General features: G+C 42.0%; 9 protein-coding genes, 1 long non-coding RNA gene and 1 other non-coding gene across 20 annotated transcripts; 7 read left to right on the top strand and 4 right to left on the bottom strand.

Annotated features, from left to right (window-relative positions):
* Positions 1–5,968: 5,968 nt before the first annotated feature.
* Positions 5,969–68,634, bottom strand: nr3c2 (nuclear receptor subfamily 3, group C, member 2). Its single transcript, XM_034540203.1, has 9 exons — positions 68,579–68,634; positions 65,177–67,003; positions 30,644–30,771; positions 23,369–23,485; positions 19,054–19,398; positions 17,337–17,481; positions 13,509–13,639; positions 7,241–7,398; positions 5,969–6,450 (listed from the first exon to the last, which is right to left on the bottom strand). Exons 2-9 carry the CDS (start codon positions 66,982–66,984, stop codon positions 6,295–6,297), a joined length of 2,988 nt encoding a protein of 995 aa, XP_034396094.1. The 5' UTR covers positions 66,985–67,003; positions 68,579–68,634; the 3' UTR covers positions 5,969–6,294.
* Positions 68,635–110,086: 41,452 nt separating this feature from the next.
* On the top strand, positions 110,087–144,287 carry dclk2a (doublecortin-like kinase 2a). The gene is made up of 17 exons (XM_034544372.1): positions 110,087–110,492; positions 115,116–115,453; positions 132,630–132,732; positions 133,865–133,966; positions 134,365–134,415; positions 136,805–136,899; positions 138,433–138,520; positions 138,734–138,842; positions 139,963–140,020; positions 140,319–140,438; positions 140,519–140,665; positions 140,751–140,884; positions 141,261–141,338; positions 141,753–141,849; positions 143,109–143,189; positions 143,412–143,525; positions 144,181–144,287. Exons 1-17 carry the CDS (start codon positions 110,087–110,089, stop codon positions 144,190–144,192), a joined length of 2,133 nt encoding a protein of 710 aa, XP_034400263.1. The 3' UTR covers positions 144,193–144,287.
* A 5,516-nt stretch (positions 144,288–149,803) lies between these two features.
* On the bottom strand, positions 149,804–323,490 carry lrba (LPS responsive beige-like anchor protein). Of its 2 annotated transcripts, none has more exons than XM_034539608.1 (56): positions 323,190–323,490; positions 300,925–301,156; positions 299,721–299,821; positions 298,507–298,602; positions 297,484–297,605; positions 296,581–296,707; positions 295,749–295,868; positions 294,510–294,656; positions 293,934–294,131; positions 292,357–292,490; positions 291,382–291,490; positions 290,807–290,959; positions 290,173–290,341; positions 289,783–289,862; positions 288,920–288,982; positions 288,271–288,368; positions 287,963–288,055; positions 286,628–286,736; positions 286,182–286,263; positions 284,005–284,128; positions 283,701–283,893; positions 276,305–277,669; positions 276,002–276,189; positions 275,145–275,298; positions 274,193–274,373; positions 272,397–272,515; positions 271,669–271,776; positions 271,200–271,338; positions 270,576–270,930; positions 264,795–264,928; positions 263,020–263,104; positions 262,619–262,752; positions 261,555–261,616; positions 249,752–249,816; positions 247,392–247,500; positions 238,309–238,475; positions 224,887–225,011; positions 220,212–220,355; positions 218,366–218,502; positions 200,155–200,272; positions 199,879–199,981; positions 197,876–197,991; positions 197,607–197,719; positions 191,752–191,892; positions 189,827–189,946; positions 186,768–186,920; positions 173,239–173,406; positions 167,585–167,674; positions 165,220–165,397; positions 164,043–164,108; positions 162,170–162,325; positions 159,608–159,775; positions 155,401–155,499; positions 155,089–155,285; positions 151,415–151,566; positions 149,804–151,166 (listed from the first exon to the last, which is right to left on the bottom strand). In XM_034539608.1, exons 1-56 carry the CDS (start codon positions 323,373–323,375, stop codon positions 151,076–151,078), a joined length of 8,736 nt encoding a protein of 2,911 aa, XP_034395499.1. In that variant the 5' UTR covers positions 323,376–323,490; the 3' UTR covers positions 149,804–151,075. The 2 variants fall into 2 exon arrangements, with proteins under 2 accessions (XP_034395499.1, XP_034395490.1); XM_034539599.1 differs by having other exon boundaries at positions 271,200–271,341.
* mab21l2 (mab-21-like 2) lies at positions 215,545–217,028 on the top strand. The gene is given in 6 exon segments (XM_034539621.1): positions 215,545–216,336; positions 216,338–216,391; positions 216,394–216,591; positions 216,593–216,607; positions 216,609–216,650; positions 216,653–217,028. Coding segments are annotated over 6 exon segments (1,083 nt in total). The 5' UTR covers positions 215,545–215,907; the 3' UTR covers positions 216,998–217,028.
* Positions 323,491–323,627: 137 nt separating the features above from the next.
* LOC117735165 lies at positions 323,628–326,215 on the top strand. The gene is made up of 3 exons (XR_004609860.1): positions 323,628–323,732; positions 323,839–323,962; positions 325,624–326,215. It is a non-coding gene; the product is annotated as an uncharacterized LOC117735165 (long non-coding RNA).
* Positions 326,216–327,304: 1,089 nt separating this feature from the next.
* On the top strand, positions 327,305–331,128 carry rps3a (ribosomal protein S3A). Its single transcript, XM_034539633.1, has 6 exons — positions 327,305–327,438; positions 328,095–328,198; positions 328,402–328,589; positions 329,723–329,931; positions 330,504–330,613; positions 330,956–331,128. The coding sequence occupies exons 1-6, from the start codon at positions 327,377–327,379 to the stop codon at positions 331,084–331,086; spliced, it is 804 nt and encodes a 267-aa protein (XP_034395524.1). The 5' UTR covers positions 327,305–327,376; the 3' UTR covers positions 331,087–331,128.
* LOC117739915 lies at positions 330,668–330,737 on the top strand. The gene has a single exon (XR_004610483.1). It is a non-coding gene; the product is annotated as a small nucleolar RNA SNORD73 (small nucleolar RNA).
* A 777-nt stretch (positions 331,129–331,905) lies between the features above and the next one.
* Positions 331,906–347,631, bottom strand: sh3d19 (SH3 domain containing 19). 3 transcript variants are annotated; one of them, XM_034541123.1, is made up of 21 exons: positions 347,430–347,631; positions 342,123–342,162; positions 340,840–340,877; positions 340,629–340,668; positions 340,244–340,370; positions 339,884–340,061; positions 338,796–339,764; positions 337,520–337,633; positions 337,290–337,402; positions 336,751–336,791; positions 336,437–336,650; positions 336,284–336,352; positions 336,022–336,165; positions 335,873–335,936; positions 334,980–335,110; positions 334,802–334,860; positions 334,471–334,700; positions 333,777–333,826; positions 333,447–333,633; positions 332,707–332,807; positions 331,906–332,608 (listed from the first exon to the last, which is right to left on the bottom strand). In XM_034541123.1, the coding sequence occupies exons 1-21, from the start codon at positions 347,509–347,511 to the stop codon at positions 332,498–332,500; spliced, it is 3,102 nt and encodes a 1,033-aa protein (XP_034397014.1). In that variant the 5' UTR covers positions 347,512–347,631; the 3' UTR covers positions 331,906–332,497. The 3 variants fall into 3 exon arrangements, with proteins under 3 accessions (XP_034397014.1, XP_034397010.1, XP_034397004.1); XM_034541119.1 differs by lacking the exon at positions 347,430–347,631 and adding an exon at positions 344,160–344,567 and having other exon boundaries at positions 339,884–340,040; XM_034541113.1 differs by lacking the exon at positions 347,430–347,631 and adding an exon at positions 344,160–344,566.
* A 1,328-nt stretch (positions 347,632–348,959) lies between these two features.
* On the top strand, positions 348,960–374,693 carry fam160a1a (family with sequence similarity 160 member A1a). 7 transcript variants are annotated; one of them, XM_034535077.1, is made up of 14 exons: positions 348,960–349,218; positions 349,670–350,014; positions 357,624–357,689; positions 359,840–360,056; positions 363,702–364,370; positions 365,786–365,944; positions 366,102–366,188; positions 367,038–367,205; positions 367,918–367,997; positions 368,131–368,333; positions 369,286–370,269; positions 370,358–370,536; positions 371,034–371,154; positions 372,419–374,693. In XM_034535077.1, exons 4-14 carry the CDS (start codon positions 359,952–359,954, stop codon positions 372,607–372,609), a joined length of 2,946 nt encoding a protein of 981 aa, XP_034390968.1. In that variant the 5' UTR covers positions 348,960–349,218; positions 349,670–350,014; positions 357,624–357,689; positions 359,840–359,951; the 3' UTR covers positions 372,610–374,693. The 7 variants fall into 7 exon arrangements, with proteins under 7 accessions (XP_034390968.1, XP_034390976.1, XP_034390985.1 ...); XM_034535085.1 differs by having other exon boundaries at positions 349,722–350,014; XM_034535094.1 differs by lacking the exon at positions 349,670–350,014.
* Positions 374,694–375,642: 949 nt separating this feature from the next.
* On the bottom strand, positions 375,643–390,051 carry gatb (glutamyl-tRNA(Gln) amidotransferase, subunit B). Its single transcript, XM_034541162.1, is given in 14 exon segments — positions 375,643–376,129; positions 376,243–376,377; positions 376,523–376,601; positions 379,761–379,894; positions 380,090–380,282; positions 380,655–380,699; positions 381,773–381,857; positions 383,050–383,163; positions 383,284–383,406; positions 383,855–384,053; positions 388,769–388,882; positions 388,983–389,136; positions 389,901–390,019; positions 390,022–390,051. Coding segments are annotated over 14 exon segments (1,650 nt in total). The 3' UTR covers positions 375,643–376,003.
* A 134-nt stretch (positions 390,052–390,185) lies between these two features.
* Positions 390,186–391,478, top strand: dctpp1 (dCTP pyrophosphatase 1). Its single transcript, XM_034541176.1, has one exon. It carries the CDS (start codon positions 390,331–390,333, stop codon positions 390,862–390,864), a length of 534 nt encoding a protein of 177 aa, XP_034397067.1. The 5' UTR covers positions 390,186–390,330; the 3' UTR covers positions 390,865–391,478.
* Positions 391,479–495,305: the final 103,827 nt, after the last annotated feature.

Raw genomic sequence — 495,305 nt, forward strand, 5'->3', positions numbered from 1 at the left:
GGTTGGAGTTGTGCTTTATGTCCACCAGCACCCTGAAACAGACGGCATGATTACATAATGAAATGAGGTAGTGTTAATGAGATGGGCAAAACTATTCCCCCACTATCACCAGCACCGTCCGGCCCCCAGGGCCCTTCATCGTCATCATCTTCATCATCATCATCCCGCTGCCAGAATACTGCTGAATCATACAGACATCCACTCTGCCGTGATCCTCTATCTGCCGGCCTTCCTTCTTCCACCGTACCTGTCTCTCTCCTGCATGACTTCCTCCTTAGTTGGTGCGCCGCTTGTTTTCTGGCGTTGTAAATTGTTTATGAACCCAGTTAATCAAGGTGCATTTATCGTTCGTCCTAAATGTGGGTGCGTGAGGCAATGAAAACGGCGTTAACGGTGTCGGCGTAGGCCCGAATCTCACATGAGACTGAGGCTGTGTTACCTGTGGTGATGTCTGCTTTCTGCGCATGCATTATGCATCGGCGCCTATCGGTCCGGGGTACTATGTGTACACATCGGTGTCGGCGTGTCGAATTGGAATCGATGTAGTTGTGTTTGAGCGAAAAAAAAAAATCTAAAAGAAATCCAGATGGCTGTTTACACTTCTCGTTTCCTCGAGTTCTGGCCGTGTGCCACCTGTTCTCTGGCTCCCATGACGCAGTGTCCTTCGACCGCGAAAACACTGTTCAGTGCAGTGACTCAGCTCGGATCAAAGCCCGCCGCACTTTACCTTAAACGATGAGCAAATGGCACAATTTAGGGATTCAAACGTGTGTGTGTGTGTGTGTGTGTGTGTGTGTGGAAGTAACACTAACCTAATCCATTCCTGTGTCTTCGTCTGGTTTCTTCAGACTTGACGTGTTATTGGGGCTGAAAAACTGAGTGGGAATTTGGAGAAAAGTGAATTTCCAACATAAATGTGAGCGTGTGGATGGAGGGAGGGAGGGAGGGAGGGGGAGAAAAGAAGAAGAGAAAAAGCTCAGAGAGTGGGCCACAGAAGCCGCCATGTGCGCGGGCGCAGCCGTGAAATCAGCCTGATCCAATAGATTCTGTTTATCTGGCACGACTACAAGTGAAAGCAATTGGAAATCTGGGGGAGATTTGGAGAAGGCTGTGGATTCAGAGAGAGGGGGAAAAAAAGTAATACTGTCTGCTCCACAGTCTGGCAAAGCAGGCGTGTTTTCAGATCAGCCTTTAACAAGGTTAATGGTGATTCTTCTCCACGGGCACCGTTTTACTGTAAAAGCCTCATCCTCGCTGGCTATATGTCATTTTGACTCTCTTTCCGCTCCTCTTTGTTCTCTTCATCTCTTCTCCCCGTGACTGCTGTATACCTGCTGCTGCTGCTTCACATCATTTCTGTTTTTCCATGCTAACGTTTTTTTGGCTCATTATCTTCCCCAGCCGCCAAATGCAGCTGTTTTGAATTCAACCAGATCAAACAACACATTTTTTTGAGGGCACATTACCCTAGCTTCTGTCTCAGAACACGCACACACACACACACACACACACACGCACGCACACACACACACACACACACACGCACGCACACGCATTAAATGCATACAGACAAATTACGCCACATCAAATGATCAATTTAACAGTTTTATTAGAATCTTGCAATAGTTTTGCAAACACAAGTATGGCAATATCTGCATCAAGATATACAGTAGTAACTGGTTTTATTGGTTTATGGTGAAGGGTGTCTACTGTATGTTTGCTGGATAGTTGCTGAGAAATATTGTACAAAGCATCTGAGTAAAAAGTCATTTTTGGAATTGGAAAAAAAAAAAAACATTTGTATATATTAATAAGAAATGCACTGCCATGGCTGTGGAGATATGGCTTAGTCTCTCTACACCCGATTCATCACCGTGAACAGAAAAGGGCCATGACGTGACTTCACATACAAGTGACGCGATGGTGTACTGTGTAACAGCAGTTCAACACATTCTGAGTCATTTACGCCCGAAAAGGAGTTCATTTTTTTTTTTTAAGGAGACAGCTTTGAAAATCCTATTGCTATCTTGATAAGAGTTACGATTTTTTTTTTTTTCTTTTGCAATGGCCAATTAATGCATCATAAAGTCAATAAATGAATAGTTTGACATTTTGGGAAACACACTTCTTGCTGAGGATTCGATTATAATATTGATGCACCTCTAAAGCTCACTGTCGAACACATATTAGTTGTGGTTTGATGGGGGATTTTGAGCTTGACTATTTCCTGGACGAGCGCAGTGACTTCCTGCTTTGACAGTCTTGCACATAAACCGTAATTTTCCCACTTTTTCTTTGAGTCAAACAAGATGCTTGTTAATTGGCGACTTTTAAAAGGTGCTGTTAGGTGGATTCTTTTAATCCTTGGGCACAGCCAGGTTCCCCTTCTGCCTCCAGTCTTTATGCTAAGCTAAGCTAAAAGTCTCTTGGCTGAAGCTTCTTATTTACCATACAGACATGATCGTCGTATCAATATTCTTATCTAACTCTCAGCAAGTGAATAAGTGCATTTCCCAAAATGTTAAATGTTTCCTTTGAAGAAAAGAAAATAGCCAAAGTGCAGAAGGGTCATACAGGGGCTTACCATTTTTTTGGAAATATTTTTTTTCTTTTATGATTTAAACCTTTTTTAGCAATATAATTGCATTTAATAACCGGTCAAATTTGAATTGGCAAACTTCAGGTCTCCAGCCTCTCCATCCATCATTTCACTTTGTTTTGTGTGTGCGTTACGTTTCTACTTTTAAAACTGATAAGTCAAGAAGTTTCTTTCACGTATGCCAGTTTCAATAGTCTGTGATTTCTGGATTTTATTGTGATGCTCATCGACAATACCGCCACGGGTTAGGAAATAATTTCAACAGCAACAACTCAAGAATCCATCACTTGATACATCTTGTTACAAAATAAGAAATACTTTTTGATTATTATTATCTTTTGTTTGAGCCACTTAATCAAAGATGCAAAAAGTCACACAAAAAAAAGAACAAAAAAGTAAAGATGCAAAATCAAATAACTTGACTTAATAAGAAGATAATACATGTACTCTCTCTAACATTCAGGTAGTAAGTTCCATAAGTCTCTCACAATGTATGATACATTCATTTCTCTATTTGGCCCTCTCTGGCGCCAACTCAACTGTAAATTCTGTGTGATTCAACACACAGAACATGGCGAGTGGGAAACACATTTTTCCAATATTCCAACAAGATGGTTAAAGTAGAAATGTTTTATACTATACTCAACATAAGGACTTGCTGTATTATTTACAATATATACTGTAAAATTGTAAATCAGGTGAGATAAAAAGGCACAAGTTTCCCTTTTTTAAATACAATGTAAACATCTCATCAAAAAGCATGCATTAACATTTCATTTTACAAAAAGGATATCATTTTTAGACAAAGTACTTAAATATTGTTTTCCAGCAAAATATAATTCTCTCAAAAATACTTTCCCATTCATCCTATGAACCTTTTTTTTTTTATTCTTCAAAAAGGACAAAAAAAAGGGGGCAAAAAAAAAAAAAAGTGTGAGAGAATAGCTTAAGGGTCCTTCACAAGTCGAACACAGTAATTAATGCACTACAAATACAGGTTGTAAAATGAGGCCTTTCTCACAAGGGACTGTACAAAACCTATTGGGCACTGAGTCTTATATTTTTATCTTATGGAAATCTGAAAATTTGGCAAAACGACAAAATTGTAAAAATACAGCCCGTCTCTATTTTTAAATATAGAGCTGCTCAACAGTTGGCTTAATAAAAGCCAGCGAATTAGTCATCTGATAAAATTGGAAAAAAAAAAATCACAATGAGAACCACAATCTTTTCAACTCGGGGGATGAATGAAACACATATAATTAATTACGAGATGATTGAACAACCCCCACCCCCCCCCGGCCCTCCCTTGAGCCCAAACTTTAAATACATAATAACCTTTTTCTGAACCCCCGAATAACTTTTGTACAGTCCCGAAACGACATTTGCCACCGCCATCTTTTTGTCCACCGATCTTACCGGCCACAGAAGAGAGACCTCATAGTGCAGCGCGGCGTCATCATCACGAGAGCCCAGGCCACAAATACATTACGCAAGCACCCAGCTGTGCTAACGATGTCATGTTGTCTAACTTTAGGCTGGGTGACCATGCAGAAAGTCTTTTCGCCGCATCATCGTAGTTGCTTATCAAAACAGACAATTCCTGCTAGCTGCACTAATGCCTCATTTCACATTGTATCTCCTCTGTGCAAAATCGAAATGGAGAAATAGGATATGGCTAATCCTATAACACAAATGCATAAAACCCACAATGAAAGAGCAGATCAACTATGCACACATGCTTGCCAGAAAGAAAAAAAACAACACACACACACACACAAACTTAAGCCATTCTCGCGCCATACACAAATGTAAATACACACTCACAGGTCACCAAAAAAGGACAAATAATCACACGCCCCCACTGTTTTTCTTCCCCAACGGCTCCATCACTTTTCAGTAGCATCATAGTAGTGTTCCTTCCACAACCACCCAGAAACCAGTGGGGTGTGAGACAAGTTAATGGTCCAGATGACTGGGCCTGCCATACCTAAAATAGCAGTAGCTTGGCCCGAAGATAAGAGTAAGGAATTAAACTAAATTAGGAAAGGTGATCATACCGACGGTTCTTCATCTAGCATTCATCACCGCGTACCTCAAAACATTTTCTGTACAACCGCTGAATAGAATGTGTTAAAGAAGTTGTTAATACCTGTACACATTTGCCTGGTTTTTGATACATTAGCTGTTTGCTGTAAGCACTGCAGAGTAATGCTCCGTTTTGCAATATATCACCTTTACAGAGTATGTGTGTTTTAAACCCGCGCGTCGTACGGACTGTCAACGCGGTACTGTACATGTTAATGCTTTGCCTGGCTTTGTAGAAATGAAGCACCTTAATGTAAAATGACTGGCTTGTCAAAAACGAAACCTTTTGCAACACACTTTTATAAAATGCTTCTTATTATTTCTGGGAAGAGTAGATAAGTGTTGGTTCACAAAGGGCTGGTTTTGCTTCATTGTGAGTAAAAACAGACATTTGGACAGCTGCTCTGGAGATAACACAAAACACAATTACTCTGGATGCACCTCAGTCAAATCCATTACCAGCGGACTCTACTGTAATCGTTTCCGTAAACACATGATGTTTTCCATCCTGCAGCACTCCTGACCACTTTTGCACAAAGGTAAAATCGTTCATCAACATTGTCTTAATTCTACACAACGATGCCTAAAAATAGTGACTTTATGACACGGGAGCTTCACGTGCAACCTTTTCTTTACACACGAGAGACATTTCTTTAATTTCAAAAAAGCTTTAGCTTTGGACTTTTGCATATTAGTTTTGATTGTTTACATCTTTTGATTTTTTTTTTTTTAAACTCAGTATGTGAATGTTAAGGATGGCTGTTATGAGACCGATTGAGATCGAAACTTGGACTTGTTAGGTTTAATATAATTATTTAGTTTATGATGACGCTTGTATAGCCCTTGGATGATATTCAAATAGACCTTTCGCCTTACCGTCTACAATTTCTGTCTCCTCATAATCCCCCTGTTGTCTTGCAGTATGCTGCTACACTGCAAAGCGAAATCTAAGTATTGGCTTTCTTCTTTTTTTTTTCTTCTTTTTTTTGTCGCACTATTATTTGTGAAAGACTGCATAAGCCACATGTAATATCTGCAAAAAAAACGTTCTCTCTAGATTTGTACGGGATTTTGATTTTAGTGCATGTGGGAGTGCATCTGTGAGTTGTGTGTGAAGGCATGTTGACAGCATGTGTATCAATGTCCCTCCGTGTGTGTGTGTGTGTGTGTGTGTGTGTGTGTGTGTGTGTGTCCGCAGTGAATGTATATAGCGCATCCTAAGAAATGTATGGCTTTATCTCCATAGAAAATACTGTCTTTGGGGAAAGGGGGGAGGGGCGGGGCAAAGGAATACGGGGGCGGGTACTTCGGGATGCTTTGTCACATTTGTCTCAAGTCCTTCTCGGCGTGTCGTGCTCGGCTCCACGTACTATTCAAAGCTCTGACCTGCTCGTGGTGGCCGCAGGGTCAAATCAGTTCTCCCCGTTTTAATTCCGTCACCACGTCGCGTAACCTTCCCATCCAAGACGAGGACGACGGCGGCATACTGGGCGACCGGGTGCGGGCCAACTGGTCTGGCCTATTCCTCGCACTTATTTCTCTTTTTGAACTTCTTCCCCCATTTCTTCCAGGTCTTAATGCAGCTTCTCACCCGACTGTTAAGGGAGTCACTTCTTGTGGAAGTAGATTGTGTGAGTGAGGCCTGACTCCACCTTTGGTATCTGGTCACTGATGATCTCCACCAACATTTCGGGGAACTCCACTTTCAGGGCCTGGGACTCACGAAAGGTGTAGAAGCAGAAGTCCAACAGGTTCGCCACCAGCTGGACAACACAGACAGACAGTGATTTAGACGCAGATTGTTATGGCTCGTTTCTGGCTGACAAAAAAAGAGGTTCCCCTTCTTATAGGATGGGATTATTGTAAAAAATGTTCTTAAAATGTGAGAATTTAAGAAGACTACTGTATATTTATATGAGTGTGTTTACATTCTGGAGGGGCACTGCCCCCTTTACAATTCTTCCTAGCTCACCACTGGGGGGCACCACTGATTTTTGTTCTGGACAACCCTCCTTTAAAGAAGCATCATCCTTCCAGCACTAACCCCATTCACTCATTTGGGTCATTGAATTCCTGTCATTTATCTGTGTGACCTCCCACTTGCTGACTCCCACTTCTTGCGGCTTTGCCTACACTGTCGTTATGCCACATACCGGTTGACCCGGGCATAAACTTTTGCCTCAGTGACCACTGTGTACTCTGGTCCAATAAGCTGGGAGCTCGCATTGATCCCCTTCTGTTCCATTCACCAGTACGGGCTGGTCACTACCTCTTCCAAAATAACCTCCCCCGCAGGATGTGATTGGCATGCAATAATCTTTATTCCAACATCACCATCGAACCGCTAAGTTCTCCGAAATCCACTGTGCTGTCATTTTATTCAAAACAGTGCCACTGGGCAGCTCGCTGTGTGTGTGTGTGTGTGTGTGTGTGTGTGTGTGTGTGTGTGTGTGTGTGTGTGTGAGGGCACGGCACACCGGGAGGCTGCCAAGGGAAGCCTGTGCTGTACTGTAGGCCATTGGCATGGGAGGCAGATGGGGCAAGGGTACTTACATCATGCATGGCGTCCAGTAGCTTGGTGAGCTGGAAGAAGCGCTGCCAGGTTTGGCCAGAGTTGTTGGTTGCTTTCCCCACGGAACGCCGGAGCTCCTTAATGTAATTAACCCTCATCTCCTCGAACGCCGCCTGGTTCTTCAAACCCTCTTTGGGAACTAGGAGACAAAACAAATCCCTCTGTCATCAACTGGATTTGAGTGGAAATCGGGTCATGAAATATCATGACCCGATATTGGTACAACAAAAACAACAACTGATGTATGAGATACTGGGCAGATTTATTAGAAATGATTCAAACATATCAGTCATCTGTCACGATTCACCTGAACGTGTCTTACATAATCATCATATTTAATAAAAGAGTCGGTGTTCTGCAGCCAGCAAGCCATTCTCAGCCGTCAACGTTTATTTTGATGTGAAAACAGCAACAACAAATAAACGTACATAATAGAAGAATACAACAAAATGAGGCTACTGGTTTATGTTTCTTAAGTTCCAAGTCTCTCTGATTTGATGTTCCTATCATACAGAATAGAGTGAAAACCAATAGCTGCCTGCAATATACATTGCTTGATTGTTATACATCCAAAAATGTATGGTGGAAATATGCCCATTACCATCATCACCATCTGCAGTTAATGGGCCAAGCCCGGTATGCTCCTTTAATGTGGGAATGTGTAACCGTGTAAAGGGTAATTAGAGGTGCTCGGTAAATCACGGTCGGACTCACACACATTAGCCTTTTCTTCTTTTCTTTTTTTTTTTGTGGGGGACATTTTTCCTGTGTTGACAATCTAAGCCTATTTAGCGACTCATTAAAACAACTTTCACTATTTCAGGAGCTAATTAGTTCACATGTAGCTACTGATTCATGAAAGACAACAAGACGATATTCTGGAAGACATTGATTAAAAGTTACCTCAGTGACAGCGACAAAAAGGGAACAACGGTGCTTATGTGTGTTAAAGAGCTTAATCATTTGTCAACTTAACCTCATTTATCAAGAAGTTTGATCAATGACCAGAGCTCCTAAATTACTCCAACCTTCATTCACGCAATAATGATTTGGATGGTGCATTGCAAGTAAAAAAAAAAAAGGCGGCAGTGTAATGGGAGAGATTTAGACCGAGATACGGTAACTGCACCACGAGGATGCATCGAAAATGTCTGCAATATTTTTCTCTCTCCCCTGTGCGGGAGAACAAAGTCACAGATATGGACGTCTGCCAAAGCTCCTCAATGACATTCAGCTGCTGGCTACCAGATTAAAAGACACCTCGCCTCACAAAGAGCCCACCTCAACTCAGTCTGAGGGAACGCCCTCAGTTGTCCTTCAGCCAAGACTGAGAGACGATGATGGACTTCTTACTCAGACGACCCACAACATGACTTTGTCCACCGTCCATGTCTCAGTAGCGCCTACCAAAGCAGCCGCATCTATGGGTGTGGTGGGTCGGCTTTCACAATGCTGGAAATCAGTGTGGGAATGTTTTATGATAAAAGGATTTTTTATTATTATTATTTATTTTACGTGTGTAATGTGTACCTTCATTTGTAAGGTATTTAAATGGATGTATTAAAAAAAGACGTACATTTCTGGTTATTTACCCAGAGACAGCTTTTCTATGAACTTTCCAGAAACGTAATATATCACAATATAACATCATCATCATACCATGACTGAAGACTTTATCCACAACGCCCACTCCCACGCCAGTGTTCATAATAAGATAAAGAAAATGGATACAGATGTAATCCTCCCAAAAACATATTGCTTTAATGTTGTGGAATAGGGGGCAGTAACTTCTGATTATTTTCTCGACTAATGTTTTACTCTATAAAATGCTTTAACATGAACAATAGCTCAGTTCCATTAAGTATCCCAGCAAGCTATTCGAGTGAGCCAGCATGCACCTCCCGTAAATGGAATGCACCCATCATTGCTATTAAATCCACTTAAACGTTCCTACTGTGACAAGTCAAACTGTCTGCCTTGAAAAGAAGGGGTCGGTTGTCGTCACCAGACGCAGCGATCGGGCTGAACATGTCGAGAAGACACCACGGTTGTTAACGACTCGCACATTTTTCATCGTGTTTTGGAAACCTTACTAAAAGTATCTTTTACAGCAGACTGTAAAATTGGGGGCCCTAATGGTTTAAATTACCCCCCTTTAAAAAAAACTAATTCATGTGCTTTCCTCAGTACGTTTGAGTATAGCCATTAGCGACACAAAAAAGCAGTAACTGACAGAACCTGTTCTGAGTTCTGCAGAATGAATAGCCCGCAGCGGAAACCTGCTTCATGTCAGCTTTTTGAGAACGGATCACTGTAGGTCAATAAATCTGAGAAGGCGTGTTTGTCTGGCTTCATCGCGTCCTCTCTTTCTACGTCTTTCTCTTCGCTTCGGTGGAGAGCTGGGAGAAAATCTATTACAAATCAAAATATCATCAACAACCACATTTTCTAAATGTATAATATTATATATTTTTTTTAATCTGATCATTTTGCAGATTTTTTTTATTTTATTTTTTTTTACAAATAAATTAAATTAGGAAGATTTTAAGATCGTTTGCCATATGGCCAGTCCTACATTGATGCACAATCACCTTGAAGCATGACTTGCATGCGGTTGAGGAAAGCAGGTATGAAAACAGATTGGACCCCGGTGCTTCATATCATGGCTGACATGATGAGAACATGCTAAAACTCCGGACTGCATTTGAACCTTTTGTTTTCCTCCCACTGACCCAAATACGCCCTGATTAGAAACTGACCCTCCATTAAAGGGCATTGCCATGACCGGCCACAAAATAGGGCAAATGGATGTTCGCTGCAGGTAGAGAGCTTTTTTTTTTCTCTCTCTCTCTCTCTCTCAGACATATTTTATGCAGCTGTACCAAAAGCCCAGAAAAAGCTCTTGTACTAATGCACGCAACATAAAGAGGCAAACATAACTCGCGCAGTTTGCAGATGCCATTAGCAATGTCGTTCAAGGTCATGCAGCTTCCTGCTCTGGGTTGCTGGTGCATACCAAACTGACAGGGTGGCTCTCGGTTTAAATTAAATACTAGGCTTTCTACAATTAGCCCTGAGCACGACTACAGTAATTAACAGGAACAATCACCCAGGAGAGTAATGACTGGTAAGATTAAAAATGATTACAGTATTTCAAAACAATCCGTCAGTTGCGTGACTAACTGACGAACGTGGCACACCACATGCATCCACACTGTACACTCGCCCCACCTGGAATGAGGCTGTTTGGTAAGAGAATGATCGAGATAATCCCGCAGCACTCTGTCTGTGTAGAGGTGAGGAGCGTAACTGGCTTGAGCCGGCCACTGCTCCTGTTCCAAATCCAAACAGGGTCATGAGACACCACAGGCTCAATGAAACCTTAGCCAAGGTCAGAGAGGAATAACAGCCCTTCTCTCTTTTCTCTTCATCCCTCTCTCTCCTTCTCTCATTCCCCCTCTCGCTCTCTCTCTATTTAACACACAACCATTTTTCAAACCGGCGCACACACACGCACACACACACACTCAATGACTCTGTAGTACTTGCTCAGCTGACAAGTTCTGACAACTCTTCTGTAAACATTGACGCCGCTACTCCTTCCACGAGGTCCTGGCTGTAACGAAGAGAGCTTCCCACAGTGCCTCAGAAAGATCCAGACAGGGACTGCTTTAAGTGCTTTTGCTGGAATCTATGCCGAGCCTCCATACGGCGGAGTACGGTTGCTCACAGGTACAGGAACTTCTCTGCTGCGCATTAAAAATGCTGAATGATTAGTTTCTTGCCATCCCCGGTATTTTCCTGCTGTATTTCGACTAAACCCGATAGCCAGAGCAGGTTGAAATTCCCTGTTTCAATGCTGTGTGCCAGTTTCTTTTATCCACACCCTCTCCTTCAAAATTCCAGCCCAGGGTTTGAAGGAAGTAAAGAAAAAATAGCAGGTCTTGGAGAGTTGCCTGGTGCTTGACTGGCCTTTATTAAGTACAGCAGGACTCTCTGGAAAATCTCCAGAGGACCAGCGAGAAGAGGAGAGGGGGGCCATGGCAACAGAAGGACCAGCTCTGCCAACTCCCCTGCCCCTTTGTTTTCTGTTTCTTTCTCCCTATAGCTATGCACCTGTCTCTTTCTCACCAACACAAGCTCTCCCTGTCAACATTAGTCTGATTTCACTCTTTAAATCTCTCTTTTCCCTCCTGGTTTTCCATCCTCTCTGTACTCTCTCTCTCTTCCTCATCTCTCCCAACATCCAATATTCACTCTATTCAATGTTCACTCCACCTCTGTACTACGTAGCCAGAGCCACCTTAAACCAGAGGTCAGGGATAGATTGTATGTCCATGGACAGAATGTGTACAACTGTAAATACGGGTAAATAATACCCTTTATTTCCAGTACATATTTAGATTTAGAAACTGCATTTATGCATTTAAAGTCTTAAATATTTGTTAAACTGTAATACAAAAATAAATCGGAATTAGGTGGGAATTGTTACATAAATGTCTGGGCATTTTATAGTAAAGTTCATCTGATATCCATAACATTAAAACATTTTAGAATTGTGTTTGAATAAATAGGATGACATTTATGTCATCAATCAAACATGATGAGTTCAAAGCTGTTTAGACCTTTTAATTGATTGTAATGCCAATAGAACTATAAACTCCTGCTATGGTTGCACTTGTCATAACTCATTTTGGATCACAGTGCAACTTAATTGGCCAAACATTGAACATTGAAAAGATCTTATGCTACTAAGATGAAGTTTAGTTTCAAATGGTTGAGTCCAGAATTCACGTGCCACTTTGAGAGGCCTCAGTTACTGGAAATTAAAAAACTTTGCCAATGAATATTTCTTCTGATTGGCACTACGGTGCTGAAGTTCAAAAAGTTTGAAGTCTGGCCAGCGTGCAGACTCTTCAAATAGCTTGCCAAGCCCCTCTCAGTCGAATTATCGAACACCTATTGACACAAAGACACTCACAGATAAAGGCCTTTCATGAAGCATATGTTTATGTAGAAAACAGCATCATTTCATTTTTTAAAAGCTGCGAGTGGGTGAAGTTATGACACAGCTGCCGTCACGGAATCTTTAACTGTTACTATTGAACTGAAGGCAGCAGCTCACGGGGTGTTGAGGTGGTGGGGGAAAAAAAACGTGCTTTTAGTTTCCAACTGAGCTTTGTGGTCCAACACATCCTCTGTGTGACGCTGCGGTGCCTGTGGGTGCACTTTGGGAAACACGGCGAGACCTTTCTTAGCGAGTGATAGACGTTTTTCTTTATCCATGGCCAATTCAAACAATAAAACAACATAAAACGGAGCAGCTTTTGCTCCGTTTTATGTTGTTTTAAAAAACCCACTGCCCCCTTTTCTCTATTTGCATATAACGTAGTTGCGCCACACAAACAGGTGCAAGCAGCGTCAAGTCTATTTCCACGCTCGTTATGCTCGTTAACGGATTACCAGGAATGATAATCGAACAGACTTTGAAAAAAAAAAGAAGGAAAATGTACACAAACATTGCCAAAGCAAGTCTCAAGGGGGGTGCGGTGGAAGGATCAGAACACAAGAGACCGTATCAATACTCTTCCCGTGGTTGAGGAATGAGTGGCTCAGGCCGTTACGGGCACCGCACCTTTGCCTGTATGTGGTGTGAAGGCAGAGAAAAACACAATAAACTACAGATTATCAGAGGCCGTAAAACGTCCGTGAATCCTGCCTCCTACTGCACCGCCATAGCGGTAGAGTCAACGGTACACGGAGTATCACCTATCTATGGGTGATATCCATCGTACTTTTAAAAGAGGACGCCAACGTCTTTGGATTTACTTTGAATGCAGCATCGGGAAGAAAAGGAGCATCCTCGTCCTCAACGTTTGAATGCTTAAAAAACAGTTCACTCATTGCGGTGACATGCTTGGCAGTTGTTATCGGGCACGAAGATTTAAAGTGGTATTAAAGAACAGTCTCTATTATTAATGTCTAGTCTGCACACCTAATAGCCAGGAAATTCAAGTCTAGTCTGCACACCTAATAGCCAGAAATCCAAGCATTCATATTATGTTTGTTAGTCAGTTTGAGTTATGGATAGCCTGAAATGTCAATTAATTATTGCTTGAAATTGATGTTGACAACATAATATATATATATTTATTTTTTATAAAACGATTTATAATGAAGTAATGTGTGTTTGCGGGGAAGAACTTGAATAGATAAGTGGTGTTGCAGGGCCTGTAGCTTGCTGCCTACCTGTGCTGAGAAGCAGAAGGACTTTCATGGAGAGGTACTCATCATAGCTCAGCTGCAGTCGTAGAAACTCCTGGCTCACCTGCCTCATGCCCAGACACAGGTCGTACATGGCCGACTGCTGCATGCGGTCCCTGGGTGAAAGAGAGGGAGGAGGGAGGGGGATGAAACAACAAAAACAATTTTAGCTTCACAAAAAGTAGCATCTCTTTCCGGACTCCTGTATTAGTATGAGTTACAATCCGACCGCAGCCTGATTCGATGTCATCATTTTATGTAACTTACAGAGGAGGATCCTGCAGGTCTGGGCTAAGAGCAGAATACCAAACCCCCCCCCCCCAGATTGCAGAGCTCTGAATACAGTATCACAGCACAGATGCACCACTTTTCTAAGGCTACGAAAGACCCCATATCTAACCCCATCCACCAAAGAAACATACTTCAGCAGGTTCATGTGCATGCACATGAACATATGTCAACACAGAGATGTACGTGATTACTCAACAAGTGTATGTGCTTTGATGTGTTGAAAAGACATCATTAAGTGTGCTCTGCAATTGCGCATGCTCGTCGTGCATGGCGCTTTCTCACTACCTCTCTCTCTCTCTCTCTCTCTCTCTCTCGCATACATTTTATCAGCGAAGTAATCTCGGTTACGTCACGGACTGCACAAAAACAGCAAAGAAACATTATCGGGGGATAAAGCACGAGCCAATCAGAAATGTGCTGTGCAGATGCCACAGATTCAGGGGAATCTCTGGCTTCAGATGCCACTCCTCTTTGCTATAAATCACCTTTGCATCGGGGCGACGGTAATTAAACGCAAGTGTTCTGGCACGACTTGAAAGAGGTTGGACTTTTTCCCACAATACACCGAAACCGCATCATTACATAGGCGGTGAGGGTGGAGACTTCACTCTGATAACAACTAGACTAAACATTCTTTGGAGGGGATTGGAAAGGTGTGCTTGATATTCAAAGTAAAGCACAAGACGGATTTGACAGTATTTACTGTACAGCTGCGTCTGTACAGTCCGACTAAATAACTGATAAACCGGGACACCGTCTGGGTGAGGAGCAGACACGTTTCCCTGATGAGCGGCACTGTGTATGTGAGCAGTTTTGCAAAGTGCAGCATAACATCATTTGATACAACTTTGGGCAGGAGTTTCTAAAGTCCCCACACGTCTCTCTCTCTCTCTCTCTCTTCCTGAAATCAATTTCGCTGAATCACTGCCCAAAATGAGCTTCTGGTTTTGGGGAGGAAAAGAAACTGGCCGGAATATCTCCTTCCCACCTTCTCCCTCTCTTTGTATCTCTCTGTCTGGCTCTCACTCGGTTTCTCTCTGTCTCAAACTCACTCTCTTTCTCGGTTTCTATGGTAAAAGATTCAGAAAGGAGCACAGAACCGAGGAGGAAGGAAAGTTTCATCGTTGGCTGGAAGAAGCCAGCAACATTCAGTTTGTTCAGAAAATCACAATTAGTCATATGCAATCAAATAGTGTGGCAACATAAATGTATTGTTCATTTATTAATTCTGCAGAGAAAGGTGAGGCACATCAGAAAAGCTACTTTAGCCTTCAGCTGTCTGAATCGGTGGCCCCGTGTGTGTGTGTGTGTGTGTGTTTGATTGACAGCTGAGCTGGTAGGGGAACAGTGACACAAAATAAATCATCTTGCACCGGTGAATGCAGTTTGCGAGCCAAGGACACTGTTTTGTTATCAGTGGTATTAAGAATAAAGACTGGGACTGAATGTGAGCTGACGGACATTTACACTAAAATATTAGCTGTTCAACGTGCTAATTATCTGCAAACAGACGAAACAAGTGTATTTTTCACTGGTGGTCGCTGTCCGTGTTGTCAACCAATGAAACTGATGTCTTGTGATTGTGAGTGTTTAACATATACAAATGAAAGGATTTGACTGGCCACCGCTCTCTACACATAAAACCAACTCTGTTCTGACTGAAAAAGGCCCAAACAAAGGATGTTGTCTCTTATCTTGTGTGTCTGTGTGCAGTAGAACTCACTGCCGTATGTTGCATTTCCTTTCTGCCGTTACACATAATACATTTTGCCTATCCAGGTCGCACATTAATCTAATCACGAGTGGGGGCCCAGAACTTTAAAGAAAATAGCTTTGTTTATCGGTTTGCACATCAAAGACCAGATGAGGGCTCTTTGTCTTTGAGTGTAAAATGCACATCTGTCTTTGTAGTATTTACGCTCAATCAGAGACAGATTCCACTCTCAGACCTGAGTGAGCGGACAGTCTATTCAATAAATGCCTTCATGTCCTGGGTCAATAAGCACTAAGTAGCTATGGAAACAAGTGTACACTCTCCAACCCCCTGGAGGACTATGCAAAGTTATGGACCGATTTTGTGTGCATTTATTTTTGACAGCATTATCAACATCGGATAGACTTCCTAATGTTAACAACACGCTAGCAACACACCACAGCCTGATAACAGGCCCGACAAGACACAGTGCAGAAAGCAGTGACATCCAGACCACTCTACATCTCATCTCCTCTGTCAAGCTGAGTACCGGGCACATCCGTCAAAACAGACAGGCATGCTGTAAAAGCATCACATGGCAGCATACGGAGTAAAGAAAACATCTTAATTTCTCTGCAAAGCATAAATATTAATCTGCCATATAAACGCATGTGTATTTCACATATGTTTTCTCTGTTAGAACTTATTCCAAACTGAACTTGCCAAATGACAAACTATAAAAGTCCCTGCCACAAAGTTGGATTTCCTCCAAAAGCTGTTGTCATCTCACAGAAGCAAACGCATCATTCTCGAAGAATGGTGATCCACTTGGCACTGCATTGATTAGAGGATCAGGTGATCTCTGGTGTGGCAATCTGAGGCTTTACCAACTGTACTAAGCTCACAGTGATACAAACTCACAGAGTCTGAAGCCGTGTTGCACAATGGCATTTGCGCCGCTGTTTATTTATTTGTTTATTTGGGACAAACTGACCCACTGACATTGACTTACACAAGCTATTAGTTGGAGCTTTTAAAGCTGCCTGTGAATGAACCCGCTCCTCTAGAGCAGGCTGCCTACAGAGGCTTCTATTCTCTATTCTATTTCTTTTATTCATTCTACAACATTCAATTCACCGACGGCCATGCACCACAGATCAAGTGGGCCATTGACTGCGATTGCTACGCTGTGCTGCATTTAAAGAACTATCAAAATGTACGTACAGTATTTCCCTGGGAAGTGCCAGAAATCCGGTGCACAACATGACCTGGTTTTCAGTACACCATGACTTCCTAACAACAACAACGTCATTGCCACAACAACTCCTTTTGTCCCTTTGAATAGTTTTCAGGTATGTAAATGGTGTAAGCTCAAAATAACACGGCAGGAAAATACACTCCTTACTCTCCAAATTCCACTCGCAAAAATGTACGTCTATGCATAAATTTGCATCTGGTGAGCAGCTAAAAAAAGGCAGAGACTACTAAACACTAAGAGAAAGCACAATTGTTCAACCAATTACCGTATCTGCTAATTAGACACCCTGAAAAACAAATTATTCTTCCTCACATCTGTATGTTTGTGTGTTGGGGATCCCGCAGGACGTCAGACAACATCAAATGTATTTTATATTATATACATATTCTATTCACAGAAATGCTAAATAGTGTCCCTTAGTACTTAGTTACCCCCTCTCGTTGTTACATTGTGAAAATAATATAAAAATGTGTGTCACATCAAATATTTAACATCTGGACAATTGCCAAATGTCAGGACTGGTACACTTTAATAACATCAGGACACAGCAGATATGGAAGCTTGGACCTACTCGTTAAAGACGAGGTCGGGGGCAAAGTAGAGCATCTGTCCATTGGTGTGTTTGTAGGAGCGCCAGCTGAGGCAAAAGGAGGACAGACACATCCATGAGTACTGGATCAGGGTGATTTGGTCCTCAATGGGCAGGCCCCGGAAACCTAACACACACAAAAGCAGACACACAGCAGACACGGACGAAGCTGGTGAGAAGAAAGCAAGCTGGCAATACTCACGCGTTGACTCAAAGCATTTGGAGTTAAGCACCGCCTTAAAAGACATTTATTTAGCTGCGCGTGTGCGCTCACGTGCACTGCGTATATCTTCGCTACGGTGAGCTTTATTTGTGGCAATATTTGTTTGCGACACGATAAGCACGGAGGAGTATTCACCCATTCTTGTTTTATGTTAATCCCACAAGGCCTGCAGTTATTGGCTTGTTGTCTATGGAGCTCCGGAAATAGAGTCAGATAGAAAACTTGCCAAACTCTCAATCAAACTCTGGCAAGAAAGTCCTGCTCGTACAAAACGTAGGCAAACTGAGGACAGACAAGTGCCTTCAAGGCTTAGGGACTATTTTTGTCAATATGCATGTACATTTTGCAACATAGAATGATTAGATAAAATATGTATTTCTAGAAAAGGTTTGTTAAATGCCCGGCTTGACAGTGTGTATTCATTACAAGGTTGGTTGAGAATCAAAATAGTAGATTTATATATTTTCCAGGCAACTTTAAAAGGTTCCTATCAGAAAAGTATGTGCTGGTAATGTTTCTCCCATTGACAAACAAGTCTGACTTCCCGGGAAATATTCGGGTCATACTGACAGTATCGTTCCATGTTGCACTGTGTGTTGGACCTGCCTTATCCAAATGTTAGCTGAATGCAGGCGGTGGCATATCTGAAAGTCGAAGGTACTCATTTTGACCCTCGTGTCTGGCTCCCCTTCTATTTATACATCCGGATATGGCAAGCAGACACCGTGGAGGTATCAAATATTTGCAATACAGCAAATTAAAAAGCCTCAAAGAGCTACCTGTGAGGCATGTTTCAATGTCTCCCACTGACTGGCATTTTAGGGGGAACTTGTGTTTTTATAATTTTTTATTCTAATGCGGTAGTTTAAAAAGGTACAAAATTAATGAGAGAGAGACATCAGATTTTCTGTTCAACGATAATGTAAATGAGTTCTGTTTGGAAATCTTAATCTTGATTTGTTTTAATGGTTAAATTGGATTCCCTTCCTAATCTTGTTGACGCTTTACAGGATCATTTCCTGACCTAATATTCAAAATAAAAATTCAGTGTCATGACAAAACTAAGAGTGTTGCATTCTCAAAATGCAACATCAAAAGATATAGGCATGTTGTCTTCATAAAACCTTGGTCCACAAAAACAGTATAGGCTCCAGTAATTTATCAGACTGATGCTTTTATCCATTTTCTTTGACATATCCATAAATAAAACTAAAATACTAATAATAAAGTAATTATATAAATAATATAAACAATTTGAACATTTATGAAATAAATACATTTGTATTATGCTGAACATATACAATGTATTGCATTTCCCAGCTATTTTAATCTAATGAATTTAAATCTAATAAACAAAACATAACTTTTAAAACTTAATTCACACACTTAATTTTCTCTACGCATATCTGTCCACGCACCTTTTCACACTACTTTCTAATTATGGCGTAAAAAAACCCCGATCTGCTGGTCACTAACCTGGAAGTACTTTGGCCCACTTCACCATGCGTACCATCTGCTTTCCGGCCAGGCGGTTGAGACTGGACAGCAGGTGGTCAGTGGTGTCGGGCTGCGTGTTGTCATAGCCAGAGTACACCTCTTCAGGCTCAATCAGCTCCAACACACTGCAGATGGAGGGTGGCAGAAAAGGTGTGACCACCCCGGGCCCATGGGGCACCAGGGCATTGGCAGCGCTGGCGTTGAGCTCCTTCTCTGACGACAGGTAACCGCCTCCACCGCCACCTGTGGCGGTCTGGACGTCCTTAGAGCCCTGCAGGTCCTCGCCGACACCCTTCAGCTTCCCTAACTTCTTGGACTTCCGTGCTGTGGGGAACACAACAGCCTTCATTAACACATCGATGGTGGCGGCATTTCTTAAATTCACAAGTTAGGATTGCCATGTGAAACACACTGTGCAGGTATAATTAAAAGAACAAATATAGATATAATATGAGTTTTTGTGTTGTGAAATCTTTCATTTTAACGCAATGTGATAAGCAAGTCTGAATGGTGTCAAAGAATAAAGTCCAGTAAAAACCAAAAGCACACAATCACTAGCACAGTTTCATTTGTAATGTGTGCAACAAGGTCATCTTTTCTTTTCTTTTCTTTTAAATGAGCTCTCATTTCTTTAGCAGGCTGGCGAACTATTATGTGCGCTAATGTTAGCTGCTGCCGGTGTTCCCCAAATTCGTTTGTCGGAAGTTTATTCAACGTTGATACACAAACTATGGACCTCAAGATGGAAGCTGGAGGTTTCCTGTCCCGCCTCGGGGATTATTTTCACTGCTGGGAAGACAAAGTAAGAACTGCTGGTTAGCTAACGTGCTAAAGACACATGTTTGTCAGATATGCAGATTAATGTTACTGTTGGTGGCTGTTTAGTTGTGTTTCAGCTTTGGTATCAGGACAGACTTGTTTATGAATTCATACTGTCATTGCATCTGTTGGCTACTAAATTTCTGCTCCTATCATCGTTATCGCACTGGATTTAGCCAGCTAGTGACTGAATGAGCTGATTTTACTTGTGTTTTTTTGTTTGTGCTAATCTGTTGTTTTTCTTTGAATTTAACTGTTTGACTCTTAACCCAGGTCCAGTGGTTGGAAGGAATATTCAGATATTTTACTTAAATAGCAATACTACAGTGTAGAAATACTACATACTAAAATACTAAACGTTCTGCATCAAGAACAAGTAATAAAGTACTAAAAGTAAAAGTAAGGCCAACTCACTATGCAGAATGACAGATTAAATCATCATATAAATATACATTATTGGATTATTGTTTCGTGAATGTGTTCACTATAATTTTGCATCTGGTAAATGTGAAGGAAATTTGAATTATTTATGTATTCTTGAATAGGTTAATTCATAGTTGTGTGTCATAATTTATTGGTTTATTTGTATTTTGAATCAATCCATTTAATTTAGCTAAATAACTAAAGCTGTCAAATAAATGTAGTGGTCTCAAAAGTAAATGTACTTAGTGACTTTAGTAGTGTTGTCACGATACTGGAATTTCTTTCTTTGATACAAGACCTTGAAAAAATATCAATATTTGAAATCATGTTCGATGATACTAGTCTACATTGGCAGTAACATGAACACGACTCCACTTTAAACATGAGATTAATTCATTATATTATTTTCCCATGAAGTTGGTCATCACTTTCACTTCTTTACACACACTTGATATGTAGCCAGTGTTACAGAAATATTTATATTCTTTACCATTGGGGAAACTGGCAGCTTTCTTTCCTTGTCTTAATATCAAAATCCGATCTACACAGCCAAGTTTACATTTAATGGGTTACTCCGCTGCTACTCAAACACTCATTGACAACATTAAGCTTTTATTCATGACTCATGGTCATCTGCTGCATTTCAACACTCCGTAACATTTCATGAAAGAGACGCGTTTACTTCAGGTCATGTTTTTGTGCCTGTAATATGCTTAAGTTAATAATGACCTGCTGCTAAATTGACGTGTCTGTATCTGATTGACACACGGTGCATTGTTGGATTTGAATGAATCCCTTTCAACCAAGTTGTTGGAGGTTCATTGTCAGAGGCTAACCTTCCAGGGGGCGGGACCCCAGCTATTACAGCTGTAAAGCTAATGTCAGACTCAGTAATGTGGGTTTCATTTCATAGTTTTTTTCCGTCACTCCCCTGTTGCCTCTGTGCTGTTCTCAGTGTATGTTTTAGAGGAGTGATTTTATATATTGCATGAGTTATACATGGCTGATTGAGTGACAGCGTCAGTCTTTTGAAGATGCATTTTGTTGTGGCTACTCTTCTCCACTGTTCTGCTCTGCTGTCGCTGCATGCAGCACTTCAACACTGCTACTCATATATATAGCATGTCACAAGGCCACCCTTCCTCCTGCCGTCCACCATAGGCTCCTATTCCCTGTGAGTGAGTCTGTTACTGTCACTCTGCTGTCTGCATGAACACTGGACATGCGTGAGGAGAGTGGCGACGTCAATGACTCTGTATTAATTAATCTATAATACATCCATTTCACAGTAGTTTTGTTGACTTAAACATAAGCAAGAGAATCCAATTAGCCATACAAAATATGTGTTTGCACCTTCACAGTGCATTGAAATGGATCATAAAGGGCTTTTCTGGAATTTATTTTCCCAATCAGTGCTCATTTGTCTATTTTATGATGTACTATTAGAGATTACGATTGTCTCGAGGATAAATGTGTAACATTCAGAGGCGCAGGCCTTGAACAATAAGGAAACAAGAGTAACCTCATCTCTGACATTTTTAGCCATTTTTGCTCTCATTATGAGCACGTTTTAACCTCATTATGAGCACTTTAACCAAGCAATCTAACTGCTGATTTAGAAATCCTGCCCCAGATGAAAAACATGTCATACTGCACTAATAATGGAAGTCCTCTCTTGTTTATTATTGATTATCTTCTGTGAACACCTGGGTGGTCCTTGCGCATTTAAACCCTGCACAACAATAAGTGTGTAAATCATTATCCTGTTAAATGAAGCTCATTAGCATCATCACTTCATCAGAAAATAACACCTATTTGTGAAAATAAGAAACGAGTACCGCATTCCTATGGCCATTAACCAAATCATTGCTAAGTTCATAAAGGACTCAGTGAACCTGAGAGAGGCTTGGAGCCGTTGCTGTTGTGGGCCTGTAAAAGCCTATCACATCTTTTATGGGATATTGGGCTAATTAAACTTGATTTGACATGACAGCGGAGATTTCTAGTGCATTTGCACACAACAGACTTTTCATAAACCAGTAGCCTAATACTGAACAGTACTTTAGATAATTCACAGAATCTTTCAAAAGTGCTAAAATATGTAGGATGAAGTGAAATATTCACTGCTTTCACACTTTCATCTCATTGCATATCCGAACAGATACAATCCCAAAGCATGCAATATCACACAAATGGTGCAACTTTGTTGTATCATATGCCTCAGGGTAAAATGATATTTAGCGGGGAGCAAAAAGATAGGTGGTGATCATTATGAAAGAAATACTTTAAAGTAATTTCTAGAAACGGTTTTGACAACAAATTAAGGAATCTTGCATAGAAATTACAGTGCACAGCAGCACAGCTAGTCTTTCCATAGGCAGCTATTAAATCCTCTCCCCATTGCTATTGCTCCACGTCATTCCAATTTGCAAATATTTCTCTTTGGATTAATTTGGAAGACAAATAATTCACTAACAAGCATGATGCAGTCAACTCTCTGTCGCTGTGCATGTTCCCCCTTTGGCCACCTTTATTTTTAGTTAGTAATTTGACAGCCCTACCACATATTTCTATACATTTACATTCTCATTTGAATTTAGTATCCTTGGGGAGCATAACCTTTGTAATTTCAATTACTCTAATGGACTGAACACATATCAAGTATGCTTTTAGCCTTGTATATGCCACTCCGACTGAATTGGAATATGCCAGTGGCAATAAATTAATTAATTTCATTCCAAATCCCTCTCAACTACGGTGTCATCTTTCCTCATAATACAATACAGTAACTTTGTCAGCTGGCATCATACGGAGTACTGTAGATCTACACCCTCTGTAGATGCATGATGCACACTGTGCTCAGATATAGGCTACGATATGCACACGCATACACACAAAAATCCTATGACTCAGCATCCTCGGGCCTCCTGTGACTACAGCCAGACCTACTTTTCCATATCTTTCAGTTATCATAAGCAGAGCGAGGCTGACTCAAATGTCATGTCTGAGACACGTGACAGGGCACATCTGTAATCAGGGTGTGACTCCTCACCTCCGAGGTTCATCCCGGCCTGGAGACACTTCCGTACGCGACACGCTGGACAGTTTTTCCTTCGGATCTTGTCGATGATGCAGTCATTTCTCCCGGCACACAGGTAGTTGTGCTGACCTACAGAAAGACAGGACACATTATCAGAACGATGGTGGGAACCGATGGTGGGAACCGATGGTGGGAACCGACGTTCCATGATATTTTCAAAGTGATGAGCAGCAAAGATAAACAAAAACAAAGAAAATAGAGCAATAAAGACGAAGTTAAAGAAAGCCAACTTATGTAATATGAATCCTATTTGTATGAATGTGATTTAAATGAACAGAAGTAAATGTATGATTCTACTGTAGAGGCTGTTGTGTAATGTAGGTCAACACAGAAAAAACGTGAAAATGTAAAAGATCTACATTTCACGACTTTCACTATGAAAATGATCAAAATTGTGATTATTCCACTCTCACATTCTAGAACGCATGACTAATGGTGTATTTTACAGTATATGGCATGAGGGTATTAATATTCGCTGCACCCAGGACACTGGCTGCAGCTAGACTATTCCTGACAGTGATGCTAACATGGCGAGAATCCCTCCTGCCTCCTGCCTAGCCCTTAGCTAAACCCAATGATCTCCCATTTCAGAGCGCTTCCTTCCGCTTCACTAGTTCTTCACTGTACAGCTCCTCTCCTCCTCCAGTCTTCTCCTTCTCTGTGACTCCATCCCACTTTTTTTCCTCCCTTTTTTCCACACGTCCGCCAGCCTCAGAGCGCCATACGCCCACACACAGGCAGGCTCATGCTCGTGCACACATACAGTCATTCACTCGCTCACTCCCATACATACACACACACACCGCCAAAGCTGCTCCACTTGGCAATTTAGAAAAAAAAAAGAAATACTGTGAATGTTGTAGCTGCTTTCACAAACAAATACACACATGGACTTCACAACACAACCCAGATGGAGTGGTATAGTGTGGTGCAGTGACCCCAATGACCCCAGTACATGGCTTGTCTCCCTTAGTGTCGATTTTTTGAATTAATCTCTGATGGTGTATATGGTAGTGTGCATGCACATACTGGCAGGTCAATGTATATCTGTGTTTCCCTGAATGTTCGTCTTCATGTTCTTCAAAAGTACCCGAGATTTCTGGCATGAAAGCTTGTGCGTTGTTTACGTACAGCTTGCTCATACATGTGCATTCTGTGCATCGCGTTTGTTGCATCTACAGTACAGTATTTGTGTTTGTGTGTCGGACTGAGCAGAAGTTGTTTTCTGAGCTAGCAGGAGTAGTGCACAGTGTGTCTGTCTGGCTGCTGCCAAAAGCCAAGGAACCGAGCTGCAGGAGGAGAGGCAGCAGCTGTAGCCCCACCACTATTTCTGGCTAAATCACATGACCGTTACATAAGCCCATTTTTCTTGCTCTAAAAAACAGTAAACTGCGACACAGGAAACACAACGCAGCCATCCCCTTCCCCACCCCCCTCGTGCACGCACGCACGCACACACACACACACACACACACTTGTTTGGATGGGCCGGACCAATTGGCATTTCTGAAAAACTCTGGAGCCTTCCTGTCAACAGTTCTGCTCATTCCGTGAATCTTGTAATAATTGTTAGAGTGAAATACACTTTATTGAGACAGGCAAAGTCGTAGTCCAATGGTGTGTGTGCGCGCCACTGTGTGTGTATCCAAAAAGGAGAGCGAAGTTGTTTATTTATGTACTGTGTGTGCATGCACTCGCATGCCCCTGCACAGCGTGTTTACCTCTGAATATGTGCATTTGCTTATCAACCTACTGATGAATGCTACTTTTTAGTCTTACCTTGGAAATCGTTTCAAAAAGATATCATCATTTCATCTCCTATTAAAATGGTTTTAAATTCCTCAGATACTGTAATAAACTTGACATCCTTATCAAAACTCCTGTCTGCTGGTACAATGCCCACTCTGTCAGCATTCTCCATTACATGGCAACCCTCAGAGTTTTTTAATGGAGTCCACTCACGTCTACTTTTAGCTAATGATCTCACAATCTGGCAACAACCCGCTGAGTAGTCTCTGTTGTCTGTCAGCTCCAGCATCCTCAATTATGAGGACATCCTTCTGAAAGGAATACTCTTTCCTATGGGGACCCCACTTTAACAAGTGGGAATCCTAAAAAAAAAGAATCATTGCTGTACAAACAGGAGTCAGACAGATTCAGGGCTTTGCTAAAATATAGCCTTCAACCTGACATTTGTGAATAGCCACCAGACACAAGTGGTCAGGCCCCTGGTTGTGTAAATAGCCTCTCAGATACAGTAGCTGGCCCACGTTCATATTTAGTATTTATCGTGGCTGCAGATTTCGTAGTTGCAAGCCGGTCCTGCAGTCACAAGACGGCAAATAACTAAAGGATGTGCTCAAAATGTCAAGATGTCACTCTCATCGATTTTTGCCATTTAACCATCCATTCACAAAGCATTTGGTCAATTCTGCACTCTGAGATTCTTTTTGAATGAAAAGTGCTTTATAAATAAAATGCATTACTATTATTATTATTGCTGTGATCGTCGCTCATCGGTTATTAATTCAACTTAAATTACACAACAAAACAAAAATACAACAAAAATACCAAAGAACAACAACAAAAACAACAACATGTAATTGTTGTTAGCACTGGGCCAGCAGCAAGTCGCAACTGCAGTTCTTTGGTCAACACACAAACAGCTGTGTTGGATGTGACTACACAATTAAATGTCCTTGTCTGGAGTGTTATGAGGGTGCAGAAGTTAACACAGAATGTGATAGAAGCTGTTATTTTGTTTACTAATCTCTTTACTTCCATAAGTATCTGCTATGTATCTCGTAAGCGTTGTCCTGTGCATTTACATTTCACAAAGATGTTGCACCATCTGCTGCCTTTTTTTACATAATGTGTCGAGTCATTATTTAGGCCTCAATCTGGTATTTGGAGGATTTACGATGTGGAACGACAGCCAGGTATTGCAGTGTTTATGATAAAATCGGTTTGACTCCAAAATCAGTTTGACAGCACTCTCACCCACGGTGCAACACATTTTTTTTCAACTGTTTGTCAAGAAACAATTAAAAAGATTTCTATTTGACTGTATCATATCAATAAAGTGTTTTCAGACTATGGGGTTACACCAGAAAGGATCCCTTTCTTCTGAGCCTCCTTTCTTTGTGCATTTGAGGTGCATCTGCAGCATAGCATTTGGTACACCGGACTAACCGGTCGTACTGTACCTTCAGCTCACCCGTCATCAGTGAAGAAAGCTGATGAAGCACATCAGATTGTCACTGCTCATTTGGCTGAACACAAAAGGTGTGACCCACTGACTGCATTATTTTTGCATTGATGTCAAAGAACAAAGGTGTCACCGGGGAGCAGGAAGAGTTGGAGGTCAGATTATATCCACTGAAGGTCAGGGCACATAGGAAGGAGTGTGTGTGCATATGTGAACGAGTTATATCCTCGTGCATGCAATACACCTTCAGCATATCTGTTGCTGAGGGTTTATTCAATTTAGGCAAAATGCTGAGAATGTATGTTTATTGTAGAGCAGAAATAAGTTGTCAATGAATTGAATATTGATTCGAAAGAAGAAAGAAAATAATCAGCAGCAAGTTAAATAATTATGTAATTTATCAAGAAGAAACAGCAAAGATGATTAAGAATTTGCTGAGTTTCTCTGCTCTTTAAAAAAAATGTTTTGGACTCTTTGTCAGACACAACAAGCCATCTTGAGTTGCCAGATTAGCTTGAGGGATTTTTCATTGTAATATTTCACAGGCTAAACAATTTATCAATGTATAAAAAAAAGAAAACGGGCACATTTGTTGTTTTAAAAAATGCTTGCAGCCCCAATATGTTGTATGCACATATGTATCTATTTTTAAACCAGAAAGGATGTAACACACAGACACACACACACACTGGGACAGTAAATCTATCAAGGCTGCATTAGAGAGACCCTTTCTCAGGCTGCATTCTCTGACCTAAATGCCTATTAGCAATGTGGGTCACACACATATTTACAGTAAGCTTTGAAGATTTAATTTCTACCTAATGCTGTACAACTGAAATCCTATACTGCTTAATGAAGACCTGCGTGTTCATGCATGTGTGCATGGTTAGTTTGCGCCCCTGCGGCTGTGTTTGTATGTTGAACGCAGTTTCTGAGCAAAGAAGCGCTGGTGTGAGACGAGTTGTGGAGCTGGAATCGGGGGCTGCTAAATGGCTTCACTCCAGCCGTTGTTTCACGAGCCTCTCTCACACACAACCTGAAGCATTCACTCCAGCACGGGTAGGGGAGGGGGTTGGGTGGGAGGCCTTTTTATTCCCCCGGCTTCAGCTGAAAAAAGAGGCGATTGGATGGCAGAGCTGCCACTCGGAGCAGGAACGGTGCGAGTCGTGTCCTCGGACGACCTCTCCCACAGAGGTGGTGCCGAGGAATACGTTTTTAGATTAACACCAGCGCCTTGGAAACCGCGGCCCAGTCACACTGCAGAACACACTGGGGCCGCAACAAGGTTGACTAACGTCTTTGTAAACCTCTCAGTTCAAGAAGTGAACAACAAGAAGAAGTGAGCAAAAAGCAGGGTATTATTGCACAGAGCAGACATGCCGAGCCACTGATGACATGCGAATAATAAGCTTGCGTTCAACTCTTCAAATGCGCTCCACATGGAGCCATTTATTGAGTGCAGCTGTCTCGTATCAACAAACTAGTCTTTAGTGGAGCGGGTGCAGGAGAGAAGCACATATGAATGCATTAAGCTATTTCCACATTTCATTAGCGATAATAACACATATTTACAAACTGTTGTTTAACGTCAGAAGGCATTTCCCCGCGGCGCAGTACACACGTTTGTAGTGAAGAGTCCATTCATTTCAACGGAGCCTATACATTGGCTGCGTGTTTTTCATATGACAGTTGAGTCAACAGTAGCAATGCAACTGCAAAACTTCATAAAAGTTATTACACTTCTTCTTTGTTTGTTTGTTTACTATGTGCGTGAGTGGAGTAGCTGTATCAGATAAGTGAACAGACGAGCAGGTGGATGAATGCTTTTTCTTCTTCTTTTCTTTATGAAAGAAGTGGATGTGAAAGCTTAAAGAATGAATTGAGGGCTTTTTGAAAAGCTCACAGTCAGAACTCTGCACATAATTGAGCGTTTCTACATATTTCCCCGGGACCGTGGTTATAAACTTCATGGTGCACCGTCGGCTTTGCCTTCTGGTAGATACGACAAGTGGAATGAATGTTTGTTTTTTCTCGAGGAGGGCGGTGGAAGGAACATGTGACCAATAAATATTCCAAAAAGATGGTCTAAATGTAAACCTAAAATACAGCCCTCAACAAATAACTGAGCCAACCTCCGATGATGTAACGTAAAAAGCCAACAATGACTTAGATGAGGGGGAAACCAGACCCACCGCAGTCGGTAGGATTTCACCTGATTGGTTGGTGACTCTGGAATGCTAACTAGCTCTGTAGTAAAAGGCTGTGAGCCAGTTAGTCGTCTAATGAGCTACAGCCGACTGAAAAGTTTAGTCCCCCCCAGGCGGGCAGTGCCAAAGGAAATTAAACACGGGCTGGATTATTCCCCTTCTACAGATGCCCGCACTCTGCAGTCGTCTCTTACATCTCATGCATGCCGAGTCTACGTTTTTTTTAACTTTGAGAAAAAAAGAGGAGGAGGAGGGGAGGAGTAAAACGTCTTCTCACGTCCTGACTTACACCTCTCCGGGCGCTTACTGCTGACACATCGTTTTCCATCCCTCTCCCCGTGTCTTACTCCCTCTCCCGGCTCCTCCTCTCTTTATCTCTCTGTCTGCGTCTGACTTTTTCTTTGTCCTTCCCCCAACCCCCCTCCCTCACTGTATCTGTTTCACCGTCCTCTATCTCTCTTCACTTTGCAAAATCCTTCTCTCACTATGTTCACCCTTTGCCTCCCTCCACCTTGCAGCTCTCTTTACACCTCAGCAGCAGCTGCGGAGGGGGTCAAGTAAGGTGACAGCTCGCTTTGCACATTGGAAGGGCGCGCAAGTCGCACGCAACCTTGATGACATCACACCGCGGTGTGGGTTGCCCTCATTACGCTTTGATGGGTTTTGCACAGTTGCGTTGGTTTGGTAGTGACGCATCAAGAGAAAGCTCCCTTTTAAAAACAGGGAGATGACCATAAAGTAAAGAGCGCTGCATTAGATTCAAAGGGCATCACATAATCAACAAGTCCATTTCTGTGTGATCATACGCCAAAGGAATCGAGCTGCAGATGTGCAAAGCGTGTTTAGATGTGAGCTCCTTAGAGCCTCATCTGACTAACACTCTCGCACAAAGTCACATCTTTAGCTTGTGCCGCCGGCTCTCTGCTGGCCAAGCTTGAAGCAAGAACAATGGCATATCTGATTGGATAACCCCTGACACATAATCTGGTTTCAGGTCTCCGTAATGACAGTGTGTAAATATCATCAAATTAAGGAATGATTTGATTGGATATAAAAGTGCAATTCCTCCAACGATCAGAACAACACCTAGAGGGCCTGATGGCTGGCTGGCAGGCTTGTTTGCTTGGGTTTTTTCCTGCCTGCACCGGGTCTGTACGAGTGCATTTTGTATCCAAACACTCAATTTAATGAGTGAGGCCAACGCCTCAGGCACAAAATGAAAAGCAAATTATGGCTTGTGATTTTCCCCTCAGCTAAATATAACATAAAGGGATGCTGCGGGAGAATTACCTACTGAATTATTTTTTTTCTGACGTTGCCTTAATAGCTCTTGCAAAAGTGATCGACGCTGTATGCTGCCGAAATGGAAAGAACAAGAGAAATTGCTGTAATGCAAAATTAATAAAACTTACTGAATAACGGTAGCAGAGGTTTCTTCCTCTTATAGTTATACAACTATTAGTGTTCAGGATTAGAGTTGAAACAACACATGTCACTCTTTTGTAAACAATGAAGATGTTTTTTTCCTTCTTTTTAAATGGACAGTGTGAGAAAAGTTTGCAGCGCTCAACACACTAACATTGAGATTTTAATTGCAAATTGCACCATTTCATCTGCTTGCGTTTTCTTTTTGCATTTTCTCGGTGCTGTCAAACTTTCAAATGAGTGTCTTAAATTGCTTGTGATTCCAGTCAGCATTGATCTTTTTTTTTTCTTCCATTTACGTGTGTTGAGTTCTCCCAGTCACCCCCCGAGGAAGAAGAAAAAAAGCCGCGCGGCGATATCTTGTTTCGACAGGAGCGAATGACGTACCTTCCACGGCTCTTTTGAAGAACACCTTGCAGCTTCCACACGTCACGACGCCGTAGTGGCATCCTGAGGCCTCGTCTGCACACACCAGGCACACTTTGGCCGTTGAGGACGGCTGTCTCAGCGGCGAGCTGAAAAGGACACACACGCGCACACAAACAAAACAGTTGTAAGACTCGACGTGAATCAACACAGATTTCTTTTTTTTTTTAAAAGACAACCAGCAAAGCCAGGGCAGAGTGTCCCCTTTCTTCGCGCCGTTATTGCCTGATTCCCATTGTGTAATATTCTTGTGTTTTCACGACCCCACTGTACAGTAGCAGCACCGTGTGGCTAACCATAAAGATGTCCGCCAACCGAGAGAGGAGGGCTTTGCACTCAACTGATTTATAGCTTCACCAGGCTTATAGAGACGCCAATGACAGAATTATAGAGGGGATTATTTAAATTCAATAAGCAGAGGGACACAGAGCGAGATGTCAAATTTAAGCAGGATCCAAAACACTTCTTGTCCCCTCCTCTGGCAGAAAAAGTGAAAGTCGCTGGAAACAGTATTGAGCGGTGGCCAAAAATAAGAAAAACTGTGATTGAGCAAAGAATTTACTGTGTAGTAGAGTCAGCTGTGCAACAAGTTCAGGGTCAAAGATCAAAGCTGAGAATGGGTACCGATGTGTGCTGTACTGTAAATTGTATGTCGTGTTGTCATCATTTACTCTGAGCAACATCGGCAAGAAGGCTTTGTTTACTTTGGCATCATTTACAGCTCTCACTGCTGACTGATTTCTACAATTACATGACCGATAAAGCTCAGGATTTACACTACATTCCTACTCATGCGGTGCTAAATGGGAGAATTGGTTATAGTTCGTTACAGTTTACCTATTCCTGCAAATAGGTGTCAAAGGTCAAAAGTAAATGGATGACATGCCTGTCGAGTTAAGCTATGAACAAAAGAGGCACGCTCAAAGCAGTTTAAAGGACTTGCAGAGGACACAAAAAGTAGGGCGTGACAGATTTATCTATACTCTATATCAAGGTACATTATCAGATTCACCTTGATGATTCTAAAAAAAGAAAAAAAAACCTTGTCTTCATAATCAGTCTCCTGTCGGCTTCATTCTGAAACGTTTTTTTCCTGTTAAATAAGGGTAGGACAAGTTAAAGGAAGTGGGCCGTCTGCTAATCAGCCGGTTAAACTTCTGCTTCGATGTCAGTCGTTGTGGTAGTTTTGTCAGTTAGACATTTGTTCAAAACTGCAATATGAGAGCGCTGTATGTACAGTGGACATTGTCGGTATTGCAGCCCGATAAACCAGTGGGCCAATATCATCGGATGATTTTGCTTCCCAGAGATACTGCATAAGTACCATGAAATAACACTACCAAAATGCCAAATACTTTTGACATTATTTGGAAATATTGTCAGTAGTACATTATATTTACAAGTTTATTTTTTAACTCTAAGATGTCAATGTTTTGAAAACCAAATGTAAGGGTATATTGGCTTCAAAAAGTATACTGAGCATCCCTTCAGTATACTAGATGTAGATCCAATGCTAAACCATATATTAAAGCATTTTAAGCATCTATATCAAACGCATTTCCAAGAACATTAAGACTAAATCTTTTCCTTAAAATAAGGTCTGCTAAATGGAGATGGAAAGCGAAAGATAGATGGAGAGGGGGGGCAGGTACATTTTGAAATATGACATGGTTTCATCAGTTTTCAGAGTAAGCATGCCCTATGGATGAATCTGAATGATTATCTTATATTAAGGCATGCTTCTTATTCACGCTACTTATTAATGGATTGACACTGAATCAGTTGGCTCTCACAATTTACAAAAAAATGGGACATGCATTTACATTCTGAGTAGATTCAAAGCTTCCTGCATTTAAGGACAGGTCCTCAGAAAGGAAAATAAATAAATAGGGATGTCAAATATTTGATAAGACATTTCCCTTAATGTGCATACACACGCGCACACACCACACACAAAGAACACAACACGTAGATGGGTACAAAGAGAGAACACCTTGTATCAAAACATTAAAAGTGGCCTCAGCTTCCCCTTCTTTTCCGTCCTAATTACCGCGCTGCCATCTCAATCAATAACATGCAAGGTGATTGTCTGGTTAACATTCTCCTTACATCCTTCATCAAACCAGCTGCCAAGCACTCTCTCTCCTCCTCTCTCTGTCTCTCTCCCTCGCACACACACACTCACTCACTCACTCTCTCTCTCTCGCTCTCTCTCTCTCTCCCTCTCCCTCTCTCTCTCTCGCACACACATTTCCTCCAGGGGACTTGCTGGAAAGGGGTACAGCAACAGCACACTCGGATACAATCAGGACCACTGATCTAATTCCCTCTCGTCCATCTACACACACACATTCAATTTGTTAGGACGCTTAGAGGAGTCTCTGGTGAGGTGTTTGTCTGACTAGATCTCTCTGGCACCGGGCCCCATGGATTCAGCTAATGTGAGTGTGTGTACGTGTGCTTGCACAAAACCAATCCATGTCGAGGTGGGTTTTTCAGCATGTTAATCTGCTGAATATTGCCAGCCAGCCACCCCTGTCCAATACATTGGATTTTTCACACCATTACAAAGCGGGTTTAACAAGAAAGCAAAGAAAGTTTACAGCCAAGATCAACACCATGGAGCACATGAGAGGTCTAAAGTAGCTGCTTCTAAAATGCAGTCAGTGGTCCAGCCTTTTAATAATGCCACACATTAAAACCTTGTCACTGCGTGCCAGACTGCCTGCCTGCTGGTCCACCAACAAGGTGACTTCCCCTCCCTCAGAGAAGTATATAGGTCATTCACTCTCTCTGCTTATGAAACCAGAGCAGACAGGCCAGGCTGCAGTGACTGTGCACCAACGGCTGCCAGTAGCACAAAACTAAACACGGGCGAACCAGACATTCCCAAATCAGGCTCTTTCTGCAGAGATGATAGCCTGCGCTATGTCAACGTACGGGCACAAACGATAATGTAATGTGCTTTTAATGTGCTTAAGAGAATAAGGGGAATGAGATGCAACGACGGTCTCCAGTCAGAGTCAAAATTGGTACGTTGTGGGTAAGTGGTCTTTGACCACGAGGACACAATAAATACATTTCCTTTTTGCTGGGCTTGTCATTTTCATAGTTTAAAGTATTCTGAGGTTGCAATTTAATTCTGTTTCCATTAAGGTTCAAATGATGACGTAGCGCAGTAACAAAGTAACATTGTTCTTAAGTCCTGCATGCAGGACCTTATGTCACCGTTCATCTCATACTGAAAACACAAGGCCAGACTGCAGAAGAAACACAATTGCATTGATAATGTTATTTGCTAGAGATGTCCATTATAGGTCAATGTACAGCATAATTAATACACAATAACATGTTTAACCTTCTCCTTGAAGATGAGACTTTCTTCATTTTTTAAAGAAGAAAATTCAATTAATTCCTCACCATATCTCTAAAATAATGTGGATGACAAGTTCTGCAGTTGTGTGCAGGCTACTTCTGTGAACTGGGGCTTTGTTTCTCCACCGTGTCTTTATTTCTGGGTACAATCTCAGACTGACTCAATGGGACTGGCTGCACAGATCAAAGGTCTCATTCTTCGCTCCAGTTGTTGCTTTTTTTCTCTTCCTACAGAAACCCCAGGGCAGCGGTTTCATTGTTTTCAGTGTCCTTTCATCTTAAAAGATAACACACAAAGCTAACAACTGATTTAGTTGTTGTTTATTTCCCATGAGGATACAGATGAGTGCGAGTACACAATGCCTGTTTCTTCCCACCAAAATGTACAAGCAGAAACTTGTATCTCTTACTAACGCTCGCTGCTGCCCCCCCCCCCCCCCCCCACCCCCCACCCTACCGACGGGCTGCTTAGGAAAGAAGTTAATGAAATGACAAAGGAAAATACATTTGAGCGTGTTTGAAACCAGACGAAGCCCACTGTGCCTGGTAAATGTGTGAGGACCGAACCACAGGGCAGATGTTTGCCCTCAAAATTGGCCTCGTGCTTTTCTTCAAGTACTTCAGATGTCACACTGGGAGCATTCTCCAAATGGTGCAAATATCTCCACCCTGTCTCAGCTGCGGAAGGAATGCTAAATCAGTGAGAGCTGAGACCAGAAACAATTTCCGACGATCTATCAGAGGCCAATGTTGCACTTGATAATGACAGCAGTCAGTCAAAGTGGAATTTCTGTATTAGCTATATGGGTCAATATGGGTCACAAGAAAAGGTCATAAGTCTTCCGAGCTTGACGTAACTACGACAATTAGTTGGCATAGAAAACGAAACATGAAGTCAAATAAATGACAAGTTACAGATACAAGGGAAGTCAATGGGGCTCTAGTTATTCTGAGATTATCAAGATAACATCATTATGGGTGAATAATGGGCCGTCAGATGGCTGCATGATGGACGGCCCACGTGATAAGAATGAACCTTGTGATCCACATAAGTACATTAGCATGACAGTCAGTAAACAAGCAGCTGAGCCACAGAGAGAGATCTGTTGTATAGAAAAACAATGTCCTCCTCACGCATGTAACTATCATAAGACTCAACGTATTTCCCCAGAAACCTTTATGCTGGCCTTGTCACCGGAAAACCTGAATCGTGGCCAATATTAGTTGGCCCAGTTGAAACAAATTCCTTAAGACCTCTCTTTCCAGTTTGCAACCTCTACTTCTTCTTTTACTCTGTTTGGCTGACCCAGTGTAATGTGTAGCCTTTCCCAGCAACTTCTGACCCAATTAGTTTATTTGGCTTCATATCAGTTGTTGCAAACGTGCCCAAGTTGCATTTCTTTTTTGCACCATTATAAAACCTTTGAATATATTGAATGGAGACACGACTTCTGTCTCTCCCAAAGACACACACACTTCTGTGCTGTACTGTATTTAAACTGCTGTGGAGCCAGCCGCCCACTGTAAAGATAAATGTGTGTGTGTGTGTGTGTGTGTCTGCTCAAACACACACACACAGACTCATTCTAGAGGCTGTTATCACAGGGATCAGACAAGTACCACAGCCTCCCTGAACCTACCCCTCATGAAAGAGAAGCATCCTTGACTCTGCAAAAAAAAACACACACAAAACACACACAACTTCCATAGTACAGTGCGTCTCTGCAGTCTGGCCTACAATATTTATGAAAAACACACTTTTGGCATGCTGAAAAACCTTAAGCTAAGTCCGGTTTAAATACTTTTTATGTAACGCACAACTCGGCATGTTGGAAAGGTAAAGGTAGATTGGTTTAAACAAGCTGAGGGAGATGGAGAGGGAGCGAAAGAAGAGGAGAAAATGGCTTACATAACCATGAGCAGACAGTATAAATATTAGGTTGACACCCACTCACCGCCTCTCAAAGGGAGAGAGGTCTTATGGGTAGTGTTGGAGAGCCACCAGGGATTTATTTTTCCTGGTGAAGGTGACCCTTGCATTGGGCAGAGTACCTGAGCATACAGAAATATGAGATTTCCTCTTTGTCAGGCTTGTGTTACACTTGTGTTAAGGTTACAGTATAATCTACTCCGACTGGCTGCCTCTTATGGTGAAGAAAAAAAATCAGAACTTGGAAATGTTATGATGCAATAAGGTCATTTTTCCATCTCACAGTTTATAATTGTTCTTGTATCTTCCGTTAAAAAACTGTTTAAAAACCTTAAATACAGGTCAAATAAGGTGATTTCACCATCAAATAACAGATATTGCCAATTTCCTTTCAGATGGAATCTGGTGTCCCGCCTGTGACTGCATTCCTGGTTTTAAATTCCAAGCTGTTGTGTTGTCTCCTCTCCAACGCTTGGGCCTATAAACTTTAAGTGTCCTTTACCAGCAAATCATGATCGCCTGTCACATATAAATCCATTGTTTTGAATGTAACAGACACACACACACACACACACACTCACACTCACTGAGTTGATAGAGGGGTCAATGGGCAGAAACAGACTACAGTATCATTGTGATCTATACAGAGTATCCCGTTTGTACTCTACATGTCTGAAGCTGTATCTGTCTTTGACTTTAAATTCCTTGAACCAACTCCACAGCCACTCCTTCCTGAACTTTCACCTTTCCTTCAGTAAGCAGTCGCAGCTGGATGGCCCCGGGGCCAGAGGATACCTTTAGGGCAGCACTAGTGTAACTCGGCGGCTTTTAACTAAACAGAGCCAGACCATTTTCACTTCACTTGCTGTCACACACACAGTGAATGAAATTAATCACCTGAGATATTTTGGCTAAGTCGCAAAAGCATGCCGGCATGGCTCTCGGGGAGATGTGGCAGGGTGTTATTATCTGTTGGGGAGGATTATAGTGGCTGGAAACTACCGTGATTCATGCCTGTCGAGAGGTCGATCACATTCACGCAGGATAAAATTAGGCATGGAATGCCCCTGCTTGCCCAGAAGATTTGATCATAGTCTCTGTGCAGGGTGAAAGTGTTCGGCACGTTTTTTTCATACTTTTTAAACTGCACGCAAAAACTTGCAGCCATATAAAAAACACAAAAATGCAGCTTTTTGCATAATGGCACAAGAAGAAACAGTTCCTATACAGTTGATGGGGTCAACACACCCACTCACATTTCTGAACATATGCACAGGATTAATTTATACACGAAGCATGAACCAGGCCAAAGATCTCCAAAGGGCTCAATTTAGACAATTGTTGCATCTGAGCTTTGGAAATGCACAAGGCTGAGAAGGGGTGTAGGTGGGTGTAAATATCACACAAAAAAGTGAATGCGAGAAACCTTTGATTGGTTATGAAACCGCCTCAATTTAAAGCCAATGCCTCCATATGACTTACATAAGTAAAAGAGACCATTAGCGAGAAGTGTGGCTCTTTCTACATAGTTATTCTTAAAGCTTGCCCTGTGTGCCACTGGGTCAGATTTCTTGTGAAATTAGATGAAATCATGCAGGTTCATCAGAAACTCCTTCAGCTCAGCAGGGTTTAGCCGGCAGCCGACGGCGACACCACGCATCACCGGAGGGAAGAGAGGCACACGGGGAACCATAGCCAGGACCACATGGGGGAAGACTCTTCAAACCTGCTGCGGTAAAATGAGAAGTTTTCTGAAGTGACTCTGGTGCTTTGGAAGCACTACCGCTTGTGTCCACAGGGACCGCCAAAACCAACACAAATTAGAGTTCCTCGTAGAAGCTTTAACTTGGTTGCCTCAAAAACTTTCTCCATAGAGAGACATTTTTGGACCAAACAACAACCACCTGTAAAATGTTTGGTATTTGTATAACAACAACCCTGCAAACAATTGCACATGTAACCAAATCACATTGCAATTCAAAAAACTACAGCCGTTACTATGATTAATTCATCCCCGTGAAAATTCATTTGTACTCGCCGAGGTCGCCTGCACTGTTTTGATCGACTGTGACAAAGTGTCTCTTCTGCTTTAAAGCAGTTGGGTTCACATGGGCTCCTCACCCTGATCAGTTTCTGTTTTTAGCACCAAGTTTCCAAGATCCTTTGCTGAAAACAGAAACCGCAAAACAGCTGGGAACATAATTCAGCTGTTGAGAAATACATTGTTGGGCATCAGGTTGATTTACAGGCATGGGAAATAGAGAAATAATGCAAACAAGAGGCCAGTGATAAACAAAATGTTCGACACGTGAATAAACATGGAATACCAGTTCAATGACCTAAATCCAATTCCCCTACTGAACATAAACCTACATGATAACAGCAAAAATAAGCATGGTAGTTGGCTTAAATCTAACAAAATACACAAAAAGGAGCCCGTTTTCACCACCTTTGTGAAACGTGGCTCAAAATGTACTCTAATCCATCTCACTGCCACGAACATCAACACAAATGGACCACTTCAAAGCTACCCTGCTAAAACGGGTTCTGTTATTGACCCAAATCCTTTGATTTCAGTGGCATGGTTGAACTCTAGACCTGGCCTCCCCAGGTGTTCATGTTTCAACATTATTTACTGCTTGCTTTGCTTTCTTCCACCGACTCCATGCAATACAAGGCTCCTTACAGGTTTGGGTCAGGTTGCCTGTACAGCAGGTGACCTCCAAACTCAGCTTAGAGGCCCTGGGACAAATGAGAAAAACAAATCCCTAGAGAGGGAGATTATCTTTAAGGGATCAGCGCTGACCAGAGCCACCTCTACACCACACACTCCTTACCTCTGTTCTCCACTTTCTAGCAGAAGTTAGCACAGTCAAGTCCTGTTTGCTATCATCTAGTTAAGTACAACAGGGGTCAAATCAATAAGATTACCATATAGTATAAGCTGGCATCTAAATTCTACACAAAAAATCTACTTAGCATGTGAGTCCAGAGAAATTAAACCTGCCAACACAAATCTTATTCAAGAGGTGACCTTTTCCTTTCCTGTGTGATTCAAAAAGGCCTCACTTTAAATGTAGGTTAATGTACGCTGGCGCTGACACATGTTGCCAGCAACCCTACGCATTAGCTGTCACATGTGATCATCCTCAACACCCACCAGTCATTTACAATTCTGCTGGGACAAACATGGAGGAAGAGCATGGCTGAGAGTCCGGCGTGGGCAAAGAGGAAACGCTGCATGCACCGCAATACATAACCGTACATACTGAACAGGGAAAAGTTAGTTGTGGGGTTGCCAAGTGGATCTGCTGTAAGTGTTTATTGTATGTATAGTTTAAAGTTTTGTGGCTCCTTAAAGTCACTGGGTGTGAAACCACAACCTCAAGAAGTGGGCTCGCATGAGAGTCAAAGCCAAGTCTCCCGTTGGCTCAGATCCAGGTGGTTAGCACCACGACAGCACATTCTGCATGTAAGCTCAAGAACTGCTGAGAACTGCTCTCCAGTCAGCCTCTCTATAGTATTTGACAGGTTCAACAGCAAAAGAGCAGTCATATACCCGGCTACGCTCAGCCACTTAACTGCTTCTGACAGCAGGTTGCCAATCACGTGATCGACAGAAATAAGCAGATGAGACATAAATTATACAACGACAGAAATATGTATTTTTTTGAGGCTTTCTGCATAGTATTTTTGCAAATGCTTTTGCACACGAGTCGTAGTAGCAGGTGGAGAAAGGAGGAGATTGGTTAAAGCTTCAGTGCAGTATTGTTTTACAATTACTATTTTAGAAATCGGTTTAATTAAACACCATAATATAATATATTCTGCCGATTTGGTGAGCCAGTGCTGCTGAAGAGGAAGGTTGACACCTATCAACTCAGAGCAAACGCAATAAATGGTCCAACAGGTTTGTGTCTACAGTTTGTCCAGCGCCATCAGGTCTTCTCATTGTAAAGGTCAACATTCATTTCATAAAAAGGTCAACTTTAATTCTGACCTCCAAAATTACAAAAGGTCACACACAAGCGGGACGAAATGCAAAAGAAAAGGAAGGTTAGAGGGCAAAGACACACACACACACACACACACACACACGAATACACACACACGCACACACACACAATATCGGGCCAAACTAAATGTGTCTGTGCGATGACCTTTTTCAAATTCAGTGTGTTCACCTCCGAAGGATTACAGGCCCAGATGGCCACTGGATGAACAATACAACACCTGCTGAGGGACATTGCGCAATTAGGTGTTTGCAAAAAACTACTGGAAAAAGACAAACCTCCGTCTACACAATAAAATAGCAAAGAACGCCCTCTAACTCCCTTTCAACACAACCACAGTGTAACCCATACATCTTCAGTCAATGTCTGCCCTTGGAATAGGAGCCTAAAACTTCAAATGTGCAATCCGTAACTTCAACCTGCACTCACGGCTGTGTTTTTGTGAAGCTGTGTTGTTGCTTTTTACTAGTTAAGACGTTTGATTTGTAAAAAGTACTGTACATGTATATCATTAACTGAAGTAGCGAAGTTAGCGTGCATCGGCACAGTCATCCCAACGGGTGTAGCCCGACAAACCAGATCGACGTGTCTCAATTTTCTCATTTCAGACAAAGTCACACACCCCTTGAAATTGGACCAGATTGGCGTTAGAAAAGGGGAAACACAATGATTGACTGATGTGAGTTCCTGACTGCTTTTCTTGAAAAAGGGAGACAGAGAGATGAACATTTCTACAAAGGCTCTGAAGTGCGACAGCTTGGATGGCGTGTCTGTGTCTGCCTCCTGCATCTCTATCATAAGGCTTGCACCAGGCCTCGGCCGTCACCACACAATGCCCACACGTTGCTTTTTGGTGTCGCACGAAGAGTCACGTGTTGGATATGTGCAGAGAGAAGGGGAAGGATACAGACAGGAACATAACAAACAAGAGAGAGAGAGAGAGAGAGAGAGAGAGAGAGGGAGGGAGGCTGTGATTACCAGCTGTTGTCACCTCTCGCCATCATTGTACTTATATGGAGCACATATTGGAGCCTGAAACATAATTTCCTGTGCAAAACAAGAGGTTAAAAACAACATCAGGCATCAGTGACCTTGGCTCAGGTGAGAGCTTCTTCATAGGTATGGCTGACTATTGATGTATATTTAATAAGGTGAAAGATTTGCGGGGGTGCATGCGGCTGCCCTTTCAGAGCCGGCGCCCACGTCGCCTCTTTGGGGCGACCAATTCCAGGGATGTCAGCAACGGTGAGGCCGGCTGGAGGAATACAGTGAGATGGGGACGAAGGGTAGAGTGAGACAGGACTAGAGAGAATATTTAAATTGAATTCTGACATCCACGTAGACTGACTTATTTGCTGGTTGATTCTGACAGGCTTCAAAAAAATATATTAAACTATATAGACAGAGATTTTGGCCCACAATGAAACTGACGAGTATTCTGGAAGTGACTCAGTGTGAAATAGTCAGATAATGATGAATTATGATCTCATTCTGCATGTGTGTTCAATAGGGTTGAAATCAATATAATAATTTTAATAATTCTCTGATATAAGTACAACAACATGGCAAATGCACTGATGCTCAATTTAGTTACCACAATGCACTGCATGGTAACACAATAGCATCATGTTTTCATATCAGTGGTAAAAGTATTGGTCTTTTCATAGAATAATAATAATAATATATCAAATAAAATGACCAAATATTTAAAGGCTCCAGTTTCAACCATTGTACATATTTGCAGTTTTTTTCTTTAACAATTTGTGTTTTTAATTATTGTAAGGAATTGGAAGTCTTTTTTTATTTTATTTTTGTTATAGATTAAACTATCAATCTTGGAAATGATCACATGTCACAATATGATTCTACAGAAACCAGATAAATGGATATATTGAATTCTACTAAAACCATTCTCCGATTTATGGGTTATAGTTTTGAATATCAATTATTCATTTTAATTCATTTAAAGTCAATTGTTCTGCCCCCCTGTGAAAATGTGCTGCTTGTCTTTATCTTATCGGACACTAAACTGAATATCTGGGTTTTAGAGTGTTGGTCGGCTAAAACAATACATTTGAAAAACGTCATGTTTTGGGATATTTCTCTGGTTTCGAACATTTTATGGACAAAAGATCAGTCAGCAGATACATAGATTACTTTAGGGTATGTCAAAGAAGAAGAACAGTGGTATGCATCATGGAAATGAAACGCTATGTTCAGCTTATCATCTGACTGAACTATCCTTGCCCTCTTTCTTCCGGCGAGCAGTCACATGCGCACAAATAGATTCATCAACATACAGTTTCAGGCAACATACACACATGTACAGTTTGCCAGCACGTTATAATTCCCTTCACGCTGCACTTTTAATAAATCAGAACATCAGGCTTTGCCACTAAGACGCCCTGTTCAAATAAAACATTCGCCCAACCAAATACTCCTGGGGCTCAGAATATCTCCCACATTTTCCATCCGAGTGAAATACTGTCGATTCGGAGGTTTCGCTCCTTCCTCTCTCTCTCTCTCCCTCTCGCTCTCTCTCTCTCTCTCTGCTGCTCTTCCCCTCGCTGTCTCGTGTATACACTCCATCTCATTGTTTGAGGTGTATGAAACTCTGAAGATTAGGGTAAATACATGACATCTTGAGCTTATGGCATAAATATTTAAGAATGGGAGACGGCTCTCAGGTGGAGAGGGGAGGAGAAATATCTCATGTAGCAAGAGAATCCTATTTGAAGGAAAAATAAAGAAAAAGTATTTTAGTCTGTCGATTCTACAGATGGATATCTTTCTTAAAAGGAGAGCAACCGGAGTGGATTTTTTTTGAAGAAAATATTTTAATTACTTTTTTTTGTGAACAGGAGTTTAGTCTCAAGTGAAATACTGAGCTCTTAAATGGGAGGCCATGGGGATTCACACAGTGAACAAAGGATTCCCTATTGAAACACGGGCTTTGTGCAGCAGAGAAGCAGCTTTTAGCTCGACATTTTCTATCTAGTCACTGTTCTGCTTCATGTTGCGAAACCCATCAGCGCTAATGAGTAGCTTCATAAGGGGAAATAGAGCGTAATTGGTTCTCTTCTGAGCAATAGAAAGACATGGTGGAAAGATGTCTGTACGCCTCATATCAAGCATGTGTACCTTCTACCAAAAACCTGACTGGCGCATCCAGATTTCTCGACACCGTATACTGCGGAGAACATTGACAGCCTCTCAATGTGGCTGACTTCTCTTTATGTACTCTGCCCCCAGGGGCTGTCAGTCCACAGACGCTTTATATGAGAAAGCCTGTCATAACAGCCATGTTACGGTGTGAGGCATGCCCATTCCAACGGGATCCCTGGCCAAAGCATACAAACTCTGGTTACAGTAAATTCAGAGGAAGTGCCACACATCTGTACCACCAAATCCCCTCGGGATACACAGAGGTCATAATTTCCATTTAACACCCACTGCTCCTAGATGGTAAGGTTTAGAGCCTCGCATGTAAAAAAAGTATTTCAAGAGGAAGCATATTATTCTGTGTTTTACTGCACAAAATAAAGAAGCCTTATAAAACCATAAATACCTACAACTGAAGCCCTGCTACTGTGCCGTAGATAAAGGATTATATACCGGTCTAAATAAATCGTCAACTGGCTAACCTCGTCGGATGAATACAAACACAGGGATTTGTATGTCTCCTTTTTATTATTATTATTATGTGTGTCCCTGTGTGTCCACAGTAACTAATTTAGGATTAAACTGAGCTACAATAAATGTTGTTCTTTCCAACAACATTTGAACGTTCCCTCCAATTTAAGTTCTACAGAGACGTTTACTGTACCCACTTTGTCAAAGTGTTTAAGCCCCTCCCCCTCCTCCGCCGCTTTGATTCAACTTTCCTCTTGTGCCGTCTTTTGTTTGTTGAGGGCTAACTTTGGCATGCTGCTGAAAGGCCCTTACCCCGGCTGCTGCACTTACGCCGCGTTTCTGTCAACACGCCTGCTCTGTCAGCCGCTCCGTCAGAGCGCCTGCGCTCCTTCACGCGCATTATTATCCCTGTAATCTTTGCCTCCTGCTGAGAAACTTCTTCTTATTTACGCGGATTAAAGCCATTTGTTGCACGAGGCAAAATGTGCCAAACATCAACATTATAGCCTCATGCCGACGACTTCATATTCGATTGTATAATGGAGGCGTTTGTGAAAATCAATACATGTTGAGTTGAACTGTCTCTTTAAAAACTTATTGCCACCCCAAGGCCCTTTTGTGCTCGGGTGAACCTACAAAAGGACAATTTGAAAACTTGTTTATCGTAGTGATAGCATCAGTTGTTATTAACGAGGAGCAAATGCTGCGTAAATGATTCTGTCTGAGCTCCTGAGCTTTCTTCTGATTGATAGCCCCGGGGCCATCAATCAGAAGTAAAATGCTCACTCCTGATTTAATAGGGTTAGAAAGGCGGCGATAGGGTGTGCAAAGCGAACTCCTTAACATAACACAGACTTGTCACGTAGTTGCACGGGGTCAAGCTGGGTGTGCTCCCGGTCATTTTACCACATCGCCAGCAGACATTCTCCCGCAATTTAAAAAAAAAGTTGGACGTGTTTTTGTGGAGATATTTGGCAAAGATTGTTGTGAGCGAGTCAGCGAATCCAACCGTATATCATTGTAATAAAGACCTGCAGGAATGACGTATTCTAGTCAGCCGACGTTAAAACTAATATGACATTGGTTCCCTCGACAAAGAGCCAGTGGGATTTTTCCATGTTCCATTCCATACTTTTGTTCGGCAAACAAATCTTCACGAATAAACATTGCTTTTATAATATTCAATGTCTGTGCTGGCTTTAATTGCAAACTTGCAAAGATGTGCGTGTTGCTTGTATAACAACGTGATTAATCAAACTCAAATATTGCTTTAATTACTTAGCCAAAACCTGTTATGTCGTGCCCCCGCCCTCCCCTACAATGCGATGATGCCACATGTCATTCACTTAAAAAACTACTTGTTAACAGGGCCCATTCTTGCATTCTCTTGCCCTCTTTCCTTACCTGCATTTGAAACCTGGCGCACAGGGAGGAGGAAATTCAAGAAAGCAGGGAAAGAGTTTAGCCATCGCTTGCAGCCACAGAGTATGAAGCTGTTCCAACAGTTCCGCACCCTAGGGAGCCGTTCTAGTCACACCAAATCTATCCAGAGAGACCAACAGTGGACTTACAGTCGGCAAAGGCTGTTCCAGGTCTGTCTGTGCAGCCTTAGCATGTATTCCCTTGGTCTTTGGCCGGGGTAATGAGAGATTCAATTTCCCCGTTACTGGTCCACTGAATTGCCGCAGTTAGGAACAGTAAAGTGTGAATGATACAGACTAATTCTTTTGGAGAGGGAGGTTTAATGGGAAGTGCACAAGGTCAGTGCATTTTAAAAGGTGACTTTGGCTTTGCCAGCGAGTTTGTCTTCTGTTCCCCCGCCCCCTCTCTGTCTTTTTCTTTCTCTCACAATGAACACACACACAGCCGCAGAGTCCCTTAGTGGTTTATTTCTCCTTCACCTTGTTCTCTCTCTCTCTCTCTCTCCCCTTCTCCCTCTCTGCCGCTTTCTCTCGCCCACATAGGTTATCTCACACACTTCTCTCCAGCTCCCACTTTTATTCTCATTCCCTTCTCTTCGCTCACCTCGTCTCTTTCCGCATGCTAAGGACGTGTCCTCTTCACACCTCACACAGAGAGCTGTGCTGCATTTATTGGGTTATTGACCAAATCTGCAAACAAACATAAGACTCCATGAGAAGGATCAATGTTAAACGCTTGGATCAATTGAGGTGGTCCGAAGCAATCAAAGTACGAGCAGCGAATAAAGAAGTCAAACAACTTGCTGTTCTGGATTTGTGAGTACGTTTAGGAAGACATTGTGGTGAGCCATCAATAATTGATTATTAGACAATCAATGGAGTCCGTCCCTATGCAAAGACACTCCGTCTCCTGCTCAGTCTGGAGTATGTGGATGAATGTATGTCATGAGGCTTAAACTGAGCCGTGCAGGGAACAACAGTCTGTCTGCGACCAGCGAAGAAGCTTTTGGGTTTCTTTTGTGTATTAAAGTCCTGATGGACAGTTGTGTTCTGCGGCACTTCCTGTTTACAGCCAGGTAGTGCCGGAAACGGGCTAAATATAACAGCAGCTTCAATAATCGCGATTCTTTGAAGGGTTTTAACTAAGGGTTAATTTGTTGTAGTGGCTTTTTTTTCCAACAAAGACCCCTCAGATCGCAAGAAGAACGAAAAAGCAGTCAGTTTTGTGTTTAAATCAGTTCATTTCAATCCAACACTGAATATTCTGTTAGAATTACTCGATTTACAATGATAAATAAAAGTGCTGAGTCAATAATCCTCGCATTTGAGACAGCGGAAGCAAACAATGTGTGGCTCCTTTGCTTGAAAAGTTAGCCAAATGATGAATCACGTTCATTAAGATCGTTGGAGGTAATTTTCTGAAGATCAACAAATTGGCTAATTGTTTCAGCTCTAATTGTGAGCAATTTGTAATTCACAAGGTGCCATTTAACTCATGCACCAGTCAGAAGAAGCATTTTTATCAATCCACCCATTAGAACCATTTCAGTACATTTCCTGATGTAAAAGCCCCAAAAAACTAACCATTTTCCCCCTGAGATCCTCTAAAACAACAGCAAATCATGCAGTAAATAGCTTAGACGGTACATTGTGCATCCGCACACCGTTCCACTATCAAATCAAAAATTACTTTTGAGTTCAGAATATGTGCTCAGTTTTACCAAGAGCTTTTTCTAGGTCAAGTGAATAAACATTGCCAGTCTTGCATACTTCCTTAAGCAGGAGACTGGGGAGAAGAGAGGGGGGGGGGGGGGGGGGGGGGGGGGGGGGGGGGGGGGGGGGGGGGGGGGGGGGGGGGGGGGGGGGGGGGGGGGGGGGGGGGGGGGGGGGGGGGGGGGGGGGGGGGGGGGGGGGGGGTGGGGGGGGGGGGGGGGGGGGGGGGGGGGGGGGGGGGGGGGGGGGGGGGGGGGGGGTGGGGGGGGGGGGGGGGGAGACTTCCTCCAAAGTTTGCCAAGGGAACCTGTTTCGCTAACCCTGAACTTCTGGTGCGGACGTAAAAGTTGAGCTCCCGCCTGTCAGGTTGTGGCGAGGAGGGTGTCGATAAAATGTTACACTGGAATTGACACGCTGGCAGTCTTTTTTCGAACAAAAAGCTCCGCACTGTCATTCTGCTTTACTGTCTCTGAGCACACAGTCACCGAAACCCTCTCCCTGTTTTCCTTCTTCTGCTTCCTCCTCCTCCTCTCTATGTCTTCCACCACTCTCTCCGTCTCCCTCCCCCTCACTCCACTCTCACTCTCCTCTCTTTCTCCCCCTCTCTAAACCCTTATGACATCCTCCGGATTTAAGAGCTTAAATGTCAGTCTCATGATATTCGTGCCATTCAGATTAAGCTCTTTAAATACGATGTAAATGTATAAATGTAGGCCAATGAGTGGGCATCATTCAATCCAATTAGCTGTAATGAATACAGTCTCAAGGAATCTCAAAAGCAATCACTTCCAATCATTTTCTGTGGCTTATTGACTATTACACCCCACAGACAGACAGCTGAATATATTCTACCTTCACATGGAGACTTTTGTGGTTTATAGTATATATACAATAACTTCCCGAGCTGAAGTCATCAACTACTATTGTTAATAGTTTTTGTTATCCCCAATAGTTTGTACCAGGGTAACCACGACCAGGGTTACGAGGGTAACAACTGTCAGCAGACCTGAAATCAGCGGATCACCTGCCTCTTAATGGATCATGCGTTCATAAAGTACTAAATGATAAGAATGATGTAAATACAATTTTTATAGCAGGTTCAATATGGAAGATGATGATTTATGATGATTTATGTTCGATTTATGTCTGTTTTTCTGTCCTTGCCTGATTGTTCGTATAGTTGGTTGTTATGTAATTTGTATTTATTTGTTGTTGTTTTTGTTGTTGTTGTTGTTTAGTAATGTGAGGTAATATGTAACTTGTAAAAACTTAAAAAATAAAATGATTGAAAGAAAGTACTAAATAAATAATAATGATGAAAGGCAAGAGTAAAAAGTAAAGAGTGTACTGTATTAAAACCTCTCTGAAGAGTAAATATAGCTTGTTGCTATGTGAGGAATTCAGTATTTACTTTGTTCAGGTTCTGGTTTTTATCTGAGGAAGAATTTTGGAAATTTGTCCCGGAAACAGCTTGTGAGTCAGTAAGTGTGTCATCATATTATTATTGTCTGCGGACAGATTGTCGTCACGAAAGTCTACAGGTGTGTAGTTGATATCTAAATGAAGGCAGAGCTGGAAGATGGGTGAGGCCTGAGCAAGTGGCAGGCGGGCACCATCGTAAGAGGGCTTCCAGCTAAACCTGACCAATTTGTTTTTGCACCGAGACCCAACCACACATGAACTATCTTTTATAAATTTTTCAACAGTGACGCCACGGGACGACACAAATAAATGACTCGCCATCTGGTCAGTGCGAGGCAGAGGCGGCTCGGACCCCTCCGAGGGGGAACTGGGGAGGGGGGCAGGCATGCCGTTTTCATTGAAGAAGTCTCTCCATTCAGTAATACAATGGAAGGTAAACCCAACCCGTTTTCAATACAACACATATTTGTAAAACCTTTTTAACACATGCCCTTCTGTTTTTTTCAAAGTCAAGACAATGCAACATGCTGGTGAATAAGGACGGACCGCTTCAGTCTTTCCTGTCTACACAAAGCAGCGACCTTACTCACTCACCACAATGTATTATTGTTGCGCCAAAACTAACCTTCAGATGTCTACGCAAAATGGTAACAAACCAGTCGCATACTGTACAACGTTCTGCCATTCCATCATGTTTTGCTCCGAATATCCAGGAAAAGCTGATTTCATGCTTCGTTTGAACCTGTTGTCTAAAGAACAGTCCCTCTTTGTTTTGCACACCCCGGTCTAAACAGCTGTTACAGCTCTTGTGGTTTGCACTGTTTGACTGTTTTTTTCTTCTTTTCTTGGAGGAGCATAATAAAGGTCTGCATTTCATTCATCCATTCTCCCAAAGGTGTACAAATTAATTTAGTGTTCAGTTACATGGAATTTGTCATGTAACTGATCTTATCATTCATTCATTCATGGAGGGCACTTTCATGCTTACACCAGTGCACTGCAGCTATATCTATTTAGCAGTGTTTGCAGTGTGTGTGTGTGTGTGTGTGCGTGTGTGTGTGTGTGTGTGTGTGTGTGTGTGTGCGTGCATTTGTGCGCACCGTGTTTGCCAATGGAGGCCTACATTTTTCTTTTTGGGAGAATCAAATATTAGTAGGCTGCATTGATTTTGGATAAACCTCGACGTTCTTGTGTTAGCTCAGTCCTCCTGCCAAGTGTGTCTGGCCTGTCGACTCACTCCTCCTTTCCAAGCAGTCGAGTCTCAGCTGCGTTCCGTGTGCAGACAGAGCAGCCATCGCTCTGTGTGTCCGCTTTCTTTCCTCGTCTCTCTCCGTGAAGACGTCGGGAGAGCTCAGCGCCGGTAATGAAATATCACCCTTTTTCTTTTCTTTTTTTTTAACAATTGCTTGTATTTGGTTGTTTGGTTTTTGTCGTGCTCTTGACATTCAACAAAGTGAACCTGAATGTTGGCCTGCAGTGCTTCAGCTGGAGTGGCAGAGAGACAGGCGGTGGCTAAAACATGTTTTAAAATACCCCAGTCAGTTAGTGGCAAAGTCACTGGCTACCAGTCAATAGGAGAAGATGACAGGAAGGAACGAGGGACTTTGTTTGCATTGCATTCCTCCATCAGGCGCCCACTGTAAAGGGTAATTCCCCTTGCTGTTTAAAATAAAGAGTATTATGCAAATAGCTAAATGCGTTTTAATTGGTGCGCCCAGAGAACCAAACCAACAATTGAGTCAAACTATTTGAATTGACCCATGAAATCATTTGTACTCACAAATGGCACAGATAAATGTCCTTATAAACAATGCTTCCATTGTTATAGAGCACCATTCATTTGCTGGCTAAACCCCATTTTTCCCTAATTAAAAACAAAAGGATGAATTCAATGAGGTGTGGTTTGATTAATTATAGTGATGGTACTTCATTGAGACTTTCTGTTCCCAAATCGGGTCATCTGCGATGAACAGTATGGAATAAATTGAAAGGGGACTTAGACATGCCCTTTCCCTTTCTGCTCTTTTGCTCTTCATTCTCTATCTCTGATCTCCATCTTTCACTCTCTATCCATCCCCCCGTTCAGCCTCTTTTCTCTTCCTATTCCATCTCGCTTTTCTTTTTACTGTAAATCTCAGATTCTCAGTGGGACACTGACGCAAACCAAAAGAGACGCTCCCGCTGGAGTTATTTCAGTGCTTCAGTGACAAATGAGGGCTTCTTTAACATTTTAGTGAGTGTAATTGTTTGTAATGTTTTGTATATATTTATGTTTTCTACTGTACATACAATGAGTAAGTAATGTGATGAGTAATACATTTTTTATGAGGTTCTTTAATCTCGCTCTCTTAACTTTAGACATGGCCTCGATCCCTTCATCAAGCTCGTTTAAAAATTCCCCTTTCCTCGTCCAAATGTTAATGTTCACAATCTGTATTCACGTATCGTCTGTATGAAATAAGATCCGGTTGAATTGAGAAATAGGTATTTTGGATCATTTGAGGCATGGAAATTATAGTCCTGATATATGTTAAGAGTTGTCTTTCACTGGAAGCCAACTCTCCCGGTGTCCTCTGACAGACGGAGGAATGCATGCTGACGCAGCAGCAGATATAAATTAAGACATTTTGCTGAAGAATATGATTTTATGTAAATGAGGGACATTGAGAAATGAGTACACGACCGCACCAATTACGAAGAACGTCTCTCACCATGCGTGTAAGTTTGGCAAATGGGAAAATTCTTTGTTTGAAATATCACAACACCCCAAAGGAAGACATCTTTATACAAACAATATATACCGTCATTGCTTATGGAAATATATAAGAATGTTAGAAAATCCTAAGAATGGATTTTAGGATTGTAATTGATTTGGTAAGTAGAGCAATATACTGTACGTATAAGAGGATACATTTTAGGCACCGAAGCAAAAGAAGAGTTTCTCCCGATTCTCTGTCTTTACTCCTGTCGGACTGGAGTATAGAGCGGTGTTGACACACGTGAACATGTAACCCTCCCCATCGTGGAGGAGAGTCTAATCTGATTTTAATACCTGCAGGGTGAACGGCTGCTGGTGGCAGAGTAAGGACGGATCGGATCAATTACCCGATGCATCTGTAGGCTGAGGCCGGAACAACCCTGCGCTGCCCGTGGATTTGATGATAATAATTCCCTTTTAATCAGAATCACCACGACCTTTCATCAAACGCCGTCTTCCCTTCCGACCAATGAGGTGTGAAGAAAGAGGATAATGTTGACAGGTTTATGAATGTCCCTTCAGTGTCTGTCCTGTATCATTACCCATCTCTCAAAATAGATCGAAGCCATCTAAAAAAAGACATCCGTTGTCATGCATTCACTGTTTGCATGGCGGAGCCTCCAGCCCTCCAGTACTCGTCCAACAGTACTGGGGGGTTGTGGGATTTTGCTCTCACCTTTCTGAAGACACTACTACGAACGCATTTTCATTTCCTGGTTTAATATCTAGAGTGCATTTTTTATCATTCAGACATATGTGGTCTATCAAATTATAATAAAAACAAAACCCTGAGAAAATGAGAAGCCGCACTAAAATATCAAACATTTTCGACTAACCATCTGTGATTGTTTACTAGTGTGCATGTAATGTGTGTGTGTTAGTGTGTCTGTGTGTGTGTGTGTGTATATGTTGTGTGTGTGTGTGTGTGTGTACACCCCAAAGGGAGTCACAAGGGGACCAAAACCAAGGGAGCCTGCTGAGGGGAATAACTAAATCATGGAGCCCACAGATGTTTGTTAAAACCCACAACGGAAGACAGAAAAAAGATGCGGCCCAAAACTGTCAGATTGTTGAGTGGATGTGTTATTCTGTCGGACCAGTGGTGAGCATGCCTGAGACAAATGTCGATCTAAATCTTCGAATCCATGTCCAGCATGTCTGCAGCGCTGTGAATGTAAACTAGACAACAGGAGGACCGTAAATCCTGCGCAAACACCACGAGGATAGGTTGGCATGCTATAGCTCCCATCAAGTTTGTGGAGAAAAGTTTATTGAGAAGCAGCTTAATTAGAGATGAGGGGTTACTCGCTGAAATAAATACATTTTAATTAGTTAACTTAAGAAGCTTTTTATGTGAGAAGAACTGAATCCTCAAGTGAGACGTTACAAAAATTTTTTTTAATAATAATGTACACATATTGGCCAATTGCATAAATCCTGTTGATAAAGTCTGCGAAAAGGCTGTCAGTCCTCATGAAAAAGCACTTCTTTCAAGTTTCTTCCAGAAGCAATTATTCAAACGTTTTAACTGCAGAAAGGTGCGTCAAGACGACAGCCGATGTACAGCAAGCGTGTACAGTGCCCGAGCCCGCAGGCTAGAACCGCTGAGTGCCATTGCCTCTCCCATCGCGGTCAACACATGTGACATGCCCTCGTTTTCACAACACCATTAATCTCGGGGGGGGTGAAACGTTGATGCAGTAGACTTGAGCATTGACTCAGCCAATTTTGTCGTGCCATTCATCCTGGGAACCGGGGTAAATGGTGTGTGTCATCGCCGGAGGTGCAGTATAGAAATGTGGAGGCAGAATTTACAAGGACGTTGTTGTTCGTCTCCACTTCAAACCGCCATTGAAGGCGAACACGCGGTCACTTTTATTTCTCTGGGACTTTTTTTTTAGATGGCAGCGGGAACAAAAGATATTTACACTATATTATAAATTGTACGACTGTTACCTTCAAGCAGACCCTATTCCAGTTTTGCAGAACAATGTCCAAGCATCTGGGAGTGGAAATACCCAATAATTATCATAAGGCCATTATAATGAATCCACAATCAGGCGAGTTAATTCAAAGTAAATGGCAAATGTGTCATTAACTGACATTTATTTCCTGATGAAAAAAACGGAAATGTATTTGTGAAACTAAAATAATCTGGTGGCTTTGAAAAAGCTCAGTAATTTCCGTACGCTAACATCAGCAACCGGTTGTTCCAAAACAAGTACAATTGTATTGTCGAAACCCCGAGTAAGAGTTAAGAACCAAGACCAGTTTCCCAATTGTTTCTGGTCCCTAAAGGGCCAGAAATAAAACATGGATATTAGTTCCTGGAAAAGTTTTTCTTCCTCCCAGGTCTCTAAAAATAAAAACCAATATGCGCCACTAAGCACAAAAAAGGTTGGCAACAGGTAATGGACTAAAATGACATTGTGGAGCCCTCAACCTATTGCTGTAAGCTAATCTTAAATATTCCTATTTCAAATGTAAGTCTAGTGTATTTCTAGCAAACTGTCAAAAAAACAACCTTCCAGACATGTGTAATCCTACAAAAGGAAAGCAGCACTGTAAACTGTGTTCACAACATTTCCCAGTTGAATTTGCAAAACAAACACAATGAACTCACAGGTGTTTTCTAGATCGTGAGATGTACATCATTTAAATGAAGACTCTGTAATATATGCAGAACAGTGACATATGCAACTATCTGCTGTGCTTTTCCTTTCTCCCCTTCTGTCTCCCTGTGTAAGAAACACACAGTATGGCGCACGGGGCACCATACTTTTTTTTAACGTTTTTTTTTCTCTCCAGAATGGTAATTTTCTCCCGTTCAGTTCCTGGCACCTCTCCAGTGGTAATCACGGAGGGGAAATCACCCCTTGAAACACTTTTGGTGTTTGGCCCTTAATTCGTGAATTGCATGAATGCGCATACAGCTCTGTTCACAGAGGAAATAAACACCATGCCTTCCGTTGAGCTTGTCTAATACAACACACAGATGGGGAGCTTTAATAACTAAATCCACAGCCATGAGAATACAACGGCAATAACATGTACCTGGTGTGAATGCTTGTTTTCCTATTAAGACACCAAGTGATCTACTGACATGTAATATTATATGGGGCATTAAAAGCACGGCCTTCCTGCACCACTGGCGGATAATCCTCACATATTGGATTCTGAACACTGGCGAACAAAAAGCCCAATATTTACTCTCCTTTTGGTATTGTTCATGTCCACCAGACAATATCTGCCACTTCCTCCATCTTCTAAATCGTGTCCTGCCGCTCGGTGCCGAGCGAGTGGCATGCAGCGGGTTCAGATAAACACTTGTATAACTGTGATGAACTGCAGTCCGGGGAGGATCCCTCCCTTCCAGTGACCCCTTTCACATTACACATTGTCATTTATGGATTAGTTCAGGCTTCAAAGTTAGAGCGGTTCCAGTAACATTTGTTCATCCTGATACCGAGTATGGATCCAATACCAGTGTGTTGAAAACAAACAAACTCGCCATATATATATATATATAGCATGATTCAAATGATTAGGAATTCCATTATTGTATTTGTATTTGATTATGTGCCTTGGATTAAAAAACATCTTGGCAGGAGCAGTTTTAATAATGTATGACAGATTGAGTTATCTGGCTATAAAGAAAGTTAAACAGGATATAGACCCCTTTCTAATGTTCATTTTATATTGCTGTGACAACATCTCATTCAACAATCTAAGTTTCTCTTCAAAAACTAAATTTTTACAAGATTACTGTTGCAGGTACCTGTGATGCATAACTGGATGTTACAGTAAATGTGTGATATACAGTACATATTTTAGGAATTATTTCTTGGCGTAGACTTCTATTTCTAATGCGGGTGTCCGATAATATTGTTATGACCTCAAGGCTGTGAAAGGCTGTTTTCCATAATTTTAAAACACTAACTAACCCAGTCGAATGTTCAATGTTTTAAGACATGCATTGATGTGAAGTCACGTGTCTCATGCGATGAATGAGATCCCCATGTGGAAAAATCAATTCATTGACCTAGAAAATCTCATACGTATATGTATCTGAATACGTCAGTTCATATGTATAAGTTAAGGCAATCATCCTTAATTTTCTGGTCTTTCTTCTTCTGCGGTCGTGTTACTGTGGTGCCATCAAACAAACACATTCCAATGAGACGATCAACCCATCCACTCATCTGTCAACAGGCAGAAGCAGCTGGAGCAGTATCACACCTGAATAGAAGCGCCCTACTGGTGAGCCAGAAATGCCACAAGGCGCAATGTGTCACTGGCACTGGAGCGAGTGGGCGTAATCTCGCTGGAATGAAGGAAGAACCTAAGGCATGTCAGCTGCGTTCACAACGAGCAGGATATCCTCCTCCACCAGCACCCAGAAGGAACCTGGTACAGAAGGCGGCTTCTCTCAGCTTCTCTATAGCTTCCATACAACAGCAAAGGGAAGCAAACTTTTACCGGACAAAAAGACACATCGTAGTAATGTTTTCTTTTGATTTTAAGCCTCCTCTTAGCAGATGGGAATTGGTTGGAATTTAAATCATACTCGTGTTCCCAAATCAATAACCCTCATGAGAAAATGGAATTGTGGAACACCACGGATTCCTGTGACTAAATACAAAATAACTTTTAATTAAGTTTTAATGGCACCAGACTAAATACCTGAGTCTTGACCTATTACATTTCCTCATCGTTGCTCTTCCTTTATGACCCGAGAGCCACTCAAATGACACTAAACCTCAAATGAGAAAAAAAGATGCACAAACAACAAATCAATTAAGTTGTGAAAGTGCTTCTTTCCCTTTCTCGCCGAGTCCCCGCAGCTGAGCGAGATTGGGAATAAAAGACAAAGATCCTGTTTAACAGTCAAAGCCCAAAAAAACAAAGAAGCCGTGGAAAGTATTACGTTGATACAGTCTAATCAACAGGGAAACAGTCTATTGTATTTATAAACAGGCCAATTTCCATAATTCCCTGCCAACACCCTGAAATCATGTTTCTGTCTTGCTAATCTCTGGCGATGAAGATGACCAGTTAAACTGTCATTTTAAGATCTCTCTACAGCTCAGTATGGTTGAAATGTATTGATCATAGAAAAAAAAATAGAGGTAGAAAAAACATTCCCATAGAGAGCCAGAGTACAATACATGACTACAATATTACAACTTACTGCTTCATTTACACACTCTAGTCACAGCGTAGGAAAAAGCACGTTGCTAATCGCCAGACAAGTTGAAACTTAGTTTGGCTCATTTTCAGTAACCCAATGTTTCAGTGCATTAAAGCTCGTAAGCTTGCTCGCTAAATAGTAGACAGCGAGCTAGTTATTAAATAGTTTTGATGTGAAACATTTTCACAAAGTAATGTATCCCCACTGCATTGGTGGCAGACGTCTGAGAGTGACACTCAAAACCTAGACAAGTGAAAACAAAACTACACGACCTGAGAAGGGAGAAAAAAAACATGTTGTGTGTGTGTGTGTGTGTGTGTGTGTGTGTGTGTGTGTGTGTGTGTGTGTGTGTGTGTAATTTGAGAAAGCTGACCCTTCAATAATGACTTTTCTTCTCTCTTCTGCTGAAAACAGAAATCAGATTACACTTCCTGCCAAACACGTTTACCCATTTGAAGCGTCAGGCAAGCAAATGATGTCTCCAAACAGTTGAGTTGGTATAACATTCTTTTTCTTTGAGCTGTCACTTGATTCTTGGAAGCTTCCTTCTACCTGCTGAGTTAGTGCGCCATAGGGCCGCCGGTGATGCTACATACATGATTTGTGCAGCTGGAGGAGCTGAACCCTGAATAACAGGAATTCCATGGGATGGTCTTTTATGGACTTAGATAAATGCTCCACAAAGGACACAAATCATTTAGGTTTATCCCCCCACCCACAGCAAAGACGCCCAGTAAATGTGAGTTTTCTAGGTCACCACCATGATGGCAGTTTTTAATCAAAAAAATGTTTTCCAAGCTTAAACGTGTGAACTGGGTGTTTCTGTGATGTTAACTTATTTGGGCAGATATACAGTATGTTGGATTTTTTTATTCCCAAAAGTCAGTTGAAAAGGGCTTTGAGTGTAAGAGATACAGTACAGTGCACATGTTAGTATGCACTTCATTACTTCTCGTGTGTGAGTTGTAGTATCTGTGAGACATATTTAATAGAGGATTGATTAGAGTGCTACATGTGCTATTAATCAAGAGGTAATTCAAAAGCAAACCCAATTTAGATAAAGCTATCTAATAATTTATCTTAGTTAATCATGAAAAAATTGTCCATCACCCAATTAACATCTTGGCAGCAGAGCAAATAGATGCATTGACTAAAAAGAAAATACCTGCGGAATAAATGGAAATTGCGAAAATAATATCTCTGAAGGTCACTGCATGAAAAGCCTCCAAAAACCATTTGGGGAACCTAAAAAAGGAGTTGACTCATTTTTCTATTTCGAGATCAGATCATTTCTTTCAGTTTAATCTGCCTTTGGGGTATTTGTGTAATGAATTAAATGATGAACAAAGTTATTTGTGTTTAAAGTCACAGTCACAGCACCACATTTCTGAATCATGGGTTCTGCTGATGTTAAAGTTCTTCTGGATGCATGTCGTGTATGTATGTATTTGCGAGAAGATAATGTTATGTAAAAGGTCCAGAATAACCTCCACCACCACCACCACACACAACACACTTTGTATTTGAGCCAACTATGCATGACCTACTTTGGGAACCTTTCCAAGCTGAACAATTAACATTTTTTGAAGCGTCTTCCTTGATGGCATCCTTTCCGTGGAGGAACTGACAGGACAAACACTGGGTTTAAAAGTAAGCACTTTGGCATGCATACTTGGGCAAACTCTAATTAAACATGAATGATAAAGGCATGGCTTGTTTGCTCAGTCAAGTATATCAGGAAACCAGAGGAAGACAATAATACCTGTGAAGAGTGAGTTGAGATGGGTTCTCCGCTTCCTCTCCACCAAAAGTGAAATATAGATCTCATTGCTTTTTATAGCACTGAATGAATTATGGCAATTACATCTGCATTTAGCTCTAAAAACAATTCTTTTTTATTTATGACAATAGTGATGGGCTCTTACGACCAGTTAATCTTTGTAATTTAATGTGTACATATTTCCCCGTAGTCACTCTATATTACTGATACCAGAATCTTGCTATATCATCTCGGATGCTTGTGCATTACATTCAGCTTCTCCTCCACACAAAGCTCATGACACAGGAGAGATGTTAAAGACGACTAAAGATTTCTCGAAGACTGCTTGCGTGCTAAGTAATACAAAGTGCTGCCATTCAGCTCCATTATTTCACACAGCAGCGCGCTATAAAAATCAAGGCATTCATCACAAAAACAGAGTCATGCACTATGCTTTGTTGCAGCTGCGGTATTTAGTTTCCGCCTCCTTTATGTAGTGAGTTAATGACCTCAACAACAGAAGGGAATGTCAGCGCTAGGTAATAGAGAGTAGATCTCCAACTGCAGGATTGGCCGAGCGGAAATCTGTCCCTCTGTCACCAGACTGTGTTTCAGGAAGAAGTTCAAATGAGGACACGGCGAGCATTCACATCCCAGGAGCCTTGGCCAGCAGTGACCACTTTTATTAGGGGGTCAAATCCGGCCTAAAATGTATGCTGCTGATGCTGCTGTTGTTTTTGTTGTTGTTAGCGGTGGTGGCTGTGTGTGTGTGTGTGTGTGTGTGTGTGTGTGTGTGTGTGTGTGTGTGTGTGTGTGTGTGTGTGTGTGTGTGTGTGTGTGTGTGTGTGTGTGTGTGTGTGCGTGCGTGTGTGCGCGGCTCTGCGTGGGAGAAGCAGAGTGGAGACTTTTAACATGGTTTCTCTTCTTTGCAACAAAAGGATCCGATCATTGTGCCACACAGTGTTCTTTTAAAAAGATTACATCCACTGTAGGCATTTACTCCTACGCTTTAATATTTTTAAAAAAAAGTCCATTCATGAAGCTGGAACAGAAAACTGTCTTTCATTGGGTCCTCGTGGTTATACCTGGTGTGATAACATTGTTGGACATTTAGATCTGTTCTGAAACTTTGTATATAAGCTTCTTTTCTCTCTCTCTCTTGGGGAGAGGTAAGAAATGAAATCTCACACCCATGTGATTAGTCTCCGCCAAAGCTATTGTAAGAAAACAATGAATCCACTATGACTATTTGGTGAGCATTTGACTTTCATTATTGAAAATAATAGTATTGTAGTGTTTAACAGAGCTACTAGCAAAACAAAAAGCCAACATGTCATAGTGACTTTTCCTTTTTCCTTAAAACAGCATCAATATATTTTTGGGCCAGTAGCACAAGTTGTAAAACACAACATTGACATATTATCACCTTGTAAAGTTGTTATTGGGTCAACTTATTTGCAGAAATAGTTTATTTACATATCCAACACAAAGAGCTCTGTTCAGGTCTCCACTAAGTCCAAGGGAGAACACATTTAGTCTAATGTGAAAAAAAAAAAAAAAATTTTTTAAGGCAATCGTTTTAGATTGTCGTCCTTTTCAAGCTGGTTTTATGGATTTCAAACTAGTTATGGTTAAACGAACAGAGGTTGGAAGAAGATATACTAACATTTCATGGCACTAAGCTTCTCCTCTGTGAGAAAAATGTGAAAATATCTCTCTCAAGATCAAGCACAAGTATCATCTGTGCACAGTCTTGAGTGGTTTACGCACTCCCTGCAGCCATTTAACCCTTAAAAAAAAAACTTTCACAACTAGAATCACCTTGCAGCCAGGGTCTAAAGTGCCTCTCAGGGAGCTTTTATTTTAGCCAGGCATTCATTTCTAAAGAAGAAATCTTATATTTTAAGAACAGCAGACAGTAGCAGCTCTACTACTCATACCTTGAATACAGCCTCACCACTCTGCTCTACACAGCCTCCAATCCACCCACACCAATGAGTGATATGCTGCCCAGAAAATGGCAAAGAACTGGATCTTGTGGGTTCTACGTAATATTATAATTTTTCCGTTCAGGTCTTTTATTCATTTAGATTTTTCCCCACTAGACCTCCATCTTTTTTTGCCGTGCAAAAGTACTCATGCCAATTCACAAAAGATGGGAGACATTGAAAAGAATATTATCATTTGGTTCACCTAATTCTAGTCTATCTGAAGTAAAGAGAAATGGTGTAAGGCAGTAGAGTGGTTCAGGTGGTTCAGATGCTTCCTTGGACATAAGAAATCATATTATACAAAATAAAATGTATTTTCAATGGTCAATAAGTAGAGAAGTAGTTTTCTTTCCTCCATGAGCCAGACAGTGTCACGCTCCTCACTATAAACTGATTCATAAGTTGAAATCCTAAAGAAAGTCTTGCACTGACTGTCTTTATTCTCAAGCTCGATGGGAAAACGTGGCTTTTATCTGCTTGGGAGAACGACTTGATTTTCATCACTCACTGTTGGACTGTACATAAAGTATGAACTTAAGGCACTATACAGACAGTGATTTATTCATGCGTTTGTCCCAAAGTGCTATGTCAACCGTTCAGAATACATTTCTTATGTATTTCAGTCCGTGTGAAACACTTATAACGTGACCAATGTTACACTTTGATCATTTTAACGATGTTTAAATGCGTATCTTCATTGACCAATGTTATCAACCGTTTCTACATAAAGATCTATGGAGCTATCATTAGCAGATTACAATAACTAGCATTAGTACCTTTTTGGCTACTCACGCTACTGAAGGTATACCGACTGTACAACACATAGCTTTTTAATAATTGTACAAGCCCATAAAGTCCGACCAGCCTTTACAGGAACATAGTTGTTCCTTAAGTTCATTGTCAGTTTACCGGTGTGATCCGTAGGATTTAGGTCATTTTATTTGTCTTTTCAACTAGTTCTTTCGCTTGAATCACTGAATCAGTTTGACATCCTGGATATATCCTTCAAACGAATATTGAGATAATGTGACCCTTCTTTCTGCTTCTTTTTGATACTTGCTTCTTTTTTGTTCCGGGAGTGCAGTTATTGACTCCCATGGTAGTTTTGAGAACTTTTTAACTATTAACTATTGACTGAGATCAATTAGTCCCAATGTGCTTCAGTGGGCAATCAATTATCTTCACAACATTTTTACCCAGTGTCCTCTCAAACCACCACACAGTCTGTATTAATCATAGAAATCCTTTTGAGACAACTATTGATATATGAACAAAATGAAACCTGTCTTATTTTAGAAGGAAATTGCACTTATTCAGTGAGAACCTCAAGAATGTACTGCACACTGAGAGGAAGATGACTTTAATCCTCAGCTGGTTGACCCCAAGTTATTCATTAAATGTGAATAGTTCCTGCCGTCCACGCTGCATTATTGTTTATCAATATATGGGCTGGTTGTCGCATTCTTCAGTGACAAAATTAATTGATTTAGGAGTGCATCCTTGAAATGACTCACACTTGATGATATCCCAAATGCAGGCCTGGCAGTCATCAAGAGTTTCTACACATTCAAAAGAGTAAGCTACAGAAGGTTCTTGTGCATCTTTCTAAAGCTACACGGCATTCATTAAATCTCATTGAAGTAAGGGGGTTGCAAATTGAAAAAGAGTGACTCGTAGATGAAAACATTAACCTGTTTCTTGAAGTTTGTCAGTGGAAATGATCATATGATGAATGATATACAGTAATAATTAAATGAAGAACAACACGTTTTGACAGTGCACACATAATAAATACACTTGCACGCACTATAAGACAACATCTTTGCCAAAGTAGTATAGACAGACGAGACCCAAACAGCCATTCCCCAACACCTACACCTGTAACCTCCTTTTCACAACCCCAAACAAGCAGCTGCCCACTTTATAGTCAGGAACCCACAATGCACTGGGAGCCCCTGTGCATGCCTGGTGTCGGGATTTAATTGGATATTAGTATCCAGCAGTGTCTGAATTAATCAAATCATTTTCATCCATTAATTTAGTGGAGGAACATACAATTAAAGCCTTATTAGTGTGCTCTCAGGAGTATGCCTTTTCATCCCTTTGCAGAACATTGAGGGTTGGCCAGAGTCCAGTGCGAAGCTTGAAGCTGGTGCTTCCTCATGATGGACACTGATGATCTGGCTGCAAGCTTAAAACGAGGCAAATGTCGGCCTATAGTAAAGTGCTACTTTTCCCGAGGCAATAATAAGAGCTCATCTAAATACATTGTTGGCTTCTATTTTGAGTCTTTACCATTTGTCAGATTATGAAATTATTAGGTCAGGGGGCTGACAAGTTTTAGAGTAATTCTATTTGGTGAAACATTACTGTGAAAACCAGGACAAAAATACCCTAAATAGGGTGAAAAGAGATTTGGAGATTTAGAGAGCGAACAAACATAATCCAGCACACAAATGTAGGTCATCAAATGATAATTTCCATGTTTTCATATTTCATACAAGTCTGACTTGATCTAATAATGAATTTAAAACTACAGTCCACACACAGCCTTTTAAATAGTCTTCAAGAGAATAAACAATGGAATTTTACTTTTTTGCATTAGAGAAATCTCAGTATCCAAACCTCTAATCGCATACAATACACCGTCCTGGACACCTAATTTGACTTAGCATTAAGTTTAAATCAAACATTACATAAATATAACAATTCTGGTTAGGGCGACTTATTTTGTTCCCCCTTCCTCTTCTCTTGTGAATCTGAGTTAAAAGGTTTTTGCACAAAGTAATCCAGACTGGTCAGATGAGCAGCCATTTTTTAATTAAAACAATTTACACAGGAAACCAAAGTGAGGGGGAAAAAAAAACGAGCCAAGGGATTTTACACTCTGTCATCCAAGGCTTCAGCGGATCAAAGAGTTTTAGTTGTGCTTTTTAATGATTTACGTAACATTTTTGCCTATAAAATATTGGGCTTGGGCACCATGTAGTCAGCCCAACGCTCGGCAGTGCCGCAGATTTCAGGCAGGATACAATAACTCCATGTTTATGCCTAACTATAGCTGTCAATCAATACAATACTACTGGTGCACACTGAAAGTAGGCAGAAACATAAAAAGAAAAAAATATATATTTGCATTTTACCTAAATCATTTCCATATCTATCTGGAGTGTGTATGTGTGCATAATTGTATATGTATATATGCATGTATAGGTGTGTTTGTTTCTATCTGCTTCCTTGCCTGCCTGGCTGGCCGCCATGTGGCCCAACTCTTGCTGTCATCCTGTCTGACATTAGAGCTAAGCTGGATCTCATTATGACCAAGGTGGCAGTGATCCCGTCAACATCGCTTTGGCTCCTGCCATATGGGTCGCCTCCAAGGTAACAGGGCTGTATCAGTCTACTCAGAGCTGTGAGCCTTGTCATAGCACACGCATATACACACAAACACTCACACGCACGCGCGCACACACACACACACACACACACACTCAGACAGAATGTATCTACTCTCTAGACAAGTATGTATTGTACATATAAAGCTGAATAAAGATGTCAAACAGAGAAGACATAAATAACCCTCATGATCAGATAATCAGGTCAGATATATGGGTGCCTGCAGGCACAGAACATGCTTACTCTACATGTTTGCCACAGAAAAGACACAAATATAAACAGTGCAATCAATGTAATGGAGTTTTTATGAGCTATGAATTATGTAAGAATGAATCTGTCATCAGTTAGATGTCTTAATACATTTAGCTTGTTAGATATATAATAGTCCAGTGTGACCAAATCAGACCAGAGTTATGATAGATGCATAAAACATACAAATTGAACAACAACGATTGGCAATGTTTTGCATTTTGCTCCAGTAAATCAGTGTGCAGTTAGTTCTACGAGAGGAGTCAGAGATGTGGCTCCAATAAACTGACTTTCTCCCAGTGCCTTCCTCCAAACTGACTTTCTCCCAGTCCCTTCCTCCAAACTGAAACTGCAATCTGAACCGCAGAAGCTGAAGAAAAATAAAAACTAGACAAATGAACGTAGCAGAGCAATCAGTGAGATCTGCAAAGTTGGTTTCCACAAATTCAATCAGGAAAACTTTTGATCTAATAAATCACAATTTTGAGATTCTGTGCAACGTCACTGCCCAAAGTCGGTCTGGAATTGTCACGGTCGAGTCTCCGTGGAACATCACCGTATACCAGCAGCGGCTCAAACGCTGCACTTCTCTTCCAGTCTGACTCTAATCAAAGCTGTGCAACTTAGCAGGAAGCCATTTACGACTTTGTTTAGTGCTTTTTTTGCACAAGCTCATAAAAAGTGTTAATTTCTAACATCACAAATGCATAAATACATGATAGCCATGTAGTTTATTATAACACCAATAGACAAAAATCCTATCGCATCCAGATGCCCTGGACCACAAACACCAGCGCCTCTCACTGTGATTATACTTCTGTAATTTCAACAATGTTCAACATGTGTTTCATGGTCAAGATAATGGCTTTGATATTCACTGTTATTAATCGTGTTCATGATGATTTACTTGCCTCGGCTTCACTTGCAACTTGTACACCGCCATACTCTGGAAGCACAACTGTGTCAAAGTTGCACTTTGCCAGATTGGCGCCCATTCTAATTTTTTTTTCTCCCTTTGGCCTGTTTGTTTTGTTTCAGCCCCCACCCTCACAACAGAAACTGTTTATTTCATCAGTTTGGCAACAAAAGCATGAGATCAATCATTCATAATTTATGATGCAACCAATGGCTAAGGGCCCATAAAAATAGATATTTGCATTACACAAGGTCTTAGCTGAAACTCCCGATAACAGACCAATAAATATTGTTGTTGTACATACACGGGCCCCTGATCTGATAAGAGGTAAACTTTGCCTCTGTTTTACAGTAGACCACAGGGCAATGCTAGCAGGGATGATGTTGTGATCACATGCTACTATAACAATGACCTGGACCCCGTCCTTTAATTCCTGTTCCCCTAGCCAGCATCCCGCTGCCTTTCCCAAGCCCTGCTGTTATTATTTTTGCACTGTTCAAAGCAAACGCCCTAAGTCCCTTGTGTAATATGAGTCGGACTGTAACAAACTAGTATACTCGCACCAAAACAAGGAGAAAGGAAAAAAATCGCTTCTCTCTGTGAAGCTGAACATTTGTAATACTCATCACGACTCTGAAAGAGTCACAGCTTTCAAGCCAGAGATGTGACGGCGATACACTGAAAGGCACTCACTCGGACGACATAGAGAGGTCTTCCTTCTCCTTACCTTGTCATGCTGTCTGTGATGCAGTTCTGACCCAGGTATCCCTCACCTCTGGCGGACAGTGAGCCTTGCGACATGCCCGGACGAGATTTCCACGACTCCATTAACGCCGTTACGGGCGAAATTAGATTCAATAAAGGGTTGGACTGGTCCCTCACATCGTGCCGCGTGAAAGCCATTGTTCCTTGAGCTCCAATCTGGTAATGGAATGAATGTCCACCGGAATTAACTCCAACAATGGCCGATGTGGGCATGCTGTTACTCTCTTGGTAATAGCTGCCATCAGTGGTCTCCTGCTTAACCCCTTTAGACAGGACATTGTTGGAGAACGCATCGGGCTCATAGGTCCCATTCATAGAGGGGACAGGGGGTCCTAAGATACCAGAAAGACTGTATTCATCAATGTTATTCCTCAGGGACAAGTAGGTGGTCTCAGATGCAGGATAGAGACTATGGGATGGTGACTGCTCACCATAGGGCTGTTGGTTCATACATCCCTCATCTTTGTTTGGCTCACTCTTAATCTGTGTGATAAAAGGTGTGCTACTCACATTACATTTGGAGCTGCCTAAACACATGCTCCGGAAGTCAGTCCCAGGCTCGTTCTTAATGTACTTAACCATGCCCATCTGGTCTAAGCCGACGTTGAACACCTCCCCGTCTACCATCTCTACTTTAGGGAATTCAAAGTTCTTGAAGTCTGTGTCTCTGGTCAGACCGGCTGTTTCTGGGCTGTTGGTGTCATTCTGCACCAAGCCCAGTCCGCCAGCAGGACTGCATACAGGGAACCCACCTGACGAGGGGTTCTGTGGGCTGCTGACAGCCATGGCGCCCCCTTTGGCCGGACTGGAGATGGAGGGCCTTGCCGTGTTGCCAATGTTAGCGGTGCTAGTGCAGCAGCCACCTGTGGGGCTCGATACAGATGACCTAATGTTACAGGTAGTGCTGCAGGACGGAGGCGATCTCACACTGCACATACTCTGGGGGCTAGACATGGGCGACCTCATGACGTTGAGCGGGCTGGTGAGAGGTGGTGAGCCCACGGTGCTGGACTCCACAGGGCTACATGTGGCTGAATTCCTGCGCTTGATGTTGGCCAGAGCTGCAGCACAAGACGTCTGCCCGACAGGACTATTGACGGACGAGCACACCGGTCCAAAACACGCCGAAGGACTGGTGGTCGACGACACCATATTGTTGCTGCCCCCTGGGCTGGAGATGGAGCTGGTGGTCTGAGGGCTGCAGGACAGAGATGAGGCCAGCATTGAGGCGGAGCTAACTGGAGTCCCAGTTGTGCATTCTCTGGGAGTGGTGCTGGGCTGCTGGAACCCAAATGGCTTTAACTTGGGGCTCTTTGTGGATCCACACTGGGCCTCTTCTAGAGCCCGTCCACACAGTGTATACATCTTCCCGGGGCTTCCACCGCCCCCATGCTGGCTAAAGGCAAAGTCCGCCTCCCTGGCAGCATTCATATACAGGCCCATAGACTCAGCCACGGTCTTGGAAAGCTCTTTAGAGTCCATGTCCTGCTTATTACCATGGAGGGAGTTGTTGAAGTGTGGGAGAACAAATGGCTGGTTCTGGCCGGGTCGAAGCATTGGCTGCTCCTGCTTCTTTGTACTGTTGTCTTTGCAGTCGGTGGCTGGGCTTCCAGCAGGGCAGCTGACATTGACTATGTCCATCAGGATATCGCTGCTAGTCAGACTTGAATCCTCTGTGCTGCAGCAGTGCTCCATGGCGATGGGGACCTGCGACCATCTGTTTTCTGTGTCACTTCCATCAAAGAAACTTTGGTATCTTTTGGTCTCCATTGCTGGCTCATTGACTCCCCTGGTAAATGAAGAAAAGAAAAGAATGAGAAAGGCATTGGCTTAATAATAATAGTTGAGTAACAGCTTGTATTAAGGTTGTGTTTCTTCAGGCATGTGAGACAACACGGCATATGTAATATGCAAATTACTCTGAAATGTCGAGTGTAATAATGTAGTGTAGTCTCGTTGGTTTTGCATAGCAGTGAGTTCTGCTTCAGGGGATGACAAAATATTAAAGAGGCGCAAGAAAAAAGGGTAGAGCGGAGAAAGGAGGTATGTGTGAAGATGTAGAAATATTATATCTACAATTTACACACCTTAGATGTAACATGTTTGACCATTTGACTTTTAAACATAAATATAACACTGAGACAGAAACAGAAAACAATGCTGAGAGAACAATATTTTAAATCTGAAAAAGTCCAAAGCAAGTCGGTACAACATCTCCCCTCTCACAGACGAAGCTGCTCATCACTGCACTACAGGGGGAACCTACAGTCTCATAACTTGGCCAACGCTGCACTGCAAGGGTTAACTATCTCCGTGACGTCGCCTGGGCTTTTTCATTTAAATTCCCACCTCTGCTGCGCCTCTATTGGACAGCTCGGACCAGAAATCCACCAGCTTTATCAGGCCCAGTCACGGGTTGGTCGGAGAGCTGTCACTCAATAGTTACTGCTCTTGCAGACACAACATAGCTGCGACATAACTTCAAATGTTGCTTTAGCGGCCGGAGCTGGCTCCTATCTTGTGCATAAAAGCAACAACAACACTGGCAACAATCAAGACACCTTACAGAGCAGGTTGCAATAATGAGGCATCGCTTCAGGTGATATTTAAGTATTCGTTTTTCCAGCGCTAACGGTGCACTCTTTGACGGGGCTCCCCGGCCGGCGGAGGAGCAGCCAAAGAACATCGGAGTTAAAGTTATTCACGTTGCCCGCAAAATGTCCCGTGCACAGTGTGCGCAGATCCACGGACACACAAAAGAAAAAGAAGGGGAAAAAAAAGATGTCAAGAGTGGTAATTCCTCCCACTTTGCCCCTGGCGTGATTGCCCTGCCTCTGTCGGACATGCAACTCTCTGCACGTCTCTCCATTTTGCGTTTGCGCAGAATAAATACTCAAAGACGATGATTTTTATATGTTTTTGCTGTATTCTAGCTGTTAAAAGTTATTATTAAAGTCGTCTCGTTGACAGCTTTTTGAATGACAAGAGGGACTACGTGCAACAAGAATGACATGAGAATGATTAAAGTCATATTTTTGGTAATAATTCGACAACACTAGATATTTCTCAGCACCTTTATGACAGATGCTCACAGACATCACAGACATCTACTATTTAAATGAGTGCGGTTATTTTTTGTTTATCGTACACAAAGTGTATAAACTTCCCGGCGACTTTTTATGATGGTCCAGACACAGAGCTAACGGTCCCGGTGTAAAGTTATTAGATTTATTTATTTTTTCTCCCACCGGAGCAAACGGACCGGGGATGCAAAGTCTTGAGTTCTCCGACTGGTGAGCAGTTATCATCTCACACCCAGTAAATAAGAATATACAGTGAAACACTGAGCTGCGTCCGTCCTTACCTTAATTACGACATTCAGAGTTGTCAGGTGGCGGTGTTGCTGGGCAGCGATAATCCAGAGGACCAAAAAAAAAATAAATGAATAAAAAATAAATTAAAAAAAGGACACGCAAAGGCAAAGTCAATAAATATGAACGAATGTGTTCTGTCTACTGTTTCCAACACATAGTTGTCAGTTTGACAGCTGGACGCACTGGTTGAAGTCTACTGCGTAATGTCACTGGTAATCCTCCACAGCGAAGAGCCGCTTGCTCCTAACAGGACGAAACGGCAGCGACGGGTCGGACGACAGCAGCAGATGAGCTCACATTATGGCCGCAACATTTTTTTTTTTTTTTGCAGATTGGCGATAGCCGGACCCCGAGGTTTTTGCACCAAAAAAAAAAAAAAAAAAGGAAAAAGAAAAGAAGAGGAAGAAGAAGAAGAAGAAGAAGAAAAAATAGTAATAAAAAACAAACGGAGGAGTCGGTTTGACTTGGAAGTCAGAGCGACGTCATTCTGTGCACATGGACCCTCCTACTGCAACGAGTGCAACGCAAACTCCGGCGGAGGGGAAGCGGAGGAGAGAGAGGGGCGGGGCCCCCGCGCAGGTAGACAGAGCCGCCTGGAAATAGGGCACCGTGCTCCGCGCAGTGTTGTCCGAAATAAAGTCTCCGGATCACCGCGAGAAGCAAGTGTGTACCTTATTCCCAACATTGCGCTTCATGCTGTTTTTGTCTTCTTTCTTGTTTCATCTTTTCTAGTCTTGAAAAAGGTTTACCATATAGAGCTCGTGCACAAGCATGCACGTGCACGCACACTGGCATTGTAGAGTCGAGTGGAGACGGGAGCAGCCCTCTTTCAGCCTCACTTTTTACAGTTCACATGGATTTTTTTTGGTAATGCAAAAAAGAAAGAAGAAGAGAAACCCTGTTAACTGTCGGAGAGAAATGGAGTCAGAATAGTCCGGATGTTTCCTCTAACAAGACAACGGCTGCCTCCACTAGGTGGAGCAATATTTCTATTGCTGTTGGAGGAGCAAGTCTATTGAGTGGTCAAGATGTCACTTAATTCACTCTGTGTCAAACTATGATGCACTTCTTTATTGCACACCTCTCATAAACCAGATTGCATGTGCTTAAAACGGATTTAACATGTTAACATGTAGTTAAAATGTTTGAGTTTTTTTTGCTCTCTGTCTGCCAAACTGAAAACGGTGGTTGTCTTGGCTCATGAACGACCGACCACAATCATAAACAAATTGACATGTAGACAAATGTGTAAAAGAAAATTACAACATAAAGATGACGTGGTTGCAATATCTGTAGGTAGACTTATTTTATTCTGTTTTTAAAACTGAAGCAAAAGACATAATATAGTGCATTATTAAACAATTCAAGCAGTAACCACTGAAATGATAAAATAGATAAATACCCACAGTTATTTAAACCTATCAGACCTACGGTCAAACTGGCATGCTGTAACGTATATTGGATGAGATCAGTATGGCTTTGGTGCACTCATCAGAAAGTAGAGTGTGCCCGTGTTTATCGGTGACACCAACAACAACAATATCGTGCTGGACTGAGCTGTTATTTGCATTTCACTTTACAGACATGTCATGGCATCAATGATTTGAGGGTATATGATTCAGTAATCAGTTTAAATCTCTGGAGTTGTCAGTCAGTCGAGTCACTTTCTGTCGTGTTTATCGTGGCTGCAGAAAGGTGTGCATGTAGGATTTGGGATTTGACAGTGGAGCTCTCTATAGTAGTTTGAATGTTTCTCTTTATTGCATGTCTGGGTTCTCCCAGCCTGTAGCAGCCATTAACCAAGCGAGGCAGGCGCAGTAGTTAGATTAGTCAAAGCCATCCAAGCAACACTGCCCACCTCCCTGGTCTGCCTGTTAATCACCCATGAATGGGGACCTGCTTTCAGAAAAAGACGGAGAATCGAGATATAACCAATGTTTCCCACCCCCATTCATGCAGCTCCCATTTGTCCATTGCACATAATGGGTGCCAGTCAAACACATCATGAGCAAATCTAATTTAGCCTTGCATCACAGATTTTTCCACAGTGACAGAGTCGCAGGGAATAGCAGACTGACAGCAGAACACGGCTGACATGAAATCAGTAATAATTGCCTCCCTCATTGGTAAAAATTTGAGGCAGCTCCATTGAGTCCCACTGAGCTTTCGAGCGCCATCGTTTTAGTCAAATCAATGATAATCACACAGCCCTGAAAACATTGTATATACATGGGAGCTAAAAATAGCTTTGTTTTTACAGGGGAGGGGGGGGGGTTCTTTTGGATGAGTGATTGCAATGATTAGGAGCAGGCTCCCACTCCAGTTTAGAGCCACAGCAGACAGCTCTAGTAGCTGGGAAGGCCAAAGGCAAAGCAGAGAGGTGCATGCTGCGCCTCGTGGGGAAAGGTGAATTGGAGCATGTTAACTCTGAAACCAAATACTCATCAACTCAGCAGAAGAGCCTGTCCCCATCGTGTGTGGTAATTACAGAGGTAGTTTTAATCAGGGAAGAAGTCCGTCACCATCATCCTCCCTCGGCTGCTTATTGTTCCAGTTTAGCAGTTATTCATGAGGTTCATTCACATCTGAAGTGATCGCGTAGCTGTCCCACAAGTGAGCCACTTGGTTACACGTCCCTCTTCTTTCTCACAGCTTTGAATTGACTGACATCATTTAGCATCGACTTTACATCCAAAAGTCTTTTTTTTGCATCACAGGCTGCGAAAACATTAAAACCCGCAATATCATATTATTATATTTGTTCGCCGCTAAGGGAGCTTACAGAAGCTGTAAACACAACATGTATCAACTTCTAAATTGATGTTGGGAACTTTAAAAAAAGCCGACTCGGTGCGACGGGTGTCAGACGTGGAGGGCCACTGACCAAGCGACGGTATTCGGCGAGTTGGGAGGAGAACTGCAGAGTGTTGTGTTCATCCCTTCAAGTGAACTCTTCATTTACACATACCTCTGGTGAATTATCACTATAAAAATGTTGTTGCAGCTTTAACATAAAAAAATGTAAAAGAACGCTTGTTAAACTGTCTAGGAACATGTATGACATAGATTGCTGAAACGAGATCAAGACCCCCCCCCCCCCCCCCCCCCCCCCCACCACCACCACCTCCTCTCTGGCCAATACTTTTTGTTGTTGATCACTCGTGTCGCATGTGGTACATTTCATGCCTCTACGTGGCAACTTTGAGCCCATCTGTGTGATCATCACTGGCCTGTTTTCATTGAAATGTGTCTATTTGCGACAGTAAACAATTTTTCTAGTTTCACAAGTATATATTATATGATAAGAAACCGGGTCTCATTCTGTTTGTCGGAGGGACTTTAGTGTGGTCGCTATATGCTAATGTGCCTGGCACACAGACTGAATAACCCCCCAGTTGGATGATAATATATTGTCTATGAAGGTCAGACATGGGAATATATTGAATTTTAACTAAGGTTGCTATGGGAACTAGCATGTTTTAATATCTGAAATGTCTATAGCAAATGTTAATAAAGAATATTTATAATTGATTATTTTTTTAGTTAACTCCCCTGCATTCATAAGTCATTGGCAGAGAATGTATGCAGTGAATGCAAAAGGAAACAAAATCTCTTTTGCAATCATGATATCGTTTTGAAACACTAATCTAAAGCCTCTTATTTCCATGCTTGCTTACATATTCACCCAGGTAACACATCAGAGTCCACCTGCTCATCCAAGTTAAGCAGTCAGTGCAACGGCGAATACAATAGATGTAATATTACTGGCATGAAATCAATCAAATATATGCAAAGTTGCAGAGTTACACAACCAATTTGTACGATTTTAATGAATTCACTCGGGTATCATCTCCAATAGAATCATTCTGTGTGACTGTGTCAGAGTGAAAATGCACACTTTACAACATTTAAGAAAAAAGCACATTCAACTGATTCTAGATCAGGGAGAAAATATTTTAGGGAAGAACTCCATCGTCATTGGTAAATAAATAGATTACTTGTGTTTTAGATATTCATGCATCATTTTGTGTCATTTAAAGGTGAAGCGGTGTGATAATAAAAACAGCACGCTATGAAAAGTCTTCATGTGTCTCTCGTGAGACTCCGACAACGTAAAGAAGGCCATCTAACAGTCCCTCTTTTGACACAGATTGCCGTTCACCTTAAGGCGCCCTACTGCACGGATGGCACGTATTGTTTAAACGCTGAATTATATGCATTCAGCCGGCCTCCCTGCAGAAAGCCCCTCGTACTATGTGTACACCACCTGGGGTTTGATCATCCTACTTAAGCAATGACGATTGAAAACACACTGATAACTGAAATAACATGTTTATCCTCCGTGTAGTCAGAAATACATATTCAGTGGGAACACTGCGTATAGGCTACAGCCTGGCTTCAGATCAGATTATTAACGTGCAGAGAATTATCACTAAATAATGTGTTGTTCAACAAAACTGTGTCAAGTACATTATGAATTGATATTCCTGGTGTCTACTTGCAGATATTTTCCCCAACCTGCAGCACCTAAAGCTAGTGTGAGCTTAAAAGCACTCAGAATGCATTATTGTATATTTGAGTATGTTTTGGTGTTGCAATATGACTGTTTTTGATTTTTTTTATGAATGTTTTAGAGGTTATTCATTTAAATTTAAACGGTCAAAAACAACGGTTGAGTTATTGGCAGCCTATGTTTAAAATCAAAGACAGTATGAAAAATATATCAACAAAAGTGTGTTAGTCTCCACTGGGCTTGAGTTTGGTTGGCTAAGCTTAGCTAGATGGATTAAAACTGTAAAATAATTGCAGAAGTTTGATAACAAATGTTTTTCCCACTAAGGAATTGATTTGAATGCACACAACTTGTTTCAGCGGCTTCCTTATTGTTATCAGTTTGCACCTGCTGGGAAATATGTTTTGCATTTTCTCCACGGCATTAATCTAACAGCTGAAGTTTCACCTTTCAGGTAACAAATAGTTTTCAGAACAATTGATCCACTTAGAAAATGTGATGCATTCGTATAGATACAACGTTATTAGCAAATGCATCAGTAGAAATGAACAAATGAGGATATTGTTACTCAAACCTGCAATCATTAATTTCCATTTTGGGGGCAGTGCAACAAGCTGTTACCACTAATATGCATCACGTGTGTGCAAACAGTTCCCCATTTAAGGATCCAGGTGACGGAGAGGACCATTAGTATTCATTAGTTGTGTTCATGGCCACTTGACAAGTCTAAAGTAGTGATGGGAATTCTGGCTCTTTAAATGGAGCCGGATGTTAACTTCATGCAGAGCAGTGGCCAGGCTGTGAACTCTAGTAAAGCTCATTTCTCTACCCACACCTCTCTCTCTCTCTCCCTCTCTCTCCCTCCCTCTCTCCCTCTCTCTCTCTCTGTCCGTCTGGCTGCTTGTGTATGTGTCTGGCAGCACTTTGGGGTGCTTCGCGGCGCTTCCACCTGTCTCCCAGCGCTGTGAATCTAGGAAAGGCAGTGAAATGTGGGCGCTAAGATAAAAAAGAACTTCTAACAAGTGAGACTCGGTTCCCCTTCGTTCGCACCAGAGAACAAAAAAGATTCGGGTCGTTTACGAACGTCGCATCAGCAGTGTGCTAAAGAGAATACTCTCCTTTCGCTCATGGTCTCCACCAACTCTACAGCGACAGTAATATCTGAGCCTTTATCGGCCTAATGTTCACCAGCTCATTGCTAACCTTGTCTGAGCAGATAATAGCATGCTGCCGGAAACAATGTTCATGAGAGCGGAAAGAGTGAACCAAAAAAACTTGAAGTTCCAGAGCCGAAAAAAACCCAAAGTTAAGTTGAAAGACACTAAAACACTTCATAGAGTTGAGAGGAACTGCAGAGCCCAGGATGTGTCACTACAAGCGACCACTTTGACATTACACACAGTGGTTTTATCACTTATTTGTATACACATATTGATTAGAGCAGCTTAGGGTCTAAAACACATCTCCCACTGACACACCAATTTACACTAGTGGCCCTTTTTCTTGAAGTATCCTTCAATTCTTCTCCCCTGAGCTGAGGGAGGGAGGCAGGTGAAGCCCAGAGAGAAACAGATGTTCAGAACATTAACCAGAGAAACAGTTAAACTCAATGTGTCATTTGGCCCTGGGTAAAAGAGAGGTGAGACAACAGGAGGGGAGAGCATTAGAAAAGCCACCTTTACACTGTTTGTGTGTCACTTCTAACGTTTACCTTCTGCTCCTCTGTCTGTCACATACGGTTCACACATCCACGTCTACGTAGATGAAATGGATCTTTTGCTTTCACAAATGCAGGCACTTAAGTAATGTGAATACCATCTGAAAGTTTGATCTAGTCTGGGCTCTGCGTACGAATACAGCTGTGGTGCATAACAGTGTGTCTCTGGTGACTTTCAGCGTTGTGTGTGTGTGTGTGTGTGTGTGTGTGTGTGTGTGTACAGTGTTTGAACAATATGAGTTCGTGCTGATAATCTGTGAAAACATACTCTGCCCTATTTTCAAACCCTTTTCTTTGCACTACTTTTTTTCCATGTGACCTTTGGTCGGAGAGACTGGTAAAGTGTTTGCAGTTCATATTATTGTGTCTCTGCCTCTTTTCCTTTAGGGTGCAGGTACACACTATTGTCACCGTGGTTACAGTAATTAACTCACAACACAGATCGGTCAAGAAAACAACAATAATCACATTGAAATGATCATCATGACTTGAAATGACAAGGTCAAAAGCTTGTATGCTGATATGATGTTTAAAAAAAATGGTGCTGACCATGTAATTACAACGTTGCAGAGTCTGACTGTGGCCCTTTGCTGCATGTCGGTCCTCCTCTCTTGACTCATATCCTGTTATCTTGCTGCTCTCTGATATCGAAATGAAAGCAACATGCCTGAACAAAATACATTGAGTAAGTGGGAATGTTAAAATAAAAAAAGAGAAACAACCTCTACTCATTATTCTCAGGTCTCTGTGAGCCCTGCTGCAGTCTCCCTCTCCAGGTGCACTCAGTGACCCACCTCAGCCTCACAGTAGTTGGGAGGATTTTCGGAGAACAGCTGAAGCCACGGTGCAAAAGTTGAAATGGTCTGAAAGGATGCAAGTACTCTTCAGTGAGATCATACGGCCCTAAAATAGCTTGATAGTACACTTTGCAGGGAAAGCATAAGCAGAACACGTCTGTTCCAATTAAAAATACAGGAACCATGCACACTATTCATAGTGAGTCTCAAATGGGGAACAAGTTTTTCTTGTGTTTTCCAAATGAACAATTCCGATACATTTCTTTGAAGCCGGTGGAAGATCAAAGCTCATCACGACTGTGTGGTGGGAAACATGTTTTGCTTTACGTGAGGTAAACAATATCTCAACCTCATTTCAACAACAACAACAACAAAAACGAAGATGTCAAATCAGTTTCTCCGGCATCTTGTCGCGAACCGCTTGGCTTGGGGATCATTTGCAACCGAGGCAGTAAAAACCTCAAGAAATGAGCAACCAGCTCTCATCGAGGTTTGTGCACTGATGAGCTGCATGTCACATTAATTATGCCAGATACGGGCAGGCTGTGTTTCTGGAGTCTCAGTTCATCTATTTGTAATACGGAAGTAACAGCAAGGTTTTCTGCTAACTGAAAAGCAAATGTTTATGTTATGCATGACTGGATATACTGTAAGCGCTTTCCAGTACAATCCTATGATTTATAAATAGCACTGTAGCCCCTTCCGGGAGCTACTGTGGACCCACAGCTGTATGCAGCCATACATCCTTGTCACATATGGAACTCTTTCATTATTTTCTATCTATGTTCGCAAACGGCTCCTCAAAGTCAGAGCCGGGAACAACCTCATTCTAATAGTTTAAGAAATAATCTGTTTTCCGATTTCCGTATTCCTCCTGCTTCCTTACTACTTCCCTCCCTACTCTTTTGCCACTTGCCTTCCTGCTCTTATCTCTACTGTGTGGCACCTGGCGTTGGCTTTAGGGTGCCTGGTTATTATTAAGACATCAGTGTCACTTTCAGTATTTGTGTGCACTCGGTTTATTAATTACATCAGCTGGTACGAACTCAGAGCACTTGGTGAAAAATATCAAAAGCTGACGCCTGTGTCATGATTAATTTCACAGTGAACAGTCTCTGCGATGTCAGTGGTAATTAGGCATCACCCATTGCATAACACACCATGTGTCAGGGTGGGTGGCATGTGTGTGTGTGTGTGTGTGTGTGTGTGTGTGTGTGTGTGTGTATGTGTACGTGCATGCACGCGAGTGTGTGTCTATGTGTAAGTGTGTGTGAGTGAGAGAGAGAGAGAAAGTGAGAGGGAGAGGAAGGGAGAAAGAGATAGAAAAATAAATGTGGCTTCAACTTCCGTAGCTCCAATGAACCAAAAGGAAGTTTTAAATATAGTTGATACTTGTGCTGTTGTTATATTATAGGTGTAAAGAAGTGTACATCATATACTGTATATACTGTATATAATGTAATACCTCTATTGTGTCTCTCTATGTAGGTAAGTAGCTATCTGGCTGGATATTTAAATGTTGTATGTCATTCTTATTAAACATGTACGAGAGAAGCTGTGATGACAGTTAATGGGTGTCTGAATCATAATAAAAAAACACACACATGGAGGGAAGCCTATGGCGGTCCAAATGTCCAAACAGGTGGGAAAATCAAATGCTGCACAGTTACTTCTATCTGCACAGCATGATCGTTGACCTACATACTATACTGTTTTATTTATTCAAATGTTTTAATATGCATCTACCTCATTTTGACTGAATCCATGGAGCATTAGTGTCTCGTAGCTATATTAAATCTTTATTTTTCCAGGTTACACGCATGTAATTTTCAGCAGTGACCTGCAGTGTGTCTGGCATGCTGCATGTCTGCAACAACTTTGCTGTAAACTTTGCTCAGAATTAACTACAAAAGGGTTTATTAAGGTTTTTTTTCCCTTCCTCTTTTTTTTCTCAAAAATAAACAATGGCCCTTAACACTCAAATTAACACAGATTGGGATTTGATGTGCTGTGCAGCCAGATGGCTTGCTCACTCACTCTCTGGCGGGCTGGCAGTGCAGCTGAGGACGAAGGCACTTCCAGAGCGGATTTGAAAGAATCTAGGCCAGAGAGAGTGGGGCTGCTCTCTCGGAGACTAGCCGCCAGTGCTGTCATGTTTTAGTGCACATTTTCTATTTGAGGAAGAAGCCGCTACATAGAGAGATGTGCAGTGTGTGTGTGTGTGTGTGTGTGTGTGTGTGTGTGTGTGTGTGTGTGTGTGTGTGTGTGTGTGTGCAGTGACTGGAAGAGGAGGAATGCCTTGATATAAAGAAAGGGGAAGGGGACTCATCTTGGAGCTGTGTAAACAAGCTTGAGGAAAAAATAAATTCCATTCTGCATTTTTCTCCTGTCCACCTACAGTATGTGCACACATCATTGTAGATTCTGACAGAGTGATGCTTGGAGAAGTCAACAATATTCAAATAACTCAGGCTGACAGATAATAGAAATACTTCTGGTAAGTGTTACACCAAAAGCAGTTGACAGAATCCTGATAAACAGATACAAATCTATACACCGTGAAATGTAAATGTGCATGAGATTGATGTGAGAGACATTATACTGTAAAGTACAGTACGCATCAATGTACACAGCAACTCCAGCACCGACGTGGAGATCAGCACTTTCATGAACACTGTAGCGCAGATATTCTAATGCAACTTTTAGCGCTATAGTCATTATTCAAAAGCTTAGCCTCCATCTGGAAAGTGGCAAACTTGGCTGTTTTCCTGGTGTTGCTGTGGAGGAAAACTGGGTCTGTGTGAAATTGCAGGACTCCTGATACTTTTGCAAAGGTGTAAATTTGTCTGGCTTTGATGATCATTTTCTTCACAGTCTCGCTATTGCCAACGGGGGAAGGGTTACAGTTGACACAAGACTTAGAAACTTTTCAGGTTGTGAACACGAGTCTTCAGCGAGTGATTGTAAAGAGTGAACACAGAAGGGAAGGGGAGATTAGGAGAAGTAATATCATACTTGCCCTGCCAACTGCAGACTGCGCTGTACAAATGTAATGATTTGGACTGTATGACCATCACACCTGATATCAGATCAAATGATCTCCCCAAAAGCAGCCATGAGTGGACTTCAATTTCCTGAACATCTTTCCTGGAGGTTTGACATTAGAAAGTCAAACTAGTATGATGATTTTTTTGAACAGGAGAGGACAGGAATCACAATTATTCTTGTTTTTAATAATAGTGCTGATTAATGTCTTCATTAATCTAATGTTAGAAGAAAATGCAGATCACTATATCCTAGAGTCTATAACGATGTCTTCAAGTTGCTTGTTTTTTCCAGCCAAGAGTCCCAAATCAAACTACACTGATATAGAAAAGCTGCACTTTTATTCTCTTATTTATTCCTAAAGCAGACACAAGTGGCTTGAGGATGAAATTAGATCATTCTGGCATGAAGTAAACATACAAAAGACACGCAGAAACAAGAAGTTAGCACAATGAATTACAGTTACGGTATCAGGAAACTGCTCCAATAGGATTATGGTGATGCATCTAAGGAAAGACTACATGCAAGGCCTTTTAAGAGGTAGAAATCTTAATCCTACAGTACATTAAAATCCTGTCCTTCATGAGGTCCTTTTGTCTTCCGCAGAGAATATTTCTACAACATGTCAAAATGGCTCAAAAACCAAAGAACAGAGCACATCAAGCTCAACAGCAGATTCACATTAATTACAAACTGGCAAAGTTAATATACTCTGCACTCAAAGCCAGGAGTCTGTGTGAATGGCCTGAAGTGCCAGACAACACCTTCTGTTTCGATCGATGGCCATCAGCATGCGCACCCTCTTACACAAGCGAGGCTGCTCTGCTAAATATACACACCAGCCTCGACTGCCTGAGAGGAATCTCCTCGTACAAACTAACTTTTATTTTTATTTTTCTATTCTTTAGCAACCTAATTATCGCCGTGTGTTGAGGGGCCGCAGATGTGCTTCCAGCATCTCGGAGGAATTTCGCCTATTTTTAAGACAAAGTAAAAGAAAAGTTCTCCGGTACAAAGTAACAAAAGTAAGCTTTTATACAGTATGTCTGTTTGCTTTTGAGCTAAATGAAACTGTGATGTAGAGGATAAATTAGGAACATATGTGTGTTCTGACTGTGAATATCAAACACGATTAAATTGGGTTATCTGTAATGAGTAAACACACTTCCCCCGAACACAACACTTTCCTTAGCAGAGCTGTAGCCGGTTGTTTTGGTGTTTCATGTAAAGTGAGGAGACGTGGTCGTTAGGCGATAAAGCTGCTCACTAGCTGACCACATCGCATGAGTGTCCCTGTTTGCGTTGTATCTTAAAGAACAACTTTGCTGGGTTTCCTGCACATTGAAAATCTGTGAATACTATAAATACTATTGAATGTTGACTAAAAATGCCCCATTCAAAGGCCACTTAATAGCTTTTTGCAGGGCTTTCATTAATTTCCAATAGTTTTCATTTCCCATAAAGATATATATGTTGACATGCAAGGACTGGAATGCACTTTTACCCATCGCTTCTATAAATCAGTTACTGGTACTGATCCATTGGTCTGCTGGTGAAGACCGGCTGATGTGATTGAAAGCGCTAGTAAGCGCTAGTAAGCTAGTAAGCGCTAGTAAGCGCTAGTAAGCGCTAGTAAGCGCTAGTAAGTGGACCTGGAGTTATGAAGAGACCACCAATGTTATCTCGATGATGGGATTTTTCTTGCCAAGGGTTGGATGGGAAAATCAACCACTCTTATGTCTGTACAGCACATATGAAGCAACAGCCTTCAGATGTTAGCTTAGCTTAGCATAAAGACTGTAAGCAGGGGGAAGCAGCTAGCCTGGCTCCTGGGGATATGTGCAGGGGTGCGTCTTGGCCGGGAGCATTGACTTCTAAAAGTCTTTTGATCATCACAACGTTTGCAAAAGAATGTATATTGTTACTTTTGAACAGAGCCTGAGGATAGTCGTTTCTCCCTGTTTTCAGGATGTATAATAAGCCAACCGACTGATGGCTGTAGTTTCATATTAAGCCTATTTTCCAAAAGTAGAACTATTGCCTATTGTATTGTTGTGAGTTTAGGTAACTACAGAAAGCAGTTCCTAATATTTCAGTTTTCTCCACTAAATGGATTTTTCATTACCATGTTGACTAACAAATCCTCCTCCTTCCTTTAAACATAGACTTTCTTTCATCCAAGTGGTTACTGTCTATATTGACAGAGCAACATGCTTTAAAATCATGTTAACTGAGGATTAGAAAACCCTGGCATCTCTACTTTTATTATTAACTATTTTCCTAAAGCCCCGGAACAATCTGCTGGGTTTGTTTGTCATAGAGAACAAAGCGAGAAGCTCCCTTTGAAAAGCATTTACCCTTTCATTCTCTCGACTGTACGAAACTCTGTACTGCCAGACGTTTGCAGACAGGAGAGCATGAGTACTTTTATGTGGATTTTTTGGTGGGGGAAATCCGCTGAGGACTTGGTATGGGCGTCGACGCTGAACACGTTTTTTCATACATTGAGGAATACTTATGTGAAAAAAGTTTTTAAAAGTAGACGAGACTTCCTTCTTTGATAGAAGCCGTGGCTCAGTTATCATGCTGGAAGGCACTGTGCATTAGAGAAGGAGGGAACTGTGAGAGGAAAGAGGAAACTGCACCTTCGGTGCCTGTTAACAAACATAATTCACAGGGCCGGGCTCAAAGTCCTCCCAGCAGGGAACACTTGTTGTGATTTGTGGAGTGAGTCAGGTGGAGTGAGAATAACAGGCTCATCAGTTAGCCACTCTACCAGAAATACTGCTCTCTGTTTAATTCAAGGTTATGAGTTGTATTATAATTTGCTTGTTAAAGGTTCAGTTAACCCTGAATACAAAACAAAAATAGCCTTTGGAAATCAATGGTTCCCATGCTGTGTGCTGTACTTTCAAAAAAAGAATAGGTCTATGTGAGTCACTCAATCAGCTCTATACAATAACATCACTCATCTGACTCAGTATGCCAAGAAAAAAAGAAAGAAAGTTACTGACAACATTGGGAATTATAAAATCATATCCCAACTTAAAGTGAGAGTGTTTTCCAAGCAAAGTTGTGTCTTATTGTTTATTTATTAATGTTAAGAGACAAAAAACCCTGTTTAGGAATTTTATAATTTTCCCATTGAATAAATGAGGACATTTATTTGGCTTATGCATAGTTTATTGGACTTTAAAGACCTACTTTAAATTAGGTTTTTAAATATTCAGCAGAGGAGCAGGAGCGAGGGCAGTACATATACAATTGAACCTTTATTAGTTCATACAGCCATAACTGGCAGTAGCAGTATTATATCCAGACTGCTCCACGATCTACATTAGCGGTCAATCTCATTCCTTCTCCTCATTTTTCAACATGCAGTATATGGTTGAGAATGAAGTAATAGAGCCGCAGTGCACACACAGTTACAGGGAAGTTATAATTGTCTTTAGAGAGTTGGTGTCAACTGAAGCGCATTCATAAAGGGTGTCACACCCAGACTTTCCAGTGATCATGGCATCATTTAATGATGTGTTTTCTTGTGTCCTCTGCTTCAGATCATGCCATCTTCTTTTACAGCTGAAAGGTGTGTGCGTTTAAAAACGCCAACAGCCCTGACACGCTGGCAAATTATATCCCAAACACGCGTCCTCTATTGTGTTCTTGGTGCAAAGCGAACATTTACACTTCGCCGCATGGATTATTGAAATCAGACACACAAACGGGCAAGCTGCACTCATCCTGGGCTTGTTTGTGCTGTAATATCAGTATCTCAATCTCTTTTGTGAATCCCGGCCTTGAGACGAGGCAGATACCGGTTGCAAAGCATGCTGCTATCAGTGGCCAAAATCTCTTCATTGTGAATTTACAGTCGCAGGTGCATTAGTAGTTTTTATTGTAACTATTCTCTACCACATAAATATTTCCTTTCCTTGAATCAGATGAAGGTCAAGACCTTCATCTGATTCAAGGAAACTTTTTATAATGTAGTTCTTCAATTTCATGAGCACCGCAAACAAATTTCATTCAACGTTAAAAATCCAAATGCATCTGGAAGCTGAGCCTTTACTGTTTTTTTTTTTACTCATGATGCACAGAGATTTCGAAAGGGGCAGTACAAGATCTGCATTTTAATATCTAATACCTTCTTTCTCTTCTCATTAAAACCTCCTCTTCTGCCATATTTTGTGCATCCCAATCCCATTCTGACCTACCGAAGCATATTGCTACATGAATTATCTGTTGATTGCCTGTGTAGGAGGGACATTTACAGTACACGAGGAACCTGGGAACAGGATTTACTGTTCCTTATGCCCTCCAATGCCATTACTTGAAGTGATGATGATGACAGTCATAAATTGGTCGCGATGGCCCACAACAGATAAAACCTGCATGGGATTTGTTTTGCACACTGTGGGCCCACCAAGGCTTGCTTGATAAACCATTTCATCACTTTCAATTAGACCATTGCAATGTGACTTCTGTGATAAAATATTACAGCAAATTGCGTCAAAAGCCTTCATCCACCGTTAGCTGCTCCGCGTTGACATGTTCTCTTTTGGAGGAAATATTCATGGGAGTATCCCCCACTCTACTATGTTGTTTTCGGCCTGTCACTCTCCATCTCCTGGAGAGGCATCAGTCCTCATCTACTCTGTCATCCCAGCACATGTTCCATTTGCCACGCATTAATCTCACTCAGCTTCACATCATTCTCTCTTCACTTGTCCTTTGGGAAAGAACAACGCAAAAACTTGCCCTGCTTGCCAAAATGCGCTGTGGCTGTGGCGCTAGACGCAACATGGGAACTTATAGCAGCAATCAAAATTTGGAGTCACTTTCAAATGGTATCAGTGTTCCCAAATTAGGAGCTTTACAGTACACACCAAAGTCAATATTGCAGTGTCCCAGCAAGGCCTTTATAAACTTGTCTCAATGCTCCTGAGCTAACCTTTTGATAAGCCCTCGAGGCAGTGTAAATTAAAGGCATTAAATCTGGATTTGGGTGGTGTGTGAGGGCGCTCATGGAGACATCCCCTTCACAGTCTAGTGGTCAGGGTGGAGGTGTGTGGTGGTACAGTGCAGACAGGTCATCCCACAGTGGTGACGGATGGCTTTCATCAAGGGGCCCATGGGCTCACTGGGGAAATGTACATGGAGACCGCTGCCAAAGGAGCTGATATTTATCTACCAGCAGCCCCTCTAGCCACGATGCAGAAAGAGTGAAGCAAAGAAGGAGAGTTTAGCGAGGAAAGGTACAGAGGAGTGGTCACTTGGGGTATTAAAAGCTATTATTGAACAACTCCTGCATGCGCTGTGAAAATGTGAGGATACTGGCAAATGCATCGTGGAAAGGAGACCTAATCTTAAGTGCGATTCAGCTCAAAAACATGTATTCGTACAGCAGGCCTCCCAGAAGCCCCTCACTGCTCTAATTCAATAGCAAATGGAGACATCCTGAGATTGAAATGAAGCAGATTAGCGAAGGCCCAGCTGATTTTAAAACACTGATTAAGGGAGATGTGCCTTGATCGTTCTCGGATCTATTCCCTCACAGCAGACCTGCCTCAGCTTGGGCTGCCATTAATATCCCATGAGGCACTGGGGCACACTCCTGGCCAGCAGCCAGATTCCCAGTTATCTTTTTTAAACCATTTTACAGGCTTATTACAGAGGAGGGAACTCGCTTGCTATACCTCTCAGCGCTGTTATGGCAACAGTCCAGTTCATCTTGAAGGGTAACTTTTTTTTTTCAACCTGGACCCCGTTTCCCCTGTTTTGTGTGTCAACGTCGGTCCAGTATGGAGCGAGAACGCAGCAGCCGCTAAACAGGCTGCAGTGTAAACAATATCGGGCAATTGCGCACCGTCAATGTACGTACACTTTAAGTGCTATTTTTTTTGCCACTGACAGAGTTTATTATTGTGTCATGTGACATGTTGCCACAAGACACTGATGTGAGCGATGGAGTTTGATGTGTAACACAATAAAACAGACGGTATCAAGCAAAAGGTAAAGAAACGCGTATTTTTATTTTATCTGTAGGGTCTTATTTTGTAATGTTGTCAGACACTTATGATAACAATCTGACGCTTGTCAGTGGCAATAACATACACTTTTAGGGGGCCGTACATTGACCGTGAGGAATGGCTAAGAGCCATTACATTGCAACCCGTCTGGAGCGTTTCTTACTCAAAACTGGACCGGTTTAAAGAATTGTTGTTACTTAGGGGTCCAGGTTGAAACCTCCAGAAGTTACACTTTAAACATAACATGGTATGGTGACCCAGATTCCAAAGCCTTCCTTCAACACAGTCAACATTTTGAAATGAGATATGTTGTGTTTAATGCTAGTTTATGATATTGAAGCTCAAGGCTGTGGTGTAATGACATTTAACCCTCAGATATGGGATTACTTATAGCTAATATATGAAACGTTATAATGAATATGATCTAAAATATGATCTATTAGTAAAAATCAACATTATCAAGCACTGGTTCAAGGTAATTTCTATTCATCACATGGTACATAATGCAAGTGCTGCCTGTCTGATACAATAGAATTAAATGGTCATTAGGAGAGAAACTTGAGTCCCCGTAATTTGAATTTGTTCAACCCTTATCTATTTTACTGCTCCTAAATATAGGATCCCTTAATCCTTGATAGCTGTGTAATTGTTGCAGGATTGGAAATGCAGGGAGTCCAATATGGAAATGCATATGAATAATGTGATGTTAATGAATGGCACCTAGGTTAATAAGACTTTTCAGGCTGCCAAGCCCACAGTACGGTACAACTTGAAGGCGACTGAGACCGGCAGCTATTCATTCTGTTCATCTCACTGACTTTTTTTAATTATAGAAAGTTTGTCTTGTTGCAACATAAAATGGTTATTTAAGGAAATGTATGACGGATAGAGTCACATGGTGAATTATTTCATTAGCAGTGGTGTTGGTACAATATGGCCAATATTTAGATCAGATTATTGATTGAAGTCCATTTCTGATTTGATGTAATTGAATGAATCCTATACTGACCTAGTGATCCCCTGACTTTTCATTTGTCCCCACCAGGAGGTCAAGTTTTCACCTATCCAGTAAAGTATCTACATTTATTACATTGAATGGCACAACATCTTGTACCTCAAGAGATTTCGCTTTCCCTCAAGAGGTTTCGCCTCTTGTCAGGCCACAGTTGTAAATAAGAATTTGTTCTTAATCTGTTTCGCCTGGCTAAATAAAGGTACGTAAAGACATTTAGGGTTCCCAGAGGACGGATTATATTGTCTTCGATGATCCCACTTTTCCTCCACCATGAGGTTGACATTTGTGGTTTTGAGTGAAATAATATATTGAATGTATTGCTGTGACATTTGGTACAGATATGTATGTAAAAATAGCATTTCTTAACTTTAAAGCTAACGCCAGCAGGTCAAGATTTGAAGTTGTCTAATACTTTAGTTTATAACATGTTGCTGAAAGCACAGCCACATGGAGCCGCTGGTGTGGCTGTAGACTATACATCTTCTCAAGTTCTGGGAAATGTGTTTTAACATATATACAAGCAGTTAAGAAATTACCGAACTACCAATTTGGGCTCTGCACAATTTAAATTAAACGACTGAACTCTGTGATGACGGCACGTTGTGGTTTCCAGCTCTCCTTGGCTGTGAACCGTTACATGTAATCAGTTTGACATCGCAGTTTGTCATTTGAGACCTCTGCTAATTTAAATACTCTACCTTTGCAGTTCTCGTAACTCATAGACCTGTAATTTACGCACGTGAACATGACACCTCTCTGACCACCTCAGAACGCCAATATTTGAGTCATGTTGCTTTGGAAAGTCAAAGTGGCAATTGTCAGGCCTCTGATACTGATAGTGTTAATTGACTTTCATGGTACAATGACACACTGGTGTAGCTGACCTAATAATGTGAATTTAATTGCGTCCTTTTACATTAGCTGCTTTCAATATTTTGTCCACTGCAATAAATTGATCCATCAAGAATATTTCATGACAAGCCCTGAAATTAAGATGCAGAAATAATTGGGGTCGGCTGTAGCTCAGTGGGGAAAGTAACCACAAGGTACCCGGTTTTTCACATAGTTGCATGTCGAAGTGTCCTTGAGCAAGACACTGAACCCCCAGTTGCTCCCCGGGCGCTTCACTGAAGCCCACTGCTCATTAATAAATAAGGATGGGTCAAATGCAGAGAAGAATTTCCCCACGGGGATCAATAAAGGATATATTATATTATTATTATTATTATTGAATAAGATGTCATTAATGCCAAACAAGTTTTTTAGTCATCTATGTCATGATGTTATTTAGACTGACTGAAGAGGCAGACAGGTCTTATATCATTAAAGTTCACTGCTTCAAGCTGCATGGGTTCTTGGCTTTTTCTGGAACCAGTGTGAACAGTTACACCGTACAATTTTAAAATGAATATGTCACTAATTTATTTCCAGCAATCCACATCCTGTGAGCAAACAACGTGGAGAATATATGTGTTATCAGCAGGTGAATATTTTAATGTATCACTGTAATTATTTTTTTAATGAAAAAGTGAGATTATTATTAACTTTAATGTAAAAAATGCCTTATATCCATTTTATTTTTACTCCAAATATGTTCTCTAAAAAATTTGTATTGCTTGTATTTGACACATGATATTTTCACAAATACAGTTTATTTCTGTAATGGTCACAGATTCCTCATTAGTCTGTCAAAGTAATGGGGAGAAGAGTGACAAGGGAGTGCATATTCTGCAAGAATTATGCATAGTTATTGTATTACTAACATTATCCGGATCAACAAAACTGTCTGATTTTCTTTTCAAGAGACACACATTGTGATGCTGCTATGCCCGTGAGAGAATTAACATTACTGCAAATGTAATGCAATGATGAACATTGTATTAGTTGTCCTGAACCAAACGGAAATGCAAAGATGTTAGTAATGTCATAAATCTGAGCTCAGCGGCCCACGCATGCATAGAAATGCACAAGACACACAAACACACTCACACAACTACATGGGAACAAAGAACAAAATATAGCTACCTATTAGAGACAATAGATGGTGACACACACACAGACAGACATGGGCATTATGTGAAAGAAAGCAGACATGATGCAACATTTACAACAAAGATCAGATTTAAAAGAAGTTAAAACAAATTTTCCTTTTGATGTATTTTTTTTCCGAATCACGTCCCCAAAGGAATAGACATTTGTTAAGATTAAGACTAAGGTTAAGGTTGGTGTTTACGTCTTGGGTCAATTAAGATCATCCTCCAGCAGATGGGGTGTAATAAGATATCCTCAAATGTATTCTAAAGTACAGGTTTTGTGTATTTATGTGCGCGTGTGCATACTGTGCTTTATATGCTGGCTGGTGTGTGTTCTGTGTGCGTGCATGCATACTGGTGGGCGGCATATTCCATATTCGCATTTGAAGCCAGAGAGTCTGTGCGCCCTCTAACATGATAACTTGACTGGACTTGCAAATTTTATCTTCAAAGAGGTTTTAAGATCCTCTGAATCTCCATGAAGTCGTGTTTTTCTCCACTAATTATGTCATCAGCGCCAAAATGGTGAGGTCACATGTTTAGTCTAACTCCTGACAGATTGGACTGAGAAGAAGGTATTTACAACACCAGAAACGTTTCAATGAAATAGTAGACTGTGTTTATAAAATTGTATTACAAAAATGGTAATATAGTTAATTACACTAGCACAACTATTACTCTGTCTTTCTTTCTAAACTTTCTATGTTCCTTCATCTCTTCCTTAATGTTTTCCTTCCTTAGAAATAATTAAGACAAATGTAAGCATGGTGTCTTGTGCTTTTCTAGGTGTGTTAAGCAGTGAGTTTAGCCTGGCTTAGTTGAATACATGGATGCAGTGGGATCAGTCACATCTGTTCTTGAGGAGGAAAGAAAACCATTTCCAACTGACCTTTCCCTATTAGCCGTGGGGCGGCTGTGGCTCAGGGGATAGAGAGCATCGTCCTTTAATCACAAGGTTGGCAGTTCAATCCGCATGTCGAAGTGTCCTTGAGCAGGACACTGAACCCCAAGTTGTGCCCTGGGCGCTTCACAGCAGCCCATTGCTCCTAAATTCTTAGGATGGGTCAAATACAAGCAACAACCTCCGGTGCTGAGAAATTAAGTCAATGCTGAAGTGACAACATTGCAGTCCCTCAAATGGCCACCTAAGGCTGGCTCCAAAAGAGAGTCAATCCCCAAAGGCTCCATGTTAAAATGCCCAAACTTTACTGGCAGAAATAAACATGTGCCTGGCACAAAGAAACGCATTCTATTATAATTATATTAATGCTGAGTGACAGGTTTATGCTGTCTCTTGGTGGCTAGCTGCTAGCTGTGGGCTCTGCTGCGTCACCGGGGCTTTTCTCCCATGATCCATCTCTTTGCATTTTAGAATAAGGTCATCGCTGCCAAGATAGCAACGGCTTCTCAACCGCTCTTCAGAAACCTTTGTGGGACGTCACGGACACAACGTACATATTTTATAAAAGTCTATCGTTAAGTTGTCATGGACTAAATGGTTAAGTTTCCTCCCCTCATCAGCAATTGATGATGGGAGTAACCGAGCATGAGGCTTTAGTAAGCTTTCAAGTAATTACAATTATTCATATTATAAGCTTCTTATATTATGTTTATCATGAATCAAGTGCATATTATACAATATTTTTTCAGTTTGATTTTCAAACTCATGGAGCTAACATTAGCTTGACTGGCTAACTCCCTACAGCTGATAACGTTTAGCTACAAGATCAAGAAACAGTCACTTTAGGCAGCAAAATGGCCAATTACTACTAATTTGGAGTGGCAAATGTGCACCGAAGTTGTATATTGAATATGCACTGTGCAAAAACGGTAAGCTTGAAAAACAAAGCAACTGTAACTAAGGGGGGCGGGGCTTAGCAAATAGCCATTTCTACAGGTTAGGTACAGTAATTAGTAACATTACATGGTACATACATTACATTATTGATACCGTCCACAGTTGATAAACGTCACTGGTTGTTTGTTGTAAAATGATACATGTTCACATTTATCTGACAAGCAGCTCCTTGTGATTGTTTGAATAATATATGTAAAGTGTGTGACATTGATGGATACAGTGGGTCACCTCCTGTTCCTCAATAAAAGTGTGTAATCAAATGATTGTGTTTAGTTGCTTTACAAAATATAAATATATTAAATCACTGAGAAACCCCACTGTCTACTTGATGGACTCACATACAGTACAGTAGCCTATCATCTAAGAGGGATGAGTCCTATGATTATTACCAATACTCAGACAGATTAAACACTATCCAGCTCCAACAGTCAGATTAACATATAGATCCAAAGTCCAAGTGTCACACGCATCTCTGATCATCCACCTCGGTTCATTACTGACTCACCTCAGTTCATTACTGTACCCCTTGCTGTCCGAGTGAGACCTTGAACCTTGTCTCCCAATAACAGGAGGCCGTCTCCATAATGACAGTACAGAGGGAGACCATGCATCAAACTCACAGCCCTCGGATGGTTAAAGCTCGTACTGTATGTCAGCTGTTGAATTTGACCCAAATCTAAGGCTCGCCGGTAATGAAATAGGGGGATGAGGGGTGAGTCAGCCACTGGCCTTTGTTAATTGCATGTCTCACATCGTCCTGGCTGGGACAGTTAATTGGAAAAGATCAAGGGGATTTGCAGTGTTAATGAGCTTCCCGTGAACCCAAGTCATACTTTGAATACCAGAGGAGCCTTTTCTATCTCCCACATTCAACGACCCGTCTGTTAGTGCAAAACTTTTTCCATTTCTGTATGCGGTCGTGGCTGACGACTGCCTCATCTTCTGTGCTTGGATGCATTGGCTCAGAGGGGAATAGATGGTCTATAATAAGCACAGCACAGTTTAAGCAAAAGTAATCAGTCAGCTTGATGTCAATGTTCTTTCAACATACATTATGTTGTATTTCAAGGCGCTGTATACCTTCCAATACAGCATATGCTTGAGGAAAAATTGTAGAAAAGGGAATAAGAAAGAAAAACAAATGTGCTTTAGCACAACATGCAGGCATGAAATAGCACTATTTGTGATGTATATTCCTGTCATGTAATGTTAGAAATACCATTAAACACACTGTGCTTCTTAAAAACCCTAATTTAAGTGTCCTACTAATGATGCTGTTACCATTAGGAATCTCTGCCCTGTGTATTTTGATTATGCCCCTGTCTACTCTGATATAGAAACCACAGCATAGTTAATGAACCTCATCAAAGAGATAAGGGAGAAAAAGCTTACCTGTACTTTCTCAGCAAATATGTGTTCTCATTTCTTGATATTCTTTTTTTTTCAGCAAACATTTATACTTGACATTGCCTGACACTTTCTAAATGAGCAACCCAGTCACCAGAAACGATGTTGGCATTGCAAACCAAGGGATACGTTGAATGTTGGCGTTTCTGAAACCCATAAAAGGTTTCATAAATACTTTTTATATCAGCCTCCTATCACTCTTGCAGAAGCGCACAATGACACTAATACTGCTGAGTTAATCTAATCTTCCTATCACAGCTAAAACACAAACAATACAACTACAGTTTCTCTCTAATATCCGATCTGTATCTCAGAGCATGGCTGTAAATCTACAGTACATGTCTATCCAGGTACAAGAATAAGAGCTTTACTGCCCCGAGGGAGTCACAGTGGTAATATGCAGTTGGCCCTATAAATCATAGAGCACTCTGACTATACAATCAATCCTCAGCTTAGTGTTGACTCAATCTGTCACCTCCCCGGCCCACTGCACGGCCAGACATTCAGACACAGTGACAGTGAAAGTTCTGGTTGATGTCGGTTAGTGTGCAGTAGAAATGTTCACGTCAATATTGGGGAGCATTACCGATATTACAGACTACTAGTCAGGATGTCACAGCTTCTGCTGCATCAATTGAAATTTAATTCTAGGATTTTAATTAAGTCTCCCAACTTTATGGAAGAGCAAGTACTCTGCGGATTCAAGTTAATTCATACAATGCAACAATAGTGTCTCCATACTCACTTGAACTAGTCAGTGCAGTCCAATATCCAAAGTTTGAAGTTCTGCATTTGACTAAACCTCTGGCTGTACTTTAGCATGAGCTACTTTTTGTCTCAGTAAAAAAAACGGTTAAAATATATTTTATGTAAAAGAACGTATAGATACAGTACAGTGCTTGTACTACCACTAGCTAACTAGATTCCTCCTGCTGTCCATAAAGCTGTATGCCAGTGAAGTGTGGGTGGCTTTCAATCATGCAAACATTGATAAATGGGACAAACATTTAGTTTAAAATGAAGCTCTACAAATCCAGCCTCACTGAGGAAAACCTAAATCTTGAAAGCTCAGCTTCAGTGATGAGTTGTAGGCTGGCTTTGCAAAGTTTCTCGCAAATTAGTCCCCGGTGTAAATGGTCCAAGCAAGACATGGATATCTTTCCCTTACACTCCAAAACAGGAGCCATAAACTCTGGCAGCACCTTTACAAAGCCGACCATAAATCTGTCAAACATAAAGCTTTATTCAGCAACACCACATCTCCCAATAAAAACTCTCTAACTCAATCTGCATCTTGCAAACAATGCTGACGTCAGACGCCAAGAGAATAACTCTCCGGCACAACTTCAATAACTTAGTGTTGAACTGTTGAATCTGACACAAAATTATAAAACCAAAAAAAAAATAAAAATTACAAATGCATTGAAATATTGCTTGGACACTGAGAATGTAACAAATCCTAGATAGGTATTGATATGAAGTTATAGTGGCATTTGGGTGGGCGATTCTGAGCAATCTTTGTATTGGTTGTAATTTATGTTGTAGGCTCCCTGCACACACGTTAAGAAACATATACTGTATATGGTATGAGTATAGGGATGGCCATCCTTCATACATTCGCAATTCAGCTGTATCATGGTGTATGAGATGCATTCAGTACATACAGCATCATAGGTCTTCAGCATGAGTTTTGAAGAAAAACACTGAATATGAGAAAATAAACAGAGTCAGTGACCAGCTGGTGAACAAAGGGAAGCAATTAGAAAGTGAAAGACAAAGTCAAATTTAAGGAGATGGAGAAGACCAAAACAGAGCAAAGAGGAGCGTTGAGTTTCACGTTTCAAGTCTTTATTTTGTCGTATGCACAATCATTACAGTGCATTATTGTTGCTAGCAACATTCTTGTTCATTCCAACAACGGCACTACAAAATGAATAAAATTAAAAACAAGAATCTAAGACATAAATCATTTTAAATAATGTAATAGAATAGAATTTGAAATATGACATGAAATTAAATACTGCGGTAGAATGGATGTTGTTTTTGATAATGAAGAGTTAACACCACATGTAACCAGACCAAAGTGCACTCGTGGTGCGTTCACATGCTGTTTTATAGGCTGCAACCGAGCAGCTAATTAGCGAGCAAGCCTGATAACTGGCGTTAGCCGTGTGCTTTTCCCCGGTGAATGTTTATGCGTTTGCTCGTTCAACTAGCGACAGTGAGATGTGTTCACGTTGTGAGTTAGATCCAAAGGAGAATTTAGCAGTGAAGCCAGTGGTTGAAAGTCTGTGGCTCTAGTGTTGTGTAGCAGGCTGCTGTGACCGCCTGCTCTGCTAATAACAGGATGCTAATATTGCTGCTTTAAGCAAGATTTGGTTGGCTGCCCTCAAATTAAGGCAAAACTAGGCTTCGCCATTAAGAAACCCTAATATATAGAATATAGATTCCTCCCATTTATTTATTTGAACACAGGACAAGAGATTACGGAGCAGAGACGTTTGCTATAGCAGACAAAAACAAATAGAGTTTCAGTTGCACTTTAAACAGCCTGGTTAACGCCAGCGTGTAAACAAACGTAAGTAGGGTTTATTTTAAGATGTTTTGGCAAAAAATGCATGCTGTCATTTATTCTGAATCTCATGAGTGACCTTGTATTTTATGAATGTAATGCTTTAATTAAAAGGTTGTTTCACTATGACTATTTCACCATCTAATGCTGACTTCATTAGATAATGAGCCAAAGAAACCTTTTCCACATTTAGAAATTATAGTGACTCTGATATTGAAGCCAACTTTTCCCGGAGAACTCACGCCACAGTGTTTCCTTTCGTTTAACAACCACCTATCCCGTGAACATTCCTGAAAGACAATGTGTGTCTGTTTTCCTGCCTACAATAGAGCGGAGAGGGGAGGTGTACATCAGACAAAGAATAACACAGAAACTATTGATATCGAGCCTTTCAAGATTTTGTTTAATTCGGCCCACTGTAAAACGACCCTTGGAAAGTCAGCTGTCAGCGAGGAAACATTGTCGGCAGAGATTGCCAAGACCGAACTGTACTCCGCTTGGTGCCGCCGCCCTGGGGATGGTTGTAGTGGAGTACAGAGCACTAATGGATCGCAGCACACAGGCTTGGACTCCATCATACTGTACAGTCACGGGGATTTGAAATATTCAAGCCAGAGCGCTTGCTTGTCTATTAATATTTACTTCAACAAACGCATCACACAGTCTGCTCATGGTGCTCTGGGGATGCATGTGACTTTTACTGTTGTGGCCTAATTTAGACTCGAGATGGCCACAAAAATAAAAAGGTACAATATTTGTTTCCGGACTGGGAAAGTTACAAATACAGTATTGGCTTAAACGTCATAAGAATTTAATTTTTAGCTGCAGTAACTCAACCACTATGAAAACGGAGGCTACGGGTTACCTGGCAGCATTTTTGGACTGCCTCTCTCCCTCCCATTATGCTGACATGGGTGACAGATGCCAGCTCGCCCGCCAAAGGCCGCATCACTTCTTGCACCCCTCCCCTCCCCTCCCCCTTCCACCAACCACCCATTACGGCTGATGGAAATGCAGCATACATGAATCACGCCGCAGCTGTCACAGCTCCCTGGCCCCAACCTAATTAAACAATTAGGGCATTTGGTTAACAATCAGTCACCGTCAAAGGACAAATGTGGGCTAAACGGAGTTAGTCATATGGTGCTGCAGAAAGGGAAAGAAAATGGGTTCAGATAATATGAGACCAGGGGAAAAGAGGTCAAACGTGGTGGGTGTACAGTAGGGCTGTCAAAATTGGCCAAAAATGCTACATCTCCACTCTGATCTTGAGCGCATTGCTGATGGATGATGATTTGTGTGCATGACATTATGTAACTCTTGCTGCGAGGAGATGGTGTCACTCTCTCTGTGGTCTGATTCTGAATATTCATATTCATATATTTTTTCTTATTATTTCTACTTTTCAAATATATATTTATATATTATTGAGAATAGTCATTGACAGCCCTATGTGACAGTGATGCTGCAGAGAACAAACCTAATGGCTGAGATATTGATCAGTATATAATCATTGTCCCAACATCCTAAACTATTTGCACAATGTTCATACCATTGGCAAACTGGAACCATGAATTAGGTAATGAGGCACGTCAGATTTCTGCTCGGATTTGTACATTTGTCTGGTAGGCTACTATTATGATATTTTGAAACCACATTTTCACTCAGAGAGGAGATCTCCATCAATGCCAATCTTCCAAAGTAGTCAATACTTCAGTCAAAATTGTACCATGTGAAAAAGTATCTGCAAAATGTAACCTGATGGTTGTGTTAGAGAAAAGGTCATGAGGTCACCATAATCATCCAGTTTCTTCCTGCTGGGAACGGAAAGGTCGACAACAAAATGCGTGTGTTTATGACTGATGGGTCAGCAGATACACTAATTTGAAAATTGAAACGTTAGACTGGTGGAAAGGTCACCCAAAAAATCGATACGTTTCTTTTGTTGGGAGCTTGAATGTAAATGGCAAATTTTGGACCAATCAAGCTGTAAATTGTGGAAATATTCTCGTCACAGTCAAATAAAACATACGGACGGAGGCGATCGCATAGCTGCTGCTCCCTGGCATTAAGTGATGAATAAATCCAATAATGCAGACGTGCCATTTGACATAAAAAATAAATAAAAAAAGAGTTTACAATTATTTGGTGTGACTTCAGATCAAGACAGTTACGAGGGTTCTAACCAGACTGTTGTACTGACTACACAGACTCAAACTCAGTGACCCATGTTTCCCTGTGTGTAGGTCACAGGAGGTGGAGAGTGGGAGAGAATGAGAATTACTATGGAGGCAGAGAGGCAAACAGTGATGGTGTGGGAGGGGGAGAGATAGAGAGAGAGAGTTACAGACACAGACAAGAGAGTGAGAGAGAGAGTTTTTCTTTTTTACTGCAAACAGGCCTGGGGGATTTAATCACAGTAAAACACTGAACTCTTATTGGGGGAATCAAATCTTTTTATGAGAGCAGCTGTGCCAAACGGTAGCAGCACAACAGCGTCCCAGTCTAAGATAAATCAGCAGCAGTCCTCCAGATCACCTTATGTGCCTCATTTAAGCTACTGTGCAACTGGCGAGAGATGTTTTATCACAAGTGAAGAAGCAGTTACAGTGTTGGACACTATGGGTAAACCTAAAGGTTTGCTTCAGCCGAATTAATAAGATTTCTTCATTAACTCAAGTCGAGTCAATTTTATTTAAAGCCCCAATCACAAACTGACAATCTGTTGAGACGCCCTCTATCCTTAGATCCTTATGTGGATCAGGAAAGACTTCATGTATATGAAGAATATGGATCCAGGAGAATGTGAGCCACACAACGTCCTCTCCACCTTGAACGCCAAGAGGCCAAACTCAAGGAAACCATTCACACAGAAGGAGGAGACAAGGAAACCATACATGCGAAGGGAGAGAGGGGTGAGGCCAAGAGAGAGAAAAGAGAGGGAGAGGTCCTCGAGGCATCTTGCTTTGAAAATGCGCAACCAAAAGCTCCAACACATGGCTTTCCAGAAACAATGTTGTGATTACTGTGGATAATCCACAGATTTTTACTGTGAATAATTCAGTCTAGAAAGAGATGTTGCCGTTGAATGTATTGCTGCATGTAATGTGGTGCCAGTCTCAAAAACTTGGGGAAGTAATAAACCAAAAATATCATGTCTAGATACCACTGGAGGAAAGTGATAAATTGACCCATAGCCTTTAAATTATAGTGTTATAAATGCGTGTGTCATTTGTGCAATGTTACACATTGCTCCCTAAAATGGTGGCATTGCTTGTGATCATAGAAAACCACATTCAAAATGGATAAATTCATATTTCTAACACTAACCCGAAGCTTCCAACAAGGTTCCAGGGCCAAACTCAGATGGACAGATATGAAATGAGCAACAGATGGCTGGAATTGATGAGGAGAGGAAAACGACACTATTGAGTAGAGCCGAAGAGGCGTTTGGGCTGATTTCAGTCCTCGTGTCTCCGTGATAATAAACCATTCATTTCACTAGTCGGAGGAGAACACTCCTTAAAAACACGAGCCAACATCTTCTGATGGCAGAGAGATTTACTGCAGATTATATATCCTTTCACAGACATTAGAACTTCTATTGACTGGATCAATTCCCTTAAAGATCAAATACTTTTTTTATCTTTACCAGTAACTGTTCTTTATCGTATCTTTCAAAATACAAATTTGAAAGCTGCAGCAATCAATATGTTGAACAGTGGGCAAGAAGACTGTCTAATGTGAAAAGGTGTCGCTTCCAGCCTTCATCTCCCATCTCTCATCTCATGCTCCTCTTATTTTGACAGGAACTTCATCACGATTAGCAGACGGGGTACGGGCACTTGAAAGTCGGTGAATGGCGTGGCTCACCGTTGACCTGTGGACATGAAATACCTCTCTTATCACCGACTTAAAAGATCCCCAAGCTTAAATCTGTAGAGCAATCATTAAATCCAAAGTGCTGGATGAGCAATGCTGCGGAGAGCAGAGGGATCCGACCTTTGATTAATTTACTGCTGGTCAGTAGTGTGAAATCATTTGCTTATCATTCAGCGTATCCATAAAATTATCTTAAAATCAAACTTTAAGGAAAATCCTAATTGAAGGTCAACCGGCCCAGGTATTTCTATTAGGAGTTGGTGGAGATCCAAACAGGGATAAAAAGACGTGACTTTTGGACTTAAATTCACCAGGTGGCCTAACATACGACTTCAAATGCTATTTATGCTCTGTGCCTGCAGGATATGTACTGTACAACTGATTAAATTGAAATGGATTCTATACAGTGGGGCTTTTTCACAGCATAATAATAATGATAATTTGACTTGTAAAAGGAGGAAACGTACAGGTGTTACTAATAGTGAGCCGTGACAGTGAGCCAGCATGCACAATGCACAACAGCACCCTGAAAGGAAAGCAGCTAAATTGAATTTATCCATAAATTTTATTGTAGTCAAAGCCCAAGAGCACACACACACACGCACACACACACACACACACACAAACACACACACACACACACACATTCTGGATTCCTATTATGTATGTTTCACTCATTGTCAGACTCACTCTTGTATTGAGTGTAGGGAATGATTCACTGAGCAAACCTTGGTTATGTGGAAGCTCACAGCAGAGACCATGAGGAGACCCGTTACCTAGCAACCACTGTGATTGTCTCGTGCTCCAGGTGTAACTTCCGCGAAGAAGGTAACCACATGTGAACCAAGGAGGCGCAACGATATTTTAAACCCTGTTATTCTTGTTTTTTTAAGAAAACAGCGAGGACCAAAAGGATGCTGAACACACACACACACACACACATACTGTGTTTGTGCACTTAAAGCAACAACAACAAAAGAAGCAGCTGCTTCAAGGTTTCAGAGAGAGCATGAGCTCAAACTGTTTTCCCCGGTATCACATGGACTCATCAATCAAGCTTCACTCTGTCTCTCTCTCCACACTTTCACAATCTGTAATCAATGTTATGATTAATCAAACAGCACCGAACAGCTCCCGAATCAATCGTATCGCTTACTCTCAGTTTCAAGCATCTTTGCGAAACAAAGCAACAGTCAATCATATGCAGGTAGCTCAACTTTGTAGAGAGGCATGGGCGACAATTGTACACACACACACACACACACGTCAAAACACCTATACTAACTTTAACAACAAACGTTTAAAAAATGCAAATTGCTCATTTAGACAGGAAAAACGGTTTTAAAAATGATCATACAAAGGCCTCTAAAGTAGTTTTTAAATTCAAAACAGTCAAAAACTCAGCTCATCTCTTTCGTCAGGACGTTGTGGGTGTTGTTTGATGAGCTTTGATTGGCAGCGGCCACGCCCCCCCCCCACACTCATCAGTTTTTCAATTATTACATATAAAAAACAATGACTGTCCAGCTTCCGTTTAAAGGGTCCTTAGTCCTTAATATAGGTTGGCAGTCTGAGAAACATTCTAGGCATTGCAATTAAAAAATCCTTTATTAAATAATGGACAGCCAACGCCTTTCGATGTTATGCTAACCCGTCAGCCATATTATCTGCTCAGAGAATTGTTTTTGTTGCTGGGTTTACATTCCTGCTGATGCAAAATGTGCTACAGGAATGCACTACTGGTTATGTTTGTCAAGTTTTTCTGAAAATGGGCTCCAACTGTAAGTTGGACAACAGGGTGTTGCATTACGACAATAAATTATCCTTGAATCTTTAAATGGGTCATGTGACTTATGTCACATGGCATGAGAGGACTGCCTACTTAACATTTATAAAACATGAAAGTGAGACTAATTAATGCAAACATGTACTGAAACTGACATATATAAAAAAAATATATATATAAAAATGACAAATGAATAAATATGTCTACAATAACAAAATATAGGCTAATTGAATTTCAAATAGTTACAGATGAAATGGCAATAAATAGTAATGTGAAGGAATAAAGTAAGGACGAAAATATTGTCTAACGAATATTATAAATAAACATTTATACCTGTTTTCATCACCTTTCTTATCCCCAAAATACAAAATCACACATTTTACTGCAAATGAATCTGCCTCTAACCTTGTATTGAGTTGTTGTATTGTGACCTGCAACATCTGTCCCATCTTCAGCTATATTTTGATACAATAAGTGCAACGATGTTTGATTACCTGGAGGAGTAACCTGGAGGTCTGCTTCCAATGGCTCCAGGTATACTTTGACCAAGAGTTAGTTCAACATTTTAGTGGAGTAGGTTTTAAACAAAACAACTATCGGCTCCCAAGAGAGAAAGGAATGAGAGAGAGAGAGAGAGAGAGAGAGAGGGTTTGGAGGGGTGCTATCTGAAGCTGAGGGCCAAGGCCTGGGAAACAGTGCCATCTATTGATTCTACTTTGTGCTGTAATGTCTCAGCGATGCATGCTTTCTGGATTTAACACACGTACTACAGCCAGCAAAGGTTCAACATTTCTTTCCTCAGCCATCATGTATGTTCTTTTCCTTGTGTGTTATTTCTCCCAGACACAAGTTTTGCTGAATATTCAGAATCCAATGTTTCTTTTAGATTATTGCTATTTTATGAAGGTTCTTTTTGTTACCATTTGTTCAGCTTTTTGTGTCACATTTGTATATTGTGTGTCTCTGTCATGCCTTGGTAAAACTGCACACAATTTTCCAACCGTGTGTATATTTAATTTTTTTTCTCTCTTCTATACGGGCAATGTATCTGTCCCTTAAACGTATGTGGCAGCATTTTTAACAATATCATTTTAGGGATGTGTGTATCTGGTAACTGTTAAGCAGGGTTTTTTCTTCCTTCATAATGTTTATTACATAGTAATATACATCCATTTAGCATTTCTCTACACTATATAAACATTTTAAATGTTCTGCATAAGCTACTTTAATGTAGATTTATGCTGGTATAAAGACATTTAAAAGTGTTTACTGCGCACAGTATTCATCATAACCTCCCCTATGAAGACATAATCTTGTATTATTACAACTATGTTTTATTATTTTGTCATCCATCATCCTCCTTTTACACCAGCCTCCACCTAGTTGTGCCCACAGGAGGAGTTATTATTGTTGCCAAATACATTAAAAAACACTTACATCTGCTTCCAACTACATTAGGGTGTGCTATTAATAATGTATTAAATGTTTGTGTATATACTATAAATGCTAAATAGCATTAAAGTGTTACCTAATTAGTTTAATGTTGATGGTGATCCGTTACTGTTTCCAAGTCTACGACAGAACTGGCTTTTGGAACCTTTCCTAAACAACTGACCCCTGATCAGATTTGAAGTCTAGCGTGATTCTGTAGTACACAATCACCAATTCAAAAACATTGTAGGGATATTAATATTTGCCTATTTTAGACTGGAATGAAAGCGTTGCCGGACTGAGGGTCATTTTAGCAGACCAGCTTCTCCCTTTAAAAACCTTGAGCCACAGAAAATGTGTCATCAAAGCCCACTCGCCCCCCCACACACAGTGACTGGACCTTGAGAATTATCATGGCGGCGATTCATTCATGGGCAGCTACTCCTGTATCACAAGGTTTTTTCATGGGCAGCCGTTCAGTCCGACAGCTGTAAATTCAACAGCAGACACACTCATACGGGGAGCATGAACGCACAGAGTGGCTTTGACATCACAGGGGTCTGTAGGAGTTTGTGTCAAGATGAGACGAGAGTGGACGTATTCACCAGCGCCGTGGTTGATATTCACAGTGAAACACAACCGTCAATGCCCAACTGCTCTCAATGCTAATTTCTGACACATCTCTGTGAATTGGATGCCAGATCTGTGGTGACATGCACCAGTGACCAGTGTAGCTGTGCATCATAGTTCACGTTGGGTAATCGTTGTATAGAAGGTGATAATAGCGCTAGTTAATACGTGAGTCATCAGCATGTAAAAACACATTCCTCGCCATACAGTCAAATATATTGCGGGTTTGTGTCTCCCTGAATAACTTGTGAAACATGGTTAATCTTGTGATAAACCATGTATCTTAACATATAACAAGCTTCGAGGCGCTGATTTTAACTTTATGACAATGCATTCTCAGATAATCCGATGGGTTTTTATACTGTTTGTTTAGTTTAGGAAGTTGGAGAAGCTTGTCAACCACAGTGAGGAACACGGGATAGTGTGGGCTCAGTGTAATACCCACAGCAGCCAGCCATTGGGACGGACTGCCAAATGGTTAGATTAAATTATAAAAATATTTTTGCTAATTTACCGAACTAATAATTTTTTTAAAATAATTTTGTATCAAAATTAAAAATATAATTATTCAAACAAGGTATCATTTCAATAATCAGTTTTATTATAACTACGGCAATCATGAAACATTATCGGGTAGACACAACATGGATCAGTTTTTGAGCTGAAAAAGGGATGTTGGAAACCACCCTGTGACAGTAAAAGCTCAAAAGTGTGTGGTAAGGAAATATGACCCTAAATACATAACATTTTGATTCATAATGGCCTGCAGTGATGAGTTGGCGCAAGCAAAATATGTATTTTACTCAATACAGCTGACAATGGGATAGCACAGCCCATGTGTTATTCTTTTGTTTGTCACGCAATCTTATTTTCTCATTTATTTGGGAGGGTGGTCCTCAGAATTCTTTTAATAATCAGAAGTTACAAAAGCTTGACAACCCCTGACCTACAGTAGCTGGTGGTCTGCACGCCCCCTGCTTGGAGAAACAGACACATTAGCAAAGCATGTAACATGTGTTAACTGCATTATTACTAAATAGAAAGGATAAACACCATGCACAGGGATTTTTCCCAACATGGCAACCCAAATCATGCTCTCACTGATGGCGTATAACCTCTATGTGAAGCAATAAGCTCCTTTGTTACTACTTATAAAACCCAGTATGAACTGGTACCAACATTTTCTCTTTATCTTTTCTCTGACATGTTTTGCGTTAAAAGGGCAAAATATCAAACGTTTAGCGTAAAATATTTCCACCCCTCATCCCCTCTTTAGTACCATCACGGCCACTCCATAATAATGCTTTCTGATAAACCAGTACCTTATGACAGCATGTACAGTCATGCCTTTGATGGGTTAGTGCATGCAGCTTCTTTGAATGATGAGGCCACAGGGCCAGAGATTTCTCTGGGGAGGAGCAGGATGTCTTGGATGAGATCAGGCCCGAGCGTTGCCTCGCTCTGACACGTGTCAGCCTCCATTAGTTTTGACTTTTCAACGCGGTGACCTCTTCAACTGTAATCCACCAATACCAGCTCTGACAGATTAACAGTGCTATTAATGTCTGGATGTTTCGAGGGCATCTCAATGAGAGAGGTGTGTTTCAAGGCCAAAAGGTGCACTGATACGTTCAACCACTGTGATGGTTTGATAGAAACATATGCAATACATGCCTTGGATGGGTTATATTATAGTAATTGCAAACTCACTGACTTAAATAAAGTAATCTGTATTTAATTGATTTTTTCTTTTTTGGACAGTCATTCAGCTCGCTCTTCCCTGCTCCATTCAGGCTCGACCGTGCTCCATTCTGTCCTTTCCCCTGATGGTACAGAGATTATTTTTACCCTCCAGTTATTCCCCACTTTCCTTTGGAGTCTGAAAACTCATCTCTTCATGAAATATCTCATGTCATCCTCGCCTCACTGAATCATTTCTCCACACTACAGTCTTCCTCCTGTGCACTCCAGTTTGTTCCTGAAAACTAAATCGCTTCCTCTTCTCCATTGTTTTTACTTTTTATTTCTATTCCCATTGCTTCTCTCCTCCATGTTTAATATTATTATGAGGTCCCATGTTGATAGTAATGAAGGTGGTTTAGGGTATGGAGCTCATTAAATTCATGCGCCCCTTTAAATCCAATCTAAAAAAGTTGGTTATGGAACCAGAAGATGGGAACATGTTTCTTTACCTGAAATATATAAAGGATGTTTAAGAAATATGGATTATAAAGACGAAAAATTTGACCACCAACTGTGAGCAGTACAGCTGCAGGGATGAGTAGGTGTAAGAGCCCCATCTAGCTGTCAAACAGGCATAGTGGTGTTTAAAAGCACTACTGTACTAATAAGTTATTGTAATATGATATTTTACCATGTTTACCTTTATTACGTTTTGCCACAAAGTGTTTTTAAATATTAACAATCACTAAAAGAGGGAAATTAATGAATGTGGTCAAATATCAGCTCCATGCAGTTTATTTTTATTCAAAGTTTAAATTTGAAAATATCACAGAAATACAAAGACATAATTCCATTATGACCAAAAGGGGGACGGGGACGGGGAGACTGAGACACATTTCTCTGCAGGTTTGTCTGCATGGCTGGTGTAAAATATCCCTTTGTGCCACAACTACTCTATGCCATATATGACCAAAACATTAAAGTCATCCGATTCCAATTTATCCACCTCTCTTACGCCACAAGATATGAGAAATGGAATGAGGGATTAATATTATTACTATAAATCTAAATAGCTACGTGACTCAGGCCAGACAAGGTCAGCATCTGCTCACTTGCAGCATCATGCTAGCTGACCTGGCAGCAATAACGGCGACTCTACCTTTAACAATATGTGAGAGAACTGGGTCAATGTGGGAAAAACATGGCCCCTCCGAGTCACTGCTGCCAAACGGTGTAAAACCTGAAGTGACCTGCTCTAATTCAATTTGTCTGGAAAGGAGTGCTGGGTTCGTTTCATGAGGCTTCTAACTGTGGCCCACATTGTCTGGCACCTGAAATACCCTTGTCTTTGATCATGTCAGGCTTATGAATCCCTGCTGTGTGTGTGTGTGTGTGCGTGTGTGTGTGTGTGTGTGTATGTGTTCCTGTGGGCAAACTACCTGGTGAATTATAAAGGTAGAACTCATTTCTGAACTGAAGAACATTTCACTTTCCTATGGTGAGAGATTTACAGTGGCAGTGTGTGACACATTTCTATTATCCTCATAAAAGTTGTCATGGATGATTGTTTGTGTTGTTGTTGTTGTGACATGTAATTGGACATATTAGTATTTCATAGATAGTGTTCATATTTTTCCAACTTAACCTCTAATGAATTAGGCATATTCTCAGACAGTATGGCTCAACATTATAGTATGATATGCGTAGAAAGTATTTTTTGGGGGGGTTTCTGCATACATAAATATAAAACAGAAGTAAAAATAGCCTGAATTATGTAAATGCTGCTAATTGGCTTTCCATGCCCCTTGTGATCCCGGGAGCTGTGATGTCAGAGGCAACAGCTCTTGGTGGCCTCTCTGAAGACAAATTGGTCCCAGGTGAGGCCCAGACTACAAGAACAATTGTCTATGAAAGAAAGTAAACGGCCTTGGACTAAGCACACCAGGGCCCCCTCACAGAGCCAGGCGAAGGTGGGAGGGCACCGCTTCTGGACTTCAGCATTTACGTGGGTGAGGAGTTGATGAAGAACTTGGATGATTGGGAGGAATAGCCTGATCTGAACACGTTAGTTGCTGGACAAATGCATTGAATCTTTATCCTCCCCCTTCCCAATGAATTTTGCATCCCAGTAATTGCAAAGGACATGTGATAAAGGCTTGATAAAGTACAAAGCCTCCATTGCAGCAGTAGCTGGTCTGACTTGTGGCGTTGAAGTCATTGGTGTTGGAGCAGTCATTTAAAAATCCTACCAGTTGTCAGCAGTGTTGAAAGAGGTAGATAAAGTGAGCTTTATACCAGCTTTATACCAGGGTTCTGAAAAGGAGGCTGTTTTCATAACCCAAATGCTTTTTACTGCATCCTCTAAGGTGTTTTATGCTGGGTGCTGCTGGAATATGGGATGCCATTGGTTGTTAATACGAGCCCTCCAGTCTTAACTGGAGCAATAGCTGTACCATTGACATTGGACTCACTGGAGTCTTTAGGCTTTGTCACAGATCCTGTTTGTGATTTTCATGGGCAGAATGTCAAGTTGCAGTGGAGTGGAGAGTGACTACTTGTGCGACCTCAGGATTGCATGTTTGCTTTCGCCCGATATATAATGAAGAGGAATACTGATATATTGATCACCAAAATGCGGCTCCTGTAAAGTAACCGGGGTGGGGCTTTTCATGGCCTCTGAATCTCGACACTGGGACACCATTCCTCATGAATCCCATCTGGTCTTTCTTAAACACTGTCTGGTTTGTTCCTCTCCTTTTAGTTGAATAGTTTCAAACACACATCATTTAATATGCAGTTGGAAATCATTTGTCCCTATCATTAAGTGTTCATTGGTGAACACTAGGGGGCGTTGGAGGGTGTTTTTTTCTTCTCTTTCAACTTCACCAGCTCATCTATAAAATACTGGGGTGCTCTCGGTTTTGAAGTAGGTAAATCCCAAGTGAGTACAAGGTGCTCTTGAAGCCCAAAGAGTCCACTGTAGACAGAGGGAAGCCTGTGGGCTTTCTTCAGGCACACTCGTACCAAGCCAAGGATGAGGTTACAACGCCTTTAATCAGTTAGGGGCATCACACATTTAAAAAGAGGAGAATGCTGCCCGGTTTTGACCCACACTGGGTCTTCCTCGGGGCGTGGCTGGGAAAATGAGTTCAGACATTACTTTGACTGTGACCTCATGAAAACAAAACATTTTGGGATGTGGATGCTAATTAGTGAACTTAAAATACTTATTAATTAGTTGAATGACAACCCTAGATGTTATCTTTAGATGTGCATACGGCTACAGCTGTATGGCCGTGATGCCTGTGGGTTGTGTTAGCAACACACCGGCCTCTCTTCAACCGCTGTGCTTTCTTTCCTGACCTTTGACCCCAAAACCATATAATCTTTACTGAAACATTATTCGGTAAAGATGATCCATGTGGCACTTCAGAAATGCCTCCTTACTAAATTTAGACTACAGTTTAATGTCGTAAACTTGTTTTATTGTGTGTATACAATTGTTTTGCTTCCTATGCAAATATATTGTGATACATATACGTTGTAAAATGCAGAGATTACAGCAATGAGTTAGGACATAAGATAAATTCATATTTGATTCACACAGATGTAAAGTACCAGAGTCAAACATTGTACCTTCAATTCTCAAAAAAAGTAGCGTGTAGTAAATTATATTCATAAGGCATGTGATTTTGGCCCTGAAACCAGCGGGGCTTTGAAACTGATCACACATTTTGCATTGTTTCCTCAACAGTGGATTGTTTCGCTAAGTGATTTTCATACAAGTGCCTGAGGAGACTTATTCCCCAAATCCCTCATAAACTGCATTATATTAGTAGCTTACCGAATTGCAAGTAGAACCAGTCAGCGGAGGCTTAAGCCTTATCTCCAACCTGATTGTTATTCTTAATTTAGAGAGAGGGGTTCTTAGCATTGAGGGATTTTCTGCTTTGTCATTCTGTACAGGATTTCCCTGCACCGGGGGAAGAGTATTTCCTATTTGCTTTGTGCTCAGCGACTTCCTCCCTCAAAGGCTGCTCAAACAATACATCCAACACAGCTGGCTTTCAGTTTTTAAAATACCTCAAATGTTGCTGGAGACCCATTGGGGATATTTGTATAGATTTGAATGTAATCAGGGAATCAAATACATATTGAATACATTATTAAAACCGTGGACACCACCTATACGATAATTCATTCTGGTGTCTCTTCTACTTTGACTCTCATATTTTCTTATGTTTAGAAACTAATTTACCTTATTTACAGATCTGTATGCTAGAATATCTTGTTCTATTGGTGCTGTGCAGTTTGAAATTGTTTTATTTTGTAATATTGTTGGTTTGTACACCAGAAAGAACAGCAGACACTTTTTGGAACCTAATAATGATCCCAATGAAGAATAAAGAATGAACTTTGACACGGCATCTAGTAAGTCCAAAAGCTGCTGTCGTTTGTTTTCTGATGTTGTTGAAGGTTTGTAAAAACTGGGTAAAGTGGCTTCTGTTTTAAGTTTGGCTCAGTTCAGTTGTATAAAACGTTGGTTTGCTCATTTATGAGGGAACTCTTCGATGTGACTTAACGTATTGATTTTATGGTCGGAAAGTTACTGATTAGCCTTTAAAACGTTCTTTTAGTTGTCAATGAGTGCTTATGAAATGTGACAAAGATAGACTTATTAGTTTCTGTTGCACTGGCTTCAGGAATTAGGCCACTGTAGTTGAAAAGTGGGTTAATCGTCAACCCGTTACTACTCTTTGGCCTGCTTTTTGACAAGCTGCAGGGACAGTGTGGCTCATGTCTGTGCTGTGCGGCACCAGGTGGTGATGAAGGTACTGTAGCCCATGTCAGAGCCTGGCAGGGAATGGGGCTGAGTTTCCAACAGGAACCCACCAGGTGGTGATGAAGGTAGCCCATGTCAGAGCCTGGCAGGGAATGGGGCTGAGTTTCCAACAGGAACCCACCAGGTGGTGATGAAGGTAGCCCATGTCAGAGCCTGGCAGGGAATGGGGCTGAGTTTCCAACAAGAACCCACCAGGTGGTGATGAAGGTAGCCCATGTCAGAGCCTGGTAGAGAATGGGGCTGAGTTTCCAACCCACCAGGTGGTGAGTGAAACTGGCATTGCCCTGTTTAATCCAGCCTCACTATTTGGCAGTCGAGTCAGGCTTAGTATTTGCTGCACTCGGCGACACAGCCATAGTGTATTCATTTCCTCAGACTCAAACATAACTGTCTACGTATGGGAATGTTGTGCTTTTTGTACGTTGTATTTATACACAGTGTGCTACTGTTTTTGCCTGCAGGATATGTATAGATCATAAATTACTAAATCTATCAAATTATTAATCTTTAAGTGCAATTCCTATTGTTTTATCATTTTAAACCCGATACTTAGCAGAAGGTACAATTTTCTTTACCTTGAGAAAAACACCGGCAGGATTTGCCGGTATTTAGTGGTGGGGTTGCAGATGGCAGCTAACTGAAAATGATCTTGTGAAACAGTGTTTGGTTTGTCTGTTTCGGGCTACTGAAGAAACATTGGGTTTGTAGAGGGAATATTACAGTTGAACATTCGGTTGATGTAGCAACCCCTGCTGGCAAAGTGATATAGGCTGTTCCAGTTAAAGACGTTATTGCATCCATTCGCCATTTTCTCTGAAACAAATATTGACAGACATCTTTTATCCACTCCTCAAATGCCCTTGATGGAGCATTATCTGTAAGTATTATTTTTGTTATCACAGCTCTGCGATTGATAATTTATGATGGGGCAATTAAATTACTTTTTCCTGCTAACCAAGCTAAAGTTAGCCATTCCAACTAGCAAGCAGTCTACTGACACAAAATGTAGCGTCAACCTATTGTAGTCTTTTTTACTTATATGCTTGTGAAATCTATTTCTGTTCACTAGAGATTCAGTACTTTGTATTAGTTCCCTAATTAATGTGTGTTGACCTTTCACCGATGATAACTTAGTTTTTTCCTGGCATGATAGACAATGAAGGTAACTGCAAGAAACCTTCCTTGCTCCTGTACTAATTCATTTTCACCAAACATTTGGTCTTTCTGTTGGTGTGGAGTATTTAGTGTATCTAATGTTGTTAAGATTTGTGATCGATGACATCGTTGCCTAATAGCCCACTGTTTCAGTTGTTTTCAGTGAAACACAACATTTATTTTAACGTGTGTGAGTGTGCTTAGTGTAGAGGATCATGTAAAGGTGTGAGCCTCTTTGCCATCATTATCATTATCATATTGATGTAATACGTTATATAAATACAAAATGTAAATCAGATAATGGCACATTTTATTTGTCCATATATAGCTTTGGACTCAAGCCTCTGCCAAAGAAATACATGTATATTCAGTCACAATAGGCTCATATTGATATTCCTACAATATTCTTTATCGTAACCTAGTCCACTTGTATAAATTATAACCTTTGTATTTAGCCTGCGCACTATAAGGTTATGTATCATATCAAATACAAACTTTCTGTTGTATTTTTACAGTTTGAACACATTTAGGTTTCATTGTTTCCGTCCCGAATATATTAGCGCAACAATAGAGAGCATTAGGACCCTGAGGCGTGAAGTGCTCCCCCCCCCCCCCCCCCCCACTCTCCCTCTCTCTCTCTCCATCCTCTGATTTGACAGTTCGAGGCACCGACCAGTCAGAGGAAGGATGTGAGGTGGAGAAGGAGGAGGCTCGCGGTGCGCCGAAGTTTTGTAAAACAATTGCTTCGTTGTTTGAAATCCAAGCCGGTAGGTCCGATGCGACGTCTGTCAAAACCCAGCTGCTCTTCAACTCAATAATCCAGAGCTGGCGTCTGAATTATTGCTCCTGCTGCGTTATTGTAGGTAGACCAAAATCAATTCATCGCATCAGACAGGCCGGGGGATTGTTTTTCTGTGGATCTCGAGATTATTTTTCCATTTTTTTTGTTTTATGAGCAAGTGTGGACTTGGAAGTTGAGACTGGAGACGCACATGTGTGTGCCCCGTCTTCCCGTCAGCACTCTGGGTAAAAGTTGTTTTTTTTGTATTTGGGATTTTGCTTTATAAATAGGAAGAAGAAGGAAAAAAAGGAGCACGACAACATGTCGCTGAGCAGAAGTATTGAATTTGAACACTTCGAGGAACGAGAGAAGCCGCACCGGACACCGAGGACCAACTCTGCCTCCGGGTCCCAGTCTGGCTCCAGAGGCAACGGTCTGGTCCCGAGCCCGGCGCACAGTGCGCACTGTAGTTTCTACCGCACGCGCACTCTGCAGTCCCTCACCACCGAGAAGAAAGCCAAAAAAGTGCGTTTTTATCGCAACGGAGACCGATATTTCAAAGGATTGGTGTACGCCGTGTCTAACGACCGGTTCCGGTCTCTGGACGCTCTGCTCATGGAGCTCACACGGTCCCTGTCGGACAACGTCAACCTTCCTCAAGGAGTCCGGATGTTATACGCGATGGATGGAGGCAGTAGGATCACCAGTCTGGAGGAGTTGGTGGAAGGTAAGGGTGACCCCGAGTCATTAACGAGGCTCAATACTTGGTTATATTGATGGTGCGTAAAGTGCATTGATTCAGTATGCATTGATTTTTGCCTTTGGTAATGGCCCAGACCACTAATAACCTCAGGCAAGTTATGCCAGAAGTTTGAAAGGTCACTCTGAACATATTCACATTGTGTAGGGATGGCGCCTGATGACCACATACATGATTGATGCAGTTCACTGTTAAAGTTGAAGTTATCTTTTTGTCAAACAAAATGTTTGCGATCAGTGCTCCCTTGTGGATCATCTACTGTACCTAAATCCAATTATATCTTGAGGACATCCCAGTATAATGGATGCAATGCAGAGCTTCCCTTGCATCATTTGCATCATTGACACCTAACTGTTCTGACAGGTTTGACCCAGTGCCATGAATACAGACAGGCAGACCACTCCTCAGTCCAAGCTTTAGCTCTGCACAGGCTGCTAATGCACATCAATGTCCATTGATCTCTGCTTGACTCATTTCCCCGTGTGTGTGTGTGTGTGTGTGTGTGTGTGTGTGTGTGTGTGTGTGTGTGTGTGTGTGTGTGTGTGTGTGTGTGTGTGTGTTGTGTGTGTGTGTGTGTGTGTGTGTGTGTGTGTGTGTGTGTGTGTGTGTGTGTGTGTGTGTGTGTGTGTGTGTGTGTGTGTGTGTGTGTGTGTGTGTGTGTGTGTGTGTGTGTGTGTGTGGGGTTTAAAGGGTCCATTGACTGCTCTTTGAAATTGAGCCCCTCTTGGGGCTTGAACAAGTGATGTTTCCCCCCCATCCAGTATCTGTCCATTGCTTGCAGTGTAATGGTGACATAATGAAGTTAAATACTGGAAATGTATGCTACATTTTTTTTTTAAATCAGTCCCACACTGCGGACTCCAATGGAGCACAGTCATCTCGTCCCCTTTCACTTTCTGCAGTGTCTTTCACCCTAGACGGCGACCTCTGTCATAGGTTAATCTTCATGTTCAGCCCTGGTGTGCGTCTGTCTGCACCATGACCTGCTTGCGATCCTCTTGTCACACGCGAGGTTATGGCTCTGCCACACACGCTCAGGATCCCCGACCTCTTACTGCAGTTATTATTCTCGTATCCTGGTCTATTTTCATCTCACATCCTCCTAAATCTTTGGACTCTGTGCTACACTCATTTCCTATGTCCTGTCCCCTGAGTGACCCCGGAGGATTTAGGCCAGCGCCTGATCTGAATTCAGGCGCTGCATCACTAGTTTGGCAATTTGAGCAAAAGTTGTTTTGGTGCATTGGATGCGATACAGAGTGTTCTGCCACTGAACCGCTGCACTTTACATGTACAGGGGCATTGTTGCTGAATGAGGACATGGGGCATACTTAACTAGTTATGTCCAGAGTAATACTGATAGCAATTTCTTTGTTTTTAAACTGTCACATGACGCTTAAAGGACGAAGATTATCATTACAAAGTACTGCTGTTGATTATCCTGAGTAACCAGGATATTGTTTCTGAAAAGTCGCATTCATATTTTATGTTGTGTCTTTTAGAATTAGATTAGTTTTTTTTTAATACTCTGAGCACCTCATTTGAAATTTCCATTCAATCCAAATGCATCGTGGTAGTGGCAGAAGTTTCAAAGGCGGATACCTAAAAACCTCTGCAAATCAGACAAATAATCTGCATGCCTTGATAACATGACTAGTAAGTGGGGAAAGTATTTTCGTGATTTGGGTAAACTCCGATGTTAGATGCACTGCAGGTGGGTCGAGCACCAGTGTCTTGTCCTTATTTATTCACCCGTCTAATGGATGGAGAGAGAGAGGGAACATCACTGCACAGCTCAGCAGTCTGCCTCCATTGATTGAGGCCTGCTGGGGCTCTTTTGTGTGGAAACCCAATAAACACCACTTGCATGTGTGTCCCCGATGGTTGGCTGGGATTACTCAGCCACTCGTAGGGTGTTTCTGTCGAGCAGAGCTTGCAAGGTGCGAGACGAGTGCTGTTCCACTGCACAGCACAGCAAGATAAAGTTGTTTACCTAGTTTGCTAGTCTCGAACTACAGTACGAGTCTTTCACCTGCAACCCTTTCAGCTCATTGTGGATGTTTCTGTTTGTACTATTCCTCCCTGGAATATGAACCTTTTATTAAGGCATGTCATGCCTATCTTTCTCCATCCCCCATTTCTAAACTGTCTTCTGAACTTTCTCCCTCGCCTTCAGCACAGACATACTTAAAAGTTCAGCCGCTGACGACATACCTAAGGGGCTTCCATTCAGGACCACAGTAGCCCGGCTCGGCATTGGCGATCCCCTTCTGTGGGCCAGTAGTGGAAATGCATGTCATCATGGTTTGGTGGCGCTAAGGCGGACTGACCTGGGCCCATAGAAGAATTGAACTGCTGCACTCGTGGAAAACCACACAGAGAGGTCGCAGATACTGAACTGGGTTGAGAAAGAGCTTTGTAGTTTACTGTGTGGATATGTGGGATTAAATAACATGCTGACATAGTGATTCTAGTTGGACAATAGCAAGTGTGCCAGCCAAAGGGTGTATTAGCATCAACTGGTGAAATTAAGGTTGTAAGCAGACACATTTACACCCATATAACACTAACCCAAGGTCAATAATGGCAGAACAATATTAGAAATGTTATTTAATTTATAGCTTTGTTGAATTCAGTTTTATATTGTCTTTATAAAATCACAATATCCAATCATGAATGCATTCTCTGTGTCTTGGTAGTACTAGACCTTTCGTCACTCTGTGATCACTAAACCCAATAAAAAAGGGGTTTCTTAGATAAAAGAAAAAAACAGGACAGTAACACATTTTAAATGTTTGTGTAAACGCTGCTTGGCAACAAATTAAGACCATCCAACATTTCACATATTGCTATTTTGTTATGTCTGCCTAGAGGAAGCAATAGTGTTCTGGCAATATTGGTCCAATTATGATTACTAGAGTGGAAAATATTCAACAAAACAGAAGGAGTATATAATTGGATCATGGGGTCACCTCATTGCTTTGGTGATGATAAGTTTTGTATTGCCTTTTTATATTACCACGGTGTTATCATTCCCATTCATCACTTTTGGATGGTTTTGGATTGGTGGCAGATGTGTGTCCAATGCAGTAAAAGCTGCCGGACTGGTTCGACCGCTCTGTTTAAGGGCTGACCGCATCTGTCCTCCACTGAGGACAGCGGCCGGTGGCGGCCGGTTGGGGCTCCCCTCACGGCACCGAGGGATGCTGCACCCGAGATCCCTGCACCTCGGGGAATAGACTTGTCACCATTTGAGGGCATTTCAGTATTCTGTCGTTGTCCCCCAGATGAATGACAGCCCCAGTTATATTTTGATTTAGTCTTCAGCCAGAGCTTAGTCCCCCCCCCCCCCCCCCCCCCCCCCCCCCCCCCCCCCCCCCCCCCCCCCCCCCCCCCCCCCCCCCCCCCCCCCCCCCCCCCCCCCCCCCCCCCCCCCCCCCCCCCCCCCCCCCCCCCCCCCCCCCCCCCCCCCCCCCCCCCCCCCCCCAGCTGTGTTCTAGCCTTTTAATTAGCCTTTGGTTAATTGCAAGCTTAATAAAACCAGGTATCGTGGGACGCTCTCATTTCACTGCAGCCTAATCTGTTAGTCTTGACACACATCAGATACAATTTTAGAGATTTTATTTGACACTGTCAGTAAAATTGAGTGTTTTCCAACATATACAGAAACTTTAGTAAAACATACTGATCACAGTGCCACAAACCGCCACCTTTTTGACCCTCTTCCAACTATTTCTGAGTTACATTATGTCCTGTTAGAGGATTATACTTAATGCAGATTATGCACAAGCATGTGTTTTTCCTTACTGGCAGTCTTTGCATGCCATTCGTCTCTTTTATAGCTTTGATGAAAAATTCTGTGATTTATTTTTCCCCCCCTCCTGTTGTATACATTTCTCCACGGAAAGACGCATATTGGTTATTTGCTAGAGCAGCATTTACAGAATGTAAATGATCCAATATGTTTCGTCTGTTAAGCACAAGTTGATTCTGAGAGACAACCACGTGTTGGTGGACACAAATAATGTCGTGAAGAATGCAGAAGGAACAGAAGGTATCTGTCACTTTCTCTCTCTCTCTCTCTCTCTCTCTCTCTCTCTCTCTCTCTCTCTCTCTCTCTCTCTCTGGAACAGAGCAGCATTGAGTTTCTCAGCAAACACTCGGCCCTCACAACAATCACCAGACATTCTTGCTGTGGTTCTCATTCCTCGGCCGAGCCCCTGCACTTGTCACATGACTTTTAAGGGAAACATTTGCGTGTTAACTGTTGGACTGGGATGCAGTCAGATAAAACAAAATGCTTTTCGCGTTGGAGGAAGGCCAATGCAGCAGCTCAACAGCTGAAAGGGAGAGAGAGAGAGGACCATGTTGCACTGGCCTCGCCTCTCAATGTGCCTTTTTGTTTCAACGGAGGAATGTTAACTCTTTGTCGTTGCACTGATTCAATGTGGACTCATACATATGTTTTGGTACATGTCCGGTGGGATTCTGATCTATTACATGTCTCTATAGTTTTTTTTTATTTCAAATATTATTCTGATTTTCTCTGGATACAGTTTGCATGATGCGGCGACTTATTTCTTCCTCCAGGTGAGAGTTATGTGTGCGCCTCAAACGAACCCTTCCGACGCGTGGACTACGCCAGGAACGTCAACCCCAACTGGTCGGTGGGCTGCAAGAGCGGCACATCGCGCTCCCTCTCCTCTCTCGTCCGGCTGAAGAGTGAGCTGCAGCACGAGACCAAGGACTTCATCAAACCCAAGCTGGTCACAGTCATCCGCAGCGGGGTCAAACCCCGCAAGGCCGTACGCATCCTGCTCAACAAGAAGACGGCGCACTCCTTCGGGCAGGTGCTCACCGACATCACGGACGCAATCAAGTTGGACTCCGGAGCTGTGAGGAGACTGTACACTTTGGAGGGCAAGCAGGTGAGTCTGTTATTATGCGAGCAAACTCGTGCAAAACCAGGGGAACAAGATGGCCGATGTCCATGAACTCACTGACTGAAATTACAGTTGGAGTGAGCTCGCGGTTTTGTTTTCAGTGGGATGATATTGGATGATGTGCATATGAAAACCAGATGGAACGACGATGCTGAGCTTTTTAGCCAAAGGTTTTAGCTCCAAAAAACGTTGTGATTTATAGGCTTCAGCTGTGTCAGCAGTCTAGGTAATTACACCCCATTTAATCACCCATACTTAATTACACGCTGAGATTATTTCTAATAAGGCACTAATGAATACACTTAAGAGTTCAGGCCTTTTGCCATATCCATCAGTATATCTCTACCTCATCCCTCTCCATTAAGCCGTTTGAGACTGTTTTTGCTATAATCTAATCTATCCGTGACACATTTATATAGTAATATTTCCTTCTGAAACTCTCATTGAGGGTCCCTGGTGTTATGAGATGAGGTGAGGTTGAACACGTGGTGCATCAAAAACATTCATATGACGCCGAGTCCTAAATAGTTCTGATTTAATTTTATTGTTTATCTCACAGAATTTGTTTTATTTTCAAGTAAGTAACAAAATAAAAGTAGAGTCTCTAACAAAAATAGAAATATAGATATGGTGTTAGGAAGAATGTTATTGTTACAACAACAAAAAAGTGAGTCTGCAAAAGGGCTTCTGTGAAACTGTGCAAGGGCTGAAATGCATTTTAAGATGTGGTCAGCATTCTTAAGGACAGACATAATTACATTTAAAAAAGTTAAAAGGTAACTTTAAACAAAGATAAGTAAATTGATGTGATTTTTCACCAGTTTCAGAAGTTAAACAAAGACCTGAAACAGACCCCAGGAATATTAAATAACAAATGTTGGAATGACGAGATGAGTGAACAATACAAATGTTTGGGTCCTTTGTTCAAATCAAAGAAAAAAGACTGATTGCTGCCCATATTTAGGGAGCTGGCTTCAAAGTAAATGACTTCCGATTTATTTTACTTTCGATGCAGCTAACTGTGACACACATAGTTCACATCTTGGTATGGTTCTGATAAGGGGAATCTCTTTTCTCTGTCAAACACAGCTGTACTTGCACAAATAATGTTGCGTTTATTCATAAAATCTGGAAAAAGTAGTTGCCAGAAATATTTTTTTAGAGAGTGGATACTTGTTCTATATAAGAGCTTAAATGTTGTGTAATTTTCAATGTGATTGAACTCCTGCATTTTTGTATGTATTTTCTATCTACAATTCCACTGATGGAGAGATGTTGATTATTGATAAACTACCCGGATTTCAGTATTAATGATCACAATTAGGGCTTACGGGTGAGGGTGAAATCAGTTTCCAACTACTAAAAGCTGAACTTACCGTGTTAAAGTTACAGTTGAGATGAGGCTTAAAACCACAAGCTGTGAGAAATGAATTAAAACGTCTGACCACCAAAACAGCTGATGTTTGCTTCCTGTGAGCCGACAGCAATCGTTCTCGACCCGACAGTCCAGACAGCAGCGATCCTTCTCCCTTCTGACGAGGCCAGCCCAGCATCCTTTCTGTCAAGCCAGCACTGTACCAGGAACACAGTGTCTCATGACCTGTTTATTATATCATAGTTTGCAGTCCATAATATTTAGTTGCATGGTCATGGTGTATATCTCCATATCTGATCATGGGGTGTGATTGTCAAGTGAAGATCAGACGAGTTCCATAAGCCTTTAGCCAATAGCCGATCAGTTGTATCAATGTATTTGTTGATGGTACACAGGGTCGGGTGGAGAGACTTAAACACCTAGGATGGTGAATCGTTTCAGGGATTGATGTGTTCAAAAACATGGTGCTAAAATAAACGATTGCCCAATAAATACACTCCCAGCTGCACATACTAATGCTTCTTCTGAGAATCATGTTGGATTCTCCACTGAGATTAATTCCATCCCATATTGGTCACATAAACCATTCATGTGTCTCTATTTCCATCTCATAATAAATTCCTTGTCGATCAGCTATGCAGACCAGCTGTTCTATCCGGACTGCATTGCCACGAGGAATGTTGCATTGGACTTTATGGGATGCATTTAAGTACAGCAACGTTGGTGCGTGTGACATATTTGTGATGCCTTACTAGCAATCCAGTTTTGACATATGTTGATTTGAGAATTTGACAAAACATTCGGAGGGAGAGGAGGCTAGCATATGAGACAGATTGAGAGGGAGCACCCTTCCTTTAACCCTTCCTTTAACCCTTCCTTTGAGTCCTTTTTTTTTTTTTTTTTTTTTTTGCAGCTAGGCATCTACAGACTGCCAGACGGCGGCAGTTATTAAAGGTTGTAAGGCCATGTAAGTTCAGTCTCTGGGGATTTAACTTCTTTTTAGTGGTGAAACCGAGAGCTCCCGATCTGTTACAATGTAGTCTTTCAGGACATCTTTTACTTTGAAACTTCCTCATCCACCTTCAACACAACTTTGAATGATGTATATTTTAGTTTTTACACAGGTTATGTACCAGAAAGATCCCATTTTTTCAAACAATACTTTTAGAGATAACACACTCTTGGTTTTAATCTTCCCCATAAATACAGAATGCTGTTTTTGGTCGGCCTCCAGTCTGATTGTAAATGCAACATCATTGAATAAAACTCTCCAGCGACACATCAATTTAGGCCTGTTATTCGATTGAAGATGGATGCCGGCCAATTCAACCACCAACATTAATGATGCAATGAATTCAGAAAGTAATTTTTTTTTAAAGCCGTTTATATATAAAATCCTAAATCCATCATTTTAGTCAGGATTTAGGACATGTTCCATACAGTCTTTTGAGATTTTAGATTACAGAAGACACATTACATCTGCCATGCAGACCAGTGTAGCTTAATGATAAGCACATCTTTGAGAGACGATTCCTTCCTTCTGCTGGAGCAGATGATGATGATCTGTCCATCACTCTAAAGTTCTTCACCATCAGACTGATGCTAAAGGAGACTAGAGCTTCTTATTTAAGTGGGTTGTGTTACAATGAGTCCTACAGATTTGTGTTTATATGTCTTCGACGCAGAACAACATTGTCAGCACAGATGAGGTGTTTTCATTAAATCGATATGGAGAACACTATAGATGCAGCCATTCTCGCATCATGTCAGACATTTAAATGTATCATGTTTTGAAGCATGAAGCTTCTCTTGTATTGGACGTTATGTCCAGCAATAAAGTGTCTTTATAGACAATGCCAGTATATTTTGGTTGGGTCGACAGTTGAAAATCAATACATGTTCTAGTTTTCCAGCTCTCATTCAACCTGAATCAGGTTTGTGAGTAAATCCAGAACAATATAAAGCGATATCATGCTGAACATATTCAGGATCTGGCCAGCCATTTGAAGGAGTGTGTTCTTTCCATAACGTCTGATTCACTAGGACTTTAGACCTATCTCAACAGGACTGTTTCAGAATTGAATTAAGAGTCTAAGTCAAAGTGTTTAGCCCATTAAGCCTGTAACGTGATCCTGACACTAGAGCTGCACACCTGACAATATGGTGAATGGATGGTTAATGGACTGCACTTTTCTAGTCACTCAACCACTCAAAGTGCTTTAACACTACAAGTCATTCACCCATTCACACCCATTCATACACTGATGGCAGGGGCTCCTATGCAAGGAACCACATGTCTATCAGGACTATGTAACATTCACACACACTCAGCACATTAGGGTAAAGTACTTTGCCCAAGGACACATGGAGAAGAGTAGCCGGGGATCGAACCGCCGATCTTCTTTACAATATCCTGTCCGTGATAATAGAAGTCAATTCAGTTTGAATGTCAAGTCAGTAAGTGCTTTCTGTAACATGGGCTCAAGCTTTTAAATTCCCCGTGCGTAATCTTTATTTCTTAATACTGACGACATAGAGAATTAAATGGAAAAGCATTAGCTTAATCTTTTCACTTTTTTTCCTGTCTTCTGCCCCCCTCTGGTGAAGAGGAGGTATCACTCTGCCAGACCAAACACGTCAATCATCTGACAGCTTTACTTGTTTTGGATGCTTTGGCACGAAGCTACTCCGTGTTATTTAGCCTCTTTTCACATTGTGAGATTTGAATAATTCCAGAGTAAAATTAGCATACAGTAGACTAGACTAGAGTCGAGGGATGGTTTCCATCAAAAGTGAAGAAAATAAAACATGCCATTACAGTGTGGAAGTAGGCATGGAAACTGATACTATGCATTAAGCTGTTAACGGCTCATACTTATAGCTTTTATTGTCACATCTCTATTACCAATAGTTTTGATTTCTGATCCCTCTGCAACTGTCATCATTTAACATTGTTGTACATTAACTTGTCATTAGACTAATGTAGTCTAATACAACAGCCCGGCAATAAATCCTACCTTCATGAAGTTCAGTTATTGTGTAAACTCTTTTAGAGAGGTCTTAATTTAATTGCATGGTACATTTGGAAGCTACAGTTTGTAGAGCTATTGAACTGCGTTTATATTATATGCCGTAAGGTGTTTCTGATGTTTTATCCACCTTGTTTCTATCAATGAGGTTAGACTGAGAAACTGGGGAATAAGTGGATATTGCAACTAGATTCTGGGCTATTTGTCAGAAATACTTCATATAAAGAAAAAACTATAGTAACTTTATTCATAAATGTTCACAAATCATGAACTGATGCTTAAAATGGTACGTAGTGTTTTCTTAAATTAGGCTCTTCTCTCAGTCACACATAAACACATAAACACACCCACACACACTCCAATGCCTTCTAGCAGCAGCTTGCCATCTGCTCCTCCAAAAAATCCAATCACAGGTCCCAGGTCTGCAGGCGTTGCACCCCCCCGCCCCCCCCCCCCCCACGTTGACGCACAGCATCACACACACACACACACACGCCCCCCCCCCACTGGGGCTCTGGCCGCCAGCATATAATTAGACCTATAAGCTGGAAGGGCGGGTTAAAGTGCAGCTGTCAGGTGTGTGTGTGTGTGTGTGTGTGTGCGTGTGTGTTCAAAGACGTGTATGTGTGAGACGGCGTGCTTTCACAATACTTCTCTGTCCACTCTCGCTTCAAAGATGCTCTTCAGACTGAATATAGACCTTGGTTATCAGGGCCGGCAGATTCAGCTGCTGCTTTTGAGAGAGACCCCTGTTTTACATCTCAAAGCTGACTGGGCAGGCGGAAAATAGGATTTCTCTATTTGGTATTGTGTAATCGATGCATTCATTAATTTGGGGAACATTTAGCGGTCCAGAACTTGCTAAGTTGTCGTCTTTTTTTTGCAGAAATCATTTAGAAGTGACTTAAGGGGACTGTAGAAATAGTGACAAAGAGGAGATGGTCCATGTCATCAAAACAAAAGGAGCAACTGTTTGTAATTACTTGTAGAGAGAGATGTTCAAACCCTGGCTCTTTTTTCACCTCCACACCCAGCCGGCCAATCACAACGTGAGGTGGGTGTGAATGTCACATTTTACAGTAGTGGTTGGACACACTACATGTATATTCTGGGGCCGGAACCCCTCGACTACAGTAGATTATCCTGTGTGAGTACTAAACTCTACCAATAAGCTTTAATTGACCTGGCTACACCTCAGGACTGCTTTCAGCTCAGGAGTTGACTGAGAGATGTGTTGACAAAAGACACAAAGTGGGAAGGACAGAGGAAGAGAGTGGTTGGCACATTTCCCAGCCCATTAAGTGCTTACTTTCCTCTACCTTTCTCTGCCTCCTTCTCACAACTATGTATCCCACTGTGCAGAGCGTCTGACAACCACTTCTGTTGCCATTATTATATGATGCAAAAATCAAATGTATTTCACCCTTCAGTTACATGACCCCGTGCAATTTTGGGAAATGCTACTTTCGGACACACCTTTTTGGAATTTGATAGTCGGGGACAGAAAAGATGCAAAGTTGAATAGCGTATAAGTGGCGGCATTATGTTCACACACACCTCCAGCTGTCCACGTCGTCATGTCCTAATCCAATGTCTGCTCCGTCAAGAGGAAGTCTATGAACAGATAGTTGAGAATACATAATGGACCATTTAGGGACCTTTCATGTTACACCAGTGCAACGTCAGAGAGCTGGATCCTGTCCGGGGGTTCCCCCCTGCCTTTTACCCAATGTAGCCTTCACCCACCTTGACCCTGACACATAGTAAGGCTCAGTCAGTGGAGGGTACTGCTATTTTTAGCTGGATAAATATTAGGTGGTGTGAGAGAATAATCAATTATTAAATTTGATCTGATATTCACAAAGGTTGAGGGCAAAACATGACTTGCCATTTTGAATGCAAAAATAACACATAATGCATTAAATGTTATTCCTCAATACATTTGTTTAATTACTAATTCCCCAAATTCAAGCATGTTAATTACTACAATGTATAGCATCCAGATACTTCTGTAAGATATTAAATTGTTCTGATCCTTTCTTCATACACAATCATTTAAGAGCCTGATTGTTGGAGGGAACTATCCTACTTGCGGCCTCCTGCACAAAGATTATGCCTCTGCTTGTTCTCGCTGGCAAATCAGTGCAATTAAAAATGTCTTTCTCTTATTACTTGGACACAAGGTCTGTTTTGGTCAACATTCATCCTGTGGGTGAATACGAGCAATTTAATGATCAATGCCATGGATATATTACAGTATATTTTCATTGGCATTGGAGAAGTAGCAAGAGCGTATTACATAGGCATTCATGAAGAAATCCAGAACTTTTTTCTTCTTCTTCTAGATACCTTCAGAAGTTTGCTGTGTAGGTCAAAAGTGAACGAACAACATTGATTTTCTCTCTCAAAAGCATCTGCCTAAAAACCCAGAAACATGTTTGCCTTTAACAACCCTTTCCCCTCAGTGATGTTATGAGGATGGCAGCCAGTCTGCCCATTAACAAGGCCTGGAATCCAACCTGGACCGTTGCAGCTGCTCCTTAAAGTGCTATAATGGTCGTTTCTCTGAACTCCATGATGAGCTTTTCAGTTCAGCGATCTCAGGAATGACGGAGGAAATGGAACTGATAACTGGACGGTCAGCGCAAATGTAATGTCTTTGTTTGTTTACATCTGTGCAGTAGTTTAGTGGGTGCACTGTATCCTCCATGAAGAATTGGAGACAGTTACAAGTACATTTTTTTTGTTTTATGAAAGAAATTCATGCTGTTTCAATAACTTTAGACAACTTTTGATTTTTATTCTTTATTTTTAATTCTTTTATCCCTCAGGTTTTTGTCTAAAATGCTTCGATACAGAACAGAACCTGAAGGTTACTTTCAGGTCTCAACACTTCAGCAGCACTGGCACAAAACTCCACTTAAAAATATACAACACACACATATTCTTTCTTACGTAAAGCCGTCTTTTACAAACCCGTAGTAAATGGACAGAATAAAGACCGACATCCATTATCCAGAGTGATGTTTTTTCCAAAACCTTTCACTCTGTTCTTTTTTTCAGTTACCAACAAAATATACTTGTAGCTGGATTTGAAGCAGTTTAGATGGTCATTTGATCAAAATATTGATCCAGAAGATCTCACCTTTGGGTTATACTATAGAGTGAGCTGTGGAGTACTGTGTCGATGGATTTACTCCAGGCTCAAGATCTCAATGTCCATTTCTTTCTCCTATTTAGTTTTTATCTTAAGAACAACTCTTTGCTTGGGACATTGGGTACCAGGTACAGTAGAAGTAATCATCATAACATTCCTACTATAGTGAATAGAGTCCCAGAGGGAGAACAACTCTTTGATCACCAACATGTCATGAAGATGACAGCGAGCTAGTTCACGGTGCGTGGATTGCTGGGTTTTGGGGGCATACACATCAGTATGAATGGGAGGAGGATGTTGGTTAGCGTGACTCTGACCCACTGTGGCATAATATCACATGACACGCTTCTAATGATGATGGCCTCCTGGCCTCGATACTCTAAACCAGCACTGATCTCACGGTACATGTGTTAGCATGGACGTGCTGCACTGCTGCCAACAGTTAAACAGGTTTACATTCATAAAAGTGTCTAAATTCTGCTCACCCCGTTATCTTATTGATGAGGAGGATGTCTCGTCCTTTGCGGGACAATGAAACATGCTGGCAGTTACAGACGGATTAGGAAAACTGTCTCCCTCTTTGACTAGCTGGGGTCATGGGCACACATGGGTTCCATCTGATTATCAGGCATGAATTGTTTTCAGGGCCAAGTCTGGATTAAACACTGTCATTTAGGTCAACAGCCATGACATTTGCATGCCCACCTATTGTTCTGTGCTGTCATTATCATACCGTGCTGTCTGACACTCGCGCAATGACACCATCCAACAATGAATAGTCTGGGCTAGGTTCTGTGATAGGGTGTTGTTTATTTTGGACTCATTGATTAATCAAGCTTTTAGGTTATGAATTCCTGGTAGTGTTACAAATACTGCATATAATTATGTTTAGCAGTATCATCTCACTTATACCAAAGGAACTTGCAAACATAATGTCATCCGTAATAAAGCTCATTTAAATAATGTTGGTTTTACATCTAAAATAATAAAAGTTCTGGGGCTTCGGAATTTTGTGTTGGAGCTGAACAGGGCCCTATTTCTCGTACCTGGCTAACATAGTTAGCTGGATAATTTTCAGGATAAGATTACATAAAACAGGCTTTTCGGTTCCACAAAACAAGTTTGGCGCCATAGCAACACATCCAAAAATTTGAACCTGCTTCAGCACAGGCTAATTCAATCTAGCTGGATAAATTAGCCACTCCCCCGGAATAAAATGGTAGCTTCCTTCCTCAGAGATCCCATTGACGAAGGAGCAGTATTAGTTTGATTAGCGTTTTATAGGGAGAGAGTTCTTCCAGATTGTCAAGATCCGTTATGACATCATAATGACTTCCTATACGAGCGCTATCGATTCTGCCCACAATGAATCATTTATTTACAGACCTTCTCGAGCCATACATTGAACACCACACACCACAGCCGGGCATTGACTCTCTCACAGACTGAATGCAGAGCCTTGTGCTACATTGTGGTACATTGTTGTACAGTGTCGGCGATGCAGAACATCGGGAAAGCCGCTGTATGCCGTGCTGTTCGTGAAGTTTATTTAGCGCTTAAGAAACTTCTGGATATGTTCATTACGTTCCCTGGCCATGTCCCAGTAAATGCAATAACAGTTTAATATGGTCATCTCCACATACATGTATATACACATGTACAGTATATTATCTACTTCTTCTGAAAGAGTTGAGATAGTTATTTTAGATCTCATTGGATGATGCATGCCATTAAGCCGACTGCCAGCAGGCACATTTAAAGAAATATAATCGGATTGATTGGGGTGCTGAGGCACTTAAACTTAGCCGATACATTTTCCCAACACTTATGCTGCGTTCACACCAAAAGCGTTAGTAGATTCCATGAAAGTCAATGCACAGACGAATGGATGCGAATGAAGCAGATTTTCATCCAGTTATTCAGACGTAGTCGGTGAACTTCACAGAGCTGTTATGAACCCAAACACGAGGGCGTTTGATGTTAGTATAAAGCAGAAATAGTGGTTATTTCTTCCATCGTGGATGGCGGAAGTTATAGCTGTTTCCACAGAGATAAGCCACGTCCCGTCTCCACCGCGAGTGAAGTGCATGAATAAACCACAAATAGTAGGGCGAGTAAACTCACTCGAGTAAAGTGTGAATGCAGCATTACTCATTTAACTTGTCTGATATGTTGCCATGCTTCTTGTCTAGCCCTCGCAGCGGTGACCGGTGTTAGATGTTCCATGATTATGGTCTGGAATTCCTCATATACATTCATGATCATCTCCTGCTCCTCAGTGGATAAAAAAGAGACTCTTCCTTTGAGTTTATTTGCCTTTGTGCTGTTAGAAAATCATGGATTCGGTGATCGATGCTTCCCCCTTTTTGAAGTAGGACGAGCAACTATCCTGTGTACTGACGTCTGGTTCGAGCGCGGATCAGCCTTTGAGAAACCGAGATAGCCTGATGTCAATCATCTGGTTACTTTAAGCTGGATAATAGGACATTTCATCGACTTAGTTGAACCACGTACGAGAAATAGGGCCTTGGTGGGTGTTTTAGTTGTTGTTGTTGGGAGTTACAAAAATACTACTATCTCTAGCTAAACCTCACTTTTGCTGTCCAATAGTTTAGTTTAATGCTAGCGCATTCATATTAGAACTTATAAATAATGATTATAAAAGGTTTTATATATAGCCACATGTTAGTGCTTGTGAGTCTCTCTGTTGTGCCCCACTGGCTAGCTTATTGCTGTTGCTCTGCATTGCGCTCGTATGGTGGTTATTGCTGATAATGGCGCCAAAAACCACAGCATTATTGCGGAAGCTACCATGCGCCCTCCTGTCCCCCCTCAGGTAAACACTGTTGGCTCTGCTAGTAGCCTACCCTGACCACTGGCTCAGAGTGCTAGTATTGTTAGCACCCTGACCACTGGCTCAGGATGCTAACAGTGTACTTGAGAGCTGGGTGAAGGCAACAGAAATGCTTTAAATATCCGGTTACTTTAAATTAATCAAAACCCTCCAGCCAGAATTAGCACACTTAACACTTTCAGATTTGTATTCTTTATGTTGTACTGCTTTTTAAACATGCATTCAATCACATTTGAACCTTTTCTAAATACTTTTATACAATATTGTTTTCCCCTTATTTCTGTTACATCTTAATGCTTCTTGCTTTTATTAATTAACTTGTTTAAGCTTGCCAGTCGGAGGCTAAATCATTGCAAGTCAAAAATAAGAAGCACTGGTGTAACATCGTCTCTGTCTGGCATTTGATTACCATTCATTTGAATACCATTCATGGTATTCAAATGCAACCAGTCAAGAGCCCCTCTTTCTTGTCTCCTGTCCAAACAGATGGCCCCCACACACACACACGCACACATGCGCACACGCACACGCAATATCAATGCTTGGTGGGCAATACAAACACACTTTATTGTATTTAGCAGAAGTGCCTGACCCACGTTTCACACGTGCTGGCATGATACCCCACATTGATGAAAAGCAGGGACACAAAAAGTCGGCAGACGTCAGAAAACGGGCGGTGTCCGGGGGCCACAGGGCTGTCGGCTGTGCAGACCGCGTGGAGGCCACAGACGGGGAGGGCATCCATTGTGTGTTGTGTGTTGTGTGAGCTCAACTGCTTGTTTTGTTTTATTTGTCCGAGCCCGGCCCTCATCCTTTCTTTGCACCATGCCTTTCACTCTCCCAACAAGAGAGTTGGCATCATCATACTTAAAACCACAACTCTCATTGTCTGTCACCTTGAGTTTAATCATTCACGTAAGCCCAGGTTGCCTCAGCAAGTTTCGGAAGATTGACGTGATTAATGTTTTTATGCGCAGGGCAGATTAGGAGCTGTATGTCTAAGTGATCTTGACAACTGTAGCACGTCTCTGATGCTGATGGTGAAGTTTCATTTGCACATCAAACAGGGTCTATTCGTTTAGGTTTCTTGTGGTGTGATTCCTGGCAGAGAAGCGTTAATGTTTATGTTAGTGGATCATTTTCTTTATTCTTTTTATTATTATTATTTATTCATTTGTTTAGTGGAAACATGAAATGCTAATTAGCATCCTAAGATATATTAATATGGGCCTGTTGAGGCTTCCGCTGGAACTGCAATATTATATTTTGAGTATTTACTGCCTAGTTGCCACTGTTATATCCAGTGATTAGACTATTATGTTTATTGGCATCAAAAACCAACATTTTATGCATCTCTTGTGGTTCTCTTAGCTCCTCAGCAATTCTGCAAGTATCACTTTCTTAATGAGCACACTAATCTACTGAGGCTCATTTTTGGGCAAAAAGTTGTGTGTGCATTTTTTGATTTGTACTCCCACTCTCTTACTTCCTACTTGAACAGCTCTATTTGAGCAAAAAGAGCTCGGCGCTCATGTAAATTCAGACAGCCTGCGGTTATGTACAGTAATGTCTCTCTTTCTGTGTGTGAATATGCCTCGGAGGAGAGAGGGAGCCAGGCAGCTGGGAAATGTGTGATAGGCCAAGCAGCCAGTGGCTGATGTGAGGCAGAGATCGCTGCACTGCACACAGTCGTTAAACCAATGTCGGGGAAAACTGCTAATTTAAAGTTGCGCGTCTTTTATTCTGAACTGCTTTTACCTTCAGTATCTCCAGATAGTGTAAAATCTTGTTTATGAGCACCTCGAGGAGCCATGCTTGTTATTATCTCCGTCGGGAAGATCGAATGACCTGTCGCGTGTGACAGTGAGTACTTTTAGTGATTGAGTGAGTGCATCACTGTGTCGGTCCGAGGTTAATCCTTCATTCTGCTGCAGTAAGCTGCATTATGTTTTGGGTTACCAGTTATGGCTGCATGCTTAAAGAACTCCCATGGTTACTTACACTTTCTAAAAAACACCTTTTGTTACCCGTTTTACATACGGGAATAACAGTTTGTAGTGTACTTGGTTAACGAAGAATGTAACTACCAGTATACAGACTGTTGTGTACCTCTTGGCTGCTCCTCTGTGACCCTCATTTATTGTTTGGAAAGTGCACTTTCTAGTTTTATGTTTCTTCTTCAGTGTCTTCACTGAGCAATGGGTTGTTGGTTCATTTCCATCTGTGAGGTGGCTGATGAATTATTGAATAGTTGAGATTGAAAGCAACTTGAATCTTCACAAAGAATCAATGCATTTGGTAGGTTGTGTTTAATGCAGCTAATGTTGTGAATCCAGAGTAGCAAGTTAATGATGGGCTTGATTTTCTCATTGCTCAATTTAGTGCTGCTGCCTTGTCTTTGCTGTTACACTTGTCTTAGATTTAGCGCTCTAATCCAGAGGAATTAACCAGTCTCAGGGAGCAGCCTGTCTGTTAGTCAGAGTTCAAACAGAGTTAATAACCTGGTTGGCTTCAGCGTAATCACACCCTGGCAAACGTAATAGGCATCTAGCTATCTACATATTCTCAAGTAAGTGGGAGTTAAAGCTTGTGTTAAAAATATACATCTAGTTTACCATGAACTTTTTCTTTTGTGACTAAAGGAGTGCTGTGTGACCTTCCCAAAGGCAAGAGGCAGAGATCTCAATCGCTGTTTCCTTTTTTTTTTTCCATCTTCACTTCATCCACTTTCTTCTCCTCTTGCTCATTTGGCTGAGCACCAATGAGGGATTTAGAGGTAAACGGGGTCGATGGAACCGAATGATTACTGTGATCATTATCGTCTATCACAAGGAGAGCGTTTACATTCTTGTGTGCAGCTTGTTCAGCCTTTTCCACTGCCCTAAATTCTTACCACCTGCTGTTGTGTGACATTTGTTTTTGGAACGTGGCCCTTACTTAAGAGAAGGATGTTCAACGCACATAGTCCTTTTGATACTTCCATCCACACTTGAAGCTCTTGACCTGTATTTCCTGCGTTACCAAGAAAGCAGGTTAAGGTCAGACATACGAGTGTGTGTGTGTGTGTGTGTGTGTGTGTGTGTGTGTGTGTGTGTGTGTGTGTGTGTGTGTGTGTGTGTGTGTGTGTGTGTGTGTGTGTGTGTGTGTGTGTGTGTGTGTGTGTGTGTGTGTGTGTGTGTGTGTGTGTGTGTGTGTGTGTGTGTGTGTGTGGGGTGGGGGGGGGCGCGCATCTCGGGGGGGCAAACTTCAGTTTAGCCCCTGGACACGTCACCCAGCCAATACAGAGCCCTGCGAACAGTTCACTTCACTGATCGTCCTCGACAAGCCCGAGCAGGACAGGGCTGGCGATGGAGAGCCAATGGCTGTTTACGCTGGCGGAGGTTGACAAGAGCAAAGAGAAACATGGACAATGCAGTCTGACATTCAGACACTCCTTTTTGTTTGTTTTTGCTCAACATAATATTGCTGCACAGAGTTTGTTATGTTTAAGAAAAACCTTTTAATACTTTAATTATTAGAGAACAAACAACAAATGTGTTCATGCATTTATTTCATATTTGGATGCCCTCATTTGAACAAGGGAATTGTAAGTGCTGTTTAAAAAAAGTTGATCTAAGTTAAAACACCATAAGTTACCAGACTTTGTCATTTACCACAATTCTTCAACCTCTTGACCTCCTTTTTTATTCTTGCCTTTTCAAACCTGTGTCTATGAAGGCACCATTTCTCTCCATTTCCCTGCATTCCCCCGGGTGTCACGGACTAGCTGAAAAGTCCTTTATCAAAAACCACAGCAGGGCCAGCATGCAGAGAGAGAGGTGTGTGTGTGTGTGTGAGTAGAGGTGAAATAAATACAGCCAGGGGCCTTCTCGATAAAGATGTATTATTCCAGCCCGGAGTTCCTTTTCTCCACAATAAGCCTGTTGCCTCAGGTTTTGCTGTTACGATCATGTCTTGGGGGCAACAGATGGATAACGTGGCCTGTTAGAGTTTGGCCTGTGTAAAGTTTAGTCAATCTCTGTGTGTGTGTGTGTGCCGCGGTTTATAAGGTGCAGATGTGAAAATGCAGAGCCTAGTTTGTGGTTACCATCTAACGACTTAAAGCAAACGTTAGACATTTTGGAAACGTGCCTGGTCATGACAACTGTAATTGTTGTTTTTATACCTAATGTTTTGTCTGGTTTTAGGAAACAACAATAAATATATGAGTGAAGTTTAAATGTTCAGATTGTTTATTAGTTGGACAGAGGCCAGCTAGCCGTTTGCCCTTGTTTCCAGACTTTGTGCTTAGCGAAGCTAAGCGGCTATATTTGACAGACAATTACGAGAGTGGTATAAATCTTAATACCTGAAACTCTGCCAGAAAGTAAATAAGTGTATTTCTCAAAATGTTGATTACTTGGAGCAGACCTCTGGCTGCAGACGTCACCTTAGTCTGCGGTTTCGCTGCCAGGGGACAGTGCTCACTTCAGCAATCCCCTGTGGGGCTGTCTGACATTGTCCTCAAACAAATGACCAGCGTCACAGCCTGCTGAGTGGACGGAAACATTACACACTGTTAACGTTGACAATGTCTGCACACCAGAGGAAGAAGTGTGTGAGTAAAGCTCAGAGGTCGGGGAGAAATATTATGTAATATCTGCACGTAATAGTGTCTCACTATCATACCTTGCGCTACACCAGAGTCAATTTTTTGACACATACGCTATACCGTGGGCGGTTGCTATGGCGATTCTTGCACCTGTGCCCCGACAGTATGGAGTGGCAATCGGCTGTCCAGGTCCCGAGTGAAAGCTCATCTGAAGAATGGCATCCACTCTAGCTGTGTCAAACCTTTGAATGTCTGCCACAGCTCGGTATGTACACATATTACAGAGACACTTGACTGAATCTTTTTTATTTGAAGCTGTGTAAAGAGGCCAACAGTTTGCCTCAAAGATTAGACAAAAGGAGCATATGAAGGCCATGAAATACCGTGATTGATCATTTATGAACATGTTAGGGATACTGCATCCAGTTTCATTTTTAATTGATGCTGTCTGAATGTAGGACATGCAGAAGTGTCATGTGAAGTGTCTTATTTATTATTAATCAACTGAGGCCTGGAGCAATGGTATTATTTTTGTGGCTTTAAATAAACAGAATCTTTACTATTTTTGTTTGTCAGATGCCTTACTCCCACTCCACTTCTCCTCCTTTTCTCTCAGCCTCCAACTCTTCTTTTTACTGTGGAGATTGTTTGTGCTCTTTATCTTTTCCGGACCACCAGTTCTTCTGATATCCATCACACACACACACACACACACACACACACACACACACAACACACACACACACACACACACCACACACACACACACACACACACACACACACACACACACACACACACACACACACACACACACACACACACAGTTACTTTCCATCCCACTGTGTCAGCCCCCAATCTCCCCTAGAGGATCCATCTGCCCACAATCTTATGCCATTTTGTGCTCCTCCCCCTTACTCTTGTTTCAAGTGTGTGTGTGTGACAATTAATGGATCTTTTGCTGCTTTGTCTTCCTACTTGTCCACCTACAGCAACAGAGGGATAATGTGTGTGCGTACACACATACAGTGTATATATATATTTATATTTATTTATTTATATTAATATTACTATACAGTAATAATTTGTATTGCTATATACACATAGCTAAAGCTTAAAACTAACTCCTGCTTCTGTCTCCAGGGGTGGGTGGTGGTGGGTGTAAATAGAAAAGTGTGACACAGAATAGTAAACACAAGACGAATTACCCTGCGGCCCAAACCCGAACTGCACTGCTCTCCTATGACTCTGCAGTATTCTGGATGTCAAGGTGTTTGACCCTGTAGTTATGCTCCGCCTCTCTATGCATATACAGAGTCACAACCTTATCTTAAGAAACAATTATTCCACATCTAAAACTACTGCAGTCACATAAAGTATATGCAGCTTAAACATGCACAGTAGAATGACCTAAAGCATGTAAAGGGTAATAGACTAATGCAGAATCATGTGATGGTCGTAACACTGGTGCACCCAACAACATCATCTATATCTAATGAAACTGTTGATGTATCTGTTCACAAATAAATCACTATTTAATGAATTTTTTGGGAAACTGCTGGTATTCACAATAAGTGAATGCCCCCTTGAGTAATAGTAGAAAGTAACTCATTTCCTAATGTGTATTACTATACCAAAGTACAATGTTGAAGTACGTGTAGAGTACTGTGCTTGTATCGTCCATGGCTGAAGTTACAACAATGTTACATAAAGAGATGATGCATTGCTATAGTTTTGAACAGACTAATGTAGTTGGATTTTGTTCCACCTGGACCAGGTGAAACAAAATATGTTTACTTATTGTGTTTCTCACCAAAATGCATTGTGTGTATCCTGAGGCCTAAAAATGCAATTATTGCATTCCCTTCCTCGTACAACATAAGCAAAGCAGATATTCTATATTATACATTCTCCATTGTTTATGTCTCTGTATGCAAACTTACTTTTTTTCTTCTACTTAGTTAACATTTCTTGCTGGTTACCGCCACCAACTGTCAATCAGTAGATTAATGCAAAACATTGACCAGGATTGTGTTGCAGTGTTTGTGCAGATGTCAAAATGTGAGTGAGTGATTACTTCACTCACTGCTGCCTCTGAATAGCCAAACAAGTATTCCCTTCTGAACATCATCAACCTTTTTCATTTCTCCTCCAGATCATCTGCCTGCAGGACTTCTTTGGGGACGACGATGTGTTTATAGCATGCGGCCCGGAGAAGCACCGCTACGCTCAGGACGACTTTGTGTTGGATCTCAGTGGTAAGGCTTCCACAGCCTTTATAACTGGTAGGCCTGACTAAGACTAACTAAACGTGTGTGTGTGTGTGTGTGTGTGTGTGTGTGTGTGTGTGTGTGTGTGTGTGTCCTCTTCTTCTGTTGATAATAATGGTGCATCGGCCTTATTCAGAGATAGTTTTGAGCTTCCGTCCCACTTACACTCCTGTGCTCCACTTTTATGAATTAGGTCTTTGAAAGAACAGAACACACTTGCAACTCTGCTGAAGGTACAGAAGCTGCTCTTCCTTTTACAAAATGGGTCCGGTACCCATTCTACTGTTTAAAGGAATAGAGATGAAGAAAATGGCCTGCGCAATAGATCATGCATAGAGGCACAACAAATGTGTGTACTTTTTAAATGACCATATATCTTCTTTTCTCAGCTAAAGAACTTTTAGATTACAGGAGCTGTCCCTCAGATTTGGTTTGTCGGGGGGTTTTGTTTTTAATCAGCGGAATATGTATGTGATTATTACAATGTAAGGGGAGCATACATTACATTATACCTCTCACCCCCCCTCATTAATATAAACGTGCCAAGTTTACAACAAGCTTCACATCATCTGCTCTCACTGCACACAGCTTCAAAAGCAAAAGCATCAGAGGCATGCAGCAAACACCATAAAACCTGAAGCTTGTGGATTTTCGTTTTTCATGGCAGTGACCGTTTAAGCTTGATTGCTGTATTCCAGAGGAAAACACAAGCTGTTCTAGGTCATAGAAGGTTACTTTATCCAATTATAGTTCTCGTATCGGTACAGATAAGTCGGGCATCGGCAGGACACAGTATGCAAAAAAAGTATGATTTTGTTGTTGGTACCGATAACTGAAAAAAAAAAAATATGGATTTTATTTGTTCTTCTGTGCTTTTTTTTTTTCATCCGCTTTGACTAAACACGATTTGCGGCTTCTTTCTTTGGTGCTTCCCGGTCCCCATAATCATATTTCACCAGAGTTCATGAAACCATGCGACATAAATAACATTACCAGGGTCATATCCCCCAGTACAGCAGCTGGCTGGGCATAATTGTGCCACATTACCTCTGACTGAGGAGAAAGATCAGGTTTGTTTATAGGGGAAGGTTAATGTATGCGATGGTCGTTGTCCCTCCAGAATGCAGAGTGCTAAAGACGTCGTCCCACAGCCGCTCCGCTACTCCAAACCGTACAGCTAAGAGCCCCAGACCTTCACGGCGCAGCAAGTCACCTGGTGCAGGTAACACACACAAACACTGTCTGTATCAAATCTGTTTGAATGAAGAGATATTCAAATGGTCGATCTGGAAGGTCAAGTCTTTTTTTTTTTTTTTACATTGTCTGTGTAAAAGTATGATTCAATGCCAAAGACGACATTGTAAGGTCATCTCTGTTTGACAGGCTGAGTCACAGCCTTTTTTATTTATTTAGCAGCCTCATCCTGAACCCTCCATTTGTGACAGAATGACTTAGCGGTTGAGAGACGGCGACATTGTGCTGAGTCATGAGTGCTCCTCAAGCCATTACGTCAGTTTAAAGAAGAAGTGTTCTAAACTCTCTCAATGTCTGTTATAATGTGATTACGCCTCCATGATTTCTGCCTGCCTATTCTTTTATGTCTGCTTTTTGACACTGCAGCAAAACAACCTGTCCACTACTCCACCAGTCAGTCTCCACTCAAATCCCCAGGTGAGGCGTGTGACAGCGACACACAGCGCATCAAACACCTTCCCAGTCAATGCACTCTCGTCAACATTGTCGTTGAGTCACGTAAAAGGAGCTCTTCACAGCTTCGAGGGTTCTCTTCTTCTCTTGTGAGCGAAAGCTGGCTCTGGTGGTTTAAATGTGCTGAACTCCAATTTCAGATCTATGATTTGAAGGATTTCCCTCACAGGGATTGTGATGCTAAAAGTCACATACAAGTGTGCAACATTCCACTGTAAACGTTAGCATGCGAATGCTAACGTACAACACGGCATGTTAACTGCTCAACGTTGTTCTCATATCGTTCTATAGTTATGAGCAGCCAAATAGAAAACAACTTTTCTCCTCAGCCCTCTAGTCGTCAGTTCACAGATATTGGGAACATTTTACAGGATTCCATTACTGGCAATACATCTAAATACAGTTCCATAATAAGATTGGAACCATTTATTTATGTAATTTAAGATAAGTTACAGTAAACACTGTTTGAAATTGATTTTAAATAATGAACTAATAAAAATCTTCTACAGCAAAAAGTTTCTAAATTGATTCTATTTAAATGTTGGAACTAAATGGTTAGCCTGAACAAACTGATGAGATGTCCTCAAGGCTTTTGATTTCGATAACAACTCTTCTCAGGAGCCACGTTCAGATTCTTACCACCGTTAATACCAATATTAAGTCAAGCCTAAGAATAACAAAATCCATCAATTGATTATGTTTTCTGGTATTATTACCAGTATTGTCTTGCCTGTCCTTCTGGTTGGAGGTGAAATGCCTTCAGTGACATGGGAGCCACAATATCAACAACAAAAATCAATTACAGCGTTACCTCTGCCAAAAAGGTTATGTTTTTGGTTCGGTTTGTTTGTCAGTATGATTACAAACAAAACGACTGGCCAGATATTCATGAAACTTGGTGGGAAGGGTGTCACATGGGCCAGGGAAGAACCCGTCCCACTCAAATCATTTTTTACTTTCATTAACATTGCAAGATAGTTGCATTTTGCCTCGGCGGAGGTCTGCATACTCCGGGTGTCCTTCTAGTTATATCATATTTAACTTGTTCTATCCATCTAATTTGAAAGCCAGCTGCTGCAGATGACTCAAAGCCGTGCTCTGATAAGCCTCACTCTTCAGCAGTGTTGCTTAAATGTTGCTCTCACTGAACAGTTAGCTCAGGTGCTTATTAATCTGTAGCAGCTGAGGGGCTCAAAAGTTAAACTATACTTTTAACACGTTTAAAAAGTGAATGCTTTGTTTAAAATGCTTCAAAAGCTCCTTTTATAAAAACAGGATAAATGCCCAAAGGAAAGTTATGTGAGAAAAGAAAAACCTTCTAAGTGATTGTCAAATAAATCAAAAGGCGCAGCCTGTAGGCGGAGTGAAATGACTTTCCTCAGCTCGGCTGGGTTTATGCAGATGAAGAGACTTTGAGTTAAAGTTTGACGCATTATGTCTCTGTACTTGTGCCAGAAACCGAGAGAGACGTTGGCAGAAATAATCTGTGGTTGAGAGAATGAATCACTCAAACAATAAAACGTCTCGTCTTTTACTCTGCGCCTGTGCTTGTAAAAAAAAAGTATAGTAAAGTATATTATGGATATGTGTTGCATAGTAATACAGAGGAAGTCCATTCATATTGTGGTACAAACTGAACCAAATCATTAAGACATACATTATTGTACCATGTACTGTATATATTAGTCATGTGTCAGAACTGTGGGTAGCTGCTGTTTGTTTGTGCGTGGAGGTGTTTGTTGTTTTTTGTTGTGGAGGTTATTATTGTAGTTTTGCAGTTTTAACAGATGGCAAAAATGTTGAATGTGAAACCTCAAGAACACACAAAGGAAACAGCTTAAATTTGTTTTTTTTAAAAAAAGCATTTGTAACAAGCTACAACCTGCTAAATGTGATGGTGTGAATCTGTGTAATGTGTCCTAAACATATTTATGCCTCTGCGCCGGCGACAGCCATTGCATATTGTTACCCGGGTTGTTCGTCGGTGCCACTGCACCAACGCGTTATCCCGGGAATTACTTCACATATGGCACAAACGTCCACTTTTAAATCGGGGATTCACTCATTAGATTGTAGGGGTCAAAGGTCACTGTGACCTCACAAAACACATTTTTGGCCATAACGCAGGGGTTACTCTTTTATATGTAGTCTCTCCTGGATGCATTGTTGTAGGTCACATATAAATATTATGGGTTACCTGGTAGTGGAAAGAAAGGCAGCTTCAAACGAAGCCGAGTCATCCTCACACACATTTGTGTGTACTGTACAAACCATGTAAAAATAACACTTAGTACTCACAATCATGACTCTTTCCTCGTCTCTTGCATGTGTCGTTCCTTTTTTCTGCACATAGTAAACGGTGTCTCAAGCAGCCAGGTCTCAACTCCCAAGTCCACCAAGTCCTCCACTCCATCTCCCACCAGTCCCGGAACCATCCCCAGTTTTGAGGTAAGACGTTATCTCACAGCCATAACTTGTAGCTGAATTGAAAAACACTATCTATACTGGACAGTGCATATTGTAGACGTGCATTGACTTGACTGGTCCGTCTCCCATGCATGAGGGACAGCCACATAAATAAAAAGGCCTGACCATGATGGTCTGTATCTGTGTTTGTCATCTTTCCTTCGTACTCTTTTTGGTGCGTTAGCGCCACCTCTCGATCTTTGGAATGATGTCAAATTCTGGGCAGGAATGTGTATTGTGTCACCTTTGTGTGCGTGTGTAAGATATCTTACCATATCTCCCTTTTTAAGGTGTGCGATAAGGCAGGATGTTGTCTACATCCATTCAGTACCACAAAATAATAAAAATAAGTTTTTGTGAAGTCACGTCAGGATCTTTGACCTTGAGGTCTGTGTACAGTCCATGTAGCCTAAGCGGCAGCTCTGTGATGTATTTTTGGCTGAGTCAGATATACTAATCTGTTTTATTGATGGATTCTTCTGTAAGCTGCGTGTTTGTCCCAAACTACAGAGTTTCTCACTGCTGCAGCCAGCTGGCAAACCTCCTCCAGAGTGCCACCATTCCTCTCTGAGCCCAGTCAAAGACTTATCCATTCACATTAATTTGGCAGGACACTAGATTTTTATGATTTACTGACAGCTTTAAAATTCACTGGTTCGAGGTAAATTGGAGTCTCACTTTTAGAGGAAATGAAATGAAGAAGCACAAGGGTGGCAATAACATAGCTGCTCACTCTCCAAGTTCTAAAAAATGACAGTGACAATGTTCCATTTCTACTTTGGTCCTGAGGACGACCCTTTTAGGCTGAATAATAGATCTTTACTGTAAGGTATGGTGCATAACACTACTGCACATAATGGAAAAGATCACTGGTCTTATTTTAATGCTGACTTCATGGCTGACAATATAGTCATATGGTTTTGAAATTACCACTGCTGTCCTCTGCAGAAAGGAAGCTCTTAAGTAATGAATCATTCATTTGGAGCCATAAGGGTTTAATGTGTGGTGGTGAGAAGTGGATAATGGAGGAGGATATATATTCCAGTAGCTCTGGCACCTTGCACATTTTGAAGGGCATGCTTAATTTAGACCTGGTTCACTATTAGAGTAAAACTATTAATGTACAGGTTGTACCGTGTCGACAAATGTCACGTGTGGTTGCACAATGCTTTGTAGAATATATTATCATACTGTATAGCCACATGCTGTTTGTTTTTTTCTAGTTTAAAAATAAAAATATGTTGAACAGACAATAATTTAGCATAAAAATTGTGCCCCTCGCTAAATTTAATGCCTGAGTATAATGTTTGAGAAATAATCTTATTTCATACCATCTGAAACATGTTTTATGCAACACAATGCCATCAGTCAAAAAGTGACCTACCAATGATAAGCCATCGCACAGCAAGTTCTGTGGGTGCTTTTGAAGCCTAAGGTTACCATGGTGATTTGTCGAGGGGTGTAGTTTGAGGCCAGGCTTTCATCTCTGTTTGTGTTTCTTTTTGCATCCTGCAGGTCCCTCCGTCACATTACATCTCGTCCTCGAATGTAAACGGGTCATTAAACAACCACCAGGAGCAAAGTGATCGGCTGAGTCCGGAGGGTACGTCCTCTCCTCCGCTCTCCACTCACCTGACGCTCTCCGCTCTCCCTCGCCCTCTAGCATGCAGAAATGACATTGAATCGCCTCGTCTTTACCCATCAGGACACGTTTAACAGTTTGCTTACGCAACAAAAGCAGAATAAGAGTGGAACGTGGTGTTATGGGACAGCAAGGCGTGTCTGTTGCCCCGTTGTAACTGCTGTCTCTCCTCAGCAGTTAATGGAAACCGCTTCATTCCGGCCTCAACCATCTCGGAAAAATACAAGATTGGCAAAGTGATCGGAGATGGAAACTTCGCCGTGGTCAAAGAGTGCGTGGAGTGGTGGGTGAAACACATTCACGTCCACTGCAAATGTGTGTGTAATGATCAGTTGGCGCCGCAGTGCCGCGCGACTTATTGACACGTGCATCACGTGCGGTAACTGCTCCATCAGCGTTTTTTTTAAAATCCTGACGACGGATATCGCGGAGACAGAATTATCCCATGGATTAATAAACCCCGCTGCGAATTCACTTCATTAGCATTTTAATCAAGGAATCAACACACTGCCCAGGCAGACAGGCAAGATGATGATGATGATGATGATGATGATGATGATGAGAGGAAGCCCGTCAAGTGTTCTCATAATCTGATGCACCTTCTTAGAAAGTACTTGTAAGTTCCCTGTGGAGTAACTTGTAAACAAATACAGTTATGTTTACAATAGGTGTCTCTTACAAATATGCACTGTATGTGTGTGTGTGTCATTGAGGCCTAATAAACATGTTGAATTCATTTCCTCACTCAGATAAACATTTACAAAACCAATTTCCTGAATGTGACCAAAACAATCGAAGGTCTAATTACAGCACTGGCTCATATCTTATGGGACTGAATGGAGTTGTGTGGCTGAAAGCTAGACTGTTTCAAAAGGAATAAAACTGGAAAAATATTCAATTGTTGCAGGAATGTATCAATGTTTGAGTGTGCGTTAGTAAGCAGAAGATAGAAACAAAACAGATCATCAAAACATTTCTCCACTACTGGTCAAAAACACTACATTTGAGTTGTAGCCTATATCATATTTATTTGGCAATAGGAAGAGAGAAAAAAAAAAGAAGAGGAACCCTCTAGACTAACTTTAAACCTCCGGTGGTTTCTCCTCTCACTGCATTGGCGTAGAAGCCCACTGTTTGGAGAGCAGTACACAATGACATCACTGGGTGACATTACAGGTGCAACAGTGTTGTTCATCGTGATGCGAGTCTGGCTGCATCTCTGCTCCTTGTGTGTACACTTGGCTCGTGCAGCTAACATACCTTTACAATAACTCTGTGGCGGTGCTCCTGCTCACGTTAACTGAGGCTCTCTACGGAGTGCTTGATTTGAATTACAGATATTGTTGCAGCATCATTGACGTTTTTTTTTTATTGTTGGACCTAATTGCACTGTTTCTTCTCAGGTCCACAGGAAAAGAGTTTGCACTGAAGATCATCGACAAGGCCAAGTGCAGTGGAAAGGTCTCTTCTCTTTACCGTCTCCTCCTCCTTCTTTGTGTCCATTGCTGTCAGACCTGTGCACACACTCTCAGGGAAGGGTCACATGTTCCAGACTCCCTCCTTACTCTCATTTAGATTAGGCCAGTCATGTTTTATTCATCGCCTAACTCAAATTATCTTCACACACACACACTGACTCACACACATTCAGATGAACTCAACAATGCGGTGTCCGTTTGATAAGCATAAATGGATGGGTGTGCATTCCGTGTCCCGTGGCACGCTGTAACGCGTGGTATTTGTCTCGGTGTGTTTCCAGGAGCACCTCATAGAGAACGAGGTTGCGGTGCTGCGGAAGGTGAAACACCCCAACATCATCATGCTGATAGAGGAGGTGGACACGCCCTCCGAGCTCTACCTGGTCATGGAGCTCGTCAAGGTACAGAAGAGGCTGACGAGGGGGGCCACGGCCGAGCTGTTCGGTCGGGTCTCTAACCGCTCTGTTGATTGTTCACACAGGGAGGGGATTTATTCGATGCCATCACCTCCTCGGCGAAATACACCGAGAGAGACGCCTGCGTCATGGTGTACAATCTTGCCGGAGCTCTGAAGTACCTGCACAGCACGAACATCGTCCACAGAGACATCAAGCCGGAGAACTTACTGGTATTTATATTCACACTCGCAGCAGTTTCCTTCCATCACATCCAGCTGCTCAGCGAGCTTTAACTGAGCTTGTATTATATTTTAGGTGTTTGAATATCCAGATGGCACCAAGTCATTGAAACTGGGGGACTTTGGTCTGGCCACAGTGGTGGAAGGACCTCTGTACACCGTGTGTGGAACTCCTACATATGTAGCTCCAGAAATCATCTCGGAGTCCGGGTAAGCTGGACTTTATGGGGCTTTTGGTACATCCAGTAGGTTATTGTGTTGTTGTTTTTACCAAGGGTCTCGTTACAAAGAAGCATGAATGTTTTTACTCTGAGTCAGTTTTAAAGGAAATATCTATTCTACATACAACAGCAGAGGAGGAAATGTGGCTTTGTAATACCGCTGTGATATAATCAGCTTCATGGACATTAGAAGGAGATTGGTACTTTTTGCATAAATGTTTGTTGTGATATAATAGATAAATCACAACACCATATCGTAATAGCAAATGGATGAGATACTGTTAGTCTTTCCAAAATGTTGATATGTTATTTTGCAGTGAGCTATTTAGCTGACCTGACCCTTTCTGTCCCCTTTCCTTCCACAGTTATGGTCTGAAGGTGGATATCTGGGCTGCAGGTGTCATCACCTACATCCTTCTGTGTGGCTTCCCTCCATTTAGAAGGTACTTGTCTTCAGTTCATATCGCCCGTTAAAGCCTGTGAAAGCTCATTAATTCATGTATTATACATCATAATTCATGTAGATAATATTGACATGATGATATGATATGATGATAATAAAAAGGGTCCGGTAACATTATTTGGCCATTTGTTTTTCATACCAATTACCTTCTGCTACATAGACCAACAGTTGCTGTGATTAGTCATCATGTTGAGGCTCAAATTAATGTAACCGATGTTAAATCTATCGTACTTCACGGTTATTATATTAAGCTCATACTTTAAAGACAGGTTACAGGTGAGGCCATTTATTATTATGCAGTGCAGTGCTGTCTTTTTCACAATGGAAGTGAGCCATGTGTGCTCATTATGAATTTGTGTGTGCTGCGTTGTGTGTTTGTGTCTTTTTTATGTAGTGAGAGTAACATGCAAGAGGATCTGTTTGAGCAGATCCTTCTAGGACGCCTGGACTTTCCCAGTCCTTACTGGGACAACATCACTGACTCAGCCAAGGTTAGGACCCCCACCCCCCCCCCCCCCCCCCCCCCACACACACACGCACACACATGCACGCAACAACAACACAACAGCACACACACACACGCACATCCCTCTTGATGACATTGCATCGATTCCATTCATTTCACCCTCACGTAACCGGAAGAGACCGGAAACTATTCTAACAAGAAGTCTGAAATAGATCTCTAAGTAGTTCACACACACACACACACACACACACACACACACACACACACACACACGCACAGCATGTGAACCCACATGGTTCACTCTCCAGTAATGACTACTGTCAGCCGAACAAAACAGAAAGCCCTCCAACTCTCTAAATTAGTGTCATGTATTAGGCTGACAGCCCACATTCAGCATGCGAGACCAAATTGCTCGTTAAACCCACTGTTATTACAGGGGCCCTGTGGACATGTGCAGTTATAGACACGGAACTACTTGCAGTTGTGTAGCGCTGTACAGGTGTAAATGTAAGAGGCTTTGACTTTAGGTGTTAATATGCTGGATTGTGGGCGACCCATTTTAACGCTGGGTTTATGTCATGACATATAGCAAGTGTAGGTCAAATCACACGTGGACTACTTAAAGCTACACTAATCAATATTCCTTTCGATATGTGAAGGGTGACTACATATGGATATGGAGTTCCTCCAGCTCATCCTTCAGTTCATTGCTTTGGTGTTGTGGCCTGCAGCTTTTAATGTTGTGGTCCATTCTCACTGCTTTGTATCAGTGTTGTTTAGCTGCAGCAGGCAGCTGTTTTCAGCAATACAAGTTCTAAAAAAGTAGATATAAAAAAGCAATAAGCAGGCAAATACAGTTAGCAACTAGCCGGTGAACGTAATGGAGCATCCATCAGCTAATGAGACAAGATGTTTCCTTTAAGAGTTGGTGGAGAATATTGGACTTGCATTCAGGGATTTGCTAGAAATATGACTGAATGAATACTAATGTTGCTGCAGTTGTTCACTAACACAGGGGTCACATAAACTTAATTACTATGTGCCATTTTCAGCTTGTCGTAGTGTGCTGCTCTCAAGTGTACAACAAAAACAAACAGAATAATGCAGCTTTAAACTTGTGTTTATTACAATGAACTGTGTTCCACTTAAGTTACTTGAGACAAACGTCCTACAGTAATATGTATAAAACAAAAAATACCCATTTTGAAATAATAACACAATGTGATCATGTATTCACAACACAAAACAATCCCCAAAACTCTGTGTGTGTGTGTTTTGTTGCAGGAGCTGATTGGAAAGATGCTGCAGGTCAACGCTGAGGGTCGATACAGCGCACAAGACATCCTCCGCCACCCTTGGGTCACGGTACGTCACTGTCCCGCCTGTCTGTGTATTTGCAAGCGTTGGGCAACTTTTCTGCGTTTGTACATTAAGACGGTTTCTCGTGTGGAAAGCCACCGCTGCACGTCACCTCATAGCGTGTGCGTGTGCGTGTGCGTGTGTGTGTGTGTGCGTGTGTGTGTGTGTGTGTGTGTGTGTGTGTGTGTGTGTGTGTGTGTGTGTGTGTGTGTGTGTGTGTGTGTGTAGGACGACACCGTCATGGAGAACAACATGAAGATGGAGGTCACAGGTAAACTGAAGACGCACTTTAACACTGCACCTAAGCACAACAACACCACGGCTGGAGTGTCCGTCATCATGGTAAGCGCCCAAAAGCATTCACAAACCAAATATATATAAACGATTCACAATTCCGTAATTATCACTGTTGTGGTGTTGCACATTTTGTTTGAGATTTGCTGCAGTCCTTTCAGTGACTTCCTTTAATCTGCAGTATTAATAGTAGTTGACAAGGTGTCTGAAGCAGCTTGAACATGTCGGGCCCTTCTCCAAACACTGTATGAAAGTGAATCTCTGACCCAAATACAGAAGATTGAACTCCTTCCAATTCGCATGTATGTGAACTGTACGCCCACCCGATCACCAGTCTAAGAATATCTGAACTCAATCGTCGTCCATGAGGACGTTCGAGACGGACAACCTTCTAAACAACTTGTGCTGCTGTCAACATGTAGGACATGGTTTTAGAGATGGGATGATGGGGAAGAACTAGGACGGGCCAGAATAAATCATTCCTGTAGCAGTCACATCCCTCCTTCCTGTCCGTTTCAAGCCCCACTTGCATCATTTCCTGTTGTACAGTTTGACTTCCCCCACTCCTCTTCTTCATCTGTTCACACTAATCATCAGCCCACTCTCTTCCGTCTGTCTGTATACAACAACGTGTCTAGCTAGAAATTACATTTAGTCCTCGCTGCAAAGAGCCTCATTTCTTGTTGTAAATTTCATTCGACAGTTTGAGGTGTAAATGTGGAACCTGGCCTCGGCCCCTCCTCCTCCTCTCCATCCTCTTCCTCCTACCTCCTCCTCACCCCCTTCCTCACACCCAACCCAGGACCAAAGGGGACGCCTGGAGCTGAGAGCTGGGTACACACTTCATACCCCTCCTCCTGCTCCCTTCTTTCTTTCCAGCCATCGCCCTTCCCTTCACCCACCTCCCTCCAGCTATCACAACTCCCCCCCCCCCCACTGCTCCCCCCTTCCCTTCCTTGCTGTCTCTTCCTCAGGCCCCCTGCCGCTCTTCACCAACCGCCAGCTGAAGTAACGGCTCTCAATAACAAGCTGATGTGGACCTCAATAAAACTCTCCCAACATGCACTCTGTCCCTAACCCCTCTCGACTGTTCTCATACTTTTTCATTCTGCTCCTTCGCTCAACTTTCATTCCATTTGTATCGATCACAGATTTTTATGGGATGTGAAAATGACTGTTTCGAAGGATGCGTTTGTCACCGTGGTTATTTTGCATGTTTACAGTGCTAATGCAAGAGCAGTTTAATTTGCCTCCCTCTCTGCCTTAAAATCCACTTTCTGTGGGTCAACGAATCTCTAATTGGTGGTTCAGCCCTGTTCCATGTTAACGGTGCTCTGGTGCCACCTTGTGGTACATACACGAGAACCACGTCTGCACCATTTTGAAGTTTCAATTTGCAGAGATGGATGCAAACCAATGTGGCTTTATTGCCTTGGATACAATATTCCCCTGCCAACTGTGAAGGAGAAGACTGACGTTAGTCTAGATTGTTCCTATCAACAAAACCCATGGAGACCAAAACCAACAATGTGTTGGTCGGCGTCTCTACACTTCCTGTGGGAAGATGTAAATCTATAAAAGTTTGTCACAAATATAAAGTTTCATTTAATTCTTTTGGAATAAATATGGAATTTAGAATAATGTCAGTCTTTTAACTTTTTAAATCTAAAGCATATTTAAATCCTACTAAACCACTGCATTATTTATGACTGATACAGTTTGTTCCAACTCCAAAACCAAAGAGTGGTTTTCATGATCTGAAATACCAGATTGGCGTTGAGTTGGAACAACGACTGTCCGCAGGCCTTCACGCTTGTTGTGTTGACTTTGTTTTGTGAAGCTGTGAGTAAGACTAGTCTCTATCCCTTTTTTGCTTCTCCCCTCTCCCCGCATTGCGTCCCTCTGAATTAGCTCCAAGGCGATAATGGTACGTACTAACACTGAGCGTCTGCTCCGAGGGCAAATGAGGAACACGATACCGATAGTCTTCTGTCCCACATAAGGACACATCATTGGCTTTACTCAAGACAATAAGCACCATGCATGTATCTGTTGGATGAAAAAGTAAAAAGTTGACTTTCTCATTTGCCCTCTCTCTCTCTGCACAGAGAAGAGCCGCGATGTTCTGATGTTTTCACCGTGGGGGGTGCGGGGAAAAGAAAATGCCGTGTTTTTGTTTAATCATCTTTTCAGTTGTTTATGACCATTTCCATTAGCTTGTTTCATTTGAGCGTGTTGTTCATTCATAAAGATCATTGGAAAAAAATACAAGACTGGGTCAGCAGTTAATGGTTGTAGGTTTTTTAAAAGAAAACGATTAGTTGATTAAATCCCATTTCTCACTGCGAGAGCTCGAGGTCGTTCAAAGGAAGACACGCAAGGAACTTTCCTTTTGTTGCTAAAGTTTCCTGAATTAAATGTAGATTGACCCACAGTGTATCTCTCTCTGTTCTGACTGGTGTTCTTATTGCTTCGATGGTACACCAGTATCAAGCTGATGGTCTGTTCCATCTGTTTTGCCAGAGCACAGCTCTCGATAAGAAGACCTTCCCGCTCGCCACCCTTCATCGCCCGCCGCCCCAAACAGTGCCATGTCCTGCACCGTCGGCTGGAAAGAAAGTCCCTTCTTCCCTCTCGGTCAAACCAGCCCCGCCAACAAAGTCGGGACCAGCTTCTCCAAACAAACGGGCATCACGCGCCAAAGAACCCAAACCCGCCACCAAGACCGCTCGCCCCAACGCACCCAAGACTGCTGCGACTGCTGTGCCTGATGCTACACCCACCTCCATTGCTCCCTGCTCTCTTTCCCCAATTGACGGTGTTGATTTTGCTCCTTCTGCTCCTGGAAGTTTGCTTCATTTCTCCCCTCCACCCTCTGCTGAAACATTCCCTTTGCCCGTTTCCTCCAATCCTGAAATAGGAACATCGTTCCTCTCCGTCCCCTGCTTATTATTCGAAGCTCCCTCACTCTTTGACCCTTCTGCTGTTTTTACCGGCAACATCCCCTCTGAACCTGTCCCTTCCCCGTCATCTCCCACCGAACCAGGCCAAACCCCCTCTTCCCCAGCTAAACCAGCCCAAACCCCGTCATCTCCCACCGAACCAGGCCAAATCCCCTCTTCTCCAGCCGAACCAGCCCAAACCCCCTCTTCTCCCACTAAACCAGCCCAAACCCCCTCTTCTCCCATCGAACCAGCCCAAACCCCCTCTTCCCCAGCTAAACCAGCCCAAACCCCCTCTTCTCCAGCCGAACCAGCCCAAACCCCCTCTTCTCCAGCTAAACCAGCCCAAACTTCCTCTTCTCCAGCTAAACCAGCCCAAACCCTCCCTTCTCCCACCAAACTCACCTCTTTTTCTCCCTCTTCTCCAACCAAACCAGCAGCAACTTCCTCTTCTCCCGCTAAGCCAGCCCAAATCCCTTCTTCTCCCATCAAACCAGCCTCTCTTTCTCCCTCTTCTCCCACCAAACCAGCCTCTCTTTCTCCTTCTTCTCCCATCAAACCAGCCTCTCTTTCTCCCTCTTCTCCCACCAAACCAGCCTCTCTTTCTCCCTCTTCTCCCACCAAACCAGCCTCTCTTTCTCCCACCAGGCAAGTCCCTTCTTCCTCTCCCACAAAACAAGCTTCCACTTCCCCAGTCTCCCCCATCAAACCTGTCATGTTCTTCCCGTTCTCTTCCCCAACCAAACAAGAACCTCCCTTTCCATCACCCATTCATCCAACCCTGTTTCCCTCTCCTCCCTCGACACCTCCCAGATCCACAACCCCGCCCTCTCCCATCGGTCCTCCTTCTCCCAGCCCGTTACCTGCTAATGAGCTAATGGAGAAGATTTAAATGGCAAGTGTGTAGCCAATCTTACCCCTCACTCCTTCTTACAATTGTGTGAGAAAAGGTTTGAGGAGGTTAAAACTCCATCTTGAGCATTTCCTGTAGCTGTAAACTGAGCCCGTTGACCGCTGTGTCCATATTTTTATCTCGCTCTCCTCCCAGACAGAGGATACAAGTCGTTTTCAAAGAGTTTGTCGGTTTGTATATATGTCTATTTATTACTAGAGGATTTGTAGAAAGGGAGTGAACTGAATGCATCACTGTTATGAGTCGTTTTGTCTTTAGTAGTTACACGATAATGTGAATTATTTTATTTATTATCCCATTTTGACTGCCTGTAGCTCTTTTGTAAATAGTTATGAATTACTCACACACACCATTGTGAACTCCTATTGCTTCAGCAGAGACACTAGGTCCATAATAGATAAAAGTATTTCAACATATCAAACATCTGAACTTGCAAGCCTCGCTACTTGTAATCCAACTTTTAGCACATTCAATATTTTTGTGACCCCCGGTCATCCAAATGGTAATGTTCTGATAAATAAAGGTAATGCCGAACAAAGAACCAATCATCTAATAACGAGAAGGGCCATGCTTTGTTTGTTAAACAGTTTCATCTCTATTTGGAGATGTTATGCGTTTGTGTGCCTTTTGAAATGATGCCAGGAAAAGTGGTAATAAGCGCACAAACGGCTGTTTACTTTTCAATTTAAAGTGTTACTCCAAATTTAAAAAGAGAGAGAAATGTTTCCTCAGTTACCACTAGTGCAGTGGTTCCTAACCTCTTTGGGTTGAGACCCCATAACAAGTATGTCGTCTACTTCTCAGCCCTTTGTGCATCGTGGCCATTTCAACCAAAGATTCACAGTTATATTTAAGGGCCTAAAGATATTGAAATATCCATTAATTCAAAAGCACAAAGAAAACATGAGAAAAAAAACTTGTAAAAAAATATCGATATAATAAATCCTTCTTTGCTACCCTGTTAATCACCTCCCATCCCCTCAGATGTATTTATCTCCCAGACTCCCCGGGTTTGGAACCGCTGCTCTGGTTATTTATCCACGCAGCAGGCGTTGGGTTACTTTGCCGAGGTTATGAGATATCATGGAGAAGTATGTCACCACCACAAGACAATGGAGGGATTTAGTCTGTGGTACTTGCAAGATTTTTTTTTTTTTAATAATTACAATTTTAAAAAAAAGTTACAGCTGAGTGTCTATTTTATGTTTGTTTTCAATTTAATTTGTCAAATTCATTGTATTTGGGTAGGAACAGTTATTTCAGAACCCTTCTCGTAGGTATTATTTTGTCACTGAAACTGACAGACATACTGACGCATTAATCAAAGTACTGTTTATATACTACAGTGTTCCACTACATCAATTAATACATAGCGTGTAGAATCCTTAGTTGTCCACTTGAAACTTTAAGTTGTTTTTTTGCCTTTTGCGTGTCTGAGCAGTTAATGTGCTGTATATAAAAAACAGAGAAATAGACATGAAACCAAATTGCAGGTTTGTTTCTTAAGGACTGGACTTTTCAAAACTCAGTACTGCACAGAAAAAAAAGACAACTCAGAATACCAGTTGATGTAATTCCCACTTGAAATCCGACACAGCATGAAACAAGTCGACACAGCAGTGGTTTTTGATCTGCCGGGTTTATATGAATTATTGTGTTGACAAGGTAACGGGTGTGTGCCTGACCACTAGCTAACAGCTCATAACTTAATGATGCCTTGATCAAAACCTGCTTGTCTGAAAAATGGGACTTTTGTTTTAGTTTTGTGCACTTCCTGTTCTAAACTCCAGAGCATTTATCCCGCTGTCGTGAACTCAACATGCCTCTTTAGGACTTCCAGCTGCATGCATACTCCATTCCACTTCCTGCCTCCCTGCCAGTCAAAACCCTCAGTCAGTTGATTCAAGTTGGTACATTATATCATGTTGCTTCCTCTTATGTATATGTATTTAAAATTAGGCTCTGATCTGCAGTTTGTAAAGGGAATTTGTAAGAAAAGTTTGAAAACAGGTTTATCATCTGTGTCAAACTGGAGCAATGTTCTTAATTATGCATCGAGTGGCTGCTTTTAATGTCCCACTATTTAGAAACAGAATAGCAAAAAAAATGCAATAAAGACTTCAAATTCATATTTGTTTGTGATCATTTGTGTACATGACAAGAACTTGGCCACTAGAGGATGCTATGCAGTAGAAGTGATGGTAAATAATTAGAAAATACTCATTGTATGTCGAAGTTTAGTATGTTGGAAAACGTAATGTTATACTATAAAAAGGTCAGTATAGTTGAACTATGTCTATCTAAAAAAGTAATCTACAAATCATAGTATGTGCAAAGAAGTAATTCAAAACTGTCAAAGTGTAGAAAGACGTCATAGAATAGTAGGCGTGTGTCTGAGACAAGCAGTTGGCCACTAGAGGGTGCTATGGAGTCATCGTAATCTTTCAGTAAGAAATTCACTCGTAAGACAATTCAAGTTATAAAATTCCATTTTATTGTCAGAACTCAGCACACAAAACACTCACATTATCGCAAAAAAAAAAAAAAACATTGGTTGATAGATAACGGTAGTTCTCATATAACCGGAGATTCAAACCACATCAAAGCACAAACTTTAAAGGAATGTTTCCCCCAAAATCAAGAGATGGACGTTTATTTGAGTGAGGATCAAAAGAATATGTCTCATTGCAATTAATCACTGAGTCACATCTCAATGTAATCACTCATCCTGTGATAAGAAGAAGAGAAAGAACCTCAGACTGGAAGAGAGAAAAGTCCTAAACTTGGCTGTTAGAGACAGAACAGGACTTTAAAGAGAAGCTGCCCTCAGCACTTGGTATGACGACATGATGCGATTTGATTAGTGATCTCACACACTCAGTGTTTCCATCACACACACACACACACACACAATAAAAAATACCAGAAACAAATATGATTCCTTGTTTGCTTATCCAGTCGTTTGGAAAAAGAAATTTAGACGCAAAATCAATGACATGATTTTCCTGACATCCTCCGTACATAAAGCTCATCTTTAACGTCACTGAGAGGGAAGTTGTGTTTATTGATGACTGAAGTATTACATGACGATGCGATAGTTCTTCACGGATATGTTTTACATGAGTAGTGAGCCATGCACAGAAATGCAATCTCTTAGCAAGCATAGCAGGAATGGAAATTTTAAATATAGAGGCGTACAATTAAACAGAATATATAGATATGTATATATTTATATTCCCTCCCTTTTTTTTTATCCTTCTGTCCCAACACACATTATTTATTCAAACAATTCCTATCTACCAACAAAAAAGCATGTTAAAAGTGAATGATAGCTTAATAATTACCCACACACACATACACACCTACAGGGAAAAAAATAATAATAAATCACTCGCCCTAAAATACACAAATATTTGGATTTTTAAGTCAAGAGAAAAGGTTCTTACTAGCTCCCCACAAATCCCGTGGTTGTTTTCCGGAGGAGACGAAAATAGACTCTTACAGCTAAAAATAGATCTATTTTTAACCGTACAATAACATAACCCCTGCCCACCCCCACCCACCCTGTGATTTATATGAAAGATTTCTATCTGATCTACAAAATATAGCAATGCCCTTTTTTAAAAATAGTTCAGATTCTTTTACTATAACAGGACAGTTTTTTTCTTCTTCTTTCTTTCATTGAGATACATTCAGGATATCAGGATAGAGACAGAATAGTGCCTTTTGAGAAGAGCGACGGCTCAGTACCGGGTCTGGTACTCGTGGTGCCATCTGTTGAAGTCGTTGTAGAAGAGCACGATGCTTCCGGAGGCCATGCCGGTGATGATGCACCTTAGAGGAGCGAGGAGGGAACATCATGAGGTCTCGTTTCCCTACAAACTGTTTTAATTTGCTGTGAAGTTAAATTAGAGGCATTTCTAACGTAACATTTTGTTCAACACGGTACTCGTACTTGAAGTAAATAACTATACTCGCATTTCAGAAGGAAAACTGCTTCTTCTATTACATTAAAAATACTGCTTCCCTATCAAACAGAAATGTGTCCGGGCTACACGTTCGTTGTGTGTAGGTGTCGTTACCTTTGGTCATGTGACATGGTCATGGAGCGGATCCCTGCGTCACAGCCCGGGTAGGTGAACAGCTGTTTGAGGTCGTGGACCTGCCAGACAGATACTACACCTCCATCGCCGCCTGTCAGCAGATACTGGCCGTCCCTACTCAGATACATGGCCTGGCAAAGACGGAGAAGAACAAAAAAGATTTTTTTTTTATTTTTATTTTTTTACTTTTCATTGTGTTCACTCTTTGGTTTTGGGACGTTCCAATCATCACAGCTTTTACAGTAATATGTCAGATTAATGGTAATTTCTAGCCATGCAAGGTGCCACCTGCTCATCAGGATCATAGTTTTATAAAGTATATTGTACAATGAGAGTTGACTTTTGATCATCTATTACCCGTCCTTCAATAAAAACATGTTTTTAAACTAGCAGTAAAGCTATTCAACATGCATAAATAGTCTCTGAATAGGACTGGTGATCTGGGACCAGTTTGTCTCTCATGTCAAAGTAAAGCTCATACTGCGAGGTCATGTGATCCGACAAAAGATCCCGGGTCAGCGCCGCCATCCTTTGGGGCTTTCTGTACACAGACCCCGACTGGCTCCCCACAGTGAGGCCTCGGAGATTTACTCGTCTCATCTGCTTTTCCTGCAGACTGTAACAGCTGAATGGTCCCCCCGGGGCTCAGGCGTACACAAATCAAGTCTCGCGTTGGAGTCTATTATGGGCACGGCGCGTAGTGAAAGCTGAAACTGAAACAGTCGGGAGCATCAATCAGCGAGCAACCGTAGCCGATGAAATGACGAGGCAGAATGTGAGTTCTAAAAGGAGCGAATGACACTAATTTAGAGCTTTTCTCGTTTGTGGTTTTATGACAGCGACTTGGTCCGTCTCTCAGCTGTGGCCGCGCTGCAGTCAGCGAAAGACACTTTAATCATCGGCAGCATGTGCGTTGAATCAGCCCCTCTTTAAACGGAAAAGGGGAACTTGAACTTCAGATCTGAAGATGGAGCAAGTGATTTTCAGGATCTTGACTCGGTAAAGGAAGCATAAATAACCCCTTCACGACCAGAACACGGTGGATGAAAGTCAAGAGATTACAGACACAATTGGGCAAATGTTTTTGTATAAGAAGCCTTTGAGGAACTTCTTACCGCACTGTGAATTAAGTGAGCTCTGTTTCTCATCTCACACACACACACACACACACACACACACACACACACACACACACACACACACACACACACACACACACACACACACACACACACACACACACACACACACACACACACACACACACACACACACACACACACACACACACACACACACACACACACACACACACACACACACACACACACACACACACACACACACACACACACACACACACACACACGGGAGGCCTCGACAATCATTCCAGCCTAATTGCCACGTTAGATCTTCATCCAGAGATGCTGCAGACAGAGCGTGGCTGGTTTGATTCGTATGGGGTGGGTCTGTTTCGTGTGTCTACTAATTGTCTTGCGCATCAACAGTCAGAGATAATCGGGAATAACAAACAATATTGCTTGATTTAGCCAACACATGAAGACTGAAGTTTGGTGCGAACATTGGAACAAATTGTGATCCATTTTTTTTTTTAAACTGTACATTTAAAAGCAGCATTGATTAGAGTTTTTGGCCACCTGATGGCAGCAGAAGATAACACGTGCAACACTGACACATTATCACCGTTGTAATTGTTCTGGTGAACACATTCACACAACCAGCCAAAATAACATTCATTGGGAGTTTACTTTCAAGCGATAAATGTACCGGTAAGCCAAATATCACTCTCCTTTGAGCTCTGCTCTCAACCAACTCCTGCCTCTATTTGTTCTAATGCTTCACTGTGTTAGCTAGATGCTAACTTGGTCTGCTGTCTGATAGGAAAGTTGGGGGACGTAAAACTAAAACAATGAGCTGAAAGACACAAAACCGCACTGTAGCGCTGAGGGGAACTAAAGAATCCCCTTTACATTACACTCAGTCATTTAATCCTGTTAATATAAAAAAAATATATACTGGTGCAGCTTTACATTTGATTTAACCAGCAGACGCAATAACGTAAAAAGAAGAGCTCTTTACTAGTTACAGTGCTGTGTTATTGTACCCGTGTATCTACTAATGGAGTCCATGACCTCACTGGAGCTCAGCAGGAGGCAGGAGAGCTGGCAGACATGTCAGCCACGCCAGGTAGGAGGCTGCAGACAGACATTATAAATCAGTCCTTTGCCACTGGGCGGCCAAACAAGATGGCCGATGGCTCTGCGGGAGCTAAGATGTCTACCCGAGCTCGGATGACTAAAAAATGACTGCAGCAGAAACACGTGCACTTTCAATGCCCATATTTCCTACTTCTTTCAGGGGGAACAGTGGGTGGACTCTGAGGCAGGGGAAGGTAAAAAGTTGAATTTATGGTGCTGTTAATCCCCCCGTTACACGGACGACGGCAGTGAAAAAACTGCTGCAATGGTTACACTGCCTGAGTTATACTAGTACTTAAAAGACTGTAATCCATTCAGTATGGCTTCTGTCACTCGATTCTGCCATTAGACCAGGATGCCGACTGTTAGCCTGTCATCTCACCTCTGACTCAAGACCCTGAGAAATTTACAGAGCAAATATTCTCTCTCCTTCTCAGTCTTTCTAAGTGGATACTGCAGGCCAGGACAAACACTTATTTATCCTGGAGTCATACCGCGCTGAGGCTCAGAGGGCTGAGAAGATTGATTCTGGTATGTACGAGTGGACTAAATACTGTTCTCAAACCAGGAAGGGGGGGGGGGGGGGACGGGGGGGGGGGACGACTCTCACAGCCTCACTCCAAGATGTTAGGATTTTCCTAATGCCATCTGACATGGCTGGAATTTACAACAGCGGGAGAGAGCTGACAATGCCGCCAGTGGCCCACACTGTTCCCAAGCCACAGCTCCACTGCTTTAAACGGGGAAACTTTGGGAAATTCTACAAGCATCTAAAACCACCATTAGTTTCCCTTAAAGACACAATAAAGTATTCTCCAACCCTGAACACACAACTTGCTCTACGATTTCAATACGATCAATCAGCATTTGTCCGCGTGTGCTCATTAATCACGTCTTCTACGAGTTATATTCCTGGCTGTGTAGGAGCCGGGACACCGAGAGGTTTCTTAATAGGAAACAGGCGTGCGGCTGTCTGTCAGGGCGAGCTTACATTTCCCAGGCCAAACCGGAAACACAGGGTCGGGAAACCAAAGGCAGTAGCCGCTATCTTGTGTCACTCGAACCACGAGGGAGGAAATGTGGGAAACGGGGAATGTGTCGTCTTGTGCTGGAGGGTAGTTAATGGTGTTGGTGTCCAGAGCTGACCACTCCTCTCCGGAACGCTCTGCACCGCTGACGCCGACTCAATTTGACCCGACAACAGGGCTGTGGATCAAAAGGACCATTTCCTCTGCTGCATGCGTGTGAAAGGGAATAAAGAGGGAAGTGAAGCCGCAGTTTGCCCCGAGGCGTGCAGACCCTCACCTTTCCCAAATCTCAAACCAGAAGAAAGCCTTTAATCAGTGAGAGGACTTTCCACATTGACGTGCTGCAGGCGCACATGTGCAAGGGCACTTTCACATGCACGGCCACGCAGTTATTAAATATCCTCACCTTGATGCTGTCTTCCACCTCCATGTGTCCGAGCAGTTTGCCGTTGACACTGAAGTGACAGAACTGCCCCTTGTCGTAGTAGATCACACAGTGTCCCTCGGTGGAGGACTGGATGAGGCGAGGCCGCAGGCAGCCGTCCGGGCCCTCGAGGGTCCGCAGCAGGTCCCCATTCATGGAATGGATCAGACAAGGACCCTCTGGACCAACAGGAGACAACGTGATAACTCCAGTCAGGAAAGGGAGGGCTTTTTGTTGCGCAATATAAACATAAAATGTTGACAGATTATTAAAAAGACAGACAGAAAATCTCACCTTTGGAGCCACTGATGACAAGACCCAGCTCCGCACACACACTTGCGCTTGTCACTTCACAGTCATGGCCCGTTAGGATGGCCCGCGGTGTCGTGAACTCTGATAGAAAACACAAGCAAAACAGGTTTGTACATTACAGACATCAGCGTCACACAAAAAAGAAAAGAAGATATTACCACTTTTGGTCACCAGAGGCAGCAACATGCAAAATGAAATCATTGTGCTGTGTAATACTGTAGAATAACTTTGGCATTAGAAAATGAAGGCAGTGAATCAGGTTAAAAACAACATGAACAACCACATTAAAGCATAGACAAACAATAATATAACAACCACATTAAAGCATAGACAAACAATAATGTAACGCACTAAAAACAAACAGTCAAAAGATAATTAACAGTCGACAGGAAATGTGTTTTCCATCTTTATACGTGAATGTGGTGCAGTTCGTTGCGCAGACTTTAAGCCTGTTATCCTGCACACATACTTCTCTCCTCATTCACTCTCCCTTTCTAGCACTTGTCACCCTCCGCCTCTCCCTATCTTTAAAACCCTCTCCCCCTGACTGCCTTCACTGGATCCAGATGTTCCTGCACCACTCAGAGAGAGAGAGAGAGAGAGAGAGAGAGAGAGAGACACACACACACACACACACACAGAGAGAGAGAGAGAGAGAGAGAGAGGGAATGAGAGTAAGCTCTGTTTCAAGTTTGTGTGATTTTGTTTTGGTTTCAGCTGTCAGGGCGAGCGACAAAACAAATTTGCCTTTTACTTTTCAGTCCGTCTTCTCTTTCTGCGAGCACATGCATACATGGAGTTTACTGCCTCGTCATATTTAATACATTTTTGACTAATCTAGATTAATTCATTGCGGCCGGGCGCTGAATCCAAACATTTTGGTCATTGCGTTAAACTGGACGACAGCATGTACATAAATATAACTGGTGTAAAGAAGCAGTGTGTGTGTGTTTGTGTGTGTGTGTGTGTGCGCGCACATGTAACGACCAGTGAGGGTAGTCGGGCAGAAATCCTGAACTTGAGTGAAGAGTTCATTAGGTTTTAATGTCTCCAGGAGGGGGTCTTGACTTCAATGACCCCGTTTTCTTTGCAGTCACAAGTTTAGCCCAAAATGAGGAACACGGGGCAGTGACTGTCAGTACAGGATCACGTTTAAATGCTTTGCGCTGTGTCAACGGCGCCACAGCAATATAGTTTAGGTAAAATAGCTTCAAATATTGTTCATTTCATACGGTAAATGCCTGCGATATATACAAAGATTTTTGAGTAGTGTAATTTCTTTCCGACTCGGCCAAACTATTCAGAGTTTGTTAGCGCGGTCTCTCTCTTTAATTCAATTATATGACGTAAAACTCAATACAGGTTCACTAATAAGACGGATACGGAAAGCCACAGCTACTGTTAAACTTAATTAGATTAGGCAGAAAGCCTCTTTACAGACTGCTCACTGAGCCCTGTTGTGGAGGACTACAGTCTAAACTCTGGTCAGGTAGGAAGACCGCGTTTATGTTTCCTTTCGATGAAACACAAACAGTGACTAGAATATAATAAAATCAATGAATTGATTCTGATGGAAACACATATTCAGTATGCATGTTATTCAATAACTAGACAAAGTTAAAATACTGAATTGGAAATGAGTTTCAAAAATAACAGGTGGTTTACATCGTTTACATTTCCTACATTTTGCAAATACGTATCAGACCTCTAAACTCTGGTCCAGGTCGATCCACCCGGCCGGCAGCCTGAACATCTACATTTCATTTAGTTAACTGGCGAACACCCTCATCGTCACTGAACGCAAACGTATGACCTACAAGCCCGCGGATTAAAGCACGATGTTGGATTGTGCTCAGAATAGGTCAATAAAGCTGATATATTGGTGTATCAGTTAACCTTTCCAGCCTTTGCCTGCCATTTGGTTTGAATTAGCACCACATCTGATTACAATCTTATACCTGTATATGACCAACGCTGGCACACGGAGGAGGGTATCAGCTATCTAAACATGTGTGGACAAAGTGTGTGTGTGTGTGTGTGTGTGTGTGTGTGTAGTGGCTGGAATTAGCAAACAGTAACGCACAAAGTATTTGGTTATCCATTTGTCTAAAGGAGCAGATGTATTAGAATAGTAAAACAATGTTGTAAGTCTTTTAGTGTCAATGATTTAGTTTTATTCATTTAGGACATGTGTTACTCAAAAAGCTAAACCTCAATATACTCGACGGGGGGATAATGAGGATTTCACATTTGATACCGGATCCAGACTCAATCAAATGTCATTAAAACACAAACCTATAAGTTTGTGTCCATGTTTGATAATAAATGTAGATAAATGTTGTGCATCTGAGAATTTACACCAATAAGTAGATAATAATTCAGTTATTTTTAAAACAATCTTGATCATTTCACAGATAGAGCACATGTTAATCTTCCGGCTGTCCACTTCCTTTAAAACAACATAAATACAGTGTAACTTATAAATACTATACTATTACTAAACAGATGTCTCATTGAACTGGTTTCCCCTCCGTGGCCTGCAGATGGCACTGGTGTCTGTGGAATCTCTGGTGCCGTGCACAACGACAACAACAACAACAACATCTGTCTGCAGCAGGAACCGGGTGTGCACGGGGCAACGTGTACATGTGCACATCAGCCATTCAGAGGCATTTGAGTCGAGCTTATGAGGTGTGTGGGATGTTCACGGGGCATTATGCATGAGAAGGAAGGTGTGCGTATGCATGCGCCCTCATGCCTGTGCATGTGGAGACTTTAGCTTGAAAGTGTTTCTTTTTTTGGAAAAGGAATAAAGCAAAGTGGTCCGTCTATGTATTTTGTGAGCGTGTGAGAGTGTGTGTGTGTGTGTGTGCACAGAGTAAAGCTTCATGTCTGGGAGAGCCTCCTGCGGTCTCGGGCAATGAAGCATCACATTGTGGTGGTGAGGGGATGACGACTGCTTTGTCTGCTCCAGACAGAGTGGGAACTGCACAGAGCCGACTGAGGTTCTACCGAAACAATCGTGCTTAAAAGAGCACGTACAGCGCATGTGTCGGCGTGTACACACAGAAACCCCTTTGTTCAGGTAACGATTTCATCAAGCAATTAAATCTATTCTTCTAAAATACGAGTTTGATTGTTAAACCCGGAGACTCGAATTGCAGTACAGATATCCCGATTTGTGTCAGTTAATCTAAATCCTCATGTCTATGATCTATGCATAAGGGAGTGCACGTTATCTGCTTTGAGGAGGGTTGAAAGTGTTGCTGAAGCGTCCGCTAATAGAACAACATTTACATGGCACATCCTTCATTTAAAGTGCCCCCACTTTGTTGTCATTCCTGTTACGTTCTGATCAAAAAGAGAAAAAAGGACAGCAGAAAATAAAATATGGTGTTCATTTTTTTTTTTTTACTCATAAAAGTATTTATCCTTCCTTTGAAAATTCCTGCGGATCAAACTTGGATGAAGAAAATATTTTCCTTGATCCCAACGTCCCACATCAATGTAAATGAGGTAAGTGACAAACAATCTACGCCGTCTCCAAAATCAAAAACCAATGTGGCTCATTAACCAAATCACAATTAGTCATAAATTTCAGTCGATTTGTAATGGATCACTTAACAACATGTAGGCCAATCTAAGCTGACCAAATTAGCACAGAGCCGACCGAGGGCTGAGCAATGTGTGTGTGATGCTTTGATCATGGCTAATGCCATATGTTATGGTAACGTAAGAGAGGCCCATGACATTTTTCACTTTTATCGACTAGCGTGACCCCGTGGCCCTCGGATGGTGGTGAACTTTCATGTGCTGGGGGACGACCCCCAACGTCACATTTAACGTCTCTAAGTGGCCCACACTTTCACTCACATTAAAGACAGATTCTCAAACACACACACACACACGCACACGCACACGATCTGGTCTCACAGAAACCTCACACACACACAATCTCAAACACATTATCGAAAGCTGTTCCCGCTGCAACAGCGCTGCGAAATCCAATCTGTATGCAGGAGGCCTGGCCTGGTCAGACGAAACTAGTTGTTACTTTACAGAGGGAGGCCGTAAATCACACAGTCACAACTGTCTGGGAAAGAGAGCACTCAGAGAATACCCGTGTGTGTGTGTGTATGTGTGTGTGTAGGTGCGCTCACACATCGGGCAGGTCTGCCTGTGTACTTACTGCCTGGAGTCTCTCCAATGCTGTTGTGCTTTCCGTTCCAGTACCACAGCAGCAGGGTGGCATCTCTGGAGCCTGACAGCACGTAGCAGTCCCCTCCGATGTAGGACTCGGAGCGAGCCAGACACGTCACCACGTCACGATGCCCAAACACTATCTGAGTCAGTTTGCCTGCAGGAAGCACACACATATACGGACAATAATCAGTATTCATTCATCCGTTAACAAGAGCGGAATGCTGTATTTATAAATCGACAACAACATTTGATCATCATAAGAGTCGGTTGTCCTGAAAGCACAGAGTGTGAATTTATTGCTGGTTCTTTGAAAGCCATGTGTTTGTTGTTCATCTGACTGCCTGGCTGGTAGTTCAACAAGATCCACACAAGATCAGACATCGACTAATTCCCAGACAAGAATAAATATTTTGTTCCAACTCCTTGCGTATGAGCGTGTGTGTGTGTGTGTGTGTGTGTGTGTGTGTGTGTGTGCCTGTGTAAATGCAGTGCGCTTCATGTGTATATGTAAAGAGGCTAATTGTTGTCAGATTTCCAGACCACAGCTCCACCGTCGAGCTGTCTAAAACTCATTACGCTCCTCATAATGTGACCTCTGCAGTCAAACAGTGGATAGTTTGCAACACATGACATTTCAGAGTGTCAAAATCACTGTCCATCGCATAATTAAGCTGCATCTCACCACAAAAGATGAGTGTTGTTATGAAGGTGGGCGGGTCACTGACTCAACTTCCAAAGAAGAACAGAGACATCAAAGACGTAAAATGTTTGACATCTTTATAAACAGTGAAAATAAGTAATGATGGCTGCAGCAATAATGGCTACCATGCAGTTCATATTGAACACACACTCAAAGCAACACGCATGTGCACGCACACAGACAGATTCAATTGAATGCGTGTGCATGCAGGCTATGTGTTTTGTGCACGTGTACCAATCAAGTCTTGTAATTGATAAAATCCCTCAGTTCTTTAACCTGGGGGCTTTAGGGACCTCGCTGGCAGCTGTTGAGCGTGTGCGATTAAAATGTGTTCACGTTCCAGTCACACACCTCGGTGGCAGTCGCAAAATAGAGCCATCTCTGTGCTCCCATCCCTCTTTCCCTCCCTCCCTCTATTGAAGACAGGGAGGCCCCGGCCTACAGAAATGTAATCGAAGTCTGTTGTAGAGATGCGTGTACGATTCTGAATGGGGTACCGAGGAGAAGCGGGGCACACAGATGACGCTTCAGACAGTTTCATTTAGGACCCCTGACCTGATGGCGCCTGTGTGGGTAAAAATGTCTGCATTGCCTGTGTGCTCGCGAGTATTTGAGCAAGTCAGTGGTCTCTAAGCAAAATAAAGCCACTGTGAGAGACTGTGTGTGGATTACTTGCAAACACACAGGCAATGATCATATATATTGTAGGGTATACTGAGGTAAGCATTATTTATGCAATAGATTTTCAGTTCTAACATACTAGAAGAAATGACTGAACTCTACTAAACCAAAACAACTGAAAACAGAGTTTTGTGCTAATAAAAATATGTTAAAGAAGTGATGCAGGCCAGATATTAAGATTTTAAGCTGCATTTACCAATTGACAATAAACATGCCCTGAACTGGCAAAAATAAGGAGAGAATAAAGAGAGCGTTACGTTTATAGCAATCCCACTGGTACAGCTGGCCTATAATGCAGCTCAATAAACAGAGCACACTATCTGGGTCACGGCAAACAGCTGAGACTGTTGTTTTACAGTATTGAGGATCTTTAGTCTACTAGAGGCTGCAATGTTCATTGCACTCATCACGAGACAAAATTAAAAACACACAAATGCCTTTTTGTCTTTGTTAGAGCCTCACTAGTAGTGGAGCTAAACAAGTTCGTCCTGAGGATGGTGCTAGAGGAAAGGCGATGGGGTGGAATAACATTCAGAGTTTTATCCACTCAAAAGATTGAATGTGTTCATAAAATTCATGGCAGCATTTTGCTTGGGAGACATTTTATGTTCAGAATTGATATTTTGGCTTGCGGATAAAGAGGAAAGCTCATGAAGAGTCCAAATGAGAGTTCATCCTCTGGGTGAAAGACATGTTGACATCAGTGTAAGAACTACATTTGACAAAAATACACCCTAAAGTGGCTCATGCCATTCTGTGCCAGAGACCATGCAGCGAGTTAGAATTGTTCAGTTCAATTTATTATTTTTACTTCATGAGCTTGATGTTGAGGCTGTATTTAAATTGCATGTATTTATTTTATTATAGGTTTTGTTTCTCTGCTGTAAGACACACACACACTGAAGCAAAGATCTCATGCCAAGAGTTTGGTGGCAGAGAAAATGTGCATGACTCCATATACGGTTTACCCAAATGATACAGTGATGTATGGTTAACATGGTATCCTTATTTTGACAACGTCATATATGAAGTAACAAACGTACAGCATGTCAATATCCGTCTAGGCTAATACATACATGATGTGGCCTCTTATGAATACCAAACAGGGTTGTGACCCTGGCGATATGAGGGGCTGCGGGGGAGAAGTGCACCATGAATATACAATACCTGAGTCAGTTGAGTAAACTCGGAAGCTCTTGTCCCAGAAACCGCACAGAAGGATGAAGCGGTTGTCGGCTGTGATGGCGAAACACTGCGAGCTGATCTGAATGCTCTGATCGAGCAGGTCTGAGATCTGCCGACGATGACCGCCCACGTTATTGGCTGGAGAGGAAAAAACACAATAAGAAAATGACACGTTGGAACTATTCAGATGCACACGGAAATATTCAAATCTATGATCCAGTTAACCGTTTACATATATCAGCTATAAGAGCTCACACTCCAATGCTTCGCCATATAAGTTTCAGCGAACCGTGCAAAGAAGATTTGTGAGAGAATACATAAAACATCCCGGATGTCACATTTACGGGACTTCACATTTTCCATGAGAGTCAAACAGTAATGATAGAGGGAGCACAGCACAGCACTCAAGTCAGAACACACACTGTAAATTCATTGCGGTTGTGTAATTTAGGCCATGGTTGGTTAGAAAGCTAATTTATTGACATTCTCTCTTCCGTAAGTGGTATCTTTCTTCTTTTTTTTCCCCCGAGAGAAAGTAATGACCATTGTGAAGTATTTCTCATTTGTGGGGTCGTAAGCACTGGGGAACAGGTGTCGGAGAAGATTGTGGAGCACGGAAACTGAGAAAGTCCAGCATAGCTGCTGCAACCAATATTTCAACCCATTTTTAACAATTCCCAAAGCCACCGGCGGCTCAGCACTCATCCTCAATTTACAGTGTTTAGCTCAGACTCCTCCTGGAATGCAAACAGTGTAAATATATTACTGACAAGCACAAAAATCCCCTCTACCTCCCCCGAAAAACACACACGCGCATTATTTATGCTTTAGTGTTAGAAACGTTGACAAAGTATGAGATGGGGAAAAAAACAACAATGTCAAAGAAAATATTACAGATTTATTGGATAAAATTAGCCTGAAAAATGTACTTTCAAGGGCAGATCACACACACACACACAGTCACACACACACTCATCAAACACAGAGCTCTCATCAAAACATGCAGTATAAATACTGATGCACAAAGATTTATTTTATTCTGCCTGTACAGAGGGGGAAGCAAAGGAAACACATTCTCCACGTGCAAGTAAAGCTGAATGTGTTAAGAAATTGAGAATAAACTCTGGTTATTTTCAGTAATCAAGTGTTTGGGAGAAGAAAAGAAAAAAAAACATGTGTAAATGCTCTGGTGAGACTAAGAGTGACCACAACAGTCACTGAGAAAGAACAGCCCCCCCTCCCCCCCATAGATGTGCGTGAGGCTGCAGCACAGCGACGGAGGAGGAGCCGATAGAAGTGGCTCGTCTTCTCCCTGCTCCACCAGTGCATCCCATACATCACTGCAGCTCGGCTCTCTTCTCCCGCTCATCAACAAGTCGTGAAGGATGAGAGGCGCCCATATTGTCCTGACAGCCGTCCGCCATGCATTCTCAATCACACATTATTACCACATTCATATTCATTTCCATTGACACGCGTCCTTTCCCTCCGCTCAAATTAAACCAAAGAGGATGCAGAGAGGGAGGGAAGGGACGATGGAGAGGGAGAAAGAGGGGGAGTTGATGATGAAATGCCGGCCTAGGCCACAGCTCATTGCATTCCAATTTGCATGCAAATGGTTTAGTGTGAGAGCAGGGCCTATATCACGAGGAGTGAACTGGGGCAGAGGCTGAGAAACAACTCTAATCTACTGTCCAGGGACACGCCGCCGCGGACTGCCATGAGTCACCAAGATGCCAGCACGATTCATACACAAATGCGCACAATTTTTTTTATTTCATGCATATATAGGCTCACACTATGTAAAGAATATGCATGTGTGTGGACTCGTCTACAGTCATCAATGACAGCATACCTATCAGAGGGTCAATTTCCACAGGAAGTTGGTACTGCTGGTCCTGCACCGTTGAGCTCTGATGACCTGACAAGAAGAAGACAGATTGGATTAATATTGTAATCATGTGGCCTTGTGAAGTAGATGCGGGCTTTCAGTTCATTATAAACCACACAGGAAATTATAACCATAAAGTTCTCCTGCAAATTAGACATCAATTATGTCAAAGAGCTACCAAGGCCACAGAGAACATAACTGTTTATGCTACCGGCGCGCTACAATATGATTACTTTGGTCAACCTAATGTCTTTAAACAGATATATCTGCATATGAATACAGAATCCGGAGGCAATGGAAGTGTTCTGGTTTCCGTTTGTCGTTTGTGTAGCATCGACCAATCATGTTTGAGCGTGCTTTGGTTGCGTGCAGGTAGAGAGTCCACGTTGAGAGCAAAACAAGCGGAACGCTAAAATGGTTTGTTGCATACAATAATAATGGTCACACTTTCACAAAAAATAAAATGTGAATAATGTCTGCCGACATGCTCATGAACAAATTGCCATGTTTATTGCGGGCATGCTTCCTGATGAGAAACATTTACAATGTGAACATCTTAACATTTTTGTATTTCTTATCTGCTATAAAAGCCACAGGAAGACATGCAATTAATGAACCGCTTCTGACCAGCACACATCTTGTTTATTACGCCAGCTCACTAAACCAATTAGGTGAATCAGCCTGGTCTTTGGTGCACATGGATGAGGTTGAATTCTATCGAAAACCGATCAGTCTTCATCCTCACAAATTCAGAGATATCAAAAGTAATGTTTCTTTCAAGGGCCGGCTGGACGCTGAGTAAATAAGGTTTTGCGAAGTGAGAGGCTGATGTATGGAGGTGGACGTGGGACCTAATGCCGGCTGCTGCATGTGTCACATTTGATACCGCTATCCAGTAGACACAGTCAACTGTCTCCCAAATCAACGTCCATCCAATCGAGACAAGACCGGTCAATTCTTGACTCGCGGAAATTAGACAGATCATAGAGAGGCGAGAGACGAACGGAGGAAATGTGATACGGATTCTGTGGGAGCCAAAAGACTGTTCTGACCTACCCGAAAACACCCTTGAGGTTAATTTGCTGCAGAGCCACAGAGGCATACAATCATTCAATTAAACGCGTGTACACAAATCTCTCACCAGTCAGGCCGTGCCACTTGTTGACGGCAAAGATGCGGTTGGCGGTGACGGTGATGATCGCAGGTGACGTTAGACCTGGCTGAGTGTTGGCCGCGACGTGGGTCACGGGGGAGTTGGACGGGAACTTCAGCACCATGATAACATCCTGCTGCATCTGCTCCGTAAACATCAGCGGGGTCTGCAGGAGAAGATACTGTTCAGGCCCCCGGGACGGACAAACGGACGTCGGTGGAAGGGGGGGGGGGGGGGGGGGGGGGGGCGAGAAATGGAGCGGCAGACAAATGGCAAAACAGAACGACAAGAGAAGCGGTTGCAGACGGTGTTAGCGAGGGGAAAAAACAGAGGGAGAGGGAGGGAAAAGAAGGACAGAGAGAAAGTTAGGAAGCTTCGGCAGGATAGCAGCAAGCAGAAATCGAGTAGTATCGGTTGAAAAAGAAAAGTTAGGTAAAAAACCTGAAGGGCCTTTGTGAATCAGTGATGGAATGGAAAGAATCTCAATGCGTTTCAACGAAAATATATATTTGTTAAGTGTTACAAAAGACACGGCACTCACTTAAATTCCCCTTTAACTCGTGCTAAATGACGTATGCTCAAGTTTTCACACTAAAAGCCTGTTTACACCTTAAAGAGGAACGTGTGTGCTCACCTGTATTCTGAGGTTAAGTCATGTACCTACAAGCACGGCTTGGAAGCCAATAGCGGTTCAATATTCAACACAAAACCATGTGACAAGCCTCCAGGGCACCGAGAATGGACTTCTCTGTGCACTAGAAGACATTCTTGTGAAATTAAAAACATTTGCATTTACATAGGTTCCTTTTTTTGTTTTCTTCTTTCTTTCAGTAAATGTGATTTATAGTAATTTGACCAGGTAATTGAACTTTGTGGAAAGAAACAGACACAATCTATTATTTTTATGTCCTAAACGTGTCTGCAGGGGATCTCACTAAGTACATACACAGGTGATTATTATTGACTGTTTTTGCTGACCAAACATACAAGCCCCAGAATAATTTAACTCACAAAGATATAAAACAGAAAATGAGTCAATTCTTGCTAAACGAGCCAAACGATTAACCAATTATCAAACTTTTGTTGATACATTTTGTGCCAGCTGACTAATGTAAAATTTAAATAATCATTTCAGCTCAAAGTATAAAATATGTATGAATGAAATTTGCATTAGATGAAAACGTGTTACTTGTAAAATATACAGCAGGAGAAACTGACTACAATGCAGTCACAAGTAAAAAGTAATTTCATTGACCTATCAGACAGTTAGACAGGAGCTCATATAGAGACATTTACAAAGTGTTTGTGCCGAGCAGCTCCAACACAGAGCCATCTCCCTCCTTGCGTGTAAAGAAGAGGAACATCAGTGTTAACACCGGGAACAGACCTGAGTAAATCCGGTGTGTCTGACAGCTAACCAGATGCACTGACAGTATCATTACCACTAGCATGGGCAGATGCCGACACTGACAACACACTCGCACGAGTGAGAGAAAGTAGAGAGCAGGAACATGCAAAAGAGAACAGGGCGTCTTGATAGAATATGGGACGGGTGGGGAGGCTTAGTAATGTGTCGGAATAATGGCGTCGGAATATTGTGTTTGAAAAAAACAAACATGCGGTGGAGTAAAAATTAAATAAATGCATTTAATAGGAATTTGGGAATGAGTGAGGCGGGTTCAAAGCCATAGTCAAAGTTTGTGTCTGTGTGCGCTGGGTGGTGGTCTACAGCCGCCTGTCAGCGCCACAGGGACACCACACTAATAGGGACTCATGGGGCCTTGGCCCATCACAAGCAGGCACACTGACTGCACTCCTTGGCCCTTAAAAAGCTGTCACTTCACTGTGGCCGTTCATTGCTCTCCTTCGCTGATCTCCACTGCTTCTAGCTCAGGTAGAAAAATCTGGCCCAGACCCAGGTTTCCAGCTCAAAGCTGTGCCTTTTCCCCTGCGTACCTCTCACTAAACACACATGCACACAAATGCTTGTGATCTTTTCCTTTCACACACACCTCTCTAATGATGAGAGAGGAGATGCTTTCAAACCCCGGGACTTTATTTTCCCACAGTAGTGGATGGATAAAGAGAAAAGTAGGAGGTAAATGCAGGATGAAAAGAGTGAGTCAAAAATTAAGAAGAAGAGTTGTATGAAGCAAAGCAGAGTTCTTATAGCAGAGCACACCAGAAGTCAGAGAGACCATTAAACAGGCAGCACAAAGGTCGATACTGTAGCTCAGTTAGCGACTGACCCATATCATATTTTAGTATTTTCAGACTGAAGGATTACAGGTATAGTGGTTTGTGTGTGTTTCTTAGAGTCTCTGTTTGCATGGACTGGATGTGCCACACTCACCACTTGCATGGCTGAGCTTCTGGGTGGGTGGGGTTCGATGAGCAACTGGCAGGGGGTCTGTCCAAAACTCCTAATTTGAGACTCCACAGCCTAGAGGGGAAAAAGAGAGGGAGAGGAAGGAATGGCAAACAAAATGACAGGAGAGTGAAAGAAAACAGAAAAGGGAGTCATTATTGCATCGTTGTGCCTCGGAATTTAAAAGCCTAACACAAGTTGCATAATCTAACAAATCATACAAGGAGTGGGCAATTCAGAGGAAGATTTCTATCACTTCAACATTGCTAGATAATGTGAAATTGTACATTTATGGTAATAATACGGTGTCTTTTTGGAGAATCAAGATATTTAAATTCCTGAAAAACTAATGTGCTACATTACTGATGAAAAACTTGTGTTCGTGTTCATGTGCACACACACACACACACACACACACGCACACACACACACACACACAAACACACACGCACGCACGCACGCCGGGCCAGGCGGGCCAGTAGGCCGGTTAGGTGGTGTTAATGAAGAGGTATAGGACCATAAATGTCAGAGCCGACGCCGGCCGGGCAGCCTCTGGACATCATCACACAGCTCACTGTCAGGCCAACTAGCACAGGATGGAACAGCAGTGTGTAGATGCACAGGCCTGCTCCAATGTATTCCAATACACTATTATCATCCAGGATTGCAACCAATTGTTTTCATTATCGAATAATCCGTTAATAACTATTTTAATTATTGGTTTATAATAATTTTAAAAAGAACCAACAGTCCAAAACCCAATGGTATCAAGTTTACGATGACATCAATTAAATAAATTAATTAAAAGAAAAAGGTAATCTGGAAAATTCTTGCATGGGCAAAATATCATTATAAAAAAAGAAGAGAAAAACACAGAAAACAAAAGAATACAAGTGCCTTTGGGAATTTGTATAACTGTATAAATAGAGTCCAAAAAAAATATATATATTTTTTTTATAAATGGAACAGTCAGAGAGAAAATGGTAAACACAAAATGATGACAGACCCGTCAGTATGTTGGTGTGCACTTTGACTGGCTGTGTGGGAGTGACAGCTTGTGTGTGTGTGTAGGCTGAGACGTTTGAGCCTGACTTGGCGAGGCCTGTGAGAATGAGCTCATGGTGGAGGCCTGCATATGGTATTTCCATGAGAAAAAGGTTGGGAAGTTAGTCTGCTCATACCCATTGTCTGAAACTAACCAGAGACCAGAGAGAGGCGCAGAGAGGGAGCGACCTCAACTGTCTACTACTGCTAAGAATCAAGCAATAAAGAATTATTATACATCACAGACACAAATACTTTACAGCCAATACTCTAATTTTTCAAACTTTATGGACCTTTTCTGCACTCTGCTAGGTTTGCTTCTTGCTTTCCCTTCCTTTACCTTAAATAATCTATTTGTCTTTTTGAGCATAATAACATGCTCAAATCCTTCTGCGTATGAAATGCTATAAATTAACTGCTGCTTTCATAACACGTGATAATTACTCTCAACTGAGAGGGAGGATAAAAACAGAAAAAGGACAAGGTGTGCATCTCATGCATTGGTATCGGGAAAAAAAAAAAATCTAAAATAAAAAAACTGAACTGCAAAAACAAGAGTTAAGTTAATTAAGTCTGCCTCAACAGATTGAACACTTTTAGAAGAGCTATTAAAATGGTGTCTGTGGTTCTCTGTTAAAGCCCAAACTATACCCACTGAATGTTGACCTCCACACATGCATGTGTGCAAGCATACTAGTTCTGACAGATGATCCAGGGTATATTTACCGAGATGAAAATGTTTTTAAATAAAGGCCGCTCTGTTCATGTATTGATATCAAAAGATCAACTCTGCACATGACCTCATTACCGATCGCGACAGAGAATCTTAACATTTTACATCTCATCCAGTTGTAGCCTGTTAGTGAGAGGACATCAGTGCATCACTCAAGGTCAAAGTGCCTCCCCTCTCCTCCGTCTACAGAGTGGAGAATTTTGCTTAAGCTAATGTGAGGAAGAGACTCCGCAAGCCACTCAACCCATCTTCATTAAGTTCAGCTCTGACATTTATGAGGCTGCGGTACGTCGGAAAGTGGCCAAGTCTAGGTCGGCATGTCCTATCCCTAGATGCCAAAGCAATGCTCAGGTGATTATATGGGGGGCCATCCACAAGGCCAATCTCTTTTAGGGGCGCTGGCCCGTGTCTGATGAAGGTTTTCTATATTCTATACATTTAAATGGCTGCGACGCCCTCGGCTCAGATGTCCCAAACTGCCCTTTGATTTACTCAGCCACTTGACAAGATGGATCTCCATGTAAACCATGCCGCCGTTATGCAAAACGACTCCGCAACATCCACTTTGAATACAATACAAAGACTAAGTGCAATGGCCTTGTGTTGTTGACTAGCAGCGTTGGGGCGGGATACTTTGTATCACTTTAAGAAATGTGAAGGAAATATATTGAATGCATTAAAGGACACATTCTCTAAAAGATAATAAACCAGTGTGCCTTGTGTTTGGCGAGTGTCAACACAGGTTCACGCGTGTGGCTATATTTCCCGTCTTCTGACGAATTACGCAAACGCTGGACAATTTAGACGGGGCTCTGTGCTTCGTCGCTGGAGTGAGTGGCTGTGGGTTTTTCCGTAATCACATGTGAAAGAGGGGAAGCCCTGTACAACGATGAGAAGGCAACACAGGATGTGTTTCTCTTTATACACTGAGAGGCAACACAGATGTGTGTGCATGCCATGCACACTGGTGCACTTACGTACACATGAATGCATCTGCAGACACACAGCAGTGGTCTAAGAGAGGGGGTGGGGGGTGGTGGGGGGTTGACTTGCGGCGGAGGCAGAACAGGAAGTAATCATGGTTTTTGAAAAACACAGCAGTGGTCTCAACAACATTCCCAAATCTGTGCCGAGATATTCCAAACTCTCTCCCAGAACAGATTTGTACACACAACCGAGTGCATTTATGCTGATGAGCGCGGATAAATATACAAAAGGTATACACATGCCAATGGATGGATGTATACATACACGTGCATGTACAAACATATCAAGGTATGATCTATACAAAGTGTATGTGTGTGTGTATGAGGTTGGGTGGAGGAGGTTGGCAGTTAGAGACTGCCAAACAGCGTGGCAGGAATACAGAACTCCCCAATCTGCTACCTTCTCTGATCCAGAAACGCACAAACACACACACACACACACAAACGCGTGCCTGTTACCCATCCCCCTGACAATGAACAGCCCCGGGGGCCTGTCCGATTGCAGCCTAGCCCGGCCCAGACCACAGCTCCGGCTGAAACCGTTGTCACTCAGTAATGGCAGACTCTGGGGAAACTTTCTGACCCAAAGCTGCCGGAGCCCTCAGCCACCCCGAACGCCCCCGGCCATGACGAGGCCCAGGCCCGGGCCTCTGTTTCCACCTTCTGCACAGACAGGGCGTGCTTCCTTCTGTACACACACGGTTGAAGGAGAGCCTTGGCTTAGCTGACAGGGATCACACGGCTTTGGTTTATTTAACTAATTAGAGCGCTCAGGTTTGGAAAGGTGAATGCAGAGCAGATTGGACTCCGCATCAGAGTGGGAGGAGAAAACAACAAAGTCTCTTTTTTCATCTTTAGGGAGTGGAACACACTTTGCTGCTTTATTCATATTTTACACATACGTATGCTGAAGATATTAAATGTGTTAAATATGGCATGTATATTATTTTAAAACATTAATTTGATTTTTTATAAATTATATATATATATTTATTGGGACAATTAATGTAAACAAACAGCAACAAAATTGAAAACTGCTTATTTGGGATTATACATTTTACAATAAAAACACTAATGGAGAGCACCATCTTATTTACGCTTACCTAGTTAATTTACTATAAAGAGAGATTTTAAATTATTTATTGATCATAAAATGCTGAGCAAAACTAAAGAGCATATACTCAGAAGTATTCATATCTAAAATCTTCTTTCCTACAGTCATAAGCAGAAGGGGTTATTTTAATAGCATTCAAATCGCATGCACCTGCCTCGGATGGCATCCTTTTTGTGTGTGGCTGTATCCATCCCATCGTGCCTGGAACAGCTCATCAGAAATAGTGGGTCAACTTGTGATCCAATTTTATCATCCAATTTTTGCCTCGGTGTGTCAACCAGAATAATGGGCTGCAAGTGTAAATGACCAGAGCACACTGGTAATGAATCTGCATGTGCGCGTGTGGCTAAAGGCCAAAGCACATCTGGATGGGAATTAGGGTGAATGGGGTGATAAATCAATGATCTACCCCTGGTGTCCGTGATGCTGCAGTCACTGAGCATGAAGGGCAGCAGAACAGTGGAGGCAAAAGGCTGCTCAGCCGCTTCATATACTCTGAACTCATCTCCATTTAGAGCTTAATGCTATGAGGACCTCTGCTTAAAGGACAAATCTGTTTTATTATGGCTTGCTTTTATTCCATCATTCCTATTGGTAGGGCAAAGAAACACGAGCAGTGGGACAATCCTACCCCGGTTCGATACGTTCAGTTTCACTTTTTTGATAATAAATTGATTGAGAGAGCAATGTCAGTGCGTTTCCAGATCTCAGCAGTTACTTTGGTGCGTGGACTGTTTCCATTGCCAGTTGAAGTGATGGCCAAAACTGGAAAAACAAGAAACAAGTTGTAATGATCTGGAATTATCCTTCAGGAGAAACCCTTTATAGAGACCAGCGACTATGCTCTGTACAACTAGAACGTGTGCTATGTTGGCAATACAACCTAGACGTCAAAGAGGCTGATGGGAGCAGAGTCAATTGGCCTGCTGCTGGCGAGCTGCCTCTCGCAGCAGATTGGTGAAGTTGTCAGGCCGCTGTTTGGCTGTGGGCGAGCTAGCTTTGTTTTTTCTTTTCAGCGCTGCGTTTTGTGTGGTTGCTTTCCGGCAGGTCAGTGTAACTTGTGTGTGCGCAGCAGTTCAAAGTGAGGGGGATGAATAATGAATGAAAGCCAAGTAGGAGGCTTCAAGGCGTTAAAGTGGAACACTTGGTGGAGTGCTTTCAGAGGTATCACACAAGGGGGAAAGGCTTTGCTCAGCAATACCTGCCAGTAGATTGTTAGCGTACCTCTCCCATGCCATTCTACAACCAATTTAACGTGGCTAATGGCATCACAAAATATCCCTGAAATACAGCTGCACTGAATGGACAGATGGTTGTGTAATATAGTCAGATTAAGCATCCATTTGAGAGTGCTAACGCTCAAGTGTACTTACTGTAATATGCTGTTTTACACCTTACTCAGCATGATCTGTCAATGGAGCCGGGTTGTATTTACGGTAAATGTGTATTAAAATGTGTATGTGCTTTTATGCATGTACTGTCTCTGTATTTAAGACTGTTCTCAAAATCCACTTTTATAGTCTAGCCATCCATATCCATTTGTTTTCATTTGAATGATTGTGTTTTGATTATGTTATACGTCTTATTGCTTGATCTAAATAGTTTTATGAATAGTGCTATTGCTCTTACTGTTTCATGATTATGTTGGTTATTTTTACAGTGTAAAGCACCGTGTACATATCTTTCCTGAAAGGTGTTGCATGCATTAGGTACGGCATCGTGTGTACTGCATCGTGTGTACTGCATCGTGTGTACGCCTCACCTCTCGGAGCATGGGGTCGTTGATTGAGCTGAGGTTGACTGCACCTTCATAGGTCAGATAATAGAACACATTGAGGGCTCTGGTGGCTTCAGGTCCCTGCTGCTTGTAGCCAAAGATCAGATCGATCCACTGGTGGAGCTGGCAGGACACAAACTCGCTCTCCAAAGCCTGTAAATGAAAGAGAGGGCAGGAGGTTACGAGTATTGTAAATGTCAACAGCTGCAGAACATACACCCAAATGCTCCATGTTCCTCATCCCATTACTGCACAGCAGTCATTACTAATGCCCCTCAAAGATGAACTCCTTGGAGAAAGCAGAATATCCTTCTAATTGCTCCTATGACAGAATCTGCCAATGATTTCTATAATCAGTAAAAAAAAAAAAAAAAGCAGAGTAAATCCCTATCTGATCATATGGGAGCATCAAAACATTAGAGGACTCTTGCAGTTCATTAGGGAGCCATTTCAGCTTCTGTCTTTGTTCTTTTCTCTGCTGCTTGTGAGGGGATAAGAGCACCGTGTTGCTCTTCTGTAGGCGTCTCTGCGTCGCTATAACGTTGAGATACAAGCCGTTTCTCTCCTCATTAGCCGGCAAAGGAGGGAAAAAAACATTTATGGTTTCCTCATAAAAACAGGCAATTGTGTTAATTTGTGTAAAGCTGTCGCCTCACAAAAGCCCTCTAAACACGACCAAATTAGAATGAGGCAGCCCTTGATTGTCATTGCTGCCTTGTGTCACATTAATTTGTGACAAAACATTAGCCCTCGCTACACTTAAATGGCAATTTATATCATTTAAATTTTTACTGCAGAGACCAACGCATCCCTCACTTAAATGTGACTTTCTGACAGCTCATTCTGCCTCTAATTCTTCCAGACTCTCTTAATTACAACTTTCAATCAAGGGGAAAAAGCACGGGCACAAAGACGAGGCTGTGCGCTCTGGAGGTATGATGATGTTTTTACTGCAACTCGAGTAAGGACAGAATTTTTGAAGCCTTCACAAATTCCATAATCTGAACTGATCGGAGGCTCAACAATATAAGGGTTGCGTGGATAATACGAGAATGGGAACGATAACATTGGTTCCTAGAAAACAGCAGACAAAAAATAAAAATAAAGGTTTAATGGTGGAAATGTACAAACATACAAACTAGGGCTGAGAATTGCACCAAAATACATTTCTGTTATCAACTAGTCTTTAGCCCCATGTATAAGTGTAATTAAGTGGGTGGAAAGCTATTGGAAAACATTGATTTGTGTCGCTAGCTATCCATAGTCTTGAGAGATTTGTCTATTCATTTCCACTTTGTGTAACTCACTTGATAACCTGAAACTCTGGGGTAACATTTAGTATTAAAATAAAAACAGAACACCCCTAGAGTGTGAGGCAGTCTATACTCTGAATTTGCTGATGCCAGAGAGGCAGATAGATTTAGAGTATTAAGAGTCATTAACATAAAGAAATCCTTTTTTATTAATGTTACATTATAAGCAAGGGAGCTCTTTATTCAAAATCACTTTAATAGCAGAGAGAGAAAGGGTTCAATTGCATGCATGCATATATATTAAAAAAAATATATATATATATGTGTGTGTGTGTGTGTGTGTCTGTTTGTGTGTCTGTTTGTGTGAGAAACAGAGATAGATCAGTTCATTATGGGCTAGCATTGACCTTTGACGGGCCCTGCTCCGCTGTTTCTAAAACTAAAGCTGGGCCTGATGGGCATTTAATGTGCACTGCAATCTACTGTCAATCAGCATGGAGAAACAAAGAGCAGCCATGTTATTGCAGCTCCCTCTCAAGAGGCCCGCCTTTATGGAAATCACTTGCGTGTACCATTTGAAGAGGGAGAGACAGAATAAATGATTTTTTTGGTGCGTGGCATTGTAAGTGTATCATTGTATTTGTTTGGTCTATCAGACCAAAGGATCAGAAGTACTCTGAGACTGAAGTCTAGGTGTAGGAACTCAACCTCAGCAGATCTCTGAGATTCAAAGAATACCTGCCGCCGCCTGTGGGACACAGTGAAGTGCCTTGAGAGCCGTTCTTCAAAGCTCTTTGAAAAATAAAAGTTAGCTCACAACACAGACAACAATCAGGTAAAACGAGTGTTATATTCGGACCCTTTGATTAAACGTGGGACTTCACCACACCACAGAATGTACGGGTTGCAGCTGCTGCAGTAGTCGGCCAATCACAAGTTGCACTCAGGCGAAAAATGTGCGTTGATTGGCCGCGAGCAAAACCGTACAAAATATTTTCTTGATCTGGTTACACATCAATCACATTCAGGTATCAATCAAGAATTTCTGATACCACTTGGTACTGGGTTATTTAGGTGAAACCTTTAAAAAGGGTATTGAGTACCAAAATGTGTCTTCCCCTAATACACCATTTACTCCGTTTGGGAAGCATTCAACAGGGCCCAGCTGCTTCAGGAAATTTGTACGCCTTTTGATGATATAATTTTTTTTTTTTTATTCATTTGACCCGTTGTCAATGAATAACATCTACAAAAGGAATGAGTGAATGTCATGCACAGTGGAGGGAAGTTGAGCGATGCACTAGAACTAGTTTTTGACTTTTTGTGGCAACAAAAATATAGACCACGATCAGCTGTATTCTATTTTTTTAATTATTATCCCACAAAACAAAACAATACCATGTTTGCGATCATGCTATCAAACCGAGCGACCTCACATTTTCTTTGCCTAGAAGCCTTCATATGAGGGATTTACGATACATGATGGACAAGCAGACAGTAAAGGACAGACCTCAAAGCATGTACCGACAAGCCATTAACAACATTCCAGGTGAGCAGGTGTGGAAATGTCTCTTTCTGGAGTGGCACACAGTGGGAATAGTGTGGCAGAAGGTTGGGGCAGATAGCAGATTCCTGAGGTGGGATCTGGTGGCACTTCAGGAGAACCCGGCAGGATTATTGATGGGCCAATTAGCAGCCAGTGTATGTGTCATCCTCATCCACAGGGGACTCTCTGATAATTAATGAATAATTTAGCATGCCTTTATGTAAATGCTGATAGGGGGTAGAAGTCACTGGAATCCCACATTTCTATTGTTAAGGATTTGACAAAGTACACCTTTGAAGCATAAGGAAGTCCCCTTTGTTGTGTGCCGTTTCCAATGGCAACCATAATAATATAATATTGTCCTATGTAAGAAGTTGTAATATTTTCCTTTAATCTTTTTTTTCTTTGCCCTTCAAAGCACCCACGTATTCAAATAGATATCTCCAATTTCTCTTCTAGAATGTAATGCTTATTTTAGCTTGCCTGACAGTTTGCAGGACTATGATAATTAACATGCCTTTTCTGTGTGTAAGTCTCAGATTACTTTAATTCTTTCCTTTCTGAAACATCTGTAGCCGGAGTGTAAATTTAAAGCCTGAAAAAAAAAAAAAAACCCAACACAAACACTCAAAGAATGACAGTTTGACTATGTGTCTATCAATATGTTACTCTTTAGAGACTGAGAGTTGCTACCCTTATTTTAGACCAGCGACACCAAATGATTGCAATTAAGCAGCTGGTGGGCATTAAACCAGGATTACTCAGCAGTCCCTTTCTGCAAGTGGCTGCGATTTATTTTCATCCCTTCTTTCTTTTTACTTTTCACAGGACTCCTTTTCATGATTTCTTTCCTCAAAAGTAAAAGTGTCTGTCCGCGCTACAGGGCTGCAGGAGTTTCTGCGCCTCGCTGTGGTTTGCGGTGAGCTTTATGGTCTGGATTGAGCTGGATTTCACTTTGGCTTTAACGAGGTGACACTGAATGCTCTCCTCCTTCCCCTCATTGGCCCTAAAAAACCCTTTTAAGGACTTATAGAGAGCTGTCTGTAAGGATGTTAAAATGTCACTTAACAAATCAATCCCCTCATTTGCATGCCAACGGTGATACGAGCGTGCCCGCGCGCGTGCGCGTGCCACCGGTGGCGTGGGGGTGTAATCGAATGCACATGTTGTATGCAGAGTGTTGTCAGCGGCAGACTGTTTTCTTTTGTATCGATTACGGATGAATAAAGCAAACACTTGTCAGGTTTGTATACAGCAACATGACTGTTTAAGAACAAGCTGATCAAAACATCCTGAAAAACAGATTCGCTGTGAAACATTGTGCATTTTTTTTACATGGGAAAAGAAATTCGCCGCTGAACCACAGGATCTGTACGTTGTATTTAGTCATATTGTATTCTCATTGTGCGGTGTCATTAAATCCCATCAAATCTGTTGCGTTTCCAAGAACAGCAAACATCATCAACCGGAGCGGAAGCCTTTCCGTCTTTTCTTCTTACCGTAACGCAAGTTTATTATCGCTTGTTTCGATTCTCTTTTCTTCCTCCAAGTTCAACAACCCCCTTTCATTTTCCTTTCTACTTATTCTTCCACTCTAAGTGCTGCTCCCTTTTTTCTTTTTTTGTTGCTCCATGCTCTTTCTTCCAGTCATCTGATCCTTTGGATCAACTCCTCTGGAGTTGCCTTGCCCCGAGGTTGACAAGCACTCTGATTAAAGGGCTTATTAGCTTGTTGTAAATGAGAAGCCGATTGTCATTTTGAAGCAGGCAGAGGAAGCCTGTTGCCAGCCAGGGTAGAGGGGGCCCCCCAACATGGAAGAGGGGGGAAAAAAAGCAACGGGTGACGTAAGGAATGAAAACCTCGGAGCAGCCGCACAAGCTAACAAACCATTTCCTTTATTCCCATATTCACACACAACCGAGAAGCCCAGATGGGTTGTGTGCGTTACTCCAGTTGCCCCCTCCTTCCTGCTCCTCTAATTAGATGGGTCACAACTGTGAGAGTTCTGGCTGTGGGTCAACGAAGGCACTCGCTGGCAAGTGCAACCTGAAACTCTAACCCTGACTCTGACTCTCTCTCTGCCGCTCACTCCTCCACCCACTTGAAAAGCAAGAATATCATGTTATGGGGTGAAAAGAAGCAGAATGAGCAGTGATTGGGAAAGTATCTCCCCAAAACAAACATGTCATGGCGGATTTGGTTTTAGTCTGACAAATGGTGTAGTGCAGACTGCGAAAGTGGTCCAATTTACAGCACCGACAATGGAGTAAACAATACTGATTGAGAAGTAAATGGATGGAATGGTGCCGACTCAAAGTTAGAAACGGTGTGGTTGTCGTCGTGTTTTTTTGTTTTAGTTAACGTATGGGTCGTAACAAACAATATGATGCGACGCAGCAAATAATGATAATCTGTTCAAATAAAGCCTTAAATAGATATATTTTTTTAATGTTTGGAAGATAATATCTTTACTGGCAAAAAACGAAAGAGAAAAAACAACGACAAAGAGAAGACGGCTATTTCACAACTGTCTCCTAAAATCTGAGCAGCAGCTAACAAGCACCTGCAGCGGGTCCAACCATCCGCCCGCCTCCACACAGAGAGGCTAACAAGCTAGCAAACGCATCGCCAGTGCCCCAAAAGACGCATCCACAGTCGGTGAGCAGACGCTAAGTCAACAGTCAGAGCTGATTAAACCCAGGGCCACTGAAGGAGGCTTCGGAGCGTGCTGAATGAGGGAATATTTGGATAGCTGTTGAGAGGAGCATGGTTGTCTCAGACGATTAAAGAGTCCGCTGGAGGACTGGACGGTCTCTCCGCCTGACGGAAGGTGTGGAGGCCTCTCAACACAGAGATGATTAGGACGAGTGGCTCCACTGATCGGCCCCTCAAGGAGAGCTTATTAGACTGTTGCTGCAGCTTGTTAGTTTGTGTGTTTATAAGTACGCCTGGCCCTCAGAGGTAAATGCATCCCAAATAATTAAGCAATAGAACATAACGACAACAAGTAGAAATGCCAAAGATTTGATGGGGATGGTCAAATGTGAGAATTCACTGCTTTTCTTGGTCGGACATTAAATATAAATTAAATAGTTGGGGTTTTGAACTGATCATCAAAAGCAATACATTTGATCGCATCACCTTGTACTCTTGGATATTATGATAGGCCATTTTTTTTTACTGATGCCACAAACTATTAATCAAATAATATATTTTTTGTAAACTCTTTTTATACATACATATAATCCTCAATTGCAGCCCTTATGTCACTAATATAAAAAATTATAGTTGTACGCAATTTTAAATAAATATTGACTTAAGTTAATTAGATTAATGGAATGTCTTGTAGTGCTAGGCAATAACTCAATATAATTTATTAACTTTCTATTTAAATTATTAGTCTAAACCAGCTGGAACTAAAAGTTACCAAAATGAGCTGACAGTCTAATTTAAAGCATACAGTTTGAAGAGTTGGATGCACACTGGAACCTGAATAATTGCTTTCCCATCAGATCATTTTGGGGATTTTCAGACATCTAATATTCTGACATCGATATCAGCAAACATCTTAACAAATACTATGTTAATGATTTCCCTACCATGTTGCCAAGCTCTTATCTTATTAGAATTACACTTTATCTTATGATGGAGGGATATTTATTGTGTGTGTTTCTGTGTCTGATTGCAAAAATATATATCAAATACTTAAATGCTGGACCAGGCCCATTAGCTTGGGCCACGGCAAAGAGCAAAGACAACTGTTTCAATAAAGCGAGCATGACGACACAATATGTCCAGTGCCTGTAAAAACAGACAAACTACTGTATCAAATTAAAAAAGCATCTCAGCAGACGTTGGGAGGAATGAAACGATAACGTGGAGTACAGGAAAAAGGAGAAGGACAACATCAGTGAGTGAGTATGTCAGCAGCATTAGATCATCCCATTTCTCAGGCTCTCATCGGCCTCCTCCATTACGACATTGAAGAGGAGGACGAAGAAGAGGAGGTTGGGGGGAGAAGGACAGGGAAGAGGGGGAGGCAGATAAGAAGGGGGGGGGGGGGACAGCTCGTAAAACACAGAGCACACAGTAAACATGTCTGCCCTTATGCATGACAATACCCCTACAGTGAGCGCTGTCTGACATTAGCCAGATAACCCCCCCTCTACCCCACGTGCTAGTTCCCATCCAACAACAAGGCTTTAGGAGGAGACACCAGGGGAATAGATTAGCGCGAGGCTAACATGGTAAACTGTGTTCCGTTCCATGGGGCCACGGGCTAGACGACGTTAAGACTTTCACTCACTCAGTCATTCACAAGTGCGTAAGTGTATCTCCGTGGTTAGTGACCGGTCCTCGCAGTGGTTTACCTCAGCTCACACATGGATTCCCGCGGGGTTCCTGTGAGGATAAGACGTGGAGGCTGGTGGGAACGGCATAATGTTGCGTCCCAGCGGCTGTCTGATCAGAGAGTGTGGTGCGGATGAGAGGTGAATTGTAAACAGCAATGATCTTTGACTTTGTGTAGCTGGTGGTCTGAGCCAGGGAGCTAGCATTTTGTATTGTGGGAAAATAAAGTGGGACTCCCTCAGAGTTTATACAGCCACTGGACAATTCTGCACAATGACATTCAGTCTCCAATGCAAAATATCTTCTTTCGGGATCATAAACTGGTCGCATAATGGACTCGTTTGCCACGATGACATAGTTTTTGTAAGTGTGAACGGCTGTCAGCATATAAACTTGACAAACTTCAGAAGAGAACTTTCAAAGCCGCTGCTAGTGTGAGTATATGGGGGTTGGGGGGTAAAGGTGATGTGGCTCATATTAATGTGACATTTGTCTGTTCGCGCTGAGCAGGAGAGATGTTTACCTCAGCGGGCAGGATTACTGTGGGGTGACACATTAACAGCTGGAAGATCAAGAGTGAGGCTCCATGAAACAGATCGCCGTCATTGTTCAACGTCAAAATTAGCAAACTGACTTCGGAGAGAGCTTCTGTCCTGAGTTTAAAGCTGCATGATGCAACTCTGACCACTCGGAAGCGGATACTTCCAATGGTTACTTCCAATGTATCCCTCCTGTAAAATGTACCCAGGTCAGATAATCAACGTCCTTAACCAGTAACCTTTTTGTGTTACTGTGTTTGCTTGAAATGGCTGCCCCCGATTCCACGTTTTTACATTTTGGGGGTCGTGTCTGACCACAACTGTGATTCAAAAATATACTTGTGGAGCAAAACAATAGAGCAGAAAGTGGCTGAGAGCTGCTTAGACTAAAACAAGTTGTGTGTTGTCGCTCACTGGGAGTGGTAAAGCACAAATTTGGGTTTCATAATTACATCTGACAAACAATGACATAAGAACTGTTCCTGAGTCATGACCAGGGCTCCATCAGGCCTGGGTCCAAACCGTTGTACTCCACTGATTACAAGTGGACTGAGTGAACCAAGTTGACCACTCCGATATAAGGGAGAGGCTCCATCTTATAAAATGATCACCATGGTCACCTTAAATGGTTTTCTATCTCTCGTAGTCATGAATTAGTCAAAAAGATTACTACTAGACTGTAAGTTCAGTGAAAGGGTGTTACATGTGTACCTCATGTTAGAGTATCCTTTCAATTTTTGCAATGCAGGAAAGGTAAAGATGCAGCCACAATTTAAATTATTAGAAGATACCACTTCCTGCGTATTTCAAATCGGTAATCAAGGAAAGTAACATGTGGCACCTGTCTTCACTGTTTTTCCAGTCATATGGTAATTCGCACAACACACTCCAATCACGGTTGCTTTAGGCACACTAGAAATATGCAATCCTGCAATAATTACAGCCTTGTAACGGTTAAAAGTATTTACAAGTTATTTTGGTGTCTAACCTCCACAGAGCAGCGATGTGTTGGCTACTTACAGTTGGGGTTTACAACATGTGGCGGTAACCTGTGGTTATCCCTCTCAGTATCAACTTCTGACCCATCACTCAACCGACTTTGCCCACTCAACAACAGCAGAGTCTCTCACACGTTCAGTGAGGGCAGTTTCACTGATGTCTGTCACTGCTTTGAGTGAGCAGTTGCTTTAGATATGGGGGGGGGGGGGGGGGGGAGAGGCCAAAAGTAATGTGCCGCCCGTCTCTCCCATGTGTGTGGTTTGCAGATCCATCAGCAGCACTGCGAGAGCGCAGATGACGGAAGGGAAACCAAACATGTGAACTATGGAGCTGCAAGCGGACCCTGTAGAGTTCCAATGGGTTAGATAAGGGATTGCACCGCACCTTCCACAGAAAAGAAACATATTTCTGTTGCCTTGGAAAAAAAACACGACACTTTGCACCCGCATTGGTCACCCAAGGATCAAGATCTATATTCCGATTACAAATATTGAATTCTTGGCATTTATTTTCGAGTTCGATATGTTCAATTGTAGATAATGCTTTTAAAACAGTCGTTTTAGAGATTCTGGCTGCCTTAATGTGTAGATCTCAGCCTCTAAACTCGGTCCACCATGAGACGCATGTGAAGCGCGGATTAATTAATTAAGAGTTTAACGTTAACCAGTTTTTCTCGTGATCGCTGTACGACAATAGTCATAAAAATATGATCAGGACATCAGCATTTGTGCTTTTCTCGGCGCCGATCTCTGATAATGTAACCAATTCGTATTCAAATTGACAGGAGGAGAGCTGGTAACCATGGCAGCACCGCTAATAGCCATCATCTGTTCAGTGTTGGTGAGCAACTTCATAAATTCAGTTGGTTGAAGGAGATGTTTTCACAACAATATTAATAGATATTAGAAACGGAATTATGAACCGTTTACACTACCGCTAAGCAGCTTGTAATAAATTAATAAAACTACCAATGAAAAGATTAGTTTTAATCCATAAAAATAGATTATTTAATTTCCTCATCATCTGAATTGTGTGTTTTTATGAAGAAGATATTTTAGGATGGTGGCAAAAAAAAAAGTAGGCTGGATCCTTGTAGACCAGCTGCTATAATTAAACAAAAGGGATCTGCATCTGCCAATATGGATCATCAATGATCGGCAATTAGTATCCGCGTCAAAAAAACTTGATCAGAGATCTCTAAAAATTATATATGCTCCCTTTTTTTCTTTTGAGATCTGATCCGCGATGATGATTATGATCCATCGCTACTATAACAGACAGTGGCTGTGTCAGTAGCTACAGTGCAGAGACACATGACAGCACATGTAAACATTGACGCGCACACAAATACACACGCAAGCGTTTACACACGATCACCTGCTATGGCTCTAATGGTTAGCAGACCTGAGAAGTGGTCATATATAGTGGAATGTCAGAGAGGCTGACAGTGCCCAGAGACATGTAGTTATCTGGCGGAGGAGGGATCAAGTTCTTAACCTCTCCTTCGACCTACTGGTAAAAACAACAAGCAGCCCCTGATCTTTGTGGCATGCCGCCTCAAGACCCGATGTCTCTGCATGTATGCGTGTGTGGGTTTGTGATGGGTCAAGAAAAAGGGAGTGTGCCTTTACAAGCAAGCATTTAAGTATACTGTAGGCACTTCAGTGTAGTGAAGGTGCATGCTTGACTTAAGGCGCTTTGTCTCCAGTAAGTCTGTCGAAAATCCAACCATTCCTAAACACGTCAAACTCAGTTTTCAACTGAAGCAGGAGCCTTTGAGCCTCCAGTGCCGTGCAAGCCAGAGGTCAGACAACAGTCTGTGTAGGCACACGCAGTTCTTACTCAACATTAGTGATGAACGATGACACTCCCAACACCAGAGCAATATAAACCAAGCTACAGTTTGATGTAATGTTAATATCGTCTGCTGGATTTATTCTGTATTCTTTTCCATTACCAACCATGCAACTCTCACAACAACAAAAACAAGCTGCCGTTTTGCACAGCAGCACAATCCTTTACTGTGAGAGGCTTTTAATGGCCTCTCCAGATTGGGCCCTAATTAGCTGTTAATCATCTAGGGCTCATAACCAGAGTGGAGACAGCAGGCATGTGTGTGTCTGTAAGCGTGTGTGCATTTGCGTGTGTTTGCGTGTTCTCTCGTGCTGCGTATCCGTGTGTTGCGAGGCCATTAGCAGCAGACAAGCTAAAGAGAGCCAAACAGCCCATTAACTCCTTCAGTCTCCCTCTCTCTTCTCCGCCATGCTCATCTCTCTCCCAACAGTACCACAGTTGCCAGCTGACACCCTCTAATGCCAGCTATCTGTCATGACCAGAGACCTGTCCACCCACACATCCCTCCCTCTACCTCGTCCTCGGCCCATTTTATCCTTTTATTCTTCCTGTCCACCCTCTTGTACTCCGTCTCTCAGATTCTGTCTGCAAATGTTTTTAAGTACTGTACGAGTGGGTCTTTTAAAAGACAAATGTAATCCTATACTGGCACCGTACAGTTAACTGATTGACCCAATTTGCATGACAAATTAACATTACATTAAAATATATTATTGTCGAACCACCATTAGCAAGAGGAGCCAACATCTTGCAGGAATGGATCAATGTGATGTGACGGAATATTTTTTCCTGTCCTCCCTAAGGATAATTGATCAGCAATTTTACAAACTAACAGTATGTGCTCATGTTGTTATGAAGCCAATATTAACAGTGCCTTTTTGAAACCCCTGAAAGCGCTTTTTTTTCTTTTTTTACAGAGCTTGTTAAATTGCTGTGCACCTACACCTGCCTCCTGGGCTCGGCTCCACGCTGGATCAATATCTCTATTTGCACACAGTAGAGAAAGAAAACCGCAGACTGAAAATGTATCAGCCTGAGAGCAGTAACTAGCAGGTAGCTGTGCATGAGCGTAGACCATTTGGATAAGTCGAAATTGCCTCTGCAGTGCTAAATTGGGCACAAAGGAAAGGACCAGAGGAAATTGAGGGAGCAGAGGTAGATGAGACTGCAGCACTTAAACTGGCAATGAAAAGCCGCTTTGTGCTTGCAGGAGCACAAAGCACATTAACACACACACACACACACAGGCTTTCAAGTCGGTTTCTCCAGTGTTACTGTTCCGGCTGATTTTTAGTGTGTTCAATAATATTTAATTATTCTAAGGCGAGTATGTTCTACTTCTGTATATTAAACAATATTGGCTCAGGAGAGCAGTATTTAAGATGTAAACTCACTACAAAGTGGTCAAAAATTTTCAAAAATTGTGAAACAATACTACAATAAAAACATGATAGATTCATTCATCCGTTAATCATTTTACCAATTATTGTATTCATTTAGTCTATTAAATGTCTGAAAATTGTGAACAATGCCAAACAGAGGTATTACACTTACAATGCAGCATATTTTCATATACTATAAAGGTGTATACTAAGGCATATAAAAAAATAAAAAATAATTAATTGACCACCTAATTGTGATGACAAAAACAATGTTCAAGTATTTTCCTTCTTTAGTACCAATTAAATTCAAACAAGACTGGAAAACAACATGCCACCTCCACCACCAGCTTCCCCTGATACATCCACCTTGGCCTAGACCATGCTGACAGGCAAAGAGGGAGAAGTGTGTGATTAATGATAGGGGCCTGGTCATATCAACGGGCTGGTTAACAGACCCAACCACATGACTACACAGGTCACAGAGCACACACAGCCTCATCAGCACCCATTACTACTGTGGGCACACATCAAGCAGAAGCTGTTTTCACCCCAAACATTATCCTTACAGGGAATGTGGACCATGTGAACAAATAAAAAAATGCAACAGAATGAGGACTTTTTTTAAAAGCAGCAAAAATAGTTATTTGCATTAGAGCCAATGATGTGGTTTTGTAGATTCTTATTTTCCGGTCTAGGCAGAAAACACATTTTACAAAGACAGCGGGGCCTTTGAGTATCAGTAACACTCATATTAAGTAAGAAAAGATGAAAAACTAAAAGTACCAATAATAAACTACTCCAGCAACAAACAGAAATAATAAATCCATCTATTTTTACCTTCTAGACCAGAGCAAGGTAATCTGATCCAAATAGTTACCTTTTAAAAGCCTAGTGTGTGTGTGTGTGTGTGTGTGTGTGTGTGTGTGTGTGTGTGTGTGTGTGTGTGGGTGTGTGGAAGACGAGAGAACATCCAGAGTGAAAATATGACAGCAAGTCTGACAACATCCGAGATGCATGTCCACTGAATGTTTCTGCTTTGGGCTGGAGGGGTGGGAAGGGGAGATCAGAAACAGGATACCTCATGTGTGTGTGTGTGATTGCAACTCAGCACACAAACAGAGTTGCAATCACACACACACACACACACACACACACACACACACACACACACACACATAAACGTGCACCAGATGTGTGTGGAACAGAGCGAGCGCAGCGAGAGCGATGGCGAGGTGGATAGGGAGAGGAGGTGAGGTGATGTTGGATCACTTTGCCAACATGGCAATCTGAGAGCTGGGGCATGTCAGGAGGCTCAGGTAACAGGACGAACTGTGAGAAGATCAGGAAATAACACTTGTCTCTTTGAATTAGCATTTGCAGCTAAAACAGGAGAGGCAGAAACCTCTGGCGAGGCTTCAGTTGGTCTGAGTTATGTGAGGCAGAGGTAGAAACGTGTGTGTGTGTTTACAATGTGGAATAGCGACATTTATAGATACTAGAAACAAAAAATAATGACCATCTCGACGAGAACACTTCTTATTGACGCCTATAGATAGTGCATGAATGTGGAGCTTCTGTCCACGTTTCTTACCAGGCGATTGATGCGTACGAACTCCTCTGGGCTCTTGGCCCACGGCGGCAGCTCCACATTAGAGACTGTGGTGCTGTCCTCCGTCACTCCCAGGTTGTAACTGTTGGCGTTGACGAACATCTCAGGGAGGTAGTAGAACTCTGGGATCAGCTCCTGCACGGACAAAGCACAGAGATACATTTAAACGTACACACTGGCTTTTTCTTACTCTGTGTTGCCATTTTAAGAGCTCCCTTAAATAGACGACACAGGCTTAGTTATGGGTAAAATGATAATGCTGAATACAGAAGGCTCAGAAAATGACCTCGCCAGCCCTCAGATTTAGAAAGGTAGGATGTCTAAGAGTATTAAAGACAGCTGAAGTAGTAAGTCGTAGGATGAGTGTAAGTAATAGTAAAACAGATTCATCAGTGTAATCCCTGTATGAATTAAATTCAGAAATGATTTAAGGATTGCTTTGTGTGTGACTCTTACAATTGTACAATTCATGGGAATTACGTTTGCAACTGCTTGTCTGCTGCCTGCATTCGTGCTTTGGCCACTATAGAAGATGTCAAAATGTCTGAGCGTGCACTTGGTTGTGTTTTTCCATTACTCTGTGTGCGTTTGCTTTGTCTGTATCTAAGCAGCAGAGAAAGCCTTCCCACAACAAGAGAAATGTCAGCCAAATTCTTTCTGAACTATGATGATTTTATTTTGCTGTCCCAAACAGCACAAAGTATTTTCAAACTGAAGAGAAATGCAATTATGACATGAGATGTTTAGCCACGTGTTGCGTTCGTCATTCTTAACAAAGCAGAACTTGTGTGAACATTAAGATTGAGTTTGAGCTTAAAAACATGTAGCTAAATCCATACAGCCCTCCAGGCCTTAACGCTAAAGTTGTCATTGTGGGTATGTCTCACTGATTATGAACTACAAGGATGGATGCTTCATGTAAGTAGAAAAAAATGAGTAGTGTGAGAAATTTATATTTTGCTGTATAATATATATAATAATATACAGTGTTTTCCAGTCTCAATATGTACTTTATAACAAAATCATGACGCCATTCTTCACTTCATTGGGGAACATTTAAACTCCAAAAGCAGAATGCTAATAATTTTCAGTATCAATCACATATCTCGTAGTTCATGGTATGATTAGTCGATCGATGGAGTTAAAAAAAATCTAGACTCATTTGTTTTGGGAATTGGATGGTAGCCCTGCTGTGAACACAACGTGTGTGACTGGTGCTCTTGAGAAAGGAGAGAAAGATGCAAACATGTTGACAGTCTGACATCAGAGATGAAGAGTACAACTCCAACCTCAAGCTGTCATGCTCCAGTCTGCCATGTGAGCAGCAATGATGACAGCATGAGCCTCAAACTTGAGCCTCAGTAGCAGGTTTATGCAATTTAAAAAAAAAAAAAAAACGGATTTTTAAGAGCCTGCTCTCATGCAACATTATCTCCACAAATATACTCAAACAACAACATGCCCCTTCTTTTGAGATTAGCTGCACAATACATCCACCTCTCATCAATGGGGTGAAAACAGCCAATCAAATGAGCAAGCAAACACACAGGTTTAAAACAACACAGCACTTCCTCACTTCTGAAATCTCTTCACTCCACAAAACCTGACCTAAAACTAAAGGTCACCCTCTTAACGAGGCCTCCAGCTCACCCAGGTTCACTGGCTGCAGCCTGCTGTAAATTTGAGCTGGAGGTGGCAGGACACACACACACACACACACACACACACACACACACACACACGCACACACTAACAAAACCTTGAGGGCTTCGCTCCCCAACACTCAAGCCTGCCTTGCATGGACCATTATGTGCAGTGGCCCCTTTGCTCCGGCCTGGTCAGAGGCCAGCCCCTCTGATCCCCAATCCTGTCCTGTCATGGGTCACTGGAAGGGGCTGTGGCCTCTGGGCTGCTCTGCTACACTTCCACTGTTGCTACCTCTAACCCCTCTGCTCTTCTCTCTCCCCCTCTGATGCCTTCGGGCTGAAGCTAGGGGTCAGGGGATTGGGGACTGGAGGTCATGCTAGCGTCACCCAGGCTAGAGACACATTGAATCTGGGTGTTGTAACCTATTATCACTCCTCCTTTACCAGCGGGGTATGAAAACACTGAGGCTTTTTGCCCTCTGGCAGGGACACAGGGTTGCTATCAATGGCTCAAATGCTAAAGCTAAATGGTGTACTTAGCATACTAAATTGATACATCTCGTCCCTAATTCCTCTTTTGGCTCAACATGAATGTGTGCGTCCGAGTGGATGAAGTCGACGGACCCTCATTCAAAATATGCTAAAACTTTAAACAGAACATGGAAACAAAGTGATGTGGTCCAGATTTCCCCTTTATTTTGATCCGAGGTTGAGCTCTCACAGTTTGATCCACATTGACAGGTCTAGACTGAGAGAGCAAACGAGAGCTCTTGTTGGGTGTTTCGCAATCAAGCGTTGGCCAGCTACGTAGTAACACAATCCATATGTTTTATCAGTGGGATGGAAGGAGGGGGGGGGGGGGGGGGGGGGGTAAACGCAATCAAGCGTCAAAACCCCCAACACCACCGCTGTTCCCCCATCCAGTGACCCAGTGCCAGGAGACCAAGCAAAACCCAGCTTTGACATAGAATGTCTGACTGTAGTCGTAAATGTTTTAGGAGTGCAGTTAAAGTGTGCACTGGGGGTATGAAGGCCTTCAGTATGAGAATGACCTGAGCTGTTGCAGGGGCAGATCCAACAGCTCAGCAGAGTTTGGGGCCCGGTGGGTAGGGATTCAAGTCCAGGTTATAGCTGGCTGAATCCGAGACAGACGGCTGGGACAGATGAGGATTAGTCTTACGCTTTGATCAGAAGACCAGGAAGCTTTCATTGCATAGAGACAATGACTGGTAGTGACTGGACATTACTCTTTTTGAAACCATTTCTTCTTTGTCTGTAAAGATGCTTGATGGGGATTTATTCCCGGTATCTCTTCTAACTTCTAACCTTATTATAAAGTACACCAGCAAAAGTACTTTCCCATCATGTGTGTTCATGCATCACTGTGTGCAGTACCTTAACATCAGATGTGTCCCTCTGGCAGTTCCTCCAGGCGCGGGCTACTGAGGAGAAGGTGCGGTCAGCGTGGTCAAACTTCCCTCCTTGGAAGTTCAGAAAAAACGTGGTGAATGGTTCCTGTTGATTAGAACAAAAATGATTGAAATCTGAACTCCGGGTTTTGCTGCTGTGAATGGCAACAACACCTATTGTGATTGGTCAAATAGAATCCCCTGTGCAAAAAATAAAAAATAAAATAAAAGTCTCTAACAAGCTTGAATCTCAAAATGAACACGTGAAATAATCCCAGTGAGCTACTAAAGCCAATACACTCTTGCTACTGATGCATTTCTAATCATGTATAATCTTGTTAGGACCGAATCAATAGCCGTCTCTCTGGCACAATAGCCCCCAAGTGACATGGACACAATATGCTGGGCCACAGCTTCAAACTAATACTAAAGATAGCTAATTAAGTTCAGTCTGGAATGACGTACACCTCATTTGTTTTCAAAAGTGTTAGAGGTTAACCACATTGTATCATAGTTAAAACAACACAGAACAGGATTATGGGCACGGCAAAAATCTCAAGAATAAACACATAATCCACCCCCCAAAAAAATGTCACAATTATTGCCCAAGTAGTTTTCCGTTACTCTGATGAGAGTTCTAAGTGAGGGTTTCTGCTAAAGTGGCTTTAGAGTAAGCCTGCTAATGATGTGCAGGGATCAATGTGGTAACTCTACTGGGAGTCACGGAGACAGTGAGCTACTGGGACAATAACAGGAGAAAACTGCACGTTGGAGGAACTTAGTAACCTCCCTCTCCCTCGAGTGCAGTATGGAAAGATGGATGGCATCCATTCAACAAAAGGCACAGAAAGAGAGCACTCAGGTGCACAATGTATGTACACGGCATATATAGCCTCAACAATAAATCTAATGACATAATATCTTGTATTTCTCAAATATCTAAATATTTTTGCTTGAGGGGAACATTTTTTTTCATGGCAGACATTTAATTGCAGTGTTTTTGTGTTTTTATTGTTATATGGCAACAACATACGGTACAATAAATAATATGCAACAATCAATGAGGGACAATATGCATGTGTTGCAATATTTAGCATACCTATAATCTCAACTTTATAGAAATACATTTGTTTCTATGAAATAGGTGCCTAATTAAAAATGAATTAATGCTGATATTAAACTCCAAGGGAAAACAAATATAAAATCAGAGAATCCATAATAAATAGTTTGATACATAAGTTGAATACTGCTGTGCATAACTATACTTTTGAAACTCAGTGGAAGTGGGGCATTTTATAGCCAGTGTATGAGCTTCATTATCTCTATGTTCAAGAAGGAATATCCTGGACTACTACAGATATGCATACATAGTGTTTTTGGATGCACATTATCATATTTTTGTGATCAATTTCTTATTTAGTGTGTCACTTAAAAATCATTGGACAATATGCAACGTTGATTCTTGCGCATACAAACAATATATAAAACAATGCCTTGCAAAAACAACTACTAAAAAAACACCACAAGATAATGTGCGTGTAGGTCTTCTTACATGCCATCAAAGTGAAAGTATATCTGTGCAAGAAAATGTGGATTGAGCAACATTCAGGAACAATGAGGATAAGTCAAACCTAAAGTGGATGCATGTGCTTTATGAATTATGGCTAAGGATATTTCCCTCAGAACATTATCCATAAAATGATTCAAGCATTATTTTATAAATGGAGGCTCAGTGGAGAACCATGAGTCTATCGTGGTCTTATTATTAGCAGCTAAACGTGCAAATATGATTTTCCTAAGGGCTGCATATCAATATTTGTATGAACACTTTAAAAACTGCCACTACAAAAAATATTTTTAATCCACAGTAATTTTAATATTATGCATCTTTGTTATATACATTGCACTTACGATACGCAGCAGCCACATCATGGTGAAGCTGGAGGTGGAGTAGTGGGTACCATAGTGGAACTTCGGCACCTGATCGTCCTCCCAGGACTCATAACGGTCTGAAAAGAATGCTGCCCTCTTGGGGTTCAGAGCACCAATGGGCTATGGAGAAATTGAAAACACAAAACATATTTTTGGGCATGTTAAAACGTGAAAAATGTCCGACAACTTCCTTTAAACTGCTGCTTGAGATAAAAGCAGAGACGAGAACAAACACATGGCGGAAAAGGATTGCTGAATTTGACTGAACACATTCACAGACAACTCTTTGAAGCATAACAGTCGCAAAGGCAAATGAAGCTGGTAACCTTTGTGCAATTTCAAATGAATATTAGATGATGTTTCCCTTCAGACGGAGATCAATCCTTTCCCACAGAGTGCTTTTTAGATGCTGTGAAACAGAGCCCCTGCAGCTGTAGTCTGTCAGAGAAAACTAATGCGCTCCAATGAAAGAGTGCCTACTAGGAATATCAATAGCAGGGCTGCGGGTTGCTTTAATTTCTACATTTATTAATCTGTAACTAATACACTGGTCACCAGCCCCGTTTGTAGTCTAGAAAAATGGTTACGTTGCATTAATTTTCCATCGCTCTACAAAACCAATAACGCTGTGCTGCTCAGCTATTATTTAAATACTCATTTATAGAAATCACTTTCAGGCTGGTTCAATTTTTATTAGTCTTCTGCGCCTCAAGCCCCCCTTCATTTCTCTCCCTCACACACACACACACACACAGCAGATCAATGGTAATGGAATGATGGCCTTTTGAGGATGAGGGCCTAGTAGGGTGTGGATCAATTGGATCTCTTTCATATCATAGGGTGCCTGTCGGAGCAAGACGCATCGATATTGATCTGTGCTATGGCTACTGTTGTGTGCTGGCGTAATGAGGCATGCTTGTGTTCATGCATTTGTGTGTAGTGGGAGTGATGTGCACAGGATGTGTGCAGCATCGGTTGGGTTTCTCAGTTCGGTGTGTGTGCATATCTGTAGTCATTTTGTGCAGAGTGTGTGCAGAGTTACGCGGTGAAAGGCCTCGTGTCACCACACTGTGCAGCTCCGTGTTGACAGTGATACACTGTGGGCTTCCTCAGGGCCACTGGGGGGTGGGTGAGTACACACAGTGAATTATACATCAGGCCCATTGGTCTGATTTATAGCCCTAATAACAGTCAGCTCATTAAAAAAAGAAAAGGGAGAGGAGGCATATAAAATATAAAAAAAAGACTGAAAGTGCCACAGTGACAGAGCGAGAGGGAGAATTGTGTGTGAGAGTGCGTGTGGGGGCTGTTTGGTGTGCGCGAGCCCGACATTGTTTACTGCTGTAAATTACTGTGGGGCGAGCGCTTGCAGCTTACAGTAGCTACAGCAGAGCGGCGGTGACGGCCGTACATCAGAGCCGAGCGCCCGGCAGCGTGCTGATGGAACGACCTGCTGCCGCGCCGCCACAGATTGGCCTAATATGTCGTGGCAAAGAATAGCGCTCTGATGAGGACTCTGATAAATTAACCAATCTCAGAGTTTTAATTAGACTGGAGAGAAAGCTACAGAACGAAGGTGTGCCGAGGCTTTTTGGAGGGGAAAACAGAATTAATCTCGGATTAGTCCCGATCGCTTCTTCGTCAACAGAGGAGATGGTGATGGTGGCGCAGAGCCATTTCAAGGAAATAATTACAGTCGCTAAAAAAAGGCCAGAAACTCAAAACAAATTGACATGTTGTACACCATTTACAATCTGATTAATGTTTAAAACTGTTCAAACAGGGTGACACTTATTCCATGTAGAAAGAAGAGAAGTCACTTTACCAAATCAAGAAACTGACCGTGTGTCTTGGAAACATTAAACTGATAATTGAGATTACACATAATGCTTCCTGTATGACCTGGAATGTCCTCCACGTTGAATGAATTCAGTCAGTAAACTTTGGAGGCTTTGAAATGATCCTCGTATGCATGTCTACTCAGAGAGAAAACAACAAGGATCTTCCTGAGAACTATTATAAGAACATTATCCAGTGCTACTTTGCTTTTAAAACAATAATGGGTCACCGGTGATGAAGCATAATGGCCTACCGGCGATTTGAGCATCACTTGGGCTTTGAGTCATAAATCAAAAGAGCCTTTTGAAAGGAGTGTTTATGTATAATGTCCTATTTAAACAGTGAAAATGGTGTGGAGGGCCTGGGGGATAAACATATGGGGCGCGTATGGTGAAATCAATACACCATTAGCTGATGTGGCTGTGAGTAGTAGGTTATAGCACAAAAGGTACAGGCAACGCTCAATAAATCCTCTCTATTTCTGTTGCTATGTAAATGTAGACTACCTAATCTTCGGCGAGGAGGTAAACAATTCTTTTGAAATCGTTTGTTGTGCACCATCAAAAGCCGAACAAAGACAACAACAACGACGACCCCGCTTTCGCCTTCAGTGGAGTGGTATGACCCCATTGACCAATTAGAAACATCCTACAGCTATCTATATGTAGGACAAGTGCATTCTTGTGGGGAAATATGTCAGAAATGGGGTGTACGAATGGGTAGGGGAGAGTTACAACACTTGCAGGCAGTTCTAGTGTGTGCTTATCGTGACTACAATGTTATCTCGGGGCTCGACATTTGATGTCAGGTTGAGGTTAGAGTTTATGATAAGAAAGTCCGTGGGGTCAGAATGGCTCTGGCAACAGGGAACATAAATTCTGTGTGGCCTCTGTGGTGCTGAGGATGATGACAGTGTGTGACACACACACACGCACACACACGTTCATGGCAATTTGGCTTCTCAATGTCACTGGAGGCTTCTCAGATGACCTGTTTCTATATGAGACAACCAACCAAAATGACATACAGTAAGGGGGGGGGGATAACAGAGATGTGGATGTGGAGAAAGAGAGACAGAGGGAGGAAGAGAACGAGAACAATAAAGAGGAAACAAAGCAAGGTGGTGAATGGTGCACACACACACACACACAGACAGACATACACAGCACTGACGGTCAGAAAACATTAGGATGCAAAGAAAAGAAATACAGAGCACAGAGGATTGCGGATGCAGAATCGGGTGGCGGGGGTTGATTTTGGGGGCTGCGCACTGCTGCTTGCCCTGTTCCAGACACTGCAGTCTGCCACGGTCCAGTGGTCATACACTGATATCACACGTGTGTCGACAACATGAATAAAACAGATGTAATAAAGATTGGGCCCGCTCCCTCCCCTCCTTTTCTCTCTGCTGATATTCCACTCTCTGAGGAGAGAAGAAACGCACGGGCGGCAAATGATATTGTTCTTCATCCCTTTCACACTCCCCTCGTTCCTCTTTTGCTCTCAGATTGTCTCTTTGTTTCTCCTCCTTTCACCCAATCTCCCCTTCAGTCACTTAGTCCCCGGGGCTGCGAGGATTGACCGTGCAGCTGAGCTGTCCAGGCTCCAAGGCAGTGCAAAGGAGAAGAGCAGGAGGCAGAATGAGAGGAGGAACTGAATGTTTGTGTGAGTCTGTGTGTGTGTGTGTGTGTGTGTGTGTGTGTGTGTGTGTGTGTGTGTGTGTGTGTGTGTGTGTGTGTGTGTGTGTGTGTGTGTGTGTGTGTGTGTGTGTGTTTGTGGGGCAAGTACAACTGTCACATTTCAGCCTACTGGGCAACATGAAGAAAGATGAACAGAGGAATTATGCAGCTTCATACATGGGGAAAGCTACACTGGGAGGGATAAAAACAGAGCATGGACACACAGAGGAGCAGATGGGAAGTGAAAGCGGGACGAGAGAGAAGCTAAGGGACAAGGTGTTGACTGCTGGGGCGTTTGAATCTGTATGACAGGGCGGTGTGAAAGAATGGAAGTGTGAGGGGATGGTCCATGTGCTTGAGGTAAATGTGCAGGGCTACTGTATTGCATTGGACGATAGCGTGCAGATTTAATGCATTTTAATGGATGCTTAGCTCAGTAGCACCAGAATTGATCAAAATTCTAATAACTAATTAAATAAAATCATTTAATTTGCTTCAGTACATTTTTTATTGCACTTCGATGAAGAATTCAAGTTGAAGCGAGACCCAAATTCTCACCATTGACCAATCGCAAACTCCTGTAATCTCTAACTCCAAGTGTACCGGACAGAACATCCAGGACATGGTCAAACCGTACACCCCAGCTCGTTCACTTCGCTCGGCTTCTGCCAATCGGCTTGTAGCTCTGCTTTTAAATTCATTTTAAATTTATCTTAAAATGTTCTTGTTTTAACTTTCTGCTCTGTAGCACTTTGAGATTGCTAAATATAAAGTGCAATACAAATAGAATTTATTATTATTATTATTATTATTATTATTATTATTTAGCTCCGTCACTACGAGCTAAACACAAAATCAAGACTGTTTGCTGTGCTGGCTCCTCATTGGTGGAACGAGCTCCCCATTGACATCAGGACAGCAGAAAGTCTCTACATCTTCCGTCGCAAACTAAAAACACATCTTTTTCGACTATACCTTGAATAGGGAAGGTAGCGCCGTAGTAGCACTTTAGTAGCACTTAAATGTCCCTTACCGATAGCATTTTGTAGTTTAACTTTATTGAAGAAATTGTACTTGCTTGATTCTTGTTGTTCTAAATTTGTACTCATGGTTTAATGCACTTATTGTAAGAAGCTTTGGATAAAAGCGTCAGCTAAATGTAATGTAATGTAACCAGTGAGACCAAAATGGAGGAAGCTTTCATATTAGCCATATTAGACAAGGGGCCATGTCCATGTTCAGACTGATAAAAGCAATGTAAAACATTTGTGGGGTTTCAACATGCCTTACTGTAACTATCCTCTCTCTCACTCGATGAGTACCTCCACCTTTCTCTCACCCTGCATGAACACATGAGATGCTCTCAGGACCCAAACAAATGCCCTCAAGTGCAACTCTGAAATGCATTTCCTCCAACGTCTTTTCTGTCCATTAACACATGCCTTTTGGACTCCCTGGCTGATTTATTCAGTGATTCTGGTTCCAGCAGCTAGACAGTCTCTCAATCATCTCACTCTAAAAACTAATCCTCTGTCCTCCCATCGCTGGACAACATTACCCACGACTGATGTTAAAATGACGAGGGGCGCTGGCAAATAGTAGGTGCAGGATGTTTTTTCTCCCTTCTTTTTTTCTGCGTGTGTATGTGTGGAAAAGACAGGGAGTTCATGCAAGTAAATAATGACATGTCTACTTACAACATGGGGGAGAATCTTTAAAGTAGCTTCAGTGGTGCGAGCGAGTGTATTTATGTGCCAGGGAGCATCTTAGGGCAGGCCCCATTGTTTTAAACCCAATCACTTGATACCTGGAGCTACCAGGGAGTATTACTTCACTTCCTGGGGTGTTGCAGAAGGTCAAACTTGAAAGAATTCAATTATGAAGTTTGAATTATGGACAGCAAACGATTGCTAAACCAGCAAATGGGAGTCACAGAGAGAGAACAAGTGCAGTTAAAACCTACTTTGACTACAGCAAGGGATGGCTCATCTAACACAAGTCAACAACTAATCATACAGATTATCTGGTTTGTATATCACCTTCCATTGTGGAATGTCTGTCATAGTATTATCCCCAATTTCATATATGTATACACGGAAATATTAATGGATTTAGATTTGCCAAAGATACACAAAAGATGTGCAAAACATTTAACTAATGCTTGTGTGGGTGCTTTTAAACTTTGCAGAAACTTTTGTTCTTCCTACACCAAACCAACCAAATAAGTGTAATTAAATGAGGACGGAGCGACACCTGTGGATAAGATTAAAAATGAAACAAGAAGAGGGAGGAGAGGATCCACCTCGAGTGTCTTACCTTGGACAGATCTCTGAAGTTGCTGGGCAGGGTGAGGTCGAGTTCCGCCGAGTCGTAGTTGGTGATAACCCAGGGGAAGACCGGGTACTGGTTCAGGTCATTATAGGTCCGACCTGGTGGGAAAAAAACAAAATGAGAAAAGAGACGGCAACAATGATTATACACATCATGGGAACAAGGACCAACAACAAAAGCTCAAAATAATTTCTGGCAGGGTTTCTACTGGCTGGTTTAAGCCACAATCTGCAGGTGTTGGGTGGTGTCCTCACCAGAGATGGTGTTGAGAAAGATGAGGTAATCGAAGTTGGATATCTCGCGGCGCTGCCAGCGCTGGGTCATGTTGGACGCCTTGAATAGCTGCTTTGGTGTAGCCAGGGATATGCGTCTGCAAAGGAGGAGGCAAAAACTGATATTTAAACACTTGTAGCCGTTGAAGTGTTTCTTGCACGGGCAACGCAGTGTGAAGAAGCACAGAGACAAAGTCAGTCACCACATCACAAGAACGGCAATTAGCAGACTGGAAAAACAAAGCCTTGAGCTTATTAGAGTTTTGCAATACATATGCCATTGTATGAAAAATCTTTTTCATACAATGATGACAAATTTGCGATAAATTGGTTTGAATACACATATATTCGTGCATGTGTGCACACAGTGCCGAGGGCATGATGTGTGCAGTAGGACAAAAACAAATGACCTCCAATCCAATTAAAACAAAAGAAAATGATGGAATTAATCACTGTCAGGGTGTGAGATTATAGTCATTAGGCCTCTCAAAAGGTGAAAATACAAGTGTACTACAAGACACATTATTCATTATATTCTGAATGGTCACCAAGCAATAATGTGCATTAACATACTTTCTATATGTAGGTTTCTACATTTTCTTTTCATCTCCAGTGGATCACACCATAATCAAATGAAAACACAGAGGGGAAAAGACAGAAGGTGCCCGATTATGGCAAAATTATTTTAAAAGCAGTAGGGTAATATCTAATTACGAGCAACGACATTACATGGATAATGAAGTGGGGTTGTGTAATTATTATTGTGGAACTCTGGCATTAAATAGAGCTGGTGTGTGCACTGAGCGGCCCTGTACAGCTATTCTCCGGTGAAAGAGGCAAGGCGTAACCTGGCCTGAAGACTAGCTTGATAAATGAGCCAAACACACACACACACACACACACACACACACACACACATGCGCTCACCCCGTGTGTGTGTCTAGCCTTCAGTGTTCACGATTCCAATTGCTTTTTTTGTTTCCCCAATATGTAGAAAACATTTCCCAAAGATCTTAAATCTTCCAGTCTCTCATGACACCTCCCCAAATATATTCACGTATCCCACAAGACAACTGCCACGGTTCAGATTAATAACAACAGACATCTCACAAAACAAACTATGAGCCAAACAAATCCCAATGTGGAGAAGATTTAGATTGGACCATATATTTGAATTTGGTTCAAATGTTTCCATGATGCCCATTGTTTGCTTAAACTGTATTTGTACTCTCACAAAAAGGTCTTCAAACGTAAGAAACTACAGAAAACTGCAGTTATTATGTGTACTTCTTACCCAAAACACTGGGAACATATTTACTCTTTATGGAGGTTTAATATTTTAAGGATAGAGGGTTTCATATGCATTATTTATTAATATTTGACAACCATTTAATGTATTAAACGTAGAACATTAGCTGGTTGCGTCAGGTAATTAGAATGTTCCATAAAGGGCATTATGCAGTAAGACTTCCTGGGCACTACTTAATTTCTCTTGATTTCCACAGGACCTTAAACTAGCACACACACACACACACACACGCACGCACACGCACAGCTGGGTTGGGCTCGGCTTCAGCACTTCCCGGACACAGAGCAGACATGATGCGAGGGAGGAGGTGCGCCCTGCAGGCTTACAAGCAACTATTTGCTCCACACTGATGGAAATAAATAAATGAACTGTGTTTGTGTGAAGCCAATTATGTTTGTGGGGGTGCGGAGAGAGTGGGAGGAAGTCAGTGACCGAACCCACGTGTGCATGTGACAGCAAGAAAGGGGAGGTAGAAAATTCAGTTTGGGGGTCTACGGCGTAGAAGTATCAGCAATGTGAATATTTTCTAATCTCATTGAATTCCCTTTAACCACCGCCGTCTGTCAGTGACTTTTGTGTTATGATACATTTACATGTGGTGCTGTATGTGTTGCATACACATCTACAGAGAGATAAGATTAGTTAGCGTATTTCTGTGTTTCGCGGTGCGCCTCACCTGGTCTGTGGAAGGCCAAAGTTCGTCCCCACTCCAACACGAGGAAGAGTGTGGACCACCTTCTTTACTGTGGCTGCATCTGGGAAGTTGAATATGACTGCCGCTGTAGACGAGCACAGAGAAAGATCTATTTATCATATCAAGAATTATGTTCATCTTCCTTGGATCGCATACAATTACAACACTGCCACTCAACTCCAATATCATTATTGTATGTGGATGAATATCCATCAGGGGAGCAATAAAAATGTGAAGTTTGAGCAGGTGCTGTCTTACTTCTGTTGGCCATGAAGATCTCCAGAGCAGTATTCTGCAGAAGGTAGCGTCTGGAAAAGACTGCACGGATCTCTGTGAACAGCCATTTTCCATGAAGACCTTCTGTATAGGCTAAAATCTGAGCGACAGGACGGGAACGGAGAGACCAGAAGGAAAGGGGGTAAGGAAAATGGACATTTTAAAAGAAAGAGTCCAGAGGAGGACACAAGAGATGAGAGAAGGCGAGGGGAAGAAGAGCAGATGCAAGGCGAGGTTAGTTCATTTTCCACACACGAGGGCACGACGGCCTTAACAGCACGATTAATGTCTTTTATTGATCAGCCTCAATGAAATAGAGATTCCTTCAGCAAGAGAATAGGCACTATTCAGCTGAATGAAGTGAAGGAAATGTTCAGTTCACTAAAAGATAATCCATAATACAGCCTGCGGGTGACTCGGAGCATCTGAAATGTATATATAGGAATGGTTTGATGCGACAAGGATGAGGATAAGAGCCCATTTTAATGCTCAACATCTGATTAGACTATGTTCTGTATTTCCATGGAGGTAACGGTCACAGGGGTCAAACATTGTTATGTTCGCTAGCTCCAGATTTAAAAAATGCTTCGATGAGCTGAGCTTAATCGGTCCCCATGGAGATCGTGGTCGCTGTCAGAGTGACTTGTTCTGATGGCTGCCACAGAGCCCGACAGACCCAGATGCTTGGCCCTGCCCCTGCCATTGGTCCTCCTGCTACTCCAGCATTTAGATTCGCTACCAACCTGCTTAGCACCGCTTTGTCAACTAGGCTTTTGTTTCAACCCCTGCTTTAAGTTTCAACGGCGTCTGCTGACAGCGGGCGTACAGGGATGCGGTAGAAAGGTAAAAGGGACACTTTAGGCCGTCACAGCACGGTTCAGAGGATGCGTTATTAATCAAAAATATTCAAATGAGAGCTAGCAAGCTAGGACTAGTGTTAGGTTAAAGGAGCTCATTAAAAGGCAGGGGACAGCAGAGGAGACCAGCTGAGGCCTTTGTCAGCCAGCTGAGAATAGCCTGTCCCTCGCCGTCTCTATGAGGAATAAGATCTGCCTGCATCACAGACTCACTTCAAAGTCTCTGGAGTTCAATTAAATGTGGATTAGTGGCTTGGAGAAGCTGGCGGGGTCGCAACCACCAGCCTCCCATCTTCCTTAACGGGGGCTAAAGATGACTATACCAGTCACCTGCAGCGCTCACAATACTAAACAGCACAGTTTTACCTTCATGATCAATTTAAAAAGTATTTAAAAAAGATATACCTTTCTTTTTATCCAGTTACATTTCACTTAATCTCAGTGTAAACAGCAGACTGCAAGTGACTCATGTCTGTACAGCAAATATGAAGTTACAGCCAGCAGCTGACTAGCTCGGCTTTGACAGGAAACAGGGAAACAGGTAGCCTGGCTGCCGGTAACAACATCCATTGGGTTTTTTACCTCTATTTTTGTACGGATTAAACAAAATAAATGTTGTAACTTGTTAATTAGTGTCCTAGGGAGGCTGAGGCTCAAGAAAGTAATACATATTATTTAAATGTAGAGGAGGTATGTTGAAGACAGAAAACAGACACATTTCATAAATATCGTATAAATATGGGGCTGCACAGCAGGTCAATCAACATAACAGATTGTTGTCGCTTTAATTCCGAAGTTACAGAGAGATTAGGAAGTGAATTAAACATCCTCTAGTATTTGACAACATGCATAGTATAGATGACTATCTATGCGATGCAATGTAATGTTCCATATTACAGGATTGAAATATTAGAGGACTGCATTTTTAACAGTATGGTAGACTAAGTTATGAACAGACTTAGGGACATTACTAAATCACAGCTTCTCATTTTCAGTCTTTTAGCAAGTTGAGACGATTGAAATGAACAAGACAACAGATTTGTTTTCTCTACAGAAAGACACGATAGCTATGAAAAGAAGAAATTGCAGCACATTTCCTGCTTTTAAAATGATTAGTATTTTTAAAATCAGCTTTTCTGCTTCCATCTGATCAAAACTGAAATTTCTGTTTTCAGGTGTATGACGAGTGAATGCTTGGAAAGTAACCGTTCACCTCCAAAAAGTGAGTGGTTGACTCATTTCATCCCCAGGAGTATACTCGTAGACCTCAAGATGGATGTCAAGAAGATGATGTGATAAAGTTGCAGTCTCTGATTCCACAGATAGATATGACAGCAGCGGAGGCAGCCAGATATCATATTTGTCCCTGGACCAATGAATCTCCTGGAACGCTGTAAATAGCACTCAATGTTCCCAAAATCATTGTCCCTATCGGCGGCGCTCTTTCCCTTGCAGATGAAAAAGCCGAGTGGGTGACAAGGAGCGTGACAAACTATCCACGCTGTAATGCTCTCGCCGTTGTGACCACGTCTTGACAAATTACAGCGGTGTGGAGGTTATTGTCCGAGCTGGAATTATGGCTGAACCAGCTCCCTCTGTGATAAATAGTAATGGTGGAAGTGGATCAGTCAGGCTCAAAGAGAGGAGAATGCTACAGAAGCAGAGGAGGGTTTTTTTAATTTATTTTTAAGACTGTGCTGGGATTTGCATCACATTTAATTTCTACTGTTTAAACAAACAAAAAAAAGAGCGGTTCAGTTTAATAGAATAATAGGTTGAAAAGAGGACAGAAGATTCCATAAAAGGGAACATAAAAAAAGGATCAGGAGCTTATATGTCAACATGATTGGTTGAGAATAAAACACAGTTTTATTGATGTTTCATTTCAAGTGGAACATTATCCATGGATTCAGGTCTGGAGTGTCCCGAGATCAATTTCAAAGCGTCACGCGACAGGACACAGCCAAACGGAAAACAAAGGAACTAGTCTTGATTGCAACGCTTTCTCCCGGTCCCTCTCCCTCCTCCTCTTTCAACCTGTTTGCGCGCAGCCTGCTGCTCATTTCTGAAGCACCGTCGTTTGTCTTTGTCAGATGCCCAAAAGACTGCGGAATGAAGAGGGACACATGAAGAGGGGCAGAGTGACTGTGGCTGCGGTGTGTACACACACACACACACACACACACACACACACCTCGCCAGTGAACCCTCTTCATCGCCCTTCCCTTTGCAAACACGGTCTCCTTTAACAACCGCTGCCTCTTCAGAACACGCGGGTAAAGTCAAGTGGAGGAACATGGCGACGCCACAGATGAAATATAATTGAAACTCCACTCAGTAAGGGGAGAGTTGGAGGGGCACCAGACCAACTATCAGCAGCATGGTTCAAGATAGATGAGGCTCTCAACCAGCTTCGCGGTCGCCAGGCTGAGCGTGCGTGTGTTTCGGGGCTGATAAGACACTCGAGTTGAAGCGGACAGAAGCCACTGCCAATTACCAATAAAGTAAATCCTTATACGTCGTAAAATATGAAAAAGTCTAATTTTAACACCAATTGTCATTCAACATTATTAGCGTTTGATAACTGGTAGATGCATATTTGCTCGTTCAGTTTAATGTGCTGTGCACCCTTGAAGGAAAATGAGGTGATTGAAGTTCAATTTGTTGCCTGTTATTAAGTATTTCCGCACGGCTGCCTCAGTTAAAGGATAATGGATGAGGGATTTATTATTACCTTTTGGTCAAATGAAGTGGTGTGGGAGATAAGGTGATGAAATTAATGAGCGGGAGGAAGAGAGGTGATCCATCAACATCAAAACGGAGACGAGGGACACGCGGTGTTGGAAGAACTTGATAGAATTCATACCAAAAAAAAAGAAATAAACCTGTGGACTTATCAGCATGCAACGCTGCTTATTGCTTTTCATTCCCCAAAAGCTGTCCAGGTCCACTCTCCTCACCGCTCACGGCTCCACACGTCAGAAAATTACTTGTACACGCAAACAATGGGCCGAGGTTGCATATAGTAATATCACGGCCATGCTGTTTGTGACTCTTCCACACTTGAATACCCACAGAATCAAGCCATCTACAATAACCAGACTTCCAATGGACCGAGACGCTGACGTTTAATTTACTGCTGTGACAAAAGGAGAAAGAAATCACAGGCAAACACAAGCTGACATTTAAGGGCTTTTTGACACCATCACCTGGCGCATTCACAAACGTACCACAGTTTACAACACTTATCATCCTACTCTCACTATTCCTTGGACATATATTCTTGTTTGCCTCCTCCCCCTTCGCCTCAACCCCCCACCACCCTCTGTTCCACGCTGGTAAACGAGGCCTTGTCACTCCCCATCAGTAAATGAGTTCATCGGACTAACGAGCAAGCAAAGGGCCCCCGCCACACTAACAAGGGTCTGTTGGCTGCCTGCGCCTCTGGACCAATCAGGACCCTCGTCACCGTTGACACAAAGCCTCCAAGAGCCCTCTGGAGCCAATTAAGACAGATTTTGCTTTTGAGATTGAGTGATAGCCAGAAAAAAAGATAAGGAGGGCACAGGAAGGACTGAGAGTGCGGTCCTGGAAAGACGGACGGAAGGATGCATCAACATGTTTTTATTGTAAAGATTCACCGAAAGAGGTGCGTTTCAATCACATTATAGTTAGGTGTAGTTTGGAGGCTGAGCTTGGGCTAAAAGGAGTCATTCAAGAGGAAAACTCTCAGTATAAGAACCTGGAATCATAAGACTTTCAGACACATGACTCTGCTTTTACACTCCAGCAGTTATCCTGTAGCCTTTGTGCCTCAGCAAGATTATAATTCAACCAACTGGCCACAACACCATCTCTGACTAGTCATGTGCTCCATGACTGTTGAACTATGGGAGTAGTGCAGCTGGGCAAAGTATAAAAAGGTGATATTCCACAGTGTAGACCAATTAAAAAGCAGAAGGCAATGGTACTTTGAGAAATGTGTTTAACATACGTGAGAAATATGCTTTTTAGTTTTCTTGCCAATGGTTAGATGAGAAGATTGACACCACTCTCATATCTATTCCTGGCGTTTCCTGATAACAAAACTCCAGGAAGTCATTGGATTTACCCAAGAAAAAAAAAGTCCTGATCACGACTCCCTGGCAAAGCCATGAATTGTTGTTTTTACACATTCGGTTTGGTTTGGTCAACCTTACTGAGCCCCAGAAGATGAACTGGCACCTGTTCAGCTACCAGTCCACACTTCATTGGTTAGAGCAGGACTTGAACCGGCGAGCCAAGTCGAGTGAAAAAGCGCAAACTGTCAAGCTATCTTTTTATTGACAATAATAAGCAGTCGGATTTCTATATTATCCACATACCTAGAATCTTTGTATAAGTGAGAACAGACAATGCTGAACATTGGATGCATTATCAACAAGTTTCTATTGAAGTAGTTTACACCATTTGTGTTCACCAATGAATGATAGGCACAATTGTTCTACCATCATGTAAGTAATTCAAGATGTAATCACTGGACACACATAAAGGCCTATTTGCCTTGAGGGCAGTAAAACAAACTACAAGCTAAAAAGAAATAAACATAACTAAGAAGCTGCGCTGGAGTGTGAGAGAATTAAAGCAAAATAAACAAGCCCAGCTTGCAGCAAGTGTAGGTTATGAAGCCTAAAGGCTCAAAGCATTCAGTCCAAACGTCCCCCAGTAAGGGTTTGCACTCCCTGAAGAAAGTCCCCTTTGAAAGGATCCGTGGGGCCACTTAGTCTGAATTTAGCCTAATAAGGATTAAACCCCTTTTTGGCCCTTTTCACTGTTTGCTAACAGGTTAGCCTTTTCTCTTTTCCTTTCCTTAGCTGCTTAGCCTTTTTGAAGTGGGAACAAAAAAAAAAAAAGGTCTTGTGTGGATTTAGGGAAATGCTGCAGTGATCTCGGGGTTAATTGGTAGAGAAGTGAAGACTTCAGTGCATTAACTCATTAAACATTCAGCCTTTGGGCATTAGCTTTAAGGACGAAAGCCTCAGAAGAGCCCCGACACATAATAAGACACTAAAGCGGCAAGTCTAAACACTAATGGTGTCAGGGATATACATAAACATGGAATTCATAAATGAAAATAACCCTCTGTAAATAAAACAATCTGAGCCTCTTAAACACAAACGGGTTACATATTTTGGTCATTTACACAGAGGTAGCTTCAAGGTTGCCAAAGTACTGTATATAAAATGTCTCTTCTTGTTTTTCTTTCCTATATTCAAAATTAGAGCTTTTTTTACCCCATCGCAGCTTAGACTGGGGCCGCAAAGGGCAGAGTTAGTGGTTCAAAGGTGATGGGGAACAAAGGATGGATAAGGCCACATAAGTGAAAGGAAGAGCAGTGTGAAATGCCCCAGACATCCACAAATTGAGAAGACCCTATCTGCTGTCTTTGCACGATGCACATCTAAAACCTTCCAACTAGGACATAGTGCACATAACATGCACTCGGCTACATAAATACAGTATAACGCCGTAACAGTATCGCTGGGCACCTGTTGAGAGAGCGCGCTGAAAGGGTTTGAATGCGTTTCTTGATTTGTCATGCTCATCAAGTAAACAATTGCACATCAGGAAACGGCGTAAAAGAATGTTTATGCTTTTCACCGACATTCAGTAAATCGAAGAGACAGCACGGAGCCAGCGCTGAAGCGAGGTGCTTTAGCCTCAATGCGTTTGGGCACTCTGTTCCCCTATAAGCTGCCACGGCAAACATCAGACAGGTTAAGATCGCTGACCGGCTCCTATGGCATTCTCCCCGCTTTCCTTCAATCTCTCATTTTGCCATTTAGTGACGGATAGGCTTTTTTTTTTTTTTGGGGTTGGTGCGAGGCTTCGCTGAAGTAAATTCTTTTCTAATCCGGCTTTTGTCACCAGCTTAAGTGGGTGTGGGGTGAAAAGTACACCCCTGTTGGGGAATTCGGGGTTGGTTGTCCGAAGCCGAAAGGAGAGAGAGAGAATGGGACTCGTATAAAAAGGAACAGCAGTGGAGACTTTTAAGAATTTTAAAAAAAAGGTGACTCAATTGGAGCTACAGGTTTATCAGTGACAAACATTTTGAGATACAACTGTAAGAGACTGAATTGAATTAGTGAGAAATATTCTGAAAGGCAGATCAATTTTGAAGTAATTAAAATGCCTGATGAATACAAGTTCAATATTCACTCTCCTTGTAGCGTCGTCATGGTCTTGTGAAATCTTAAGAGATCTGTGTATTCAAATCTAATTATACTGCATGGTATTCTTCTGTCTTTCTTCTACAGAGCAGAAGTAACGCTCGGTTGTGCTGATGTCTGCTAGAAATGAGTCTTGTATGAGCAAGTGATCTGCAGAATGTCCCTATGGATGTGCCATTTCAACCAGACTGGATGGGTCATTAAGCATAATGGCAAAGGAGGCACCAGAATTCAGCAATGTAACATTCTGCTCTCCGGCTCACGAGATATCTTTGCACAACAGTGCTATCAGCTTACCTTATAAAAACAAATACATCTGGTTAGAATTACTCTTGATTTTTTTTTTGAATTTTAAATTAACATCGTCCTGCCATTTTGCCTTCGTATTTATGAGGCATTCTACGATTATAAATACTGATAAAAGGAGGCCCAACAACAAATCTATCCACTCAAATTCTCCAACATATGGATCTAGTTGCATCATCTGAAATGCAGCACAGACCTTTTTGACAAAAACAAGAACACATTTAGAATTCCAATTTCAAATATGCCGGTCTGGACATCGATTTTTCAATTGGAGCTGGATGTCTCTCTGACCTCAGCTGAATAACGGAGGCTTGTGTGAACAGCAGGTACACAGGTGCCGATTGTAATATCAGTAGCCTACCAGGCAGACTGGCATCCATAAACAGGTCTATCCATCAGGCTGGTGTGTTGCCTTTGACATGCGTGTCAGAGGCAGACGAAGGGAATAAATGATGGAGAGAGGGGATCAATCAAAGGAAGGGAGGGGAGGCACCTGCCCCCTGACTGGCCCAGTCAAGCCCAGAGATGGAGCATGATGGAGGGGCTAGGCTCAGGTGCAAAGAGGGGTTGGCAGCTCTTTGTCTGGAGGTGCTTGGTTAAGTGTGAGCAGGGTCTCGGCCACAGTGGTCTGTGGTTGAGTTGAGGTCCAAAGTCAGGCCACAAACAGAGGGATAGAGAGGCCAAGCATGTTTATTGATAGAGTTGTTATTTGTGTGCTTGGTTGGCAGGGAAGAGCAATTGTAAGGGAGACATTAGTCATCATTAGGTGGCGAGATGACAGTGTCTAATGGTTCTTTATGCGATTGCCAATGTGGCAATCATCTTTCTTGACCTGTCCTACCTGGTTACCGGTCACTGCAGCGAGTCATTTGCCTGCTTTGCACAAGATGCACGGTTTAGATCTCGTCAAGGCTAACGGGAAAAAAAAGAGTTATGAGTCTACAGTCACGCTCCTGCTCTGTGAGGCTGTACTTTGTCACCGCGGTGCTTTGTGTTAAAGCTTCGTTTAGCATGCTAACATTTGCTAATTAGAACTGAACACAAAGCTGAGGCGGAAGGGAATGCCAATTATTTTGAGGAACTAAAGTGTTGAATTGATTCAAATGTACTGATGATGGGGCTACATAAAAAGTCAAAGTTATTACAATGCATCCTGCAAGTACATGACCGTCTGTCTGATGCATACAATGATTGTCGAGACGAGCCACTTAAAACCCCAAAATGTCAACCTTGTTGTGGCACAAGGGGAAAGTCAGGGCATCACTACAGTTAATTAGGATCCATCATCTGTAAACCATAAACGTCTGGACAACATTTGGTGCCAATTCATGTGATAATGGTTGATTATTATTACTGGATAAGCAAAATCGTTGACCTGATGGTGGCCCTAAAGGAATATTCAAGGGGACTCATCCTATGGGGACCATGAACGTCTGTATGATAATTCATGGTTATCTACCTCATAGTTAAGATATTTCACTAAAAACTAAAAGTGTCAACCTCACAATTGTAAATAGTATTCATCCTCTGCAGATCACAAATACCTATAGAGCATTTCATCCAATAGTTGTAAAATGTAAGTCTGAAGTTGTGGAACAAGCAACTGACATACCAAATTACGACTGACCAACATTGTCTTTCCTAAAGCCACGCTGCTAGCATGGCTTAACTCACAAAAGAGAAAAGGATTCATCTTGAATTCTGCACATATATTTCCATTGAACTCAAAGTCTGTCAATAGGCCAATTCCAGAGGGTATCTGACAAATACGAGTACAAAGACCATGAGCAAAAGGATAAGACAGTATTCTGGCTTCTTCAAAGCTTTGAGGCCCATCAGTAACAAGTCTTCCTCTATCACTCTTAAACACCCACCATATGGCCAGGGGACCGCTGACCTCATCCCTACAGAATGAGTTAAACATCACTGATACAACCTCTCTCGAACAACTGGACCGTAATACGAGAGACTATTTTACAAACATCAATGTGGTTTAAGACTGAAAAGAGGGGCGGTGGTCTACGTTAGCATTTAGTGTTCGGGAGATAAAGATAAAGAGACAGTAAAAAGGGTAACGAGATTTTACTGCTCTACTGGGGAACAGAAACTCACTTCAGGAAGCTTTAAACCTTTATTTGGCCTTATCTCCTCTAATTGCCTTAAATCATTTGTAATTGTTTGCACATGTTGAGCAGCTCCCAAAGCTCGGACTATGGCTTGACATAAGCATCGAGGCAAATCGAGAGGAGCAGCATGATAATAATTGGGTTTCCTGATGACTGGATGAGCCAAACTGGGCTGCGGGGAATGATGCTAGTGATTAAACTGACCCTGGATGTTTAGGATTGGAGAATAGAGAAAATCAGAGAGGAACACATGACGGCTGTGATGCTAACGAGTCCGTCTCCGGTAAGGAAATGTTTCACGTCTCACAGGTGCTGTAATTACTGTACCTGGCAAGCAGGGGAGGTATACAGACGGGGAAAGAGTGAAGGAAAGAGGGGAAAGAAAGAGAAAGAAGGTCATCCCAACCCATCACTCCGCCGGTTGTTGTCGTGGTGTGGCTGAGCGATTTATTGACCGTCCCAGGATGCACTCTGTCAGAGCGGACGAGGAGAGCGAAGGGAATGGATGGTGAAGCGGCATGAAGGAGAGACAGAGGGAGGGAAGGAGGCCAATATGAATGAGTGAGAGTGAGGGGATCCGTTTCCTTGGGCTCATTGATAATGACATACCTGCTTGGGCTGTCCGTTAGTCCTATAGCACACACTACTTAGGCTCTAACTGGAAAATCAATAGGCTCCTCTCTCAGAGACCTCTTGCTGCCATGGCTCTTTGTGATTGGCAGCTGCAGCCGAAGGTCGTCCCTGGTGACCATGAGAGTTTGGCGGAGCGAGCAGGGGGGGGGGGGGGGGGGGGGGGGGGGAGACGGTGCGGTCCCAGCAGTTTGACACTTTAGGGAGAGCTTAACGATATGGGACTGGTTGCTACATAACACCGGGGTGGTTTTCTTTGACTGAGAGACCATCCATTCAGCCACTCCAGCTAACCCCGAGAAGCCGTCACCACCCCACTAATTAGAGTTACCAATGTCTTCTCAGTGGGGGTTTTATCACTGCATAGTCCAAGGTTGGACACTGACCTTTAGGAAAACGGACTGATGTTCTTTCCCGAATACTTTTCTTTCTGGCCTTTGGATAGAACTTTTTGAAATACTGGATCTCCACAGGATTCAGAAAAGGCAGCACAGTTAAACTTCTAACAGCTGGGTGACTGTTAATTACAGTGACTGGTGCATAGAAACTGAGGTCACTTATTGTGTCACTTACTGTAAACGGTCTAGATGTTTTATGTGATTGATTTTTACAGTGTTGTGTTGCCCAGTAAGTGATGATTTCATTCACTTCTCCATAAATTAATTGCTCCATAAAAGTGTCCCAGTAGTCTACCAATAAAAGTATATGGAATGTATCAGTTGACAATGCAATATTTTGCAACAACTTCTATCTTAAAAAAATGTGTTATATTATAAAGAAAAAGAAAAACAGTTTTTCAAAGTTTTTCTTACTTTCTTTCTACATTTTTCAATATATTGCTGAAGCAGTCACACCAGCCTCTTCAATATTTTTACTTTGTACATCAAAACCGCAATAAGAAATACAAACACTTCAATCTGAATTCCCACATGTTGAAGTTGACATGATTTATGTTGCCCCTGTGAATGAACTACATACTCAATCCACAGTTAGAATGAGTTGATACTAGTCAGTAGTTTGCTGTCTGGCCACAATAAGAGTTTATAACACACTCAGAGTGCATTGGGGATCTCAGGGAGGGTTCCTCCAATCAGATTCTTGCTGGTATTTCCTTTGACCAATCAGCTGGAAGTAGAGCAAATTTCACTTCCTCATTCATGCAATATTAGTAGTCTCTCGGAGTGGCTCTGCAACAATAACTCCTCATGCAATATTGATGGCTTGTGTCTAAACACGGAGAGGGAGCTGCTAAACACAAGCACACGTACCAACACACATCTGCTCCGTGACTTCATCAGTTCTGCTATGTGCCGAGCAGATGCAGAGGCCTGCCAGGCAATTAGTTGCCTGCGATGATTTTCTTTGAGCCCTCTCTGGAGGGAGCAGATGGGTCCATCCGGGTTTAGGAGACAGCAACATGCATCGAAATGTACTCGCTGAGTTCACATGTGTGCCGATGCTGGTCCATGTGCACATGTTGTTAGGTGCGGAGCCACTTTGCCCGCACCGATCATGTTTCCGGAGAGAGAAAAGGGGGAAAAAGAGCAACTACCTAAAAATGCCAAGCCTCGACACCCCGCCCTCCCGTATCACTCACTTGGAATTACAAAGCACACTAACCCAGAATGACAAATGGAGACTTTCTATTGCCTCAGATATCTCCTAATGTCATACCATGCCATGAAAAAGTCTGCCACTCTGCTGTAAATTACCTCAGCATACCTTTGCTTTGTATGCATCACATATACAGTACTGTCAACAAGTGGATGACCAAGAGTGGCCAAATTATGATTGAAATTCAAATATTTTTTGACATGCATGAAACAGAATCATCATATAAATAAAAAGGGACCAAATGCGTTTCAAATATGTGTAAAAGACAAATGATGTCTTTTAGGTTGTTTTACTAATTGTAAACCATTTCATGAAAACAGTATGGTATATACGGCAATGAGCCACCTGGGGGTACTCAGTGTAATCTGGCAGGAGGAAGAAGGAAAAGAAGAACAGAGCACCGACCGTAGGACAGGCGGCCAGAGCAAGGACAGAAGAGAAGAAAAACAAAAGATGAGAGGCGGTGAGGTTACTCATCAGCTGGCAGAGATTTGCACAGGCATGGACACTGTTTTGTGCTCCAGAGGGGATCACCGTGGAGTCGTCACACAGACTCAGATCAAAGAGCTCTCTGACAGGCTCCTGATCTTTTCTCCCGTCAATATTAACCAGGGGGGAACTCTGCAGGAACCACAGATAATTCTGAACGTTTTCAGGAGATAAAAGGGCACAAAGAAGTATAGCAAGAATGGATGAATGACTGAGGTGGCCTTTGTCATTATTATATAAACGCTTACTATAAAAATTAAAATGGATAGAATAGAAACTAAAAGCTGTCCCCCTAAAGTTTCTCCCGGCCTTCCCGGTATAGTGTGCCGACCCTACTTCTGTTTTCCACCTACGACTGTAATGTGGAAACGGTACACATACAGTTTTCTGAGATACGGCTGAGCTTTCCATTTCAACTGGTAAAGAAGTCCACCGTAGTCTATCCTCAAATGCAAACAGATAATAAAATGGAACACAGTTGCTAAGAAGCGTGTGGCTTGAAAGGTGCGCCAAAACGGTCATAATGCCACGTGCCTGTGGTGCCGTAGATTTAATTAAGCTACAGTTAGCATGTTCTTGGTAATATTTGGACACATCTAAGTCGATTAATCTCTCTGGAGCTGTGAGCTTGATGATAAGGAATCATCCAGAAATCAAACAGCCAGACAATTTTTTCTAATTTATTTCTTTTGGGTCACATCTTTTTCCTTTTAAACATTTGGATAACTCTCCAAATGAGTAAAAAGCGGAGGGAAATCTCAGTTTATTAATAACTAAGTACAATTTCAATTATTGATTGAAAAATGTCAAAATAAGTCAACTGTCGCTTTTCTTGCCACCATTTCTCTGGACACTCCAGTAGCTCTAAGAAGAATATCCAAATAGATGTTGTGTGTTGCTTGTCCATCAAACTCATGTTACTGTCTTTGAAGAAAAAAATATATAATACAACCTCATAAATCATATTTAATGAGTTTACTTTTTATTAAAGTGTATTTGTTGACATATTGCTCAAATTCTCAGCAGGTCTTTCAAACTGAACACAATTATAAATTCTACATTTTTGTATCATAAGTTACTTTACACTCCCTGACTCATCAGCACTCCCAATAAGGCTAAATGATGAAGTCAAGAAGATGTGTAAGGGCCTCATAAGCTTTGCCTTTTTTTTAAATGTTTGTGGCTTACATGTTGGCTATTCATATCAGTAAATAGGTTTCTGTAAATCATTGCTGAATATTGTTTCAGCAATGATTTACAGAAACTACTGTAACAAGTTTCACGACGAATTCATGCAATTTTTTTATTTATTTCACTTGCACAAAAATAGCAGTGGTTGGTTCTTACGGACTCTGGATTGCAGTTTCAACAGGCGGGATGCAGAGAGAAAATATAGAAATGTTTTCCATGATGTAGCTTTAGGTAAACAGTTGACCTTATTGATGTGATCAATACTTCAAGGAAGCCAGTCAACCTATTACAGACTAGTGTCTGTATTACTGGTCTGATTTATTTTCTGAAATTAAAAGAAAGATTGGACTATAGCAAATAGAAAAGGTTTTAGCCTATAATGTCACTGTGATAGTGAGAAAGTCAACTAAAAATTAGCACTTGAAACACGTATTTAACAGAAGTCTTGAAATAATAGAATTCAAAAGTATAGCGGGGGAAACTCTGATTAGCTCCATATAATGTAAATTAATAATTTATACGCAAAACGCCTATAATGGCGCGCGACCTCGTTCAGGACTGCGAAGGTAAGCAGGCAACACTTCGCCTAAACGTTTCATGAGACTTTCACTGCGGGTTTTTTTATATTCCCAGCATGCTAAATATGTCTCGCACCGCAGCCCCGCGTGTCTGTGGGAAAATGTAACGACTTCTTTAGTCCTCCTACATGAAGTCTGGGTGACAAGGGGACTTCAATTACAACGTTGGAGGGAGCCAATGGTTAAATTATTCAGTGTGTACAAGGTTCAGGGCGATAAACCCACGGGCAAATTAACGCACGCACGCGCGCTATTGTGTGCGTGTGTGTGTGTGAGGGAAGCCGTCTTGTTTCAGTTATTTGGGTCAATCCAGATGATCGACTGTGTAAATAACACTAAATGTTCAACAACATTTAAATCAATCGATTAGTTTTTAAAAGTATGTGGTGGGTATCACTACGTTAATATCGGATCCTTTCAGTTTCGGTCACTCTATATTCGAGCGCATCTGAGCTATAAGCTGCAGGTGCACGTGACACAATTACTATTTTAATCTTGCATTAAAACAAAAAAGAAAGCGGCTAAACATATTAAACAGCTCAAAATATTCAGATTTTATGAAATAAAATACAATTGTACATGAATGGGATTTAAACACACCATCACTAAAATAACTCCCAAAAAAATGAAGGGATTTAGAACTGGTCTTAAAATGGAGAGAGAGTAAAACAACGGCATACATTTATTTTTATTTTCAAGTTTAAATTCCATTTAGAAATAATGTGACCAACTGACGTGTCTAATTAGAAAAAAAGGAGATCACACGTTAAATAGATGTATAGATGCTGTAAATGTTCAGACTTATATGATAAAAGTGACATACGAAGTATGGATGAGAATAAACGATACTTGCTGTCAATGAGAGGAAAGAAAAACGCTGCCGTTTCAGAGCCTTTCACATATGAGGAAAACACGAACAAAAACAGAAAAAAAACCCACTAAATTAATAACGGAGAGAAAAAGAGACTGAAGAGTCAAAAATTAAAAGGCTGTCAATCATACTTTGACTACACCTCCTAATCCTCAGAAGGCAGCGGGCGAAATTACGCACAAAGACAAACACTCAAAACAAATGTGTTACTGCTGCGTGTCTTAAAGAGCACGCGCACTTGAATCTGCCCCGTATAAACCTATCGGGGCTGTGCGTTCCCGTGTCGGACTGTGGGGAGCAGTGGGCGCGAGCCCCGCGCGCCCAGACGCTGCCGAGGCGGACCGGAGCTCCTCGTGCTCCGATTGGCTGCCCGCACTGACAGCTCCGCACATGATTGCAGGAGAAGAAGCCCGGCCCCCTTTTCACTCTCGCTAAAGGAACCATTCATAAACTACACCAAGTCCAGCTCACAGCTAAGTGTGGACGAAAAGTGAGCGGGCACACAAGAGGAGAGAAAAGCGGCACGAGGAGAGATGATGGTCACAGGCGGCGTTAGTAGCCTTTAGCGTCTGCAGCCCCAGGACACGGACGGTGACCCGCGACCCGAGCATGACTCGGTGCTGGAAGTGCTGTTGAGTTGGACTGATTTTAACAGGCTAACACCGTTGCATCCCTATCCGTTTCCTCCTCCTCCTCCTCCTCCTCCTCACACTGACGTCCATCCGCTGCTCACAGCCAAACAACTTTTTTGATTGAACACTTTTCTCTGCACGGGGAAGCGTCTGCCTCTGGCTTTACCGGTAAGCATTGGATCCGTCAACTTACTGCGACTCCCCGGTGTACGGCCCGGAGCTCTGCCCGAACATGATCGCGACGCAGGCGAAGCTGGTTTACCAGCTCAACAAATACCACAACGAGAGATGCCAAGCTCGCAAAGCGGCCATCGCGAAGACCATACGGGAGGTTTGTAAAGTGGTGTCGGATGTTCTGAAGGAGGTGGAGGTGCAGGAGCCGCGGTTCATCAGCTCCCTCAGTGAGATCGACGCGCGCTTCGAGGGGATGGAGGTCATCTCCCCCAATGAGTTCGAGGTGGTGCTTTACCTCAACCAAATGGGGGTGTTCAACTTCGTGGACGACGGCTCCTTGCCCGGCTGCGCGGTGCTGAAGCTGAGCGACGGCCGCAAAAGGAGCATGTCGCTGTGGGTGGAGTTCATCACCGCCTCGGGCTACCTGTCGGCCCGAAAGATCCGCTCCAGGTTTCAGACTCTGGTGGCGCAGGCCGTGGACAAATGGCAGCTACCGCGACGTGGTAAAGATGGTGGCGGACACCAGCGAGGTCAGGACTACGGAATCAGGGAGAGGTACGTGGTGCAGATCACCCCCGCGTTCAAGTGCACCGGGATTTGGCCTCGGAGCGCTGCTCAGTGGCCCATGCCCCACATCCCGTGGCCCGGCCCGAACCGGGGTAGCAGAAGTCAAAGCCGAGGGTTTTTAACCTCCTCCTCCAAAGAGTGCTACTCGCTAACGGGGAAGCAGAGCTCCGCGGATGAGCGACGCCTGGGTTTCTGCAGTTCAGCGAGGCCGAGAACCGGCTGCTAATGGCCGGCCCTGCAGAAGAAGTGCCCTGTCCGTCCTGAAGACCTTGAGGGACCGGCACCTAGAGCTGCCGGGACAGCCGCTCCAAAACTACCACATGAAGACCCTGCTGCTGTACGAGTGCGAGAAGCACCCGAGAGAGACCGACTGGGACGAGTCTTGCCTCGGAGACCGGCTGAACGGCATCCTGCTGCAGCTCATATCCTGCCTGCAGTGCCGCAGATGTCCCCACTACTTCTTGCCAAACTTGGACTTGTTTCAGGGAAAGCCTCACTCGGCCCTGGAGGCTGCGGCGAAGCAGACGTGGAGACTAGCGAGGGAAATCCTCACCAACGCGAAAAGTTTGGACAAACTATGAAGTGGTTGTCGAGGAGGTGAGCCGAAGAGACATTTTGTTGGGATAAAAACTTCAGAGAAGGACAAATATGATTCTGCAACCGATTCTCTGAGCAATGTGAACACAAAAAAAAGAAGAAAAAACAACAACCAGTAACAAAATAATGCAGCGAGCAAACCACAAAACCCCTTTTTTTTTTTAAAAATGGAGCAATTGGGCCACTACCAGAGAGAAAGTGAAGGTACATTTTCAGATCAATGTAATGACTTTTAGTTGTCTTCTTTAAATGTTTTCACAAAGTGAAGAGACTTTTTATTTAAATATATGCACAAAATCGTTAAGTGAAAGAAAAAAATGTAGCGTGCCAAGTTCAATTTTTTTCATTATGTGACTTTAAAAAGAAAATGTTAATAAAATGTTGCAAATTAAATTACAACTTGGCCTCGTGTCTTGGCGTGTTTTGACAGCTGATGCGACAGGCACATCTGTTGCATTTTATTTTTGCTATTGTCTGATGAAGAGAATCATTAAATGATTCATTTTGACGAGACAGGTGACCTGGGATCATCACTGGGAAAGCAAAAGGGAAGCTTTTGCCAAATTTAAAGAAGGAATGTGCACAGCAACTTTAGGCTATAAGTTATTTTTTAACAGGGACAAGGCTCTAAAGGATTTTCGAATGAATGTAAATCAACGGACTCGTGTTAATATATTGGCCTGGGAGTATCTCACGCGCATGCAGGGCCCCACAGCGAAACTGAAACCGTAATCTGATTAATGCAGTTGCATTTAGATCAGTGTTATCATATAGGACACATTTATTGTTTTAATTAATAGATTATGATACAAAAATCACATTCCAATAAATACGGATGTTATTAAAAACGTCATTTAAATACGCAACTATACATGTTTAAAAACAATTCACATAATGTCATACAGTGTTAAACTGAACAAACAAAACCACCTGTGGGTCAGCAGGCTCTAATGACACATTGTGGATATTAGTCTAGAATTTACTGTATGTTATTTATTTAATCAGATCCCTATTTACGTGTAAATTATGTATGTATATATTTAATCGCTTTGCAAGGGAAAAAAAGATGCATGATTACAAATGGGAAGGCCTCATCCACGTCGTTATGTTTTACCCATAGAGAAAGTTTGATCACCAATTTATTCAAAAAACACTGCATTTCTTAGATTTTATTGTGGTGTTAAATTTACTTTTGAATATATTCACGGTGAGACGTGAATACAGTTAATACCAAAGCTATTGCAAAGAAAGAAAGGGGGAAAAAACCGTTTCATTTAAAATATTCATATTGTAAAGTTCAGACAGACCGACAAGACATGCATCAATCGATCAATGGAGCTCCAGTCTCTTACCTTCGGATCGATGGCCCTGAAGCCCGGCTCCTCCTCGTCCACCTCGAAGTAGAGCTCGGAGGCGGTGATGGACAGAGTGCCCTTCACCACCATGGCCGGAGCCACCAGCTGAACGCTGGTGCTCAAGTTTACTGGGCCTGGAGGACAGACACATGCCGGTCAGAGAGACAGGCTCCCAGCGTGGGGGGCGGAGGGGGATCGGGGGACGTTGCTTTTACGCAGCAAAGGTAAACACATAAAACTCAACAAGGGATTACGCTGAGCTGTTGTTTGCCTGTTAGAAACACAGCGTGGGCCTCGAGTCCCGCACGTGGTTCGTTAAGATAAACACGCCAAAGACAACGACCGTTTGCGTCTATTTTGAACGTTGAGAATGATTCTTGCAGAAATAATGTTTACGTACAACTATTTGCTTTGCAGTATATTCAAACACATGACTAATAATATGAATTAATGAGTTCAACATAATAACACATCTCTGTGTGACACACAGCTATCAGAATAAAACATTACAGGCGTGCATCTTAAAATCAAACCACAAACGCTGTCCACCTTTGCGACATCACAAATCGACTGTCAGTCAGGACGCATTGATTGCGGCCGGCTGAATGAAGCTCTGTTTAATCTCTCATCAATCTTAATTTATGCCAGTATATGACAATGAGCGCGCGGCTCAGGGGAGCTGTGCGTGAGCTCTGCGGGGCTCTGCGCAGAGGAGCCATTGTGTCTGCAGATGTGCTGCGGAGAAACGAGGCTCCGAGCCCGGCTTGATTTCCCTGAGCACCCGCACACGTGCAAATGGAATACACATTATATATATATATATATATATATATATATATATATATATATATATCTATATATATATATATATATATTTAATATGTACTCCTCTACCGCTCGTGAACCCCGTGAGTATACTGACCTGTTATCAGTGGTGTTTAAATAACATTATTTATGTTTTTTTTGTTCCATTCAGTCAAACTACATTCAATTACACCTGAAGCAGACAGCTGCTTAAGAGGAGAAGCTGGGGCTCTCCCGACTCCATTCTCACAGTACACATCACTTTATTAGACAGGGTTCCGCGTTAATCCTATGTCCTCCAGTTGCGTATTTTAATGGCACTCGGAACCCCATTAATGCAGTTTAGTCTGGTGCAGCGCTGTCACTGCACATGGAGGGACAAAAATGCGGATACGCTGCAATCCGATTAGCGGACTACATTATATTAATTAGGAATCTTTAAATATCAGACGGATCAAAAAAGCAACAAAGGACTGGCAACATCGTGAGCTGGATAAAGTATAATATAATGTTGCGTATGACTGGGTTTTTATCAGACTATCAGGCTCATGGGGGGAGGTTTTATTTAGGCTAAAGGCTGCAGATGAGGTCCCATTGCAGGGTAAACAAGTATCCTGGAATAAACTCCTCTTCTACCGGATAGAACAAATGTCTAGAGGGTTGTTGCTGTATGTGTTTGTGGAGGAGAGAGCAACCTGAAAATGGTGTTTTCACAAGCACTCTGGTGGTGCCATAATGACAGTTGTGCAGAGGTAAAAAAAAATATATGTTTTTACTTGTAGAGAAGGGTTCATATCCAAACAACACACTGTGATATTAAAGCAAAACAGCAACATTATTTGGGGGAAATATGAAATCCTACTGGATGTGGTGCACACGACTAAGTGCTATAACTCACTATCTCAACAGTGGAACTGCATGTGGAGGATTTTAAGCTCCATGAAAATGACAACGAGCATGTTTCCTTATTTGAGTTTGAGCTGCAGGACAAGCAGGACTGGGAAGGGTGAGAGGTGAAGAGAGGGAGACGTGTCTTTACCTGTTAGGTTCTCCATGTCCTTCTCCTCTAAGGATGACAGAGTGTCATCGTCTCCGTCAAGCAATGTCTCACTCTCAGAGTTTTGATTTCCCAGAGCCTGGCTCCTGATGGACTGCTTGCCTTTGAGAACATCCTCCTCGGACGCTGTGGGGGGGGGGGAAAGGGGCTTTTTATTTTGTACCATCAATACATTACAAGTCATATGCGGTGTTACGCAGTTAACCTACAATACAATACAAAATACATTGACCCCAAGCATTTTTAAACTTAGTTTCATTGCGGTGTTTGATGGCTTTCAAAAGGTTTTTAAATGATCAAATGTTAAAAATCTAATTTGCTCAAACACCCGATTCAGACAGATTTTCTCTGTAAAAACAGCAATTCAAAGAAACCATTACAACAATAACGCATGACAGTAGAAAAGTTATAATTTGAGCCATCAGCTTAATTTCGACTGTCTTTACACTACAGATACCATGTGGTGTCATGGTAAACAAAGAGAAGGCTGTCCATTCAAAACCAGTGATTAGTGCAACAACCTCACATTAAATCTAAATTTCAATCCAATCTATATATTCATAATTGCATTAATTTAGCACTCTTCATAAAATAATTGATTTGAGACTAATTAGTAAAGGAATTTATGAATTTAGTGAAACATATGTTGACTTTCAAAGATTTTTCAAACAGAAAAAGGTCATCTTTGTGATAAGTCTCATAGTTTTACCTTCTGATAAAACCATCTACAAAGCACTGCTGTTCATGCATTCAGTGAGGAGCCGTGCTGACTTCCAGAGCTCCGTGCAGCCAGACAAACGGAAAACAACGAGCAACACGAGGCAGACCGATAGCTGCACGATGCGAACCCGAAACGCATCAAAACAAAAACACCATTTCACACAAAGATCATTCAAACACATTAAAAAAAACTAACAGAATGAGGGTTCCCACACCACCCCATTTTGATCTCAACTCAACGTGACTTGAGGTTCCGAATGGATTATTTAAGAAAAATGTTAATCTGCAAACATTTTACAGAGCCTGCATTCCCCAGTGGCGCATGGTGAGGCTCCACAGAGACAAGTCCGCGGCACAAAGACGAGTCCTCCGTCTTTGTAAACATGGCTGCTATATGGCGAGCGCTTCAGCTGCTTCTGTGTACGTTTTCTAAATCTGGTGACTGCAACACAGTTTTAATCCAGTGAGACGCTGAACACGCACTTAGTGGATTTTATTTCTGCATCGCCACCTGAGGGGGAGATCAATTGCACTTCCTGAAAATGCACAACGGCATCATGTGGCTACATACTTTGAAACCGCTTTGAGGAGCGAGGATAAAAAATCTCTTGTCATGGAAAATATGCAGCTCACTGATATTTAGAATGGTCTTCCTGTAATTAAGCCTCCCTGGAGGATTCTTTAGTTAGCAGCACTGAAATTACTACCAGCTCCTCTAATACGTACCACATGCCATTGTATTCACACCAAGCCAGTCGACAGGGGACTTATCACCAGCTTAAAATACAGAGATGCATCTCAACTTCTACGCAGTTTAACGGTCTAAATTCTCAACTCGAGGTACTGTCGTACTAACATGCAGTATTACACACACACACACACACACACACCGTCTGATGCAACTCAACCTCGACACTGGGCTGATCCATGTTGCTTCTATTACCCACACGCACAAGTTATTAATAGTTCTTCATTATAACACACACACACACTTTAGTGCAAAAAAAATACTGACCAGTCAGGATGAGTGTAAAAGCCATTTTGACCAGTCATGTCACACATAAAATAAACATATTCATGCATATAAGTGACAGGCTACGCGCTAACTTACTTCACTCTCTCTTCCTAAAGGGGATAGAGTTTTGTTCTTCTTTTAATTTGACAACTCTAAGGTTGTGTTGGGGTGTGTGTGTGTGTGTGTGTGTGTGTGTGTGTGTGTGTGTGTCTGAAGAATCAGGCTGTTAACTTCAGAGTACAAGCTGTTACCAGTTGGATTTAAAATCTAAATATGCAATTGTATAATATGGAATTAACTCAAATCAAGTGGTATGAATACTAATACCAGCAATGGAAAAAAAATAAATACAACATTTAGATGCAAACTCACAACTTAAAATGTAATTTAAATCCAATACTACTTTTAAAAGATTGCAACGACAAACAATCTATTCAAAGAGCAGACACAACGCTCTCGCAGGGCACTTCAACCTCATCACCCAGAGAGCAGAAACGTGCATAAATCCCAACAGGTTACACTTTTCCAAGACCCCATTTCCCGACTGAGAAGTTCAACTACCTGCTTATACAACTCAAGGCATGCATGGTCACAGCAATTAAATTGTCAAAATTAACTAATTTGTTTTTAGCGGGAGCGTAGCCAGCAGTGTGGTCATGAGGCGAGTATTGATTACCAGAACAGAGACATTAGTCTTCAGGTATTTACTCTGCCACCTCTGGTACACGGACCTGGACCAGACCAAATCAATCCCCAGAAAAGATGGTTCTTTCCAGGCATAAACACACAACAGCCTACTCAAGCCTACTGGCAGCCACACTCTACTGTGGAAATCATCTTGGCGCAGTATGAATGATAACGGTTGTCTCGACCCTCAGCGCAGAAATGCAAGTTTTCTCCTCCATGTTCAAATGCAACGACATGTTCCTCTTTTCTTAAAAAAAAAAAAAGGAGAAAAAAAAGAACTATTTGTTACAATAGATTACTCAGGAAAAAAAAAAAAAGAAAGCAAAATATTTTCCATTGCTTCTAATTTTAGGATCGAGCGTGAGATTTGAAAAGTGCAGCCCGCAAGTAGCAAGAAAATTAGGGTAAATTCAGGCTTGATCTTATACTAAATATTTTCTTAGTGGGAAAGACTGCATTTTCCCCTCTGCATCTGATGAATATAATTACAGCCAGATATGACCTTTGTGCTCTGTTTGAAAACTCAGCCCTGCATTCTCATCTTGAGCTGCACTTCCGTAACAAATGTCGGGTCGACTAAAACAAGACGAAAGGTTACATCAGAAAATGGATGCCGGCAGGCTTCAACGTCAAAGAGTTATTTTAATGATATATTCCTGTACTTCAGCCGGGCGGTACACTCTCCCGAGGTAGCAGACCCTTGCCACAACTGGCTGCTGGCTATTTTTACACAAACTTGGCTTGGAAACCAATTGTTGTTTTTCAGGAATTTGTCTCGCCCCCCCCCCCTTCTTCCACCCAGTGAAGAATATACACAGCACATACGCTGAAATAGTCCCGTTGAATACCAGACCAAATACCTGAATGACGGAACACCGTCAACACTTTCTCATCAGCTAAAAGAAGTCAACGACGGAGCAGAAGTGACGCGTCTGTTCTCTGTCTAGCTGAAGGAAAAAAAACAGGGAGGAATTAAGATGGAGACAAAGTAAAATTGGGAGGCTTGCAGCAGAAGAGCAGCGACCAGCTGGCCTCGGTCTCCAGCTGCCTCTGCAGCCATTACTGCAGACCAGAAGTCTCCCAGGATCCCCAACACTTTATTGCTTTTAGATCACATTCGTATCGACGCCCGTCACACCTGCCATTTGTCTTTGGGAATGACATTTAAGGGGACTTTTGCAGGAGACCCATTCAGGACATTTTTGGTCCATAAACGGCCATTTACCGGCGAGGGTAATTGATTGAGCTGGTAAATGTAAGTTCGGCATGACGATGATTGCAAACCCTGGTGTGTGCTGGATTCTTCGTAGAACTGAGGGATTAAGTGCACTCTAGGAGAGAAACGTGACTCCTGGTGTTAACGCTGGGACATGTGTCATTTAGATATTGTGGTTACTAGTGACTGCTGGGAATGTTAAGTTGCTCTCACACGATGATTATTGAAAACCGCCACCTGTCTTTACAGGGAAGTGCACGGAAACAATGAAAAATGGATCGGCCATATTCAAATACTAAAGGCTGTTAGTTTAAATGAGAACGTTGTACGTTTTGTAGACGCAGGGTATAGACTGCTTTTTTCTCCATACCCCATTAAACCTTCCCCACATTTTAAGAGGGTCACAATACAATAAGGATTCCCTCTTCAACGATGTTTGGAAGAGTGCAATTTGTGTTTACTAGTGTGATATTTAGGCTGAAGGACCAATCCAATGTATTGCATTCAGTCAATACATTTATTGTAATTATACACCGCAAAACACATTTAATTTGGACTATTCTATTATTACCTCCGATCTACCAAACTATTCTGTAAAGGAATGCATTAAAAAAGGCCTGAATCCCAAAATGATCCTTCAGTCAAACACAAAAATGAGGGAACAAAATATAGGGCCATGAATGCTACTTACCGCTGATATAAGCCACTGTTATGCAGCAAAGAAAAGAAAAAAGAATAGACGACATTTTACATTTCATTTCAGTCATAGCTACTTAGCTCACAAACTGAATTTCTGAGCAAAGCATGCAACAAACAGTTGATTATTAGTCCAGCTTTGCCTAATGGGAAACCGTAGCGAAATATAAATTAGGGTGCTATTTTACCGCCTTGTTGTGCAATAAATCTTTTATTGCAAGGGGAAGACTCTTTTGTATGTACCGTGTCCCCGGTGCTACCACCAAGTAAGTGAGAAAGGGAGTGCACCCGACGGTAGGGGGTCGTGGTGGATGGGAACTGACCGTGTTCGGCCGCGGCTTTGAGCGTAGCCTCTGAGTGAGTGGATCCGGAGGGGTTCTTGATGAAGCGACGTCGCCGCCTTAAATCGTCCTCCCAGTAGTCCAGGCGCCAGAACTCCCTCGGCCGGCTGCAAGCGAGACAGAGGTAGCACATGTGTTAGCAATTACCAGCCAGCATGGTATAGCAGCCGAGCATTAGCGCTTGGTCCGAGCAAGCGCACATAAAGACAGCATTGTGTCTGCCGGTTCTTTTTTTCCCCTTTTCTTTTTTCAAACACACAGAAAAAGTCTTTAAAAACATTTCACTTGGAGACACAAATCCGTGTACTTGACAATGACAGTATCTCCGTCTCAAGAGAACAAGGTGCTCTTCTTGTTATTTATTTGTCCTCCTCTCTCTGTGAGATGATGAACTGAGCACTGAGGCCATCAGGGTGGAAGGAGCGAATGCCAGCGTGATCATTTCCCGCACACTTCTGTGGCACATAACTCCATTCTAGGCTCATTTCAAGCCCAGCAGGATACCTCTCGTCAGGGCTCATGGCTCGCAGGATAAGGAGAAGGCCATTACAAACACAGAGGAGTGGGGTGGATAGCATTACCAATATTAATCAATGTCTACAGCACCCATTTTTCTTCCCAATTTACATCTCCCTTTACCAGGCCCCGGTCAGTAAATCATTCTGCTCTCAAGGCAAAGAAAGTGTTAACTTTTAATGAGGAGTCATTGCCACATAGCATTGCAACGTGTACACTGTGTACCTGTCTATAATGAAATATCTCTTCTATTTCTGAAAGTGCTTTAATTAAAACATCATCTAAAATATTCATTACCCGTGGCTTGGAGGCACCACAAAGCGTAATAAAATCAATTTTTTCATTACATGAGCAATTGTTTCTTTTTTAGATTAAAGGGTTTTTAAGTTATATCACTTTTTAGTGCAAAACAAAGATGTTGATGTGGCAGCACAAAATCCCACTCTTTGTAACTGTAAAAACAGAATCTACTCTCGGTCTCCTGATTGTCTGACTCAAATCAAATAGTCATTTTACTTGTACTAAATGTTCTCATGAGGAAAATATTAGAGCCTAGGCTTGTCCTGGAATTAATTTAGTTGGTATTTGTTCATTAAAAATATTCCTAAACTCCATTACAACAATTGGACACAGTTTGTTAAAAATACTGTAAATCTTTTTAATTCTGCTGAGCTGTGTGAAAAATGAAAACACCAGCGGGATCTAGACTCTCATGAATCATACAGTAAATGTAGCTATGTGCTACCTAAACCACGTGGGTCCACAGACTAACCTTTTTTGAAAAGAACAAAAGCACAAAAAGGCACACACACCAACAAAAAAAAAAGCGAGATTTTTTTTTGCGGCGAAACTGATACAAGAAGACATACCCAGATTTAACTGATTCAATATCTAAACTAATAAAAACAAAACCATGACCAGGTTATTCATAACTGGCTGCAGCGTATCCTGTGAAGGTGTAAAAGACACAGTTTATGGTTTCAGTGGCATAAACTATGACGGGAGAACCCCTCCATGCTTTATGTGATCTACTCTTGAACGCTGCTCTGGCCGGGGGCTCCTCACAAATCTTCAGTCCAACACCAATGATCACACAGGGGCCTCTAAAAGGGAAAAGAGCTTTACGCAAGAAAATAAATACAATTTCCAACCCGTCCTTTAAAACCCGGCATGCCCTGGCTAATGAAAACCATTGATTATTTGATTTATCTGGACAGAGAGAAGAATCAGTCTCAAAATACGTGGTGACGAGTGGAGGGCTGCCGCTGCTGCTCATATCTCCCGTCTGGATGGAAATTCGGTGCATTAAAAAGACGACCGTTGAGACTACGATATGGCCAGATGTTTTGGTCGTTTTCAAAACGGCCTAAATGGGAATGGTGATTTTGTATATTCAGAGCAGCGAATCTAGAGTGTGCAGCATGCAAGTTGGAGCGAGACAAGGGACGCAGGCCTGTGCACGACCAGATCTCTCACCGGTGACAAAGACCCTGCTCCGTGTTTGTGTGTGATAGTCTCCGAACGCAAATGGCCACTTCATCATCCTGCCTGCAACGGTATTCATCTATGAAAAATAATTATCAAGGTTGTGCATGGCGCACAGCTACGAATCGGGACGCACTCGTCTCTCATCTCATGGAAGAGGAGAGGGGAGGGGAGGGGGTCTGTCTGATTCACACAATACACATTAATCCATCAGGAGGGGAACCATTGGCTGCAGTAATTAGTCAAAGCATGGGAGGGGGTGGGGGGGTGGACCACCTCTGCCAGTCATATTCATCTAGCGCACCGTGAACAGGCGACAATGGAAGTCCTAATGATGGGGTGCTGGAAGAGGTGGACGCGCGATGAAAGATACCTCGTCATCAATCCCCAATGAGAGCGCCGCCGTAACAAGAATGGAGACGTACGGCGCCCTGCAACCCCCACGCCGCACACCGAGTGTGTTTCCACAAACATGATAAATTATTCAGAGCTCATCCATCCTCCTAGGGCATCCGTGGCAGAATTTACTGAAGCGCCATTCTTCAAAATAACAACAATTAAAATAACAAAAAGGGGCCAGCGTCGTACTGTGGCTCACGCCAACCACTTGTGTAATTAGTAATTAGTTCATAAAAGGTGTCTGGAAGGCCGGCTCGGGAAGCTGTTGTCTGATGATGAAAGTGGGAGAGAAAATCTGACAGACGGAGAGAGAGCTTGTATGTTATTTTCAATCTGGGCTAAACTTTGAGATAGATATATATATCTATATCTATATAGATATATAGATACATATATATATATAGATATATATATATATATATATACACATATACATATATACATATAGATACATATATAGATACATATATATACATATACACACCATGCAAGCCTTACATGCGAGTTTGTGCGTACTGAAGAGAATTTGTTGAGCCTTTCTAATGTCGACCACATTGGCTACTGATGAAACGGAGTACAGAAGAGTTTTATGTGAAGTAGTAAATAGGGATCACCTTTTTTTTGTGGATGCTCTTCAGTTGTACATTTGAGAAGGTCGACCAATACAATGGGCGAATGGGGATGTTCAAGTTTGCACTTTTATGTGGCCCTGATGCTTTTCTCCTAATAAGATAACAAAACAGTTATGCCTTCAATTTAATAAACTTTGCCGGTGGGCTCTTTCAGATTCGAAATGCCCTACAATACACCAAAACAGAGCAGGCAACCAAAGACATACAAAACAAATAGTTTCATTATGAGCTAGTTCAGGATTAGTGAAATGCTTATTAGGAAAGGTAAGCGTTTAGAAAAGTGGACGACAATAACGATGTCCTCTACAATAAACCATCGTCCAACACATGGGAGCATTTGACCAAATAACTAGCGAGACGCACATTCATTTACAAGAATGTATACATCCCAGTATGATTTATCAGTTGATATCTGAAATCCATTCAATATAAAATGTTTATAATACCAATAAGTTAGTCAGAATGCTAATTTTAATACTACAACCTAATAATGAAATGCATCAGAAATATATACACCTTTCTTTATGCGATCATCTTATACACAAGTCTCTATATTTATTTATTTCCTTTGTTGACTATTACAGTATCCTGCTGCACCAACCTCATTTCCCTTGAGGGGTATTACAGTTTAATCTTGTCCTGAATATAATACTAATCTGGCATTAAGAAACACTAAAATAAACAATTCCAAATCCACTTTTAAGTCACCTCTATTAATCATCATATGTTATTGGGATTACCAAACGGCCAGTTTAAACATGTTAATAGATTCTCTCTGCAGGTCCTGAAGTTTCATAACACTGCTATTTATATGGCACGATTGTTCATTTGCTGACAAGGACAAACGACTCCCATCCATCAAGATTCAATTAGACACAGTTGTTTCAGAGACACATGCATCAGTTTTGGGGGTTTTAAATGTAATTCCAGTTTTAAAAAGTTTCTTTGGTTTTTAAAAACGGACACAAGAAAATGATATCAGAACACGAAAAAGCATCAGATAGCCTTCTTGGCTATTTTATATGATTTCATTTGAATCCAGCTTTGTGAGAAAGGGGTGTGGTGACTACGGAGAGGGAATGTTACTCTTTCTGCCCGGGTTTCCCTTTAAAGCGTTTGATGTTATGTAAATGATAAAATGACCTCTATCGTCGCAAGCGGGACGCGCGGGGTGAATGTGCTTTCATATATCACCACAAGCGACTGCTGTTCGGCACAAACAGTCATTCATAACCTTTCTGCAAAATTAATTTGGGTACAGTCAATGAGACCCGCATATGCAGAGGACATTTCTCTCCTTCCTTATTTTATATTAATGCCAGTCCCTATTGGCAGGCCTCAAATTGCTCAAACATTGCGGCTCTCCCCAAGATCATTTTGCTTTGATTTGCATAAACCATGTGTTTAGAAGAAATGGGATCGTGGCGATAGATTGAGGATTTGTCATGTTGAGGACTGGTTGCTTGAGCGCGGGCTCTTTGTCAAACGGTGGCAGCGTTCACGTCGATGGCATCTGCAGACTCAAATTAAAATGAAACAGGACCAAATACCTTCCCGCTGAAATTGTTTGGCATGATTAAGTCTCGCCAAAGTGATTTTCTACATGTGCATTAATGCCGTGCCTTCCCAGTCCAATGAGGTTTACAGAGGACCTTCTACATGTGTGTGTATGTTAATTCACCTCGGCTAATGTTGTTGACAACATTTACCAAAAGGTGATGTCAGGGTCACAGACCCGGCAACATTTACATCGTATCCCCTTAAATGAAAGTGCAAGGGGTAATTTATTAATCCCGGGATTTAATCATTTAATTTGTCTATTTTTTACAATGGATTTAACACAACAGATCTGGGATGAAGAGTTGTAAAAGCATATCTAGTAGAAATGTATGCACTCGAATCGAGAGAGAAAGAAAAGAAACTAACAATCTGCGAGCTGAGGAATTGAACCACACTGAGACCATGTACATTTACGTTCTTTGCTTTCATCTCACTCTTGTTAACTCCCCTTTCACTGAATTTGTTGCGAACACACGAGAGTGCACACGCTCTCATTACCGAGACAACACATGCACCTACCACTCCTCCCAATTAACTCCAATTTATCCAAGAGCTTTCAAAAAGCGATCTTGAAAAGAAAAAAGAAAAAAAAAAAAAAGCGACTGATATTACATCTCTGCAATATCACCGGCTTGCGAGGATCAAAGTACTCCCATGGGTGGGAGGCAAAAGGCTTCAGACTCCCCACAATGCAGTGCAGCCAAATGAAATAATGCAAATCGAGCCCTAATTACCACCAGCTTAGTGCGCAGCTTCCAATTAGCAGCAATTACACACACGGTGTAAATTCACCAACAAAAAGCCAGACAATTACACACTCATTATATCAGATTTCATGGGAGGCAAAAGAGAAAGCATTGTGTTTCGTAAGGTAGTAAATATTGAGACCAAAATGTTTAACATGCGCTAAAAAAAACATTTTCCACTCAAATGAAAAATGCTGCACTTGATACGATTGTTAAATATTAAAATAGCTTCACGGTTTGCATTATTAGAATTATCTAAGCATCACTGCATAATACATAGTGTGAACAGACTCGCCATGCTACATCGCTAAAGTGGTACCATCTGTATTTTTAAAAAAAGGGGTCACATTTTTCCTGTGATTTTGACAACATGCATTTAAGGCCATTTATCACCACTATGCGAGGTAATGAGGGCATCCACTGGACCAGAGGTGCATAATTCTGCCATTACTGGCCCATTGTAATAATCTTCTGACCTCTAGCTTTCAGAGCTGAACTTGAATGGTGTGACAAATCTGAACACGTACCCAACGTTTCCAAAACAAAAACATAGTGGAGAAGCAGAGATTGGGAGTCAAAGGAGGGGCTTACATTTAACACGTGGAACCTTTATCACCGCAAATGTCAAAACCAGTCAAATTCACTACAAAAGCACTTATTTTAAAATATACTATTTAAAACTTTTTTTTTTTTTTTAAAAAAGCAATCAATTCCATCTTATTTTGTCATTTTTAATCTACAAAAAAATTGTAAAAATGAATCTGATCTTGCTTGTTAAGTATATACTTTATAAAAAACCATCTCCATTGAACTCTCTATCATAGTCTGTTGAGTCCTGCTTCAGGACTACAAGGCTCGGCAATCTCATCTAGCGAGACTGTCTGCTATTCATGAGCACCTCCTCCCCTCTCTCCATCATACGGCTGTGCTCATTATACAGCACTTACATCGCTGTGTGTGCGTGCGTGCGTGTGTGTGTGTGTGTGTGTGTGTGTGTGTACGTGTGTGTGTGTGCTCGTCTCAAGTGCAGCAATTCCTTTGCAAGGTGATTGAGACGATCATATAAACAGAAGTCTGACTAACTATAATGGCGATGTAGTTATCTCTTCATTTCAAGAAAATAATCTAACAGAGAAGAGGAATAAAAGCATCAGCACTGAAGCCTCTCTTGAATTATAAAAGTACATTTCTTCCAGGGATTAATTATGCTGCTGGTATTGGGGGGGGGGGGGGGGTTGTAGTGTTTAATATTGCCTCATGAACATCAGACATTGTACTCTTTCAGCTTGATCGCACCGTTTTAAATTGCTTATAATTTGATGAGACTTTGTATAGCTAAATTCTTATTCGGTTTTCTTTAATCTTCCAGCCCTCCGCCGAGTGTTTATCTATAAAAATTGTACACACAATTCCTCCAGAATAACTACAATGGTCCCAGCATTTATTATCAATGTCAGCTCTTATCATCACAGATCTCGCACATTGAACTCCCCCCGGTCTGATCCTCTGGAGGTGTTGCTGAACTTGAACTGGGGGGGGTGGGGGGAGTAAATCTACAGCTGAAGATCTACGAGGGAAGGACGATCCTCAGTCTTCCGCTCTCCTCGCCGTGCATGTTGGTATTTTATGTGGCCTTTTTCCTGCTTTAGTTGCCCAAGAAAGAGCTGGATCCTAAAGATAAAAGGCCATTTTTTTTTTGGCAAATGGTGAAAGTAGCACAATAAATGACCTGCTGGTACCATGGTGTAATTACAGTGGCTGGAGGAACACCAATCTATCACGAGGACGAGGGAGGGGGGGCTGACACGCCACAAAAGGGGTTAGTCAAAGGAGATAGCCTTTGACTAACTACTGGCCCCGGACAATCAATACTCGGTAGATATTGCATTCTGGGAGAAAGGAGAAAAAGAAAAAAAAAAGGGGGAAGAAAGCCCTAAAAACTTCCCAAATGGCTTTTCATTCAGATATTGATCAGCAGCCTTTTATCATGACCTTGCTCCAACAAGGCCATATACTTTCTTAAGGGTATATGAAACTCATAAATCTGAGAGTTGCTACAGAGTCACACTGGGCCTGTGAGCAGCGAGGCAGGGCAGCGGGACGGCGTAATTGGTCTTTCAGGGATGGCGGCCCTCTTTCATACTTCATAACAAGGATCCCATTACCTTCCTGAGCTGCGAGGAGGAGGACGAACAATGCGGATGGCGTTAAATCGAAGAAGCAGGTCTGAAAGATGTAAAAAGGTTAGCAGGAATTGGTTAAACCTCCAGTTTTCGGTGACGCAACAGGAAAATAAACACACAAATAGGACTACAATAGTGGTGCGAGGCTGATCTTAAGTATATTTACTCTCACAATAACAAATATTACCCGCTATGATGTGATCATCCGCCTTGAATTGAAGAATAGCCAACAGTTGGTAGAAAAGGTACAATTGCTCACCATCTACTACTACGAGTGGTGATCAAGCAAACGGGATCAAACGGACAACCCAAAAACATAACCGCTCATATCCTCAATAATGATTAAAAGCACCAATTTTAACCGAATCAACTTCCCTTTTTTTCTTATCATTTTTAAATGATCCACCGAGTGCCATTTAAAAAAAAATCTCGGTCTGACCTGCAACACTTAACCACGCAAACATATGGACATCATCAGCTGTTAATATGTTCCACCATGACACTTTGTTACTATTCCTTACAGCCCCAGCCACTGTACTGTATATACAGTCGAGGTAAATGTTATCATTAAGGCCATATTCTATTCCATATCCATGAGCCAGACTGCGCGGTGGGGCCTTCGTGGCACGTTGTTTTATGTAACTGATGGAACGCAAGTCTGTCAAACGGGAACGGTCTCCACAGAGACTGAAGGAACATCCTTTCGGTCCCAGACACATGTCACTGTGCATGATTAATGAGGTGGAGGGTTTCACATCAAACCCGTTTAAGGACCTTCGCGTCGGAGATCCCCGCATGATACAGAGAGTCTCGTGTACAAAAAATAGGAACATAACGGGCGGCCCTTGCGCCGCTTTGTGCAGTATGTTTATGCTATATGTTTAGGACTGTATTGAGGCAGATGGATGAACAAAACTCGAGCCACCAGCTAATTGGTTTTGAAGTAGTCGGGGCTTGGACTAAAGGAAACAACTGTCTCTGCCTCGGAAGGAGATGGGAGCTGGGGATCCCTACAGCTGCTGAGTACATCAGGTCATGTTTGTGTTTAGATTGGATTTATAAGCAAACCAAAAGCTATTATCGGTTATGAATGATCCGTTAAGTACTGGACAAATTTAGGGGCTGCTCATTTCAGAGATTATCTCATTTAAATGTGATTCAACAGCCAGCAGGATTTAATTTTGGTGACATATGTAGCTGTAGGAATGTGTTCAAAACAAAAGGATTAGTTACAAAGATTATAGAACAAACATAATAAATCAATGTTTACAATGTAACCAATTAGGAAATCCGGTGCATAAATCAGAATCGGTAAAGATTGGGGCCACAGTGTTTATTCTTTTTGCAAATACAACAAAAAGGCCATCTGATGATCAGATAAGTCGGCAGCTGCAGAGTTTTCCATCCAGCAAACAAGACGCGCTCTCAACCTTTTACATACAGATTTGTGCGATCACTCATCGCTGTGGTTTATGTACACTGCAGCACGAGGAGAGGATGTGGAAAAAAAATGTCTGTCTTGTCTTTGTCTCCATCTTAACTTCTGATGCTTCAGTAACAAATATCTCTCTCCATCATCCTCGTGCAGTCCATCTCCCCCTCTGTCTTTCCCTCTCTCTCTCTACTGCTCTCTCTCTCTCCGTCTGTCTATCTTCCTGCCCCTCACGTGTCACGCATTTCCGAGAGTCAGTGTACTCTAAACAGTTATGTTCTTGTTTCCTATGGTTATGATCTCCACTGACGTGCCGGAGTCCCATTTCCTTTTTCAGCTCTGCATGCACACTAGCAGCGCGGCCATAATGTACATAAAACATGCACGCAAGGCAGCGCCGACATTGACCAGACCTCGGCTTTAACACATGCATTACATTCAGTATTATGTATCATAATTGTGATTTAAGTCTGGAATGAAAGCATACGAGTAGAGATGAATCGTGCTGCCGCATGTTCTCACGCAATCATTTATTTAAAAAAATAAAAAATGCTATGTGAACATAAATGTCCCAACTGCTGTACGTTCAGAGCATAATTAATTGGTTCCTTGGGAGGGTGATGCAGTTGCAGTCCAGGAGGAGGCTCAACGAGTGGAGAAAGAACTAACCAGGCCTGCTGGACCTACAGGACTATGAGCAGTAGAGCTGCAAGCACACGGTTTATTAACCGACTAGTTAATGAACTGAAAATGCACGAAAAGCCCTAAAATGTGAATTTTTAATCAGGTGAATAATAAAAAAAAAAAGATGCATATTATTTTTAGTAATTAGTTATTGAGAAATTCCTGTGTTTGTCATTTGAAGTGCTTGCATTTAAGTTGGACTTAAATCATGAATCGACTAAAAGCAAAAATAATGCAAAGATAGAAACAACCATAAGCTGTAATTGGAAAATTAACAATTAATGAAGCACAATTATTGTATTGTTTGACTTATTATTAAGCATGAATGGCAAACAGTCACTGGTTCCAGTTCAGAGAGGTTATCATTTACTTATCGATTTTTATCACTGTAATGTCAGGCTTTGGTTTGTTGGTCGGACAAAACTAATCTATTTTGATGTATGATGTTGGGCAAAGGAATATTGTGGTGAGCATCTTTCGCCAAGAAAAATAATCCTGATATTAATTCATAATTAAAATAGTTAATTGCAGAATTAATAATAAATAGAATGTATAGCACTTACTCATGCATTACATACAGTGCTGTCTATCTGATGGGGATAGTGTTTAAAGGAAACTATTTCCTTTAATAAAAAGAACAAATACCTCAAGCGGTATGACAAACCCATCCTTAGTATATTGTGTCTCTTCTGTGTCATTAGTGGATGAAAAGCAAAAGCCTTTTCTAACTGTGAATGTTCTGCTCCGGCTTCTTTCCCTCAATAGTGCGCTGGAGAAATGACAGAGCACAAGATAAAATAGTAATGCTAATATCAATAGTTTGTCCATTACAGGTCAGCTAACTGTCCAGCAGAACAGTTACAAAGCTGTTCTTTTTCGATCTCACAAGGCCGATCAATACGGGGGCATACTGTTTCAATTTTGCCGGCATTGATTTTCTCTATGACACTCCAACCCTAAAGCATTCGTCTTTCTTGAAGGAAGGAAGATTTGATTTACTGAAGAAAAATTGGAGTGCACATCACAAAGATTTTTCGCCGGGCGGGATTGTGACATGCGAAAAGATGGATGTCCCTTGGCTGGGAAGCCTCTAGCCTAAGGGCGTCCATTAGAGCAGTGGCGCTGCAGAAAATGAGCTGCTTATATGAGGGAGGAGGAGCAGAGGGAGAGGAGTCGGTGCTCGAGGTGTGTGTCTTTTAGGGCGACTAGCTGTACGTGAGGATTGTTGGAATAAACCTGGAGATGAAAAAAAGGATGCTGATGCTGGCTTAAAAAGGAAAGACGACAAAGTAGGAAAACGGCAAAACTCCAGAGAGTATACCGAAACCTCTTCATTTCGAATCGTGCTTCCATTTGCCTCAAACAGACTGGCTCCATCAGTAGATTGTCAACAGCAGCTCTGGATTTGAAAAAGTGTGAACACTGCATCGACATCACACTCCAACCCTTTTTTTTTTTTCCAGCTGCAGCCACCTTCCTTCTACTTCCCTCGCTTCCTGCATCCAGAGTGAATTTCCATGGTACATTAGTCAGCCTATTAGAATGCAATAAAGAGAAGGTATGAGAGGGGGGGAAAAAACAGGAGAGAGTAGTGCGGGTCCCCAGAGACCGTGAGTTGGCGTTCTCCATCATCTGCCCTCATCTCCCCTCTCCGTCCGTCGACTTTGTCTAGGTGTCATATACATGAAAGATGATTCCTGACCCAAATAAACACCGCATCGGTCTGGGTGCTCAGTGGACCCGAGCTCAAAAGGAAGAGGGGAAAAAAAAACGTGATGAGCGATGAGGATAGGAAAAAAATGACATCTGCCAGTTGTTTCATTTGTGGCTATCTTGCTAGGTGTTCATTTACTTTTTTTCCCCCTCTCAAAAAGACAGCAGGCTGGCATGTTGAACACCTGAGTCTCAAGGCACTGGGACAGAAACGTACAGATGAACAGGTAGTCGCCCTATCTGTGGATCTGTCTGTCTTGACACTAGATGACAGACAAGGGCACAAAAAACGATAGATACCACCACTGTCTGGTGGAAGGAATCCTCCCTGGACGGCCGGTGATACAACAGTAGTAGATAGTGGAACAAGAAAGGGGCAAAGGACAAGGAGTGGGAGAGGAGGAGAAAATAAATTGTATGTTGAGGGGAAGACAGGAGAGAACCGCAGACAAAGCAGGGGAATGGAAAAGGGAAAAATCACCTAACGCCTCTTTTCTCCGGAGGCCGCGGCCGCTGTAAGCTGGATATTAAGACACAAATTGCATTCAGGCGGGTCACACCGTGTCAGAAGATATTAGATGCCTGCTGTGAGGAAACAACAATTCCCATCAGCTTGTGAGAAAATAATATTTTCATTTTCAGACTCTTTATTGAATGGAAACTTTGGGGAATACGTTTTTATGGTGTGCGAGCAGGCAAGCAACAAAAGGTCGTAATCATAGCCGCGTATTGTCTTTGTGTTCCTGGATTCCATTTTCACGGCTGGAAAAAGCCTTGCGCTTCCCCTCCCATTTGTATTCACAGGCGGGGATGTTGCTGCCTCACACTTTGTGCTGGTGCATTTGGGGAATTAGGGAACAAACATCTCTTATATTAGGACGCTTGCAGGCATGCAGGTGTGTGCACGAGTTGTGTGCACGAGTTGTTTTCTCCTACCCCCTCGTCCATCTTTTCCTTTCCCCTTTTCATTTTTGGGGATTTCAGCACCAGATGTTTCTCCAGTGCCCGCATACCACGGGCTCTGGTGCGTAGCTGCACCACCTGACCTTCACAGTAATTGACCAAAAATATTGATGTAATGGCACAGGACTGATTGTGATTTATTAAAAGAGCGCTGCACTCCCAGGCCCAGTGCCAATGGCTCCCTGCGCCCATCGGCAGCCATTAGGAAAACCATCAATAGCGAAACGGCATAAAGGGCCAGTAATGGGGGACTTTTCTGGCCAGGGCTCATAGAACACAATCTCCATAGTAAATAGCCTGGTGTGAGAACACATGAAGACTAATAGAAAAAAGGAGATGGAAGTAGATGCGCCATATCCTGATATACAAGGGGGGAAAAAATTGAAAAACAAAAACAAAAAAAAGGCAGCCAGAGATAGACTCTGATCCAACAGCAAACTAACCCCTCGCCAGACGAGTCTCTGGAGAGTTGGTTCAGCCTAACAAGCGCGAGCCAGCAGCCGTCTCTCCAGCTCACCATTACCCACTACCTGCACAAACAGCCATCATTAGGGAATAGCTGCATTGGATTCTGCTGCCTATTTGGCGAAACAAACACGGAGGATAGAGTTCCCTCTGTTGTTAATGGGAGCGGAGCTGTTTAAATGGCTTTCATCTCGCTCTCCAGTCGATGCATCATTCAACCCACAGCTGACATTTTCACCTTTGCAAATCTAATTTAATCAAAGCCATGAGTATTGGGGGATGAGAAAGATTATGATGAGATTAAAACCATTACAGTGGTTTGAATAATTTCAAGGCTGAGAGAAATGACATGCTATGAGCACGGGGAAAAAAAACTAAACAGGTGCATCCTCTTGATTAAAGGGGTTTCTCTGCAAGGCTCACTTAGTCTCTAAAATACCCTTACCTAGGGGGAACAGAACATAATTGTGATAAATTGGGATTATTTGTCTTTTTTCACATATCACAATATAATATAATCAAAACATGTACGTGAAATACAGTGTGAGTGTGTGTGTGTGTGTGTGTGTGTGTGTGTGTGTGTGTGTGTTCCAGAGTGAGCTTTTGCTTTGAGACTTGTGTTTCACCTTTTGGAAGAGCTTCCCCAGGATCCATGTTTGTCAGTCAGGATGTTGACTATCTTCTGGATGAGCTGCGTGGCGGTCATGTGGTCGCGGTACTTGGCCGCTCGGATCAGGTGGTCGCACATCTTCTCCTCATCTCGCTTCTCCGCCGCGTACTGAGCGCAGTGGGACTAGGAACGAGAGAGAAAAGGAGCGTTACGGAAGTGAAGGTATCGCGAGTGTGTACGTCGCAGAGAGGTGCGCAAACGTGTCAAGGGACTGAATTACACGACATGTAAATTAAAATGTGTGCGAGTATCTTGTGGAACATGTGTAGCTAAACCAGTTCTATAGGAAGGTACAATGCAGACACACAGAAACTCCACTGTGGAGTCCAACCAAATGAGAAGCATGGGGTCATTTCTGTCCTCATGTCATGTTGATTAATAACAGTGGACACGCATTTACTAATGCCCTCCGGCACACCAAATCACATACCCACAATGCACAGGGGAGGACATTTTTCTCTGTCGGAATTTGTTATCAGAATGGGCCTTTGCACTCTGCGGCGATGGGAAAAGTAAAACACCTTCTGAAAACAACTGCTATAATTTGAAACAGTGTTTGGATTTCCATCTGCTTCAGAATCAATTTTCAAACTCACTTTGCGCTTATAGCTTTAAAAGTATTGTTTCAAACTTAACTTTGTGTTAAAGGTGAGCATAAGAAAAGGGACAAGGGGGGGGGAAAAGAAACAAAGAACATGCTTTGTATAGTAACAGCTAGCCATGCACATCGTGTTGGTGCATTTATATTTTCCTCTTCATGTTCTCAGAACAGCAACTAAAGCAAATGGCTGCAGTATGGAGACCAAAAGCTCAATTGATTATGAATGCGTCTTCAGTTGTACATTGATGTTCTTATCAAATTAACCTTAAAATAACCCATTGGCATTAGCCCAGATGCATGGCTGAACAAGTGCAACCTGCTTTCCCAAAGTTACCAGTAAAGCGCTTTATAATGGGTCCTCCTCTTCAATTTGAACGGCAACATTTCATATCTGACAGAAAATCTATAGGTATAAATCAAATTAGAGGGGCTTTCCTGCAGGCCACTGGGCCTTAATTATCAATCTATGTCTCTTTGTGTGGCATTAATGTGGGCCTTGACCTTCCAGCGCGATGACCTGGGAAACGGCTAAATAAAGGGAGCACGGAAAAGGACATTTCAGTAAAGGTTTAAAATCTTCAACCAGAAAATGCTTTGCCGTGTGTGTGTGTGTGTGTGTGTGTGTGTGTGTGTGTGTGTGTGTGTGTGTGTGTGTGTGTGTGTGTGTGTGTGTGTGTGTGTCGCATGTCCATTAATCTTGATCAGTGGTAAGTGAAAGGCTGGACCAACGGAAGGGAATAAGAGGATAGGGCTTTAAATGCTATGCTGAGCATTTTAGTATTGCATATGTTAAACTTTAAAAAATAAAACTATTTGTAAAACAATGTGTAAATTGTAAAAATTATCCATTTTGCCAAAATAAATGGCCATGTGGATTCAAACAGATATTAGTTAGCCTATAAAGTCCATTTCCATCTGTCCCTGTCTGAGACATGTAAAGTCTGCAGTACTAATCAATAGTGCTGGGTTCAAACTCATAACCATAAACAAACACTTCATCACCTGTGTTGAGCCTGCCCAAACCCGCCGTCCTGTAATGGGATTTTCTCATATCCGAAGCCAAAGTCGAGTACAGCAGAAAAGGCTAAATTCACATGCTCACCCCTAAAATAACAACCCAAAAAACACAGTTCAGTTGCGCCTTTAAAACCCAACGGCGGGTTTGCTCGTAAGTGGAAAAGACAAGTCACCGCTAATTCCCGAGGTCATTCCGTAGATGTGAAGTCAGAGAGTGTGCGGGGTATTATGAAGGACTTATTACGTTACGTTGTTATGAGGGTTAAAGCGAATAACCAAATCTCCCCGTTGGCACAATCCTGCATTCGCTTCTCTCCAGGTCGACTGACAGGATGAAGGGCTAGAAAAGAGCTTTTTGGGGGTATTTTCAAACAAAAACGTTCTTTCTTTCCTTTCAAAGAATGTCGAGGAAACATAAGAAATACATTAAAAACTATCTGTTCCCGTTTGCAAGTAGAAACATGCCTTTTCTTTTTTTTTGGAGGGACTAAAGCGGTCGGTGGGCATATTTTGTCAAGAAAACCGCCATAAAAAGACACGCTCGGAGACAAGCGCCTCCATTTACCAAGTTAAAAGAGTGCAGCCGAAGAAAAGGGATGGCAGACTCTGTGCCTCTGGTAACTTCCCACCCAAACAGCCACCGGGGCACAGACTCGCTGGCAGTGAGACCGTTATGACTTGCGACACTGTAATCATGGGCAGCACCTTCCATTACATGGCCCGGCTGACAGGGTCGCCCAGCGCGAGTGCCCGGCCCGGCCCGGAGGAGACAGCTCGGTGAAGACGAAATGATAATGGATGGCATTAATCGAGTCAATTACACTGAGTCGTGTCGCCCGCAATTCATCAACAGTTCAAGTAAATAACTATGGATGCGTATTGAGTTGGGGGAGGAAGTGGGCTGCTGGGGGGGGGGGAAGTGACGGAGGAGTGGAAGAAACAGTAATCATCTCGGAAAATGCCATCACGGAGAAGATGGCGACATGCACATACGGACACGAGGCTTTGAGACGTGTGACTGTTCATCACGTTGCCAAACCTCTTTCTGAGCCGGAGAATGAAACTACTTCTTTTTTTTTTTTAAATGTTAAAAATTGTTGCTGTGGTTATCACTGCCAATAGCTTGTGTTTTGTTTTTTTGCCTTGCCGATTCTACAAATAATAAGCAGGGAGGGGATGAATTTCAGTGGTGGTGTTGCAACAGTGTGAGCTTTATCTGAATGCTGTAGTTGTTGTCAGATTCAGATTCCTCCTCCTCCTCCTCCTCCTCGCTGGGTTGAGAGGGTTAACCAGTGTAATAGGCTGGAGAACGGAGGCTCATTACAAGATATCAGCCCTCTGTTTATCAATTAGAGTGACAGAAAAAGGGCCAGTGGTGTTTTTGTGCCACGGTGAGCCTTCAACGCTCCGGCTGACAGAACCGGGGTCTCAGGGTTCGGTCGGGGAACAGGGAGGAAGAAACAAAACCAGCAGAGATGTTATTAAAGCCCTTGATTTGCAATCTCTTGACACTGGTGGCACATCAGGGCTGCACACTCTCCAAGGCTGGGCTATTGCTCTGCGAGAATCTCCAATTTCTCACATCCGTCGACAAGCACTCCCAGAGGGTTTCATTTACAAAACGGGCAGAGCAACTGTCCAGAGGAAGGCGAGGCATCAGGCTCGTCCTTGTCTGGTATCAAAGAATGCAAATATAGTACAAATAAATTCCTCCTGGATCACAATGGAGGTCTAGGGAGACAAGACGGTGAAATGAGAAAGGAGGATGGGGGTCGGAACAACAAAAGTAGATGCTGAACCAGTCTACCAATTGGTTTCAAAGAGATTCCCTTGCACTTGATCTCTTGGCCTCTAGTTTTCAAATTGCAACATAAAATGTCACCGGGGGAATACAGACAATGGGCTCGGGAAGAACCGAGTGAAAGGAAGAGGAGGGGGAGAAAAATGAGGGCTTAAAAGTACAATGGCGAACAAAAGTCACCAAATGACAATGCCTGACAGCCACTTCAATTCTGAAATGATGCCCCTGTCATGCCGCGCTGCCGAGTATTGATTTTTCTCTCCTCCTCTCGGAGCACAGGAGGGGAAAAAAAATAATCTAATCCCGTTGAAACGGATCCCTCGCTGCTGGCTCCGGCACATTGCTAGCGGCCATCAAGGTTAACGCAGGCGCAACACTCATCAAAGTATCTCTCCTCCTCCTCCTCTTCCTCCTCCTCCTCCTCCTCCCCTCACAGTCTGGGGCTGATCTGTAATGGACTGGTCACAATGCTCAACTGGCAGCCTCTTCATCTCCTCTACCCAGAAACCTCTCGTCTCTGCAAAACCGCACCCTGCTCACGCCACATCAGTCTGCGTTGCTGCCATCTTTTCGCGATGACTCCGGCTCGGCTTCAAGGTCATGCCACAAGAGGAATCGTTCTGTCGTGCGGAGGTGAAAAATAGTCAAATGAAGAGAGGACGCCACCGGATGAGAAATACCCGTCCTCTGGATTGGCTGCTGCCGAAAAAAGAAAAAAAAACTTGTATAGATAGCAGCGCGGCGCTGAGCTCGGGCTGAATTTGAAAACACATTTTTTTATCAACAGTATGAAATTAAAGCAGCAAACAGTAAAGTGTCTTCTTTAAAAAAAAATGCATAACGCAACATCTCTGCATGTAAAAAAATCATTGTTACAGACTTTTTATTCCGAGATGCAAGACGTCACTTTAAGCTGCTCATGTAAAGAAAATTAAAAAAATAGAACATTCCCAGCAGAAAAAAGGGAGACTGTGTCTGATGATGTGGAGGACAGTCATATTTCGGTAACAAATAAGGGCGGAAGCTGCGGAGGAGGTACCTGGGGACTCTAATACGCAGCAAAGTCAGCGGGACTGAGAATACGGTTCCCCATCCATCTTCTGGAACCCACTTCTCCCATTTTACCTCTTGGTGTCTTCAGTGAAACAGTCCCGCGTTGTACAGTAAAAAAAATATATATATAAATAAAAAAACATCAACCAAGAAGGGACAGACAGCAATGCTGAAAGATGCCAAGTTGCTTTACATTTTGACAATTAAGTCTGCGTTATGTTTTACAAGAGCTACATGCCGTCCAGTCTTGAGGAGCTTTTTGTTCGCCTCTTTATTAAAATGCCATCCATATTCTGATGGCAGTGCCAAAATACTATCACAATTATAGACATGTTCCCGTTTTCTTTTTTCCCCCCCTCTCTCATTCTCTTGACAGCAGTTTTGCCCATAATAAGGTGCCCGGGCCTGCAGCCCTGCTGACATGCTACATTACAGTTGCGACAACTACATGACAGCAAGTTGGTGGCAGCCAGTCGGACTGCTGTGACGTCAACAGCCTGTGGGAGTTGTGGCTCTCTGGCTCTCTTTGTGTGCGTGCGTGTTTGAGTAACATTTGATCAGCAGAGTACTTCTGCAACTATAAAAGTAGATCTTGGTTGTTTTTTTTGTGGAATCAATATACTGATCTGTAACAGTACTGTAACAGCTCAGGTTGGGTCAGCTCCGGATCCAACTTAACCTATCACGGTACATCACAATTACATTACAGTGTACTATTAAAGTGCATCCTGGGCTCTCTCTCTGTGATACTCAGCTCTGTGATGCACATGTTTCCAGAGACCAGTGCTATGATACTACAACATAATGAGCATCAGCTCGATGCTAATGTCATTAATGTGGGGAAAGCAGCAGATCGTTTTACAAGCTCAGCCGAGGGAGGACAATGACGCCAAGCACTAATTAGCAGCTATCGTCTGGCTTTCACAGGATCTCTCAGACAGTCAATTCAATTACTCCATATAACAGCAGAAGATGAATCAAGGGAGGGATATATATATATATATATATATATATATATATATATATATATATATATATATATATATATATATATATATATACATATACATATACATATACATATACATATACACACATACACACACACCCATATATACACACACATACACAGAGACTGAGCAGAAGGGATGGGTAAGAAAGAATAGACTTGGGTCTTGCTCACTCTTCCCTATCTGGACCTTCTCATCTGCCCTTGTGCCTCCGAGCCCACCACATTTCATCCCTAATGAACAGCCCCATAAAAAGGAGTTCGATTTCTCTCTCCTCCGTTCCATCTCTTGGGCTCCCCTCTCCTTCCTGCTCCTCTGGAAGATATCAGAGTCTATCATTCGCTGTGCTGGGCGGCAGCATCCGATCCGCAGATCTCCTTCACATTAAGGATCCTTTTAGATAGAGAACCCTAAAAGGTAATTGGATTTCCCCCTAGTTATCTTCATCTGTTTCACCCTAAGCGCGGCGTAATAACTTACTCTCAGGGCCAAAGATAACTCAATTCTGTCCCACAGAGCGCCAGTGAGAGTGTGAGAGAGAAAGCATATGTTATGTCTCTGAGGCAAACGGGTATCTAAATCCTCCATCACCGCCTTCAAAAAGGATATGAACTCTGACAAGGAGCAAACATAAATTTGTTTTTATGTATTGAATCATTCTCTGTTCTGGTGCCTTGGTATCGCTGCGGCTGTGGAACTAGAGCACGAGCTCTCAAAATGCAGAACAGTAGAGTGAGGCGGATTATGTTCTGGCAATGACCGAGCAGAACTCCACACTTCCAGTGAAACATAATATCAAACGCGAGTCATTTTGGAGGCCTGTTTTGAGGTTTCTTTCTCACAAAAATAATAACCACGCCAACGCAGTACAAAGAGGACAACATCTTCCAAAGAAAGAAAACTGCGAAACAGCTGAAAATTATTTCAAAACACCTCCACCCCCACTCTCAGGGGGAATGTTTCATTGGCCTGTTATTTTTATTGTGGCAGTGCAAAATGAAACCGTCGGCTCTAGCAGGCTCAAGCAGAGCTTGTATGGAGGCAAAAATCAATACAGCAATATCAGAGCAAGACTTATCAGGGCTTCACTTCTTCTCAGAGGTCACAGAGGAGCAACCGCATTTAAGTGGGGAATTCAATTGTGAAACATAGTTTGGGATGCGCTATGCCGGCGTATCTGATTAAGGCCGGCTGGAAGACTGCAAAGGGAGAGTAAGTTCCCAATGACAAAATACAACTAAACTAAAGTTATGGCTTTCCATTTGTTGCGGATTTGCAGTCAACGCAGTGACATTTCATGGAACTGATAGCGGTGCTTCATTTGAAATTAACAATCCCTGACCCGATAACACTGCACACAGTATTGTGCTGCTCTTCGCCCACAGTCTCTTATACAATATATATTTAATATATATATATATATATATATAGTGTATATATTTAAATAAATATATATTTTAAATATGACTGTAGAAAGCCTACATCCTTTGTTCCTATCCTTTGCACTCTTACCAAAGTCTTCATGGTCATCAGATAAATAACTGTACATTTACTAAAGGTTTATGTAATAACAGGACTGTAATTATGTTAGTTAAATAGCTTATTGTTATGTCCAACTCCTGGTATCTAGACATAAATTAAACACAAGTGTATGACGGTCTAGCTTTTAGTATCCTTTGTACAGAGGATTCAGCTCTGAAAAATCTGGTAAAACACACAAACCGGACTGGAAACAACCAAAAAAAGCTAAACAGTAAGCTTACAGTCATGCCGGGGAGTTTGAGAGATGGAGAACCATCCGATGCAGCGCAGGGCTCAATTGTATTGTGTAGACTTGCTGCCAGTCAGACAACATACTCTGAGCTGCCCCTGCATGCTATACATAGGCCTGTGCATACCACAAAGACTGTATGCAGTATGGATAAAACAACTGCCACAACAACCTAGAATATAATCATGCTTCACCAGTCTGTGTTGATGGTGACAAGTGGAGATGATGTCAGATAATGTGGAGATGATGTCAGATAATGTGTGCAAATGACTGACTCCCGGAGCAGCGTGAGTAATAAGACAATTACACAGAAAAGCAGCAGATCAAAGAAAAGAGCAAAAACGTGGCCCCACCCCTCTCATTGACTTCCAGCACTCTTGGGGGATACCCCAAAAGTCAGAGAGACCCTTCATTGAACCTTAAAAAAAAAAAAGAAGGAGTGGGGGCCTAGGGCTGAGACAGTGGGTTTACACACAGTCAGCCCTTCAGACCAGCACCTCTCAGGTCTGTCTGCAGACTTTTAGTGCCGTCGGGTTCCTGAGAAATGAGGGAGGGAGGGACGGAAGAGAGGGGAGGGGAGGATGCCATATTCCTGTCACGAGCAAAATACACCCCCAGCGGGAGTATAGTGGACAGGATCTCCGCAGGAAATTATTTTTGGTGAGATCTAGAAAGCACCGGGGAGGGATGGGGGCAGAGTTGGACTGGGAAAACGGGCAACTGAAGGTGCCCGTGGGTCAGGATGGGTTTGGTCCGGCAGCTGAATGGCAACATTTGTGCCGAGAACAGGTAGGAGGAGGAGGAGGGGGAAGCCTGCAGTTAGGTGGAGAGGCACGAGGATAAATTAACACTACACAGTGTTTGGTTAGTGATACGTGCCAAGCGTGATCACCGGTGTGTGTGTGTGTGTGTGTTTTCACGATTAGCACACGTTCAAAGCAAACATTTACCCTCTAGCTTTGCTGTGACAGATCTTCAAGCTTGATGGACAAGTTCTAAGTCGTCGTTGGATCGGAGCCACTCTGCTCTCGCTTCCGTGTTTTCATGAAATATAGTCACTGACAAAGCATACAGTGGGAATATTAAGCTATTAAACATTTCTATCAAAGGAGTCTTAGCGCAATGGGCCTAAAGCTACAACTGGACTTCATTGTCCGAGCTTAGCGAGCCTCGAGTTCCTGTGATCTCACAGGAGGAAATGTGCTATGACAGATTGTGTTTGGTTAACATTTCTTTCTTGGTACAGAAATGAAAAAAGTCTGTACTGGAATCCTTCAGCCACCTTATCATCCTTCATTCTTCCAACCTACAATTAAAGTTTAAATCTGTCATTCTTTATGGATATATCTTTGAATCCATCTATTTGAACGAGTGTGGAAAAACAGGTTTTGGACACTCTTCTATTGAGAAATGCTGATGAGTTTTGTCAGCTCGCACATGCAGTCCAATTTATTCACTTCATAAAATCATCTTTTATGCAATCTCATTGCCTGGTCACAGTTTGACTGGATACCGCCAATACAGTAAAACACCATCACGAATGCAACACTTCCTGCTTAGTCTACTAAACTTTGTAGTAATTTGAAAAGTTACAGATTTACACTTAATGTTGCAGAATATAGCTTCCGTTTGTTTCAAAATCTGTGACAGCAGGCTGCAATCCCACATCGTTAACATTATTATGTTTTGGAAAAGACCTTAAAATTGTTCCACATCTAATGACTATGTAGTTTCTTACATAATAAATTGTCCGTGCATGAGTTACCAGTGCTGTGCAGCATCTCACCTCAAACTCTGCATGTTTATGGATGTCTTCAGCTCTCTGTCGGCTCAGGATAAATTCAGCTTCATTAGCCACACGAACCAGGTGGTCCTTCATGGTGTGGCTCAGCAGCCTAGGGAGAGGGGAGATGGACATCAGCTTCCTGGAAGACTACATTATGTATTTACAATCATTTAAAAAAAATGTATTAAGGATACGGAAGTAAATTTCCGTCAGTCATAGAGGGGAAAATGTCAGATTGCTACTTAACAATATCATAAAACCTTGAGCTTCAGAATATTTAAAACATCTGTTTAACACTATGATATCGGGTAACCAAGAGAATGAACAGCCATGTAATATCCATAAAATGCTGTGAAAGAGCCGTGCAAAATAAGCAGAAAATCTAATTTGGAAACAAAAACCAAACCCGATAGATCATTTAACTGGGCTGCAGGTGCTAATTGATTTGTTAATGATATGCATCTGACAAGAGGGAGGATCTCTCCCCGTGTTGCAACATGTGTAGACTACCTCCCTCTTCTTATCAGCGTTGAGGAAACATGCATGTTTCGCGTGTGTGTGTAGGTCTAAGAAACCTCTCTGCAGCCCTAAAGGTCAGGACTGTGCAAAGTGGAACAATAACAGACCAGGGGCCGGGGGGGGCGGGGGGGGAAGGCTGGGATTGACTGTGGGGTGGGGGTTTATGGACCAGGGGATGACTGTAACCTAAGACTGCTGTTTCAGCACAGGGCAGCAGGGGAGCGGAGGTGCTGGGGCCTCTGCTGCCTCTCTGGCCCTGTCGAGGCCCCGCTATCAATAACCGAGCCACTGCCCTTCTTTATGGCTCTGTGCTCAAGACTGTACATATGGACAAAACAGACTTCTCTGAGGACATTATGAAAATAAAATAGTTACATTCAATACTTTTACTACCACATAGAATACCATTTAATACCCGGTTGACCATCATACTGACCAAAGTGTCAAGAAAAACTAGTAACCCAGTAATGGCCTATGATTGTTTATTATTAGTCTTTTTTATTTAGTATTTCCCCAATTATATAATCACTTAAACTGATGTGACCCACTTTTCACTGTCACCATAATAAATTATTCCTAGCTACTGTTTCTTTAGGTCCGATAGTTCAGAATTAATCTCCTGCACACACACACACACACACACACACACACACACACACACACACACACACACACACACACACACACACACACACACACACACACACACACACACACACACACACACACACACACACACACACACACACACACACACACACACACACACACACACACACACACACACACACACACACACACACACACACACACACACACACACACACACACACACACACACACACACACACACACACACACACAGCCCGCTTTATCCACTTTCTTGCCACAGACCGTCAGAAAAAAAAAACGCATGAAATTACACAAAACCTAAATCAGGGTGGACTGTTGCATGTAGAAAACAATCTGGATTTAATCGAATAAAAATGATGACCTGTTGGAATTAGGTAGGTTATTTCAGCTAATCATGATGTAATCATGTATGAATGACCCACAAAGAGACAGACCAGACACACATTAGCATACAGACCTTTCTTGTGTAACCCTGACTTAAGGAATGGTTGTGAATCCTGTCCTCAACAAAGACCTCATAGGACTGCAGTACATTGCTGGTCTCATTAGCATTACTGTGGATTAGCCTCTGCCGATTCTTAAAGCAGAGGATCAATAACAGAAGAGTGGCTCTCTAAATCTGAAATTGATGAGTTTGAGAATAAGAAGAGGAAGTGATGTGGGAATGAGAGCGTTTTATTAGGAAGAGATGGCGAGGCTCATTTGTCGGGCTAATTGAAAAAAAATAAAAAATAAATAGACAACAAATAATAAAAGGCAGCGGACGACAGAAGAGATGATTACAGGCAGATAAAGGCTCAACCAGAAAGCCATAAACTGACAGAGGGACAGCAGGAAATCAAGAGCGATTTCCCAAGTGTCACCGAGGAACCAGCGATCAGAGCCCCTGTCACCTTTTACCTAACCTCTCCTTTCCCCAAATCCCTCAGGGATGAGCTCTTATTGAATGGAGCCTTGAACTCAAGGATCGTCCATCCTCTCCCAATCTCTTCTAACAACCCCTCTCCCCCCCCCGATCATTGATTGTTGTCCAGGATCTTGAATAGCCACCCTATCACGAGGGCCTTAGGGATCTTGGAGGGGGGGCCTGTGACGCGAGCCAGGAATGGTGAAATTGGAAAGTGGCTGATGGGTAGAGGTTGGAAAGATAATGAAGGAGTGCCGCTGTGAGGAGAGAGAGCCGCACTCGGCATGTGAGAGTTACCCACCTGCCTTCGTTGACCAACTCGATGAAGGCGAGACCGGCATTCTTCTGGATGGAGTTCTGCCATTCCTGCAAGCAGACACACAAGATATCAACGCCAGAACTGAAATACCATCACCAATTTACAAAAAAAGTAAATTGCACACATGGTCCAGTAAATCTGATCAAATAGAAATGCAGACGATTACTTTAAAAATATTCCCCACACAGGTATCTTAAGAAAACCACTGAAATGTGATTGCAGCCGAGTCTAAAAGCTAATTTAGTCAAATAGTTTTTCCAAGATTTCAGTAAAATAAAAAAAAAATCACTACCACTTATTTTTACTGACCAACAGTCCAAACCTCAAAAATATTTAGTTTACAATTATATAAAACAGAAAAATAACCTTTTGAGAGCTGGAACTGGGAAATGTTTAAAAGATGAATTTATATTTCTAAATAGTTGCAGGTTACTTTGAAATAAATCGATTAATTGGTCAAATTCAGTTTGAAACCTCTTTAAACAATTGGTGACTCAGTGGTATATAAGCTTTCCTCCCACTGTCAAATCATCTAAAAAGCCTCACCGACTGCTTTTGTCAGCATAATCAGCCGGTGAACTGGTGGAAAGGAGTGACAGAGCTGTGTTGAGAGTGCATGCATCACAAGTAAACACACACCTCTTTGACTCGCGTTATGGTTCAAGGTGTCAGTCTAAACAATCCGACCGCAGCCGTGTGCGACTTTAAATCCTCAATTTCGAAGGGACAACGAGAGAAGGCAAACTCAGCGGTCATCGTCTCTCATGTTCTGTTCAATATTTCAACACCTTCAACACAACCGTCAAAAGAATAATAAAGCAACAAGGCCATGGGGCCTGTCTGAACCTCAGAGCCCCCCCCCCCCTTCTTCCTCTCTGGGGAGATGGAGAAATATGCGTGAAAAACCTCAGGTTAGAGCCCTAAACTACTCTAAAAGAAAATCATTAATCACAGCTCCAAGTCACCACACATTCCACATTATTCGGCGTTTATTAAAATCCGCCATTTGTTGATAAATGTGTTAGAATAATTTCAACAGTGATGAAAATGTAAAAAAAAGAAAAAAAAGAAAGATGTTTTACTCTTTAAGAAAGTGCCGAGAAGACAGATGCTAATTGAGTTAATTAAATATGAAGTAAAAGCCCCGCAATGTGTACGTGTATCCAAGCATACACGTTGCTGTCATCATCTCTGGAGCCGATGGAGGAAACGCTCTGTTTATGCAGCGACCGGCCTTTCAGTAAACCGAGAGGGCCCACGGGGGACGAGGGGACGAGGGGGTATCAGCGCTACGAGGAGGAAGGAAAGATCAATTTACAAGAAGTTCTCAAACGCATCCAAACATATTTGTACACACACACACACACACACACACACACACAGATTTTCCAAAAGCATCAAGTAGTTTTCTTTTAGCACAACAAATGTAAAAACCATCAGAACCAATCAGGCACCAAGTCAATGGAAACCATACTTCCGAAAAGGCGTGCGCACCGTCACTCCGTAACCAACTGTGCGTCACGCGGACAACAACCTCACACTTAACCTCAATTCAAAACAGCTTTTTGTCCTGAAGGACCTCGATTGGCATTGACCGTGATTACAATGCATTCCAAATAAAGAGGGCACACGGGGAATAAAAATGTCTGGTCTTGGGAGTGGAAACAGTGTTTTGCAGCAGGGAACTGGCAGAGGGTTTTGTGGCTGAAGCTTGTTTAAGAGGAAGTGTGTGCGAGAGCAGCCTAGCTGCCTTCTGGTCAAAGCACAGGCTGTAGTTGAAGGACATTAACCATGAGCGTTAGCCTGTGGCGGTGGGGATATCCCAGACTGGGCCAGGCTGTGCTTTCTGGATTTCAAATAAAAATCACAGGAAGTGAGGCTGTAAATAGAGAGAGTCGTCCTCTCTGGAGAACTAGAAAAGCAAGAGACATTAAATTTCCTTTATGCGATTCCTTTTAAAATACTTTGGGAATTTTACCCAGGAGTCTTTAGAATTTAAAGCAGAACTAAAAGCGTCTTCAGCCGAAATAAAATGATTATCGCTCAACTGCAGCTCTAAATTAGGTTTGTAACGGCGGGCGGGCCATTGGCATCTTGAGGACACAGACAAAAGGCGATAGCAAGACTAATGGTGTCATTATGGGCTAAGAGATGGCTCCGCTAGTTGAATTAAAAAAGCAATGACCCTGATCTGAGGCACATCTCGCGGTGACAAAAAGGAAACAGAGACAGGTCAGTGATAGAATATTGAATTTTAGCTGCCCTGGTCAGCGGTGTCACAGCTTTTATGGCTGCAATCGGGGGCCAGGACCACAGTGCTCCTGATGAGAGGATACAGGCAGCCATTTGTGACCTCTCACCTTTAACCTGACCTCCTAACTGATGATAGGACGGAGGGAGAGAGGGCTGTCCTTTGATCCTGATCGGAAATGAGAGAGTTTAATATAGCTAGAAGGGGCCACGTTTTGTGACCGTTCCCTTTCTCCTGTGTGTGAATGGCCGCCTCAATATGAAGTCGATGCGACAGCTCTGTTTGGTCTGCGTTCCACGACGCTGGCGTTGAGTCTAAACACACACGCCATGCGCTTCTGTCATTACAGCTGATTATCCATAATCAACATCTAAATATACCACTACAACTAGTGAGAAAACACAGACCTCCTGAGCAAAAAAAAAAAAAAAAACGCCTTTCAAACATCAGGGCCGCCACAACACAGGGAAAACATTTTCCAACACTGAAGAAAGAAACGCCTCGGTTCTCCCGAAATAATAAATAAGTCGGTTGTGCTTTTCGGTGGCATCACTCATAATCCCGAGTATTTGTTGATTTTAAAAGCTACGGGAATACAACTTAAGAGGGGACAAAAGCCTACAAATTACCAACAAGAGCCCATGTGTGCGGATAAGAAAAAAAATCTATAATGAATCTATAATGAATATATATATATATATATATATATATATATATATATATATATATATATATATATATATATATATATATATATATTGATAGATCTATTTCTTTTTTTTTTTTTATATGAAATGTTATTCATAATTGTTCTTCTGACTGATTATAGCAGAATAAGTTAAGTAGTTTATTGATGCTGCTTTGTCTGACAAACATGTTTTTGTGTGTGTGTGTGTGTGTGTGTGTGTGTGTGTGTGTGTGTGTGTGTGTGTGTGTGTGTGTGTGTGGAAAGCTTCACACCGGTGTGTCGACTTCAGCTCTTGACAGTCCACATGTGTGTTCAGATGTTATGTGCTTAAAGAAAAACAGACACTCACATTGATGTTTGCGTGATCAAATCCACAACTGAGGGAATATTTACTGATGTCAAAATATTTATACTGCAGGGTGCCCAAAGAACTACATAAACTCACACTTACAGTAACACACAGAGTGAAAAACAGGACCTAAACTCACCCCTTACAAACCAAAAACAGGTGACAACACTCGTGAGCTGTCCATTAAAAGTTTGTTTGAGTGGACTAAATAAATGTATAGAATATATTTCCGAAGACAGCAGTTCATCATAAAATACTTTTTGCAATCTTATCCATGAACAAATCTGGTGTTTAGTTCCCTTTGGCTTCATGTCCGTGGTTTTTAAAAAGACTTGGCCGAACGAGAACATTTAAAATCATCACTCCGAGTGAAACAGATCTTTTTTTCTTTTTTTTTTGTTCCAACGACAAAAAGCACACAGAGCAGCGGCGTCGGGCCGCCCCGTCTAGGGAGCTAGTTGGGGATAGTTGCAGCCAGAGAGCAACCGCAACCCATCGGTAAACACGTTGACCTATGTCGCAATGAATGTCCCGCCGTCTGAAAAACATGAACACGCCGGAGAAAAGTTTTATTATTGTGGCGAGCCACACTTTGGTTTTGATTTGTGCTGTAATCAGTACCTCGTTTTTTTCTTTTCTCTCCCTTCTTTTGTACGAGAACTGTAGATCTTGACGTTTTAGTACACGAGAGAGTCTTTTGCATAACTTTGCGATTAAAAAGAAATACACAAACAACGTTGAGCTGCAGTACGGACTGGTTTCCAAAACCACTAATTCAGAGTTAGTCTCTCTCATTCCAGTTGCTCAAGTGCAGATTACTTTTTTACATGCGTTTCAAAATGAAACGGCTGGAAACTCATCCTGAGGCTGAGATGAAAGAAAGCACAGACGAAAAGAGTGAACGTGCTCTCACCAATGGCTCACAAATCAACAGAATCAAAGCATTTATAAAAGCTCAATGTGTGGGTATAATAGCACGTGTGGCTAGTGTTTGAGTTCACAATGTTCTAAAGTGACTCGCGCGCTACATGCCAGCTGTTGCACTGGCGACAGGAATGCAGCGCGAGCAGATCAAGGAGCTAAGTGGATGGTGGCAGATTGATTCAAAATCTGTATCATATTCAAATCAGCCAGTAGCAGACCGTTGTGGTTTGGGGTCTCTCTGTGTCCAACCCCTCGAAAGAAATTCTTAAAGTAAAACAACTTTTGCCAGATGTCTCACAATAATGGTAAGAATCCAACACCATCTTGCTTTTGCCATCTTCTTCTACTTGAAATGACTTTGAGGTAAAGCCAGGAGTCACCCAATTGGAATGAACATCAATGTAACCCCGAAAGGATGGCGTACTCCAACCACCACTTCCTGTCCCGTCATTGGCCTGCACTGACACTGTCGTTACAAAAGTGAAAATTGATCTTGCCTTCTAATAATATATTTGTTTCGCTTGCTCCATGTATTTCATTCTGATTATATCTACACCCGTTTCTAAAAGAAGGGATCCAAATAAAGTTTTGGAACAGAAATTAAAGTTTATAGATGCAGGCGCTTGACACGACAAGCTGGCTGTCTTTCCTGTGCGTGTGCATGTGCATGTGAGACACTACAGCTTGTATGTTATAAACAGAAATAGTAGTTTCATCTTCTCACCCACGGTCTGTGCCATTCCTCGTCCACCATGCGCAACTCAAAATGTATCTTGTATTTCCTCTCAGCAGCATATTCTTTATCCTAAATGATGGTATTGATTTAAATACAGAGTAGTATCTCACATTCTAATTTCTGTATAAGGGCCAAATGCTACATGTTTGTCTTTATAGCGAGGTTATGTAAAGTCATTTTCTGTTTTGCATGCACTTCTTTGCGTCGTTAGAGCAGGTTTCTCAAATTGTTCTGGTCCTGAACCAATGCTTCGGTCCCAGCAAAGAGAGGGCATGACATCCTATGCATTTGATATAAAGAGCATGATGCATAGACTATATAGAAATGATGTTTCAAAGCACATCCATTTATTTGATAAAAAAGCAAAAACACATCAGTGGACTAAATACCACAGTAACATGGGGTCCAGCCTACAAAGTTGAGAAACTCTTAACTCTACAAATAACTCATGTGAAAAATCATTACAAAATGTTTCTTTTTTCTGAATACATACTTTCTGAATAATATGGTGTGCGTGCCATAATAAAAACATTGTTTTGTTGTGTTCTGAATTTAGACTCTTTAGAATTTAGACTCTTGGAGAATGTGGAGCCTCTGAGGCTGGATGCCAGGTGCTCTCGGAGGACCCTCCGTACTGTCCCAGTTGAACCCGGGGGCTGTTTGGTCTCAGCTGCTCTTCAGGCGCTTCAGTGGACTTTGCAAGCGGATCAGACCAGGCAGCAGTTCTCTGGTCTTCGCAGGGACATACCTGCACCCCACAGACCCAGGGTCTCAATGCCCCCCCCCCCCATATTTTGAATTGGTTCATGTTGTTTATTGGTTGTTTGAGTGAGTTATACTAGAACACGGACTATGAGCATACATTGAAGTATGAGCAGGAATGACAGTAATTCAATGTCCCATGTTTTGAGCTTTACATTTACCAGATAAAAGACTTTCCACTCCAGATCCGAGCGAAGGAGCCAGGATACACTTTTATCAGCAGGACGGCCATAAGAGAATCGCGGGGGGAGGAACATAAGAATGCATTCCAAGGTCTTATAACTTGGGACCTGTCAGGTAAGAAAACATTACATTAACAGTGGCTGTCAGGTGGAGAGGGCTGTCAGGGAAATTCATATATTTGAAACACGATTATACGTTGCGTATAAATAACCAACCGTTGATGCCACTTGAGGCCCTCCAGTCCAGAACCACTTGAAGCCCGCTCACTGGGAGCCAAATTAAAAGCCACTCCATATTTTAAGGAGTCTCCTGTCCGATTCTCCCCTCTCAGCTAGACTTCACTTCCTGTCAGGAAGTTCCCCTTAACCCCCACCTCCTCCGACACAACACACATCGCCGCTGCCTCCTCCTCCTCCTCCTCCTCCTCCTCCTCATCCTCCTCCTCTCTGGCTGCATAGTTGGCAACGATAGGGAGCCTGCAGAATTAAGTGCCAGTTGGTGTTGCAGTGTTTTCTCTACGTCTCATAGGATAGTACCTTTTCAAAGAATATACAGCTTGATATTATCCTCTGAACCAGAGTGTTGGCGGAGACACCGAGCCGCGTGGCAGGGCTGTAAAGGGGCACTGGAGCAGAGCACAGGGTGAGGGCGGACCAAACCCTTTGATTTGCACTGATCTTGAACCTTGTGTGCCTGTTTAACTGCACGGTGGGGTGTAGGTCTGACTGAGGAAAATGATGGGGGAAGTATTTTTTGTCCCCTGGTTTCATCACATTCCTCACCAGTGCTCTCTCCTCTCTCCCCCAAGTGGTTCATACAATATGATCTGCTCTTGATCCATCAAAGCCTCACTGACGGTGGCCACTTTCACCAACATCATTTATAAAATAACTACCTTGTGAAAACGTAATAAAACACACATAAGCAACTGTGCAAAGGGTTCGACTTGCTGTTTTTGTTTCTCATTTCCAGGGCCACTCAGCTTCCAACTGGTTCCCTCGTTTCTCAGATTATGTTATTGATTGTGTGGAGCATGATGACCGTGCACTCCCGACCTGTTCCCTGACTGCAGGGGTTTAAACTTCTATGCCTCAGCCACTCTTACTTCTAACCTGGAGGTCAGAGGGTCAAGGGTCAGGAGGAACCAAGTGTTTGGGGAAGTCAATGTCTCTCTCCCCGCTGACTGGGAGAGAGAAGTGTCCATCTGTTAAACAGGTTAACTGTGGTGAGACTGGCTGGGAATATATGATAATGTGTGGTCATTGGATTAGCGGGTTAGGATTGATGTTATTGAATTACTATTAAAGGATTATCTGCATCAGTGGACCCATCAACATACTGTTTGTTTAGAACAGAGATAGTGTATTTACCAGCTTCTGGTAAACCACTAGAATGTAATAAAATATATTAAAACAACAATACTTTGTGTTTAACTTTATTGAAGAAATTGTACTTTCTCGATTCTTGTTGTTCTGAGTTTGTACTCGTGGTTGAATGCACTTATTGTAAGTCGCTTTGGATAAAAGCGTCAGCTAAATGTAATGTAATGTCTATTATCTTGTGAAATTATTCTAGTAATGCATGAAGCTAGCAAATGCAGCTTTCTCTGACAAACTTAAACACTTTATTTTGTGGGGGGAAACTAGGCAACATGTGGTTGTAAATTCCATTGCAAAGGATGGCAAAAAAAGTACTTTAACACGATCTACCATTACCAGTACTCTCTGCCAGACTCACCTAATATTACCATGCTAATTTTTATTTTACCTGCTCTCGTCCACTAAAATGCTAACTGTTTTTGGTTGAACGTCTAATTCCATATGAATGCAGCATAAGACTCTACAGCCGTATTGGCTCAATAAAGCTAGAGCTAAATGCGGGCCAAAGGGCTCACATGTAATATTTACCATGTTCACCATCATGGTTTACTTTGTTAGCATGCCAACTTTAGAATCAACCCAAGGAACAGATGGAGCTGATGGGAACAGCATAACCTTGACAGGTATTTGTTGCTAAATGAACGTTTTGGACAAATTAAAAGTATGACTTGCTGGTGTCGGCAGATGAAAGAAATCACTGAATCACCAGTAAGTAATGAGAATTCATACTGAGCGGGACATGAATGCCTTGAGATCTTTCACTTATAACGTGGCACTAGAGGAAAAGTCAGTGGATCACCAAAGTGGGATTCAGCCTCTTGGGACCATGAAAGTCTGTAAAGAAAGTGTTGAGGTATTTCAGTGATGCATTGAATGGCAGAACCACATCGACAGGCTGGCGTGGCTAACAATTCAGCAGCAGCAGCAGCACTTTTCAGAAACTGCGTCCCTATTACTCCAGTTGTTAGTTCACAGGAGTTTAGTTACATTTCCAGAGACAAGTCCCCATCTGTTAATGAAAACTGTTCATGAGGAGGTCTGTGAATTAGACATCCCGTTTCTGCTTCTGCTCAAGTTGTGATTTCTAAAAATGGTTAATGCCGTGACCATCACAAATACAATTCAACTACATGGGAATATACAAATTAAATACTATATACAATTTGAGGTTTGTGGGGAAAAAATGTTTTCGTATTTTTAACAGCTGACCACTATCATTAAACCAGAGCTCCTCCGCCCCACAACTCTCTCTCTCTCTCTCTCTTTCTTTTCCTTCCACTCCATGTACAGGGTGCATTTCTGATAAATGGCAGAAGGATGGATGGGCTGACAGAGGGGCCGGACAATAATGGCTGATCTACAGGACACAAATGCAGCTACTGAGGAGATTTATGGGCCTTTGCTCATCGCACACTGTCCAGTAACCCAAGAGATGATTTCTCAAAGCTCTGGATGGACGGCAGCGAGCGTGAGGGAAAAGCCCTTCCTCTTGTCCCTTCGCATTATTTATTTATCTATCAGATGTTTTCGATGAAAGCCGCTTCAAGAAGAGCACGCAGGAAACAAACACGCTGGCCGTAAACATGACCAAGGCGGGAGAAAACGAGAGTAAAACTGTCAAGAAGAATCAGAGGCACGGGAAGATTGGTTCTATGCATACAGGACGGCGGAAACTTGATATTCATGTAATATGCAGGAGCTACTTTGAGGAAGCCATTCAATAACCAGGAAGGGCTATGACATCTTGATAATAACAATATATTAGTATACATTAATACAACAAATATCTTCTCAATCTACTTAAAATTGTCTAATAAACACCATATTGATCTGATTTGGTCAAAGAATAGAGAAACAGACCACTGTTCAACTTATTATGGGAGCCCTAGTATTTCATGCCTCTATTGTAATCTAATCATTATCTTATAACATATATACGCATTATAATAGCCATTCTACATTCTCAAAATGGGGTTATAATCATTCCTATTGATAAACTAGTAAAAGCTGAAACAACATGCAAAATAGGCAACAATTTTGATAACGGATTAATCGTTAAACATTTTACATAAAACAATTACAAATGCCAGCTGTTAAAAGTGTGTATAATTTATGGTTTTGCTTTGGCTTATAAATGGTAGCAAACTGAACTTTGAGACGTTGTTTAATTTAATAACTAATCTGCGGTTTGATCGATAATAAAGATAATTGCATGAGCGTTTAAACATCTTGAATGAATAACAAAGCCAGGCAGAGATACAGTAAGTAGCAGCTCTTTAAATGATGTTGCGTAGCATTCTGTTGCAGCTACAGAATATGATCATTAATCCTCACGTTGTATATTCAGCAGTCCTCAAAGATCAATATTAGAGCGTAGAACAAGGCAGCATGCCACCCCAACAGTTAATGTCTGATCAAAATGGTCCTTTAATTGGGAGCACAGTTGTAGTTGTTTAGAAATGGGGCACTATCAAACAGCGGTTTACAATCCCCTCCTCAATGCCAAGCTGATATGACCGCCAATGTAACTTCCATAGGATCCCTGATTAAAAACTGCTCTGCAGTCCCTAGCCTCCTGACCCTTCACCCCGGCTCCACTCCATCTCAAAGCTTGGGAAATTAATTAAAATTGCACAGAGATGGTATCGCATCTCCGATGAGGGAGTGGGGTGAGGGTGTGTGGTGGGGTGGGGTGGGTGGGGGGGAATCAATCAAAATCATCTCCATCTACTCCATCCACCGGTTGACTTAAAGGCAGGAAGAAGGCTTGAAGGCAGGAAGGAGTCACAAGATGGCCACAGAGGCACTTCCTGTCAGACGATTGAGCGCTTCCTGTGCCAGAGGGCCCAACAAACTCTGCTAAATAGTGTCATCAATCATGGCACTGGCGCAGTCTCATTGCCCCACAAGGAGAACAAACACACAAATAATTATACAGAGTAATTTAGCCCAGAGGAAAGTCTGTCCCCGTTTTGCTCTTTTTACCGGTGGAAAGCAGCATATCGCCTCTACCTCCCTCCCTCCCTCCTTTCCCCCCTTACACAACAATAAAATTACATTTGCATTAGCTGTGAGAGAATTTGGTTGGATGATTTATTGAAGCAATCAACACTACGCTGGCCAATCCCTGTTCCCCTCCCAGAGAGAGAGAGCGTGTGTGCGTGTGTGTGTGAGTGTGTGTGTGTGTGTGTGTGTGTGTGTGTGCTGTGGAGATTGGGTGGGGTAGCTTGGAGCTTAGAGAAAGGAAGAAATAGCTTGGGCTGGGGACCAAAGGGGGAAGCGAGGCATGAGCTGTGCAGCGGAGCAATCACGAAGATTCTGCCTTTGATTAGATTAGCATTAAACAACACCCTGACAGATATGACAAATAGGTGCATTAGAGCCTGTCATTCTTCTCCCTTTGGTTTTCTATCTAGCTTTCACTCCTGCTATTCCTTCGTCTCTGGACATTATAGGGCTCGCTTTCCCTCGATGTGTCCCACAAGCACAAATCTATGCGCGGCCCCTGACATCCAAACAGATGTGTAATCTGACTGTTTCCTTTTTTAGAGAAGACGCGAAGTGAATAATGGGAATCAAACAGGGTAGGGGTTAAAAAGGGGGAGAAGGTGGAGGAAAGAAAGGTGCCATTTCTTTAGAAAATAGAGCTGATAAAAAAAAGCCGAGCGCAGTGGTGAGAGGAGTCATTAATCAGATGTGTTTTTGTATTATTGGATATCTTTGTTTTTTCATGAGATGCTTTAAATGGTAAGGATGCAAACAAACAGAGCCAGAGTTTTTTTTTATTATTATCTGTTGTCCTCGTCACGGGGTGTGTGTGTGTGTGTGTGTGTGTGTGTGTGTGTGTGTGTGTGTGTGTGTGTGTGTGTGTGTAATTCAAAAAATTAGTGGTTCTACACCGTTTTATGAAATGCATTTATACGTAAATATAAAGTACGCTGTGTCGCAGGGTTCTGGTCCGGATGCAGAACCTGAGGAGCCTTCAGGAGCTTTGTGCGTCTTGATGCTAATCAGCCATCCTGGAGTGATATATTGACATCCGCGCGATCATTGATCTGCCCACGCCTGCTTATGATCCCCAAATTAGTATTCATGAATCCGGCAGCAGCTAAATAAACTTGGCAACAAAACACCCACAAGACAACAGAAAAGGGAGGGCTAATCAATGCAAAGCACCATCAAATCTACATTATCCCTCCTCATCAGTTTGGCCGGGCCACAAAGGCCGGCGCTCGGGTCAAAGGTGACACAGGCAGGTCGGCCACCCTTGACCCTCAAACCAATATTTGCGGCCAGAGATGCTTTTTCTTCGGTTTCTCTGCCCTCACTCGGGGATGGGGGCGACTGTGGGAAGGTAGACAGGGCAGTGTGGGGGGAAAGATAAGGCGTTGGATGGCTCACTGTCTCCACTCTGGGCTGTGGATTATTTACTGCACTCAAGGTGAGCCTGATAAATCAGATCGGTGGGAAAGCGGTGGACGTGGGCGAGCAGAGATATAGATGCAAGACTTGCCTGTGAACACAGCAGCATGACGAGCTCCACCACCGAGCTGCTGGACTTCATGCACACCAGGCCTGGAGACATTTGAAAGAAAGGGAGTCAGAAATGTACATTTGACATCGAACAATTATTTTTGGGTGCGCTTTAATTCATAAACCTTCCTCGGTACTTGTGGAAACACACACACACACACACACACACACACACACACACCACACACACACACACACACACACACACACACACACACACACACACACACACACACACACACACACACACACACACACACACACACACACACACACACACACACACACACACACACACACACACACACACACACACACACACACACACACACACACACACACACACACACACACACACACACACACACACACACACACACACACACACACACACACACACACACACACACACACACACACACACACACACACACACACACACACACACACACACCTTGTGCCATCTGTAGGAGAGCAGATAGTATTGATGGGCCTAATGAGCCGACATGATGTTACTGTAAACTAATACATATTTGGGCCTTGTATTACAGGCCTAACTTGAACAGCATATGTCCCATTGATCCCTAATGGCGAGCCCTGGGCTTTTAGAGGGCAGGGGTGGACTAGAGTGTCCAGAGTCTGCTCATGCACAGACGGGAAGAAGGCAGAGTAGCCTTTGGTCTTTTGGTTGCTCTTCATGTGACACAGAGACACATGCACCATCACACATACACACACATATACACACACCTCCCCCTGCCTTCCCTGTAGACCCCCCTGCAGCTATCAATCAACTTTCCATTTTGTTTGGTGGCAGCAGACAACCCCAAACACTGCTATTAGTGGCCCGGCCTATGACCTGGCCCCCTAGAAACCATCAGCGCAGCTAGCAGCTCTTAGCCCAACGCAAGCTCATCACACTATGGGATTAACCATGGCCGGGATATGTTATAGCATTTAAATGAGAACACTTAAAAGAAGCGCCATCCGTGAGGTGCGACAGGAACAGATTAAAATAACAATAATTTGTGACGTTGTACGTACTCGTGCCCTCAATAAGAAGCTCTTGTCCGTGGCTGCCCAGCAACGTCCGAGAGAGAAAGGGAGCAAAGTCCACGAAGATCTCTCTCAGCAGAGGAGCTGCCTTCTCCAGAGCATTCTCCAGACGTTCTGAGATACTAGAAATATGGGGATGTGATCCAAACAGTACATCATTAGTAAAAGGATATTGGCAATATCCAGGATATTAAATGAAATATATAACAGTCTTTAACGCGAAGGAAAAGATTGGAATTAGTACAAAGCAACAATCAGTGGATATTTATTCATAACGGATGCTTATGTGTGAAATGAATAGCTGATAGTGCGTGTATGTGTGTGTGTGTGTGTGTGTGTGTGTGTGTGTGTGTGTGTGTGAGAGAAAGAGAGAAAAGAAGATGAATCACCTCATATTGGGGGCTGTGTTCTGGGTCACAGGGGAGAGTGGGGGGACAGATGGCAAGCTAGCGCTGGCTGGAACCTGGCCGCCTGCTGCAGGGAGAAACCAAAGAACTCTGTTATTAATCTGGATGTTGGACAAGAATAAGACGCTACACACACACAAACAGCAATACATTATACAACATGGATAGCACCATAAACCCATACGGAAACATGCATCTTATAAAATAATACAATGGCCTCCATTCAAATGTATAGAACGGGGGATTTATGGTCAAATAGGGCAAGTGGAGGTACAAGTATAATTTTATAGCTAGATAGTGGATGATGTACAATATGTCTTCCTCATCAATTTACAATTCAGAGGTTTTCATGACGGAAACCTCTGAATTGTGCGTTAAAAAGCTTCACTGCCAGCTGCTGTCATACTTTAAACATTAAGATCATTTTGCTTTTTCCATATTCCAGCTATAGATCAAGCACACGCGTAATATTAAGTATTTGTTGTAAATAAGAAATATGTTCAGTGTTACACCTGTGTTGGAATGTGAGATGTTAAAATAATTAATTGTATTTATTTTTTTTTTAAATGGCGTTCACTCGTTAAGTCATTACATACCAATTTACCCCTCTGGCCTGTTTTTGTGACCGTTTCATTATACAACTAAAAGGTGCTTTACGACTTCATTCTGGAGACAGAGGCACACAAGGTACAAAGTCCATGTTTGATTGATCTGGCAGTAAATTCACTTCCCTGTGGCTCATAAATAAGCTAATGCCCAGCAGAATATGGAGGAGGGGGATTCCTCTGGTGTTTCAGCAAGCTTGTTTTTCCAGCAAGGACAGTCTCAAAGCAGGGATAACTCTTAAGGAATGACAGACAGTGTAATGTGGGCTGGAATGTGTGTGCGAGCGCGTGTGTGTGTGTGTGTGTGTGTGTGTGTGTGTGTGTGTGTGTGTGCGCATGTAAGGTGTTAAGCAGCGCCATGTGGGCCTGGTGAAAGTATCTCTCTCGAGCTGAAGTAGCTCCTTCAAACAAAGAGGAGTAAATGAACGTCTCCATTAGTCCTCCCACTGCCCCACTAAAACACACTCACAAAGCCTATTTACTCAACACTGCTCACTGACACAAAGCGCACTCTGCATACAGCTTTACCAATTATCATTATTCACACAGCGCGCGCACACACACACACACACCCCAGCCTGATTTTTACAGTGAATGCACATCTCCTTAAACACGCAAACCCCAATTCTCATGTCACACCCTCCTCTCTTAAACATACACAGACTCCTCAGTGAAAAAACATTTCACTTTATTACACTCTAGCACATGCAGAAAAGGTGAAACAAAACAACAAAAAACAGCTGGCCGTCCGATCATCATTTACTGTCACTGCTGAATCAGGGAATATAGTAGAGTTAGTGTGCTCATAAAGTTGCAATAAAAGAAGTGCGTCTTTATTATTTTATTCATTCACCTTTATTCCCTCTTGTAGCAGAAATCACTGGAGGATTAAAGTTTGAATGCTCAGTACTTCTACATTCATATCTACACCTGTAATTATTATTATTATACTTTTTATCTTTACTTGTACTAAATACCAGCAACTGAACAGAACTGCAACTCTTCACACCATTTCCTTAGTAACAGACGCACAGAGGAGCAACATCTAAAATAAATATTGACCGTTTTAAACCACTCAACCAGGTTACGACTCCTTAAAGAAGCACCACTGTGTGTGTGTGTGTGTGTGTGTGTGTGTGTGTGTGCGCTCACCAGCTGCAGAGTCGCTCTGTGACGAGTCACCAGAAGATACTACGGCGACGCTGTTGATGGGTGTCCCACCAGACACGGATGCAGCCGTGGCTGATGGTGCCATGCCCGCTTTCTTGGGTGCGACGACGACACTTCTGCAGAGAGGAGACAGATTTATTCCTTTAGCTGTCGCATTGACAGAAGTATTGTATGCAAAGGGTGACGGTGCCCGCTCACAGCGAGCCTCACAAGGCTTTAATGCACACAGCATGGATGAAACAAAACCAACTCGTTCATTTATCAGACTGGAAGAGTAATTACTGGACTACTTTACTGGCACAATGCATTTCAAAATGGTCACATTCATCATGCACATCAACAGCCTTTCAATTGTTTGCTTAGCCATCCCTAAACGAACTAAACCGGGCTTGTGAAGAAAATGCATCTCATTTTGCTTGTGGACGCTCGTCTTGGGCGTCAGTGTGTAGTGGGTGGCCACAGTGCATTGCATATTGTGTACAAACAACTGGAGCACACTGTGGGTGGGTGTTTTCAGCCTCCACGGTAGAAACTAAAACTGTTTGCAATTGAAAGTAATCCGAAAGCACACAGTAGGGACGTTATTGTTTGACAATTTTAACTAACGGTGACAGTTTTTTTCCAATACCTTCAATTGATTTTTTGGGGTTTTTTTTTTCTTAAAACAAAATATGCTTCATAACATAATATACTTCTAAAAAGGCATTATCATTTAATATCTTAACGCAAGCAGCTGTACAACAACCTGGTGAAATAAAATACAGTTTGAACTTCACCAAGTTTCCTGATTTTACAATTTAGATCAAAAAATATCTGATGAAAGAACAACAAAACATCTGATTCCTGTTTTCTATGAATATTTGCAGTATTTTATTCTACACAAATCTCGGCTTGAATTCAAAGAGTATTAAGGTTTGGTACCCAGTTTAGCTTAGGTTAAGTTGTACATTCTTATTTCTACTCCACAGCTATCTATCCAGAGAATATGCTGCTTCCCTCGCTGTCCCTCTAGTAAAGTAACAGGAAGTCATTCTCGTCGTGATGTAGCGCGAGTGGAGTTCAATCCCCAACCAGCGAACAGCAGATGGGAGGAGAGCAGCATGCAGATAAGCTGTCAGTTTAGACGGGGCTCTGACAGACCAGTGGCCATATCAAAGAGAGCCTGGCCCTGCTTATCAGTGCTGACAAAAGGGAAGCAGGCTCTGATCACTGGCTACTGCTCCCTCTCAGAAACACAAACCAACGCAGGCTCACCAAGATGTGCAAGCATACATCAAATGCACAAAACTTGAATATGGGAATAAATGAATGGCGGCGTGCGGACACAAGAGCTAACATGCATACATTCCTGCAGTGTTCATGCACTCTACAAGAGGATAGTCGGGTCTGGCTCCCCGTGGCGCGGACAGATACCTGGCTGCAGTATCAAACGCTATTCTCACTTGATTTAGGGCAGGTGATCAGATCTATTCAAAGTTACTCTGAACCCTGACAGCTGACCTTTGCTTCAAGTGATCTATGATTTAAGAATAATAGAGCTGCATACAGAGGCCACAGGATTTACAGTTGTGTTTGAAATAAAAACACAAACTGAAAAGATATGGCCAGGAGAGAATGGAGATACAAGCTTCTGGTTACTTTTTCGTCCCTGTTCTGATAGTGAGTGGGCTGGATGGTGGTATCAGGAAACAAGGGTGGCGCTGACGTGAAGCACCCCAGGTGTCAACAGCAGAGGAGGGAGACAGAGGACCCCTGCTGTGTGTGTGTGGATGTGTTTCAAATATTTGAATATATGCATATGAGTGTACAAATAAGTGCACAAGGGTGTGCGAGTCCACCGGTGAACATCCGTCCGCGTATGTGTTTGGCCTTCCATCTGTTCTGCAAAAGGCCCAGTGAATTATTCAACAGGTCATTAGCCACACTTATCATGAGTGGGCCGCCCCAGTCGATTAATCAGCCGTCAGCGGCCCCACTCAACCCACAAACAGGAGCCCAGGGCAGCCAGCGCAAGTGCGTACGTACGTGCGTGCGTGCGTGCGTGCGTGCGTGCGTGCGTGCGTGCGTGCGTGCGTGCGTGCGTGCATATTGGGCTGAGGCTGCATTATTTAAAAGCTTTAACATACAATGGATAAGTGCTGTAAACAATGTGATTCCAGTAATCTCTGCTATTTCAGGTAAAACAAGTGTGAGAATGAGTAAGGAAGTGTCAGTGGTGTGTGTGTGTGTGTGTGTGTGTGTGTGTGTGTGTGCGCGTGTGTGTAAAAATACCATTCTCTAGAGTAGTAACAGAGCCAACTCGTGTGAGGGAGGAGTGCGTATCTGGCATCGTATCCGTGTGCATGTTAATGTTCAAAATGTTATTGGTTAACATTCACACCAAAACATTTGCATGTTCACACTTTCAAATCAAGTGTGATTAAGTCCACGGCATCCAAAGCTGCGATTGGATGATGATGGCTGATGTGGGAGGGGCATTCACTTGATGACATGAGTGATTAATGAGTGGAGCAACTGGGACCCAACGGTATGAGAAAAGCTGAATCTCAATGGTTTTCATGCGTTTGTGAGGATAATGCACTGCATGTAGTCTATGCCGTTTGTATCAGAAATACAATCGTTGTATTTAGAACAAGGGGCAGAAAAGTTTTATTTTGTTAATTCTATACCTTTTGCAATTTGTGGATGTGTGTGTTCATATGTATGCAATCTTATATGTATTTATGTGAAGTTGTATTTGTATAATGCATACACTATATGCACTGTACAGCCCCTTGTCATGGAACAAAGATTATGTGTTTGTGTTGCTATTAAATAAATCACTTTAAAAAACAAGGATATCCTTTTGGAATGCGATATACTATCAAAATAATACAATACTGTACATGTGATAGAGCCCAACGGATATATAAGCAGGGCCAATATTGGCTCGGTTTCCACAGAGAGATATACTAAAGTAGTGCAATGAATGTGCTACGGGTTACATTCTAAATGTGCTTTAAGATATTTTTCTCAATGCAAGTTTAAAATATTTTTGCTGTCGTGGTTAAAATATTCTGTAGCTATTATTTTGTTTCTAACCCTCTTCTTCTCAAATATCAATAATTTGAACACTCTTAGAAACATATCGATTAGGCTTCATTATGAGTCTCAAACTAAAAGGAGTAAAGCAACCTATAAAGTCTGTTGTTGGCTTGTAACAATCATAATGACACAAATAATGTGTACAAGTTACACAAGAGCTGATTAGTTTGATGAAATAACAGGAAGCTCGTTTCAGGTGCATCACAGAAAAAAAAGTGACATTCCGAGATTGAAGAAGGAAAGCAAAAGGGCTTTCACTCTTTCAGTTGTGTTTGTGTCCGACATGCTCCCCTCTTCCTGAGCTGTACATTAACAACACTTCGGCATCAACACAAACTCCTCTGCACATCAACTCTCACATACATGCGGGGTCTTCTGCCAGGAATGCAAACAATCGCACCATGTATATCCCGATGTCTAACACGCACATATTCTGCTCAACCATGCAGTCTAAATCATCGGCTTGTACAATGACACTGTTTAGTTCTGGTTTGTGTCAGCAAATATTTGCAGACTGGCTGTCATAACAGGGGCATGGCTGAGAAATGGATAGGAGAAATCCAGCAGGTCTCCACTGGTAAATAAATCAGTAAGGATACTTCACCCCCTGACCAACCCCACGTTTTTTTTTTTTTTTTTATCTGGGAGATCCCGGCTTCTTTTATACATTGGTCTCGTAAATCTTGCCCTCTGGGCAAGTGGAAAGTTTGCCACGTTCAGGCAAGAGACGTCAGTGTGGAATATCAACGATGGCTTGTACTGGTGTTCCTGGGAGGCTTACTGGTTAGTGGGAGATGCTGAGCAGTGATAGAGTCATTACAACAAGATAATAAACACGGCGCATGTCTGCATGCGTGGTGGGTAGAATTGTTGAGGACTAGAGACAGCGTGCTGATAAAGGGTGGTAACCTCAGGAGATAAGGGAATCCATAGGGTATAAATATAGGTGCAAAACATCAAAATAATTTGACACCTCAGTAGTGAGCTCTTCGAATGTGCATGTATTAAGTACTGACAGTCATGTCAATTCACTAAGTTCGACAAAAAATGAAATTTTGATTCTTATTTTTCAACAAGCAAAAATGCCAACGCCGATTTAGAATTCTAAAAATGTGAAGATTTGCAAAATCTTCTATGTTATATCAATTTGGTCAGACAAAAGTAACAAAATCCCCTAAAAACTAACGTTTGCAACAGTTTAAGTTTTATTTTAATGAAAAATATATATATTTGTGAACCCTTTTTTGAAGATTTACATCGATGAGCTTTTGGGCTGAGAGCCAGACGGAGTTGGAAATTATTGGAACAAAATTTGACAAATTCACTGTTGGTTTTGGTTTATTTTCATGGAATTGTTAAAAAAGTAAGTATTCCAAAATATATATATATATATATATACACAAACCAATGTATTGGCTATCTTACGCTTTCAATGATAACATTATTATTAGTTCCAGCCCTGCTATGTGTTGACACCCTCAGAAAGGCTTCTATTCCATGTTAAAAGGGAGCCTGGGCTGGATACCTTGCATAAAGAGGCTCCCGTAGGCAGCGAGCTGTTAGTCTATGTTCTCCAGCTCTCCTGACGTCCTCTCCTTCCTACTGAGTGTGCTCAGCGGACAAGGAGCCAGTCTAATCCCCCTGATATGAGGAGCGCCCTGAGACCTGACAAAGCATTCCTCAGATAAAGACACGCGATCACAGAGATGCCGTGGAATTCCCACAGTTGGGGGCAGGCGGACTGACTAAGTGTGTTTGTGAGAGCGAGTGAGCGAGAGAGAGAGAAACGAGAGAAATGTTTTCTTCAGTATATGAGAACCTTGACTTGACATCACCCCCATGGAGACCCCTTTCTCCCCCTTCACCCTCGCTCCCCCCCCTCTGCCGTTTGTGAATGTCTGTCTAGGAATCAATGCTGCAAATGCAAACCAGACCGGTGACCATCTTCTCTCACCTGGGCCCGTCTGTGGCTTCTGCACCAGGCTCGGCTTTTGAAGCCTTACTGCTGTCTGTTTACCCCTGCACCTCCAGGGGTAATGCAAATTATGCATTTATGCCAGAAACAAGGATAAAGGTTCAAATTTTAGACAGGGGGAGACGAGCAGCAGGAGAGATGAAGAAAAAGAAGAAAAAAAAGTCGTTAAATATCAGTGACAGGGTGAAAAGAAGCAGCTTCCTGTCAGCTTCGTTTCTCTGTCTCTTCATCCCAGACATGCCTCCTGTTTTCCTTAAAACAGTTTCTTTGTAAGGCGGTTTGCTCGGGATGAGCACCTACATCAACAGCTAAAAGAAACAACAATGGGAGTAAGGAGGAAAGAGTCAGGGACTAAGATTCCCCCCCAGTTCAAAGGGGTTTCTGTGACAATGTTTTTTCATGATCCACCTCCTCCGAGGGTACCAAGCTGAGATGTCTTCAAGGTCTGACTTTCAAAGGTCCCCTGCAGTTATGTTGGGATAAATGGTATGAAACTGTCAACTGTGAAGCTTGAGAATCACATGTGTATTTGCACCATATGGGCTCTTAAGAAACTGACACATTTGTCAGGTCTGCACCGGAGGAATTATAGTCCAGATATCTTTCTCACAATCCCCAATGTGCATGGCAGAAAAATGTGATGTCCTATAAATAGCATGGTAGTATACGTGTATGCCGAGCCATGTTTGAACCGGAGCCCTCACCTATCAAAGGAGCGGAACTGCAGCGATGATTCTCTGGCCGCGTCGCCGAGGCTTCCTAGAAACGCTGTCGGCAGCAGACTTGGATCCACCATGATATCAGCCGGAGCGCTCACTAGGCTGCGCAGAATGTCCTTCACATTCTTGCCCTTTGAGTCGGCGGGCAGCGAAGGTCTGACCTCGGAAGACAGTGTGGACAGGGCCTCGGAGATGGCGTCGGGGCCGTGAGTCACGGCAGAGGACGACAGGTCGGCCTCGCTTGCGGCGGTCGAGGTGTGGTCGTCACCGATGCCGGAATCATACCGCCGGAGAGAGACGCCGTTCTCCACCTCTAGTCCACCAGAAGTGGCGCCGCTATCTAAGAAGACACAAATAATAAAAAGAGACAATGTGAGCGATAAAGCAACGTCATATGAGAGTTTTATTGCAGTGGTTTTATTGCAGTCGTGATGCGAATAATCATGATGTGAATAATTTGAGTTAATTCTATAGTTTATTACTGTGTAGTACAATATAGATTCAACAGCCTCAAAATTATTAAAATGAAGCTAAAAAGGGGCCAAAAGCATCACAGGATTACATCATCATCTTCTCATCGAGATACATATTTTGAGGACGGCTGGATACCTGTGCTCCTGGCGGACTGGGATCGCAGAGGGTGTTTCTTGTCATTGTGGGGTTCCAGGATGTCGCGGTACTTCGACACCATGAGGACTGAGATGAAGTAGACAACCGCAAGCGCCAGAAACTGAGCCTGCTTACTGTCCTCCTGAAACAAACAAAACACACTAAATGATCTGTGTCATGGTTATCGGTGCTGTGTGAGCACGTTGTGCTGTGTGAGCACGGTGTGCTGTGTGAGCACGGTGTGCTGTGTGAGCACGGTGTGCTGTGCGAGCACGGTGTGCTGTGCGAGCACGGTGTGCTGTGCGAGCACGGTGTGCTGTGCGAGCACGGTGTGCTGTGCGCGCACGGTGTGCTGTGCGCGCACGTTGTGCTGTGCGCGCACGTTGTGCTGTGCGCGCACGTTGTGCTGTGCGCGCACGTTGTGCTGTGCGCGTGTACGTCGCACAAATGGGTTTTTTGTACGACTCACGATATCTCTGAAGACGACAGCCCTGAGGCGGTTGATGTCCATGTCCTGGAGAAGCCGGTCCAGGTCTCTGACTGGAGACATCCCACCGGTCACTGCATCAACAGGACTCTGCATGCATGGAAATCAAACCATTACCCAAGAAATGTATTCTCACCTCAAAGCAAAGTGCCAGCAGCACATGCACGTTTACACCAATCGGGATGTTTATTAATCCATGTGCACTTCATGGAGTAGGGTAAGGTTTCACAGTTTAGGGAAGCTATCCCTGCTGGGATCATGTCTTTAACATAATGGCTTTTTCTATAGAGCCGCTGCATTATAAATGAGCTTTAACACCCGGTTCAGGGAAGAGCAACATGACTTTACTGGAAGTCACTATCAAATCAAAAGGGGCAATGACAAAAGCCCTCGTCCAGTGTCAGAAATAGCAACCAGTTTGGTAACTCAATAAGATATGAGCTAATGCAATAGCACTTGGTTGTTATTGTTGTTGGCGAGCGGGACAAAAAGGACAAACATTCCTTGTGGTTTACTATCGAGTACAGGAAAAGGGAAAAGGGCAATTCAGCAATTTTCAAGAGGGGAAAAAAAACTCCAGTAGAGTCAGAGTGCATTACTGGGATTTACAATGTTGTTTTGTGTTTTAAAGAAAATAATTGCACAGATGGAATAACAGCAGACGACGTGAACAAAATGTGCAAAACAATGAAGTGATTTTGGTTACTTGCCTGCGCAGCTGCAGACGTGGCAGCTCCAACCCCAGTGCCGGGCATGGCTGAGGCCTCTGCGCTATGCCTAAACTGGGCTTGCTGACACTCCAGGCAGTTTCTCACTGCCATAGCACACACTGGGGAGAGATGTAGAAAGAGATATCATATAAGTTAAGTCCTTTTTCAGCGTAATGTGTGGAAGGATTATACTGTCCCTAAAAACAAAAACAAAGATGGCACCCAAAGATATGGAGGAAAAAAAAGAGAACATTTCTGCTCATAAACTGAAAAAACAACAACAAAACACACAACAGGAGCAGCTGAGAGAGACAAAAACAAAAAGGAGAAAAAGTGGGGCCATGACAAGGTCAGTGCTCTGGCCAACTCTGGCAGCATCGTTCACTCTTCCCTGCTCCACCTCTCCTCCCAAGGTCACAGTGTAAGGCTGTGCTCTTGAATCATAGCTCCTGTAACAAATGACACCGCTCGGGTGTGCACATGCTGACTAGGCAGCAAAATACGACCTTTGTCGCAAAAGCATCTTGTGGTCCGACAACTTTATGTGGGTTCAAAACTGGCACGTTTACCATTTGTAATCTATTGTGCCGCTCTCCCTGTTGGAGCCCCTCCCAACCCCCACCGTTCTGTACTTGACAACTGACAAATGCTAACTCTGAACCATTTAGATTACGAAGGACGGAATTATTCTGTCTGGAAATGGGCTCGCTTTTTCCATTAGGACTACTCTTTCATACGACCATTTATAAAAAGAGAGTGGGAGGGAGGGGTGGAGATGCTAAAACCTTGTTACAGTCTTCCAAAATCAGATTAGGTGCCAGCAATGGGGAGCGCATACCTCATCAAATATTCATTTCATAACGGCTGCCTTCTAAAACTGGACCTGTAGTCACCTTCCAGCAAAACGATAGTTGGATCAGAGCTCTTTGTAAAAACAAGTTTGCATTTTTGAAAGCCTTTTTGTTTGTATCCTTGACTGTAATGAGAATCTAAAAGTTAAAACTGATCGCCGCATATTATGCACCATTACATATATGTCACAAAGTAAATTTTTTTTATTTAAATCAGTGTAGAAAGTATTGCACCACTTCCACTACGAGTGAGTCTGTGTGTGTGTGTGTGTGTGTGTGTGTGTGTGTGTGTGTGTGTAACTGCGTTTGCTGAAAAGGTGCACCGCATAAAATGAATAATGTAAGAATTGCAATATATTTTATTCAGCTAGAGCGTGGCTTGGCTTCTGATGCCGTCAGAGGAAACCGTAATAGCCTGGAACAGAAGGCAGAAAAAGGCCTCGGGCAACGCTGCAGTACAGTGCAGCCAAGGCCATTATGTAGAACTCACTATATCATGATAGCAGCCATTTTAGAGTGTTGCCATGCAGTGGGGTTATAATAACAAGATAAGAGAGTGCTGATACGAGCAGAGTGAAAGAGGCGAGGGAACGAGAGAGCCTCGGCTGGAGATGGAGAGGAAGACAACAGAGAAGAAAGAGAGGATACAGATGGGAGGGTCAAAAAGGCTACAGGGAGCCATGACTGAGGCGAATACAAGAAGCTACTGCCGGCTGATATGAGGTGGATCGATGAACGGGGGAGGACAGAGAGGGCTCTATAAATGGGGGAGATAAAAAAAAGACGGAGTAGAAAGACAGCAGGACAACAAAAAGAATTGCAGGGTTAAAGAAATAAAAAAAAAAATAGGGCAGACAAGGGAAAGAATGAATGAGCCTATTAAAATAAAAAAGCTAGACCGAGTGACGGGGAAAAGGAACAAAGCGAATCCATCAGTGTGCGTACCGAGGCGAAGGCACTGTCTGAGGATGCCTCCTGACGACATGTTTTTCTCAGCTTCGATCTCAGTGAAGTTGAGGGAGCTGGCAAAGACGAGAACGTCCACCAGGTTGACGATGCGCTGTAAGAAGGTGACCGAGGCCTCCACCGTCAAGCCTTGGGAGGGTTCAATGTTCTCGAGATCATGCTGGACGGAGAAAGAGGAACAGTCACAACGTTATTAATGGATAAGTAATTGTAAAGTAAAAGTAAAAAAAATAAATACATAATTCAATTGTTCAATCAGTATGGATACAGGTTGATTTCAAAAGCTATCAACTATAGAGCAACTATAAGAAGGATTTTGTAAACATACATATCAGTATCTTTCTTAATCTAAGTATTGCCTAGGTAACATACAAGTAGAGAATTATTTTTAAATGTACCTGCTGTTAATTTACAGTTACTTACCACTATCAAATCTCATGGCATATAAACAATGTTTCTCAAAATCATGGACATAATACAACGGGGAAAAACATTGGAACAGAGCTTTGAATGAAGCAATTAAGGGCGGGGGAAAAAAAAATGTAAACATTTCACAAAAATGTAATGTAGGTATGGAATTGATTTGACAGCTATATTGATAACATCTGAAATTAAACCATTTTGTTACATCCAGTCTTGATTTTGTTACAGACCAGACAGAACTGAATTATAATGGGATTGAACTTCAACCCGTGTCTTAGGCCGGGTAGTAAAGTCATTGACGAAGGCAAAGAATCATGAAAGAGCCACTGAGATGAGACAACACGAAAACAAACTAACAATGTTAGGAGGCAGCTAACTGTGGGCTAATGTGATTGGAAAAGGTCAATGTGGATGGATAACTTCCTGCGACTGGAGCCATCAACTCTATACACAGCCACGGTTAAGTACACTTACACGTACACACACACACACACACACAGCGACTCACAGAGGAAGAGGTGGCAGCAGAGAGCAGAGGTAAAATGCCTCCACAAGCCATGATGAGGTTGTCCACCACCTGGGAGATGAGGTGAATGCTGTTGTGTACAAACACAGCGTTCTCACTGCTGTTCACAAAGTCCAGAATTGTCTTTGTGGAGTGACTGAGAGGAAGAGAGCAAAACGATCGCTTTGTTACCAAAACGCACAGTAGCAGACGACAAGAAGAAGAAACGTGATCCGCTTCGTTTTCAGGTAGATTTTAAAACATACAAGGAATTTGCTTTGATGTATTGGTGAATGAAATGCTACAATAAATGCAAAGACAAAAAGAAACTACAAAAATATTTTAACAGTAGAAAAGTAGTACATGTTCTAACATTATTTGGCTCTACTGTAACCAACACAGGGACTTGCTCACAGATCTGATTGTTCTTAGTTGCTGTTAAATGCTAATATTCAAGGATAAAAATATCCTACATATGCCATCTTTTATGAAAACATGTGTCCTCAATGGGACATGAATTTCAGAGTATCCCCAGAGACTTGATTTCTAGTTTAATGTAGTGTGTGTCAAGATTGTGGCTCCTTAAATGTGTAAATATGCAAAAATAACTGTCTCATTTAAAAACACATTATACAGTTTAAAATGTCAGGTAGGCGCTACACATTAAATGTACAAGCAAAAATCAGGAGTGAAAACAAAGATTATTTCAGGCACCACTTGATTGGGAGAAGACTTGTGAGATAGGATCTCCTGTCTGCTCCTCAGAGGCACACAATGCCAATAAATCTCTATTCCATTAATCAATTAACAAAATAATTGGAAGCAAAAGCATTAGCCGAGTCAGCGGATTGTTACCCTACCTCCTCCACATCTGGACATCCGTCTCAATAGAGAAGAGCAGGTCAGCGAGGAGGCGTTGGTGCATGTGGGACCAGCGAAACTCCGGGATACGAAACATGGTGGAACGAGGGGCCGAAGTGCTGCTGCCCTCTCTGTGCTGACCTGAAGACCCCCCTGCAGCTGCAGCCGGCTGGCTTTGGCTCGTTTCCTTCAGAGAGACACACCACACAATTAGTGTTAACATCGGAGTTTGGAACTGAAACTGATCAGTGGTATACAATGTCATTTATTGAAAGATCAAAAGTAGAGCAAAAGATGCGTACTGTTGTAAAGGTCTCCTTTAATTCAAGTCTCTCTGTGTCTAAGGCCACGTTGGACACATCTAGTCTGGCGATGGTGATCTCTTTGGTCTTGCTGACAGAGTCTGCACTCTTCTGGGTATGAGAGTTGGAGGCGGCGGTGCCGTCTGTGGGCGCAGTGGCGGCGGTCTCTGAAGGCTGGCTAGGTGAGGTGGCGTAAGATGCCGCTGCAACCTCCTGGCCTGCAGAGGGCGGTGTGGTATCGGAGGGCGGCTGGTCTGCAGAGGAAGACTGTTCACCTTGAACTTTCTCTTTGGCTGGTTCTGGCACACTTTGTTCAGTGGTTTCAGCTGGAGGAGTCCGACTCGCTTGTTTCTCTTCAGTTTCGCTCTCTTCTTGTGTTCCAACCTCCTGCTTCTCATCCGTTTCCACGTCTGTCTTCAGCTCATGACCTTCCTGATCATCTTTCTTGTTTTCGTCATCTTCGTGTTTATCATCCTCCTTTTGCCCTACCTCCCCTTCCTCTCCGGCTGCGGCTGAAGCGTAAGAAGACTCCCCTTGGCTTTCATCAGCATCACTGGTGAGGACCTGGTCACTGATGGTGGACACGTCAACCAGGTCCTCGTTGTAGACGGAGGCTCCACCCAGCACGCTGTTCTCCAGACTGGCCGCAGCCTCAGGGGACGTTTGGGCCGCCTTACCTTCTGGTTCTGAAACCACTGGCAGTTCGACATCTGATTCATTCAAAGAGTCTTCTGTCACGGAGTTTGATGATTCACCTTTGATAGCTTCAGATTTTTCATCATCCGTTACAGGCGTTGCATCAGTCGCAGAGTCTTTAACCTCTTCCTTTGCTTTCGTTTCATCCGTTTCTGGCTGGCCGCTAACTGATGTGTGTATATCATCAGTGTTCTCGTCGGTGGAAGCCTCAGTCACGGGTTCCTGCTTGTTAGTCTTTTCACTCTGGTCCTCTGCATCGTCTTTTTGTGTCACAGTAGCTTCAGTCTCTTTTCCATCATCACCTGAGCCATTCTTGGAAGACTCCTGAACCAACTTCTGCTCTTCTTCTTCTTCTTCTGCGCTGGCCAGGATGTTGGACATGGTAACGGATGCGTGGCCCCTTCCACCAGCAGCCTCCAGTGGGCTGGAAGTGACGGTGGAACTAGATGCAGACTCAGGGGACTTCTGGGAGAGCTTGTCCACAGTGAGCTCAATGACAGTGGAAGGGGCCGTCTCCTCTGCGAACGGCCCGCTGACACAATCCATGGTCTCTGAACTTTGGCTGACGCCAGAGATGGTTCGGAGTGTGCTCAGAGAGCCGGCCGATTCCTGACGTTGGTACTGGCGAAACATACGGGACAGATTCTCTTTGTGCTGCTCAAAGGTGACCTGCAAACACAAAAGATCGGGTGTTCAAAAATGTTGAACTAATCTTGGCGCCAATGTACCCAATTGGTCCATTCTTAAATCAAAAGGACAACTCAGATTTATTACAATTTAGGTCTTACTTCTGTATTCTGGCCGACATTTCACTGGCATATAATATTTATTTACCAAAGTAATTGCCAAAACAGTGACATTGCTACAATGAAGCCCGACGGGCAATAAACGAGGAGCAAGATGAGCAAACAAGTTGGAGACAAGACAGTTCTGAATATTAAGACAACTTTATTTCAATCACATAAGATTGGCTAACCTGGGGGTGTATTTAAAACCTTAAAAACAAGTGTTTCAGGCATTAAGTTTCAGATTTCAGCATTTAACGTGGTGACGATAATTTTGTGTCTGCCAAAAAACTACAAAAACAAGACCAAAATTGCTTGAAACCGGGATTATCCTTTAAGTGTAGTTTCTGTAAAACTGTTGGGAAAATGTATGGAAAGAGTATGATTATTCTTTTGTTTGAGAAGGCATCATGAAATGTTGAAGTCCCCACGAAGTTAGTTTAAAGTACATGTGCGCTGTATTGAACTTTTTTGCAGTTACGTCATCAAGTACCAGTTATATATAAAAATTATGTTTTCCTGTCTCATTAAGTAAATCCTCCCCATCTCAAACTGCTATCAATTGGTTTACACGTTGAGCCTTTAACTGTATCATCTCTATATGAGTCACATAATGCCCAAACACCCGGTTTCATCTGGAAACAGTACATTATGGAAGCTAAATATTCTCAAAATGCTCTTTAGTTGCGAGCCCATTACTGCATCTAACCACTGGGACCATTTGTGGTTAACCGTGCCATATTTTAAACTTTTCCTCTCTCCTCTGTGCAGTTGCCCACGGCCTATTAACCGCTATCAGTCTTCTTACATCTGATATGGGGAGACTAGACTGCTAGTCTATATCGACAATGGTCTGCAGTGGCATTTGAGGAAGAGCCCATCCATGTAAGCAGTCATAGATTAGCAGTAGATACTATTAGTGTGTGTCTGCTAGCTGTGCTGAGTGCGTGTCCAGCATCGGCAAATCCTCCCACGCCTAATTTAAGACCCTGCATTAATCACTGGGCTTGGAGGACAGAAAGTCAAAGATGGGTTGGTGGTGGAAGGGGGGGGGGGGGCGGCTAAACCCACTTTGCTGCTTTTTCACCTGAGGCTATTTGGACAAAAGGAGTGAGCGAAAAAGAAAAAAGAAAAAGAGCCAGACATCAAAAGGCAGAAAAAAAACATAAGAAATTGCAAAGGAGCGAGAGGAAGAAAGTGAGTCATTGAGAGTGGAAGAAAGGGAAGGGATAATAAAAAAAAAAGCAGATTATTTGTAATTAATTAGGCGTTATTGTTCTAAATTAGCCTGCTACACGGGTGCTCATTAATCTTCTGTAGCGGGAGGCAGTGATTGGTAATCCATAGCTGTTTTCAGAGTGCACAGCCTGTTCTAAATGCGCCAGTAGTCCGTCTCTTTCTCTCTTCCGCCCTCTTTCCCAGTGATCACACACAGCAAGACCTTCTAACCCATTAGTTTGAGCTTAATTTGACATTTAGCATTTTTAGCATTTAAAAAGGCTGCATTCAGAGCGCGCCGCTATGGAAATTACGCGGTAGAGCGGTACAGACCATAACGTCATAGATCCAGGAGTCTGTGCATTAAGATGATGTATGTTGGCCTTAAATAGGGCTCTGCAACAGATCCAGTTACCGTTAGACAGAGGTAGCCGAAGTCTCCGTGGTTTTTAAAAGAGCGGTTAGCCTCGCTACAATATATAGAAACTGCCTTGGGTGGCTAAGGCATCAGAGCTGATCTAATCTAATTTCATTCTACTCCATGACTCGGCCTGGCCTCAGTGGGGTATTGGAAAATGTTATGGTAATGTCCAAAAACAGGGTGGGCTTTTTCTAATGTGACAGGTAACATGGTATTAACTGGACGTGGCACGGACGGATCATACAGGGGACTTGAGGTGCTTTGGAATGGGACACACCATCGTAAACAAGACGACGTTGAAATACTTCAAGTTTCTGTGGTTTCACCTCACACAATATTTTTGAAAAATGCCTACAAACCAGATTTACACGACAATCCATACAGAACCGAGAGCTTCCATTGGGCCCCAAGGTCTGTGCTGTGTAACTGATCTGGAATAAGCAGAGGCCCCACACCACAACCTGTTTGGTGAGGGTCAGCGTGGCAGCGCGCTGATCTCAGGAGACCCCCGCAGTCGGAGCCTGGGAGTCCCCATTTAGATAAATAGATAGAGAGCAACCACAAAACAAAGGGGAAATGGGGAGGGCAGCATGGCTCTAATCCGATTAGCTAAATGCAATTCCTCCTCCAAAATCAATGTCATCTGCTACCGCGGTGCTGGCTGGGTGGTTTTTGCTCTTGTTCACAATATCTTCCTTTCTCACTCGCTGTAAAAACATTTTTCTTCTTGGTTTTCTCCTCCAGTCTGATCCAGTGATATGCATACAGACCTTATCTGTAATTTCTATCATAACCATAGGAAGACAAGCTTGCACAAAGGGTACTTCAGGATACTGTACACCAACCGTTTTAAGACAACCTGTCAAATTCATGGGGTTTCCATCAGCTAATTATTTCACTTTGAGACTAATATTTTTACAAGAATTACAAGATAAAAGACCAAATTGATGAACTGGGGATTGGCTAGCGGACAGTATAGACACCCCTTGATGCATGGATATTATCTAGCATTGGCTTTTCAATGTTCTCACTTTCTCCTTCCTTTGTCCACTTGTCAATGCATCTCTCTGGAACTCCCTCAAGAACTGCAGCTTGTGTGTAACGTCTCACTCACCAGAGGGACACAACTATTCTGCATGTCTCCATCAACAGCTACATTTAAACTAAATATTTCCAAATATGCGCAACCTTTTAACATAATTGTAAAATTACCAACTCATAATAATATTATATTATATTTTCAAAGATCTGTTGGCTCCTTTCGGTTCATATTTATCTTTATGGTAAAACAACTGGCCGGTGTGATGAAGTTAGTAGACAGTGGGAGTCTGAAGGACGGCGGAACCTTCATGCCCCGGTGTCTTTCTTTTGGAGATCTCCTTGTTCTCAAACTGATTTGTGTGCAGAGATGGACGAGGGGCACCTTGGGTGTGTGTGTGTGTGTGTGTGTGTGTGCGTGTGTGTGTGTGTTGAGAGTGGGAGGGCTGTTGTGTCAGCGTGCCCACCTGCAGGAACATCTGTCTGTTCAGAGACGCTGATGCAGATATACTTACTTTCTAATGACAGAAGGCCTACACACACACACACTAACACAATGCACATAGATTTCTCATATATTTTAAAATTAATTCTCAACAAATTATTAGTGCTTCATGCTAGTCTATGTTTTATATATAATAAAATACGAAATATCTCACTTTGGAAGTTGTTGTTCAAGAGCCAATCACAAACTAAGCCTATATATATATATATATATATATATATATATATATATTTATTATGGTTAGTTTTGTTTCACCAATAATGTGAACAAATGGCACGAAAAAGGAAATAAAACTCAGAGAGCATCGACACCCCAACCTAGATGCCTTTACCATTTACATATTTTCCATCCAGTTAAAAATAATAATAATATTAATAATAATAATAATAATAATAATAATAATAATAATAATAATAATAATAAGTGTATCTGCCCCACGACTCAGAAAAACCACAACAACAAAAAATCATTACCTTACAAAACACAATAATTCATTAATAGGAAACGCAGTACAAAAGGTACTCGACTTTACTGGCAAAGTGAGGCACATTATCTCTATACATGTCAAACTGACAACATTACCACAGTTGACACAAGTCAAACTAATTCATAAAGTGTAGAGAAGTGGGCAAATATGTATTTGTGAATGCATATATGCACTTATCAAGAAGCTCCCAGTGGGCTGGTTGTATTTATGAGGCCTTGTTTCTCTGATTGTTCTCTCACGGTTCCGATGAATATTCAATGGGTTTGGAAAGAAGGGCTTCCTCGAGCCCAAGAGAAAAGGAGGGCAACGAGAAAATGTGCCTTGTAACACACATACAGACGCACACGCACACACACACACAATCATGCGCACACACACACACACACACAGCCCTGCAGCAGTGGGAGGAGAGAGCAACAGTGACAAACAGCTTTGGTGCTACAAAGGTGGCAGGAAATCTATCACACGGGACAATAAAATTGCAATTGAGTTTCTTTAGCTTTTTTTATAGCAGATGCATGTATCTTGCTGGCTTGCTCCGGCTGCACGGATCCAAGTCACGGGGGGGGGGGGGGGGGGGGGGGCCTGCACTGCACCGAGCGTGCACTTGTGTATCTTACAGGAGCACGGGTTTATTCACACACACACACCGTAAGTGTGCAATTCGGTTGATAGAAGAGTGCTGGGCATTGTAACTAGAGCCCAAAAGAAACCGCATTAATCTTGTCTGATTATAGGGGGAAAAAAGGCAATTACAGCTAGTGTACGAAGAACAATAAACAATTTCCGCACAACACCTACGTAGCAAAGTGAGCCCCCAACACTGCTGCTATATGAACAGATGAAACAACAACTACTTAGAGTGACGCAAAATCCGTATGTATTAAAAAGAATACATAATACATTGCCAATATCTCAGAATGATATTAAATTAACACCAATATGATTTCCCCCCCCCCCTTTTACTGTCCACAATGCAATGGAATTAAAAGATGCATATTAAACGGAGGGATTGTACAAATGTTTTAGTGTTAATGTTAAAAGAGAGAACAATATAGTTAAGTATGCAAACCTCTGGGCTTGCACGGACATGTGTTGTAGTTTCGGTGTCATGGTTTCACTGCACCACAATGGGCCCTAATTGTTGTGACCTTCTTACGTCAAATACTGCCCCCGACTGCCAATGTGAACAAATTTCCCTAGACTTTCATGTGTACACATTTTATTTCCATTGCCGGGTTAGCTCTACAGCGTGAGGAGGTGTGAAGAGACGTTGGGGGTGCAGAGCATCCAGCAGACAGCACACAGCATCCAGCCAACTGCTGCCCTCATTGATCATGTCTCAGGCAGTCTGTCTGTGCCCCCTACTGGACGCCGACGCTCACAGCAGTCCACGCTGCAGCCGAGCGTCTCGTATCACAAGTACTTCTTTAACGCAGCCTTCAATCTGCCAGGCTTTTCTTTCTTTCTTTTCAAAAACGGACCACAATCTGACACCAACTTCAATTACTTCATTGCTTTAGACGAGAGTAGCGTAACATGATATCAACAGTGAATTTCTTAAGCAGTATTTTGAATACAGCTTTTGGAAATAAGAAGTGCCAGAAGTTTATTTTTTTTATCTGTGCAACGTGAAAGAGAGAGACTCCATACATAAATAAAGAGTGGAAGGGCTGGTGGACTCATTTCCATTGGTTTACACTGAAACTAACTTTTACATTATAATCACTGTATGGTTCCAAAGCTTAATCTGATGGGCACGGAGAGGCCAGGTCCAATTACGATGCTAGAATGCTAGCCTACGCGGCGAGTTAGACGGTCAGACGATAATGCTCTCTAATTTCTTATTTGATGAATTGCACTATGTCAGATTCAAACTAAACATATGTGTGAGAGAGCCGATGGCTTTGACTGAATACTGCTGTCTGTTTGGCTGCAATCAAACTGGGGAGGAGGGCTACGGTTACAGTAATGTGCTGAATGTTTAGGCTGACAATACTCAAGCAAGATGTGAGTGTGTGTGTGTATATGTTCTTGTGTTTACTAGAGAGAGATAAAGAGTGTGCGAGTAAAAATAATCTGTAAAAATGAAACCGATGAGGAGATACAAGAAGATCCACAGAGAAGCTCTGTGTGTGTGTGTGCGTATATATGTGTGTGTGTGTGTGTGTGTGTGTGTGTGTGTGTGTGTGTGTGTGTGTGTGTGTGTGTGTGTGTGTGTGTATATATATAATGAGCGCTCTGACCTTGGAGTGGGTGATGGACAGGGTGTCCACCCAGACGCGCCAGCCTCCCCACTCATATTTGATGGCGTGGTACAGCAGGATGCGGAAGATGGCGTACACCATCTCTGTGATTTTCTGCTCCTCACTGTTCCGCGGGTTGATGAAGCACAGCGAGAGCATCCACTCCTGCCACACAGAGCACTGCAGCAGACTCCTGAAACAAACAAAAAAAGTACACGTGAACGCGAATCCCACCGGCGTGTAAACACGGCGTGGACCGGCGTGTGATGTAGTTCTCCATCTTGTGAAGCGGTGGAATTCTTACCTGCGGTTCTCTCGGCTGCTATTGAACAGTTTGATCATGTCTGACAGAAAGACCTTGCGCACCTCCATGCTCTCGGGGGACGGGGGAGAGGTCTTCAGCAGAGCGGCTATAATCTTCAGAATTTCTAGAAATATTAACAGAAACATAGCACTACATTTAAGGATCGAGTAGAAGAAACAAAACATTGACGGTTAATGATGTCAGGGAATTGTGAAAAATAACTTCTTTTTTTCACGATTTAAAAAGTTTGGATTTGGAAACATGCAGCATTCTCCTTGGAAAATGAAACCGCAAAAAAAAATAAAAAAATAAACTAAATCATACATTAGTCTCAACGTGTGAAAATTATTGTGTCACAAACTATCTTCACACGTGAAAATATATGCCTGTGGTACGAAAAACAGAACGGAGCAGAATAAAAAAAAGAATTGTTTTAAAAAGGTCCGACCATTTATCTTTATCATCGTGTCATGGTTTTGGTATCGTTTCAAACGAGAGAGCCAGAGGTGCAGGCCCGTCTGGAAGGCTTGGCTTGGGTTAAACCAAAGAGACTGTTTAGATGAATTATCGAGACAATGTCAGTGTCCATTTACTTTGAGTGGAGAGACGGCGGGGCTTGGGTTTCACTCATCTCTTCAGACCTCGGCGCTAACCGATGCCCCCTTGCCCCGGCAGACGGTCGTGTTGTTTCTACGCCTTAGTCACTCAAATTATGAGTCACTGAACCTTTACCGCCAGAAAATTACCCCAGCATGTACCGGGAATGAGGATTCCCTTCTCTTCCCCTCCCCCCATTTGCTCTTGGTTCCTTTCCCTTGAGTTAATTTGAGGGAAACGGTACTTCCTCGGTTTGTTTGATTGGCTCCGACGTTACTAAAGACTGCAATCAGGGGGCCATTTTGGGAGTTTGTCGCAGATTAAATCAAGAGAAGGCACGGCAAAGGAGAAACAGACCACCGCTCTGTTCCATAGACTCTGCTCGTGTGAACAACCCCATACAAGCGTTCTGTGATGTATACCGTCTGTCTAGGATGGTTGGGTCCAAGAGTTTTTAACACAACAAAGGCTTAAGATAATCAATGTGTGACTCCAGCAGGACCTCGTCAGATTCAGGCTGGTTGGACGTAAACCTTGGTTGTGATTATGCCGAGTGCTTGGATTTCAAACTGGTTAAAGTTGTTTTGCAAGTGTGTGCACAAAAGGTGCACGTATGCACCGATAAAAAAAAATAAAAAAAGAGCGAGAGATATGTTTTCTTTTTCTTAGCTGAAATGAATACTTAACATTTCAACATTTGAAAGATTTTGCGAGTTGACGTGAAATTGGGGGTAAGTAACGGCCTGAAAATAGGAGATGGGAGAGCTGATCAAAGCTTGGAGGCTTGGTTTCAGCTTATTATGTTGCCGCATATGAATAATGTGCATGCAATGTCTACTTGTAATTATGCACTGATGGAAAAAAGAAATCAAAATATGCAGATTGTGCAAGTATATAGTAATACATACATTCAAATGCAGAGCATGTGTGCATTTGAAAACACTCTTTTTCTTTGTCTAAGACACAAATAATATTACTAAATCTATGTTTAATTATATGATATCATCAATAAATATTTTAATCATATTTTAATGAGAAAATACTACGATAAAATAGTTTTACGATAACATTAAATATTTACTCCACAAAGTACATACAAATACTGTACTAACATTAAATGATTTAAACAAATGCATTAAAGTAATAAACTCTAGATTTCCTTAAGTGCAATTAAATAATTGATTAAATGTATTAAATGCATACATAAACATAATATTTTCACACACACACACAGAATTAAATTCCATCATAATTCCATTACATACATCATTTTTTATATGCAAATCCATCCCCACAAAACACAATACCGACTTCTCATAAAACTAGCAGATGTGTGTATATTTGTCACACAAAGTGTTTGCACTATCCTCATGCTCGGATTATGCGTGACATCTGAGGTACAGTTGTATGAAAGCACCCTCTGGCTGCAAAATTTATGTTGTTCATTTGTTTGACTGTATATAGCGATCGCACAGCTCCATGGGGAATATCCTCCAGTGCAGTATGGAGCAATAGGTATGTAGAGGGTACGCTGCAGGGGATGATTTAGGAGAGTAGTGTGGCGCAGAGGAGGCACTTACGTGGGTTGAGGATCTTCACGGCGGAGTCGGGGTCCGGATGCTGTTTATGGATCACTTGAGTGCAGATCTGCTCTGTAAGAATCTACCGGGGGACACAGAGTGGATTCAAGTCATAAATATCCACATCGGCCTTAACAATAACAGAGACGCAAACCACACTATGGATACACAACGAGTATGTATATGTTTCACCATCGCATAGTCCACGGCTAAACAATAGTCAAATTAGGTTTTTGCAGGTGGTCAGACACACAATATATATTTCAACTAACTCATTAAATTGCCAGGTTGAATAATGAAATAAAAAAATAATGAAAATTAGAAAAAGACAACATTAGTTAAAAAGGCAACAAACTAAATATTGGCATGCAGTTGAACACAGAGGTTGTTATTGTATGTCTCTGAAGATAATTTCAGCGTGGAGAGTACGTTTGCCGAGGACTGACCTCGAAGAGCACGTTGTAAGTCGTCATGGTGAACTGGCTGGAGTGGAGCATCAGGCGCTCAGTGAGCAGTGAGAAAAGGCCATGACTCAGCATGACCTCAGTTTTCCTCCTGATCAGGATATTAGAAGGTCAAAGGTCAGTCAGTAAAACAAGCAATGAACTCATTTTTATCTTCATTTCAAACGTCATATTAAATTATATTGATGTCCTAAAATACTGTACATTTTGAGAAATGACAAGAACAAAATCTGGAGTTGCTGATTAGTCCAAATATTGCAGCGCTTGACATCTGTAGCTGTATAAATCAGCTGAACTCACGCTGACATTGGAAATGGAGGAAATTTTAAAAAAAGCGAATCTCTGCTTACGAAGTAAGAGCAGTTCTTCACAGAAAACTCTTTTTATTAATCCTTTCATCTCTGTTCATGGATCAACTCCAATCTTAGTTGTAGCTCAGCTTAAAAAAAAACTGTGGGCTGAGATCAATCTTCATCTGGAGCACAAGGCTTAAAAACTGTTGCCAAGACAGAGCTAGAGTTTGTTCTAGTACTGGTATTTAGTGAAAATATTAATGCATTATGACACGACTTGGGCAATTGGAGAGATGCGATCTGGAGCATTACTATGTTATAGTCAAGGAGCTTTTAATAAAAGGAGCAGCACTGGATATCATGAGAAAAAGCAGAAGCAACACATACACATCTAAAGGGTGTTAAAAATGACAGGAAAGAAGGGCTGATGAAATGCATTATAATTCACTTGTTATTTTATTATATTTTAAGTGAGGCCTGCAGCTTGATAGAGAATTTAAAGAACACTTTTTTTATTGTGTCATTTAAACATAGCCGTTTGAGATTTTTCTGCAAACATATATATATATATATATATATATATATATATATATATATATATATATATATATAATATCATATTTTACAGTTGTTCTGTCACTATTAGGAATCATAAGAATCTGACTTATTCTAACAACTACATAAAAAACAGAATAATCGCATAAGCAACAGAAAAAAGATTTTGGAGAATAAAAGCTATGGAATCAATAATGAACATCAGAGCACTTAACCTTTCAATTATTAATCCCTTTATTACTATTAAAACAGTGTGCTTTTGTATAAAACTGAAATGTTCTAAACTACAACTCTTGGTTTTCAGCCATTTTGCTTTTAATATACAGGTATGCCGAAAGGGGAGCGATAGGGGACGGCTTGCAGCCGAAGGCCGCACGCCAGATTCAAACCAAGCTGCAGCTTCCGGGGCGCCGCAACCAAACTGTGATTCTCTTCAGTGGCAAAGATGTTAGTTTGTGAGTGTACTTACTTTGGTGGCAAGTATTTCAGAAAGTAGCCCATTACTTTGAGTGTCTGCACTCTTATTCCTTCACTCTTTGAGGCCAGAAGCTTGTAAATCACACTGCGGAGAAAACAAATGAAATGACTTAAATGAATTGAATCGGTTATCTATTCAAAAAACGGAGGCAGAATCCACAATCTGAAGTGTTGCATAAAACTACAGTGACATTAGAGTGAAGCTATGAAACTTAAATCATTTGAACATAACACTTTGAGCAAAACCATAGGAAAAAAAAACTATGAGTATCAGTGAATATTATAAACGGTGATTATTACCGGATCCCGTTGCGCTGGTCGAAGGCCTGGACCATGGACTCAGGATGTTCAGACATCAGGGCCACCAACAGTTGCAGTACATCCATGAGATTATCATCCTGAGGGAGAGAGAAGAAAGGACTTGTGACTTGGCTTTCAAGGTGAAAAATTACACAGCTGGACTTGTAAATACAAGACAAAAGCTAACAAATGTGCATCATTCACCGGTAGCTATTCTTGGGATGTTTAGTGGCGTCAAGTAGCGGCAATAATATCAGAAGGAAAGGGAGAAAAAGGTCCAGCAGAAATACTGGATTACATCACAAGCATCTGAAGTGAAGAACTACAATATGTGCCCTGTAAAATGAAGGGCTGCTGCATGTCGGTGGCTTTTCCAGGCATCGATGTAATCACCCTGTATTCTTACAAGCGTCACTGCATTGCTGACTGATTCATTTGTTATGCATCACTCCACTGTAAACAAAACCACTTCTGTCAAGACGTCTCACTGGCAGACGTGGGGAAACTAACAAGGAACAGTGATGCTGCCTACAGCAACAGGGATCGTCTGCTTTTGCTCTGCATTTCTTATGGGGAGAGGACCGAGTACAGTGGAGCTATGTCGCCACCTGCTGGTCAGTGCTGCATGAGCAGGAGTGCGCATGCCTACCTCGTGCATGGTAAGGAGGTAGTTGAGGATACTCTGGAGCTCATCTTCCTTCACTCCAAAATCCTAGAAATATAATTGCACAGACCACATCACAAGTGTTTCTCTCGGGCATCAGCACAAAAGCCATCACACCTGCTTTGGGAGGTTAACACTGTGGACAAACGGTATATTAAAACCATCATGGTATTTTGTAAATATGACCAGATATCCTAATAAAAGTGACTGTATTTCAGGATAGACATTTCATACGCAAGAAGAAAAAACTGGAAACAATCCCAACTAATGAGAGCATGACCAAAGAAGGAAATGCATTCATTCCTCATTTCACTCTAAAATAACGAGATAAGGACAAGAAAAAAGAAAAAAGAAAAAAGGAATACAACAATAGCATTACACGCAAAACCTCCAGGCAATTTCTATTCTCACATCAACACATTATAATAACCCATCAATGTGCCCAGGCCCTAGTGGTTATGTATAGAGAGGAAAACACATTTAACAGTTGTAAAAAAAACTGTTAAAGCAAGCAGAAATTTAAACTTTTTCTAGATTTAGACTTAGTAGTTCAAGTAATGATGAAAAAAAAAACAATATTAAATGGAGCATATTATTTATCAATAGACAAATGTAATGAAGGCAATATCCCCCAGCTGACATCTTCATGAACTACACTTGTTGTTTAACGCAGCAGCTAGTTTGCTCTTCAGCATATTGAGTGCTGCAACTCCAACGCAATTAGAGAGCAGCAATATAAATAGACACATAAATATCCCACTAGTACAATCAGTGCACATAATATTGGGATTCAAGTCTATTTAGATTGTTGTTGGTGGGTTTCTTGAGCTTTGGCAACATGGACGTACCTTCATGATGAGCTGCTTGACAAACAACAACAGAAAGGCTCGCAAAGAAAGGATCTCCTTCTGGTTCGGCCTTGGACCGTCTGAAAACCCAAATGGCAAACAATGGCTGTTGAAAGTAGATTACTGAGCAACAACCATAACAAGATCAATCTACACTTTTAAAAGCAAAGTTGATTCATCAAATGAAGGGCAGTGAAAAGTGAGAGTGTTAGTGCGCTGTGTGTTTATGAGTGTGTATGCTTAATTATGTGTACATGTGAAATCTACTGTTACATGCATGATCTGTACATGCGTGTGAAAGGAGGCCAGAAGAGAGAACACAGAACATCAGTAGTGGTCAATTACTGCACAACATTAGAGTATATTTTTGCATGTAGTGTGCATCTTCACCGAGGCCTTTGGGCACGACTCCACTGCGGTCCTGGGGGTTGATGACCCAGTAGTAGTATTTCAGTGTGTGCATGACCTGAAGCACAGTGCCCACCCTGCGAATGGTGTTGTAGATGTTCACTGTGCTGATGAACTCTGTTGCTAGGTAAGTGTAGAGAGTCAGTTGCACCTGCAATAGACAAAAGCACGCATGAAAACAGGCACTTGAAAGTTTGAGTGGAATAATTTGGTTTTTTTTTAGTGTGTCCTAGCCTCTAAGCCCCTCAGGATTGTAGACAAGCCATTCTCATTTAAAATAGCAATCACTGACTCACAAGTAAAACCTGAAAATCAGAAACGCTGAAAATAAAATGTAAGGCAAGACCAACCAGAGCAAGAGAGGGTGATGACATCTCTGCAGGTGTGTGTGAGTGTGCACGTCTGGATGTTGTAACCAATATGTGTTCGTCCCATCTACATGTGTATATCTCCATCTTTACAAACGTAACTAAATGTGCATAAGAACGTGCTGCTGTGTGTGTGTGTGTGTGTGTGTGTGTGTGTGTGTGTGTGTGTGTGTGTGTGTATATATATATATATATATATATATATATATATATATATATATATATATTCATATTCATATTCATATTACCTTGGCAGGGGCGTGGATCCAGATGGCAGGGTTGAACAAAATGTGGTCACACAGCTGCTTGAGCAGCAAGATGCCATTCTTCAAGTTGCTAAGGTATCTGGAAAAGGCCAACACAATGTCCAGGACAGGCCGCGTCACATGCACCTTGGAAGACTGGAGAACAGACAGGGTGGAGACAGTATGTGGAGGGAAGGGAGGGGAGGGGGGACAGTAGAGAAGAGGGTGATATGTCAGTGAGGAGTCAAAGGCGTGGAGAGCAAAAAGGGGTGAATGAGGTACAGCACAAAAAAAGGGAAGGGAAAGGACACATGCAGAGAAAGCTGAGGAGGAGCTCCTCTTCTGCCTAACAAGCACACAAGCCAGCTGTGACCTCCAAATACAGCCGAGGGAAAACAAAGTGTGTCTCATATTAAGCGCTGGTATTGGTGTGTGCCTGCGTTAGTGTGTATGCGGCGTTAAGGGACTCCAGATTGGCTGTATTACTGCACCGGCTTCATTACGTGCAGCTACTGGTTCGGGAGGATGGCTCTCTCGTGTATTTCGTCGCCAGCTGAGCGTATTTGTGTTTGTCTCACCTTCTCCAGGGTGTAGCCAATGACGAGGAAGCCTTTGCAGGCCAGGACCTGCTCTTGCATAGCCACTGAGTTCTTCAAGAGCTCCATCATAAAGGATAGCAAAGTGCAGCTAAGAGGCCCACAGACACAGAGAGAGAGAGAGAGAGAGAGAGAGAGAGAGAGAGAGACTGAGTTAGACAGTGACAATAATCTATGGAAGCTGCTGACAAAACTCTGAGTGTGAAGGGCATATCCTGCTTGAAACGTGATTGAATGAGGGTGTCGTGTCCCCAATGCGTTAGGACAGATTCTAGTTAGCATCACCTTGAGGGCAGTACATACAACAACGTTGCAAATTCATAAGCAAGATGGCCTCACGACTTTCATGCTCGGCATTACATTAAAACCTGATTTGCAACTGCTTTTAAAATCTTACTGTTGGTCTCCATTTGACAGCAGTGTCTCTAAATGTCATAGGCAGGCATAGATCATTGTTGACAGGCAGCAGTGTTCCCTGATAAGCCATCAGTATAAGACACTACATTTAGTCTGTGTACCAGCCATACAAAAAGGTACTCACATTGTTGACGCTATATCTTATTTTAGGTTCTCTGTTCATCATTTAGATCAAACTAATCATTTACCTGAGCATACAGCTCCCAGGAAGTAATCTAAGGAAGAACACTGGAACCAGTATCACCTTTAAATAAGGAAAATGTCTCATCCACCTAAATCTCGCATGCAGTAAAATAAATATAAATATATATATATATATTATTATTGTATATCTTTTTATATAAAAATAAATAAAATTGGCAGATTGTTCCAATTTAGTACCAGCATTAATATGTATACTCCGTTTGTGACATACTATCACATGGCTCAATCCATAATATAAAAACTTGAGCTATAAAAGTATAAAATAAAATAAAAAAACACCACAATTCATACAGTGTATGGTTGTGTGTATGGTTGTGTATATATGTGTGCGGTTACCAGACAGAGGTGTCCAGCTCTTGGCTGGAAGGCTGGCAATAATCCAGCTGTGCAAACAGAGGGAAGAGGACCTGCACGCCGCCAATAGAGTGTATGCCACTCTGGACTGAGTGAGTGACCACGGCCTTCACGTCCTGCAGAAACAAACATACAAGTGAGCAACACAGATATTTGCTGATCACAGTGTTGTGCTCTACATTAGTTCCATGTGTTGACATATTTTAAAGTATTTGCATGTCGAAGCGCAGTCAAAATAAAACAAAATGGTGATTAATGATCGCTACAGTCTGCTTTTTATCCCAACAGGCACAAATTGCAATGGACCTTTTGAATCTTTGACCACTAATAAGTACTCAAACTTAAACCATGTATTTCCATTGCCAAAAGACATGCTCAATGTTTGAAAGGAAAAAAACTACTCAAGATCTCAATACTAAGTGTTTTGTTTTCATTTGTTGGAAGATTTTCTTTTCTTCAAATGTTTAGCAGCCTGGCGTCAGTTGGTTTGGTCTGTGTTGTTTTATGTTGCGACGTCAAAAGAGGCTTGGCAAAACATTTTCCTCTATTGGATTGGAATGTTTGAGCATGGCATAGCAAAGCTGAAAATATAGGTCACATTCATTCATATTTCACACTGTGTGTGCGTGTGTGCGTGTGTGCGCGTGTGTGTGTGTGTGTGTGTGTGTGTGTGTGTGTGTGTGCGCGCGCGTGTGTGTGTGTGCGCGCGTGTGTACAGCTATCTTTGTAAGGACCAATTTTAGTTTTAAACATTCAGAGTGAGGCCATTTCTGGAAAGCAAGGATATTTTGGTCAGTCCTCACTTTGGAGTCCTTCAAAAGCCTGTTGGAGCATTCAGACTTGGTTTTAATGTTCGGGTTAGAATAAGGTTTAGGTTACGGATAAAGTCAGGCATTTTGTTGCGAGTGCGTGTGTGTGTGTGTTCACATGCACTTTTGTGTGATGGAGAAAGCATATGTTGTGCGTGGCAGTAAAAGCCTCCCTCACAAAAAGAGACAAATCATGTTCTTTAATGAGAGGGCATGAGAGAAAACTCAATTAGTGCTAAAGAAAATACATAGTTGTGAGAGGGTGTGTGTGGGTGTATGCATTTGTAAATAGCATATGGAAAACTTCCACAAGGTTCACCACCAACATCTGACAGGAGAAATGCACAACTACTTGTAAGCTAAATAAACTAAACCCTCAGTCTCTAATTCCACAGTTAAAAAGCCAGTATGACATTTTTCAGCAGCTGCAGCAGTCTGGCTAGCGCAACACGTTTGCACCTCTGCCCTAATGAGACCATTAAAATGAAAAGATGCCAACTGGGCCTCTTTCATTATCACATAGGACACAAAATAAAGTAAAGAGTGGTAGATATGGAACAGTGGGAGGAAAAGAGCAGGCGTACAGCAGGCGAATGAATTTGCACCGACATTGCTTTAATGTCAGCATGGTGACTTCAGGTTAAATTAAAACAATTAAAAAATGGCAATCCTAGTAATGTCAACTCCAACTCCACGGGGAATGACTATCAATTGATATACAAGCAAGTGTTACATTCAAGGCATGATTACCTGCAGCATGAGTGCGTGGGGTGAGTGGACGAAAATGGAGGCGTTGTCCTTGGGGGAGGACTCAAGGCAGAGCTGGGCATCTGTGGCTCGAGGGTTATAAGCGAAGGAAATGCAAGAAGATAGCTTGCCATCATACAGTAAGGTCTTGTGATGCATCGCAAACAGTAGGTCACTCTCTGCTTTGTACTTGAATGTGCCCTGAAGAGAAGGAAGTAGAAGAAAGAAGGGCGGGACATTTAGTGGCAGAGGACATAATGCAGTCATGATACATTAAAAGAGAACTTTTATCCGAGTTTTCACAGTACTCGTATCAATTTCTCCCACACATGTACATGTATTTAGTCAAGACTAAAAAAATCAAACGTAAATAATCTGTTGCCAGGTGTTACGCGACAGCTGGTCCATATTTCTCATTAGACAATGGAAAGCCTATCCAACCAATGAATCCCTTTTTCTTTTTGGTTTAGAATGCGCCTGCATATATAAAAACAATACATATTTCAGCTTCATAAAAGCAATTTGTATCTATATAATGCATCATTTGACACAGATGTCGCAGGTGTTATGGCTTCCAACCTGGTAACCCGGTCCCAGCTGATAGATAGCCAGGATCTGAGCAGCGCTCAGAGCCTCTCCAAACAGGTAAACTGCTCCCATCTGTCCGCAGAACACGCGGTTGACATCTGCTGTCTCAGACGATCCCAGGAAACACTTGTCAAACGTCTGCAGCAGGAAGGATGTTGGAGGTAGGAAGAAAGGAAGAAGAGAAAAAAGAAAAAAAAACACAGAAATAGACAATTAAAAGATGAAGCGAGGGAGGGTAGACGAAAGGTAGTACGGCATTAAGACAGGAGGTAAGGATAAAAAAAGACCAAAAGTAGCCAGAAAGAACAGAGGGATAAGGCATATTCATGTGAACGCTCGCTATAATTGGCAACACACAGCCTTGAACTATAAGCAGACTGCGGCTACCATGATAATGTTCCATCTTCCTCTGGTTACGGTCAGTGATGCAGAAGCAGAAGTGTTGAGAATGATGAGGCCACATCTCAATCAAGATGCTAATATGCTTTCGGACATACAAACACATCGAGGACTAAACTACACTGTGGAGGCGTTTTCATTCCCAACTAAATTTGATTTAAGAATCTCACACTCAGCATGACAGAAAGCAATCCTCGAGACTGACATTCATATGGTGATGTCTGAGAGGAGCAGGGTGTGAATACGTAGTCATTTTCCACTCTACTATTCATGCTAAAAGATGAAAAGAATGGTTTCACCCCACAAGCACTCTGAAAGAAAAGACAGATTAGATATATCTGTGAGCGAGGTTTGCTTTTCAATTTTTGTGTCAGGCTCCTGCGGCAATATCTGGTTCCGAAATTGATATTTGACAGAAAGATCTGTACCCTGCACCCACACTAATCTAGCAGCATGTAGAACAGTACAAATAAAATCCTGCCAGAGGTTTCATGCAGTCGTTTCTATTGTTTGCAAGTAAAAACAACACTAAGTTGTGGTTAAGGGGGAGTGTGAGCAAGACTATTTCTTGGTGCAGTGACTGTTCACACTCTTTAGGCTAGGAAGCTAATCTGCTGCAGTTTAATATTTACCTTGACAGACACGAGAGCAGTGTAAATATGTTCGTCCGACTCTCAGCAAGAGAAGCAAATAAGAGAAATTTTAAAAGTTTAAATTATATGGTCCTTTCAACTATTATTCATGAGAATATATTCAGATTCTGTGAGCTTGTTGGTCCCTATTGGGGGATTTGCAAAGAGCAAAAAGATGTTTGAAATTGTTTCTACTTACGTCACTGGTGTTGACGAACCAGGCGATGTCTCCAAAGGATGCCAGCTCCCCGTTCACATAGCAGCTAATCTCACTGTGTTGCCAGCGGTTGTAGACGTGAACCAGAGTCACCATGTACCACTGCAAAAACAAAAACAAGCAGACTCACTAAGCCCAACGCCTACTGAATATCTAAAGTATCAATCACACGCAACAAGATATCAATAAGTCAGCATGTCGTATTCAATTGGCCTGCTTCCATCATGTTTCAGGACTCCCCTCGAGCTACGATCCCACCTAGATCCTACTTAGACTTCCGGCTTCGTCCTCAGCCTTACAACCAGTGAAATAGGTTATCGATGTTAGCACAGTGAAATAGGTTATTATGGTTTTCTTCCGGACATGAAATAAGGCATTAAAAATAGAGTAAAAAAAATCAACTAAAATGAGTTCTGGGTCCTCATGAGGTTTGTTGAGGTAAGGTGGTGCCTTCATGCCCAGGGGAAGGAGGAGGATGTTTCAAATTGTCCGCTGCAATGGTCTTCCCGCGTGCGCTGTGCCTGGAAGGGACTGGGAGTATTGGATAATCCTTCTCTCCCGTTGCCCTCATTCCTCCTCCTTCTAGTTTGGCTTCTCCCAAGAGTCCGGTAAGATGCGACAGTTCTTTCTTACAGCGAGGTCCAGATTTATTGTGTGCGCACACGTGTGTGTGTGTGTGTGCAAGTGATTGATTATGTGTGTGCCGACATGTGATTTAATTGAACCATCTACATTGACGTTTCCAGGCATTGCCTTTATGTGTGCATGAATGTTTGGTGCCCGTATTGTGCTTTGTGTTTAGTTCCTTTCGTACCTTCTGTGGTTTGAAGTCGTACTTTACACAGTGCTGGAATCCTTTCCCCTTCGATTTTAATGAGGTCACTATCAAGCATCCCCCCACAAAGTGTGCAGAGTAACCCATGCCTTTATTGGTGCGAAAACTGAAAAGAAATAAATGGAAAAATACAGTTTTAGTGAGGCTGCACAAATTCATGGTGACGACATTCAAGGGTCACATGGGTGATAGTGTTCTATTATCATATTAATACTTCAAAAGGGTCACAAATAAATAAAGATGGCAAACAATAATTTCTCAACTTCACAGACTCTTCCCATCATGCCACACGTCCCGGGAAGATGGAGCCCATGCGTATGATTCAGTGAATTCATCTTTTTTAAATTTTATTTTCAAAAAAATTTAAAGGGCACAGAGCTGAATAGGAGCTTTTATTACAGATTTAAGCCATCCAGCTTGGTTTTAATTTTCACAGACTCCTAAACAGACCACCGTTGTCTAAATTAGATTTTTGACAGAAATTAATTATTGGTTGAAAAGAAGATCAACCAACCCTCGGCTCCTCAGAGAGGAAGCAAAGGATGAAGAGACAGGAAAGATAGAGGGAGACGCACAACCGTTTTTCATCTGTGAGGCTGGAGGCTGCATTTATGCAGCACTTTAAATGCATTTTTAAAAAGATACATTTTGGTTACAACGGGGACATGTGCAGATGCATATGTTAACACTTAAATTGCTCACACCCATGTAACACCATCTTTCATGCAATTCCCCTCTCCATGTGTTATTTATACTATAAATGTGCACTCCTTCCTTGAGCCATTTCTGCATTCTATATATAGTAAGTTCAAACTTAATTAAACATTTAAATGACAAACAAAGGTTTAGGTTTACTAGTTAAAGAACAGTATCGGTACCTACCAGTACAGGTAAGGCTTGTCTTTGTCTACGTTGATGTTGTTGAGAGGATCCATGCGGAGCCATGTGTGGAACGTAAACCCATTCTGGTACGGCCATTTTGCTATAGGAGGCAGAGCTATTGCCTGTTAGGTGGAGGGGGGAGTCAAATAAAATAAAAAAAACTGCGGGTTAGTACAATAGGCATTACGCTGCTGACAAACATTACCAATAGAATTCAGGTCAAATCAGAGCCAAACTCATCTGGCCGACTTGTAGACTTCTACACATAAAGCACCGTCACCAATGCAATGGAGGTTATATACAGACGGTGGAAACCACAGACACGGGCATGTCATCTACTTCACGCATTCGTCCTCCAACCAAAAACACAATAAAGGTTGTCTGGTATTTAAATTTACTAATTATGCATCGACAGAAAAACCGGATAAGGACACAGCCCTGTGTTTTCCATGATACAGATGAAAAGGAACAAGGAAGAGGTTTTGAATAAACATAAACATGCAAAAGGTACAGCCGAAATTCTTAAAGCAGGATGTGAATAGTCCAAAGATGAATAGCTAACAGCCACAACATAATATATTTGTAGATGCTTCACAACAGTTCCACACAATTTCAATATCCTTTCAGGCCTGAGAAGGGTCTGCGATTTAATGGCAGACTAGATAATGACCAAGAGAATATGTAAAGCTTATCAATTAGAGAAAAAACTGCACGGGTCATTGAATGGCTGGAAAGCACCAACTATAAAAGGATTCAGAAAAGATGATGTCATTCCCCTCTTTCTCCTTCTCATTAGTCAATAATAGAATGTCTTTATATTGTACATTTTGGAAGTCCGTCATGGGCTCAACATTTATCTAGCATTAATAGAGTCGAAAATGTACTGAAACATTCAAAAGAGCAGTCCAGCACTAACGTCTACATTCATGGCTGCCAGCTCACCATCTATGTGCAAATACACTTAAAAAGGGAACGTTTTTTCCATTCTGCCATGTAAAGGTTGACATTTCGTCGGATACTCACAGCTGCATTTGTCCCTGGGAAGCTGAAGAACGAGTCGGGGCCATTCCTGTGAGCCATGTACTTCAGAACTGACAACAGCTTCACTGCATGACGAGGCTGAGAGAAAGAAGAACACAAAAAACACAAGCATCATTTTAGACAGGCATACATATGAACCCGAGTTACACACACACACAGTTTATGCATGAAGCCACAAATGAACAAAGGCAAGTGCAGCTTTGGTTCAGCTTGTTCTAAATTTACCTGAGACACATCAGACTTTGACATCCAGCTAGACTTACTCAGCAAGCACACTCAGAATGCAGTAGTATCTTCATTTACTAGTAATTGTGTACTGTAAAAGTGAGGACCCTAAAAATATGTTGCTCCAACACAAAGAATTTAGATATTGGAACTCAATCCGTGGGAGTGATACAAAATTCATGTATCATTTGTTACGATTTTCAACACGGTTGTGGTTCATGGTGCTCAGTACCAGAGCACTTCATTGTTAAAGTTCTGCACTCATCCCATCCGTAACGTCTCCCCAGATACTTCACACGGAACAAAATGGGGAGAGGAGTGGTGACAAGATCTGCTTGAAAGTGGGAGTGGGAGGCGAAATTTATAAGCATAAAAGCAACTCGCCCCATTTCCTTGACAACTTGATTAGTGTCGGTGATCGATGGGTTACTTTCCCTCTCCTCCTCCGTCTCTCCCTTGGTGTCACTGGTCCTGCCTGTTTATTTAACCTTTATTTAGCCAGGCGAAACAGATTAAGAACAAATTCTTATTTTCAACTGTGGCCTAACAAGAGGCGAAAACCTCTTGAGGGAAAGGAGAGGAAAATAAATAAATATATAAATAAATAAATGCCTGCATGTAGTAACTTATCTTCTGTACAACTATCATACATCTGGAGTTTACTGTGGCTATTCCTTGATAGGAACACACACACACCACAACTCAAGAAAACTATTGCTCATCAACTGTAAAACAGCAAAGTATTTTAACATTATGGATTCTTTTTTTTTTTTTTTTCTAAAATACAGAGTTTTTGGGTAATCTCACGAACAACCTCACGTGCAAAGTAGTATTTCGGTTTCGCGTGATTTATCTCGTCTCCGTGACGAGGGCATTGGCCTGTGGGATGGCAGCAGTTGAAGTGTTGCTCGCACATTCCTCATGCTGGTCCCAGACAACCAAGACGGATCACTGTGGCATAACTGACTCACCCACTGGCCTTTCTCCCCTTGCAGTTTGCTGAAGAAGAGCTTCAGCTCCTTTACTGTGATGCTGTAGCTGGCGAGGACGCCCAACATGTCCACCAGTAGGTCTGCATGACACACAGTCATAAAGGGGTTAAACATGGCAGGTTGCAACAAAAGTGACAGTTTGCTAAATAACTTCAAGGATATAATCATTCATATGACAAGTAGTACAATCCTTATTGGCATTTTGCTAATCTAAATATGACAGCGAAGCTACAGCTATAAGAAGCTGAGCATCTAAGATGTATTTAAAAGAAAAGTAGGGTGAGCAAGACCAAGAAAGAAACGAGACTTAAAATAGAGAAGACACTCTAGGAGTCCCATCTACTGTGCAGTCTCTTTCATTAGTTATTACTGGCCAATGATGAGGCATGGTATGACAGATATGACTAGTGAGCATGTACACAACGCTTGGTTAAAACCTCCAAATGTAATGATGAGTGGCAGACTGTCAGCTTTCTACCATCTATAAAAAAGTAATAAAATGCACACAAATATTGAAAAATAAACCGTTTATAATTCGTAAAGCTTAATACAAGAAGCATTTTCAGTTGTAAATGTCTATCAATAAAAATATTTTAAAAAGTTGCCTCAGTTCTACTGTACTGTATGACACCCTTCTTAGGTAGAGGACATTGCATTCGTTCCGTGGTAAATGTCCCTGTAAACATTACTTTCAGCTGCCTCGTTACTGCCGGGCGATATCGCCCTCGCTCGACTGCACAAACCCTCTAGGCCAGCGCTGTTCTAGCTAGCAAAAGTTCACTGAGCCGAACACTGCAGGATTAATTCAGACTAATTTGCAGATGGGCAACAGACTAGACCGAGACTCTGGGGGAGACTGTACGGGAGGAATGCGTCCGCTTTCCCTGCAATACATCACAGTTCATGCAAAAATGGAGGATGAATAAACATGAGGCTATTGTAGACAGGCAGAGTGGATAGGAAAGTTCAGAACTAGTTTCTGTATTATTCAAAATAAAATAAAAAACACCACCTAGAGTGTCTTGTCTTGGTCAAGCACAGTTCAGGAGAAACCAAATTAAAATGATTAGATTTCAGACGAGTCTGATTATGCTGCGTTAACAGGAGGTAGAAAATGATGTGTCATATGCCTCCAATAAAGAGAAAAGAAACAATTGTTCCACTTGGTGCTGTTCTTGAGTACCTGCGATCATGCTGTCCGTGGTGGATATACGCTGGAGCACCTGCTGGATGAGCCCCACATCAGTGCATGCCTGCAGGTTGCGGACGCTCTTCTTCAGGACGGCGGTGAAGATGCTCCAGACCTCGGCCTGACAGGTGGGCTCGCATTTGTCCAGCAGCTCCACCATGCACACAATGCTCTCGGGTTCTTGGATGATGAAGTTCATCTCGAGGTCAAACTGGCCGCCGACGAGCTGCGGGACGGATGCAAAAAGGTACAAGTGAGTGAGGGAATAAGGGCGAGAAAAAGACGAGGGAGAACAGGTGTTTCAGTCATCAAGTAAAATAAAACCAACAAACGTTTTTATATAACCAGTCTCAAAAAGGCAGATATTCACTGTGTGTGTGCGCACACTTCTAAGCAGATGATTAATCGTGAATCAGCTGCTGCTAGCCAAGTGGAATCAAGGTCAGGGGGGGAACACAGGTCTCTGTCAGTCTATTTCTTGGTCTCTTTGTCTGATGGTAGATTCAACTATTTACAGCTAGCCTTAAGGCACTGATAAACTTAGAGCAGAAAATATCAAACATGAAGCCATGTCAATGAAACTAACAGACATCCAGACAGACGCAAAACAGTGAGAAGTGTATTTAGAGGTCTTTTGTTCCTGTAGGCCCTCGAATACTAACAGCATCTGACACAGCCTTGCAGACACAGACCAAATTAATTCTTACTTATGACATGCAAGACATTACACAGTCAGAAAGTGCAGTCATGTGGACCTCCTTCAAATGCATATACCAAACACAGCAGTCGCAGTATTTATACATCCTTCAGGAATGTATTTTATTGTGTGTTGGGAGAAGAAAATAAACACATTTTATTACATAGACAATTAAACAAGCCTGTGTCGTGAATGAAAAACAAAAACAAAACTTTATTAACGGCGGCAAGAGAGGCAGTAAACGCGTCTGTCCCGCCATGTTAGCCAGCGCCGTAACAGGGATCTCCAGCTCGTGCTTGTTCAGCTGCTGCGTGTCCTTCTGCAAAAGGAGTAATGTCCTTTGTGTGCGGAAATAAATTGCACGAGCCATAAATGTCATGATTTGTCACGTCTTAATAGTTTTGACGACATTTTTATTATTGAACCCTGCCTAATAGAAAAAGATAAGGGAAATAACAATGTCGATGTCAATTAATATCGTGCGCAAGGCTGTCGTGTTAAGAATCAAGGAGGTGTGACTAGACAACAACAACAAAAATGAAAGAAATGAACATATAGTCGTACTTGGGCCATAAGACAGGCTGGATGTGAAAACAATATGATTTGGTGCAGGGAATGAAAACTGTCCCATTAAATTGAGTGAGGTCGGATTAACGCAGCGAGTGTGTGTCGAGTACCAGATAAAGAAGGAGGGGAAACTGGAGTAACGCTGCTGCCACAACAGTCTTAAAGACGAGGGATAAAGTGATGAACACACACACACACACACACACACACACACACACACGGCCGTTCAACCCCCTCTCACTGTTGTCCATTCGTTTTCTCATGTCCAGCATCAACGTTCCCACAATGATCCTTTCGAAGGACTACTTCCTTTATCTAGACATTATAAAGCCTTGTTTTTTTTGATAATGCAACAAATATGTTATTGACATAAATACTATAATATTAATAAGTATTACAAATACAATTTAAAGTGCCTATTCATATGTAACAGTTTAATCTGTCCCTTTCTTATATCAGTAACTTATTGTTTGGTCTATAAATGTAACAACAAATCAGAAAAAAAGGCACAAAGCCTAATGTGGCGTTTGCTTTTCATGACCACCCAATAGATCTAGAATGCAAAGATATTTATTTTACAAAGAAATCTTGACAGCTATATTTTGATATAGATATAAAAGCGGCAAACATATAGAAGAAGCTGAAAACACAGAATGACGAGTAATTGTCTTTGATAAATTACTGTATTTGATAAACTCGTTTTCTTTCGACTGAATATGTGAGCCAATCATCTCCTAAAAATGCATTTGGTTCAGAGGTTTGTTCACATTTTAGCCACTAATTTTCACATTATATGATCAAACAATTGACAAACAAAATAATTTTCAATCCAAATAACGCATGCACCAATTACCCAGTAGCAACCTGTATCCTTCCCTTTCTTGTCACTTAGCAAGTCAACGAGAAATCCTGCATTTCTCTGCAGAGTACCATTTATTAACTTGGGGGGGAGAGACTGCAGCCAGGTCTGCCGTTAACGGATGTCGGGTGCCATTCTGCCACAGTAACAGTTGATTTATGAGCCTGACACTTTGTGCGAGTCATCCATCCGTCAGTCAGTTGACCAAGGAGACGGAGAGCAAATGAGAGGACGGGAACAAAGTGTCACACTATGGTGACGTACGGCTGGCACACACAGAGGAGAAGGCTGAGGCTGGAACTATTTTCTTATTCCATACAAATCAGAAAGGCTCAACACAAATTGAACAATTACTTTGCCACATTACCTCATGGTGTGTGGTCCTATTTATAGAGAGTCAACATTAACATCACCCACCGCCTAGCTCTACTATCAAGACACTTATGGCAATCCTAACTTATATTAATGCTAAAATAATGAGATTATGTCGATAGCCAGTAATGATTTGTTTGGTCTCCTTTTTTTTTTTTTTTTTATAAATTAAAAATAAAAAAGGTTGAGGATTTGGCACATTTTCCTTTTTATTCATTTTAAACTGAAAACTAAAAAAAATAGACGTCATGTCTACTGGTCTTTAACATACTTTATTTAAATCCTAACAAATGGATTAATAATTAAATTATATAATTATTAAACAAGAAAGACTCAAAAAGTGAAAAAAAACCTTTGTATGCAGTTTTGATATACAGATAGCTGAGCTGACTGGAGAGGAGGAAGTCACCCGCTGCTAGTGTGTGTAATATTTAAATGACTAAAATAAACAAGTAAAGACCTGTGAAGTCTGACGTTGTCCGTCATAATAGGTGTTGGCTCTTTCAACATCGTTTTCAGATTCAAAATGTAACAAGTCAGATGAAATTATGTGCTGCGATTCATGAGATGATTCTAAAATCTCTGCTTATAATGAGTCTGTTTGAAGTGGCTGATTTTTGGCAAATAAAAGCATTGTCCAAATGTTCAAATACAGATGAAAGCAAGCTGCAGCATAGAAGTGAGAGGTTTTAACTCTCAAGTTTAAAAAAAAAAAAAAAAAAAAAGGTGTAATCCCCACCTTTTAAAACTCTGTAATCTTACAGGGTTTTAAAAGTCTGTGGTCATAAAGTCATATTCAAATGTACTTTATCTCAGGCAGCACGCTGCTCCAAACCTGGAAACTGTACCGCTGACCAACTGTGCCAGCTGAATCAGAATACAAGCGTACTCCTGGTATGAAACACCACAGCAGCTGGTTATCTCCATGTTTGTTACCGGGTACAAAATACAATCAGCAAATTACATTATAAACAGAATGAATTATGCCACCATTAATCAACTGTGATACTTGATGAACATTGATGCAAGTTTAAAAACCAAGTGCAAATTTCTCTCACTGTGAGAACATATATTGCATCTATTAAGACACGGCAAAAAGAATTTTTTTAATTGTTCAATTCAAATCATTTACAGGAACAGGTGAGAGTGGTTGCCAGCAGCAGCCTTGGCTACAGCCAAGCAGAGCTCGGAGGCTAAAAGCTGCCATAAAGCCAACTGTCTTTATGGCAGCTAGACACCGGACCCCTGGCTGGGTAACCTAGCCTGGCCGTTCTCCCCTGAGGCCTGCCTGAATTAATCATGGCTGAGCAGCCGAGCAGCCACTGGGCCGAAACACAAAGCACAAACAGGCTTCTATGGTCTCCATGGAGAACAACATTGGAGGATGGCAGGGCTAAATGTTACGCCATAACCAGTATTCACATCTATTGTCTGAGCTACACTTGGATTACACAAGGCCAATGATGGCGTTAGGATTTTTTTGGAAAGCCGAACAAAAACAAGGTGAAAAGGGTGGGACATTGAAAAAGAGGACACATTAAAGCCGTCAGGAACCGGTTTTTCGGATACAACTTGATTCCAAATTCAACTAAAAACATATGCCCTATGATGCATGACCTGAACTGCTGATAGAAGCACATCAAGGTACACAAGCGCATGCAAAGCATTTTACTTTGCCAAAAAACGGCTTGAAACTTAGAGTGACAACTTAATGGAACAATCGCAAATGTATTCGGGGTAACATTGTTAAAAAAAAATTTTTTTTAAAAGGTTTACATTAAAAGCATCCGGCGATACAATAGTGTGCAGTGTAAACCACGGTCGCGAGATCAGACTTCTAAATCATTACGGAGAGCCATGTGATGCTGAAGATGACAACAAACAACAAATGATGGCTACTTTGTACTCGAGGTGAGGGAATTACCCAGCTTACAGTAACAGGCAGAAACACAGCTTCTGCCAAGCCCTCGGCTGCAGGGGATGAGACCTCCTAGCAGTGTGTGTGTGTGTGTGTGTGTGTGTGTCCATATTGATATTCGTCCTTCAGTTCCCTCCCTAATGAAACCGCAATTAATTGTACGGGTAAAATCATTTGAACATAAAGTAATTTGCCTGCAGGAGACGACGGCAGAGACGGACAATAGAAAGACGCCCGTGACAAATGTGCACTCCCGTCTAGCACATCTCCGGTGTGTCACATGGCTTTTTGAATTGCTCTGAACAATCAGACCGCAGTGCATCCATCACTGGGTATCGTCTGTCCGTTTGGGAGTGTTAGGCACGAGGACAGGTCGGGGGGGAATATCTGATGTCGGACTGATTTCATTACAGTGCCGGCAAAAACCTCGGTGATGAAAAAGTATGTAAATGTAATTCTAAAAAGGCTACGTTAAGTTAGCGCTTTACGGGAGGAATGCAAAAGGCCAGCTTTTGTGTTATTACAAAAACAGTTTGACTACGGTTGTAGAGGCGACGGAAGAGTGACCGTGCTTTCACCCCCACTGGCCTACTTTTGCCAACCGCTCTTCTAACGGGATCGCTTAACGAGCCATCTTGTCAAACCAAAAGGCAGTTCCAGCTTATTCTTAAACGAGCCCACCGCCCCCTTCCCTCCCCTCCCCTCCCCTCCGTACCACACAAACCGAAACATCCATCAGTGACCCAAAACATGAATGTGTGAATGTGATACGACAACATTTTATAATCCTGCCCTCTTCACTGCCGACGAACGCTCACATTTCCAACATACTGATGTGAGATGCTGAAATGGCTCCAGCAGATAATCTGTCCAACTCAAATCCCTCTGGTGCTCGTACCGATACGAGGGAATGAGCTCCTGATGATGTAGATGAGAGGATACAGTGAGGCGAAATTATAATCACGCTCTGGTTATAATATATTCATGTTTCAAAAGAAAGCAACATTCACATGAAGTGGGACCAACATTTAGGATCCAGTATATGTATGCAAGAGGACATCTGGGGAACTCATGTACTGGTCTGTGGAGCTCGACAGGGTTAAAGACTGTTCAGTGTACCCAGTTGTAAGGCAGTTTCAGCACAGAGCTGTTATTAACTCAGAGTCCTCTGGACCGGGTGCCGGTGTAATGTCGAAAAATGTTCCCTTCCTGTTAAAAGGTTTAAGGGGTTAAGGATAAGGATTGGTTCAAGTTTAGGTAGGGGGAAACGCATATTGTCTTATTGGGAAGTATTTTAACAATACAGTTGTGCAAATATGACTTAAATATAAGAGCAAGGATAACTTGAGAAGTTGTGGCTGGTCAGAGATGTCCAGTGCTCATGAAGGCAGCAGGCGATGACGCCGACCACCCCGAGGCTCCACAGTGTGGTGCCAGGAGTCGCTGCGGTTACTCCCGGCTTCCTGTGCAGCCTCTCCCGGTCGCACACGCCTGCCGATGGCTTTTCTTCCTGCTTAATGCGTGCACACGGTCGACCACAAGTAGACATTCAGAATGGGCGCAGATAGTGTCGGGTTGTTCTGTTGAAGGGTGTTTTCTTAAGACTCTTGTTTGATTGTATGGAGGGGGCGGATTAAATAGGTCATGTCTTTTTCATTTAATATTAACATGTATTTTTATCTAGAAAAACGCCACTGTGTCAAATTAAAAATAGGCATAAAGATATCCGACACACAAGAGACTGGTGGGCTATCCTTTCACTCGCTAATTACGTGCCAGCAGGAAACGGAAGTCCAGCAACTCCCAGTGTGAGCAAAGAGAGTGGAGGACAACGACTGCAAAGTGAATGCAGGATGACAGCTGACTTGTGTCGAAAACAATGTGACTGCATGTTGGTGGTTTGGCCAGTTTTTCAGTGCATTAATAAGACCCGACAAGATCAGAGGATCCTTCTAACTTGTCTTGTAAAAAAGGACAAAATAGTGTGCTTTTTAAAAAAAAAAAAAAAGGAAAAAAGCTTTTTCTTTCTTCCTAATACTGATTTTTTCTTTATTGTATTTCATACATCTTGAGATATGTAATGACTCAAACAATCCTTATCTACCAAGTCTCATCTCCCATGCTATTTTATTCACAAAAACAACTATGTAACAGAAACGCAACAAGAAATTGTTATCGCACAATAATGAAATCATAACAATGCCCAATCTTGCTTTCTGAAGAGTCTGCAGCTGTCATAATTCACCTCAGTGCTACCTGTAATAGAGTGCTGCAGGAAATTAGTCCTGAATCCCAGAAATGAATTAGCATATTTATACTTCTGGTTCATTGTTTCAAAGTGAATGGGGTTTTTTTTGGGTTATATGACTGGTTAAGAGATTTTGTCTTAAAAAAGGCGGTTGCTCCAGTAACAAGTGGCTCAATGACACTACAAAACAGGTTTGCCACAAGGCTTATTTTCTGAAAAAATCAAAAGAAAGAAATTTGACTTTCTGTTTAGGGAACCAGTGTGATGCTAACTTCCGGGGGGGGGGGGGGGGGGGGGGGGGGGGGGGGGAGATATGCCATCCCTGCAGCACGCCATTAGAAGTCGAGTTTGCTACCACTTTGCCTTTCTTGCGATATGGCTTGTTCCTCTCGCCTCTGTTGTTGAACATAATCACACAGCGTCAAACTGCCAACCCGCCTGCTGGAGGAGCCAGCCACTCCACATCGGTCAAAGCGGGAGTAGAAGGTAAAGTGGTAGCAATTATGCATGCGGTGACCATGGAATACAATGATCACAGCTCACTGGAGCCTTTTTCTGTACCCGACTCACACTCACTTCATATATGACAAGTTGTTATTGCAAATGCACTTTTTTCGAGTTGGTAGCTCAAAATTGATAGATTGTCGGCTTTTTACTCATTGTTAAATTAATTAATTAATTAATTTGTATTGAACGATCATCCGACACAGTTTCTCTCAGTCGCCTCCCTTACACTGAGAAACAATAAAAGACAGAGAGGAGAGGTACAGTAGTTGGAGAGAGATATTTTAATAGCTGGATTTCTAAGAATATCTTCAGAGGGGCGCTCTGCCACGCTCTTGTTTTAAACAGTGGCTGACAGTCAGTTGTACACGACATTAAGCGTGATAATGCCCAGGCACTAGTCCGATCAACACAACATTCCCTTTGTTGTTCTGTTCCGTTGCTTAAGGACACGGGTTTGGTACAACATGCAGCAAACAAGAGATAACACACATGGATACGTGTGGCCGATGAGGCTGTGCCGGTTTAGATTACATTCAATTTAATATTTGTATGCAATCACACAATGTATCCTGTATTATGCCATCAGCACGTTGTGATGGGAGAGAAAGACCTAACAAGAAAAAAGGGAAAGCAACTACCATTAGTCGAACCCATCCAACAGTCACCCAAATGGAAGAGAGAGGATTTAAATTACATCCAAAATGTTACCATCCATCCTCCCATTTCACATGTTGATGGAGCAATTTGTGATTAAATTACAAGTGCGTCAGCGTGCCTGTATGCGCGCCCCATTTATTATACGCCCATCCGCCAACATTAACATCTCATGAACTGTACACTGTGAATGTAACCTACAGCGGCGGTTTGTCATGTGTTGGTTTAGCAAATGGACACAAACACAAGTACAGGCACTTGGACGTCTTCTTGAACTCAAGTGTGAAGCTGCATTTTGACCATTTTCTACATTTAGCCAAAAGTGAAGCGTTGCATAAGGAGGTGGAGAACTGAACAGAACACTTGCAATATCTATCTGCAATCTGGCTTAAATTGCAGAGTGGCTGCCATTGTCAACATAAGGAAAAGGCTGGTCAGGAAATGGTCCTCATTAGACAGAGACCAGGCTTTAGGGCGATCTTTTGGGTTTCCAGGGCAACTTTGACCCACTTAAGTTGTCTGCCGATGGAATGAAATGTTCAAAATGAAAACTACACTAAATTATGATCTATTGACTGCATGGATTTCTACTTCAGAAAATCTTTATGTGGAACTCTGTCTGGAATAAGATGTCCAGTTTTCTCTTTTAATGTGAGGCGACTGCCAGATAGCAGACATGGAAAGTGGTGATTTGATCATGGAGGCAAACAAAGAATTTCGTTGTTTGACCTCCCATTTTAGTTTGCATAGTGGCAGTAAATAGGAAGGTTTGCTCTGGTGCAACATGTTAAAAATAGCAGCTAGATCGGGGAGGTGAAGGAAAGAGATAAACACCCAGCATGAACGTGATGCATGGAGGAGTCAAATGAGACTTTCAGTATGTAGGAGCCGCCCTTGGTCAGTCATTCCAGGCTAAAAGTAGGATGTGAAGTTCTTGATTTAAACAATCCATGAAAAATGTCCTTTACTTCCATTGGAAGTGAAGGGAGACCAAATCCACAGTCCTCGTGTTGTGCAACAATTATTCTAAAAAAATAAGTTGTATTGCTCAGCAATCTCCAAATGTCAAAGGTTTTTAAAACCAAATCGCAGCACTAATCTTTCTACGGTGCTCCTCAAAGTCTTAAGTTTGAGAGATTTTGATGATTAAAAAAAATGTATCACGTAATAACAAGTGTGAAATTTAGCTTTGAATCTGTGTAACAAATGTCTGCGATAACTTATGAAACATAACATATGGCCATCATATACTTCCATCATAATGTTAGTCTTTTACCCTTTTTGACAATAGATTCCTATGAATTACTTTATTTCTAAATTTATGACGAGAACAAATTGACAGACCGCTGAGCTGCCTCTAAAATGCATCTTCAGGTTCTCAGCTTTCAGACAATACGTAGTGTATCGCACTTCTCTGTGGCATATTCTGTTATTGATCAGCAAAAACAATTGCGGTCATATCATCGATAACCTAATTATTGTGAAAAGGTGTCATGAGTGTAAAAAAAGAAAACATTTGATGTCAGCTGGGATAGGCTCCAGCGCCTCCGCGACCCTAATGAGGATAAGCGGTATTGAAAATGGATGGATGGATGATAAAACATTTCTTTTATCGATTTAGAGGCAGCCTAGCAGCTCACTGTGGCCCGGGTTTAAGTCCAGCCCAGGGCCCTTTGCCACATGTCACCCTCTCTCCCTGCCCTGCTTTTCTAGTCGGTCTCTCACTATAAAATAAAAGCAGAAATGCCAAAGAAATGTCTTTCAAAGAAAAGACATCGTTTGATAGCTGAAGTGGGCTTCTGCTCCTGAAACACCAAAATCATGAAAAATGACAGGCAGCTATTTCACAGAGCAAATGTCACACAAGTGAAACGATTGTTTAGGCCATTACCTATTTAAGGAATTTGTCAAGAGACCAGATGTGACAGGATCTGGGCAGCTTAGCACCTCAGCTAAACAATTTCCTGGACGAAACCCAGAATGGGGAAGCAGGAAACCGTCTCCGGCAGACCTTATCACAGTTGTTTGTTTCCAATCTCTCTCCATAGATTCTGGTCAACAAACTTCTCAAAAACTACTGAATAAGAAAAAGTGGCAGAGTCAGACACTCACAACCACAGTTGAGAAAAGTGTGGATGCAAAGATACGCTTACTTATTCGTATCAAAATAAACTAACGAAAAAGAAAACGTGGGAGTTGTTGCACTTGGGCTTGGAGATACAAAGAAATGTTTTGGGATGTTTCAGATAAGGAGACAGTTGCCTTTGGGATTTAAAAAAAAAAAAACTGTTAAACCTTGATGACTTGGGCATAATTCAATGTAACATCTGTGATGCAAGCTGCCAAATTGATAACCCCGGAGATGCTGCAGCATGAACACATCCGACCTTTTAACATTTACTTTGAGCGGCCTGTGACCAGGTGCTGCCCGTCTGACGGTCCTGTAGATGCAAGATGGCATCGCCTGATGTCGCGACAGCCCGACTGTTTATGGGTTACAGCATCATTCTTTTGACATCTCACGAAGACTCTTGACGTGAATTATGGCAGAACATCGTACCAAGAAAAAGAGAAATCATATTTCCCACCAAAACAGACATTGCCCTTCTAATATGCAAGTGTAAAGAGGGGTCGGGTCTAAAGCAAGACAAATATATGTATTGTCAAATATTGTCAGAGCCAAACATTTAAATGTGGTTGCTGAGTCTATGAAAATGTTTCAGTGAAACATAAAATATACAGTTAAATGCAAATTGTCTGAGGAAGTCTTTGTTTCTTGAGGTTATGATTAAAACCAGCTACTCCCATTGCGACATAGTACTCATAGATCAGTTAATAAGGTGCATCTCTAATGCAAGGAGCTGATACAAAATGACTTTATTAAAATTACTATGAAAGGAATAAAGGTCACAATAAAAGCACAACCGTCAAAAGGTTTTACATAATTTAAAATTCGCTCCCAAGTGTGCTTTGATTATGTAAACTGATCAATTTAGTGCATTAGTTTCAAAAACTGCGCCGATCTCATTAAGTGGAAGACACACAGATACACCTTACAAGACACCGGTATGATGAGTCATGGAAACTGTGAGCCCATGTGCATTGCCAATCACAGGTACCGGTCAGGAGACAGTAAACCAGATTCCCGTCAGCTGTATAATTTACTGGATGCAGCTCACAACGACACAACTTACTTACTTTTTGCTTTAAGAAGACGATTATAAACATTTTAAATGGGAAGTCACTACTCAGCAAGTGTACAAGTTCTGTCTGAGAGTAATAAACGTTCAATTTGTGCTTAGTCACAACACTCGACAGTTTTCTGCCTAATGAAGCGACAGAATTCAGTGCGAATGAGAGTTTGTTGTCATGGTAAAACATGCCGTTTGATTAAACAATTCTGGCAGTGGAAGAAAATCTCATCATTTACAGTGTATTACTTTATCACAAAGATATAACGCTACACCTGCATTGCTCACTCGTGTTAATTTAACAACGTAAGCATGATTTCAGATTTGCCAACTTAACCAACTAGACTTTGGAATATGAGAAACTTTTTTCAATTCTGTTTGAAATAGCCCAGTCCACTTAACACTTACAAAAAAGCAATGAAAATAAATATAAGGTGTCGTGGCCAAATTACAAATGCAAGCTAATGAATTAAGTTACCTTCAGTTCAGCTCATTTTCAGAACTCAACTATTGACATTTAATTAAGTCAGAACAGCATGAACAAAGCTTTACTGTACACAGGACAAATAATAGAGGTAAATAATGCTGTTGACTTACTTTGAAATCAATTCCTGTTCCCGGGGCTGGCATTACAAGCCAGATTATGGCACTCAGGAAGTGAGGAGCTTCCTTGTGTGGTTTGTGAGCAAACCCTCGACGGTGGTAGGTATGGATGCAAGGCACAGATCTTTAAGAGAGCTTTACACTACTTGAAGAATTTCAACAGTAAATGCTGTGCTACATTTGATTGCTCTCTGTGTGTGTAAATGCTGTGTGCGTGTGTACTGCATCCCTTATGTGTTGCCTCTATTCCCGACGGGTTGCATGCCAGACCTTGGCAACAGATGAGTTGCTGATGCAGAGAGGGAGAAAGCAGGTCAAGGGTAGAGGAATCATCGAGGGGTCGGCAGTCAAGTTCTGTTTTTGTTTCTTTTCCACAGCATTGGACGACCAACACAGACTTACAGATGCCGTGAAAACAAAGGCCTCTATTGTGCGTGTGTTTCAGTATCACTTTATCTTGTTGGATAATGGAATAGATTTAGTGCCCAAGTAATGTTTGAATTATTCTTCCCATAATGCAGTTCTGAGCTTCTCTGGACCTAAAGCTCTGTGATTTATAGAGACTAAAAAAGGCATAGGAGTGGCACGTTTTTCCATCTTGGTTAATAATAATAATAATAATAATAATACTGGGGGGGGGGTACAGGACCAGATTTGGCAGACAGTTGTCTTGCCTGCCGACAGATTATCTAAGCCATCAATCAATAGGCCCTGTTCTGGCTTTGATATTCAGACTCATAAACGCTTACACACACACACACACACACGTGTTCAGTCATGGCAGAAGTTTGGATTGTTGTGCAATCTGGTTTTAGATACACACATTGTATCAAACGAGTGTAGGTTCTCTCCCACTTCAACAGGACCCACTTTCAACTTGACAGCTCTATCACACAAGCAGAGCGCAGTAATGAATAAACATGGAAATACTTTGACAAACTAAAGTACAAAACAACTCAGTGAGAGGTGAAGGCAGATAATGTCTTAAGAAGAGTAGAATCATGACCTTAATCTTACCCATGACCAAGTCACATGGTGAAACTATTTGCTTATAAGCATAATAAAACTCTGAAAAGGTCACCACTGTGCAAGTATTCAGTGGATGTCCCGTTGGGCAAAGGCTGATTTGTTTGTGGTAAAACATGGTTAGACATCACCAGCTATCCATGAAATGAAAACGCTAAGCTCTGTATCTTCAGCACAATGTGCAATGACTCCAACTGCACTTTGCCTCCCGACTGCACATCACATAAATCATGGATCATAGCACAAAGTAACAAATAAAGAATCAACTAAAAAAAAGTTTTTGAAGCCAAATATCCCTCCCAGGTAATACGTCATGCTGACCGCATGTGAACCAGACTCACAATGATGAGGGGTCTTAGTACTGGTGAACTGGAAACTGTGTTCTTGTGTGCAAATGCATCTTGCGGAAGCCTCAACATTAGCTGAAAACACAATTCAATTCATTCGAATAAAGGTTAAAAGGGTCACGAAAGGACCGATATCAGGGGTGCAACGCATCACAAAACTCAAGGTTCAGATCGTCTAAAGTGAGCAAAAATAACTTTTAGAGATGCCTCGATCGCCAATAGAAAACGTGTTGGTTGTCATTTTGTTATCCTTTCACTTTGTTATTGTCACCTATATACACAAAAGGTTATTTGTTGGAGGATCACTCATCAACTACAAGCCTTTTACCACACCATCTGACATCAAAATGTGAAAGAAAGTATAGTTTAAATCTCTTGGGACTGTCATATTAAAAAACTAATTAAAGCAATATGATGCTATTGGAAATAAAAAAATCCAGACATTGAGGGCCATGCTGCATCAAGCAAAAGACTTTGTCCCATTTGGCAGATTCCCAATTCTGTGAGCCTTCAAGCCATTTCAACATCACAACAGACCTCCAAACAATGTAATATATACAGGTGTGTTTAATAATAACGTGTATATTAAAGGATTAAACTGCCTAAAACAAGGACTGTGTGTTGGGATTGAGGCACTGTGCAATAAACCAGTTAGAAGCTTCTGTGATCTCCCAAACAATTATCCTGTGTTTTCCTTTGAGAAATCTCCTTCACAGGGAATAAGGTGAGCCAACACCTCAAGGCTTCAGCGTAGCATTTCTTCAACAAAGGAGCAGCATTACACATTATGTTTTAATATTCACACCTTTTCCCAGCATCCAACACTGAAACTTGGCTGGCAGGCAAGCATAATTAGCATATCATTCCACCCCCTGCTGTGAAGGGAAAATAGCGGGCGGGAGGTTAATATTGCCTCTCGTTAAGCCAAGAGCTCTGCTATAGTGTTCCAACGTGTCAATTAAACCACCGTGCTAGCGTATTAAAGTGACAGTAGTTATAGTGTTTGCGTGTGTGTTACCGCTATGAATCAGTCACTGGGAATCTAAAACACGTTTGCGTTTAATGTCCAGTGAATTAAAAACCATCATCATGACCACGGTCAAACTTGAAGTCATGACCTCAAGTTGTAGTGCTGTATAGTATTCTGGAAGTATCCACTTCACAATCAGAAACAGCTCGGGGGGGTACAATGGATAATGTATTGTACATGGGAGTTGTGCAATTAATCGACTTAACATAGCTGACCTCGCTAGTCAACAGCAATACTAGTCGGTTGAATTAATTATGTTATTAATGTACGCATTTAAATGACATCTTGACGTGTGCCATCTCAGCTGTTGCTGCAGAGATCCGCCACCTTTCCTGCAGCAGCGGAGACTCTCCTCTTTGGTCTGAACTCATCAGCTGCTCCTGACTCACTTCCACCCCGTCACGGTCTCCCAGCCCCCGCCACACACACACACACACACACACACACACACACACTCCGAGTGTGTGAGGAACATTCCTAACCAGACGACCAGAGTGGCCCCTGGACATATCTATTTCAGCACCATTTAATTTACGATTTCTTTTTTTTTTTTTTTTTTTTAAGTGATTCTCAAATGGCTCTTATAATATGCACAATGTTTAACCTTAAATTGTGCTTAGTTTTGACTGTTTTATTACATTTAGACTGGTCGACTAGTCCAAGTTTAATTTATATGAACTCACTGACCATACAGGTCTATGCGCCCTAAGTGTATGTCTTGTAAGAGACAGGCTCAGTCAGGAACACATATAACAGGCAGGTAAGGATGTTTCCCAGAGACAGCTCCCTTTGGAGTTGGGCTAAGTTATTGGTTGGGAGGAAACTCTGGGGCATCCATTGGATAACCTACAACAGACCTGCTATACATTCTATGGAAAGTTGTGGGGGTAAATTAATCCAGTGTGGCTGAGATGTCCCCGTTGCCACTAATACCTTAAGTTGAATAAGCAGCTAGATAATGGATGGGTGGGTTAAAGGGGGGATCATGCAAAAGCCCAGGGAAGTGTAATTTGAGCAAGATATAGCCAAACCAAAAAGTCAAAATGAAGCAGCAGCCGAGAGGCATTCAGTACACACACACACACACACACACACACACACACACACACACACACACATACACACACACACACACAATAGGAGAAAGCAAAGCCAGCTGATGAACAACCATGAGAACGAGCTCTGTCAAGAGAAAGCTCTTCTCATCAAACATGGCTGAAACGGATCCAAAATTATTTCTTTTTTTTCACTCCCTCAGCCAGTGAGCTCAAGCCCAGTCAGCAGAAGCAAAAGTAATTTACTCTTATTATCTTATGCCGCTGCCAAGTGCCAACATGACCTCATCACCTAATAAGGAATCTAAAAATAAAAAGATAATTGAAAGAAAATAGTGCCTGAGAATCAATCTTTTAAATAATTCTCCAACTGAACTTTGACCTTAACCTTGAACACGCTTGATGGCACATTATTAAATGCCAATTGTGTTGGGGAAAACAAACAAAACATTTTCTAGATGGACAGTTATTTGCCCGGATTTTGAGATTTATCCCCGGGGCATCTTCCTCCATCATAATCATCTCCTTTTCAGAATCAGTGGCCCTGTTACTCTGGATGATCCAAATATCTCACTGTCAGAAGCATTTACTATTTCTTTAATACAAGTTGTTATACCAAAGCGAATGTATGACAAGCCCTGGAGGCAACAGTTTGTTTTTTTCCAATTTAGGGAAACTGACCCCGAGCTATTCTCTGAATGGTACAGTATTAGTCTACATACAAAAAAAGAAAGAGCATTTTCTAATTGCCCCTGTAGCCGACTTGGCACAGTTCAATTTACTGTTTGGTCTTTCAGGGTGTTCCATCAACAATTCCTGTTCCCAGTTCCCTTCAACATAACTAGCATTATGTTAAAATGCCTCTGTGAGATGGAACTGTTTAGAGAAGAAACAATAAGACGGATGGATGTCGGCCAAGATGTAGACTACAGTATTGCCCCGTCTTCTTAAAAATATGCGGCATCAGATGCAGAGAAATTATTTACACTTGGCAATTTAACAATGTATTAACAGCAAACTTGAAGTTGCATGCTTTAAATTGAAAATGGAGTCTGCTGTTGGCCGACAGACACTATACTCACTTGGGAAATATGGCTTCATCGATTTATAAAAAAGCCAACGATGAGAAATACCAAGCCAGAGTTGGAAAAATATTATATTAACGCCACAATGTATCTCTTCTCCAAGGTTTGCTCCCTCAGAATAACTGGTATTTATTCCAACAGCTTTAAACTCAAGTTAACAACATATGAGATATTGACTAATGCGTCTTCTCTCTACCAACAAAAAGAAGTCTCGTAGAAAATGTATTCTGCATTCTGTATCAGCTGTACACATAACCAATTAGTCAACAAATAAGCACACCGAATTCAAGCAAATTCATAAAAATATGTACATGTACAAATATTGTGTGCCGTGTCAGAATACTGTGACAGCTAGCACACAATAACCATAACATTGTAAAAACAGAGTTGCACATAGGTCTTATTGCAGTTAGGAGAAAAAGACAAAATCCCTTTAGCTAGATAAGCACCAAATTGCCTAGTTGTTATAACTACTGTGTCCAAAGAAGAAAAAATAAAATACCCCCCAGAGATATTTCAGATTCCTACAAAGCCCCAAAACACTTGTTCAAGATTTATCAAACCACTATCTCAAAATGTGCAATGTGCAAAACACTAAAGTGTCTCAGTATACACATCTTTCCAACATCGTTCAACCCCGAGGCTATCTGCCCGTTTGTCAGCACACAGCTGGTGAGGCAGCATGACAGGTGCATTATCTGATCTGCATGGAGACTAAATAAATGACAAACTATACAAACATCTAGTGAAAGCTAAAGTGCATGCTGGCTAGTCCAACCTGTGTGCTCACACTAAAACTGCTTATTGAGTTGATTTTACTGCTTTAAAACTGTCAACAAGATGTTACAGACAAAATAGTTTAATGGCCAAAATGCCCTCTTTTGATAAGGGAAATTTAAAAAAAAAGGTGACTTAAAAACACAACGTGCATCGGAGGTAATGTTAGTAACAAAGAAATCAGAAACTAAAGACTATAAAACAATCATGTTTGTTTAGACAACGGTCCCCAAAAAGCTTCCAACGGCATTCAGCTACAGTGGAGAAGAAGGGGAAAGGTGTGACCGTGGAATTGAGCTGATGCAACAGATAACCGAGGGAAGCAGATAGGGTTTCATTCATGTGTCAGATTAGAGGGCTCTTTGTTACTGCCAGGGAAGGGAACGCATGCCTGGAGAGAGGACGAGGATCGCCCTCGCTCGCCATACCACTTGTGTTATTGTGTGCCACTGAAGGGATGGTTTGTGGGTTTGTTGCATTCCTGTCGACATCGTATGCACACGCTGCAGAGAGGGAGCTAAAAGAGGGTGCCATGTTGATGATCCTCAGGGTCGCAAGTCCAACGTTATTGCAGCGATTATTGATTTGAAAGGTCACATGTTGCAATTGTTACACCTCAATCACATAAGACTCATCCCTTCCGATTGTGTTCTTTTCATGTCACGAGTAAGCTGGGGGAATATTCACATTGCTAAACCTTTATGTAGTTTACGCTGAATTTCCAAAAACCTTTGCACGTATCACTAAAACCCATCTTCAGGGCTAGATAAGAGGAAAAATCTAATTATATGGTCTTTCAAAAAAGGTCCAGCAAAAATGACTTTATTATATCAAAACGTTTCTAATACCATGTCACATATTCTTAGTTATTATAGTAAGTAAAAGGCAAAAATAGCCTCTGCTGATACCAAAAGCAAAGCTTGTGAAATCAATTTCACGATTTTAAAACCTGATACATTATAAATTAAAGTCACAGCTACTTTGCATGATTCTCCCCTGCAGTGGTGTGCAAGTAAAAGGTTATTTTAAGAAACACAGCGAAGCTGCAGTTTAGAACAATTAATTTCACTTATGACAGCCAGCAACTCAAAAGGAGGATCCTCTGTGTCAACATCAGTACAAGAGATGATAAAGTGAGCAACAGCGCACCATCAAGTAGAGACTGCATGTTATTACAAAAAAAACAACACCTTAAAATAATTCTGAACAAATATAATAAACCAGAGCTTCTCTTTGACGTTTGTAAGCAAAAGATACAGACGGCCTGAAACTCTGAACAAAGTAAGGTGGCTACTTTTTCTGTAGTTCTGTAGAAACTAAATACAGGCACATAGCATGAATAATTTACAGACCTGAAACATAAGAAGACCTTTATTTTATAGTTTCAGCCCAAAATAGATTTAAGGGCTGTAATGATTATTTTCATTGTTCATTAAATCGATTGATTATGTTCTCGATTAATCAATTAGTCGTTTGGTACATAAAATGGCATAAAGATGTCAACCAAGATGACGTCGCCAAACGTATTATTTTATCCAAAACTGAAAGATGATCAGTTGAGTAAAATATAAGAAAATATTCCCATCCAAGAAGCTGGAATCATTTTATGAAATCCCTGTAGAACAGAACCCCTTTGATTTGTGAAGCCCTGGGACATGGATTCATTAATTCATGTTTAGTCCCCAAAATGAATATAATAAATATTAAATTGTCCTTGACAAAATACATAGATCACAATGACTTAAACGTGTGGTTGCCCTTTGATACGGCCTTGTGTCTTTGGCACTCTTAATTTATGCCGCATATTTGAAAAAGGAAATAAATATCCCCTTAATGTAAAGTTTCAAATTCGTACAACCGGTGACATGAACCGTGCACGGATGCATTTGGTTTCCACAGCTAGCGGTCAACCGCATGACCTTGACATTCAGGTAAACCCAAAGTTTACATTCCACAGAACAAAGTCACCCATCTCCTGTGTCGCTTAACAGAGGCACCAAGAGCCACAGAGTTTACTCTGTAAACCATCAGTCAATGGTTTACAGAGTAGTTTCTAGAATACTGAGTGGAAGGCAGCATTGTGATGTTAAAGAGTGATCATTGAAGTCATGTTGGAGCATGTGTGCATCAGGATTTTTGGAACACGGTGGAGTCTTTTTGTTGTCGACATGTGTCGATTGTTTTTGTTTTCATAAAGTAATGGATTGATATAATGGGGGCTCATTAGTGCCATAAGGAGATGTCATTATGTATTTAAATAAGAAAACATTCTTTGTGTAAATGTGTACTTTCAATATTAAACTGCCTGCTAGCTCAGTTGTTTCTTAGCTAAATCGTCCCCGGTGTCGACTGAAAACAACAGCGTAGACGATATGTCGCTCCGTAGTATTTGTTGCAACCCGACAGAATTAACACCACACTTTGAAGCTTTCGGCACGTTGTTTTGGTTAGCGAGACCAAGAAAACCAAAATAGTGCTGCTACCTGTAAAACCGTGGTCTGCTACAGGAGCGCACACAAAAGTGACTTTGCTACCTCCCAAAAAAAGATGACTGGGAAAGGAAGTCAAAACAATAAACAGACAAAGTTCAAGAGACCCAGATATTTGTCTCAGGAGTTTGCAGAACAAACTAGGGCTAAAACCCCACTGACCATTGGACCATTTGGAATTTGACTGGTATGGTTTCTCTGGCTCACTAGATGTTCAACTTTGTTCACTGGTACCTTTGCGGGGTGTACGCAGCATCCTGCATGATAGGTTTGTGCGATATTGTGGGCTGCCAGCCGCTGCCCAGTGTTTTATCTAAGCCAGTGTGGTTTTTTTGGTGCCACAAACTAAACGATTATAGAAAGCTTCATAGGGTTGTGAAGTAGGGCGTTGATCCTCAGTGGAATTGGGAGCAGCCCTTTCACATCATTATTATTAGTCCTTTGTTTCAGTGTGGAATACGTTGCATATTGCTGCTTTAAATACTAATATAATTATATGTATCGTTGTGCATATACCTCCCACTTATTTCAATTTTCAATTGGCCACTGAAAAATAAAAAATAAAATCACAAGCTATATTTTGAAATGTGGAAATACTGAGCTTATGCTTGGTTTTTAATCCATGAAAAAAAAAAAATTGTTGTGAAGTTCTCTGCGCAGCTTTAAAAAGACTTTGATATTGTCAAGATTGGTATGACCCACCGAGCAATGACGAGGCAACCAAACTTTTTCAGTAGCAGAATGAGAGAATACAGCTAATGAGTGGCTGGGCACTCCACCACGCGGAGACATTACCATATCAGTTTTAATATAAGTTAGGTATTACAAAGAAGAGGCGTTAAAAAAGGGTTAAACTTCTCATTCTCAACTTTACTTTCACTTTCAACTGAAACACACAAGTTCCATTAACCCCCACAGTAGTGTTGTGTGGGAAGGATACGAGGCAAAACCAAAAGCCAGCATAATGAGCTGGGTTTTTTTGTTTACAACCCCAGCCCATGTGTCACAAGTCATCACAACCACTGTTTTAGGTCACGCTAGAATATTTCAAGTGGAGGACTCGTGTGTTGAGAAGGCTGCAAATACGATACTGCGAAAGAGAAGAGTCTGGCCTCTGGTAAATCAGATTATCACCCGATTGAAGGAGCTGAGGGTGGCGAGCATAATGGAATGCACGGAGTGATCGCTAAAAGCCCTAAAATGACACTGACCTTGCTAAACATGGACTCCCAGGGGCACAGGCAGAGCTGCACACTGATATTTCTGTCAGAAGATATGCCTGGAGTACTCTCCAGCTCAAGAAAATTCAAAAAGTAATTAGAAGCCATCTCTCTTTGGACTGTGGCACTGAAAACAATACCTCTTTGTGATGTTCATCATATTTTCACTGTCTCACAAATCTAAAGCCACTAGGCAGTCACATGTTTAAAATAACCACGACTACAAGATATTTGAGGCATCTCTATCAAAATATTCCAATCATCATTTAGCTCTATCAACAAATTAGATATGTTCTCTACTTAAGACAAAAAATTAAAAAATAAAAACTTGCCAACATGAGCTACTCAAAGTTGAAATCCCTGGCCTTATTTTCAAATAAGCACTCTTCCCATATGGATCACCCTACATAAAGGAGATGTCATTACATATTAAATAAGAAAACTTTCTTTGCGTAAATGTGTACTTTCAATATTAACTGCCTGCTTCTTCGTTAGTCGACAGTTACCATAACATTTTCCACTGAAACACTTCAGAGTCATTGTGAAACAGGTCAATGCCAGAGCTGAAACGCTTTAGTTGATCATCAATTCATTATTCGTCAACTCCAGCTTCTCAAACGTGAGGAGTTACTGCTGCTCTGAGTGACACGTTAACATTTTCTTTTTGCATTTAATGGAAATGTGTATCTTATGAAAAACATTGCGTCAGTTTACATTTTAGGCTTAACATGAAAAGAATACGACGTCGTTGCTATAGCTGAAATCTTCAACTTTTGATCTGTATTTTTGCTCATCAGCCATAAAAGCCTAGTGGTTGGAAGATTAGTAGTGTCACCGCCTCATGAGGAGAAGTGTCCTTACTACCTTACTGTGGGGGTTGGTGCTGGAGCAAACTTGACTACACACATGGAGGATGAGCCTCCCTTTTCTAAAAAAAGGACTCCATTGTGTCGCTACAGTGACAAAGCGGTTTTGCTGGTTCCACCTCCACCTCTCGTCCATCCCCCCTAACCAGCCACACTCTAAATGAGCAGGCTCTCGCTCCTTCACCCTAAACGTCCTTGTTACCTGTAGTGTAGTGTGTTCATGCTTCTCATGCTGCAAAGTGCAGCCAAAGGGGCTATCAGTGCTTCAGACATTCAAAGCTGGATAAGGAATTACGGGTGGCCAACAGGTATTAGAGCTCACACACACACACACACACACACACGCGCACACACTCTGACCTGGATATGTCACAAAAAGCACCAGCTGATTTGCTTCAACAGCTTTGCTGCCATGCTCACTCTCCTGACGTAGCGTACCGTCGTATTTAACGACAACAATTAGACAGTTTATACCAAGCTTTCTGATATCCAATACACAAATTATTCACAGTTCCATATATTCACATTGCAGAATAAAAGCCCATGACAGTTTCCAATGTGTGCTTCTCCCTATAAAGTGCTCTTGCGTTGAAAGACTATCCACGCCTCTCTTTCTTTCTTTCTTTCTTTTTGCAGATGAGGATGATGTCAGACTTTTGCAAACATTTAGATGTCACTGAACAGTCGCCCTCCACGGCGTGACACCGTGCTATCCAAGGCCTATCCTAAGCTCTCGTAATCAGCTTACCAGGTTGAACACCGTCTCCACAATGTCTCGGTTGGAAACTTCCCCAACTTCCACCAGGCCAGCAAGCACGGCGAATTTCATCTTTATCCCCCTGATGGGCACTCCGGGGTTGAGCGCCATGGCGCCCGAGCTCCCGTCCTTTCCATCACTTGGCTGCGCAGCGCCCGCTGTCTCCTCGCTAGCCATTGCTAAGGAAGGACGGGACAGGTGGCGTTCACAGGTAAGGCACCTGTTCACCTCCAATGGGCGGGGTGGGGGAGAGTGCAGACGATGTCGGGGAGGAGAAAGAGGGCTCTAGCTCCCCTTCAGCTGAGTTGTTGACAGTACGCAGGCACACAAAGCAAACGTTTTCCACCCCATCAAAAACTGTTTAGCTAAAGTGGGCAAAAAAAGGCGCAAAGATAGTGCGTTGGTCGTTGACACTGCGGGACTGGATGTGTCGCCGCTTCACTCCCCGGTGAACTACTCCGCTCCGCCGGTCCGCAACTTGATCACAGACCGCTGGAGTAATGTCGTTAAAAGCAGCGAGGAAGTCTGCTGCAGGTAACGAGGCGAGGGGGGTGGTGGTGGGTGGAAGCAGGTGAAGCAGAGCTCGCGCGTAACCTCTTGTTTCCCCCCCCCCCCCCCCCTCCGCTCGTTCCAACGGCAGCAGCGGCGACTTTAATCTCTCCGCACAGCAGTGGAAGTTGCTATTGTCACCGAGTCCAGGCACTTGACAGGTAACAGCGCTCGGCAGAAGCGAAAACTCGCAAACTGGGGAATAAAAACCGAGGGTAAGTCCGTCAGTAGCTCCGGCAGAAAGTCGACAGCTGTCCGCTCGGTCCTCCCGGGGCAAACTCCTCCGACTTGCTTAACCGTCAACGTTAACCCAGCTGCGCTGCATTCTCTTCCTGATTTACCCCGGTAGCTTCAGCTCGTCACCGCCATGACAGTGTAGCCCTTGAATGGTTGGCGCATGCGCAGTGGGAAGCGGTCTTTTCAGCCCACTGGCAGGTGTGTGCCGCTCAGGTGGCTCTCCAGCACGACACGCTCTCCTGCACAACACTCTGAAAAGAGCCGTTCCACATAATGAGTACTTTTACTTTTTGGTTCTTTACTGTAAGTACACCCTGCTAATACAGCTTATGTTCTTTTACTTAAGTAACAAATTAAATCCAGGACTTTTTCTTGTAATAGTATTTTTAAACCCTGGTATTTATACTTTTACTTTAGTAAAGGATCTTCCACTACTGGTATTTAATAGTACTCCATTAGATATAAAATATTGTACTTTTTACTGCGCTACATTTATCTCACTGCTAGTTACTTTGCAGAAGATTTTGCATTGAAAAGATCACAAGTTCATTTTAATGTGTATTGTTCTAAACCACATAACTATACGATCAGCTTTATCGATCCACCACAGGAAAATATATCATCACAGCTGCAGTACTACCGATGCATATTACGTACTCTATTACTATGAAAACAAAAATACGGATGAATACATTCTACCTATATTTGCACCATGAGTACTTTTAATTTTGCTACTTTAAGTAAATTTAGCTAATAATACTGTTGTACTTTTATCTACGTAAAGGTTTGAATGGAGGACTTAAACTAGTAATGGAGTGTTGTTACATTGTATTACTTATTCTTCTTCTGTAAAAGGCTCTGAATACTTCTTCCACCAAAGTTCAGTTAAATTTCCTCTGACTCACTTATGTGAAAACAAGCAGTCATGAATAAAACAAGTTTAGCAATAAGAGAACTGACTTAATCTAAATTAAGTGCAGATGTAATATTTTTGTACTAGTTAAGAACTGAAAAGGTTATGGCAGAACACAGATTGTTTTCTATTTTTGTTTGTTTGTTTCTATTGTCAATTTTTCTATTTTCTATTATGTCACTTGGCTTGCACTGTGTTAATTGTTATGCACCAAATCACCATGATACATCTCTTGTTTGTGCAATACATGGCAATAAAACTTCTGATTCCTGATTTTGAATAAATCCGTAATCCAAAAAGTAGATATTATATTAATTTAGAAGCAATATAGATCATTTAGTAACTCTCGATAAAATCCAACCTCATAATGTGACAGATGAAAAAATACCATAAATAATAAATCAAAACTTTACTGTTCCATATACTAAAAACCCTTAGAAGGAATCAAGCACCAACCCCTTATTTATGCTGTTATAAAGAGGGTGTTGAAATGTAGTTGGAACTACAGCACAACAGCTCATTGACAGATGTCTGCATCTCAAGTTGAAAACAAAAATTAAAGCAAAGTGACAGCTCTGCTTTGCTTGCCTTTTCAAATCACCACCACATAGCTGTGTGGACGAGAGGTCCCAGTTTCACGTCTATTATTGCATGAAAAACAATCCCAATCGGTATGTAAACAATGCCCACTTGTAAGTATGTATCTGCTTCATATTTGCTCTGCAGGATGGCTGAGCACGTATGCGTGTTGTTGCCACAGAGGCAGCTGGCGTCACTGTTACCGCTGACTTCCCATAAGTGTAGCTGAGCCTTCGGGGACCCTGGGAGTCATGGAAGCCAGCGGCACCACCCAAGAGACGCCTCGTCTCTGGTGTAATGACCTGAAATCAACAGACTTGTTCACGGCAGCCCAAAGGAAGACCTTCTTAAATACGGCCTTGGATGGCTTTTATTGACCTTTGAGTTGAACATGGACCATGGCTTATTATTTTGTCAGCTCTGTAGAGATAATTAGACTCAAAGATTCAGACATTCAGTGGCATAGCAGTTTTAATATAATCATCTTTTGCTCTTTGCCATCCTGTTCGTTAGTCTCACTATGAGAGCAGAAGATGATCATTTCCTCAAATGATTTAGCAATCATAATATTGTAATCATAAATCTGTAATATTGTGTCGGACTAAAGCTTGCAAGATTCCCTCTAAACACACTGAAAGCAGAGGAAGGCACATTAATGATGACAAAAGGAAAATTCCAATCCATCAATTTAGTTTGTAAGACTTGGTCAAACAGTACAGCAAAAATTTTAGATGAAATACAAAACAAAATCTATATATACAGTATATATATATATATATATATATATATATATATATATATATATAAATGGCCGTAAAAACAAGACACAGAAGAAAACATCTGAAAGCTAAAATAATGTTGCATGCTATCGGATGTTGTTGTTTGTAAAGTCTCAAAACATATTAAGATAGATTGATTACATTTTTATTTTTCAATATTGGTAGCACCAAGTTCAGGTGTCTCTGCTGCAGGGTCTTCACCTCTAATAACACGCACATTTACATTTACTAATCATATTTGCATGCGCAGAGACACTGCTTTTATCAGACTTGTACATGCGTTTACTTCATCAATGAGTCTGATCAACAGTCATTTAACAGTCTCAATTAATGCTATGAGTGAGAATGCAGGAGTCATTTCTTTACTACGATTTAATTTGACCAACAGACAAAATTCTTCCTTTTGTTCCAACAGTATGGGTGGATAACCAGCTACACACCCTCATGTTGTATTTACACACAAAGAAACTGGTTCTGCCTGCTCAGAGATCACAATGTTGTCTTTTCTTTATTAATCCAAGTAAACATGCCACCGCTATTTGTCACTTTAATTGAGGCCCATTTAAGAGTACAAATTGAACTCACTATATGATATGCATGAAAGCAAATATAGGCGGTGACATTGTGAATTGTATATAGAAATTAATATCTACAGAAGTTGTGAAATTAAATCAATCTCTCAGAAACATTATGTAGCCCTACAGAAAGACACAAGTGATTTTTCTGTATTAATTGATTTTCAAATGCAATTCAATGGTTAATATAGTATTGGTCCAATATCAGTGTATATCTTATATATATATATATATATATTTCAGGTCTGTATGTGTACAGAATGGGGGGTAGCGTGTCTGTGTAAAAAGTGTAAAAAGATTAAACAGGAAATTTCACAATTATGTAACCATCTACTTAAAATAATAAAGGCATCTATTTGCTTTGTTATTGGCTCTGTTCACATTATCTCCATGTTCTCTGAATATCATTTTTCCCTTTCACCAGGAGAGGGCGCCGATAGAAATTCCCAGGACTCGCGAGAAAAACCCAAATCTCACGACCGAGATCTGTCTCCTTAAGTCTCGCGGTATTTCTCCCTTCCTCCTCTTTCACTCCCTGTAGCCAACATGGCAGTCGGCAAGAATAAGAGACTGACCAAAGGCGGCAAAAAAGGTGCCAAAAAGAAGATGTAAGTAGAAAATTCTTAGATCGTTACACTAAACAGGCTTTACCCTTTTCACTGGTGTCACGCCGCTACGAGATATGTGAAGGATGAAGCCGATTTAAAGTAGATGCCGCTGGGTCTGCGCTAGTCTCGTCACCGGCCTCTGTCGAGCTGGGTGAAGTCGTAACGTGCCGTGTCCCTTTTTAACTCTTGAGCTCATGTATTTAGTCCTAGTTTAGTTTGATTTATATTGCTTCTGGTTTTTATTAAGAAGTCGCATTGAGCTGTGGGACAGTTTAGTTTGGCCGTGTAGTTATTACACGTGACGTGACTTGCAGCGCGCTCCTAACGCCACACGCTAGCTTGGCTTTAGCCGAGCTTACCTACTAACATGGCAAGACGGACGCACTAATTAACCTGCTCGATTACCGATCCGGTTAATGGCGATGTTCGATATATTTGAACAACCACGGGGTCTGAATCGTATCACCACGTTGTTTTAAGACACCGGTGAATCCATCGGATCGTCGTAAACCCGAGCCGTGTGTCCTTTGCAGTGCGTGCTGCTAGTGTGCGCTAGTAGCACGTCTGCTCCCTAAACCCGTCTGTGTAACGGTGGACTGTCATTTCTGCTCAACGGGTTGGCTTTTAAGTGCTTTGTCTCTCTTTCTCTCTTGCAGTGTCGACCCCTTTTCCAAGAAGGACTGGTATGATGTCAAGGCACCAGCCATGTTCAACATCCGCAATATTGGCAAGACCTTGGTCAGCAGGACTCAGGGAACCAGTAAGTCGACATGGTTTAAATTATGTATATGTAAATTAATATGTCTCGTACGTAGTTATATTTATAGTATTGAACACAGGTGTTGGATTGTGAAACGTGCAGTAAATAATATCCCCATTGCTGAGGCTCCACTGATATTGTCATTTCTACATGTACTTTTTTTTTTCTTCTAACGTCTGTCTGTTTTTCCCCAAACATTTTAGGAATCGCCTCTGATGGTCTTAAGGGACGTGTGTTCGAGGTGAGCCTCGCTGACCTGCAGAACGACGAGGTTGCCTTCCGCAAGTTCAAACTCATCACCGAGGATGTTCAGGGCAAGAACTGCCTGACCAACTTCCACGGCATGGACCTGACCCGCGACAAGATGTGCTCCATGGTCAAGAAATGGCAGGTAATGATCATGGTTTTTCACTTTATTACTCCACGCCCCTCATAAAATGTCACAGTAGCCGTTTGGGGGTTGTTTGACTAATCAAAAGTGGAGAGATTCAGTATCTAATCCTGGTTACAAATCCATTGTTTCCACAATAACATTTTATTTAAGTTGATGTGCCTGCATTAAAAAAATTAAGGATGAGTACTACTGCAACATAAACTGGTTGTAGGAGCAGTGCTAGTGTACAACGTGGGGTTGTGACTCACACGCACAATTGCAAAGCAGACACAGATTATGGAGGGTTAGTTGGGCTGCCTGGGAAAATGGCAGTTTAGCATTTTCTGAGTGCTTGATCAACTCTTGCATGACCATTTTCTCTGGGAACAGTTTTAACTGTGGTACTGAAGAAGCTTTTGAGTCATAAGCAGTCATACTGATTTAGTCAATACAACACTTTTGTAGTGAGTATTACAAGGATATTAATGCCAATGGGTAAAACTATAACAATTCTCTAAAAGGAACTACGCGTGTCTCATGTCAATTTGACAGATTTTTGCATTAGTTTTCCCCAATACATGCACTTATTGTTCAAGTGATGGCAATGATATTCTGCATACTTTCTATATGTTTTTTTTAATGTATATTAAAGCCCAAAGAGGATAGTTGGCAAAACTACACATTGTTCTGATCCTGAAACACGGCTATTGAGCTCATGAAAAAAAGCACAGTTCACTTAGGCCAATGTTGTTTTTTTCAACCCCTAACTAAATTGTGATGCAATTTGGTTAAGGGTCCAATGTACTTGTGATTACTGCTGGTATGAATACATGATTGCAAAACGTTTTTTCTTCCCAAAAAATGGAGAAGCGGTTATACATTCGTCCTTTTTAACTTTTCTTAAATTGAGCTTTCTAAAACTCGTTTGAAATGAGGTGTGTGTGTGTGTATACACCCAACACCAATTTAAAAACACTGCAGTCTGGTACAGAGGTTGTGAAACTGTACCTTGTTTGAAGGGAATGTTGTAATGAGGGAAGCAAAGCATAGAGTAATACATTTAAAACTGAAAGGTGGCATGTTGAGACTTCAGTGGTGTAGTTTTCCTGATTTTAAGTCTAACCAGAATTGATTTTGTTCTTTCTGCTCAGACTATGATTGAAGCCCATGTGGATGTGAAGACCACCGACGGCTATCTTCTGCGTCTGTTTTGTGTGGGTTTCACAAAGAAGCGCACCAACCAGATCAGAAAGACATCCTACGCCCAGCACCAGCAGGTCCGTCAGATTCGCAAGAAGATGATGGAGATCATGACCCGCGAGGTTCAGACCAACGACCTGAAAGAAGTGGTCAACAAGATGTAAGTTGTGTGCAGTGTCTCATGCAACTGAATGAACATTCGTTGACATTATTTTTATAACGCCGAAAAGTCTTGGTACTTGACTGGCAGCGTCGGCAAAATATCATTCTTTATTGCATTTTCAAGATGAGCCTCTAATGTCAGTGATGTTATTTGCATAAAAATAGAAATGGCAAACATCTATTACATTGAGTGTTATAGCTTTTGCTGATTGGATGTTATTACTAGATAGATCTCATTTTGTTGTTGGTGGCATTTTTGTCATTTTCCGTCAGTTAATTAAACCGTCCTGTTTAAGGCGGTCCTTGGTCAAATAAAGTCTCTCTCGCAAGATTTAGTTGACTATTAGATAAATTGATCTAATTAACAGATCTGCCAAATTGTTAATCCACAAAGAATTGCACAAAAGCATCGCTTAAAATGTTGATTACCCGAGATATGTTCATAAATGTCTTGTAAATAAGTCATTCTGTATGACAGCCAATGAAGGGCGCTCCGTCTATTGAGATGATTGGGTCAACTAAAAGGCTTCATGCACCCTTTGCATTAATGTATTGCTTGTTGTGTTCCAGGATCCCTGACAGTGTTGGTAAGGACATTGAGAAGGCCTGCCAGTCCATCTACCCTCTCCACGACGTCTTTGTTCGCAAGGTCAAGATGCTGAAGAAGCCCAAGTTTGAGTGTAAGTGATGCACAGCTGTAACGCAGGCTGTTTTTATGTTCCACTGTCAGTGGGAACGTGTGATGACAAAGGTTTCGGTCCCAGATGATCGCCTGATTACTGCCCAATGAGATTACCTGATGTTCCCATGCATGAAAACCCATACTGTTTTCATTGATTGTGTGGGAGGATGAATCTAGTTTGTGCAAACTGGTTTCCAGGTCAAATCTTGAATGGGCTTAGAGGCGTGATGGATGAAACATTACAGCATCATTGCAGTTCTCACGTCAAACATCCAGCTGCTTACATTTGTCAGTGTCCTCTGCCCTTTTTTGTTAAAAAGCAATGTGTGTTCTGTTGCAGTGGGAAAACTGATGGAGCTCCACGGTGAGGGTGGCGGTGGCACCACCACTGCAAAGGCAACTGGTGATGACACTGGGGCCAAGGTGGAGAGGGCTGACGGCTATGAGCCCCCCATCCAGGAAACAGTCTAAACCACCCTGACAGATTTAATAAAAAATGTAAATGACCAACAAACTCTACTCTAGTGTTCTCTTTCTGGCTCCTGTTTTTTTGCATATAGAAGAGTCTAAACTGCTTAATCCTCCTGTTACCTTCACATTTACTAACTTTTTTTCATCCCAGTGATTTAAACCTCCAGAAAATTATTAAGTTTAAGGGTCAGACTACCTAAATATTCCTTTAAATAAAACAACCCTCCCTCCCCATGATGCATCCAGAATGCTTGTTTGACTGGCAAAGTATGCAGGTCACTTTAATATCTCACTGATTGACCTACAATTGGTAAATATATATATATATATAGTTGGTGTTTTATTGACTTTATATTTTCAAGTACATATTTGTTAGAACATTTAGAATGAAAAACAAATCAAGAACAGTAACATGCCTTGTTTGGGGTCAATTTGATCCCTGGAAAGAAACTTTAAAAAATCTAGAAGGATTTAGTCATGGCTGTAAATAGTCAGCAGCCCAACGGTGCTGTTGCTTCTCCTTTTGACTTGTACACTCCGGCCAGAATGAGCAAGCCTACGTTGGGTTGCAACTGGCTCCATACGCGCCATACAAGTATATCCTTTTTAGATTGGTGTTATGAAGAGCTCAAATGCAGATTGTATGTCTCTGACATGGTCTCTGGTAGGGCCTGGAACCCTTTTGATGCCATTAGCGCCACTAAGTCGAAGGAGCATAATAACTTCACATTTTTGGAAGGTAATGTTGATGGTAAACACTGAAGGTCTCGTCCTGATCAGAGGTTTAGAAGGCTGCTGTGCAAACCTGTACATGTTTGCTCCCCCTGTGTCGTGTGAACTATCAATATCTTCACAGAACCATATTAACTTCTATCATTCCCAATATTTAATAAATCCAGGATGTAAGAACTTTTTTCTGCAATGAATTGGATAACTTAATGTTGCTGAAGCCAAGTGTTGGCACTACATGTAGACATTTCTTTATTCATGCTTCACAGAAGTTTGTCATTTTTCTCATCCTGATCTCACACATTTTATTATCCCCTTCAAGGTTCTGACCTTTATTTGAGCCTTGTTTCATGTAATAATCCAGGTTTACGGTAAAGTAGGAGATATCTAAGACCACACACACAAAATATAGCTGTAACAAGAGGAAAACCACTATGGTGCAAATGCACAGTTGGAAGAATACAAACCCGTTTGAATCAATACAGTATTTAGATTGATTTATAGTTATGATAGATTATTATGTGAACACTTCATTATAAGTTAAGGCATCGGATGAAAAAAACAAAAGCTGTTGCACAACTTAGAGGAAATACTGCTTTCCAGTTCCCGTCAGACTTCCACTGCTGAAACCCTCCGTCCTCTGATCTCAAGTCAGTTCTTGTCGTCCAACAGCGACGTGACACTATTCCAGTACTTGCACATAGTTTCTAGGGACCAGGGCCCGTTTCCCCCTCAAGTCCCCCAGGAACCATTCTTCGTCAACGGGCTCCAGACCAGTTACAATATCCCCAACCTGAGAAAGATAAGGGAGTGAGACATCAACAGAATGGCAGCACTTTCTAGAGACCATCTTTGTCCGTGAAGTTATTCATAAATAAACAACCCCTATACCTGCAGAGAGAGCTCTTCTTCACACTCTGCCGTGAAGTTGAACATCGCCCTGCCTCTGCTTCCAGCAGCCGCTCCACTCTGCTGGTTATCAGACTGCTGACCTGCAGAAGAAATCATATACTTCATTAATTATTCATCGGGAATGATGCTGGTTTGACAAAACTGTCCATTTGTTTTTGAGCTGAAACAATAGATTAGTCTTTAACCAATTAATGGTTTAAATACCTTTCCCAAGTACAAATATCACAATACCTAGTTCAAGCTACTTTGACTTATGAATTAATAAACAGAATATCTTGGTCAAGCCAAACAAGCAATTTGAGTCGAAGCCACCTTCGGCTTTAGTAAAATAATGAGGCACTTTAAAAATATACCAATCATTTCATTGATAAATTAATTGGCAACTGAATCAATAATGAAGTTGCTCGTTACCTTGAAATGCTTACGTGCAATTTTGGTCAGTGGTGGAAGAAATAATCACATTAATTACTTAATTTATGTAAAAGTAGCAATACTAAATATTCAGATTTTTAAAAAAATTGCATGACAAATGTGTAACAAACCACCCTATCTTCATAAGAGACACACACACACACACACACACACACACACACACACACACACACACACACACATCCGTTCTCCCTCTAGAATCTGAATATGTATCTCGATTGACTGTAATGATGCGTTCAATGACTTGGACTGGGGGTAATAACAGCGGGCCGTGGGGGTCTTCATACCTGCGCTGCTCTCAACAAAAGCCCGGGGGAACAAGCCCTCGCTCCCGTTCAGCCGGCCGCAGCTCCACTCGGCGTCGATATGCCGGCTGATCAGGATCCGGTCGCCCTGCTGAAAGCCCAGGTCGCCGTCTGAATTCCCCGCATAGTCATACCGAGCCACCGCCCACTCCACCCCGGACGGAGATGCCTACAGAGGGAGCAGGACGACACACATTCAGCCGGCACACTTTTTTTTTTTTTTTACCGGATTTGTGTGGTTTTACAGAACACATTTTGGGTGTGTCCTCATTGTTGTTTTTTTACTTTTCCGTTTATATAAATATGTGTTACCTGAGCCGGTTTGGCCACTTCAAGGTGTGTACTCGGAGAAGCAGCCATGCCTGTGGGAGGAAAATGATACCCAGGTTACTCACGTATTGATTGAAATATTTGTATTTCTTGTGGGGTTTTTAACCCAGTGGGGAGTTTACACTCTCCACTTTATACTTTCTATAATATATTTAAAGTATGTAATAATGTATTTGTGTAAAACACGTTACATTTGGAGATTCCTATATTTGTATACCGTTTATACAATTTTATTTTGGCTGACTTTTACATCCACAAATGTAATATTCAAATCTATAAGAATCTGTATTTCTCTACCAGAATGTAACTCAAAAGGCATCTTAAAACTTCATGATGGGAGTTCAAACTGTAAAAATGGTTGCTGGAAATAATAATATGTAATCTGCTACTAATTAAAGGGAAACTAGAGACAAAGGTATGCCAATGTTTTTTTATAGATACTTTTCTAAACAGCTATTTAATGAAATAGAAACACAAGCACACATTCCTGACATGCCACAGAGGGAGATGCCAGCCAACATAAAGCCACAGGATGGATAACGGCTCTTTTGTTTTAATTGGAGGATCAAGAGGATAACATGCTAATGTAGTATAAATGTGTGACACAAGTTCAGAAAACGAGCCAAAAAAAAAGAAAGTGAATTCATTTAGTCTCGGCCCTCCTAGGTAATCTCACCAGGCAGTGGGATCCCGATGGACTGTCTCTTCTGCTGACTCGGGGCTGGAGGCAGATCTTCAATGACCTCCACGAAGTTGAGAGGGAAGATACCGGACGAGACGCCGATTTTCCCCCGGGCCCAGTCCTGTCCAACGAACGCCATCAGCTGGATCACATCACCCTCAGAGAACGTGAGCTCTTCGTCGTTCTCCCCCGCAAAGTCGAACTTCGCCACACATCTCGGACCGCTTTAGTGGAGGCCACAACATTAACGTCAGGTCAGTTCATCCGGGTCGTTTTTAAAAAAAAAAAAGGTGAGTGCAGAGAGTTTATCGTGTTGAAAGAGTACCTGACTGCTGCAGACGGTGGCCTTGCTTTCCGTTTAGGGAGCGGTTTGGGGGAATTTGACTAGTTGGAGAAATGATAATAACAATTATTTTATTTCGGAAATTCTTGATCATACTAAACATTTAACCAAAGATGTGATTGATGCAGGGTAAGAATGGATTTCAATGGTTGAAACTTACCAGTACTTTGACATAATTGGTGGGAAAGAAACCAGTAGATCCCTTACAAGTGCCTCTGTACCAGTCACTGTCCACCTGCTCCACCATGGTCGCAACATCTCCGGCTCTCAGGCCCAGCTCTCCTTCACCCACTGTGTGCGCAGAACAAACAGCTGGTCATGGGCCTCATAAACATAATCCCGACATGTTTAAAACGTCCTAATGCAAAACCCCCCGAAAATATTATTTTATTAACTAATTTGTAGTAGACTATTTTCAAATAGCCATGTTAAAAAGAAACATGCATCACAATAATAGTTTGAAAATAATAATTTGACTTTTTGGGAGAAAAACTTACGCCATTTGATTTTTTGAGAATCTCCTATTTATTATTTATGGTACTGAATACAGGCAGTGGTTAGCCTAGCTTAGCGTAGCCTAGCCTAGCATTAAGACAGGAAGCTCTCTAAATGCAAAAATATCCCAAATCTTTCTTTTTAAGTTTCCGTTTGTCTTTGAATAAACACATGGTATACTACATGTTAAGAGAGCTTTGCAGGTGTTGGTAGGCGTATGTTTTCATTTGGGACAGAGCTGGGATATCCATTTCCTCCTGCTTTTTGTCTAAGTTAATTGTCGCTTAGCTCTAGTATAAAGACTGAAAGCACTAGCCTCGCTCTCTAAAAGAAATACTCCTTCTACTCCTCAAAAGTGCACAATTTGGATTTAGGTATATTTTACCATTTGCGAGAGCCATGCTAGCTGTTGCTCCAGAAATTAAAAAAGCTAATAAAAGTATTAGCAGTAATAAAAAAGATTGTAATAAAAACCTATTATGTAAATATATTGTCTCATGTTAGTGTTATTGTCTAATCTTATTCAGTATTGGATTTAAAAAAACACTGATGTGTCACCTGGAGTGAAGTCATGTATGGCCTGCACCTCCAGCTCAGAACCAGTTCCACCTGAATCGGCATCCTATTGGGAGAGAGGTTAATGTAGCAGAGCCCACATGGCAAGATGTACTCAAGTGTCAAATAAATGTTTTACTCATAAATAATACCTGTGGCGGGGGCATGTGTGAGACGGAGGCAAGAGGAGTTATGACCACCATGTGCGACTTGTGTACTCTGCCTCTGGTGTCTCCAACTTGGCACTCAAACGTATTGTGGTCGATCTCATCGAGCAGCAGGAGCACCTCATTTTTCTATTGAAAAAGGACAACAAAGGTTATTCCCTATTGCTGAATCAACTATATGGATCTCTTGTAGGCTAAGAGTGCACTTTTAAGGCAACACGTAAGCCAGTAAAAGTAGTTTAGACACCTGAAATGACAGTTCTCCTGTGTTGCTCCCATTGTAGTCGAAGGATGCAATCCCATGAGGAAGTTGAAGCTGTTGAATGAAAGCAAAAATTAAACCGGGGCTCATGAAGTGGTATTTGTCGCATGCTTAGTTGTGCAGAGGGATGCGTCTCACAATGTATTTGTTGTAGAGACGGTGGCCTGGTTTGGGCCTCGGAGGTAAGACAGGTCCTTTCCTGTGGGGCTTCTGTGTCTGGGGTATAGGTGAAGCTTCCCAATGTGCTGACTGGGATCGACCTATTGCCTGAAGACTGGGTGTGGGAGGTTTTCCTGGGCCTGTTTTGGCTGGATGTGGGCGAGGAGGAAGGGTGTTGCTCGACTTCAGCCTCCTGAAGTGCAACACCATCATCAAGTTGAGCCGCATGTTTACAAAGTGGACCGTCGTTTAATGTTTTACATTTATTCTGAATTCTTTCCACTTTCACTCACCGAGGTGGCAGGGATGGCTCTGGTCTAACCGGGATGAACTCCTGCAGAAGAATCCAATTGGGCTTTTATATTGCCACTAAAAACACACTCACAGCCTCCAGTACTGGAAACCATAGCAACCAGGCTATAACACAGAGCATTCAGCCAGGGCCGGCTTCAGCTCAACAGCATGCAACATGTTCTTGGGACTACAATACTATATATTATAGTTTATTTGCTTTTGGAGAGCAGAGGAAGCAGAGGAAGTGATGCCAGTAAGCTACACAGCTGACACACAAGATATACCGGATTGAGAGAGGCTTCATGGCCTCCGAATGTTCCACGTCATAGTTCATAAATACATACACACCAATAGCACGCAACCCTGTTCATTAGACAATATTTCTGAAGAAAGGCAGAAATACATGAAAGTAAAAGGGAAGAAAAACCACTCTCCCTGTAGTTTTAGGTCTACAAAGAATAACCTCTCCTGTGGTGTTCAGAGGTAGTGTGTGCAGAGTTTATAGGTTAGTAAATGCTCAGTGGGATGCAAATGTTACCTGGTGGGGGAAGGTGGGCGTCTGGCTCTGCGTGGGGTTCACTGAGCTGTTTAGCAAGCCGATGGGCTTCTGAGCAGGGAGTGGAGGGGCACTGACCTCAAAGTTATCCGACACTGAAAAAAAACCACAAAAGAAACTTTACCATAACTTCCTGAAAACTTGTGCTCTATCGCGATGCGTAGAGAGAGATTAGTATTTTGACGGTGATCACATGAGGTTTAGTGTCTCACATGAAGAAGTTTTGCTGGGGACCCTGATGGTGGTTGGTCTCCGTGTCATACTCTGTCTGGGTAAGGAGCCTCCGTTGCTGTCCACGTTACGCAGAGGTTTGACCTGGATGGGATCTGAACAAAAGAGACACTAGACTGTCGCTGCGTATTTACACAATGTAAAGAAGGACAACACCGGTTCAGTCGGTCATTTGTAATCCAGCATGGAAGCACTTCATCTATTTGGTGATTGAGACTATTTATTGTGAATTGATTTCTCCTGAAAATAACTAGTTTGGGGTCCAATTCGGCCCACTGCTTGGCCTCAGGTGTTGCTGCTTGAAACTTTCTCAAGGACCATCTCAACAAGAGTGAGTTCAACAAAGACTCATTTCATCTGGAGTTAGATAGTTTGACGTTCCAGGAAAGAGATAAAAAGATGAATATCCGTCTGATGTCTGTATGTTACCTATGAAGCTAAAGACTCCTAGCCTAGCTTAGCATAAAGACTGGAGGCAGGAAGAAACATTGAGAATGGCTCTATAAAGTTTAAAATACGCCTATCCAAGACATCCCAAAACACCTTGGATCTCATTTGTTTTACCAATACACTTGCATGAATTTATGTCCAGTTACTATTTCACTTTTTAATTTAACATCGAGCATGTCTGAGCAGCATCTCTGTCACAAAATAGTTACATCACGTAACTCATGATGTAACTGCAGTTTTTACATTTCTATTAATGTACAGATGAAACAAATAATATATTAGTAAGCTTTAGAGGTGTTGGTGGATGCATTTCTTATGTTGCGAGCCAGACAAGCTCTTTCTGCTCAGCTAACGAGGTAAATCGCCCCAGGATGCAGCTCTGCACCAAACCCACAGACATGAGATTGGTATGCATTTCTTTTAACAACCTCCTCTATCCAACGAAATAATGTGCAGAATTTTTCCCACACTATTCCTTCAAATACCAACTATGTGCTCTCTGCTAGTTAGAGATTTGCTTGCTTTATTCATTTATGTTGATTATTTCTCTTTTAGTCAGACAGGGGAGGAAACTATTCTCAGAGTTTAGTGTCTGATAATGGGAATCTGTCCTTCATATTTTTGTTTGTAGAAAAAAAAAAAAGGACGTTATTTTGAATACTTGATCTTGCGCAGATCTTTTATCTTAATCAAAACAATGCATCATAGACGAATATATCATGAAAATGTTCCGTAGGGAGCATTCCTAAGCACAGCTGTCTTTTGTCGTACACAACATACAACCAATACAAATCAAACGCTACTCACTTAATGGACTGTCCACGTACACATTCTCTGTGACCGAGACTGAGTTGTGGTTGTTGATATTCAGGTTGGGTTTCAGAGGTTCCTTAAAAGGCTTCACTGGAGGTGTAAGAGGGACCGGTGGAGTGTCCTCTTCATGGATGCTGTTGGCTCTGGTCAATACAGACAGGCCTGGTCTCTTTGGGATGGACGTCTTTCTGAATAAAGTCTCTAGTTCCTCTTTTACTGGTAGTTCCACCGATTTCCTCGGGGGCAGAGGTCTGGGGGCTGGTGAAGGGATTTGGGGGATGTTTGCGATTGATACGTTTTGATAGTCATCATCTACACTTTGGTTTAACTGAGGTCTAAGAGCGACAGAAGGTTTAGCAGCAACTGTAGGTTTGTTGATCGGCTTCCTGGGTGCGGGTTCCGGTTTGGCCAGCTCGACCGCGTTTCCCTCCTCGGTGCTGACCTGGGTCTCAAAGGCCTGGATCCTGGCCCGGATATTGCGTTGACTGTGGTTGGCGTTCATTTCGCCACCTGCATCCTCACCTCGCGAGGACTCGTCTGATTGGTTGGCGTTGGTGCCGTTCTCCGCGCACTCGTTATCCGTACTAAAGACCTCCAATAACTCCTTTAAATACTTATTGGAGGAGACCACCTCTGGATCCGATTGAATGCGGTCACAATGTTCACTGAGCTTGACCAAAGTCTGAACTTTGACCTCTTCTGTGATCGCCGGCTTTGGGGGTTTTGTACGAGGAAGTGGAACGGGGCGTCGACTGTGCTCCGAGTCCGGGGAAGAGGAAAGAATATCCCAGTGTACAGTGACAGATCTAATACAAGAGGAACCCGATTGGTCGGGTTGCTTTACATCTGACTCGGCATCACTTTGGTCCTCAGTGTTTATGGATACTGGAGTATTAGTCCCGACTGGTTCTCTGTCCACCGGTTTCGACAGAGACGGCCTCGGTGGTTTTTGTGGCTTTTTACCTGGAAGGAAATGTAATCATCATGAAGGGATCACCATGTAGAGCAGAAATAGACTCAAACTTAAAACTGGCAGTTGGGGGCACATTTTTACCAACACAGAGTATTCTCGTATGCCTCACCTGCAGGTCTTTTCCCTGCCGACTGCGGAGCAGCAGCAGCACCAGTGTCTTCCCCCACAGGGTCCGTCTGCGTGGCGCTTGTGGTGGTGCAGGTGGTCCGGCGGGGGGCTGCAGTGGGCTTGACAATGTGCTCTTCCTGGGTCTTCTCTTGAATCACCTGGTCATAGGATGGTGGAGGCTAAGTCACGAGAAAGACACACCACACATTATTATTCCTTATAGTACAGCATTTAGTTATGTCCTCAAACAAGTTTTTTTTTTTTTATTCGTGGACAGCACAGAACCACAACCTAGATATTGCCCGTTTGAAGAACCAAGCTTTGTTTACTGATAATAATCTGTCTATCAGATGAGTTTTACCTGGGGAACAGCCTGGATGCCTGCAGACCAGCCTGACTGAGGAGGATGAGGGAAAACCACAGAGTTTCCTGAGAACCAGCTGTTACTGACCAGAGGTTCTGCTGAGATGATTGTAATCTCCGGTCGCCTGAAATACAAACCAATCAATTCAGAAAAACAAAATGCACGTCCACATCCAATCCACCTAACAAATGATTTATTTATCATTGATAATTTGATTTCTTTCTTAGCCAAACTGGAAAAATGCAGTGCTCTTATGAGTGTTATTCATAAACTCAACATGCAACAAATGAGATAAGTCGTTCAATCCACACCAATGAGAAGCTAAATGTCTGGTCAGCGAAAGTTATAAAGGTCTCTAATCTGAAATTATTGTTTACATTACCTTCTTTCTCTGGTGTGGTCACCCTGAGAGTTTGTTCTTGCTGAAGGAAGAACAATCATATCAATTATGTGTCATAGATAACCGTGTTGTCACTTTTAAGGAAAATGATTATTCATCCTGAAAAAGTTACTAACTCCCCCATAAAAGATCTTTCATTTTCTCCCCCCCCAAAAAAACTTGCCCTCCAAGTGTTCTCAAAACGTCAACTTACTTCGTTTGATAGCAGCTCGTAGAGACAGAGGCCGTTGGCTGAAGAGAGAGAACAAACAGGAGGCACCATTCATCATTAAGGTGTGGGAGCTGGTTCATACCTTAGTGGTGACTCCACTCCTCGCCCAGAGCCACGTCACTCGATGCGCACTATCTATACTTCTACTTTATACCGTCGCTGCCAAGTTATGCAAAGATAAAGGATCTAAAGTAACAAAACATTAACGGAGGCTATTACAATACATACAAAAGGATGAGAGCTGAAGAGATGGGGAAAGGAAAATAAAAGTAAACAAAATACTTTTTCTAATTGAGATTTTAAAATACACCAATTCATAACACGATACAGAACTGTTAAATCGACAAATTATTAAGTGGCATATGTGTATAGATTGATGTTTGTGGAAGTAAATCAAAAGTCATAGTTGTGGTTTAATTAAAGGGAACAAGCATTTGTCCACTCCTAAGCATTGGTTATTTAAGAGATATTAAAAGCGGTCGAAGGTTTACATTACAAAACGAACTTCCGGTGTTGTAAAAGGACAACAACATCCCTGCCATGGCCGTTTCAAGTTCTCAGTGGAAATCCTACCTACCTTACAAAAACATGGTGTCCATGAGGTACCACACCTCCAGGTAAACACTCTTTTCACACGACTCTCTCTCGCCACACACTTGAACACGGTTTCATATCCTCAGGTGGTTTACCTCTCAATGGGTAAAGGTTATTTTCTAAGCCTTAAATTACTTCACAGGCTATATTGTTGAAAGTAAGATCCTCCGTCTTTGTGCTGAAGAGATTAAACTATTGTGATACTCTAAAGTCTCCTGACAGCAGAGGCGGGCGCATCATTAACACACATCTTGCTCATTAAGGACCGACTGCATGATGTAAACTATCTGGGAGGTGGGGGGGGGGGGGGGGGGGGGGGGGTAACAATCCCACAGGGTTTATTTGATTAATTAGCTAAGCTGTAAACACAGCATCCTGTGTGATCCGTTATAGTTCGCAGAGGTTTCCAGATCTCTGTGATAAGTGTCAGTTAGGAGGCGGTCCTTTCCTCAAGGTCTCGAAACAACAACTAAATGAATGCAGCGCGACGTGTTTGTCCCCATGTTGACCTGCTGGTGGTCTGTGGGGATGAGCAGTGCATTGTTTTGGTCCATTCACAACCTCACCAGCATCAGCAGATCTGACCGTTAAAGGGACAGTGCCCCCGTTTCAGCAACAGATAGAGTTCAGTGAAATTTAACAACTGTTAATGCTCAAAGAAAATGACATACCTTAAATGTAAATGATCCGGCTTGGTTCTTTCTGGATGATCTGCGGAGAAAAAACAGGAGGAGGGTGCAGGTTTTAAATGTGATGTGTAGCAACAAAGATAACATCCTGGCACTTAGAACATTAATCTATTCTAATAATCTACATGGTCTATTTCCGTCTAATCTGGTGAATTAAATACCTGACCAAGACAATTTATCACACTGATGCAACAATCCACTATTACCATGACACAGTATTTCTCATTGGTTTGCTACACTTCCCACAATGTTCCCAATCCATACCGAAATATTAAAAGAGATTGTTACCACAGTATGGCAAAAATATATACGACCTCTCCTCTCTCCGAGTAGCAGCACAGTGACACCGTTTTAACTTTCAGCTTTCAGGGTTTGAAGGTGTTCACACCCACGCTGAACGAACAGAGACAGATTTGTAACACTTTGAATATCGTCCACCGTCCACAAATGTTTTAAGGCAACCAGGGGTACGGGAGTCTTTACTTGGAGGCAACGCTCCTGGAAACAGCAAGAAGTGAGGATCCAAAGCATCAGCAGGGATGTATCTCAATGTTGTCAATGGGTTGACTACAAAGACTTTGCAAGCAACTATTAAACATGATTACTCTATGTTTATTTAAATAAGTACATGCAGGGCCTCTAAAGTCGGAGGGGTTACATATGAACATATACATATATACATTTTTAAACCGTTTATCTCATGTGGATGAAAACACCTTACAAGTAAAAGCCGAGAGTCAGAACTTTAAAACAACTGCGTGAGTGTCACAGTAGAAGAAATACAAAAATTGAGTCAGCAAACGGCATCACGAATGTCAGTTGCACTAAAATATATATTTCTAGTTTGCTAACATTAGCCACCATAAGCTACCAGACCAAGTAGGACATTTCACGTTTAAAAAAAACGGAAACAATTTGATATTTCATCTTTTAAAAGCTACACAATGTCATGTAAGAAGTAGTTATTGTTTCATTTCAAATCACTCCATGCTGATACTTACAGACGAGACTCTGTGAACTAGAAATACAAGAACCGTGGAACAGGAATTACATCTCGACGAACCAGTCTAAAAGGAATTAAGCATCTACATTGACGAAGACGGGACGGTTACGTACGCGGGGCAGAAACAATACAATAGATAGAGTGAGAGAAGCACCTGGACTCTGTTGTCGGATAAAAACTAAACAATCAAACATTTGGCATTATAACTGAACGTAACTGCGTTGAACATCATAGAAATGGAGGCAGTATGGTCAAAAGATACTGTGTTGTGTTAATGTGATTCTATAATAATAATAATAATAATGCCAGGTGGTCCTGAAGATTAGGAATACGGCCGCTGAGAGGAAGTCAGCATTAAAAAGACAGATTTTTATAATGATGCTCATAAAAAAAAAAAAGTGTGTGGATAAAGTCACATTAACTGCTACTTTCCCACTTCAGACACACACACATGCAAATGAACCAGCTGCAGAGGAGCAATCACTGTGTTAGTTAACAGCTAGACCAACGAGCAATATCTGTAACGCGAACAATCAAACACACTGAAAGGTCATTTGTCTCCTCGTATTTGAGAGTAAACATCTTTAGAAGAATATGAGATGGAAACAAACAAACAAACAAACAAACAGTGATTGAAGCCAGCATTGATGTCCGTGCCTCTAGCCTGAAGCCGTGACCTCGTTGGCAGTCAGATCCACCTGTCACACCTGTTACTTGTTTGTCTGTTGGTACACAGAGCTGCTGCCTCAAGAAGAGAGTCTCCACACTGTCCTTTAACCACAAAGAAGTATTTTAGCAACTGCCGGGACGAACGCTCTGTTACTTCACCAACAACACATGACCATTTCCTGGTAAATATGCAGTCTGATATACATGGCGTAATGGCACAGGTGGTTTCCTTTACTTTCTCTTGTGTATGTGACGTGCCGTTGCCAGTCTCTTGTGATATGTAAGTTATGATGCCCCTACCTGCGAGGAATTAAAGGAATAAATCATCAGCATCAAAAGAGTATTACCACAAGGATCCTCCCTCCATCGAGTGTGTGAGCGTGACGAACGACTTGAAGCCAGCCGCCACACACCCACAGTGGCCAGGAGGGAGAGGGAGGGCCCAGTCTCAGCTCTCCTGTGTTTACTCGGCCAATCTGAAGAACTGGAATGTGGTCGTTCAGGAAGTGGTGTCTGTGGCACTGCCGCTGTCTTTCCCCGACACATTAAAAGGTCACATCACAAGTTTTTAAAAGATATTAACTTAATAATTGACCCTAATAGCTTTTTTGGATCATACATATGCAGTTTGGCTACAAATGTAAACTGATGTGTATCAATAAACTTTACATTTATAGCATCTTTTACCCAGGTTAGTGTGAAAAAACTAAGAACAGTAATTCAATGGAGACTATTGCACACACAAGCACCGAGAAAGCAAGATACTGATATATATATATATATATATATATATATATATATATGTATATATATATATATATATATATATATATATATAAATCAATAAAACTACAATCATTAAAAGAGAATTTGTTACCACAGAAACACTGTGGTTTCTATCCAGGCAAAAAAAGAAGAAAAAAAGCCAGCTTTTGAGATTACATTGTTGATATTCTCTGATGCTCTGGGAGGGTAGATGAGCTGAATGCTGCGTCACCAAAGCTTTTCGGCTTTCAGAGCACCAGACGAGACCGACGAGTCTCATATGAAGGCCACGCAGTGCTTAAAATAGTAATATGATCAAATCAACATGGAAACTAACAGGTAATCTGTGTGGGGATTTACAGATGAAAGGATTCCTCTCAGTTCTTAATCTTATAGATGACTTGCTTTTTTGGGAAGCCGTATAATAGACAATATAAAACAGTCAGCCATCTAGTATTACTATTAACCATTAAAAATAATGTTTAAACAGCGCACTAGTTGGTTGAGCTGTAGGGATGTTTGCAAGACTGAGACATTCATGAAGTGACTTCAGATTGTTTGAGGTGAATGTAGGATGGAGATAATCCTCCCATCAGCCTGTTTAAAAGAGATTTCATATGTAGGCTAACGAGAATATTCATCAAACATTACAGGACACCTATTATAGACAAGACAGACATTCTTAATTGGGTGTGACATTCATTAAGAGATCATATCCAATTAAAAAAAGATAGAATTATGATAAGATTACGCAATGTCTCATGGCATAGAGCTATCCATGCCATTTAGTCGCTGAGTCTACAGCTGGTGAGCGGCTCTGTGAGGCCGAGAATGTCACGTCAATTATTTACTTATGCTTATGATTGACCATCTAAAGGCTCATTTAACCTTAAAACCTCACGAGAGCAATAAATACACTTGAGAAAATGAAAATTGTAAGGTTTTCGGTTCCATTTCCAATCAGAGCACACTATTTGTGTGCCACTGACACACGAAAAGACACCACATACGCACAAGGAAGCTGCTGAAGTCAGCAGGCAAGGGTTCCCTTCACAGCTGCTCTCTCACTTGAACACATGCTGACGTTACTCAGCACAGCGGCAGCAGTCACCGGGCAGCTGGGGAAGCGGCTGGCGACAAAGGGAAAAGAAAGGAAGGCGCTCCGCCTCTCAGTGTCTCCGAACTTCACACTATAGTGAAGTCAGGGGTGGGCCGAAGTCTGATAGAGGGCTTCGTCTCTCTCCAACGTCGGCTAAAGTGGCTTTTTTTCCCCCATCAGACATGGGCAAGTGTGCTGATGTCAACTTTGACATCACCGTGCGTCATATTCAACATGCAGCAATAAACACAACATTTGTGTTGCTGTTGACGGATCATTGTGCAAAAGAGATTTGCCCCTCGGTTGCAAAGCAGGACAGATTATGGCGTCATGACTGACCGACACCATGACGGCATGCAGCTGATCTGGACCTTCGGCCAAGAGGAGATTAGACGGTGTCACTGCAGGCCGCTGGAAACCACCTGAAACGCCGTCTGACGTGGATCCATTGTGGAACGAATCATGTTAAAACATCACTCTGAAAGGATGGAACACTGCATCATGTACAGACAAGAACAGCTTGTTGGTGACGCAGCAGCCCGCCTGCACGGGCAGACTGGGGGGCAAGGTGTGGTTGGGGAGAGGTAAGTCTGAGCTGCAGATAGCGAGACAGTGCCCGGGGGGGGGGGGGGGGGGGGGGGGGTTGAGAAGGCCGTGTGCTAAAAAAAGAAAAGAAAAACAAAGGCAGAGAGGGGGACTGTCGAACTAAGACCTGAGACAGTTGTAAACGTGTACGTGAGGCAGCCGACTGTAAAATGAAAGCTGAAGTTTGTTCATTAATCACAGGCTGAATGCTGACACTACGAACCTGGAAGCAGGCCCAAAACTATGAGGATCAAAAGAGTTGTTTCCTATAAGTCACATGTTGCTGAGAGGTGGGTGGGCAGGTACATTACCACAGGCAGGTTTCAACAGTTCAACCAAATAAAAACAGATTGTTCTTTTGTCTTAGATCAAATTAAAATAAAAGTGTTTTGTTTAAATCGACCCAGGAGATCCAAACACAAACCTTATAGTTTTCATAAGGGTTTTGTGTCTCATAGCACCTGAAGGAGTTCCAAGTTATAACAGTTAATAACTGTTAACACATTTAAATGTTTTAAGATCAATCTGTCCAGACGTTAAGAAACAAATCCCACATTCATCCTGTGGGCTGCAGCTGTGTGTCAGGTTTCAACAGCTTCTGATAACAACAGAAGTAGTTGAGTAGTTGAAGGTCCATGTCTTTGTTTTAGTTGTTAGTACCATAGCTACAAATTACACGCAGACTTTACACTTTTGCTGTGCAGTAAAAATTAATGTTTGATGTGTTTCTCCTTCGGTTTCGAGGCTCCATTAGCTTCCATTCATTTCGGACTCTTGCCATTCCGCCAGCACACAACAACAATGTGACAAATGTTTGACAAAGAAAATTAATTTAAAAAAAATGCAGACTTCACTTTGGTGGATTCAACATGTTTCAAGAGTTTTCAATTAGTATACAAATTAATGAATAAAACAGCAGCTGCCTGGTGGGACAATACAGACAGATATATATCTGTTAAATGATTAGCTGTGATTTTTGTATTGTATTGCAAATTGGTGAAAACGTTCATCCACTATTTTAGCATTAAATATGCCCCTCCGCTTTGAAACGTCTAAATCATTTGTGTCGACAACAAATTATGAACAAGGCGACATATTTGACGTCTCCGTTAGATGGTTCAGGAAACAGTTCGGATAGTCAGCCTGTTACATTCCCAAACACATGTACCTGTTGCCTGGTTTCTGTGCCGGACGTCCCGCAGGTCTCGGCGCTGCCCCTCTTCCTCATCTTCACGCCGGGCTTCGGCCATCGCGGTTTAAAACAATGTAGAAAAAAATGTAGAAAAAAATAACAACAATTTAAAAAAGACACCAGAAATCCTTCACTAAAAGTGTTGCTACAGTTCGTCTGTCCACACGGTCGATGACGCGTTTGGGGGACTGTCCCGACCACTGGAGGACTCGGGAGTGTCCTGCCCACCGCAGCCCTCTCTCTGCCCGCAGTGGGCGGGGGTGGTGCCGCTCACCGCCAGGCCCCCATCCGGCAACACTCGTGCGTGGGAATGTACACGGTCACTCAATAATATCATCCTTTGTCATGTCTGTATATGTGTGTATGTATTTATGTATGTATGTATGCATGTATGTATGTGTGTGTATACATGTGTGTATGTGTGTGTATACATGTGTGTATGTGTGTGTGTGTGTGTGTGTGTGCGTTTGTGTGTGCGCGCGTGCGTGTATTTGCAGGAGACATCTCCGACAGTTTCTCTAGAAACTTTTCCACCAGGGAACAAACACTAGTATCTACATACTTCTTGAAAGCTGCAATTCAACGGCTTGTCCGCTAGATGTCACTATATCACTGGGTATCTTTATAATCTGGTTAAACTTTAAGTTAAAAAAAAGGTCTCTTTCATTTGAACCAGTGCCAGTATTTTCAGTTAGTATAAATCACCGCGGAAGAACATAAGGAGAAATGTGTGCATGGAATTTCTTCTGATTGCTCAAATTGTGACTTGAGTTTAATGCATCAATCAGTCAATAATAACACATGTGGGTATTGCCTTCATCACAACTCCACTGTATAATTTCACGCTGTAAATCATGTTCACACTGGAACTGCAGATGGGAACACTGGGTGGAATTAGAGACACAGAAGCCTACAGTGTAAAGGGTATACTAATGTGGTTATCATAAAGTAGGAGTTTAAAAATACCATATCAATATGGACGAAAAAAAAACATTGTCTCAATTTATGAACCAGCTTTGCTGGGTATAAGAGATATTTGTATCAAATAAAATAAAAATGGTTATCCTTATCCTTAGGGCTCTTATTCAACCTGCCCTTGTACCTTCATTTTCTGTCAAGCAGGTGGCGACATACTGTAGAAATCTGAACTCTCTAATCATATCTCTTATTTTGATCGCGTTTTGATCAAATTAACCATGATTACTTTTAACTTGCTTCCTGATCCATGGATTAGGCCGATGTTAAAAACTACGGGAAACAGACATTGCATCCAAATGAAGGTTTCAACTGCCATCTGTGATCTGTTGTTATTAGGAAGAGTGTTGCCTCGCATTTAAATATATAAACCTTGTCCAAGTTTCGACCCTGAAGGTTATTGAAACTTGATAGTGAGTTATTCTTCTTCTTATTGATAATTTCTCCCAGGTTTATTTCTCACGAGGGAAACTAACACTCCTCCAGGGGACGTGGGCCTGTGTGTATCTCAGTGGGAGGAGCGTCGAAATGAGGATTAATGCAGTTTCACTTAAGTGTGTGTGTGCGTGTGTGCGTGTGTGTGTGGTGTGTGTTCCGCGCTGCCGAGCAGGTTAAGTAGCTCGGTTACACGGATAATAACTCCGCGTACTGTTATGAAAGGGGGACATTATGGAGCAGTGACAAGGAGTGACCCGGTTATTTATTCCTGAGAGGAAATAGCGGCTGTGTGTCGGTGCGTAAACCGGCTGAGCGGCTCTTTACTCACGAACCGGAGAGGATCCGTCCGACGGTAAGACATAAAGAAAGAAGGAACAAGTAGTGTTAACACGTGTGGCTTTATCTCACGGTAAACATGGCAGTGACATATTGGTGCTGTTGGATGTTCCATGTGTGTGTTTTCTTTTGACAGTTGCGCAGTCAGTGATTGACATGCGCGGGTGGCTTGAAGGGTTGGGGTTTAGGGCAACCAGAGGTCTCAGCTGGGTTCACTGGGGGATTCCCAGTCGAAATGACCACTGGTCTTTGCATCCTTCTAAAAAAAAAAAGGGGGGGAAAGAAGTGGAGAAAAGAACCCCCCCCTGCTGTGTTTCCACGTTGCTTCCCCCCCCCCCCCCCCCCCCCCCTCACAGTGGACCCGCCCTGTCTCTAATCATAGCTCACAATTTATGCAACGAACACGTCGCCGCGTAATAACATGTTTCCCAACGTATCTGATTCCTCAATCCTGTGGAAACCTGCAGCATCGTGGCATCCGCGTGCGTGTGTTTGTTTGTTTGTTTGTTTGTTTGTCAGCACCTGGAAAAAGTTACTTCACAGCGGAAGTCTGAGGGGAAGCCGAGCTCTGCTGGTCCACCACACCGGGAAGGAGACCGCACGCATGTCGGTGTGGAGTTACCAACCAACGGCATGCATGTTTCATGGCGGGGCCATCCTGTGTGAGTGACAGTCCTTTTTACAGGTGCTCTCCTCCTCCTCACCTGCGGAATCAATGTGACCCTCAGTCAGCTGACCGGAGGCCAGTTTGTGGGAAGAAAAAACTGTTGTTGTTCTCTCTGTTTCGCCCTGCTGCTCAGCTCACAGGGAAGGTATGTTTCCTTCCTGATTGTTTGTTTGTTTGTTTGTTTCCTCCTTGTTTGTTTGGAAGTTAACTGGATATTTCAAACGCTTGTAAACAGAAGGATATGTTTAGGGCTGCACTTGACCAGTCAGTTAATTATCTCTCTCTATTTATTGTGTCTATAATATGGCCATAAATAGTCAAATGAGTTATTATAAAAAGGATATATTTTACAGCCAGTGGATGGAGTTTGAACAGTTGCAATGGAGATGGTCATGGTCACTTTCAAAGCCACCGCCTCCACCAACAAACAGCCTTGTGTTCAGAAAGTCCACACTTGGGTCACATGATAACAAGTGAATCATCTCCTCCTGGAACTATTCGGTCTTCTAATTTGAGATCGAGTGTGTGCACGTCCTCATCAAATGTGGCTGTCGTGGTCTTAAAGGAGCTCCTCGAATGGAAGCTCCTCGAGTGGAAGCTCCTCGAGTGGAAGCTCCTCGAGTGGAAGCTCCTGAGAGCGCGCTGCTCTACAGCGGCTCTCTTCTTTCCTGTCAATCTATCAGGGTTTTCTCTGCAGAATGAAAGGTATTTGTAAATGTCGTCACTTTAAAGAATGTGAACTTGGGACATTTTCATGATTGCAGGGAAGCAGTTCAGTGTGATTTTTATGTTTCTATTTTTTTCTTGTTGTGTTTGACCATGCTGCACTAAGTCCCTGTTTCATAGCGAGGTCTTTCTGGCGCTGTCTACGCAGCGTCTGATCTCTGTTTATGTACATAATCGGTTACATGCCGCGGGTCTCCGGCTGCCTCTTAATCTGTTCCACTCCAGAGACGACAGCAAACATGTAAATCTCTATTTATTTATTTATTTATCATAATGACCTCCTAAACCGGTTTAGGAGGTCATTATTTTAGTGAAGTCCTAAGATGTATGTTGTACAAGTTTCTGAGTAACGCGTGGCTAATCGGTCATCTGTATGATTACCAGTGACGTTCAGACACCAGTTAACTAGTGTTTTATTGTAGTGATTGCAACAACAACAAAAAAGATGCCAAAGGGACGGATGGATCATCTTTTGCTGAGTTAATCAGTTAAACATGATGATACGTTTGGCCGAACCTGTGGGGAATTGGGATGGAGCAGGTGCTGCAGTCCCCAGCAGGTGTTAACCTTTCTCACCACAGACGCCGCCAGCTCAGCTTTGTCCCGTGCTTGGGATTAGCCCCACCGTCCCCATTTCTGGCCCCACGCTGACCCTGAGAAGTAACAGACGGCACGAAAGCTATGTGGCATTAGCGACTGGCGGTATTTCTTTAGCGACTCAGTCTATAATATCATCGTCGCCTTTTTTATTTAACCTCCATTAAAAGAATAGTTCAACTTTTTAGTTGTTTTTTTTTTCTTTTGAGTTTGATGAGAAGGTTGAAATCACCCTCATGTCTGTGTTGATGGTGTGAAGCCGTAGCTGGGAGGAGAATAGCCGAGCTTATAGCTTAGCTGTCTTTAACTGTGAGCGTTAATACGTCAGCAAACAACTTCTCTCTTTTTAAAGATGTAGTGGAGTAAAGTTGTCCTGAGCTGAGAATCAAGTTGCTTTCCCTCTTTGTGTTTTTAAATTGAGCTTTTGTGTGCTTTGGTCCGTGAGATTGCACGTTAAAAAAAAAGCGTGCTGATTAATTAAATTAGATATGTGTAAATAAGGAAGCTCTGGAGGTGTTGGTACGCATAGTTTTGACATTTTGGAGAAAGCCAGACTCGATGTTCTCGAGGCTGACGACGCTCAAACTTTAGCTCCATAAGAAACAAACACTGTTATTCTAAATAAAGTACATATTGGCCTATTTGTTGGCTAACCTGTGTGTCTCATCTCAGTAAGAAGAATCACCCTCAACTTCTATTTGGAGTGAAAAGAGTAGAGATTGTCTCTGAATCTGGTTTGAACCACTTCTGTTGCCATAGAATGAGCTGGAACCAAAGCACAAGTCATGTTTGTGAAACCTGCAGTTTGACATAGAAAAGTAAACCACAGTGGAAGAGGCCATTGTTTGTCCAAACATACACTAGTTTGCATCTCCGTTGCCATGAAAATGTCTGAGGGGAAAAAAATGGTCATCATATTGTAGAAGTTGTTTTAAAAGGAATGAAAACCGGTTTGTTGCTCATCCACACACAAACTAATATTTGACACAGATGACCCTGGCAGGCTTCTTGGTATGTTCTGTATTCCCTCTAAACACATTTAGTATTTCTTTAGTTGGCTGCGTATCCGTTGCTGTTTGAACCCTCTATTCATCCAGTTGGCTGAGTGCACCAGTGCAGCTCTGCAGCTCGCTCTCATCTCTCTGATAAACACCTCCTAACTTCACACACATGCTATATCTTCCAGTCCACATGCAAAACGCGGCATTTTCTTTCTTTTTTTTTTTGATCAGCAAGTGAGACGTGATGCAAACGAGCTCCAGAGGAAGCAGCAGGAGCCGAGATAGGAATGACCCGCACTAAACACAGTCTCATCAACGGCAGATGCCTATTGTGGTACTGGGATGGGCTGAATACCAACATGGAAGTGGGAACGATGTCCCCCCAGCTCACATTGGTGGTGCATAAAATGTGGTCATTAAGGCGGTGAGGAACAGTGAAAAACGACGTGTATGTGACCTGTTGTGTAAAGTATCAGAAGGCATTTGTAACATTTGGGTTGTAACAATCTGGGAGGGTAATAACACAAAGAGATGCTTCATTTTCTACAATTACGCACACATGTGGCGGTCGCTTTACCACGTTAGTCCAGATGGAAATATCTCAACAAATAAGAGACATTCATGGTGCCCTGAGGATGAATCCTAGGGACCTTTCCCTTGAAACACTATATTTGTCCCCGGGCCTCCCCCCCCCCGACATTACTGTTCCATAAGAATTATAAATTTGGCACCGGACCATGATGTAGGGAGCTTAAGTTTCCAGAAGTCATACTGTTAGATAAATTAATATAATGTGAATTTGGTCGATTTTAATAACATGAAAACTATTGAGTTACATCTTGCTGAAGAAAAAACAATACACTCACACCTTTAAACACCCATAATGTACAGTACATGCATTGACTCAAGCATACACAGGTGTCCCTGTCTACATCAAAAAGCCATCTCTCCGCTGTAGGCTCTCTTTCAAGAGCGTTCACACTTTGTGAAGTCTTTTGATTTGATCAAAAGGGCGTAAGAGCTCTTTTATCCTCGTGTTGGCTTCTCTAAGTTATTATCTTCTTCTTTTTATTGGGCTTTGAACGCTGTATTTCCCCCACCTGTGTGTTGGGTACTGCTGCCTCCCCCCTCCCACGCTCCCAGCTTCACGAAGCGCCCGTGTCTCTGTTTGAACATGTTCATGAATCTCCTCTCGTGATCACGCGGCGTTATTGTACCAGCAGCCTGTTTCTGAAACCAGTTTGGAGAAACCAGCCGACACCCTGCCAGCCTTCGTTCGTGTGTGTGTGTGTGTGTGTGTGTGTGTGTGTGTGTGTGTGTGTGTGTGTGTGTGTGTGTGTGTGTGTGTGTGTGTGTGTGTGTGTGTGTGTGTGTGTGTGTGTGTGTGTGTGTGTGTGTGTGTGTGTGTGTGTGTGTGTGTGTGTGTGTGTGTGTGTGTGTGTGTGTGTGTGTGTGTGTGTGTGTGTGTGTGTGTGTGTGTGTGTGAGAGAGAGAGTCAACGCAGGGAGCGACACCATCTGCTTACATAATCACAGTCTTATCCCACGAGTTATTTAAAGTCATTATTCAGCACCTGTTACTTCATATATGGAACAGTATGATTCATGTACGGTGGAAAGAAGTTAATGAGAAAATTATTCATGGGAAATTATGCTTATTTACTTTTATTTCATCCGCTTCTTTTCACAGTAGGCTCCCAAAAATAATACACATAAATAAATTAAACTATTTTTAAATGATGCGAATTAATACATTGAATTATTCTTTTTGACATTTTGCATTCCTTTGTCCCTTTTTTGTTGTGCTGCTGAATGGATTAAGATGGATAAATTATCAGAGCAGGCACTGTCATCACCCGTAGGCCTTACATATTTCATCAGCTACTATCACTTTAATGTGCCTGTCCGTCACCGCATTGCCATGGCGGCCACCTCACTGTCAATTATGTAATAAGGCTGGTTCAACTTGAAAAAGTCTGATTTGAGTCCTGTCTGCTGGATGTTGCAGCATCGAGCACCCTGAACGCCTCACCTTTTTAGACAACATGTGTCTTTGCATATCTACTTTATGGAATTGAGGTTTAAAAGTCTTGTTTAGCAAGAAAGCCGATCTGTATTGTGAGGACAGGGCGTGTCCCGCCTCTCAGCTATTTGCCTGTGTGCATATGAAAACCTCTGGGATGACTGAAAGCTGACAATACCAGAAACCAGATCATAAAAAAACTGACAAAACCCCTTGAGGGGAGCATTTCTCTTTCTTTTTCTTTTTCTCTCACACTGTTTGCTCCTTTCAGCTTTGGGCTTTTTATCTCTTCTTTCCTTTCTTTGCAAAGCACGCAGGTGCAACACAATAGGTATAACTATGTCACCATGTTTACCTTGGGAGAGCCTGTTGCTCTCTTTGCTGCATCACTTATGAAACCATTCACCGGTTTCCAGCTGTATCAGTGTAGCGATAATAAATAACGATTTGCAGTCGGAAAAGGCATTATTACATGGTCCAGAAAAAAAATGGATGTTTTGTAACATGTCCTGGCTCTTATCTCGTCTCTCGTTCATGAGAAAAGATTACTTTTGAGTCTGCGTCAATTAGCAAAGACACAGAGGAATAAATGGAGGCATCGGCTGATACTCGTCACCGTATTTAAAAAAATAGCAGTAAAAAGAAGTTTCTGTTTGGTGTGACTGGATTCTTGAATTGTGAGACCTTCAATCCCGGCCCGACATCAAAGAATACATCAAAGAGTCGAAAGAGAAGAGAAGAATATAATTAGTGCATCAGAGCAAACGAGTTTCTTAAAAATTAAAAGAAAGAGGGGAGAAAAAAAGTGTCTTGAATGTTTGGGCAAAAATGAACCCAAAGTACCGAAATAGCAACATATGTTTAGGAAAGACCTTCTGAATTATGACTTATGTGTTGAGGTGACTCAGAAAGTGACTGACACAGGGAGGGGACCCTGCCTCTGCACTGAGAGGAAAGCCCGGGCTGGATTCATCTACTCTGTTGATCGCGTCTCCGACTGTGGAAGCGACGAGAATTAGTAATTATCAAAATTGCCATAATTGGATATTTGGAAATTAGGAGAATCCGGCGAGGCTTGTGTCTCAATAAGACTTCTACGCCGCCAGTTTGAGACTGTAAACACACAATTATGCACTCTCATGTCAACATTCAGATCTCAAGAACCGACACACACACACACACACACACACACACGCACGCACAAAATATGTATTTTTAACAACCTATATTTTAGCATGTGCTCTGCTTGTCCCATTTCTGGCTCTACTGTATTCCAGGTTATTTTGAGCAAGTAGAGCAGTGGCTTCTGGGTAACTGTGGGCTCTATGTGACAGCATGACAGCAGGTACTGTAAATTAGAGCACAATGTAGGTCAGGGCTTTTATTAGCAGGCCCTTTGCTGGATTAGTTGTAAATCATATGTTATCCTTAGATTGTTCGGAGGGTTTTAAAATGCTGGTGTATTGATTTACTAAATCCAAGTCTTGACCCATTTGGCCCATAGTTCAATAAGTTAACCGTACCATATTTGAGAGAAGGAAGTCCGATTATTGTTGTCTGAGAGCAGCTAATCACTGATTACATCAGGCTAATCTTGCAAACAGAGAAAAACAAACTTTCAGAGGCTCTTTTTGACAATAACCGGTCGGCATCAATAACTCGCAGGGCAACAGGAGTGAAAAGTGAGGCTGGTAAACAGGTGACAGCGGTCTACAGCTAGCGGGTTGATGAACAGTGCCGCAGCGAATCAGGATGTCCCGCAAAAATGTTTCAGCATCTCAAGACGGGAGCAGGATGTGATAATTCTATGTATTTCCCTGCTAAAATGCTACCAAATTATGGCTCATTTAGTCATGCTAATCGTTATTTATCTCTGTCTTCTCCACGAGTGACTTCAGCCCAACCAGTTATTGCTTAATTAATAATTAAAGTATTAAACCTTTTATACAACCTTTATTTTTATATATATATATATATATATATATATATATATATATATATATATATATATATATATGTGTATGTGTGTGTATTTATTTTTATTATAATGATCACACACTAATTACCTCAAACACGTACTTGGCATTTCTGTATTGCAATTTCTTCTCAGCCAACACGTACCAATATATCCGCAAGAAGATAATATCAGTTCTATTAGTAAAGCTTCTCGTCTTTGGTTAAATAAATTTTATGTTAAACTGAGAGACTAGTTTTGGAAAAACACAACGTACAATAATAACCAATATGACACAAGCCACACCAATAATCAGCCCAAAGCAATAAGAGCAACATGACTCAGGAGCAAGGGAACGTGACGGTTAACCGCTCTCTATATATATTTCACTGCTGACATACAGAAGGAGGGTTGATAACACAGGACCGTTATCGCCTCAGTTATACAAGATGAAATATTGCAATTATACTTTCGGCTCAGAAAAGGAAAAGAAGGAGATTTATAGTCAATTTCCAGGCTGCTCTAATCAGCCTTTAACCAGAGGGTTGGAGTTTCTGAGCTCGCATGTCAAAGTGTCCTGAACAAGACGTTGAACTTTAAATTGCTTGTATGTTGTAGAACAGTGAGTCCCTGTGAGTTACACTGAATCCAATGTACGCCTCCATGGGTGGCCGTTATGCTGCGCTCCATCTGTCGCCCTCTCACTCTCTGTTTACGCGACGTCACACTTTTATGAAAGATTGCATGTTTTCCAAGAAACCCACATTTTTTTACAAGCGGGGTCCGGACCTTTTTTGAATCTGCCCACTCTGCCGATTTGGAGTCGCCTGGAAACGAGCAAACAAGTTTATATGCCATATATATATATATATATATATATATATATATATATATGTATATATATATATATATATATATATATATATATATGTGTGTGTGTGTGTGTATCATTATGTTTTTAATATACGCGTGATTTAAATTGTTGCGGCTGCTGCATTACGTGACATGATTTCCCACGATGGCTCGGTGTAATTGCTGGGGAGGGCAGTTGGCCTCTCGCTGTTGTAAAGGATGCCAATTACATCACTAATTGGAAGAGACAATGGTGTTATTCTCCCACGATGGAGGGATCATGAGGATTTGATATTGATGTTGAAATCCTGCAGAAACATGCCACGCGATTGGTTCATTCTGATCTTTTTCTGCATGTTTTTTTTTTTTCTTCTTTCTTTTCTTGCACCGCCTCCTTTTCCCTTCACTTTCTCCCGCCTGCTTTCCCTTTCCTCCCCCCCTTGTAACCTCCTCCCTATCCATCTCCGTCCAAGAAGCATTTCGGAGAAGCTTACTCATGTCCAGTCACTTCCCACCATGCCTGGCCTCTCACACGCACACTCCCTTCCTGCTCCTCTCTTTGACATATCTTCATCCCTTATTTTCTTTCTTTGTGACAACAGGACAAGAAATGAGGGCCTTGTCTGCGTAGCGAAGCGTCCCAGTTAGTTAAAGATGGTTCAGCGAAGGTAAGAAATCCCACAAACGCACTCTCTGGCCTCGACGCGTTCACATTCCTCAAGAATCCGACCGGCTCTCTCCTAACTGAAAGCAGATGGTGAAGGTTTGACTGTGTGCCTGGCTCTGCCTGAACTCGGCGGTTCGTGGGGTTGTTTCTGCCTCACTTGGGGCCAAGTGGATTCAAAAGAAGGGGTTGAGCTGTGATTGGCTGAGAGGCCCATTTAGGGGCAGGAGCTCGAGGCTCAGATTTGGTGTTGTGGCATGCAGCTGCTGCGTGTTTCACAGTTGATCCCCTGTGGTGACGGAGTGCGTATGATCCTGCGTTGTGTGTTGTGAGTGTTTAAGTCCGTCCTGATGTTGTTGTGTGAGTGTGCAGAGACAGATGGACTTGGAGCTTTCCGTGTCCTTTTTAAAGCGACGCTAGCGGCTTCTGGGATGCCGGTCCGCTGGTAAGAATCTGTTGGGTGGATTTAGATGACGTTTTGTGAAGGTATTCACGGTCCCCTGAGGATGACGCCCACTGATGATCCCGTGACTCTTCCTCTCGCGTCACCGTGAGGATTTTTCCTCAACATCTCATTGGAATTTTGTTTGGTTGTTTATGTTGCCAAGAGTGATGAATCCCAGTGGATCTGACGTCTCTTCCTCTCGTGCAATCGTCAGGTTTATTAAGATTAAATTTTTCAGATTCTTTGGTTTATGACATAATATCTGCAATACTGAGAACACTCCCATCAGCATCAGCTGTATTTTGTGTTAAGTGCTAATTAGCAACTGTTAGCATTAGGGCCGCCACTCTTAGTCAATTAATTGGCTGTTTTGGCCTTTCAAACAGATGTCTTTCAGCGATTAGTCGTTTTTTTAATGCTTTTTTCATTCCAATGACTTATTTCCAAGAAACTTGTGAGCACGGCTCTTGTAAACGCAAGATTTTAAGTTTTTACTCTTATTTGATCAAACTTTTTTTTTTTCAAAATGTACCAAAACACTGGCAACAAGGAAGATTTTAGGTAGATAATAAGAAAACTGAAAAGAAAATGTAAATCATACCTGAACTTAAACACCTGACATCAAACACTAATAATTCAGCTGGTTTACAAGATATTTAGCCAACGCTGATCTATAGAGGGAACCATAAAGTGCATCTTTGGATGAATGGAAAAATACAACACTGAATTGAAATTATTTTGACTCTTTCAGACCATAAATAATTCATAAATAGTTACTGATTGGTTTGGGATGGACTCAAAAAAAATGATCTGTCGATTAAACCGATTAGTCGACATGTAAACATTATAACTGCTCAACATCAAGACGTTAACGCTAGTTATTGTTAGCATGTTGACATTAGCATTTAGCTGAAAACACCATGGACTGTGATTTCTATGTACATGTGCAGAAACATGTTACAGTCTAGCAGAGAACTGGATTTAACCTTGATGTGTTTTTTTTCTCACATTATCCAGTTTGAAAAAGAACAACACTCTTTCTGTTCCTCGTGTACTTCTGTCTAGTTTAGCAGAGGAATGTCCTCTCCAAGGGAGGCAACACATTAGTTCCTTTCTGGGGTAAAAAAAAGTGGGAATGTTCCAAATTTCCATGGTGCCGATGTGAGTGTTGGAACGGATCTGCAAAGCTGCCCTCGGGCTATTTTCAGCTAAAATAAAATATATATTTGTCATGCAAACAAGCAAAGCAGACCTCACTTGCCGAAGTATGTTGTCTTTTCCCCCTCTAACTCCCCACACTCAGCCGAGAGTTATTCACACCCGGCCGTTCGCTTTCTGATGTCAAAATGTTGTCAAAATGTTTTTCTGTGATGAGAGGGATCTCGGGGGGCCTGCAGAAATCCACTCTGGGCGTCTTTAGGTAGTCCCGAAACAATTTTACACCTCTGTCTGAAAGTACAGCGTGCTGCAGGCAGCCAAAGTGGAGTGAGATATCGCGTCTCTCCTCTCTCTCTCTGGTCATCTGACTTGGCCTGTTATTGTTCTCTCTCCTGCATACCTGTCATAGCTGCTGTCTAGCCACGCAGAGGGAGAGAAATGCACCACAATCTCCAGTCTCATCGGTGCATCCGTGCTGCTATCTTATGAATCGACTCTTTGTGAGTCTCTATATAATCACATCTGCTTCTTCTTTTTTCCTGCATCCTCAGGTCCCCTGTGATTATGCTTCCTCCCGTGGTTACGGTTGCACCAGTAAGCAGTCGGGAATGTCCACCTCCTGCCTATGACATGGTTTAACCCACTCACGATCCGGTCACCGTGATGGCCTCCATGGTTGCCAATGGAAACCCAGATGGGCCGTCTCTGGTCTTAAAAGGGGTGGATCCGGAGACCTGCATGATTGTGTTCAAGAACCACTGGTCTCAGGTAAACGCCAGCACTGAATCAAGAAGTCCTGCAGCTTCAATGAAACATTTGACATGTCAGGACATCCACTTATTTACTTTTTATATACCTCCGTGCTGGCGACAGTCGTGGCTGGAGGCATTATGTTTGGTCCGTCCATCCATCCAACTAGTTTTGCAGAGAGTAAGACAGGAAGTTCAATACCACTCTGGGGTGTACGCATCTGCATTAAACCACACACCTTCTGACCAAACTACACAGCTAATCCCTACAAGCTAATCTGGTGACAAAGTGAATAAAAACACTGTGGAATTCAGCTTTATTTGTCTGTGAGCACCACGAAGGGTCAGACCCCACGCTGACACACTAATGCAGACATTAAAGCAGCCGACACTTAGAAAAGTGTGTTGATAGCTAACCCCTTTGTGTCTGGCCACTGTCATTCTGTGTAACGTTGGTTCATCTCCGTGGGCCAGGTCCCACCGGGGTGAGCAGGGACACGAGCTGCTGCGAAGAGCCAAACGTATGAGACAGTCGGCCTCCCCGCTGCCAATATTCCACTGGCCATAAGTGCAGTTTAGTGTTGCGGGGACAGCTCTGGAGTCAGTTTCTATTGTCAGTAAGGTAGAAATAAAGAAGAATTTGTGCAGCAGAAGGCTGTTTTCTAATTCATCCACTGAAGGAGGAAAGTTTCCTAAACATTTGCACACACAAGCATGATTTTGTAGTATCACGACTTGCATATTGGACTACTCACAACAGTAAGATGTAGAAACTTTGAGACCTTCAGTACACAAACACTAAAAGTGAACTTTTCCATGAATAGGAGATTTGTATCCAGGAGTTACACTTTTTTGAAATGAGAAATCGTTGCATATTTATATATTTTGGATTTTAATTTGTTTTAATTATAGAATTTAAGACATTTCATCACAATCATTTAAACTTTTTAGTGGACACTATACACAAATTATTATTATGAACAGAGTATATGTCTTTAAAATATGTCTGGAACGTGTCTTCATTTTTTTTAAGTCAGAAGTTGTCAATGCAATGGTTTAGAATATTAATGTCCTTTTGCTTTGTGGGTGATTCGTGTTTTCTAATGAATATTACATCCCTTGGTTGAAATTAAAACCTACTTTCTAGAAATGTTAGTATGTTCCAGTAAGTGGACCTAGTTTTGTTGGAATAGATGAATTATTCCAGCAACATGCGCTGCGTGTAGCTGTTGTTGTGCTTGGTGAATTCAGATTGAGGTAGAAGAACTGTGTTGAAAGTCAGCCTATTGTTTTGAATACAAACCTGCCGTGGGTCGCCGAGGTTAGCAGGCTTGTTGGCCCTGAACATAATGGGAGGTTACCATTGTAGCTCATGCATAAAGTCGGGCATCTGTATTTTATTTGACTTATTTACACATTCACATATTTCTTCACTCGTCCCGGCTTGACTGTGAACGGATCAAATGAGAGCTCCGTGTTCAGATGAAAGCTTGTTTCGCTTAAGGCGAACTGGCAGCACAATTTCCCTCCTGCAGAGTCTTATTTACCAGCTCTGCTAATCTGAAGAGCGATAAAGAGTGCTCTTGACTTTGGTTTCAGTTCGGAAAAACCTTGAAACCCGAGTAACATGTCGTGAGTAGTATTGGCCTTGTTCCTCCGTGAGGAGCTCTGCAGATTAGGTTTATGTTCATTTGCTGCGTCTTATCTGCCGCTCTTCAGGCCTCACTGAGCTCATTGTGTTTGTTGTGACATGCAAAGCGATCGGTCCGTTTCAGCGGCTGCCAACAATCTCTAATTTTATGACAGTGAAGAGCCGTAGTGACGAGGAACAAAACTGCCCTGACTCCTTTCCTTCCAGGTCAACGTCACACGACCCCTAACAAAATCGGTCCAAATTAAATATACGCATGACGAACATTTTTATGAACGTGTTTCTGTTTAACGGCGTGTACCGTTCTGCGTGTACGTTTAAGAACATCTTCAGAGTTCAGGTAAATTAGTCTTCAATAACAATAATAGTTTCAAGAACAATTCATTTTTGGGCATCTGGACCATATGCTAAAAGTTTAAAACATATTTGTTTTTTTATTCAATCTTTTCATCCCAATTCTCAGAATAATATTTGGGATTATTTTTTGCAATGTTTTGATTGGTAATTCAGAGCACTGCCTGGATCTGACACTCCATATGTCATTTTGCATTAATAATTCATAAGGTATGTGTCCAAACACTCATGTGGGCCTGTTCTGTATAAGATGAGTAATGTTACAACTCCAGCAGCTTTAAGAAAAGGCACCTGCATCAGCACATTTAAGAGTGTAAAAGTTGACAGGTACTTAAAACAAATAGATGCATCTTTAAAACGTATAAAATAAGTTTAACTTTTCTTCCTAATCATTTGCTTTATTGAGTCCTTTTTAAAAAAAATGCTAAGTTCTATCAGTCTATTTTAAAGTCCAGGTTAGGGTCGACAACATGAAACACATTATGGCATTTTCAAAACTGAGCTTTCACATCAGTGGGTGTTTTTTTATTAACCATTTTAATTATTCAGATAAGTTTAACTGAGGGCAGTGCTCATACACAGAAGAGTGTCACAGATGTACACCTGGAAAGTCCCCCCGGTATCTGTCTGAAAGGGCCTTGCTCAAGGGCACCACACTGGTGGTAATGAGGATGGGGAGTTGTACCGCCAGTGATGATTAAATCTAAAACTAAGTGTTGAATTCTAACACTTTTTAAAAGCAGCTTTTATTTTGAAAGTCAGATCCCTGAACTAGAGATGCTATTCTGACCTGAGAATGCTTACTAGAAGCTACTTTTCTAATAAGACACATATTTTAGGCATCATAGGTGAACAAACCTAAAAGGTTCTCTATACTGTATTCAGAGTAAATCTATTGTCTTTCAACAGCTCTCTACTTGGCGACGGCTGAGACATTAAATAGTTGTTTGTTACTGTATATATATATGGCACCGTTAGGGATGTGATTGAAATGCTAGTGTGCTCTTTTAACCTTGTTTGCAACTCACCTTGATGGTGTCAGTAATGACCTGACTCTTCCACACGTCCAGTCAGAACAATTCTTCCTCGGTCAGAGAGCTTGAACTGGGCCGATCCCACTGGGCTGTGGGCCCCATCGGGCTAAGGCGGAGATTACAAACTCTGTTCTCTTGTTTCCATCAGCCAGGCCCAGCCCTCTTGTGCACTGCCAGTTATTGTCATGGCAGCGGTGTCAGACCGGGGACACTGGCTCCATTATTGTGACTCTGGTTTCTACGCAGCCGACACACAAGGGAGGGAGTGGATACACAAAGGACTGTTTCACTGTGTGCGACCAAACTGAATCTGTAGTGTGCTGCTGGTCTGTTTACACCCCATTATTGTTGATAATTAACCGGGTAGAAAGGAATGTTTTTACCTGCAACTGCTCTAAAGAAAAGAAAACACTGACTTGTACCATGTGTCAAGTGTCCATAGTATAGTAGATATACTTTACATTGTGACAGTGGAAATGCTTATACTTTTTACTTGAATGTAGGTATGATAGCCAAAGCATCATAGCTCATTTCTTTGCTGCAAAGATGATCTTCTTGCATGAAATTCAAATATGTGGTCATCATGTGTTCAGTCGACTAATAATCCTCTCGTCTCTTATTGAAGGTGGTGAAGATCCTGGAAAAGCATGATCCCCTGCGCGGCACCTCCACCCTGCCCTCCCTCAGTGTCCTCAACCTCAGCGGCGGCCCTCGCTTCGGCCCCGTCCCCGGAGACGAGGCGAGCGCGGTGCAGAACTACGTGGAGCACATGCTGTTCCTGCTGATGGAGGAGGAGAGCGGTCAGGCCGGCGCCATGGGCCCCATCCTGGAGTTTGTGGTGATGGAGAACGTGATGGAGCGTCTCTTCGTGTGGAGCCTCCGCCGGGAGTTCACGGACGACATGAAGCTGGAGCAGCTCAAGATGTACGAGATGCTGGCGGGCCAGGCGCGCCAGCCCCTGCTGCACCACAAGCCCATCCTGCGGCCGCTCATCATGCTGCTGTCGTCCTGTTCGGGCACCGCGGCGCCGCAGGTGGAGGCCGAGCTGGTGCTGCTGCTCAACCAGCTGTGCTGCGTTCTGGCAAAAGACCCCTCCATCCTGGAGCTGTTTTTCCACACCAGCGAGGACCAGGGAGCCACCAACTTCCTCATCTTCTCCCTGCTCATCCCCTTCATCCACCGGGAGGGCACAGTGGGCCAGCAAGCCAGAGATGCACTGCTGCTCATCATGTCGCTCTCTGCCGAGAACGAGCGAGTGGCCAAACACATCGCGGAGAATACCTACTTCTGTCCGGTCAGTCCCTCTGACAAGTTACCCTTTGCCTTGTATTTGTGTACCTGTGAATCTCCTCACACTGAGCCCCTCTGTTTGTGATCTAATTAACGCAACCTTTATGTCTGAGGACTTGTTCACACCCGTTATCTGACAGATCCCAGACTCCGGTGACCCTCGGCGTCATAATCAGGCAAAACACGCGCAGATGAATTCATGACGCCTCGTGAAGCAAAGTTAAACCATCTCATTGAGTGTTACACATGTCTGGCATTCATCAGATTTAGGCACGGTTGCAATATAATCCCATGTAAATAATGCCATTTACCCACAGCTGCAGACATCGCAATGAGAAACTGCTTTTGATGTGATGCCAGTTTGACAAGTGACGTCTGAATTGAATTGGTTCCACTGGCAGGCGACGAGGATAATCCTATAGAGGATGTAAACATCAATGCAACACTAATGATGCATCGTCTTACAGTTTAATTACGCTGCGGTGCCAGAGACTGTGTCGTTTTTTTCAAAATCCTGCCCTGTAAACACTTGAAATTACACCTCGAAGAAAAGACCGAAATCAGGTGAATGCTGACCCTTTGTTCCAGGGAAAGCCTGCTGAATTAGTGGCCTAATTATCGCATCATGATGATCATGAAAGAGAAATTATAGGCTATGAAACTCAAGTGCTGCTCAAATATATTTATAGAGCTGACCTGTAGAAGGTCAATTCACATGTATGCTGATGGAGGAGGAGGAGGAGGAGGAGGAGGAGGAGGAGGAGGAGGAGGAGGAGGAGGCTGGCATGTACCGGAGGCTGCTGCAGTGCTCTGATCTTACATTATCAAAATCGAAAAGGAGAAATTATTTGCAAACATATTTTACAGTAAAAAAGTTATAAATATGTTGTTTGAAGCTGAAAATGAAAACTGACAGCAAAAGATATTACCGTTTATACCAAACACTGCCTCATTAATGTATAATGAAGCCCATAATATTCTCTAGTTATTTTTTATTAGACCCTATATATCACATGACACTAGGTTTGCAGCACAGGCAAAATCTTTCTCACGATGTAGTGTAAGTATTATAGTTTATCATAAAAACATTTACTTAAGCACTTTAAAAAACCCTTAACATCCATCTTCCTGTCGTTACTGGTCACCAACCATGCCAGCTAATTAGCACCAAATGAACGTTCTAAGTTTAGCAGGTATTGTAGTCATTAACCAAAAACACCATCTTGTCTCGATGATGATGCGAAGTCACACATTTCACAGGATTAGTGAAAACATTGACCATGAATCAGCCATTGTCTTTTATCTACAATAGTGTAAGATTTCATTTGATGTTGACGTGTCTCTCTCTCTCTCTCTCTCTCTCTCTCTCTCTCTCTCTCTCTCTCTCTCTCTCTCTCTCTCTCTCCCACCCACCCCCAGGTTCTGGCCACCGGGCTGAGCGGCTTGTACTCGTCTCTGCCCACGAAGCTGGACTTCCCCAGTGCCGATTGGCACTGCCTGCACAAAGAGGACTGGCTCCGGGTGCCGTCCCTCGTCCAGTTCCTCAACTCGCTGGAGTTCTGCAACGCTGTAATTCAGGTGAACGCGTGTGACGACTGGCACACACACACGCACACGCACACACATGCACACACACACATTGACATTGACATGGTCACGTGGGGTTATTCACACGTGGTAAATGGCGGCAACCTTCTGCTTGACGGCACTCTTGTATTGATGTGCCCGTTCCCAGGTGGCCCACCCGGATATCAGAGACCAGCTGGTTAGCTACATCTACAAGGGATTCCTCGTGCCTGTCCTAGCACCCGCTCTCCACAAGGTCGGTACTCCTCTTCCTTCCCCTCTTCACCTCACAGGCCGCATTTTGACAATAATGCATTAATGCTCAATGTATTGTTTGCGGATGGCATTTTACTGAAGGTGGAAAATCATGTGACGCACTTCAAAATACAATGTCTACTGTTATCAATGCCGGGGGACGGGGTTAAAAGATACACATATCGAAGTAAAGGAGGAGTTCGACATTTTGGAAAAGGGAGCGAGCGGAATAAGAAGATGGATACAACTCTCATATCTGAGTCCATCTTCTCATCTAACCAGGCGGCGAGCTGCAGATCTGAAAAGTGAAGCCAATGCAGAAGTGCCTTCTTTTTTTTTTAGAAAATGCATTTTTTTTCACTGGCCATCCTGAAACTGAGAAAATGACTCTACTTCTCACTTGATTTTCAGTAAACATGAGTTCATGGTCTCAATCGCTAGTTTTTTCTTCAATACGCAGCAGGATTTTCTTTTCCGGTTGCAAAAACCAAGATGGCGACTGCCAAAATGCCAAACTTTGATCCCACAAACCAATGGGTGACATCACAGTGACCACATCCACTTCTCTTATACGGTCTGTGAATGTCACTTTAGGGCAAGAACGACTAAAAAGATCGCCTTTCTTCCCCGAGTGAATGAAATCCTCTCCAAATTAAGCTATACTCAAAAGTGTAATAGAAACAAAAATACGTAATAATTTATCTGTGCAGACCTCAAGAACAGTGTACTGTATACAAAACATTGTATAAGAATATCCACACGATGTCCTCATTCTAACATCTTCATATAAACTGTAGACATGTTCTGTAGACACATTCTAACTGACTGAATACTTTCTTCTTCTCTGAAGCTGACCCTGGAAGAGGTGATGACCACCACAGCATACCTCGACCTCTTCCTGAGGACGGTCTCTGAGCCGACGCTGCTGCAGACCTTCCTCTCCTTCATCCTCCTCCACCGACATGAGAACGTCCACATTTTAGACACTCTGGTCAGCCGCATCAACACGCCGTTCCAGGTACAAGACGAACCCAGCACTGTACATGTTTTGTCTTAAACACACACACACACACACACACACACACACACACACACACACACACACATACACAGACACACACTCACTCTGCACTCAAAAACAGCATGACTCGTGTTTAATAACTCCAGGAAAAACGACCCCAGAGGCACTTTTGGACCCATGCTGAGATATTAAATGCCAGCCTCAAAGCTGGCAGAATGTTGCCGTGGTAATGCTCAGTTGCAGTGACATCATCCCGTTAGTGAAACAATTGATATTTGTGTGTGTGTTTTAAAAAAATAATAAAAAATGTTAAATCTATTTTGAAACATCCTGAACATGAATAAGTAATGGCTTCTTTACATCGCTGTGTAAACGTCTCGGGGCGTTTCCTCCAGCCTTTGCTCACCGTCGGCTTCGGCACACCTGCAACTCTGTACAAATATTAAAGATGTTTGCTTTTCAAGTCTGTTGACTTTGAGCCTAATTAAACATTAACTAACATGCAAATATTACACATTTCGGCTATTGTTTGCTTTTACCCTTTGAAGTTTAATAACTTATTAAGTTAAGTATATATACTTTACAAAAATCTCTCAACCCTCGACCTTCTCTCGGATGAATGATACAATGAATGCCAATTAATGACTGTTTCAACAATTAATGAGTGACAACGTTTCAGTAGTAATCCTTAGTTGTTGTAACCCTGCAGTTGGGCACTGTGTCCCTGGCACTCTTCCGCACTCTGATTGGCTTATACTGTGAAGACGTGATGCTGCAGCTCATATTGAGGTGAGTGGCACGCACGCTGACTTACCCCAGCTGTGAAGCATGGTTCATCTAATTGGTTTACGACAGACGCGTTTACTTTCTTCCTCTCAACGCTGGTTTTCCTAACAGGATCCGTTCCCTTTTGCCTCCCCAGGTACCTGATCCCCTGTAATCACATGATGTTGAGTCAGAGGCGTGTTGTTGGGGAGAGGGACTGCTACTCTGTGTCAGCAGCCAAGATCCTGGCGTTAACGCCGTCCTGCTGCTCTCCCGATCACAGCCCCCCGCCTCTCCGACAGCTGGACTCCATCCTCTTTTCCAAGGGTGCAGAGACTCCCAACAACACCAGCGCCACGGGTAAGAAGTACGGCACATTAAAAGTCTGGTTTTATTACAGCAGTTTTGGACATCATTTCAATGGGTCATGAAACCATTGTACTCACCAAAGTAACTGCTAAGGTCTGGGAACATGGAGACGTTGCTGTGCAGATTGTAATTAAGCCAACTGTTTTCATCTAATCTACTTTTTTTTGTTGGTAAATCACTATAAGGAGAAGACCCAAGTTGTAATACACTAGATGATTATGCTGTCCATTGGCTTATATAGAAACCAGTTCATTATTATTCCAGCTGAATTGCAAAGGGAAGCAGGGTGACGCAGTGCGTCGCCCTTTAATCCTTTTAAGGCCGTCCACACGCGAGGTGTCCTTGAGACTGGGCTGCTGCTCTCAGCTGTGAGTGTACAGCCTGTAATGCTTTGACACTACGTAATACTTTTAATTTCTTTAGAGTACTGTATGTGCTGCACATAAGCCAAAATGAATGTCAGCTTTTATGGATGTTTTCTTTGTTTTTTCGTTCCATTCGAATCCGCTGCAAAGCGAATTCATCCGGCAGATTTGACTATTCATAACCCCAACGGAGTGAGTGCATGTTATAACCTCAGTGACTGTGGCGTGCAGACAAAACAAACAGAACAGACCACTGGAAAGCAGTAAGAGTGCTGAAACCCAACAATAATAAAGCGCATAATGTATTAACATTACATTTCCTAAATCTGTGTAAACATGGCGTTGAGCACAGTGCGAGGTGTTGATGTGCATCTCTCTGGGACATGGACAAATAACAGGGTTATATGATTATAATTATTCTATCAAATAGTGAGATCTCTTGCTGTTTCACTGTATTACATCACTTTACCCCCTGTGGCTACATGTCAAACTCATTAGTTGTGCTCCGCATGAATGCTGCGCCGAGGCGCTGCACGCCAGCTTTTATCAACATTTCATATCTGTTCTTTCTCTTCCAGAGGAGAGGGAGAGCTTCGTAGAGGATGACGATGGCTCGGGTAACTCCTGCACCATCGGCTCAGAGATCTACCTGGATGTCAGTTATCTTCATTACCTCTACGACGCCCGTCTGAGCATCAGCAGCTGCATAAAGGCCTGCCAGGTTTGGTCCGCCCCGTACGACGGCGAGGACCCCCCACCTGAGAAATACCAGCCCGGCGTGCTGGAGGAGCCCGGGCTGAAGAGTTGGCAAACCCAGATGGCTTTCAAGCGAGTTCCGCACCCGCTAGCGCCTCGGCCCTGCCCGCCGCCCAGAACGGAGCCGCCCTCCATCACCCAGCAGGAGCTGGAGTGGGACGATAGCTACGATGCGTGCCCGGTGCAGACCGGACAGGCCCCTGTGGAGCCTAAACGTCCACAGCCGCCTCCTGCTGAGCCCCCGAAGCACATCCAGGAGATGAGGAAAACAGCCATCATGTTTGTACAAGGTTCGTATATTGAGGAAAACGAGTTCCAGGACGACGTCATGGTGTACGACCTCGTTGCCAAGAAAGACACCAGAGATATTGAAAGCGTTAGGCTCAAATCCAGCGGGTCGGAACCGGGATCAGCGGAGGTTCCCCTAAAAAACGGACTCAGTTTAACACTTCCAACCTCTGTGATGGCTGATAAAAATACCTCGGACACGAAGGCCAAAGGTCAGACAGATTGTAATTCCCACCTGCAAAACACCACAGCTGCCGAGCCGGGTGACGAGCTTTTGGCTCAATACGAGGAGCTCATTCGCACGTTGGACACCAAAGCAGGTGGAAAGCAGTTCAGACCCGATGGAGAGTTCAAGAAGCCCGTCACGCCTGCAGAGGAGGACGAGGATGAGGAGGAGGAGGAGATGGATTTCACCTCCTTCTCCGCTGAGACGCCAGAGCCCGAGAAACTGCAGTCACCGTTCGGGCCCAAGTTTGGCAGCGGAAGTGTAGGAAGAAAGACGTCGGCGCCTTTCACCGGTAAGTGAAGGGAGACTTTTTCTTTGCAGCAGCAGCGCCAAAAGAAACCGCACAATTGAAATGTTGCTGCCGATTATTCTTCCCGCAGGTCCGTTTGTCAGCGTGCTGCTGTCTCGTCTGGAGAACATGCAGAGCAACACGCTTCAAGTCAACTTGCTGCTGACGGGCATCCTGGCCCAGCTGGCGGCCTACCCTCAGCCTCTCTTGCGCTCTTTCCTTCTCAACACCAACTTGGTCTTCCAGCCGACGGTTCGCTCCCTTTACCAGGTAAAGTCGATGCGTTGTGCAGGAAGGAGCGAGGCTTTTACTGTCCTGCCTTCCCTTCATCGAGTCGACAGAATGAAGACATGGAAAGCTCAAAGAGTTTGTTGGTTTGGTTGCATACTTTTTGCTATTTGTTTTATGTTTGTTGTGTCTGTCAAGGGACAACAGATGCAAATTAGCTGTAGCTATAATCTGGTACAGTGCATCAAATGGTGACATTTATGTTTTAACTGTACATGGTCCCTTTTAAATAAAGATATATATATATATATATATCGCTGAAAGATGTTGAATCTTCAGCAGTTCAACTTTCAAAAGTGAGATTTAAAGTTAAAGCACAATGAATGTACAGGCAGAGAGCACTTCTTATCTTTCTTTTGTCAGCTCATTTGATTTATTGATTGAAATCGGGAGAATAAAAACAAAAATGTTTCTAAAGTAGCGCAGCCTGGTTTAAATCTAGCTTTAATCCCCTGTTTCCTTTCTGTGCTTCCCTTCAGGTACTGGCCACCGTGAAGAACCAGATAGAAGAGCAGTCCGCCACCAGAACAGACTTCCCAGAGCTGATCACTGCCGCCCAACACTGGCTGCTGGCCAGAGAGACTTCCCTCACAGCTGCAGGTGACAACACACCCGCATCTGGAATGTCGACAGCTATGGCTGGAATCTGGTGTCTCGCACAGATCTATAACAGTATGAGTGAGGCAAGACACTTAACATTAACATTGCCTGTGAATGTGTGTGAATGTTAGTTACAGCTGGTGGAACCTTAGCTCCTCCCATCAGGGTGTGAATGGGTGTGAATGGGTGTGAATGGGTGAATGATGTCATGTAGCGTTAAAGCACTTTGAGTGGCGCTATACAAGTACAGGTCCATTTACCATTTACCAACATTTAAAAGAATAGTTTGACATTTTGAGATGAGTACCGGAGTTATATATTTTTTTATTCCTTTTTTGTACGGTATCAAATAATATATAATATGTGATATATATATATATATATATATATATATATGTGATATAAGCAGTGAGCATTAGAGGGGCATTCTTTATTTTTTGACACACGGGCGATAGAAGTGTCTGGTTCCATTCTCGTGAACGCAATATTTCAGGAACACCTTGGATGGAATTTCTTAAATATTTTGAATTTATAAAATTACCGCAGTTGTGTCACAGTGACCTTTGACCACCAATCTTTATTCATCTTTATCATCCCTAATAATGATAATAAAGAACATTATGTATTTTACTCTTTTTCTTTTTATATACAGTAGTACAGTAAATTGTGATCAACAGTCTTCAGATTTTAAAATACATTATAAAATTGATGGCCAGAGTCGAATTACAACAGTTGGCTCGGGATGAGACTTAAAAGCTTTGAGCATTGTTTTTATTGTTTTCGGTGACAAGAATATAAACTCGTTGGGTTCCTTGAGCTCAAAAATGTGCCGTCGAAAAAAATGGGTCGAGTTCAAAACAACATCTGCATTGGTTACCGGTCGTGTCTGCTGGGAACCAGAATAAATTCTACTTGATTTTCTGAAGTGAAGTTGCCGTTGAGCAGCAGCTGAACCCCGGAGCGTCGGGCCTGTTTTTGAACCCCGGTTCCCCGTGCTCGAAAAAAATTTAAAATAAACTTGTTGGAAGTATGTTTGCAGAAAAGATAAGAGCCCAAATTTTCTATAAAGGGAATTTCTCAGTAGGTTAACGGGAACTTTCTTTCCTGAAAAAAGCAGCACTTTTCTGGCTGAAATTATTTTATAAATTGGAGAAATCATTAACGGGAATATATTTACAAAATGTCTTCGATTCCAACGCAGAGTGTATTCCTGCTTTTTGTTTTCATTTTGTCATTTTTACTCATTAAATCTTCACGTTCTCAGACGACAGCAGAAGCTCCGCCCACGGCGAGGCCGCAAGGATGAGGAAGAGTTCGCCGCCGCCCAAACCCAAAGCCATCTCTCTGGAGCGGACGGAAGTCTTCGCCACCGTCCTCTTCACGGAGTTCCTCAAAGAACTGGCTGCTATCGCACAGGAGCACTCCATCTTATCGTACATTCCTATGGAAGAGTGATCGAGTCCCAGTAGAGTCCAGTGACTGAAAGACTTATAAAGTTTTTTTAAACAATGATTTTATGGTCTTTTTTTTCAGGCACTTTTTGATGAAAAAAAGTCTTAGCCCACGCAAGCAAAGATAATCAGTTCATAACAACTTTAATTTAATCTTTCTACTTCTGTCTGGCAGCCAAGAAGGAGGCGTAGACTTTGAGCTGTTTGCTGAGGCCTGCACCAGCCCGATAATGCTCATAAGAGCGAGCACCAGGTCCACCGACCAAAGACTGTACAGAGAAGATTTGAGCAAAAACAGCAACGTGTTCTGAAGCAATCATCAGCTCTTATCTGGACTTCCGAATGCCGCTGCTCAGTGTGGATCTGTTAAATACTCAGGTGGCTTTTCGGAGAGTTGTTGCCTCTTTGCCGTAGGATTACGCGCCATATCTGAGCACCGCGTGGAGCCTCGGCCGCTCTCGCAGGGCGAGCCTTTGAATTAACAGCATTAAAATGTCATTTGAAGATTTAACTGTCGGAGCCGACATCGTCACACCTCCAGACGTCTTATGCAACCGTTACATGACAACTTTTTGTTTTGGGGCAAAACCGGTGGGTCACATTTGGTGTTTAGGTGTACATTTGTTTTGGTATTTTATTTTTGTTCCGGTAATTCGTGACGGTACCTCAGGAGTCTTTCTCTAAACGGCCTTCGGGTGAAGCCATTTCTCTACAATGCACTAGTTTCTCGCATCAGTGGGCTTCTCGAGACCTGACCTCCGAAACCAGAATTATTCATGCTCTATTTAATTTGCCTTACTTTAGTAACGCTTTATGATGTACATATTGTTAGAAACAGAGTTCTAATGACACAGGACACTATGCAAATCGTGGATATTTTGGGTATAATTAGATATTTTCAGAACGGGAAGGGGTATTTAAGAGTTTCTATCGCCATATTAGTTTCTTTTCACGTGGTTATATTAAAGGCTAGTTGTTACGGTTTGTGATTATTTTCTATTGAGGGATTGTGTAGGGTTTTGTAGTTGTGATAAGTCTCACATCACTGCTAAGAGAGTCGTAGTTTTGCATCTGTTGGAAAATATCTCGCATTGAAACGGTTACAGAGGGCAAAATGTCGAACATTGCCTTTCTTTTAGTCCAGGTATTGCACATGGTTGTTAAAATGAGACAATACAAGATGTATATTTTGTTACAAATCATGCCTCAGCTTTCTTAATGAATTTACCAGGACAGAAATACTTCTTAATTAGTGCCTAAATTATGATTTCTGTTCACATTAATGCCTAATTTCAAATGGATTTACACAGGAACGTATTGTTTTTGTTGAAGTTGTCGATTGTCAAAGTGACGCTCTACATATTTTATTCCTTCACAGAAGACAAACCAGGTTTCTAGGAGTGCAACAATCACGTCATCTATTCACAACTTGATGTCAAGATATAGTTCATATAATGTGGACATTTACCTTGGAAATATAGTCTTTTTATAATAGAATTGTATGCAGAAAAATATGTAAAATGATGAGAACTGTTTGTACAGAGCTCATTATGTCTGAGATAATGGATAATGGAAAAAAAGAGTAAATTATTAAGTGTAAGTCTGTAAATCTTTCAAAACTACACTTTGTTGTAAATCATCTCATAAGACAAAGAATTGTTTTTAACTTTAGTCTTAAACCTGGATTGTGTGTTTTTGTTCCTATTTAAATCCATTCAGTTTCTACTTGCAACAGATCATGCAGTGGGATCTTTATTTGTACAATAAGGGCTTGGAAGTGTATATTTGTCAGAGTGGTTAAAGTATTTCTCTCTGGTAAAAGACTGTTTTTCACACTACAGTCTCACTGCAGACACCTCAGCCAGCACACATTCATTCAGTCTGGGTAAACAAGCCCAGCACAGCATGACAATCTCTGTTGTGGCATGAAGATGTGCGTTATGACCAAGATCATAGACAAGTTTCTGTCTCCGTGGGTTTTTATTCCAAAGATTCAACCTTTCTTACACCATTCGGCCTCAGTTTTCTGTCCAAGACCCAAAGGCATGCCTCTTTTAATAAAGCCAACTTCTGGTAAATGAAACTGGATGCACGTATTTTGTTGACTTTTACCCATCATACTCTTTAAAAAAAAATACAATAAAAAGGTTTTCAAAACAGAAAGCCAACTGCTTCACCTGACACAATCAATATCTTATTTCCTTTGTGCCAGAGGAGGTTTGTGGCTGTTTGTTTCCGACGTCTCCATTTAATACACATTTCCTTTCCGGACTGCCCTCTCCCCTCAACGTGTGGCTATTGGAACGCACATGAGGTCTTTTCTTGGGTGAACAAATGAACTTGAAGCAACCTTTTAAGAGCTCGTAAATATCCAGTTCATCATAAGTACTTGACTGCACAAGATTAACTATTTTTAGTGTTTAAGCAGCATGAAAGTATGTCAATGTGGGATAAATAGGTGTATGAGGCACTGGATGCTGTAGGATGCTCTACAAACCACAACCATCTACTATTTGCAAAACTTATTGGCAATTATTTAGCTTCAAAGTAAGACACTTTAAATTACTACATGTAAGTAAAGTGCATTGAGTGTGCACATGCAAGAAGCCAACGTGACGGTCAGTATTGTGTGCACTTATCATAAAAGAGAAGCTGTAGATGAGAAGAGACAGACGGATTTAAAAAGGACATTTAAGCATTGAAACAATTAAGAGGAAGACACCAAAACCAGAGACGATCCAGATTTAATGCACCACATCACAGGCGTTATTAAAAAGGCAAGCTGGGGGCTTCCGCCACAAGAGGGAGCTCATTGATCGCTCTGCTGTCTTCATCATTCTGCCTGTGTGATTTTCAGGCCTCACAAATGACCATAATTGCCAATATGGCAGTTGCCAATGGCACATAAAGTTGTAATGAAAGGGTTGTATCGGAAGATATGCAGACTGGAGGAATTAGTTGTTGTAACTACAATCTTCTTTATTTCCTAACGGGGCCATTTAAATGAAACATTTAATAAGTTAATTAAGAGGCATCATTGTTCAGGAGGCCATTACCTTTTTTTATTATTTTTTTTACATGCTTTTCTCATTCAAACTTGAATGAGAAAATATGACGACATTTATTATTATATCTTGGGATTCCTGATGACACAACACAAAGCTTTATTACTTTTTAATACAGACAAATACAGATGCTAAAGGTTGTTGTTTGATGAAAACAATGTTCAGTATTTACAAAAATGTCAATGTCTCAATCAATAGTTTGATCAACTCAACCCCAGACCGTGTGCCATGGACCTGATTACTCTGCATCTTCATACAAACGTCGCCGTCACGCAGTTCTTCTTTCACGATTTGACTCGCTGTCGGTGACATGGCTGAGTCTCGCAGGACAAATCATGACGTCTTCTCTTGTAAAATTGCCCTCACCAGAACTGGGTCAGCTCGGCCTTTGGTCTCCTTCTGAACCAGGCCCATCAGCTTGTTCAGAACCTTCTTGTTTCCGTTTCTGATGGCGTGAACCTACAGAGAGGCACAATAAACACAGGACATCTAAATCATGAAGAAAAGAAAGAAGAAAAAAATATATACAATTAAACACAATTACAAGTGAGAATTTGCGTGCGAGCCCTCACCTCAACAGGGTGCGAGTCCACCACCTTCTGGCAGATGCTGTGCAGCTGTGTGGCGTCACTAACGAGACCCAAGTCCTGCTCCTGGATGATCTGAGAGGCCGTCTTGCCCGGTGACCTCCACATCTCCTGGAACACCTGAGGGAAGAGAAACCAGGGTGATGCAGGTGAAACCAGAACACAAACGCTAGCCTGTGTGTGAGTGTGTGTGTGTGTGAGTGAGTGTACAGTACTGAGTGACAGCTAGAAGGGGATAATTGCATGGTCTGTGCAGCTGACTGACCTGCTTGGCAACTGAAGAGGAGATGTGTCCAGATTCCTGGCGTTCCAGCAGCTCGGCCAGGGCAGACGGAGAGATTGGGCTGAAATCAAATGACGGGGTTGTGAAATTACAGCTTAATGGGGACAGAGAAGTATTGGCAATGTAGAAAAAGGGGGAGAAAGGAGCGGGAGAATCGGACTGAAAGGACGAAAGAGTCCATCAACATTATCTCTCCGATGTCTCCTTGTTTATTCCACAGGCTACCAGACACAAATAACCAAGAAGCCTGTTAGAATATATTAAGTGGAGACACAGACGAGACAGTCCATCTCAGCTAAACCTCCTTCAAACATGGCCTGGACACGGTGGGAAAACGGATGAAAAGAATCCATCTTTACCACTCGTTTGGACGACGGCAGCATCAGGTCGCTCGAAAGCGCCGCTCATCCATTAAACTGTAAATTGTATTTGGATCGGTTTTGAAAACACATAATGGTGCGAAAGGAGGACAATGGGCAGCCGAGTGCGACTGCCGCCATTACAGGTCTTTAGGGAATCCACAATAACCAGGAAGCGGCCCATCAACCTGAGTCAGCTCTGACACGTGAACAATTATCAAGCGAGCGCAGCAATTTGAAGAGTTTGGTGAAGAAATGAATAAATGATCCGCATCTAAAATATAAATATTGCATTTTGTTTTCATGTCTTTACAGAGCGTCTGCCTGGTGAGATATTTCGCAATTCTGTCAGTGTGCTGTCCCCCTCCTGCCGACCCTGAAAGAATGACTTGTCTCGGCCGAACGAGCTCCTAATGGGCCGAGTTTCACTCCTCTTGCTGCGATGCTTCACAGTGGCTTATCCTACTCCAGGGCTTGTAGCCAGAGGGGTAAAAAAGGAGGTTGGGACACATTATACAGGAAAGCCAACATGAAGAGATTTCATATTCAAAGTGGTCATATGGAGATACATGCGTGCTCATGAAAACCTTTTATTTAACACCCGAAATGCCCCACCCCCCGCCTGCAGCTTTTGATAGTCCTGCCGGCCACTCTCCGTTTTGTTTTTTTTCCTTTAAGTCTCTTCCTTTCAACCGAAGAGAATGCAACATCACGCATAAATAAACACCGGCGTCTTTGTGGTTCCCTCACACACCAACAGTCTGGGAATGGCAGATAAAAAAAGTACAGCTCAAAGCATCTGCGCTGACACCATTACTTATTTCAATTCCATTGGCTCTGTAATGACTCGGGACGTTTCCAAGAGATGATCAGAGTGACGAAATTGAGTTGAACGACACTGACAAATATCTATTTCCAGTTGAACAAGCTCAAGTCGTGATCTGGGGACTGACCTTTCTCTAATGCAACACGGATGCGTCCGACCACCCTCCTTTTCTTGGCGCTGCAGTCACGACTAAACTACCATTTCTACAACATGGAATGAGTTGAAATGAGGGTCTGATATCCAGCGCCTCAGTGTTCCATAAACAGAAGGGACACAACCGGTGTTGTTTTTAGATGATGGCAAGCATGAAAGGTGCTATGGCGACATCTCTTTGTATAGAAATAAGATGTTATTCAGTTTTTAAAGAGTGTTTTGGAACATTAAACAAATCCTACGTGTTCCAGCCAAAAGGTCTTCAGCGGGGAGCGATCAAAACACACCTTCTTTCAAAAAGTTATGATTTCACTAATGTCAGTGGATTTGTCAAAACTGACGGGCTGTCAGACTGTCGCAGGGCTTTTCTCATCAACAGACACAAATAATTAGAGAATATCAGATGATTTATGACCTCACATATGATGTTGTTGTTGTTGTTGTAGTATAGTACGAGGCGGTCTAATGTGAATTTGTTAGCTTTAAGAATCCAATAATCCTTGTTGTCAATCAAACTACCAGTACATTGCAGAATGGTTAAAGACATAATATTTTTTTTATCAAACTAAGGTTTGATATGCTGCCATTGTTCAGACTTTGTAGCTTAACAATAAAACAAATATGTTATGTGCACTATACAGAACAGGACATATATTTGTTTTCAGCTTTTGAATCCAGGAAACAGTTCAATAACTTTGGTAATTCATATTGAGCCAAGAACAACTGATGTGTGAGTATTTTTATGAGGATTCTTGTTGCCCTGCACTTCCAGTTGATAGCTCATTATTTTTCCTCCCTTGGAAAATGGAATATCAATACGGCATCATTTTGATTCAATATGATGCCAGCTAAGACTGCTGTGCATGTGCAAAGGTCAGATTATTTCAAACCATTGAAAAGACCTCATGCATTGGCCAAGGTGTCACCAGATATGTCGTCCACGTTTACAACCCTTCCCGTGCAGGTTCCTCCCCTTCCTGCCACGCCACATGGTCTGACTGCAACTTCCCTCTCCCGATACGCACATGCCAACGTTGTTTGCAGCCAGACTCCTCCTTATGTGCAAAGTGTTTTGGGTGTTATTGATTTAACTGGTGTTATAGAATGTGTTTATCAAGGGGGGAGGGGGGGGGGGGGGGATTAGTTCTTCCTGCAGAGACTTCCATGCTAATGGGATTTTTTTTTTTCGGGAGCTTGAGAGATTCTTTGGATACCAAATCTATCTGTATGACCATCTGCTCGATTCCTCGATGTGTCTCAGGCTTACGTTTAGTCATGAGTAAAAAGATATGGAGCTCAACTTCTGACACCAGGTGAACTACATCATGTTTCCGTGAAATCAGTTTTTTTTTTCACACACAAGTTACACCCTCGAAGCGGTGGCTTGAGACTCCGTGGGATTAAGAGAAGCCTGACAGACATTTGTACACCATCATTAAAGACAGGAAATGAGTCGGAAGGAGATTGGAGAGAAACTTCCCAGCTGGACCTGAACTGAGGTTCAGCCTCTTAACCTCCCCCCCAGTGAATAGTTTAAACCTTTTCTGTTAAGGAGGCTTTATTAATCAGAGGAAGCCTTCGGGTTGAAAACTGTTCAGCCAAAAAACTAAAGTTTGAGTAAATTCATGACTTCCTGACTCAAGTTGGAAGCAGCTACTTTCTGTGTGCATCACAGCTCCAAATGAGCAACATTTTTCCGACACAGCATGCAAAAGGATAAAAGGCCAATCCCAAGAGGCTCAGAGGGGTCATGTGTGGGAGCCCAGGCATTTGTACCTGAGCATTGGCAGCAGAATAGCTCCGCATTCACGAGCCAAGACAAACAATAAGCATTGTGTGACTATTGTAAAGTGACATGAAACGATGCGGGTGAACGTCTCACCTCTGGCTCACACTCATGTCTCGCTGTTTGAGGTGACCCACCAGCTCATTGGTCACCCAGCCAATCACCTTCCTGGGCTCCTTCGTGGTCGCCTTCAGCACGGCCTCAAAGTACTCCACCAGCCCGTCCTCATTCTGCAACAACAAAGCCATGAAAATGCTTTCGTCACTTCACATGCCTATTATATCATTAGGATTAAATCTACCCAGCAGGGTCCAGCAGTATGCTGATGCCGAGCGGACTCGGCTTGGAATTGATCAGATCAGGCAATTAAAAGAAAGGTTTCGTGAGGGAATCAGCTCTCCTCTTGCGCCCACTTGTAAACTCACCACCAGAGTGAAGCTGTGCTCGGGCAGGATGCCGTAGGTTTGCACCAGCCTGTCTCTTTTGATACTGGGTAGCTCTGGCAGCCCTGCCCTTATCTCCTGCACCACCACCGCCTGGCATGCATCAATGCCAGTGGGCAGCGATGCGTTATCCTCGTACACAATCAGAGGGGGCAGGTTGGGCTCTGGCATAAACCTGAAGGGAGGACGGGTGGAGAAAACAAAAAGGAGGGGAGAGAGGATGCTTTATCACCAGTACAGACAGATACGCTGCGAGAAGAGGAGGTGGCCTTTTGTTTTCGATACTAATGGTCCTCCAGACACCACACTAGTCACATTTCACTTACTCCCCTTATCATTTGACTCCATCAGCCCTAAAGCTGTCCATCTATCATTCTCCCCTTGTTTATTTCTCTCCATCGAGCTGCCACTCAGAGGCTCTCATCCTCTTTCAGTCCCCACTGAGAGCAAGATTATCTTCTGATATCGCGAGTCCACGTCAATAGACACAAGCTCCCGGGACAGAAACGAGCACAGATGTGCAGAGAGCCCACAAACTTGCACTCACCTGTAGTCCTGAAGACCCTCTTTGTCCCTCATAGGAATGGTCTCCCTAGAGACAAAGAAGCAGACATCAGATTATTAACCGGAGGAATTGTTGCAAAACTAAATCGGAGATACCTTTTAGGAGCTCTGCAAGACAGCTGAAGGTCAAACAATTAGAAATTCACTGGTTAAGACATCTCACTGGTCAGACAAAATGTCAACCTCCGATATGGGAAATTTGCAATAAACTTTTTTCCACAATCATAAATTCAGTAATATGTGTGTAAAATAAATGTTTGTACTGAAGTGGCATTTGACCACAATACTGTTATACTGAATATCTTCTAAAACAATTTGATTCTGCTGGCAAAATATTATGTCCACAAATGTAAATGTCCTCTTCTGTTAGAAGCATTTAAAACAAATGCAAAAATAAAATGTATTTTATTAATATCCCCCTCACACACTTTTACACTGCACTTGACAGCTTCTCCTTTTGTATTTTCATTTAAATAATTCGCTATTATCAGGTCATGTTCTCAGATGTTTCGAAATGAACTAATATCATTTGTATTTGATAAAAGTGGGAGGCACATCCATAAGTGTTTATAAAATGGCATCTGGCATTTGTTTAAATAAACAAAAAGGAAACATAGACAAATAATGACCTCATCAGCTTTCCATAACTCATACAATGATTGATCGGGGAATTTCTTGGTTTTCTGTTTTGATATTTTTTGGGGCGTCACCAGCAGAAACGCTGTGACATCCATTCATTTCAGTGACAGACGTTCGCGTTGAGGACTGGCCTCGCTATTCAACACGCTCCACCGTGCACCTCGTACATATAAAAAGGGCCTCGTGGGAATGGAGGCAGAGCACCAGAAGACGATCAGGGCCTCAGCTGTGTGTGCAGCCGGCTCATCCTGAGAGCTCATGAGCCTGTGAGTAGCACATAGCTCACAGATAACGCGGGATGACGGCGGCATCCGAATGGCTCAATTCATCATGATTACCATGATGGTTCCTCCTCTGCAAAAGCTCAGGACTAATGAACCGGGCAGAGCTCACAGTCGGAGGGAGGGTGTTGCACCGGCTCAAACTCGGCATCACGGCCCACCCGCTCTTTCATCCTCTTACCCTGATTTGGAATCAAACGCCCGGGTCTCATTTTGCACCGTGCCGCCTCTCTGCAGGACTTGGATGTGCCTCTGGATCTCGTAGTCTGGGTGATGTAAAGAAGAGCATGAGCACAAATACAGCTCTTTCAATAACACCAATCGATACACAGGGATGTACGAGGTTACACGCTGGCTGCTGCCACATTATAACTGTAATAAACAATGTCGTTCCACATGACTTTTAAATACCAACTTGGCAGCGGAGTAAATGTGCTACAACTGTATTGATGAATAATTCAAGCGCGGCACCACGGTGTGTCAAACCATGCTTCTTAAAAACCTGCATGAAAAATGCGGACATTTTCTGGCTGCGGCTCTTTGTCAGCTTTTTTTTTAAGTGAAGCTCAATCAACAGCCTGTGAAGTTAGATTTGACATGAAATCTATGCTTTTTAAAAAAAAAAAAAAATTTTTAAGTGAGCAGCTGTGTGAAGCCAATTCGGCATCTCACGCTGCAATCGCACGGCTAATTGTTTGTGACTGGTTGTCAGTCCAAAAATGATTCTTCACAAGTTACTGTCAATATTAACAAAGCTTTCTGTCTTAATGTCTCCTCATAAAACCAGCCATCTTGTTTTCTTTTCAACAAAAAAAAACTTCTTCATCTTTCAGTTTCAAAGTACACAATTGCAGGACTGTGTATGCATGAGTTTCCTCTTTGGCTTCTTTAAATGTGTGTGTGTGTGTGTGTGTGTGTCCAAGTGTTTGTTCTTTACTTAAGTAAAAGGAGCAATACCACACAGTTTAGTAAATCAAATAGTAAAGTACAAGTAACTTGCCGTTTTACAGGAAGTTATCTGCCAAACTATTTCTGGACCGGGACCAGCTGGCATGAAGACACCAGGAAGTCACCGGCCAAGAACCAGTCTGGTACATGACGTCCTCTAAATTGGCAAACTGTTGTGTTTTAACAGACGAGACACAGTGTGCTAATCAGTGAGCTGCTGGTGGGCGGATTTGGTTAACTTTGAACAGAGACAGGCTAGCTGTCCCCCTCCCTCCCCTTTCCAGTTTTTGTGCTAACTTTTGTCTGGCTGCTGGCTGGAGTTTCATATTTGCTGTTCAGACAGAGGAAAAAAACGTTCAGGCTGACAGAGTGAAAAAGGACTTTACTCTCAGAATGTCCTGCAGATAGATGAGACCCAATCACATGCAACAGGGGTTCAAAGAGCCTCCCTAAATACCTGTCGGTCCCTTCAACCAGCCTGCTGTCCTTCCTGTAACATTGTTAACGTACCTATAGCCCTGGACAGGAATCGGACGCTGTTGATGTTCTTCACCTCTGTCCTGACGCCCAGAGGCTCACCTGGTTTGTGGACGGACACGTTGGCATCGACTCTCAGCTGTCCCTCTGTGGAGGAAGACGGACAAACGTGCACACTGAGCAGGAAATAAGTTTGGGTTTAGAAGTTTAGCAGCTAAGGGAAGGAGAGAGAGAGAGAGAGACAAAGACAGAGAGTGCTTTCCGTACCAGACATGTTGGCTTGACAGGTGCCCAGGGCTTGCAGGATGAGCTGAAGCTCTCTGACAGCTGCAGCAGCCTCCTCTCCACAGCTCATGTCTGGCTCCATCACCAGCTCCATTAGACCTACACCTGTCACATGCGAAGACAGCTGTGTTTTATATCTCTGAAGTATCGGTCCCATGAAACTCTGGAACAATCTTCAGCATTTACCGCTTTGTTGAGCAATTTGAAACTATAGAATCATTTCTGCCTAAAGTAGTTATCTTGCTGCCAAAACCAACAACGTGTTAGTACGTTTCTCAAAACTTCCAACTTCCCTACTGTCTGTGTCACTCAACATTTTTTAAAACAGACGGTAAATATATAATACTTTTTACACTCTAGTTTTGGACAACAATGGGGGGTCTATCGCACAAAGGAATAAGCTACATCCGGCTTTAGCTGCACAGACAATTCACATTAGTAGGATCCATTTATTGCTGCTTTGCATGAGATTTGTTGACAATAAGAAAAATATTGAATATCCCCAGACGTATCCTTTAAATGCGGCGCACATACTAACACCATCTCACGTTACCCGCTCGGTTGAGGTCTATGAGTGTCTGGCTGCGGAGGTCATCGTGGAGACTCTTGCCGCTGTCCTGCTCCAGCTGAATCTGTTTGATGGTGGAAGTTCTCCTGATCACCTGGCTCCTCTTTTTTCCTCCGAGGATGCTGTAAGTCAGCGTGCCGTCTACTGCGATGGGCCGCCGTTGCTGCGTGATCTGGTATCCTGCCTGAAAGTTGAAAACGAATTAGTCCGTATAACATACGGCCCTGTAAAGCTCCGGCCAGCAGGATTTTGTAGTATTGGGTCATGGATAATTAAAAACTCAAATTCATAAAAAAACACAAAAGTCTTTTGCTAACCGATATCCTTCTAGATCGTTTTAGCTGAGCGATATGACCTCAAATCAGAGGATAAATGGTCAGATTGACCTTTACTGCATATGTTGGCTTCTGCTCTGTAGGTCCTCTGTTAATTAAATCCATCTACAGCACGAGGAAAACACTTGGCTGTACTTTTGTTAGATGTCGATGCTTGTTGTAGCTAATTCCAGTGTCAAGACATGTACTGAAAGTTGCAATATGAGTTCATTTGGGTCAGTAAAAGATACATAATGAGAATGAGTAACCAAAATATAATGTTTCCAATAGGAAATCGCGGATGTAAGATATACATTCTCTGGCAGGGAGCCTGTCCCACTAATTCAGTGAATTACCAGTGATGTATGCTGCGGTGGTTGTCATGGGTTCGTGTTAAAGTGAGGCAGGCAGCATAAATTAAAACACAGTGCAGGCTGATTGGCTGAGCCGCCGCTATAATGCAGCAGGAGTGCTGCCACTTCACTCAAGGTTTCTATTCAGAAAGACATAAGAATAAATATTTCATCCGCTCCTCTATTCCTCAAAGAATCAGCTGGCCCAAGTATTGATTCCCCACGTTACTATGGCAACCACGTCACAGTAACTACACATTAATCATACTTATGCTAAGGAGTGTGAGGACGTGGGAGAAGAGATTGGGGTTGGGGGGGGGATAGTGGACCTGTTAGTCACTGGCTCCATCTAAGGGGGATTATCCTCTTCAATTCCTGTTATTCTTGGTGGATTCAATCTCTAAATCTGCTGGATTTTTGTGAATAATGTTGCAGCTTATCAGAAATCCCCTGTTTCTCACTTAATCTTCGCCACACTGTACACTCGGGAGCATCCGTATAAGTAAAGACTGTCTGCATTGCTAAATAAATCAACTGCTGTTGCCACGTGATGAAGGGTGAGGCAGGTCTGTTGCTCCTGAGATCCTGGAAGCCACATTGAGTTTTCCCAATTACTCTCTGGGCCCTAATGAGCAGTGGTACTTCAAACACTCCCAGTGACCCCCCCCACCCTTTATTTATATATATATATATATTTATATATACACACACACACACACACACACATACTGACGTTTTTCTCAGCTGCCCATGGGGGTCACAAAGACCTTCATAGCTCTCACTAAACACATGTCAAAGCTTCAATAGCCCGTTCATGTCTGTTTATTTGTAAGCTTAATATCTCAAGGAATTTGTAATTGTTTGCCGTTGCTGGTCGTTTAGCGTGGAGCTGCTGAGGCATGTTATTAAAAGGCTGTTAGAAACATTATATTTGTGCCTGGGCTGCCATTCCAATTGAAAGAAGGAGAGCTGGTTGGTGGACAGCAGAATTAATCATTTAATGAGCAACTGTGGTGATTTACAAAAAGCAATCAGGGATTTCTAGTGGAACATATCAATAATGTACAAAGCAATTTACAAATTTATTTTTCAAGGGCCGGATAATTTTTCTCTGAATCTTGCCACTGCTTTGATTTTATGAGCATTGATTACACTCAAACTTTAGGTCGAATGTGAAAAATCTCCCTGTCATCTGCATAATTCAAACCACTCTGACTTCAGTTTATCAAGCTGTTTCACGCCACATCACTCTTTTTGAGCAGCTGATGAGACTAATGCAAACTAAATAATCATAAATGGGGCGGCAGCAGCTATTGTGCACAGAGCACACAGTGAATCTGAAGCACAAATAAAAGGTCCGGCACGAGTTGTTTTGGGATATCTCACAGAAAAATAAAACTTGTAATCGGGTATTATCGTCCCTGCTGTGTGTGTCAACTGTTGAGTGTTATTCCAAAAGGAGGTGATGCAATCTTGGGCAAACACACAAAAGAGCAAGAGGAACCTGACAGTAATCCCTCAGCTTCTGGTAGGATTTTTCTGCCATTTCAAGATACATGGACTTTCTGGGGAGATAATGTATCCCGAGCATTGTGATTAAAATATGTACTGCTGCAACCGTGTGATAACAAGTAAAGTTTTCGAAATATTAAATAGGAGAGGGGGGGGGGGGGGGGGGGGGGACTCCATCTATCAAGATCGACAGAAAGCTGTTGTGCTCCATTAAGCCTCATCCGTTGAATTTTCACAATACAGTAAGGAATTAGAGCAGAAACTAATCAGAAATATCAAAAGGAAGTGATTATTTATATCAGTGCTATCAAGTACTATAAATAGTGCAATACAAAATCTTTTAAAGCCACTTCTTTGGGCAATTTAACTCTATGACATACTAACAGGAAATATTTCCCTTAAGTTCTTCATTGCCCTCCTCGTTACCTTGCCCAAAGCAATGTTAGCATAATAACTTAGCAGGAAATGTCTGACTTGGAAGATTTTAAATGCTAAATTCTCAAACGCCTTTCTTTCCGAGAATTTCTCAATTTATTAGAAAATATCTCTGTCGGGCAAGCCGCGAGTTCCTGTGACATTTTGTCTTTTCCGTCTCAGCTTTAAAATGCCAATCATAATAGCAGTAAGATTACCCCCGGGCTCTGAGGGGTAGTGAAACTTTGCCATGCGAGCACTTCATTACAGAGAGCAAAGTGAACCTCACTTTGGGCCAGGCTGTTAAATGGAAATATCAATGTTAGAGTATTTTTAATACCTCTTCTTACCAAACAGCTATCTGGCTCATATGGCATGTTGTTGGATATTCACATATTAACCCCATTCCCATGTCATAACCATGGTATGACCATATGTTATTCCTCAAATAGCATGCTGGTTAACAGGTTCTAGCTCTTTGATTCTTTAAGAGCAGTTCAATTCGGGGAATTCAGAGCGCGATTAAATAATTATTTTAAAATGGGAGGAGCCGAAACACTGATGTGTCATCCATCACCTTTTCATTATATTTGGCAAACTGGTTAGCAAACAGCTGCTTATTCATCCAGCAGGTACGGGGCAACATTATCATTCATTTGGAATCACATTTCTATTTAAAATAAGAGTCAAATATTCACTCTCTTTTAGCTCAGTTTTTGTTCTCCACCAACTCCTGTGGGAGATACCTGTCCCTTTAGCTGCTAAATGCTACACTATGTTAAACAACTGTTTAGTGGCATGTTTGGTGTTGAGCAGGTAGTATAATGGGTTTTTGCAGGTTTTTCTTTTCTTTTTTTTTTTAATACTGAAAATTGTTGTCTGCTGTGGCCAAAAATGACCCAATGAGAGCTGTGAGAGTGAACCAAACTGTACGGTTGGGGCCGACGGCAAAACAATTTGCTGAAACTCACTATAAAGCTCCTTAAAGCTGATGGGAGCTGCAGATTTGGAGAGCAATTCTCTGTAGGTTTTGTCACTACGAGCAACCCCTTTCAGATTCTTATCATAAATATGTTGATTATAGCTGCTTTAAAGCTGCATATACTGTATGTGTAATATGAGAAGTGCCACTCAGAGAGATAAAAGCACACTAATATTTTAGTGTTTTGGTCTGCATCTTTACTGTTCTGGTTCACTATTCTCATCACCATCATGTTCAGTCACAGCAGGCAGCTATTTCCCATGAATAAGCTCTGAAACCCAACTGCATGCCATTTACCGAGCACCAAACATCACACAAACAAAGTTAGCGGCTAGCTAGTGAACGCATGGTCGTAGAACATGTAGCAGCTAAAGTGCCAGCTTCTTCCTTCAGTAGACCAGAATCTATCAAAACATAAAAAAGGATAACATTATTACACTTTCATTCATCGGATAAACAGAAACAAGACTGCAAATGAATATTTAGGCTGCTCTGGGTCTGCTGGGTGTATAAACAGGTGAGGGTTGCTACATGTAGCTACATGCTAACATGTTTACCATATCAATTGTATATGAACAATACATCAATGTTGTGTAGTGTGTTTTGCTTCCCTTTAAGTTGCCAAAATAAATATGAACATTGGCAAATGAATGCTGCTTTAATGGAGTGCACTTAATGGTTACAACATGGGGACTTTCAATAGAGAATGAGAGAGCCACCCCATCACAAATACCAGCGCCTTCTCGAATAAAATGGCAGGTATCCATTATGGGTAACTACTGAAGATCGGAGTCATCTTAAGCTTACAAATATTTTCCTTTTAATTAACTAAAAGTAGCTCTCATTATTAGTTTTTTATGCTTCAAATAATGCTTCAAATTATGTGAATAAAAGAAAGCCATCTCCAAATTATCCGCAAAGACATGGAGAGGGAAATGACCTGTGGATAATTTAGAAATAGAAGTGCACTGAAGGAAATGAGATGGTTAGTGACAAAAACACCGGCCATTTTCTTTAACAGCTTTTTGTGTCATTCATCTGTACGTGTGGCAAATAGCCTTTTTGCTGCTTCAGCAAGACTCACTCACTATTTCAATTAGAGCTCGCGGTCGGGAGAGTGCAGTGGGAAAGCTGTGATGGAGAAGTTGGAGGCAGATGAGGACAGCTTATAACAAAGCTAAATCAATGCTGCAGCATGGTGTGCAGGACTATAGTGTCTTTACACTGCTGTTTGCCAGATAAAGTACCCCACTAACGTCTTTTGCCACCACCTCTTGAAAACCCAGACGTTGCACGGAAAGCAAACAGGGAGTGAAGAACTCACAGGGAGGTCGGCGTAGAAGTAGTGTTTCCTGTCGAAAAGGGATTTCTTGTTTATGGTGCAGTTGAGAGCCAACGCTGTCATCACCGCAGCCTCGACACATCGTTTGTTCAGGACCTGGGGACACGACGGGACATTACCTGATGCGCTGGCAAGGAAGGGGTTCGAGAAACAACAACAACAACAGCTTGTTTGCATCAAGTTGAACAAGGCTTACGGGTAATGTGCCTGGTAAGGACGCATCGAAGGGGGACACCAGGGAGTTTGGAGGTGCCGAGAAACGAACCGACGAGCCGGAGAACAGCTTGGTGTTGGAGTTAATCTGAGCATGGACTTCCAAACCCACCACGCCAACCAGCTGCTGGGGATCACTGAGAGAGAGAGAGAGAGAGAGAGAGAGAGAGAGAGAGAGAGAGAGAGAGAGAGAGAGAGAGAGAGAGAGACTGAGACTAATTATCTACTGAGTTGCATAAAGGGAAGTGTAGGATACAGTGTTTTGGGAAGTTAATTAATATTAGGGACCAATAGGGCTGTTCCAATTTCTTAACTTAAAGAAACCAAAGAAATATGGCCAAAATCCTGTCTAACGTCTGTGTGCTCTCTCCTCACAGGTTTACATGGATCGTGGTTATATCTGGACCCTGGTCCTGCTCGACACCTCCTGCTATTATCATTGTTATTATTAGTTGCATTGCTATTAGTATTGCCAATACCATTACAGCTTTTATTATCATTATTATTCTACTACATCCACTGTTGCTGTCACTGTGTGCCTGCTACTTTCATTATATGGTTAATAATGTAATATATGCATATGCAATAATAATGTCATATGCATTGAATGTGCTATAACTCTGTTATGTTGTTTATTCTGTATATATTGTACTTCTGTCCATCCTGGGAGAGGGATCCTCCTCTGTTGTTCTCCTGAAGGTGTCTTCCCTTTTTTTCCCCGTTAAAAAGTTTTTTTTTAAATTTTATTTACTTTAATAAAAATAAAAAATAAAAAAGATCGACTGCCACTGCTTTTGAACCCACATTATTTACTGTCGTTACTGCAGCTCGGTATGGGGGCAGGTCAGGGACACACACACACACACACAACAAAGTATTCCGCTGTGACGGCCTCACTTACCTTTTCGCTCTCGGCTGCAGTTCACTGTCACATCGCGCACGCGGTGTGCTTATCCGTCTAATAACACACGAGGCCTTTGGATACAATAGTGATATCTGTTTATTCATATTGTCTGTCGCGGCTCACTTACTGCCACAGAGGAGGCAGCCATGTTGTTTTGTTGCAGAGAACACGGGAGTTGTAGTCCTTTCATATGTCAGTTTACGCGGCAGCGCACGCCGCGAGTTTTCTGGTTAAAACTACAAAGCCCAGTTTTGGCAACATTTCGGTTTCCGACATAAGACGCATCACTTCCGTTTTGACAACTGGCGGGACTTCTTCACGTGTTAGTTGCAGCGTCGCAGATCGGGTTGTTTACAGACTTTATTTTAATTTTAATTTGCTTTTACAGGCATTGCTGGTACAAAAACAATACAAATTATACAACACGATGACTGCAAACGGAAAGGACGCCTGCGGGTTAAAAGGCGACGAGCCGTCGGTGTCTGTAAATGGCAGCGGCGACGCTTTTGCTCACAAGTCCCGCTCGCTGGCGGTGAACGGAGCCGCAACGGAGCTGCAGAACGGAGGGACCTCCGGGCCGGAGAGGTTCACCTTCAGCCCCGAGCCCACCATGGAGGACATCAGGCGGATGCAGGCGGAGTTCACGGACGAGAGGGACTGGAATCAGTTCCACCAGCCCCGCAACTTGCTCTTGGCCTTGGTCGGCGAGGTGGGCGAGGTGTCGGAGCTCTTTCAGTGGCGTGGGGAGGTGGCCGAGGGCCTGCCCGGCTGGACCGAGTCGGAACGAGAGCACCTGGCGCACGAGCTCAGCGACGTGATGATCTACCTGGTGGAGCTCGCCGAGAAGTGTCGCGTGGACCTTCCCCGAGCGGTGCTTCGTAAAATGGCCCTGAACCGACTGAAATACCCGGCCAGCAAGGTGCACGGGTCGGCCAAGAAGTACACGGAGTACAAGGACTGAGTCTGGGTGTCTTTTAAGAGTCGGGTTTCAGGGACTGTTGAAGCTGCTTTCCCACCTCACCGTTTTAACTTTGGCCTACTGCTGGACATTTTATCCCTCGGTTCAAATGTTTTTTTTTGGTGGGGGGTGACTTGTTACATAACAATATGAATGCTTTTCACTTGTGTGTATTTTCTAGGATACTTGTGTGTGTGTGTGAGGTTAATCTGTTGCCTATATGACAAGTATTTGTGTTCCTCTCCAGGAGACTAGGGCCATACTCTATGGTAGCTTTTATTCAGTTAAAAAAAAATGTTTTTTGCTCATCATGGAACTGCCTGAGTGAATTTGTTGCAATGCATGCTCCGCAGAAACTATTACTGTTGTGCAGTGCCTTTTTTGGGAGTATTTAGAAGAATGTGTTTCTCTCAACTTTTTAGTAAGATGCAGTTGCAGCAGATGGTTGTTGACCTGACCATCCCTTTTTATAAAAGAGTAATTTGTTTTTCTGATTATTAGGATTTTGAATTATGTTCCTTTCCCATCAAGGTTTATTCAACTAATCTGTTTTGTTCACATCACAACTATCACAGTTCTGTTTGTTTTTTTCTGAAGTAAAAGTTGCTTTAATTCTTTTCTGTCTATTTTCCACTCATTTGTCATTCATTCAAACATGCCTGTGCTGGGAGCTGTAGCTTGTTTGCTGTCTACATGCACGTTTTTAACCGTGTACACACAAGCGCCTTCAAATACATCCCTACTCCGCTGCAACCGAATTAGAGAGACCTTGCTGTGACTGATGGTCTAATGATACAACAGCCCCCTGAGGTGAAGCCTAATTGGATGAAAGCGACAACGTACGTCTTATTTTGAGGTTTCGATTTATATTGCTTTGTACTGAGAGGTATTTATTATACTCGTCGTTCATGAAAATGGTCTGTCCAACAATTCTAGAAATACCTCTCGGTATAATGCAACACACTTCGATTTGACCTTAAACAAATTTACCAAACCTCCTTGACGGGATTTATCGTTATGCGGTTGTCTGAAAATGGCTAAAGTTAAACGTCATTAACAAATTTCCCATGAGTGACGCACTGCATTTACCTGGCACTTTTATTTAGGTTTTATTCACCTTTTCACACTGATGACGACAAGCTATATGAGAGAGCGCTTAACTATCGGCAGCAGTTTTGATGTCCAGTGTCTTGAACTATCAACTCAAGAGGTTGATTAATGACCTGCTCCACCTCCCGAGCCTGCAGAGCGGTGATGTAGTAATACGTGTGCAGCTTGTAACCTGCTTATTTAGATCAGCAGGAGTGGAAAAGTCAATATAATGTCGACTTTATATATATATATATTTCACCTGGAATGAAACTTGAGAAGCAACACATGTCTCCTTGCGCAAAAGAGAGAGCGGCCTTTAGAGCCACACACTGATGAACGCGTCAGATTATTTTATTTTTCATTTGATGCGTCGCGAGAAACAAACATTGCCCTCAGCTGTAGACCCTGATAATCGCTCAGAAGCATGAGTCATCCACAGGCTGCAAAGGAAGAACAGTCATGCATCACTAAGATGTTGCTCTGTGTGCAAGTCGAGCATCACTTCAAAGTAAAAAGCTCTTAAGTTAAGCAGATATGACACGGCACGCCACATTAAGAATGAGCAATTGTCCACTTTCTTGGCGCGTGTCCAACAATGTGGTTATGCAAACTCCTCTGCTGGCATTGCGGTGTGTAAATACATACTTTTCATTTTAAGCTCTCTGGAGTGAGGGTTATAGGGAAAACGACGGCTTTTTCTTTCTTGATCTATTAAAGTAAAAATAACCACAGTAGGCTCCCAAATGAGTTTTTCATGAATCATAAATCCTTAACTTACATATTCTGCAGTGATTGCTCTACAGCAAAAACACAAGCGCTCCCTCGCTTGAGTTTTGTAATGCGCAGTGAACATCACTGCGAAACAGTGTGCGCGAAATCAGGGGAGGTCGTGACACTTTTTTCGGTGCCCTCTCAATATTCACTGTCTGCTTGTCTGCCAGGCAGCTGTAAAATGTAAAATGTAAATATCTCCAGCCTGCGTCATTCCTGCAGTTCTCTGCCGCTTCTCTTAAAGAGTATACATGGGCACTGCCAAAAGTGATCCTGCAGAGGATTTAGTAAGAACTCTCTACTCGGAGAAATCCTCATGCATTTTTCAGATGGGGATGCAGCACATTTCCACGATATGGTGAAAGTCAGAGGTAAGATAAGACTTTACAAATCCGTCCCCCTAACCCTGCTCTAACCTCATTTAAAAAGTGTAAACATTGAATCAACGTTCGTATCGATTAGAGCTTTGCATGCTACGCATACATGCAGGTCCAGAGCAATACATTCCCTCTGATGAATCTCATGTCCACGTGTTAAAAAAAGAGTTTACCATATTCTTTTGTTGTTCATCAAGAATATTTTTTTCTCCAAACTCTCTATAAAACACATGCCGTTTGTGCTTTATCATGCATCGATACATTCGAGACCAATGAGTTACACAGGAAATCAAAAGGAAGGATATAAACCTTATCTGTATCTGCACATTGAGGCGGAGAAATTATTTCCCATTCGCAAAATCTGCCTTTGTGTTCCCTCGTGCTGCCATGACGGGGATACTCACAGCAATCCTCATAAGTCTTTAATACTTTAAGCACAGTCGAGAACTAATATGTAATGCTGGATGCCATTGACTTCATGTAAGCTGTACCTGATGGAAGTCACTTTTTATTTGTATTTATTTTTTTTACAACCAGACTTGGCAAATGGCTTGAAAACACTACACATACATGAACGTTTACTGATGATGAGGAACCACCTCACCACAGTCATGCTAAATTATATGTGTGCAGGCCACGTTCTTTTATGCTTCTGACTGCTTTAAACCAAACAAAGAGCACCCAGAACTGCAAAGTGCATCCCGAAAAAGATTTCCAAGGGTGCATTTATTAGTGTGTTGCATTTTGTTCACTTAAAGGTAGGACATAAATGAACACCACTTATCTTGTAATGCACAGTGCACTTTATTTTACTTATCAACATAGACACGTCTTCATGTTTGCATGATTTGAGAGAGACGTTCCCATGGTGCCATTTCTTGTCTGAAGGCGGCGCTGAGGGCTCAATTTGTATCTGACTTTTAATCTTAGATTTTCTTCTTCTTTTATAATGGTCAGGCCAGCAGATGCCACAGGGCCTTGTTGTGGGTTTCACAAGGATGTGGGACGTCTATTTTTTTTTTCCAGATACGCTTTCAAAGAGCCGTTCACTCGAGTGAATGTATTTATTTTGTGTGAATAAGCTATGGTTTCTCTCTTATTCTTTCTGGCCCGCTTCCTCCTCCTTTTCACTATCTGAGTCACACACACACAGACACTCTTTTATCCTGTCATAGAGACGGCAGTGGGAGCTGTCAGATCTCACACAGTGGGGTTACCCAGCAGCAGGGGTGCACATCACATCGCATCCCACACATACACATGTACACACATGCACACGCACGCACACACACACACACACAGATGCTGGACCATTGCTAATGGCCAAGCATGATTTCTTTCTTTTTGTATGATGTTGTCAGGGAGAATCACATCTTAAATACCCCCAAACTGATCCATTCTGAACGTCAACTATTTGGCAGTCTTCTTCCTTTTCATAAATGTTACAACAGAGCCAATACAGCAGCGTTTCAAGTCAGATTCCTTGCCAACAATCACACATTTATACAAGTGTCTCCATGGTTTACGATTCAATCTTTATCGTTTGCAAGTGGGCGATTCGGTTACAGGCTTCTCTATAAAGTACAGTAATGTAAAAATATTATGCATTCAATTTCTAAAAAATGTTAAGCTTGTAATAAATAGTCTTCTGTATGGGTTTGATGGAATTTTCCAAAATAAATATAATTTGATTGTAACCAATACATGAACATATAAGAATGTTTTTTTTAAGAAGTTTAACTGTTCTTTGGGCAATGATCAGTCTAAAGAAGCAATTTGGAAACGCAACAGTATCTTCAATATCTTCTTTCAAATAATTTATTTAGCACTTAGAGCTTGAGATCACCTGTAACGAATAGCTTTCTTTTTAGATTAAAATGTCCTTTCGGTCAATAGCCATTCAATTGTGGAATTTATTGGAATCCATAATAGGCCTTTCTCGTGGCAGATATTTGAACGTTTAAGAAAAGCACAGGTGTATCAATAACATTAATTAAAGCCTCATTCCACTTGGGTTAACTGGCTGGTCAATAGAAAGGAGACATTGTTAACGTTATTGAGTCCACTTGTGCTTTTCTTTATCTGCTGTGGAAAAGACATCTTCTCTTTGAACTTTGGCACACCTGTCAACAAGTCACCTCATGTGACATGAACGCGTTTCTTGGGAAGAATATTATCTCCTTTGGCTAGTTATTTTTATCTTCGTCTCCTTGCAACGGGTTCACCTCAAGGCCGAGGTATACTTTCCTGTCATGGAGCACATTTCTAACCAAAAGGCAACCATTTCCCAAAGTATTGTGCCATTATGTCAAGATGTCTTGGTCGCTGCTTCTTTGCCACCAGTCAAAGGTAAGAGCTCGCTGTCTGTGCCACCAACATGACTCTTGTATTGTCTATAAATGAGTGAGTTTGTTGGCAGTGTGTCAGCTTATGATGGCTGCTAATGTCTGACGTCACAATGTTTGGGTTTTTCTCTTCTGTTTGTTTTGCACACGCATCATGATGATGTAATGCTGCTAGTTTGCATGGTGGCGAAATACAGCGTGTTTTCGTTATTAGAGTGAATTGTTTTCGCAGCACATTTTCCCTCAGGATGTTGGTGTTGTTGTTTTTTGTGTGCACTTGCCAACAAGCTCACTGCAAATTGGGCCTCAAGGAGAGGATGTTACAGTGTTTTATAATAGCTTTACAAAGTATAATTCATTGTATAATGGCTGAGTGCGCATACCCAATTTCATATCATACTTTTCCTGTAATAATAGCTTTTAAGGTAAACTCAACATGGCTATTGTTGCACATATAATAATAAAAAAAATCCCCATATACTTTATATTTAGCTAAGCATTAGAAGAGAGTTTGGACTAAAAGGCATGAGGTATGAGACAGCTTGCTTTACTATTCTTCACTCTAAACAGCTGCCAACCAAAAGGCTCTTATTCATAATTTGTGTATAATAGGAATAAGTAAAACTATTGTTACTGCTGTAACAATAACTGGGGTAGTGACCAGATGGCAGCTAGAGCTCAGCCTACACACACTGCTGCAGACTTCAGACGCTGCTCTTCCAGCATTTTATAAACCTCCACCCCATCCACCAGTATCCACCTGTAGGCTTTGATTCACTGGCCAATCTTCTCTGTGCTGAGCTTGGTGTTTGCTTCCTGGTAGTGACTTGAGATCAATTTCTAGACACCGATGGCACTCTGTACTACTCCGTATCCATTTAATAATACAGCCATTCAATTGAGTGAGCTCTTCTTCTGCGGTGCACTTGTGTACTCTCCAGTGCGAGTGTATGAAACAAGTTTCAAGTTTTCAAGTTGAGTCATAGCCTGCAGGCCTCTGTTGCTCTCGAGATCCACGTGGGTCTCTTTTCACACCCTGTTGTTTTTGTATGCATATTGTTCAGCATTGAAAGCTCTCGCCTATTGTTGTATACACGGTATTGTGCCGTTTGCTTCGTGTGCTCTGTGATGCCAACACGTTGCCTTCCTCTGACAAACGATAAGCGAATTTAACTGCACTCGTTAAGCGTGAGTGAATAAATGAATGAGTGTAAATTACAGGCCATTGCTATTTAGGGATTCTTAGCAACAACTGTCTCTCTTTGTTCCTTTGCTGCAAATTGTGGTATTGAAGTGTCTTTTCTTTCTTTGAACATGAAATCTTCCTCCAATGTCAACCTGCTCTCACTCCCAACTAATCAAACACCCAGTGTTGGTCGGTGCCCCACGGCGTCCGATACTGACGAGCCGCACATTCAATTAACTCTAATGTAAACCCACCTTTACCATTATAAAGAGCGCGTGGCAGCGCAGGTGGATGGGTCAAACCAACACAAGACTCTTGTCCAGGAGACCGCAGTTCGACCTGCGCGAACATCCAAATAAATGTCAATAGTTTGTCACGTGAGTTGAACTCGCTGTTCATGTGAGTTGTTAAAGTCGACCATGTTCTTTGCCTCAACTAACTAGTGTGAAGACGGAAGTTTATTTCGTAAAAAATAAAACCAAACACACTATGCATGTAAGGAGTGGAGCGAGAAAACTTAAAGTATCATAGTACATTACATTGCATGTCATTTAGCTGACGCTTTTATCCAAAGAGACTTACAATAAGTGCATTCAACCATGAGTCCAAACTCAGAACACCAAGAATCAAGAAAGTACAATTTCTTCAATAAAGTTCAACTATAAAGTGCTATCAGTAAGAGCCATAGTAGCTTAGGGCCACCAACATGACGAGTTGGGAGTGAGAATGTGTTGACTGTTTCTCTCTCCAGCAATGAGGGCGGAAATGATGTTTCAAACACATCGAAGGTGTTGAGGAAGGTTTTGTGCAAGCCTGCTGTTTATTTCAATCAAGCGCTGCAAAACTAGGAAAACACAACCGCCAGTGACGTGTGAAACTGATGGGCTAATGCTGTTGACTTCAAGGTGTGACTGTACAAAAACTTGGTGGCAATGTGATGTTTCAACAGACTTTATCATCTTTGTCAACCAGGAAAAGTGCGACCCGACAAGCTGTTGGACATTTCATGGAAACACTCTACAGCCACGAAATATACCACATCCTCTTTATAGTTCCCCGTCACCATAATTCCCCATCTGTATTAATTAAAAAAACGCTATGCATATACTTTCACGATCATACATAGGCTCTCAGTGTGCAGCCGTGCTTAATCCTGCCGTCCTCTTGTGGTTTTATCTGCCGCTTTCAGTCGGTAATGGTTAATTTATTTTGTTAATATTTTCACAGAATATCAATTGGAGATTCCCTTGTTGAAAGGAACATATACTGTGTGCCCTGAGCTTGTCACATTGAGCAGACCATTGTACCAACAATCCATACCTTGTGTATGAAGCAGAGGCTTTCCAATTGGTTGACAATTCTTCACTCACTGCTTCCTCAAGGAAAACCTATATTCTGATTTTAAATGTTACCTTTCATGTTAAGCTTTTGACTTTATTGTTGGGAACAAATAAAAGACGCATCCATACTGTATATCAATGATGCCACAAGTGAAAGTGAAAGACACATTCCTGTTGTGGTCCTCCTTGATGTCCTGTAAAGAGAGTACAGATGGCAGGACAGGAGGCGGGTGGAGACAAGAAGACACATCCAGTTACTGAGAACAGCTCTAAAGGCGCTTCCATCGAAATACATTCACCTTTTATTGTCCAGTACAGCTAAATGCAGTTAAGCATCTGTAACCAGATAGTGCATACTAATACTAAGATACTAATCCACAGAATTATACACCAAAGGGGAATATACAAAAATGTAAAGCAGCTAAGATATGTCAGTGCTGTTTGTAACTGTGGAGTACGAACTAATACATCTAGTAAGTAGAAGGGTAGTATAGTGGAATGCTTTGTTATATACAATATAAACAAAAAGCAAGTATGCTATGTGTTCAGTGGAATATGCATAATAACAGGGATTGCAAATATAGCAGCAGCTGTGTGTGTGTGTGTGTGTGTGTGTGTGTGTGTGTGTGTGCGTGCGAATCAATAATCGGTTCAGCGAAATTTGACATTTCAGAATTATCGCTTTGTTCGCTAATGATTTACTACTTTTTAATTTGAGAATGGAACAAATAAATATAAAACGGATTGGGAAATCTATGCAGAGAGGACAAAGTGTTGCATTCCTCAAAACAAAGGGACCAGATATTCTATGCTATAACATGTAACCAAGGTGGTGAAGCTGTATTTGCTCTGACGGCGGCATTCAGATCTGTTTCCTTTGACATCCTCCCATCTCTCCCTGTGTCAGTGAGGCCTGGAGCCAAAATGGAAAGAAAGGGTCGGAGTTCAGGATCAAAGTGAGATGACAAAGAATAGCAAACTTCAAGAAATAAGCAAGCAATTCTACCTTTTTTTTTTTTGTTTCGAAGAAATTTAGCATTTTGGTTTATACGTTATGTGAGGGGAAAATAGAAGATTTAGTTGAGGCTAGTATTAAACTACCTGCCTCAAAAATCCTCTCACAGTTTGAACAAAAAAGGGACTTTGTCTTTTTTAAAGGAAACATTTGTTGCAGGGCTCCGGCACTAGATTGCATTCGATTGCTCAGGTTTATTGTGTCCAACCCCTGTAGATACTTGCCATTGGGATTGGCAGCAGGGACTAAATTGTGTGAAAGCGTAACTGTGAAGCACATCTGACAGATGTATCTGGCGAATGCTTAATAACTGGAATGATCAAAGTGTGACAGAACAGGCACCGGTCCCCATTCACATAATGGCCACAGGGAGCCAAGAGCAACACAGCTAATGTGTGACGGTGAGCGGCAGGTGGATTGTCTTTTGATTGAGCTGTGCAGCATTAAACAGTATCATGACGAGCTGACACACAGTGCTGGTCAAAGCACACACACGGAGTAAAGGACTTAAAATTGTTTTATGGGATACCACTTCGGCTGCCATTATTTTATACGTAAAAACTCAAACGATTCTGAAGGGCTCTTGAATCCATTGCTTTTTGCAAAAATATGTGGTGTCAGTTTTCAGGTACGTGTAGCCAAAATCGGCAATATATATGTGTGCGTATAGAGTTTAATACTCTAAATGTCGAGGCATGGGCGTTTGCATACACGTATTATTCTGTTTAGTCTGGTGTCCAGGTTGTGTGTGTCGGTAATGAGTTCGCCCAAAACACCCCCAGCCTCTTGCCTCCCTTCTCCTAATTGTTCTTTGGTTTGTCTGATATCTTATTAATGTCTCTACGAGAATTACATAGTCTGTAAATTGTGCTGACGATGGGTTCTTTTTATCAGTGTGGGGAATGTTTTCATGCAAAATTGGAAAATTGTATATTTCTTCAGATCTTTGGGTCAAAGAGATATATATATATATATATATATATATATATATATATATACACTTTTGATTAAGAAAATGATATATAGATTTGATTTTTTTATTAAACACCTGGGCACTGTTAGTCTGTTTTACACAAGTAAATACTGCATTTGTTGAGGACTATTTTTAGCAATGGATTTGGTGCTCTAGTGAGTTTTATCGGCACCAGAAGGAATGAGCTACAGTACGGTATTTTGGGTTTTGCCTAAGATGAATTGATCATTGGTTTTGTTTTTCTTCCTGGTATTTGTCGTGACAAAATTATAAAATATCACCAGACTTATCTTTGAAGACGCACAAAGACAAACCGAGTGCTTTATTACCTCATGACCAAACGTCTTATACATGACCGACAATAAGGCTTGACATGCACACTTTGATTCGGAAGTCAGCCATCGTCAAGCATCACCCCGCTCCCGATTTCCTGGCATGTCCCAATCGCAGTGTGCTCAGCTCGACGGCTCCTGGAGGGGTGAGTAGGAGTGATAGACAGTTAGCAGTGACATCCTTAATCAGCCGTACAGACTGATCAAAGTACGCCATTGTTGGACTGAAATTGGACTTGGGCTGGCTGCGGAAAGCTCAGTATGAGTTCCTGTCCCGTCTGGTCTCATTTTAAGCTCAGGGTTTTGAATGATTGAGTGTGGAAATGAAGTTCAAATGGAGAGTGACCAATTCTTGGTTGGGATGTATCTACCGGAGGGGGCTGAAAGGTGTTGTTATTCAAATGCAGATCTTAAGTCTTTGAACGCTCTGTGGTCGCTGATTCTGTTCTCTGCCGAGCGTAAATTGGAAATCAGCAGTTGGCCTTTTAAAACATTTTTTTCTTATTATTTCACAAATGAATCTCCTACTCAACTTGTACAATATAACGGCATGTAGTCACTTAAAATAACCACATAAAGCAAAAGAGGCCACTGAATTTCTGCTAAGCAGCCTCCATGTGATGCAATACTCATTTACAGTGTCCTCTTTTTCTAAGGACCCGAAGATACGAGATACTTTCTGAATGGCATCCAAGGCTATCTTTATTCAAAGAGACTGTTGCTATGTAGGACTGTTGCTATGGAGGAGCCTCTCACCCTGTTATTGGGATGGACAGCTGTAGCCTTGCCACAGGGAGGAGCCCTTTCTCTCCCTTCTTCCTGTGTGATGTTTCCCTAACAGTCCAAACCTCAGGGAGTCAGCGGGGTTCCTTCTTCACAATGATGCAAATAGATCCGTGACTCACTCAGTCAGAAGGAAACTGACCGAGTTAAAGAGGTGACCAAAGTTTGCAGTACTATAGCTGATATTTACAGTGGCGCTCAACAGGTGAATGCTCTTCATGCGTCATTTCTGGCTTTTTACATTTTCCTCCCTCCATTTCCATTCTGATTAGTAGCTTTGCGAATCGTCAGTCAAAGGCATCGAGGCATCCATGATATTCATGAACTTTGAGATATGCTCTGGACACGGATGCTTGATTGCTGCTGTTTTTATAAAAGGAAATGTGTTTCCTGATATATTGTAAGCTTGTAAGAAGTCAGAAAAATGATTTGGCTGTAAAATAACAAATGGTTGAATGGCTGGTTAACGTCCTGTCAAACTGTTCAAGCATCAGTTTCAGTATTTCACCATATGATATTTTAATGAGGTTGTAGTGATTGATACGATTGATTGTAATATTCTGTTTCTACACGGACAGACAGTTTTTAAAAATCAATCTCTCTTTGTCCTCTTTTTCATTATGACAAGAGAGGTGTGCTCTGTTAGTTCTCGGGATTGGAGATGATGTTTCTGAGGGACACACTTAACAAAAGGAGAGAGATGTAGGTCTCAGTTTCCTCATTGTAAACCTTTGCTAACTAAGGATTAAATCATCTTGCGTGCCCTGAACATTTTGCCAGGGTTTGACTTGAGGACTTTGGCACATTTTGCCAGAGTGTGAATTCATGTGATTAGGTCTCAGCAACCAAAAGGGAATGTTTGTGTTTTCTTTTCTTAAATGTTGATACATGTCCTGTTTTCTTTCTCTTATCTTACCTTAGCCAATACACTTTATGCATAAACATAAAGTGTATTCTGTTTTACGCGATACTTGAGGACATTGGAGGGAAAACAAATTAAAAATAGGTCTCTTAACATCACTGAACATTATCCAGGCGCATTCTGTATACATATGGTGTGACTTTGGAGACGCAGTCATATTAAAAACGTTTCCTCATTATATATTCAAAACATAATCCAGTATGTTTTTCTTAAATGTATTTGCTGTCGCAAATTAGAAGTATATTAAAAGATAATGTCGGCGGGGTTGAGAGAGAGGAACTTTTACATTCGACTGGGTATGGTTTAGGTCTGTGAGAACGTGTGCACTGGTTTTAAAATGAGCCTGCGGCTCATGAAGAGGCTCATTAAAATATTCACCTCAAATGCAATGTGATGCTTGCCTCGTACACCACCTCGGCTTCCCACACCACGTATATGCGTTCAATCGACTCTCCTAAACCCTCTCGCTACATGAGAAAGTTGAAGGGCTCCCTGCAGGAGGAGAACATGTGCATCACATAATGAGGCCGGTGTTTTGAGCATCGCAGCACTGCCCCTCCTGCAAGCGGAGAAGCAGCCTGGACGGCGAACTCACGGAGAACAGCCGGCTGTTGCTCTTTGGCTCGGCTGCTGTGCTCAAAGATCAGGCCTGTGCGAGGACACGTTCAGCATCCCGGAGTGCCATACCTGCGGCAGCTGTTTTGACGGGGGCCAGTGCAAAGCTGTGCCAGCTGCTGGGCTGGGGGGGGGAGGGGAAACCAGCATCGGCAAAGCAATCCTCCCCTCTGCACTATCCATGTGGAATAACCAGAAGACATCCACACCTGATTCACTGTTGCTCTGCTGCCAATCCGCACCACAAGCCAAGCCAGCCATTGATGCCGTGTCTCCCAACGATTCCCCATCATCCGCAGCTATTGTTTTGTTACATATTACTGCTCACTGAAAAGGAGGAACATTTCATATCAAAACCTCTCAAGCCATTTTTGTCAATTCAATTTGCTTCCGCATGCATGCGTTTTTTATTAATATTTTAAACTGGGAGTCCTCGTATAACATCTCGTTTCACGAGTTCCTAGAGTTTGCCGTTAACCCCTGCTGTGAGGGTGTTTGAATTCTTGATTACACTCGCAGCAGCAGTCGTGGGCTGATGCTCTTATGAATACCGCCTGGGTGTGTTTCACCGAACAGGGCCAGAATACAGATAAGCTCCTGTTAGACCCGCAAACGCTCCCCATTAGTTCCCCTGCAATGATGTGTGCTTCCTTGTCGTAAAAGCCACACCTGCTATGGGTGATTTAGTCCCCGGCTCCATTTGTCTTTCACAGTCAGACCGCTCTCCCTTGTTTTTCTTTCTTGGTCACAGTTGCCTATTTAGTTCTTCACCCTTCCCCCGTTCCTCCCCCCCCTGCCGTCTCTTTCTTCTCTCACCCTGCTACTTGTCTAATCTTTCAGGGGCTTCTTTACTTTGGCCTGTAACGGGGGGTCATCAACTCTCCCCCAGTGTTTCCCCATGGAAGGCTATCACTCTGCGCCACTGCAGGGAAAACGAACACCACGCACCAACACGACAAACACTAAAAGGTACTAGAAGCTGTTTCAGACCGGTGAACTTTAAATAGAATACACTCACTTGAGAGGACGAGAACAAGGTTGTGCTCCAAAACAATATTGTACTTTGAGAGGGACTTATGAAGCCCTTTTTGACTGGCTTAGTTGTTCCGTACTCCAGAGTCAAGGACCAGCTTATCGCCCACAAGGGTACATTAGTCCTGCTAGAGTGAAGTTAGCATTCGGGATATCCAGGTTTTTTTGGGGGTTTCTGAGCCGAGTCCTTTAACACTGGGATCTGACAATACAGAGTCTGATCTGATACTTACATTTACCGAGCTGTTGATTCAATTTGCATCTGACCCATTAAAATAAAAGCCATAGCTACTGATGCAACATCTTTTTTGAGTTACTAGATCAAAATCTGAAGGCCCAGGATCAAAAACTATAACGGTTATAAGCTTAACCTGTGATATGATATGCATAAAAGTTTCCGATGAGAATTCGACGCCTGCAATTTTTCAGTTGTACAGTGATGTCAAAGAGTGATGTTTATTTTACCTCATAAACAATTTGATGGCATATTACAGACATCAGCAGTAGAATGCACTTTAACACGAGAACAAACAACATAGGTTTTATTTTGGTCTGCCATCAACTTAATCACTGAATTAATGTTTATAAGCGTCAACCAGTAAAGGAAACATTTTTTACCATCTTCGTGTGTTTTCTAAAACATGTCACTGTTTTTATAAATACTCTGTAAGATAAGATTTCAGATTTTTACAAAGTATTTATTGATTATTTATAATCTGAAGCGAAGGGTTTAAATCAACGGTTCTGATGTTTTTTTGTTTTTTTTTAATGTACAGAAAATTATGTTTTAGCGTGAAAAATCAAGTAGACAGTAAATCTGACAGACACCAGCAGCGACCATCTCTACCTCCCACTGGCCTGTGAAATTCTACATTGACTTGGTTGTCCTGAAGCATCGACCACAGAGTCTGGCAGAGCTGCTGAGCGCAGTCATCCTTATCTCCATTCAAACATGGCAACTCCTAGATTATGTATGGTTCATGCGGTATGGGGCCATGTCCTCCCACAGATCATGGGCAGGCAGAGCACTCAAAACACACCACTTCAATATACATGGAACACAGTCATTATTAATGCCCCATGATATCTATAATAGGTACGACAGTGCATCTCCTGGTGTGTCGAGAGAAAGGATTATAGGGTTATTATAGGGCTGACACAGGCTATATTTATGTATGATTACTGGTTTTAAATAATGTTGTTATTAGGAAAATGATAAGGGAAATCTTGACAGGTATGCATTATAGTCCATGAGGCTTTGATGGTTTTGTAACCAATCATGCTGTAAATGACTATTAATATTCTACACATGGTGCGCAATATCATGCAAATTACTTTAATGAATTCAAACCAAATTATTCAAACTATGTCTTTTTGCTCATTTTACCTATTTTTAATGTGTTCCCATGCATTTGTTTAAAAAAAAGAAAAGAAAATCATATTCCTACTTTGTCAATATAATGAATTTTGACATGAGTTTGGCTTCAAAACTGTTGTTTCATTCATCTAAGAGCCCTCTGGCTTATTAGTAATTTCCCGTTTTGAAAAGTGAGCGTTTGGAAGATAAAAAATAACCAAAAATGAAATGTTTCAGCTCCAAACAAGACCATTTCAAGGCAATGATGTTTCCCAATGATTACATCTCCAAATTGGTTTTCATAGACAACAAGAAGTTTGAAGTTATGATCAGTGATTTGGTTTATTGGGCAAATGGATCAAGGGAACTGATTTTACACACAAGCTTGCAGATGCTTGCACACAAAGATGATGTCTTTTACTGTCACAGGCACATAAATATATTTAACCTCCATCTTTTTGCTAGTCCATCTGCGTGTCGGGCTCTGTTGTCCATTAATGGGTGCTGCCTAGACCCCGCCTCCCTCCATCATCCCTCTTCACTCCAATCAAGACCCCTATGGAAGTGGGCGGTGTATTGGCCAAAGTGAGGGGCCCCACATCTCTATAGGTGGGGATAAATAAGTCCTCATCAGGAACCTAAATCACTATCGTTAATAGACTTAGTCTGTGTCTGTTTGTTTGGGCCAGTAGTAACCACCCCCCTTTACCCACAGGAGGAGGCACAGAGGAATCTGGGCCGGCCCTCCAGGCCAGCTCCTACTGACCAAGTCCAGCCCTCCACAATAGAGATCCCAGCCAACAGGAAAGCCTCTTTGGGAAGCTGCTGAAGAGATGACTAATTATTACTCACAGGCATCCACACATCAGGGTTGCCCTCGTCTTTCACCTCCTTGATAATTCCTTTTATTGTTGCCGTGTGTGAGGGGGGAAAGGGACCAAGGCAGAACAGTTGAACCAAAGGCGAAATAAAGAAAAGTAAGAAGCAAGATGAAGCTAGTAAGGCTGGGGATAAGTGTGTCTGTGGATAGAATAAAATAACAAGATGAGTGAAGAGGATAAAGAGATGGTCCAGAGCCTGTTTGCTGGCAGGCCCACTTAGGGAGCGCCAAAGGGGCGGAGGCCCCCTATTCAGTACGTGCCACCAAGTGGCTTGTTCCCACAGATAAACACAGGCACAGCCAGGGGCACCACTGAGGCAGAAGAGAGGAGTCCTTTCTCTCCCTGAAAAGAAAATGTCCCCCCGGAGTAGGAGTGCTTCTAATTCTTTTTAATTTTCTTCTCCTCTCATTCCTCACTGCCACATTTTGATGTCTCTTACAAGCACTTGTTTGAATTATCACCACGGCTGCTCGTTCCATACCTATGGAAAACAGTTTTTGAAGAGGCCGCTCTCACAGACTTTCATCTTGTCAAGAGGATCCGGTTTACTAGCGAACCGCCCCATAAACGACTCTTTTGGTTCTGACATTTTTAATACCACCTGTGATCAACACTGTACTTATTATTACTCACTTATTATTACAGAATTAGTCCAGCCATATCATCTATAATGGGTCATGCTAATAGAGGGTTCTTTTGTGTATTGGGAACAAATACAGAAACATGTCAAGTCAACCTGACTGCTGACTGTACTTAGAGGAATCCACTTAGTGTACTGACAGAAGGTAAGCATAAAAAAATGCATCTAAACAAGCAATACATGCAAGGATCCAGCCTATCTAGCCCTTTCATTTCCTGTAAACATGAAAATATATAGTTAAGAATGTTGAGATGAAAGCAATTAATTACACATGATCAAAATATGGAATATAGAAGAGCAACAGAATAAACCTGGGGAGATGTTTGTCGAATAAAAGAAAAAGGAGATTTTAAACGGTGGGTTACCGGTCACGTTGAGTTTATGTTGTCATCAAATGTCCTGAGCCGGTGTGGAGTGTCGGGGAGCTGCAATTTCACACAAATCAGTTTTGAACTCACCCGGGCCAAAAATCCACTCTCAGACTCCGCGATACTGTTAAAAAAACTCCCCAGGACACCAGAGTGCTTTCTAAAAGTCCAATCTAGAAGCTCCCCATGTCCCACGCAGCTGTCTTCAGTCTTATCTGTGCTGGCGTACAGTAGCTATCCCATATCACACATTGGAGTAGACTACAAATCCCTCACTTTGACTCCGGTACGAGTGTTTTAGATTCAGTAAAATACGACAAGAAACTCAAGTTCTGCTCAGTCGGGACTCTTTCATGTCAAAGCTCGAACAGTGGCTTCCGGCTTTTTGACTGACGCTCTGTCCATGAACAGTTTTCTAGTGTTTCATTGTTGGGTTTCACTTTCGGTATTGTAGAGGGAGTGATTAAAAAATCTGATAACAATGGTGTTCTATGGTACAAACAGGCATTGGTACAATAACAAGGGAACTGTGCTGACCATCAGTCAAAGTGGTTTCATTGTGAGAGATCAACATGGTATTGAGTCCACAAAAGTAAATGGGGTAAAATACATGAGTTAACCCGTCAGTAATTGATCACTTGGTCTCCAGGAGCTGCTGTAGTTTAGTGGCTCGTCGATTAGCCGTAAACTAACCACAGGATGACTCAATCAACGAGAGAAATAATAGAATATAAACAGATGGGTGAATGGTCAAGGTGCATCGTTCTATTGGTTTTCTCATCAGAGCTAAAAATGCAAACTAAACAATAAAAACACAAATGACTCCCCAAACGAAAAATAGCCCAACATAGCATACATTTATAATCCGGTTTGCCCAGGTCTTCCATCACAGCCAGAGCTCCACCTTCCTCTCTCTCTCTCATCCATTTTTTTTTTAGCTTACTCTGTTCCCTGTGCAAAATGTAGCATAAATTAGAAAAGCAAACAGTTTTGATTGTTTCTGTTTTGCTACAGCAACAAACGAGAATTTGTGCCCCCGGTTGTTGTTCCATATTTTTTCCTTTTCTTCCCATCGAGACAAAACATCTGTGGTGTGAATGTCTGTTACATGTCAGCTGTCTTGTTTTAGTAGGTTTCAGGGTTTCAAGGTCTGTTGCAAGCTTTTATCAAAAATTATGCGGATGTGAACTTGTGATTCTTTTTTTAAATTTGTTTTACTTCAGCTTGTGAGCTTTGTAAGATCTTCCACATTTCTTCCAAAATGCGTAGGTGGTTATTTTTGCAAGTGCGTTTTGATGTCCTATAAATTATGCCCGAATAATACCCAAACTTTACTTAGTGCCACAGCATTTCCGGAGCATGCGTGGATGTTTTTCTCCGCTGTCTGAGATGCGAGTTGCGATCACTAACAAGGCTTTAACATTTCTATTTGCCAGAGAGAGGAGTACCTTGACCTTGGTTTTTTTTCTGCGAGGCCCTCTTGGGTGGTCTCTGACGAGAAGCAGGCGATATCGTGACCCACAGGTCAGCCGCTCTGAGAGGTTGGACTTGCTTTCTGATCCTGACTGTCAGTGTTTAGGATGTCATGCTCGGATTCATGTTTTTCGAATGGAAAGAAGAGATGGAAACAGCAGGGAACGACATACTGTACGGTAGTTGTCACTGAACAATTGGACAGTTGGATTGTGTGTGTTCCAAAAAAAGATAGCCCACACACTCTTTGAATCCTAAACAGCAGATGCCTCTGCAGCCTCCAGACAGCATGACATCCGTGTTTCTCCAAGCCGGCAAGATCCATATCGCGTTTCCACAAGTTATTTATCAAGTGGGAATAAATTATTTTAAAGTGTCCAGGTTTTGGACACCTTTGAAACACTTTTATAGAATAGTCCCCCAGTAACTTTTGGGTCACTGGTTGTTTTTGTGGGCTTGAGAAGGAAACCATACGCTCATTAATACTTGCACCAAAATGTTTTAACAAGTCAGTGTTGCAGATATAATCTGATGCTCTGGAGAAGCACCATCTGTGCGATTTAGTAATTGTGATTCACTTTTGAGGTCATTTTGTTGCCATAAACGTACATCTCAACCTAAACATCTTTCTTCAGTCATGTTACTGATCATTAAGTAAATGACATGGCTTGAAACGTGTTGTCCTCCCATCAGAAATGTGAAGGACTCGAATGCACAAGCTAAACAGCTCATGTTACTGTGTCGAAGGTCAGAGTACGGTTTGGTGAAGCCACAACTGGCGGTCTTGTAATCCAGAGTCTTGATGTCGTTGTGGTTTTCACACCACATGGCTGACCGACGACAGGATCCACACACACAACACGATGCCTCATCTGGAATCCCGATGAGGTCAAAAACACTCAGCACAGCGTGGTCCTGCTTGTTGATGTTGTCATGTCATCAGGTGTTCACATAACAGCCTATTTCCACACCACTTAACTTTCTGCCCCGTGTAGATCTGTCACTGTGTTTTAAGTGTTATGTTCACTCATGCGAACATCCAACAACATGCGCAACAACAACTACCTTGGTTTGTGTCGGTGTGTCGGTGTGTCCCGCGTCCTCGTTGCCTGTCGCTCCCCGACAGATGCGCCTGCGATGCCTCTCGTCTTGGCTCTGACTCGTGGAGCTCGAGAGCCACCCCAACACGGATTTACCTCCTGAAATGAGGCTGTTGTTCGGGAGGTCAAAGAACAGCGGGTGGTGGGTGGGAAAGCAGGGTTAAAGTTGTTTATTGTACACAAGGCAATACAGGGTCCCTAAACCTAAAGGACAAGGCAGGCAAAAAGTCCAAAAAGACTCCTTTGCTCAAACAGGAAGTGAAGCAATATGTTATCTGGGCAATGTTGACTGCTGGACTTTTTTTTTTTTTTTCTTCTTCAGTATTTGCCTCAAACAGACAATATACCAAGTTACGGTTGTAAGCTGTAACACCAGTTCTTTGTTATTTTCCTCCAGTCTCATACACTCACGGCATTTATGAAATGGTCATAAATCCTTGGAACGAGCGCAATTTTAACATTTAAGGTGTTTTTGTTGCAGCAGCAAAAACACATTTTTTTATCACGAGGTTAAAGCTCTATTACAAAGTGTTTTTGCATCTGATGTGAGCAAGCTGCACGGTAGCCACGCATATAGATTTAAAGGGAAACTTTTTATGTGTTTTATTATGCACATTTTGATTTCATCTATTCTTTTTTTCTATCCCTCTATTTTACTGCCCCTCTCTTTCTCCATTGCTGTCTCTCTCTGCTTTTTTTCTCATGTTCCAAAATAGTAATTGGTAAGGAATCACACTGGCACCAGAATACAAAACCACAAACACATGGAATCTGAGGCTTTGGGGGCAGCTGCCTTTTCAACAGCAAGCATATGGCAGACACCCTTTTTGGAAGGCAACACACTGATTTGGGGATTGATCCTGCCTCCATCCACACCCCCCCCCCCCATATTTCTTCCACTCTGGTCTTCATCAAATTAGCTCATGTTTGCATTTATCCTCATAACTATTTGTTTTTATTCATATATTCTTGTGTGTGTGTGTGTGTGTGTGTGTGTGTGTCAGCTACAGTATCAATACTGTAGATTCATTGATGTCTGCTGCTATGCTAGAGTGCTGATACGGCATGATTCTGGAGAAGATCAGGACACATGCACACAGAGAGAAACACACTTTGGCTTGTGCATTTCTCTTGGCCTCTCTGATCGGGGAATGTTAATGAATGGAGCCAGCCTTCGAGCTGAGCTCTGTGCCATATGGACCTGCCACGGGAGTGGCACTAATCCTACTTACTAATTTAACTCAAACCCACATGCACACAAACAGCTTACACACACACACACACACACCTGCATCTGACAAATAGGAAAGAATCTGTTCTTTTCATTATGCGAATTTAGCTATAGTTTGCTTGTTATGGAAAAAGGTAAAACAATCTCACAAATTAGCCCTTTAAATGTATTTTCTGACTAACATTTAATGCAATTTGGCACAAATGCACACAGCCAACATCCAGGCTCAATGGAAGTTAGTATTTTTGTGTGTTTTGGTTTTGAACATTCTTAAATCAAAACAAATGTGGCATGTAGGGACGATGTCCTGGATGAATAATATAAGTTCTTACAGAACAGTGAATTTATATGTCTACAGTTGGGTTTCTCCTCCTCCTCGCTCGTCTCCTTCCCGGTTTCTCTGTCAAAGACTTTAAGGCCTAGCGGGGGGCAGGTTTCCCCTAAACGGAAGCCAAACTCACACACTCCAAACACTTGTTCACACTGAGCCTTTGTGTGACTCTCTCACTCTGACATGCACAGACCTCAATGTGATATGTGCCAGTGTGATCCTGCTTGGCAAAAAGATACTTTTAGTATAAATCCCAAAATGTTGTTAATGTTTAAAAGTGTCTGTTTGCAGAAGAGACATAATGAACCAGTGTGTCCGTTCACGCTTTGTTTTGCTGTCTTGTGCTTGCTTGCTTTGTTTCCACATGATATTCTTGGCATATTTGTGACACATTATCTTGTGTGCCAGATATACGGATATGCATAACAAACTATTTAATCCCATGCAGGGAATTTCAATGAACAGTTTGGTAGAACTGCTAGAGATACCAAGAGACCACTGAAGACTCATGGTTTCTTAAAGGTCCGTCAGTTCTCCCATCTGAGAAACATATTTGGTCGGTTTGTTCAATTAACAGCTAGTTTGTCCTAAAACCTGACAAATGTGACTAATTATTGCATTTTTCTTCTAGAAAAAACTAATGCAGTCTAATACAAAGGCCCTGTTAGTCTTTGGTGAAACTGTTAAGAGATTATTGATTCGTTGGAGTTCATTGGATTGGAGTTCCATTCATACATTGTCATATTCATGTAATGTGTTTATGTAACTCTGTAACGCTGTTCATTCTGTCCACATGACATCTATTGCTTCTGTCCATCCGGGGAGAGGGATCCTCCTCTGTGGCTCTCCTGAAGGTTTCTTCCCTTTTTTCCCTGTGAAAGGTTATTTTTGGGGAGTTTTTCCTGATCCGATGTGAGGTCCTGGGACAGGGATGTCGTATGTGTACAGATTGTAAAGCCCTCTGAGGCAAATTTGTGATATTGGGCTATACAAAATAAACTGAATTGAATTGAATTCAAACTGATGGTCATTTTGGAGGCTGAAGTTTGTAGTGTTGTTGAATTATATTGCATACTGACTGATGTTTTTATTTTGTCTAACCCATTTATATATCTAAGCTCCATAAATGTAGGATTCATTGCTTTTTTAACGAGTCAGGCCAAATAAACTGCAACTGAATATCTAAAAAAAAAAAAATCAGCTTTACAATCTCTGCAAAACAAGACATCTTCTGTCCTTAGACCTTTGCATCGGACAAGGAAACACGTCCCCATGCTAAAACATAATCACTACCACCAAACCCTGACTGTAAACCTTTTATACAGACGACTCATCAGCTGGCCTATAAGCCTTTTAAGAATTAGTCTGGGAGATAAAGGAACTTCTTACCCTGTTAGACCCGGCCTTTAGTGGTCTGTTCAGAAGGGCGACTCTTGATACAGACCAGGGATTGGGCTCTTTGAAATTGCTCTCTTGGAAAAATGAAAGACGGAACCGTCAGATTAACACCATTGATCTTACCGGACCTCACTGAGCAATAAAAACAACAGAGCTGCCGCTCTTTTCAGCGTCATCATGAATTGGTGCTCTTCAGCTTTCCAAAATAAATTTGGCAACGATGATTTTTGTTGGTGACCAATATATACTTGTAAAAGTATTAACTACAAACACTACTTCCAAAACACTTCAAATGAGCCAAGCACATCCACGAGCCACACGGTAGCAACATGTAGTCATTTAAAACTACAAAATCTACCAATGTTAATGCAATCAGCAAGTATAAAGTTTATAGCTGATCATTAGGGACTGCTGCGGCTGAAAACTGCTGAGCTCTAACCATGCATTCATCCTGATGTAACAGGTTAAACAGAGCTGGGGAATTATCTGCAACATTTCTGCAAGTCAAATTTCTGAAAAGTGCAAAAATATGCAAAACAGCGAGAGAGGATTTGGCCCTTTGAGAATCCTTAATTAATCCTGCTTTTCTCCTTTCTGTTTCATGTTGTTAAGATATTTTGTCACTAAATTACACAGCAAGATTACGTTTATCCTCCTCTCAAACTTTGGAATATTAAAAACGGGTCACAGGATCTTTTGGGTTTCGAATTTTTTTTTTTTTAACTATTTGGTAAATTAGACACATTTGACCCTTATTGTACTATTTAGGGAAGTGAATATTTATTCTCAAGACTAGCTGATTAATACATGACTTTCACATTTTGAGTTTCTTTTGTAAATGTTTGGGCTTTCACAACGAACCTGTTTGGTCTGGTTTAAACAAACTCGGGTCCATTCGCCTGCTCAGTACGGTTTGTTTGGGACCGATAAGATCTGTCTGTCTGCTTCCAAATGGACTCTGGTGCTGTTCATTTGTGGTCTGAAAGCAAACGAAACAACCACAGGATTTAATGATGGCAGAAATGTGTTTATTTTTTCTTCATTATTTCGAGGAAGAATCAAGGAGAGAGCAGATTTGAAGTGAAATCAGATTGACTGGGAGAGGCACACTCGGAGGATGAAAGTGAGACGGACAGAGCCAGAGAGGATGGAAGAAGTAAGACGATGTTCTCTGTGGCTGTCACAAAGCCCGGCAGTGTTGCTCGGTCACAGGCTGTGGACCCATAATTCAATCTGATTTAAGGCTATGATAGAGCACTCAGGGATATTAAGCAGTGTCATTTGCAGAAAGGTGTGAGCAGACTGGATAAGTAGGATAGTGTTTGCAACACGTCTCGTTCTCTCACTCACTTCAAAGTCTGTTCAGTTTAGTTGCATTCGGCTCGTTTCACTTTTTAATGAACATTTAATTTAATATCAGTTCAGTTAAGTTCAAATCTGTAGATTTTTAGTTAAGTTTGCATGTCTCAGTACCTACACTAATCAAGCTTTCAAGGCCACAGGTACATCAGCAGTACGTTATGGGGACAAGGAGGAGTAAACATGAATTGCTTTAAAAAGGGACTCAAGCTATTTAGTTATTTACTAGCCAAAGTATTAGTTTATCGTTGCGGGACAGACAGTGCAGGATTTCTTTAAGAACATTGTTTCACAATTTACATTCCAGCAGCCACTGGGTGTAAATCCAATGACTGTCATAAGATCTTCTCCACAGTCCTCCAGCTTTGCGTGGGCTGCTGTATTTGCAGTGCAAACATAATGAAAATCTTCTGTGCGCTTTGACAGTTACACGACATCTTCTGTTACCATCCCCACTATATGCACTCACTTCATTATTCCGGTTGACGAGCTTCAGAGAATCTGAAAAAATGCGGCGCTTCCTGAAACACACTTTTGAATTATCGCTTTAAAATGTGGCACCTACATTTGACCATTTGCCGAACCCTCCTAAAGTAATGCGTTGACTTATTTTTAAACACCCTGTTCCCCTCTCATGTGATAAACTTTCTTTGGCACGGCCCGCCTGACTATCAGCATTTGGCAAAGTAATTCCCGGTCGTTCAAGGAAGGGACATGGCAATAAAGTTGTCAGCACACATTACATTGTCGGACAGATGATCAAGAAAGAGCATTCTGCCTTCCTGCCCTCTCGTCTTAATGGCAGCCATCTCCCGCATGGCATACACCCAGACAGGCAACGCATTTCATCTCGTCATTAATTCAGAACAGCTGACATTGTGTCCATCGTGGCAGCTTTATGTGTCGTGCATCATAATACAGACGTCTATCTGGCCCAGAGGAAGTGCTTTGGTCACCATCATTTGGTGCTGCGACCTCGTTAAAGGTGACGCTCAGGTATGCAATATTTGTTGGATCATTTCCAAAATGATCAACCCCAGTGAAAATTGTGACTGTGCGCCGTGACATTGGTGCCGAAAACAGTTGGTGGGTATTATATTTCCCTCTGTATTTCTTCGAGCCCCCGTCCCCTCAGGGGCACTGCTTCACTGTCCAACGAGGCTCCTGTTTTATAGATGGCTCTCTCGCTCTCTGCCTCCAGTTAACACAGAATCAGCACCTGGCCTCGGAGAATTCATTAGGGAGCGCCTCCATCACACAGCCGAGCCGAGGACAGGCGGAGAGGGACGAATCAATTAGTGGGCATGCAGGCGCAGGTGGAATTATCAGCCTGTGTGAACGGAAGGCGATAGCCGGCTATTCGTGTATCCTGTCACGGGCTGAACCAGGTGGTGGGCTGGGGGTTGAGCATTTTCAAGCGGTCAGCGGATTGGAAGGCACTCGCATCATCTCTGTCCTGGAGCAAAGAGCTGAACTTGAGCTCCTGGTGAGGTGATGGTGCACTGTAGCGATATTATTAAAGGGGTTCCATTATTTACATTTTATTGAGCATACATGTAGTTCTAAAGAGGGATGGGACGTGTAATGAAAGCAAAATGAATTGACAGAATTAATAATGCATTAAAAAAAGTCTTGAGTTTTAGTGTAATTTAGTGAATATTTGACGCAGCTGGCACTTCAGCGTGCCCAGATGCTACCAAAATGTTTGGAAACATGGCTGTAGTCCTGTGGTGCCACTTTACGCGACTGAATGCTTTTGAAAGAAGTAGAAAAAAGATATTAAAAGTACTGCTGGTATTTTAATCTTTTTAAACGATACTAATCATATTAGTGTTCAAAACCGTTGTGTGGCTCTAAGGATGGAAATGACGGTTGTTGCTCAATGACTTTGGTTCAGATTTAAATCTATTCACGATTACTGCCATGAAAGATGTTACAAATATTCAAAACTCAGAGTATTAATCTTAATGACTTTTCATCTCGCTGCATCAAAAGGTTAAAGTTTTGTTTTGGTCCAGACTGAAATATCTCAACTATTGAATAGATCGCCATGGCATTTGGGTCCAGACACGGTTGCTGCGGTAACCGATTGGTTAAATAAAGCTCATAGCGCATATGAGCAACATCCCGGTTTCAGGGGCCTTTGCATTTCATACCTCTCTCTCCTCTTGTTTCCCGTCTGCCTCTCTACTATCAACTATGAAATAAAGGTTTAAAATACCAAACAAAATCTTTTAAAACAAAAGATTTTCACCACTTTCAGCTGCTTGACGTGAGAATGCCTCAAGCCAACCGTGGAACCCCCGGCTCCATCACAGCCCATGTGCTGGCAAACATTTCACAAGAGGTCAGAGATGCAGATGCATGATTTATTGTTTTATTGTGTGAAACAAAAAGAACCCTTTCTAGCTCTACCCTCTTGCAGTCAGTCAGCTCTATTGGTAATCTGCCTTCAACGCATAACTCTCTCCTGTTCGTTAGTCTGTCTTTTGGCACAGAAAGTAAAGAACTCACAAGCAACTACAAATCGAGATGGGGCTGTGTGTTTTTTAAACTGCGTTTCCCTCATAACATTGTGTACTATTAGATAAACAGATACATTATCTGGCCTAAAGTATCTTTTCTAGTTTATGCTCATCATGAATCTGTAAACACGGAGACTCTGCACCACTGGTCACCAGTTGGTCCGTCATTGTTGGCTTGTGATGCCGCTGCCAGCTGGTGTAGCTGCATTGTATCGGGGATCTCACAACGTTGCATAGACAAAGATTATTTGTGTTACAAGGACAATTATGTCTTTTTTTTAATAAGCAGAACATTGGATCTCAAGATAATTCCTTGCTTCCTTTCATCAGGTAACACTCAAGCATTTTCTGACAGCCACAGTACACAGACATTTCTCTTAATCCATTACTATTAATTCATAAATAAACCTATTACTGTCCACTGACGCAAAAGCCTTTCTATTAGCTTGCACATGCATGCGTGACGGAAACGGTCGTGCACAAACAGAAATGCCCACATGGTCAATTCAAACCCTTCGCCCTGGTGCTTGACATAGAAATATACGACTCCACTTCTTCTTTGCACGCATTGATTCATACATCACTGCTGCACCGAGACCTCTATCTCCTCAGTGTCGTGTCTCTCATTACTCTCAGCCTCTCCAGCGAATCAAGATGGCGGTGTTGACTTCTCGCCGGCCCCATCAGGAGTGGGAGCGGGCATGGAAATGTCACTCCCAACGAGGTCTTAATTAACACACTCCATCATAATGAGAGTGCGGCAGCCAACACATAGATCAGTGAGGAACCATTTTACTATTCAAATGAAGCGCACACCGAGTCATTTAAAAGGTGTCTTGTCATTCAGATTAGATGTAACGTCTTGCTATAAAAATGTGTAGGGAGAAATCCCCGGTTCAGTTTAGAAGTGTGGTACTAAGGTGTGTTTTGCATTTAGCATTTAGCATTTCCACGTCCCCCTTTTTCCATTTTCCTTCCCTACTACTACTGTATCTCCTCCATACTGTCTCATTTAAAAGAAATATTTGGTTTACCTCCGAGGTTGAAGGCCGGAAAGATGATCTTTTAAAAGGTCTCATTCGCCCCCGATTTACCAAGCAAAAGTCCTGGGTTACGAAAAGAGTTGTTGGAGTATAAGATGTCTTTTATTCCTGAATTATGAAAAAATACATAATAAGTTCTTCCATTCGACATCTCTGCTGACTCTTTATTTTGTACCCTGCCTCTTAGGAATTCAACAAGGCGGGGAAGATGGATGTTCAGTATGGCTGCAGGGGTGATTTGTATCACTTTTTATAGCGCAAATGAATGGATGCAGTGTCACCCTTAGTCATTTAGCATCAGGCAGCCTATTGTGCCATTTGTCGCTTGTAAAATGCAGTAAGAATTCTGAGTTATAATGTAAAGCAATTCTCATTAAGCATTGACCATTGGTTGTAGAAACAAGTGGTAATCACTCTGTGGTGACAATGTGACAGACACACAAACCGCTCCATAATTAATGCCGAATCCCTGACTGGCGGCCTATGAATTTATTATTTGTCCCCTTTTGTTCCGGAGGGCACTCATTAAACTTTTTTTTTTTTTCTGCCACGCCAATTATGACAACCTAGTTAAGAGCCCTAGTGCTATAAAGCTGAGACTTAATCTACACTGTCTGCATCTGATTTCAGAAAAGTTTTCTCTTTAAACTTCCTGGGTTTCCTAGTTTAATGATGTGGCGTGAGAATAAACAATATCATTGTTTTCAATTTGTGACGACAAGAAAATTGCTCTTTTGGTTTCTTTTGAGATGCTTTAAGAAGGCTCCTAGAGTTTTATTCATGATGAGGGAGGAAGTATAGTTATTGTTTATGATTAGATTTTCAATGGGTACAGCATATTCAATGGCCTATGGCTTTAGAGCATGCTTCACAGTCTGAGGGGAAAAAGTAATAAAGCCTAGCTTTATGTCCTGTGAAATTAAATATTCAACTTACAGCCATATATTCTTTTTTGTCCATTTGTCTCGCAGCCTTCCTCGCTATCCCGCCTCCTGAAATACACATATCACAATGCACCTTTTAGATTTCTTTATCTGCCGTGCATATTTTGTTTTATGATGTATTCAGTGGCCTGAGAAACCGAGAGCAGTTAATGTAATGGTCTGGTAGTAGTTTGTTGATTTACGGGTGCACAATAAGGCCTTGTTGAGGTGCCGTGGATGTAAGATATTTGTTGTACCCCCTGTTGTTGTGAGAGTCGAAAGAAAGTAATCAGACGATCGTCTCTGCGGTTTAACAAACTGCGCCCAGCAGCTCTCTCTCTCTCTCTCTCTCTCTCTGATAGTGTTGGGTTTGTGTCTGCAGGATGAGTTGTTGCTGCTGCTGCGAGGCGCTCCTGATCTTTCCACATCTCTCCCTCACTTGTTTCCCTCAGCTGTAACAGGGAGAAAAAAAAAAACCCAGTCCCATTAAAACCAGTCTCCCTTGTCCTTAGCCCATCACAACGGTTGTAGACGGCTTCACTTGTTGTTTGGTTCCTTGTTTCCAAGTAACCAAACGACACCTGACCCAGGATTGTTTTTTTGGTGTGAACTGTGGAGTTCAGTGGAGTTCACCATCAATCGTTTTCACCATTGTGCTCGTTAACTGGTGAGACGTCATGCTGCTGGAGAATTGTTGTTCTCCCTCTGTTTGGGTGTCTTTTGAGTCGGCCGCATCTCAGATCAGATCTAGTTATCGTTGGGTCTCTCTGCTCCCTTTTAGATCCGGTCTCTATTTGATCAAATAGAGTGTTTTCCACAAGCCAAAATTTTAACATTCTGTATCCATGTTTTTTTTTTTTTTTTTTTCTCTCCAATTGTTGGGATTTAAAAATCCAATTGGGATTAAAAAAATCTGATGATATATTAGTCATTATTTGTTTTGTTGTCCCGAACCCTTACATTACAATACTTTTACATTACAATACTTTTTGTGCTCTCTGATGCTAAAAAATAATATATATATATATATATATATATATATATATATATATCTGTGATGAGCTGCACTAAATGCTGAGACACGTGTCTGTACATGATGGGGATATTTTGTGAAAGACATTGCAAATGTTTCAGCTTTCTGTTTCTCAATGTGATTCATTCTTCAGCACAGATTCCTTCTGGTGTCAGTGAAAGTTCAAATCAAGGTGCCTTTTAACCACGACAGATAAACCCAACACATCACGCTGTGTGGCGTACGTTGAGTGCAATTTGCTGAGGGTGATTATTTGCTGTCAAACTTCAAAATGGGGGGGAAAAAAAAACCCAGATATAAAGAAATCCTTGAGAGAGTGTTCTCTTTTTCTTTCGCCCTTCCTCTCTCAGCTCTGAGCTCTGATCTGACGTGTAATTCCTAAGACAACATCTTGTTAAGCTGCTCCCGGAGAGCAACTACCTACGAAGGGTCTCTGCGGGGATAACGCTCAAGAGGTGATACCTTACAGTTGCTTACATCTCCCCTTTGAAGTTGACCAGATGTGATGAATAATGCATTGTCTTCACTGCCTCTTCCAAAGACACTATTACCTTTGGCAAACTTCTGCCTCCGTCTTCCTCCCAGAGGAGAGGCGGAGAAGTTTTTACACTTTCTTTAGTAAGTGAAGCAGCGTTAGGCAACCATAATTATTCTTGGACATTCTTCAGTGTAACCCTCCTTACTGGGGATCAACGATTCCTCTTTCTAATTTCAGCAGTGTTAACCCCCGCTCTCTTAGGGCCGGAGCTAATCCTCAGATGAAACTCATGAAACCTCTCTGATTACACTGCTCTTACAAGATACTTGACAAAAACAATCTTGGGAGCAAAGGGAACATGGGGATCAAACACATCGTCATACTCTGGAGTCTTCGCTGAACTCTGGTATCGAGTGCTGAGAGCTGGAAACCTTTTTGTAATATGCTTCCACAGACTTGAACTTTTATAGTGCTGTTCAGTTCCTCCTAGGAATAAAACCTGCGTGAGCACAGCTCTAGAAAGCAAAATAAAGAAAATGCCTGATTCATCCCATCTCTGCATCGCAGCTAATTACGGCTTTGCTTGGCACGGTGATGTGGAAATGTCACACCATCACCATCAATCACTTTTAAAGTGCAGACGAGATTGACAATCTGTTTATTTCTCTGCCTATTCCTGTTGTTTGCGCATGGAAGTTGGACAGCCACTCTAAATCACTCTGTTTGCATCATTACTGCAATTCCCTTTATGCCTCTCTGGCATTATTAATAGCTGTAAGTTTGTTTTACTCACTTCATCTGAACATCCCAATTAACAAGCTTGTGTCTGATGTTGAAATTTGTTGTCCTTCATGGCTAATTCTCCTGCCTTTTGATGGCAGATACCATTAGCACTGTCATTATGGCCCTCTCAGTGTGAAGTGGGCAAGAACGTGTGTGTGCGTGTGTGTGTGTGTGTGTGTGTGTTTGTTTGTGTGTGGGTGTGGGCATTCCTGTCTGGGCATGCCTGTCTGCAATTACTCCCCTTAGTGGAAACATTCAAATCTAATGGCATGGAAAGATGCCACGGCGGAGACATTCATGCCTGTCCCCACGTCGCACAAAGACCCAGGAGTGGGCTAGATTCACCACATATGCATTCCCCCATTCATCGACTGAAAGGCGGAGCAGATGCCAAGATGCAAATGACTACTCCAACGTGAACAAGTGGTGCAAGAATTCAGGGGTGCGCTAATGCTATGACTGCAGCTTTGGCTTATTGCAGCCCTGTGGGTTTGTGTATTTAGGGATGCGCCAGTTTAAGCACCCTTCAGATAAGAAGCACATGGGAGGCATATTGAGATTAGCTGTGAGATGAAGATATTCAAATGTTGTTGTCTTTGAGCCACAGAGTGTCCATTTAAGAGGCTTGATTCTGGAGAAAGAAAACCTCTTTCTGCGTCAGCGAATGCATCGACATCTCATCTATTTGTATCGCCGTGCATCAAATTTGATTTTTATCAGCACTGATTCAGATTTCCTCAGAATATTTTGGTCTGTTTGTGTTTTTTTTTATTTTGGAGTGTAAAGAGGCAAAAAATGAGAAGTCTGCCAGCATTTTTACATTCACTACAAGCTGCCCTACAAAATGCCAATGTTCTTGTTTTAAGTATTTCAAAGTGTAGATGCATACTGATTTTTAAAAGGTGTTTCCTGTCCATTGCTCAATGCTTCAGCGGTAAAAGACACCTGAGTGATATTTGCTGCAGCTCCTGTTTCATTAGAAATTGTCCAATGTAAACATAATGGATACTATCTGTTCAGTTTTGCTGTGTGACAAATCGTCTGAAATGATCTGTGCAGAAAGTTGATTAATTACGCAGTTCAACGGAAAAATCAAAAGAGCCCTCTGCGGTTTTCCTTTGAGCAAAGTTTCTGTTTACATAAACCGTTTCTCACCTACACGTTGTGTGGATCCTTGAGGTCCTACAAACGTTTTGAATGTATTTCCTGCCTCCGTAAAGCATTTGCAAGCATTCAGCTTGTTCTTCACTGCCTTTACAGTCACTGCCTACGCTTCTTCACGCTTCACAGCCACCAACTGTCAATCAGAGGAATACAATAGTGTGAAACTGGTGGCATAAGTGTGCGTGTCTTTGTGTGCGCCCATGACAAAACAACAACGACGAATCAAACTAACAAAACTAAACTTGTGATTGCAACACTGACACATCATCACCATAACTTCACTTGAAGCATCCAGCAGACATTACGCAACATTATCTTACATTTTTTGTGTTTCTGTTCACCAAACAAATTTGAGTCCAATACATTTTTTTTTGCTCAGTTTTTGGTCTCTACCAATTTTTCTATCTTTTTAGCTGCTAATTGCTCGACCATGTTCACCAGCTGGTCGTCGACTGTCTGTCTGTCTGCAGCTTGGTGCTGATGGGTTTTTAGAGGGGTTTCATGAGAAAACAGCTTTCTGATGCTGCTCAAAACAACACTCTGAAAGCAGCGAGAGTGAACCAAAATAGTAAAGCTGCAACCGGACAGCTAAACGATGAGACAAAGCGAAGGCAAGCTGCAAATCCAGGTGATAATTCCATGTAGGTCAATCACAATGGGACTAGTGCGGTTACAATACACCGATTTGTATTGAAGCGTTCGGTACGAGGCTTTCGGTTTGTCGCGCACTACAAACGGAACAATTCGTGAGAATAATACTATAAAATACAGCTTAAAATGTGGGAGATCTAATGTCCTCGGTGGAGGAAAACCACGCAACAGGCAACGTGCCTTCTGATACTCCCACCACGGAAGAAAGATATGATTTATAGCCGCGGATGTGAGAAAAGGCCGCTGCTTTACTACTCCTTCACAAGCCCATTTCAGCCGGACCGTAATTCCTGTTTCGTAGGAGAAAGCAAAAGAGAATCAAAACAGAGAATCAAATCTCCAAAGGCCCCGCTGTTGCTCTTGAAAATAATCGGCAGATCAATCAATATTCTAAAAGTTTGTCAGTTGCAGCTTTTCTTGTTTCCTGATTCTTCTTAGAAGTTGTTCATGATATTCTGCATGCCCCTTTTTCCACGTATCGATCAATATATATATCTCACTTAAATGCTGGTTCTCCAAAAATCAACTATCTGCAGATGAATGGATTAAAATGTAGATATGAACTTTTTTTCCCTCCAGCCAACACTATCTTTGAGTTTATTTAGATTTTGACATTTCCAGTGTTGTCTTTAATAAGCTGCAAAATCTATGTGAATGCACGAGGCTCAGTAAACTTATTGACATTAATACAATGTGTTGAATCCAATAGCAGTGTCCCGGCAGCGTTCTCTGCAGAACTGAGCTTCGTCTATTACACCCATTAGAAAAAAGATGTTACCGACATAAAGACGAGGGGACAGATTTACAGCCGTTTATATGAACTGTTGGTTTTTCCCCACAATCTAAAAACCGAAGTAAAGGATTCCTGCTATTTCGTTTATGGCTTGAGAATATAACACAGGCTCTTAAAAGCAGAGGGAGCCTTTAAAACGACAATAGTTGCCTGCATACATATTCTGTATGCCTTAGTTTATTATTTGGGGGGGGGTCTGTAGTCCCTGTGGCTAACCCTCAAACTCTTTCCTGAACAATGTGTTGGCTTCCATGTCACAATTATACAGCTTATGGGGCAAAGTGCGGCCGCTTTAATGGAACAGTCTCCGTTTCAATTGATGTTTTCCAACAAACGGATAGTCCTCTCTCCCAGAGAGGGGCGTGTCTGACACCTCCAGGTGTAACCAGTCAGAACTCCTTGCTCTCCTGTCACGGTAATGATGACCTGATGCATTCAGATAAAGGGCAGATAATGGCCTTTTTTTTTCATCTGTGTTCGTCATCGTAAGATCATGGATGAAGGCGGACACACGAGATTGTGCAGTTGTGTTTTTACTTCCTGATCTCCGTACTCGGTTAATAAAAGACCCGTGCAGCTATTCACAGACGCACACGGCGACATCCGTCTACCACAATTTACCGCTCTGTTCCCTGAAACCGCAGACGCACCGTACAGTTAAGGACATTGCAGTAAGTTATTCGAGGGGTTCGTGCTGTGCTTGATGGGAAGAAGCAACCTCAAATGAGCAAATAAATGTGCGACTGCTTCACGTCAAACCCACTGATTCAGTCGTATATCATCCCTAACACTTTGGCAGGAAGCCAAGTCTATGACATGTACACATCCTGTGCTGCCAACATTACGCAACTTAATTGTGTGAGGTGCATCGACTGCACCTCAAGCTGATCTATTTAAGATGCTCTTACAGTGACATTCACTTCTTTTTCACTGTCGAGCCACATTATAGACCTTTTTGAAAATACAATGGGCCGTAGACATGATTTATGAGCAGAAACTTATTTATTAAACGGAAAAAGATTCAACAATTCTTTTGGTAATTGTTTCAGTAAGGTTTTGAGCAAAAATGACAAACATATGCTACATTCATCTTTTTGAATATGGCGATTTGCATGTTTTCGTTGTCAAAGCATGGTAAACTAAATATCTTTGGGTTTTAGACTTTTTGAAAACCTCAGTTTGTGCTCTGAGAAATTACAATGGACATTGCACTATTTTTGTTGTGTAGAAAGAAATGACAACTGGTAATGAATAATGAAATCCTAATGATCATGTAAACCCAAGTGTGTGTCTGAAGTGGTGCTGAAACAATTGACAATTAATTAATTCAAGTCAAAAATGCCTTACATTACTGTTACTATAGTTTTAAAAAAATGGTTGATGGCTGAACTTTTATCCTTGAATTTAAAAAGAAAATGCTTTCACTATTTTCTGACATTTTATAGAACATGAAATAATGAATTGTAAAAATTAATTGCTAGATGAATCTAATGAAGATGCTGTATGCATTAGTTGCAGCACTATTGAAGTATCAGCAGAAGAGATCCTTCAGCTGTAGATAATGTCGTCAGGCAGATGCTACACGTGCTATTCACTCCACTCCACGAAGCCTTTCAATCACAGTGAATGAACACCTGAAGTAATGTCCTCTTATGTTTGACTGTCATCAACATGTTTCTCAGAAGGGATCTTCGGAACAGCGCTGAACCGAGGAGCACGCGACATGTGCACTCTGAGATTCTTGGATGAAGAGTGCCTTACAAATAGAATGCATTGTTATTATTTATTATGATGTCTGACCCGTCGGCTGTCTTTCCTCATTCATGGCCCGATTCAGGCTCGGCGTACATATACAAAACCATTTCCATTAAAGAGCAAATGAAGGCAAATCGAAGGAGAGTGACATTTATTTATACCTGGCGTGTATATTTTAAAGATGCATTAGTTAATTCACTATCATAAGGACTATAATTATTGGTTTCAAATAGTCGGAATAACAGCATCAGTGACTGGATCTCATATCCTTGTGAGCTGATTGGAAGCTGTGATTGAAAAAAGCTTCTTAATGCAGAGACGGGGTCAAAATTGCAAATCACCTATACATCTTTATCAATCAAGGAGCACAGCTGCACGCTCAATTGAGATATTCACATCCATTTTGCACGATCTCCACCCACCGTAGAAAAAATTTTCTTCCTCTGAAGTGCACACAGTGAGGAGAAGGAATGAAGATGTGTTTTGTGTGAAAACAATACATTTGGCTGTATGAAGGGCTGGTGATTCCTGAAGATTACCAACCAAGTGCATCTTTGCCCAGGTCTACGTTTGTCCTCTGTATAATAAAGCACTTTTTTTTTTTTTGTGATGGACAGAGCTGAAGCAATTACACAGCACAGATTTCCTAATAAGAGCTTATCATGTCATTGTCATGTCAGGGAAAGGGCAGAGTAGGAAGAGGAGCTGCAGCACAACCACACGACTAGAATAGATTGTAAGAGGGTGGTGTCTTGACAGTTGGAACATATTGCACAGATGCCAAATGTCTAACTTTAGAAATATTCGCAGACCCTCCCCTTAGTTACTGTTGCTGTGTCGGGTAATGATGTGCTAACCTTTAGGCTTTGAAGTATTACATTATGTTAGGCAGTAGGCTAGTTCACCGGACATGCTAATTATTGCAACTTAAATTACAGCAGATAAACACAAATTCTAGTTCAATCCATGTCTTACACATTTACAATAGAGCAAAGCAAGATCCCTGCGTATGGGTGGACAGCGTATGGGCACCATGGGGGGGGGGTGATGAGTCTATAATCATCTTTCGTGCAGACAGGAAATGTTAATATTGGATGTTTTGATTCACTGTCTAAGGCCTGTGAAAATAAGAACGCAATACATTAAAAAACGCCTGCTGCTCCGTCTATCCACCATCCAGCGATGAACAGAAGATGAAATGATTAATCACAGCGGAGACAGCTTCCGGAGAATGAGATGAGATGGGAGTGGGAACGATGTCATTTTGTATCTCCCAGAGAACAACACAAAGCGAAGATGAATCGGAGCTGCTGAAGGGGCCGATGGTACACAGGTGGGCACTGAACCTGGCAACGCCCCACAGGTGTGATTGTGCGTCGATATTTGTCCAGCACTTGTGATCAAAGACACAATTCACCCGTGATGCTGCCCGCTCCTCTGCGCTGAGCCTCTGCACAGTGAGGCTCAGATGGGAAACGATCTTGATTTGAGCAGGTCATCCAGTCCCATGAGGGCCGCTCCATATCTCAGTATAGGCTAACTGTACCCCAGCTAGGTCTGGCATGTTGTTGTTTACAAACCTAGAAGTGTGTGTCTGTGTTTTTGTTCTTGTACTGTAGGAGATGCATTTCACATGAATCCGACTGGGTTGTGGAAGGTGCCCTCTGGTCTGTTCCATTCACTAAGGCATTCCTATTACGTTTAATTTCCGTGCATGCGTGTCTTTGAGAGGATTTGGGGTTTTGTGCATTTAGAAAGCTAAAGCTATAATAATTACTTAACTAATTTGCAGCATTTGTGCTAAACAGATAAGGCTCCCTCTTTCATGGGATTCAGAGGCTCCCGTCAATAATGTGACTGCTAGGGGTAAAAGTGATTTAAAGCCCATTTCACACTTGGCTTCAGAAAGAGAGTGATGGCTTGGCATTCTCAGATCCACACAGCTGCCTTCATGACCACATCGTAGCCACAAGCTCTGCATTTAAAGCCAACAAACAAATAAACTTGAAGAAGTTGGAGGATATGTCCCACTCAAAGGTTGTCATTGGTTTGGTAAGTCAAAAGTATTTGACTAACATTTTGACATGATGATGGCACGAGATGATCCGCGAATAGCAAAACAAGATTTTGTTCCAATCCATGTAATGAAGGAAAATATGAGCGAAGAACGGCGCGAGTGTGTCTCAATGTGTGTACGTGCTCATGCTGCCCTTAGCCAACAGGCCGGCGGGTCAGTGACTTCATTAGAAGACTGATGGTACTCCGTGGAATGCTGAACACTGATGATCAACACAGAGCTCTTCTGATTAAAGTCTCATTCCCTCAGTGTACGCACTAATTATCTAGATTGACACGCCACTATCGCCGTTCTCTGAGCTGAGAGGTCTGGGCACTCTCGGCGTCCTCCATCCTCTCCCATCATGCACTTAGGCAGCAAAAAATGTCCCCACAGCCAAAACATGGGCATAAACAGTTTTAATTCCACGCTGTTATTTCGGTACGACAGTACTCATTATGGTAGTTTGAAGGTCTATGCTTTGCAGGAGTGGTCCTTGAAGTGATGGCATATGGTCCACATAAGTTGTAGGGTTGTGTGTATGGGAGGGCACTGTACTTGCACATCATCATTACTGAAATATTAAGCCGCGGTAATTAATTGCATACCTTCTATACTTGCAAATGTAATAATTTCCGTCCTTGCTAATTTAGAAATGTATTGAATCTGTTGTAATCAATGTTTTGATGTTAATAATGGATTAAATGACTGTAATGTGAAAAGGGTCGCTCATAGTGACACACCCACATAGTCAATTCATTGGTTTGGTTCACTCCCAAATCAGTGTTTTCAGCAGAGTAAACCCACTGTACTCTGCCTAAACAGTAGGGAGACAAAATTAACAACTGACTAGTGAACATAGTAGCATTTAGCAGCTAAAGAGACAGCTGTTCCCCCAACAGAGCTAAAGAGGAGAGTGACTATTGGACTTACATTCATTATATGACCAGAAACAAGACTCTAAAATGAATGATAATGTTGCTTTGAACCTGCTGGGTGTGGAAGGCAATTATTTGCCAACACATTTTCCATTTTAGACTACATTCCCTTTAACTTCAGATTTCTCTAAAACCTTTAAAAGGGCACACTGTTTCAGAACAAAACAAAACCTACATCATAAAACAAAAGCATTCATCCAAAGAAAATCTCTTAAGATCTCCAAATGGTTGACAAATAATACATCAAAACATCCCACTCATTCCACCGTGATTATTATTCCTATTTCCTATTTGTTTTGACTAATAAAATGCTTCACTAAGTTGTTTTGTCTGATCAACAGTCCAAAATCCAAAGTTTACGATCATCTATAATAACAAAAAGCTTAATTCTTACATTTAATAAGCTGAAACCAGCAAGTGTTCGTCTTTTCTTACACACAAAATGACTGAAACGATTATTCAATTATCAAAATAGCCGCAAATTAATTTAGATCGAATATCGAATATATGAATATTATAAAGTAGAAAATAAGCAAATAGTTTGGCTGAAAAGAGCAACATGTAAGATGCCTTTAAAATAATAAGAAAAAGGAGATTGGACGATGTCTTTTTGTCTTCCCCCCCCCCCCCCCAGCGTGGAATCAACAGCAGACATCAACCCGCGATGTTAATTGAATGACCTCACGAATGCATTACCCCAGCGCATTAGTGTCTGTTCTGCCTTAAGCTCCATCAAGTAGACAAGATATGGCATCTTCAGGCTGTAATGCGTTGAAACCCACGGGAAACATTTGACTTCATCTGAACTGAAAGGCAATAACAACTCTTTCTGACATGGTAGATATTTAAATAAAATGTCTATCTCGGGCGTGTATCGTTCAAACAATCACGTAGACCTGTAAGGAAGAGATAAATAGAAAGATACAGCATACACACTGTCTTTGTTTAATTAGATTATGTTCACTTGTGCAGATTAAATTTGGTTCCGTCAGGCATCAGATTTATTGAATAGCTTGTAGCTGAGATTCGTATTCATTTTTGTGTGCTTTCATCCTTGAACATGCAGTACTACATACAGCACAATGTGGGCGAAGTTTTTGGAGACATCGTTTCCCTAAGAAAAGGAAAGTTTCTTCTCATTTTCTTGAACGGCAGTTTCCCCCTGATGGAAAATGTGTGAGCCTTTTCAAGGTGTACATTTCATCAGACAATAAGATGAAAGGGGTTTCGGGCCCAATGGCGGAAATGGAGAAGTGATTCTCCTGGACATGTCTACGTCTGTTGTAGGTTGAAAGGACACGGACATGGCTCATAATCTGATTTCACATCCATTACTCCTGAAACGTGCCTCATTGTGTAAGTAACATCAAACACAGCAGCACGTGGGTTAGATACTGTAAGACAGGGCATACTTAATGCTAAATATTGCAAGAATTATACTTGTTTTTTCTTGACCAGATGTCTCAACTATATGCAAATATAGATGAAACACAATTCTCTTTTCCATCACACTGACGTCTATTAAAACAGCACTGGGATTTACTGTTGAAGACTCATCTTCATAAACCAATACCATATTAAATATCAAAACATAGTATTCTGTATGTTAAACATGCCTTGTGGAAACTGACAAAATATCAGACCAATTACAACATGTAAAAGAAACATGAATTGCGTAATGGAAATCTCCAATTTAGACTAGAAGGCGGTGAAATAGGCAATTCTGGTTGTCGTTTCTTGTATGAAAAGTAATTACTGGATATAAACTGTAGGACATAATTATCCCTTTCCAGTAACATTATCATTTATATTAAACCAACATGTAATGAGGTATTGTATTAGTCAGTTCTTTATAATGTATGCAATGTTGGAAACAAATCCTATGTATACTATAAAGAAAGATGCTTTTGATATTGGACAGCCTGATCACTCACACCTCGGCAACACTGAATTACAATCCTGTTCGACATATGAACCACGAGCAAATGTTTCATCTCGTTAAAAACAACTGTCACTGCTGTCATTTATTCAGAGGGCTGAGTCTTCCTCGTTAAGAAAAGAACCAGAGGACATACAGCAAGGGAAGGGACTAATGAGGAAATAAGACCAAAACATAATAACACGTCTGTTCCATGACCGCAACTCTGTAAATGTGTGGCAGCCGGCAGATCACTTTGACATATTTAAGAGTTGTCTTTCATAATTTTCTGTTTGATTCTGCTATTTTGCTTTTGGCGGTCGTGCTAATTAGAGCTGAATCTAATGATTATTTTTATCATTGATTAATCTGCCAAATGTCAAACAAATTCGGGAGACGATATGCTGAATTTTCCGTTTGCTTTTTTTGTCCAAAGTCCAAACGACAAGATGTTGAATTAAGGATGATTCTCAGAATCGACAAAGCGAATAACTGACGAGTTGTTTCCCCTCATCTAATATCTGAATTGTTGATTGTTATTCAAATTAATGTTTTGTCTCTTCTCAGCTTTGAAATTGTTTGCAGTTAGATAAATAAGAAATGTGCGCTTTTGCAAATATCACTTCAATCTAATCAGAAGTTCAATGTATTATTGATTTCTTTGGCCACTTGGAGGCAACACAACAAGCTTTACACACCACATTGAATTATCATATTATACACAAATCGTTTAGCAAACGGTGGCTTCTTTTCCACATTGAGATCAGCAGACACAGAGCAACTTTGACATTAAATTAAAGTCATGTTTCTGTCCAATTTTAAAACCAATACTCACTCTTCCATTAGCTCAACTCCAAAGGTCAATATCTGGCTATGTTCACCAACTTTCTCTTTATGTTGTTTGGTGGTGTGAAGGTTAGAGGTCATGCAATTAATGGGTTTTCCTTATAGGAGGTTTTACTGGGATCCGATACTGGCTGATGGCTTTCTCCTGCTGCAGCTGAAGGCAACGCTGATGAGCAGGGAGACTTAATCAAAGCAGTGGAGTTGTGGGCCATACGACCAATACAATGAGCTCAAATATAACTGGGGAATTGCACAATTGGGTAATGATCATCTGTTGGTCCTTCACTGCAAACGGCCCCTTTCTCATTAAACATAGTCATTACATCCATTAAATTATGGAACAAGTACAATATGAACAGTGTATGGTATGAAAGACAAAACAATTCAACACAAAATCCATTTTTAGCTCTTTCACGGCAGTGATCGAGCATTCTTGCCTTCGTTCTTGACTGATCTTCACATTATTATTCAAAATAAATAACGTGATTCATTTGTTGATTGTCAAAGAGACCAGAGACTTCATGAATGCTATGTATCTGGAAGCCTTGACCCTCCTTCCCTCGATGATCCACCCTGGCCAACACCCTCGCTGAGGAGGAAATGTATCACACGAGCATGTCTGCTCGAACTGCACCAGCGATCATAACACAGTGAGAAATACACTGGCTCGAAGCCCAAGGGCCAGGAAGAAAGTCATCAGTTATTCACTGACACTGTGTTCTTGGTTTAGTTGTTTCTCTCTCCAAGTGTCTCCATTGTTCTCTTTCTATATGCAGCTATATATATATATATATATTTTTTCCTTGTTTGTGATGAGATGCTTCCTCATTTGTTTTGCGTGATTGAGGAGGGAGATGCAGGCGAGTCAGTACAGCCTCGGGTAGGAGAATCCAGTCACAGCTGGCGAGTTGCTCTCCAATAATGAGCAAACGTGAAAAGATGAAAGTGTGTAGCTCTGGCATGTGCCACAGCCCTCGGAGGCACTTTTAGGAAAGGACAATTTATAGATATTCATGGGGCTCGGCAGTTGTTGCTGGACGTGGATTTAACTTTTCCTGTCATCTATATAAAGTGAAATTATACACAGTGAAGCAGTTGACAATATCTCCCACAACTCTTATCCGAGCTCTCCTCAGTGAGTCATATGAGATCGTGATTCGCAGGTTGTTATCCAAGATGGCTGGCAGCCTTGTCAAACAGTGTCTGAGGAAAAAGGAGTAATGGTGCATAACGCCTCCCACAGCTAAGGGCAGACTCTCTTCTTTGAGAAAGCAAGGCATTGTGATGTAAACAAATATCTTATATTGTCGAATAGAAGTGGTGCTCAACTGGAGCGATTTCTGGAGTCAGTTGGGGTTTCAAGGACGACAGGACTTAAATGAGTGCGTTTGTGAATTGGTTGCCTATACAACAACAACAACAGTACAGTCATTAACACGGCTATTATTGCTCTGTCTTCTTAAAGTAATGGGAAATATCCACTTTCTTTGAGAGCGTTAGATGAGAAGAATACCACCACGCTCATGTGCACATTAAGTCTGCTGCTACAGTGGACTGTAGCTAGCCTCTCCAAAGTTAAAACATCTGCCTTTTTAAGACCTCTAAAGCTCAGCAATGTAGTTATTGTTTTAAAAATAACAATTTGTGGTTTTAGGAGGATTTTGTTTAACAAATCCGTCCGCTCAGAGAGTCTTTAGATATGATGTCCCCAGAAATGAAAGATCCATTTATAGTTGTTTGCTGCTATAGTAAAGCAATGAATGTCCTATATTGCTTCTTTGTTTTTATAAAAATATTGTGTTGTTATTCAATCTTATGTATAACACGTTGTTTAGGTTATATAATGTTTCATTTTGTGTTTTTCCACGTCCTTTATGTTTCCTTCCACTTAGCAGCTCTATAACACCGGTAACCTCACCTTGACAACAAGACCAGTCATTACAATACATTTAATTTAGCTGACACATTTATCCAAAGCGACTTACAATCATCCACAGCTACTGGGAACAATTCAGGGTTAAGTGTCTTGCTCAAGGACACATTGGCCGTGACGGGATTGAACCGCCGATCCTCTGATTGAAAGACAGACCTGCTAACCACTGACCCACTACGCCCAACTGTTCCCCGAGAAATAGTAACGGCATGTAAACTCCCCGTAAAAACACATCTCGTCTGTACAACAAACTGCAAGAGGTTTGATTGGCAGTTCTTTGTACTTAACACGCAGAGAGCGATATCTTCTCATCTAACTCTGGGAAAGGAAATTAAAAAGAGTATTTCCCAAAATACACTTCGAAACCCAGCATCCGCTCGCTGAATTGGATGCTGGGTTTGAAATCTGCAGTTTAAAAAAAGTGAAATAGTCTCCCATTCATTTTATAAAATGTGTAGGAATCCAGGATGTCCGCTGCATGCCAAGAAATTGCATGGCTCTCCAAAATGCATTTCTTAACTCTGATAGCTGGCTGAGCTCTGGTGTGGAGAATGAACAAAACTGCCAAATCCCCCTGCAGCACTCCCCAAACTATCTACTCTCTTCAGGCATCCAGTACATCAGTGGATGGTGGAGGTAAATTGCTGCAGGTGGATAAAGTGATGGTTGTCAAATCGCTGTGGACATTATAGATATGCAACCTGTATGACTAACATAAGGACATTAGGCTGAAAATCCACAAACTGCTCCTCGAAGCTGACCATGTGGGTACTTTCGAGTATAATGAACATTTTCTCTGATACTTGAGTAACAGTTCCCCTTTAAGTGATTTGCATTTTAATCTTTTGCGAGGAATCTACAGTGTGAGATCAAAGTCCCTCTTTAATTCATTAGCGGATAAGATGTAAAATAAAATTCCCAACACACTCGTACGTAGCTTTCTGTCACGGCTGCTATTAGCATGCGGTGAAAAGGCCAACACAGAAATAATTGCTCAGTTTAATTTCTCAATGTGTGAGTTTGAATGATATAACGTTATTTTATTTTTTTGTAGCGCCCCACCACTCTCTAGTAGGTCTAATGATAATGATGGGGTGGTTGGGTTCTTTTCTTTAACGCCCCGAAGGTTTACCTGTCATTGAAATAATTGTTTGATTAACTCGTCATTCGACCTGTCCATCCACACCTGGCCTACCCAATGACCTGATTGACTGACCCACCTGAATAAGATCTCATTTACCCAGTCATGTAATTACTTTCCTATCACTTAAGAGCCAACTCGTTGTAATGGGTTTACTTTGTCCACCCGGCTACATTTTAAAGCAAACTTTCAACCACCTCTCTTCTCCACTAACCATGTATTACTCCTCGAGGGGATATCTGAGTCAGAAGCACATAGAAAGGGTATTTTTATTCAATTAACGCGGCATGTCTTGAGCTTCATTTCCACACAGTTGCCACAGAGCTGTCAAGTGACTCGAAATAGCACTCAGGCCATTTCCCCAACTGTCAACCATCTGTTCAACAGTAAACAATGAAATAATAAAAAAAAATTAAATTAAAGCTAACCAATATGTCACATATCCCTGTTCCAGGACAATTTGTTAGAGCCATAGTTGAATTTTATTCATTTTGTGCTGGCGCATGCTCGTCTCTGCATCTCAAAGCATATTTCATTCTCATGCACTCGAAGGTGCTTTCTAAGAAATGGTACACCATGTTGTAGACTGTAGGCTGCAGTCCCACATCACTTCTCACTTTTTTAAATATATATATATATATATATATATATATATATATATATATATATATATATATATTAAACTGAGAGCTTGAGTCACAATCAGATCAGTTTAAAAATATCTCAAAAGAAATTAAATTGGAAAAATAGTTTTATAGATCAATATAAAAAAATCCCTACAACATACAGCAATACACAATACAAAATGTGCATACAGGAAAGAAACAATGTAGAGTAATATTTGCAGTAATAAAGTGACGAAATTGAAAATACCCAAAGAAATGTTCCTTAAGTAGAAGTTGCAGAAAAGAAATGAGTATATTCCGAATCTCAAATACCCTTAATGCCCTCAAGTTGGGAGTAATACTCCCTGGGGTGAAGTCTGCATTTCCAGAGACCAAATCCTTTCTTCTGGAAAAGCAAATGATATCCCTCCAGACCTTGATAAAGTTGTAAACTACAGGGTTGGCTTTAACTTCTTCTGTGATGTTTTTTATTAGGCAGGCCCCGTAGGGAGAGGGGTCAGCAAAGCCTACTCTACACAGAAAGCTGAGTCATGATATTAATGTATCTGACACCAGATTAAACGAGCACGACAAGCACAGTTATAAAAGAAATAAAAAAATAAAAAAGTAGGTTGTTCAGGCCGAGACCACCCATACCAATTGACATTTGACTTCATGGATGTGTGTGCCCTTCTGTTCATGTGGCAGAGACTGTGTTCAGCCCAGGCTTTATAAATCACTGTAAAGAAATTCTCCTCGCTCAGCTGTCACTTTCAATGCAGTACATGAGTGTTAGCGTTCAATCATGTACTTCTAGTACATGACAGAACTCTCTCCAGTGCATTACTGAAACAGGAATAGCCTGACTTTGTTGTACATTATAGATTATAATAAAGCAATAGCTCACGACGGTCCTTAGCTGTGATGTAATCACAACACAGACTGGCTGAAGTGAGCTATTGCTTTCATGAAATGGTCATCAAGTATGGCAATATTCGACTTACAGACACATTGCAATACAAATATATATTCAATTCATACTTAATGTTCACAATGAAGTAGGCCCTCATGAGCTCGCTGCCCGCACATAATGAGGTGGTTGCTATGGAATGGCGGTTGCTATGGAACATACTTTAGCCGCTAGACGTTATATTAATTTCATTATTTGACTAATTATACGGTATTGTGTATGTTGACATTCGTTGTGCAATTACAACAAGTAGCTGTTACTGTACCGTTGGCCCAACTGTTAACGTATTTTACTCTTGTGGACATGTGTATGTTTACTAGATTAAACATGGTCTATGGGGACTTCATGTTGATACATTGTTTTCTTTCTTAAATAGCTTGTGTCCACTTGACTAGCCTCTTGTTCCTGCTGTCATACAATATCTTATTTCTTTTTTTATTAAAAAGATTTCTGCCATTTTCTATGCATATTCTGAAATAAATTGGCATCCGTTATCAGTTAATAATATAAATTGAAACCTTTGCAATTCAACAACGATTACGTTGTGGCCACACAGGAAACTATAGCTCTATAGATGAAAAGCCACTAACAACATCATAACTTGGTTTCAAGTAAATAAGTAAGGCCATGCTCCATATGTTGTAGTTATTAGGTGTAGGACATTTAAATCTACCATCAATAATAACAAAGTTATTTTTTACTTCTGGATTTTTACATTTTAACTTTCTTTCTCTACACTTTTGTATAACTAAGAAATAACACATTTTCACTTGTTTAAGATATGTCTTCTTTTGATTCGTAATTCCTTTCATCTACTTTGGTCTTCTCTTTTGTCTAACTGTGTTTTCATACTTTCTTAGTTGCTTTCAGTAAAACCTGGAAAAGCCAACTCCTGTCTTTAACCTTTGTTTGAAGTGTGTTTAACGTTTTCTTGCTTTGATGCTGAACGAGGGCAGAGGAGTAACCGACTAAAAATGTTTCTCCTAAAATCACTACATAGATGATTATGTTTAATGAACAATTTAACACAATTTACAAGCTGTAATGCAAAGTTATTCATCATAATTCTGAGTTGAATATGTTTACATGTATTTGTCCTTTTTGTTCTGAGAAATCCACCTACTGTTTGCTTTTTCCTAAAACCTTGTGAGAAATTGTGTATTTGCAGGCTTGTTACTTCCAAACTTCGCCCACATTACAGTACGAGACAAAAAAGAGAATATAATATGAGTTAAAGAGACGATAGGCTGTTCAGCGAGGATGCAAGAGTGCAACGCTACCGTTACCCTGGAAACCACAATTCAGTGTAGCAGGCAGTTCTTCTTTTCATTGTATGGGAGCTCATGTGAAGGTCAGTCCCGTCTCTTCCTCTGACGTCAGTGGGACTCACTTTACTTCACACTACGTTTGCCCAGCCGAGACAAAGAAAAGGTGAGGCTACTTTAAATCCATCATTCAAATAGCCTTTATGAGTTATTTGTTTGGACAAGATGGTTGAAATTGACCATTATAATAATTTTGGCTCTTCCCTCAACATGGACCAAGCACTAACGTTAGAGCTCTACAGTTGAAATCTGAAGGGTGTGAGGTAGGTGCATACAGCACCACTTCTCTAATAAAAAAATAATTAATAAATAAATAAATAAACCTTTCTGATGTAGATGTGAGAGCTGTAACTGCTGCACACCAGAGGGACTCGAGGCAAATAGCTGCCCATGGACCAAATCTGGCCCTCAAGCAAAAATATTTGGCCCCTTACAAAAGTTCTTTACCTCACAATGACTTTTAGTGGCCATGTGAATTATGACTCTTGTCAAGGCGCAGGTAGTGTTATGATGCTATCGCTGCAAAAGCGCATAGCAAGGACTTTGCGGTGGATGGATGGGTCGGTACAGTGTGTGAATTTGTCATCTGTGTCAACAACGGTTTCCTTTAACCATGACTGTGATCTTTCCTTAACCTCCACCAAGTACGGTAGTTATTTTATCAACCATGACCAGATCTGATTTATCCAACCTTAAATACTTTTTTTTTTTTTTTGGAATGGATGATCTATAAAAAGAATACTGTGTGAATGTAAATGTACTTTAATAGATCTGTTTAATTACTCTGACATCTGTGTTGGCCACACCTCAATTAATAGTGATCTGCATTACCAGCTGATAGAAGGACAAGCGGTTGCAACTTCCCCAATAGTGTTTTGAAGAGGCGATTTGAAGCCACCATCTTGTGAGTTGTTTGGAGCCAACTGAGCACATTAGGGTGAAGCGAGTAATAGGCCATCACCGTGATCAATGTGATGGGCAAACCAATCAAGGGGACACTGCCCCCCGATCAAATTACACTTTAGATCCTTTTAAACTCCTCTTAATTGAACGTTGTCAAAAGACGCACATTAGACGAGGTGTCATTAGCTCATTAAGACCCTAAATTCAAGTGAAAAAAAAGTTTCTTGAATTTCTAATGAGATGATAGGGATTTACCTCTTGACTTCAATCCAGTCAGTTTTTTGGAGTCACACTGTTGCCAATAAATAAAAAAACATCTTACGTGCTTAGGCGTTGGCTTCAGACGTGAGTTATTATGTTCGCTTCTTAGGAAAGTCCTTCTGGGACGTATTACCATGTATATAATTTCTTTTAATGGGATTAAAAAAAACATCAGGTGGCAGGAGAAAGCGGGGGCTCTGGCTACAAGAACTGTCTGTGGAGAGTGATTTGTCACCTTGGCAGGGAGTGAGCTGGAGCTAATGTCGAGCAGTGGTAACTAGATACAGTTGGGCTAGTAGAAGAAAACTCATCGATATGGGTTGTTCTATCTTATTTTCACAAGTCGCAGTACTCCAGGGTAAGAAGGAATAAGGCAGGTATGATGATAATCATATCACTGGCACTGCGTTGGAGTTTCCTCCGGAGAATGAAAGGGGATTCTCCATGGCTCTTGCCACATATCGAACAGCAGTCCTCATGGAGGCTCAGGATTATGTTGCGCTGTCTTGGTCAGCGTGTCTCTCTGGTGTCTGTCGTGTGATGGTAGGGAGTAGTGACAGTGGAAGGATGTCAGTAAACACAACGCACACAAGACAAATGCAGCAGCATTTTAGTGACGTCGCTGTGTCTCCATCTTATCTCAGGAAGTCACTTGGTTTCTTTGGTTCACATGGCTGTTGAGTAAGGCCGAGGCTTAATGTTTAGTTTTTATCAAGAGGACACGTAAATCCACCAATTAATGATGACATTATTACAAATGTCAGAAGGATTTTGAGTTAGTGGTTTTTACTTCCTGACTTTCCATTTTAACGTTGTCTCTCTCTGCTTTTGTCAATACGGGACTGTACACACTCATTTCACTTGTCCATCTATTGTTTATGATATGTCATCTTCTTTTTGATTCGTAATTCCTTTCATCTAATTCTGCCTCTTATTTTTGTCTGTAGGTGTTTTCACATCTTATTCAACTGTAGTCAGCAAGCCACTTTACTTTCTCAAACTCCCTATAATCTTACTTTGTGGCTGGGTAAGCAAAGTACGTTCGACTTCACTGTTAAGAATCACGTCAATATTATCGCTCCCCCTTTTCCAAACAAAAGTAATGCTCTGACAGTTCAGAGTGATATGAGGGCCAAGTCCATGGAAGCTTTCCAGCCCCGGAGCTACTGACCCGTTCTGTTTGCTCCGAAACCAATTTGTCCTCAAACTTCGGAGCTTCTGTTTTTAGTAGACTTTGATCCACAGCCAACATTTCACAACAAGGATATTTAATGAAAAGGCCTCACCATAAATCACTCGACATGTCCGCTAAAAGGAAAATGGGACTGTAGCTATACTATATGGAATATGATGACATGGGCTAGAAAGTGATGGACGCCAGTGAGTTTCACCTGTGAATATTATTTTACTCAAAAAAAACCTCTTAGTCATGAAGAAAAGTAAAGGAGTGTGATCGTCTGTCTAGAGTCTCCCTCCAGGAGGCGATGGGATCTTATCCACAGTAGCTTCCCGACTGTCAGATAGCAGCAGCCCTGGCAGTGCCCTCAGATAACTGCTGCCACATAGCATGTGCTCTCCCAGACATGAAGCTTTAGCAACACTGGCTGCATGACTGTGCACATTAGTGTTGGCCGGGGTGGGAGATATGAAAGAGAATCAGGACGAGTAGGTGAAGAAAAGAGATGAAGATAAGCCGCTGAAACAATAAGGGCTCTATTTCTTGGGGCGTGGCGGGGTCACTGGGTCAGTGAAGTGGTATTTTTGTCAATTATTCTCCTTGCCTGTGCATATTTGGTATTTTAGTGACTTGCTTTGGCTGGTTTGTTGAATTTGAGTCGACGAGCTGCTGCAATGTGCTGGTGGTTACAGACATACTTTTAGAAATACTGTAAAGAAAAGCTGAACCCAAATAAATGTTTGACTAGTCAGTAAAATGTTCTTAGTATCTGATATAAATCCCAAATGTTTCTATGCATTTTTATCTCCCCACATTTTGGTCTAGTTTTTTCACCTCTACATGTGTCTCTTGTAAAAGTGGAAAATGTGTAAACATTGAATGTGAACTCCTCTTTGTGTCAATAAGTTCTCAAAAGTCTGTGAAACATGTTACACAATATGAGTGCGTAAGTGTCTTAAAGGTCGAACAATGAGAGAACTATCTGCAGTACATGTCCACATTTTGTTGTGAAGAGCAAACAGCACGACTGCAATGTGAGAGATGGGAGACCAAATGCAGGCTTCATTCTTTTCAAAAGTATATTATGAAGTATAAATGAAGTGAGTATCTTCCAAGGTTAGTCTTTTTAGTCCTTTTTTTACCTTTGTTTCTCCTCAGATTGTTTCCTGACGGAGCTGCAATGGAGGAATACTAACACAAAGACAATTTCTTCTAGTACTGGCTGTGAAGAGATAGTTTCCTCTCTCTCTCTCTCTCTATATATATAAATTGAAAGTGAGAAGTGATGTGGGACTGCAGCCTACAGTCTACAACATGGTGTACCATTTCTTAGAAAGCACCTTCGAATGCATGAGAATGAAATATGCTTTGAGATGCAGAGACGAGCATGCGCCAGCACGAAATGAATAAAATTCAACTATGGCTCTAACAAATTGTCCTGGAACAGGGATATGTGACATATTGGTTAGCTTTTTGATTATTTCATTGTTAACTGTTGAACAGATGGTTGACAGTTGGGGAAATGGCCTGAGTGCTATTTCGAGTCACTTGACAGCTCTGTGGCTATATATATATATATATATATATATATATCATAGCCGGGTTGTGAGAGAGGAACATATTTTCGCTTTTGTTCGCTTAATTTTAATTTTGTTGCATTCAAGTTATTGTCTAACCAAACACAATGATCCGTTCATCATGAAAAAAAGTGGACCCGACGGTGATTGGCAGGAGGGTCCAATTACAGCCGCAACTGGCACCGACACCAGCGCAGGTCATCAAATTCCAATTTGGACTCCCAGTTGTCAAATAGTCCCATTGATCCACGTGCTGAGGTATCTGTCTGTTACTGTCCAGGTCAGGAGAGACGAGTCTGGCATGGGTTCAATTAATGATGCATCATGGGAGATTGACATGATTAGATGTGGGAGGGTGGAAAACCCTGTGGTTTTGCTCTGCTATTCAGATTGTGTGAGTCTTCAGATTGTATTTACATATTCCAATTTTGAGTATGCAATCTTAAAGGTTAAATAACAGGCATATTCATGATTTGAGGCTTAATAAATAATATGAAAGCTACGGCACCATACAGCCTTTACGCTCATCGTTATTCTTCAAAATGACAGAACACGACTAACTGGGAAACCCTGTCTTCTAAAAATGCTTTGACCAAATGTTTTTGACAGGAAATATATTAGGTGATATGATTCTGCCTCCATGAGTACGCTGTTTAAGTTTAGAGAAACATCATGATATTGGTTAAAGTGCTGAAAGAGAAAACATTTTTAATGTCAACCGTTGACTTCATGTTTATCCAAGTTTACCTTTTTCAACAAATGCTGTAAGTGCCTCTTGGTAATATTAAAAACCAATCAAGCAAACAATTCCCTAAAACAATTTAGTGCGGGCGCAGATATTTTTGGGTAAACAAGTGAAATACATATTTTGCAGATATGTTCTATATCAAAATTTAGTTTTTCCACTTTCTATACAAAAAGCTTCTTCATTAGTTGAAAACCCGGGATTTAATTGCTTTCCTGTTAAAACATAATTTCTGATGCAAGTTGGTGGTATAAGATTGTAATGTTTCGGAGATTGGGTTGCAACAGGTTGAATATCAACAGTATTGATGATTTCCCATGTGACCAATATACTGCTGAGACTGGTGAGTCTTCTGTAAATCGTAAGTTCACCAAGAACTCTGAGGAAAGTGCTCGTAATGCAGCCTCTGAACTGGGCTTCACTGTAAAAGTACTGTAACTGAAATCCCTACGTTTGGCTTAATGGTGACACTCTTGTCCTCATTGCAGATAATCAGTCCTCTCGTAGATGAAATGAAAATGAAAAATTATATTCTAATATTAATATTCTAATTTTTCCATTTCATTGAATTCTGTTCAGCTCCCCAGTAGATTGGTTTGATGAGGATCATCGCTTTGTTTCATGTTCATGATTGATACGAGCAAGCCCATTTTTCGCTAATCATATTTATTCCCCGTTATCTGCCGCCTTGTCATCCAATCAATTAATCAGACGCGTTGAAATAACTGGTGTGCTTCTGTCAGTGTGTGAGAGTCCGGATACGTGTGTGTCTTGCACATGTGCATGTGAGGTCATTTATAATGACGTTGGGGGTCTTGTCCTGTCCAGCTCAGCAAAATCATAAATACAGAAACTCTACTGCCTCAACGTCCAGCCTAATTAAATCGAAATTAGTAAACCATTTGTGATGTTTTCTACATAAATGCACATCTGCAAATTCGTTGCCTTTTTAGCAAAATGTGCTGCTTTTAGTGTCAACCAGGTCAATCACGTGAATAGTGTCGGGTAGTGCTATTCCACATTCAGAGTGAACAGTGACGGGTTAAATCTGATGACAACCAGTCCATTACCACAAAACATGCACAACATAATCTCTTTAAAACATAACAGTTTATTTATCTTTATCAATACCGATCAAAACTCTATAGTACTATAAATCAACAAACATCTATAATATAATTACAAGCATACCTAAAAGATCAAACAATCACGTGTGTGTGTGTCTTAGTTGGAAAAGAAAGAGGAGGAGCTTTACCAGCTGCAACATTAAAGTAATGAAGACATTAATGCATCAATAATTATAATCCAATATTATATCATATAGTGATTATATGTTTTCCCCGGAGGAGAAGGCCTCTACCTGAGTACCTGTATCTCGTCACCTTTTGCACTCCAGAATTTGCAGGTCTGAAACATGACTCTTCAAGACTGAGCAGTGAAAATATATGTAGAAACCCCAAATTAATATTTCACTAATTTGGCACCAATATGAGTTTCCAAATTCCGCTATGATTTGATATCAGTAAATGTGGCCACTATGCCAGCAACAGCAGTTCATTAGTGAGTTTGAAAGCCATTTGCAAGAAGCAATTAGCATCAATCATCTCAAATCAGTTGAGCATATACAAGATATCCTGCTGTAGAGAAGAGTGGTCATACTGTATGTATCGTGCAGTTTCATGAACCACATGTATTCATCTTATCTCTTGATATGTGACAATACAGTAAGCTAATAATATATATATGTATATATGTGACTGAGGTCAACGTAGACATCCTGAGGCACGATAACCCTCTCAGAGATTTAGAAGGACAGACGAGATCTTTTACTCCGAGATGTTCCTCAGCTGCGGGAGGGAAGACTGAACCCTCATGACCCGAATGTGGTTGGAGTCGTGTGTCACCTTCAGGTGTGTAATCGATGGTAAACATGGAGCGACAGGCTGACAAGAGTAGCTGTTGTTGTGTTGTGTAGAATTTGGAGGATCCCACAGATCCTGTGTGTCTTGTTGATTTAGAATTATCCAGAAGAATTAGTCGTTCCAGCATTTGGGAGCAGCTGTCAATGAGATGGGATTTCCAGGCGTTGGCAACACCGGCCACGGCAAAACAGCACTGTAATGCTTACTCCCAACAACAATAATAATCCCTGTTTTACTTTGCACACAAACACATTTTTCTTTACTGTATTACTTTTTTCCACACACACTTTCTCTCATATTTGTGTCTTTTAACAGCCACAATATTCCTCAACTCCTGTCTTTTTGTTCTCCTTTGTTATCAGAGGCCTTTCATATTAACAATAACGTTTAATCCGTTGCTAAATACCAAATCAACGTGGCATTGTCCACACATGGAACAGTCTCATATTCCGCCCCCTACACGCCCTCGTTCAATCATAATGTAGAGCACCTTATGAATGTGTTTACACATAGAAATGAGGCTGCTGATCAGTGGTTCTTGAATCACGGGATCTGCCGAGAGCAAGACCAAGAAAAAAAGGAGTATTTGGGAAACAGAATTTGAGGTGGTTGTGGGTCCCTGAACACTTGTTCCCTGCTAATTATTTCATTCATGTAGTCCTCTAGTAGTGCCAGTGCATGCATCAAGCAGCATTATACACTATTCATATGTTTACAGCAAGAACACTGATTGCGTCTCAACTTGCCAAAAAAAATCCCAACAATCTGGAATAAACCCCACCTTGGGATATCGTTTGAAAAGAGACGTTTGATTGGTGAACATGATTTATTTATTTAAGTTTTGTTCTGGGGAAGTCAGCCTGCAATATGATTAGCACTGAAAATGAGGATTATGGAGTGTAACGAATGTGCGAGAGCTGTCGCTGGCTTTTTTCTTCTTTTTTTTTTACAGACGTTGCACATTTTAAGTTTCATTTGATTTCTATCTTTTACAGTTAAAAGCTGCGTATGTAATAGTTATCGCTCACAAGCACTAATAACACTGCTGGTTTTTAATGTCGATGATTAAGTGGATCTATGAGTAACGTGTGATATGAATCGGAGTTGAATGTGCAAGAAGCGCCATTGTGAAGCTACTGTTCAGTCGGAGTTCAGCCGGAAGACCAGACCCCCGCAGGTCCGCCATTTATTCCTTTATACGTCTGCCAATCATTTCTCACACATGCTCACTCATTGTTTACTCGCTGTCATCGTTGGGCGCCGTCAATCATGACACCAGCTGCGCAGACCAGCTGGTCCCCTCTATCCAATAAGTACAAGGAAATAATGACATGGTTACCTGTCATCTTGCTGCTGTCTCATTTAAATATGACTGTCTCTCTACCTTCAGTTCATTCATGTTGCTGTAACGCACCCCTCCACCTCCCCATCTCCGCCCAGTCTTTCGCGGATCCATCATTCTATCAGCTCATCAGCACCACCAGGTCTGGACTCCACGAGGGGAGGGGGGGGTCTATCTCGTTGCTAATCGGGGCGTCGGCCCTCAATTGCAAATCTCCCCGTGTCCAAGCGCCAAAGACTCTGAGACTTCATCATTTCATATCATCTGTTAACATAAACATTATCCTTTCTTCATCTGACTGGTCTCTCCTGATTTGAAATGCGTATCTCCATAATGTGCATACTAATTGGTTGGATTTTATAGATCACAGATTTTCCTGATTCCTCATCCTTATTTAAGTTTGATTTTAAAAACATAACGGCAGACAATTGAGCATCACATTATGTTCATTCTAAAGTTATCTACTTTTAGTGGAGAAAACACAATTCCATCTGATCCTTTTTGTTTTTCAAAAAAGGTTTAACTCAGTGGTCTTATTGGAGAGTTTGACCTTCTTCACCTCTGTGAAGTAGCAGGGAAGGAACATTGGTGGTTTGAAGAACCAAAGCATTGTTTGTGGACTTGTTTTCTGCACTTGATGTTCCACCAGTTGCACACGGCTCTGCAATACACCTCACTGCTCTTATTGTGGAGGTGGTCTGATTCAACCACTGGTTTTATATTAATTTACAGATTTTGCATTTTCTTCTCTTTTTTGCTGCCACACAGCTGAAATGTAACGCTGCCAGAGAAGAGGTATGAGATTTCTTTAATGCAAAAAACAAAAACACATCATTTTGTTGTCACAGTGTCTGAATATACCTGTATTCACCCGTTGGTCGAGTGCATGTTAAAGTTTGATCACTTGGGCTGACGGTATTAAAAGGAGAGACCAGGACCACCAACTTTGACCAAGACGCACACTTTTTAACACCACAAATACTCAAAGCATTGTCCCAAACTGACAACTGATAGTCTGTTTGTATACGAGTACAGCCCGAATCACAATCGTCCATTTTTCTAACTGAGTCAGTGTCGGCTGTATTCCGTAAGAATTGTGGCAACTCTTCTCGGGTTTACAGAAACGTCAATATACTGACATGCATTGAGGCTTTTCTTTAGTCAAGGTACCCTTTGAAGTCATGACACATTTGTGAAAGTAGCATTCCTTTCATTTGTACATCACTGAAGGCCTACTTACATGAGAAAAAGATAATCAACTTTTCTTTGAGCCAGCGCCCTGTCATCTAAACCGAATTAAATGGAAATTTGGTGTTTCAATAACATCAGGTTTTTCGGACTGTGGGCCACCAAAGAAAAATGGAAAAGTTTAAACGCAGCTCCTCAGTACTGATGGACGACTGCAATAAATACACTCATTTGAAATAATCGCCACCCTCCCGCTTGATGCCTCCCAACGCCTCATTGTACAGATACATTGATTGTGTGTCCTGCTCCTTATATTCATCCTAATGCTCTGACAATTATGCCATTTCATTTATTTTAACTTCCATGTCACGCCGAGAACACTTACAAAACTTTGTCCACGTTATAATGGAGAAGGTAAACTCTATTAGTTCTGTTTAAGAGTCAGAAAGAGCCTTGCCTGGAGACTGCCAACACGTTGCAATGGTTAAAAGATCAAGACATGAATGATTAGGAGATCTCTCTGAAAATACATCTTTTAAAGGGCCACTTGGGTTCGAATTTAAATTTGTACTTTGCCCAATCCTGGTCATTTCATGGTTCTCCTCAAACCCAACTGTAAAAATGATGAAAATGTTGGTGGTATTTGTGACATTCATAGTGTAGCTGGAAAATGAAGCTCCGAGTTGGTGGGCATGAAGCTGCATCTGCATATTGATTGTTATTTTGCCCAAAGGATTAGTTTCTTTTTCTGTTTGAAACAGCCGAGCCAGGGGGATAGAGGTGCCGGGGTTAGAGAAGGAGAGCTACAACGGCGGTGTTTTATTATGTATGCCTCATATCTCAGTTTACAACAAGAGCAGTCGGATAAAGACGGATAGATTGTCCTGTTTTTTGACCTTGTGGTTATTTTCTTCTAACTTGTTTTTTTTCTTCTTGTCTGCCTGTTTGGCAATTTCACAGCTCACCGAAAATAGGTGGGAGAGTTCCTCGGTACATACTTCGTGGTGCAGTTGTGGTTTCAAAACGTTCCCCTTTCCCATCGCCTCCTCACACCACACCTTAAAGCCTTATACGTGCTGCGGCAGGTGGTCTAGCCTTCCTCTAAAGAACACATTATCTCCTGGCCTGTGTTTTGTGCACGCCTGCTTCACTTCAATATATCTTCATTCGACATTTACGTGCAGGCTCAAAACGTGACGAGAATCCATGTTGGGTTAAGAGTGTCGGCTGCAAGATTACACTAATGGGTTTTATATAGAGAAGCGTCTTCTACAACTGTATGCAAGCTGTTATTGAGGCCATTATAGTTAACGAGCTCCATGTAGACAACAGTAACAGGTGTCTGTGTTCCTTTTTATAATTCATGGGATTACACCGAAATGGATAGACAAAAAGATGGTTGTGCAATGACTCATCCTCCTCCCACAGTGCACTGCTTCTTATGGATAGTGACATCCAGGGGACCCTGTTGGAATATTACATGGCTCCATGGAATATCATAAAATACCTACATTTCTCTTTTCCACACTCTTGACTACATCCTTGCGCTGTATCTTCATCCCTGACAGCTGGTTGGTTGTGCAACACCTGCACGTCATCTTCTGCCGGCCAACAAGTTGCCTAAAAGTGCTGTTGCATTCGCTGCATAATTTAATAGAAAAACAGACGTGATTTCCAAAATAATTTCGGACATCTTGACACAAAACTCTAAGATTCAACTTCTGAAGCTTTCAACCACATAATTTGGCTTTCCTGAGCAGATGGAGTTGTTCAATAGTCATGGAGACGAGAGTTGAGTGGAGAAGAATTTCCCCACGGAGATAAATTAGTGTACATTTCTTTTCTTTCATTTCTAATGCTGGGGAAGGCCGTACAATGTGGTCAGAAACAGTGGAAGAAAGTTGGACCTTTTCTTGTTTTATTTATCGAGCTGTCTATCAGGTCGAGAATGAAGCTTCAGATGTCGTTACATTTCTCGTCGTGTCTGTAATTGGTTTGGTAAAAGCTCATATCAGGTAGCCTATATAACAAGACGAGATATACTTTTTCTTTTTCCAAAACACAACTAAGTGGGTCTCTTCTAAATTGCGTATATTATATGGTCGCCGCTGACTGTAAGTTAGTGACTTTTAAATGTTACAAATGGCAGTTGAAAAAAATATAGAAATCCATTTCATTTGACCACTTTACAAAGTTGTAGCCTTACATGAGGTCCTTGTTATAAGTGCAATGTACCTAAATCAACCCTACAAGCTATTCTATTTTTTGCATGCTATCGCTGTACAAAGGCTCTGGTCAGGACATTTCAATAAAACTATTGGCCATACCCAACATCATGACCTTTCATTTCACAGTATCCAGTCTGTTTCCATCTGCAGGCCCTCTTCTTACGGGCTTCAATAAAAATTATCGATGTATGCTTCCAGTAAAAGGTAACACGTTTTGCAGCCAAACTTGGAGAGTGCAATTTAAAAGTTAGAGTTGAACTTTTAGTCAATTTAATAGCCTTGCAGCGAAGGATCACAAAAGGTTTTGAAACTTCCATCTTTATCCTTATCTTCACTTCAAAGCTCCATTCGCTATCGAAGCCATTCATTTTTCTATCTGTGCTTCGACCTACAAAGCCATTTTGTTTGGTTGAAGGATGCATTGCCTCGCGATGCGCACATCATTCAAGGCAAGTGATAACAGTAATTGAAATTGCGCGCTTTTGCCCGGCACTCTCACGATAATTGACTCGCGACACCTCACAGCAAACACGGCTCACGCAATTCGCACCAGACGTCTTGGATCGCAGTTTCAAATCAATCTCATTTCAGTCAGTCGGACATCAAACCCGTTGAGTGTTTTATGTTTCCACTGACGGCACACAAAATCCTCTCCAAGGCTCTCTAGTGTTGAAAGAGATACACCCTTTGAACGGTGATATTCACTATGCATTGAGGAGCATTGAGTAGCTACAAAAAAAAAAAACATTTCTTTATTATTCATATTTATCCCAAAAAAGTCTTTATACTATAATGTGTATAGTGCAGAAACTTGACTCATACATGTTTATGGATGTTCAAATTGACCACAATGTTAATATATATATATATATATATATATATATTTTGTGTGTGTTTATATATTCACAAGTTACTTTTTCAACTCACTTACATTTGAAGTTTGAGATTAAAGAGTTACTTGTGGCACTAAGAATTAAGTTGAGTGTTTCTCCACATCTCAGTAAGAGAGCGTTAAACCGTTTAAAATGTTTTACAGTCTGATTCAAATTGACACAGCTAATGGTTGGTGAGAACGCCACATTAGGAGAGTTTATAGATGCGTTAACTAAAGTGCTATTTATTATTTCTTGTTTTATCACAGGTTCCCCCGATGAAGCAGAGTTAATTTGACTCTTTCCTGATAAACGCTGGAAGCACTTCTAGTAAATCTTGTTAAATTGCAAGTTGTTGGTTTGCTCTTCCTTTTGTTCATTTTGATTGTGTTTACGACCACGAATCTGGTTCTCGTACGTTGACGTTTCTGCTCGTGTGACCTTTGTTGAACTAATCCATTGTTACAACAACATGTTGAACAGGTTATTTAAAGCTTGATCGATGCTCAAAAGGCATTTAAAAAATAATCTTTTGAATCTGGATTCACATTTTGGTTCACAGTCAGTGTTCATTAAAAGTCAAACTGGTGAGGATCAAACTTCAGCCCTGTGTCTGACCTGCAGTTCAGTGGCGAGTGTGTCTCTCACATAGCAATGTGTTGCTCCCAAAGAATGACTGCTCATCCACTTGCAATGTTATTGAGCTAAATCCACCTCGTTGTCAATGTTACTCTGTGTGGCCGCTACCTGTGGGATGTAGAGACGCTGCTCGTTTTCGCTCAACGGTAATACGCCTTCCTCTGACATTAGTGGAGGTGCTCTTTAATACCAGCTAAAGCTAAAGTAAAAAACAACGCCATTATTAGACCCTCAGACCCAGAAGAGCACTGTTCTGTCCACCCTATCGTTAGTCCTCTGAGTCACTAGTCTTGTGAGTCACTAGTCCTGTGAGTCACTAGTCCTGTGTCCATGCTGTGGATGGGTGAATAATCCTCACAATCAGACTGTAACAAATGAACTCTCAGATGCTCTACTGTCGAAGTTAAAGGGACAGTGCATAGTATTTGTACCTTTCCACTCATTGCTCCCTTTCCGAGAATGCAGTAACGTGAGCCAGCGAAGGCAAAACCGTGGTAACGGCGTTCGCCTTGCTCGGAGGCCCTCTTTACCATAATATCACTTTATTTATGATAATACATCAGCTTTCAGCTAATGTTAAACAAGAAAGGCCCTCTCTAGAGCTATTGTTTGGTTTGTCTGCTCGAAAAACATACAAAAACATAACTATTCTTAGATTCAGGTGATTATAATGAAAAATGTATTTCCTTTCTGCCAAAAGACCCTTCAAAATGCTACATCCGGCCCTTTAAGAGTCCATTTAACAATCATATGGATCATGAATCATATCATTGAATTAAATTCTAACTCTTAGGAAATTCAGGCTTTAGGTGTTACTGATTTCCCAGAAAAAAGTAATTTCACCACAAAACTGTCATGTAAATACTGTTAATGTACCAGTACTTGCTGAAAGCACAGTGATCTCTCCTGTGACCTTTAGTTGAGGACTTCACACAGTGTTGGGGAGTAAAATCTATAAACTTGAACAAAAATGGCATGATAAAAAAAAAAAAAATCGTAGAGTTGTACATATGATGATATATTTTTGCAGAAAAAGTGCATTTGATCCTGTTTGATGTGTGTATTGACCTTCAGTGTCCTTTACTGGTCGTTTTTAGACACACACACACACACACACACACACTCACACTCTCTGTGTGTTGCTGGAGAGAACTGCTGATCTTCTGCATGAGCAGAGATGGTTATGCAACGGTCTCACCACAGCAGGTGCGACAGTGGCGTGTTGTGAGAAGTGAGGAGGGAGAGGCGGACAGCCAGAGCTATTTTTAAAGCCACTATCGGAGCCATCGGGAGAGGCTGGCTCGGATGCAGCATTATTCAGCGGGCCTGCGGACTTCTAGGAGGGTTCTTTAAGTTTTCCTTTCACCGCTGTGGTTTTCATTTGTGAGCTTGGCTGATGAAAATAAAATGCATATAGATGAATATTTGAAAAGTACTGTACTGTAGTGCGATGAAAATGGACTCGCAGGGCCAGATCCATCAGGAACGAATCACTTCAAAGATTTAAGTGGTGCTCTGCAGAGAAGGACAAGATAATACTGACTATAATATTGGGACGCAGACATTCTTCTTTTTTTTTAAGATGCCACATAACAGATACTCTGGGACCATTTGTTCCAGACATACCGTCTCCCCGGCAGGATCATTTGGTGCATTAAGACTATCAAGCATCTGTACGTGCTGCATGTATCCATCCTCTCTCGCCACAGCCAAAAGCGAATCAAGCATCTCACTGAGTTATGAGAATTAAACTTTCCTTTTGTAGAACAGAGCGACTGATTTACTCCTGTATCCGCGTGAAGAGCCAGCAGCGGCTCTGAGCACCCAGCATAAAATATCAAGATCAGTTCCTCAGTGGGTGCAGCTACGCACCATTGGTTCCTCTGAGCCCAGCTTTGGTTAATCTAACCTTGGTAACCTCATGCACTGCGAGCGAGCACCTATGGCTAAGGACCCACTGCGTACTACTTACTACACCCAGCATTGAATTCAATTAACTGCCCAACTGGAACATGTGTGTTTGGGGAAATCAAGCATATAGAACAAGAAGGCACAGAAACACGGCATCACTAAAGATGATGTGCTCGTGCACATTTTTTACGTTTTCCTGAAGCAAAGCAGAGGGCCGGGTAAATGTTTTGCAGCGTTAAGGGCATACGCTTATATTGTGAAAAGCCAGAGAACAACATAATAGAGTTCAATATGAGAATGAAAATACCTGCTCTACGTGTTGTTCAACAAACAGCAGAATAAGAGATTAAAACAAAAGTGTGCCGAGTCAGTGCCTCTAGGCAGCAATATGTTCGGTTTAATAAGATTGTTGTATCTCATTTGGATATTAAGCATCCAGGAACATTGCCAAACAAAAAGAGAACATTTGGAGTAACACAAATGAATCACCAGATGGGCCACAACAAGCTTCTTCCTAGATCTTCCTGAACAAAAGAGTGAGCATTTATACAGGACAGGGGCGAAGCCTGGACTGGAATCTAGTCGAATGTGTTGCTGATTTTCAGTTTTAAATGATTTTCCTAATGTGTATATGTGTAAGTTTAATTTTCAACAAAATAAAATGTTGTACCAGTAATACAATTTTTATTTGAGCTTCACCTTTTAAACATGTTAGAAAGTAGAGTTTGGACTGACGGATAAAAGCTGAGTGACTCTTAATGGTCCAGGTGGAAATGCATAACTCTCCACGGCTACACCCAAAATCCCAGCTGGGCGTGGTTTGGTTTGCGCTGTTGTGCTTCTGACCACACCCAGCTGTGATGCACTACGGTGTCACGCGGCACAGGTTGTTTTAAAAAGCATGTTGTCTCCATTAGTTGGCAGCCGAAGCCACATTATTAGACTGGGTGACATCACTCTTTACCAACTGGAGGTTGGGATGTACGAGGCCCAGATTAATGGAAAGTTATCGTATAACTCAATTAGGTCATATTACAGAATTTGTCAATTTGAGGTTGTGCATGGAGTTGGAGGAGATCCAGATGATTATGGAGTTGGTTTGAAGTTTTTATGTAAAAAGGAAAACACATTGACAAAGATCTGAGAGCTCTCTTGGATGATTTGCATGCCCTTTAAGGACTAAGCTCGTCAGTTCCTCTCTGCTGCATCTCAAGCAAGGTGCTGGGTTTCACTATCAGATCATGAGGTAAAAATATCACCTGTGCAACATCAGTCAAGTTTTATCAGGTGCTGCAGAACAGATCTTTTTATAGGAGAATGAAGCTTGTCAACAGATATGCATCTCCATCTTTGGAATTAATTTGTTTACAATTTGAGAAATCTGAATAATGAAAAGGCCCACAGCTTTTACTGCCAGCAGCTCCGCGCCTCACTGTACAGGAGAGGAATAATTTCTGATGAATTATCTGTTAACATGGATATATTTTCACCGTCAAATTAATCTGATCAAATTATTTTCAAAATTTTTGACCACTCAACACTCTCTTTACAAAAAGGAGTTAAATGCTCACATTTAAGACATCTGAACCAAAGAGTGTAATTTTTGATTTTAAAAACAAAACAAAAAACAAATGAATCGATTTTATAATAATAGTAGCCTATTCATTTTTCCGACAATCAGCTAATGGATTGATGGACTAATTGTTTCAGCTCCAGCCCACATTGCCTACTGCAGGCTTGGGGAGTCCTATGGATCCTCATTGCTACTGCAGACAGCTAAACACACAGAACAGCCCCAAAGCTATTAATTAAAAGACACACCTTTTTAGAGACAGTAAACAAGCTCAGTCCTGGCAGTTCAAGTGACGCACATTACCACTGCAGGAGACAGTCGAACACATCACTGGCTGCAGGAGCTTCCCTCTCACTTCCTGTGTCTGTCAGCAGGTTTTTTATCTTGTAGAGGAGTGGTAATGAAACGGGAGTGAAGTCGTTTAGAGAAAAGCTGTTGATGGTTACACTAAAAGCCGAGACTGCGACACGATTCCTTTGAGGGTTGCGCGACAGTCGCCACAAGCTGGGGAACGATTGTAAAAGATGCTCATGGTGAAATGCACTTGGGGAATGGAAACGCTTTTTCCTTTTTTTTCCTTTTTTTTCCTGCAGTCTTGTACCTGTTTTCCTCTCTTAAACCCTAGAGTTTTGGAAGGTCAACCAACTGAGGCCTTTTCCTTGTAACCTCATGGGATGATAATGCCTCCATTTCATCTGAACACTTCATAAAATCTCCCTCCCTCTTTCTTTTCAAAGTCTCTCCCTTCTTTCTTATCTGTCTTATTGCCCTCATGGTTGACCAAAAGAAAATCTCCCGCTGCCAGAGGAACCATCCTACCTCGTCCCAAAGCAATTACAAGCCTGGCTATTTCCTGCCCTCAGCTAAACATATTGCAGACTGATATTGCGTGACTTTCTTCTCCTACCTCTTCCACGCAAAGATAACGGTGAAAGGTACACTCACACTGCAGTGAAATTGTCTGGGGAACTTCTCAAAGACTTCGCCTCTGAAGTTAAGCCTTTGGAAAGCCTCCCTTTGATTGCAGTTTGAAATTAAGAGTCCTAACTGGCACTCTGTGGACAATAAGAAGAAAGTCAGACCGTGCTTGTAATGGGAAAGTTAAAAGGATCGCAGCCGAGACGTTAACCACTTTAGAACAAACCCTATGTTATATACATTTGCAGGTCATTTTGATGTCGTTGTGACGTTTGTATAAACTGAGTCGAGTCAGACATTATAACATTTATGAAAAACTTCCAAAAGTGCTCAAGTAACCCACATAAAGCCAGCAGCAGCATAGGGTTGAATAGACAGATGTACAAGATCACTGTAATACTCCATTTAATCATCTTTTATCCAGAAAAATTATAAAATCAGTAAATAATACACCACAATTTATTGTGAGTTTGACAATTTGACGTTGTAGAGTAGTTTTTTCTCCTTTCGAGACGTTCTACAATCACTTTTAATTTACTTCCCGTCATATCTCGACTGTTCGCGATCAAAAGGAGCATAAAATGTAGGCTGTATAGTGGTGCTTTGAGGTCTGAGCTCTGTGTGAATTGTCAAAAATTCTTAATGTTATCCTTAATTTTGTTATTGTCATCTATTTGAATGGAGCACACAATTCAAATGATTAAAAAAATTAAAGCTTTACATTTAACAAATTACATTATTATTATTATTATTATTATTATTACCCGGCTCTTCATTCATGCTGCCGAAATCAAATTCATGAGGTTCAGCTGACGTCACCTTTTTAATTAATTTTTTTTCTCAACTAAACTAAACAAACATCCTGTTTTTCTTGCTACCAGGTCTTATTGTTGAGGAAGACGGCTTTCCCCCAGTGGGGGTGGGACCGGGTCAACCGCTGTGCCAAGCCTGAGCGTATGAAAATGGAGGTGACAGGATGTTGATGAGGAGGCTCCAAGCGTTACCTCCAACCGCCGTGCCCCGGAGAGCCCCCCCTCTGCCAGCCGGTAATGAACCTGTGAGGCGCTCACCTGTCACCCAGTTGTCACCCAGTCTTTCTTTACCAACCCCACTTTCACCTGGGAGAGAAACGGAAACGGAGTGTTCAGTATTCAGTGTTAACCATCAGATGTGTTGTTTGTTTGCAGACCAACAATAACACATTTCGTATGCTACCGGAGTCGGTCTTGTGAAGCACGTGAATTGGAAATAACAGAAGGGAAATATGGAGTCAGCCACGAGTGCAACGCAGTTGAGTGAGTGAGAGGTGGAGTGAGAAAAGCAGTGGAGGGATACAGCTGAAAGGTAGGTGCAAACGGGCAAATATTCCAAGAAGCTGATAGTGGTAGATGAGGTGTGTGTGTGCGTGTGTGTGTGTGTGTGTGTGTGTGTGTGTGTGTGTGTGTGTGTGTGCGCGCGCTCTTCCGTGTCACCCCTCTTAAGCGCTTGTGCCCATCAGACTGGATCTCTCTCTCTCTCCCTCCTCAATCCCTCAAACTCACTGATGGAGAACACAACCACGATATGTAATGGAGGATTTTCACTCTCACTCCATATTTCTTTCATATCCATCGCTCTCTTTCTCATTCCACATTTTTGCGGAGCCAAAAAACCTTAAATAATGCCCATAGAGTAGCAAAGGAGTTATTTTGGGGTTCTTGAAGTAAAAGTCTTCATTACCTCGCATAGATAATGTGAGGTGACTGGAAGTTGGAGGTCGTCCAAGGCTCAGATGGACATGAAACTCTCCTGGTTGTATTCATCAGTGTAAAAGATGAGCAAATGTAGAAACAATCTGGTTTCTTTTAATAAATCATGTGTCTACAGGAATATAAGGAACAATATCAGGTATTCAAACAAGTCCTCCAAACGAAAAAATTTAATATTGTCTTTTTTTTTGTTCCATAATCTTTCTGAACACATAACGCCTTAATTGACCAATGAAATAATGTAGACTAGAGGAAGATGGGTCTCAGCCTTTCTGTTAAAAAAAAAAAATCCAAATCACCGTGGTTGAAATTCTGTTGAGCTAATGGTGAGCTGGAGCTAAAGATTAGGCTTCGTGGAAACCTCAGCAGCTCAACTTAATTACTTTTCAGTTTTTGGGTCAATTTATTTAATTTATTTCACAACATTGGTGGGATGTTTTGTTCCCAATTGCGATAATGAAGCATTCGGAATTTGCTGGAGCTCTTGTTTGCAGCTGTCAGCAGCGGTTGAGGCTCATGGGTATGGTCAGTCGAAGTGAAATAAAAAGTGCTTATACACATATACACATATATATATATATATATATATATATATATATATATATATATATATATATATATTCTATTTTTGTCTCTGACAGTTCAGTTATCTCTTGTTAAATGCTAAGTATATATCAAATAATACTCAGTTCCATGTATTTAAATGGATCTAAATTTAATGTGACACTTTTGGTAGTTAGCAGAGCAATATCATAGCGGAGGTATTCTTCTCTGTTACTCCCTGTGTCCATCTTGTAGATGAGGCCTCATTAAAGTGAATGGAGTAGAAATCACACTGACTGGGCCAGATAACTTCTGTTTTTCCACATTTCCCTCCTTCGTTGTTCTGTATTTTCCAACTCTAGCCTCATATTTGCTGTATTGATATCAACGTCTGCTTGAAGCCACATTATTCTATCAGCATGGTTGCTGCTGGCAGCACTTTCACCCACCGTGAAGCGATTGATGAAGGACAACTTTTGGCTCAGGTGGAAATATTTGCCTTCCCATAAAGCATTTTGACTTGACAGAGTAAAATGGAATATAAATTAACAAACACTCCGATATGGAAAATGTGACTGGTGAGGTGATTTAGTTTCGTCAGTCCAGCTCACAGCATTATATCTGTTATCGATCAACTCGGCTAATTGGAACATATTTTAATCAAAACATTATGCATCACTCAAAGGAAATCCACATGACAATAACATTTATGAAATACCACTGTGCTACGTTTGTGTCTTTCAGGGAGGTTGTGTCTCGTAAAAAGCGCAACACTGCGCTATGATTCCGGAAATGTTTTGACAAACCTCAAATTCAAGACTCGGCAATACAAAAGGGGGTTGTGTACTTAATCACCAGCAAACACAGACACATCTGTCGATGTGACATGGACCCCAGCTCAAGGCTGCAGTGTCTCCCCACGGCAATATGTGGCTCTAAGATGGAAAGCAATACATGCATTGGGAGTCGGGCCAGGAGGCCAGCTCGGTGGAAGCAAAGGTCGTTGTCCTTCAATAAATCAGTGAAGGCAATAGCGGGGATTATTGTATAGGCTGGCGGCCATAGAGGAGCTATTACTTATCTCCCCTGTCAGTGTATTGGGTCCAGTCATTGTGCTCAGGCCAGCAGTGGGTCACCTAGAGGGCCAATGAGAGCTCAGAAACATGCAATAAAAAACTGTCTCCCACATGTACCAAATGCACACCTGTGTGGAAGTACAAATAGGATACGTCTGTCTATCACCCCTGTGGATATTTGCTGTATTCAACGTGTGTGTGTGTGTGTGTGTGTGTGTGTGTCATGTCAGTTTGCTGCAGTTCCTCCTGACCTTATAAGGCCGCTGCTAATCTGCAGTCCGCCTGTAGTGTCATTACTGCTCTCCCAGCAGCTCATACCTTCACATAGCCGTCAATGGCTGTCTGGCAATAGCAGTAAGTGATTTGCAATCATAATGAAATCATGAGGCTGTATTGGTGTGATTACAATTTAATATTCCACTGCAGGACGAGGCTGCGAGTGGTTGTTTTAAACAATGTTGACAGTAGAAAAGCCCATAGAGGACGTTGCTGCACGTCTGACTGGATTGAAGAAAAGGACATTAATGAAGGGACAGACGTAGTGTCGAGGGGGGTTTTAACCTACAAGAGGGGCAGTTGTTGTCCAATATCTTGGCTCTCCATGCTCACGCCTCACTCTGTGTCACTAAACTGTCCTTTTGTGAGCATCAGCAAGTCAAGGTCATTCCTGCTACATCAGAGTGTTTCAGGACCAATAAAACCAAAACACCCGAGTACTGAGAGGCAGAACATGATTTGTTTTCCACTTGCCGATTTTCAAGACCATTCAAAGCCCGCTTGGATACCACCAACAATATATAGCAATCGAACAGTACTCGGCTGATATGCTGCACGTGAGCCAACAATCGTCTAGTCAGTTTTCTTCTTTGGTGTGTTATTACGGATTGATTTACCTCCCGGACATCAGTTCAATATTACTTCTGATCTCCACAGACACGGTATTAAAGATGACTATTTCTATAATAGGAGTTGTTTCTCAAATGTGAGACTTTGCTGCTTTGTTATTATACATTGAATATGTTTTGTTTCAGACTGCTGATGAGACAAAAGACACAATTAGAAGGCATGACCTTGGACCTTGAGATCTTGTGATGGGTATCCGACATTTAAAACAAAACCAATAAATCAGTAATGGATTGTAATCCTTTGTTGGTGTGTTGTTGTTTTTTTAACAGAAATTACCTCCTTGCACTTTATGTTACTGTACAGGATTTATTTTATAGATTACATTGTTGGTTTATAAATTTGGGTGCTGGGAGTTGCCGAAACCACAGGCTCACCAACTAATTTGGAAACTTTCAGCAACTATCAATCACCCAGCAGAGTTACTGTCTGTCAATCCAACATATACATGTACCTTCAACAGTGTTGTACAGTGGCATCAAATCACCATACGGGACAATTTGTATTTCACATCTTAGCTGTCAGCTTCTGGATGGAGAAAATGCAAATTCTAAGACATAAATATAAACAAAAGAGTTCCTTTAACTGGTGTCGACACACAACATGTCTTGTATGACACGTCTGGTCTAATGCAGAATCAATCTTCCACAGAGAGCCAAAGTCTGCTGAAGATAACAACACAACAAAACTCTGCTGTAAGTGAAACAGATGGAGATTAAAGTAAATCAGATGAGGGACGAGAAGAAGGGGAGATGTTCACAAAGGACCTAGCCCAGAGACAACAGAGCTGGAAGACACTGGAGATTGAATACCAGCAAAAGGTGAACCAGGTGGAGGAGCAGATCCATCAGAGCCGCCCTGAAATCATGAAGCTCAGCAAAGAGAAGGAGGGTCTCTCTTTAAAAGCTCAACGAGGCCACAAACCAACCGAGTAGCAAGGAGCTGAACTCCTGCAGAGTGAGAGAAAGGACCTGACCTCCAAAGAACAGATCTGGAAGGCCAAAGGAAAAACTTGGCAGGCAAACAAAACTGTGAAAGAAGTTCAAGAAGGAGCTTTCTAAGAAAGAACCCTGAAAGATAGAAGTAACACAGATGGAGGAGTTCAGAAAGGACCTGGCCGAGAAAGAACAGAGGAGGGGGACACGCAGGTCAAAGAGACGGGGGACGAGAAGAACCAACTGAGGAGCTTTGTCTGAAAATGAGGAAGAGGAAAGGCTTTTTGGTTAGTAAGACCTTAAAGTAAAGACAGAGGCGCAGAAAATAAAATGTATTAGAAGGAGATGGAAAAAGTGGGAGGAAACTGAGATGATAATGAAAGAGGAGAAGGCTGAGATGCAATTTAAAAAAGGAAATAAGGAGAAACTGAAAAGAATGTTTTTTTTTTTTTTTTTTTGTTCAGCGCATGTTGGATAACAGCATCTCCCTCTCACCTCCCTCCCCTCTCTCGCCTACCTCAACCCTCCCACTCTCCACCCCTCCTTAATGTTCCTGACCCCCTTTTTTCTCGTTACTGACCCCCTTGATAACAAGTCCGGTCAGTAACATCCTTTTCTACTTTTTATTTTGTCTCACGCTGATGAAAAAGTATTTGGGGCAGTAATTCTTACAGTGGTCGCTGGTGAGAAAATCACAGACATATGAGCTCCGGACGAGATTAAAATAAATGTGATTCTGATATCAAACATTTCGAAAAAGCTTTCACAAATAGAACAGTTTTACGAAACAAGCTAAAGACTCTTGAGTTAAGTAGGCAGAGAGTTCCATAGTCAGGGCTATAATAATAGCAAAAGCCTGATCACCCTTTGTCACAAACCGTGACCTGGAAGTAACCAGCAGGGATCCATCTGTGGATCTTAATGGTCTAGATGGCACATACTAAGTCAATAAATCAGAAATGTATTTAGCAGCAAGGCAGTTTATTGCCTTAAAAGTGAGCAAATCAATAAAAATAAAAAGAACAGGGAGCCAGTGTAGAGAGGCAAGCAGTGGGCTGATGGGGTCATTCATGCCTCTTTGTCCTGTAATGAGTGGAGCAGCAGGGTTTTGTACCAACTGGAAATGGAGGGAGCACCGGCGAGTAAACTGTGTTACAATAATTAAGCCGAGAATAAATAAATGCATTTCCAACTTTTTGTAGCTCAGCATTCATGTATATTAATGTTTCAATTAGAACAATCCAGTGGTTTGTCCACCACAAATATTAAAATGCAGCACAAGCAGAAGCCAACAGAGTGGTGCAGCCTGCAAATTAGAGTTTTCTTTCTTGAGCTAAAATATACAAATGTATTTGTAAAAGTCAAGTTGAATTTTCTTTTTCTTAAAGGCTCAGTAATTTCCTAAAACAGTGTTTCATTGTAGTTTTTTATTAAACATACAATAGGAAATAGGGCATTTATTGGGAAATATTTTCAGTGGAGGATTAATCCGCATTTGGTGCTGAGGCAGCAAAACGGTGAATGTGAATTGGTGTAAAAATTAAAAAAAATCTTTTCTTTCTTTTTTCTTTGGCAGAGACAATGCACATTAATAAAACCTTCCTGTAAATGCACCAGAGTTGTTTTTCATCGGAAGTCTCTGTTTATGGTAATGAAGGAATATGTTACCCAGTGCAACAGTGTGCTTATTATAGTTATAGATTATAATTAGCTTTTGGACAAGGAGGTAAAAGATATGTCAGGTTGTTAAAGAAACACACCAGCCTGATCATAACAAGTGGCGGACTGAGGTTGTGTTCCTACATTTATGTTTATTTTAGAGTACTGTTCTTGAATTTATTTCATACCTGTCCTGAATCTCAACAATGTCTATTTGTGTACGTTTTTTCTTCCTTAATTTACAATTTAAAACCATAATGGATAATTGTGTATGTGAAGGACAACTTTATTGAGATTTGGTGTAAGTAGGGCTATCGTTGAAAGAAACACTGTTTCGGATTGATTTCCAAAGATATCCTCATACGTTTCTTTGAAAAGCATATACAATGACCAATCGACTAAAGACATCTTAGTTGTCTTAAATCAATGTCTGTTATTTTTTTTACTCTTCAATTAATTTGGTAAAAACATGTAGTTTTGTGGCCAAGGGAATTTAAATTGCTGACCATGTACTCTCAATGTTCCTGGTCTGAATCCAACTGGGGACCTTTGGGACATTCCCCATTCCTCTTTCCCTTCATTTCCATTTTTACACTCTAATAATTAGAGATAAATAAAAAAATGCTCCCCTTGAATATTTGTATATATTTTTCTTGACACGATGATCTTGACAGACGGTTTCTGCTTGAGATATTCGATACAATTTATCCATACATTCTGGTAAAACACTAGTTTGAATGAGTTTCTTCAGGTACATAATCATTAGACACAATGTGATGTAAGCATGCTGTATGTGGGCCAGCCACCTACAGTGCATTACACCGGAGGAAGTCAATCAATTACTAAATCCTGCAATCTTGGCAGGTGTAATAACTGCAATTAGTTTGCTGATGAGAGCAAATGTACAGGATGCATACAATAAGAGGATAATTGGGTGCTATTTAAAGTCAGGCGTTTCTTAGATGAACTCACTGCCCCTGCTTTAAAATGATACAATGGGATATTGTGGTAATTTATACTGAGTTTACATCGCAATCTGCAGGTACAAAAAGGGTCACTGTTTTAAAATTTAAGATGCAGCGAGTGGTGAAAATAATTTAAAAAAAGAAAACCAGGACAGAGTGACTTCTGCTGTGTTCAATGACAAACTTCTTCTCCAGCTGATGCATGAATCTTCCTCCTTAAGCTTTCTCGGGGGAGGCGGGATTGAAGTGAGACCCGTGCCCTCTTTACCTCCGCTGTTCAAGACAGTTTGAGATTGCAGGCTTCGTGATTTTCGGCTCGTTCTCCTCCCACACAAGACACCGACGCTTCACCTTGACTTCTAAAGGGGACACGTCAGTGCCAGCAGACGGTGCTCAGGCCTCGGCTGCAGTGAGGAGGGAGATCGATGATGAGGCTAACGATGCCGTGCATTAACTTGTGCATTAACTTGTGCATTAACTGACTCTTAAAATGGATGGAAGGGAGAGACGGTAAAAGGTGACAAGAAAGGTGTCACAGCACATCTGGTGCCAGACGGTCCAAATGTAATGGTTCAAGTCCGGGTGAAGCAAAAATTAATATGTGTGCTGAGTTTTTCACTCCAGAGAAAAATGCGTGAATATTATGCTATAAGGGCAGAGCATGCGCAACCAGACTTCCGCAAACTAAAATCCGGGTTTGCCCTATGCTAACTCGAGTGGGATTAGAATAATTAAATCGTGCGGCTCTTCTAGACTTTCCAAATGTTATCACCCCGGATTGATCAAATTATTCTGGTAGTCAAACGAGCCATTTCAGGGGAGTTGGGACATTCAAAATAATGTATCCGCTGTTAGTAGCAACGGAGGAGGCTACGGCAGAGCCTTTGACGTAAGCGCAAGTTTTTTTTGTATTGTTTTTACATTTAAATTTTTTGGAATTTTTGTAAGCATTTACAAGTAAATTTAATCAGTGTATACATGCGAGCCGCTGTCACGCATACCCTGAATATCAGGCAAACGGAGGCAACCGGCGAGGAGACAGACGGCTGGTAAAAACGTGAAGGATTGTTTTGACGTGCTATGCCAGATGGCCAGGACACCACTGCTAGCTAGCAAACTGCAGGCTGTGGTGAGTAAGTGTTTTTATATAGGAAGGTTATTGACTTTCCTCCCAAAAAATCCCTAATTCATAGCAAAGAAACACAGAACTACAGCTCTCTCATTGAAGTGAGTCCCATACTGAGGACTTGAGGTTGTTACTCCATTCAAGCAGCGATGCAATGAGCATGCAACGCATGACACGCATGTAGTGTATACATGCAGACACTCATAATTAGACAGACACAGACAGACAGACAGACAGACGAGATCAAAGCCTGAGCAGCTGGTGGTCTACCTCCTCAGGTGACAGTCAGATGGCACAACATTAATTAAGCAGAAACCACAGTGGACTCAGCCCACTTGAGATAAACCGTCTCCCTACCACCCTTAAATATAGTCTTCTGTGAGGAAACTCTGAGGATCTCACACACACACACACACACACACACACACACACACACACACACACCCACACACACACACACACACACACACACACATTCACCCAGGATTTAAATGAATCGGGGCATCAAAGAGCACCAAAAGACATGAAGTGTTTTATCCAGTTGTAAAGCTCATAAGCTACTTGCAATTCAGCAGGCATAACTGAAAATAAAGCTCGACAATTTAAACAACCTTGCACGAATGAATTAACTGATAACCGAATAAATTAATTTAATAATGTTGGTAATGCCACGCCTCAGTTTAAATGTGAGTTAATAAATAGGCTTGAATGCATTCCAAGCCCCAAAGTAATGATTTTAATATGAATCTTTGAAATTACAAGCACTTACAATGGTATCGTTAACCCCCACACTGTGTTTGATTGGCTGTTTCTAGCAAATGAGGTGGGAACGGTAGTCTTGTGGAATTTTGTTTGGTAAATGTAATCCCAGTTACAATCGGTAGTACCAGTTTTGGGAGTAATATGTTAATGGTTCAAAGATTCAGAAAATGTTACCTTTGAGTAACCTTTGAGGCTTCAGTAGTCATAAATTGTGAGATCAATCTCTGTTTAAGAGACTATTTTTTATTTGTCTGGGTCCTGACCTTTGAATCCGCCCACTCCTCCTCCTCTGGAGTGCATCTAGTGGACACGTTTGTTTTTTTTACTCAGAAAGTTCTAGTAATTTGGGCAAAAATAAATAAATAAAATCAATCGTAACTGCATTCAGATGATTTATGCATTTTACTGTTGCTGCCACTGTTTTGTATTCATGGTGAAGAGTTTTGAAAGCATATTAGTTCTACTGAATTCCAGAAGTGGACACTTAAGCTGATTTGTCCTGCGTCGGTCTCGGCTCAGTACAGAACAAAGTCATAACCTTTCTCGAGCATTTCTCACTATTTCCAACACAGTGTTAACATGGAGGGGACGGCACTGTCAGCAGTCACCGCTGCATGAGAGCAGTGCAGAGCGGCCAGTGGGGAACAACGGAGAGACTCACATGTCCAAAAAAACACTGTTAAACACTAAGTTTACAGTGGAGCTTGTATTTATTTTCAACAAGCGGCATTCTAAACTGTGTGAGGAAGGAGAAGAGCAAACGAGCTCCGATAATGTAATTTACTATCAACAACGGTTTAGTTGACAATACTGACCTTACTAAGTTTCAACCATTTTTAAAATATCTCTCTAGGTGAAAGTCTCTCTAACAAAATTCACCAACAAACTACTTTTACAATAGAAAGAAATGAGTTGAATTCAATCTTTTTGAACCCAAATAATTCTGAATATTTAAAGATCAGACACTGCTGGTGCAGATGACCGGTAGCTACATTCTGAAAGCTATTGTGAATGAAATTGTGGCGCTTCTTGTTTACTCTATAAATCTCTCTAAACCTTTAATATTATGGTGGTTCAAATAAGGATATTTTTAAAGCTGTTGTGAATAAAATTGTGGAGCCTCTTGTTTACTCTCTGAATCGCTCTCCACTTTGTGGGGTTGTGCCTAAAATGACAAGATTGCTCGAGTTGTACCGATCTTAAATTATGTTGAGAAAAACAATCTGCACAACTACTATTTGGGAGAATTGTATTTGTTATTACTTACATAAATGAAATATTATTGCCCCATCACAGTGTGGCTTTATAAAAGAACACTTGTATGGTAATTCTTTGTCTTGTTGGGGAAAAAAAATCAATGACGCTATTGATAAAGGCGACTGTTGCATTGGAATTTTCCTTTATTGATCAAAACAATTTAACAACGAGAAAATTCTTCCCAGCAAATTTCCACATTATGGCGTCAGAGGCTCAGTTGGTTTAGAAGGTATATTTATGGGAGGAACCAGTATGTATGTGTAAATGTCACAAATCTCAAAGTTAAACCATTAAATTTGGGGTCCCTCAAGGATCGATTTTAGGGCTGCTGCTCTTCATACTGAATATTCATGATTTAGTGAATTCCGCTACAAGAATAATTTGATGATGATACAAATTAATTTTGATCTCAGACAAATTGAAATTATCTGCAAAATAATATAAAGGAGAAACTGTGCAAGGTGAATAAATAGCTTGAATGCAATAAATTAGACAAACTTAATTGTTTTTTGTCAAGTTGAACATATTCTTATTCAAATAAATGGTCTTTTATTGAGTCCACCAAATTCTTGGGGGTACAAATTGATTCAGTCAACCTTAAGGGTCATAATGATGAGGAAAAGTTGTTAAGTATTCATATAGCATTTCACAAGCTCAACTGGGTGAGCCAACTTCACCCAGCATCCACCTTCAGGCTCTGATTCTCCAGTCGTCTCCGGTCTATTCTATCTTCTGAACATCCAGTAAATCTGTTCCACATTAGTTGGCGGACTGAAACAAAGAATGTTATCATTACTACAAGTGCATTACAGAAAATGCATGTACTCTACATCTCAACATCTCATGATACTCGAAAAGATGAATGTTTGAAGTATCTCCTCTTAAAGCGGGGTCGTATTTTTTGTAGATTCACAGCTATATTTAGCATCCAGTGACCTCATCTTCCCGCCGTCTTATGTCATGTCTGTGCATGCTGCAATCTATCGGCTACCCTGCTGGAGAAGCGCACTGTAGCGAGCCCCCTGCCGGCCCGGGAGCTCCTGCCTTAGATCCCCCCCGCGGGCCGAGCGGGTCGACTCCCCCTCGTTTACCTACAAGACCTTTTGTCCTCGTGTCAGCTCAGAGCTGTGCAGCCCAGCTTGAAGGCTTCACCCCTGGATTCACAATAAGAGGAAGGCTGTGTGTGTGTTCACATCTATGAGGGTGGTATAGAGCCTCAGGCAGTAAACAACACGTCAGTCGGTGCTGTGTCTGGAGGTTTACAGTCTGGAGTTGAAGCGAGAGCAAAGGCCCCGACACAACTGAGCTGTTGTTTCATATTTGAATACCGAAAACATTTATTAGATATCAAGATGAGTTATTATGTATGTATGTTGGTAATACAATATGTGAATAATTAATTCACAAACAACAGCTCAAAGAAACTTCTCCTGCCCTCTGAATAGCTGGTGAAAAGGTCTTTTATTTAACCGACCGTGTAACCGTTTGCCATTTTCCCAGGCATCCTCTTTGGATCACATCAAGTCCGGGATTTGAGCTGTCTGAAGCTCTCTGATTGCCAACACTTCAAAAATAATGGCGGCTCCTTCAATGAAAACGAAAGAAAGAAGAAAACACCAGGAGTGGACCAGCCGATGAACTTTTAAAACGAACAGTAATTAGTTTTGCTGAACTGGACTCCCTGCGGCCTCGATGGGCCCAGCCACACACATCGATTCTGTCAGAAGACGTGGAGCGAGCTCCCACAGGCCGCTCAGGCTGCGAACGCTGCTGTTCTTGACGTTGCCATCACATCACAAGTGTCCACTCCTTCCCCGGCCAATTAGAAGCCACCGTAGGCCCGAACAGGGACGCTGCAGAACCTGCGGCCGGAGTAGAAGGAGGAGGAAATATTGGAAAAGGAGGACCTCCTTCTACTCCGGCCGCAGGTTCTGCAGCGTCCCTGTTCGGGCCTACGGTGGCTTCTAATTGGCCGGGGAAGGAGTGGACACTTGTGATGTGACCAGGAGTGGACCAGCCGATGAGCTTGTTTGCCAACACTCTTTTTGAAATATCCAAGCTGCAATAAGGATTTTGCTGGATGTTCTAATCCCTCTTTACAGAACACAAACGTTTATCTTAATGAAGTCGGCAATTCCAAAATCCCAGCATATAAAGAGGAGGTTTGTGGTCGTGGAGGGAGCTTCAGCAGCAAACACCATATCAAGGAAGCAGCAGAGTCGGCGAGAAGTGCATAAAGGTTGAAGTGTACACCTGCGTGAATATGATTGCATGTTATGATTGAGTGATTGTGAGCTGAACCAGCTAATGCAAGCATGGCTTTAGTGCTTAAACTTGACAGTTCTCCCTTCAGTAATCACATAAACTTATATGGCTTCAATTAACAATTATTTTCACTATCAGTTGATCTCCAGATTATTTCTATGATAAATTTGATTAATCGTGTGGTCTAAAAATAGTGAAGAATATCCATCCATGTCATCCCAGAGCTCAAGGGAAAATCTAGTTTATTAGCAGCAAAAGACAACAAAATTCCCAATTTACTTCCCAGAAGATGGAACCACAGATGATTTAATCTTGAAAAATGAATCTGAAGTAAATACTTTGTTATCCGACTAATTGATTCATCGGTTTATTGTTTCATTGTTTCAGAGTCTGACTGCAAAAATGATTAACATTGTAGTTTACACGTCCTGTAATAAATAATGTAAGTTTCATTTAATTTGGGAATTGGTAAAAGAAAAATACTTCTGATGCAGTAACTAACTCATTTATTTAAGAGAAGTGTATAGTTGTGTCGTTATTATGTAGAGTCTGTAAGCCATTGCTGTTTGCAAAGGAAATTCATTTAACTAATTCCTAGAATCTTTATGACTTTAAAGAAAACTGAAAGAGATCAATTTAAAAAAATTTAAAATTTAAAGTACAAATTCACCCTTTATTCCCCACATTTATTGAATTGTATGACCGGCTGTAATTTACAACCACACAGATGATAAATTGACCTGTATGCTGTGCATAATAAATGAGTTACTTCGGTAAAAGAAGGTTCTGCTACTAGCTTACTGAAAGTAAACCAATTTAACTTTTTGCTTATTAGTACCAAATTACATAATAGTGATCGCCCTTTTTCAGAAAGTGCCCAAAAGTTACATATCACATCCTTTCTAGGAAATGATTTGAAAACTATGGTACCGCATCAACTCTTGAACTACCGGTACTCAAATGGCAAAAATCAATCATACATAGCAGGAGGGATCCAACATAATCGAAGTTTACATTCAGTGCACAAATACAGAAGTGTAAACATAAGCCAGATTTGGGCAGACTCTCGCGTGGCATGACCTTTTCATGTGAAGACGCAGTCATTCACATTCCCGGGGCTAAATGTCACCAAATGTCACATCAAGGCCTCTGTATTCCAGATATATATGATGGCAAACAACACAAATCTGATCCATCGTCATCACATGTTTCTTCTGCAATCTGCCTCTCTGCTGCAGACGACATTAGGAGCGAAAAGTCTCTTGTTCCTTGAAACCAAAACTGCGGTTTAGCCAATTAGAGCCCTGCGTTGCTTAGAGCTTTGGGGAGATGTTTAAGAAATCAATAGCTAGCTAATTTGATGCAGGGCACAGAGCATGGAGCCAAGCTTGGTGATTATGTTTGAGAACACAAGGGTAAATAAGAGTGTTTACCGGTGTATTCATACATCTCAAAAAACAAATTCCTGGCATGGAACGCAGTGGCATTATACACTCTTAATTGAAAGACTTGACAAATGGGCTGTCCGCATTCACAAGCTTTGCATTGATTCAGAGGGAAAGCGGAATAAGACTGACGCTTTACTGCAAAACAGCATTTTATTCTCAAGAAAAGAAGTCTTTAGTCGAGAGTGAGAGTCTCGCGACCTCTTCGCAGTCAAGTCAGGTTTGCGGTCGGGTTTCTCGATGAGTCCTTGGCTCCAGAGCCTCAGATGTTCTCACACTCACAAGACCAGCCGAGAATCTCAAGTGGTCATGAAACACATTTTGACTGACAGTGTTTTGTCGCTCCATCATTTTGGATTCGAACCTGAAAACAAGGACGAGAAACATGTCGGGGTGTCTGCGAAGAACCTGGGCGCTGAAATGGAGGACAAAAGCATTTTGAGAAGCGGTAACCGAGGCCGACGGGTGGAAGAAATGTAGAAGGCCGCTTCTTCTTTTATTAAACATAGCATTTCAATGTCATGAAACTTCTTTGTCAATGTTAATTAATGTAAGTAACATAGTACAGCTTGCCTCTATTAGTTGAAGCAGTTGATTAATAAAAAAGTAATTGCTTCGTTTCATGTTCTAGCAGCAAAAATTGGAGCTTAAGTAACAGAAATGTAAAGCAACTTTAAAACTAAATCCTTATTTAGTTTTAAAGTCAGGCAAGCGTTACCCACAGCATTAAAATCAAGTTTAATATACAAGAGTTTCAGAGAAACTAACACAGCTCCGTGGAGACTAAATATGTGGCGTCTTTTCTGCCAGAAAATAGATTTCCACGTCCTTCATCCATCAAGCAATAAGAAGTTTCGAACTTCAAAAGTGTTCCCGGCTTGAAATATAGCTGAGAAGTTTTACAGCATTACACGGAGCTGTTGTGAATCACATGATCAGCCCCTCTACCTTCTAAAAAAAAATCAATTCAAAACATATCGGCTTTCATACAAAATTAATCAAAAAGCATTTACAACAAGCGGACAATACGACTGTTATCATCTATTCGCCACCCTCCCAAAATCATCAGCGCAGTGACGACAGCCAGTTCAAAACCCTGCTGCCCTTGTTCCGCTTGAACTAAAAACGTATGAGCACGTGACACCTTTTCTAAAAACTAGAATAGATTTTTTTTAAATTCTCCTTCTTGTATACAAAGCCCAAAATAGCTTTGCTCCTCGGTATATAAAATACACGTTCATAAGCCGCAAACCAGCCAAAACCCTCAGGTCCACAGGCTGAGGTCTTTTAATCATCCTTCTTTCTAACTCTGAGGCGGAAGAGGCTGCCTTCTGTATTTAGTTGAAGATGTTCTGCCCGAGGACCCGAGAGACGCCGGGAGGAACTTCTAAAAGCAGGTTAAAGACATCTCTCCTCAAGACAGTCTTTAGTTAACTTCTTAGCAAGTGTGTGTGTGTGTGTGTTTATGTGTGTGTGTAAACATGTGCATATGCCTGACATGTATATTTTAGCATTTGTTTGTTCCTCCTTAAAAACTCAGAATGGCATTTCTTTGCTGTGCTTCATGCATATTTGCGTGCGTCATGTTGAACCAGGAAATGGCCTCCTTCCCCAAACCGTTGGCAGAAAAACAAGTCGTTCACGAATAGATGAGTTAACTGGCAGACAGATAATCAATTAGTGTTTCAAGTCATCTTCTTTGTGAAGCTGCCATACCTGGTTGGTAAGATGAGAGGAGTTCCTGCTGAATATCTTTGGGTTGCGTTAAGATGGCACATTAGGTTTTATGAATTCTTATTTTGTTTGACAATTTCTCCATCAAAAAAATTAATTGAATCCAAAATCCTCAGCAAATTTATTGACAATCCAAATAATAAATAATTAGTTGCAGCCCGACATATTATTGTCTGAAATACGAGCTTCGACCAAACCATAAAAAATAGCCCTGACCACAATATACAACAGTAAGTGGAAAGGAATGTCCACGTACATATTTCACATTTTATGATATAATCTTTGCTATAAATACCTTAATTAACAGCTTCAGTTGTTGCTCTCACTATGTTTTGCAGTTGGAAGTCTAAGAAAGGCATCTGAATTATTCCTTCCTTGGTCATGTCCTCCTGCTGCATCGTGTGTGTGTGTGTGTGTGTGTGTGTGTGTGTGTGTGAGAGTGAGAGAGAGTATGTGTGTGAGAGAGTGTGTGTGAGAGAGTGTGTGTGTGAGAGAGTGTGTATGAGAGAGAGAGTGTGAGAGAGAGTGTGAGAGAGAGAGAGAGTGTGTGAGAGTGTGTGAGAGAGAGAGAGAGAGAGAGAGAGAATGTCAACCAGGAGGTTCTATGAAAATCACATCCAGCTGTAATTATGAAAAATGTCACCATGTTAATCCTGAAGTGAGGGGTCATTACAGCGTTGAGTCTGTGAGAATGAGTGAAAAAGGGACAGAGAGCGAGGAGAGAGATGGAGGTAAATGTGCATCCATTATATGAACACCGTGGCGTATTAGCTGCTGCGGCTTAGGTGTGCAGCCCATTATGTTTTCAGCCACTTCGGGAAATATGGAGCTAAATACTCTGCGACCAGAGTGAAACTGCGTTTGATGCGGCACATAAACATAGCGAGAAGATGTTATATTTCCAGAGCAGGTGATGTCAGATCACCTAAAAGTGATGAGAGACTTGTGGGTTTGGTGACGAAAAGAGGAGCTGCTGTTTCAACACTGTTGTCTGTCTTTAGGGGAATGTTGTACCGATGCTCCTTTGAATTTAGAGCACAAGCCTCCGGACTTTTAATTTATTCAAGTTTGACTTTAGTCTTGTCTTCTTTAATCTCAGTGAGGATCCAGAGACCCGAACTGTAAATATAACCATAACTTAGTTGTCGTTGCTGTCAAGCTCTTCGTATGAAGGTTTTAGTCATTCATGAAATAATTAATGTCTTTAATGCCAGACAGTCAGACAAAATCAGGCTTCACACTTGCAGTGACCATTGATGTGATCAGCTGTAGCTAGTTCATGGAGCAAATATTAGCGCCATGAGTTGGACAAAAACACTATTTGTGTCTGACTTTTTGGATAGGTCACTACTGTTAGTACAATATACATGTTAATAACTTCTGTTGGAGCAGACAAACACGCTGTATAATCCTTTCCTTACGCTTTTACTCGTGTATATTTGGTTCTGTAATGACCGGAAAAAAGACGCCACCCTGAATGGATAGATAGAGGCAGAAATACTTCCCTATCTATCTCAGACATCATTACCTCAAGGTCATTTGCAACCTGTCAAAAGAAAATTGCTTTCATATTATTAGCACACCATCACTTTCTCTATTTTGCAAATTCTTCATAATGTATTTATGATCATTTTTCAAATTGCCCATTATTTTCTTTATACCAAATTAGATTTTATAACTTGCCATTAACAGAGTGAATGAATTATACTTGAGAGAATTGCCACTTTGAATAATTTTGTCAGGTATGGAAAAGCTCCAGATATTCCTCCAAAGTTTGAGATCAAACGTGCACACGAAGCTGGCGTGCACTCGGTGCCCTGGTGGATCTATTTCAATCACAAATAACATCATAAATGTGCAGAGCACCAATAAGCCAGGGATGCACAATGGAGCTAAAATCCCAAAGACAACATTTGCATCTCAATAGAAGCCCTTACATAGCAGGTTAGGGCCTCTGTCTATCTCAGCATGCAAAACATCAAATGATGTTCACTGGGGCAGTAATTATTGAGACATGTGCTCACAAAAACTTCACAGAATGCTGCGTATGTACATTATGTTTTTTTATTTTTTATTTATTTTCTATGGACTTTTCCGCAGCCACAGTTTGGATAGACGAGGTATACTCGCCTAATTTGAATTGTAAAAATAGAAAGAATAGATGTGATAATAGTTGTTCATGAATGCTGTGGTTGCTCTCAGCACATTAATAAGATAAGAAAAAAAAATGGGGAGAGGCAGAACATGGAGACGGGAGGTGTTCCTTCTGAAATATATTACGAATACAAATAGCTTCAAAGAGCAAGGGAAACAATAGTAACTCGTTCTCATCGCTCTATCTGGATTTTGTATGCATTTGTGTCTTATTTTATACAAATCAGTTTCTCTTTAAGTATTCAAATATATATTTCTCTTTTCTACCTTCTAATATCCAGACGTTTGCACCATACTATGTGTGTGTGTGTGTGTGTTCATGCATGAAGACCATCCAACAGAAACAATAAAACATTTTAGCGTGCGCTATGAAACAAACCCATTAGCTTTATATTCATAAGACTTCATTGATCACAAAGAACCTGGTCAGGATTTGATCATAATTTTTGCCCACAGCAACAAAATTCTCTTCGCTGGAATGAGCGAACGTGCACGGCATTGATAAAATATTAATATATGTGCGGAGGTATAGCTTCCAACTCTCTCAACGGAAACTGTGAGCACATGCTTCAGGGGTTTCATCGCAAGGCCCGCCACCGCCATTGATTTAAGGCCCAGCGTCAGCAGAAGCCTCATTTAGGAAAGTCATCTGTCTCGCCTGCCTGAGCCCGCTACAACGTTATTTAGCTGCCGGTGCTTCGTAGCAATAGATAGAAGCTACAGAGGAACACCGGCGGTGTGTGTTCGTGTTGGCTATTGATCGCTGGAGCTTGTTTGTGCAGAGCTGTTTTTGTTTACCTCTGGCGTCGAGACGGGGAGCGCGGGACACGAGCTGCGACAGCAGGGCCGGATTCAATGATCGCCATTTAACGGGTAATCGCGGCGATGATGGCGCCCATTTGCAAGGGTCGAGTTCTGATGGGGGACCGGAGTGAAAACCAGGCCGCGTTCATTGCGAGCTCATTACCGTTGTAATCTACAGCTGAGCTTTTACAGTCACTTAACATGCAAGAGAGGCGTCATACTGAGAGGATCGCGTTAAATTATGCAGATAGTAATACAGAAAATCTAGAGCCACAGCATTGTGTCTTCATTAATACATAAATGTATGCTGCCTGTCATAATACCGTGAGCGCTAATGGATTAGGTTTAGTTTGTAAGAACGTATAATAGGAGGATATTCATTCAGAGACGACTGCTTCATGTCTTAATGTGTCTTTTGCAGTGTAGAAAGGGGAAAAGCTGACAAACCGCTTTTACATTAAGCAGGAAACAGTAACTCATAGAAACCAAGCACGTTTAATTACCAGAAATGCTCACAAGTCATTTTTTCCAAGTCAAGTCTCATATGACTGTAATGAACGCTCTTTCATCCAGCATGCACATCTAGCACCGTGTCATCACCACTACTTTATCTATTCTATACATTAGTTGTTTGGTAAATGATCACTTTAAACAGGGTATTGCAAAGAAAGAAAAAAAAAAAACACAATGAAAACTTCCTTTAAAGTAAGAACTCTGTATTGCCCTTAAAGTGGATATAGACGAATGTTACTAGACTCGGTGTAAAAGGAAATATTATTATTATTAAACATTATTAGGCATGCGATAGTAACTAACGTATATTCTATAACAGAGTGCAAACATATAGTATAATTACACTGGTTTTCCTGCTAATGACAGTTTAAAATAAGCCCAAGATGCTCTCAATTCTTTATATATATTAAGTCTCAAGTCACTGTGTGCAACTTGAGCCCAGGTCCAAGTCCAAGTACAAGTCCAAGCCCAGGTCCAGGTCCAGGTCCAGCAGGTCCTGCTGATCTCTGCTGATTACACATGTTTACATTCTCTCCTCTTGAACAATGACAAAAAGATCATGCAATGACTTGTCTTGGATCTAATTGCAAAGCTGATCAATAACTATATTTGATATGTTGTGTTACTTTGTCATTATGAAGCCTATGGTGGTCGTTGGTTTGATATTGTGTGAAACCTGCTCATATGCTTGTTAGATGATAAGATGAATAACATCCTCATTCCTCCGTGTGTGTTAAGTATGGAAGCCAGAATCAAGGATTCAAGTGTTTCGCCTGAATTAGCAGAAGAAAAGACATTTTCCTAAAGTCACAGAGGCTCACCAACACCTCTATAGCGGACTAATTGCTACGTTGTATCTCATTTCATTCATTTGTTCACAAGAAGAAAGACAACAATGAAATGCTTTCGGGAGAGTCGCATGCTGAACATCCACCCAGTACGTAATATCTACCGTGGGCACAATGAAGCCAAAACCGGCTCAGTGGAAGTCTTTGGATAATGTGCCCAGCTGTTGTTGTCGGGTCACCTTCGATAGAAACAAAAATTATACAAATGTTGTTAGTGCATGGACTAAAGAGATATATACTGCGTAAAATAGTGAGCTCTGGGTGTTAAAAGTTGTTTATTGTTTTATTTCAGTGAGACAGCCTCGCTTTCCCCACATTTACAATCTTAATGCTCAAACAAGATGAACAAAGTCCAAATGCTCAGACAATAAGGCTGATTAACTTTCTCATCTAACTCCCCACACACAAAGCAAATAAGCGTACCCCAAAAATTGCAGGTTATAGATTTTTCAAGACGGGTGACGTCAGAGTTGAATTGGATTCATAATTACAGTAAGTCAATATTTCCTACGTTCTTTGCGACGCTCTTCTGTGGCTCTTCACCACAAAGGCAGCACTTACACTTGCTTTTGTCAGTGTTGAATTTCTGTTATTTTCATTATTGATAGATGAAAAATGTTTCGTCCATAAAAGAAATGTTCGCAATTGTTGGAAATATGCCCATCAGCATTTCAAGATGCCGCCTTCAAATAGTTTTTTTCTGACCAAAGGTCCAAAGCCCAAGAAATTTCCATTAACTGGTATAAAATAAAGCAGCCCTGAAATGCCAATCATGTGGCTTTTTTTTTTACTGAAGCAATAATGCAGAAAGAAATGTACTTCCCACCATTCGGTTGATTATTAATTGATTGACTAATTGCACCAGCACTTATCTAAATGCTGTTCATGCCGGCATGGTATTTTTCTAGTGCTGTACACAGCTGTTGTGCCAGGATCTCTCACTTGCCACTTCTCTGCAGAACTACTTAACTCTACAATGATTTGCATCAATTACACAGTTATTAGTCATTAAATTAATTGGACTTCTTGGACAGAAGGAGAAATGTGTGGCAGACAAGCTTCACCTGAGATGTCGTAAGCCCCTGCTGGTCAGGTTTGCAGTTCAAGCAGCTTGTTGTAATAACCCCTCTTCACTTTTCCACATCAGCTATGGAATCTAATCACAACTAATCCATCCCCCAACATCCTCAAGGAACAGGTGCGCATTCATCTGTTAGTGAAATGAAGCCTCTTGTTAAACCCCTGCCGTGTTTATCTTTTAATTAAAACCTGCCAGATACATTAATACCACAGATACAGTGCATGTGTGCTTTGGTGACTAAACCTGTGTGTCCTTGTTTAGCAGGGATAAGAGGTATCCTATTATGGTTCAATTCCTGCAGCGCGTGGATTTAATAGGCTTTTCTGATTTGAGAGGCTCTGTGTCTGCTCGGACACTGAATGGTTCTGCACGCGCTCGCCGTTTCGATAAAGACGTTTTTCTCTGCGAGTCTCATTTGGGCAAAGTCCATCAGTGTTGCATATACACGATGCCAATATCCTGATGAATACTGTAATCTGCTGTGAACGGGGAAACCAGGCTGCATCTTTTGATCAGCTGATCACTTTGCCAAATATAAAAAGGCTAATACGATTGGATACCAGAATGCATAAAAGCAACTCCGGGTTTTGGAGCGACGCAGCATTAAAGCTATTAGTTGATTTTAGGAGTGGCAATATGGATAACGTCTGCTATCATGGTATATTTAATTATCGTTGTATCGATATATCATATATCTTACTGCAGTAAGGTTTCTAAAAAGTAATGAAATGTTGATTATAGATAAAATAACTGGATGACAGTGTCTTTCATCCAGTAAATGAAATACCTAAATGTATGCCAATTACTATCTAAAAACATATTTCCTTATTGATTTGCAACATTATATTATTAAGATTACAAATATATTTGTATTTATACTTTTATGACAGTCGAACAGAGCACGGACCAATCAGCGCTCAGTGAGGATGTACTGGCAGTAATGGGCGTGGCTTATGGCTCCTGAAGAGGTTAGCACAGCAATTGCATCAATTATATCAGACCTGAAAAGTATTTCTACATTGAAAGAAGAGCAAAGGGTGACAGGTTTTTGGGTTTTTTTCTCCCGACTCGCTTTGATAAGAGTTTAATTGACAGATGGTTCGTCCAATCATCTGCCTTGTATTTTTTTTAAAGGGCCTGTCTGTTTCCAATCAATGTTCTATGATTGCTTCTCAGATGGTTTTGTGTAACAAAACGTCTGGTGGGTCAGGTTGGGGTAAAGCTTGAACGGAGCATATTTCTTTTGAAGTCTGACCACGTTGAAAATTCAAAAGCTTTTATAGTTGTTCTCACTCCAAGACGCAGTGAAAAGCCAGCTGTCATAGAGAACTTGCAAATATGTTCAGATAGTCTCTCTTTCAAAGAGAGTCGGACTCCATTGTTCACCTAAAAAAGCTAAATAAATTGTTCTGTAACCACTAGAAAAAAAGAGAGCTTGAGGGAGCCGTCTCGCCTCCACACAGCTTACCAGTCACAGCGTGAAGTGGGTGTGAATCTTGGACAGTTGGTTTTAGAAAGTTACAGAAATGGTTGGATCCCCCTAATCCGAAAAGGTGTGGGGGGGAGAGAGGGCTTACGAAGCCACCCGACAGATCCGACAAAGCATATTGGCAGCTTACGCATCACAGGAGGCGACAGGTTGGTTTAAGGTTGTGAGCTAAAGGGAAACAGATAGATGAGGAAACAGACACCTGTGCTGGAGCTAGTCCAGGGCAACACTACCTTTTTACTCAATGTCAGCATTCTCATGGTGTGTGTTTTTTGTGTAATAATTCAATATATTTTATCGTCTTTCAATAGAATCATATTGTGATAAGATCATATTTCGAGATATTGTGGTACACAATTACATCGTCTAAATTGATTTAAAAAAAGCACATACTAAGTCTTTTCTCGATATATGGAATAAACTAAACCTTGATAGAAGATGTTGGCCATATGTTGACAATAGGCTCTAGGGATGGCTCTGCCTGTCTGCCTGTCTGTCTGCCTGTCTGTCTGCCTGTCTGCCTGTCTGTCTGTCTGTCTGTCTGTCTGTCTGTCTGTCTGTCTGTCTGTCTGCCTGTCTGCCTGTCTGTCTGTCTGTCTGTCTGTCTGTCTGTCTGTCTGTCTGTCCATCACCACGTTGGTCCAGACAAAAATCTATCTCAACAATTGAAAAATCTATCCCAAGCAGTGTTTTGTTTAGTAGCAACTCAGTTTCACGTTTGAGTTTAAGCTCTTTATTGTCAAATGCACAACAACTACACCAAAGCAGTCCAATAATTAGATCAAACAATGCTCTTCTAGATAGCTGCAGTTCAGCGTCTCACGCTCATGTTTGATGCTTCATGTTCAGTCCTGCTGCGTGTGTTTAGTTCCGTTAGCCGTTAGCTCCGTTAGCTCTGTGTGGTGCCAAACGACCAGATCATACTTCAAACCCAATAAAAACGAAATGTGCTTTCTATTTACGAATTCAGCACTGTTCCACGTTGAAAGCCAGCGCTGCAGATTGACTTTGTTTCATTGTGGCTCTCTTCTGGAGGCAGATAGCCTGCGACTTCCACTGGTGGCTCATGGGATAATAACTTCAGAGGGGTGTAAACTGGCTGTGGGGTTAGGATGAGAGAAAGGGCCGTGGGACAGATCTGGGTTTTAAATGGTTTTATGGGGGAGAGATCTTGTGACGATTATTTTAGTTTGTATTTTAAATCTGACACCCTAAGTCTAACAAATAATAGTAAAACATGACTTGAAATTCACTTCAACAAGTGAGAGACTGACAAGGATGGACGTTCAGCTGTGGCTCATTAGTTCATGTGAGACCAATGTTTTCTAAATCTATTCATACTTTATAGTTTCAGCAAAAGTGTAAATTGAACGGCTGTAATTAAGGGTGAGTAATAAAGTACTTACAGAGCATGAAGTTTCTAACTGCAGACACTTTTAAAAGAACTCTTACGATATTAGATGGTGGGGAATTCACAGTGGATCTGGAAATAGTTCACAATTAAAGTACCGAGGGAATAAATGAATTGGGCATGAAATTTTTCTGCAGTATATATCCAAAAAATCGCTTTCAACTTGGACGGGAGCCTTGGGAGCACTTTTTTTTTTTTTTTTAGAAGATATACTCAAAGATATGAAATGGTGGCATTTTTTATTTCTGCTGCTCCAGACAGGAAGTGGATAACGAGCGAGGGAGGAGGAATGAAAAACAAAGAAGGGAATCAGGGACAGTGAGGGAGAAAATGCATCTACTGTGTGTGAGAAAAGAGAGAATGATTTTCCCATAAAAAAAAAAAGATGTATACCTGTATTGAGACACAGCTGCCTTTTATCATGTGTAGATTTCTCTGTTGCTCACTCTCTGATGATGAGAGTTCAGCTTTGGCTAGCCCCAGTTTGGCTTTCATGTTTTGCCAATACATCTAAGCTGCGGAGCTAAGCATCTGTTTAAAAAGAATTATTATAATAATCTGAGAGATATTTGAAAAAAAAAAAAAATGTTGTTTAACAACACTGATCGCTGGTCTCTTAGTATTTTCGGAATCGTCAAAGACTCCTTTAATAATTTGCATTAAAAAAATTTGAACTGCAGCCAAATAGAAAAATATTTTCATGAGTGTCATTAATTTTGCGGATACTTGATCATAAACCAAAAATATTGTGCAAACCGATATTTTGACCTGATGATGATTTTTTTTAATTTTTAGTATTTACATTTTTAAATGTAATATGCCCTTTTTAAATGTCTATTTTATTTTATTGTATTGTATATATTGTAAACATGCTTGCTGCTGCTTCAAACACATTTCCCTCTGGGGATGAATAAATAGTATATATATATATATATATATATATGGCTCTAGAAGAAAGGTCAATGAATCCAAGTGTGTACCTGATGTAACTGCAATCCATCCAAAAGTTGTTGAGATATTTACCTCATAGTGGCGCTAGAGGAAAACAATTAATCCTCTGGGGACCATGCATGTTAAAAATGTGTTGGGTGGAATATTTTATTCATCCCGACGGTTGATGTTTTTTCACATATACCTTCACAACAGTAGATATCTTGACCATCAAAGACAGATTCATTTTTTGGAACGGATGCTCTGTGACTGGAATATAATGGTCACGCAACGAGAAACAAAGATTGGGGCTTAGCTTTGGCCATCTGCGTCTTCAAACCGGAAGCACTTCCTCTCGCACCGCCAACAACATGGAGATGTGAGCGTGTGCGTGCAGACACTTGTGGCCTTCTCGCACACTTAATGACATTAGCCGTGGCCCTCGTACCAGGGCCTCGCGTCTTCGCTGCGGCCGTCACTGATAGCGGGCGACTGTCAACAGATGGCCCGAGCAGCGGTTCAGTCAGATTAATTTGTTCCCCTTAAACAAAGTTGTCGCCATCAACCGCCGGTCCGCTGACACCGGAGCCCCATTAGTGTAGTTTAGTGGTCTGGGCGGGAGACCGAACATGAACTGACGCAGCAAAACGAGCGCGAGGAACATCCATCTGTTCTTTCCCTCTTGCGCTACAGTGAGCGCATCTACCCTTTCATCCATCTACCCTGCTTTCCATTATTTATGAGACATTAGTTCTTTATGTAATTAATTGGAGCCGTTAATAGCAAATGCATCAAGTTAATGATTTTTAATTAAGGGTATGTTTTGGTGTTGTTGATTATGCCTACGGGGCACATATCTGCTGTGGTTTATGTAAACTGCCAGGCTCTCTTTTGTCTCCTTTTAATGAGTTAAGTCGTGTTTGGGGCTGCCATACTGTAGGTAATGCAGCACGAGGGCCTGTTTAATCTGGCAGCAACCCTGTGATGTGTGCTCACTCTGGCATATGTCTTGATTATTTTGCCCCACTCAACAGGAACGTGTTGACCTTTATAGCAAATAGACAACCAAGTAAAAGCCTGCACACAACCACCGTGATGATTGTCTTTCTCTTCCTTGCATCACCAGGGATAAATATCATTATTTTGCCACAGATCAAAGACTCCTGTCAAAAACAATCACAACCGGAGACAATCTTTTTAACCTTGCAGACGTCGTAGCACGAAGATGCGCAAAACAAGAATGGACTTGCATTCTGAGCAGTATCAATTAGGCCGGTTTACATGAGATTAACGATTTCACATCTGCAGGTCTGTTTAGCTTAGAGTGCAGCTCTGTTCTGTTTTTTGAGGGCTCAACAGAGAAGCTGTGGGCTTTTCATCTACGCCTCTGTGCTGTAGCTCTCTGCCTGCCTGCCTTTTTCCCCCCTTCCAGTGCAGCAGCAGCAGCAGCAGCAGCAGCGGTAGAAGTAGTAGCAGCCTATATGAGGACAGTTGGTGCATATCAATCAGGACCCAGGGTGCTTTCTGATGAAGACCACGTCCTTCTATCTCTCACCGTTGTCGTCACATGCAGATGCATCGCAGGGCTTAAGAGAGAGGCCGGTGTTGCCAGTTGATTTAACAAATGGAGCGAAGAGCAGGAAAAGACTGCTGTAATTCTGAGATGATAACAGTGCTGTCAGCGTGTGTGGGAGTAAGTATTAGGGTTGCCTGGTGCAAAAGGCACCGTGTTGTTGGTAAATGATGGTTCTGCATGTCGGCGTGGTTGCGTCCGTCAGCAGTTTCCAGAACGTTCTGTGGTGTTGGTTTGGGGAAGTGGATGCCTCGACTCCCACCACACCCATGTGTGTGTGTGTGCCTGCAGGGCTTCTTTTTTTTACATTTTGAGGAGCATCAGGGTTCAACTCAAAGAGCGAGAGCACATTTCTCCGAGCTCTGCTTCTGTTAATGCTTGAATGCCTGATGGTTGAATTATGCACCGGAGTTTCTAAAATGAGCGCTTACTTTGGTCTACTCGCTCCTGGGAGCAACAGATTTTAAGTGGAGGTGCTGACGTCATACAAGTGGTCAAGTCTGTGACTCAGCTGTGTTGCCTGCATGGTGGCGACTGTTTATGACCAAAGCGGCAGCCGCGGTGGGAAACCTTTCCGTCGCTTTTGTGTCTACGTGCGTCATTCAGAGCGCTGCATCATTTATGCTGCACCTCAAATGAGAGCCTTCTCGTGCTAAATAAAGACTACCGAGTCTTATGTAACCAAAGTCCAAGTACAATAACAGTATGCCGAGTAGTAAGAAGAGACTCAACTTGTTCATGTTGTTCTGAAAATATCTCAAGGGCGTCACTCCGACAGGATTTAGCAGTTGCACGGGATGAGTCTCCTTTCTCAGTAGCTTATCTGCTCATACTCACTCACCCAAACTCTGTATGAAGTTCAAAAGGTAACAAATACATTTGAGTTAAACTGACTTCCCAACTAATCCTGAGTAGCCGGTTTCATGATTAACTACAGAGCACATTATAACGCTGAATGTTGCTCTGTCTGGTTTTCCTTTTGTTAGTTAGCATCTTTGTCACGGTTAGCGCTGAAAAGCTAATGCTAAGTGAGCAGCTAATGGCTATTAGAACAACACATGTAGCTGCAGGACGCTGCATTAATGTGTTAATTCTGTGAATGAGATTAATGAGGGGTAGCGGCCAGCAGAAACCTGACCAGATCACACAGACAACAATTACAACCACTTAGCAGGACAAAAGGCCAGGAAGCCGAAGCTGAGGAGAAACTGGTTGTTATATCCATGACTTTATGGATATGAGGGCACATTGAGCCATGCATTATTAAGGATTTAACTGAAAGCATTATTGCACAAATGGAGCGTTTAAGTTGAAAGGAAAACAAATTGTGTCAGCTTTTTTTTCCCACATGTAGTAGTCCTCGTGTTTTTAATATCAAACTCCCTTTAGTTTTGCCTCCAGGAATATTTTACTAGTTAATTTTTGAAGGTAATGTAATGTGTTTGTTCAAAGCTGATAACCTATATTTTTATAATATAGTTGGATGAAATGACTGTGTAATGTGTAAAGGACTTTTTAGCGTCTTTCAGCTCATTGTTTTGGCTTTCACAGCCTGCAGCTTTACATTTATTCTCTTATTGTTGTCCACCAGCAGCTTCATGCTGAGCACCAAACAACAGGCAGACAAAGTTAGCAACTAGCTGATGGTGAGAAGTTGTGTATTTAGCTTCTAATGGTCCAGATGTTTTCCTGAGGAGTTGGTGGAGACCAACAACAGAGCTAAAGGAGAGTGACTATTTGACTTTCATTCGCATGGTTTCTACCAACAAAATCATCAAAGATATCTGAAGCTTTCCTTAAACCTCCTACGTCATGCAAAACCTACAACATCACCAGTTTCAAAGTGACATGCGGTGCACTGCATGCTTCACTAAGACATGCTTGAAGAAACACAAGGCATCTACAACAAATACAAACTTTTAGGCACTTCCAAGAATCTTTGTTTGTCACAGTCCAACCCGTTTTCTTTTGAGCTGTCCCTCCACACACTGTTCAACGAGAAAGACAGCATCAAACTACTATTTCCGTTTGACTTTAAACTATCCCTTTAATCCAGTATCTCATTGTTCACAGACTTTATCTCCGGGTTTTGTTTCATCTTTTCCCCTCATTCTGCTCTTTCGTTTTTTCATCTTCCACGTTTCTCCATAACCTCACATGCTCTTCAAACGGAGCAATTACTCACCTGTCCCGCTGTAATAACAGTGGTTAAGGTGGAAAACAAGCCCTTTTTTACCCGCCCGCTTTTCAGTTACTGGATCAAAGATGGCTCGTGAGGAAGTGGATGGGAGCAGCACACACAGACAGAACTCACAGCTCGGCACTGTCACAAGGAGAATCCGGCTCTAGGAACTTCAGAAAAAATCTGTGCACCACAAAAAATTAATAAATGACCTCTCAACTCTCGTAATAGGCTGCTGTCACCTGGCTGGTAATTACCTGCCAATCAAGGTAGTAGATGGACCCACAAAGAAAAATGTGTGGCAGTCAAAGATCAGGCTCAGTCGCGAGGATATAGAGGAAGAGGAGCGGGTGAGGAAGCTGAGCCACAGAGGCTCATAATGAGACCTGTGAAACAGACACAGCTGTCAGAGCAGCAGAGGGAGACGGAGACGGTCGGGCTGGAAACACACACTCTTGTTCCTCATCTATGGATGCCAATTTTGGGGGCTTTTATCTTGGGATGCACGCCACTGTGCTCCATTTTAGGGCTCTGATACTGTACGCTCGCTATTGTGCGAGGCAAAATGCAAGGGATACGTCTGTGCTCGCTGCTGTCGAGCAGATGATTAGAAAGGAAAAGGGAATCCTGGAACAAGGACTGAAAACTGGGTCTACGTCTTTAAATAATGTTTTGCCATTAGATAAGGCCTATTTTTGGAAATGTAAGAGGATGTAATGAATGGCCACTGATGGTTAATTGATTACATTGTGTGTCTTCTTTTTTTTTGTCATTGCATTGTCAGAAAAGACAAGTTTCTCTCCTTTGATGGCCTGTTGATGTGAAGCAGCAAGACATTCTCTTCTTCTGTAGGATTTATTATTTAGGCCCGACCATGAATATTACATTGCTTGTAGTTCCTGGAGTGTGGATCCCCGACTTTGACTTTCTGACACCGTCACTGACGTAGACAATGGCAGCTGTCTGCAGGTGGTGGATTTCATTGTCAATAGTTAGTTGAAAACACACAAGTGTGAACTTTAGCAAAATATGAAGGCTCTAAAGAAAGAAAACGCAAACAAAGCTTTCGTGCTTGAAATCCAATGATTGTTGGTTTGGGGGATTTACTTTTCCAATACAAGAGTTATCTCGATCTGATTATCTTGACTATATATCTAGGATGGCATGCTGGACGGCTATAAACGCTTGACGTGGTCGGACAACATAATGTCATACCTTGGCCTTCAAAATACTGCATTGTGGTTATAATAATATGAGACAGGAGTTTAATTGTTTGGAAATCTATCAAAGCAAGAACATTTTTATTGTCTGTCTCAATGATTGTGAGGTTAACCGTGGAATTAAATTGATCTCTTGCGCAAGTTTGTTTGGCCGCTGCAGTTCGTTGAAGGATTTGTTAAGTTCGGTTCAGGGCTGTCCCAACAAGACCAACATGTGCTTGAGGGCTCAGGTTCACTTTTGAGCCCTGACTGCACTTTCTGGAAATGAAAGCGTTCAATTCATAGCGCTGTAATTATGAAAATCACACACATTAAAACATTAATTGATGATTAATTATAGAAATCACAGAAAAGGATTCTCGGGATATTACTACTGCTGCCTCCCGCTGGTTAAAAACAACAACGCATTTAGTCTTTGCAAAAAATGAATGAGCAGAGAGCGGGGAAGTGAGATCCGATCACAAGTGGGCCCTCGAGACGCGTGTGGCGACGCAATACCATGGCAGATGTGAACTGACGTACTTCGAGCTCTCCGCTTGTGATCAGATCCCCCAAGAGGCATATTAACGCCAGATTAACGAACAGATTCTCAGACACTGATGCTGATCATGCACGTGAACTTTTGAAGTGCTCAGTGCTTAGAGTGGCCCCTGGAAATGGGCCACTCTCTCTCATGAGAAGGAAAAGGAGCATCATTTTGCCCTCTTGACCTCTTATTTTGGCAGAAAGCACAGCTTCCTGTTTGCAGTCTTGAAGGTGCACAGGACAGGGAGCAGGTGGGCGGACTGAGGATCAGTGACCTGTGACGGATTGTAGATACACCTGCTGGAGCTGCAGGCACAAGAGACTGAAAGGTTTAGTGGTGCCACGCCAATGAACCCAAAAGACCAGACGTGTAAAGGGCGACTAGAGGCTGGAAGCGCGAGAATTGTTTCATTTTATTTCAGTGCTGCAAATGAATAATTTCCTTCCAGTGTTACAATAGCCAAAGGCAGTAGCACTCCGGAGAGAATTAGCAACAATGAGGTTTATTTCACCACCCAGTGAACAACTTATCACCGCAGAATCAAATAACATGTCCAAACTAGAGTCAGGAATGTTTTTGAACTTCATCACATCTCCACCAATGTTTAATTCATAGTGTTCTCTAAATGATGTGGCGCAGCGCAAGATATTGTTCTGGACAACGGCTACTTGAAATGATGGGGAGCCTTCTAATTGTCATTTCACGAGATTCCTCGTCGAAGGTCCGCGCTTCTGATGCGGCGCTTCATTTCAGCCCATTCAGGCTCTTTGGATCTTTGCACCCTTTCAATCAGTGTCACTGCCATCTCTCCATCCTCTGCTTTGTTATCGTCTGTCTCATTATGACCGCTGTTCCTCCTTCCTTGTTCTGCTCGGCGTGCCTCCTGACAAGCTGAGGGTAATGGAGATGGGTAGGAAGGGCTCCGAGTGTCGCCCCCAGCACAGAGTTATGAAGAAACTGAATAGCTGTGAGAATTATAGAAATAGATTCATTTGGACTTAGGCAGAATGCAGGATATTGGAGTTGGGTTGTTCTGGAAATCAGCAACCAGACAAGCGATGACTCACCGGGAAAACATCATGAATCCATTTTGCATTCGTTCAGGATGCGTCTCGTTGTTTTTAGTTTTTTTTTTTTTTAAAGCACAATGAGCTAAATGCCACAGGAAGCATGAAATTATGTTTTAACTATATGTCTGAGCTGGGTGCAGAGTAATGCTTTGCCACTGAGTTTATGTCAGCGTTGTGCACAAAGAAGAGGATGTGAGTATTGATCAGTGGGACAGATTCACTCGCAGCCTTTTCTCCAGATGGACTGGTCCATCTCGTTAGGCCGTTATTATTTTGGCAGACTTCTTATATTAAGTATTCGCTTCCTTTGTCCAAGAAAACATTTTTCTCAGCCTCTCTGTAGACACACACACACACACACACACACACACACACACACACACACTGAGTGACTCTTCATTTCCTCTTCTCTCCTGCGGTTTCTTCCCCATCTTCTCATGCTTTCTCTCCCTCAGTGCCCAGGGGTGCTCATTTTTCAAAAAGCTATAGTTTGCTGCGGCCGGCTTGTGCATCACACACACACACACACACACACACACACACACACACACACACACACACACACACACACAAACAACAGACATGTGGAGGCGCTGCAGAGTGTTTGCATTATAGATCTGCAGAGGAAAAACAGAAGCGGGCGGATACCTAGCGGTAATCATTGGGAGATTAATTTGAGGCGATTCGGGCCAGTGGCGATTGATTGTGTCGCTGTGATGCCCACAGGAAGGCAGCCAGTCTTCATCTGAAGCACCTCTACAATAAAAAACATAAATTCACATACACCCCAAAGCTAAAGCAGTGAGATGAGACGTATGAGGAATACTAACAGAGAATCGCTGGGGCTGGAGGTGAAATAAAAGCATGCAAGCAGACACACTCTCTCATGACATCAGGGATTGGAGAACTCCTGTTTCATGTTCATGGATGGAAAAAAATAAGCAGATAGAAAATGTGGTAGTCCTACGAATGGATAATTTAACACATATTCTGGCTTTGCATCTTTCGCTACTTTGTAGAAATATATGTCTCATTACAAGTGGCCACAGCTTTGAAAATGAGTGCTGGATTAACATTATGAGCTGTGTTTATGGATCTTTGATTAATGATGCTGCTCCCCGGCCGTCTACTCCCTAATGCAATATGTATGCATTGTTTTTCCTCCGTTTCCTCTCCGACTCTCCGAATGGACTGCAACTAATTACACACACAGCAAAATGAAAAATACAAACTGCTTTCGTGCATTCAATTTCCATTAAATCCGTCCTTTTAATGTCACTTAATTTTAAGCTCGATAAATAAATCTGAATAAAAAGCCTCTGAAAATCTGCTTCCACGGGGGTTGTTTGTGTGAAAATTCTTACGGAGTCAAGCTGGAGCACTTTAGCTGAACCTCATTATAACTTTTCAATTAGAGGCAGATTGAAGTCTGCAGAATCAGAAACTCTCCAACCAATCGCGGGGCTTTTTAATCATTCCCTTTGGTTCAAGGGGAAACTATGAATGAGAGAGGGTAATGAATGGCCTCGTGCACTGCAGTGCCAACTGGAAACGGGCTGCTGAATTGTGTTTTTGTTGGCGAAGTTAATGTTTTTTGATAAATAGAAATTATTTGATTTTGAAAAACGACAAAAGATGGAACATTGTCATTCGCACTCGCATGCAAAACCCCCTCTTTCTTCCTGTAGACGGGTGGCACGAGATGCAAAGTGATAAACAAAAAAGACAAAGCAACAACAAAGGGATGCAAAATGAGACGCAAAGCAGTAACAAAAAGAAGCAAAACATAAACAGAGATATGAGAAATAACTAGAACGAGACGCAAAATGACCACAAATAGTTGCATTGTTAAGTCGTTCCTGTCTTCTTTTTTTTTTACTAATATCCCAAATGTACCGCCCAGAAAAAAAGTTTAGTTTAAGACAAACAAGTTAAGTTTGTGTACACTTTGAAAAACAGCAAAACCATGACACCCTCCTGTTTCTTCTCTGATACAGACACGATACTGTACGTCAACTCATCCCACCTGCCACTCACTGTCTGACAGACTGACATCCCTCTATTCTACTTCCTGTCTCTCTGGTAGCAGCAGGCCGCATTGGGGAAATCGTTGCATGTTTTAAGGCCGAATGTTTGGCTGTTACACGTGGGAGTTTTCTTCTTTCTTTCTCTCTTTCACACCGACGGTCGACACCCACCCTCCTCCCTTCATCTGAAAGAGTCGTCCTCCAGTGCAGTTGGTGCAAGAGCCCGGCTCAGACGACACAAGCCTGCCATCAACCTGCCACAAATTCCTCCAATCCCTCTTCACAGTCTTCTTATCCCGACCTCATTATCCCGAGGGTCTGGCAGCCATCAGCCGCACGGCAAACGTCCACCGAATCCGCTCTCGCCGGGCCCACAGCGTCTTCATTGTGTCGAGCAAACTGATCGCATACATCACGGTCCGCCGGGAAGGCCTTTGTGGGCGCCTTACTTCACCGGGGTTGGAAGGAGTCCTCCCTGAGAGAAAATAGTCTATTTCTGTCAAACGTCTGATACGCATTCATTTGCTCAGTTGCTGTTGTGTGTGTGTGTGTGAAAACAGTCTCCTTTTCTTTCCGGGATCTCCCTCCCTTTTTTCTCACTCTCATTTCGAACATTAATCTTCACATTTCATATTTTTTGGTCTTTGATCAGTTTTTGCGTGCTGCACATCATCATGCAAGTCGTCTCACACAGCCGGGGGCTACCATCATTATTATCAATCAAAAATACGGCGTTGCAGGCGCTCTCGACGTCCAGCCTCAGTTTCCTTAATTATACATCACAAACAAAGACCTGCAGGCTTCAAAAGGGGAGCGCGTGTGTTTGGCAATGCATAGTCTTTATAGGTGAACTCGATTATTTGGGTGTCTCCTTGATGGTGTTTAAGGGCATCCGGCTTTGCTTTAAATCCCAAACCTGTATTGAGGTTTGCCGTGTTTCTCTCCTCTCCATCGGCCCTTTGAAGTTGGGCTTTCTCGACAGTCTGAGCTCTCCTCCACTTGTCATTAGGAGCAGAAGCCCCCCCCCCCCCCCCCCCCCATCTATCCTGCATGGGGGGGTTTAAAGCTTCACCCAGCGACTGGCTGATCAACTCCCCACGGGGGTGAAAAAGAAGAAAAAAGAGTGAGACATTGATGTGACGCAAGCCTTTAGTGTCACAGTGGAGGAATGAAAGCAGCACCGTCTTCTTCTCCTTCATTAGTGTCTAATTACATTTTCTGCTTATAGAGTGAGACTGCTCCTTTGATGTAACACTAATTAATTGAGATTAAAAAAATAAAGAAAATGCATTTCTTTAGTAGCTTTTGGAGAGGGATTAGCAGACGCACCATAGTTATTACGGTTGTGATGATCTGCTCTCTAAAATAGCGTTTCGGCAATTAAGGTGATGAGACAAATCGAGAACAATGAGAATCAATAATGATTACACGTTTCGGGGTAAATCACTCGTCTTGGAAGCTTTGTCATACTGCTGGAGAAATACAGACGGACAGAAAGCCCTTTGGTAGCGGGAATAATGTCACAGAGAAGGGAGCGGCAATGACTTCAGGTCACTGTGAGGTCATGAGGGGGGTCGAGGGTCCTTTATTATCCCACGGATGATCATCCTTCATCTCTAGGCTTCAGTTAAAGTTGACTTCTGCTCCGAGATCACGCTTCCGTCATAACAAGCTTTTTAAACTGAGCGTGAAGGTTCATTTGTGACCTTGAAAAAAACAATTGGCTTTCTCCGGGGCATTGCAACGGCATCTCACGGTCGCAATCAGCAAGGGAAGTTGGCCCAGTCGTCGTCTTGTGGCTGCGGTGTGACATTTCGGTCACATGGTAACGACTGGTAGTGCAGAGGAGTATGTTGTAACCTTCCCTCTCCTCCACGTGCACACTTCATACTACAAGCATGTTGGTATAAACGTGTACATTTCCTTTACCACATACTGTAACAGCAGAGATGTTGGTAAAGAGGTTTGTGTTGAACCTTGTGACATGAAGTGAAGGGTTGATGGTTATTTATCCTTCCTGGTCTGTTGTCTGGGTGGGATTCTCACTGCGACTCGCCGTCGTCCACTTTCACATTAGTAAACGGAGTTAAAGGGATACTCGCTCTCTCACTGTTTGATCCGTGCAAAAAATAGAAATATAAAATTGCCAATGAGGGGTTTTACTAAGTTACGTAGTGTTAACTTTTATATGCTAAACTGAGCTCATCGCCTTCAGCTCCATACTTTACCCACAGATGGGCGAGTGAGAGTAATCCTGTTTAAGACAAATAAGTTGGGCCATTTCTTTTTATTTTAAAGTGATGCTTTCCATCCCATTTGTATTTGCAAGCACCTTTTGATGCTTGTGAATTTAGCTGGCTAGAATATTGCATTATTAAAAAATGAAGCCACCCGCATCTTAATTCAGTCTCAAATTGGCTACCTGTTAGTTACATAATTGACTTTAAGATCCCTCTCCTGGTCTTAACGGTCTGGCTCCAGATTATGGATCTGATATGCTTCCAATGTATCCGCCCAACAGATTTCTCAGGTCACGAGACAGATGTCTCCGTCAAATTCCCAGAGCTCAGTCTAAATCTGGCGACTGAGCATTCAGTGTTTATGCACCTAAAGCCCGGAACAGCATGCCTGCTGATTTGAGGTTTGCACAAACACAATCTTCATCTACTTCTGTGAATATATGATTCGTCTGTCTGTATCTGTGTTTTATCAAATTGTTATCACCCTGTAAAGCAGTTTTAATTGCTCTCATATGTGATTATGCTCATCAAATTAACTTGAACATGTGTACAAAACTAATTCAATGCTGCTGTGACCTCTGACGGGATCATAATCATACTGTTACATTGCAACGCTTGACAGGAGCCATTTGAAGACGTGTATTGGTCCCAGGTCGGAAGGCAGTGCGTCCTCCTGGGGGAAAGTGTGATCATGATGAAAGCGTATCAACACAGCAGTCTTGGGAATCACTGCTGTGCAATATTTTGCAGATGGCGAGTATAATTAGTGTTCCGGTATTAAAGGCAGTAATTGCTCCATTGCATCCTTCCTTCCTCTCTCTCTCCGTCTCTGGATAATATTTAACCTAGATAAAGTCATGCTTTTCTCCAATCATTCCACTTACCTCTGCAGTCCGACTTTGGATAAACCTCTCATTCTTGTTCTCCTTCTAGCCGTCAGCTGGCCGGGACTAACAGTCTTTTGAAGCGGTTAATTAAAGATATAGAGGAGGCAGACAAAACGTATGAGATATGTTGTGTACTGAAGGAGAGGATTAGACAGCTTCAGCAGGGACTGTGCTTTTAAACGAGCCAGGGTGAGCTGTGTTGGTGGGTGGGGGGTTGTTTAAAGGGAAAATATCATGAACAACCCGTTTCTTGTATATGCAAGTGCCTATACTTTTGGGTACCTGGAGTGCTTAGCAGATGTGGCTTCCCTTCCTGCAGTATGCCCATCTGAATACATTGCCCCATATAGAAGGATCTCCACAGCTTGAGAACTACTTTTTGAAGATGCTCCATTTTTTTATTGCAAGCCAATTCAATTTATTTTGTGTAGCCCAAAAATAACAAATCACGAATTTTCCTCAGAGGGGCTTTACAATCTGTCCACATACGACACATGTCCTCTGTCCCGGGACCTCACATCGGTTTGGGTAAAGAATGACGGGCGCTAAAAATGGGACAAAAAGTTTAATTCAGGTATATTCATACAGACAGTATAGAAAAGGAGTGTGTTTTTTTTAAACATTAAACCATGTAAACATGTTCTAGAAATAGAAGTTTGAACCTGAAAATGAGCAAAATACATCCAGCAGGAATATGAGCTTGCATGTATTTGAGTGTCCAACGCAGCGCATCCCCTCGCTGGGTAACGTAGAGTCGCTGTGCAGCAAAAGTTGAGCCCGGTTCAACTTTTTTGCAATTGTTTTGATCGAGTCCCGTCTTCATGTACGGACCGGCTCCGTTTGAACTGAATGAGACGGCTGCATTTTACACGCAGGTCTGAATGTGACTTTTACACACTCACCTCCATCTGCTTTATTCTGTCTTCTACACCTCGATCAGCCCGACCACCAAGTGGACCGGCTGCATGTCTGCAGTCACCACACTCACTGTACCTTAAGTACATCCCATCCATCCATCCATTTTCAATACCGCTTATCCTCATTAGGGTCGCGGGGCGCTGGAGCCTATCCCAGCTGACATAGGGCGAAGGCAGGGGACACCCTGGACAGGCCGCCAGTCCATCGAGGGCAACCTTAAGTACAATGTTCTCATAATTGATCAAAATGATTTGCAGGAGGTCAGGGCATCAGCCTGACGACGTCCAGAAGGGCGAAGGCACCAGCACACACCTCTACACACACACATCTCCACACACACACACACAAGCAGGAGCACACACACAAGCAGGAGCACACACCTCCACACACACAAGCAGGAGCACACACCTCTACACACACAAGCAGGAGCACACACCTCTACACACACAAGCAGGAGCACACACCTTCACACACACACACACACACACAAGCAGGAGCACACACCTCCACACACACAAGCAGGAGCACACACCTCTACACACACAAGCAGGAGCACACACCTCCACACACACACACACACACAAGCAGGAGCACAAACCTCCAAACACACACAAGCAGCAGCACACACACACACACACACACAGGAGCATACACCTCCACACACACACACACACAAGCAGGAGCACACACCTCCACACACACAGGAGCACACACCTCCACACAGACACACACGCACACACAGGAGCACACGCCTCCACACACACAGGAGCACACACACACACACACAGGAGCACACGCCTCCACACACATCTCCACACACACACACACACACACACACACACACACACACACACACAGGAGCACACACCTGCTTCAACCGGAGAACAGAGCGGACACAAGCACCTTTTCCGGACATTAGAGATTAGACATTTCCGTTCCATATTCATGCGAGCATAATAAATGCGTCTCTGAAAATGTTCACTCTGTCCTCCGTAGCAGAGAATCAAGTGCTTAATTAGCACTCGACGACACACCACAGGTGAATTTGCTTACTCATCTCCTCTGCAGAGAAACGAGAGTGCACGGCGTTTGCGCGCCTCGTGCTCCATCAGTTACCCGACTGAGACAGGTGGTGCTGGGTGGCCGGCGCGCGTGCCCGCTCCATAGCAGGATGTGCTGGCATCCTCGCCAGCCATACTTTCGCCGCCTACGCACACGAGCGTTGCAGATGGGCTCTGGTGTGGCGTGAAGCCGCGTGCTCCTTTACGGTCCTCCACGGCAGGAAGAACACATTTTCACTTTAAAAATCGGACACGCTCAAGGTCACGATGCTAACAGAGGTCACTTAAACAACACTGAGACAACTGCGTTTCTTTGTACTCGTACTCTATGATGATACATTTTCCTTTTAATCTAAACTAGAATTTGTCCAAACAAGCTTCCCCCCCCCCCCGGATGTCTGAGGAGATAACTTAAGGCCTCGACACACTGTGAGATAACAACGCTCTTGCAGGTTAATTGCATCGTGCACAGTGTCATGTCGCACTTTCCAAAATGGGTATAAATGAAATCTTGGTTGCAAACAAGTCAGCAGAGACACATCGGTACTACAGACTTTGAGGTCACCGTAAAAAAAGAGAACACGGGCCGCCCATTACACTGTTTAATGGCCTCAGAAGCTCATTGAGTGGGCGACCCAGAATGCCTCAGTGCTCTACTGAACGACTCAGAAGGTCTTTTATTCCAGCAGCAGTCCGATTTTCTTTTTTAATGAACACTTTTAGATGTTTTTTTTTTTTATTTAGCATCTTTCTGATGTTATTCATGTGGCATTTGATGGTGTTATTTATATATTGTAATGCGTTTTCAGTCTGTTGTTCACGGTGGAAACTGTGTCTATTGTTTTTAGTGAGTGAGTTGATTTGGTGGCAAATGGGTTTTCTCCACTGGGGATTAATAACGCCTTCTAATCAAATCTAGCTCATCCATCTTTGATGCTGTTATTCCGTCATTGTGAGGACACGTTTTAAAATCTAGTTTTACAAACCAGCGTATTGTACGTCACTTCAATACGTCGTCCAATCGGTTCGATTTCAGACGTGAGTTGTAGCAGCAGCCGCATTGTGAGAAATGGGCTTTGATCTCAAAAGCACTAAAGTGTGAGTACTGGTCTCTCCCAGCATGCACCGCTTTGCAGGAACATCCAGAGATGTCGCCAACCTCTCCCCCCAAATGACATCGTGAAGAGGCCTTAAATGATGCGTGTCCTAGGATAATGGTGCTAGAAGTACTCCCTCACAGATAAGACCATCCTGACATCCTCTTTTCCTTCAGGCAGTTTCACACCAGTCCACGGCTCTGACGACCCTCGGGTCACGTTATTGTGTGAACAACCAAAAGAAGAGAGGTCAAAATTCCTTTGGACGGAAGAGAAGCGCCTCTTGAGGTGAGTAACAAAACATCTTTAAGATTGAAGTACGCCTCGACAATAAAGCTTTGCCACGAATACCATGTCGAAACCCTCGATGCCATATTTGTGTTGCTGCACCATTTGATCAAACAGAATTTTGTAGACGTCTCGTGCATTATTTTATATGTTTCTCTACACTTGACTATGATTTTAAATATATGTCTAGTGTTTGCTGGTGGGATAGTCGGTGATATAAATGAACGACCCCTGCAGTTTCTCCTCCTGCTGGCCGGCTCTTGATGCTAAAGAAGTGTCATGAATCCCATCGGGGCAATCAACGAGCTTTCAGCTGACCTGAGCCGCCTGTATTCACCAGTCTGTTATTAACCTCGCCCGATCTGAAGAGAGAGAAAAGATGAATGAATATTTCTGCTTCTTGCTTCTCTTTCCCAGGATTATTGTCGTCAAGAATGGCTCCGACACATCTCATTATGAAACACAAAATGTGATTCGGTGCGCTGCTGAGCTGCTGAGCAAACAGAGGAATTCATTCCAATTGCCAATTTGGACAATGACAAACCCAGCATCTCAATAGCGTTGTGAGGAACTACAGCTTTGTTTTGGGAGCAAGACGTGTGTAAAGGACAAAAAGGTCAGACATGTTGACCCCTCAAGATGAATGACCA

Source organism: Cyclopterus lumpus, chromosome 1, assembly GCF_009769545.1.
Source record: "Cyclopterus lumpus isolate fCycLum1 chromosome 1, fCycLum1.pri, whole genome shotgun sequence".
NCBI lineage: Eukaryota > Metazoa > Chordata > Actinopteri > Perciformes > Cyclopteridae > Cyclopterus > Cyclopterus lumpus.

Excerpts from the sequence above, each read along its gene's own strand:
- nr3c2 (XM_034540203.1), bottom strand. The coding sequence starts at position 66,984 with ATGGAGACCAAAAGATACCAAAGTTTCTTTGATGGAAGTGACACAGAA. Across the intron at positions 19,399-23,368 it reads GGCCGGGATGAACCTCGGAG|CACGGAAGTCCAAGAAGTTA; the intron begins GTGAGGAGTCAC and ends TGTTCCCCACAG. Across the intron at positions 6,451-7,240 it reads TACTGGACGCCATGCATGAT|CTGGTGGCGAACCTGTTGGA; the intron begins GTAAGTACCCTT and ends TGTGTTGTCCAG.
- dclk2a (XM_034544372.1), top strand. The coding sequence starts at position 110,087 with ATGTCGCTGAGCAGAAGTATTGAATTTGAACACTTCGAGGAACGAGAG. Across the intron at positions 134,416-136,804 it reads GTCTCCACTCAAATCCCCAG|TAAACGGTGTCTCAAGCAGC; the intron begins GTGAGGCGTGTG and ends TTCTGCACATAG. Across the intron at positions 140,439-140,518 it reads TGGTCATGGAGCTCGTCAAG|GGAGGGGATTTATTCGATGC; the intron begins GTACAGAAGAGG and ends TTGTTCACACAG.
- lrba (XM_034539599.1), bottom strand. The coding sequence starts at position 323,375 with ATGGCTAGCGAGGAGACAGCGGGCGCTGCGCAGCCAAGTGATGGAAAG. Across the intron at positions 191,893-197,606 it reads ACTTCAGAGATCTGTCCAAG|CCCATTGGTGCTCTGAACCC; the intron begins GTAAGACACTCG and ends ATTTCTCCATAG. Across the intron at positions 151,167-151,414 it reads ACCATGTCACATGACCAAAG|GTGCATCATCACCGGCATGG; the intron begins GTAACGACACCT and ends CGCTCCTCTAAG.
- rps3a (XM_034539633.1), top strand. The coding sequence starts at position 327,377 with ATGGCAGTCGGCAAGAATAAGAGACTGACCAAAGGCGGCAAAAAAGGT. Across the intron at positions 328,199-328,401 it reads CAGCAGGACTCAGGGAACCA|GAATCGCCTCTGATGGTCTT; the intron begins GTAAGTCGACAT and ends CAAACATTTTAG. Across the intron at positions 328,590-329,722 it reads CCATGGTCAAGAAATGGCAG|ACTATGATTGAAGCCCATGT; the intron begins GTAATGATCATG and ends CTTTCTGCTCAG.
- sh3d19 (XM_034541113.1), bottom strand. The coding sequence starts at position 344,358 with ATGTGTCGGGGAAAGACAGCGGCAGTGCCACAGACACCACTTCCTGAA. Across the intron at positions 335,937-336,021 it reads CACACATGCCCCCGCCACAG|GATGCCGATTCAGGTGGAAC; the intron begins GTATTATTTATG and ends CTCTCCCAATAG. Across the intron at positions 334,861-334,979 it reads CCAATTATGTCAAAGTACTG|TCAAATTCCCCCAAACCGCT; the intron begins GTAAGTTTCAAC and ends TTCTCCAACTAG.
- fam160a1a (XM_034535077.1), top strand. The coding sequence starts at position 359,952 with ATGGCCTCCATGGTTGCCAATGGAAACCCAGATGGGCCGTCTCTGGTC. Across the intron at positions 366,189-367,037 it reads TAGCACCCGCTCTCCACAAG|CTGACCCTGGAAGAGGTGAT; the intron begins GTCGGTACTCCT and ends TCTTCTCTGAAG. Across the intron at positions 367,998-368,130 it reads ATGCTGCAGCTCATATTGAG|GTACCTGATCCCCTGTAATC; the intron begins GTGAGTGGCACG and ends TTGCCTCCCCAG.
- dctpp1 (XM_034541176.1), top strand. The coding sequence starts at position 390,331 with ATGACTGCAAACGGAAAGGACGCCTGCGGGTTAAAAGGCGACGAGCCG.